This window comes from Anabrus simplex, chromosome 7, assembly GCF_040414725.1.
Source record: "Anabrus simplex isolate iqAnaSimp1 chromosome 7, ASM4041472v1, whole genome shotgun sequence".
Lineage (NCBI taxonomy): Eukaryota > Metazoa > Arthropoda > Insecta > Orthoptera > Tettigoniidae > Anabrus > Anabrus simplex.
In genome coordinates this window covers 274,729,852-275,306,567 of record NC_090271.1, presented here as the reverse complement: position 1 = coordinate 275,306,567, position 576,716 = coordinate 274,729,852, and positions in this window count along the sequence as shown.

Sequence of the window (576,716 nt, the reverse complement as noted above, 5' to 3'; positions counted from 1 at the left end):
CGGAATATGAAATGTCGCAAATTTTAGGCCCCGTAGTTAACGCTCTAATGAATGTTGGCACCCAAAATTGATGCCGACATCATTTTTACGTGTACCTCAATGTGTTTTCCAAGTTTCATCGTGATCGGCGACTAACCCATTGCCGATGTTTCCTTGTGAATGTAGTTACAGGCCATCAGATTACCTAATTATCCAAATTCTCCCTGTACAGACTGGTCCAAAAATGTTCCGTAAGATTTGTCTTTCATGTTTTTCTACAACTTTAATCAGCGATCTGCCCCAATGATCAGTGTTTCAGGTGCATATAGTGCTTCAGACTTGTTTACAGTGATGACTTGTCACTTACTATAAGATGGCTCCAATATTTTCTTTGACGACGACGACGGCGACTACGAAACCATCGCAGCACATAACGCAACGTATACAACACTCTCATAAAATCGGGCCGTGCAAACACGCAATTGTAGCCATGCGCCCTGTTGGATATTTTACATTCCGACATCGTATGACGTAAGGAAATGGATCGATATTCTTCCATATTCAAAATCACTTATTAAAATTAAAAGTCTACATCAGCACAGTAAAATAATTTCATCCAAAATCGGTTTCCGGAACCTTCGGGTCATAAAAATTAAAATATCAAAATTCATATCCCGAAAACCGGTTTTGCATTAAGTTATTTTAATGTGTATTGATATAGACCGTTTTAATTTTAAGTGTATCAAGCAATCAACACTGTTACAATGGCTTCAATATTTCATGATGATTATGACTCATCATTCACAAATCCAAATATCCCTGTTAAGCCTGAACCTTGTGATCCTGAAGGTAGACATCACTGCTCCACAGACGGGGCTAGAAATGAGAAAGAAGCCATCCGCCGGGGCTTACGTAGACAGTAGTACACAACGCTTTGGCTCACGATGTCCAAATCTCTTAAAATACAACACCAGCAACAAAAAATGAATTGAAATAGCGTATGGCGTTTAGTACCGGAGTGTCCGAGGACATGTTCGGTTACCTGCGTGTCTTGCTGAGGATGCCGGGCCAGCGGAATTAACCAATAATGGTTAAAATTCCCGACCCTGCCGGGAAGAGAACCCGGGACCCCTGTGACCAAAGGCCAAGACGGTAATCATTCAGCCATGGAACCGAATATAACAAAAATGTCAACAACTACAGACAGCAAACATCTGCCAGAAAAAAGATGTTGCTAATTCCCCTCCTCCCCCCCCCCCCACCCTATTCATTATTATTTGAAAGATAATCCTCTTTGTTGTGACAAATAAACTCTCTCAGTGTTGTTCAATTCACAAAGGAAGCTATAGGAATTAACTCAAGCTCGCAAGAACGTTACTGTAGGACCACATAAATTCGTCATTTGATTTAGTCATAATTTATATATCACAGTAATTGCTTCTTGTAAGTTCTATTCACAGAAACGTGAAGGTGTTATGAGATAAAAGGGAAGAACAGCTCCATCTACAGAAGAGATGCTTTAATAATTTATTTCAGGACGTCTAACAAGACTCCTCTGTTCTTGTCTGCAAGGCACACTCAATTGTACGCAGGATGCTTGCCTCTATGACAAATGCAATGGAGTAAACATTTCATATTTAATCCACCCGATCAGATTACCTTACTAAACAAAATAATAATAATAATAATAATAATAATAATAATAATAATAATAATAATAATAATAATAATAATAATAATAATAGTAGTAATAATTTTGTACAAGAAAGCAGACATAGAAAACATTGAGGAAAATGGAACGCAAAATCATAACTGAAATTCGAGTCCCTAAACTCCCCGACAAACAACATCGGCTCAGATGCAAACAGGAAACCAATCAATACACAAATATTCATAGTGACATTTGAAAACGGAGGCTAATATTCTATTGACTTATTAAAAGAAGACATCCATACAGACTTACAAAACAAGTAGTCGATTTAAAAGGAGTAAAGCCAAAACAGGCACAATGAAATGGATCGGTGATATCAGAACCGATTTGGAGCAGGCAGGAATTACACCAGCAGATGTCCAAAATTCACAAATGACAAGTTGACCAAGAGGAAAGACCAGGGAAGAAGACAGGAACAACCTGGTCTGAAGACAGAAAGGAAGTTCACGCTAAACGAATCTGAAGACAGAAACGAATTTAAAAAAAATATGGGCGCAAAAGAACAGAAATGCAGCCCTCTAACTACTTTGTGTATTCCTCATGTACTTATTCGCTCATAATAATAATAATAATAATAATAATAATAATAATAATAATAATAATAATAATAATAATAATAATAATAATAATAATAATATCTTATGGCTATTGTTAGGCTGGTGCAGACTATGTAAGGCAAGCCCTCCGATTAGTGCGGGTGGCATCAAACAAGTATGGGCAGCTTCGTTTTATCGTGGTGCAGAGTTGAGTTTAGTGTAAGAGTTGCAAACATCCAGTCACCGAGCCAAGGGAATTAACCATTTAAGATTAAAATCTCCGTCCGAACGGGTATCGAACAGGGGAACCTCCGAACAGAAGCCCACCAGTACGCTGATCATTCAGCCAGGGGGGGGCGGACAATGAAGAGGACAAAGTTGATATGGTTCGGTAACTCATGCTCCAGAGTAGAAGGAGATACGGAAATAGAAAATGAGTGCTAAGATCTGCCCCAAATTTACATAATACAGATGTGGATCAATTCTTCTTCTCAAAGAACTTTTGTGACGGTCAAGGAGTTATTTTTGTTGATTTATACCGGGTGGGAAAAATGAGTGGACCGGAATATATCTACATTAGGACTGACGCGGGATTGAGACCGTTGCTGATGAACATCACACAAGATGCTTGAAGTGGACTCGTCTGAAGAAATGAAAAACTGAGGATCCAAAAGTCCTGACTACACTTCACTCAGAAACCATCGGCAGAACTCAACACGCAAAGGTTCGTCGGGACGCTTAAACGCATGCGCAACAGTAAATGTGTAAGCATAAAGGTGCAGGTCTTGTTTGATATGTTTCTACACGACAATCCCGTAATTACCACTTGCACAGATAAACGGCGGTGAGATTTCGTCGGACATCTTTCGAGGCGTTCCTCCACTCCAGCAACATTATCTGGTGTTCGAACACTTTTCGGATGGTTGCGGTTTATATTCGCTTCAGAGCTCGCTTTTCGCCATTGTGCGACTAAGGTTTTGTCAAACCACTTCCAGTCTTAAACTCTTGCTCAAACAGCTCCGCGCAGGCTTTTCACGAACCGTGCTTGGACAATTGAGAAATATCTAAAATGTCATGGACACTTAATGACGATTTCTTGTTACCGATGTGGTAACATTGGCATTGCAATCGTATATCAAAACCGTGTTCTCATACACAGAATATTTTCAGTTATAATTATGAATTCTCTATTTATTCCTGTAACACACAGAGAAAACTTCAATGAAACTCGACTAACTATACACGCAAAAGAGAACTCTTTTGATGCGGTATATAAAAGTACCATAAAAATCAAACACAGTAGGCCACTGGGTATATCCAGCAAATAATTTTATTTCAGTACGAGAATTACTTTGTAGCATTGCAAACTTTAAGTACGGTAATTAAAAAAATTAAAACAGAGGAACTGTGATGCTGCACATTGAATATCCATCAACATAGTAAGAGAAAAAATAGCCGTGCGTACTGCGCGCATATCCCGAAAGAGGGTCCAAGGATACAGTACCTTGAGACGTGAATAGAAAAAAGTGCATGTAGCATTTTGTTTGCAGCCTATTAAGGAATTATTTGTATTGCTTTATTTATTATTATAATTGATGAAAGATGTAGGTATCTAATAATGGGCAGAAAGAAATCATCTTCAGTTCAACATAACGGTAGGTGGGCATACCTTTCCCAATTTCCTTAATTAACTTTACATCAGTTTTACGTGTAAATTGACGATTATCTCAATGAGCCAGTTTTCTCCCAATTAACTATGATCACAACCCAGCTTCCTTGCTACTGCAAACTCATTCACAGTAACTATTTGAGCCAAATTTACGTTAGTCAAGAAGTTCTTCGTTCTTTCATAGTTCTTTGAAAATGTCCAAGTTTTTTGAAAACTTTTAAGGAAAAGCTAGGTAAACAATTGATAGGAAATTCGCCACCTTATTGATTGATTGATTGATTGATTGATTGATTGATTGATTGATTGATTGATTGATTGATTGATTGATTGATTGATTGATTGATTGATTGATTGATTGATTGATTGATTGTCCGACTCGTTGGCTGAACGATCAGCGTACTGGCCTTCGGTTCAGAGGGTCCCGGGTTCGATTCCCGGCCGGGTCGGGGATTTTAATCGTCTCTGATGAATTCTTCTAGCCCGGGGACTGGGTGTTTGTGTTTGTCCCAACACTTTCCTCTTCATATTCATACAACACACTGCACTACCAACCACCACAGAAACACGCAATAGTGATTACATCCCTTCATATAGGGTTGGCGTCAGGAAGGGCATCCGGCCGTAAAACAGGGCCAAATCCACATGTGCGACACAGTTCGCACCCGCGACCCCACAGGTGTGGGATAAGCGGTAGAAAAAGAAGAACAATTGATTGATTGATTGATTGATTTAACTGTGTCTTATCCAGTGGACTTGAGTTCGATTCTCGGCGAGGTCAAGGATTTATGCCTGAATCCATTCAGCCTAAGTGAGAAGGACGAATTACAGAGCTCTCTGATGGTAAAATAGGTGCCGCCGTTTAGAAGGCCAAGAAGAACGACTGAAAGAATTAGTCGTGCTAAACACGGGTCACCTCGTAATATGCATGTCTTCGGGATGAGCAGCTGTAACTTGGTAGACCAATGCCCGTCAAAGCTGTAGGACCATGGTTTTGTAATGATGCATACATTATTATTATTATTATTAATAGTAATATTATTATTTGAGGCTCCGTCCCACTGATTACTTTTACGGTTTTCGGAGACCCTGAGAGGTGGAGCCGTTAAAACTACCGACACAAGACTGGCATAGTTCACCATTGTTGTTGTTATTGTTCTTGTTTAAATCTTCAGTCCATAGACTAATTTGATGCAGCTGTCCATGCAACTCTATCCTGTGCGAACGTTTTCATATAGGTTATACGTAACTACTAGATCCTACATATGCTCTAATCTGCTCATCATATTCACGCCTTGGTCTACCCCTACGGTTCATACCGCCTACAATTCCCTCAAACACCAACTGAACAAGTTCTGGGTGTTATAAGATGTGTCCTATCGTACTATCTCTCCTTCTCGCCATATATAACCAAATCGATCTCCTGTCACCAAATCGAATCAGTATCCTTTTATTTGTATTTTCGATCCACCCATCTCACCTTCAGCATACATAAGTAACACCACATATCAAAATGTTCTATTATCTTTATTTCTGAGCTGTTTATCGTCCATGTTTCATTTCCATACAATGCTACGCTCCAGACGGAAGTCTTCAAAAACATATTTCTAATTCTTATATCACTGTTCGTAGTAAGAAAATTTCTTCTCTTAAGGAAGGCCTTCCTTGCTTGTGCTAGTCTGCATTTTATGTCCTCCTCACGTCTGCCGTCGTTAGTTATTTTACTACTTAAGTAACAATATTCATCTACTTAGACTTCAAATTTAATCTAATTTCTCTTGCATCACTTGATTTCATTCGACTGCACTCCATTAATTTTGTTTTGGACTTATTTATTTTCGTCTTGTACTCCTTCCACAAGGCTTTGTTCATACCATTCAACAATTTCTCCAAATCTTATGTAGACTAAAACAGAACAACAATGTCATCGACATATCTCAGGGTTTTTATTTCCTCTCCTTGGATTGTGATCACCTCTAAATAATATCGGACGGCCCCAGGATCAAACAATCCACTTGGGGTCAGGACAGCAGCGCCTCTACCGTCTGAAGTACTGAACTTCGCTTATGTTTATCGTTATTATCGTTATCGTCATCAGCAGCAGCATCATCATCATCAACAACAACAATAACAATATCATATGCGTGCTTTAATGTATGTATTTTCTCCGAGCTCTCTTGTTTCCTGCTAAACAAACCCTGACAAAAAAAAAAGAGTAAGCAAAAATTTCTGAGTCGCAAGTTAAAGTATAGTTTAAAGGAAGGAGCACATTATGAGCGACATTTCTTCTTCTCCTGCTTCTTGTTTTGCTTCTTCTTCATCTGTTTACCCTCCAGGGTCGGGTTTTCCCTCGCACAAGGCGAGGGATCCCACCTCTACCGCCTCAAGAGCATTGTCATGGAACAGACTCTGGGTCTGGATATAACTGGGTAGGATGACCAGTACCTCGCCCAGGCGGCCTCACCTGCTATGCTGAACAGGGGCTTTGTGGGGGGGACTTGAATATTGGAAGGGATAGACAAGGAAGAGGGAAGGAAGCGGCATCCCGGCTTTTGCATGGAGGAGAAGTGGGAAACCACGGAAAACCACTTCCAGAATGGCAGAGGTGGGAATCGAACGCACCTCTACTCAGTTGACCTCCCGAGGCTGAGTAGACCCCGTTCCAGCACTCGTACCACTTTTCAAATTTCGTGGCAGTGCTGGGAACCGATCCCGGACCTCCGGGGATGGCAGCTAATAACACTAACCAATCCACCACAGAGGCGGACGAGGGACACAGAGCTGTATCTAAACATTGTCAGTATGCTTTCATAAAACGTCCTCAGCCCGTTTTCAGTTATTCGAGCGAATCAGAAATGGAATGATTGAAGGCCCCATCTAGCGGAGAGGATAGAAATTGTACCGGCTGGCGAAATCTTTCGCACTCCTCTTGGGCAATGATTAATGACTGACAGATGAAAATGAAAAGCCTCCGTGGCCCAGGCGGCAGAGCACCGGCCTCTTACCTCTGGGTTCCGTAGTTCAAATCCCGGACACTCCATGTGAGATTTGTGTTGGACAAAGCGGAAGTGGGACTGGTTTTTTCTCCGGATACTTCCTTATTATGATGATAATGATTTTTTTTTATTATTATTGCCTTGTTTTGTGAATCACGACGTGAAAGAGGGTGCGGGCATGAATGGGTCTATCTACTACAATAAAAGATTAATTAAAAGCTTTCAAATTAAAGTTATATTTCTTTTCTCCTTTTTTAATGCAAAATATTTAACAAAGCAAGTCGCTCAGCGACGAAACAAGATTTCAGTTACAAAGTCAGAAAACATCAACAAATTGCCGATTAACAGTACGAGTTGAACGCTCCCAATTTTGCAAATATTATTTGAGCACTATTGCTCCATACATTCAAAAGTCAAGGAGACAGGTCTCCCCATTTCATTTACAGAGTATATCTACAAGAAAGAGCACCTATGCTCTATGAATTGTGTAGGAGACTGAGCTCCGAACCAAATACCATTACTGCTTTATCAAGGCAACCTTCAACAACCAGAGCATCTTTAAAACTTACACTTTCCAGGCCTCTCGAGGCACAATCTACATTTTAAAATACAAACAGAATACTCTGTCTTAAACTCTCAAGAGTCTAACCACTTAACATAAAGAATTTTACAGGAGTATCGAATGCTCATTCTACCGGGCCTTGGTGGAAATAAAAAAACACAGGTCAAAGTTACTGGCCCAAAAATCAAAATGATGTGGAGACGAATATTTGCACTCCATGAAATTTGCACACAAGATTAAAACCCTGGTTGGGCTTCTGGCCCGAAGTTACAGAGGCTAATCCTATTCTACTGAGGTGCCTAGGTGAAGAAAATTTAAGTTACAAAGCTACAGATAGAAAACGATTACAGAAACCTAGTCGCCTCAAATACAAGTTGATAGGGAACTCGAGGGGCTGTCACACTCTCTAATCCCGAATTTCGACCAAGTTTCTAGGCTAGTTCTGAGATTTACATTTGAAGATAAAGTTTACATTATTGAAGATCGGAAATTAAATGTTACATAATTTTACAGGAAATGTTACAGGAAACATTCCCCTCGAGCTAGCTTTCAGAGGCTATCACACAGATATTAAATGGCTGCCATTACCTTAATCTGCAGAAATGCTCGATGAAGGGTGAGACGCCCCCGCCTCCACAATTAATACACACTCAGTAAACTGGACGATCAATAAGACAAGGTGGCTCGAGAAATTGCCAGCTTTTATATCCGAGAGGAAGGTTCTAGAGAGATCTGAGCACAGGTCCGACACACCCCCAATTTTTAATCGATAATCAAATAACTTGACGAAGAACATTGGTGAAAAAATACACATAGGCCTACAAAATTTCTTATTGGTTAATTTTGAAGTTGGCGGAAAGAGATCGAAGTGTTGACAACTGTTATACGCCAAAAAAAAAAAAAAAGACAAATCAACTCAGATTAGGAAACATTAAAATAACCACGGCCGACTGGATTCCTCGCTGCGCTTCGAAATAACGAATCACTTTAGAATTTTAATAGCTTCTCTTAACACTAGAGGGCATATCATTTTTTTTTTTTGGTAGAGTCATCTATGGAGAGAAGTCCAAACCTCTTGCACAAGTTGTTGCAAGTTTATATTGAAGATGGCGTTCTTCAAGGCGCTTCATTTGAATGAACGGGAAAGGTGTACTCTCGCGGTACAATTATTATTATTATTATTATTATTATTATTATTATTATTATTATTATTATTATTATTATTATTATTATTATTATTATTATTATTATTGTGTTTAAATTAATACAATGAAATACAACGGAAAACTAAATTACGTCTATTAAACAATGAACTTAAAAATATTGAAAACGTTCTTTAACTAGTAAAGGAACTGCATTTCTGAGAAGCCATTTACCACCTATCTTGACTTCTTGACGTTATAAATGCAATGTGGGATATAGGAAACATCCGTACAGTCTGAAAACATTTTATGCTCTATATCACACTACGCTATATTTCACCCTGTTTGAGGCATATTAATGCTCTTCGGGTCGACACTAAATTATCCATTGAACTTTATATCTTCCTTTCAAGCCAATTTCAGCTTTCATTCCTCAATACAAGAAGTATTCAATACAGTTCTGAATGACATCCTTCTATAAGATAGGAGGAGAAAAAAAAGAACAAAGAACTGGAACGCGTGGGAAAAGAGGGAAGTGGAGACTAAAAAGATAGAGAAAGCAATAACGCAATATGAGAGTGAAAAAAGGGGTGGATATAAAAATAATAAGACCGAAATGCAATGGAAAAAACGGTTCTGTGAATATCGGTGAGAAATGTAGGGTGTTATAGGAAGGGAAACGGCTACCGATCTAAACAAGAAAGAGGACCTCGGTGTTGCCAACAAAAGGACCTGGAATTGCTACCACGGGTCGCTGCTACTGCCATAGAACGATCCTCCTTTCTCACATTGCAAATGATAAGACATTTCCTACGCTTTAAAGGAGGTGATTTGCTAGGTTACAAGTTGAGGTGAGAACACTGCATCACAAGGAAATTGTAACAACAATTCTGAGCCTCGTTCGCCTTCCTTATTTGTTAGAGAGACTGCTTATATAACTTCGTTCTTGCCTTGCAAGAGAATGTGGAAGGAATATTCAGACAAGAAATTTCATCAAGCACGTCTAATTTGTCTTTCATTCAACCATCACTTCACAAAACAAATTTTATTTCATTCCCTTACTGGCATGCTGTAGGAAAGGAGACAATTTAAAATAAATGTAAGGAATGGTTATCACAGTGCATTCCGTACAGTTATGGGTACTAGGGAGCTGCCTAGCAGTAAACAGACTTAATGTACCTTGAAGGATGTGACTTCTATTTTCTAAGGAAGTCGAGAAAGTTAGCAACGAGACTTCTATCTTCGGAGTGACTCATGACCCTGGAGTTCTGTCAGAAGGATTGGAATGAAATAGCCGTGGCCTTAATGAAGGTACAGCCCCAGCGTCTTTGCCCGGTGTGAAAACGGTCTTCAGGGCTGCCAACGGTGGGATTCGAACCCATTATCTCCCATATGCAAGTTCACAGCTGCGCGACACCAACCGCACGGCCAACTTGCTCGGTACGTGTGTATGTAATGTACGTCTGTGTAAGGTGTGATCAGAAAGTTTCCATATGAGGGCGTACCAGCAGTGGACATGCAGCGTAGTGCGACTCTGATACGAGTATATAAGCACGAGCATGTAGGCAAAGGGATTATTGTGCCAGTCGTGCCGTGCCGAAGTGCGTGCGTGCGTGCGTGCGTGCATGCGTTAAATGCGGTTATGTGAACTACGGCGATGTTATTACCAAATGCGTCCAAACAGGACCAACGAGCTGCTATTCTGTTCTTGGCTGCCAAAGGACAAACACTGGTGGACATCCATCGTAGAATGGAGACTGTGTATGGGGCAGCGTGTCTGTCGAAAACCATCGTTGTGGAATGGTCCACCAAGGTCTGTGCGGGTCGCGTTTCGACACAAGACGCCGGTCGATATGGGAGACTAGCCTCATCCATTACGGACAACAACAAGCGGGTGGTGAATGAGGCCTATAGTCCTGATCTCTACCCATGCAATTATCACGCCTTCGGCGTTGTCTTCGTGTTGTGTTTACCTGGAACTAATGAAATTTTGGAACGAATAATTTTCTCAACGAATAAGTTCTCGGCTGTTAAAAAATTTCGCCTCCACACAGAGGAATGCTCATAAAACCAAACCAAACCAAACCAAACCCCATGGCATAACATCCCCGAAGGGCCTTGGGCTACCAAGCGACCACTGTTCAGTCCGAAGGCCTGCAGATCACGAGGTGTCGTGTGGTCAGCACGACGAATCCTTACGGCCGTTATTCTTGGCTCCCAACACCGGGGCCGCCATCTCACCGTCAGATAGCTCTTCAATTGTAATTACGTAGGCTGAGTGGACCTCGAACCAGCTCTCAGATCCAGGGAAAAATCCCTGACCTGGCCGGCAATCGAACCCCGGGCCTCCGGGTAAAAGGCAGGCACGTTACCCCTACCCCACGGGGCCGGCAGGGGAATGGTCACATCAAAATATTTTTGTGTATATGTGTGTTGAATTTTCTCGGTGCTCAGAGAAAAGAAGCTACTACTGCTGAAGAAAATTCACTCCTTACAAAAATATGTCCCTGAAGGAACGTATAAATTAGATCGGAAGTGTCCTGCATTTTCATGTCAGGGATCAGGTCAGTTTATATTGCAGCGACAGTTAACTGACGAATGCCCTGTTTCTTCTACTGCTACTCACTTCCACCAGAAGGCAATACTGTAGCAATTATCCGAATACGATGGATCAGTAACTGATGGGTTATAAATACAGGTAACCCAAAAGTCTGTTAACATTTGACGACTAGGCGAGTTGACCGTGCGGTTAGGAGAACGCAGCTGAGAGCTTGCATCTGGGGGATAGTGGGTTCGAGCCCCCCTATCGGCAGCCCTGAAGAAGGTTTACCGTGCTTTCCCATTGTCACACCAGGCAAAGGCTGGGGTGTACCTTAGTTATGGCCACGGTCGCTTGCTTCCCACCCCTAGGCCTTTCCTGTCTCATCGTCGCCATAAGACATATCTGTGTCGGTGCGATGCAAAGCAATTTTTGTAAAAAGAACATTTATCGAGGTAGTAATTCACGGAATATTGGAATAGAGAGGTTATAATTGGCACACATGATTGGCATAACGTGGAGTTTTATTGGCACCGTAATAAAGTACACAGAATGTCCAACAGATGGCGCTGGACAGCAATACATGAGGTACAAATGGCCACGCATGCTTGACAGGACATGGGGTTTTATTGATACCAAAATAAAGTATTTACGCAAAATGACCAACAGATGGCGCTGGACAGCAGCACGTCAGCGACGCCGCATGGGATCCGAGTACGGTATAAAAAGAGCTGTCGTGAGAGAGGGCGTCAGATGCGCCTACAGTCGCGGAATGTTGACGTTACCAGATAAGGCATTGTTAGTGGAGATTCATTTACTTCAGTTTGGTGTCATCAAAAACCCATGTCATGCCAATCGTATGTGTCAAATGTTACCTCTCTACCTCCAATAATTCGTGAACTATTGCCTCGTCAAATGTTAACGGACTTTAAGTTCAGCATGTATATTCAGTCTGCGTATGTCTAACTAGTGTTTGAAATTCTGAAGTTACTGGATATTATTGACAACGCAGACTTTGTCTGATTACAGGAATCACTCCTTAGCTGGAGTAGAGCAGACTTTGCAGTGCGCCGAACTGTACCATGGGACCAATCAATTATTATATTGGCGAACATTCACTGGAAAACAAAACAGGGAAAAATATTATTTGTGACAGAGATGCGTGCGGTGTGGTAGTGTGTGCCGGACGAGGAAATAGGGCCCGAAGGCCCTGTGGAGAAATAACACGCACAGTGCAGAGTTGGAGGGGAGTGACGTACAACGTTCCACTACATACAGAAGGCTTTGTTTGTGTTAGAGACGGTGCGATGGTTGTATTTCCTAGGGTACTATTATCTACACTGGAAGTTGCTCCGTAATTAAAGGCATCCAACCAGGGTAGCTCACCACTCCCATCTAATGGACTTCAATGGAATCGATCCGAACGCACTTTTTCAATACCATTAGGATTGCAAAGCGTATGGATGTCCAGTGTGTGAAGCCAGGAAAGGTTTAAGCCTGTCTATATTAGGGAAGCAATGTTCCCAATGTGTATATGTGTTGAGTTTTCAGTCCAAAGGCTGGTTGGATCCCCAATATATACACCATCAGCTTACGCAGATAGCCTGAGTATCACAGAAGGGGCGTAGCGAAGAAATTATGTAGCTTCCCGCTGCTTTCTTCATCGATCCAGAAACTACTGTTACATATCAGTCTACAAAGCTCACTGAAATGCACATACTTAAATGCCTCAAGCAACATTTCCACACTGTTCATCACAAGGATTGACTGCATAACAAATTGAGTAACTAACATCGCTCATATCCCAGTCGCTTTCGTATTGTCCAAGACAAGGATGAGACTGAGACAGGTCAGTGAAATATACTATTAAACTGAACAATATTTCGTTAAAAGAAAAATATCCAAACCCAGAATAAAATACAAAAGTATTAGAACGAATTGGACATCCCTATTTTTCTCAAAATACTAGAAACGTTAAAGCATTTCTCTGCTATGTTAGTCTTTTATAAAGAACATAGAATGGATAAAAGGTAAGAAAATTACTGGAAAACCCCATTTTGATGTCCGAAATTTATATCTTTTAGACTGCTCATTTTTCTTATTAGAGAGCACACTGCTTTAAAAAGAATGTTAATAACTATATATTCTGTTCTGCGGAAACAGAGGGAATGGACTGGAGAAGTCTGAGAAACGTCTCACTGAAACAGGACACTAGGTGAGAGTTAAAGATTTAATTTTGTCTCTTTAATTTATTTTTTAGACTAAGAAGACCTAACACTGAAGGGGACGTTCTTTAGTTCAGAATTGTCTTTCCCTTATAAGAACATCACACAATTACTACTGTAACGCGCCATAAGACCTATATGTGTCGGTGCGACGTAAAGCAAATAGCATAAACAAAATATAGCACTACTGTAACAACAATATGCGAGACAATACGAAGTAAACGAAGATGTAATTGATACTTTTGTGTTTACATAATCACTTGTTTTAAGCCATGCCACATAGTAACGCCAGTTGTAGTAAACCTCCCTCTCCTCCGCATAATTTCTGCGCTATTACGTTCCACTAGGTGTCAGCAAATGAGTGGAAACTACCTGTCTTCTGTTCGATTCACTTCCATTAAGTGGGCGTAGAACTTGACAGTACAAGACATGATAATGAGTACTCATGTACTAATATCAAGACAGGAGGCTTAGAAATTTCATCGGTTATCTCAAGTTTTTCCTTAGTTTCCCATCTTCAAATTGTCCATGTGGATGTAGGTAAATAGGGTCCTCTGAAGTTTTCTAGCGGCTGAACTGGGTCGCATTTCTAAGTACATTTCAAGCTGACATATTTTGATTCTTATTCAGTTTAACACACCTTCATTCTTCAGTCCATCGAACACGGAATACTGCAAAGTTTATGAGAACAATAACATAGCGGTAAAGGCACACAGTTAAATTAATACCGTTATAAATTTAAATGTATTATCTTACTGCTGTTATTGCGAACCATCAAGAAAAGAACTCCTGGAATACTCTTGACACGGTGACCCGTGGAAAGTCCAGTGCTGGGCATGGAATGTCCCACATGTCTGGCATCGATGATTTAGAGGCAATCAATTACACAGAGGTCTCGTGTCTTGCCCGTCTTGTTACTCAGTTGTTACTCACACGGCCAGTGCGAGGTCTGACGACATAGCAGTCACGTGCTACGCCATACTGCAACATTCCCGGAACGACCACAGCGACTTTTTGCCAAAACGGCAGCGATTTTAATTATCAGTGTATCATACCTGCAGCTTCACTCACATGTAATTTGTATTTACACCCATTCACGTGATTGATGAACATTGTAAATTACATCAAAATGTGGAGAATGCAGTCCTGTTCGGAAAACGAAAACAAGCAAGATATCAAATACCACCGGACTGAGACGGGTTCGAATCTGCAAACTTGAGCTCAGGAGACCAGCGCTCTACCGTCTGAGCTAGTCAGCCTGGCATTCGTATCAGGTAGACATGTTCCTGACACCTAATCCCTTCAACAGACTTGAGACATTTGTTAGCGAACGATTTTAAGAGAAACGGTTACCTAATACCACCGTAGAAAATTTTAATAATTTATTATATGGTCAACATTGAGGCTCTCGGTTCAGAGGGTCCCGGGTTTGATTCCCGGCCTGGTCGGGTATTTTAATCGCGTCTAATTGATTCTGCTGACCCGGGGACTGGGTTTTTGTGTTTGTCCCTTGTCTCTTCATATTCAGACAACATTCTACACAACCAACCACCACGGAAACATGCAATAGTGATTACATCCCTCCATATAGGGTTGACGTCAGGAAGGGCATCCGTCCATAACACAGGGCCAAATCCACATGTGCGACACAGTTCGCACCCGCGACCTCCAAGATGTGGGAAAAGGGGTAGTAGAAGAAAAAGAAGACAAAGAGAATTGTGTTATTGATTTTACTTCCCATGAATTACGTTTACGGTTTTCGGGGTCACTGAGGTGCCGGGAATATTCTCCTACGTGACAATAAATCTACCGACACTAGGCTACCTCATTGAAGTGCCTTCAGATGCCATCGAACTGAGCCGGAATTGAACACACGAAATTCAGTTCAAAAACCGGGCGCTCTGACATATGAGTGACGTAGACCAGCTTGTTAAATTGACGTTGCCACGAACCTACTGCTCTGGCGCAGCAGGGAGAGAGGGGATACTCTCACGTGGCGCGTCCCAGGTGGCGGATAGGGGGTTCTAACCGGCTTGCCGTCGGACTTGAGGGAAATAAAATACCTCTCGTGGACATAACACACAACATCCTGTGGATGGAGGATGCAGATGAAGAATACACCAACGGTATCCCCTGCCTGTTGTAAGTGGCGACTAAAAGGGGCGACCAAGGGATGATCAAATCAGAACCATGATACTACTTATAATCAGTACCACCACGCAGGGAACATCATGAGTCACTTTTACTTGCGCGTAGTACCACTATGTTAGGTACACAATACGTTTGTGATCAGTAGCGACAGAGTGTGCTCAGGATGCATTTTACTGTACTTGTGATTCGTACCACTATATGAGCGATACCATGGGTGAGCGACACCTTGGTTCTGCCTTGCCTATGATTAGTAGCCACTACATTGAGGAACACCACAAGATAGTGCGTGTCCGTGTGGTTAGTCCACTTATGTGAAGAACACCATAGGTTTGCGTTGCCTGTAAATAGCGACACAATGTGCGAAACACCATAGGTCTGTGTTACATGTGGGCATTACATTACCTGTGAGTAGTATCATAATGTGTGGAATACCGCGAGCCTACGCTACTTTTGATTAGTACCGCAACATGACAAATACCATGGTTCTACTTTCTTAGCGATAAGCACCATTATGAGGGCCGATGACCTGGATTTAGGACCCGATTAGACTACAAGCATCATTGATTCAGTATTGTGCTTTAGAAGCAGTCCCTTGGTCAGTAATACTATTGTTTAACGCTAGTTTCTGGGAATGTTGGGCATTGCGGGTCGGATCCGCTGATTACTTTAACTTCACATCCATCCGTCCATTCATTTTTCGTCCTCACGTTTTGAATTCTGGTCAGTGGAGGTTTGTGGATTTTTTAATTGTCCTTATATTTCGTCTCATTTCGTTTCATTAGGAGCCGATGACCTCGATGTTAGGCCCCTTTAAACAACAAGTATCATCATCATCATCATCAAATTGAAATTGAACACCTAGAATGGTGGAGAAACTTCCCAATCGTCCGACTCGATGACTGAATGGTCAGCGTACTGGCCTTCGTTTCAGAGGGTCCCGGGTTCGATTCCCGGCCGGTTCGGGGATTTTAACCTCCATTGGTTAATTCCAATGGCCCGGGGGCTGCGTGTTTGTGCTGTCCCCAATATCCCTGCAACTCACACATAACACTATCCTCCACCACAATAACACGCAGTTACCTACAAATGGCAGATGCCGCCCACCCTCATCGGAGGGTCTGCCTTACAAGGGCTGCACTCGGCTAGAAATAGCCACACGAAATTATTATTAATATTATTACTTCCCAATCACCAGGTTAATATCAAGGCATCTTCGAACCGAAGTCCTTCTTATTCCCAATATTAAATGATCAGTTTCCTTTCTAATTCTATACCGTAATTTCTCGAGGTAGCCCTATTCTTTTATTATTCTCTCACAGTTTTTCATCAATAGCACTGCTTTCATAGCGAGTTAGATCTCAACAATAATAATACTGTGTTCTCGCTATTCCGATAATAATTTCAAGAAATCGTTCGTATCATGATCACCTGTAGTATAGGAAAAAAGGGTGATACATATTTCAAAGCGTACAAAAGATTTTTAGGAAAAAAATCACTCTGTTCACATGTCTCTTTATGCATTTTCTCCTTGTCGATTTATTAAACGATGGTTTATTTTAATTATTTTTATTAAGAATGTACTTGAGCGAAATCCATGATCTCTAACATCGAAGTCAATTGGTGAGGCTCCATATTTAAAGAGTTGGACTTAATTCTAAACGCTAGAATAAATTGACGCACGTAGAAGAAATTAGTTTTCCAATAATGTTACCTTTTTTAATTCAGCAGGTTGTAACGTTATCCTGGCGTACTACTTAAAATAAATGAACTCTGTTGGAGTAATCAGTGTGGCCCCTAACATTGTAGTGGTGGGTATGTGATATCGGTCTACTCTTTTATTTTGCACACTGGCTCTCTCCCCGCCCCTTGTGGAACCCAGCTGCATACAGCGCTGGGAATTGCGCGAAGCAGCAGCCAATGTTCTTGTCACAGTATTTCCAGATCGTTTGAAGCGTGCCCTTGTAACCCATCTATCGTTACGAGTGCCAATGTGTTGTGTCAGGCCATAGCACAACCACCACACACCAATTATTCGCTTTCCCTCAACTGGATTTCTCTGTGTAAAGGATATATTTTAGACAAATTTGTTTGTGCTAGAAAAGAGACAAAGTATCAGGAGGCAACAGTCATAAAAATCACTCGATGACTTTTGGTTTGTGTAATCCTTGCCCTCTCTTGCTTAGGATATGAAGGCTTATTGCTCAGACCACAATGATTGATTTGGTTAACTGGGAATGGAATTTTAAGCAACTTCCTCTCATCTACGGTTGCCAGTTGAAAAAGCATGATAATCAAATTACATCCTTTTCAAGGATATGTTTCAGCGTTAATTAGATATAGTAATATCTAGTTAGTGTCGGTCTAAGTAATATCGCGTTTTTTATATTTAACCTTTCAATATAGTGATAACTATATCCTGTATTAATTACACTGCCTGAGCCAACGGCCGTAGCCGTGTTGAAACACCGAATCCCGTGAGATCTCCTAAGTTAAGCAACATTGGGCGTGGGAAAGATTTGGATGGGTTGCAACGCGCTGTTGGTGGGGGGTTAAGGGAATAGAGGAGCGAAAGGAACTGGCCACTCTACCGTACGTAAACTCCGGCTCAGGCACACCTCTGCGGAGGTTTGGACCTGCTTTCGGGCAGAATACACCATTACCTTTACACTGCCTGACAAAAAAATATTAACACCCAGAAGAAATGGTCGGATGTCAATGTAACTTCGTACACATACGCACCATTGGCGGGTATGAAAATCATTTAAGTTGCAATTCTCTGTGATAGGTACAACGACCACTAACGTGCATTAGCGATGTTCGTGTTTAGCGTTGTTACCAGGTCTGGTAGGGTATATAAGGGGCGTGAACAGCATCAGATAATGAGTGATCACTTATAAAGGACAAGGAGATCCTGTGTACTCGCGTGAGACAACGTTATCAGCACCTGACAGAATTTGAAAGGGGCCTCACTGTGGGTCTCCATTTGACCGGCTGGTCGAACTGTGCAATATCCAGATTTGTAGGGCATTCGGATGTAACAGTCCTCCAATGTTTGGACTGCATGGGAACGTGATGGTAGGCATACTCGTCGTTAAGGTTGCGGTCGAGCACGTCTAACCAGCACAAGGGAGGATCACCGTATTGTGCATCAAGCACATCGTCACCCCCTTTACACCTGCGCCTGCCACCCGAGAACAAGTAATGATCACCCTGCAAAATTCTGTGTCATCCCACATCATTCGTCGGAGACTATCAGCGGCCGGACAAAGGAATTACCGTGCTGTTAACACCACAATACAAACAGCTGCGTTTGGATTGGTGCTGTGACCGGAAAGCATGGATTGCTAATGAATGGCGTCGCATTGTGTTCAGAGATGAATTGCGATTCTGTACTAGCTGGATGACCGTGAATATGGTGGCGAACTGGGGACAGTTACCATTCTTCCAATGTTTAGGAGAGGCTCAGCAGTGTTACTCCTGGCGTGATGGTTTGGGGAGCCATCCCATCGGGTATGACTTCAGGCAGTGACTGGGGGAACTCGGACGGCATAACCGTACGTCACAGACATCCTGCGTTACCTCTCATGCGACAGTATCGCGGTGCCATTTTTCAACAGCATAATTCTTGTCAACATATGGCATGTATCTCTATCAAGTGTCTGCGTGATGTTGAGGTACTCCCATGGCCTGCAAGATGCCGAGATTTGTCCCCGATAGAACATGTGTGTTACCAGCTCAGACTTTGCCCCGGTGCCAGTATCCAGGATATCAAGGAACAGTTACAACAGTTGTGGGCCACTTTGCCTCAGGAGATCATACAACGGCTTTATGACAGCCTTCTCAATCGAATCAGTGCATGCATCCAGGCCACAGAGGGTGCAATGTCATGCAGTTAAGTGGGCCCGTACTGCCAAGTTCTTCGTAAATTTGAATTGATATTGTAATCATTGAAATAACACCACATAACCCCTCAACACGTGAAATTTCATAGAGCCATATAAATTTAAGTCCGTTGTCATGTTATTTTTATATCAATAACATAATAATTAACCATTTTAAGTGTAAATTATATTACCTAATGAATGTGTATTTACAGCTCAAAAATTTCGCAAAGGTTCCTCTAGCGCCTCGATTTTCCCACTAACACAGCACTTCTCCTTCAGCCAGGGAGCTGTGAGCTCGTATGTGCTTTCCTGCTCAAATTCATTCAGTATAGTTGACAACATTGTCCTCAAACCTAAGTGTTGGATAAGTTATAAAGGCACAACCGTTTTCGTAGGAAGTTGCAAATAAAGTCCAATCGACGAATACAACCTCATGTAGCTAGTAAAATTTTTCCACGTACCTACAAAACAGACTGCTTTAATTGATCTGCGATCATCTTCCTAGCTGACGTTCAGTAGAAGTTCTGCTTGATGACGTGATCCATGAATGTGCATAAGGATGTCAAACTCGTTATAGTGTCTACGCCGGATTCAATCCTACTGTATTTATTATTTAATTAGCGTATGGTACGTCACAATTATCAAAATGAAGGTAATGATAGGAATAAGGATGAATGAATACGAGTCGCCAGCGAATAGCCAATAACAAACAGCCAGTTGAGATATATAGCCTATTGCATCACCCGTGGTGTTCAGGAGTTCAGTACACCGTCCTTGATAGTAACTCACGGGGGCACTCTTGGATGATATGACACATGGTTTGTCTGTCATTCCCGCAGTTGCATTCTGAGGAAGAAATCTTACCCCAATTGAAGAGCATATCAGCGCATCTGCCATGGATGGTGGGCATCCTGTTTTTAATAATCCAACGCTTGAGAGGCATATCATAACTAGACGGTTTCTCCACAATGCATTTTAGTGTTCTGAAATCACCAGTTATGTTGTTATTTCAGTCATCCGATGACATAGATTATAGGGCCCTTTAAACAACAAGCGTCGTCATCAGATATTGGAGAGGCTTGTGGTCACTGAAATCACATCCCTTGCAACATAGCGTGGCTTTCATCACAAAGTCTTCAGCTGCTCTCATAAATCTCAATGAACCTCGTTTCTGCCGTCGTTCCGGGGTTAATATATCTGTATGAGGTGGGAATCAAACCCGGTAAAGTGACTACATTACACAATGGCACTGTTAGTGTAACACAGATCTGTACATTAAAATCAATTCAATAAACAACTCATCTTGCAATAAAATAACAGTCTCAGCAATCATTAAGATGTGATGACATGGGGTTATAAGAGCTATTTTAGTAATGCGCTTATACGAATATTACCGTGCCATGTAATTGAACTAAATTGATGTTTTTGTCATATGGGCGAATTGAACTCTATAACCCTGACCTAGCTGAACACTGTGCTTGTTTGAAACTCAGTATGTTGAGACAACAAAATATATGTATTCATTCCACATTGTTTACGCAATTAGTTTGAAATCTGCCTTTTTTGTTTTATTTCAAATATATTTGTATGTAAATTGCTTGTCAATAGATCAAATATTCACGAGCAATTATTCTGCAATAATATTACTGTTGGAATTATTTTCAGTTCTGCTTGCTTGTTCTTTCTTGTTCAGTTTTTGTGATCTGTGATCGACAAAGAAAATATGTTGTTAGGATTTTTTTTTTTTTGCTAGTTGCTTTACGTCGCACCGACACAGATAGGTCTTATGGCGACGATGGGACAGGGAAGGGCTAGGAGTGGGAAGGAAGCGGCCGTGGCCATGATTAAGGTACAGCCCCAGCATTTGCCTGGTGTGAAAGTGGGAAACCACGGAAAACCATCTTCAGGGCTGCCGACAGTGTGGTTCGAACCTATTATCTCCCGAATACTGGATACTGGCCTCACTTAAGCGAATGCAGCTATCGAGCTCGGTCGTTAGGATTTAACTGAAATGAACTCCTAAGTTCACCACTAGGGAAGTTCCTTCCCTTTCTATATATCCTTTATGTGGAGAAAAGAATTACGATTAATTAAAAGAAATCCTGTCAAGACGATCGTTGTCCAATAAGACGGCCCATACTTTGGAGTGTTGTCTGGTCAACGTAACGACACCCTCAGCAGTATTGCTTGAGTTTTGCGAAGAGGTTCACTGTCTCTCGTATCAGACAGCTCTTCAGTTGGTCTCACGAAGTTGAGTGAAACGCATTTATACCGAGCGAGCTGGCCGTGAGATTAGGGTCACACAGCTGTGAGCTTGAATTCGGGATATAATAGGTTCCAAACTCATTGTTGGCAGCCATGAAGATGGTTTTCCGTGGTTTCCTATTTTCTCACCCAGCAAATGCCCACTCCTAGAACTTCCCTATCCCATCGTCGTCATAAGACCTATCTGTGTTGGTGCGACCTAAAGCCAATTTTAAATAATGATGATTATAATAACAATTATACGAGGGTCGACTCATAAGTCATGGCAACTACTTTTTTCTCGCGAACAGGAGACAACACGGAAAATCTAAGATATGCATTTGCAAATATAGGGCATGTGCTTATGCATAGTGCCTGAAGACAATTTCTGACTTCAGGAGATTCTCGCAGGAAAGTGACAGAACACAGGCCATTGGTAAACATGGTTTTATTATGGTATAGATAGCAAATACACAAGGCTACGTACAAAGGACAGGTCTCCACTGGTTACAGATCTTCGAAATAATCACCCAAGGTTTCCACTGTGCGTTGCCAGCTGTGGGGCAGGCGCTGAATACCATTCGCAACATGTGTATCGCTAACGTGTGACACCTCTCTGCGAAATGCTGTCCTCTTTGTTAGCAAACCGTTGTCCACGTTGTCGACCTAATGCTTCCCGCAGCTCTGCATGGCACTGGTATGCATTTCTGCCGCGCAGAACTGCTATTTTAATATAGATCGTTGCGCCTGCTTGTTGACTACCATTTTGTGACGCCCTCCCTCATACATTGTACTTGGGAGAATGCTTAGACCCACACTGTTTTCTACATACACCAAATAGTGGCATCATACGCAAGTACATACCGTACGTTTCTAAATGCATATCTTAGATTTTCCGTGTTGTCTCGTGTTCGCGAGAAAAAAGTAGTTGCCATGGCTTATGAGTCGACCTATGTAAAAATAATTCCAAGACTAGTAAAACACGGAAGTGAAGTGCTGAAAGTGTCTTCTGCGTGCTATTATATGAGGATATATTTTAAATTTCCATTCATAGATATCGAAAGACAGTGCCTTGCACCAGTAAATTAGACCTCCACACTCCAATGAGATTGCTACTCACATTTGTATTGAAGTTACATTGTGTGCCTCTGAAATTTGGAAACTATACTATGTAGAAATCGACCACCTGGCAACAGTTGATATATACAGTTTCTGTACAATAGATCATCAGTCACCACTGATCTGCATTTGGGGCAGTCCCCCAGGTGCTAGATTCCCTACCTGTTGTTTACTTAGTCTCTTCTTACATAATTCCAAAGAAGTTCATAATGTATTGAACATCTTCCTTGTTAAATTATTCCAATCCCTAACTCCTCTTCCTATAAATATATATTTGCCCCAATTTGTCCTCTTGATTCCATATTGCGATATTTCCTACTTTTAAAGACATCTCTCAAACTTATTCGCCTTCGAATGTCATTCCACCCCAACTCTCCACTGACAGCACGGAACGTACCACTTAGTTGAGAAGCTAGTCTCCTTTCTCCCACGTCTTCCCAGCCGAAACTTTGCAAGATTTTCGTAACGCTACTCTTTTGTTAGAAATTACCTAGAACTAATCAAGCTGCTTTTCTTTGGATTTTTTTCCAGTTCTGCAATCAAGTAATCCTGGTGAGAGTCGCATGCACTGGAACCATTCTTCGCTTGTGGTCTAATCAGAGACTTATATGGCCTCTCCTTTTCATCCACACTACAACTGCTAAATACCCTCACGACCATGTGAAGAGATTTGTACCCTCTATTTACAATCATGATTATGTTACTACCGCAAGAAGATCTTTCGTTTGGCCGTGCGCGTAGACGCGCGCGGCTGTGAGCTTGCATCCGGGAGATAGTAGGTTCGAATCCCACTATCGGCAGCCCTGAAAATGGTTTTCCGTGGTTTCCCATTTTCACACCAGGCAAATGCTAGGGCTGTACCTTAATTAAGGCCACGGCCGCTTCCTTCCAACTCCTAGGCCTTTCCTATCCCATCGTCGCCATAAGACCTATATGTGTCGACGCGACGTAAAGCCCCTAGCAAAAAAAAAGAAAGATCTTTCGTTATATTAACCCTTATATACTTACCGTTATCGCCATTAGGAACTTTTATCCCATTAATAGTAATTAAAACTGAAAGGAGTTCTCCCGTTAGTAAAACTCACTGTCAGCTCCGTTTATCATCATACCATTGCCTGCTGTCTAAATCTCAACAATGTCGAGGTCTTTTTGCAGTTGTTCACCATCTTGTAACTTACTACTCTATACAGTATGACATCATCGGCAGATATCCTTATCTCTGTTTCCTCATTTCCTTGACCTTTGAGAAAGATAAACAAGAAGAAATCCTCAGTACACCTCATACGCAAGCGGCTGTTGACCTGGCAGGGATATGCCATGCAACATTCAGAATCTATACAGACAATAATAACAGATTTCACTGGAGGAAAGACACCACGTAGACGACTGAGGTATAGTGTCATTAAACAGTGGACAATGGTGTGGGCAGTTATGTGGTTATAAGGACGAGTACGAAGCACCACCGAATATGGTGGAATTTTAATGGAAACTGCTTGGTGGGCTTAATTTCAAAGAGTCCCGTATTCGATAATTGGTCGGGGTTGTGATTTAAGCCGCGTCTGGCTAATTCCTCTGGCCTGCGGACCGTATGCTTATCCATTCCTTCACTTCCATACAATACGTAATAGTACCAAGAACGTACAGGGTGAGTTCCGCAAGAATTGGCTGTCCTTCCAGCATGTCGCGTGTCTGTAAATGACAGCGCGGCGGTAACAATCACACGTTTCCGTACGCCCGTATAAAATCCATCAACTTCGATGAATGGTTAATCAGACAAAAGACTTGCACTATTAAGTGCTAAAAATGCTCTTCCTCAGCCTGTAGACAAGCGTTGTAGCGGGTGATGGCAATCTGGTTCATTCTCTGCAACGCAGTCTCATGAATTTTCAACATTGCATTTAAAAATCTACAGCACACGAAAATACGCTGTTCAGCACTTGAATCACAAGCCACGGAACGCACTTCTGCGTCTTCTTCTTCTTCTGCCACTTTTCCCACAACTGTGAGGGTCACGATTGCGAACTCTGTCGCTTGTGTTGATGTGGCTCTGTGTTATAGTCAAATACCCTTCCTGACGCCAACTTGCATGGAGGGATAAAATCTCACATGCGTGTTTCTGTGGTGATTGGCAGTGTTGTGTCTGTACGAAGAGGAGAATGTTGGTACAAACACAAACAGAAGAAGAATCAGGCGCGATTAAAATTCTTAACCCGGCTGCGAATCAAACCCTGGACTTTCTGAACCTGAGACCTCAACGCTTAACCATTCAGCCAAGGAATCGGACACATGAAATGCACTTAACCTATCAATTTCAGCTGTACAAGAAGCAATCGCGCTGTACGGATGCTTATCGCAGACATCACGGGGCGAGCTACGTGGTTCAGGCGGCTATTGCTAGATCTCTGCGCAGATATAAAAAATATTATCTGCATCCGCACTTCCTTCATTCACACCCTCACCCGCATCCACAACAATTTAACTATATTTCACCCAAGGTATTTAAAAGGATACATCTGTTAAAACAATACAATAGGCCTGATACCTGACAACAGCCCCCGCCCCCTAAAGTGGCAGGTTTATGTTGGATTTCCTCTTGCGACAACTACTGATATACTGAGTGGTTCTCTTTTGGAAAATTTCTTCCTTCATTTAAATATTTTGCGGCCAGGAGCCAGTTAGGCTTGGGCCAGATTTGCGGCTTTATGGACTCAAAGCTCTTTTTACATCACCATTCTCCCATACTAATGTCAAGGGTCACCTCACTACAGGCAACTGCATGAAATGAAGGAAAGACTGACTTGTCGACATTTCTAGAGCATACCATAGTGAAAATCAATAAACATCATTATTAAGAAATTATCCGCAAATTTATCCGCACTGGCATAGAGTTTGCATCCACCAAGACACTGAATTTGCGGATATCCGCATCCGTGCGTCATCCACTTGCCCGGGCACAGCACAGGGTAAACCTAACTGGCAACTCACCTGAGGCTCATACTGTGTCCCTTAATATAGGGTTGGCGCATGAACCTGTTAATCCGGGTGAAGTCCACACACGTGACACGGCACCCGTGATCTCACTAGTATGTGGGAAAATTGGCTGGAGGAAAAAATCTACTGTTCTAGCCCTTCAGGCAAGCAACTTACTGATGAAAATATCCTAGGGATATGAGCTACGAATTTTAGGTAAATAAAATATAATAAACTATAAGATGCAGATAAACTATAAGATACAGATGCAGCAATGCAAGTCAATCTCCTTGAAAAGACAGCCAACATGACAGGCTTGAGAAACTCTGCCGAGAAAACAGAATTTTTGACGAATATAAAAAGCGCCCCAAAGTTTTTAGTAACGGATATTGGTCAAATAGAAAAGGTAAAGAAATTCAAATATTTGGGTGAGATAATTCAAGAAAATGGTTTAGAAAAATCTGCTATAGAGGAGAGGATAAAAAAGATGGAAAGAGCGTACGGTATAACTAAGAATACTTACAACAGAAAGTGCTTATCAAGAAAACTTAAAATAAAGCACTACAACACAGTAGTGAAACCAGAATGCCTTTATGCCAGTGAATGTCTAGCACTGAACTACAAGCTTGATAAATTAGAAATATTAGAAAGAAGAATTATAAGGAAAATATTAGGTCCCCTAAGAATTGCAGAGTTTTGGAAATTAAAAGTAACAATGAAATTTACCAGAACATAGAAAACATATCGGAAACAACAGGAAAAAGGAGATTGCTATTTCTTGGACACATTTACAGAATGGATGACAATAGACTAACTAAACGAATCTTCAAGTACCTTTGGGAAAATAAATCAACTACCACCTAGATTCAAGAAGTCAAGAAAGACCTGGAAAGGAACAACATACGAGAAGAAGAATTATTGGAAAGAAAGATTTTTAGGAAGAAAGTGTTACAAATGGAAGGATTTCAAGGGAGGAAGGAAAAGAAAACAGGCACAAAGTGGACTGAAGACAGGAAAAAGAAACACAGTGAAACAATGAAAGAATACTGGAAGAAAAGGAAAGAACAACTAAGGAGGAACAATTGAAATTGTAACGTGGTCCTTAGAAGGCCTGAACGCAAGAAGAAGAAGAAACTATAAGAATATATTCTATACTTATTCTTAAATATTATAATCCTTTTCTTAATCATACATGTGCGGTTTTCCTACAACTATGAGCGATAATGTGAGTCAATGCATAGTTTCACTTAAGCCCTTATATCTACATTCGGTGTGAAAACTTTTCAAAAATCAAAAACTTCTGAGGGTATTGAACCAAGGAATATATTACAGAAAGTATTAAGTAAATAATTTGACTAGGATTTCAATAAAAGAGAAAACAAGTAAACAAGAGATTTTAGTCCGTTTTTCCAGAGCTGCAATTAATCCGGAAGTAATTTTCGAAATTAATTTAATAGAGCTATCCAAAGCTCGCAGTTTGAAACTTCTGCTGTTCCTGTAGCCCTTCAAAGTTCGGTACGATTGAGGAAAATGCTTAATTTTATATTTTTCGTAGTATGGGGATCCCAACTTTGTCTGCTGAGAAATGTTTTCAACATTAAAAATAGACATCAGTCTTAGCCAGAGTCGAACCTTTGATCTTCGGTTTAGGATATCAGTGTTGCATTTAGACGTCTACTTTCTCTGGAGCGATTTTTTTGTGAACATTTATATGCATTGAAAGAGGGCATGAAGTACCATGGAAAGTGAAATAGAGCAAAGTAGATACGAGTCATCTTGTTTCTAAATATATAACGGCCATGAAGGTCCATTAACAAAGTTCAGCATACGAACAGCAGTATTATTTTATGGCTCTGCGCTGGAGGGAGGCCATCGATTGGAGCAGCTCACGTTGTAATGGTCCGACCTCTCTCCAGCCTGTCGACACAATGCTAAGCTGTTTGCTGTAGTTGGTTCCGTCCGAAATTGGCTCGCTTCAAACCTTATGCCACTCCTCGTCAAGGTATTTTCCTTCCTTCCCTTCTTTTACAGTAAAGAGATTTAGAGAAAGGAAAACTTCTTTTGTGTGCAAGTCCTCTTCTTTTCCACTCCTTCACCACACAGTTATTTTGTCGTTTTCAATACCGTTAATTTAAAGACTATTGATCGTACAATTCCGTTAACGGTGCATTAACCTTAAATGAACCTGAAGGGATTGAAAGGAAGGTACAAATAGACCATTCTTCTTACTACTTGGAACCGAGTTCCATTCCAGACCAGGTCAGGGATTTTTTACCTGGATATGAGGGCTGGTTCGTGGTCTACTCAGCCGACGTGATAACTACAGTCCGGAATATATGTATTTACATATTATGTTTCCATATATGTAGCTACAAGAAAAACTAAAATGTCGACGAATCACACTAAAAGGACCATTACTCCAGAAGTTTAAAGATACATATTTTTACATATTTCGATGCATTAGAAATACTTTGATAAATATTGCGTATTGTAAATATTTTGAAGGATAGAGTGCATTTGAAAGAACAAACAATTCTTTTCCACTAATTTTACATCGATTTAAGTGTCTTAATTAAACACTTGAAAATAGTTTAAAAAGCCTGTACGTCCCTAACACCCAAAAATAATTTCATAATTTAATAATTTAAAGTGAGGTATTCTGTCAAAGAATCGCATCCCTTAGCGTCCGACTCGTTGGCTGAACGGTAAGCGTACTGGCCTTCGGTTCAGAGGGTCCCGGGTTCGATTCCCGGCCGGGTCGGGGATTTTAACCTTAATTGGTTAATTCGAATGGCCCGGCGGCTAGGTGTATGTGTTGTCTTCATCACCATTTCATCCTCATCACGACGCGCAGGTCGCCTACGGGAGTCTAATGGAAAGACCTGCACCTGGCGAGCCGAACCCGTCCTGGGATATCCCGGCACTAAAAGCCATACGACATTTCATTTTTGCATCCCTTTAGGTATGCTGACGGCGCAATTCTTGGGTGCCTTGAGCTGTGTCTATCTACCTTCTCTTGCACAAACTTTGTCACATTGTTCTGCTTTCAGATTTAGTGACTCTTCTTTTGTGATCCCTTCGTCGGTCTTCGGTATAATGCCATTTGTCAAAAGCGCCTTTTCTCTTTCTTTCTTTCTTTCTTTCTTTCCTTCTGTTATTGCCCATGCTTCACTTCCATAAAGGGCTATATTCCGTATAAAAGTCACCGAGCTCAATAACTGCAGTCGCTTAAGTGCAGCCAGTATCTTTGCTACTTTGTTTTACGTCGCGCCGACACAGATATGTCTTATGGCGACGATGGGAGAGGAAAGGCCTAGGAAGTGGAAGTAAGTGGCCGTGGCCTTAATTAAGGTAAAGCCACGGCATTTGCCTGGTGTGAAAATGGGAAACCACGGAAAACCATCTTCAGGGCTGCCGACAGTGGGGTTCGAACCCACTATCTCCGGATTAATGGATACTGGCCGCAGTTAAGCGACTGCAGCTATCGAGCTCGGTCGGCCAGTATCCATTATTCGCGAAATAGTGGGTTCGAACCCCATTGTCGGCAGTCCTGAAGATAGTTTTTCGTGGTTTCCCATTTTCCCTCCAAGCAAATGCTGGGGCTGTACCTTAATTAAGGCCACGGACGCTTCCTTCCCACTCCTAGGCCTTTCCTGTCCCATCATCGCTATGAGACCTGTCTGTGTCGGTGCGACGTAAAGCCACTAGCATATAAAAGTCTTCAGAAACATTTTTCTAATATGCACATTTGTGTTTGATGAGATCAATAATTTCTGCTCTCTTAATAAGGACCTCCCTTGCTTGAGCAAGTCTACAATTAAATATTTCTCTGCGCGGCATTTTGGAATGTGTACCAGTGACTTAATGTCAAGTTTAAAGATCTTGTTGTATATATAAGAATATCCTAACAGACAGAAGGCATTCGATAACCACAGAAAATTTGAAAAAACTGTTTAGATAGTAATTGTGCCTCCAGATGAAATTTAGAGGTTGATTAATATCTGTACTTTTACCTTTTTCGGTTGTGTTTCCTGTTCTGTGACCAAGAATACATCAAATAAAGTTTAGATATTCAGTTAAATATTGTTTAACTACATATTTTGTTAATTTTAGTTACATATTTATGTACATATTTCTCATTTTTATTTTTATTACACTGACTGACAGAGCAAATGCAACACCAAGAAGGAGTGGTCAGAACTTTATGCCAATTGCAGGGTAGACTGACGTCACTGAGGTATGCTCATGATGTGAAATGCGCCGCTGTGCTGCGCACGTAGCGAACGATAAATAGGACACGGCGTTGGCGAATGGCCCACTTCGTACCGTGATTTCTCAGCCGACAGTCATTGTAGAACGTGTTGTCGTGTGCCACAGGACACGTGTATAGCTAAGAATGCCAGGCCGCCGTCAACGGAGGCATTTCCAGCAGACAGACGACTTTACGAGGGGTATGGTGATCGGGCTGAGAAGGGCAGGTTGGTCGCTTCGTCAAATCGCAGCCGATACCCATAGGGATGTGTCCACGGTGCAGCGCCTGTGGCGAAGATGGTTGGCGCAGGGACATGTGGCACGTGCGAGGGGTCCAGGCGCAGCCCGAGTGACGTCAGCACGCGAGGATCGGCGCATCCGCCGCCAAGCGGTGGCAGCCCCGCACGCCACGTCAACCGCCATTCTTCAGCATGTGCAAGACACCCTGGCTGTTCCAATATCGACCAGAACAATTTCCCGTCGATTGGTTGAAGGAGGCCTGCACTCCCGGCGTCCGCTCAGAAGACTACCATTGACTCCACAGCATAGACGTGCACGCCTGGCATGGTGCCGGGCTAGAGCGACTTGGATGAGGGAATGGCGGAACGTCGTGTTCTCCGATGAGTCACGCTTCTGTTCTGTCAGTGATAGTCACCGCAGACGAGTGTGGTGTCGGCGTGGAGAAAGGTCAAATCCGGCAGTAACTGTGGAGCGCCCTACCGCTAGACAACGCGGCATCATGGTTTGGGGCGCTATTGCGTATGATTCCACGTCACCTCTAGTGCGTATTCAAGGCACGTTAAATGCCCACCGCTACGTGCAGCATGTGCTGCGGCCGGTGGCACTCCCGTACCTTCAGGGACTGCCCAATGCTCAGTTTCAGCAGGATAATGCCCGCCCACACACTGCTCGCATCTCCCAACAGGCTCTACGAGGTTTACAGATGCTTCCGTGGCCAGCGTACTCTCCGGATCTCTCACCAATCGAACACGTGTGGGATCTCATTGGACGCCGTTTGCAAACTCTGCCCCAGCCTCGTACGGACGACCAACTGTGGCAAATGGTTGACAGAGAATGGAGAACCATCCCTCAGGACACCATCCGCACTCTTATTGACTCTGTACCTCGACGTGTTTCTGCGTGCATCGCCGCTCGCGGTGGTCCTACATCCTACTGAGTCGATGCCGTGCGCATTGTGTAACCTGCATATCGGTTTGAAATAAACATCAATTATTCGTCCGTGCTGTCTCTGTTTTTTCCCCAACTTTCATCCCTTTCGAACCACTCCTTCTTGGTGTTGCATTTGCTCTGTCAGTCAGTGTATTTGCAAGTTGCTTTACATCGCACCGACACAGATAGGTATTATGGCGACGATGTGACAGGAAAGGGCTAGGAATGGCAAGGAAGCGGCCGTGGCCTTAATTAAGGTACAGCCCCAGCATTTGCCTGGTGTGAAAATGGGAAACAATGGAAAACCATCTTCAGGGCTGCCGACAGTGCGGTTCGAACCCACTATCTCCAGAATACTGGATACTGGCCGCTCTTAAGCGACTGCAGCTATCGAGCTCGGTTTTCTCATGTTTATATTACACATAACCCAGGCTCTAGTGATAACATTTCTGTACCTGAGAGCTAAATCGACGTTAGTCTCATTTTAGTCATTTTGTGGAACTTAGAGCCATATAAACGTAAGTCCACTATCATGTTATTTTTATTTTATATCAATAAAATAATAATTAGCCATTTTAAGTGTAAATTATATCACGTAAAGAATATGTTAAATGATCAAAGTGCACTAAATTTATCAAGAAAATTTTATAAACATTTATTGCCTAAGTCACAATGCAGCAAATGTGCTCTACAACTGACTTTTCTTTCTCTCTCCTGTAAAATGACTAAAACGTTACTTACGTTGGTTTCGCTTTCATGTACAGAAAGTACAGGTCTGTCGACAGTGGGGTTCGAACCCACTACCTCCGGAATGCAAGCTGACGGCTACGTGACCCAATTATTATTATTATTATTATTATTATTATTATTATTATTATTATTATTATTATTATTATTATTATTATTATTATTATTATTATTATTATTATTATTGTACCGGGTGGTACACCTCCACGTCGCTAATTCAAACTTTGCGCCAGTTGAAACTCCCCTACTGGAGGAAGTCTGAACTTGATCTAATGAGTTAATTTTCAAGTTTCTCAGAAGATGTCACTACTTGGAAATTTTGAAGTTTCTGAACTGGGTCGTTTTCGATGTATTTTTGTTTTACCTGTAGTAAGAAGTATGAACTTTCTCTTCTAGAGGACACTACTGAAGAACTACAATGGTGCACCCTAGTGCGAAGTGAAAGAACTGTTTTTTGGAGAAATTTTTATTTCAAAAGTTCGTTTCTTGTTAAATTTCTTTCTGTTATTGTTTAAGTTGGCTGTATAACCCTTTCTTTCCCCTTGTTTTGAATTTAGCCAATCCCGAATTTCTTTAATTAATTTATGACCAATCAGGTGTATCTTCCTCAACGGGGATATGCTGCTTAACCCTAGCCAATAAAGTTTTTGTGGGAGGGTGTTCTCATTTCTCAAACGCCTCGAACTTTCCGCGAGAGTATATAAACTGCTGATTTTAGGGTCTCCGGGCCACTTCAGTACCATCTTTCAGTGTGTAAAGTACATAGCAGGGGGCGGGAAGCGCCTCTTTCTTCGGGCAGCAGTTCAACAACAAGGTAATGGCCGTTTAATAACTTCTTTTCTTGCTAGCTCAGCAGTTTAACTCTCGGGGCGGGTCCGAAGCTTTTCCTCCATGTAACTTTTCCCTAAAATGTAAAGACTCTTTGTATCTATTCTCTTTTAAGCTACATATTGGGATAGAGAGTGCTTATCCCTCTCGAGCTCCCACTCATATTGCTTTGAGGTGAACTTATTTTTCACAACCAATTCTTCCTTAACGTAATGTAAATCGTTTCTTTCTAAAGTCACCTCTTTAGTATGGGATTAGCCCTTGCATTAGCGGCCTAGTGCCAGATTAGGTTTTAAACAAATGTATTAGGAGTGCAGATCGCCTCCTCTCAAATTGGTATTTTAGAGGCCTTGTAATTAACCTTCTCTCTCTTAATAGGCCTCAGTAGGTTGGGTATTTTACCCCTGTTTTCGTGTCCGTGGAGGACAACTTGAAAGTGGAGTTTGGTGTGGCCTTTGACAGGCTTAAGGTTTGAGAGCGAGTGGCTCTTTCTTGAAAATTGAGTGTTGTATGCCTCGAGGAGGCTTTACGGTGTAATTTTGGAGCAAGTGCTCCTGGGCAGGAATGGGGTTTTCTGCCCCACTGTTAAAACTTGTTTTGGGGTAAAGTTGGGCTAATTGCCCAAGAATTGTGAGTTCGGGGCTCGAAGCCCAAATCCTGTAAATACTGTAATTGTAATTTGTTACCTTGCTACTCTGTACCTGCCATTATTGTTATTTCTTGATTTTGCTAAGAAAATATAACCTTGTTAAATTTTATCTTAACTTTAATTTCGTATTTTGAGGCCCGTTCACCCCCGCACCTTCTTTCACCTCTGCTAATCCACCAAACCACGGTAACAATTATTATCACTCTTTCGTCATTTTGCAGAAGAAAGGAAAAACGTCAGTTATAGAGCATTTTCGCTGCAATATGACTTCGGCAATAAATGTTCATCGTTGTTCTTTATATATTTTGTGTAATTTTGATCAGTGAAGATATTCGCTAACATAGTATACACTTTAAATCCTTCAAATATTATTTTATTGCCATAAAATAAAATGACAGGTGACTTACATTTATATGGCTCTAAGTTTCATAAAATGTGACTTAAGATGATTTAGCTCTCATGTGCAGAATTGAAGAGCTATCTAACGGTGAGATTGTGGCCCCGGTCTAGAAAGCGAAGAATAACGGCCGAGAGGACTCGTTGTGCCGACCACACGACACTTCATAATCTGCAGGCCTTCGGGATGAGCAGCGGTCGCTTGGTAGGCCACTGCCCTTCGGGGCTTTTGCGTCGTGGTGTTTGGTTTGGTTTTTAAACTTCCTTCTGCAATAGCTCCTGCAGGTAGCCAACCACGCGGTCTATAACAGCGTGAAGCCTCTTATCATGAAGCTCTGGATTCGATTCCAGGTCAGTCCAAGGATTTTTATTCTGGACTGAAGGATTCTCTTTCTGCTACTTGCTTAACGTCACACTAATAGATCGAAGGTTTTCGGTGACGAAGTAAGGGGAAAGGCTAGGATTAGGAAGGTAGCGGACGTGGGTTTAATTAAGGTACAGCCCCAACAGCTTATCTTACGAAGTGCGTGGAGCTGGTCGATCTGCGCCGTAGACTAAAATTCCCGCGTACCATCTCCCTCATCCTCCGAGATGACGAGCAGTCCGCAGACATAGTCATCCGTTTTATGAGGGATAGTGTTTTTTTTTTTATCGTGTGTAATATTTTCCTTTGTCTTAGTGTATTTCTTTGAACTACGCTTTCATACCATGGACTCTAATTTAGTTCGTGTTTGAGTGTTTTAATGTTTTATTTTTACTTCTAACATGAATTATATGTATGTATATATATCTGTACTTCCAGGCAATGCCTTATTCCATTATCATCTCTATTTTCTATACCTTTATTGGAAAATAAGGCATTGCGAATTAGATCCACTGATCGTTTTAATCTCATAATCATTTTTCATCACCATTTATTTTAAACTCTAACCAGTGGATACATTTTTAAAATTTTAATTATCAAATCATATCGTCCATCTCGTACCATTAGGGGCCGATGACCATAGATGTTAGGCCCCTTTAAACAACGAGCATCATCATCATCATCATCATCATCATAACGTCCCATTGATGTATCGTACATACTGGGTATTGTGTTCCTCTTGCATGAGAAGTTTAGGCTCTAGAGCTATACAAGAATTTCATTTTCCCGTTTTATTATGTGATTAAAAAAGAGTTTTTGGCTAGAATTTTAAAACAATGCTACAAGCAGTGGCGTATACTAAGGGCTACCAACGCTATCGGTGAAGTGCAAACCTCAAATGAGTACGATAGAAATTTAAAGTACATTATAATGTAAGCATCTGACACATAGTTCCATTTAAAAGACTTGAACACACTGAGATAAAACGTCACTCGTATTTCTGAGCGCAAGCCCATGCGCTGCGTCCCTCTCTCCTCGACTCACTTCGCACGGCTTGCTGCTGAATGCGCGAAAGGTGCGGGGACCGGGGGATAGGTGTGCTAGGCTTCGCTCCGTCAGATCACCACTGCTAACTAGTAACTATACAATCCTAATCGTACACACTTCCTCATCTAATACTTTGTCAGATAGAATAACAGAGTGCTGGTATTTCTCTTCCTTTTGCTTCTACATCCTTGTAGGGAGATACTGCAAGTTTGCTGTTATAGGCGTGATATAGTTATTTTTGATAGGTAGATATGCTCAAATGAAATGTTATCTTTCAGGTTTAGTGTTCTATTTGGTTGGTTGGAATCGAACCCGTGATTATGGGTCGGACACTACCACTGATCTACGGAGGAAGCTAATAACCAGTGAATGAATGATGGGTACGACCGCTGGTAATTCTGTAAAATTCGAAAATGTATTTAACAACAATTTAATTAATGACAATAATATTGGCGCATGGCATTTGTATAGGCTTGGTGGTGAGCTAATGATGATGAAATGAATGGTGAAGAAGTGATAAACAACCAATCCCAAAGCCAGGGGAATTATGAGTACGAGCGGGTTGAACCTGAGCATTGAACTGGGCCCATCGGATTAAAGGCAAACATTCCATCCATTTCTTCACAATGTCGGACTTTAATTTACTAAAGCTTAGGCTGCCATTTCCACTGATCAGGTGTTGATTATTGACAGTAGCAGAGGCCAGGGCCGTAGCTTTGAAGCAGGCTTCTCCGTTGGCTATTGGCTACAGATCAGAACGCTTAACGTTCACTAAACCAACTATCGAAAAGGGGTAATCTGAGTCTAGTGGTAGCCGACGTCTTGATCCCAGCATACGCCACTGGCTACCAGCATTCCTTTCTTGCTCTACTAACCGTAATGTCGTAAGTTCGAGGTTTAATCTTCTGAGCTTGTTCATGATAAAGAATATGAAACCAATTTTATAACTTAATATAAAGATTTCATGATTACTTAAAGCAAGACGATCTTCCGTGTGAATAAATTAAGAGAAGGTTGTATAATTTTGGTGTTAATTATATTACTCCCACGAGAGTCATATTCCTCTGAGGTACGGGTTTCTAAATTATGCTTGGCTGTGGTAAAACTTTATTGCGTTACGGAAGCTACTGAAGCTAATTCTATATCAGAAATAATCTCTAGTGCTGGTTACAAGATACGGCGCGTTCTTGATAGTATTATATCTTGTGTATTTCTTCGTATTATTTTCATCAACCTTTATATATGTTACCTCGAGTGGTGTTCTTTAACATTTTAGTGGAAACTGTGTTTTATTTTGAATATATGAAAAATAAGAGAAACGTTTTCATCAGTTCTTAAGATGTCCATAGAAAAATCACGAGAAATTTCTCGTGATTTTGTTCTAGTATGTAGTGTTCTTGTAATTCGCATTCCTTTTTCTACCGGTTGTGTTTTGAATATGTATGAACGGAATGATTAATTTTATTCTAACTGGCAAGTCGGAATTGCCATTCATTCTGGATTAGTCAGCTATGACGTTCACGTCAAAAAATTCATAAACGATATTAAGGATATAGAAAATCTGTTTCGACGTTCATCAATATTATCACCGAGCTCAATAGCCTGCAGTCACATAAATGCGGCCAGTATCCAATATTCTGGAGATGGTGGGTTCGAACCCCACAGTTGGCAATCCTGAAGATGGTTTTCATTGGATTCCCATTTTCACACCAGGCAAATGCTGGGGCTGTACCTTAAGGCCATGGCCAATTCCTTCCCATTTCTGGCCCTTTCCTGTCGCATCGTCACCGTAAGACCTATTTGAGTCGGTGCGACGTAAACCAACAAGGAAGAAAAATCATTAGTATTATCAAGAGGCTCATACTGAAACTTGCATTTAAAAAGTGACAATATAACCCAAGATAACGAAACTAACTTCTCAGCCCGAAGGCCTGCATATTACGAGGGGCCGTTTGGTCAGCACGACGAATCCTCTCGGTCGTTATTCTTGGCTTTCGAGACCGGGACCGCTATCTCACCGTCAGATAGCTCCTCAATTCTAATCACATAGGCTGAGTGGACCTCGAACAAGCCCTGCGGTCCAGCTAAAAATCGCTGACCTGACCGGCAATCGAACCTGAGGCCTCCGGGTAAGAGACAGGCACTCTACCCCTGCACTACGGGGCCGGCTTCATTCTAGTGTACTCAGCTAAAAACTAATCGCAACAAATCCACCTCTTCTCTACTCGCATTAAAGTCCTAAACAAACTCAGATTCCCTCTCTGCAAAATCGAAAGGAGTTCGATTAGTCTCAGCCAAACAAGATAAAAACCATGCTAACATAAGAGGAAAAATCAAAAACATAAATCACATATAGCCCTGGAAAATCATAAATCTCATAAGACAATATCTGTCAACTAAAAAAGTAACTCTCAAAAAAATCAACGCCATTCTTACCTAATAAGAAATTGTTTGAGCTACAGCATGAAGCTTAGTTTGAATTGGACGGTCAACCAGCAATCGTGTCGGGCGACTAAAGCACAAAAAGAAAAGCAGCATTATTTTACTAATATGTTGTAAGATCGCAGTGGAATGTAGAGTCTTCCATGGGATATGCCCTTGCATTATGGGTGCAATATGGTTTTCCGTTGTTTCCTATTAAAACACTAGGCAAATGCTGGGGCTCTGCCTTAATTAAGGCCACAGCCGCTTCCTTCCCACTCCTAGCCCTTTCCTCACCCACCGTCGCCGTAAGACCTATCTGTGTCGGTATGAGGTAAGGCCGATTGTAAAAAGAAATCCCTGTACTTACTTGAGTTACCTATTCATACGGTAAGGTCATTAACGTTCGTAAACTTGAATTCATTTCAGTAGTGAAGATTATTTCGCCTGACTAATTTCATGAATTGAACAAAATAATTATTATCAATAATGTTATTGGTTTTATGTCCTACTGACTACTTCTTAGGTTTTTGGAGACTCCGAGATGCCGGAATTTTTCCCCTCAGGAATTCCATAATGTGCCGGTAAATCTACGGAAACGAGGCTGGCGTATTTTAGACTTGAGTTAAGCGAGGTAACAAAGTAAGGTGTTTCCAAATTCCATCATTGAATTTTCTTATGTTCATAGCTTACTCTTTCGGAATATTTTGTACCAGAAACTAGGTGCAATTTAAACTAATACTTAAATAAATAAATAAATAAATAAATAAATAAATAAATAAATAAATAAATAAATAAATAAATCTACAAACAAGATCAATTATACTTTTATGATAGAATTTCTCAGAAATTCTGCTCACATTTTGTATATCCTGTAAATGTAGCACTAGGGTAAAAATATAGGCAGGTTTATAAGTTCCATCTTTTATATCCTTTGTGAATAACACTTCTTATTAGAGAGCATTCACTTATATATAATACTAGCTGTAGTACCCGGCGTTGCCCGGATAGTTTTTGAATGTTTACTTTTAATATTTGTATTACCAGTTAGTTGAGTGTGAAGTGAATGCTTATAGAATTCTTTTTGAGATGTTGATTTTACGACTTATCATGTAGTTTTATAGTTATTTAGATGTATCTGACTTCACGTTTTAGATTATTTAATTATCGAGTAAACACTAATCTCGGTCATTTTATACTATTTACTTTTAAGCCCTTCTCACTCCTGCCTCGATGGAGGCTGTACGTGGACTTAAACGCTATCCACAGCGTCACAGGTCGTATCAGCGACACATAAACAATGGACTTCGACATTAATATTGGTTATTTTCCTTATTTTTGCACGTCAGCCCCTCTCATTCCCCAACACCAGCGGGGACTAGGTGTATCTGACCTCCACAGTAATGTTTTCTATATAGTAAGTCATGTGTATACCAAGTTTGATTGAGAGATATGCTAAAACATACACACATCCTTAAACTCTGTCCCTTTGGACGTTTTCAATTTTTTGCCAGTTCTCATCCGCCTGCCGAGTAGGACTGAGCTTTATCTTAAACGGCATCCAGAGTGTTACAGTTCATCTCAGCGACCCCGAAAACTATGGATTAGACACAAATTTCGGTCATTTTGGTTAATATTTACATTTCGCCCCTACTTTAGAGGCTAGGAGTCTCTTACCCCTAGGGTATATTTCTCCAGACAGTAGGTCCAGTATACACACATGCGTCCATTCTCTCGGTCATTTTCGAAATTTTGTTTTTCACTTTTTCTCACCGCTCTGCGAAAGGAGGCAGAATTTTGACTTCTAAAATAATTGGAGCGTTACTATTCATTTCAGCGACCCCGAAAAGAATGGATTCGACACTATTTTCGATTATTTCTACATCTCATCCCGTCGTAGGTGTGCTAGGGTTGTCATACCTCCACGCACTTTGTCTCCTGATAATAAGTCATAAGTGACCAAGTTTGTTTGAAATTGTTCCCGTAGTCCCGAAACGTATGGATTCAACACTAATATCGGGCATTTTCAGTCTTAATTACATTTCGTACCCTTATCTAAGGCTTCAAGGGGTGTCTTTCCCCCTTAGTATTTTTTTCAGGTATTAGGTAATATTTGCATTAAGTTCTGCTGACAGTTATACTGGAACGTACAAAAACATCCTTAATCTCGGTCATTTGGATATTTTCTGTTCTTGACTCCTTCTCACCCGCCTGGCGATTGGGGATCAACTTGGACTTAAACGACAACCGGAGTGTCACTCCTCACTTAATCGACACCTAAAACCATGGATGTGACATTATTTTCGATTATTTTATATCTAACTCCCTTCCTAACCACTCACTACAAAAGGGCCTTAATTTGGACTTTAAAAGTCCAGAGTGCCACTATTCACCTCAGCGACCCTAAAAACTGTGGATTCGACACTAATTACGATTATTTTTATATATCACCCCCCTTGCCCCCCACCCTAAAGGGGGCTGAACTTGAAATTAAGAATTTCCCGGGATGTCACTGTTCATCTAAGCGACCATGAAAAGTATGGATTCGACTCTATTTTCGTTTATTTTTATATATGACCCCCCATGCCAATAATGGTTCCTGGGGTGTCTTATCCCCACGTGGTTTGTCTCGTGATACTAAAAATCCGGAGTGTCGCTATTCACTTTGGCGACCCCGAAAACTACGTATTCGACACAATTTTCGATTACATGTATATATCACTTCCCCCTCGCCCCAACGCCAAAGGGTCTGAACTTGACTTTAAAAAATTGGAGTGTCACTATTCATCTCAGCAACCCCAAAAAGTATGTATTCCACACTACTTTTATGACTTTCATATCTCAAGCCCCCCGCCCCCACCCCTAATGGTTCCTGGGGTGTCTTATTCCCACGTGGTTTGTCTCCCGATATTAAAATTCCGGAGTGTTACTATTCACCTCGGCGACCCCGAAAACTGTATATTTGACACTAAATACTATTATTTTTATATCTCACCCCCCTTGCTCCCCGCCCCAAAGGGGGATGAACTTGGACTTTAAAAAATCCCGGGGTGTCACTATTCATCTAACCGACCCCAAAAGGATGCATTCGACACTACTTTCGATGATTTTTATATCGCACCCCTTCGCCCCCCGCCCCTATGGGTTCCAGGGGTGCCCTACCCCCACGTGGTTTGTCTCCTGATAGTAAAAATCCGGAGTGTCAGTATTCATCTCAGCGACCCCGAAGAGTACTTGACATTCTTTTCGATTATTTTTATACATCACTCCCCCCTTGTCCCACACCCTAAAGGGGGCTGAACTAGGAATTTAAAAATTCCCGGGTTGTCACTATTCACCTAAGCGACCACGAAAAGTATGGACTCGACACTATTTTCGATTATGTGTATACATCACTCCCCCTTCGCCCCCACCACAAAGGGGGCTGAACTTGGACTTTTAAAAATTCGGAGTAGAACTATTCATCTCAGCGACCCCGAAAAGTATGGATACGACACTATTTTCGTATTTTTATATATGACCCCCCTCACCCCCCCGCCCCTAAGGGTTCCTGGGGTGTCTTACCCCCAAGTGGTTTGTCTCCTGATACCAAAAATCCGGAGCGTCGCTATTCAGTTTGGCGACCCCGAAAACTATGTATTTGACACTATTTTCGATTATTTGTATATATCACTCCCCCCTCGCCCCCACCCTAAAAGGGGGCTGAACTTGGACTTTTAAAAAAATCGGAGTGTCACTATTCATCTCAGCGACCCCGAAAAGTGTGGATTCGACACTATTTTCGTTTATTTTTATTTATGACCCCCTCGCCCCCAGCCCATAAGGGTTCCTGGCGTGTCTTACCCCCACGTGGTTTGTCTCCTGATACTGAAAATCCGGATTGTCGCTATTCACTTTGGCGACCCGGAAAACTATGTATTCGACACTATTTCCGATTATATATATATATATCGCTCCCCCCTCGCCCCCACCCCAAAGGGGCTGAACTTGGACTTTAATGGTGTGTCTTACCCCCACGTGGTTTGTCTCCTGATAATGAAAATCCTGAGTGTCGCTATTCACTTTGGCGACCCCGAAAACTATGTATTCGACATTATTTTCGATTATTTGTATATATCACTCCCCCCTCGCCCCCACCCCAAATGGCTGAACTTGGACTTTAAAAAAAAATTGAAGTGTCACTATTCATCTCAGCGACCCCGAAAAGTATGGATTCGACACTATTTTCATTTATTTTTATATATGATCCCCCTCGCCCCCCCGCCCCCAGGGGTGTTTGGGATGTCTTACCCCCACGCGATTTGTCTCCTGATACCAAAAATCCGGAGTGTCGCTATTCACTTTGGCGGCCACGAAAATTATGTATTCGACATTATTTTGGATTATTTATATATATCACTCCCCCCTCGCCCCCACCCCAAAGGGGCTGAACTTGGACTTTAAAAGAATTGGAGTGTCACTATTCATCTCAGCGACCCCGAAAAGTATGGATTCGACACTATTTTCATTTATTTTTATATATGACCCCCCTCGCCCCCCCCCCGCCGCTAAGGTTTCCTGGGGTGTCTTACCCCCACGTGGTTTGTCTCCTGATACCAAAAATCCGGAGTGTCGCTATTCACTTTGGCGACCCCGAAAACTATGTATTTGACACTATTTTCGATTATTTGTATATATCACTCCCCCCCTTGCCCCCACCCCAAAAGGGGCTGAACTTCGAACTTTTAAAAATATCGGAGTGTCACTATTCATCTCAGCGACCCCGAAAAGTATGGATTCGACACTATTTTCGTTTATTTTCATTTATGACCCCCCTCGCCCCCCGCCCCTAAGAGTTCCTGGCGTGTCTTACCCCCACGTGGTTTGTCTCCTGATACTAAAAATTCGGAGTGTCGCTATTCACTTTGGCGACCCCGAAAACTATGTATTCGACATTATTTTCGATTATTTGTATATATCACTCCCCCCTCGCCCCCACCACAAAGGGGGGCTGAACGTGGACTTTAAAAAAATTGGAGTGTCACTATTCATCTCAGCGACCCCGAAAAGTATGGATTCGACACTATTTTCATTTATTTTCATATATGACCCCCCTCGCCCCCCCGCCCCCAGGGGTGTTTGGGATCTCTTACCCCTACGCGGTTTGTCTCCTGATACCAAGTCATAAGTGTATCAAATTTGGTTGAAATCTCTCGAATGGTTTGGGAGGAGATGTGGTACAAACCCACCCACCCACCCACCCACTCACCCACATACATACGACTTTTATATAAATAGATTAATAACTATTTTTGTGTGTATAGAACGTTTTTCTACTTTTATTTTGATTTTTGGACTGGGATTTCACTGTATCTGGAATTATAGTTATCAATTGGCGAACACCATTATAACCATAACAACCACTGATGGTCTACGTATACGAGGTCAGTAGCGTCATCTTCTCACTGTGCGCTTTCTTCCCTTAACTAAGTGCTTGAGAAAACCTTGTATCGAGCGATCTCCGTTCTAACATTCATTCTCTTATTAAAGTACTTGAACTGGTCGGAAAACGAAACCGGGGCCTTGGAGTAAGGGACAGGAAAGCTAACTCGACGCCAGAGGGCGGGTTAATAATACAAATAATTAGATTAGATTATATTTACAGGGTCTAAAAGGTCTTTATTTTTTTTTTCGCAATTCAGGAGCCTGTATTCTTTTGTAGATATGCTTTTCTTTCGACTTATCGGAACACTTTATCTCCTCTGCGGTTGGAGTCAAAGGATACATTATCTATACCACCTGCATGTCGTAAGAGGCTACTAGAGGGGAACAGCAAAATAATCTGCATTCGCTCTCTCGTCCTCTAAGCCCAAAACTCCATGGTTCGATGCTCTTCCGTGTAGCGGAGAACATGTCTGAGTACGATTTTTTCAAATTCTAGTAGACAGATAACATTTACCCTAACAGCGTTTAAAATTTACAAAAGTAATATATCATCTTCTTCTCCCGCTTATTCCTCATGCATGTGGGGTTGGCGGTGCCAAATTTAGCGCATATGTTGACTTGGTACTGTATTACGGCCTGACGTTTTTCCTGACGCCGACCCTATGAAGGCATTTAATCACTTTTGCGTGTTTCTGTGGTGGTTGGTAGTGTGGTGTACTGTCTGAATATGAAGAGGGAAGTATTGGGACAAACATGAACACCCAATCCCCGAACCTGAAGAATTAATCAGACGATCGAGCAAGTTGGTCGTGCGGTTAGGGGTGCGCAGCTGTAAACTTGCATTCGGGAGATGTTGGGTTCGAACGCTACTGTCGACAGCTCAGAAACTAGTTTCCGTGGTTTCCCATTTTTTTCGCAAGACTGTACCTTAATTAAATCCAATGTTGCTTCCTTCCCACTCCTAGCAATTTTCTGTTCCACAGTCGCCATAAGACCTACCTGTCTCGGTGCGATGTAAAGCCAATTGTAAAAAAAAATCAGATGCGAAGGTAATCGCCTGCGCGGCTGGTTATCGAACCCGGAACCCTCTGAAACGAAAGCCTAAACGCTGACCAGTCAGCCAACGACTCGGTCATGAAGTAAAATGTAATATGCTGATTTTTCACATTCTGAAGTTGTACTCAACGTTGGTTTATAGTAATTGTAGCACGCGCATGCGCTATGCCGTTATTGATGACGCTGTCCCTGTGTCGCCTTTGATTAAAAAAAAACGTATTCTAAGAGTAATATGAAAGGTGACAGACACACTCCTGTCACAGAGTCACTGTGTCGTAAAGGAAGTGAGACACAACGTTCTGCGAGACTTGATAGACAACCTGAAATTTAATACAATATTGAGTTCTCCTTCGAGAGATCTTATTAGAATAAGGACAAACAAAAGACGACGTACAAGAAGCTTCCGTCAGATGACGAATATCTCGGCAGTGGCTCATAAGATTAACGAGAAGAACTTGTACTCCACATGCTTAATATATCAGCCCCTTGCTGCATTGCAGTGCTGCTAACCCCCAAACTGTGTCGATGTGCGTGTTTCGTGTGTGTCAGTAAGAGCGTGTTGCTTAATCCTCCCATACGTACTTACTAACTGCTTCTTCAATATGCACTTTATTTGATTTATGAATATATATTCTTATATCATCAATATGTTCTCTGCCGGGCTGAGTGGCTCAGACGGTTAAGGCGCTGGCCTTCTAACCCCAACTTGGCAGGTTCGATCCTGGCTCAGTCCGGTGGTATTTGAAGGTGCTCAAATACGACAGCCTCGTGTCGGTAGATTTACTGGCACGTAAAAAGAACTCCTGCGGGACTAAATTCCGGCACCTCGGCGTCTCCGAAGACCGTAAAAGTAGTTAGTGGGACGTAAAGCAAATAACATTATTATTATTATTATTATTATTATTATTATTATTATTATTATTATTATTATTATTATTATTATTATTATGTTATCTACCGTGCTCTATAGCTGCAGTCGCTTAAGTGCGCCCAGTATCCAGTATTCGGAGATAGTGGGTTCGAACCCCACTGTAGGCAGCCCTGAAGATGATTTTTCTGTGGTTTCTCATTTTCACACCAGGCAAATGCTGGATCTGTACCTTTATTAAGGCCATGGCAGCTTCCTTGCAACTCCTAGCCCTTTTCTGCCCCTTCGTCACCATAAGACCTACACGTGTCGGGGCGACGTAAAGCAACTTGCACAATATGTCTTCTTCTTCTGCCTCTTGTTTTGGATGAGGCCTGCTAGGGACCTCATGTCAATTTCAATTCATCCTTCCTTGTTGTTTCCTGTTTCCTGTTCCGTTCTCTCCAGTGTTCCTCCATTCCTCAGACCACTTACAACCGTGTTTCCTTTTTATTCTTCCTTAGAATCCTTCCTTTCTTCTATAGTTTCCTCCTCTCTTATTTTATTTAAATCTCTCTTGACCCTTTGACCTGTTTTGTCATTATTTTGTCATCCATTATGCAGATATGTTCAAAAAAAGCAATCTTCTTTTTGTTCTGAAGTAATACTTTTATTTATGTTTATGAGGCACTATATATGACATCTACATAACATTTTCAGGTCATCATATGTATCTATGGATACTAAGGTCAAAATAGTTATGGCATTAGTCCTTCGCGTAGTATCATATGGATGTGAAAGCCAGACCATAAAAAGGCGTGACAGAAAGAGCATTGATGCATTTAAGCTATGGTGCTGGAAAAGGATTTTGCATATAACTTGCACAACCAAGAAGACGAACCAGTAAGTCTTTCAGATCACCAATCCAGGGATAACACACGAGTAGAGCTATGCACAGATATACAAAATAATATCCGCATCCATGAATGGTTACCCGCGGATAATTTAAATGTTTAACTGCAGTATATTACACCCAATGTATTGAAACTGATAAATCTGTTATCATAATACAAGAGGCCTGACACCTGGCACCAGAACCGCTACAGTCGCAGATTTATGAGGGATTTTCTCTTGCGACATCTAGCGACGTATTGACTTTGTTCCTTCCTTTCATTAATTGAGGACAGGAGCCAGTTAGGCTTAGGTCAGATTTACGGCTTTATAGTTTCAAGGCTCTTTATATATCCTATCACTATTCTCCCATACCAATGTCAAGGGTCGCCGAACCACAAGCAAGAATAAGAGTATACCTGAGTGAATATCAATAAACGTCTCTGTTTAGAAATTATCGACAAAATTATCCGCACTGACATACAGTTTGTATCCGCCAAGACACTCACTTCGCGGATAAATCCGCGGGTATCCGCATCCGTGCAGAGCTCTACTCATGAGGCATTTATTGAAAGGTTACGAATATCTTATTTTGGGCATACTATGAGGTAGTGTGAACCGTTGGAGAAGGCAATCATGCTTGGAATAAGGCAAGGGCCCCGGAAGTCGAGGATGCCCGGTATTGAAATGGATAGATATCATCAAACGTAAAATGAATATGTCTTCGCTAGGTCTAAGAGGCCTTGTAGATAACAGAACCATCTGGAGACACTCCATCACTAGGAGTCGACGTCTACTTGACGGTACATAGTCAAGTCACGAGGCTATAATACAGTAATTAGGGAAGGATTATAGGCACGAAGAGGTTAAAATGCAAACGCATTTCACCTAAACGCAAGTATCATCTACCAGCAGAACAGTCCTGCACTGTGATTTGCATACATATTAGCGGTCTGAACTATCAGAACCCCCCAAAATTTTCTCTTTTTGGTATGTTTTAACTGTTTTAATGTTATGTTGTACACCTCTCTATGTAAATTCTCCTACGACAAATTTTGTAACATACGCAAATACTGTATTTTAGTTCGCACACGAACACCTTAAAATAACTGTATATACCATTTATAAGAATGATGTTAATGTAGCTTTTCTCAATGTCTTTGTTGTACCTTCCTAGACTAATGATGGCATACCTTATTGCCAAAACCTGCCCCACAAATGTGAATAAATAAAATATATGATAATTTAATGATTATCACGAATTTTAGTATTGAATAGGTGGATCTCCGTACCTAATATTTTTAATGTAATTCTCGATTCAATGCGGACCCTAAAAATGAAATTTTTGACACTAAAAACCGGTGGGAACATAGTCGTTAATTACATCATCATTCAAAAGCTCATAAACAGGGTGGACATCAGTATCTTCCTCCGAAGGGATTTGCTCCAATTTTCTTCCTCCGGGATTTCAATGATACTGGTGTCTTAAAGTTTCTTAGTCAAACTGAAAATAGAGTTTGCAATTTATCCTTTCACTTCATGCCTTTCATGTGATGAATGACGTCATTCAATCTGGTGTAAAACCTGTAACATCTTCTTTACGTCAATTCTCATTGTGCTAGATAGAAACACAAATGCACAATCCCATCATTTCACTAATACGTCACGTTATGCATTAAAAAAATGCAAAATAATATTTTTGAGTAAGACTGAAAGGCGTTCTAATGCACTACCACAACAGTATGCTGCTCCCAGCACGGATCGATCGATCAGTCAACCAATGATCTGCATTTAGGACTGTCGCCCTGCTGAAAGATTCCGTATCAGTTGGTTTCCTAACTTTTACTCAAACGTTTTCAAATAACTTGGAAATTTATTTAACATTTACCTTGATAATTTATTCCAATCCCTTACGCCTCGTCCTATAAATGAATATTTGCCCCAATTTTTCCTCGTTAAATCCATCTCTATCTTCATATTATGATCTTTCCTACTTTAAAATCTCCGCTCAAGCTTATTCGACTAAAAATGTCATTCCACTCCATCTCTTCACTGACAGCTCGAAATAGACCACATAGTTCTAACATCTCGTCTCCTTACTCCCAAGTCTTCGTAGCCCAAAGTTTGCAACATTTTAATAACACTACTCGTTTGTTGTAAATCCCCCGGAACAAATCGTGGTGCTTTCCTTTGGATTGTTTGCAGTTCCCGTATCAAGCAGTCCTGGTATGTGTCCAGTACACAGGAACAATATTCTAGTTGGGGTCTTACCAGAGACTTCACGCCTTCTCCTTTACAACCTTACATTACCTCTCACTGCTTCTCTGTAGCGAACGAGTCAGTATGGGAAGCTAAAACTGTGTTACTGCCATCTATTGTATCATTAAGACCCTATACTTACTTACAAAAGATGAGATAAATATCCGCCAGGCTCTTCGAAAATGTTGCTTGTCAGACAAGTCTTCTGTGGACGGCCGGGCTGAGTGGATCAGACGATTAAAGCGTTGGCCTTCTGACCCCAACTTGGCAGGTTCTACGCTTGCTTAGTCCGGTGGTATTTGAAGGTGCTCGAATACGTCTACATTCTGTCAGTAGATTTACTGGCACGTTGAAGGACTCCTGTGGGACTCAATCCCGGCACCTTGGCGTCTCCGAAAACATTAAAAATGAGTTAGTGGGACGTAAAGCTACGTAATACCATTGATTATTTTATGGCGTCGATTGTGAGAAGACTGGAAAGGAAGCGACTGTGACCTTGATTAAGATACAGAATTAGCGTGTTTTAAGTCCGGCTCTATGGCTAAATAGCGTGCTGTCCTTCGGTTCAAGAGGTCCTGGGTTCAATTCCCAGCCGGGTCAGGCATTTTAAAATTCAGTGGTTACTTTCGATAGCACGGAGGCTTGGTCTCCATCATTAGAAATCATCTTAGGTAGGGCTCCATCCTCATAGACCTGCAGGTCGCCTATATGCCGTCTACTTGTAAAAGACCTTCATCAGGCCTCTTCGGAGGCCATCCGCCATTACCATAGGGAATTTTATTGAATCGAATGGACGTTATTCTGCCCTTCAAAAATCCGATTAGCCTACATATGCCGGTTTTGAACTCGCTATATTTGGAAATGAAGGCAGGCACTCTACGTCGTATCCTTGCAGGAAGCTATCAGAAATGATCTTACAGAAGTCGGGAGCCTTAAATCTTAAGAAAGTGTTATAATTTCGAGTGTGCTTGTCTGATTACTAGAACAACTTCCCTCCTTTGAAGTACTGAGTGTTATACTCAAGTAGTTCTTTTTTGTAACACACAAAGAAATGATTAAGAGGGACTGTGACCCAGTGAAGCTCTGTCTGTAACACTGGCAGCCTACAGTAGATCGATATCGGTTTATACTTATGGAAATGAGCGCCAAGGGGAAGAGTTTACACAAGAGCTGGTGAATAGTTTCCATTCAGAAACCCGGGGCGGGATGGGGCAAAGCTCCTTCTCATGAAAAGCGAGCTCTATCTCCTACATACAGCTCCTCGTGGAACAAAACAGTGACCGACTATTGTGTGAGTATCACGTTACAGCTTCTTCTTCATTAGCTCTCTCTGACTCAGATGGGAAGACAACACCAAATATTCTTCTCCTTACAAGACCAGCCTTTCAGTCAAGCACATTGAACCCTCTGCCAAGAAATACGAATGGAGCGGATCTCGCTACAGAGTGGGTTTACAGTAGAACATTCTTAATCCCCGCATTGCTAAGAAGTCTGGTCCTCTGCTGTCGATTTCCTCACTCTCTATTTCAACATGGGTATGTTTTTGGGTTGTCGGTCTATGTGGAAATAACTTCTGTAATCTCATCTAAGGAATTTGGTAGGAAACCCATTGTACGTGATGAACAGTGGTGAGCCTGTACAACAGTTCAAATACCTTGGCCAGATCATAACAGAAACCTTCAGTGTGACACTGAAATAAAAACACGAATAGCAATAGCAAAGCAAACCTGCGAAGATAACCAGACCCTTCTCTGTCAGAAAGCAATGTCCCCCACCTTACGTAAAAAATGATGAGATCTTATATTTGGACTGTTGCGCTGTATTGTGCTGAGAAGTGGACGTTAACGAAGAGTGGTATCAAGAGGGTAGAAGTACTTGAGATGTGGTGTTGGCGTCGGCTACAACGAATAAGTTGGGTGGAGAAGAAGACCAGCACTGAGATATTGAACATTGTCGAAGAAAAGAGGCAGCTGTTGAGTCAGATTAGGAAGAGACTACTTTCTTGGCCGGGCTGCGTGGCTCAGACGGTGGAGGCGCTGGCCTTCTGACCCCAGATTGGAAGGGTCGATCCTAGCTCAGTACGGTGGTGTTTGAAGGTGCTCAAATACGTCAGCCTTATGCCTGTAAATTTATTGGCACGTAAAAGAACTCCTACGGGACAAAATTCCAGCACCTTGCCATCTCCAAAAAACGTACAAGAAGGTAGTGAGACGTAAACCAAATTCCTTTTCTATTATTATCATTATTGGCTATTTGCTTCACGTCGCACCAACACAGATAGGTCTTATGGCGACGATGGGATAGGAAGGACCTAGGAATGGGGAGAAAGCAGCGGTGGTCTTATTTAAAGTACAGCCCCAGCATTTGCCTGGTGTGAAAATAGCAAACCACGGAAAACCATCTTCAGGGCTGAGGACAGTGGGGTTCAAACCCACTATCTCCCGGATGCAAGCTTACAGCTGCGCGCTCCTAACCGCACGGCCAACTCGCTTGGTATTTATTATTATCATTGTTACCGTGTTTTAGCGGTAGGTAGAGGTGAAAGAAGGTGCGGGTGTGAGCGGGTCTCAAGCTACGAAAGTAAAATTAATTTAAAATTTAACAAGGTTATATTTTCTTTTCAAAAACAAAGAAATAACAAGCATGGCAGGTACAAAGTAGCAAGTCCAAAGGGTAGTTACAATATTTACAGGATTTGGGCTTCGCGCCCTGACTTCACAATGCTTGGGCAATCAGCTCAGTTTTACCCCAAACACAAGTTTCAACAGAGGGGCAGAAAACCCCATTCATGCCTAGGAGCCCTTGCTCCAAATTACACTGAAAAGCCTCCACGAGGCATACAACACTCAATTTTCAAAAGAGCCACTCGCTCTCAACTTTAAGCCTCTCAAAGGCCACACCAAACTCCACCTTCGAGTTGTCCTCACTGGACATAGACACAGGGGTAAAATACCCAACCTACTGAGGTCTATTAAATGAAAAGGGGCAATTACATGACCTCTAAAATAACAATTTGAGAGGAGGCGATCTGCACTCCTAAATACACTTGTTTTTAAAACCTAATCTGGCTCTAGGCCACTAATGCAAGGGCTAATCCCATATTACAGAGGTGACTTTAGAAAAGAGCAATTTGTTTTACGTTAACGAAGAATAGGTTGAGAAAATAAGTTCACCTCAAAACAATGTGAGTGGGAGCTCGAGAGGGTTAGCACTCTCTATCCCAATATGCAGCTTTAAAAGAGAATAGATGAAAAGATTGGTTACATTTTAGGAAAAGGTTACATGGTGGAAACGCTTCGAACCCGCCCCGAGGGTTAAACTGCCGACCTAGCAAGAAAAGAAGTTATTAAGAGGCCATTACCTGGTGTTGAACAGCTGGAGAAGAAAGAGGCGCTTCCCGCCCCCTGCTATGTACTTTACACACTGAAAGATGGAACAGAAGTGGCCCGGAGACCCAAAAATCAGCAGTTTAAATACTCTCGCGGAAGGTTCTAGGCGTTTTAGGGAAGAGAACACCCGCCCACAATCACTTTATTGGCTAGGGTACAGAAACATATCCAAGTTGGGGGAAGATACATCAGATTGGGCAGAAATTAATTAAAGAAATTCGGGATTGGTTAAATACAAAACAAGGGGAAAGAGAGGGGTATACAGCCAACTTAAACAATAACAGAAAGAAATTTAACCAGAAACAAACTTTTGAAATAAAAATTTCTCCAAAAAAAAAAAAACCCAGTTCTTTCACTCCGCACTAGGGTGCACTATTGTTGATCTTCAGTAGTGTCCTCTAGAAGAGAAAGTTCACACTTCTTACTACAAGCAAAACAAAAATACGTCGAAAATGACACAGTTCAAAAACTCCAAAATTTCCAGGTAGAGACATCTTCTGAGAAACTTGAAAATTAATACCGTCCATAAAGTTCAGACTTCCTCCAGCAGAGGAGTTTCAACAGGCGCACATTTTAAATTAGCGGCGTGGAGGTGTACCGCCCGGTACAGACCTCCCCCCCCAAAAGTTCCTCCAGGGGTGACACATGAAATCTGTTTGAAACAAGGTCCAAGTTAATATGAAGATTGATTGCAGAAGCATTTTATAAGATTTCCTTAATTTGGTTTGATTCAGTTTCAAAATTTTGTTGTTGCAGGTGAAGTAAAGTCTTTATGCTTGTAGAAGTTGAATTCAGAAGATAAACTTTAGTTTTTAAAGTTGGGAAAAAAATTTCTAAGTCCACCAGGTATTGCAGAAAAATCCAAGAGAATGTAGTAATGTCGAACTGGAATGTTCATGTAGTTGATGTAGACTAAGTTGAATGGCCAGATCGGCCGTTGCCGCTTGCGTCCAGGAGAGGCCGCTCGGACCCCTCAAGTACCCTGAGATACCGCTCGCCCGCACCATGAGGGGAGCAGTGGTGTTGAAACACGCCGCGCCTGCGGTGAAGATATACAGGCTGCGGGCAAGTAGCAGGTCGTGCACCGCACATCAGCCTTGGCCGGGAGGAGAGCTCCGGCTCGCCGTGCACATGTCGTCCTCGCTGGGGTCGAGGGGGCCCATCCTCAAACCCAGTCGCGGCACAGCGCCGCGCGGCTGCGGGGGCACTGAAACATTAAAGCTAGGCGGCAGAATATTGTCGGACCATCATCTTTTTGAGGGCACAGACTTTGTGGAGAGGTTGAGGGGCCAGCGGCGTGCAGATATCCATGGCATTTAATATAAGCAAGCCACAGTGTGTACAGCAGGAGACGGGAGCGTGGTAATGGCCGTGGTAAGGACAGAATGGCAGTTTAACCGTGCGGGAGGGGTTTACAAAAACTTACATATGAAACAAAATATTATAGAAAGGGCAGAATGCCTTAAAAGTGAAAACTCAAAAACATATAACCTTCATATTCCTTTCAAATTATATGAAGCAAGTTAACACAAAATTTACACTGGTTTCACCTGTGACAGGTGAACCCTAAATATCCTCTCGGTGGCTGGATTACTTAATAACAACGTAACCGGCGTAAGGAAATCAAGAATGACACACGGCCCCTGGAATCTGGGGGCAAGCTTGCCCGCGGGAACAAAGTTCTTGACCATTACTTGGTCACCTACCTTCAAAGGGGTGGGTCTCCGTCCACGATCATACCTTTCCCTAACCTTTTCATGAATAAGATTGGCTTTAGCCTTCTTCCAAAGATCTTTGATGTTGTCCGGATCTATTGTCTCGGGTAGAATGTCACTCAGAGACCAGAGGTTAGAGAGCGGCGTGTTGGGAACAAACTTGAACATCAAATAGGCTGGAGTAAACTTATGTGATTCATGAACCGCCGAATTCAAAGCAAAAGCTAACCAATGCAAGGACGTGTCCCACCTGGAATGATCTTCATGATGATAGGCAATAAGCGCGGACCTGAGATTACGGTTAACCCGTTCAGCCAGCGATGGTTGAGGGTAATAAGCAGAAGTAGTTACATGAGAGATAGACAAGTCAAAACAGAATTTACGAAAAAGGTTTGATGTGAACGCCTTAGCATTATCAGACACAACATATTGGCACGGACCAAAAGAAGCAAAAATAGAATTTAGGCAAGTAATGGTGGACTGAGCGGTAGCCAGCTTAGTCGCAAATAACCAGGAAAATCTTGTAAAACCATCTACGCACACAAAGATGAACTTGTTGGCATTTCCCTTTGACTGGGGGAAGGGTCCTACATAATCAATATACAGGCGTTCCATGGGGCGCGACGCTTGATGCGAAGACAGAAGGCCTACCTTGGTGGACATAGTGGGTTTACTAAGCAAACAGGATTTGCAAGTCTTCACTAGTTCACGGATTTCACCGTCCATACCCTTCCAGATGAACCTTTCACGAATCTTTTCACGAGTTTTAAAGATTCCAAGATGCCCCCCAATGGGGTCTCATGATAGTACTTGAAGATCATAGGTACAAGAACAGCTGGAACGACAACTTTCATCATCTTATCATGCCTAGAAGGGCAACATAAAACACCATTCCTCAGAACATAAGGGACAACATGTTCCCCAGAAGAAAGGGTTTCCATTATCGGAGCCAGCGTCGGATCTTCACGTTGGTATTTCTCAATATCCCTAAAAAGCATGGGAGCATCGGTTAAGATGGCATTAACACCAGATAGTATGGACTCGGGAGGTGATGAACTGTCGACCGGTTCATGGGTCTCGACATCGTTAGAAAACATACGACTGAGTCCATCAGCAGGAACATTTTCGGTACCTCTGATATGCCTGACATCGAATTGGAAGGCAGAAATACGGATGGCCCAACGGGCTATACGACCAGTACGACGCGGCCTACCTAAGACCCAGCTTAAGGCTTGATTATCTGTCTCCAGGTCGAATTTGACGTGTTCCAGATAGAGACGGAACTTTTCTAAGGCGAATAAAACTGCCAAACCTTCGAGCTCATAGATGGAATACTTGGCTTCTTGAGCCGACAAGGTCCTAGATGCATAGGCGATGGGTCGCCTCCCTAGTTCAGTCTCTTGAAGAAGGACTGCAGCTACTGCTGACGACGACGCGTCAGTTTGGACGATGAATTTCTTCGAGAAATCAGGCATAGCAAGTACAGGGGCATTACAGAGAGCTAATTTAAGATCTTCAAAAGCGGCTTGTTGAGAAGGTCCCCACTCGAATTTGATGCCTTTCCTACGAAGAAGGTTCAAGGGCGCCGCTCTATTAGCAAAGTTAGGAATGAACTATCTGAAGAAATTCACCATACCAATAAACCTGGCGATACCTTTAATGTCCTTGGGAGGTTTAAAATCACGGATGGCCTGTGTTCTCGAATGATCGACTGCAACACCATCAGGTGACACAATATGCCCTAGGAATGACATAGAGGGCTTAGCAAAGGCAACCTTGGACAACTTGACAGTTAACCCAGCCTTACGAAGGCGATTGAGAACTTCTCGCAGATGATCTAGATGTTCTTCGAAGGTTTCCGAAAATACGACGACATCATCCAAGTAGTGGTACAAGTATTCAAATTTGATGTCGGAGAAGACCCTATCTAGCAGCCTAGTGAGTACAGCTGCTCCCGTGGGGAGCCCGAAAGGCACGCGGTTGTATTCATATAAATTCCAGTCCGTGGCAAACGCTGTAAGGTGTTTAGACTCTTCGGCAAGGGGAATTTGATTATAGGCATGATTCAAGTCCAAGATAGTAAAGAACTTGGCCTTACGAAACCATGAAAAACAAGAATGAAGGTCAGGAAGGGGCACAGATTGCAACACCACCTTCCGATTGAGAGCCCTATAATCAATGACAGGCCTGAAGCCTCCTTGGGGTTTCGGGACTAGAAAGATAGGTGACGAATACGCCGACTTAGAGGGCCTAATAATACCGTCCTTCAACATCTGATCGATGATTTCTTTCAGAGCCTTCATTTTAGGTGGAGATAGCCTATAAGGTGGAAAGCGGACAGGAATTGAATCCGTGACCTCAATTTTGTATTCAATAAGGTCAGTAACACCAAGAGTATCAGAGAACACCTCTGGAAACGACTGACACAGCTTACGAATACTATCAGCCTGCTCCTCAGGTAGATGTCTAAGGTCTAACAACATCTCATCCTGGGTAGGCGAAATAGATGAGCATGATACAGAATTACACTTTAACAAGGGAATTTTACAATTGAACGCAAATTTGAATGTGCACGACTTACTCTGAAGATCGAGCACAAGACCAGTGTGAGAAATAAAGTCCGCTCCCAGTATGATGGGGCAAGACAAATGCTTAGCCACAAACAGTTTGGTTTTCCATGTAAATTTAAAAATACGAATTTTGACCTTTACAGCACCTAGGATTTCCAATGGAGATGAATTAGCCGAAACATATTGAACAGGAGAAGAGACATAGTCAGGTAGTTTACAAACAGACTTCAATTTTGAATACCATTCAGCCGAAATAATCGAACAAACACTGCCTGAATCTAAGAGAGCTGTTACAGGTTCATTATTTAACTCAATCTTAAGAAAAGGAACAGGCGCGGGGGAACCCGCCGCAATCCTAAGACACTCTTTAGGGCATTCTAAAGACGAATTTGAAGACTGATCCTTCCCTGGATTTACAACCTGTTTACCCGGGGCTGAGTCTCGGGAAGATGGATTAGTTGACTCAGCCGAAGCCACTAGTCACTTTTGATTGTTGTTGGAAGTTGCACCAGAAGTTGAGCAGGAGGGGGTGCTATTTGAATTTGGGCAATTTTTGGCGATATGTGAGAAAGCCCCACATTTAAAACAGCCTTGTGATGAACCAGCCCCATTCCTTGTCCCACTCGACTTGATCAGTGGACACTTATTGCGCAGGTGGTCAGGCGACCCACAAGCATAACATTTACGAGGGGTGACTGATCGGCGAGGTGGAGGCCGAGTATTACTAAAGGAAGGCGGAGGTTCTTTCGCTACACGCAAAGAATCGGCGTATCTAACTCCTTCCGCTGAGACGGCCAATGCTTCAAGTTCCGAGAAAGTTTGCGGGCACGCCGCGAAACACAAATATGACCTGTAGGGTGGTGAAATCCCTTCCACAATAGCTTGTACAATCTGATCCTCAGGGAAATGAAGAGCAAACACCCTAGTATAAAACTTAATGTCCTGTATGAAATCAGCCAAGTTTTCATCCAAGCGTTGTACACGGTAATAGTACTTCTGAATCAGAGATGACCTCGCGCGAGCAGGAATAAAATTTGCAAGCAAATGTGCATGAAAATCTTCAATAGATGACTGTTCGGCTATGGCTCTTACTATTTTGTCTGAGAGAATACCAGTTGCATAAGGATAAATTATTTGCAAAATTTGACACGGAGAAAGAGGAAAAACAAGGGCATGATCCTGAAATTCAACTAAAAATCTTAAAAATGAAATTACTTCACTGGTGGTATTAACTGAAAACTTAGAGATACCCCTGAGCAACATTGCCAATGGATGGGGCAAACTACTGAACCCAGGTGACATAGTAGGTAAAGGTTTCAATGGCAAGGTAGTTAATTCAGAACGTACATTATTTAATGAGTTACGGCGTTCAGACTCGTCCAATGGGGCAGAGGTTGTTTGAGCAGCAATGGTTTTCCTATTGACTTCTCCCTAATGAGGCTCTTCCTCGCTACCTACATTCACCGTGACGGGTTGATCAGTTTTGGGAGGAACCTCCCCAGTTAACAATTGAGTGACCTTGCTAGATAATTCAGAAATATTTTCAAGCAGCGTACTAGCTTCCTTCCTCTGAACGTCATTCAACTTCAGAGACAACAGATCATTAACTCTATTTGAAAAGTGATATAGCCTGGCTTGCACACGCTTAATTTGATTAGGAGAAGGATCATTTTCATCAAAAAAAACTAACTACAGAAGCTAGCCCCGTAATATTCTCGACGATCGTGGAAAGAGTGTCGTCAATTTCTTTCTCTCCCAAAGTGGGGATGGAAATGGGCAAATCAAGGGACTTTCTAAGCTTGTTTGTGTCTACTGCAACCGTGCCTCCAGATTGCACATTTCTAATAGTTAACTCATATATCAACTCCTCTTTGCGCAAATAGTTAAGATGGAGAACATCGCGAGGTCCGGGCATGATGACAGAACAATTTTGAAAAACTCAAAAAAAAAATTCCAGCAACTGAGAAAATTGTTAGAGTTCGGAACAAAACAATGTTTAACCGTCAAAAAGGGCTAAATTGAGACCCATTCAACCACGCTCTGCTACCACTTGTTACCGTGTTTTAGCGGTAGGTAGAGGTGAAAGAAGGTGCGGGTGTGAGCGGGTCTCAAGCTACGAAAGTAAAATTAATTTAAAATTTAACAAGGTTATATTTTCTTTTCAAAAACAAAGAAATAACAAGCATGGCAGGTACAAAGTAGCAAGTCCAAAGGGTAGTTACAATATTTACAGGATTTGGGCTTCGCGCCCTGACTTCACAATGCTTGGGCAATCAGCTCAGTTTTACCCCAAGCACAAGTTTCAACAGAGGGGCAGAAAACCCCATTCATGCCTAGGAGCCCTTGCTCCAAATTACACTGAAAAGCCTCCACGAGGCATACAACACTCAATTTTCAAAAGAGCCACTCGCTCTCAACTTTAAGCCTCTCAAAGGCCACACCAAACTCCACCTTCGAGTTGTCCTCACTGGACATAGACACAGGGGTAAAATACCCAACCTACTGAGGTCTATTAAATGAAAAGGGGCAATTACATGACCTCTAAAATAACAATTTGAGAGGAGGCGATCTGCACTCCTAAATACACTTGTTTTTAAAACCTAATCTGGCTCTAAGCCACTAATGCAAGGGCTAATCCCATATTACAGAGGTGACTTTAGAAAAGAGCAATTTGTTTTACGTTAACGAAGAATAGGTTGAGAAAATAAGTTCACCTCAAAACAATGTGAGTGGGAGCTCGAGAGGGTTAGCACTCTCTATCCCAATATGCAGCTTTAAAAGAGAATAGATGAAAAGATTGGTTACATTTTAGGAAAAGGTTACATGGTGGAAACGCTTCGAACCCGCCCCGAGGGTTAAACTGCCGACCTAGCAAGAAAAGAAGTTATTAAGAGGCCATTACCTGGTGTTGAACAGCTGGAGAAGAAAGAGGCGCTTCCCGCCCCCTGCTATGTACTTTACACACTGAAAGATGGAACAGAAGTGGCCCGGAGACCCAAAAATCAGCAGTTTAAATACTCTCGCGGAAGGTTCTAGGCGTTTTAGGGAAGAGAACACCCGCCCACAATCACTTTATTGGCTAGGGTACAGAAACATATCCAAGTTGGGGGAAGATACATCAGATTGGGCAGAAATTAATTAAAGAAATTCGGGATTGGTTAAATACAAAACAAGGGGAAAGAGAGGGGTATACAGCCAACTTAAACAATAACAGAAAGAAATTTAACCAGAAACAAACTTTTGAAATAAAAATTTCTCCAAAAAAAAAAAAACCCAGTTCTTTCACTCCGCACTAGGGTGCACTATTGTTGATCTTCAGTAGTGTCCTCTAGAAGAGAAAGTTCACACTTCTTACTACAAGCAAAACAAAAATACGTCGAAAATGACACAGTTCAAAAACTCCAAAATTTCCAGGTAGAGACATCTTCTGAGAAACTTGAAAATTAATACCGTCCATAAAGTTCAGACTTCCTCCAGCAGAGGAGTTTCAACAGGCGCACATTTTAAATTAGCGGCGTGGAGGTGTACCGCCCGGTACAATCATTATTATTAATATTAAAACTTTCTTGGTTGGGACATAGGCTTCGACATAGGAATGTGGTTATGGACACTTTGGAAAGTAAAGTATCAGGGAAACGCCCGCGTGGAATACCAAGAAAGACGTTCATGATGACATTTCTTGTGAACTCAGGATGCAGGAGCTATGCAGACGCAAAACATACTGCACAAGATCGATCCAGTAGGAGAATACTGAAATACTCAAAGAAGAATCTCCCGATACCACTACAACCATGGCAGTGTTCGTCTGTATACTACGTCAGTTGATACTGGGACGAAAGCTAATAAATTGTTATAATTAGACATAGGATTTCTAGACAATCTTCCTTTTCTTTTCCTACCGCTTTTCCCACACTTGTGGGGTCGCGGGTGCGAACTGCGTCGAACATGGGTATTTGGCCCTGTTTCACGGCCGGATGCCCTTTCTGACGCCAATTCTATATGGAGGGATGTAATCACTATTGCGTGTTTCTGTGGTCGTTGGTAGTGTGGTATGTTTTCTGTATAAGAAGAGGAGAGTTTTAGGACTGACACAAATACCCAGTCCCCGAGCCAGAAGGATTAATTAGACGCAATTAATTTCCCCGACCTGGCCGGGAATCGAACCCGGGACCCTCTGAACCGAAGGGCAGTACGCTGACCGTTCAGTCAACTTGTCGGATAGGATTTTAGGCAATAATAGTTTATAATGCAAACTAATTCGGTTTGCGCGAAGAGTCGTGCAACCCGTACTTCCATAATGCAGCAGGGGTAACGTAAATTGTAGGAGTTCATCAGGCTGTACCCCTAGTATCTTTGCAAATCTCGTTGCATGTCCGTTCTACAGGGTATTTTTTGTTACTCGCTTAAGTTTCTATTCTAACCTACCAGTACCAGAAAGTCCGCAGTCTGGTTATTCAGAACAAAGACTAGGTAAAATAAAATATAGTTAAACAACTGATAAGGAATCTGCCACCTGGGAGACAGCCCCTAAATACAGAGCAGTGGTTATTGGTGAATGGTTGATTGACTAACTTTTCTTTCAGTCCCTTATACTGCTCCTCCTTTCCACATAGAATGTCTAAGTTTGTCAACATGATTATATGCGAGCCCGCAATAATCTATTTCCGGGGAGCGTATAAAAATGAAGAATTGTATGTAGTGGAACTGTTGATGGGAATCCGTGGCATAATCCCAAAACCTGTTGTAGAATTTTTCAAATCCCCTGGGATCCCACCGTAGGGTGTCGCACTCTGTGCTTTGAAGTCGCCGATCCAGATACTGAGGAATCACCGGTAAAACCTCAAGAATGAATACGTAGCATGTAAGTCTTACATGAAATAGTCCCGTTCCCGTTAACTGCTTCTTCCAGATTTAACAACTTACGTAACTACATTCAGTGTTAAAATAGTGTATGTACTGTATGTATGTATGTATGTATGTATGTTGGGTATTCAGCCCGAAGGCTAGTTTCCTCCTCCACAGTTCCGCCAAAAGTCCGTCATAGATAGCCTTGACGTCACTGAAGAGGCATACTAGGGAAATGAGGAATGAGGTAGTTTCCCGTTGCTTTCTTCACCGAGCCAGAAGTTGCTATTGCATATCAGTCTGCCAAACCCACTGAAATGCATGCACCAACCGACCCTATAAGTGACATTTTCACACCATTCATAACGGGGACTGGCTGCATAAGGAATGGTATTAATAGCAATCGCTCATTCCTCGGTCACTTTCATATTGTCAAAGCCAAGGATGAGACTGAGACAGATCAATGAAAGTTACAAATTTATTCTAGCCCATACTAGAAGACATAGTGCACTGTAAGCAATACATATCCCCAGCAAAGGCATGTGTTAAAACTATAATGTATTTTTGATATACCTATTTCTCGTCGATAACCCAAACTATTTGAGAAGTTAAGGTAAAAAATACTCTCGAATTCTCAGTCTTCAATAATTATTCTTCGAATTGTGTGGATTCTGAATTTTTCAGATATGATTTTTATTTATTTCCTTTCAGTTTGAAGCAGTCATTGATGATACTGATGATATATTTTTCTAAAATTGGTTTAACGTCGCACCGACACAGGTAGGTCTTATGGCGACGATGGGATAGGAAAGGCCTAGGAGTGTGAAAGAAGTGGCCGTGGTCTTAAGTAAAGTACAGCCCCAGCATTTGTTTGGTGTAAAATGGGAAACCAGCGAAAACTCTATTCAGGGCTGCCGACATTGGGGTTCGAACCCACTATGTCCTGAATGCAAACTCACGGCTCCGTGCCCCTAACTGCACGGCCAACTCTCTGGGTAAGTAATTCTTTTTCTCAACGTATATAAAAAGTTGCCGAAACTACAATTTAATATTGAAAATGTAAATAAGTGATAGCTCTAGAGCGTTGCTTCAAATGTACTGTGTTATGTGAAACGGCACGGCAAAGTGTGCATTTAAATGTAGTGGATCGTTGACTGTTGAAGCTAATAAATGCCCTTTTATTGCACAGATTTACATTAGCATAGGCCACATATTTTGGTGAAAAAGTAATATTTCTATAAACGGCATCAGAAACTTAGGATTGGTGTAATTTGTGAAAGGAAGAAAAGTAAACATATTTCTTTAATCTATGAAATAAGAAGAAATATGTGTAGAATATTTACATTCTTGTTGTACGGCTGGCTGAAAATTAATTTCCCACCTCTCGTAAAACATGGGGAATACGCATACAACTGCCTTATTAATGCAGACTTACAAGTTCTTTGACGTTTAGTAACACTAGCGCAGTACCAAAGAATTTACTAGCACTTCGTTTCAGTTTCTAACTTGATCTGTTTCGGTCGGAAGTGTAAAGAAATGGAAGCCGTCAATCAAAAGGGTTCTTGGAAATTGACGAATTATTTACAGTTCCTGGTTCCAGGCTTGCCTCACAACTCCCACACCGGTCCTCTCATCTGCTTGGCTATCATAGTTATGTTGGATGCGTACCGTGATAAAAAATAAATATAATAAATTAATAATGTTACTGTTAGCCTTGCATCTTTATTTTAGATACGTGCTGTGATAACTGAATCTATTTATTAAACATTTTAACTAAAATAGCTTTGTCCAAACCGTCTGTCCGTTCTACTGGTCCGATTTGCTTCATGTTTGTTTTATCCTCTCCGGATTTACCTGCCGGTGAATCATCAAGCATTGTTATGTTTCTAAGTTCAATTAGTTTTGAGTAATCATGAAATTAAGTTACTAAATGACCACTCCAATAATAGCAGGCGAAGGCTTACGCAGACCCGCAATACATTCTGTGTTTAATAGGTTGCACACAGTTAAGGAACAATGTTTTTACGTCGAGATATCGGCGAAGTTAAACGATTAAAAATTATGGCGAGTGAGACACACTTAGCTCTCTTAGGGGTGGAGTACGATGGGTGGGAGAGGCATGCTAAAATTATCGAAAACTACCTACTGTTCAGAGAAAGAGGTCAAACGCCGAATAGGACTAGCATGGAATAAGTTCTGGTCCGTGAAGTTCAAACTGACTGACAAGACTCATAAACTCACCCTTAAGGCTGAGAAAAATGTGTGATACCGGTCAGGCGCGCCGACTTCGGTTAATTATTGGGCGATGGGTGGTGGTGGTCCTGGTGGTGGTGGTGGGGTATGATTAACATGAGCACAGACATGTGAAATGAGAAACAACTATTCATGCAATCTTCCCTATTTAATAACAATATTCACAAAGACAAAAAGAAGCAGAATAATCATGGAACTTGTTTCTGAAATATATTTTTAAACGAGTCTTATGTTTGGAGTAGGGGCTGCCTGGCCGAGGCGGTAAAGGCACGCTCGGTTCACTCGGAAGGACGTGGGTTAGAGTCCCCGTCAGGGAGTCGAAAAATTTAAGAAACGAGATTTCCAGTTTCCCTGCATTGTAGGAGGCCATAGCCCTCAGGTTTTCACAAGAAGTCCCCCCTGCGGTTCTACTGGACCGATTTGGTCCATTCCTTTTTCATTCTCTCCAGAATTGCCTACCGGTGAATCATCAGATATTAATAGGCCACTAAGTTCAGTCAACTTTGAGTAATCCGAAAATCATATCAAAAAATGACCACTGCATTAACTGCAGGCGAAGGCTTAGATTAGCCCGCAATACGTTCTGTACGTAGCGGGCTGCTAAACGGTTAACATTCTCATTAATATTCTGATATACCTGATGTTCATCCTTAGAAATGTGATTGCATGCAGCCGTGTTTATTTCCTACCAAACTGTCCTCTGATCGTACCTGTCCTCTGGATGGAAGAATAATATTATCTGCTAGATACTCTTTGATTCTCTGATCTTCCGCAGCTTATAAATATACTCAACAGATGGCACAACATTACTAATAACTTACATGCTTCTAAGGGAAAACAGTGGACTTACGCACAGACGGTAAAACATGAAGTTGGCTAGCCTTCTGCATGACCATTAATAAAGCGTAGGGACAAATTAGGAAAATCAGTATTTATTCACAGTGAGCTTCCGTGGCTCAGACTGCAGCGCGTCGGCTTCTCACCGCTGTATACCGTGGCTCAAGTCCCGGTTACTCCATGTGAGATTTGTGCTGGAAAAAGCGGAGGCGGAACAGGTTTTTCTCCGGGTACTCCGGTTTTCCCTGTCATCTTTCATTCCAGCAACACACTCCATTCTTATTTCATAGCATCTATCAGTCATTAATAAATCACTTTGGGAGTGGCGACCCCATCGTACTAATAGCCTATATATGATTCATTCATTTCATTCCTTACCCGGTCAATGACTGGAAAACAGGTTGTAGGTTTTCATTTTCATCGAATGTTGAACTATCACGGGCAAGATCATTTGAAAATGTAAAGATCCAGATACACCTGAATTGTCGAAACACTGTGAATGTTGTATGGAAAGAAGTGTTATGAACTACATTACGAATGAATCAATTACTATACATCGCTATTATATGTTCACAATACTATGAGAGCGGGCAAAACAATATTATTTATTTATTTATTTATTTATTTATTTATTTATTTATTTATTTATTTATTTATTTATTTATTTATTTATTGATTTATTTTTCACGAATTGTGGGTACAATTTAGGGATGGTGAATGGAGAAAGAGCAGAGTCCCACATACACGAAAGTGCCTTCGTCACCACTTAAAATTACAGTATTCAAATATACAATTACATTGTACAACGACAACGACAGGCAATTATGTGATCTATTTATAAAAAATCCTGCGGAGCAGCGCAGGTGCGGTAGTCACTACATATTAGATTTCGTAATTTTTCGCCGAATAGTCAAAATAAATACAATTCGCGCTACATATTATGTTACCGAGGTCGATAGCTGCAGTCGCTTCATTGCGGCCAGTATCCAGTATTCGGGAGATAGTGGGTTCGAACCCCACTGTCTGCAGCCCTGAAGATTGTTTTCTGTGGTTTCTCATTTTCACACCAGGCAAATGCTGGGGCTGTACCTAATTAAGGCCACGGCTGCTTCCTGTCCCATCGTCGCCATAAGACCTACCTGTGTCGGTGCGACGTAAAGTAACTTGCAAAAAAAAAATATTTGGATACATTTTGGAAATCTCCTCTTTACAGATAATACAAGCAATATTTTACCAACACGGTGTTGGACGCATAATGAATCTTCTTTCAGTCTGGAAACCAGAGGTATTTCATGGTCACAGTTATTCAACGGTGTCCACTCTGAAACCAAAACTAAATATCGGTTCTGCTAATGACCAAAAGTTGTTCTGTCCTGAAGGAGGAACCATATGGTGCACATGACTGGAGGTTCACTTGTTCTCTGTATCTCCAGGGTGAACATGTGTAATGAATAGTACGGCACTGAGGAAACGGAACTAATTAACTCGCACAAAACATGGGCTCGTAAACAGCTAAAGCGGAAACTCAGTATAGTTAATTAAATCTTAAGGAATATAATGTATCATACCAGTGTTGGTCTTCCACTCTGCTAAGAAATAACTTAACTAGTACAATGTACTCGCATGTAAGTAGTTACCACGTATAGCCGTGGTAATATTAGTGGGTGTCCTTGCCCTTTCAGTTCGAGGCTAAGGTATTATGTAGTATGCAGGTTGGCCGAAAACAGTGTGAACCAGGTATATGAGTGTTCGAGGGTTGACCATACTGATAAATAATTCGAAAAAAATAATTCCATATCTTGCGCTGTGCCATTTTATCAGCTACTGAAGTTAGCCAATCAGATCGCTTTGCGGGCAATTTCAGCTGGGCTTTGCGAGGTGGTGTTAAATCTGGACGTAGCTTACGATCGGCTTGAGAGTGCAAATACGTGTATGCATGTTGGGTATTCAGCCCGAAGGCTGGTTGGATCCTCAGAAGGTCCTCCATTAACTGTGATGGATGGCCTAGGTGTCACTGAAGAGGCGTACTAGGGAAATGAGAAGTGAGGTAGTTTCCCGTTGCTTTCCTCACTGAGCCAGAAGTTCCTATTGTACCCATACGGGGCTTTTAAGGGCAAAATTACTTAATTTGGTATCACAAACAGATGTATAGATGGAATAGTTGGATGAGAACCGCCAGAAGTCACTTACCAGGCTTGAAGTCTCGTCCTCCCTACTTTCATTGCGTCACCGGCTGAACTCATGTAGCATACGGGCAATGGAATGTTCGAAAAAGAAAAATAGGCACTACCTAAAATATAATGAAAGTAGGATTCTATAATATGAGAGGAATACACTATTATTATTAAATGAGAAAAATCTTCGTTTAAATATTAATTTTCTAAACATTTTATTATACTGATAGAAACCACACGAGATGATACCGTATTTCAACACATGAGCAAAAAGAACAATTAAGACTGATACAAAAATTATATAAATGGTATGCCTTCATGTCCTTGTAGTTTGTCCTCGGCATAGTTGATCCTTGGCGTACCTCAAGTCATTTGATTAACACACACTAATACGTGATTTTATTTATTTATAACAATGAAATTAAATGGCATCTAATGTTTTAATAAGCTGATCAAAATGGATATTAAATGGTATCCATTCTGGTGATTAATTAATTATTAATACTCATTAATTAATCACATCCTTAATTAATTATTAATCATCATGATTTGGAATGAAAATCAAGTATATCTACTCTACACACGAGATTGCATCGCCGTATATCAAACACGTGGTCCATTTGACCATGACAATTATATATTTACACTGAACACATACGCATATCCTGGGTTTACCTAACAAAAATATTCAAAGAAAAATCAGCCAAAGCTCGAATCGAACCCATCACCATAGAACACTTTGGGAAATAATAAAACACGTAAACACATTACATAGAAAAATATCAACATATTTTACACAATACATCTTGAAGATATGGCTTAACCAAGCCATAGTATCTGGTTAAATTCTTCGCTCCAACATCATTATAACACACGGACTCCAGCCTCCAAGGTAAAATTTTTTTTACTCCAATCAAAGGCTAATTTAATGCCTAAGCATAAGAAGGGATCTATCCTCCACAAAATCAGAAAATTATCCGCATTACACATAACGTATCATTAGAATGGAATTGAGACTGCTTTGGCGAATGAAAGGGAACTCGCCAGTAAACACTGAGCTTTGCTGGAAACTACAAAATCTCTCTCTCGACCCTCAGTCGGCTAGTAATATACCTGTCAATCATGACAACAGCTGTGTGACCAGCCTTGTGGCTATGGACACTTTGAAATCGTCGTTCTTTCTTTCTCTCTCTTTCTTTCCTTCATATATCATAGCGGGTTATTCTCAAGTACGCATTCATTTGAGAGCCGTCACTTATTATTCGTTATCTGGCTATATACCCAGCCTAATTCAACATATCACAACAGCCATAATTATTTATTATTCTTTATCATTTCATCAACATAACATGTTACAGCTTCGCCCTTCCATATCATACCACCGCTTCTCAATCCGTTCATTTAATTTACAGAGAAGACTCCATTCTTACAGGTTATTTAATTCTTCTCACATATTTATATAATTCATATTAATACCTCGGTTTTGAACATCATCCGTTCATCTAATATCATCCGGGATTTACAAATTCTCGAATCACCTTAAAGCAAACGTATAATTTGTATTCAAATTACTATGAAAATCTTTACCAGATAAAACATTACGAAGAAATATAACTTTAGCTAAATCGCCAATATTCCCAAACATGTGCTTCATATAAGCTAAGTATTTCTGGGATCTATATAATAATCTATACAACTGATCCATTTAAATATCAATGATTATCTTGAAATAATTTGATAATCCTAACTAAATAATAAATCTTTTCCCAGTCATACGCGCATAATGTTCCCTACATTTTTAATTATTAATTATAACATTATGATGTTTACAAAATAAAAATTGCTACTGGCATGCAAATCTCGTGGTAACATATATTTAAATCATGTGTGCTTATCAAATGATGGGTATGGTTTGCTGTCATCTCGGGGTACATCTTAGATTTTTACACGACCATGATGAATGTTCTTCTCTCTGGCAGTCCTCGGTTCCTCGTCATACTGCCACGATCGATGCCTCGAACTGTGGTCTTCTCAGTTGAGTCTCTGGACGCTCCCGTAGAAACTGATCGCAGGCATTTAGGCGCGATTCTTGTAGACTCTAGATCTCGGGTTCGATGACCACTCACGAACATATAGGAAAATGGGAAATCAGTTATTAAACACTGTTTATGTACTTTCAAAGGGAATCTACTTGTGACGAGATCCACTCTTAACTTCCAATAGATTAGTGCAAATAGTGGGAAGTATGTAGAAATCACTGTTCATTTCCCCAGTAATCACATAGTCTATCACCACGAGTGTCCATGGAGTATGCAAACGCTAATTTTATCAGGAACAGTTATTTAGTTTTTTGCTGAACGTCACTCGCTCTTAAATGCTTTGGATCGGTGATTATTAATAATTGCTGAACATAATTAGCTGTCTCACCATTTCTAAATAACCTGACGCGTTTGCCCTTTCGTTGGTGATTACACCATGAGCCGCAACTGACTGTCTTTAACAATTGAAATGTTAAAAGCTAAAATAAGTTTTCTATTCGGCAATTGTGTATATTAACCTGTTCCACACGGCTTATTCCGCGATATATTTACATCACACTGATGTGTTTTTCTTCTATGGCACAACACTTTGTACACTGATATCCAAGTTCACTCCTAAGGTGTTAGTACTGCAGCTACACAGATGACAGTGAGATACTGTATCTAAGTCGTGGCTCTACTTATAGCCTCCGGACAAAATGGTCAGGAGGGAGGTGAAATATGCCCCTGTTGAAATAGAGGTCCGGTAATCAGAGTCTTTTAGCGACGTGATAACAATCAAATTATAGCTTGTGACCTCCACTTTTTACTGAAGACATTTAAAACTAAAGCGATCAGTAGGTCATTCACAATCTCAAAAGCGTCCTTTTAGAAGATCACGCGTCATGGTTCATCATGCAAGATCTCCCTCTTTTTTCCACTCGTTGTCAGATTTCAGCAGTCGTCTTTACTCTGCGTACTACTGTATGACAAGCGTCATTACCGATCCACTATTCAAGTATTGCATTTATATGCATCAACAATTAGCATCAAATACATCGGTTCGAATGAGACCTGACTCATAAATTTCCAAAAATTATTTCAGATGAAGATGTTCTTATTCTTCCTCTTTTTAGTAAATTATAGTGAAGTGGCACCAGTGAATGCGGTGTTGAATTAGTAGTGGGCATTTATTTCTCAGGGGTTAACACACCTTAACTCAGCCCAGTCATGCATCAACAATTAGCATCAAATACATCGGTTCGAATGAGACCTGACTCATAAATTTCCAAAAATTATTTCAGATGAAGATGTTCTTATTCTTCCTCTTTTTAGTAAATTATAGTGAAGTGGCACCAGTGAATGCGGTGTTGAATTAGTAGTGGGCATTTATTTCTCAGGGGTTAACACACCTTAACTCAGCCCAGTCACCAATAATCTCCATTTCCATGCGTAGCGTCATCCCTTCTTCTCGCTCGCTCGCTCGAAAAGAGAGCGCGATTTCAAGGTTTAGCAATACTGGGCTATCCTTCTCTCGTTATAGCGCAGAAAACTGCTCCCTTCGGGCTGGCGTATCGCGAATCACATCACGGTTCGGCATGTAGACTGCTAATTACTACATTATATGTCACAGAATGTTGCGGAAAACGGTATATATAATTGACTAGACCTCCCAACATGCCTATGGCATGGTGATGAACGGTTACACTATTGCATATTAGTCTGCAATGCCCGCTATAATGCCTGAACCAACCGACCGTATGAGCGACATTTTCACACCATTCATAGCAGGGATTGGCTGTATAAGGAAGTGTATTACTAGCATCACTAATACCTCAGCCACTTTCAGATTTTCAAAGCCAAGGATAGGACTGAGACAGGTCAATTAAGGTAACACATTTATTCTAGCCCATACCAGAATATTTTTTTGCTAGTGGCTTCACGTCGCACCGACACAGGTAGGTCTTATGGCGACGATGTGATAGGAAGGGCCTAGAAGTGGAAGTGCCCTTAAGGTACAGCCACAGCATTAGCCTGGTGTGAAAATGGGAAACCACGGAAAACCATCTTCGGGGCTGCCGACAGTGGGATTCGAGACCACTATCTCTCGGATGCAAGCTCACAGCCGCGCGCCCCTAACCGCACGACCAACTCGCCCGGTCATACCAGAAGGCACAGTTCACTGTAAACACTGCATCTTGCCAGCAAAGGCACAGTGCCAATATATAAACACAAACACACCCTTGGAGAGATTTAGTGCAAATATAAGAAATAAATTTCTCCAAGGGTGTGTTTGTGTTTGATGCTGATTTCCGGCTTGGAAGGATTCCAGCAAGGTAGGGCCCAGAGCAGGTATTTTAGATTCAGGAGGTCAGATGGACTGTGATTTTGCATTTAAATAATCACACTTGAACTGATAGGGATTCGAACCATGGTAACCTTGGTGTCAAGCTCCATGGCTAAATGGTTAGCGTGGTGGCCTTTGGTCTAGAGGGTCTCAGGTTCTATTTCCGACCGGGTTGGGGATTTTAACCTTCATTGGTTAATTTCAAAGTCTCAGGGGCTTCATCATTAGAATTCATCATAGGTAGGGTCTCATCCTCATAGTCGCGCAGGTCGCCTTTATGGTGTCAACTGGAAAGACGTGCACCAGGCCTCTTCGAAAGCCACACGCCATTATTATTATTATCACGGCTAACTTGGTGAAAAACCAGAGACAATTCTACTCAGCTACCACGCTCCCAGCAACATGTTCATTTTCCACTTACGAAGGTATTCTTTGCAAAGAAAATCCAGCTGCGTACAGACCATGAAAGCCCTTGAAGAAGTGGAAGTTGAAGACTTCTGTTTCTTCGGTACGGCTGAGTGGTTAACCGAATGCTCGATCGCATGTATCCTCCGGAATTAATCAAGTACTCAGATCTAGTCTAGGCTGAATAAACTGTACGAGCATTTGCATCAACAGTTTCTTTTCAAATCTTTTCGACTTCCTTATGGGGGCTGAAACTCACGTTCTGTCCGATAGACTAAGCTCCTTGTTTAGGAATACAGCGTAAACAATGAACGACAAACGAAACGTACGATTGTACAGTATTGCTTACACATAACATACTCAGCCAAATAGAAAACAAGTAATGCAATACTTCTTCTACCGCTTTCCCGACACCTTGTAGGTTTGCGGGTGCGACCTGTGTCACACATGTGGGTTTGGCCCTGTTTTACGGCCGGATGACTTTCCTGACGCCAGCCCTGTCTGGAGGGATGTAATCACTATTGCGTGTTTCTGTGGTCGTTGGTTGTGCGGTGTTGTTTGAATAAGAAGAGGAAAGTGTTCGTACGAATAAAATTCGTAAGTCCCCGAACCAGAACATTTAATCACACGCGATCAAAATCCCAGACCCAGCCGGGAATCGAACCCGGGACTCTCTGAATCGAAGGCTTCAATGCTGAGCATTCAACCAGGAGTCGGACACTAGAACTCTTCACTGAAATTGCTGACACGTGCCACCTCACTGAATGTCAGCGAACTAACAATTAATTTGAAATTGTTGGTTCTAATAACCACTAAATACTTTAACGGTTTTCACAGAAGTCTTCTTCTTCTTTATCTGGTTACCCTCCAGGGGTCGGTTTTTCCCTCGGACACAGCGGGGGATCCCACCTCTACTGCCTCAAGGCCAGTGTCGTGGAGCTTCAGACTCTGGGTCGGGGGATACAACTGGGGAAGATGACCAGTACCTCGCCCAGGCGGCCTCACCTGCTATGCTAAACAGGGACCTTGGGGGGGGATGGGAAGATTGGAAGGAATAGACAAGGAAGAGGGAAGGAAGCGGTCGTGGCCTTAAGTTAGGTACCATCCCGGCAATTGCCTGGATGAGAAGTGGGAATCCATGGAAATCCACTTCGAGGATGGTTGAGGTGGGAATCAAACCCACCTCTACTCAGTTGACCTCCCGAGGCTGAGTGGGCCCCGTTCCAGCCCTCGTGCCACTTTCCAAATTTCGTGGCAGAGCTGGGAATCGAACCCGCGCCGCCGGGGGTGGCAGCTAATAGCTAATCACAGTGACCACTACACCACAGAGGTGGACTCACAGAAGCCATTGTGCTGGAATTTCATCACAGGGGAGTTCTCTTACATGCCGATATAATATGACACGAGGCCTATTTGAGTACTTTCAAGTAACACTTGACTGACCTTGGATCGATCCTGCCAAATTGAGCTACTCGCACTAGCTTGGTGACATAAGGCCAATGACTAATTTTCCACGGACTGAGATCGGTTGCGTATTCCTCTCAATCAATCAATCAATCAATGATCTGCATTTAGGATGGTCGTCCAGGTGGCAGATTTCCAATCGATTTTACCTCATATTTATATTTATAGTCCGACTCATTGGCTGAATTCTCAGCGTTGAAGCCTTCAGTTCATCGGTTTCCGGGTTCAATTCCCGGCCGGGTCTGAGATTTGAATAGTGTCTGATTAATTCTTCTGGCTCGGAGACTGGGTGTTTGTGATTATCCCAACACTTTACTCTTTATATTCAGACAACAAACTACACTACCGACCACCATAGGAACACGGATAGTGATAACATCCCTCCATAAAGGGTTGCGTCAGGAAGGGGATTCGGTCGTAAAACGGGGCCAAATTCATATGTTCAACACAGTTTGCACCCGCGACCCAACAGATGTGGGAGAAGTGGTGGAAGAAGAGGAAGAATGTACATTTATTTATAATTGTTTACTTAGCTTTTTCTTAAATATTTTCAACGAACTTTGCAGTCCCTTACTCCTCGTCCTATAAACGAATATTTACCCCAGTTTGTCCCCTTGAATTCCAACTTGATCTTCATATTATGATCTTTGCTACTTTTAAAAGCCCCACTTACTGTAAACTTATTATACTTATGTTATTCCACGCCAACTCACCACTGACGGCGGGAAAAATACCACATAGTCGAGAATCTCGCCTCCTTACTCCCACGTCTTTCTAGCCCAAAGTTTGCAACATTTTAGTAACACTACTCCTTTGTCGTAATTCACCCAGCACAAATCGCGTTGCTTCCCTTAGAATTTTTTCCAGTTCTCGTATCAAGTAGTCCTGATGAGGGTCCCATACATTGGAGCCATACTCTAACTGCCGTCTTACCAGAGACTTGCACGCCCTCTCATTTCCATCCTTACTATAACCCGTAAATGCTCGCATAACCACGTGAAAAGAGATTTGTTACTATTTTAACTACTGTACCTTGTTAATATGATTACTCCAATGAGGACCATCTCTCTATGACAAATTCATCAGTATGAGACTTTTCATGTTCTGTCCATGTATTGCTCAAATTTTATTTATCACTGAGTGGAAAATAACGGATAAAACCATCACAAGAATATTAAAATACTGTATGTAAAAGTCTCACACGTTTGAAGTTCAAGATAGTAATATGACGTGTCACCGGTACATTCGAGCTGGCGAACGTCATCTGCAGTGGAGAGAATATCGAATAATATTTTCTGTAGTAAAATATATCTTCCCTTCCGGTATCGTCTTCACGTATAGATATGAAGTTGTTAATCTTCCGATGCACGTTTCTTAACGCAGCAAAAAGAGACTGCGGCGAACACGCAAAGCCCTCCCGCTTCCAAACACAAATATCTACTTTATTGTAGGTCATAAACTTCAGTAACCCACGAAGTATTAAGGAAATATTGCGGTTTAAAACTCAACGTAGATCTGATACGTCAACCGTAATTTTACTTCAGTTGTTTCCGTGCAAGATTACAAAAGTTATGAACAAGAATAGCCATGTTGACCGCAGATAACGCATTTTTAATTTTTATTTATAATGGTGAGACTGTTCTGAAGGGCGTGAATAGTTTAGCTTAGCTGTAGAATATCTACTCCGATAGATTCAAGTGAAATATCACCCGGCGTCAGGATGGATATCCAGCCTGAAATTCCCAGTCAGTTCGAAAAGAAACCGAACGACTGGTTACGCTGTTTGGGTCACGTAAGCTGGCAGCTTGCATTTGGTAGGTGCTAGGTTCGAACTCCCACTGTCGACAAGCCTCGAGATGGTTTCCCAATTTTACAACAAGCAAATACTATGTAAACAAGATCGATGTGTGTCGTGCGTCTTAAGCCAAATTCTTTTTAAAAATATCTACAGTTCTAGCCTTTCAGGCAAGAAACCCAACGTAGAAAATATCCTGGAGATATGAGCAAGGAATTTAGGTGAGTAAAATATAACAATGTATGGAAATATATGTTTTATTTATTCTTAAAAATTATAATCCTTTTCTTAATCATCGTTATCCGTTCGATTAAATTTGCAGTTTGCCTTTCTCCTACCACTACGAGTGCTAATGTGAGTCAGTGCAGAGTTTCACTTAAGCTCTTATAACCCCATTCTGTGTGAACATTTTTCAAAAAGTCAAAAAACGCCTGAGGGTATTAAACCACGGAACACATTACAAAAATAATTATGTAAATATGTTAATTTGGCTAAGATTTGAATCAAAAAGGAAACAAGTAAAGAAACAAGGGATTTTAGGCGGATTTTCCGGAACTGCATTTAGGCCGTAAATGATTTTGGAAATTTGTTTCTTTTTAGTTTGTTACAACTATCCCTCTCAATTTGGAACCTTTTCCGACCCTTTGGCCCTTCAATTTTTGGCACAATTGAGGGAATCACTTAATGTTACGTTTTTCGTAGTACAGAGACTTCTACTTTTTCTGCTAAGAAGTGTTTTCAAAAATAAGAGAAAAAAAAATAGAACGGAGCGGTCTCGGGCTCACAGCTGCATATATCGACGGAAAATACGTACCTTGTGATAGGTACTGTGGACATGTTATTTTTTAATTCTACTATGCTCGGCCAAAAACTTGAAACACTCCTGATAAGCCTTTTCATACTCAAAATTGGTGATTTCGAACGTTTCGGCATTGTGATAAACCGCTATATTCTTTTGATGCCTTAGTGAGGAGAATGGAAAATCACGGAAAACCATTTACCTAGATGGTAACGCCGTGTCTCAGGCCGGGGAGGTGTGGTACTGTGAAAGAGATATTCGGAAAAAGTGAGGGGGCTGGCGAGTGTCGCCTATACTTGGAACTGTCCCGGGCATTCGCCTTACTGCAGAAGAATGGAAAACAGCGGAAAACCATTTTTAAGACAGCTGACGGGGGGATCAACCCATGGAACGCAGAATTTGTTTCAAACCACATCTTCTCAGAATACTACTATTACTAAAAAGTTTTCATTCCTTCGCTGAAGGGGACAGCGGGTCTCCTAGGCCACCACACAGAGAAAAGATAAGTTACACTAAGCTACGCTAAGCTAAGTAATGCCAAGCTATGTTGTGCTATGTCGCAAATGAAAAGCTAAACTACTGTAGGCAGCCGTTTACAGATGGCGGATTAATTGAAGAAGAGCCTGTTTTATTAGCCACTGTCATCGAAAGATGAACAAAGAGAAAGAAATAGAAAAAGAGGAAGATTTCCTGAAGTAATTCATGGTGAATTCTATTGTTTCTATTGTTTGATTCAAACATTGCGTGGAAATTATGATTGAAAAATTATTTTCATCCAAATCATGAACTTCCCACTGTTACTGAGGATGATATTATGAATTAATTAATATGAAGTACTTGAATTATAGAACGTAGGGGGAAAATGTATGTAAAAGCAATAAATGATGTATAAAATAAACTTCCAGAGTTTAATTTATTTCTTGCTAACACTTGTCTTTCATGGCTCTTGACAGGCAAGCGTATTTTTGTATCTCTTCAATCAGCTTTTTTTCCTTTTATCTGCTTTCCGTGATAATTAACAAACACAAAAAACAATTAAGCAATATGATAACTACTGTATTGAGGTAATTAACGAAACCCACACACATAAACCGACTGTTTGCTAGATGCCGGGCAAAAAGGTGATCGTGCGCATAAGCGACATAGCTACAGCTATGAAAATTGCCTCCTTGGCGATCTGTAAAATTTATCTAGGCATCGCTCAGGTTAGCGGATCTTAGCATAAGCAGTCTGTGTGTGCTATTCCATGTAACATCATGGAGCGATTTATTTCGTTTTTTTTGCGTAGCATAGCGAAGTTTAGCCTAACTTTCTATGTGTGGTTGCCTTAAAGCTGTCTCTCAGGCAAGGGAGATGTGATACTTCGAAGGAGATATTCGGAAAAGGTGAGCGGATTGGCTACCGTGGCCTGTACCAGGAACTGTCCCGTTATTCGTCTTGGAGTAAGGTAGGGTAAAGGTGTATTTTGCCCGAAGGCTAGTCCGAAATTCCGCAGAGGTGGACCTGAGCCGGAGTTTACGTACGGTAGAGTGGCCAGTTCCTTTCCGCTCCTCCATTCCCTTACCTCTCACTAACAGCGCGTGGCAACTCATCCAAATCTCGACCACGCCCAATGTTGCTTAACTTCGGAGATCTTACGGAATCCGGTGTTTCAACGCGGTTACGGCCGTTGGCCTTCTTAGAGTAGGAGAACGATAAATCACGGAAAATCATTTTCAGGACGACCGACCCTCGGCCTACCGAGTGCAGAGGCGTAAAGACACGACAGATCTGCATCCACCTCTCCTCTGCTCAGTTGGTCGGTCGGAATGCAGAGTTGACGGCCGAAGAACGCTGCAACCGCTGACCTTTTCGGGATGCCTGACATTTCCTTTTATAGGCCACGGCTGATATCCTCTCACCCTTCCCCCACACTTCAAATTACCGAAACACATCTCCTGGCCTGAAAGAGGCCCGCCACACCCCATCAGGGTACGGAATAAGAGATTTTATTAGTAGTAATAATACAGGATAGACAAAATAAAACTGGCCTGGAAAATATTTATGAGACTGACGTGTAACTGACCCTTGTTAACGAACAGGAGAACTGCCCATCACAGGAAATGCTGGAAATCGTGCTTTCGATGCACCAATCATTTGCTGTCACATGTCTCTCTCAAGCATGCATTGTCTTGAGTACATCGCAGTGTCATCACGTGTGAGCGAGTGAGTGAGTGAGAGGAGCGATGCGTTTAGTGACCAGTTGAATGCAACAGAAATTGGTGCCACGATAAAACAGCGCGTGGTCTTTGTCGAGTGTTCTGCGAAGCATGATTCGTGGAAAACTGTGCTGAACTCTGTACGCAAGAGTTAAAATCAGGAAGTTTTTTGGCGAAACCTCCAGCAAAGTCTGCAATGCAAAACATAGGGACAAAACGGCGTGAAACGGTCTCTGTAGCGAATAAAAAACGCTACTATCCGAATAGAGATCGAACACCAGTCCAAAAAAACATTGCTCGATTGATGGAAAACCTGAAGCGGAGACTGACGAAATATCAACGCCATTTATCTGTGCAAGTGGGAATATTTATATATTTGCTACTTGTTTTGCATCGCACCGACACAGATAGGTCTTATGGCGACGGAGCGATAGGAAATGCCAAGGAGTGGGAAGGAATCGGCCGTAGCTTTAATTAAGGTACAGCCCCAGCATTTGCCAGGTGTGAAAATGGGAAACCACGGAAAACCATATAATATGTATTGAATACTAGAACAATGGACAAACTAAGGTACGTATATATAATAAAATACAGTTCTCATAACTTTTCTCCGACTACTATAGCCGCAAAGCAAATATTCAGCCAATGTGGTTAATGGAAGAATAAGGTATTAACTTTCGTAGTAAAGAGCTTTGATTGACGATGATCATACTAATGTATTTCCATAATACAGTATAAGCCAAAAGTATTAAAGAGGCGATTTGTTTTGTCAAGTTATTAAAATAAAACAGTTCTTTCATCTCAATCCCTCTTTTGTTCCCGGAAACCAGAAATGGAAGGGGGCGGGAACGTGTTATTTTCATGTTAGAACACATTTTCTAAAACTACATAGTACATAAATAAGGGGAAAACACAGAACGTAACAGCATACCACGTGAAACTACTTCTTATTACCTGAAATGTTCAAAATGCCCCCCGTTAGCGTTGATCAGGGGCGTAACGTTAGGGCCTGCAGGGCCTTTAGGGGCCTCACAGACTCCTTGCAAAAAATATATATATACCTGCCCTAATGTCACTCTGCACGGAAATTGTCTGGGCAGTTTTGTAGGATCAGTCCAAATAGTTCGTTTTACAATTTGTACATAGAGGAATTGACATTTCTTTGCGTCTAGCTTATAACTGTGTCGAGTGTAACACAGCGCAGGTGTAAACAATGCTTCAGCTCCGCGATACGCTTCTCACTAAAGATCTGCATCAAAATATTAAAAAATAATTACTGCAATGAAAACTCATACGAAAATACCATATTTTAGTTTTAAAATGATACATTCTTGATGTGTAGTGGATCTGAGATCATACTGTGCACAAATTTTGCTGAACAATAACTGTTATCACACATTTATTTGACAATGTATAATACCAACAAGTGTATATAGTAACACTGAGTCAATTCGGTTTCGGACGAGTTCTCTTTGCACGAAGTTAATAATAGGCTTATCAGTTGTACTGTTTGATACTTTTCAAAGTTTATTTGAACGGTTTTTATTTAATTGTATTCGTATATTTTTCTGTGCTGTAATCGAATAAATTATGATAACTTGACAACTGAAAATTCTGTATCAGTTACAGAGTAGGCCTATATAGTTCCGTAGTTACTGAAAAATGAAACCGATTTTAAGTTCGAACAATTAAGTGGCGTATGGTTCAGCAGTATAACCGTTAAACCACCAAGGCAGTCAAATAAAACAAATTACTTTTAATAGTCATACAATAGGGAATAATCCCTTTGTTTATATAATTTGACAATATATTGCATAGTATTTGTCTGATGTAATTAAATGCATGTTAGTTATTCATAGGTTCATGCATCACAAAAGGGCCGGTACGCTCTGTTCTTTACTTTACTAATGCATCCTGTGTAGCACAAGGTGCCACAGAATCGAGAAAAAGAGCCAATGACAAGAGACAATACATCACAGAAGGGGAAAAGGCTAGGAAGTAGAGGAGTATACACATGTTTCGCTCCTCAGCAAAGGATTTCAGTGTAGCTTATACCACTTGTCTACCTTAATTTACCTAATCCTGACATTTCCAGATCAAAACAGCATCGACCCCAATTAATTCAGATTAATAACGTTTTACTGTTTACCATATTTTGTTGCAGAACCCTTCGCCTGCAAGCAGCGAACTACTTCAATGGGTCTTTCTTTATTAACTATGGTTACATGTGTGCCGTTAACTGCGTAATAATCAAACAAATTCTCCCAACAGTTTCCGGCAGTTTGATGTTAAATAATTAATTTCGCTGTGCAGTATGCGTTTAATTCCTCAAAAAATATAGCTCTTCTTGTAGTGCCATGTCCATCAACAGACGCTGGAGATCGTTTTGGCAATTACTGTTTTGTTCGTGACTGCACGGTTAGTGATATGGTTGTTTGTATGAATCACCTTTTCAGGTTCTCTAGCCAAAATGTGCGGGGTCTGCTAGGACCTCTCTTCCGCTTGATCTTTCCATGCATTGAGATTCGTAGGAGGCTGTAGGTTTCAGAGTGTCCCACGGTACGACCAAAGTAAGAAAGTTTCTTGATTTAAGCAGCCCTATACAGTCCTCTCTCTTTATACATCCTCGTCAATGCCTGCTTATTTCGTGTTCTATCCAACCAACTCTTATGCCGCCTGCGACGGTAGGTTCACATCTGAAATGTTTCCTAGTGGATTTTACCGTCGTGTAGAACTTCACTCACCGGGCGAGTTGGCCGTGCGGTTAGGAGCGCGCAGCTGTGAGCTCGCATCCTGGCGATAGAGGGTTCGAATCCCACTGTCGGCAGCCCTGAATATGTTTTTCCGTGGTTTCTCATTTTCACACCAGGCAAATGCTGGGGTTGAACCTTAATTAAGGCTACGGCCACTTCCTTCCCATTCCTAGGCCTTTAACGTCTCATCGTCGCCATAAGACCTGTCTGTGTCGGTGCGACGTAAAGCAAAATAGCAAATAGCAAGAACTTCTCTCCGTACACCACGATGGATAACATGAACCTAGGTGCACGATATTCTCGACACTGTTGACCCACAGAATGGGATCTACGACTGGGCCCTGCTCAAACTCATGTATTTGATCTTCTTAGTGTTCAGGCTAAGTCCAAAGTTTCCAGACACCTCCACCAGTTTCGAGAGAATCTTCTGCAAGTTCTCTGCACTGTCGGCAGTAAGGACAGTGTTGTGACCTTCACTCCATTCACTCTGATGCTACCATCCTTATCTTGCAGAACTTCCATGAAACGGTTCTCTGATTGCAGGTTGAATACGAGTGGGGTAAGAATACAGTTTTATCACACGCCTCGCTTAATTGTGATTTCATTCGTGAGCCGGTGCTCCACTAGAACGAAGATCATTTGTTTTCAACATAAGTTTGTAATTATTCAGCTACCTTTGTCATCTATTTCTGTTTCTTAAGCCAGACTCCGTCGCACGCATTTTCGAAGTCACCGGTTTGGAAACAAAAATGTTCCTCGTGAGTGAGAAAATGTTTATTCGTGCATACTTAAACTGCTCGGCTTCTGAGTCCGAAGTTTGAAACATCCTCCCCAGTTTGACTCCCTTGGAGAGTTTTGAAAATTCCTCGATTTCTCAAAAACTCATGGGGCTATCAGGTGCAGTGTAACGAAGTTTTTAATGGTCCCTCGAAATCCCACAGTAATTCTTGTCTACCTCTCTTTCTAGCGAGGGAGTTTGTAACTGTGATCTTGCGTTCGGGAGGGTTTGAACTCCCAACATAGGCAGCCTTGTTTTCCGTGAAGTTTTTCTTTTTACATCAGGCAAATCGTGGTAATGTGCCTTAATTAAGGTCACAGGTAATTCCTTCCCAATACTAGATTTCTCCCGTCCTATCATTGCCGAAAATCGATGTAATATACGTTAGTGCGACGTTAAATTGAAGGCCGTTGGCGGGTGCAGAGTTGTTCTCGGTCAACAAGGTGCCACAGCTTGTCCGCGGTCCGACAGCTCTGCACTCCGATCGGCCAACCGAGCAGAGGAGGAGTGGATACGGCTCTACCGTGGCTCTTCACCTCAGTATCCGAGAGACGGAAAGAGACTGGTCCCCAATATCCGCTGTCGTGAGAATGTTTCTTTCACGTCTTTCCATTCTCCTGCACTAAGGCGAATGCCGGGATAGTTCCTAATATGGGCCGCGGCCGCCATCCCTCTCGACTTCTCCGCACATCTCCTTCTCAGATACAAATACCCTGGCTGGAGAAATGGCGTCACTGTCTAGGAGGCCCACCTCCTCCTTGAAGGGAGAAATTAAAACATTTAGTAGTAGTAGTAATTGCTGGCAAATACATTGTCCAGTTTCATTTTTAAGTTAGCGTTTATTGTTCATTTCATTTGGACTTACTTCTATTAGTATACAGTACATTGGTATAAATTAGAACTATTCTATTACAAACATAATGGTCTTAAGCATTTGTTTACCTCGAGTTGGTCGTGCTGTTAGGAGCGTGCAGCTGTTAGCTTGCATTCGGGAGATACCGAGTTCGATCCCCACTGTCGGCTGTCCAGAAGATGGTTTTCCGTGGCTTCCCATTTTCACACCAGGCAAATGCTGGGGGCTGTACCTTAATTAAGGCCACGACCACTTCTTTCCCACTCCTAGTCATTTCCTATCTCAACGTCGCCATAAGACCTATCTGTGTCGGTGTGACGTAAAGCAAAGTATAAACAAACATACATTTGGATATAATTATAGAATGTGACTGAGGAACTTATTTTTTCACGGGAACTTGTATATTGTAACATATAAGCGTTTATAATGAAAAAATATGCTCCTATATGTTCGCTATACCTTGCAGTAAGGGTAGTTGTACATTTTTGAACTCCAGTGAATCAGCCCCTTAGTCAGTCCGTCAGCCTTTGATTACGAAGTGGAACGACTCGTGGGACTGAATCGTGTGTATCACATCCCATGTTTACAGAATAACATTAGGATAGCATACAGCTCTCTGGGGACACATATCGACACATTGACTTAAGATATTAACTGATTGTGATTAGCAACTGTGTGATCTAATCAGTACCCAATTTGAATTCAAGATATTCAACCACATTAAGCAACAGATACCTGTCTGTGTAATGGCTGCTGCTTATGGGAGCAAACGCAGATGAAGAGCACCATCTGTTTTTATTGCTGCAGCACCTCAAGACATCCAAATTGCCTGATTGCGCAAGAGTACTACGTGAATTCTATTAAGTGGATGGACACATATACAGACGTGTAGAAGTATTTTACCTCAGTATTTAAAATATGAGTGAACACACTACTGTCAATACCTTATATTATCCTGTATTATTATTAGAAGCGTCGTATTTAGGCCTAAGCAGACTAGGCACCTGCCTAGGCCAGCATATCTGAAGGAACGATTTTAACCTTTTACTATTAATTCTTATATATATATCTATATATAAAAAAATTATCACGAGGAAACGGCTGAAGATAATTTAATGAAAATCGGTATGTAAAGTCGGAAGATGAGCCACTACAATCCGAGCTATAAATCATATTAATAACTTTGAGTGAAATGGCAGTTTATTGGAAGGCCAAAAATTTAATTCTCAAACATTTATGTTATTAACGGTCCTGTCCATAAATACTGAGTAAATAAAGTTATACAAAATTAAATTTCCGATCATTTATATCTTATATGCTACATTTTTACCGTACCGGCTATGATAACACAGATATTCGTGAAATTGTATGTTTGTTGCTAAGTCTATTTCAATGCCGAGCCACGAGAAAATGGGTTAAGAGAATTTAGTGGAAATCGGTACCGTATGTAGAGTCGCGGAATAAGAAACTACAGTCTATGTTATAAACCATTTTATTCACCCTAGATGGAATGATAGTTTAGGGGAAGTCGCCTAAAAATTAATTTTTAAATACCTATGTTATTGGTACTATCGAAACGTACTGCATAACAAAAGCTATAGAGAATACAATTTCCGAACATTTATGTTTTATTCAATTTTACCGTACCGACTATGATAAGAGTGATATTTCAAAGTCGTAAGGAAATTAAATGTGAAGGTCTCAAAGCAAAGCAAAGTCACATCCGTACAGGCCATGAAGGCCCTTGGAGGAGTGGAAGGTAAAGGCTTCCAGCATCGTTAACCTCGGCACTTGATGGGGTAGAGTGGTTAGCTCTACGCCCGGCCATCTTCGCCCCCAGGAATTAACCTGGTACTCATTTTTGGTGTAGGCTGAGTGAACCTCAGGGCCATATGCACCTGCGGAAGTGGAAATCCCGTTTCTTAAATTTTACTACTACCTGACGGGGATTCGAACCCACGTCCTTCGGGCGAACCGAGCACGCTTTTACCGCCTCGGCCAGGCAGCCCCTAAATGTGAAGGTTTAGAATATCGAAAGTGCATAACAGTGATTAATAATAACGTAACATTGACCTCTGTCTGTTGTGATGTTCTTTGTCTCTTATGCTGCCACTCAACTCCGATAGATGAGATTACTGAATGGGTGGCTATGTTCTTAGAAAATAGAACTCAGATAATTAGAGTAGGCAAAGCTTTTTCTGTCCCTGTAATAATTAAGAGGGGAATTCCTCAAGGCAGTATTATTGGACCTTTATGTTTTCTTATATATATATATATCAATGATATGTGCAAAGAAGTGGAATCAGAGGTAAGGCTTTTTGCAGATAAAGTTGTGCTGTACAGAGTAATAAATAACAAGATTGTGAGCAACTGCAAAATGACCTCGATAATGTTTTGATATGGACAGTAGGCAATGGTTTTAAACAGGGTTAAAAGTCAGGTTGTGATTTTCACGAATAGGAAAAGTCCTCTCAGTTTTAATTACTGCATTGATGGCGTGAAAGTTCTTTTTGGGGATCATTGTAAATACCTAGGTCTTAATATAAGGAAAGATCTTCATTGGGATAATCACATAAATAGGATTGTAAATAAAGGGTACAGATCTCTGTACATGTTTATGAGGGTATGTAGGGGTTGTAGTATGGATGTACAGGAGAGGGTCTGTAAGTCTCTGGTTAGACCCCAACCAGAGTACGGTTCCATTGTATGGGACCTTCACCAGGATTACTTGATTCAAGTACTGGAAAAAGTCGAAAGAAAAGCAGCTCGATTTGTTCTGGGCGATTTCCGACAAAAGAGTAACGTTACAAAAATGTTGCAAAGTTTGGGTTGGGAAGACTTGGGAGAAAGGAGACGAGCTGCTCGACAAAGTGGTATGTTTCGATCTGTCATTGGAGAGAAAGCGTGGGAGGACATCAGTAGACGAATAATTTTGAGTGGTGTCTTTAGAAGTAGGAAAGATCATAATATGAATATAAAATTGGAATTAAAGAGGACGAATTGAAGCAAATATTCAAGGGGAGTTAGGTATTGGAATAACTTGCCAAGGGAGATGTTCAATAAATTTCCAATTTCTTTGCAATCATTTCAGAAAAAGCTAGGAAAACAACAGATAGGGAATCTGCCACCTGGGCAACTTCCCTAAATGCAGCTTGATTGATTGATTGATTCCAGCTATTCGATCCCTGCTCTGAAGCGCTGTTCTGAATAAGCAGTGTGCACACCACCACCGTCTCGATCATAGACGGACGTGGTGTATACTTAAGGCAGAGGCTGACTTAGTAGTAATACGACATGGTCTAGAATGACAATTTAGGCCTATTCCAGATTATAACACCACAATTCACTAAATAACTCACAATTCTACCCTGAAAAGAGCTGTTTCCTAAGAAAAGCTTCTTCCTCTTCACTTTTATTAAATTCTATATTCATTTTATTTCAAATTAGTAGTAAAGAGGGGTTTTCTCCTCTGGCCTGGAGGAAAAATTTGCATCCAAGTCAGATATATTTTTCCGTCGCCAGTGCAGTGAATTGAGATAATCCGACTCATCTGGTACTCCTAGGAAACAGATTAGTAATAGGGCATAGGTCTTGCCCTGGGACTCTCGACTATTCGACACTCACCCTCCCCCCGAGAAAAGATGAAGATTGTTCACGGATCACTGTTGTCTGCATGTGATTATTTTCTTTGGGACTACCTTAAAAGGATATTTCAAAGTTCATGAGGCCAAACCACGCACAAGAAATGATCTCAAGGAAGCAATTCGTCATGAAATTTTGGCGATACCGGGAGAAATGGTAGAGCGCGCTATGGGACATTTCAGAAGGTGGCTCGAGAAGTGTGTGAGAAACAATGGACATACAGTAATTTGGCGGGTGTTATTTTGAAAACTTAATTGTTGTTCCAAGACATTTTTTCTGATTATTATCAAATGGCAACAATGCTTCTTTTCAATTAATAAATAAATATCAACATAAATTCAAGTAGAATAAGTTTTTTTTTTAATTTCGAAAACCATCAGATCCTTTTTTCAGCACACTGTGCAAGCATTCGGATAAGTTAAGTTTTATTTACTCTCTATGTATATCTGTTAAAATGAAGAAGTAATATTAAATGCAAGATATTTCGCTCACACAGAAGTCTTTGCAACTGATACAAAAACTTGAAGTATCAGGTTAATAATAATAATAATAAAACCTTTCTGCGTTTTCTCCCTTGGCATTACATATAATAGTTCATTATGCCTTTTTAATATGCGCTTGTCTTCTGAAGAAACTGGTGTAAGATACTAAAATAACATCCCCCTTCCGACACGATATATTTTAATGAGAAACGTTTAATTCCTTCGTTACAAAAAAAAAATAATAAAAACTGTCTTCCCCCTAGCTCTTATATTCTCTCGCTGTTTGTTGATTCAAACACCAAACAGCATTCAAGGTAAAATTTAATTTGACGTAAAACAGATGGGTGGCTGTAAAATTAACGCGAGAACGCCTGCCGCCGAGCAGCGAGATGAATAATCTGTACACATGATGTGGCGTGTAGTGTAGACTTATAACATGAACATGGTGAATGTTCGAAATTAAAGTAGCTGCAAATATAATGAGTTGGTCTGAAGGAATTTCCAGTATGTTTTAATTGTAGGTCTAATATTCAGCCGATCCTTCGTTGTGCTTTTGTTTCCGAGAGAGCGGATTCAATACCGGTTGAAAGTGGCAACTTCAGCTTCCAGCACACTAAAGATCTCCTGTAGGTCTAAATTAGGACAACCTGGCATCATCACAATTAAGCAATCACCAGCCCTGAAGACCATGTACTGCTTTATGTTCTCTTTCATCTCCACCGAAGTGTGTTTCTCTTCCAAACTACCGCAACGCCCAACTGGTTTAGTTCTTTCTCCAACACATCTTATCATCACAGTCTTGGTCTGCCAAGGAGTCTAATTTCTGAGATATTCCTTCCAACACAGTTTTGTCTTTTTCCGTCATCCTTGTCACATGATCATCCCATAAGACCCATTTGTTCTCAGGACGATGTGATCCTATATCCGCCCATCACACGTTTCGTCTCCTGTCTTTATTGCCCTCCATATTCGATAGTCCTCAGGGTTCATCCTATCAAATTTCTTTCAATAATATCGAGCTTGTCTGTCTTGGTCGGTCTTCCTAGCTGTCCAGTTTCGGAGTCATACAAAGTAATCGGCCGAATACTGATGTTGTGGATCTTGATCTAGTTTCGAAAAGAAAAGCTTTTGATTACCGTCCATTCATTCCATAGGCTAAGAAAACAGCTGCTTTATGCCTGGATCCTCTCCTTTACTTCAAGTCCACTTCGTTAAGCGTGGTGAACCATGCTTCCAAGTACTTGAATTTATCTACCGAATGGTAGCCATTTGGCCTGCAGATAATAAAGCCTTGTTCCGAAATGAACATGCATAACGAAGCCTTACTTTCATTTAACTGTAGCCTTACTTTTACAGTACCTTTCACGATAGTTATCGCCTTCTCGATCAGCTCTTTCTTACCCAGGGTCATCACAATGATATCGTATATGTGGCCTCTCCGTGAATGTCGTCTGTTCAGTATTACACCTTGACAACGGCGCTGATCTGCTGAAACTTGGTCTATTTTAAAATAGATAGCAATAGCAAATATGTGAAATGCGAAGTTTATTATTATTATTATTATTATTATTATTATTATTATTATTATTATTATTATTATTATGTTTTTACGTCCCCACTGGACCACTTCTGTCAATTATTTTCTGGTTTTCTTCTTCGATAAGTTTTCTTTCTGAATCGCTCAGCAGATTTTCATTCGTTTTGATCTTTTCTGTCGCTCCTCATCTGTAAAAACACTTTTAATTGTATGTCTGCTGTTGGTTTTAATCTTACTGTTACGTTATTCAGCTTCCTTAACTTTTCTGTTTTGTTTTGTTAATCATCCAGATTTCTAGTTCTTCCATACCCTCTCTAATTGTCTTAATCCATCCTACTTATTGCTTCATATTTCAGAGTCAGTATAATATTTCTTGGTAATCTCGTTTCTGGGGTTCTCATAATGCGGCGTATAGTACGGTATCTGTGATGGTCCCCACTTCTCTGTGCATCACTTCATTTGACACTGTCCAGCATGTCCGACTCGTTGGCTGAAAGGTCAGCGTACTGGCCTTCGGTTCAGAGGGTCCCGGGTTCGATTCACGGCCGGGTCGGGGATTTTAACCTTTATTGGTTAATTTCAATGGCCCCGGGGCTGGGGGATTTTGTTGTCCCCAAAATGCCTGCAACTCACACACCACACATAACACTATCCTCCATCACAAAAACACGCAGTTACCTACATGTGGCAGATGCCGCCCACCCTCATCGGAGGGTCTGCCTCGGCTGCACTCGGCTAGAAATAGCCACATGAAATTAAATTAAACTATCCACCATTCTCCAACTTTATGATATTTTTTTATTTATGCGTGTTCTAGCTACTTTTAGGATTTTGACGATTCAGTTTCTCTCAGTGACTTTAAAAAGAGTTTCACTTCCGGATGTCACCTCTGGTTGAACCATAATCTTGTACTATTTTAATTTTGTTTTGATCGATAGACACTTTTCATTGTATGTAGACCATATATATATATGTTTTGTTACTATTATTATTATTATAATTATTATTCATGTCTTATCAGCCAACTTTTGAGCACGTTATTTCAAATTTATTTATTTATTTATTTATTTATTTATTTATTTATTTATTTATTTATTTATTTATTTATTTATTTATTTATTTATTTATTTATTTATTTATTTATTTATTTATTTATTTATTTATTTATTTATTTATTTATTTATTTATTTATTTATTTATTTATTTATTTATTTATTTGGGAAACCAAAACAGCGAGAAGCCTGACTTTGATGTCTGCTCAATACTTCTGCATGCATTCCCGGCGTCGATCTATCCTCACCTGCGTCCATGCCTTCCCTGTTTTTAATTTTGGATTGTGATTATGGTATCGGAGAGTCCAGTGAGTAAATGGGGTGCAGGTACAGCCCCAGCATTTGCCTGGTGTTAAAGATGGGAAACCACTGAAAACCGTCTTCAGGGCTGATGACAGTGGGAATCGAACCCACTATCTCCCGGATACAAGCTCACAGCTGCGCGCTTCTAACCGCACGGCCAACTCGCCCGGTAATAGAAGGTTTTGAAGAGTGATGTTACAGAAAAACGCTGAATGTCAGATGGGTATATCGAATCACAAATGAAGAGATATTGAGTCGTATTGTTAAGAGGAGAACGATTTGTTGAAATTTGACGAGAAGATACAAAATGATGGGGCACAAGTTAAGACACCCAGGGCTTGTTCAGTTGGTTTTTGAGGGAAGTGTAGGTGGTAAAAACGGTAGGAATAGACCAAGGTATGAATATGACAAACAAATCAGAGTAGATGTAGGATGTAGTAGTTACGTAGAAATGAGAAAATTAGCACAGAATAGGATGGCATGGAGAGCTGCATCAAACCATCCCATAGACCATAGACTGATGTCCCAAACTAGAGTAATAATATTTATTATTATTATTATTATTATTATTATTATTATTATTATTATTATTATTATTATTATTATTATTATTATTATAACTTGGAGTAACCTAAGGGAATAATCTGGACTTGACTTGACTCGAATTTCTAAATGTGTTCCTAGTAGATTTATTGCTTATTCGAGCTCACAATCTTAATTAATCACTAACCCGAATGAATTTAGAAGTTGTACTCACCAAAGGAATTTCTAACATTCTAATATGTTGCTCTACTGCGGCTTTCTTTGAATGTTTTCTCATCATTAATAATACTTTTCCGCCCGAGACATTGAATAAATGGTACATTTCAAGCATTTATAGAAAAGCATTTGAAATAAATTACCATATTGAGTTAGAGAGAGAAAAAATATTTTAATATGAGAAGAAAGAAGATGTAAGAAACTCTTCTCAAGCGTTCATTTCCTGACTCCTTACTCTGAGTCGAGGAAATGCCGCTCCTTAAAAGTACAAAGAGAGCTACAAAGGAAGTGCAAGAGGGAGCAGAGTTTCATACAATTATGAATAACCTAATTGAGTCGTTCAGGTTTTAGACTCGGAGCAAATTCCACATAAGCGTGTAATCAAAGCAGTCCTCTTTTCAATGGAGCCAGTCATTTCAGAATCTTCTCATTTATTTGCCTCGCTAAAGACGGTGGAATGCCGTGGAAGATCAAATGGCGAGGAATGTGATACTTCGGGTAGGCCTACTCTTTGATAAGTCAATACAACTGTAAACTTGAGGATCTCGTTACTCTGCTCATGTTACAACAAAGGAAAAGAATTGTTGGTAGACTGTCACTATTGTAACGGCTGCAAGGTATTGAGAGCTTCGTAGACTTACTTCATTTCTTTTATTCCTTAATCATTCACTTTCTCGTTTCAACTCTTTCTTTTGCACATTTTTGCCGAATCCTAATCAAATGTTTCTTTTCCATTATTAAATTTGTTATTCTAAACAACTGACTATGATTTATACACAATGACAAATAAAGTCCCACTGAGCACGCTAGTCAACACAGCGCCATCTCATAACAAAGTATGCGTGTGACGTCACACACTTAGCACAAATTTTTTCCCCTACTTTTAAGCGCTATTTCATGAAAATTACGTTTCAGATTTTCATATTTTTGGCAACATGTAGCATCCTCTTTTATCTGTCCATTAAGACTTTCTTTCTTTCTTTCTTTCTTTCTTTCTTTCTTTCTTTCTTTCTATCCTTCTTCCTTTCGTAATCTGCTTACCCTCCATGGTTGGCTTTTCCCTCGGACTCAGCGAGGGATCCCACCTCTACCGTCTCAAGAGCAGTGTCCTGGAGCTACAGACTCTGGATCGGCGGGATACAACTGGGGAGGATGACCAGTATCTCACCCAGGCGGCCTTACCTGCTATTCTGAACAGGGGCCTTGCGCGGGATGGGAAGATTGGAAGGGATAGACAAGGAAGAGGTAAGGAAGCGGCCGTGGCCTTAAGTTAGGTACCACCCCGGCATTTGCCTGGAGGAGAAGTGGGAAACCACGGAAGACCACTTCCAGGATGGCTGAGACAGGAGTCGAACCACCTCCACTCAGTTGACCTCCCGAGGCTGAGTGGACCCCGTTCCAGCCCTCGTACCACTTTTCAAATTTCGTGGCAGAGCCGGGAATCGAACCCGGACCTCCGGGGGTGGCAGCTAATCACACTAACCACTACACCACAGAGGCGGACCAAATTAAATACTCTCGGCGATATACGCGTTCTACCCAAAACACTAAAAGCGTCTTACATTTTTTCTCTCTATGTAACTTACTCGTCGACGAACGTGTCTACGTTAAAATATTTTCTTCATCCTATACCTGGTGTTTACACTTTGGCACTCAGTGGAATTTTGTGCAATATACAATTCATGTCTTACGTTGACTATAACTTACTAATAATATTGATATTGCGTTACAATTTCCTGTTCTTTTATGACAAATCACTCTTGGTATACGCGTCGTGCCTTCTGTGCATTACGCTTCGTTTCTCCTTAGAGCAGGGCCTCACAAACGCCCAAAATCTCACGCGTGCAAATCGAGGCGCAAGAGCTCCATGCCCTGTGCATCGGTCCCGCTCGGTTCGGCTCGGACCAACGCTTCGTATCTGGGCTACTCACCTAAGCTCGGCTCAACTCGGCTCGGATATGGAACGCTACGGTGCAAGTGAGGAAGAGGGAGACAGGGGGAGCGAGCGAGACAGGCATGGGGAAAGAGAGAGACAGCGCTATTGCTCCAAATCGAGGAGTGGGTGTCTGCACTCTGGTCAACCAAGCGAAGTCGTCTTTTGCACCGCGCATAGTGCATGCACTCTGGGAGGCCCTGCCTTAGAGTAATCATATATCCACAATTCTCATTTTCTGTTATACGACACAATGTGACCTTCGCAGTGAGTCATTAATGTGTAGCCAGGTTTGTCTCCCTGCAAAGACCACTGCATTTTGAGTAACACCCCTCCTAAGCCAGATGCAATAGTTGTAACCAGAGTCAATGAGTGGAGTATGTACCTATTACTTGGTTGAATGAGTCCAGCATAACGCTGACTATAGTACACACACTGTGTTTGTCTACAGTCAATGTTTGCATGGTGATGTGTACTATGTCAACCTCTTCTATCATAACTTCAGACCGAGCGAGTTAGAGTCGCGTAACTGTGAGCTTGCATTCGGGAGATAGTGGGTTCGATCCACACTGTCGGCAGCACTGAAGGTGATTTTCTGTGTTTTTCCCTATTTCACCCCAGGAGAATGCTGGGACTGTACCTTAATTAAGGTCACTGACGCACGCTTCCTAATCCTAGTCTTTTCCCATCCTTCCGACGCCAAAAACTGTATGTGTGTTAGTGCGACGTCAAACAAGTAGCGTACCTCTGCTGTAAGGATATCGGAAATTCGGGAAAATGTAATTAATTAATTAACGTTCGCCTGTTTATCAAAAACATGTTCTTTTGAGGTGAAATTAAGGTCGGGCACGCCCCCTGATGAGAATTAAAGGGCCGCGGTACTTTTTACCGTGCAAAGGTATCATAATCATTAGTCTTTTAACTGAAGGCCGGAATGAATGGTTTGACGAAACATTAACTGTCTCTGTATAATAAGTGGAATTTAACTTTTGAGTCAAAAGGCTTAAATGAATATAAAAGACGAGAAGACCCTATAGAACTTTATACGAAGCTATGTTTATTTTGTTTAGTGGTACTATTAATAAGTGTATTATTGTATTTTGTTGGATTGACATAAATGATGCCTACGAGAGCACAAAAATAAAATTAAAAAGGCGTAAGTAAAGGAAGATCTCCCCGCATTGCCCTGAGGAGCCAGGTATCACTCTGTATATGTTAATTTCGAACAGCTACTTGTAGCTTGCTTCAATGCGCATAACACTCTGTAAGCACTAGAAGACCGAAGTTCCAGACATCGAATGATGTGTTTTAGTTTAGGCCCGGTTTTAAGCCTTTAATGAATGATCTAACAGAAGTAACTACGTGGCGTACTCATCATGCCTTCTGTATACCATTTACTTGTCATAGTTTATATCATAATCATAAAAGAAAATCTCTCAGTTTCATTATGACGAGATGGCGAATATGTATGCCTGTAATTGGTCATAACCTGTCACTTGTTCCGTGATACCTTGTGGTGGACAAGAAAACACATGCCCAAATTTGTAGTAACAATTTGTGGTTTACCTTACTATTAATTATCTTATTAATCACATTATAGTGCGTGACTCTTTGATTTGCGGCTATAGTATCATTTAAATTGAATTGGTCATTATTATAAAAATAATAATTATCATTATTATTAAATGACATTGAAAACACTCTTATTTTCACAGCTATTAAATTGATTGTTACACGTTAGGCTGATATTTAGATACTTCATGAATTATTGGGCGTCATTCACTAACAAACCTGACAATTCGGTACAGCATGACTCTTTCGTAATTTCAAAGATATGGGGTAACCTTACTCTACAATATACCATGATATAGGTTTTGGAAGAGTATGAAGTGGTTAGATTTTCACATTGATGTAGAGTTACTTTATGCTGTTCTACTTGAAACAATTAACAAAATGCATATTTTTAGCAAAACAAAATTATATTGGCTTGAATTTAAAAGAGAAATTGTGAGATTCGTCGTTACAAATGCTTTTCATAATAAGGTTATTTGCTTTATGTCCCACTAACTACTTTTACTGTTTTCGGAGACACCGAGGTGCCGGAATGTTGTCCTGTAGGAGTTCGTTTGCGTGACAGTAAATCTACCGACAAGAGGCTGACGTATTTGAGCACCTTTAAGGCGACACTCCGGAGATAAAAATCGATAATTGGTCATTTTGGTGATTTTTATGGCTGAAATTGAAAGGATTGAGCTTCTTTTTTTCTTTTCACGAAGTTATTCCGCTGAATTCAAACAATTTAGCACTGTAATAGTGCTTTGTTTGCCAATTGTAATTTTACATTTAAATCGCATTTTCGTCCTATTATATCCTTCCAAACGTAACAAAATTTGTATGACATATGTATCACAACCATATTAAGAAACTTGCGTATGGAATTTTTGATTGCAGAATTTTTTTTCAAGTAGTAGGGATTTTTAAGTCCAAAATTTTAGAACGTAAAAGTAACAAACATTTTAGTGCAATTTATCTCCTTATATGAATTATGTACAGAAAAACCGATACGTAATGCTTTCAAAAGAAGTATTATCCACCTCATTACGAATTTACATTAACATGTTAATTAAATTTCATGAAAAAAATGGGATGAAAAATATTTTTGAAAAACTAGTAAGTGTATATGAAAGAAATGTACATGCTTTTACGTAGGTAACATTGCCACGAAGTTTCGTAAAAATCCATGCATTAGGTAAAAATATATTTTCATCTCCGGAGTGTCGCCTTAAATACCACCGGACTCAGTCAGATCGAACCTGCCAAATTGGGGTCAGAAGGCCAGCGTCTCAACCGTCTGAGCCACTCTGCCCGGCATTACAAGGAATTAAACATTAAAGCAACATTAAATAAAAATGAAAAATAAGCCACTTGCATTTACTTGAATATTAGAATATCAGCAGAAACAATCTCGCCATTTTTTGGAATGTGGTATTCCTCTACTGGCTTGTGTTACCTTAAACAGCGCCGGGACGCCTGTCATATATTCACCCTGATTGTTGACATCAGATGACGTCTCAAATTCACATTGATTTTTTTATTTCTCCTTATGTTTTCTTTCGCTCAAATAGAATGCTCCTGTTCTGCTTAGCTAAATTTCTGTTGCTCGTACACTGAGCGCGAGAAGAGTACATTGAGCTCCTTCTTCCCTTGCAACCGGGCGAGTTGGCCGTGCAGTCAAGGGCACGTGGCTGTGAGCTTTCATCCGGGAGATAGTGGGTTCGGATCCCACTGTTGGCAGCCATGAAGATGGTTTTCCGTGGTTTCCCATTTTCACACCAGGCAAATGCTGGGGCTGTACCTTAATTAAGGCCACGGCCGCTTCCTTCCAACTCCTAGGCCTTTCCTATCCCGTCGTCGCCATAATACCTATCTGTGTCGGTGCGACGTAACGCAACTAGCAAAAAAAAAAAAATCTTCCCTAGCAGGTATGTCGATGAGTCCCTTCTTTCTCTGTATACTCTTCTTTTCAGCTCATTTCTCTGGAGGGAACTACTCCTTTCACAGATGGACTTTCCTACTAGGAAGTTCAAGTGAACATCAGCAGACGGAATGAAGACTGCCATTAGCCCAAAATATGCAATGAGCCCCTTCTTCCACTGTACCTTTCAAGTGTTATGCATTATTTTAATATTAAATATAATGTGATATGCATGCTAATTGCTGCCACGTTGATGTGTTATGTAAACCAAGTAAAATTAAATTAGAAGCGAATGTGGAGAAAAACCCTGAAAGTGAGAGAGAAAAAGAGTGGTAAGTGGTGGAAGAAAACAAAGAAAGTCAACATTGAGATGAAGACGGAAGACCTGAGAGAGAGAGAGAGAGAGAGAGAGAGAGAGAGAAAGTGGTGTAAAAAAGGAATAATAATATAATTTCGTGTGGCTATTTCTAGCCGAGTGCAGCCCTTGTAAGGCAGACCCTCCGATGAGGGTGGGCGGCATGTGCCATGTGTAGGTAACTGCGTGTTATTGTGGTGGAGGATAGTGTTATGTGTGGTGTGTGAATTGCAGGGATGTTGGGGACAGCACAAACACCCAGTCCCCGGGCCATTGGAATTAACCAATGAAGGTTAAAATCCCCGACCCGGCCGGGAATCGAACCCGGGCCCTCTGAACCGAAGACCAGTACGCTGACCTTTCAGCCAACGAGTCGGACAAAAAAAAATTGCGTTAAATGGATTGCAGTTGCCAACGATAGCCAAATTCAAGTACCTGAGGAGATGTTTAGTAAGCGATGGTGGGCTGGAGCATGACATAAAGCACAGGATAAAATGTGGCAGATTCAACAAGAGAAAGATGAGCGGAGAAGTATGTGATAATAAGTTGTACTACTAACTGATGCGATGTACGAAAGAAAATTACAGAAGCTAACACCGACCCTGAATGACTCAGGATAAGACTGAGATAAAGGATGTGATAAACGGTACGAGTAAAGAACATGAATAACAGATGAGGCCTTTTGCAGATTGTATTACTAGTACGTACGCTTGTCTAGGACAGTCGAAATTACTTTCTATAAAGTAATTTTAAATGGGCAATTAATATATGTTATGTATAAAAGTTACACTTTCCACGTTTTATACGGTTGTTGAATGGAATGAAAACAGGTATTATAGTATTTCCTTCCAAACCATATGAGTACATGCGTACCTTGGAGTTGTACTTTCAAGTCTTATTGGATCTGAGTACTCTAGAAATAGCTATGTACAACTGTCCAAAACATTGGAGAGATTCATTCTGGTGGCTTATTCATTGTGACAGAGAAGGCTAAATTTACAGAAAACAGTTTCAATTTAAGAACGAATGGTATTTCCGCATTCACGAGTGATAAATCTATTCTTGAATAAAACACTTTCTTCCTGAAGCTGAGCCCATCTGAACTTCAGCATAAACATTTTTTTTTCAAGTTTCTGTAGATTCAATCTCGTTCGATTGCACGTACCATCTTTATTAACTTCAATAACTATGGAGTCAGTGGTAATGCATGTTATTTGGTCATCTTTCAAGCTATTCAGTACCTATTGGCTGATGATGTTAACTTGTATGTTTCTTGGGCAAAAAATTACTACTATGGAAAAGATTGTACTCTCACTTGGATGAAAAGTACCAACTGAATCTCGTAGAATAGTTTCCGAAATCAGATTTTGTTGAATCTCGATGGTGCCATTTGGCCTAGTTCTCCGTCTGTGCGACAAAATGACAACCTCACTACGTTAAATGTGAAGCATTTTATCGATAAAGTACCAAGCGTACTAAATTCCATCTCGGCCGAAACATGTCCCTACCATAGAAACACCTACAACGAAGCATCCATGATCAACCTTTGTTAAGATGTAATTCCTCAAAATTGTATGTCCAACCCATACGGGCTCGAGTATGAAGTGAGATCAATTTTCGTAATGAGTTTTTACGACCGGATGCCCTTCCTGGCGTCCACATCATCAGAGGAGTTAATAAGATAAAATTAATGACGTGATATTTGTATGATAGTGGGAAGGGAGAGGGTGGAATTCAGGCCGAAACATAGTCTACTCCTGTCTAATAGCACCAAATGTTCTTGTCAAGGCTTCACATCTCTATCTGACAGACGAATCGCCATCAACAGCGTCATATGCCCTCACTCCATATGAAGACCGCGAAAAGTTTTGGAATTTAATCAAAGCTTTTGGCACGCAATCTAGCGATTGCCGTCTAACATGCTAATAGTAATTTTATTTCAATCAACAGGACTCGAATCGGCCAATCAGACTGAATATACCATCGACGGCTTTAACGACCATTGTCACCAGAACGCTGTGTGTGTTGTTGGAAGTAATGTTTTGATAACCCAAAATGGAAAAAAAATCTAATTTTAGTTAGAAATAGTGTTTTTCACTTTAGTTCAAGTATGATGGTCATCATTGCATTGTTCTTGTAACCCATATCTGGTACCAGTTCTAGTCTTTAGCACGTTCGCATATCCTCCATATACAATATTTGTGGAAGGTAACAAATGTTGCGATGTACGTAGTTCGACCTCGTGCTGATAGACACTGCTGTGTACCTACATCATAATGGCGAATAAGACAATAAATTCGCAGAAAGAAACCTATTTTTCTTTTATAAACTACAAACAGTGTGGTTATGAGAGGTTCATTGTACATTTCTTGTAGACACAACAATCTGTAACCGTACCAATTTCAGCTGTTGAAACCTTCCCGTTTTCTCAAAATCGCTGTGAATTACAGACAGAATTAAAAAAAGCAAAGTCATCCCCGTACAGGCCATGAAGGCCCTTGGAGGAGTGGAAGGTAAAGGCTTCCACCATTGTTAACCTCGGTACGTGATGGGGTAAAGTGGTTAGCTCTACGCCCGGCTGCCTTTGCCCCAAGGAACTAACCTGGTTCTCATTTTTTGTGTAGGCTGAGTGAACCTCATGGCCATATGCACCTCCGGAATTGGAAATCTCATTTCTTAAATTTTGCTTCTTCCTGACGGGGATTCGAACCTACGTCCTTCCGGGCGAGCCGAGCAGCCCCTACAGACAGAATTAGGCATTATATATATATAGTGTATATGCAGTAGTAATAAATATTACAGGATTTTGAGCAGCTACAAAAGGACCTTGACAAAGTTCTGAGACGGATGGTAGACAGTGGTGTGATGGTAACCGGGATGAAGTCAGGTAGGAAGACTTTGACCCCCTTTAGGAATTCAACCTTTTAATCCTCTCCAAATTCCACGAAGAGGAAAAGTCTTCTCAGTTTTAACTACTGCTTTGATGGGGATAAAATACCTCACGGCGATCACAGTATGTACTTAGGTGTTATAAGGGAAAATCTTCACTGGGCGATCACATAAACGAGCTTGTAAATAAGCGTCACAGATATCTTCATATGGAGGGTATTTAAGAATTGTAGTAAGAACGAAAAGTAGAGTGCGTGTAAATCTCTGATGAAACCTAATTGGTACCCACACCAGGATTACTTGATATGAGAACTGGAAAGATCCAAAGGAAGGCAGCACGATTTTTGGTTTGCATGATTTCCAACAAAAGAGTAGTGTTATAAAACTTTGGACTAGGTAGATCGTGGTATGTTCCGAGCTGTCAGTAGAGTTGGATGACGTTAGTAGACGAATGAGCTTGAGAGGAGCTTTCAAAGATAGGAAAGCTCATAATATGAGGATAAAGCTGAAATTCAAGAAGTAAAATTTGGGAAAGTATTAATTGATAGGGAAGAGGAATTAGAAATTGGAATAATTTATCAAGGGGAATATTCGGTGAATTTCCAAGTTCTTTGAAAACATTTGAGCAAAGACTATGTAAACATGTGCAGAAAGGGTAAGGTAAGGTAAGGGTTATTCTGCCCGAAGGCAGGTCCAAACCTCCGCAGAGGTGTTCCTGAGCCGGAGTTTACGTGCGGTAGGGTGGCCAGTTCCCTTCCGCTCCTCCATCCCCTTACCCCCCACCAACAGCGCTTGGCAACCCATCCAACTCCTGACCACGCCCAATGTTGCTTAACTTCGGAGATCTCACGGGATCCGGTGTTTCAACACGGCTACGGCCGTTGGCAATGTGCAGAAAGGAAAGTATTAGTAATCAATCTGAAACACACGAACCATTGAAGATATTGGTAGTACATTGTTGTAAAATACAGTAGGCTACACCCTAAGAAATGAGACCATTTTATAATATAGTTAAATAGAATGTAGAACTTGCTTGATGTGGAGCACTAACGTTTAAAAACATTGCCAAAAGCTCTGTCTCTGCCATATCTGTGTTGACTTGCTTGCCCCTGGCACCCGTCACGAGTGAACATGACACAAATTAAGCCAAGCTAAAGCAAGCTCGCACTAGTGTACGCCACACACGGCCATCGAAATGACATAGACCTCTGTTTCTGTAATGAATAATTAACATTACATCATTCAAAATTATAATTACATTTAAAATGTACCCTCGTCCACCAACGCAAACAAATGGCCCACGGTTGCTTCTCCATCACATCTGAAAAGTGAAACACACAGGTTTACTTTGTTTCGTGCCATTGCGAGTTTGTGTATACATTTCCCTGGTTACAAATAGGAACACGCTCCAGAACTTAATACAGTTTCTTTGAAATAACCCTCCTTCCCTTGCTTCTACCTTCCTTTTCTCTTCAAATTAAAAACTAACACCGTTACACAAGTGTTTTCTTTTCCGCAATTGCGGAAATTGAAATCCATTGACAAATTATTTATCAAGAATGTTTGTATTACTCGTATATTGATTTCATGATGATTTCACTGAAACATTTTGTACCTCGAGGCTGCCTTCCAATTCATCAAAGTCCATTCTTTTCTAATAACGTTTACTTTCAACAGTAAAATCAAACAACACCGAAATACAATGTTATGCTCATTCTCCTGAAATGATCTCCAGTGAACAAGAAAGACAGAACGTATTCAATCTTTTACAAAGCTGAAAGGCACAGGCTTTTTGTAAAATTAAAACCTGTCCGTATAAACCAATATTTGTATAAAGGTAACATTAAACTGAATGAACAGGTCAGACTTGATTACCTCGTGGTTTTTTAATATGTGCTCTACATTCAGAGAAGAAAGGGTTAAATGATCTTAATTTTGAAGTGCGGTTTTCCGTGGCTTGTTTATCTATACATTGTAAATGTTTGAAGTTGTTCTCAAGAAAAGTAAATTGGGTGATTAACTGTCTCATATCAAGATATTTATATTTTCATCTCTTTCTAACGTTATCGATCTTTTATTGCATGTTGTGATATATTTGTGCCAAACTAACCATTTATATGGTTAAGAGGAAATCAGCCGGGCTGAGTGGCTCAGATGGTTGAGGCGCTGGCCTTCTGACCCCAACTTGGCAGGTTCGATCCTGGCTCAGTCCGGTGGTATTTGAAGGTGCTCAAATACGTCAGCCTCATGTCGGTAGATTTACTGGCACGTAAAAGAACTCCTGCGGGACTAAATTCCGGCACCTCGGCGTCTCCGAAAACCTTAAAAGTAGTTAGTGGGACGTAAAACAAATAACATTTTAAGAGGAAATCACGTAATATAAACATTTCGCTTACAATATGCGTTTACCGAGCTCGATAGCTGCAGTCGCTTAATTGCGGCCAGTATCCAGTATTCAGGAGAAAGTGGGTTCGAACCCCACTGTCGGCAGCCCTGAAGATGGTTTTCCGTGGTTTCCCATTTTCACACCAGGCAAATGCTGGGGCTGTACCTTAATTAAGGCCATGGCCGCTTCCTTCCCACTCCTAGCCCTTCCCTGTCCCATCGTCGCCATAAGACCTATCTGTGTCGATGCGACGTAAAGCAACTAGCAAAAAAACAAAAATAAAACAAAAACAATGTGCGTTTAGTTAAGAGGAAACTATACCACGCTTCTTCCCAATAGTTTCTTATCATGCAAAGCTTCTTTCCTCCTATAAACCTGTAATATCACTACATATCTCCCATTCAGTCTTCCAGAGTTGAGATTAGAATGTTTATAAGGGACCGGAAAAGATACATATCAAAATCAAAAGCTGCACAAGAAGCATGTGATTACAGTTTAGAATGTCACAAAAATGCACATGGCGTTATTGACGTCGAAGTTAAATAGTTTGTAAAGAAACGCCATCCATCGTCCCTGAAATTTCTAAACTTCACTATCACTTTCAGGTTAAAACCACTGATATCGACAGACTTGTTTTCGATCACCAGGCTGAATGGCTTAGATAGTAGAGTGCAAGCTTTTTAAACCTATGTTTGCGGTCCAAACGCAGCTCAGTCTTGTGGTATTTAAAATAGTTCACCAAAAACGCCAGCACTCAAAAGAAGTCGGCTGGATAACATTTCTGTTACCCCAGCGTCTCCAAAAACCGTAAAATCTTTGAGTGGGACGTAAGACCTACAACATTATATTACAGGGGAAAGATCAAACACTATACCACGGTTATCAATCCAGAGGGACATTACGGTTCAGAATGTCTGATACTGGATAAGGAAGCCGAAGTGGATGAGCTAGAGAAAGAAGAAAGAAAAATCTTGAGAAAGATTTTAGGACCCGAAAAAAGAAAATATGATGCATGGCCGAAGGGGAGAAATGAAGATCTATACAAGTTGACGGAGAATATCACAGACACCATACGTGAGAAGGGACTGACGTTTTATGGGGACCCCACAAGAATGAACGAGAGTCGACTAACAAAGAAAATATTTAACTACATAATCAAATTGCCTGCTGCCATTTCTTGATGGATACAGTACTTTTGTATCCATCTCTTGGGACAGGCCAGAGTAAAGTGTAGCTTCCACCGAAGTGCCAGTCTCAATCATGGCTGTGACAATATGGAAGCTGCTGGGGTATGGGTGGTGCTGAGTAATGACATTCAGAGCACGACTAGTGCATCTGAGTGTTATGAAAGGTGCTGCTCATAGGGTCAGTCGTGCTGCAATAGCACTTTCTGGCCCAGTGAGAAAAGCAATGGCAAACTACCTCACTCCTCGTCTTGCCTAGTACGCCTCATTTTTGTACTGCCATTGGTTTTTTCGGTTTCCTTATAACCACATAACCTTTGGTGGTGCTATTTGAGGATCCAACCAGCCTCTCGGCTGATGACCTAACAGACAGACAGACATAATCAAATTAAAAACAACTACTAAATGGGTAGAAGAAACAAGAAACGACATGAGGAAGTTGGCATCAATCCAAAAGAAACCTTTAGTAGAGACATGTTTCGAGCTAAAAGTGATAAATTCAAGGGGTTGCAGCAGAAGAAAAATGAAAAGTCCAAGAACATATAGTCATAGGAGAGAAACCACGCGAAAGTATGAAGTTCTGGGAGACGAATTATTGTTTACTGTGATCCAAAGTAGGCCAAAATCCAAGGCAGAAGAGAAGAAGAAAAGTTATTGGTTTTAAGACCCACTAAGTACGTTTATGGTTTTCGGAGACGCCGCGGTGCCAGAATTTCTTTTTCGCATAGGAGTTATTTTACGTTCCAGTAAATCTACATACACGAAGCTGACGTATTTAAGCACCTCCAAAAACCACCGGACTGAGCAAGAATAGAACCTGCCAAGTTGGGTTCAGAAGGCCAGCGCTCTACCACCCTAGCTACTCATCCCAGCGATTCAACTCATTAGGACATGTTCAGTAAAAATGGAAGGGATGTTAGGTACAGAACAGAAATGGTTAATTGGACACTAGTGTGATCCGAAACCACAACCTCCCGATTTCGCGTCGGATGTTCTAACATTCTTCGAATTTGCCAACACCGGACGACAAGCACGCCTTTTACAGTTGTGCTGGCAGAATTACCAGACCTGTAGCTCAAATCCTTTCCAACAGAACATATATGAATTACGCCACCATAGCTCAGTTGGGAACAGGAGGCCAACAGCTAACAGAATGTGCCACTAGACAAAAGAAGTTTGAAAGTATTTTCGATATCTTGCACGATATCATCGCACTGTTCCATCAACATCGAAAGGTTAGTAGCCTCTTGGACGTTTATCTGAAGCAATGAAAATCGTCACTACACTAGATGTTTTCAGTGATAATGCTATCGGTTTTACTTTCCACTAACAATGTTACGGTTTTGGAAGACGCCGACATGCTGAAATTTGGTCCCAAAGGATTTCTTTTACGTGCTGGTATACTGCCGACACGAGACTCCCGTATTTGAGCAACTTCAAATACCACTGAACAGCTGCAATCGTAGCCCTCGCATAGTGTCCAGAAAGCCAGCCCTCTACTGTCGAAGCATTTAGCCCAGTCCAACACATTTGTTTTAGCGAGGAAGTGAAATAGGCCTTTTCTCTTTCTTTCTTTCTTTCTTTCTTTCTTTCTTTCTTTCTTTCTTTCTTTCTTTCTTTTCTTAATCCATTTACCCTCCAGGGTTGGTTTCTCCCTCGGACTCGGCGAGGGATCTCATCTCTACCGCCTCAAGGGCAGTGTCTTGGAGCTTCAGACATTGGGTCGTGGTAAAAAACTGGGGAGGGGACCAGTACTTCGCCCAGGTGGCTTCACCTGCTATGCTGAACAGGGACCTTGTGGAAGGATGGCGAGATTGGAAGGGATAAACAAGGAAGAGGAAAGGAAGTGGCCGTGGCCTTAAGTTAGGTAATATCCCGGGATTTTCCTGCAGAAGTGGGAAACTACGGAAAACCACTTCCAGGATGGCTGAGGAGGGAATCGAACACCCCTCTACTCAGTTGACCTCTCGAGGCTGAGTGGACCGCGTTCCAGCCCTGGTACCATCTTTCAAATTTCGTGGCAGAGCCGGGAATCGAATGCGGTCCACCCGGGATGGCAGCTAATCACACGCCAGCGCGCCAGCCTCTCACCGCAGGGTTCCGTGGTTCAAATCGTGGTCATTCCATGTAATATTTGTACTGGGCAAAGAGGAAGCGCAGCAGGTTTTTCTCCGAGTATTATGGTTCTCCCTGTTACCTTTCATTCAAGAAACAGTCTCCAGTATCATTTCATTTCTGTCATTAATCATTGCCCCAGAAGAGTGCGACAGACTTCGGCAGGCGGCACAGATCCTATTCTCGCTGCTTGGATGGGGGCTTCATTCATTCCATTCCTGACCCTGTCGAATGACTGGAAACATGCTGTAGGTTTTCATTTTCAGCTAATGTAAATAATGAGTGCCAGCAGGGCTGAAAAAGGGAATATGAAAGGGAGGAATAAAAAAAACATTGGGCAGACCCAGAGAAAAATTGTGAGATCTAGTAAAGAAAGATACTGAGGAGAGAGGACAATATTGGGAGAACTTTACAAGAGAAGAGTTGTTCATGGACAGGCAAAGAATGAGGGGGATCGTACAGCAAACCAAGCATCAGGCCTCAAGTGTATTTACAGTTCAGTGCCCACCACTAATCAATCTTGACTTGTAAAAGTTAATTTTATGAATGATACGTGATTGGATTTACTGGAAGTTAGAGTTAAATTTCTTCAAATTGCATGAGTATGTCGCCTGAATCTCTGCCATTAAGAATATCGCAGCAAGCGTACAGCGGCGCGATAAGGGCTACAAGAAATGTTATAAGTTTCTCAGGCCAGTAGAGATTTAATGTGTCAGCTACCAGCCATATATTTCTCCCCGCCCATTTACAACCATAAATCAGAAAGTAGCATACCTCGCGAGCTCTCTAACATTCTACGGTATCAATTAGACCGCACAAAAATTGCACAGAGTAATCTGATAGAACACAGTACAGTCATCGCCGATATCACCGCCAAAACCATTAACCCACTTTGAAGAGTAGGTAAACTTTGCCTTTACGTGACCGTAGTTAAATAATCAGCTGCTCTCATTATGTTGTGAATCGACAGACTGTGTTGGCTTGCTGCTGAATATGAACCGTGTTAAGATATCTTGTACCGGGCGAGTTGGCCGTGCGGTTAGGGGCGCGCAGCTGTGAGCTTGTATCCGGGAGGCTGAAGTTTGAACCCCGGCCGATTCAGGGTTGATATTTTCATTTAAAAAAAAAGGATGTGGCCTCAGAAATAGCATGGGGACTTAAACCCGAAGCCAAGACCAAAATGAGTTTAGGTGGCTGCAGCAACCCCAGAAATACCTGGGAGAAGCTGAAGGAAGTTTGAAGCGTGAAGATCTAGTACCGTCAGGATCGTAATAGAACAATGACCAAAGGAGGCCGCGTAAGAGAAATGAAAAGGAGAAACCTGAAAAAAATAAGTGGAAGGATACGCTAAACTCGAGGACACTGTGGTCACTAACTCACACTCACGCTACTTTCATGTCTGTTACTTATAACTTGCGAATAAGACATCCTGCAAAGAAAAGTAGGTCTGAAAACAGACCGATGTAAGGATAGTTTCGTCCGGGAGTTGACTTCCTTCATACAGACATAGTGTTGACCGCAACTGCTAACTGACTGCATTAGCTTTGCTGCACCTTGATTCATTATCACAATACTACGAACTATCCTGGGAGAATACGCATCCCCAATAATTGAAGTTATCAACATTTTTTTTCTTTTTTGTAAGTTGCATTACGTCGTACGTACACAGATAGGTCTTTGGTGACGATGGGCTAGAAAAGGGATAGATACCGAGCTCGACAGCTGCAGTCGCATAAGTGCGGCCAGTATCCAGTAATGGGGAGATGGTGGGTTCGAGCCCCACTGTCGGCAGCCCTGAAGATGGCTTTCTGTGGTTTCCCATTTTCACACCAGGCAAATGCCGGGGCTGTACCTTAATTAAGGCCACGGCCGCTTCCTTCCACGTCCTAGGTCTTTCCTATCCCATCGTCGCCATAAGACATATCTGTGTCGGTGCGACGTAAAACAAATAGCAAAAAAGAAAGGAATAGGAGTGGGAAGGATGTGGCCGTGGCCTTAATGTACAGCCCCAGCATTTTCCTGGTGTGAAAAATGTGAAACCATGGAAAACAATTTTCAGGGCTGCCAACAGTGTGGTTCGAACCCACCATTTCCCGAATATAAGCTCACAGATGCGCGCCCGTAACCACACGGCCAACTTGCTCGGTAGACATAATCTACCTATTCCAGCTTTGTATTTCCAACCTGACATTCACTTTATCTTGGGTTTCTTACCTACCTAAATCACAATAGTCTTGGAAAGGCTAATTTTTATATCATACTCATTGCACATATTTTCAGGTTCCAACATATTAGACTGCAGACTTTCGGCCATAAAGTCCAAGTCGTCGGCATAGGTCAAACTGCTTACTACATTTTTCACCTAACTGAATCCCTCCCTAACATTTTATTCCTTTCAGTAAACTACGTAAATTATAAAGACAAAGGAGAAATATTACAGCTTTGTTTAACCCCTGTAAGTACCTTGAGCCAGGAACTCGTTGTACCATCAATATTCTCACCACAGACCAATTGCCAACATAAATGCCTTAGAGCGCTTTAAAAAAGCACCGTTAAGTTCATATCCCCCAGTGCAGCGAAAAATATTTTAAGCCAGCCTCGGACAGTTTAGTTCATTGTAATCAATAAAAATGCCATGCAAATTTGCTATTTAATTTTCCAAGCATAACAGGATTTTTGTGCTGAAGTTCCACGCGCTCGTGATATTTTGCAGAATTTTTCTACATTTGGTTTCGCAGAGATAGGCCCAACCCGTACGCTCAAGCTGATACCTGTCCTTGAGGTACAGATAACACTTTGCAAATTGCCACGAATATTTCTCTAGCGAAGGGCTAACGACTGGTGTTTGATTTGTCCGATTTGACTCAAGGGCAGTTTTCACTATCTTACCCAGCTACAGCCTTTCGTGTAACAAGAGTGGGGTGATGCTTCATATTGTTGGTGGCCCTTCTCTAGCAACACCACGATATTATGCTATATTGTATGCCGCCATGAGTTATTAGAACACCACCTCCTGACGGCTTTATCATTCGGAAGTAATCCCCCGCCTCCCCAATTCTCCCCTCGACCGGGTCCCCCCACACCATTCTACAGTCAAAAGGAGTACAGCACGCTCAACAACAAAAAATATTACCGCTAAGAATAATATGTGGTCGAAACTACTTGCTTAAAGAAACTCCAAAACTCAAACAACCAGAAGATAAACTACCCTGGAAGAAAAGCAGCTTCTCCATTCTCCCGAAGGAGGAGGAAAATAGCAACCATAAAATAAATAAAAGGAGTAATAAGTACGGCAGCAGAGCTAGTAAACTAACTTGAAGTAGAATTTTTTAATAATAAAAATAAACGATACACAATGTTCCTACAAGGTAGTAGAAGGCGACAAAAGTGGACTTTCCATGAAAAAAATGTAGGGCGAAAAATATTCATCTCATGTAAATTAGATACATGACTTGAACTTTAATTTTAAGTCTGTCAGAATACGCCAGGCTCAACAAGATTAATTTGGAACAGCAAGCCTGCACTTTGGCGGAGGTTTCTGACTTATTTATCAACAGAATCTCTTCCTCGTCTTGTTTCACACTTGGAACTGTCATTAGCGCTACAGAAGTGGAAACGTTTGTATTGTATCATTATTCTGTAAGGTACTGTCGAGTTACGGATTCCTTTTAATTAGCTGTTTACGTAATCTTACCGGCATTGCTTGAGTTCTGGCTACTTACTTGTCAACATCACATGACTAATTGGGACGCTGATTTTCTCTCCACAGTGAGTTTTCTGTGTCGATAGCGGCACAGTGTCCTCCTAGGCATGTCGAGATTACAGGTTCAAACCTGGCGGAGATAGTCGGAATTTTTAAGCGTGGATAAATTTAAGGTTTTCAAGCGTAACGCGTAGGTTAAGGAAAAGGCTTAAAGTGGGTAGAGAACAAATAAAAATTGAAAAGGAAAATACAAACCAACAATAGCGGCGATTGGGAATTAAAAGTGCGGGGGCAAGAAAATGTACAGGTAACAAACAGTACCCGGATTGTGGGATATCGCGGACGGCGGAATATACATCAAAATTGAAAGAAGAAAAAAAGCTACAAAATGGAGGGACATTCGACAGAGAGGTAATGGTTGACAGATTACCAACTTATGTACGGTAATAATAGGTTTTCTCATATTTTAATTCAATACCATACAATAAAACTTTCACCAAAGGAACAATATTACATATCTATTACAAGTTCGGCGTAATTATACAGTTAAAAATAATTTAATATTTGACTACGCACCAAGAAACTAGCAGACACTAAAGAGACTGCAAGACTGATGAATGCGCGCGGCAAGCGAGTGAATCATACCTCAGTGTCCATGACCTTGGAAATAAAATATACCCCTTACCCTTCCTCATAGCACATGCAAAGTTTCCACTACTTGCTGTGGCGCTATACACATCGGTTAGCCAAAACGAACGACATTTCATGCGTATTTCCGCCAATAATTTTCTTAATAAATTAAAGAAAATAAAGGAAAGAATAATTAGCTGATAAGACAACAGGGCTTGTACAAATTGTTTTTTTCTAAATAATTCCTATAATTCCTAGTTTCAGCTGACTAAAATTGAATAAAAATATAATGTTTTGTCCACAAAAAGGAGGAGCGAGTGCCCCACACTCTCCCACACCACAAGCACCGCTACAGCAAACCAACTTCGCACTCGTACATTTACTCCACTGCAAAGAAAAACATCGAATTATGGATGTCGTCAAGGTTACAGGAAAATCTCGTATCGCCCAGTCCTCTTCCTACTCATTATTTTCCTTAAGACTGGACTCGCCTCCCAGTCACTTATGGATATGCAGTCCTTCAGTACAATGTTCGTTTGAGTTAATTTTCCTATGTTAATGTGTAAGGAAAATGAACCTTAAATACATTATACTGTAGGAATGTAATTATACATTATACAACGCGGTACGGTAAGGTTCAATTTCCTTAACGGATACCGTTAGAAAATGAACACGACGAACGTTGTTCTGATGGACTACATATCCATATGTGGCTGGAAGGCGTGACCAGTCTTAAGGAAAATAATGGATAGGAAGAGCATCGTGAAATAAGAATAGGGCCATCAGCCACCCCGAAGTTTTTTCGGGACGTCCCACATTTTAAGGTATTTTGTAAATGTCCCACTACGGACGTCATTTGTCCCGCGATTGTTTCCTTTTCTATCTGAACGAATTTTCGTGTTCTTGTCATCGGCACGAATTTTCACAATACGCAACTGTCCTACATCTAGCTTCAACTAAACATAGCAAGACCGTCGCCAACAGGATGATGTTTGAAAGTGCAAAGAATCAAGTTATAGCATCTTTGGAGAAACGTTCCGGATGTATCTCCCAACTTTCGGGTTACCGTTAGTCCGTGGCCGTTCTGTAACGTAGATGTGTTGTATTAACTGGTGGTTTTTTAAATGGTTCCGGCGTCAGATAGTGATAACTGTACTTCTAAAATAAAGCCATCATTTAAACCGGAGAATGCAAAAAGGAAAAAATAAATGCGCATGTGCTTATCATGCAGACTGGGAAACCAACACCTCATACCTATTCCCTGTTCGAAGTAATTTCTTCAAAGCGTTTTGTAAACTTTGCAGGAAGACTTTCATTCTCATGGATGAGAACCGGCATACTGGAAAAGAAGTTGTAGAATAAAGATGAATGAAATGTATTTTTCTGTTTTCTTACTTCAGTAAGAGTACCATTGGTCAAAAAAGAAGGAAACTGGCAACACAACGCTTTTGAAAATGTCAGTATGTTTGTTGTTTTAAAATTACAGTTAAAAATGACAAGTTGAGGGGAGAAATACTGTCCCGCAGCACGTGTTTCACGTGGAACAAAAAATCGTTGATACAGTTCACTAATACTGAAACTTAGATGACAACCTTTCTGGTCAGAGTTCTAAGTTGAAATATTATCACATAGCGGTTTTTATAGGCTCAATGACGATATTTCATGATGGCAGTGCACTGAACGCATGTTCAAAGAGGGACCCGGTGTTGTTACGAAGTCAACTCCGAAGTCATGCACGGGTCACGCTTTCCACAGACCTCATAAACTATTATCAGTTTCAAAGACCTGCAGAAGCTACAGCTACCAGATAATGATATACAATTTTTGGGAAGTAGGATTCACAGTTTCAGGTAGCCAATTTTACGAAATCTAGTTATTAGAATTTGCTTATTATTTTTTTTTTTATTTTTTTTTTTTTTGCTAGTTGCTTTACGTCGCACCGACACAGATAGGTCTTACAGCGACGATGGGACAGGGAAGGACTAGGAGTGGGAAGGAAGCGGCCGTGGCCTTAATTAAGGTACAGCCCCAGCATTTGCCTGGTGTGAAAATGGGAAACCACGGAAAACTATTTTCAGGGCTGCCGACAGTGGGGTTCGAACCTACTATCTCCCGAATACTGGATACTGGCCGCAATTAAGCGACTGCAGCTATCGAGCTCGGTGCTTATTATTTCCATCATGATTCGAATTAAATATATATACAGGTAGACGTATTTGGCCCTGCTCAAGCGATAATGATTGGGTTGTGCTCTGGCCATTTCAGTACCAATCAAGTAGCAGCAAGCGAGTGAGCTGTGAGTAGTTGCAAGTTATTAAACCTCCCTTCTCCCTGTCACAATATTATTGCTAAGCCATCACTTCTAACCAATCCCGAATTTTATTCATAATACTCCAGTTTCTCGCCTACTTTTGTTGTTATTGCTGTTGTTGTTGGCATTTGAGACGGAGCCAACTCAGCCTTCTTCTTGTTTGGTTCTACAGCCGGGTTCCAGCCTTGACCGCCACAACAACACGGCTCTAGGTGTCCCGATCTTCTGCTTTCGTCCTCCATCCTCTGACTCCAGCTCCCCTTAGATCCTTCTCCACTTCAGCCATTTATCCTTGCAGGGTCGTCTATATTCAATCCGTCCGGTTTCTGTTTGTTGAGGATTCGTAACAATTTCTTTTTTACGAGGTGGGGCTGTTAACCCCACGCTCAACCCCTAACCTGGAGGACCAGGGAACCTTCTATTACGGTTACCATACCTTAGCCAAGAAGGCCCCTTTTTTAAGGCGCCGGGCATTCGCCTTCACCCATCCCCATACGGGGTAGAATTTTCTGGTTGCGTAGGCAGGTGAGCTCTACCAACTAGAGCATTTCCCAGTATTTTCCAGAGGCACCTGCTTGGCATAGGCACCTCCACTGGGACTCAATAACCAGCCATTCACCCTCACCATTTTCCCGGGCTTGGGACCGGCACAGAGTTGAGCTGGATTGCTCCCCATGTGGCTGGAAACCCACTCAGCTAGTGCATTATATAAGAAAGGGATTCATAGAAACATATGTATTTATATTATTTGTTGTTCGGATACACGAGAGATGGATTCATCTTCTCATCATAAGGCCCTTTATGACTTCCAGTGGTACGCGTGAGTAGGCCATGGAACAGAAGGTGATAGGAGTGTTGTAGTTTTGGTAGGGTAACATAGATGCTAGGTGAAGGTTTTAGATTCGCAGTCGAATATCAGAAAGAAATACATATAAATCAAAGTAGGCAGATTGGACACTTTGTGGAGAATTGACTAAAGGTGGTAATTGGTATCCAAATGACAATAAATTTTGTAGTAGGCAAGTAGTGCGAAAAAAAGTGGCGTGGACATACAAAGAATATGTGATTATGATCTGCAACTGTGTTAGTTGAACATGAATAGAAGAGAGATCGCAGTACTTGGATATTGTGCAGGTGCTGAGGGAAACAACCATGATGAAATTTCATTCTTGCGATTGCTCTGTTGAATGGGCGCGAGTTTAACTACTCTTATCTTAGTATCTGGAGTTTTCTCTTTTCACAAATCTTATGGATATCAATTTTCATCTCAACCTACTTATCGTTTCCTTATTATCATGGCTGAACTGCCAAAATTTTATGGGCTGTTGTTGAGCGAAATGAATTTGGCCAATTTCCATCGCCTAACATAATATAGGCAAATTCTGCCATGGAAGGCGTACAGTATCAACATTGTAATACATTTAGAACAATAGCCACATACATCACAGCAGCAAGGCAGGCTATTTGTATTATAACCTGCATAAGAATTTTCATTTGTTCTCTTTGCGGCTGAAGGAAGAAGTTATAAATGCAAATGTAATATCTTTATCATCTTGAGGCATGAGAAAAGACGATTATTTTTATAGCATTAATGTGCAAGAGGAAGTGCCGTCTTAGGTTATATGCCCCGGTGAGTTTCCCTGGCTTCGAGAGAAGATATTGATCAGCTGGCAGCTGTTCTGAAAGCTGACTTTGAAAATCCTTTTACACTGCACTAACTAGGTCGACATAATTTATCAAAGAGGGCTGTGTTTTAATTACGTTTAAGCGGCGCATAGTTGTTACTAATTACCGTTAATTATCAGTTTCATTACGTTGACACACAAGTGAAGTGACAAGAAAGGCTAATAGTTTATTGTGTTCATTTTTCAAGTAGACACATGAAGGAAGATGATTTTATTTTATGTATTGCTTTATTGCTTTCTTTTGTTTGTCATTTGAATTCACACCAACGAAGGTAAGTTTTGACAACACTTGAACAGGAATAGGGTAGGACTGAGAAGATAGATAATTAAGTTATATGTGCCTGCTATAAATATAGGAAGCCACAGTGAAACATCTTTAAGACTCGACGGGGTTTCGAGCGCATCATATCCTGATTTCGTACCAAGTAGTTGGAGACATGATTTTGTTCGCATTAACGATAAATGTGGGGGAAAAAATATTTTGAAGCGATTTTGAGATATCGTATGGTTAAGAAAGCAGTGATTTTATTTTTGAGAATTACAGCGAATGAAAGTGAAATGGCCGGTTTAACGCGAAACTTACTTATGTTGCCAAAAGTGCGAAACTGCACCAAAATTCATGGAAAATATTGAGCTTGAAATTGTATCCCAATATCACGTGTGTGAAGGGCAACGGAAGACACAACAAGGATTTCTCAATTCGATAGAAATACCTGTTCGTTTTAATATTCTAAAAAATCCCTTAAGGGCCAAACAGGATGAAAGCCATGGCCACATAGAGTGAAAAGGAAATTTATTATGTTACCTTAATTAGGGCTATATTTAATCCTAGCCAAGATTACATAACGAACCATGAATTATTATAAATAAGCCTATAGTGTCTATTTATATAATTATATCTATATTCACAAAAATAATTCAAACAATCACACTAATGAAACTTCTTATGAATAATTTTAAAAAACAATTAAAGCGAAATTCAAGCGATGTGGAAAGCTCTATTTTTGCGAAATAACGCGAAATAATGTTTCCCTTTCGCGAAATCGAACATAAATTAATGCGAAAATTAATACCACTTATAGTTCCTCTATAAATTACTTCGAAATAAATAACGTAACACCCGTAAAAATAAAATCAGTTAATCAATTTTATTTATTTATTTATTTATTCGTTTATTTATTTATTTATTTATTTATTTATTTATTTATTTATTTATTTATTTATTTATTTATTTATTTATTTATTTATTTATTTATTGGCGTGACAATTGCCCACTACGATGCCATTCCTCTCTCTACTTGTATCAAGTAGAACAATATCATCAACAACAACAACAACAACAACCACCCAGGGTGCGAAAGATACACACAGTCATCTTACCTATACTTGTGACATCTTTTAGAGAGAAAATTATCTTGAAAAGGGAGGAAATACGAGAAGCTCCTACTTCGTTTTCCCTTTTCTTTTATAAAATTAATAGGCGCCGATGGCCTTCAATGTTAGGCCCCTTAAAACAACAAGCATATAAAATTAATAAAATATTTATACTTTCTGAACCATTATTAGGCGAGTGGCTTAGCTGCTTGCTTCCCACTCGGAAGACTGAGATTCGATCCCGATTGATATTGGGTTGAGACTTTTATTTCAAAGCGCACGTAGCATCGGCAAAAACAAATAAAAATTAGCTTTGATAAAGCTTTTTGCATATCCGCACATTATAATAATAATAATAATAATAATAATAATAATAATAATAATAATAATAATAATAATAAAATTAATAATTTTGTTAGTTTCCTCTACCATTAACTACGTTTACGCCTTCCGGAGACGCAGAGGTGTCGGCATTTTGGCCCTAAGTGCTCTTTAACGTGCCAGTAAATCTACCGATAAGAGGCTCACGTATCTGAGTTCTCCCTAATGTCAAATTAACGGTATCACAACGGTTTCTCTGTGACGCTTTGGGAGATAGTAACCCGGGGTTACCCGGGGTCGAAAGTGAAAATATTTCCTCATTTGCTTCATATATAGTTCTGAATGTAAATTCCAACCCACAATGTGCATATCACTAAATAGAGAGTCTTACACCCAACTTAGGAAATTAAGAACAGAAGTTACATGGTCCATGAATTTTTGTAAATTACCTAACGGAGACCATCAATATAAGTTCGTTCACAATAAATATCGTAACAACCATAAAAATAATATCAGTTAATAGCAAAGCAAAGTCACCTCCGAACAGGCCATGGAGGCCCTTGGAGGAGTGGAAGCTAAAGGCTTCCACCATTGTTAACCTCGGCAAGTGATGGGGTAGAGTGGTTAGCTCTGCGCTGGGCCACCTTTGCCCCCAGGAATTAACCTGGTACTCATTTCTGGTGTAGGCTGAATGAACCTCAGGGCCATATGCACCTCCGGAAGTGGAAATCTCGTTCCTTAAATTTTACGACTTTTGACTGGGATTCGAACCCACGTCCTTCCGGACGAACCGAGCACGCCTTTACCGCCTGGGCCAGGCAGCCCCTAAATATCAGTTAATCGGTTTTTATTTATTTATTTATTTATTTATTTATTTATTTATTTATTTATTTATTTATTTATTTATTTATTTATTTGTATATATTTATCCGTATCTATTGGCGCGTCACTTGCCCACTACGATGCCATTCGTATCTGTCTACTTGTAGCAAGTAGAACAACAACAACAAAAATAATAACAGCAACTATACAGATGCAAAAGATAGCTGTACTGACACTAGAGAAACCACATAGGTTCAGCCTACTGATTAACTCAAAAAGGCAATAAGAACATTCATTCATTGGATTTTTTAAATGTTGCAATATTTACGAATTTTCTGGCAGCTACCACGTCATCCCCCTCCACATGCCCACCACGATGGATTATATTATATTTTCTCAAATAACATTTAAGTTATACATATGATTTTTTTGGTCCTATTTGGAGGGAATCCCTCAAAGTCGCAGTTGACATTTCTTTTAGAACATTATCAGGAAGCTGAAACCTTTTCAAACTATTTCAAACATACCAGTAATATTTACCTTTTAAAAGAACATATCAACAACCAAACCTCGTCCGCACAGCGAGCTTTTGTTAAATGAAAAATGAAGAGTTTTGAAGATCGAAGGCAGAAATATGCGGTAAAGTTAATTTAAAAATAATAAATTAGCAAATTGATAAACCTGAATTCCTTTCCCTCCTGAATGCCCATGTGCCAGCCCAAATTCAAGACTTCATCTAACATTTTCAAATTAAAATTGTTAGAATATCTGCCAATCAAAATTCACCACTTTACAGACTACGCAGTATCGATAACAGTGAATCTCAGAAAAATAATGCTCTTGATTTCAGTACAAACATGACAGAATTTTTAAAAGTACTCACGGCTAGCATTAACAAATAACAATCGTGATAAAATAGTGCATGCTCAGTATATTAAAGTATGTTGGAACAAAGACTGTAAGCCCAAGCTCACAATAACAGGAGAGATAGGACTAGATTAATTATATTACATTACATTGAATTAAGTTAGGCAAGGTAATCTATATATTAAAACATTTTATGTTAACTAAAGTCAGTCAGTCCGGCCATTCTATCCGGTCGATTTCCTTCATTTTTTTAAACTGAAAGGTATTCATGCACAGATTTGTAATCAGGTACTATAAATCACTTAACTTCCGCCTTCCTCGAATTATTTGATTTTGTCAACTTTTTGTCTCTTTGAAGCAATCATATCTTTGGTTCTAATTAAGGTACGCAGTTCGTTTTACTCTAAAAACAATCCGCGGATCAAACGCTTTCTTTTGAGTCAATAACTAATTAAATTGGTAGATTCTGAGAAGAGTTGAGTACATTTGTCTCCATGACGAAGGTCTTTGAAGGGCTTGTCAACAGTTCGGCACGTAGTGTTGTTTCAAGGAACGTTTAATTCAATAAATTTATTTGTGTGATGTATTTTCAAGTGTTTTGATGACATAATATTACATGTGCTTTATTTCATTAACTCGAAACTGCAAACACATCCGTGAGGATAGTAAGGAACAACACCATACTTTGTACATTGCGGGTGGAGCCAGCGGGAAACTGCTAGTATTAAATAATAATTTCACTTTGTTTCGTAAAGAATGCTGCTGTAATTGGGATGAAAATCCTGCAGTAAGCAATGCATTAAAAGAAATTAAATTACATTAAGGAACGGCCTAACTTCGAGGACACATTCCTCTTTACTGCCTTTCATCACTTATCGTCCTTGCTCTTATTTATTTATTTATTTATTTATTTATTTATTTATTTATTTATTTATTTATTGGCCATCTAGGGACCATGATAAGTTTAATTATGTATTCTGGTTTTTACCCCGTTTTCGATCGATCGAATAGGTTTTCATGAGCACGCTGTGTTGAGCACGGCGTTCATCCGACCATTTCGCACCGCGGAAAGTCCCAAAAGTCACGATGCTTGTTATGAAAAGGTGTCATTTGTGTGCGTCATCTGGTCGTAAGCCCATTTACTCGAGGCCTTTCTTTATGTTAACGTACCAGGGAGTTGTTGTTTCTTTTCATATGAGTGAAAATGTTTTAAAATATGTTTTGTCCATCGAGAGTCGTCCATCTGTCATAGGTGACCGTAGAAACGCACCCTGCGTTAGCGCATTGTGTCCGTGATCTTCTCTATCTTAAAGTAGATTTCTTGTCTGGATTTTATGTACATCCCGTTTTCGTAGTTTGGACAGAGAATGGTGTGGAGAATGTGTCTCTCTTTTAGCACTTAGCGAGCGCAAATTTGTGAGAGAGGATAAGGCATTCTGACGCATAGGAAGATACCGGCTTGTCGACATTGTTATAATGGTGATTTTTGGTATTTATAGAACATCGCCTTTTGTTATATTGTATATGTTACGGGGGGTTTGGAAAGCTACCTCCATTTTTTATTTTTTTGCTCTGGCTGCTAAGGTCACTGTATTTAGTCCGTTTGTTTGGATCCACTCACCAAGGTATTTAAATTTACGATCACGGTTTATTGTTCCATATTTGTTTTTGTTTTTAAAATAAGTGTACCGTCCAGCGTTGCTTTTTCCGCCGACTCGGTGGGGGATGCTGCCTCTACCGCCTCAAAGGCAGTGTCCTAGAGCGTGAGATATTTAGGCGGGGATTCAACTGGGAAGGACGACCAGTACCTCTCCAGGTTGCCTCACCTGCTATGCTGAACAGGGCCCTTGTTTGGGGTGGGATGATAGGAAAGTATAGGCAAGGGAGATGGAAAGAAGCGGACGAGGCCTTAACTTAAGTTTCATCCCTGCATTTGACTGGAGATGAAGTGGGAAACAACGGAAAACTACTCCAAATATGACTGAGGGTGAAATCGAACACTCTCTATTCAGGTGACCTCCCTAAGCCGAGTGGACACTGTTTCAGTCCTCGTACCACGTTCCAAATATCGTAGCAGAGCCGGGAATTGAACCTTGGCATCTGGGGGTGGCAGTTAATCACACTAACCACTACACCACAGAGGCGGACTTAACTGTCAATTTCAAGTAAAAAATACAAGTCGAAGAGGCCATAATAGAATCAATTTATTTTGTACGTTGGTTCATTGTAGGGTCCATTACACAAGATATATTTCTATGTAAATTTAACATTTTTGAAAATCTAGGTTATAGAAATCTACGGTGATTTCTGAGAGCTATGTTACACGAAATTTACAAGAATTTTAAATTTTTTATTATTAACCTACAGAGGTTCTCACAGGGTGTGTTTCGTAACTTACATGATTTTATTGTAAATCCAAGGAGAAGAAATCAAATCCCTGAGATTTGCCGATGATACTGTTACTTTTTCTGAGTCTGCAGAAGGACTAGAGGCATTGTTGAGTGGTATGGACCCAGTCTTGGGGAAGGAGTAGGACAAAATATTAAAAAAGTCCAAAATAAATGTAGTGGATTCCAGTCGAACGAAGGCAGGTGTCTGCCGAAAATATTAGATTAGGAAATTAAGTCTTAAAGGATGAATATTGTTACTTGGGTAGTAAAATAACTGTCTATGGGAAAAGTGAGGAGGATATAGAATGCAGAGTAGAACAGGCAAGGGAGGCCTTTCTTAAGAAAAGAAATTAGAAAGATGTTTTTGAAGACTCGTTTGGAGCCTTCGGTTCAGAGGGTCCCGAGTTCGATTCCCGGCCGGGTCGGGGATTTTAACCTTAATTGGTTAATTCCAATGGCACGGGGGTTGGGTGTATGTGTTGTCTTCATCATCATTTCATCCTCATCATGACGCGCAGGTAGCCTACGAGTGTCAAATAGAAAGACCTGCACCTGGCGAGCCGAACCCGTCCTGGGATATGCCGGCACTAAAAGCCATACGACATTTCATTTCATGGGCGATAACTAGCTCAGAAATTAGAAGCTTTTGAAAGGTGGTGTTACAGAATAATGTTGAAGATGAGATGAGTAGATCCACGCACGTATGAAGAGATACTGAATCTAATTGGTGTGAGGAGATCGATTTTGATTAATTTGACTGGAAGTGGTGTTAGAATGATAGGACACATCTTAAAACACCCGGGACTTGTTCGGTTCTTTTTATGGAAGTGTAGTTTGTAAGAAAAGTAGGTGAAGAACAAGTTACGAATATGACAAACAGGTTGGAGTACAAGTAGGATGTATCAGTTACGTAGGAATGACAATATTGCCACAGTATAGGGTGGCATGGAGAGTTACATGAAACCAGTCTATGGACTGATGATGCAAACAACAACATTGCAAATGTTAATACAAGGTATGTGAGAATAAAAGGGGAACGCACATTGTGTTACAACGTACCGAAGTTCTATCATTTGTCCTTCGTTTCATTACAGATTGCGTTGTTACTCAATGAAGGTTATTTAGGTAACAACGTTGATATGAGGCCACAAGGAAATAATGAAAATCCAAGCCAGTAGTTGACATATGTCGCTGAACAGAGCAACACTGGCATCACAGCGGAGTTGGACAAGTATACAGCGACACCTGTCTGCCTCGGGCCAATACTTCAACATGTGTGAGCACTCTGGTGCTTTGTGTATGTACGAGAGGAACACGCTGTCTCTCCTAGTCCATTATATAGCCTACAAGCCTGGACATTACCAGCTTCAAACAGTAGTTTGTCGACTGCAGTGCGTCTGGTTACTAAGAATATACCTGCAGTACCGTCATGCAGATACTGCACATCATATTTGTTGCGTCTAGTTTAATTAAAACTAACCTACTAATACTCATCACGGGAAGCCAAAGTTCAGTGTTTAGTTCTTAGATGTTTAGTATCCTGGATGTAATTATCTCCGAGTAATGCTATTCTTAAACCAAAAGGCAAGAATAAAAATACAGGAACACATAATTAATTCGCATTAAAATTTAACTATCACAAACCTAGTCTCAAATAATCAAGAATATTGGCTACCAGACTGATTGCTGTCTCGAGGACATGAAACTTAGAATATCCTTCAGCATGAAATTACGCCTCTGTGATGTAGTAGTTAACGTGATTAACTGCCACCCTCGGAGGTCTGGGTTCGATTCCCGGCTCTACTACGAAATTTGAAAAGTGGTATAAGGGCTGGAAAGGGGTCCACTCAGCCTTAGGAGGTCAACTGAGTAGAGATGGGTTCGATTCATACCTCAGCCATCCTCGAAGTGGTTTTTCGTTGTTTCCCTCTTCTCCTCCAGGCAAATGCCGGGATGGTAGCTAACTTACGGCCACGGCCGCTTCCTTCCCTCTTCCATGTACATCCCTTCCAATCTTCCCATCCCCCCATAAGGCCCCTGTTCAGCATAGCAGGTGAGGTTGCCTGGGCGATGTACTAGTCCTCCTCCCCAGTTGTATCCTCTGCTATTGAGGTGATAGAGGTGAGATCCCTCGCTGAGTCCGAGAGAAGATCTAATCCTGGAAGGTAAATAGATTAGGAAGGTAGAAATAAAGAAAAGTTAATAATAATAATAATAATAATAATAATAATAATAATAATAATAATAATAATAATAATAATAACATAGTCTCTCTTAATGTGTGAAAGCATTTTAATATCACGCCATTTAGGCTGGATGCGCATCAGTTTCGAAGTTCCGTTTTACTCAGTCAGATGGCAGAATAAACCGGATCTCACTTGGGTGTCTAAGTCTGAGTTTAAATACATTTTGACAGGTAAACATCTAATGTGCTACCTGATATTTTTTTACGTTCCCGCATCGTACGACGTAGAGTGGAGAATGGACTGCCTTTTGTTCGCCCTTAAAAAATCCAACTACCTCTGTCTGTTTGTTCTGCGCGGTGGAAGAAATATTTCTGCCCTAGTTAGAGGGTCAAGAAGGTTATCATTTCGAACTTCAGAGTATGACGAATAGAGCTCCCTGTGTGATTCATTTGTAGTGTGTCTGTCAGCATCCGGTTCACAAGGCCAAATGTGGAATTTGTAAACTTATTAATATATGTGTTATCTGACTAAATAAAATAAATAAATAACTGAAATAATTAAAATAATTGAAATAAAATAACTTAATAATAATGTATCGAAATATCCGTAGTATGGGAGGCAAAGTTCACCAGAATGGATCCTCAAAATTTAATAAAGCATGATAATTCTCTCTCCCAGGGCGTGTACATAAAGCTGCGTACTGGTACATCTGCTTCAGGTCTTACATAACTTCTGAAAAAGACTAAAAAGTTAGAAACTGCACCTTGGGTCATCAATAACTCCACTGGTTCTATAATAACTAACTACTGTATATTCTAAATAACATCCATGCATGAGCTCTTCATGAACACATCAAAATATATATAAAATGCACTCACAAAATACTGCTGGAAGTCTCCATATTTACAACAACAACAACAACAACAACAGTGTGGGACCAAAAGCGAGGACCAAGCTACCATCTGTAGTAAGCCCGAAGAAGATTAATTACCAAGCATATATATATGGAGATAAATACCCTTCACTCTCTCTGTGTATCAACACAACTTGCATATTCTCATAATTGGCACTTGTTATGTCACACAGATACTGTACCTTTATAATTCTGTGTTCAGTGATTCTAACACCTGGTTTAAAGACACATTCACACGCTTGCTGTTCCAGAAAATAATTTTTTTACGTCGCACCGACACAGACAGGTCTCATGGCGACGATGGGACAGGAAGGAGCTGGGAATGGGAAGAAAGCGGCCGTGGCCTTAATTATGTACAGCCCTAGCATTTGCCTGGTGTGAAAATGGGAAACCACGGAAAACCATCTTCAGGGCTGCCGACAGTGGGGTTCGAACCCACTATCTCCCGAATACTAGAACATAAATTATGGAAAGTCTGAGATACAGTACCCCTCTAGATCTCACTAACATATAAGACACCAAGCCGTCACAAGTGATAAAATAGCAAGTGCCTATGCACTCCACAGTTTGTAGGTCAGTACCCCACATCACATTCCACAAAATTTCACGTAAAATACGTTCCACAAAGTTACATCTTCTACGTTCCACCAAATATTTTAAGACAAGCATGTTTCATAAAGTTACATCTCTCACGTTCCACCAAAGATTCAAGACAAGCATGTTTCACAAAAGTTACATCTCCTCTCACGTTCCACCAAAGATTCAAGACACGCATGTTTCAAAAAAGTTACACCTCCTCTACTTTTCACCGAAGATATCAAATCAACTCCTCCGCTGTTTTCAGTTTTCTTCATCGTTTTCTTACATGCCTAAATAGACCTCACCTTCCTCCTACTCTCACATGATACGTCTAGATTGGCCCTGGCCATCCAATCACGAGTGGAAGATCCTCTTGCCATACCAAGACCATGACCCTAACCTCTTTTGGGTCCTAAGACAATAACAACAAGGCCAAGTCATTGACTCTGGGCTGTTCCACGTGACTCACCGAAATTTTCCGAGTTGTAAATAGCACTGTTTTCCCATCCACTTGTTAATATATGAATCTCGCAAGTCTATCCTTACAGGTTTATATTTTCCAGCTATTGGGTCACTCATCACGAAATCATGTTATACGTTCTTGGCATTGTATCCAGCCGCCCTTTGATATGTCTGAGCGGAATAGAAAGTTACGTCACGAAAACCACATTATGTGTTTTAGTCGTCACTGTTTTCTGGTCGGACGATCTGTAGGTCCTCATGGTTTGCCTTGCTAATGTCTCGAAAAGGTCCCTTAGCAACATTTTCTTTATTTCCCTTGTCGAATTACAAACTCCGTTTTGCTCTTGCCTCTTCGAAAGTTCACGTCTGAAGTCAGATGCTTGTTTTCTTGAGTTCTCTTTTTACAAGTTGCCTTACGTCGCACCAACACAGATAGGTCTTATGGTGACGATAGGAAAAGGCTAGGAGTGGAAAGGAAGCGGCCGTGCCCTTAATTAAGGTACAGTCCCAGCATTTGCCTGGTGAAAAATGAGAAACCACCGAAAACCACCTTCAGGACTACCGACAGTGGGGTTCGAACCCACTCTCTCCCAAATACTGGATACTGGCCGCACTTAAGCGAATGCAGCTATCGAGCTCGGTCTTGTGTTCTTCTGCACTTCTTTGATAGACTGCCTTTTTCTGGAGTTGGAAATACCGAGCAGAAGGGAGACCTTTTCTCCCGTTGTTGGTAAATCCGATGATTTGGGAGGTTATAGAGTATCGCTTGCTGAAATAGTAGCCTGTTCAGAAATTACTTGTTGAAAGTACCGGTACTCTGAAAGTGAAATAGTGTGGTCGGTAATGGCCAAAGGGTTGAACAAAAACATACCTGTGTACTGAAAGCCTTTGAAAGCGTGCCCGACTATTGCTCATTTATTCCAGGTCTTAGATAATAGTTGGAATAATAATAATAATAATAATAATAATAATAATAATAATAATAATAATAATAATAATAATAATAATAATAATAATAATAATAATAATAATAATGTGATAACTGGGCGGAGAAGCCCCAAATACTGAAATTGCGAGATCTTTGACGAAGGAGATGTGCTATCTGCTCTTCCGAGATGTAACATAATTTTCAGACTACCAGGTTCCTCGCTTCCGGGAAAGAATATCCACTACTGTGGATGCTATGGCTTAAGTTGCAAGAAAAATATTTACTTATGTAGACACGTTTTGAACTACAGACTGCTTACTTTACAGTATTCTTCCTTTGATTCACAACATTCAAACTTTGCCTCAAACAAACGATAGATCTAGTAGTAAGATATTAATGGTCACTCTGATCATAAAGGGATATGTCGGACGCGAAAGTTGGCTGATCGCAACAACTTCTGCTTATTTTGGACGGGATAGCCCCGCGGGCGGAATAGGACCTACCCGAATTTCTTTCACGTGTCGAAGCTGATTTATTTGAACACATTCAAAAATTACTGGACTGATCGGGGATGGAACCTCAAACTTGGGTTCAGAAGGCCAGCGGTTTCAATCTAAACCACTCAGGCTGGTGACCAGCTGGAAGATTCAATTTGTTATTTCAAACAAGAAACAGAAACCTTTTAAGAAAGGCTCAGTGTTTTCGAGACATTGTGTTTAGTAAACGAAAGTTACACTATAGGCCTAGGCATTGTCTGTCATTGTGTGTTTATTTTTGATCTTGAAGGAGTTTGATGGAGGCGATGCCTTGAAAACCACCTCATTTGAGGTAATAGCACTTCTGCCAAAGTGGGCTGGAGATACTGGTGGTATCTGGATGTAGCACCTAATTAGGGAGGTTTAGGTAAAGCTACTCAACAGTAATGAAGGGCTTTGGCAAAATTGAGTGTACTAATCACGAACTGGACCACAGTTACTCTGGATAATAGTTCTGCTATTAACTCCCTAACAAATCTTAAAAGTAAAACATCTAAATATACAAATACATTTTTCGATTCCGCATCCTGTTTCCAGTCTTCGACCGGATCAGGAATGAAATGAATGAAACCCCCATCTAACGACGAGGATAGGATCTGTTCCGGCTGCCAAAGCCTGTCTCACTCCCCTCGTGGAATGATTAATGACTAGCAAATGAAATGATATTGGAGAGTGTTGCTGGATTAAAAGATGACAAGGAAAATAGGAGTGCCCGGAGAAAAGACTGTCCCGCCTTCGTTTTGTCCAGCACAAATCTCACATGGAGTGACTGAGATTTAATCCAAGGAACCCGAGCCGGGGCGCTGCCACCTGAGCCACAGAGGTTCTACCTTTTTCTATTATGTTCAAGAAATTAATTACTACTTTAAAAATTAATAATCGATACGTTTTAGATGGACTGGCGTACGAATGACTCGTCCCAGCAGACCAGGATTTGAAAGCCAACGTCAACAATAATCTCCCTGTTCGTGCAAATACTGGCTAACGCAAAGTACCACCACCTTTACGGTCCTGGGTCTACAACTCGTGACGAGTCTGATCACGACGCACTGGTACTGAGCGGTAATCGAGGAGGGAGGAACCCTTCAAAAATTATATATTTGGTATCAGACTTATTTATTATTTATTTATTCCTGACTTACATTTGTGGCGAGGTAAGGGCTCACGGCCCTCTCTTACACTTAACCATTATAAACAGAATTTAAAAATGTAAACATAAAAGTAAGACATAGAAATTCTAAAAAGAAATAATACCACAGACAGATAATTCTAAGACCACCGGTAAGTTAGGCCTACATATCAGCACAGAAATTAATGTGACAATAATAATAATAATAATAATAATAATAATAATAATAATAATAATAATAATAAAATGATAACAGTTAAGCAATATCCACTGTGGGGAGGGATGCGTGAAAATTCCTTTGCTTACCTACACCACGGTACGGTGAAACAACAATGATGAAGTGAGGATGTACCTTCCACAGTCACACTCACAGTTAAGCAACATCCACCGGGGTCACACCTTAATGGATGACCACTTACATGGTGGCACTATCACACCGTCTCCCTCACACTACAAATACACTCACACTGTAGCAGAGTAACAAACACACACCTAAATGTTATAGATTAAACACTCAAAATATAAATATTGAAACTTTATAAGATCTAAAATATTTTCTACAAATAGCTTTCGGCACAGGGTCACTACTGCCCGGACGAAGACCTCCAGCAAACTACACTTATGATCCTTCAAAGACTGAGTAAAACTGCTTCATAGGTTATCTCAAGTCTGTATCATGCAAAACAGCATCGCAACAAGATATGTTAAAGTATGTTTGTTGCTAATGGTATTTATTTTCTTGTTAGTTATCACTTGTTGTTTGACTGCTTCAATTTTTACGTGAGCGTGTAAATAATATGTGTATAATTTCCACTGAATAAGGTGACAAAAGTTGCCAAGGATTACGCGCAGGCATATTATTTCCTTATTCATTTCTTGTTTCTTTAAAAAGGCGAAGTTTATTTCGTTTCTTATCCATAAAACCTGTGATTGAAATATTGGTATTATAGCTGATAACGCAGTGGATTTTATTTTTATGGGTACGTTCTTGCGGATGAGATTTAATTCTTAACGCTGAAAAGTTAAGAAAGGTGGATTAGAGCAGACGGGGTGCAATTAACTTCTGAAGACATTTTCACATTTAAGACATAACACAACATTTTAATATGGAATAGTTTTGAACTTCTTCATAGTACTCACTAATTCTTTATTCGATACACAACATAAACGATTTTGAAATTACAAACGTATGACAAGAGTGAGTGATAATATTTGATTACGTTCTTTTAAGAACAATATTTGTCAATCTCTTGATAATACCTGTAACGTGTTTTCTTTTCCAAACATTGTCTCGTGTTTTCTTTATATTGTACTTGTTTTGACAGACTGGAAAACGTAACTGTAACTCTGATCAGAACTGAACTTCACTGTACAAGGTCTTTCTTATAAACCCAGATCGTCTAGCCACGTTTCTACTCTCAGAGACCTAAGCAGCAGTACGGGAGGCGTGCACGTGTTCGACCCAGGGTTGCCACCTTTAGTACTTTAGTACTAAATCTAGTAGCCTACTTCATGGACATTTTAGTACATTAGTTATTTTTGTGGAAATCTAGTAACCAAAAGAGTGTGAAGACAAAAGTGTGTGTGTGTGTGTGTGTGTGTGTGTGTGTGTGTGTGTGTGTGTGTGTGTGTGTGTGTGTGTGTGTGTGTGTTTGTTTTGAACTGAAATGCGTGACAATATTCATAGCGTTCATATTCTAAACATACACTGACTGACAGAGCAAATGCAACACGAAGAAGGAGTGGTTCGAAAGGGATGAAAGTTGGGGAAAAAACAGAGACGGCACGGACGAATAATTGATGTTTATTTCAAACCGATATGCAGGTTACACAATGCGCACGGCATCGACTCGGTAGGATGTAGGACCACCGCGAGCGGCGATGCACGCAGAAACACGTCGAGGTACAGAGTCAATAAGAGTGCGGATGGTGTCCTGAGGGATGGTTCTCCATTCTCTGTCAACCAGTTGCCACAGTTGGTCGTCCGTACGAGGCTGGGGCAGAGTTTGCAAACGGCGTCCAATGAGATCCCACACGTGTTCGATTGGTGAGAGATCCGGAGAGTACGCTGGCCACGGAAGCATCTGTACACCTCGTAGAGCCTGTTGGGAGATGCGAGCAGTGTGTGGGCGGGCATTATCCTACTGAAACAGAGCATTGGGCAGCCCCTGAAGGTACGGGAGTGCCACCGGCCGCAGCACATGCTGCACGTAGCGGTGGGCATTTAACGTGCCTTGAATACGCACTAGAGGTGACGTGGAATCATACGCAATAGCGCCCAAACCATGATGCCGCGTTGTCTAGCGGTAGGGCGCTCCACAGTTACTGCCGGATTTGACCTTTCTCCACGCCGACGCCACACTCGTCTGCGGTGACTATCACTGACAGAACAGAAGCGTGACTCATCGGAGAACACGACGTTCCGCCATTCCCTCATCCAAGTCGCTCTAGCCCGGCACCATGCCAGGCGTGCACGTCTATGCTGTGGAGTCAATGGTAGTCTTCTGAGCGGACGCCGGGAGTGCAGGCCTCCTTCAACCAATCGACGGGAAATTGTTCTGGTCGATATTGGAACAGCCAGGGTGTCTTGCACATGCTGAAGAATGGCGGTTGACGTGGCGTGCGGGGCTGCCACCGCTTGGCGGCGGATGCGCCGATCCTCGCGTGCTGACGTCACTCGGGCTGCGCCTGGACCCCTCGCACGTGCCACATGTCCCTGCGCCAACCATCTTCGCCACAGGCGCTGCACCGTGGACACATCCCTATGGGTATCGGCTGCGATTTGACGAAGCGACCAACCTGCCCTTCTCAGCCCGATCACCATACCCCTCGTAAAGTCGTCTGTCTGCTGGAAATGCCTCCGTTGACGGTGGCCTGGTATTCTTAGCTATACACGTGTCCTGTGGCACACGACAACACGTTCTACAATGACTGTCGGCTGAGAAATCACGGTACGAAGTGGGCCATTCGCCAACGCCGTGTTCCATTTATCGTTCGCTACGTGCGCAGCACAGCGGCGCATTTCACATCATGAACATACCTCAGTGACGTCAGTCTACCCTGCAATTGGCATAAAGTTCTGACCACTCCTTCTTGGTGTTGCATTTGCTCTGTCAGTCAGTGTAAATAAATGACCCTCAACAAATTTTCAGCTTGGAACTGTAAGTGTGAATGAAACTGTATCATTCCTGCTTTCCAACATAGATATCAAGACCGGTACATTCTGTTTATTACAATTTTCTCATTTAATAAATGTGTATTTTTTATAAGTATACTTTTTTCTACATTGCCTTTATGAATAACCCCACTCCACTGTAAAAGAATGTGGTTTAGTACTTTTTTACATAATCTAGTACCTTTTTTAGGGAAAAATTTTGTACGAACATTTTTTTGCCCTGTGGCAACCATGGTAGGAGATAGGGATCTGCGCTCGGATGGCCTTCATTTAAACCGCAGTGGTACGTATAAGTTAGGAAATTTGTTTGGAAGGGTAGTAGGGAGGTACATTCAGGGAAACGGGATGGCCTAGGGAGCGGTGATAAGGGAACAGGGAACTGGAAATCAAGTAGGGATGACATAAAATTGTTAGTGCTGAACTGTAGAAGTATTGTAAAGAAAGGAATAGAATTAATTTAATAGATATATATTTACCAGATATTGTAATAGGAGTTGAATCATGGCTGAGAAATGATATAATGGATGCAGAAATTTTCTCACCGCACTGGAGTGTGTATAGTAGAGATAGGATAGGATAGGTGGGAGAGGGAGTTTTCATTCTGGTGAAAGAAGAATTTGTAAGCTACGAAAAAGTTAAAGATGAGACGCATGAAATTCTAGGTGTAAGGCTCATTTCTAAAGATAATAGGCAACTTGATATATTTGGAGTGTACAGATCGGGAAAGGGTAGCACTGATGCGGATTCGGAATTATTTGATAGGATAGTCAGCTATGTGGGAAACGACATGGACAGAAATGTGATTGTAGCGGGAGATCTGAATTTGCCAGATGTCAATTGGGAAGGAAATGCGAACGACAGGAAGCATGACCAACAAATGGCAAATAAGGTAATATGGGAAGGACAGCTGATTCAGAAAGTGATGGAACAAACCAGAGGGAAAAATATCCTGGATGTGGTTCTGATAAAACCAGATGAGCTCTATAGGGAAACTGAAGTAATAGATGGTATTAGTGATCATGAAGCTGTTTTTGTGGTAGTTAAAAATAAAAGCGATAGAAAGGAAGGTCTTAAAAGTAGGACTGTTAGGCAGTACCATATGGCTGATAAAGCAGGTATGAGGCAGTTTCTAAAAAGTAACTATGATCGGTGGAAAATGGTAAATAAAAATGTAAACAGACTCTGGGATGGGTTTAAAGAAATTGTTGAGGAATGCGAAAACAGGTTTGTACCTTTAAGGGTGGTAAGGAATGGTAAAGACCCACCTTATTATAATAGAGAAATAAAGAGACTAAGAAGGAGGTGCAGACTGGAAAGAAATAGAGTTAGAAATGGCTGTGGAAGTAAGGAGAAATTGAAGGAACTTACTAGAAAATTGAATCTAGCAAAGAAGACAGCTAAGGATAACATGATGGCAAGCATATTTGGCAGTCATACAAATTTTAGTGAAAAATGGAAGGGTATGTATAGGTATTTTAAGGCAGAAACAGGTTCCAAGAAGGAAATTCCAGGAATAATTAATGAACAAGGGGAGTGTGTATGTGAGGATCTAGAAAAGGCAGAAGTATTCAGTCAGAAGTATGTAAAGATTGTTGGTTACAAGGATAATGTCGAGATAGAGGAAGAGACTAAGGCCAAAGAAGTAATAAAATTTACATATGATAACAATGACATTTACAATAAGATACAAAAGTTGAAAACTAGAAAAGCGGATGGAATTGATCAGATTTCTGGGGATATACTAAAGACAATGGGTTGGAATGTAGTACCATATCTGAAGTACTTATTTGATTATTGTTTGGTCGAAGGAGCTATACCAGATGAATGGAGAGTTGCTATAGTAGCCCCTGTGTATAAAGGAAAGGGTGATAGACATAAAGCTGAAAATTACAGGCCAGTAAGTTTGACATGCATTGTATGTAAGCTTTGGGAAGGCATTCTTTCTGATTATATTAGACATGTTTGTGAAATTACTAACTGGTTCGATAGAAGGCAATTCGGTTTTAGGAAAGGTTATTCCACTGAAGCTCAACTTGTAGGATTCCAGCAAGATATAGCAGATATCTTGGATTCTGGAGGTCAAATGGACTGTATCGCGATTGACATGTCTAAAGCATTTGATAGGGTGGATCATGGGGGACTACTGGCAAAAATGAGTGCAATTGGACTAGACAAAAGAGTGACTGAATGGGTTGCTATATTTCTAGAAAATAGATCTCAGAGAATTAGAGTAGGTGAAGCTTTGTCTGACCCTGTAATAGTTGAGAGGTGAGTTCCTCAGGGCAGTGTTATCGGACCTTTATGTTTTCTTATATATATAAATGATATGAGTAAAGGAGTGGAATCGGAGGTAAGGCTTTTTGCGGATGATGTTATTCTCTATAGAGTGATAAATAATTTACAAGATTCTGAGCAACTGCAACGTGACCTCGAAAATGTTGTGAGATGGACAGCAGGCAATGGTATGTTGATAAACGGGGTTAAAAGTCAGGTTGTGAGTTTCACAAATAGGAAAAGTCCTCTCAGTTTTAATTACTGCGTTGATGGGGTGAAAGTTCCTTATGGGGATCATTGTAAGTATCTAGGTGTTAATATAAGGAAAGATCTTCACTGGGGTAATCACATAAATGGGATTGTAAATAAAGGGTACCGATCTCTACACATGGTTATGAGGGTGTTTAGGGGTTGTAGTAAGGATGTAAAGGAGAGTGCATATAAGTCTCTGGTAAGACCCCAACTAGAGCATGGTTCCAGTGTATGGGACCCTCACCAGGATTACCTGATTCAAGAACTGGAAAAAATCCAAAGAAAAGCAGCTCGACTTGTTCTGGGTAATTTCCGACAAAAGAGTAGCGTTACAAAAATGTTGCAATGTTTGGGTTGGGAAGAATTGAGAGAAAGAAGAAGAGCTGCTCGACTAAGTGGTATGTTCCGAGGTGTCAGCGGAGAGATGGCGTGGAATGACATTAGTAGACGAATAGGTTTGAATGGCGTTTATAAAAGTAGGAAAGATCACGATATGAAGATAAAGTTGGAATTCAAGAGGACAAACTGAGGCAAATATTCATTTATAGGAAGGGGAGTTAGGGATTGGAATAACTTACCAAGGGAGATGTTCAATAAATTTCCAGTTTCTTTGAAATCATTTCGGAAAAGGCTAGGAAAGCAACAGATAGGGAATCTGCCACCTGGGCGACTGCCCTAAATGCAGATCAGTATTGATTGATTGATTATGGTTCGACCTCGCAACCATCAGTAGCCAATCTGAATCTCAGCTGTTAACATGGTGAGACAATTATCATTGCAACACCGTATTTTCGTATGTAAGTTATTTTAGTACGAGTCGGCTCGGCATTTGTTCAGCAGTTTCCTAGTTAAGTGACACCTTCATGACCACAGGTTCACATAATCGTAAATAAACTTGAAACTACTTGCTCAGTGCTCAATAAAAGCATGCGCGCACACGAACAGCTTTAACAGGGGTAAGGATAGACAAGATCATCAGAGAATTTCGGGTCAAAAAAAATGCTGGCAAACATTGCCAGAGAAACCTTAACAGGCACAATTTCTAAGATGAAGTTCATGCTAGAATTGTCTGTCACTTTAAATTAAGGCAGGTGTTCGACAGGGTGATGGATTATCACCACTACTATTCAACTGCGTACTGGAGAAGATTGTGAGAATTTTGAATTCCGAACTAGAAAATCAAGGGATAACCCCGATATGCTTAGGAAGAAAATCGGGAGAAATCAAAGTCATCTTGGATTTCGTTGATGATTTTAAGATACTTTCAGAAAAAAGATCGCTAGCAAACCGGGACTTAGTATCTCGAAAGAGAAGGCCAAGTTCATGATGAATGACAAACATTGACCACAATTCCTTGAAACAAAGTTTGAGCGGATTCAGAGGGTTAAAAAGTTCAAATACCTCAGTGAAATCATACAAGAGGACTGACTAGAGAAAGTTGTTGTAGACGATCGTATCTCGGAAATGGATAGAGCTTACAGATCAACTAAAATATCTACAACAAGAAATAGATCCCATGCAATGCAAAATTAAGGAATTACAACACTGTAGCAAAATCAGAATGCTTGTATGCCAGCGAATGCCTCTCGATGAATTACATGTTGGAGAAGCTGGAATCGGGCGAGTTGGCCATGCGGTTAGGGGCGCGCTACTGTGAGCTTGCATCCGGGAGATAGGATGTTCAAAACCCACTGTCGGGAGCCCTGGAGATATTATTCCGTAGTTTCCCATTTTCATCCCATCATCGTCGTAAGATCTATCTACGTCGGAAAATCTTGGGCCTAATCCAGACTGAAACCGGCTGTAAACTTCGGAACAAGTCTACAAAAATGTGGAAAAAAATTCAGAAACCATGAAACAGAGGGGTTATTATTTGTCTGGCATTTGTATAGAATGGACAAAACCAGACTAACCAAAAAGTTATTCGACTGTCTGTGGAATAAGAAGGCAACAACGGCATGGATTAAGGGAATTCGCAAAGATCTAGAGAAGTCCAACATCAAGGAAGTTAGAGAATATGCTAGACAGGAAAACATTTCGGACCATGATTCAAAATTTGGAAGGGTTTCAAGTCGAAAGAACTGCAAAGACGAGAAGAACCTGGACGGATGATCAGAAGAAACAGCATAGCGGCCATATGAAGCAGTACTGGAAGAAGAGGAAACTTCAGACAAAGAAACAGTGAAAGTGTAGCATGATCCTAAGTGGTCAATTCTCAAATAATAATAATAATAATAATAATAATAATAATAATAATAATAATAATAATAATAATAATAATAATATTTTTTGCATCCTCAAACTGTATGATTTTCAACGATACCGAGGATAACGGAATTTTGTTCGATAGTAGTTCTTTTTCGAAGTGATAAATCTTTCGGCAAGAGCGTGAGGTATCTGGACTCCTTTAAATACCACCGGACTGAGCCGGAAACGAACCCTCCAATTTCAGCTCAGAAAGCCAGTGTTCTACCGCCTGAGATATTCAGACTGGCAATAATAATCTACTATTAAAAAAAGACAAATTCCAATAGGCAAAATCCCTACGTAGTTTGTATCTGCTTTAAAGCCATCAACCTTAAATAGCTTTTGGGTTTAAGTACTGTTATAGAAATAAACTCTTAAATTATAGTAATATGAAACGTTTAGAGAACTTCTGGGGCCTAATATGAAATCAATATGTTAAGACTAGGAATTAGACTTCTTTAAGAACTAACATTATGATGCGTATTTCATCAAGGGAAATGCGGACGTTATCGACAATTCAAAGTTTGGAAGGGCTTACGGCCGCCAGGTGAAACTCAGAGCAGAAAGAATTATGAACTCTTCGCAGTGGCGAGGAACTTGTCAGCTGAGCCGCAATAAATTATTCAAGTTCTTATCGTGAAACTTTCATCTCAGTTTGGTGGAAGTGGTGCGGTGCGCCGCTTCGATAACGTGTGGCTTCACAGGTGCCTCCGTTTTGCTAGAGAGCTTCACAGCATTTAGGTAATTAGCCCATTTTCTTCCTCAGCAATGAAACATCTGCCTTTTCCAAATAAAAGTACATCAACATTGCTATTGTAAGGGAAATATTCAACGATTCAATTCGAGGGCAGTACTTATGTAGTACTACAGTGTAGCAGAGAAGTTTTCCCGTCGTGGTTCCATGCTGGAGAGAGCGCTAACAACAGTAGTGGTCTGTTCCAAAATAAAACGTAATTTTTGTGCTTAACATAATTATAGCAAACGTTCGAAGTTTTGTCCTCGTTGTTGAAGGCATCGTTCAGACCCTTTGCACATACAGCCTGAAGATCAAATCTGTTAATTTTGAGAGATTTTAACATGTCTAGGAAATGTATCATGTGGCGAAGATTGTAACAGTGCTGTAACTTGAACTTTTTTTAAATATTGTGTATTGAATCATGTATTACATTAATTATTACAGTGAATGAATACTGTGTTTCCAGTTGGCCACCCATGACTGGGAGAGAAGAGTATTTATTCATGCATTCATATTTAATTCTACAGCAGAGTGGTCGCTAATTCCTGGTACTGCCATGCAAGTAATGTGCAAGTCATCGGGTCTAAAGTGTTGTTTCCTCTATAGCTCATTCCATGTTAAGAAAACAGTATGGCTCTTATGACAACAGGTTTGCCATATCGAATGGCTCTGCTCAACACCATCACGGGAAAACGGCGGCACATAAATATGAGAAATTCAGTATGTAAGTTCAAGACAAAAAGCGGAAGTAACTAAGGTACAAATTATTTTTATGAACTAAAGGGGGCGTGGGGTTTACAGGGAATATTTTTGGTTTGTACAGAATCAGAGGTCAGAGGTAAACTACAGCACATAATAAAACTGTCAGCGTTGATGTTTAAAGCAAATTGAGAGAGAAAATAGACAATTTTTATGGGCTCGAGAGGCGAGGGATGCATTTAATTACATAATAAATCCTAGAAAAATGACGCAACACATAAATACTGTAGATGACTCTACAAAGATCACGGTATTAATGTTAAAGAAAAAATCACACACGTAGGCTTATCGTATAACTCTCACTCAACACAAGAAAATTACGCGCTGATTTAAAGCCTAAAAACACACACACGCGACAAATAGATACTGTAAATAACTTCACTACAGAAGTGAGCTGCCGGCGATACACAGTGAGGGACTTCACGAGGCTTGTACCAGAGCAACACAGAAAATGAAGGCAACGAAGCGATGGCTGTTCCCACCATTGTGCTTCGTCCCTACAAATGTATTTATGAAAAATAACATGTTATGTAGTTATTTTAATAACTCAAGAGCAAAAATGCTTCATATTTTTTATCTATCTTTCATAATACATTGCAAAGTATAGTATAATACCTCTTAATCACGGGGAATTATGAGTGTTTCGCAGGGGGTGTGTTCACTCCTTGTAGTTCCTTAGAATTTTTTTTTTAAACGTGGAATGAGCTTTGCCGAAATGACTCAATGACTCTCTCGTGCAGGTTTCCTAAATCGTAGGAGCATCGCCTGTTCTGATGCAGTCCGTCCCGCGCGAAGTCCCGATCTCCTATCCTGCATTCAGTCTCCACATACACCAAGTCCAGCTGCTGACACATCCAGTCCATCTGTTCGTTCAAAGCCTTCACCCGCCGTAGAGGTAGGCCTACATCCTTCCCTCGCACTGCGCCACTAAGTGTGATCTTCGCGTTCTTAAAACTTTTTCTTAGCTGCACTCGCCATTTCGGACACCTCTCTCATTAAATAGTCTACTGACAAATTTCTTCTTTTTTTTCTAGTTGTTTTACGTCGCACCGACACAGATAGGTCTTACGGCGACGATGGGACAGGAAAGGGCTAGGAGTGGGAAAGAAGCGGCCGTGGCCTTAATTAAGGTACAGCCCCAGCATTTGCCTGGTGTGAAAATGGGAAACCACGGAAAACCATTTTCAGGGCTGCCGACAGTGGGGTTCGAACAAATTTCTTCTAAGATCATTGGTCCCTGCATGAATTACTAACATTTACACATTATCGCTCTCGTCCACTCTTTCAGCCTGCTGAGACAGCTGTTCATTTTTTATTCCCGGCTAACACTGTACCTTTTTACGAATCCTCCTTGAAATATCACCACTCCAGCGTATCATCAAGTCATTCATGATGAGTACGTCACGTGATTTTTTTTTACGATCGAATCACTTTCCTATCTTGAGTTAATTGTAAGTTCTGCTTTTACCACTTGCGAAATCATTATTCACAAGACAGTAATCAATAGGAGCACAAGGCAAATTTATAGATAGAGTTGTAAGAAATGAAATAGTGTAGTTCTAATTATTATTAAACCGAGCTTGATAGCTGCAGTCGCTTAAGTGCGGCCAGTATCCAGTATTTGGGAGATAGTAGGTTCGAACCCCACTGTCGTCAGCCCTGAAGATGGTTTTCCGTGGTTTTCCATTTTCACACCAGGCAAATTCTGGGGCTGTACCTTAATTAAGGCCACGGCCGCTTCCTTCCCACTCTTAGCCCTTTCCTGTCCTATCGTCGCCATAAGACCTATCTGTGTCGATGCGACGTAAAGCAACTAGCAAAAAAAAAAATATTAATGAGAAATAATGTAATCTTGTTATGAAAGAGTGTAAAATTCATGCATATATTTATTCATGTCCATTATTTTCATTCATTAATATTACAAAAACACAATGAAGAATGATTATTCTTCGACTATGAACGAAACAATTATTTACATTTATGATTTGAATGAGTAAATTTGTCATTGTTCGAGAAGAAAGTCATAGAATCGAGAACATTTGTAATTTAGAGCAGGCTTTGTGATCAGCATATCAGAATATTGAGAATACATTTTCCTTCCAGCTTCGATCGCTCTCAGATCACAACACAGATCTTCTGTGTTGTGTCTGTGTTGTGTCTGTGTTGTGGCTTGCAGACTAGTGATTTTAATGGAAACATGTTTAGGGAATGTTTCATATTCCACCGAGCTCGGCAGTCGCTTAAGTGCGGCCAGTATCCAGTATTCGGGAGATAGTGTGCTCGAACCCCACTGTCGGCAGTCCTGAAGATCGTTTCCCATTTTCACACCAGGCAAATGCTGGGGCTGTACCTTAATTAACGTGACGGCCACTTCCTCCCCACTCCTAGCCATTTCCTTACCCATCGTCGCTACAAGATCTATTTGTGTCGGTGCGACGTAAATTAAATTGTAAAATTGTTTCATATTCCACTTTCTCCGTGGAGAACAGAAGAAATATAAAGTAGGATAGTAAGTTTTAATATGTTGTGACACTTTCTTTATTACATTTCATAGATAATAGACAAGGTATAGTTAAAATTATATTTCGCAGGACTTTTAACACGATAAGATTAAAAAGCAGGATATTATAAAGATATTCCATACTTGGCGCGGACCGCAGGACAAGGACTTAAAGAAATGAGTATCCACCGAAATGCAGGACCTCTGGTCACCCTAGGTGAGTCTCTCCTATATGACGAAACTAATGGAAGTATTGGAGGTATCAGAGTCAATAATAAAGAGGATTGTAATCTAAGAAGTACAGTCCAGTAGTGAATTCGAACCCCACTGTCGACAGTCCTGAAGATGGTTTTCCGTGGTTTCCCATTTTCACACCAGGCAAATGCTGGGGCTGTACCATAATTAAGGCCACGACCGATTCCTTCCCATTCCGATCCTTTCCGATCCGATCGCCTTAAAACTTATCTGTGACAGTGTGACATAAAACAGCTTGTAAAAGGAAGAAAGTACAGCCCAGTGCACTGTCAATGTTTGTTATTTCTTGGGGACGGATGTTGAAACGATGGTTTTTCAAGTAATATGTCCCTGTTCTATTCGTTGAGCAAGTCTTGTTTTATCTCCTAACATACTTGGGAATGTATATAAATATGGACATTGTGATTTGTACTGCTAGCACTTTGCCCCCCCCCCCCCCCGAAGAACCTGGGCATTGTTCTTCGCAATTGTTACAGCTTTCGGGTGCTCGTTTAATGTGCCGTTGTAAATTAAACATTTCTGCACTCACTTTAACAACGCACAATTTACAAAATAAAACACACCCATCTGTTATAAACACGCCTTATCCAAATTCATTCGCTAGCTGAAAAATTACACCTAGTGGTGGTTTCACTTTTGGCATTTTTCCTGCATAGAAATGCTCGGGAGCGTAATTCTGTACTGAAGCGGAAAGTTATATAATTGTTGTACCCAATCCCTTCTCTTTTCCATTTGTTCTGGGCCTTGAGGTACGCGAGGGTTAATGACTGGCTGTAGAGGCGGGGGCGAAGACTGGTGCATTCTTTGTGTTTGAGACAAGCTAGGAAATACTTTCTCCTAATTATCAGAGTTCTGTATTGTGTTCCTGCACATATCCTGGCAACAAAAGACTCAGTTATAAATCACTCCCTTACCCTTTCTTGATCACCAACAACAGCTGGTCAATTTGCTTGGCCATGAAAGATATGTAAGTAAATTTAACCGTATGTAAGAGAATGTACATTTTTTTATGTTGTCACTTGTGGACTTTTATCAGTCTGACTTCAAAAATTACATGCATAAATTTAAAATATACAGTTAAAAATTAACTAAAAATTGTGCAAAATTCTATATATTGACGCCTGAGACCGCTGAAATCTTGAAATTCCTGAAGCCACCGCCGTCTCCATCCTCTCATACTGCCTGCTCTACGCCACTAGTTTAATACAGGAAGGAACGAATACCAATAATTCTTCAAGTCGCCGTAAGAGTGCAGTCGTAGACGCACAATATTAGCATAGCATTGTGTTAGTGATGCATGCAAGTGTGTGAAAATCTGAGTTATTTCGTGCAATGAGTAAACGTGTCACTTCACTTCCATTTGTACAAGGTATATTTTGGATAGAAGTTACTGAAGTTATTTTAAAGTGTAGTTGTTTCCTTCAATTTGTGCAAGTTCTTTTTGTAGAAATTAAACTTCAGATTCTTTCCCCGAAATATTCAACTGTTGTGTATCCTACCAGTTTGTAAATTTCGGCAAGGCGATTCGCAGCCAGAAGAGATACAACTCCGTGAAATACCGTCTAGAAGGGAATTAAGAGAAAGATGGCTGTCGGCTATAGCCTCTCTAGGCAAGGACCTAATAAAGGAACCTAGTTGGATATCCTCAGATTACTTTCGCATCTACAGCACTTAAAGTCGTGGAGGACAGTGGACTCCTTGTGATAACAATTGTGACGGGCAATAACAAAACTAACGTCTTCATGTTTAGACATTTTGGACAATCTCAAATATCCAAATGATAATGTCCCAATCAATCTAGAAACAGAAATCAAATCTTAATTTGCGGGTACTTGGTTCGTCTTGTTGAAGAGAGAATGGAGTGTGACATTTGCGTCAGCCTAGAGCAGGGCCTCTCAAACGCCCAAAATCTCACGCGTGCAGAGCGAGGCGCAAGAGCTCCGTGCACTGTGCATCGGTGCCGCTCGGTGCCGCTCGGTATGGCTCGGATCAACGCTTCGTCTCCGGGCTACTCGGCTATGCTCGGCTCTACTCGGCTATACTCGGCTCAACTCAGCCCGGATTTGGAGCGCTACGGCGCAAGTGGGGGAGAGGGAGACAGGCGGAGCGAGCGAGAGAGGCGTAAGGAAAGAGAGAGTTAGCGCTATTGCTCCAAATCGTGGAGTGGGGGGGTCTGCACTCTGGTCAACCAAGCCAAGTCGTCTTTTGCACCGTGCACAGTGCATGCACCACGCGCATGCACCCTGAGAGGCCCTGGCCTAGAGCTTCGACATCACTAAATGGAGCTGATTATGAATCAGGACAGAGGAGGGCTTCGATACCCAAAACCTTGTTTTGTTGCTCTGATGAAGCGTTTGCAGGAGTTCGTTGAAGATGCTGTGCCCTACAGTCGGAAGTCCTTCAAACTTACGAGCGTAATACGAGGACATGCTACTTCTTCCCTTTCAGAATGTATTCTGTTACAGCGCGAGGTCAAAGAATATCAGCAAACTGTTAGTAATATTATCCTAACCAAGTTAGTAAGATTTCTATTAACTGATATTGCGTTGGCAAGACCAAAAATGTTAGCCGCCCGGTGTAGCCTACCACTCCAAGCCTTCGTCGAGGAAAATCTTTAAATTGTGTCATGAAGAGGCCAACTATGACTTCTTAAAGGTAATATTACCGATATTTAATATTGCTGACGTAATTTACGAGCTCTATTGAACATATGACTATACTGCATAGTGTTTTGTAGGCTGTCGTCACAATAATGCATTAAGAACTTTGTGTGTCTATGCCTGCCATCTAGAGGAGAACTTTTGTCGCAACCTATTCGCAAAAAGCCTCGCGCAGAGCAGGCAGTATAGGAGGATCGAGACGGCAGTGCCTGAAGCCATGGCCGACTGGTTCCCTCGCTGCGCTCCTTAGCTAGAGCGACGCATCAAGTCGGCCGTACTTGATTTTCAAGTTTATTAACAGATGTCCCTACTTTTGATTTTGGACTGCCGCCTAGGGAATTGGAATGTTTATACTTTATAAATAGCATTGTAATTAGTGTTTATCACAAGAATGCTTACGTCTTCTGTTTTTAAAGTTATCACTACCGCGACTTCAAATTAAATCAACCTATCGTGGTCCATCTCGCCCTCATAAATAGGGGTAATCTTGAACCTTATATATCTAGGGTATCTGGATCGGATTGTGCTAAAGAGGCTAAAGGCAAGCTGGGGTAGTTCTAAGTTTTAAAATGTTAACATCTACCGTCTTTAAGGATCATATAAATGTAGAAACAGTTACATTCATCCAGCCATCTAGTAGTCAGAAGAGTACAAAATCTTGGAAAAAAGGAAATGGAGACTGTGGAGGTCTTAGTCTTACTTATATCTTCAATGGCTAGCAGGCAGGTATTGCTTCACATTGATAGCCAAGATAAGTGTTAAAGTTTCTGGACTTCCTGAATGTTATTTCCACAGCTACATGTATGACATAGACTGATTAGTTGAAAGCTACAATAACTTGGAACACGATATCTTTACCCGAGCACATGGCGTCTCATTTGTCCCGTTTCATACGGCATAAATCCAAACAAATAACATATGCATTATCCTGGAGTGTAAAAGTATTAATCAAAACGTATGAAATGAATTCATTCGTAAGAACAGAGTATCACTCGAGACTGTCAGGAAGTGTTTGAAAAAGGAGGTATCGTGGGTGCGTAGTTTTAGTCTGGAATTTTAAAAATTATAATTAAATAGAGGATTTCAATTAGGATTTCTCTCGACGGATTTCATGGATTTAGCTTCAGCAGTTAGCATTTATTAAAATGTTACAACTCTTGGAATAATGGTCTTCCTTCATGAAACGAGATTAAAGTTCAATAATGTGATTTTCGTTTCCATAATAATCACTCACAGAAGCACTTCATGCTTCCACAGATACATGATTGAACATTATTTTCCCCTTTATATACAAAAATGTAGCAGGTCCCGCGGTGTAGGGGTAGCGTGTCTGCCTCTTACCCAGAGGCTCCGGTTCGATTCCAGGCCAGGTCAGGGATTTTTACCTGCATCTGAGGGCTGGTTCGAGGTCCATTCCAGCCTGCGTGATTACAATTGAGGGGCTATCTGACGGAGAGATGGCGGCCTTGGTCTAGAAATCCAAGAATAACGGCCGAGAGGATCCGTTGGGCTGATCACACGACACCTCGTAATCTGCAAGCCTTCGGGCTGAACAGCGGTCGCTTGGTAGGCCATAGCCCTTCGGGGCTGTTGCGCCATGGGGTTTGGTATACACGAAAATATTTAAAGTAAAAATAAAGAGTAAGTACGTGGTAGGAAATGGTTGTATTAAGTTAGTGAATATATTTTTTAATTCTCAACCCCTGCTACAGTTGACTATGAAACATGCCTTGTAATTGTTATGAATTCCTCAGATCGTCAAATTTTTATCTTTATGGCGTGTATTTTTTCGGATGGATTCACGAGAGCTGTTGGAAATGTTGGTGTGCAAAGCAAAACAATGGCACCTTAGAACAGATCATGAAGGCCCATGGTGGATTTAAAGGTAAATAATTCTACTTTGTATAACCTGGCCTCTTGTGGGATAGAGTGGTAAGATTCATGCCCACAGGCAAAGGCTGATTACACCTCCAGGAATAGAACAGAAGAGAATAGAATACACCCCTCCACCAGTTCCGGATCGCCAGGAACTGAGGAGAGAATGTTCACTTTATTGGCAATTAGGCAAATATATACCTGGTACTGCTAAAACCAACAAACACACCGAAGTAGAAAGGAGTACACTACGGAGTAAGCAACAATGAGCAGAAATACTGCTAATACTGCTATTCTTTCTCTCTTTCTTTCTTTCTTTCTTTCTTTCTCTCTTGATCCTTTTATCTTTCAGAGTTGGTTATTCCACCTCTACCACCTCAAGGGCAATGTCTTGCAGCGTGAGACTTAGGGTCGGGGACACATCTCTATGCCGAACTGAATCCTTATAGGGGGATGGGAAAAATGGGAAGGATAGACAAGGAAGAGGGAAGGAAGCGGCCGTGGCCTTAAGTTAGGTACCATCCTGGCATTTGCCTGGAGGAGAAGTGGGAAACAACGGAAAAACACTTCGAGGTTGGCTGAGGAGGGAATCGAACCTCCTTCTACTCAGCTGACCTCCCGTTCCAGCCTTCGTACCCATTTCGTGGCAGAGCCGGCAATCGAACCCGGACCTCCAGGGGTGGCAGTTAATCACGCTAACCACTACACCCCAGAGGCGGACAATTAGAAAGTATACAGTACGCAAAGAACACTAACAAGCCCTCCCGGAGGCAATGATCATTAAGGCGTTGAAGTCTAAACGTCTGACACCCTGGTTAGTCGGTTCCAGTCCCGTTGGACGAAAAAAAATCTCACTCAGAATGTTGGCGGCAGAGTAACGGAGGTGGTGGTATACAATTTTTAATCACTAGATTGCGTGCCAGAAGCCTCGATTAAATTCCGAACCTCTCCGCAGTGTTCATACGGAATGATGGCATATAACAGTGTTGGTGGTGATTCACCCGTCGGATGGAGACATTAAGCCTTGAACAGACCCCTTGGTGCTACTCGACAGGAGTAGGCTATATGCCGGCACCACGTTTCACCCCCTCCCTTCCTACTGTCTTATATCACGTCATCCATTTCACCTCATTAACTCCTCTGATGAGGTTGACGTCAGGAAGGGCACAGGTCATAAAAACCCGCCACGACAGATTCATCTCACCTAATACCCCACCCCGCAGAGAAACGGAAGAAGGTTTAGACAAACAAACAAAGAACACTAACAAAACTGAACGAATATAAAAAAGAACAAGATACTAAAATTATAATTATTGTCAACCTTACTCATTGTTGACTTTGACTCTGAACTGTTCCATACCTGTGAGTCAAAATTTGTGTTATGTTCATAGATGGTAACAAAACCTCGTTATTATTACCCCATAAGGAGATTAATACTTTTCCGTAACTTTTTTCTACTCAAATATGCCCAATTTTAAACTATTTATTTAATGTACGGGTAAATGATCAATTTTGGAGTCTCTCTCTTCTAACTTCGGCAGGAGAGACGAGGCTTGGCTCATCCTGAAATATTAGCATGCATTTCTGTATGTGTAGTTTAACTGTCCCATAATATAATTTAAACCATGCGTACTCGTGCTGATTTCACTTCTTTCAGTTTGCAATTTACCAAATACATTTAGAAGTAGATACGTAATTTCTAAATCTTTCGACTCGCTGACGGGGAATTGAACACACTTCCTTGCACGTGAACAAAACATTTCTTTACCGCCTCGGCTAGGCAGTCCCTGATGTTGGAGGTTTGCTTGTGGTATTACGAAATGTGAAAGTGCTTTCGATCAGTCCGTCGAAGAACTCTTAGTGATTGGTAACGCCCCGAGGTTCTGAGTTGCATGAACATTGGGAATGGATATCATATAGATTTTGTGGTCAAATTAAAGAATAACAATCATGAAGACAGCACTTAGTTTTATTAAAACATGAATACGAGCTGTCATCGTAGCTTCTGTGAAACGACAGACTGTCAAATGAATGCTACTACACAATGAGAATACAGACACATCGAACGCTTCTCGAAACAATGTAAAGATAAAATTACTAACAAGAGAAAACAGAGTGGAAATCGAGGGACATCTGGCTCTTCTATGAGAATGTTATAAAAGCAGCACTTCAATCCGGACACTTTCATTCCGATCACAATATCGCTATGAATGAAGCGCTGAACTAGCTTCATTTCTTTAGAAAATTATATAAATAATATTCTAAACTGTGATAGTACATATATCACACCCTCGCACTTTATTTTGAAGTGAGAGATTTTATTGTCAGTATTCGATTTATTATTATTATTTACTGTATTATTATTATTACTGTATTATTGTTATTACTGTATTATTATTATTATTATTATTATTATTATTATTATTATTATTATTATTATTATTATTATTATTATTAATAGTAGTAGTACTATTTCAGCTGTACATTTTGTCAATATTTGTAAGCTGGGAGGTCTCTATATGTGGTATGAGTAATTTGTTTTGTACAAACTGATGGGAAAACATTGCTATTTTAACTCAGGAATTTCCGATGACTCATGTGAAACACCCTAGTGTCCGTTGATGGTGTTATTGTCTTGGGGCCAGGAAGAGATTCAGGGCGTGGTCTTGACTAGAGGATCTACTCATGATTGGCTGGCCAGGATCAGTCTAGGCGTATCATGTGAGAAGAAGGGGAAGCAGATTTTTATATATGCATGTGATCACACGGCGAGGGACACGACCCTGGAATGAACTTCACACTGGCACACTTAGAACTTCTGACATGGTACTGGAGTGACACTGCTGCACTATACTGGACTGGACTTCAAACGTTTGTGGAACATTGTCTTATTATGCTTGTGGAACGTGACTGACCTAAAACTGTGGAGTGCTTAGGCACTTGGTATTGTATCACTTGTGGTGATTTGGTATTATATGTTGGTGAAAGCTGTGAGGTGATATATTTCAGACTTTCCAGGATTTATGCTTTAGAACGACAAGCGTGTGTTGCTCAAGTGAATGTATCTTCAAAACAAGTGTTAGTCAGTGAACACAGTATTATGAGGTACAGTATCTGTGTGATATAAATAAGTGCCAATTATGAGAATCTGCAAGTAGTATTGATACAGAGACAGTGACGGGTACTCGTCTACATATACACTGACTGACAGAGCAAATGCAACACTAAGAAGGAGTGGTTCGAAAGGGATGAAAGTTGGGGAAAAAACAGAGACGGCACGGGCGAATAATTGATGTTTATTTCAAACCGATATGCAGGTTACACAATGCGCACGGCATCGACTCAGTAGGATGTAGGACCACCGCGAGCGGCGATGCACGCAGAAACACGTCGAGGTACAGAGTCAATAAGAGTGCGGATGGTGTCCTGAGGGATGGTTCTCCATTCTCTGTCAACCATTTGCCACAGTTGGTCGTCCGTACGAGGCTGGGGCAGAGTTTGCAAACGGCGTCCAATGAGATCCCACACGTGTTCGATTGGTGAGAGATCCGGAGAGTACGCTGGCCACGGAAGCATCTGTACACCTCGTAGAGCCTGTTGGGAGATGCGAGCAGTGTGTGGGCGGGCATTATCCTGCTGAAACAGAGCATTGGGCAGCCCCTGAAGGTACGGGAGTGCCACCGGCCGCAGCACATGCTGCACGTAGCGGTGGGCATTTAACGTGCCTTGAATACGCACTAGAGGTGACGTGGAATCATACGCAATAGCGCCCCAAACCATGATGCCGCGTTGTCTAGCGGTAGGGCGCTCCACAGTTACTGCCGGATTTGACCTTTCTCCACGCCGACGCCACACTCGTCTGCGATGACTATCACTGACAGGACAGAAGCGTGACTCATCGGAGAACACGACGTTCCGCCATTCCCTCATCCAAGTCGCTCTAGCCCGGCACCATGCCAGGCGTGCACGTCTATGCTGTGGAGTCAATGGTAGTCTTCTGAGCGGACGCCGGGAGTGCAGGCCTCCTTCAACCAATCGACGGGAAATTGTTCTGGTCGATATTGGAACAGCCAGGGTGTCTTGCACATGCTGAAGAATGGCGGTTGACGTGGCGTGCGGGGCTGCCACCGCTTGGCGGCGGATGCGCCGATCCTCGCGTGCTGACGTCACTCGGGCTGCGCCTGGACCCCTCGCACGTGCCACATGTCCCTGCGCCAACCATCTTCGCCACAGGCGCTGCACCGTGGACACATCCCTATGGGTATCGGCTGCGATTTGACGAAGCGACCAACCTGCCCTTCTCAGCCCGATCACCATACCCCTCGTAAAGTCGTCTGTCTGCTGGAAATGCCTCCGTTGACGGCGGCCTGGCATTCTTAGCTATACACGTGTCCTGTGGCACACGACAACACGTTCTACAATGACTGTCGGCTGAGAAATCACGGTACGAAGTGGGCCATTCGCCAACGCCGTGTCCCATTTATCGTTCGCTACATGCGCAGCACAGCGGCGCATTTCACATCATGAGCATACCTCAGTGACGTCAGTCTACCCTGCAATTGGCATAAAGTTCTGACCACTCCTTCTTGGTGTTGCATTTGCTCTGTCAGTCAGTGTATGTACATTGTTCAACGGAGTAACTGAAAATGGTGGCTTAGTCCTCGCTTTCGTTTCCCGCGGTTTTCATTGTTGTTGTAAATATGGAGTCTTCCAGCAATATTTTGTATGTGTGTTATACGCATATTTTGCTGTGTTTATGATGTGCTCATGCACGGATTTCATTGAGAATATAGTTAGTTATTTTAGAATCAGTGCATTTATTGATGAACCTAGGTGCAGTTCCTACCTATTTAGTTTCTTTTCAGAAGGTTAGGTAAGGCCTGTAGCAGATGTACCAGTACGCAGCTTTTATGTACGCGCCCTGGGAGAGAAAGAATTATTATTATGTTCTTTAAAATTCGAGGGATTCATTCTGGTGAACTCTGGCGCCCGTACTACGGACATTTCGATTAATTAATTTTATTCATTTTATGTCAATTATTTTATTAAGTGTTTGAGTACTTTTATTTATGATCGTTTATTATAATTCTCAGTTAAGTTACAAACCATGGACTTTATATAAAATTTTATAAAGATGCAGCTGAGGCCCGTTCTTATGAAGCGATTTAGAGTTTTTTCAGCTAAAGTATGATAGCATTCATTTACGATGTAAACATTTTGAAAAATCCCTGGCAACACATTCGATGTTCAGCCAACGCAATTCAGCCTTAGATTGACCAATACGGCCTGCCTTCATCTAGAGTAAAACGGAACTTTGAAGCTGACAAGTAGGGCAGGCATCCTAAATGGTATCAATAATAGAAATGGTAGCTGAGTTCGTAAGATTATTATTATTATTAGCATTAATGAAATGAAATGGCGTATGGCTTTTAATGCCGGGAGGGTCCGAGGACAAGTTTGGTTCGCCGTATGCAGGTCTTTTGATTTGACCCCCTAGGCGACCTGCGCGTTGTGATGAGGATGAAATGATGATGAAGACAACACATACACCCAGCCCCCGTGCCAGCGAATTTAACCAATTAAGGTTAAAATTCCCGACCCTGCCGTGAATCGAACCCGGGACTCCTGTGACCAAAGGCCAGCACGCTAACCATTCAGCCATAGATCCGGAGATTAGCATTAATATAAATAGTATTTGAAATAATTCACTTACAAATCTACTTTTTTCACTCACGTATAATACTGGCCCATATCCCACACTTTCAGAAATATTTTTCCGAGGTTGTCCACTTCAGCTTACAGGTTTCGAGTCCAGGTTCTGTCCTTAGCTAATTACGAAAGCACGATATTACAGACATCACAATTTTTCAGACCGACCCTTAGTCCACTGATACCACTTCTTGGTACAAGTATTATAAGAATAAAACAGCATTTCGTATTGTTACACAACATGACATTTAGATTAAAATTGTACTTTCTGTTTTATCACTAATGAGCAATTGTATACATCGCGCGCTCTCCATCTCGTGTTAGCTCGGTTCTGACCAGCTGGCTTGTAACCATAAAGGTGAAGCGTTAGGCCTTCAGCACACGGATCGACTATTTTGCAACGCCAGTTTGAAACCGACTGCATACACAACCGTTAGCTGACCCTTCACGTACAGGAGAATGGGTAGCCGCACATGGGTCGACGGGAAAGGCGCCGGTTTGAAATCTGTTTCCAATCACGAGAGATCGTGCTTTCAGGGTCGTGAACGGTGTCAGTTGCACGGTTGCATTGTATAGTAGAATTGTTGAAGATGTATTATTGCTGCGTTGTTATAGGTAACATTCATGACATTTTGAAGTACTGTTTGTCGATATTCTATATGAATGATCAGGCGTGGAATATAAAATGCGTTTAAGAGGTGGAAACGCGTGAAGTCCTATATAATTATAATCTTCCTGGGTATTCGAGGAAAGACATCAATGAAAAAGCATGGCAATAGGTAGTAGCCGATCTAAAAATTACAGTTATGTAGTGGTATTTATGTATTTTGTAAGGTATTAATTTTAAAGTCCGCCTCTGTGGTGTAGTGGTTAGCGTGATTTGCTGCCACCCCCGGAGGTCCGGGTTCGATTCCCGGCTCTGCCACGAAATTTGAAAAGTGGTACGAGGGCTGGAACGGGGTCCACTCAGCCTCGGGAGGTCAACTGAGTAGAGGTGGGTTCGATTCCCCCCTCAGCCATCCTGGAAGTGGTTTTCCGTGGTTTCCCACTTCTCTTCCAGGCAAATGCCGGGATGGTACCTAACTTAAGGCCACGGCCGCTTCCTTCCCCCCTTCCTTGTCTATCCCTTCCAATCTTCCCCATCCCCCGCAAGGCCCCTGTTCAGCGTAGCAGGTGAGGCCGCCTGGGCGAGGTACTGGTCATTCTCCCCAGTTGTATCCCCCGACCAAGAGTCTGAAGCTCCAGGACACTGCCCTTGAGGCGGTAGAGGTGGGATCCCTCGCTGAGTCCGAGGGAAAAACCGAACCTGGAGGGTAAACAGATGATGATGATGATTAATTTTAAAACACACACGGTTAATACTGATAATAAGTAATATTACTTAATAATATTATTCTGTATTTGTAGTACAGTGTATTTCCATTGCTAGGGTAGAGATCCGCAAGGAAAAAGAAAATACCTTGCCAAATAATTCCTTAAAGTAGATGTCGAAGAACCGTCACGTCATGTTGATAGTACTTCCACTGTCTCATTATCATTTCCCGTATCTGGTGGCCTGTAAGCAATTCCTTCTCGCTCACGTAGGTAATTGTGGAGGATGCAAGCAGGTTTTACAGTGCCAATCGCTGTTCCTTGTTTTCGACATAGTATGGATCCATTCAATACCGCGATTTTTTCTGCTGCCCTTCTAAAGGCGCATTCAATAGCTTTTCTTCCTCGGTTCAACCTGTAATAATTAGAAATCACCAGCAGTTTCCCGCTGGCTCCGCCCGCAATGTACAAAGTATGGTGTTGTTCGTTACTATCCTCACGAACGTATTTGCAAAGTTTCGAGTTAATGAAATAAAGCACATGATCTGCTGTGGTAATAGAATGTAATATTATGTCAACAAAACACTTGAAAATACATCACACAAAGAAATTTAATTTAACGTTCCTTGGAACAACACTACGCGCCAAACTGTTAAAAAGTCCTTCAAAGATCTTCGTCATGGAGACAAATGCACTCTCATAATCTACCAGTTTGAGTAGTTATTGCCTCAAAAGAAAGCGCTTGATCCACTGAGTGTTCTTAGACCAAAACGAACTGCGTACCTCAATTAGAACGAACGATATGATTGCTTCAATGAGAAAAAATGTGGAAGAAATGAGACGTCATATTGAATGTGCACTCATAACTTTCCTCATAATCAACCAATTTGAATAGTTAAGAGCTGAAATGAAAGACCTTGATCCACTTAGGTCAAAACAAACTCCGTACCTAAATTCGAACCAAAGATATGATTGCTTCAAAGAGACAAAAATTTTAAAATGTCAAATAATTCGAGGAAGGCGGAAGTTCGGTGATTTATAGTACCTGATGACAAATCTGTGCATGAATACCTTTCAGTTAAAAAGAGAATGAAGGAAATCGACCGGATAGAATGGCCGGACTGACTGACCTCAGTATTCATAAAAAAAATTAATATATAGATTTTCACATTGTCTAAGGTTCTTGGGTGACAATGGGAACGTTTCATTTCCCACAAAGTAGGTAGTAAGGAAATGGACAGATAGTTTCATCGTATCTCAACGGGGAAGCCGAATAGGTACTAAATATGTTTCGACCACCACACACTATATTACTGTGTACTACTATGTACTACAAAACTGTCGACTGATACAGATTCAGTCGCGTTCGTGTGCGGACGGAGAATATCAACCGATTGCAAACCGGCTAGAGAATAGTTTGATGTGCAACCGGTTTCAAACTCGCGTTGCTAAACAGTCCCTGCGTGTGCGGGAGACCGTATGCGCAACACATTGCGGTGACCTGACTCTTAGCTGGCCGAGCTGGGCTAGCCTGTCATCATGACTGTAAAATCGCCACACGCAACACATCGCCATGTGCTGTCTCGTAGCTCGCCGTGTTGCCCTAGCTTGTCACCACCACGGTGAAAGTGCCATGAGCAACTCATGGCAGGGAGCTTACTCCTAGCTCGCTGACTTGGCCTAGTTCTTGTGCAGGTAGCCGTATCAGCGCACCAGGTAGTTACTGGATTGAGAGTTGGCACGCTGTCAGTGACTATGTATTTCGGGGGTGGCAAGACAAGAGGCATGTCGACGGAACTACAACATTTTAGCAATCCATGCATCCAGTGCCTCTACCGAAAATGTTTTCAGTAAGGCAAGACGCAATCATCACCGAAAAGGGACCAAGGACCAAGGGGGAAGTTTTCATTCCCCTTCCCGAAGGAAGGGGCGGGCCACCTAGAAGGTTACGCCTTCTCTCTGGCCAGGAGATTTTGGCGGGGTTTGGGGATTTGAAGGGTTGGAAGATAAAAGGATGCAATACTCGTACATGTAGCACACAGAATGCTAATGACCTGCTAGTGCACAACGTTTGCTTTGCAAGGATTATGTATTAAATTTCAATTTTATATTAATTTTCGCTGTGAATAATTGGCATGTCCCTGTGTTCTTATAAAGCTGTCTGCATTGATAGTTTTCAGGGTCAATATGCATCCAATAAGCGACCGACAATTTCCAAATTGTTTTGTGGTGTTATGCTATAGCAAGATCACATTTTTTTTGTATGAAGTGTTTTTATTAATCATAAAAGGTTAGCATTTATAAAGTATTCAAGAAGAAATATTGACGTTTATTAAGCAGTTTCACGATGTTATTTGTCATTAACAAAGATTTGAAACTTAGTGTGTATTACACCAAGTATTAGCATCCTAGTTATTACGTAGTTCGGACTCTGGGCTAGTCACAGTCATCACGCTTACTCGCCACTCTATCCCAACTCGGTGATCTGTACTCCGTCCGCGCGACAATTTGAATTGGCTCAGACTAGCTGACAATCCGCCAGCTCGCCTGACATGAGTCAGCTCGTCGGAAGCGAGCTGGCACGAGATACAAGAGCTTGAGACATTCCTCTGTTAATGACAAAAACTTATCCCTGAAGTTCTTTAACAACACAATTAGTCTTCTCTACTCCCTAAGGCAAAATGAGACGGTAATACTCAATTACACTCATTCAGTCAATCATAAATTCAATAGCTCATTCGTCATGTTTCCCCTTCTGGTTTTTCTCGTGCCTAACTTATTGATTGCATGTAAGTTATTATTTTATAGCACTGATATTTGTAATGGTCGAACATCTTCGACTTATAATATTTCTCATGTTTCTTTTGTTATAGGTAAGTTACGGGACTTGCTGGTGAAGTGTGCAGACTGGGAACAGCCGTGGTCTGATCACCTCATCATCAGTACGTGAGTGCTGACTGTCTGATGTTAACAGGATTTCCTTTGTTTTATTAAATCCCTATGGAGCTGAATTACCTGAAGTACTTAAGGCTCCCTTGTGGCCGAACATTAGAGGTAACACGTTTGTTGTACAGCTTCTATGGTAAACACGCTTGAATCCATATTCACTCCTTACACCATATACCATGCATGTCAAGGTTAAGCGAACGCCTGCCAAGCTGCGTGCAGCGTGTCTTTACTCCCGTGCGGTCTCAGCTGGCACACGCTGACTCGAGAGGAGAAATTCGAAGGAGATGCGTTACGGGTGCACAGTATTCCTTCCTTCATTGCGAACAAAGTGCGCTACCTCTAAATGACAGTTGTCCTTCACCAATATAATTAGTAATGCACGCTATTTTAATAATTTACATTAATAATAAACACATTATTGATATATACAAAGACAATAGGATCATAGGCTACTTAAATACCGGTACTGCACACATTGACAAAATATTAAACGAAGATTCAAATTCTGACATGTTCAAGATAAAATTAATAAATTAAGAGTAGCCTATTCTTGTTGAAAAAACAAAGATGTGATGCAATAACTTAAAATTATTCTGGTGAGCATTTGTCTACACTCTGGGCATCGTGGTTTCGCTTCCTCTGAAAAACAAGTTACCTAAAAGCGATCCATTTATGTTCACTGATTATCTGAGCCTTGCTAACGTTTGCTGGCAATAAATCGGCCGATGTTAGGCTTGATGGTGCTGGCAGACACTATTTTAATTACTGCATTGAGATGTATGTCTGTTAGCCGAGATCGGAATCGAGATTTGTTGATCTAAATACTGGAAAAGAACTGTTCACATCTGTAAGTACCTCCAAAGGTTGAACGTATTTCTGCTGCAAACTTGCGGAGTTGTGAGAAGCGTAATGGGAAAAGTGTTCGTTCTTTGTACTCTTGCTTCAGCCGCGCGTCACATGTTAACTCTGTAAGTTCTAGTTATAAATTCCGGGGCGCGTTTTAAGGTTGAAAACTAAACGGTACGGATAAAAGCTGCAATACAATATCAAGGTCCTGAAACCTCTTTTCCTGTACTGATATTGCTGATAATGACGCCTAACATTAAGCCATTTGCAGACAACATGCCGTTTACACGCTAAGCACTGAGCTTCTCCTTCATGTTCGCGACTTAGAAACAGTGCGACCTTTCCGGGTCAAATCTACCATAACGTTTCCCCTTGCCACTCTCCCCTTGCATCGTCCTTTTATTTCACGTGTCACGAAGAGATCTGGTTTACGCATCCCTGCTGTGAACGAACGTACTGTCAGTGCAACTCCTCCCGCCTAGAGAGAAGAAGTGCTGCCCGCACGCGTGCAAGGTCATTTCTAGGCGGTGCGATGTCTCACTGCGGGCACTGTTTGACATGCCTGCCGTGTACTGTATTTTAGATCAACTTTCCATCTTGCACTCACAAGGATAACAGAATCGATTGCCAGGATGGAAAGCAAGCATCTACGCTACCACGCTCTACGGTACAGTCGGAACATCTATCACTATCACTGTTCCGCACTGTGATATCTTCAGCCCGAAATGTGGTTGGATCCTATCCAGTCTCAGGTGGTCTGAAGAGGTGTAAATTTGAATTGAGAATTGATGTAATTTACCTGTATTCTGCTCGGGAATTCTCCATACTTAGCTGATACTAGGATGGACGTTAGCTTACTAGAAAATAAATCTTCCTTTATCCGTCACAGTTCCCGTTATCTAAAGCAGTTTCTTTTCAAGCCGGAAAAATTAATCAGACGCAATTAAAATCCCCGATCCGATCCGGAATCGAGCCCGAGTCCCTCTGAACCGAAGGCCTCAACGCTGACCATTCAGCCAAATAGTTTGTTATTAGTATTAGTATTCTTCTTCTTCTTCTTCTTCTTATTATTATTACCTAAGTTCATAAAACGTATCAACAATAAAGTTACATTGACTGATTATTACTATTGTTAGGTAAGATGTGTTTTCTGGCACTCATCCACGCCAGATGACAGTACTGCTGCAATTATAATATATTAACTAACCCGTCAACGAGGGGTACGACATCTAGTGCAAATAAAATAAGAAATTCCTCAAAATGTCATTCGATAAGTGTATAACACTGAAATGTAATATTGCAACAGAAAAAAAAGCATCAGACTTCTGAATTCTGTATATGCATTATCTGTACTTTCTCTACTTAGGTCTAAAAGCCGGCAGATGCAAAAGAAAGCCTTCAAGTCTGGCACGCAAGCTCTCACATCCTTTTAAGAGCGAAAATTTAAAGAAATCTGAGTGTAAAAGAATGTTCTTTCCCTCTAGAACCGTCTGTCCTTCTCGGTGTCACTGCCGCATATGTTTGACACCTTTTGTTTCCGTCCGCCTTGCCTTTGTTTATTCTTCAGCCCCTCGCACAATGTATCTTTGCCTCCCGAAGCAAGACACTTGAATAATTTATAGGCCTCTACCTACGTCACACCCTGCCTGCCTCGGACTTCTCTGAAATATGCAACTGGAAACAAAAATAGTGGCCTGGCTGGCTGTCCGCGCTTCCAGCGGCAGTGCTTACTGTGGGGCTTTGAAAGCATTGTTAGCCAGCTGTAGCTTGAGGCTATCTATGACAGCGTAGGCTATTACGACGTAACTCATCTACATCCTTTTTTGCATCGTTAGTATCACGTTTCCTCACTGAATACCGTTGGCTGTTTTCTCTTCTACCCTATGTGAAAGCGAAACTGAGATAAAGGAACTCTGCTACAAATAATAATGTTAATAAGAGTGCTTAAAAAAATATTAATAAACCTAGTTATCGGACAGTTTTAATGAGTAACGTAAGTGAAATAGGTTAATATATCAAATTAGTTAATGATATCACTAAAATGAATAATGGAATAATAATAATAATAATAATAATAATAATAATAATAATAATAATAATAATAATAATAATAATAATAATAATGAGACAAGAAATATTGTCCACTCGCATCTTTGCTTACTTTCTGAATAAGAAAACTAAACGGGTCTGGTTCACGGAGGTGGAAAAGGATTTACAAGAATTGGAGATCTTACGTGAGGACATCTTGCAACGTGACCCTTTAAAGAAGAAACTTGAAGGTCCACAGAGTTTTCGAACAAAACCTGAAGTGAAGAAGGCAAGACGTGGACCGAACAATTGAAGGAAGATCACCGAAGAAGGATGCGGGAGTAGTGGGCGAGTGTGAAAGCTCAAGACAAAAAACGGTTGAAATAGCTTGGTCCATAGCTGACTGAAACGAAAGAAATAATAATAATAATAATAATAATAATAATAGTAATAATATAATAATAATAATAATAATAATAATAATAATAATAATAATAATAATAATAATAATAATAACTGAAACGCATGGCGCAACAGCCCGTGAAGGGCCTTGGCCTACCAAGCGATCACTACTCAGCCCTAAGGCCTGCAGATTACGAGGTGTCGTGTGGTCTGCACTACGAATCCTCCTGGCCGTTATTATTGGTCTTTATCTCTTAGGGTCTTTATCTCACCGTTAGATACCTCCTCAAATCTAACCACGTAGGCTGAATGGACCTCAAACCAGCCCTCAGATCCAGGTAAAAATTCCTGCCCTAGCCAGGAATCGAACCGGAGATCCCCGGATGAGAGGGAAGTACGGGGCCGACCAACAATAATAATTTTGTAATGAATAAGAATAATATACACCGACAGACATGCAAATTGCTACACCCATACGCAGTTCTCAACGTATATAAATATATACTGTATTCTTGTACATTTCGCACGTTTGACTAATATTTTGTCGAAAATAGGTTTAATACTAGTGTTACGAAAAAATTTATGTTTTATCGATCTAATTTAATTCTTGGATGACCCTTAAGTACACACACAATTCTATTCAACCATAAATTATTAGACTCCACAAAGTGGTGTCTATTTACTAGTCTCTCACAGCAGGACTCAAGCTGTGCAGTCTAACGGGACGGGCGATAATCCTTATGGACAGGCTCCACTTTTCGCTTGCACTCGCATGCTCAGTCACTTCACATACAAAAGCTGCACGCAGATAGATTTGAACACGGGCTGCTGAACACCCACAACATACGATGATTGTTCCTTGGTTCGACTCCAGAAAAAGTCCAGTAATTTACAGATTCTTCTCGACACAACCCTCCTTAAACTTCAAGTCTTCTACGTCGGCACGAGTCAAGTTTACTGTATCACTGGCGGTTCTGAACGTGGCAAACCTTCGGTCAAAGGAATACGCATGATTTTTATCGCCGTGCAGAGGACATGCTCGAGCTTCACATCGCGACCGTCTCGTCTACGAGTTTCACTCGTAGTCATCATAAAAGGAGTGACGTGCTCGATCTGCCGAGGTAGATACTTGGTAACGAAAGCTCTTCGGCGTGTTCGTTGTGCAACAAACTGATCGGTTTCTGTGCCAGGCCCGGTGCGAGATCTAAATACTATTCCTCCGTCCACATTACAGTGTACTGCTTAGCGAGACCACAGTGTTGCCAACACAATTTTCATTTAATAAGCTAGATCATCATCCAATATAAGCTAGAAAAAGCTAAATCAGAACTAGAAAAAGTATCAAAAAAGCCAAATACTTATTGCACCGCTGACCGTGTAGGAAACAAAATTGTTCTTTGTCCTGTTCAATTAGCAAAGGACTATAACCACAAACCAAGGATATTTAATTATTTATACTGAGCTAGTCATGACAGGTGGAGGTGATGGTCATTATTGTCTTAAGAGAAAATACAACTGGACAAGTATCCTTTATAAAACACTAATTAGAGAGAAAACGTGGAAGGGGTCTGACGCTTTGAAAAATGAGGACGTCGGCCAAGGAAAGACAAGGACCATGACGGGCGTGAAAGTGAAAGACTTCCTAGGTCTCATGACCTAATACCGTCGGGGTCGGAAAAGAACAAGAGTTGATCAAGGGAGGTGGAATAGGATAGATGAAAGTGAGGACCTGCCATAAATAAGTTTTGTGAGCTGATCGAACGGTAGTAATACTGAAGTATGAGAAGGAATGTCATAATATTACATCATAAAGGCACATTCCATGTTCCCGCTGGACCAGGGTGGGACACCTACCATAATCATAGCTAGTTTCGCTGTTATTACCACATCATACAAGGTGTGTGTGTGTGTGTGTGTGTGTGTGTTCGTTCATACTGGGGAACCACAACGCCACATCTCATGAGTCACGAGGCACGTTGAAAGAAATAAGCTAGATTTAGCGGGGAAAAAGCTATAAATTGGCAACACTGAGACCAACTTGCGTTCTGATATCAACGAACAAATAACATTTGTAAATTAACATGTGCGTCACACTCCGGTCAAAATATTAAAACTCGTATTTCCGCCAGTACATATGTAAACAAGCGAACCTCTTATCTGTGCATTGCCGGGCGAGATGGCCGTGCGGTTAGGGGCGCGTGGCTGTGAGCTTGCATCCGGGAGATAGTGGGTTCGAATCCCACTCTCGGCAGCCCTGAAGATGGTTTTCCGCGGTTTCCCATTTTCACACCAGACAAATGCTGGGGCTGTACTGAACCCATAATTCTACGATGAGAATTTTTTTTTTTTCAATATTTATTTCGAATAACAAGCTGCTTTTATTTTTGAGAGCAGCCATGTTGCACTTCCAGAGCCTCGCTGTCGCGTGGAAACGAACTCACCCGCGGCAAGCTCGTGAAATACCGTGACACCTCGATGGACTTCGAGTATCCGACAATTCTTCAAATTCACGTAATTCTGCGTAACGAGAGATTTTGGCAACACAGTAAATACAGAAATAAATAATCTAAATTATTCTTAAACCCTACGTGAAGACAGAACCCCCAGGGTAAATATAAATCCAGTTAAGCCTAAGTACAAATCAGCGTCAGATCAGTGGACTAGCTCCACGTGCCAAGGTCAATGGATGAAGAAAATCCGCGAAACGCCCGGACAGAAATAATTTATTTCACCTGTTGCGAGTGTGGTAAAATTATGAGATTAACATCTAAATAAATCGCAAGTCTGTCCGGAATTCTGGAACAAGTTTCATGAAAATCGGTCTATTGGACGCGAAATTAGCAGATTACATAATGAAGCTCAGTGGTGTGAGTAGCGTCACCTCCCAAACTATAAAAGAAACCCTCCTCTGCATATTTCTCAGTGTCGTTCTGGTTTCTGAAGCAGCGGAAGCTTACGCCCGTCGTCAGCAGAAAATTATATAAGACTGATCTACAAATAACTTAGTACATATTTTTGGCTGTGGTCCACATCTTCTGTTAGAAAGGGAAGGTGATAGAAATTTTCTGAACTTTCGCCGTCAAAACTGTGAAAGCATAGGCGTCTGTTAAAGTACATAGCAGATTTTATTGTATCACCTCGTGTGTGTTGGAAATTGTTACGGGAGTTGGGAAGCTAGTCAGAGTAGTTCTGATTTCGTTATCTGTTGAATACCTGTTGCATTAGGGTGAATGAAGGCTGAGTCTGGGGAGAAGGGAGACAGTCGCAGTCGACTGCAGAACGAAGGTGGTTTGCTGTACAAATTATAACGAAGGAAGTGCGCGATTTGTGTTGTCATTTAATAACGTGTGCAAAGGCAGTATTTGTAAGATAGATATGTTTAAGAAGATGATGTTCCTTGTACCAATGTGCGGCTAAGCACTAGGTCAGCTGGAAAAATGTAGCCAGAATACTGGAGATGACGTCAATGCAGGTCTGTCTATATTTTGTATTATGTTGTAGTTAGATAATTGTTTGTCCCAACCATTTTTTCAAGACGAGTGTCGGGTTGATATTTGTAATTATCAGGCGAAAAGTGTTATAATTTTGGTCAGCGTGTGAAAATTTTAGTTTTGTAAAATTTCACGTCAAGAAACTGTAAAATGCGACGCTTAAATCTGGTGTTAATGTTCTATGAGATATTGTCCAAAGTGAGGAAAATTAGGAAAGCGATAATGGTGAAGTAGTCGTGGAGAATGTCTTAATTTAAAATATCATTTGAATTCAGAAATTGTTGTCGAAATTAATAATAATAATAATAATAATAATAATGTCTACCGTGGGATAGAAATTTTCCTATGTTGAAAGTGCATTTAACCAGTATGTTTTACTAGGATCGCAGGCATTTAGAAAATTTCCAGTGAGATTCGATAGAGTTGTGTTTTATTCATGGGAAATAAAATTTTGTGACATCGTGTATGTCGATGATACGGAAAATCGCGGTGTGTTCTTGTATTCTCGAGGTCCGAAAGTTGTAGTAACAGTAAAATAAAGAGGTGTATTTTATAATGGTTATTGTTATTCATAAGAGGATTGAAATATGAAAAGGGTCTTGGAAATATAAGAAAAATGGATTGAGTGCGAAGAATTTATATATGTGGAGATGAGAGTGATAGGAATACTGAAGGTGAAAGGGAGCCTGGATTTTAAGTAATACCGCTGGAATAAGGCGAGGAGAATGAGTTTTGAGACATCCTATGTTTGCCGAGGAAGGATTTGCGAGACAGGCTGTATTGTGGCAGGCTGTAGTGTATTCCGCTAACAATCCGAAAATTGAGATGACTACTGTATGAGGCACCGTAGATTTCTAGTAAGATCCCAAGTGAAAAACGATTCTAGTAAAGATTAAAAATCTTGGTAGTAAAAGTCAAGTGACTAGTTACGTAAAGTCAGTATGAATATTAGGATAATGTGACCTCAAGGATAAAAGAGCACTTAGAATACACGGTTGGTGTTGTGTGACCGTGTAAATTTATTGAATTTCGTTTCACTGGATAGTCATGGATATAAATATTTGAAATTGACGGTAGGCGATTTGACGGTTTCCAATGCGGTAGTGATGATCATTATTTTTGGACAACATCCACTAAATGGTAGACGTGTGTTGGGAATTATTATTTCTTCCCTAAAAATTCATTGCGCATGCTGAGATCGTGTTTGAGTTGGGGATTGTTCGTCACGTGATATTTATTTTCAAGTTCACGTTATTTTTGTAACGAGGTAGAGACTTACTGCATTTTCCGACTTTCATTCGTTTAATAGTAAGAGACGTTGTTCCGTTGTGTGTTATTAGCCTGACCAGGTTTACAATTGTAATGTCAGGGTTTGTTTGAAATTGCTAGTTCGCCTGATATGTTAGGGAAAGCATAATACGAACCAGTTTCCGCCCGATAATAGATTTAGGACGTCACATGTTATCCTAGGAGTATACTGATGATGAGTCGTCCTAGTTCACGCTCGACGATAGAATTAGGAAGGTATTGTGTACATAGAGATTAGTGTTAGGGTGTACAGATTTTAAGTGAGCCCGACGATAGGTCTGGAATGTCAGCTGTACATACTCAGGTATCAGATTAGATAGTTTTTTTTGCGAAGTGATCTGGGCGAAGGTAGCATCTGCAGTAATCTACGAAATATGAAGAGGGTTAGATCGGTAATAATGAGGCCAACTTGTGCGCAGCTCCAAACAGCTGGAAGGTGCTCCCTAAGATATGGGACCGTTATCGGCAAATGAGGGTTGCCCAACATTGGATATCGACCTAATGGTGATTGAATAGTTTACTGTAATTTTCCATGCGTGTTGAGTTTAAGTAACATCGATATTTTATTTTATTTTATTTTATTTTGTTTTGGCGTTCTAACGTCCGTTTCGTTTTGATAGTGTGCATATTGACACTCAATGTATTAGTGGGAGACTTGAGTTGCGAATGTGGTTTCGATTCGTCAGCCAGTAATATTATTTTTATTTTCAATCTTTGTCGTTCTTTCATTTATATACGTAGTTGAATTCGATTAAGTGCTAACTTTGTAGGTAGTGTGTTGGGACAAACAATAAGTAGATGGATCTGTACTGGTAGTCATTGTTTGAAAAAGGAAAGAATTCCTTAAGTTTGTTGTATTTTTCAATGTGGACTGGTAATTTTATTAAGCGTAACATAACCATTTCTAACCTGAAAATCGGTTTGATAATACTTTTCAAGTGATTTACCAATTTTTAATTAACTTCAGTGTTTGGCATTTCTTCTAAATGCGTGATGAATAAGTGTTTCCTGCATTTCGCAGTTTTGTTCCTTCAGAACGACGTAACGTAAGATCCTCGCGGATCATATTGTTGTTGGTTCCTTCTGAACAGCTGTTCGGGTGATGCTTTTAGCATCGGGATTATATTATCACTTAAGGGTGTCATGAAATGACAAATACATGGTGAAATTTTATTTCAATTGTGAATGATGCTGTTAACTCGTAGTGAACACCATGCTTTCCCATAATATTTCGCAACCTATCCAAAGCAACTGATAGTCAATTTGGTTTGATTAAGGCTCCATTCGGCGGGTGTTCCGTATCCGCAAGGGTATTCGACTGGTGGATAACCTTAATTGAGGGAAAATCAGGCGTTCTACTTGTTGAATGTCAGATTTTCCTCGGATCGTGTGGATTAATTCTCAGTTCTCGTTTGGAGTAATAGGTGCCCGGTTTTCAGGTTTTTGCCTTTTCAGTTTTTCAGTTTCGCTGTCCACTAATTTATTACTTTCCCCGAAGCAACTCTTCGATATTGTAAGAAATAAATCAACGCTATGCAATGTGACTGCTTTTGAAACATTCAATAATAAATGATTTATAATTTTTTTATTTCAAGGATATATATTAAAATAATCATGTCGTGCCATTTCGAATTTAATAAAAGTTAATAAGCACATATTTGCTCCTCATTTCAAGTAGTTAGGCTCTCTTCTGAACCCCATCGTTTGGTTAAGATCGTGACCGAATTTTTTCCCGCAACGACCCATGATTTAAGAGTTCAATATTGCTCTGCTGTAGCAGCTGTGGCCGACCAACGATGGAATGGTAAGTTCAAGGGTTCAGTACCTTAATTCACACCATGGCCACTTCCTTCCAACTCCTAGCCCTTTCCTATCCCATCGTCGCCATAAGACGTATCTGTGTCGGTGCGACGTAAAGCCACTAGCAAAAAAATATATCTGTGCATTGGCAAGATGATGTTAAGCATATGCTCCAACTGGGCATGAAGTTAATATTGTTAGTTACAATCTCTGTAGTCGTTAACAATTCGCCATAATTATCTGAGATGTCAACAGAGAATAGTGAGGTTGGAGAGCCTTGTTAGCGGTGGAAATACCATCTTGTAGGCTCCCAAAATCTATCACACCGCCTGCAGAAACAAATTTTCTCATTTTGCCAATAAATGTGCGGCTAATGAGAATGGGCGTAGATCGCGGAAGCCATGCAGACAGTGTTCGAAGTGGATAGCGGTGCAGGACTGCATGTTCTACTGTAGAGTGTATCCAGGAGGCTTGTGTCTTGAACATTATTTCGTGGAATTCCGCAAAAAACAGAAGTAAGTGACTCCTAACAATGCCATATCTACCGGTGGTTGTTGCAGTGCTCTATTAGAGGCTACTGCATTGACTAGGACCGTTGTATGGATATTGTTCACACAGCAATAACACGGATTTTACCACGCAGAATTTTTGCGAGAAATGTTCTAAAACGAATTTATCTGTCGAAGGAAAGTTATTGAATATCTACGACCGAATAAAATATGCTTTCCTCGATTCCACTTCATTACCTGTCATGGCGCATACGCTGCATCAAACCGCACTGCCGGCGAAAAGCTCATCGGCAGTGCCGCTATCGCACCGTATGCGTCATGGATCCCATCCACAGAGATATTCTTGACTTGTGAAATCACGAAAACCCTACAAACAAACTTAACATAGTTTCACAAAAGACTATCATGTAATTACACGTTTCAAGTCGCTAAACACTCCCGAAATATTGCAAAAGTCCTATGACTCGCGAATTTAGCATAGGGTAAACCTACCTAACTTCGTGATATTAAGGATTGTATGTAATATATCAGGACAAATACTCGATCTAGGAATTTTATATTTTACATGCTGAGTACCAATACATTATTCTACAAACACATGATAAAGAACGTTCAAAAAATGCAAAACATTTGGAGTTATAACATGTAACAAGCGAAGTGGGTGTGCTATTTAATTTCGTGATAGCATACCTAATTCCGTGACACAGTATACTTAACTCCGTGATAACTTTTCTGAGCATTGTTACAGTTCACTTCACGCACTTTTCACTCATTTTTAGTATCGGTATCGTTGTCACTGACATATTCACAAATACTACACATAAATACAATAGCATCAGATGAACCACTTAAAGAAAAGTTCACTGTTAATCCATTCGCTCTGTGACAGGACTACTGAGGCGTTAGGAAGGCACCATTCGTCAATGCATCTGACATTCTCACTCGTTTAAAAATGATTAGAAGTGGACCAAATTCACCTGCAGCATTTCCAGCTTGCACAATTTTTCACTTCACTGAATGGGAACTTTGTCATTGTTTGCATACTGTTTTTGGCCATAGCATACGCAACATGTCTTATTCGGTAAACGTTGAGACCGATCCCTATTTCCTGCATTTTTACTATGAAATTAACGAACTTAATCTCCAGTTCACTCGTAAGGGCAAACGGTCTACCCATTTTTCCAATAGTCATATTTTCTTTTAGAGTACTCCACGGAACGGTGAAATGTTTAGCAGCCTTGTGTATAGACCGCTTTTTCTCCAAAACTTTCTGAAGCGCTTCCCGAAGGTCAACTGATGAATAGGTTTGTCTTCTTAGGTCACAAGATCCGTTTTTTTGAGCTTGTTGCTGTTTTCCTTCTTCACACATTTGCTTAACGCTGGAGCCATTATGTCTGAAATGGACACAAAACGTAAGAGTCGTAGTAATTTTCTTAAGCAATTATATCATTAATAACGCACTTAAATCCAACTCTGGCTACTGATATTATAAGTGTGTTCCTTAGAGAATATAAGTGCATATACTTGTCTGATTAATTACTTAACCTTTAATTACTCGCGCGGGGTCTTTGAGGCCCCACTCCCTTTTTAAATTGTTATATTTTCCCGAAGTGACTACGTGTGACCTTGACACTTGCAGTAGCTTCATGTAGTGGGGAGGGGGGCTCAGTTCAGTAGATGGCTCACTGTTGTCAAGTAAGGTACTCAGTGGAGAGCAGTGACCAGGCCTGGAAGACCCCACGCGAGTAATTACGTATGAAAATAAAATATGTTCATATTCTTGCACATATTGCTTATAACTAACTATTTGTTTAGTTTTGATGATGTGAACGTGTAATACACATATTTTGGCCAGCATCTAAACCTCTTGTAAAGTCTGGGAATTGCTAATATACAAAAGTAAGCCTATAACCTACAGTATAAGGCGCTTCTACTTTGACATGAGATACAGTGCAGCAAATAGAGTGGGTTACTTCGATTTGTATTTCGCTTTCACATGAATACGGTTGGAAGGCACAGTCGTCAAGTACAGGATATTGAACAGTGGCTTTTAGAAGAAGAAGTCTATTATGATGATGATGATGATGATGATGATGATGATGATGATGATGATGATGTCCCAGTTGCTTCTGATTCTGATCCAGACTGTGAAATATTGAGCAATAATAAAGCGGTAATACTGATCTCCAGAATCCATCATGATAGCTATTGAAGAGGTTGAGAAGGAGAAATCGGAAATAGTTCTGCTTTATAAAAGCACGAAAGGTGGTGTAGACATAAATAACAAGTTATGCCAAACTTACAACGTAGCACGACGAACCAACAAATAGACACTCGTTGTTTTCTATCATCTCTTAAATGTGGTTGGTATCAACGCTTTCGTTGTATGTGAATTCAATTCAAGCCACGAGAAAAACATCCCAAGGAGAGTATTTTTGAAAGAGCTGGCGAAAGAACTTATGAAACCATGGCTGTTGGTACGTGCTGCTATACCTAGCCTGCCTAGAAATCTCAAGAAAAGACTACGTACAGATGATGGTGACAGGGAAAATGTAGAGGAGCCAGACAATTCAAGAAAGAGTTGCGTGATTTGCCTTAGGTCAAATGAGAGGAAAATAACTAGATGTGTAAAATGCAAGGAACATCTCTGTGGGGAGCACATGAAGAAAATATGTGAGAATTGTGTGTAATATGAGAAAAAGACTATTTTCATGAACTTAATGTCACTTAATGTGTATTGATTTCTTGTAAACATCCTTTTTAATGTTATGCAGTGTTTGCAGTAAAATAAGATGCAATTGTATTGTAATTAGGGTATTTTTTCATTGCATACTGTCCAGGAGGCCTTAAAGACCCCACGCGAGTAATAAAGGGGGGGAAATGAGCGCGAGTACCTAAGGGTTAACCAACTAACCTTAATAACGTTTTACTACAGGGACAGACCAACAAGTAGCGTGTTTCCATCCACACAACATACAATCAACTGCCTGTCCTTCACCCAGCTGAAATTCCCGCTCAAAATAGTTTTCCCGTATAAAAGCACTCCTGCTATGTACTGAGGACTGTTGGAACTAAGTGTAAAACGCCTACCTTACTTCAGGATCAACAATAAAGTATGTCACGAAATAAGGTAGGTTTACCCTATTTTCTGACGTTATTCGCGAAAAGATGCAAGCCAATACTCATTGATGTTGAGACAAAATCTAAGGCATTCGCTAGGGAAATTTGACCTAAGCTGAAAAATTTTAATGCCGAGCTGAGTGGCTCAGACGGTTGAGGCGTTGGCCTTCTGACCCGAACTTGGCAGGTTCGATCCTGGCTCAGTCCGGTGGTATTTGAAGGTGCTCAAATACGTCAGCCTCGTGTCAGTATATTTACTGGCACGTAAAAGAAATCCTGCGGGACTAAATTCTGGCACCTCGGCGTCTCCGAAAACCTTAAAAATGTAGTTAGTGGATCGTAAAGCAAATAACATTAGATTATTATTTAGAAAAACTTTAAGAAACGACTAGTAGTGGTTTCAGATGGTACTTTCAGCGATGTGGTAACCAGAACCTAAGTAAGCTGAAAAGCCAACACAAGGAGAGGTCTGTCATTGAAATGAAGAGTGCTGCAAGGCAAATTAAGGTTAAACTAAGCAAATGAATGTAGGGAGATCCTGCTCGTAAACTACTTTAACCGGTATCAAAACAGTTTTAAAAACAGAAATTCTTAAGCATTGATGCAACTGAAATCAGTTTGGAACATCTCTTTGATCAGGTGCCAACCTTAAAGAATCTGTCAGCAGACGTAGCAGTACATGCATACAGTGAACTGAAGGACACAGTCCTGGACTTTCAGTGCGAGAAGGTTTGCTCTCGTTACATGAAGATCATAGTGATTTTGTAGACGGAGCACTCCAAGCTATATGGGTTCTAGTCTCTAATATTTACTGGGAACGGTTTTTTTTTTTCAGAGTTGCCGTGTGTGCTAACAAATAGAGGAACAAACCTTACAATGATAAACTGAGAACTGTTGTCTGCGTACAACTTTGAAAGTTAAAATATGTTGTGAATCTTGAATTGTTGTCAATATAAAACTTTTTAGGCTCCTGTAAACAACAAGCATTATTAGTATCATTGTACCGGTTGGTACACCTATACGCCGCGCATTTGAATTTTCCGCCTTAAAGTACTCCTCTACAGCTGAAACTCTGAACTTTAAAACTGAATTAATTCAACCGTTTATCTGAAGATGTCACTGTGTTAATTTCGAATCGTTTTTGTTTACTAATTATCAAGAAGTGTGGACATTCTCTCACAGATGTCTCTACCAAAAACTATGATCATGCACCCTGGTGCGAAGTGAAGGAACTTTGCTTGAAGATATATTGTAATTATTATTATTATTATTATTATTATTATTATTATTATTATTATTATTATTATTATTAACATAAAACTTGGAATATATATGATTAAAAAATTCAGGTTTACTCAAGAATATTTCGTTTCCAATCAAGAATTTTTATCCTTTTTAAGCAAGAATTTTAGCCTCTTTTACTCAAGAATTTTGACTGTCTCTAATGATTTTATCGACTGGACACACATAGATAACGAGCGATGGTTGCCATGGTTACAATGGTGTCTGAAAATTGTTGACACTAATTCTAGCTGGACCCCAGGCCATTTTAAAATGAACCCAAGTTTTAAATAAACTAGGCATTCTCGTCGTCGTAGTCGTGCACCCAGAATCGCGTGCTCAAACATCATATAGCTGTCGATAATTATACATGCTGGCATTTAAATAGCGTCCTTTACATTGATATCATCTAACAGCACACAGTTGTTTTCCCCCAGCAAACATTGCCGCCATTAATCACATATTATATTCTCATATGACGGAACTCTGCCATTCTTTTAGCAGGCCTCACTTTCAATGAAATAGCTGACTGCACAATCAACAAAGTGGATTCAGTGTGTGTTCAGCTCAATTTAATTAACCTTAGTATCAGAAGTATGAATTCGTTAATTAATAGATATTTCAATGATGAGAAGTGGCTAGAAAGATTACAACTCTATTCCGGGTTGACAGAATTACTGTTGAGAATGGCATTTGATTATGTATATCATTGTACATTTTGATTAAGTAACTTTGTCTCTGTTTTGTTCATTATATCAAATTAGAAACTCTTGAACGTACATTGATTGACGACATCATATGGTATTGTGTTCGTCTGCGCCAAATATGGTTCTGAACTATGTTTAGCAATGATGAAAGCAAGAAGAATACAGTGCTGGAGGGATTGTTTGAAAATAATAATAAAGAAATAAGAATACTCCCATCCATAGTTACGGATCTCCTGAAACTGAGGAGACAGCATTAGTTTATCTGATACATGCATTAAATTAACCTTCTTACGATTATTTGACTATTGTTACACTAAATATTATACCTAAAGTAAAGCTAGTAGTGTTTATCTTCATTCCACGGATCATGTAGTACAATTGTACATATTCTAGAACAAACATGTATCCTACCCTTCTTTATTACACAGTAGTTAGCGATTTTCTTTTTCAGTTCCTTTTGCCACACAGTTTTTCAAATAGAAAAGAAATTTGCTATTCCACCTGGTGTAATCCATACCGTACTTTGTTTAATAATGTATCAATCTCTCTATATATAAAACGCTAACGTGTATGGTTGACAAAACTCAAGCTCTTAAACCAGAGAGAGTTGCAAGGTGCGGTTTGTACCAAAATCTTCCAAATCGTCTCAGTAGTACAGGAAGAATCTTGCATTTCTTGAATACTCACCGGAAATATATTTATAATAAAATAATAATAATAATAATAATAATAATAATAATAATCTACTGTGCAGTTATCAGGATTAAACGTATAGATTCATTGTCACTAGGCTAACGTACAGTACATGAGATAGGCAACCGTTTCAATCTAGACGTCTGCAGTTCCCCGTTTCTTTGTTTCGCTATATGCCTCAACAAGGCAGAAGGACAATTGCTTAAAGTTGTAGGACTCAATCTTCGGAAACGCTCCTTCTCTCATGGACAAGTGTACGTGGGTTATTCGAAAGTTGGAAAAGCAAACACCCTATACATCTCAGCTCTAAATGGAAGGACACTTAATACAGTTTATCCGTAAGCTCTATGGCTCGGATGGCTACGCCTTGAAGACAGACGCAAGCTGCATACCCTGACTTCATTGCACGGAATCCTTACCTTACAATCCCCATCTTACCTGTATGAACGATTTCATAGCCTTTCTGAACACCATGATAAAAACATCAGAGCGCTGAGTTCGACATTGCTCGCTATTCCTAAGCATAAATCCTCAACCTACAACAATTCCTTAACTGTTGTGGCCAGCCGTGAATGGAACTTCCTTCCGCAGAAGGTCAGAGGGATATCAAACCACGGAAGATTGAAAAGTATGTGTTCAAAATATCTCTATGAAAAGAGCTCGTAGTGCGACAGTCTTCTTCTTCTTCTTCTTCGTTTTCTTCTCTTCTTGTTTCTTCTTCTTCTTCCTCTTCTTCTTCTTCGTCTTCTTCTTCTTCTTCTTCTTCTTCTTCTTCTTATTATTATTCAATAGTGTTAGAAAGTACTCAGCTGTGGTTTCCTGCATAGTTTTCCTTATCCCTATACCCATTTTGCAATGTTTTTCACCTACAGAAAACACACGAAACTGTAACATTCGTCAATGTGATATATTTCTGGAATTGGACAAATTAATTGTAAATATTAGTAGGTTTATCTATATTATTATTATTATTATTATTATTATTATTATTATTATTATTATTATTATTATTATTATTATTATTATTGAAACTGTAATTCGTTGTATGTTGTATGTCAATTTCTTCGTAGGAAACAAAATGTTAATTTATATTCTGTATTATAATAGTTATTTTTATGTAGGCCCTACAGCAGGATAGCACAGTACCATAGTAATTTGTTTGTCTCTTTTTTCATTTATTCAGTATTTCATATATTTTACGTTATTTATGTATGTCACTGGTTAAGTGTAAGACAGGGACACGTGTCCCTAACTTTGCCAGTCAAAATAAACCATATCTATCTATCTATCTATCTATCTATCTATCTATCTATCTATAAGGAAAAAATGGTTTGTTTTATTAATACAATATGGTATTTTGTATTTTTTTAATATTATGTGTACCATCCGCCAGTCTTAAGCGTTGTAAGTAACAATATAATTTTTAAAGTGTAATTCATGCAATTTATGTAAAAACGATGTGTGTTAAGATATGTAAGCCTAATGCTTTTGAATAAATGGTTTAAAACATATGACGATTGAATTAATAAACGCGGGAGAAGCTGCGGGTACACGCTAGTAATATAGAATTATTCCTCTTTTTCAATTTTTTATTTATACAGGATGGTCGGAAAGAACGTGAAACGTGTATATGAGCGTTAAACGGTTGTTCTTACTGATAAATAATTTGAAAGAAATAATTCGATATTTCTCACCGTTGTCATTTTATCAGCTGCTGAAATTAGCCAATCAGATCGCTCCGTCGACGCTTTGCGTGGCGGTGTTGCTAAATCTGTACGTGACTTAAAACCGGCTTGAGAGGCATGCCGAGAATTCACCACCAAAGAAAAACGCACCGTTGGTCTCAGCCAGTGTCACTGTAGCGCACTTGCTTTGGCGCTATCCTGTTAGTCAGAGGTCTATATTCAAACCTCTTCCCTGGAGAAGTTTTATTCTTCGACTGGCGCTCTCATGTCGGTATTAAGTCACGTGCAGGTTTAGCAACACCGCCGCGCAAAACCCATTTGAATTCGCCCGCGAAGCGATCTGATTGGCTAAATTCAGCAGCTGATCAAATGGCAACAATGTGAGATATCGAATTATTTATTTCAAATTATTTATCACTATGACAAACCCTCTAACGCTCATATACCTAGTTTCCTACCTCCCTGTATTCACTAACTAAATACAACCGGTGACAAAGTTCGATGAATGAAGTCAGAACGGTCGATCCGGCACCACTGGCGACATACAACGCTGTACCTGCGTAGTAGCAGGTTTTGACCACCTGCTCCCAACGTTGTTCAGTTGAGCATCGTGTGTGTGCCGTGTTAAGACCTGTTTGACACAGTGCGTGTTTAGTGCGTTGGTTCTGAACTGCGAAAAGGAACATGAACGACCAAAAGATCAATGTACAGTTTTGTTTTAAGCTTGGCAAGACACCGAAAGAAACGCATGCGATGCTCGTACATGAAACGTCTACGCAGGGTACGACCCCAGTACGCACAACAAGGTTCATGGTTTTTTGTCCATGACAACGCTCGCCCACTCACGGCCATTATCGTCAAACAGTTCATGGCAAAAAAAGGGGTAGTGCAACTTGAACATCCCCCATACTCGCCAGATCTCAATCCTCCAGACCTCCTATTCCCACGACTCAAAATCGCTTTGAAAGGAAAGAGATTTGACAATATTCCTGACATCCAACGAAATGTGACGAGGCTTTTGAACACCATTCCAAAATAAGACTTCTTGCAAAGTTTCTAGGTCATGTATCGCCGATCTCAGCAGTGCATATTTATGGGAGGGAACTATTTCGAAGGGCAGTAATGTGACTGTTGTTCATCTATGTTGATAGTACAGGACTATTCACCGAACTTTGTGACAGGTTGTATTTAACTCTTAAGTTTGTCAGTTTCCCTACATACTCTAAATAGAAACTTCAAAAATGAAGGTATTGGTCAAAGAAAGTCAACGGCCAAGAAGGGCGTGAAAATGAAAGATTCGCAACCACATACTGTCGAAGCTGAAAAGAACAAGATTTGACCAAAGGAGGTCAGTTAGAATGAATTAAATTGAGGAGTCTGGCACACAAGTAACAGGAAGCAATATCAGGACTCAGCTAGCCCTAGTTCCCAAGTTACGAGCCAATAGGTCTACTTGTAGTCGCCTCTTATGACAGATAGGGGACACCATGGGTGTTATTCTACCATCCCCACCCACAGAGGGACTCAATTACCGCTTGCATATCCCTACATTTTGAATGGACGCCATTCAGGATGCATCCGTATCAATTTCGACGTTGACTTACGGGCATTCTAAATGGCAACAAACGAAAATATCTGCATACGGTAGTGGAGGACATGCGATTATCATTTCTTCTATTCTTTATTCACTAAAGGAAATAGGTTAAGAAGGTGTTTAGTAGATTACTTTTTACCTTTTTACGTATAGGACATAAGCATTACAGTAAGTATAAATTACTCACTCAAACGAAATCTAAATCACCTAACTGTTTAGCGATGTGTATCTATTATCTTTGTTCAGTATTCGTATTAATATTTTAGGAGATAGGTACCAAAACTGTTGATGTGATTCATTCATGTATTACTTCTACTAAAACTGCAATTTTAGATTTTATTAAATTCACCCCTAAATATATCACGATATCCCTAAAAGATCTCTAAAACAAAGAAACTTCCAAAAATTACGTGCAGAGCTCGAGCTATGAGTACGAGTTACGAAACTGTGGCACAGCAGCAAAATAGGAAAAATAGGCAACTTTATCCAATATTTTTCCAGGTGAGAAACATTTTCTTCCAAAGATGTTTCGTGTGTTTAGTAATACAACACGTTTATTGATACTAAAGATATTACAAATTTTAAAAATTTAAATAAATATGTAGGACAGAAATAAATTACGAGAGTTGGGGAATAACTCATGGTAACCTTTTTATGCTTGACTGCGGGATCTCCTAGACCAGGGCCCCTCAAAAGCCCAAAATCTCACGCGTGCAAATCGAGGCGCAAGAGCTCCGTGCACTGTGCATCGGTTCCACTCGGCTCAGCTCGTACCAACGCTTCGTCTCTGGGCTACTCGGCTAAGCTCGGCTCAACTCGGCTCGGATTTGGAGCGCTACGGAGCAAGTGAGGAAGAGGGAGACAGGAGGAGCGAGCGAGACGGGTGTGGGGAAAGGGAGAGACAGCGCTATTGCTCCAAATCGAGGAGTGGGGGATCTGCACTCTGGGCGACCAAGCGAAGTCATGTTTTGCACCGTGCATAGTGCATGCATCCTGAGAGGCCCTGTTCCAAGCAAATGGAAATATACAGATGGTAGTGAGAAGCGTAAGGTGCTGCGGAATGCGCGAATAATACCGGGTAGGTTTACGATCACATCGGGGTTATCAGGACGAGCTATTTCAGTACGCGCTAAGAATTTCTAAAACGCTACGAGAGAAATAAACAGTTATTTTTTATGTTCCGTAATCTAGAAAAGGCATACGAGAGAGTACCGAGGGAAAAGATGTAAGCCTTTCTGAGGAATTATGGGATTAGTGGTAAGTTATTACAGGCAGTCAAAGGCATGATGAGAATTGGGTCACAGTAAGAATTGATGGTAGAATGAGTTCTTGGGAATAGGAGAGATACAGTAGGCGGTCATCTTTCGCCTGTGATGTTCAGGGATCATTTACGTTGTTTTTTATGTATTTCTTTTTTTTTTGTATTTAGAATGGTTTTACGTCGCACCGACACAGATAGATCTTCTGGTAACGACGGGATAAGAAAGGGCTGGGTATCGCAAGGAAGCGTTTGCTGGTGTGAAAATGGGAAACCATGTAAAACCACCTTCAGGGCTACCGACAGTGGGGTTCGAACTCACTACCTCCCGAATGCAAGCTCACAGTTGTGCGCCCCTAACTCGCTCGGTGGGTTCATTTACTGAAAGGAGAAAAAAAAGCAGGGATGGACTCAGTGCGGTGGAACTGTATTAAACAGATTTGCTAATGCCGATGACTTAGTCTGAACTGGAAACTGTGCTGAAAGTATGCGTTCTAAGCCTGAAATTTGAAAATAGTTAATGTGAGTATGATACAGATATGAGAATTTCTAAGAAAAGGGTACTGTCATTAATAATAATACTAATAATAATAATAATAATAATAATAATAATAATAATAATATTTTCTTTACGTGCCACTTACTACTTTTACGGTTTTCGGAGACGCCGAGGTGCCGGAATTTCGTTCCGCAGGAGTTCTTTTACGTGCCAGTAAATGTACCGATACGAGTATGACGTATTTGAGCACATTCAAATACCACGGAATGAGCAGGGATCGAACCGGCCAAGTTGTGATCAGAAGGCCAGCGCCTCAGCCGTCTGAGCCACTCATCCTGGTTAAGAAAAGATAGAAAGGGACTCAATTAGGTGGAGATGTAGTAAGCATTTTTGCTTATGCCGATGAATGTCCTAATTGCAGACTGTGCTGAAAGCATGCATTCTAAGTTTGAAATTTGAAAATAGGTAGAGTGAGCATCATACTGATATGAGTATTTCTAAGACAAAGATGATGCCATTAGTGGACAAACTCATTCGGACTGATTGTAATGTCGGAAAAATAAAATTGTAGTATTTAGGATGTTTGTTCTACTAAGACGGTAGTAGAGTAAGTGAGAACTAATCATTATGCAGCAATGCCAATGCATTTGGCTCGAAGTTCCGATCAGTGGTATTGGGTGGTGGTGGTGGTGGTGGTGGTGGTGATGATGATGATGACGACGAGGATTTTGTAAGAATGAAGTCGGGTCCCAGACGAAACTATCCTTATATCGGTGTGTTTTCAGACAACGTTGAAAGTGAGAATTTCCTGTCCGTTAAGCAGAAGAAAAGCGCCGTGTACATGTTACAATTCTTACAACGCGGGTTACAGTATTCTCGCAGAGTGTCTGTCACGACAGCAAAAGCCATCCATCATCGGATCCTTGTTTCATGCCTCAAACTTTACTTACCTTTCAGAACTCTTACCTTAATATGTTTACCTCGTTTGACATTTCCTGACTAATGGAAGAGTTCCGTTAAGATGTATTTGCTGTAACTTAGTAACCTTTTTCCAATAAAAACGCAGTGTACCGGGCGAGTTGGCCGTGCGCGTAGAGGCGCGTGGCTGTGAGCTTGCATCCGGGAGATAGTAGGTTCGAATCCCACTATCGGCAGCCCTGACGATGGTTTTCCGTGGTTTCCAGGCAAATGCTGGGGCTGTACCTTAATTAAGGCCACGGCCGCTTCCTTCCAACTCCTAGGCCTTTCCTATCCCATCGTCGCCATAAGACCTATCTGTGTCGGTGCGACGTAAAGCCCCTAGCAAAAAAAAAATAAACCGCATTGTTCTGTTTTAAATTCTACTCGTTGCTCCATTGCAATGGTGAGCTAATATTCCTGAAATTCGTCTAACATAAAACATGGTATGGCTCTTTTCAATAACAATAATAGGTCTAATACCGGTAATACTAACTAACCCCATGGCACTACAGCCCCGAAGGCCCTTGACCTACCAAGCGACCGCTGCTCAGCCCGAAGGCCTGCAGATCACGAGGTGTCGTGTAGTCAGCACGACGAATCCTCTCGGTCATTATTCTTGGCTTTCTAGACCGGAGCCGCTATCTCACCGTCAAATAGCTCCTCAGTTCTAATCACGTAGGCTGAGTGGACCTCGAACCAGCTCTCTGATCCAGGTAAGAATCGCTGTCGTGGCCGGGAATGGAAACCCGGGGCCTCCGGGTAAGAGACACGCACGCTACCCCTTCATCGCGGGGCCACCACTGGTTATAATACTAAGGGAGAGAAAATCCAAATGGGGGTTTTAAAAACAGTATTTCAATAACATTTTGCATTAAAGTGTCTATTATTGAATAATACATTTAATACTTTTTTCAAGATTCTCCTAAATCAGGTATGGTGAACCTCTGACACGCGTGCCACTAGATGACGCACGGACACGACGTCTGTTGCACGTCAGATAACACACCAGCATATTTTAATGTTTCAAACATGTAATAAATACGTTGGAAATTTAGCAACATAGCTTATTTTATCATTACGCCTTAATAAAGAAGTATATCTCAATTAATTCTATATCCATGCTTTTTTTACAAATTTTATTAGGCTAAAGCAAAAATATACCATATTCTCAAAATGTACATGCTTTTTTTTTGTAATTTTTATTGATGTTTGCAAAACAAAATCGTGAAACATTTAGTCGAACGAATTTAAATGTAATGCAATCTAATACCTAAATGAAGTCAAATGAGGGGTTTAATGGTGATTTTAAAGGAAATTAACCGAACGCACAATAGACAGTAAAAAACAATAAACAAGACCTTAATTCACACGCTAGTCGGTAAAGGTTCGCCATCCCTGCCTTACATTTACGTACTCTGTGGAATCCGCATTTTGGAGATAGCGAGTTCATATCCCCAGTGTTGGCATCCCATTTTCCTCCCTAGTCCTAGCCGTTTGCTATCCCATCATCACCATAAAACCTGCCCGTGTCCGCGTCACGTAAAAGAAATTAAAAGATATATATGTATTCTCTTTTTTTCTTATTATTTACAGCGTTATTTTTATGTGATTCGACAGATTTCATGTGATTTCTCTTCCACTCAAATCCATTTTCGCTTTGTAGTCCTAGTATTTTTTTTTTTTTTTTTTTTGATGGATTGTTTATGGTCTGCCGCCAATTATCAGAGCACTGACTGCGTTTATTAAGTGCTTCTGGTTGACGACTGTGCTATAGTGCTGTAATTTTACGTGTTATGGTTTAGACTTTGTGTTGTACCGGTATGTGTTCCGGGTGATTTTATAAATTCTTTTGTAATTTTTCATTTCTCTATTCACTTGCTGACTTAACACAACTGGATGAATTATTTTGCCTAGATACTTATGTTTTCAAAATTTGGTGATTACGGTAATTTATTATTATTAGTAGTAGTAGTAGTAGTAATAGTAGTAGCGAATTTTCCCAATACTGGAAGAAGTTAAGCATATAATTCAACCAATTCTTCTGTGGGTACTTCTCGTTGTTCCAATAGGCTTTCATTGTTTCTGAGAAGGCTTGTTCACGTTCCTCCGACCGCTTTGGTCTGTACGGTTCCAATTGTTTACTTCGTATCTAAAAATGCCTCCTTTTAGAATTCTGTTGCACTTATGTTTGCATTTTTGAGGTCCTTTCAAAGTTCGTATAAGGCAGGTTGTTAACTTAAATAATCTATTATCCTTTTTGTCAATCGATTTTCTGGTAATCTAGTCAGAAGACCAAAGAATTTCATCGTATTTTCCTAATGTCAATTTCGATGCTTAAGAACTTTTCTGTCGTTTTGATTGATTGTAACTGTAACCGTCTTGGGTGTATCTTGCTCATAAGATTTTCCTAATCTCTTCCTTTTTCTTTTATGGTATCTTCAAGTTCTTATTTTCTGTTGAGTGCCAGTCTTTCACTTGCGTATTGCAATGCCGAATTTTAGCATGTCTTGACATGAATATTTTATTGTAGATATTTTGGACTACTCCTAATAATTTCTTAATTTTTTGGAGACGAGTTTATTGTGAGACCTTTTGAAGGACTGTCGGTTCGATCATTTTTTTTCTATTTGCTTTACGTCGCACCGACACAAATATCTCTTACGACGACGGTGGGATAGGAAAGGCCAAGGAATTGGAAGGAAGCGGCCGTGGCCTTAATTAAGGTACAGCCCCGGCATTTGCCTGGTGTGAAAATGGGAAACCACGGAAAACCATCTTCAGGGCTGCCGACAGTGGGGCTCGAACCCACTATCTCCCAATTACTGGATCGGTTCGATAAATTCTCCAAGGTATTTCGTCTTCTTCTTCTTCTTCTTGCCATAAGATTCATCACATGCGTTCAGTACTTCGTGACAGAGGATTCAATTTCAGATTCAATTTAAGATTAATACAGGGAATGATATAGAATTTTCACAACGGTTTATGCGTTCGATTGAACGGTATCGCTTCTAAAATAGCAATAAAGAGGAGTCTCTGCAACCACTAGAAAATCAGGTATGGAATAAAAGACAATGTTACGGTAGAGGGAGCGAAAATAGCATTACCAGCATTACCCGACGAGATGGGGGGAAAATTCAATTTAAAATCCTTTTAGGGAACCAGGAAAGGAAGACTACATAGAATGGAAATAAGGTGGAAAATCAATACATTTTTATGTTCCTGCCTGTTGACGCGTAATTGATTTATAATACCGCCATCAATACAAAGCATGAACGAAAGTTTGTGCCCGCAGCCATGACATTACAAATTCGCTTGGCGATAGGTTGGAAACACTTAATTAAGGCCCTAATGTAATAGAAATTTGAGTACCGTTGCTCGGCATTGTTGTATGGAAACTACATTGCAGGTATCATTTACTTGTCTTTACAAGACTGCCCCCAAGTACAGTACTGTGCTGTCCTGAGAGACAGAGTGTATTAAGAAAACACTGGAACATAAAATAAAACGCAGTATTAAAATGTTGAACCTACAGCCTTATTATAAACGATATCCTTATTAAAATATACAACAAAATGGTTATATGATAGTTGAATAATTCATGAATACTTGTCCCTATCCATACAAGGAAGGGGCTGCCTGGCCGTTGCGGTAAAGGCGTGCTCGGTTCGCCCGAAAGAACGTGGGTTCGAATTTAAGAAACGAGATTTTCCCTTCCGGAGGTGCATATGCCCCTGAGGTTCACTCAGCCTACACCAAAATGAGTACTAGGTTAATTCCTGGGGGCAAAGGCGGGCGGGCGTAGAGCCAACCACTCTACCCCATCAAGTGCCGAGGTTACGGATAGTGGAAGCTACTTACCTTCCACCCATTCAAGGGCCTTCATGGCCTGTACGGAGAAGACTTTGCTTTGCTTTGCTATCCATACAAAGAATTCCTGTTGTTTATTGTTTAAAAGGACCTAACAGATAGGTAAAAATAAAATAAATGGCGTATGGCCTCCGGAGAGACCTGGTGCAGGTCTTTCTCTAGTAGACGACCTATTAGGCGACCTGTATATCTGTGAAGATGAGGGCCCTACCTAGGATGATTTCTAATGTTGAATACGCCACACACACACCCAGCCCCCGAGCCATTGGAATTAACCAATTAAGGTTAAAATCCCCAACCCAGCCGGGAATCGAAATCGGAACCCTCTGAACCTAAGGCCAGTACGCTGACCATTCAGCCAACGAGTCGGACAAAACAGCTCGGTCATCGGCACACAAGTGACTCATCATGTTGGTTATAGAACTTCTCAGGTGGCTGATTGCAACGACGTTTATTAGGCCCTTGTTTACGCCAAACTGTCGACAGAACTGGGCAAAATGATGGGTGATGGTTCGTTTGAACCGGAGGTGCTCAAGCTGTGTATTTCCTCATGCGGGCGCGCAGCACTGTAAACGGGCGGGTGGGCAGGCGATGAACGTATGCTATTCAGCCACAGTGACGTGGTTACGTCACAGTGCATGAAGATTAGGCGAAGTTCTCCCAGTCACTCTCGATCACTGGGACGATGCCCATGTTTGAAACGGGGGCGGAAAATAATGAAAGAAAGAGGGCAAAATCCACATCATTTTCTGTTTTCATTGCAAGAAATAAGTTATTTATCGTCATTGCAGTTTATGCATTTTGAACGGATGCAATAAAGAGTTAGGTCTATAACCTCAAATATGTTTATTATGTACGCAATGAATTACAATTTTCACTATTACATTTTAAGAGGTGCTTTAGAAACAGTTTTTAAATATTTTTATAGGTCACTTCCGAGACCTACTTATTACAGTTACTCAGCGACATTCTCCCTGTTAACAATAATGCCAAGGGAATGTCTTGTCATTTCGGTCATTCAAGTTCCTCAATTATGTCCTGCCTATTAAAATAGGTGTAAATTATCGTCGGTTTTCAGACAGCAACTTGCGAAATATCACTGGATGTTAAAGGGCTCATACTTAAAGCAAGTGACAAACATTCATATCAACATTTTCTCCTTTCAATATTTCACTTACCTGGCACATAATTTGATACCCCTGTTTCTTCCAAGCACTAGTTCCATTTTTCATTTTGTTTGATTCCATTTTCTTTCTTTTCAGATATGGTTCATATATATGCATTCAGGCTTACTTGGAGAAAAGATGTTTAAGAGGTGATGTTTGAAATATTGGTGGTTCGAATTGATAAGAGGCAGTAAAAATGTAGTCGAAAAAAGATGAATTTGCAAAAAAAAACCGTTAAGACCAAATAAAGGCTTATAAAAGGACCAATAAGCAAAGAACCACCGAAAAACGCAGAAAAGAACAAATAAAACCCACCATTTTCTGACCTACAATGACCCAGAATTAACTTAAAATATGTTGGGCCTCGTCTTCGGATAATCGCGAAAAAAAAAAAAAAAAAAAAAAAGATTTTTCCTCAATTTGCGATCCCTTGTAATAAGATTACAGTCCAATATTTTATATAAAACATTACCTTCCCTTAGGGATGAATACGATTTGGCGAACGCTCACTGTACTGTATTTAGACAAAATTATTTTGTCAAATCTTCATCATCATCATCATCTGTTTACCCTCCAGGTTCGGCTTTTCCCTCGGACTGAGCGAGGGATCCCACCTCTACCGCCTCAAGGGCAGTGTCCTGGAGCTTCAGACTCTTGGTCGGGGGATACAACTGGGGAGTATGACCAGTACCTCGCCCAGGCGGCCTCACCTGCTATAGTGAACAGGGGCCTAGTAGGGGGTTGGGAAGATTGGAAGGGATAGGCAAGGATGAGGGAAGGAAGCGGCCGTGGCCTTAAGATAGGTACCATCCCGGCATTTGCCTGGAGGTGAAGTGGGAAACCACGGAAAACCACTTCGAGGATGGCTGAGGTGGGAATCGAACCCGCCTCTACTCAGTTGACCTCCCGAGGCTGAGTGGACCCCGTTCCAGCCCTCGTACCACTTTTCAAATTTTGTGGCAGAGCCGGGAATAGAACCCGGACCTCCGGGGGTGGCAGCTAATCACGCTAACCACTACACCACAGAAGCGGCTTGTCAAATCTTACTGCTTTAAAATCCAATCTCGAGGTAGCTATGGGGTATTTGTGAAACTTTTATTGGAGTATTATTTCCTCGTCCGAACTTGTCCAGTGGCAAGTGCAACTCCTGCCTGTCTCCCATGATAAAAGTAATCCTCACGCTCCTTCAAAGGAATCCCGATCAATAGCAAAAGCATCTGGACCGGACCTAGTCTCTGCTTCACTGAAATTCAATCTCGAGCCAACTAAGCCACTGCTTCTAGCTCCAAGACAGTAAAATCAAAACAAAACAGACGTCCTGTGACAGTTGACTCAATTTCTTTATTCCTTTACCAGTTCACTGAGTTTTCTTTGTCACATCTTGTTCATAAACCTCTTCTTTATCCGCTACTTCGCGAAATCCCTCTGTAATTGAACGAATGAAATAGTGGCACACTTGCAGGCTTCCAAGAGAATATTTTATCGTGAAATATAAATAGCACGTTATAGGCAACTAACTGAGGAATTAACTCGGGGAATTAACCAGACATGAATAAAATCCCGGCCCAGCCGTGTTCGGAATCACACCCGGAGCTTATCACTCAGCAAGGAGCCGGATGGAAATAACGTGGTATAATCACTTACTGACGTACAAAATTAACATATTACAATGATTATGGGCATTAACCCTTTACTGCATACTGTTGCCCTCAGGCGACATATAACTTTTCACCTCTATAAATGGATACAGATTGTAGACAGAGGTACTTTTACGGCACACCTTCAGCTGTACAGTCAATTAAACACATATACCACAACATGAAGAGTTTATTTATTTGAAAAATCACACATGTCCAGTATCTATCTGTCCCCATATCACACACGCCTTTGAGAACTTGTTTTTATTAAATAATCAGAATTATTACAAAAGATCTGATGAAATGAAATGGAGTATGATTTTTAGTGCCGGGGGTGTCCGAGGATATATTCGGCTCGCCAGGTGCAAGTCTTTTGAATTGACACCCGTAGGTGACCTACGCGTCGTAATCGGGATTAAATGATGATAAAAACGACACATACACTCAGCCCCCGTGCCAGCGGAAGTAACAAATTATGGTTCAAAATTCCAGGCCCTGCCGGGAAGCGAACCCGGGTTCCCTGTGACCAAAGGCCAGCACGCTAACCGTTTAGCCATGGAACCGGACAAAAGATCTGATGAATAATTGATATAAAATGAGACACAAATTCCAAACATTAGCACCTGTAGACAGATTTTTTTTTCATTTTTCTTAAATCTAGTAGTAGTGGACATGCGTGCTTTCTGAAACCACTGATTCAATTTTTGCTGTAAAAAAGTTTTTTTTTTGCTAGGGGCTTTACGTCGCACCGACACAGATAGGTCTTATGGCGACGATGGGACAGGAAAGGGCTAGGAATGTGAAGGAAGCGGCCGTGGCCTTAATTAAGGTACAGCCCCAGCATTTGCCTGGTGTGAAAATGGGAAACCACGGAAAACCATTTTCAGGGCTGCCGATAGTGTGATTCGAACCTACTATCTCCCGGATGCAAGCTCAAAGCCGCGCGCCTCTACGCGCACGGCCAACTCGCCCGGTACTGTAAAAGTTAAGCTTGTACTTGACCTACAGTTCATTTCATTCCAATTAACTTGTTTAAGCTCAGTTAATCCATTGAAGGACTGTGTAACATGGGTGTGTGATCACTAGAATGCATATCAAGCCATTGTACTCGGTATAGAGCTATAATGTACGCATTCAGATCGTCATAGAGTCGTAAAAGCTGAAAATGGTTCACTTTGCTCATCCAGTGTGAATCAAGACAAGGAAACATTAACACGAGCTGAAGCAAATGGAGGACATTACGGTGTGTAAAAGGGCATATGCCGGCAACAAATTTCTACTTTATAAAGTCAGATCCATTTACTATAATCCCGTCTGCCGGAGAGGCGCACCGCACGCCATGCGGAGAAGGAACAGCAGACGCGATGTACAGTCTAGGAAATGTGCTTGTAGAACCTGCCTGAGTACAGTTGTGCGAATTTTAATTTTAACTTCTGTCGGCATTTAATTATAAATCCAATTTGACACGCGGTATTTAGTGACAGAGAAATGAATCGATGCCGATTTCTTACAATTTTTTTAAACTATCATTCTCCATCCACTGCTTTTTCAATACTCTGTAGGGGTCACGAGTGTGAACTGTGTTACACATATGGACTTGGCACAGTTTAACGGCCAGATTCCCTTCCTGAACCAAACCTCGTATGGAGGAATATATTGTGTGTTATTTTAGTGTTTGGTAGTGTGCTGCGTTTTGTGTGTATGAAGAGAAGAGTGTTCGAACAAAGACAACAACTCAGTCTCCGAGTCAGAGAAATTAACCAAACACGATTAAAATCTCCGACCTGGCTGGGAATCGAACCCGGAACTCTCTAACCGAAGGCCGCTACGCTGACTACTCTGCCAAAAGCCGGAAGCTACACATAAGAGTGATTGTTATTCATTTTTTTTCTCTTCGTCTTCTACCGCTTTTCCAACACCTGTGGGGTCACGGGTGCGAACTGTACCGCACATTTGGATTTGGCCCTGTTTTACGTCCGGATGGTCTTCCTGGCGCCAGCTCTATATGGAGGAATGTAATCACTATTGCGCGTTTCTCTAGTGGTTGGTAGTGTGGTGTGCTCTCTGAATATGAGGAGGAGAGTGTTGGGACGGATACAAAACCCCAGCCCTGGGCTGTAAGAATTAATCAGAAGCTATTATAATCCTCGATCCGGCTGGAAACCGAACCCGGGACCCTCTGACCCGAAGGGCAGTACCCTGACCATTCAGTCAACGAGGCGGACTAGCGATTGCTATTAATATCCAAATTAATTAGATTGCCCAATCAATCAATCAATACTGATCTGCATTTAGGGCAGTCGCCCAGGTGGCAGATTCCCCATCTGTTGTTTTCCTAGCCTTTTCCTAAATGATTTCACAGAAATTGGAAATTTATTGAACGTCTCCCTTGGTAAGTTATTCCAATCCCTAACTCCCCTTCCTATAAAGGAATATTTGCCCCAGTTTGTCCTCTTGAATTCCAACTTTATCTTCATATTGTGATCTTTCCTACTTTTATAAACGCCACTCAAACTTATTCGTCTACTAATGTCATTCCACGTCATCTCTCCGCTGACATCTCGGAAGATACCACTTAGTCGAGTAGCTCTTCTTCTTTCTCTCAATTCTTCCCAACCCAAACTTTGCAACATTTTTGTAACGCTACTCTTTTGTCGGAAATCACCCAGAACAAATCGAGCTGCTTTTCTTTGGATTTTTTTCCAATTCTTGAATCAGGTAATCCTGGTGAGGGTCCCATACACTGGAACCATACTCTAGTTGGGGTCTTACCAGAGTTTTATATGCCCTCTCCTTTACATCTTTACTACAACCTCTAAATACCCTCATAGCCATGTGCAGAGATCTGTACCCTTTATTTACAGTCCCATTTATGTAATTACCCCAATGACGGTCTTTCCTTATATTAACACCTAGATACTTACAATGATCCCCAACAGGAACTTTCACCCCATCAACGCAGTAATTAAAACTGAGAGGACTTTTTCTATTTGTGAAACTCACAACCTGACTTTTAACCCCGTTTATCAACATGCCATTGCCTGCTGTCCATCTCACAACATTATCGAGGTCACGTTGCAGTTGCTCAGAATCTTGTAAATTATTTATTACTCTATACAGAATGACATCATCCGCACTAATTGCTTACACAACTGCACAGGCACAGAATCCCACCAGATCGCGCTCTCTTTTTACTCTCACTGTTCAGTTAACCTAACTGTTCACTCTGTCTCTTATAAACTAGAACAATCACACTACACACTATTCCACAGCTGATACATACAGTCTAAATCAATTCCAACGGTATTCTCCCTCTCGCTATCACAACCACTCAGTTCGCAGCCCGCGCACAACAGTCTCACAATCCCATATGGCGTACATTCTCCGTTCACTCCCAACAGTCTTCGTTCATTAGCCGATCCCGATACGAACTCTCCCACGCTGCACCAGACACAACGCCAACTTTACAACATATGGACCGAGAGACTCCATACCTCCACGGCAGACAGACAGACAGACAGACAGACAGTTACATGGTCAGAACACTCACAGAGACTGACACATAGACTTCCTCGTCAACTCAGTCTGAACCTCAACTCGTGGTCACTGTCCACAGCGGCATTCCTAGACATCACTGAATTGACAGCACTCTCGTCTCCATAGCTTGACGAACTCAGCTCCAACTGAACCGCTGAAGCCCGTCCGTCCTGCCTTAAATATGGAAGGCAACCCTTGGAGATATTTCGAGAAAGGGGACGCCTCTAAAGTCCTCTAGAAAGCTATTGTTCTGGTTTTAAATTCCAGTCCATTCTTATACCACCGGAATGCCTCTAGTGACGTTACGAGGCGAAGACGGAGTGGTGGCAGAGGTGCTGAACTTGCATGCCCGCTTCACCCCTGGTTGGTTCGCTGTGTGGTAATCGGCAGGGTTCTAAGAGCGATTGCACATACAGCGGTTTTCGGTTAGTCGGCAGCAGATTCGGCGACAATACTTTCCAAAACATACGTGGCTGTGAACGAGCTGCAGTGTCACTGGAGACACGACGGAATATGGACCCTGACAGGGATTATTTATCGGAAGAGGAGTTCATAATTATTTTGTCACTGATTCATTTAGCTTAGAGAATAATAAGGAATGAAAGAAAGAATGATAAGAGGCAGGAAACAGAAGTCCATCCTATCGTGAGTGATCCAGTAACAAAAGCTCAATTTTATACTTTATTCGAAGAAGCAAGGAGTGATGAAGAGAAGTTCTTTAATTTCACTCGGTTGTCAATCGCTTGTTTAGATGATTTACTTAATTTGCTAACCCCGGAAATAACAAAGGAAAATACTCGTATGTATACCTGGTTCGAGCTCTGGGAGGTAAATACCAAACATGCGATTGTATTTTAAAATGAACACTTCACGTTATTTATTTTTACTCAATAATCAAACTAAAAATTATATACAAATATTATACGGGCTAACTCTGAAACCGTTGTGTGTGATCAGTGGTATTGAACTCAATGGACGGAGGAACCGCTTGGAGTAATAAAACTGCTAGCTGCGCATGGATAGTACGATGTGCGGAGTCGACACAAGCTCCGCGGGATGGGTATCGTTATAGTGTGTGGGTTTATGAACTTAAATGCTAAGTAGGAAGCGCCGAATCTGCTGCCGACTCGATGAAAACCGCTGTGTCCGCCATCACCCTTATTCGGTGGCGTCAATCGCGGCCAGATCCAGGCTAAGTTACACTTCACAAGGCCCTAAGATGAAATACTGGAGACCTCCAAAATATGATAATCACGACCGAAATCTTTATGTGTTAAGTTAAACAAATATAGGAATCCTGGGAGAACGGTAAAACTAGATTTAGACTCTTAACATTATTCATAATAAAATATTAAAAAAGTATGAACATTTCACTAAATCCCGCATAAACAAGCTTATGTGTGGGCTTGTATACACGATACACATACTGTACATACATTGGGCCATAAAATAATAATTTAAATAACAAGTGCCCAAGAAAGTCGTGAGTTATATGCAATATTTTTCCTTCACTATTTCGAATATTTACCGGAAAAACAATATTTCTAAATTTTACTTAATTATGAAAAATATGTAGAAAATGAAACAATCGAGTTGTGTGTAAAAATTTGCATCAATTACCATGTTTCCTTTTTTTTTTTTTACAACATGTTTTACGTCGCACCGACAGATAGCTCTTACGGCGACGATGAGATAAGAAAGGCCTAGGAGTGGGAAGGAAGCGGCAGTTGCGTTAATTAAGGCACAGACCCAGCATTTTCCTGGTGTGAAAATGGGAAACTACGGAAAACCATCTTCAGGGCTGCCGACAAGTGGGCTCGAACCCACTATCTCCCGGATGCAAGCTCACAGCTGCGCGCCCCTAACCGCACGGCCAACTCGTCCTGTCTTCAGCGAGGGATCCGACCTCTACCGCACACTGCTGCAGCATGAGACTTTAGGTTGCGGGGATACATCTGGGTAGGAGGACCAGTACCTCTCCCAGGTGGTCTTACTTGCTATGCTGAACAGGAGCCTTGTGGAGGGATGGGAAGATTGGAAGGGATAGACAACGAAGATGGAAGGAAGTGGCCGTGGCCTTAAGTTAGGTACCATCCAGGCATTTACCTGGAGGGGAAGTGGAAAACCACGGAAAACCACTTCGAAGATGGCTGAGATAGCAATCGAACCCCTCTCTACTCAGTTAACTTCCCGAGGCTGAGTGGACCCCGTTCCAGCCCTAATACAACTTTTCAGATTTCGTGGCAGAGCCAGGAATCGATCTCGGACCTCAGGGGGTGGCAGCCAATCACACTAACCACTACACCACAGAGGTGGACAAAATTGTTACATGATAACACAGCATAAAATGATATGTAATACTTATTGTACAGAGGGACATAATTTGTTTTACTTTCTAGGATCTAAGTAGGCCTACTATAATTATTACAGCGGTAATTATTATTTGGACGCGTAGCTATTAATACAACTTTCCCCATGGGGAAGCTGTCACAAGGACAAAGTGTATTGAATACAAATTATTACGTCTTCCAAGTCATTGATGCTGCTAGAATGTGTCAGATAGAAAGGACAGCAAAGAACACAACGCTCAGAAATGAATTTGGAAAAATAGCATGATGCACAGCTCGTCAAATGCTATGTAAATGATTGCGGAGTGGTTGTTTTACAAGGAAGGCATTTGCCAAATACCCTCTTGATTATAGAAAACCTTTTTTTTACTGCAGGGTAACTGTACCACAGTGTTGGAGTCATTTTTTCTAATAGTACTTCTAATATCCTATTGAGTTTTGGAAGGAGTTGCCCTAGGTGAAAATGCAGGTTATTAATGACTCGTGTCTGAAGAAAGCAAGAGTTCACGCATACTTTTAGCATAGCGAGCTTTTAGGGTGGCCCGTTCCTTATCTTTGATATTTCTGTGGGTAGAGTATTTTGTTTTTTTGCTAGGGGCTTTACGTCGCACCGACACAGATAGGTCTTATAGCGACGATGTGATAGGAAAGGCCTAGGAGTTGGAAGGAAGCGGCCGTGGCCTTAATTAAGGTACAGCCCCAGCATTTGCTTGGTGTGAAAATGGGAAACCACGGAAAACCATCTTCAGGGCTGCCGATAGTGAGATTCGAACCTACTATCTCCCGGATGCAAGCTCACAGCCGCGCGCCTCTACGCGCACGGCCAACTCGCCCGGTGGGTAGAGTATTAAAAATACGTGGTCCTAAATACGCTGCTTGTCATTGTCCAAAACGTGTGCTTCTACTTAGGACTGTAATGCGGATCTTGCAGTGCCATGGCATGTAATATTATTAGAGGAATGAGGAAAAAGGAATATACAGGAAGGTTATACCAGAGAAGTGCATATTGCTAGCAGTAAAGATGTCCACGAGGATGTTCCCCACTCTCCATAACGTAATTAATCTTCTTCTTCATCTTTTCCTACCGCTTTTCCCACACCTGTGAGGTCGTGGGTGCGAACTGCGTCGCACATGTGGATTTGGCCCTGTTTTACGACTGGATGCCCTTCCTGACGCTAACCCTATGTGGAGGTATGTAATTACTATTGCTTGTTTCTGCGGTGGTTGGTAGTGTAGTGTGTTGTGTGAATATGAAGAGGAGAGTGTTGGGACGGACACAAACACCCAGTCCCCGAGCTAGAAGAATGAATCAGGAGCGATTAAATTCCCCGACCCGGCCGGGAATCGAACGCGGGATCCTTTGAACCGAAGGCCAATACGTTGAACATTCAGCCAACGAGACCATAACGTAATAAGTATCAAGCGCAAATGTTTAAGGTTGTCCAGTTGATAAAGATATGTCCAAGAGGGATTACATTTTAATTATTTCTTTGTTACCAGCTCCATGGTTAAATGGTTAGAGTGTTGGTCTTTGGTCCAGAGGACCCTGGGTTCAATTCCCGGTCAGGTGGGGGATTTAACATTAATTAGTTAATTCTGCCGTCTTCTTCATTAGAATTCATCATAGGTGGGGGCTCCATCCGCATAGACGCGCAGGTCTCCTATACAGCGTCAGCTTGAAAGACCTTCACCAGACCTCTTCGGAGAACACAGGCCATTATTTTTTCATTGAAATATTTTAATATTTTAAATTATTAATAACTAACTTCATGAACTAGTAATGATTACAATAAATGAATACTTTCTTCGCAGTTGTTGGTCATCCATTATTGATAGAGAACAGTATTTTCTTCATTCATTAAAATCTCTTATATTATTTGACCACTTGAATTCTTAATTCACAACCCAATTTCTTTCGGTGGATAGTAAGACAGATATGTTGCACTGTAATATAATAATCTTTTGACATCACATCTTTCCCTTTAATTCGCTATTTCATCATTCCTTGCTACCCATACATTCTTTTCTTCCTACCCTCCGTCTCGCGCACAGCTTTCCGTATGTGCATTGTGGCGAAATGGGCACTCATCAAGTGGGGCTACTCCAACGCCACCAACGGCAAACGAGTGAGTTATACTGCCCGTCCCTCTTCTGCCATCTCCTGGCTATAGCTGTCATTTATCTGCAGCGTTCCTACCCCTCTTTTCCTTAACGTTGAAAAGGCAAGACAACTAAAAGCGAAGCACGGAAGGGAGAGAGAGAAATTGTGGAGGGAAAATGGATAAACCTGTACAATACATTGGATAGCATTGCATATATGCGAAATGTTCCAACTCGGTTTGATATCTGGGTGATAATGTCACAATTAATTGCAAAGATTATGAGTGATTTATTCATCATCATCATCATCATCTGTTTGCCCTCCAGGTTCGGTTTTTCCCTCGGACTCAGCGAGGGATCCCACCTCTACCGCCTCAAGGGCAGTGTCCTGGAGCTTCAGACTCTTGGTCGGGGATACAACTGGGGAGAATGACCAGTACCTCGCCCAGGCGGCCTCACCTGCTATGCTGAACAGGGGCCTTGCGGGGGATGGGGAAGGTTGGAAGGGATAGACAAGGAAGAGGGAAGGAAGCGGCCGTGGCCTTAAGTTAGGTACCATCCCGGCATTTGCCTGGAGGAGAAGTGGGAAACCACGGAAAACCACTTCCAGGATGGCTGAGGTGGGAATCGAACCCACCTCTACTCAGTTGACCTCCCGAGGCTGAGTGGACCCCGTTCCAGCCCTCGTACCACTTTTCAAATTTCGTGGCAGAGCCGGGAATCGAACCCGGACCTCCGGGGGTGGCAGCTAATCACGCTAACCACTACACCACAGAGGCGGCATGAGTGATTTATTACGGACTAAAATAAATAAATAAATAAATAAATAAATAAATAAATAAATAAATAAATAAATAAATAAATAAATAAATAAATAAATAAATAAATAAATAAATAAATAAATAAATGAATGAATAAATAAATAAATAAATAAATAAATAAATAAATAATGTATGGCCTCACCTACCGTGTGAACGCATTTTTTCAAGATTTTACGCCTTATGGCTGTCTGCTCGTCAATTTCGACGTTCCGTTTTACTCTAGGCCCACTAGATGGCAGACATTGTAAACCAAATCTCTCCTGGGCGTCTATGGCTGAGTTTTACAGATTTTTTTCGGGTAAACACCAAATGTGTCACCAGAGATCTTTTACATGGTGAAATAGTACGGCATGGAGTGTCGAATGGACTTACTTCCACTCTTAAGGAATACAACTACCTCTGACGGGTTTGATCTTGGTATCTTGGGGTTCGGAGGCCGACACTATACCACAGATGGATAGAGGCAACTGTAGGCTGCGCAGTTGGCATAGGCACTCCAGTTCCTGTCAAAAAGATTACTGGCACTTTAAGGAACCTGTCTTCATGGAAGGAACATTCAACACGTATAATCATGAAGTACTGAGTTTGTTTCATGTGATAAACTTCATAATCGGTTTGGTACGTACTTGAATACATATAAAAAATACTTCAAACGAATTTACCACATATTGTCCAACTGTTCAAAACAAATTTGTTACCAGTTAATAAATGGTCTGTCTAAAACATTTAAAATGACATCTTTCGAACCTACCTGAGGTCATCTTGAGCTTAAGAGTACAAAAAAGACATACATATAAAACAGTAGTACATTAAGAAACTAATGAGATAAAAGATATTCAACAGTATCTTGATATTTAAAATGTTCATCGTTCGCCAGTCTAATTGTAGTAAGATGAATGATTATTTGAGGAGAAATATGTTCAGATTTGAACGAAAACTAGTTTGGCTGGAATATTTCCTTAAACAAATTAGGTAGACTGTTTTTAATGAATCGTGAAATGTTTTCTGTCGTTTCAATAAATTTGGGTTCCATATTTCTTCACGAAGCGTAAAAATGAAATGAAAATCCGCAGCCTGTTTCCAGTAATTCGACCGGGTCAGGAATGGAGTAAATGAAGCTCCATCTAGCGGTGAGGATAGGAAATGTGTCGGATGCCGAAGCCTGTCGCACTCCTCCGGGGTAATGATAAATTAATGATAGATGAAATGAAATGTTAATGGAGAGTGTTGCTAGAATTAAATATGACAGGGAAAAACCTGCCCCGCCTCCGCTTTGTCCAGCACAAAACTCAAATGGAGTGACCGGGATTTGAACCACGGTATCCACCGGTGAGAGGCAGGCGCGCTGCCACCTGAGCCACGGATTAACCAGAAATACACTATTTCCTCCAGCCCCGTGCGTATGTAGTTCAGGTTGGGTTGATGTTGACCTTCTTAAGCTGAAGATGACCTCAAGTAAGGTCGAAACATGTCGTTATTGCATAATGTTTTAGACAGACCATTTAATAAATGGTACCGGGCGAGTTGGCCGTGCGCGTAGAGGCGCGCGGCTGTGAGCTTGCATCCGGGAGATAGTAGGTTCGAATCTCACTATCGGCAGCCCTGAAGATGGTTTTCCGTGGTTTCCCATTTTCACACCAGAAAAATGCTGGGGCTGTACCTTAATTAAGGCCACGGCCGCTTCCTTCCAACTCCTAAGCCTTTCCTATCCCATCGTCGCCATAAGACCTATCTGTGTCGGTGCGACGTAAAGCCCCTAGCTAAAAAAATAAATGGTAACTACTTTGCATTGCACAGGTGGACAATACACTTGTAAATTCGCCTTAAGAATTTTTAAATATGAATTGTCACTGGCTTCTCATCAAGGTGGCCGTGGTTCGAGGAATGGTCACTTCATATGAGATTATTTGGTTCGGATTCCACTTCAAACTAATGGCTGTATACTTGTTAAATCACCTCGGAGGTTGGTTGGATGCTCAAATTGGCCACCGAATGGTATGCAGTTAATTGAACATTGCAAAAAAACTGATGGCGAACAATACTGTAGATGTTCTACGCAACATGAGAAGTGACGTAATTTGCCATAGCTTTTCTCACTAATCCGGTAGAGCTATTGCATACCTTATGAGTACGACTCGGAAGTTGAGGAAAAATCCGTTTTTCTTCTCGAGTGTCCGAAGACGAGGCCCATATGTTTATTCTGAGTCATTGTAGGCCAGAAAATGGTGGGTTTTATTTGTCCATTTTTGCCTTTTTCGTCATTTTTCATTTATTGGTCCTTTTCCGGCTTTTTTTAAAGGTCTTAACGGCTTTCACCTTCTTTCGACTAAATTTTTACTGTCCATTCTCAATTCGAATCATCATTAGTTAATCTATTACAAAGACTAAGACACCTCCGTACTAGCCATGAAGGCCCTTGGAGGAGTGGAAGGTAAAGGCTTCCACCATTGTTAACTGCGGCACGTGATGGGGTAGAGTGGTTAGCTCTACGCCCGAACGCCTTTGCCCCCAGGAATTAACCTGGTACTCATTTTTGGTGTAGGATGAGTGGACCTCAGGGCCATATGAACCTCCGGAAGTGGAAATCTCGTTTCTTAAATTTTACGACTTCCTGAACCCACGCCCTTCCGGGCGAACCGAGCACACCTTTTTCCGCCTCGGCCAGGCAGCCCCTTTTGTTAATCCATTACCTCTTAAAAATAGTTTCCCAAGTAATCACATGAACCATAAGAACCATATCTCAAAAAAGTGAAATTGTAATGAAAAAACTAGTGCTTGAAAAAAAAAAACAGGGATATCAAATTACGTGCAAGATAACTGAAATATTGAAAGGAGAAAATAATGATGTCAGTGTTTTTGAAGAGGAAGATCTCACTTGATTCAAGTAAGAACCCGTAAGAGCCGTTGATGTGAAGAGAAGTTTCTAATTGTTTCTCAACGTGTTGTCCGAAAACCGATGATCCTTTTACACCTAAGAACCTGGAGATGACGATTCTGATATACTGCAAAACCAACGGAGGTAGGAATGTAACCCACAAGGCAGCAGGATAAGAGGGAGACCAAGGAACACATGGAGAAGGAGTGTAATAGCGGAAGAGATGGACAAAGATGACACGAGATCAGGATGATGGCGCAGAACAGAATCCGGTGGCGGAAGTTCATTGATGCACTGTGCTCCACTTACGAGATACAGGAAATAAGTCAATTTCTGTAACGCCAGTATGGTTAAGTCAAATATAATTCCAGTTATACTAATTTCAATTTCTTTCTCCAGGATGTCCATTGCGGGTTCGCTAAATGCATTCCAGGTGGACAAAAATTCATTGTAATTTCTGCAAGTAGCCTACTCCTTTAACAAACACGGAATTCCTTTTTTTAATTATGTTAATCTAAAAATGTATAATGTCTGAAAGATGTAATTCCCTCATTGTATGTTGCGTAGCCTACCACCAGAATTATGAATAAATATTATATTTCATTAAATATGTGATTAAAACTATAATTATAGATGAACCTGGATTGCATTGTTACGTCCTTTTTGTCACATTTAGATCCTTTTTTCTGATATTTTTAGGTGTTTTTATGGGTCCTTTCTAGGCAATTTTTAGTTGCCTCTAGTCGTACCCTGGCCCACACTGTGTAGGAACGTCGCAGAGACAGGTATTCAGCGTCCTTTTTACTAGACACAGTTGGGGATACGATACCAATAAATACTTCTATATTCAGAATTTTTACAATTTGATTCATGTCGCATCGACACGGAAGGAGATAGGTGGTTCGAACCCCAATGTCGGCAAGACTAAGATGGTTTTCAGTGGTTTCCTACTTTCACACCAGGCAAATGCTGGGGATGTACCTTAATTAAGGCTACTGACGCTTCCTTCCCACTCCTAGCCATCACCTATCCCATCGTCACCATAAAACATACCTGTGTCGGTGCAAAGTAAAGCGAATTGTATGACATCATTTAGGCCTATGTGTATTGTTCGTATTACGTACATACTCTTGTACATTTACTGCAGAAATAAATGGGAATTTTTCCCTTGTGTTTAAATAATACCAATTTCATTAATATGTGAGAAAAAATTATTGATATTGACGAAATTTTTATAATCGTGTGGCCGTCCATATTATCAATGTTTTCACTTATTCGAGGTGGTCTCACTTACTCGAAGTAGTCTCGGTCCACATTTCCTTGGATAATTGGAGTTGTACTGTTGTAACCGTACAACAGGGTTACAGATTCCAATCATTATTTATTATTATTATTATCATCATCATTATTATTATTATTATTATTAACCCGATTCATTTGTTTTTTTATATTCTGTTTCTCATCATTTAGACTGTAATAATTAGGTATCACGTATATTATTGTATTTCATCATAGGTTAAGTGAATATGTTTGTAATTATTCTGTATTGTAGTAAGTGAGATTTGTTGGTTTCATATTGTCATGCTGTGGCTTGTAACTTTGGCTAGATGAGCTGGCATAGTATTTTGCAATCGAGGCTATGTTTAACTGGGAATGTTGTGTACAAGGAGATTTCCCGGTGACGCATTCGGTATAGTCATTCTTGGTCCGCTTGGGTACGCTTAGACGACACATGACTGATGACATCAGTACGTGGACACGTGATTGCGACCATGTGTCAGTATTCGCCAGCTACTGTATGTGGAAGTGGAAGGGATGAACAGTGAGTGGGGAGATGAGTCGTCATCGCGAGGTAATATAAGGTGATGCTACGGTGGGGAGAGGTATTCTGTTCTTACTCAGTTCATAAGCAGTTGATATTGTGGAGATCATATGTAACAGTCAGATGTATCAAATGGAAGAAGTGGTCTTAGTGTGATGGTCAGAGCTAAGAGTTGTGTTTGAAGAGGTAATCATCGAGGAAGTCTACAAGTGGTGCTTGTATCCGAGCAGAGACGGGTACTATGCTGATAAAGAAACATCATCTTCTTGTGAGGATGGACTTCACAAGATGTTTCAATAATATTTTCCAATTATTTAAAATATATTGAGTGGACGTAATTACATTGGAGCTCCCTACACGCGTACATGGTATGTAGGCCAACTCCTTGTTATATAAGAAGATTACAACAGACGGCTCCCGACTTCAGCTCACAGGTTTTCCCAAGAATTTCAAGTTCAACAGTGGTGTATGCAGACAACAGGTAATTAAAGCATCAGACATGTTTTGCATTCATAACATGAAGAAGAGTGTAATCAGCGGCGATATCACATCGCACTTCAAGTTCATGCCAATAGCTTTTTTTGTTTAGATTAAATTTTCCTTTTCTTTGTACCGCAAATCTCACGATATATTTCTTTTGTTAAATTAAAAGACGTAAATGATTGTTCATTGTGACGTAAATTTAGTCATAAACTCAGTTTTATTTCTAATTATAATAAGTGATTCCAGTTCCATGTACAATCCTCAATTGTGGAAATGCAACAGTAATTTAATATTGTCCTGATCCATATCCCTGTATATTGCCAGATATGTGAGTTTATCACCTCACGCCTTGAGATAATTGATATAAGAGGTATGCTCTACCGAATTTTGTTGTTTTTCTTAAAAAAGCAACTGGCGCTCAAACAAATGTTATTTATATTATGTGGAAGATATGAAGGTATAAAAGTAGTGGAAAGAGTAGCCACAACGTGTCGCCAGCAACGTGGGACTCGAAAGGTTCAGAAAAAGTGTTTCTGAATGGCAATATACATGGATCAGTTCTTTTAATGAGTACGCACATGTTAAATTCACCGAGTAATTTTAGGAAGGTCATTTTGTTGAAGTTTGTATTTAAGGGGGAATGTCAGAGGAAGTGCAAGGGGAAATTGCTTTGAGATCGCGAAAAATTAGTAGGAAACCGAAGATGGACAAGGATAGCAATATGCAGTCAGGTGATGAGGCTGAGGTTATTGTGTCCAAGGAAATCCAAGGTGGTAACATAAATAGGAAGTTGGTGACTAAGGTGGGACCTACTGAAAGTCAGAAAATAGTAGAAACTGAGGAAAACGCTGTCACGCAAGATCAAAGTAAAGGGGTGATTGACCTGGGTTTATTTAATTTGCTGATGTCCAAAATGACTGAGCAGAATAATATCATTAGTGAGAAAATTGAATCTCAGAATAATGCCATTAGTGAGAAAATTGAATCTCAGAATAATATTATGAGTGAGAAAATTGAAACGGTCATTAGTGAGAAAATTGAATCTCAGAATAATATTATGAGTGAGAAAATTGAATTTCAGAATAATATTATGAGTGAGAAAATTGAATCTCAGAATAATATTATTAGTAAAAAAATTGAAGCTCAGAGTAATGCCATAAACAGTATTAATAAGAAGATTGATGATGTTAGTAATAAGATAGATCATAAGGTGTTAGAAATAAGTAAGCAAATTAATAATTTAGAAAGTAAAGTAAATAAGGAGTGTAGTGATATCAGAGCTGAGATGGAATTGGGTCGGAGCAATCTCCATGCGGAAATAGAACAAATTAGTGAGACATGCATCAAACAGATTGATGAATTAGGCGCCAAGATCGAGTCCAATAAAGGAGAAATCAATGAGTTAGTAGAAGAAAGGTTTGAAAAGATAACCAATACAGTGGGGCAAGAAACTAGGAAATGTATTAGTAGGGTAGAACAGGTGGAAAGAAAACTTGGAGAAGTAGGTGATCTAGGGAGTGAGCAGAAATCATTATCACAGAAGGTGAGAGAATCAAAAAAAAAGTTGGAGGAATTAAGAAAAATTCAAGAAAAGACTGAGGAAACAGTGGAAGAAAAATTTCTGAGTTGCCAGAGAGTACTCCAGCAAGAAGTGCGTAATAGTAAGAATGTACGTGAGATAATTGTAAATAATGGTTTAATCACTAGAGATCATGATTTACCTAAGTTTTCTGGGAAAGAATTTAACCCGATGGAATTTATGAGAGTAGTAGAGAAGAAATTTGCTGTTCAATTAAGAGACAATATTATTAGCTGGGAAACTGTATTGGAGATCTTATCTAATGCTTTCGTAGGAGAGACTAAGTCTTGGTTTCAAGTATATAAAAGCTCGATGTCTAGTCTAACTGAATTTAAGGAGAAATTCATGGCTAAATTTTGGAGTGAAGGTGTTCAGAGTAGAGAGAGAGAGAGAGTAATGTTTGGCAGGTATAATTCTAACGAGGGTGTTAGAATGACTGAATACTTTTTGGCTCATGTTTTGGTGTGGAGAAATTTAGAATGTATTGGACCTGAGGCTGATATAGTTAGACTTATGGCTAAGCACTATCCCGATAGAATAAGAGAAGCTGTTTGTATGCAAAGAGTGGAGACTATTAAGGAAATGGAGATTTTGTTGGAAAGTTTTGATGCTTTAGGTAGTAGCTTGAATAATAATAGGACACTAAATAGGAATGTAGAAGGAAGGGGTAACCAATCTAATAATCAGGACAGGCCTATGAATAATCGTAACTACAGAAGAGAATATCAGGAGAGACCTAATAATAATTTCCACAGGGAGAGAAATTATCAAAATAGTTCGGAAAATTTCAGGACTGGGAGGCGTGATTATGGTAATCAACCAGAAGCTGGGAGGCGAGAGAATACAGGCCATAATAATAATAATAATAATGACGCTAGAGGAAATAGGCAACAGGGGAGGCCGACTGAGGTGTGTAACCAACAAGTCGTAACCGAACCAAGTACTTTAAACGAGCAACGGACTGTATAAACAGGTCACTGAGACAGTCCGTAAATGGTGAGTTCACGTATAAGGTAGATAAGTATGTTAATGTCGACCAGCCTATAGTTGTAAGTGAACATGATTGTGACCTAAGTAGCAATAATTCAAATGTTTTAAGTGACGACTTAATCGTAGACAATAAATTTTATAAGTGTAATTTAAATTTAGATATAAGGCAAGATTTGTTAAGTGATTTTATATTATGTAATGAGGATAATTTAAGTAGTGTTACTGTTACACCGACGATTGAACTGCTGATATGGGGCAGAAAAGTTAAGATTTTGTTGGACTCTGGTAGTGAGAAGTCATGTGTAAATTCCAAGCTGTATGAGGAAGTTTTAAGAGAGAAGTATGAGGTAGCGGAAATTCCAGTGAGGAATACGTTCATCGTAACAGCTGTTGGAAACAAGTCTCAAAGAGTGAATAAACAAATAGCTGTCCCCATTAGCATAAGTGGAGAATGTATTTTCCAACCATGCTTAGTAGTGCCTAATTTAGTTTATGCCGTTATTTTAGGTACCGACTGGTTAACGTGTCACAAGGCTAAATTAAATTTTGATCTGTGTAATGTCAATCTTATTTGGGGAAAGAGTAGCAGGGAAGTCAGTTTACCATATGATGTTTTGTCAGAAATTAGTGCGAATAAAGTGTGTTCTAGTACGGAAGGATCTTGTGAAATTCGTAATATGAGGAAAAATATTGATGTCTGCCATGTGTCTATACAGAGAGATTCTAGAGATGAATTGTATGAGACAGTGGAGAAATGTAAGTTAGCGGAAAGTCAGAAGGACGAATTGTGTGAATTATTGATATCACATAGTGATGTTTTTAGCGATCGGCCTGGTAGAACACATCTTTACGAACACAAATTTTATGTTATTGATAACTCAACTTTTGTAGGACCGAAATATCCCATTCCGTTAAAATACGCTAGCGCTGTTGAAGAGCAGATTGACATTATGCTAGATTATAATATAATTGAACCATCATGTAGTCCTAATTTAAATCCACTTGTTATTATACCTAAGAAGGATAACACGGTAAGATGGTGCATGATAATTTTTGTAAGACTATATTGGATGAATTTGAGCTTGGTGACAAGGTTTTACTCAGAGTGCCACTTCCGTCATCAGCAGAAGCTGGTCAATATTCTAAGTTTTTCTTGTTATATCAGGGATACTTCACCGTAGTGAAACGGATTGGGAAATGTGCTTATTCATTAGAAGACAAGGAAGGAAATATCGTAGGCACATACAATATAAGAAATCTTAAGAAATATATCATGTGAGTTTGTTGATTAATTTTCATTATTATGTTAATTCACCATGTTTTATGAAGCTGGCATTGCGAACAGGACTTCAGTGAAATTAGCGTGTGTTGTGATAATAAGTGAGGCACGGCAGTGCAATAAACTCCAGTGCTTGGAGAAAGTGTATATAATGGAATGTCTTCGAGAACTACTTTTGAACACTCAATGAACGTTTGAAACGACAGAAGTGAGAAAGAAATGTAATCTGTATGTAAATAATACTGTATAATCAAAGTGAAAATGATAATTGATAAATGTTTTATATGTGTAACAACGAACATCCAGATGGATGATACTATGTACCCAAATTTGTAAAGGGCATTTTTATACATGTATCTATGGTGTACTCGATTTCAGGTGATTGTGTAGATATTTCATGAATCAATCGATTCATTTAATCGATTATTTCATGAGGGAGGCGTTCTGTAACCGTACAACAGGGTTACAGATTCCAATCATTATTTATTATTATTATTATCATCATTATTATTATTATTATTATTATTAACCCGATTCATTTGTTTTTTTATATTCTGTTTCTCATCATTTAGACTGTAATAATTAGGTATCACGTATATTATTGTATTTCATCATAGGTTAAGTGAATATGTTTGTAATTATTCTGTATTGTAGTAAGTGAGATTTGTTGGTTTCATATTGTCATGCTGTGGCTTGTAACTTTGGCTAGATGAGCTGGCATAGTATTTTGCAATCGAGGCTATGTTTAACTGGGAATGTTGTGTACAAGGAGATTTCCCGGTGACGCATTCGGTATAGTCATTCTTGGTCCGCTTGGGTACGCTTAGACGACACATGACTGATGACATCAGTACGTGGACACGTGATTGCGACCATGTGTCAGTATTCGCCAGCTACTGTATGTGGAAGTGGAAGGGATGAACAGTGAGTGGGGAGATGAGTCGTCATCGCGAGGTAATATAAGGTGATGCTACGGTGGGGAGAGGTATTCTGTTCTTACTCAGTTCATAAGCAGTTGATATTGTGGAGATCATATGTAACAGTCAGATGTATCAAATGGAAGAAGTGGTCTTAGTGTGATGGTCAGAGCTAAGAGTTGTGTTTGAAGAGGTAATCATCGAGGAAGTCTACAAGTGGTGCTTGTATCCGAGCAGAGACGGGTACTATGCTGATAAAGAAACATCATCTTCTTGTGAGGATGGACTTCACAAGATGTTTCAATAATATTTTCCAATTATTTAAAATATATTGAGTGGACGTAATTACATTGGAGCTCCCTACACGCGTACATGGTATGTAGGCCAACTCCTTGTTATATAAGAAGATTACAACAGACGGCTCCCGACTTCAGCTCACAGGTTTTCCCAAGAATTTCAAGTTCAACAGCGGTGTATGCAGACAACAGGTAATTAAAGCATCAGACATGTTTTGCATTCATAACATGAAGAAGAGTGTAATCAGCGGCGATATCACATCGCACTTCAAGTTCATGCCAATAGCTTTTTTTGTTTAGATTAAATTTTCCTTTTCTTTGTACCGCAAATCTCACGATATATTTCTTTTGTTAAATTAAAAGACGTAAATGATTGTTCATTGTGACGTAAATTTAGTCATAAACTCAGTTTTATTTCTAATTATAATAAGTGATTCCAGTTCCATGTACAATCCTCAATTGTGGAAATGCAACAGTAATTTAATATTGTCCTGATCCATATCCCTGTATATTGCCAGATATGTGAGTTTATCACCTCACGCCTTGAGATAATTGATATAAGAGGTATGCTCTACCGAATTTTGTTGTTTTTCTTAAAAAAGCAACTGGCGCTCAAACAAATGTTATTTATATTATGTGGAAGATATGAAGGTATAAAAGTAGTGGAAAGAGTAGCCACACTGTACCGTCACAAAATCTGCGTTATCACGTGCTACATTTTTTCGTTTTAATAATAATAATAATAATAATAATAATAATAATAATAATAATAATAATAATAATAATATTGGTTTTACGTCCCACTAACTACTTTTTACGGTTTTCGGAGACGCTGAGGTGCCGTAATTTAGTCCCTCAGGAGTTCTTTTACGTGCCAATAAATCTACCGACACGAGGCTGACGTATTTGAGCACATTAAAATACTCCTGGACTGAGCCAGGTTCGAACCTGCCAAGTAGGGGTCAGAAGGCCAGCGCCTCAACTGGCTGAGCCACTCATCCCGACATTGTTTTCTTTTTCATTTCAACAGTTCCACTTGCAGTGAGCGAAATTCAAACCAGAGATATTTTGATGAGTATCCAGTGGAATATCATTCAGCTATGTCTCACATAACATTATGAACTTCCGCGCCGGGCCGTGTAGGTTATCCGTTTATTTGTAGAATCTGCAACAGCCATCAACCGGGCAAATATTGCAGCATTAAATTGCGTAACAAGAACTGTGATCGATACATACTGCAGAGTGTGAACAAAGAACAGTTTCATTAATGAAATTCTGTGCCGATTGAATACTGCTCAAATCTGCACATTGTGTGCATTCCCCCCGCATTAATTAATGATGAGAATTCGATGAAGAATACATATCATAATACTGTAGTATGTAGCCTAAATATTATTTCCCGAAGCTCATATTTAGTATCTCATTAAGCATTACGAAATGTTATTATTTCCTTCGTTTTTTCTGAAATTGTACTGGAATGGGAAGATAAGCCAGCCTCGTGGTGTAAAGGTGTAGTTTTTCCTCATACCTGGAAAATCTGGGTTTGATTGCCGGTTTTCAGTCTGAACAAAGGCTTCATTGAACACCATGAGGTCAACTGCGAAGGTTTTTGTTGCTTGAAGGCCATGTGACTGCGCAGCAGTTGCTAAGATACAACACTTTCCAATAATCTTTCCGCTGCTATTCTCAGCAATTCAAATCTGAGCGTAGCTTTCCTCAGTTTACCTTTTATTTTTATTTTTTACACCAGGCGAATGGCTCCATGGATAAATGTTAGCATGCTGGCCTTTTGCTACAGGGGTCACGGGTGCGATTACCGGCATGGTCGGGAATTTTAACCATCATTGGTTAATTTTGCTGGCACGGGGGCTGGGTGTACGTGTCGTCTTCATCATCATTTCATCCGCATCACGACGTGCAGGTCGCCTATGGATGTCAAAACAAAAGACCTGCACCTGACAAGATAAAATATGACCTCGTACACTCCCGGCACTAAATGCCATACGCCATTATTATTATTATTATTATTATTATTATTATTATTATTATTATTATTATTATTATTATTATTACTAACGAGCGAATACTTCGGCTTTAAAATCATAGTTGCTACCTTCCCAGTTCTAGTAATCCCTTACCTCACTGTCCACTCAGACCTTTTACTACGATATTAAACAGCTAATTCTTCTTGTTCTTGTTCTTCTTCTGCTTATTCTTCTTCTTATTATTAGGGACTGCTTAGTCGATGGGGTAAAGGTGAACATCGTTCGCCTGGAAGGACGCGGGTTCTATTTACCGTCAGTAAGATAAAATAATTTAAGAAACGAGATTTGCACTCTTGGAGTAGCGAATGGTCCTGAGGTTCACTCAGCCTAGACTAAAAGCATCCATGTGTAATTTGGCGGAATATTCACGTTCCTCAGAATGTACCACTATTTGCTGTGAATCATTTCTTAGCATGTTGAAGGTACTGTTTTACGTTCTACACCGCAATACGCACTGAAAGGCCACAAGTCACGGGAAGGCGTGTCCCATTAGAAAATATCCGTGTATGATCCTTGAGCGTTGCGGCTAGCTGCGGCGTAGCTGGACGGTCTGTCACGGACACCAGTGTCATCAAGATGGCAACACGTCGCGAGTTAACCGACTTTGAACGTGGGACGATCATCGCGCATACCGCGTGGGTCAAAGCACTGCGGAGATTACACTCAAATTCGGGTTTCCGAGGTTAACAGTGACGAGGGTGGATCTTCAATATCGCACGGGAAAACCGCAGGTGTTTAACGAACCGACATCACGTCACCTCCGCAGAACCATACTGGACGCTCTACGGTGTGCTGTAAGTCAGATCACCGCCCAGTTGGATGTTGGGAGTCAGGAACCCATTTCTACCAGCACTGCAAGAAGGCAACTGCACCGCATAGGCTTCACCAGCCGACGACCAACTCGTGTCCCTTTGCTGACACCTCGACAGAGAGCTCAATGACGTGCATGGGACCGCCAGCATCGGCAATGGACAGTGGAACAGTGGCGGCGTGTGGTATGGTCCGATGAATCCCGGTTCCAGCTGTATCGAGCTGATGGGCGCATGAGAGTGTGGCGTATGCCCCATGAAGGTTTGGATCCTGCGTGTCAACAAGATTGTGTCCAGGTGGGAGGTGGCTCAGTTCTGGTGTGGACGGCGTTCTCACTGTCGTAATTAAGCCCCATTGTCCGGCTGTGGAGAGACATTCTTTCAGACAATCTGCATCCCTTTCCACCCCTAGTGTACCCTGATGGAGATGACATGTTCCAACAGAACAATGCACCATGTCACGGCTCTGTGGTGGCACGCAGGTGATTGTAGGAGCAAACCAATGAAGTTTCGACCATGGATTGGCCCTCCGAATCTCCCAATTTTAATCCATTCGAGCATTTATGTGATGCTGTCGATGCTGGTATATGTTTCATGAACCCCGCACCAACTACTCAAGACCAATTGTGGGCAGCAGTTCAAGATGCGTGGGTCCAGATCCTTCCAGAACGATTCCAACACCTTGTTTAGTTGATACCTGGCCATATTGCTGTCGTTTTGAGGGCTCGCGCAGGAGCAGCTCGTTATTAACATCACATTCAGTGTCTTGCCATAACGTTTGGCCACTCAGTGTATATTCCAATAGAAATATGCCCCCAACGAAGTACAGAATGACTTCTTCTTCTTATTATTATTATTCAGTCAGAGGCCTCTCCAGTCTTTTCCATGTACTTCCCAGAGAAGAGTGCGTCCCGCTTCACTCCGAGGTACAGTATCTCTTCATTTCATCCTGCTAACAGAGCTGGGGGCGTGCAGCATTCCTCGAGAATGCTGTAGGACACCAGTATTGGAACCGCTTGATCCACTTTTCCTTTGAGGTTCTGGTAACATACCCCGCCCACCTGCATTTCAGCGTTGCCACTAGGTTTTTATCTGCCATTCTTTTTCTGCTCTCAAGACTTCATTTCTCATGCAATCCCTTAAGCTGCCAGCATTGCCCTTTCCATAGCCCTTCGGTCGACACGTAGTTTCTCAGCACTGTTTCGTGATGGTTTCAAAACCGTAAGTGCCGACTGGTAGTAAGCATGTCTCGTAAACCTTACTCTTCAAATTAACTGGAACATAACATTTTTTCTCAAAATGTGGATGAGTTTGTCAAAGACTAACAGTGCGACATTTACATATAATTAAAGAGTAAATATAAAAGCAGGACTAAAAATAACAATTGAAAAATAAGAATATATTGAAAAGTGGATTGAGAGTTTAAAGGAAGGTAGTATAACTAGATACTAAACCCATTCTTGCAACGTGGCTGTTGTAAATATTTACCATCCATGATTTAAACATAATTGTATGGTTAAGTTCATTTTAGTGTTTACCGGGCGAGTTGGCCGTGCGGTTAGGGACGCGCGGCTATGAGTCTGCATCCGGGAGATAGTGGGTTCGAATCCCACTGTCGTCAGCCCTGAAGATGGTTGTCCGTGGCTTCGCATTTTCACACCAGGCAAATGCTGGCTGCGGCTGTGCCTTAAATAAGACCACGACCGCTTCCTTCCAACTCCTAGCCCTTTCCTATCTCATTGTCGCCATAAGACCTATCTATGTCGGTGCGACGTAAAGCCACTAGCAAAAAACAATATCATGTTTAAATTGTTTACTTTAGTTTAATTCATTTTTGTACTACAAAACAATATTTTTAACCATACCTGCTGAAGCAGAAATGGATAGACCTCTGCCTGATAAAAAAAAAAGGTAGATTTCCCTTTTGGAATGTCTGGTGATCATGTATATATGTCTTTCACTTAAACGCGTGATGCGATGTTACCTAGCACCCGTGCAGGAATTGATGTGAAGTATTGATGGATGGCCATGCCATACAGATCCAAGGACTCTGCAGCTCTCAAAGTACTGTTGCTAGGTAACATTGCGTCACACTTTTTTTGCATGACACTATTTCGTTACACACATTTTCGTATGCCCCCAGCTCTAAGTCATATTTATGTTAAAATGGGAAGGAAAACGACTTTACTACGGAAAGAGCTCACGTACTGAACCTTAAACTGTTTGGGAACAAACTAGATTCCAGCAATGCCTCTCACAACACCCTGCTCGTGGACAAAATGCAACTTGTTTCATATTGCTTACTGCTTTCAGTAAACAAGCCTAATTTATCTAAGCATGTTGTTTAAAGCATCTTAAATTCAGGTATGGAACTATCAGTTGCTGGATGTCCACCTCTGCAGCGTAACGGTTAGTGTTATTCGCGGGACTGCCTGAAATTTAAGAATGACAGGAGGGTTGGTGTTTGGCTAAAATGGTACATGCAGCTCACCTTCGTTGGGGGTGTGCGTGGAAAGAGTTGCAGCACCTCCGGATGAGGACACGAGTTTAATTTAATTGCTGGATGGGTTCTTTATTTAATATTGTGGGTTTAACCAGCCGTTTCGTTATCTGACCAATATATTGAATTACGTGATAAATGATAGTAGGAAGGGAGAGGGTGAAATCCGGTGCCGGTGCATAGCCAACTTCTGTCAAATAGCACCAAGGGATCTGCTCAAGAATCTGGTCCCGAACAGGATGTTTAAGAAGACGTCCACTGTTAATAAAATGGATGACGTTATATACAAGCTGTGAAAATAAAGTTCGGTGAATGAAGTCAGAACGGTCGATCCGGCAATACTGGCGACAGACAACGCTGCACCTGCGTAGCAGCAGGTTTTGACCACCTGCTCCCAACGTTGTTCAGTTGAGCATCGTGCGTGCCGTGTAAGACCTGTTTGACACAGTGCGTGTTTAGTGCGTTGGTTCTGAACTGCGAATAGCAAGCTTGGTAAGACATCGAAAGAAACGCATGCGATGTTGGTACGTGTTTATGAAAAGCAAGCACTGTCCTTGAAATGTTGTAAGAGTGGTTCACCCGTTTTCGAGGAGGTCGGGAAAGTGTTTCTGACATCCCCCGTAGCGGAAGACCGGCGACCGCCGTCAGTGACGAAAACATGGAGAATGTGAGGACATCAAACACGAAAGATCAGCGCATGATAGTGGATGAACTGCAGATAAACCGTGAATCGTGCGACAAATCGTTATCCAGAAGTTAGGGAAGAGGGAAACTTGTTCTCGTCTTGAGCCACATCACTTGACTGATGATCAGAAACAGGCACGTTTAGAGGCTTCACAGGATTTTGTTGAAACGGCGGATGCGGCACCAAATTTCTTGAACTGTATTGTCATTGAGGATGCTTCAGGTAAGACCCTGAAACGAAACGGCAAAGCATGGAATGGCGTTCTCTGGGATCCCCTCGTCGGAAAAAGGTCAGAACTGAAAAGTCACGCATCAAACTCGCTTTGGTAGGCAAAGGATTTGACGATATTCCTGACATCCAACGAAATGTGACGAGGCTTTCGAACACCATCCCAAAGGAAGCCTTCTTGCAAAGTTTCCAGGACATGTATCGCCGATCTCAGCAGTGCATAGTTATAGGAGGGGACTATTTCGAAAGACAGCAAAGTCACTGTCGTGCATTGTTCATCTATGTTGATAGTACAGGACTATTCAGTGAACTTTATTGTCACAGGTTGTATTATTATTATTATTATTATTATTATTATTATTATTATTATTATTATTTTTGTTAAAAACACATCGCAATTGAAAAAATATCCCGGTGGCAATGCTCACTTACACTAATGTGATGAAGTAAAGTTAAAACATAATTGTCCAACAACAATATCAAAAATCAACTACCACAACAAGAGAACCACATGCAATACAATGGAAAAAAAATATCACAAGAAACACTACTAGTTTAACATTCTAAATCCAGCATCATCATATACAAATTCACACACAACTTAAGTATCGCCAGCGTTTAACACTACGGCTTACAATACTGCAGATTGAACTTACAACTAGTTGGTAGGGAGAAGGTGAAACCCTATTCCGGCACATAGACTACTCCGGTCGAATACCACCAAAGGGGTACGCTCAAGTCTTAAAGTTACCGTCCATTTTCTTGCTAGTTGTTTTACGTCGCACCGACACAGATAGGTTCTTTTTTTTTTTTTTTGCTAGTTGCTTTACGTCGCACCGACACAGATAGGTCTTATGGCGACGATGGGAGAGGAAAGGGCTAGGAGTGGGAAGGAAGCGGCCGTGGCCTTACTTAAGGTACAGCCCCAGCATTTGCCTGGTGTGAAAATGGGAAACCACGGAAAACCATCTTCAGGACTGCCGACAGTGGGGTTCGAACCTACTATCTCCCGAATACTGTATACTGGTCGCACTTAAGCGACTGCAGCTATCGAGCTCGGTACAGATAGGTTTTATGGCGACGATGGGATAGGGAAGGCCTAGGAGTGGGACGGAAGCGACCGTGACCTAAATTAAGGAGAATGGGAAACCACGTAGGGGCTGGGTTCAAATCCACTATCTCCGGGATGCAAACTCACAGCTGCGCGGCCCTAACCGCACGGCCAACTCGCTCGGTAAAGTCCAACGGACGAGTCATCATCAACAGCGTCATATGCTCTCACTCCATATGAACACTGTGGAGAAGTTTTGGAACTGAATCCAGGCTTTTGGTACGCAATCTAGTGATTAGAAATTGTATACCACCACCCCTCCTATCCTGCCGGCCAGCATTTTGATGGTGAATTTTTTTCGACTAACGCGACTCGAACCGGTTAATCATGGTGTCAGAACATATAGACTTGTCACCTTAATAATCATGGCGAGCGGAAACATACAATCACCTTTGTTCAAATCTTAATAATAATTAATTGTAATATTCCCGCTACCGACTTCCAGACGTTGTGAAGTTCTAGGTGACCTGACTAGCAATTTCCACATTCTGAATATGCTGTCGTCTACTAACGAAATAAGAATTTCTCTGGACTGACCGTATGGCAGAAGTAAGTTGACTTCACCATAGATAAGACTGCAAGAATCCTGAGGAGTATAGCTTGGAGTAATGCTTTATATAACCTGTGGCTGAGCTGAAAGTCAAACGTAGCCATTAACGTCATTGAGAATGTAGCATATTCTTGTTAAAGGAGACTTCAAACTCAATAATTCTATCCAAGACGAAAGGAACACAATGGAACCTTCAGTTAAAGAAGTGAAGCTTGTCAGAATATCCTATATAACACAGTCGCTAGGAAGTAGGATGTTGTTAGCTTCAAGACAGCTTTGCAAACACCGTACTCAAAATGAATGAATTTATCATTACAAGGCTATTGGAGCCTAGTATCCGAGACGAAATATGGCCGTGGATTCACCCTATGTGGACGGGGGACAAAGTGCATCGCCTGTTACAGGATACGACTGAAAGGAGAACTCCTCAGGGGTTTCCAACTTGGGATCATGAATTGGCAACTACAAGGCCCCAAATTGAGTCTCGCATTGTTTTACTATTGTCCGGATCCTCACTTCCGTCTTTCTTATACGACCTCCCTCGGTCAATTAGTCTCTTCCGACTCCGACGTTATTAAGTTTAAATGATCTAGGAAGTCGTTCATTTTCACGCACTTCGCATCATGGTCCTTTTGTTCCTTTTTCCGTTTAAGAGGAGACGTTAGCCTAGTTTTATTCCCCTTAAAATAATAATCACTACCACCAACTTCTTAAAATTCGCTTTTCCGGTTCGTTTGCTGATTGATCAGCATCAAGGCCTTCCTTTCAGAGGATCCCGTGGTCGATTCTCGGCTGGGTCGGGATATTGTTTGCTGTAGGTTTAACGTTGCATCGGCACAGATAAGTCTCATGGTGACGATAGGATAGGAAAGGACTTGTAAATAAGTGACCGTGGCCTTAGTTAAGGTACAGCTTCGGTATTTGCTCGGAGTGAAAGTGGAAAACCATGGAAACCCTTCTTCATAACTGGCGGCAGTGGTGTTAGAACACACCATTTCCCGAATGCAAACTCACAGCTACGTGAGAGTATTTCTTAGAAGGCAGAGATATTCAGTCAGCAGTATTTAAAAATTGTTGGAAGTAAGGATGGTGTAAAGATAGAGGAGGTGGCTAGTACTAACACAGTTAAGGTACACAATTTTTTTTTTTTTTTTTTTTGCTATTTGCTTTACGTCGCATCGACACCGATAGGTCTTATGGCGACGAAGTTGAAAACTAGAAAAGCAGCTGGAATTGATAAGATTTCTGCGGATATATTAACGACAATGGGTTGGTATATCGTACTATATCTGAAGTAATTTTTTGAATACTGTTTGCTGCATCCGGGAAATGGTGGGTTCGAATCCCACTGTCAGCAACCCTGAAGATGGTTTTCCGTGGTTTCCCATTTTCACACCAGGCAAATGCTGGGGCTGTACCTTAATTAAGGCCACAGCCGCTTCCTTCCAACGCCTACGCCAATCCCATCGTCGCCATAAGACCTGTTTGTGTCGTGGCGACAGCGAAAAAAATATACTGTTTGCATGAAGGGGCTATACCAAATGAATGGAGAGTTGCTATAGTAGCCCCTGTGTGCAAGGGAAAGGCTAATCAACGTTAGGTTGATAATTACAGGCCAGTCATTTCATCATGTATTGCATATAAGTTGTACGAAACCATTCTTGCTGATTTAACTGGATATGTTTTTGAAATTAACTGGTTTGATAGAACACAGCTCGGGTTTAGGAAATGTATTCGGCTGAGGCTAACTTTTAGGATTCCTGCAAGATATAGCAGATATTCTAGATTCAGGAGACCAAATGGACCGATTACTGTCGACCTATCAAAGGCTTTTAATAGGGTAGATAATGGGAGAATGCTGACAAAAATTATGGCAATTGGACTAGTCGAAAGGGTCACTAAGAGGGAAGCTAATTTTCTAGAAAATAAAATTCAAAGGATTAGAGCAGGTTAATCATTAACTGATCCTTTAATTATCAAGCCGGAAGTTCTCCAAGGCAGTATTATTGGAACGTTTTATTTTCCTATATATATGAATGATATGATTAAAGGACTGAAAGCAGAGATAAGGCTTTTATGGTTTAATACATAGGGAAAATGCCCTTGCTGGCAGGACCTAGTGTTTACAGTGCACTATGTCTTCTGGTGTGGGCTAGAGTAATTTTGTTACTTTCATTAATCTGTCTCTGTCTTATCCTTGGCTTTGACAATGTGAAAGTGACTGCGGTATGAGCGATGCTAGTAATGCCATTCCTTGTGCAGCCAGTCCCTGTTATGAATGGTGCGAAAACGTTGCTCATAGGGTCAGTTGGTGCATGCATTTCAGCGGGCTTGGCAGACATATGTAATAGCAACTTTTGGCTCGGCGAGGCAAGCAACGGGAAACTACCTCACTTCTTATTTCCCTAGTGCGCCTCTTAGTGATGCCTAGGCCATCTATGACAGCTGATCGCAGAGCTGTTGAGGATCCAACCAGCCTTAGGGCTGAAGACTGAACATACATACACATAGGGAAAAGAATCGCAGGATTATGAGCGACTGCAAGCAGACCTGGACAATGTAGTGAGATGGACAGCAGACTATAGTACTATGGTAAACTAGGTGTTAAAAAGGAAAGATCTGCATTGGAGTAATTGCCAAAAAAAAAATAAGGATTGTAAACACAGTTTAGAGATTACTGAATTTTTATGAGGGTATTTAGGGTTTGAAGTAAGGATGTATAGGAGGGGGCATATAAGTTACTTGTAAGATCACTCGCCAGGATTACTTGATTCGAAAACTGGAAAAATCAAAGGAAAAGAAGCACGATTTCTTCTGGGCGATTTCCGATAAAAGCATAGTGTTACGAAAATGTTGCAAGCTTTGGATGTGGAAGATTGGGAGAAAGGAGACGAGCTGCTCGACTAAGTGGTATATTCAGAGACGTCAGTGGAGAGATGTCGTGAAATGACCTTAGTAGACGAATAATGTTTGGTGGGAATTTAAATGTGGGAAATGTGAAGCTGAAGCTGAAATTCAAGAGGACAAATCGGAGCAAATATTCTTGATGGGAGGAGAAGTCAGAGATTGTAATATTAAAGCGAGATATGGGATTAATTTCCGGCTTCTTTAAATTGTTTAAGGAAAAGAAAAAGAAAAACGGATAGAGAATCTGCTGCCTGGACGACTGCCCTAGATGCTGATGAGTGCTGAATAGTGAATGAAAATGAAAGCATTTACTGTGTGTGTGAAACGACAACTAAAAACCCATCCTAAACTAGGAACCGACTCGACTCAACATTACCAGTGTTACGACTAACCAACTAAAAAAGATATCCTCTACCCCTTCGCCAACTCCCTTCCCGTATCGTCGCATATAATTCGATGCCACGACGATGACAAACATCCCCTCAACACAGGCATGTGGGTACTTCATGTCAAAAATTCAGGTGCAAACTAGTATGTACCTCAAGGCATGTATACTCGTATTACAAAAAACATTTAAGCATCATACACCGTGGACTCCTTTTACTCTGGTATTAACAAACGATACTAAACACACACATGAATATACAAAACACATGTCCGATAAATGCAACTATCAAGTCATAAACAATAACTTAACACCAGAATGACAAAAACAATAACTTGCAGTTAAGCAACATTTACCGTGTTCACCTTGTGGATGGGTGACCACTTTCGTCCACGACGTTGTGACTGTCTGGGACAGACGCATGACTTCATCAGTTAAAAATACTACTCCAGATACACAGGTCCTGCGACACAGACTCTAAAATGGTCGACCTCAGGGAACAAAATTCCGTTAATATCTCATTTTCGAAGGAGGAACACACAATGCACCTATTCAGAAAACCAACTTCCTCGTTCTCCCCACTCTGTGTCATCGACTTCCGACAAATTACAGTACAGTACTCCTACATGATCCCGCTATTCCGGAGGCTATTAAAATATTTAACTCTTACAACGGATGTTAAATGTCATCATAATCACTTACGCAAATCAGGATTTGAACTCAGGCCGACAGAATATCGATGCTCAATCTCTGCGGCCACATAAATATCGAAACAAGGGATATAATAACGCTTCTACAATACTAAAACTTTCCTGCATTGTCCTCTTACAGCTAAAGTCGTTAATGGTTATTACCCCGTATTTGCACTGAGGTTTGCTGTACAATCTAAATATAAATCCCCTTTTATAGCTGTAATATCCTTGCACGCCATTTTATACGACTTCACACATCTGTATTCATTGATGCTTCTTTATTCCCCTCCCTTCAATAGTGTGTTTTAAATATGACCTACAAAACGCCGAATGTAGTTTAACTGCTCGAGAAAACAGACTTGTTGGATATGAACCTCGTTGAAAGCATAATATTTATTTCTATTTCGGTAAATTGTAGTAAATTTTAAAAATCAGTTATCCTCCAGTGATCGAATACTTATTAGAGGAAATAAAGTGTGGTATTTCATGTTTTTTGATAGACTCAGTCTTCATTTTTACGAACGATTTATATACCATAGTTAGAGCTTAGAGTCATGTAGTCACTTTCACTGTGTGATTAATTTGTCACATTCATTTGCGGTACTGTAACTTGAAACTTTGCGGTACTGCAACCTGCATTTTTGCGGTTATGTCGCGGTATCACACGGTCAGTTTTGCGTAAATGGCATGCACCCATGTGATGTAGTGTATGTGAATGAAGAGAATCCTTTGGAGAATGCAGTGGACACCACACTTCTAGTGTATGGTAAGCCGTAATGCTCATTTGCGCTAATGAGAAGTCAACATTTGCGGTGCTGTAAACATGCCCATTTGCTTAAATGCAACGTACTTTTGCGTAAAATGTTGCACCGCATCACACCACATCAAAATTTCTATTTAAGACCACGCGTTAATTTGAGAGCAGGGGTATCAGTAGTAGTAATATCATGATAATAAAGCGATGAAGGTTGATTTGGAAATCATCTCGATGGATGAAATAGAGTGAAAATATCATCTTAGGTGGCGATGTCGCGTGAGGCCATTAGAGAATGATGGTTTCCTTGGAACAAGTTTTTAAGAATATATGAACGAATATTCCTTTCCCTTTGAACTTTATTAACGTACACACCTCTCGTGCAATATTCTTCCTGTCTTCATTTTTCTCATAAGATTAATTACTACCTACTCTTCGTTCCTTATCATTCTGAAATGTTGTTGACGATAACTATCTGTTTCTTTTGACGAATACCTCTATTACATAGATAGATACATAGATATAGATATAGGCAGATTTTACTCATTAACGATAAAAATTACTTTGTAACGACTTTGAGATATCGAAAGGAATCATGATTGTAATTCCAAAATAAAACATTACCTTTTATTACAATTTACTTTACGTTGCACCGACACAGGTCTTATTTCGACGACGGGATAGGAAGGGGCTAGGAATGGGTAGGAAGCGACCGTAGTATTAAGGTACAGACTGGTGTGAAAATGAGAAACCACGGAAGAACATCTTCAAGGCTTCCAACAGCGGGGTTCAACCCCACTATCTCCTATCCTATATATTACTTCATTAAACAACAGCAATAATAATAATAATAATAATAATAATAATAATAATAATAATAATAATAATAATAATAAACTTAGTAATGAATGTTGGTTCGCATAAATGAAGCTATTTTAACAAATTTCATTTAAGACCAGGTGTTAATTTGAGATCGGGAGTATCAGTAGTAGGAATATCATTATAATAAAGCGATAAAACCTGATTTGGAAATCAACTCGATGGATGAAACAGAGTGCAAATATCGTCTCAGGTGGGGACGTCGTGTGAGGTGAATAGAGGACGGTGGTTTCCTTGGAACAAATAAACACTACATTTCAGAATAATAATGATAATAGGAGGTGCCTCCGTGGCTCAGACGGCAGCGCGTCGGCCTCTCACCGCTGGATACTGAGGTTCAAATCCCGGTGACTCCATGTGAGATTTGTGCTGGACAAAGCGGAGGCGGGACAGGTTTTTCTCCGGTTTTCCCTGTCATCTTTCATTCCAGCAACACTCTCCATTATCATTCCATTGCATTTATCACTCATTAATAAATCACCTTGGGAGTGGCGACCTCATTGTAATAACCTATATACGTTTCATTCATTACATCCCTGACCCGGTCAATGACTGAAAAACAGGTTGTAGGTTTTCATTTTCAATAATAATAGATCGCGTCAGCTTCTGGGTTGCTAATCATCTGAAGTGCCGGGCTGAGCAGCTCAGACGGTTAAGGTGCAGGCTTTCTAATCCCAACTTGGCAAGATCAATTCTGACTCAGTCCGGTGGTATTTGAAGGTGCTCAAATACATCAGCCTCGTGTTGGTAGGTTTATTAGTACGTAAGAAACTCCTGCGGGACTAAATTACGGCACCTCGGCTTCTCCGAAAATTGTAAAAAAGTACTCAGTGAGAGGTAAACGAAATATTATTATTATTATTAATCATCAGGAGTGGTGGTGGTAGTGATTGGTGTCATACAATTTCGATTTTCGGACTGCGCTGCTCTCTGGAAGTGAAAGTAGACCACGTTTACTCTGACTGAGTTAATTTATCCAGGTCATGTCGAGTGTACTTTTATTAGATCCTCAGAATGGCAAGAAGAATGATAAAGAGTGTCAAAATGTTTTTCTTCCATTCAAAACCTGACTACCTGACTAGGATCGAACCCTCGATCTTTAAGGTGAGGAATCGGACACTCGACCACTAAACCACCAAGGGATGCATGGAAGGTATCGTAAGATAACTGAAAAGATACCTAGAACGCAATGAATTTATTTGATATAAGTAAAAGATCTGGGAAGGTAAGAGTGCGGTAAATTGGAATACGTGGTTATACACGACACTTAGTTCATTTACATAGCATGTAGACTTGTAAACTGAACAACTTGGTTGTGGTAGTGACTTAAGGGAAATCTCCTGATATTAATTGAAGGCGGAATGTTCCAACCTATTGAATAATGAAAAAAAAAAAAAGAAATACGGTAATGAAATGGCGAATGGTTCTTAGTGCAGAGAGTGTCCGAGGACATGTTCGGCTCGCCAGGTGCAGGTCTTTCTATTTGACTCCCGTAGGCGATCTGCTTGTCGTGATGAGGATGAAATGATAATGAAGACGACTAATACACCCAGCCCCCATGCCAGAGAAATTAACCAATAATAGTTAAAATTCACGACCCTGCAGGGAATCGAACCGGGGACTCCTGTGACCAAAGGCCAGCGCACTGACCATTTATCCATGGAGCCGGACAAAAGATTACGGTAACTGGGGGAAAAGGTAGTAACAATCCCGAGCCTCCTGAATCTAACTTAATCGGGTTTAGAAACATTCTGGTAAAATTGTTGAAAACTGAACGAACACCAGACTCCGCGTAGTGACCTTAATATCTGTACATGTCTTTTAAGTTAAGTCCCTGACAGAACCGTTTATTTCTGCGTAAATAAAAGTCTAGCAGTCCCTCTTAACCATAAACACAGTAAGAAAAGTTCCTTGAAGCTAGGCCCGTACCAAACGGGAACGTATAAGAACTTCCCTGGCCTTGAAAATAAACAATACTGGGGTAGAGAGAGAACAAGATAACCAAAGGTTGAAATGAACGGGAGATGAAGCTAAATTAGACTTCTTTGGTTGCCAAAGGTGATGAGCCTGCACTCTACGACTTAACACTTCATATAAAATGTATGTAAGTATGCATCCACTGTTTAGGGTTCGCCTTGCATCAGTGCTACTTCTAGCCTATTTAATATTCGCAAGTAATATTCACGAGGGGCCTAAGAGATGTTGGTATAATTCTGAATGAGAATGAGTGGCCATTTGGAACTAAATTGCGTTACTCACGCTGGTAGTTGTACGTGTCAGAGGTACTTCAGTGTGACATAACATTTCTTAAACAGTTGGCGGATGCCTACGAGTGGCCACGGCTTATCCGATAGCTCTGCATTCAGTCCGACCAACCGAACAGGGGAGGGATAGCCATTGCTCTAACGTGGATCTACCCCTCTGTATTCGGGAAACAGAGAGGGGCTGGTCCTCGCCATCGGCTATCCTGAGAATGGTTAGTATTAGTATTATTCATTTACCAGAATTTCTGTACAGAAACATGGGAAGTCTAGAGAAAAAGGCTGAGCCCCCATGTACGTATAACATTTTCCATAGACTGTGGTTTGTTCGAACCCTACTATCGGCAGCCCTGAAGATGGTTTGCCGTGGTTTCCCATTTTCACACCAGGCAAATGCTGGGGCTGTACCTTAATTAAGGTCACGGCCACTTCTTTTCCACTCCTAGCCCTCCCCTGTCCCGTCGTCGCCATGAGACCCATCTGTGTCGGTGCGACGTAAAGCAACTAGGAAGAAAAAAGACTGGTTTTCCATTCTCCTGCACTAAGGCGAATGGCGGGAGAGTTTTTAGTAGAGGCCACGGCCGCCAACCCCCTCATCTTCTCCCAGCATCACCGTTATAAATATCCTGGCCTGAGAGACGGCGTTACCGTCTAGGTGGCCCGCCGTCCCCTTCAGGGATGGAATGTAAACATGTGTTCATAGATTCTCTAGAACTTGCGTCAATCACCATTTATCATTTCCCCTGAACAAAGCAGGACATTTCGTCACCATTGTAACAGATCTGATCCCGATCCCCAATCGAACATATCACGTGCTCATATTTGTCAAAATGAACACGAACATGCTTCACCAATAGCCGGATAATTGACTCTCTCCGTGTGTTAAAACGAAATGCTGTCTGTTTATTGATTAATTTTCACTCTATCAACAAGATCAGTTAACAGTTCAGTGCGTAAACATAAAACCATGTACAACTTCACTGGTCAACCTTCTAGAAGTAGACGTTTATTTATCAAACGTTGTTATGAGCGGGTTTTGCTCGACAACTTTGATACCAACTTCCAAAGCCATTAGTAAAGTTTAACCTTACCTTTCAGCATTCCTGTATTCAGTATCGTGATTCAGCGCGCACCGAGCTCGATAGCTGCAGTCGCTTAAGTGCGACCAGTATCCACTAATCGGGAGATAGTCGGTTCGAGCCCCACTGTCGGCAGCTGTAGATGGTTTTCCGTGGTTTCCCATTTTCATACCAGGCAAATGCCGGAGCTGTACCTTAATTAAGGCCACGGCCGCTTCCTTCCAATTCCTAGGCCTTTCCCATCCCACCGTCGCCGTAAGACATATCTGTCGGTGCGACGTAAAGCAAATAGAAAAAAAAAAGGATTCAGCGCGCATTTACCGTCGAATGAACAACTATGTTTGATGGTACTTGGAACACTGCTGATTCGAACTGCTCACTTTCCAAATTTAACAAAAATAATCATGCATCTATTGTACTCACTACCATGTACACTTATACTCAACACGATCTCTTTACGATGGCATATTGTCATGTATATGTACTTTTATTGGCAGCTAAACTTAATTCAGTCGGTATCGTTTACAAGTGAACTTGCCATCGTGTTCCTTACTTGCGGTACCCATGCGATTCACTGCACGTAAAAATGCAAGGAAACATGGACGTAAAATTGAACTAATAGTGGTAAACAAGTTAGAGAATGGGAGTCATGATGTAACTGTTGACGCACAAGTGAACTGGAATTTACCTGGGAGTAGGTCAGTACATAAACAACATTAGGAAACATTAGTAGGTGATCAGGTTGGCACATACGCTGAGGATGACGAAATGTGAAGTCAGCGGATACGGAAAGCAGAGCTATGTTGAAATAAGTGTGTCTATGAGTTAAGATAGATGTATATGAGGGAGATGAAGGGGTAGGGTTAGATTTAGGTTTTTTACTTGTATTATATTTCTTTTTTATTATTATTTGGGTTTGTATGGGAACATGTATTTGGGCGTAAGCCTGTTATGTTTAGCAAATAAATGTATGTATCTAAAAATGCAAGCATTTTAAGAAAGAACTTTGACATAAGGTGCACATTACCAATGGAATAGAGATTACTGTAAGGATATTAACAGGGGAAGCAGGTTCGTAGTGTTCACCAAATATTCGAGCCAAAAACAGTACATTCAATAAGATATGTATGCATATTATTTATTTCCTATTTATTTAACATTTGTACCAAGCGAGTTGGCCGCGCGGTTAGTGTCGCATAGTTGTGAGTTTGCATTGGGGAGATCATTAAGTGTCAATGCTGATCCCGTGATTTAGGGGAACGTGTTTGCCTCTTATCTGGAGGACCCAGGTTCAATTTCAGGCCAGGTCAGGGATTTTTACCTGGATCTGAGGGCTGGTTCGAAATCTACTCAGCCTACATGATTACAATCCGTGACGTGAGATAGCTAAGAATAATATCTGAGAGGATTCATCGTACCAATCATACGTCACTTCGTATTGTGCAGGCCTTGGGGCTGAGCAGCGGTCTCTTGGTAGGCCAAGGTCCTTCTGGGCTCTTGCCTGATGGCGATTGGTTTATCTGAGTGTCAATAAGCGTGTTTTGAACCTAGGTACATGGGCTCACTTTACCTTATACCCTGTTCTTCCGTTATTTTTATTAATTCTGATATTTTGTTGATCTGGTTAGCAATAACCCCCACCCCGAAATCGATCTAGATTGATGACGTTTAACTGTATTAAGCCCTACTAATAAACACAGGATTATTTCAACGGAGCTTCTTTACTAGTCAATTGTCTAACTCTACCTCCTTAATATCTGTCAAATTCGCCTTACAACTTCCTCGAGGCTTGGTGGTAAAAGGAATACTATTCTAGATTTCTAGGAAAATGTTAAGTCCTTGAAAAAGTTAGGTCGTCATCATCATCATCATCATCTGTTTACCCTCCAGGTTCGGTTTTTCCCTCGGACTCAGCGAGAGATCCCACCTCTACCGCCTCAAGGGCAGTGTCCTGGAGCTTCAGACTCTTGGTCGGAGGATACAACTGGGGAGAATGACCAGAACCTCGCCCAGGCGGCCTCACCTGCCATGCTGAACAGGGGCCTTGTGGAAGGATGGGAAGATTGGAAGGGATGGGCAAGGAAGAGGGAAGGAAGCGGCCGTGGCCTTAAGTTAGGTACCATCCCGGCATTCGCCTGGAGGAGAAGTGGGAAACCACGGAAAACCACTTCCAGGATGGCTGAGATGGGAATCGAACCCACCTCTACTCAGTTGACCTCCCGAGGCTGAGTGGACCCCGTTCCAGCCCTCGTACCACTTTTCAAATTTCGTGGCAGAGCCGGGAATCGAACCCGGGCCTCCGGGGGTGGCAGCTAATCACGCTAACCACTACACCACAGAGGCGGACAGTTAGGTCGTCGCTTTGGAAAAAAGTTCTCATTGCGTAAAATGAACGCTTAACTTTGCCTACTCCCGATGTTTTGCTTCTGAGCCTCAATTACGAATCTGCACTTCTGATTTAGAAATGCATAATGCCGGGCTGAGTGGCTCAGACGGTTAAGGCGCTGGCCTTCTGACCCCAACTTGGCAGGTTCGATCCTGGCTCAGTCCGGTGGTATTTGAAGGTGCTCAAATACGTCAGCCTCGTGTCGGTAGATTTACTGGCACGTAGAAATAACTCCTGTGGGACTAAATTCCGGCACCTAGGCGTCTCCGAAAACCGTTAAAAGTAGTTAGTGGGACGTAAAACAAACAACATTATTATTATTATTATTATTATTATTATTATTATTATTATTATTATTATTATTATTATTATTATTATTATTATTATTAAACGCATAACGGTCGTATCCGTAATTGTAATGGTTACATTTCTGAGGTGCCGGAAGAGCCTTATTAATACATATATATTTTTAATTTCCATTCTTAATACATGACTACATTTCGACTTACATTTACGTATGTTATGCCAATATCTACCAGGTGTCTCACGAACGTTCCTTGTCAGTGAAAAGTATTCTGCATTCTACTGAACAGCACAAGTATTTTCCAATGCAAACTATTCATCTTAAAACACTGAATTATTCATGGAAAAATGTCCAACGCAGATAGCTTCTTATAATAATTATGTAAACTTACCATTAGTGACTTAAAAGCACAGTGGAGCTGAGTAATAAGAATTTTTGTACGAACAAGATGAATTTAGCGTCCTTCAGGCGAAAGGAACGTGGAGAAGGAGAGTATTGATACGAAAGAGGTAGCGGATCGCCGAGTGATACGCCTTATGAATAACAATCAGCAATTACTTAACACTGTTGAAGTAAGGCTTATAGGAGAACCATTATGCGATGAAAATTGAGGCTCAACTGAAGCTCGAGACGAGTATGAAAAGAAAAAAAGTGTGTAAGGCTGTAGGCTTGTAGTATATGATCGTTTGAATGGACTGAAGAGGTACAAAGTAATCTCCACCGAGCTCGATAGCTGCAGTCGTTTAAGTGCGGCCAGTATCGAGTATTCGGGAGATAGTAGGTTTGAACCCCACTGTCGGCAGCCCTGAAGATGGTTTTCCGTGGTTTCCCATTTTCACATCAGGCAAATGCTGGGGTGTACCTTAATTAAGGCCACGGCCGCTTCCTTCCCATTCCTAGGCCTTCCCTGTCCCACCATCGCCATACGGCCTATCTGTGTCGGTGCGACGTAAAACAAATAGCGAAGAAAAACTAATCTCCGTACAGACCATACAGGATCCTCGAAGAAAATATGGTAAAGGCTTCTACACCCGTAACCTCGACTCTGAGTGGGATAAAGTGGTCAGTTCTATACCTGACCGATTTTGACTCTAATAATAATAATAATAATAATAATAATAATAATAATAATAATAATAATAATAATAATAATAATAATAATAATACGGGAAACACTTAAAGACACATTTTGAAAAGTAATATTTATGGGCGAAATATCAAAACCTATCAATATAAATACAAGTGTACGGCAAGGTGATGGTTTATCGCCAATTCTATTCAAATGTATCCTAGATAAAATTGTAAGATTTTGGAATGAAAAATTAAAAGTACATACTTCGTCACCAATAAAGGCATTATCTATCTATCTATCTATCTATCTATCTATCTATCTATCTATCTATCTATCTACTATTTCGCCAATAACTTTGTTGAAAGAAATCAGAGGTGTTGAAATTAATTGGCTGGTATTTGCAGCCGAATTTTTTATACTTTCAGAGAGCCCACTTGTTTCCTTTAAAATGCGTTATAGCGTAGTAGCCTTATATGGTTTTGGTACTATTAAGGTCACTGGTAATGAAACCAAGATGTGATTAAATATAGGTTAAATATCTGATGTACAAATTACAATCGTGGTGAACGTGTTAAACTCGTGTTCCTCTAGTGAACGTGAGGAATAACAGTTGTTGTTATTAAGCAGGTTCTTCGAATTCTTTGAATTACCGGCACATTATGAAGTGGTGGGATGATACAAGTAGGCCTTAGCTGTTTAGGCCGCTATTATTCCCAGTCCAATAGGGATTGCAAAGCCTATAAGAAAAAGAAGCCTATTTAGATGGATGTAAATTTAACATGGGGCAAGACAAACGTGTAACCTGTAACGCGTTGTTTAAGGAAACAAGTGCCACATATTTCATATTATTTTAATTTTAGTATGTAATTCTGTATCATGTGTTGTGTCTTTTGTATACAATGTAAAAACAATTTAGTATGTTCTTTTACTTGGTTACAATTTTAGGCTGATGATGACACCATATACAGGCATCGAAACCGGTACCTTAAATAAAATATGCTCTAAATAACAATCTTAAACAACACATATTGTATTGAAAAGGTGGAACTTTTACCCAAATTTAACATTGTGATCTGAGTTCAACACGGAACATAATGAAGATTTTAACTTTAAATTTCAGAGAGCCTGGCAGGTGCAAAAACACAAATCATGTGTTTGGAAGCAATAGCCAAGAAAACAGGTTTGAGAATCTCTGTAGATAAAACTAAATTTATTACATATTGGTCGACTAGAGAATGTAAAGAAATACAAATATTTGGGAGAAATAATTCAGGAAAATGGTTTAGAAATGTCTGCTCTGGACGAAAGTGTACGTATTATGGAAAGGGCGCACGTACGGCTTCATTAAGAATTTTTACAAGAAATGCTTATCTAAAAATCATAAAATAAGGCACTACAGTACAGTGGTGAAACCAGAATGGCTTTACGCAAGTAAATGTCTAATTTTCGACTAGAGAGAGAGAGAGAGAGAGAGAGAGAGAGAGATTTAAAAGAAAGTTTTTAGAATGGAATGATTCCAAGGAAGAATCAAAAGGAAACCCGATCCAAAGGGGTCTGAAGAGAGAAGAATAAAGCATAGTGATTCTTGAAGCATCCCACATTTCTGGGAAAAGACTGTAAGACAGCTGCAGGTAATACATTGTAACCGTCCAGGCTTCTCCAGCCCTACTAATTTAATATAATATCATTTTACGCGATATCATTTGATATCAAGTTTATCCGCCATCGGCAATTATTTGTAATAACATATTTATTCAACGTCAATCATTTGTAATCAAGGCATTTTGGAATCATATTGTATATATGATAACATCGTTTTATTATTTAAATTATTATATTATGTAGGATAGGAATTCATTATATTGTAAATACGGTCAATATGTTGAGACATAGTTGTTTTCATTTCATCTCATATGTGTGTATACGGAGGGTTATGCTTGAAGCTGGGGATTTTGCGTGACTCATGGGTTTGGCGAAGGCAGTAACAGCGACCCGCGCGCGAGGCTTGCATACCAGCAGAGTGCATCATCACCACGCCTACTGGATTCGGCAAGGAAGAAGAGAAGGGGAGATGATAATGCGATCTACGAATCAGATGTTTCGTTATATAGAGATCTGTGATTAAGCTGTTACCTAGAGTGGGGGAGCCCGGTGATATTATCAAGTGCGGAGCGAGATACTTACGGATACTCCATCACTACTACTTCTACTGTGAACATCTACTTTGAACGACGTGATTTGATTTTTGAAACAGTGTGTGATAGTTATTTTTGTACAATGTGTTGTCGCTTCGATACAGTACTTAGGTGCGGTAATGTTATCGGATCTGCGTGAGACGAAACAAGCTTACGGCTTGTGTTATTTTCAGTAAATCTTCTGGACGAAGAACTATGTTTAGTTCAAGTCTACGGAATTTGGTACAAGTCTGTACCGTATAAATAGTATAGCTCAGTTGGATTGAGATTTCTACTAATATGGAAAAATTCATATCCCTGAATTTTGCTCCTCATACGATCAACGCTGATCAGTTTTTACAAGTATAGGGCCAATGTCTAATTTAAAGACTAGGCAATTAGGGAGTGTTAGTCCAGATAGCCCATACTACATCAGAGAAGGAAGGAAGGATGTCCATGGAGCAAATTCTACATCGAGAAGAGGAGAACGAGTAACCACGGAAACCAGATGATTTCAACGGAAGCTGCAATTGGTGAGCTTCAGTTAGATAAAGCAAGCAATTAGTAAATTCAGTAAAGTAAATTCTAAATTCCTCCACGCTTTAAGGAAACTTTTCCGATTCATCTCATTTTTTTGTATAATAAATTCATTTGTATTTTATATTGCGTTAATTTTCTTTCTTAAGCGATACTTAATGGTTAATTATTTAAAATCCTACCCCTGTGATTTAAGTATAAGTCTCTATACTAGTAAATATAAATTTTGGTTTACAGTTTTGTTTAAAACTGTAACCCTAGCGCCCAAACATTACATAGAGAAATGGGAAACCATGGAATGTTAATTGTTTCTATTTGCGTGGGAATTTGCGGGCAAGCCACAAATAGTTTGTTATTCATGTGTCCCAAGATAATAACTTTCATCTCCCCAAGTGTTTTGATGAGCGGTCGAACAGTTACAACATTCCAGTCATCAGTTCCCCGATTTACAAACGAATATTTACCATATTTAGTTTTCTGCTATCTATCTTTTATTTATGCGAATGATCTGTCCTACTTACGTAGCAGGGATTTTCTAGTCGACTGTTCAACTCTCCCCAAGGCGGCTTATACATGGCACATAGTCGTGTTTGTTCCCTTCCAGGCCCCAGCGTCCCCCACCCGAGTTTTTCTATCGTACTTGTCACACTACTTCTAGGATTGAAGTCGTTCAGCACGAATCTTTCACTGTACCATCTCAAGGATACTCCTATATGTATTTTTGTTGTAAGCGTCTTTGGAAGATGTCCGTGTTTTTTACAATTACGAATAGAGTAAGAAATATGTAATAGTATTAAGGCGATAAGGTGATTATGAAGTGTGATTATGTGAGGGGTGGCCGGCAAAAGTTCAGAACACCTTACATTTTCGAGCGCTACGCATCCAGGCGCGATTGCACTGTCATTTGTTCCTCTCTCGCTACTTCTCGCGAAGGACTTGATCGTGCGGTGGACAGAGCTGCCAACTGTTCATATAAAGAACTAGTCTAGTGCAGCGGCGCTACTTTTATTTACGAATCTCGTGACAAAGCCATTGGTCTGGATTGGTTAGACCATTGGTCAGTGACAAAGCCATTGGGCCTGGGGGCGTCCAGGTTAGAAGCCGCGAAGCGGTCCTAGGCCTGTAGTATCCCGCGTGACACCTCCATTGGTCTGGGCAGTTGTGTATTTCTTGTGCGCGGGTTGGTAACGGAATTCACTTACTTCATTGCTAGGAGTGACGTCATACCCCATAGCGTCTCACCCAATGGAAATGCTGGTACGTAGTTAGGCGATGGACTATGGCGCGTGATAACTTCTATTAGGTTATAAAAGCAAAATTATTTCTGGGGGATGGTGGGTGGGATCTTACCTGTCGCAGTGAACACATCCCTCCTCCACAAGGTATTCCACTTACGATTTCCAACATATTACATCCTTATCATGCTATAAATGTAATGTAAGTCTTACTGAATTTCTACCGGGTGGCCTTCGTGTTTAAGGTGTTAGCTTCCAGGTCAATAGATATCAGATCCATATTTTTGTTAGCACAAGGACGCTCTCAAGCAGGCCTGAACAGCTTGAATGTGTCCCTGGCGCAGCGCAGGGAAGGCTCAGGGCCGATTCCTTCTCGCTGTACCTTTGTCTCCACAACTACATCATTGACTTCTTCACAGTAGACGCAGCCCCTCCCTCTCCGCCGACTAAATGCGAGGTCCACAACTCAATAAAGTGACCGGGAAATGAGAGAATATCATCTATCATGTGAACATCTTCTGGGGGTCATCCGAAAATTTGCGTGACGTGACCAAATGTCTAACGGAAGTGACGTCACAAAATGTTTTTACCAAGCAACCGTGACCGTGAAAAGAGCACATGCTGTAGATTTGTATAAACAGAGTGTGCTGAAATGGAAGGCACTTGCACATTTCAATAGGATCTGTATTTTTTTTTTCTATTTGTTTTACGACGCACCGACACAGATATGTCTTATGGCGACGATGGGATGGGAAAGGCCTAGGAAGTGGAAGGAAGCGGCCGTGGCCTTAATTAAGGTACAGCCCCGGCATTTGCCTGGTGTGAAAATGGGAAACCACGGAAAACCATCTTCAGGGCTGCCGACAGTGGGGCTCGAACCCACGATCTCTCGATTACTGGATAGACCTACTGACCGCACTTAAGCGATTGCAGCTATCGAGCTCGGTTAGGATCTGTATAAACACGGTGGTATCAATTTGAATTCCATTTATTAAAGACATATCGATGGTCCGACTCATTGGCTGAATGGTCAGCGTAGTGGCCTTCGGTTCAGAGTGTCTCGGGTTCGATTCCCGGCCGGGTCGGGGATTTTAATCGCTTCTGATTAATTCTTCTGGCTCGGGGACTGGGTGTATTTGTCTGTCGCAACTCTCTCCTCATCATATTAAGACAACATACCACACTACCAACCACCACAGAAACACGCAAAAGTGATTACATCCCTCCATATAGCGTTGGCGTCAGGAAGGGCATCCGGCCGTGGAACAGGACCAGATCCACATGTGCGAAGCAGTTCGCACCCGCGACACTACAGGTGTGGGAAAACGTGGTAGAAAAAGAAGAAAAAGACATATCGACGGTGCGCGAGCAATACCTCGTATCCCAAAATGTTCTTCCTATCCATTTTCTCCTCAAGACTGGTCACGCCTATCAGCCACACATGGATACGCAGTCCAGCAGAACAATGTTCGCTGCGTCCATTTTCGTACGCCAGGATGTAAAAGAAAATTAACCTCATTGTACCGTACTGTAGGAATGTATATGTTCATGAAGTATTTACGCACTCCTACAGTATAATGCACTTAAGGTTCATTTTCCTTTGCTGGAAAATTTATAATGTCCAATAACGGACCAACTATACTGGTATTAACTCTCTTAAGGAGGTTAATAGATCGGAAGAGCACTGTGGGATATAAGGTATTGGTCGCGCACCGCAATATTCATGATCTCTTGAACTTCGCAAAGGGAAAATTTCTTTTCGCTTTTATTTTTTAAAATGATGATGGGGAACAGCTTATCTTAGCCCATTTAAGCCTGAAAGTTTAAGAGAAGTGTTTCTGTGCATGCGTAGGCTTGCTGCCTAAATTTTCAGTATGTTCGGTAAGATGTAACTACCCATGTGAGCAGTTGCTTTCTTCAATGAAATTATGCAAGAGACATGTCTGTTTTTCCATGCCGGACGTTAGCCTCAAAAACTGACTTAGTGCGCTCAACCTGAGTTCAAACCTTGATAAACTCATCCAACAAAAGAGATGTCTAGCATCTCGATGGCGCCGCGAATAAATGTAGCAAACACGTCAGTATATAAATTGCCTGTTGTTCTGCCGTTTAGTTATTCCTGTGGGCTGCAACAGATCTTTCATGCATGTTTAAAGATAATCATTTTTTATCATGTTCAATGTATTATTGAGTTGTTTACTAAGTTAGTAATTCACATGTGATTTTCTACAAATTTCGATGTGGTTAAATGATTATTTATTATCTTACAATCCAGTAATATAATTCACAAACAAAACTCCTAGAGTTAATTTCGTGTGGCTATTTCTAGCCGAGTGCAGCCCTTGTAAGGCAGACCTTCCAATGAGGGTGGGCGGCATCTGCCGTGTGTAAGTAACTGCGTGTTATTGTAGTGGAGGATAGTGTTATGTGTGGGGTGTGAGTGGCAGGCATGCTGAGAACAGCACAAACATCCAGCCCCCGAGCCATTGGAATTAACCAATGAAGGCTAAAATCCCCTATCCGGCCGGGAATCGAATCTGGGACCCTCTGAACCGAATGCCAGTACGCTGACCATTCATTCAAAGAGTCGGACACTCCTAGAGTTAAAAGCAATATACAGTACAAGATAAAAACGTAGGCCATCCAGAAATTAAAATTGCCTACTTTTTCCTTATAAATAAATGTATTTAGCCGGGAAATATGAGCATGCGCGGCAGATCTGTGACATAGCAATCGTATACCGGCCGGACAAGTCCCGCCTGGTGTCAGTAGCGCAGTACCAGTGGCTAGAAATGGCGGCTCGTATTCTTTCTCCCGCCGCCTGCGAGGTTCAGTCTGTCATGAAGTTTCTACGGAAATTGTGTTGGGCCTCTCCAAACAAGAGGCGTGGAATGTTCAGTGTGGGTGGTTGTGCTGATCCATGGCAATGCTCGCCCGCATATGGCTCCGTGCTTAGCAAATGTTCTGCAGAAATTCGACTGGGAGGTGTTTGATCATCCAAGAAATCCCTGTCCTCCTGTCAGCATTTTCACACGGACGAAAAGCTGAAGATGAATGTCATACGCTTGTCCCATTCACAGGTGGCAGACTTCTACGGCACCAGCATACATAAGTTAATCCCACTATATTACTAGTGTCTCAATTCTGGTGGTGATAAAGTCAAAAAATAGCTCCAACATTACTTTCTTCGGTGCTAATAAATACTTTCAGGTAACTATGTTGTCTTTTTTAAAATAATAGGGAAACTTAATTTTTGGATGGCCCTCGTAAATAAAAAAACAGGAAATGGAGTGCAACCTAACGAAGTGATATCATACAAAAAAATTATATTATTAACTGAAGTCTCAAAGGAAGCAGATTAATACTATTACTTGGGTAGTAGAAGAGCCTCCATGGCTCAGACGGCAGCGCTTCGGCCTCTCACCGCTGTCTACCGTGGTTCAAATCCTAGTCACTCCATGTGAGATTTGTGCTGGACAAAGCGGAGGCGGGACAGGTTTTTATCCGGGTACTCTGGCTTTCCCTGTCATCTTTCATTCCAGCAACACTCTCCATTCTCATTTCATAGCGTCCATCAGTCTTTAATAAATCACTTTGGGAGTGGCGACCCCATCGTACTAATAGCCTATATCTGATTCATTCATTACATCCCTGACCCGGTCAATGACTGGAAAACAGGTTGTAGGTTTTCATTTTCACTTGGGTAGTAGAATAACTGGCAATGGCAGCAGTAAGGACGAGATAAATTGCAGACTAGAACAAGCCAGCAAGAGGTTTCTTAAGGATAGAAATTAGATCATTTGTTACAATGAAACAGGAATTAGATATACTTGAAATTTTTCTTCTGGAGCGTGACACTGTATAGAGGTGAAACATGGAAAATAACTAGCCCAGAAACAAATAAAATAGAAGCTATTGAAATGTGGTATCACCAAAGAACTGAGGACGAGATGGGTAGGTCGAATCATGAATAACGAGATGCTGAATTAAATTGGTGAGAGAAGAACGCTTTGGCGACATTTGACCATAAGAACAGATAAAATGATGGGACACTTCTTAAAATACCCAGGAATTGTTCAGTTGGTTTATGAGGCGGTAAGAATGGTAGGAGCATGAATATGACAAACATATTAGTGTATATGTGGGATGTAGTACAGTAGTGTCTTAGAACTGGGGAGGTTAGCACAGAATAGGGTGACATGGACAGCTGCATTGCACCACTGTATTGACTGATGACGCAAACAAAATCAATGAAAACATGTCGCAGTTTACAGACGTACGTTCTAGAAAAAAACATGTTATTCGGGGGGACGAGACAATTATTATTCGACTGAACCTAAATATGGAAGTGATGACCGTGTCAAGTGTTTCAGGGAGGCATTAGCACACGCCTTATGACCCGCACGTCAAGCATGGCCTACTGCACTGTCCTGGAATGTACCTGAATTAAAGCTATCCCGGTCCTTTCCTATCCATCGTAGCTGAAAACCTATAAAAATTAGTGCAACATTAAGAACTTAGCAGGACAAACAAGATTAATACAGCATTAAATGGCAACAACTTGACTTTCATTCCATGATCAGGTTTAATGTAACAGAATTTCCCTTAGTCAAATGCAATCGACATCCTCCTCTGTTTCGAAGCAAGTACCTTTTTTTTTTTTTTTTGCTTTACGTCGCACCGACACAGATATGTCTTATGGCGACGATGGGATAGGAAAGGCCTAGGAATGGGAAGGAAGCGGCCGTGGCCTTAATTAAGGTACAGCCCCAGCATTTGCCTGGTGTGAATATGGGAAATCATGGAAAACCATCTTCAGGGCTGCCGAGAGTGGGATTCGAACCCACTATCTCCCGATTACTGGATACTGGCCGCACTTAAGCGACTGCAGCTATCGAGCTCGGTAGTACCTTCTGTAGGAAATTGTATATTTATAATAAAATTGGTGTTCACTGAACCAGAATCTAACTGAAAATGCTATTAATGATCTGGTATTCACATTAACGCTCCGCTTGTTTCGTTATTGGTTTTTGACCAATATCACACCGCGGTTATTCCCATCCTAAAAGTATATTAGCTGTGTTGATCTCTATAATAATTGCATAGAAAAATGTTATAAAATGATAATGGTAGCATTTACTCTGTTTCATCCACTCTAAAGAGCACCACCTCCAAACAATGCAAAGCCACATTCCTCGCGAAATGAACAAGACTATATTAGGACCATTAGCATAAATGTTCACAGTATCATATTGAAATTAACTGTTCATTTCCTCTTACTCCTCCCTCCTCTGAACCTACAATTTCGTTAACTGCTTATTAAAAAAATAAAACAAGATATAATATCTACGAGAATGCTAATGAAACTCATTTGGGAAGACCGCTTTAATGATGATTTCAATTTTATCTTCATTATGTGATTTGTGAAAGTGGAAGCGGTCAAATGCAATATTCACCTTAAGGTGACGAAACAGAGAAGTGACATGTCATGTCTATCCAAATGTCACCGATTGATCTGGATGCGCGGTTCGCATTACGTGGCTGTAAACTTGTATCTGGGAGATAGTGGGTTCGAACCCCATTGTCGGCCGGCGTAAAGCTGATTTTCCGTGGTTTCGTATTTTCACGCTGTTACGGCTGTCGAAAACCCCATACATGTCAGTGTGACGTTAAAGCAATTATATTCCGGCTTCACAACTCCTTCACTGCACCACTCCCTTAAAAAAACAGGTTAATGAGATTAGTAATCAGAGTATGAATGTATGACCATGCATACGTGTGTTCATCTGAAGTCCAAAATATGTGTTAAATATTAATCCTATGGAGTTTGTTTATTTCTGCCGGACCCGCGGGTCTAGGGATAGCGTGCCTGCCTCTCGCCCTGAGGCCACGGGTTCGATTCCCGGCTAGGTGAGGGACTTTCACCTGGACCTCAGGGCTGGTTCGAGGTCCACTCAGCCTACGTGATAATAATTGAGGAGCCATATGACGGTGAGATAGCAACCCTGGTCTATAAAACTAGGAATGCCGGCCGAGAGGATTCGTCACACTTCGGGCTGAGCAGCAGTCGCTTGGTAGGCCACGGCCCATCAGAATTGCAGCACCATGGGGTTTGTTTGTTTTATGTATATTTATTCAGGGAGTCACATCCATGGTACAGGAGTCGGGACATGTTTAACTCCTAAATGCTGGCTTTCTAGTCCTAAGGGTTAGATTCGAATCCCAGTCAAACCTGGGTTGAGATTTTCATCTCGGTAATCACGTGGTGTCAGGAAGGGCAAACGTCCTTAAATCCCCGACCAAAACCAATATGAACCTGGGTGGCTCCAGCAAATCCAGAAATAACTGGGAAGAAATTTGTTCTGTTCTTTTTACCAATGATAAAAGGGTAGCGTGTTTGCCTCTTAACCAGAGGTACCACGTTCGTTTTCTGGCCAATTCACAGATTTCAGTTCTGGACTGAGGCCTGGGAAGAAAATGGGTCACTCAGCCTCGTGAGACTAACAAAGGAGCTGTTGATACAAGAGGCAGTGGATCTGATCACGGAATCTACGCAATAAGGCTGAAGATGCTAGCATGCTGACCATGTGTAAATCCAGTTTCTGCAGGCCACCTGAATTGACGGCAGTCATCTTGACAAGCCATGTCAAAAATTGGCTATATGAGCGACGATTTTGTTTTTATTTAAGGAGTGCGTAGCCGATGTTGTAAAGGCGGACTCGATTCACGTGAAAGGACATGTGTTGGATGTTCTGTCACGAAGTTAAAAAATTAGAAACTATATTTCATGTTTCTGTAGTGGGATATGGCTGATGTTCACTCAGTATGTAACAGAAATGCGTTCCAGGTTAATTCCTGGGTTAGACCGCTGAACAGCCACTCTGTGTCCCTTAGTGGAGAAGCTGCGAATAGTGGAAGCCTATACCAATTCCACTGCTCCACTGAAAAGCACGAAGATGAATCTCTAGGTGAATTTTTGAGGGTTTCTAGTTTTATTCAATTACGAAAATTTATGGACTGCAATATCTTACCATTTTCAAGGTGATGAAAGACTGGTAGGAACTTCTCACTTGTATCCTAACAGCAAATGCGGCAAACAATCAGCCGTGGGAGCACCTCAAACAAAATTCAAACGTAAACAAATAAATGAGTCCAACAAAAGGCTCCTTAGAGCATCTGTTGTTCATATATCAAGTACACCGAAGTGCCAACTGTTAATGGTTTTTTTCTACTCAGCGCCTTATATCGAACGATTAGTATGTTAAGATTTTTAAGGTCTTCACTCCTATACAGGTTTAATTTCTGGTAACGTCTTAACATGAGTTGGTTTATTTTTAATTAGGAGTTTATAAATACTTAATTTCATATACCAACTTTATCAACTCGTGAGATATGGGCATTGTTTACGAAATCTCTCTCTGTATATCCATTTATAATCCATACTTCCTGGAATACATTACAGTGGAACCTTGGATTGCGAGTATAATTCGTTCCGGCCACATGCTTGTAATCCAAAGCGCTCGTATATCAAAGCAAGTTTTCCCATAAGAAACAATTGAAACGCGAAAGATTCGTCCACAACACAAACATATTTATTTGCATACCATTTCTAAAACAAAATATAACGTAAAGCAAATTAAAGTGCACTTTTCCTTACAATAGAATCATTGTTGGTGTGAGGGAGATGAGAGATTACATGAGAAGAGTTAGAGTGTAGCACGAATTTCACTAACGGAATCATTGCTGTCTGTTGGCTCACTGGAATTGTTTTCTTTTCGTGCAATATTAACGGGGAACCTGTCCAATGGCTGTTGCTTTTGCCTCTTTTTGAGGATTTCACGAAAATGTGACATTGCATTGTGACTGAACTGATTCATCGCTCGCACTGCTACAGCCTTATTCGTGTGGTGTTTTTCTACAATATTTTGCACCGTTTCCCACATTCTGCACTTCTCCCGAATCTGTGAGAGATTCCATTGACTATCCCTCCTTCTCTTCCCCGGACGAGATCTCCATAACCTACTCCTATTGTTCGCCATGCAGGTCCATCTGTTCGTTGGTGGTCAGTTCCTGGCTATGTTCTTCCACCAGCTCTTCAATGTCCACGTCATTCCCTTCCAGCCCCTTTGTCTTCGCTAAGGACATAATTTCATCGACAATCGGCGGCTCATTGTCACCAACAATCCCCTCAAAGTCACGTCCAAGAACACAGTCAGGCCACAGCTTTCTCCCCAAGTGGAAGTGAGAGTTCTCTTGGTGACTCAATCCCAGGCTTTATCGATGATCTTCAGGCAGTTCACGATGGGGAAATTATTTCTCCCAAACTCTCAGAGGGTACGGTTTGTTCTTTCGGTCACTTCGAAGCATCGCTGAAATAGTGCTTTGGTGTATAGCTTCTTGAAGTTCGAACTGACTTGCTGATACATAGGCTGGAGTAGTGTTGGGAGGAAGAAACTTAATCTCAACGAACTTGAATTCCTCCGTAAGTCGTCCTCATGACCTCAAGGAACATTGTCCATAACCAGCAAGACTTTGAGCGGCAGATTATTTTCTGAAAGGAATTTTTTCATACAGGACCAAAGATATCGTTGATCCATTCAACAAACGAACAGGGGAGGGGAAAACGCAGGCACACGTGACGCTCGTATTGCGCAACCTCACTCGGTTATCAAATTACAATTTATTTAAAATGTTTGCTCGTCTTGCAAAACACTCGTAGACCAAGTCACTCGCATTCCGCGGTTTCACTGTATTTCCTTACAATGCAGAGGAAGTACATTTTCAAAATTTCTCGTTTTAGCTACTTAGAGGTGTTGTTGAATGCGCCAGTCACCTTAGCCATATACACTGTATAATATAAACAAGATGAGAATTACACAAGAACCAGGAAGGAAGCTTGAGGGAAATGTAAGGAATCGGATGGCGAATGTCCAGAGGTGATTAAACTAACGTCTGTTGTTTTAGATATACAATATTTAATTTAACTGTTCCTTCTTGTATTATAAATGGACTATTAAAGATAATTCATATTAAAATCATGTCAAATAAATACATTCAAATTACCACTGAGTTATTCAAACACATTATCGAAACTCAAAGTTGTAAAACAAAAAGCAATCTACTAAACTATTTTAAAATTATCGTCGAAAGTATAATATAACGTTCACCCAATAAAGACTTTGAAGTAATTTAAAATATGATAGCAAATTACAGGGTCTCTCTTATAAAACCAGACCGAGCGCGCGGTGTTTGTACTCTGTGCTACAGCAGCTGCCTCGGCCCAAATGACGTCGCACGCGGTCACCCAGCTTTTTTTAATTTTTTTTTTTAATTTGCTTTACGTCGCACTGAGACAGATAGGTCTTATGGCGACGATGGGATAGGAAAGGCCTAGGAGTTGGAAAGAAGCGGCCGTGGCCTTAATTATGGCACAGCCCCGGCATTTGCCTTGTGTGAAAATGGGAAACCACAGAAAACCATCTTCAAGGCTGCCGACAGTGGGACTCGAACCCACTATCTCCCGATTACTGAATACTGGCCGCACTTAAGCGACTGCAGCTATCGATCTCGGTCACCCTGCTTTAAGCGTGTATACAATCTTATATGAAATCGTACCGTACAAAAGGTGTTGGAGTGACATCCATCTTAATGAGGAACTTCATAAACACCACTAGGATTTAATGCCCACCAATAGTGAGAGTAGGACTGTTCACACGACCATTAAGATGAAACCAAGCCTTATTCGCAAAGAACACAAGCTGTGGGTCAAATAAACGATCATTCAGTGATGCAAGATACCACTCACAATATCACTTTCTCGTGGGTGGATCAGCAGGTTTTAAACAATGGGCCCCTGTAAACCTGTAGGGTTTGATGTGTAGCAGCTTTGTAGCTCTGTGCGCAGAGCAAATCCGGTTAGGGCCGCACAGCTGTGAGTTTGCATCCGGGAGATAGTGGGTTCGAACCCCACTGTCGGGGGCCCTGAAAATGGTTTTCCGTGGTTTCCAATTTTCACACCAAGCAAATGCTGGGGCTGTATCTTTATTAAGGCCACGGCCGCTTCCTTCCCACTCCTAGTCCTTTCCTATCCCATCGTCGTCATAAGACCTACCTGTGTCGGTGCCACGTAAAGCCAATAGTAAAATAAATGTTAATGATTTACTCGGTGACCGTTCAAGATTCGCACCAATGTCATCTATCTTTTCCTCTGTTAAACTGTTCGTGTGCGCGCATGGTTTTATTGAGCACCGAGCCAGTAGTTTCAAATTTATTTACAATTACGTGAATCTGTGCTCATGAAGGAGGCACTTCACTAAGAAATTGCTGAACAAATGCATCGTGTCCCCGTCGAGCCGACTAGTCCTTAAAATAACTTTTACATACGAAAATACACTGTTGTAATGATAAATGTCTCACCATGTTAACAGCTGAGATTCAAACTGGCTACTGATGCTAAGTCGAACACGTGCACGCACCTTGCAAGGTCAAGAACTACGCGCTGCTTAGGTCTCGGAGAGTAGAAACGCTGCTGGACGTCTTGGTTCATACGAAAGACCATTTACATCCACATTTACATCAATAAATGTAAATTAAAAATGTTTACAATAACTGACGGCTTCAGTTAATAAAATATCAATTGAATGAGTTTAATCGGATAATTTTAATAGTTGGTACTCTATGTCTGTGTCTGTTAGGTCATCAGCCCAGAGGCTGGTTGGGTCCTCAAATAGCATCACCAAAGGCTATGCAGTTATAGGGAAACCACAAAAACCAATGGCAGTACCAAAATGAGGCGTACTAGGCAAGATGAGGAGTGAGGTAGTTTGCCATTGCTTTCCTCCCTGGGCCAGACAGTGCCATTGTAGCACAACTAACCCTATGAGCAACACCTTTCATGACACTCAGACACACTGGTTGTGCTCTGAATGACATTAATCAGCACCACCCATACCCCAGCAGCTTCCAAATTGTCACAGCCATGGATGAGACTGGGACTTCAGTGGAAGCTACACTTTACTCTGGCCTGTGCCAAGAAATGGATGCAAAAGTACTGTATCCATCAAGAAATGACAGCAGGCAGTGGTACTCTATACCTACATGAAACTGTTACTATAATTTCATCCACTACCTCTTTACTAGTGCATTAAGTAGTCACAGCATCGTTCAGAGTTTGAGTTGAATAGAACGTTGTTGAGGAATTTAATCCTCTTTGTTGGCAGAGAGTTCTCTTGGCGATGTAACGTAGTCCCTCATTCTACTCTCAAGAGGATTAGAACATGTTAGAACAATTTGTCTACCACGCATAAAATCCTTTCAAGGATAACTTCCCACAATTTCTAATTTTTGAACCGAGAGTCACTGAATATCGCGCATTAAGGTAGGTCTGGATTACTGGCCTACATTAGTACGACTGGTAAGAATGGCGCATTTCACAGTTCCGTATTAATGCCTTTCAGGTGAAAATGAAGTTTAGCAAACCTGGACATCATTAATTAATTAATTAATTAATTTTCCATTTAGTAGCCTCCATGGCTCAGGCGGCAATGGGCCGGCCTCCCACCGCTGGGTTCCAGGATTCAAATCCGGTCGCTCATGTGAGATTTGTGCTTGACAAAACGGAGGCGGGATGGGATTTTCTTCAGGTTCTCCGGTTTTGCCTGTCATCTTTCATTCCAGCAACACACTCCAATATCACTTCATTTCATCTGTTAGTCATTCATCTTTGCCCCAAAAGAGTGCAACAGGCTTCGGTAGCCGGCACAATTCCTATCCTCGCCACTAGATGGGGCTTAATTAATTTTATTAATGACCCGGTCGAATGGCTAAAAACAGGCTGTGGATTTTAATTTTAATTACAATGTTCTATTTCTTTTACCTGTAGGCTAAAAATGATTTGATTTAATTATAAATAGTTCATTACATTGAAGATGTTTAAAAAATTAATCCAATTATTTTAGGGTATAAGTATCAGTGAAGGCGTTAGAGATAAATTATACTGATATTGGTGCTGCAACATGACCAAAGTTACTTTCTAAAAAATATTTATCTAAAAATACTTCCATCATCTGAAAATGATTCCTACGTCTGTAAATGATAAGAATCACAGATAAGGCTTTTTGCAGATGACATTATACTTCCTTCTTATTTTCCCGCATATGTGGGGTCGCGGGTGCGAACTGTGTCACACACATGGATCCGGCCCTATTTTACGCCCGGATGCTCTTCTTGACGCCAACCCTATGTGGAGGAATGTAAAAACAATTGCAGCTTTCTGTCGTGATTGGCGGTATTTTGTCTGATTATAATGAGGAGAGTGTTGGGACAAACACAAACTCCAGTCCCCGAGCCAGAACAATTAATCAGACGTGATTAAAAATCCCCGACCCGGTGGGGAATCGAACCTGAGACCCTCTGAACCGAAGTCCTAAACGCTGATTATCCAGCGAAGAAGTCGCACCAGATGATGCTAATAAACAAGTCACAGGATTCTATGCGACAGCAAGAAGTCCTCAACAATGTTGTTAGATGGACAGCAGACAACAGTATGATGGTAAACGAAATGAAGTCAGATTGTATGTTTCACCAACAGGGAAAAGTCCTCTAAGTTAGTGCGTTGATGGGGCAAAATTACCTCATGGGGATCACTGTAAGTACTTAGGTGTTATTATAAGGAAGGGTCTTTATTGGGCAATCACAATGAGTATGTAAATAATGATTACAGATCTCTTCATTTGATTTTCAGAGTATTTAGGGGTTATAGTAAGTCTCTGGTAAGACCCCGATTACAGTATGGTTCCAGTGTGTGGGACCCACTCCAGGATTGCCTGATAGGAGAACTGGAGAAAATCCTAAGGTAAGCAGCACGATTTGTTCTGGGTGATTTTTGACAAGAGTAGTTTTATGAAAATGTATAAAAAATTGGGCTGGGGAGACTTAGGTGTAAGAAGTCTAGCTACTCGACTAAGTTATATAATCTGCGCTGTCGCTGCAGAATTGGCCTGGAATGACGTTAGTAAGGTAATAAAGGTCGTACAGTTGGATTTCAAGAGGAAAAATTGGGGGGGAATAGTAATTTATAGGAAGAGTGATTAGGAAATGGAATAATATTTATCAAAGGAAATGTTCGATAAATATCGAAGTACTTCGAAATCTTTTAAGAAGAGGCTAGATGAATAATTGATAGGGAATCTGTCATCTGGGGATCGATAGATTGATTGACTGATTTAGTGCACTGTCAAGCATTGCGCATCAAGAAGCTTGCAGTCGTATGTCAGCAACAGTGTTGCCAAGTTGGTGCCTTTGCCACCAGATAGAATATTTTTTTTTAGAATATCGTGTGATGCACAGTATTCCATATTTAGTGCCATGTCTAAAAGCTGGTGTCTCCACGATGAAATCAGTTCCGGTTGTTCGTGCAGGATCCTAATATCATTCCACGAATAGACCAGCAATGGATAAACCTCCACCATATTAAATGAGTCGAATTGAGAGTAGTACACTTTTGATCGTAGGTGATATTATAGAGAAATACAAGTTGGAAATGAAAATTCAGCCGTTTCATTCAATTTTGTGCATATGCCTTGAAGTGAAGAATGTCCATAAATGGTGACACAATTAAACGATATATTACGAGGATGAAGTGAAAATAATATTGGCCTGATGGATAGCTACAGTAGTCCTGCACTAAAGACGTAGCAGTATTGTAAGTGACGAAGAAAATTCCAAACCAAACCCCATGGCTAAACAGCCCGGAAGGCCAAAGGCTTACCAAGCAACCGCTGCTCAGCCCGAAGGCCTTCAGATTACAAGGTGTCGTGTGGTCAACACGACGAACCCTCTCGGCCGTTATTCTTGGCTTTCTAGACCGGGGCTACTACCTCCCGTCAGATAGCTTTTCAATTGTAATCACTTAGGCTGAGTGGACCTCGAACCAAACATCAGAACCAGGTAAAAATCCCTGTCCTGGCCGGGAAGCAAACCCGGGACCTTCGGGTAACAGGCAGGCACCGTACCCGTGCCTACATCGCGATGCCGGCTTAAGGGAGAAAGGAGGGATTAATATTTAGAGAACTAGAGTGTGTACAAAATTAATTATTTAATACAGGTTTAATATATATTGACTTACTTCTGGCATTATCCCGGTATTGTAAATTTCATAGTTCAGTATCTATTCATTTTGTAAATTGGCAGCACTGCTCAGCAGCTTTCAGGATATTTCGTCCACTACTTTCTTGTTCACTGACAACAGGTATACTTATTTCAACCATTCCAATTTCATGCATTATTTCCTATTTCGTCCACCTATGTGGTGTAGTTGGTTAGTGTGATTAGCTACCACCCCCGGAGGCCCGGATTCGATTCCCGGCTCTGCCACGAAATTTGAAAAATGGTTCGAGGGCTGGAACGGGGTTCACTCAGCCTCGGGAGGTCAGATGAGTAGAGGTGGGTTCGATTCCCATCTCAGCCATCCTGGAAGAGGTTTTCCATGGTTTCCCACTTCTCCTCCAAGCAAATGCCGGATGGTACCTAACTTACGGCCACGGCCGCTTCCTTCCCTCTTCTTTGTCTATCCCTTCCAATCTTCCCATCCCCCGCAAGGCCCCCGTTCAGCATAGCACGTGAGGCCGCCTGGGAGTGGTACTGGTCATCCTCCCCAGTTGTATCCCAGACCCAGAGTCTGAAGCTCCAGGACACTGCACTTGAGGCGGTAGAGGTGGGATCCCTCACTGATTCCGAGGGAAAAACCATCCCTATAGGGTAAACAGATTAAGAAAGAAAGAAAGAAAGAAAGAAAGAAAGAAAGAAAGAAAGAAAGAAAGAATAAAGGCTTTCTTGTTCACGAACAACAGGTATACCGTACTTATTTCAACAATTCGAATTTCACGCATTATCTCCTATTTCGATTATTTTAATTTTATAACAACAGTAAAAGCGTTTGAATTAAATGTTGAAGTAATTGTTGGAACATACGAAGAAGAAGAATGTTAAAATAACTATTGTAGATATATATACCTACGAGCCCTCGGTTACTATAAGAACGTTGTCCTCAACATCCGAAGAGGATGACTGCGGTACTATCCATTTCTTTTCCTAGTAAATGCCAATAACCTATTGAGAAAGCAATACCTATGGCCCAGTCCATTTGAAACTTTGTATAAATGTGGCCTAAAACGTCTCAGTCCTTTAATACTTTTTAAAAATTTGTTTTACGTCGCAATGACACAGGTCTTATGGCGACGATGGGAGGGGAAAGGCCAAGGAGTGGGAAGGAAGCGGCCTTGGTCTTAACAGGAGAAACCATGGAAAACCCACTATCTCTCGGATGCAAGCTCACAGCTGCGCGCCCCTAATCGTACGGTTAGCTCGCCCAGTAATACATTTTTACAAATTTTCACAATATTATTTGAAACCTATTCTGCAATGATTGATGGAATAAAGAATGAGAAAGGGAATAGAAACATGGTGAAAATATTTAAGTTGGACAAATAACTGTGTGGACAAAATATGGGAGTCGACAGAGAGGAAGTAATGGACGGACGTGATAAGTGGATGGAATGCCACGAACCTACTACGCTGGCGTAGTAGGGGGAGAAGTGATACTCCCACGTGGCGCGTCCCAGGTGGCGGATAGGGGGGTCCTAACCGGCTTGCCGGCGGACTTGAGGGAAATAAAATATCTCTCGCGGACCAAACACACTACCCCCTGCGGGTGGGGGACGCACATGTAGAATACACCCGCAGTATCCCCTGCCTGTCCTAAGAGGCGACTAAAAGGGGCGACCAAGGGATGATTGGATTAGGACCATGAAACTACTTTTGATTCATACCATCATGCGGTTGCCTATACTTGCGAGTAGTACCACCACATTAGGTACGAAATAGGTTTGTGATTAGTAGCAGCAAGAGGGGGTTCTCCTGTGGGTTTCCAGTACCCGTGCGTCGTACCCATGTGAGCGACACCGTGGGTCTGCGTTGCCTGTGATTAGTACGAACTATGTGAGGAACACCACGGGATAGTGCGAGTCCCTGTGGTTAGTATACCTAGGTGAGGAACCTCATCGGTTTGCGTTGGCTATGAGTGGAGCCATCGTGTGAGAAACACCATAGGTCTGCGTTACCTGTACGAAGTACAATACTTGTGAGTAGTACCATCTTGTGTGGAACACCGTGAGTCTTCGCTACTTTTGATTAGTACCCCAACATGACAAATACCATGATTCTACTTTACTCGCGACATGTACCATTCTGAGGGGCCTTAGACCTGGTTTTTGGACCCCTTTAGACATCAAGCACCCTCGATTCAGGACTGTGCTTTATAAGTGGTCCCTTGGTCAGTAATAGTGTTATTTATAACCTTTTTTTGAGTCGGATCCATTGTTTTTTGTTTGGTTGTTTCTTGTTTGTTTTTGTCTTTTTGGGTTCATGTCCATCCATTCATTTTTCATTATTTTTTTGATTTGGTCAGTGGATTTTTAGAACTTTTTGTTGTCATTTCATTTCGTACCATTAGGGGCCGATGACCTCGATGTTAGGCCCCTTTAAACAACAAGCATCATCATCATCATCATCATCATCACCATCATCATCATCATCATCATCATCAAGTGGATGGAATGGAATATGAATTAATTTAATGGACGAATTGTTCAACAATGTACTAGCCGGTGTCTTGGAGAACTGTAACAATCCAAATTTTTAATGATAGAGATGTCTGCACAGTATCATTTTTTAGATGAAGCTTGTGTTTAAAAACTGTAAATGCTAAAGCTTACTGATGCATTTATTCGTTAATTTACTACTTTGAATATACCGTCATGTTTGCATGCTAATATAAATGTTTAAAGTGTGTGTATTCATATTTCTATGCACTCTCGAGCTAATGCAATAAGTTGTGCTGCAATTTAACATTTCACCAAGTGCCGCTTGAAATACAGCAGCAAATAACGAGTATATTCGTGTGCTGTAACTACCTTTCCCTGTTGGTCTTCCAATCCCTCGTGGTTCTTAACAGTTTTGCGAGCACAGCGAACTCTTCTGCATACTCTATTTTAGTAACAGCACCGCTCAGACACTCGGCTGAGCTGCAGAAAATACAATTTGAATATCTCTTTCAGCAAAATAAAGTGGCTATTAGATATTGGTCTATCAGGGTGTATGAATATGCAACTGTGTGTTGTACGCCCCAAAACAAGTGTGATATTTAATTGGATTTTGTTATCAGATCCTGAAACGTGAAATTTTAAGGAGAGTTCGTGAATAACATGAATGAATGGATTGTATTTGTTATGCGACATCACGATTTAACTACGCACTGATACACAATCTTGCCATTTGTTTGGAGATTTTTGCATTTCTCTCGCAGCATTTATTCTCTGCTGTCACACAAGGAATACTATTTGCCTATAACTGCAGTACAATCCATGATATGACGTATATTTAACTGCTACAGTGATATTGTTTTCCAAAAATTTAAATACTTTATTATTGTCGTAAATCAGTTTTACGTTGAGTAATGTGATACGGTACTAAAAATGGATCTTGTACGAGTAGTTCTAAGTTGAAACTGTCTATTAAATCCCCTTTATTCAATACTGATATCTAAATAATAATAATAATAATAATAATAATAATAATAATAATAATAATAATAATAATAATAATAATAATAATACTCGCCTGCCATTATCTCGGAAACCACAGATCCGGGAAAGGGTATCGTTTATTGTAGTCTTTTCTTATTTTTGATAAATGCAGTATACAAAAGTTGATATCCTATAACATAATTATAAAACCAGTGGCGTATGCTGGGTTCAAGACGTGGGCTACCACTAGACTTAGGTTATCCCTTTTCGATGGTAGGTTTTGTGAAAGTCAAACCTTAAGCGTTTTGAGCTGCAGCCAATAGCCAACGGAGTAGCCTGCTGTGTTGTCAAGGCTGTTTCAGAAGCTGATGCCCTGGCCTCTGCTACCGTCAATTATCAACACCTGATCAGTGGACATGGTAGCCTAATGTTTAGCAAATTGAAGTCCGGCTTTGTGGCTAAATGGCCCCGGTTCGATCGTCAGAATCAAACCGCTCGTACTCTTAATTCCCATGGCTTGGGATCTGGGTGTTTATGACGTCTCCGTCATTCATTTCATCCTCATTAGATCACCACCAAGCCTATACAGATTTCATGCATTATTATTATTATTATTAAATTAACATTTTGTATTTTACCAGCGGTCGTACCCACCGTTCACTGGTTAATTAGCTTCCTCTAAAGATCAGTGGTGGTGTCCGACCCATGATCACGGGTTCGATTGCAACCAACAAAAGAGAACACTAAACATGAAAAATCCCATTTCAAGTTAGCAGATCTACCTATAAAAAGGAAACTATGTTACTCCTATAACTGCAGTCCTGCAGTGTCTTGCTTCAAGGATGTAGAAATGGAAGTGAAATACCAGCCCTCTATTATCTCTATAATTCAGAGGTATGAGGTGAGGAAGTATATTATATGATGAGGAACGCATGGTTGCTCGTTTGCAGTGGCGATCTGACGGAGCGAAGCCTAGCACATCTTACCCCCCAACCAGTCCCCGCACCTAACGGACATTCAGCAGCATGCCGCGCGAGGTGAGGTGAGTGGAGAGGGACGCAGCGCTTGGACTGGAATATGTTTCCGATGCCTTGCTCTCAGAAATACGTGCAACGTTTTTTCTCATTGCCTTCAATAATAACAATAATATGACAATAAATACCGAGAGTGTGTGGCGGACGGCAATAACACCAGCGGCACGGGGACAATATGAACGGCACAAACAGCGAGCAAAACAATACCACCAGAATAAATGTCAAGGCTCGCGATAATGAAGGCCTCGAACGATGGAGCAGGGTCCAAAATGATCTGGAAGTGGAAACAACAAGAATCTTGTGCGGGCCTATATAGAAAGTGAACCCGGCGAAGTGGTGTCAGTCTTGAATGAGTCAATGTTGAGTCAGTCGCGAGTGAGTGAACATAAGCAGACGATTGCGAGTCCGTGACGAGTGAGTCCGTCAGACTGCTAAGCGGAGTTTAATGCGGGTTGTTCTTCATGGACGATTTGTTAGCGTGATGACATTTGGTCCAAGGAGTCCGGGATTCGATTCCTGGCCGGATCGGCGATTGTGACTTTCATTACAAAATGCTTCTGGCTCGTGGACTGGATGTGTGCGTGTCATCTTTAATATCAAAATTCATCATATGTAGGGTCACAGAACTCTAAAATTAGTCGGTCGATTGACACAACGGTTGCGTTCAAATACGAATGTGTTTAGGAAGTGGTGTGAACGAAATCAGATAGGTAGTATTTTATAATGAGTAATTTTATGGAATTAATTTAATTACAAACCAGCGCCAAGAATGGATCATCCTTGATGGACAGATTGTCACTAGGCGACGACGACTCACTCTTATATCATTATAGTTCGGTAAGAATTGCTGTATATAGGAGGATGGAAACACGCCGCCATGTTTTATGAAGGATCCTTCTTGCTGGGAGGTTCATGTACAGGGGAACTCATTGCCTGTTATTGGGAAATAGGAATCCAACATGCCGTGATCGAGATGTACTTTCATGTAACTAGGCAACGCACTGCCTGTTATTGTAAATGTGATTAAATGTGTCCTGTGCTCGCAAAATTCTTAAAAGTAGTTGATTGTCGTCTGTGTTTTCGCCAGGCAGTTTCGTGTGTTGAACCGGGAGATAATGGGTTCAAACCCCACTGTCGGCAGCTCTGAAGATGGTTTTCCGTTGTTTCCCATTTTCACACCAGGAAAATGCTGGGGTTGTACCCTAATTTAGGCCACGGGCGCTTCCTTCCCAGTTCTAGCCCTTTACTACCCCGTCGTCGCCATAAGATCTATCTGTGTCGTTGCGACGTAAAGCAAGTAGCAAAAAAAAAAAAATGAGTTGAACTGAGAAGAAAAATAGCAGAACAATAATCTCAACAACGCCAAGAACAATTAGATCGACAGCTAAGACGTATACACTGAATGTGAATGATCGAACTTCATATCCTTAAGTAATAATAAAGGATTCTTAGTCATAGTACGGCAGCCTTTAGTCTTAAGTCATACAACCACATTCATTAATCATCTGTAATGCCTCGCCCACTTTCGAACATAGGCGGCCGTTCTCAACACGCAATCATACAACGTTAATGGATATCAAACCGCGCTGATCAAGAACGTTTAGACAACAATGAACGTGTTAAAGTTAGAACTTCTCAAAGGTGAGCAGAAGAATCGGCAGATCAGTGGAAAAAAGAAAGACTTGAGGTCTTCCGACTTGAATCGAGAAGAAGATGAAGTGCAGTACAATCGTCTCAACAAAGCGAAGAACAATTAGATCAACTGCGAAGACGTATGCAGTTACAATATCTAAATGGTTGAGCTTCATATCACTGAATTGCTTTCTTAATACCAACCGGATTCAGTACAATACCTCATGTAAATTCCTTCAAATCGGAAAAAGTTTGTCTGCATAGCACAACAATGAAATTTAAAAGAGAAACGCCAGGAATGTGCTGCGCGATCTGAAAAGTGAAGCTACCTGAACTTGAGCAGCAAAAATAACCACTGAAAAGTTTGTAAAAAGGAATTACTGATGGTACAAAACATTTCCTCAAGAACATAAGAAATTACAATTCCTGTTTTAAGATGATTTCTTTCGGAATTAACATAGTAGCAAAGCTTTTTATGCCTACATTTAAAATTCAGGGACAAATTTAACACAGATCATTAGTCTTTGCTTCCTTTTCCCAGCAATAATCGTAAATTTCTCAAAATCTACTTCATCGGAGATGAAAATGACCAATTGAATGCACTCTAGCAAACCTCTACTGGAATCAGAAGACATGTTGTTGACTCATTGCGAAAAAATTACACGACAACAATAATTCGGATGTTCAAAAGTGCGATTGATCTCATGTTCACTAGAATACACTTATTTACTTACCCATTAATTTCATATCAGACTGAGCCACAGCGAAACGTGGCCGGGTTTAGCTAATACACTATAAAAAATAACACTGGTTGTTAGTTACGAAGTGAACTGTTCTGGACCGACACTGCTGTGGAGCCTGTGTTGGAGAACAAGAGTTCGACCCTCCGCCGAGTGTGTGTGTGTGTGTGTGTGTGTGTGTGTGCGAGTAAAGAAAAACATGTGTCGAGTGGAAAATTCAAACGCGGGTTAACTTGTAATTAACTGTAAATGGTAATTCATTCAATTAAATGCATCCTAAAACATTTCACTCCTTTGTGTACTGATTACCGTTTTAAGAACTCTGATAACCCACTACAAAAGCATGGAGATGAGAATGCCCAGATGGACATTTGGACTGACTCGTCATAACCACGTGATAAGTGAGTTTTATTTTTACTGTTAGGTTCTTCAGTTTCCTGAAAGTAATTTGACTATTAAATTTATAAACTACATGAAAAACATAATCATGTTATTGGCTTTACGTTCCACTAACCACTCTTTTACGGTTTTCGGAGAAGCCGAGGTGGCGGAATTTTGTCCCGCAGGAGTTCTTTTACGTGCACTAAATCTACCGATACGAGGCTGACGAATTTGAGCACCTTCAAATACCACCGGACTGAGCCAGGATCGAACCTGCCAAGTTGGGGTCAAAAGGCCAGCGCCTCAACCGACTGAGCCACTCAGCCCGGCTACACGAAAAAACGTATGGTAACAGTTTTATAGTTGAAAATTGAAATGAAAATCCACAGCCTGTTTCCAGTCATTCGACCGGGTTAGGAATGGAATGAATGAAGTCCCCATCTAGCGGCGAGGATAGGAACAATGCCGGCTGCCGAAGCCTGTCGTACTCCCGTGAGGCGATGATTAATTAATGCCAGATGAAATGATATTGGAGAGTGTTGCTGGAATTAAATATGACAGGGAAAACCGGAGTACCCGGAGAAAAACCTGCGCCGCCTCCGCTTTGTCCAGCACAAATCTCACATGGAATGACCGGGATTTGAACCACGGTACCCAGCAGTGAGAGGCTGGCGCGCTACCGCCTCAGCCACAGAGGCTCTTATACTTTGAAAATAAACAACTTAATTCCGTGCGGTTAGGGGCGCGCTGCTGTGAGCTCGCATCCGGGAGATATTGGATTCGAATCCCACTGTCGGTAGCCCTTAGGATGGTTTTCCGTGGTTTCCCATTTTTACTCCAGGCAAATGCTGGGGCTGTACCTTAATTAAGGCCACGGCCGCTTCCTTCCCATTCCTAGGCCTTTCCTCTCCTATCGTCGCCATAAGACCTATCTGTGTCAGTGCGACGTAAAACAAATAGCAAAAAAACAACTTAATTAAAATAGATTCATTCTTGAAAGAACATCATCAGATTCTATCAAATCACACTCAAAAATGTAGGAATGTATAAACATTCATACAGTGGAGAGAAAAGAAGAATTCATTAAGATAATTTCCATATTTCCAGTTCGCAAGTATTTAAACAGAATGAAACATAAATTTTTATAGATTTCTAAACAGTTTAGTGTGATTTGATAGAACCTGATGATGTTCATTCAAGGATGAAACATGCCATTCTGTCTTAAGTTATTTCTTTTTCAGGTATTTTATTTATTACTCAAATTAGTTTCGGCAGACTGAAGAACCAAAGTTATAAATTAACTGAATGGAAACTAAAAGGAGATAGCTTCAGTTATTACCAAAAATAAATAAAAATAGCATTTAGCACATTCTTGGCATAGCGCCAGTTATTAAGAAAATGAGGAAAGTGAAACTCCAGTGACATGACTGTCATCACTCATCAGAAGCAACGGCAGCTCTACAGCAAGAGCAGCTCTTCATTTCAAACCAGGAGACAGCGCTCACGTGAAAATTCTGAGAAACACTGGACAGACAAAATCAAAAAGAACAAGTAAGCTGTCCGTCTGAATATTCAAGATATCTGGCTCCCCGGCTGAATGATCAGCGTAGTGGACTTTGATTCAGACGGTCCCGCGTTCCCGGCAGAGTTGAGGATTTTACCCCTGTCTAGCTAAATCGTCTGGCTCGGGGGATGTGTGTTTTTGTTCTTATTAATACTGCCAACCACCACAAAAATACGCATCCCATCACATAGGGTGTGCATCAGGAAGGGCACGCGACCGTAAAAGTGGACTTAATCAACATTAGTAAATAAAAAGCTATCTCCGTAGAGGTCATGTAGGCCCTCGTAGAAGTGGAAGATACAGGCTTCCACTGTCCGAAACCTCAGCATTTGGTGTGGTAGAGTAGTTAGCCCCACGCCCGGCCGCCTTTGCACGCAGGAAATAATCTGGTACTCATTGTTGGTGTAGGTTGAACGAACCTTCGGGCTATGTCCACCTGCGGAATTGAAAGTTCCTTTTCTTATACTTTTCAACTTCCTGACAGGGACTCTAACCCATCTCCTTCCGGGGGAACAGAGTACGCCTTTGCCGCGTCGGCCAGGCAGCCCCTTAAATCCACTTTAGTGCTGATCTCAAAGTAATAATTGTTAGAAGGCCAGGAAAAAGGTATGAACCCAATATTCCAGTAACAGGGAGAAATGGAGACGGTATAGCACAACAGATGACATGCAACGGGAGATAGGCTGGGAAAGTGATAATAATAAATGAAATGAAATGAAATGGCGTATGGCTTTTAGTGCCGGGAGTGTCCAAGGACATGTTCGGCTCGCCAAGTGCAGGTATTTTGATTTGACCGCCGTAGGCTACCTGCGCGTCATGATGAGGATGAAATGATGATGAAGACGACACATACACCCAGCCCCCGTGCCAGCGAAATTAACCAATCATGGTTAAAATTCCCGACCCTGCCAGGAATCGAACCAGGGACCCCTGTGGCCAAAGGCCAGCACGCTAACCATATAAACGTATGCCATCAGTTACCGTGTCCAGATATTTTAACAACGTTATTTGCTTTACGTCCCACTAACTACGTTTACAGTTTTCGGAGACATTGAGGTGCCGAAATTTAGTCCTGCGTCTATACTTCTCTCATAAACCAACTGAACAAGTCCTGGGTATCTTAAGATATGCCCTATCATTCTGTCTCTTCTTCTCGTTAAATTTGGCCCAATCGATCTCCTCTCGCAAGTTCGATCAGTACCTCCTCCTCGCGTTCAGCATTCTTCTGTAACCCCACGTTTCAGAAAGCTTCTATTCCCTTTCCTTCTAAGCTAGTTATGTTCCATGCTTCACTTCCATACAATATGGCGCTCCGAACGAAAGTCTTTAAAAACATCCTTTTAATTCCTATATCAGTGTTCGAGGTAAGCAAATTTCTTTTCTAGTCTGCATTTTTTGTCCTCCTTACTTCTGCAATTATTATTTATTCTGCTAACCAAGTATCAATATTCATTTACTTCCTTTAAGACTTTCATTTCCTAGTCTAATAGTTCCTACATCACCTGACTTCGTTCGACTGCTTTCCATTACTTTTGTTTTGGACTTATTTTCATCTTGTACTCCTTAACCAAGACTCTGTCCGTGCCAATCAGCAATTTTTTCGGATATTCTGCAGATTCGGGTAAAATAACAATATCATCGGCAAATAACAGAGTTTTGATTGTGATTCCCTTTTCAAATTCCTCTTTGACTTCCTTTACTGCTTGTTAATCATTGATCATTGATTGGACTAATTAAGCAGAAATAATAAGAACCAACAATGAGCGATAACGTCTTCACTACTGACTTTTATTACCTCACTGAATCGCTTTCGTTTGATCATGATCGGCGCTCTCCAAAAAAACTGGCTACCAGGACATCAGCATTTGATATATTTTGTCCGTTGCCAACGCTGAGTATACAAAGCATTTTTTTCTATGATGATGATATCATGTTTATTTGAACTCTGCCTGTACATTGAGAATAGAGTAGTGTGTATTTCATACAGTCCTAGACAGCATACTTGAACAATGTCCTATCTTATGCTGATGTCTACGTAGTCGAGCCTAACATTTCAGAAATTCAAGGTGCAGGAGAGCTTTTATAAAAAAGTAAATTAATTTTTCAAACAATCATAAAATATATGTCTCTCGGTCATGGCCATTGATCATCAGCTGCTAATCTCAGACGGCAAACAGCCAAAAGGCATAGCCTGCACGGTTGCTAGGTAACATTGTCTGGTCCATCTGTACCTTACATCACTGCATGCACGGTTGCTATGGTTACAATTCCGTCACACATTTTGTAGTGTTACGTTACACAAATTTCCGAATGACCCCCAGTCATAAAGAAATATTTGTCAAAAAAAATCACTTTACGAAATTAAATTCTGAAGCAGCATCCAACACTCTGATATTTACACTGATGGACATGGAAATTGCTGCACGCATAGTGCGTCGTTCATTTGCAATCAAACCAAAGCCACAATACCGATGAAGGAAAGTAAATGATCTAGGAGTAGCCTCAGAAATGCTGCTGCAGTAGTTGTTAATACGCATGTATAAAAGTCGTATAAAGCAGGCCGGAATGTCTGGTCGTCACTTTTTACATGCCAGGTAAGTATGGCACGGCGTCATACTGGACCGATTTAGACGGAGTCTGTTGTCTGAATGATGGTCTATCACTCGCTGATGAGTATGATCGTCTTCTTCAAAACTGAGTATTTGTGTGTTCTTGGATAGATGTAGAGGCCAACCTTGGAGCCACAGATTGTTGACATATACAGTATTTGGTCTGGTGTTGGCTGTTGTTTTACTTGTTGTTGTTTCCTAGCATTGCGCTTGTCAGTTTCGATTTTCCGAAGTAGTTGCTTAAAGCGCTGACTTCCTTCCAAGATATTACGGTTCCATACAGGACGATCAAGTGCACTACGGTAGCTTCACAGTTGTCAGTTTTGACATCTCTTCATCTAGTTCGTTACTGTGGTACCGCTTCTGCGGTCCTCCAAGTCGTACTTGACCATCGTTTAGCTGGGCATACATAATTCGTTTCGGCAGACGGAATTCAGTATTCAGTATTCAATATGGCCTCTCCAATGAAGTTGATGCTTGATGATCATGGCTTCAGTACTAGTGATGTTCGCTTCTTCTAGAACATTAATGTTAATGCGCTTATCTGGCCATTTCACTCTCAGGATCCTTCTCAGGCAGCGCTGGTAATAAGCTTCCAGGCATCGTATATGCTTTCTGTATGCACTCGATGTTTCACACCCAAATGTGATGGTATAACAATAGCTTGGTACACATAAATTTTGGTTTGAGCAATAATATTATGATCATCAAAGATCCTTATCCGAAGACCCGAAGACGGTGTCGTATTGTCGGAATACACGAAGTTGGATCATACCAGCCGTGCTGTCACTATTGTTGCACATAGGGTGCAGGTGGATGTGTATAGATGTTATGTCGCGTTAAGTAGGTATTGGTCTCACTTGAGAGAGGATCGTCATATACCCCGATGTGCAGCAGCAGACAGTGATCTCTCATCCAGGGAGATCTCGCAGTCTGTGTGGCATGTAATGCTTTTGCCCATGTCAAGAAAAATCATCCGTCATCATCTGACGAGTTTGGACTATAGGCAGGGCATGCTCTGCGATGATTGCTTTTGACCACTGCACATTGTACGGTACGTCATCAACGTTGAAGTGAGTATCTCAATAGTACGTGCCTGGCACTTACTGACGGAACGTTAACCTGTCGTCTTTAAACTGTAAAATGTTAAAGCCTATGTTTTTCTCTATATTGAGAACATATCTGGCGTCATTTACGAACTGAATAAGTGAGACTGCATGGAGCACGCAGCGTCTTGACGATGCATATACGAACATTATGCTACTCCTCTTTGTCGGGCAGCACGTTCACCGGGTATGTAATCTATTGAAAACTTGTGCTTCTTGACGCATCAAAGGCCAGCCATGGCTGCAGATCGTGAATCTAGACTACATGAGAAAACTGCAAACTTTCATATACAGGACACAGTAAGAATATCACCACATTCTCTTTATACTGCGTCCTATGGACTAGCATTTATATGGCAATTTTAAGGTCACCATGGACATACTGCCCATTTCATTCATTATCCAAATTAATCGTGATGAAAAACCGGTAGCAACTTGCTGTATCGTGTTAAAGGTGAACGGGCAGTGCAGGCAGGTATAGCACAGTAATCGGCTTGTTTCATGGGAGCTTTAACATCAAACAAACCAGAGCACAACTAGTAACTTCAAAGTGTAACAACTGTTATCTGAAAGCTTTTGGTGGATCTACCCTAGCTGATAACATGCATTTGCTGGCTATTAAGTTTAACACCATTACCGAAAAGCCGATCGTGTGGTGGAAGTTTGTCAGAGTTAAAATATAACATACATTCCTCTAAATTTTCAGGCTGTTTGGAACTCGGCAAGTAATGTGATTGCACAAGATATTTTTTAAAAAGTAAAGGATCTCGTAATATGTTACTGTTAATGAATATTTAAAAAATGAACTCATATCTAGACACCAGGAGCCTCCGTGGCTCAGACGGCAGCGCGTCGGCCTCTCACTGCTGGATGCCGTGGTTCAAATCCCGGTCGCTCCATGTGAGATTTGTGCTGGACAAAGCGGAGGCGGGACAGGTTTTTCTCCGGGTACTCCGGTTTTCCCTGTCATCTTTCATTCTATCAACACTCTCCATTCTCATTTCATAGTATCTATCTGTAATTAATAAATCACTTTGGGAGTGGCGACCCCCATCGTACTAACAGCCTATGTCTGCTTCATTCATTCCATCCCTGACCTGGTCAATGACTGGAAAACAGATTATAGGTTTTCATTTTCATCTAGACACCAGATGATTCAGACGCCTATCCCACATGAAGCACGGTAATTCCAGTATAATCTAGTACGACATATATCCTAAAATTTATCCACTACTCGTTATAGTATACAGAATTGAAGAGGCGCATTCCGAACAGTCCTAATATAGTACATTTTCCTGTTTTTTCCTGTTTCCTGTTCTTCAATCTGCGGGAAAGTACAATTTTAGTTTTTTTGCTAGTGGCTTTACGTCGCATAGACACAGATAGGTCTTTTGGCGTCGATGGGACAGGAAAGAGCCAGGACTGGGAAGGAAGCGGCCGTGTCCTTAATTAAGGTACAGCCCCAGCATTTGCCTGGTGTGAAAATGGGAAAAGACGGAAAACTATATTCAGAGCTGCCGACAGTGGGGTTCGAACCCACTATCTGCCAGATTCAAGCTCAGAGCCGCGCGCCTCTAACCGCATGGCCAACTCGCCCGGTAATTTTCCTTATGAAAAGTGTTCGAATCAGTTACACATTCATAGTACATAGACATACTGTGGATATACAAAAGTGCATTTTTAATCAAAACGTTAAAACTTAGGCTATTTTGCAAAAAGAAAAATAATAGCATACTGTATGTGCATCAAATTAATTCCTTATTTGGGCCCTTTCGGAGCATACATAAATACTCAAAAGTCATAGTTCAGTCTTTTCAGCTATTAAAACAAGGATGGAATATTAATAGCAAAGACTTAATATGTACAAAATGATTACATAGTTTGATTCAAATAACAAACAGAAAATGATAATAATATCCCCAGGTAAGAGAAAAGAAGACACTGAAACTCAGGCTGGAGCCTTTTTAGAATCCTACATTAAAAACACATATTCGTTATATGTTGTCATTTTTTCAATGATACCGAGCTGAGTAGCTCGGATAGTAGAGCGCTGGCCTTCTGAGCCCAACTCGGCAGGTTCGATCATTGCTCAGTCCGGTGGTATTGGAAGGTGCTCAAATACGCCAGCCTCGTGTCGGTGCATTTACTGGCACATACAAGAACTCCTGTGGGACTAAATTGCAGCACCTCAGCGTACACAAAACCGTAGAAGTAGTAAAAATAACATTATTATTATTATTATTTTCAATGATATTTCCTTGCAGTGGTCTTTTTTTTTAGAAATATTTATTGTTATCACTTAATTGTCAAAAGGTAGTTACTTTTCTACGTGGCTCGCGTGACCTTGCTTCAAATTTTCATCCAAGACATGGAGTCGGTAGCCCTGCGGATGGTTGTCCATGGTCTCCCTTTTTCACACGAGGCAAATGCTGGGGGTGTACCTTAGTTAAGACCATGCCAAGACCATTTTTTTTCACAGTCCTAAGCCTTTTCCATCCTTGCATCACCGAAATCCTTCGATGAGTTAGTGTGACGTTAAATCACTATGGAAAAGAAATACACCCCAGAAGAAAAGAGGGGATGAAGACGACAGGAATTCGGGGGACTGATGGAGAAGAGACTTGGAGTGAAGAACTGGCGGGCGATTGACAAGTATAGGGAAGCCTGAAGCGCTGTACAGAAAACTCCGGCACTATGGTATAAAAAGATCAACATTCAGAGTAAGTAAACTCCAGCACGATGTGAGGTCTCTAGCGACCTCCGTGATTCCTGGACTATTGTACCATTTTCTTTCCCATTTTTTACCAGACTTTGGACTAGCTACGCTCAATGCACAGGTGTTGTTAAAAAAATGTCTGATTAGTTATGTTACAGGCCTTAAATGTTTAAATCACTGTAGACCACATTTAAGTTTTGTCCAAGACCTTTCTTATTTCTTTTATTTTATTTGAATATCTATGAGGTCCTTTTGAAGAAAACTGTCTATTTGTGACCCGTTGCGTGGAAGGGAACAAAGTCGGCAATGGAAATTTTAGCGTAGAGCTGAACAAAGGTGACTGGCGTGTTCTATGTTTCTATGTTTTGACCTGTTGCGCTACGTATGGGTCTTCTTAACAAACTAAGTTACTTAGCAGTTCGAGTCTTCACCATTGGATGTCATGAAAACTTTGTACGATTGGTAAGTAAATTAGTGAAAACTGCAATTATGTTTCTCTCAAAATTCAAACTTCTTAATAGGAACAGTCAATAATTCATACCTTCTGAAGTATTGCATCTGGAAGCATGCATCTTTTATAAAATGCACAGTATCTTATGCCAATTTTAGAACCACAAAAATATCAAAAATATCTGATGTCCTGATGGTATTCCGTGGTTTCAATTTTCACATCGGGCAAATGCTGGTGGCTGTATATTAATGAGGACCACAGTCGCTGTCCTCCCAATCCTAGTCATTTCCCATCACTTCATCGTCGAAAACTGCGACGTTAAACAAGTAGAGACTGAGCTCGATAGCTGCAGTCGCTTAATTGCGGCCAGTATCCAGTATTCGGGAGATAGTTGGTTCGAACCCCACTGTCGGCAGCCCTGAAGATGGTTTTCCGTGGTTTCCCATTTTCACACCAGGCAAATTAAGGCCACGGCCGCTTTCTTTCCAGTCTTAGCCCTTTCCTGTCCCATCGTCGCCAAAAGACCTATCTGTGTCCGTGCGACGTAAAGCCAATAGCATAAAGAAACCAAGTAGACAAAAAAGAGATCAAAATGTGTCACTAGGAAACATACAAGCAAAAGAATTCCTACGTCATACGCGCCGCCTCATTAACACTTAAATGCACAGCATTGCATATGTGCAAAGGAGAATTTACTGGCTTGTTATCTGCTTTACGATTTTACAAGTTTGTATTTATTTTCTACCTTACAGACGAACTCGCTAGGTGTCACTAGTGTATTAAAATGAACAATCATTTCTTTTATGATTTTTCCTTGCACATCAGCTGGAATAAAGTGAAATCTTTAAATAGTTTATGTAAAACAAAAACAAAGTTGTTTACCTCAGAGAATTCGCAAGCAAGGACATCTTTAAGACTGAAGTGTGGCAGTAGATACAGTAATCGTACACCGGTATGTAAAACCTTCAAAACTCTTAACGTTTTAACTCATCCAAATAAATAAAAAGATACTTATTTCGACAAATATTTCAAAAATATATTTCTGATAATAATGTATTACTTCAGGAACGGAAAACCATCGTATTTGAAAGAAATGATAAATAGCGCATTTATGTGGGCGTGGTGAACAATTCTCGAAAGAGATTTCAAAATAAACTTACTCCTAAATTGATCCCGAAATGGTTCGAATAATATCTCGTAACTCTCATTCAATGATCTTGTGTGTAGCTGTCAGAAACATTTTGGTGACGTGATACTTTATTAGGCATGCCGTATACCGTCCTTCTCTACGATTCCCTATGCTGAAGCGTGCTTGTTTTGAACTTAACACCTCCAAGTGTGGAGCGAGTGTGTGACACAGAACGCTTGGAATTACAAATTTACCAATGTTATTCGATTGATTATCCCTAAGCTCATGCTTGTCACGTAACGTTCTGAAATGCATGGCCAGACTTTGCTTCCTCTCCTCTATAATCAATTCGCGTTAAGAATGCGGGCAACTGAACCTTTTCAGACCTTATGCAGCCGCGAATAGCAAGTAGTATTAGCACCGTTCCTCTCCCAGGCTTAACGTTGTCACCATTAAATAATGGGATCAGCACAATATAAATGAACGATGAGTGTTAGCCATTTCTTGCGGTGTCATGTAGGCCAGTGGTGTACAACCTTCCCGTCCCTCGTGGTGTAATACTGCATTATAAGACCTATTAGATTAATGAGTAGAACCCGGATTTTTATGCATTAATAGGTTAGAATGCAAACTTACTGAAGCGAGTAGCAAGTATAGTCTACCTTCACAACGACTATGCCATGGGGTTTGCATATACATTAGGGATACGGCCCATCAGAACCTCTGTAATATATGTCACTCTTGCTACATTGTGGAAGAGCGGGTAGCCGACACTTCCTACTAACCAAATTAGCTTGCAGTCTAACCTGTTACTGCATAAAAATCCGGGCTTTATATAATGAGTAACTACTCGTAGTACCCGGGGGTACTTTCGTGAATATTTGCTTTTAGAATCGGTTTTACATGTTAATAGAGCTTCCGTGGCTCAGGCGGCAGTGCGCCAGCCTCTCACTGCTGGGTTCCGTGGTTTAAGTTCCGGTTATTCCTTACGAGATTTGTGCTGGCCAAAGCGGAGGCGGGACAGGTTTTTCTCCGGGTACTCCGGTTTTTCCTGTCAGCTTTCATTCCAATATAATTTCATTCCATGTGTCGATCATTAATCACTGCCCCAGAGGAATACGACAGGCTTCGGCAGCCGGCAAGATTCCTATCCTCTCCGCTAGATCATTCATTCCATGCCTGACCCGGTCAAATGACTGGAAACAGGCTGTGGATTTTCATTTTCATTACCTGTTAATTATCTGTGAAGCGAATTTTTTCACGTAATTTTTTGTTTTTTGTTTTGTTTTACTTTACGTCGCACCGGCACATATGTCTTTTGGCGACGATGGGAGAGGAAGGTTCTAGGAGTGGGAGGGAAGTGACTGTGGCCTTAACTAAGGAACAGCCCCAGCATTTGCATAGTGTGGAAATGGAAAAACGACGGGAAACTATCTACAGGACTGCCGACATTGGGGTTTGGCACTGCCTTCGTAATATACAGGCCGTGCTGTAGAAAGCGCGCCAAGCCAATCAGCTGATCGATTGAGGCGAGCTAAGCGAACGTTACAAGTTACAATTTTGAATGTAATTCATAAGGATTTGGACCATTCTTTGGATAATTCTGACTATGAAAGAGAGAACTTTTCATTTAAGTACATTGCATGTTTGTTCTTTAAAGTGATCACATCAGGATTTACGTAAACATCTGTTATTAAGATAATGAGACCTCATAGTTCAGGTTAGGTATGGTATCTTCATGTGGTGAGTAATATAAATTCAAGTGACGTAATATTTCTCGTGGAATTTATTCACTTAATTGTTATAGTGTAACACGTATTTGTGGAAATATAATGTTGTGAATTTAAATACAGTGTGTGAAATTTCGCAGTCGCCACAATGCTAAGAACATGTGCGTGCCATGGTGAAAATACAACTATAAAAGTAAATATCGATGGCTTTCTTTTAAAACCTCGTTTGTCCCAATGCTCTTACTAACCATTATATTCCTTAAGACTGGTCACACCTCCCACCAAATATTTACGTATACGCAGTCCATCAGAACAATTTTCATTGTGTTCGTTTTCCTATGCTGATGTATAGAGGAAAATGAACCTTACAGTATACTATAGGAGTGTGTAAATTCACCATGCAAACAACATCCCTACAATATTGTGTGATAAGGTCCATTTTCCTTTACACATTAGCATAGAAAATGAACACAAGTGTAATCATTTTGATGGACTGTATATAAATATGTGGCTGGGAGGCGTGACCAGTCTTGAGGATAATAATGTGTAGGAAGAACACTGGGACATACGAGGTTTTAAAAGAAAGCCATCGATATTTACTAATATTTTCATTTTCTTCGTATGAGGGAATGATACCTTTATGAAAAAAATCCCAACCGAGACTGTACCTGTTACGAAGAGTAGGCCTAAAGGAGTATATTACACAGATTTACAGCAGGGCGTTTTATTGTTGATGCAGAACAAGCATAAAAACGGATAGTAACCAATTGAACCTATGGTAAAAGTAAAACTAAATACAATTTATAAAACCTAACCTTCTGTTAAATGATTTTAGCTCTTTTATGCGTGCATTTTAAACTTGTAAAATTAAACAGTTTCTGGTAGATAACATTCAGATTTTAGAAACAATGCAACTTATTAATTAAGTAATTAATATTTAAGTAATAATTAAGAAATTATTCTTCGGCTATTTTCGTGAATGTGGGAAGTAACTAACAGGTCTTGCTGGTCAGTGCATTAATATTTGGGAAAACATGGGCTATTCCTAAGTAAAAATGTGTACAAATGTTTGTGTGGGAGAAAGTGTCTGAAGGATAGCGCCAGAAGTGTCAAGAAAAATATATAAGGAAGCTATTGTATTTATGGTCATCTGGAAGTATGGAGGTAAAGTCTATTATTATTATTATTATTATTATTATTATTCTACATATGTTGTCTCCATTTGTACGAATGCATAATAATTATGTCTTGGGTATATTGGCGAGTAAAACCCTCAAGTTTTGACCGCATAGATCACACTTCAAACCTACTTCTCCTGAAATTGCATTGACCTGACTTACGAGTTATGATGCGATTACAGGTGTTAATGATCTCATCTGTTATACCGAGCTCGATAGCTGCAGTCGCATAAGTGAGGCCAGTATCCAGTATTCGGGAGATAGTAGGTTCGAACCCCACTGTCGACAGCCCTGAAGATGGTTTTCCGTGGTTTCCCATTTTCACACCAGGCAAATGCTGGGGCTGTACCTTAATTAAGGCCACGGCCGCTTCCTTCCCAGTCCCAGCCCTTTCCTGTCCTGTCGTCGCTATAAGACATATCTTTGTCGGTGCGACGTAAAGCCAATAGCAAAAAAAAAAGAAATCATCTGTTATATTAATGCAACATTTGTGATATATTTCATAATTTCAAGGTATAGACGTATCATTGCAAGGGTCGGACGCAGGAAACACTTCGCCCCTTTGCGCGACGTCATCGGAGCTACAGTACGGCCTGTATATCACAGTGGGTTTGGACCCACTATCTCCCGTGGGCCGCACGGCCAACTCGCTCGATCAAGTTGAGTTTCAACTACAGTACCAGATACGCATGTTTCCACTCTTACTACGGACTAGCTGTATAGTGGAGAAAGCACCATGTACTATATGTACTGAACATGACCTAGTACGTCGACAATTCATTACGAGAAGATGAAAAAGTTGTACAGAACAACAAGAAGAAACGAACTTCTACGAGGAAAAGAAGAAGAACAGGAGTAAGAAAAAGGAAGGAAGGATTAGTTGAAAATATTCTGGAGGAAGTAGGTAAGGAAAATATAATCACGTAAACGAGAGAGAGGGTACGCATTTGTACCTCCATTCCTCTGTGTAATAAGCCAGTTGGTGTGTTCCTTATCTCTTGGGGATTAACCGAGCAGGGTAGCAGCTAACTCTGGTTACTGGCTACTGTGTTGGGTTATCGCCACTGCTACTAAGATTGCACGTACATAAGGAATAATGCCTTGGTAACTACCATATGTCGCTTACCTACCTCCTCTACTTCCGTAAAGAGGGGGACAAATTAATGTAAGCGCAGCGACCTCTTGCCGCATTGCGTTTGCATCTTCTCTCGCCTTCCTACCGGAGGTCTGAAAATTAGGAGAGGAGAAACCCGACAGCAACTATTACCCTCAATTCCAAATCGTCTTTTACAGTATTTTTTAAACCGCTTCATGCAAATTTTAGTTACCTGACATCTATACTATTAATGAAAATGAGATGGTGTTTTGTTTGTTCGTTTGTTTGTTTATTTGTTTGCTTGTACTGGATAGTCTGCAAACTGTTAGACCAATTAAGCTGATATTTGGTAAGGACATAGCTTGAAATCCCGACTCACGCAAGTAATACTTTTAATTTTGTTATAATCGCATAAACGGGATTGTAAAAAAAAAAAAAAAAAAAAAAAAAAAAGGTACAAATCTCTGCACATGCTTATGAGAGTATTTAGGGGTTGTAGTAAGGATGTGAAAGAGAAGGCGTATATATCTCTGGTAAGAACCCGACTAGAGTATGGTTGCAGTGTATGGGACACAAGAGTAGCGCTACGAAAATGTTGCCAAGTTTGGGCTGGGAAGACTTGGGGTAAAGAAGACGAGCTGCTCGACTAAGTGGTATGCTCCGAGCAGTCAGTGGAGAGATGGTGTGGAATGACGTCAGGAGACGTATAAGTCTGAATGGTGTTTTAAAAAGTAGAAAAAAATATAAAGTTGGAATATATGGGGACAAATTGGGCCAAATACTCATTTATAGGAAGGGGAGTCAGGGATGTAAATAATTTACCAAGGGAGATGTTCAATTAATTTGCAAATTCTTTGCAATTTTTAAAGAAAAGACTAGGTAAACAACAGATAGGGAATCTGTCACCTAGGTGACTGCCCTAAATGCAGATCAGTGGTGATTGATTGATTGATTGATTGATTGATTGATTGATTGATTGATTGATTGATTGATTTTGATATATTTCACCGTTTCGAAATATTAGGGAATTTTTCAGGGGTATATCCCAAATTTGAGCAAGTTTAGCCCTACGTCAACTAGAATAACGGGTAAGCGGCTGGCCCTATCGAAAAATGAAGTGCATCGTGTGGCCTTGACATTGCATATGTTACAAGAAATGTCAGACTCGTTTTCTTCATAAACACAACTCCTTTTCCTTTTTGAGAGTATTCAACTTTCTTGTGTTTTTAGATGTACTCTCTTTCACTAATGAAGAGGTTACTCATTTCGCGCAAAAGTAGGAGTCACCCGAAGCGTACCCCAAGGGTTATTAACTTAGCATTACTTCCAGCATTTGATCTAAGGCTTCCCGAATTCGATGTCCGGCAAAGCGGTGGTTTTTAAAATTCATTGATTAATATCCTCTGGCTCAGGGACTGGGTGTGTGCCATCTGCAACATTAGATTTCGTTACAGACGTGCACCAGGCCTTTCCGTAGGCCATACGCCAAAACAAAAACAAAAAACTGGGAAGACTTGGGGTAAAGAAGACGAGCTGCTCGACTAAGTGCTATGTTCCGAGCTATCAGTGGAGAGACGACGTGAAATGATATTAGTAGACGAATATATTTGAGTGATGTCTTTAAAAGTAAGAAAGAACACAATATGCATATAAAGTTGTAATTAATGAGGATAATTTGGGGCAAATATTCGTTTATAGGAAGAGGAGTTAGGGAGTAGAATAACTTACCAAAGGAAATGTTCAATTAATTTCCAATTTCTTTGCAGTCATTTAAGAAAAGACTAGGATAACAGCAGATAGGGAATCTGCCACCTGGGCGACTGCCCCAAATGCACGTCAGTAGTGACTGATACAGAGAGAACAGCGTTGAATAGCCCCACCAAAATTTGTCAGACAAAACCCTTGGCATTGATTTCGTATTTCGTCTGTAGAAAATAAACTAACACTCGCGTGTATAGTGGAGAAAGCACCATGTAGTATATGTACTGAACATGACCTAGTACGTCGACAATTCATTACGAGAAGATGAAAAAGTTGTACAGAACAACAAGAAGAAACGAACTTCTACGAGAAAAAGAACATGAATAAGAAAAGGAAGGATTAGTTGATAAATATTCCGGAGTAAGTAGGTAAGGAAAATATAATCACGTAAACGAGAGAGAGGGTACGCATTTTTGTATCTCCATTCCTCTGTGTAATAAGCCAGTTGGTGTGTTGTTTGGAAAAGTTCAGTTGTTTCAGTTAAAACGTAGGTAGGCGGTCTAATTCTAATACTCGCATATTAACAGCTGCCTGCGTTTGGAATGTTCTCGTAATATACACCTACAGGGGAGGTGGAGACTGTTGTGTGGTTGTTATTACTCAGTAAATGAAACGTTATTGCGAAAGTTCAGCTTCCGGTTCAGAAGACTTCAAATGTACAGCGCACTGGTGTTCAGAATAGACAGTCGCATGGTCTAGTGATCAAAAGATAGGTGGCTCATTGTACTGCCGTGACGTTTTGTTGAAATACATTGTATTTCCGTTTTATTTTACTTCTCAAGAGAAACAAAATTAATTAAGTTTATTACAGCAGTTTTTCCGTTTTAAGTTTGAGTAGTAGTCTATATCGGCAGCAACTTCTAAAATGATAATCACACTTCACTGAGACTTTTGAATAGAACGGAATTTGTTTAAATCAATTCAGTGGCAACATTTCTCATGTTGATGTACGGAGTAAACTACAAAGGAAATCTTACCCTAAATTATGAAAGTCTGTCACCGTTAATTCACAATTATATCCGACTAAAGTTAGGCCTGTTCACTCGTATAATAATAATAATAATAATAATAATAATAATAATAATAATAATAATAATAATAATAATAATGCGTATAGCCAATTTCTTTCTCCCCTGTCCATGTAAAGAACCCTAACAATAATATGGCCCCCAATAAAAAATACAAGTTGTAGACCGAAAATTACCACGAGGTCCAAAAGGGTGTGCTTTCAATATGATGTTGCAAAAGGAGTCCTTTAAATTGCCACACTGACTTCAATAGTTGCCTTTATTCAAGGCTATTTTTGTGACCATCAATAAAATTGAAGAGCATCCTACAATGACGTAGGTGTTTTCCTCAGAAAGCTGATAACAGTTATATGCTGCGGTCACCAGAACAATGTTCAAAGTAATGTAAACACTTTAATTGAAGGCAGCGTGAAACATGACTAAATACCAGGAATTAAAAAGGTATTACAAACACATACTTTTTATTCAGAAATATTTAATTTTAGTGTGGTTAATTTTCTTACAGTCTAGTTAATATTTCTCGAAAGTATTCTTCAACTGAAAACTGCTTTCTAGACATCAAGGGTCACTAAGCTGACCCGTTTAAGTATCTTCGTTCAACAAATGCCAATGAGAACAATAATTAACGACCATGAACAAAGCTGTGCAATTATGAACTGACTTATGGTCATAACATTATTATTAATATTATTATTATTATTATTATTATTATTATTATTATTATTATTATTATTATTATTATTATTATTATTATTATTATTATTATTATTATTATTATTATTATTATTATTATTGTACCGGGAGGTACACCCGAAGAACGCTATCTATCACATAAAAATTGAAACAACTAGTGCAAAAAGTTGGGATGTGATCAACACATTTCACTACTAAAGTGATAGAGTAATGTGTTATTTTAAGGTTTCCTAAAATGACTGGATGTCTTTTGTTTTTTTGGTGTTTACAACAACTATTTCAAGAAGTTTGAACTTTTCTCCATAGATGTCTCTATTAAAGAACTTATGTCATGCACTCTGGTGGAAAGTGGAATAACTAGAAATTTAAAGAATTTTTGTGTTTATAGGTTTTCTGAACTGAATTGACTTTCCTCATTTTTGATACTTCGAGGTTTGCAACACTTCTTACTCATCCCGCTAGCTTTAGAGTCTGGCCAATCAGAAATTTTGTGTATTTAATTTTCAGCCAATCAAATGCTTCTTGTACACATGTAAATTAGCCAATAAGGGGAGATGGTGTGTCCGGTTTTAGCCCAGAGCCTTCTCGAACCTTCCTCGCGGGTATAAAAGCTGCCGCTTTTTCGAGTTAACTTGTCTTATTGATCGTCGTAGTATTGAGTATGTGTGCTAAGAGGGGAGGCGGGGGCCTCACTCCTCGGCAGGCAGAACATCAGCTAAGGTAATGGCCAACATTTTTCTATCTCTGTAGTTATCTCCGCAAGCTGATTCGAGGGGAAGGTTCCTATCTTTAACTATGTAACAGTAAATTTCTGAATATGTAAACTTTCTTCCTTCTCATGTAAAAGTTCAAGTGTAGTCAAAAGTAATTAACGGAAAACTGGGGATAGAGAGTGCGTTACCCTCTGAAATTCCCCTTCATTTAATCTTAAGGTGACTACGATTTTGTAACTGTTTTTCACTTGTAAATTATAAATTAAGTTGTCCATCGAGTCACCTCAGTAGTTTGGGATTAGTCTCTGCGTCATCGGGCCACTAGCCCAAGTAGGGTTTTAACCTTTGATTCCAAGGAGCGCAAGATTTCGCCTCCATACATTTTGATTTCTGAGGCCAGTAATTGAACCTGTTATTTTCCACGAAGGTCCGGTGGAATGGGTACTTGATACCTCTGCGTACACTTGTAAATGTAGATCGTGCCTAGAGAGGCCAGAAATTGTAAAGATATTGTGCAAATGTAAAAGTTAAAGGTTGCCTTAAGTAGGCTGTAAGGGTTTGGGAGCGCAGTCTTCTTAGTAGAACTGGTAGAGCATATAGGCTCCTATCTTGTAAAGTAAACTGGGTGCCTTTGGAATGCCGGAACGTGTAATATTTTGGAGAAAAAGTGCTCTGGATAATTAATTTGAAATATCGTGTAAAATAAAATTGGGAGGTCTTTCTCCTTGAATGTGCTAGGGATGAAACCTCAGTGCTCTTGTTAAATTGTCAATTTAAAGAGCGACAAGCTCAGGTTCCTGATGTATATGTTTTTTAATGTTACCTACTTTGTACCTGATGTAACTAATTAGTTCTGTAACCCTGTTTTCGCAAAGCGAATCGATTGTTAAAATTTTTACTTATGAAATAAATCAGAAGAAATATAACCTTTATTTTCAAGGTTTTAAATGGGTCTTCTGATTGTCAAAGATAGAGCCATTCAAGCCCGTACCTTCTTTCACCTCTGCGTTCCACAGAATATCCCGGAACAATTATTATTATTATTATTATTATTATTATTATTATTATTATTATACCGAGTGGGTTGGCCGTACGGTTAGGGTCATGCAACTATGAGATTACATTGCGGAGATAGTGGGTTCGAATCCCACCGTCGTCATCCCTGAAATGTTTTTTCCGTGTTTTCCTATTTTCACACCAGGCAATTACTGGAACTGTACCTTAATTAATGCCACTACGTTCCCATTCCCAGACCTGTTCCCATCTTGCTGTGGCCAAAATACCTTCGATGTGTTAGGGCGACATTGAACACGTAGCAAGTATTATTCTTATTATTATTATTATTATTATTATTATTATTATTGTATAGTGTAAGTACTTAGAGGGTTATTAGTACTAACATTCGGTTATTTTTAAATATTCTAATTAAGTTCGCCTTACATTAACAAGCGAAGACTCATCTCGCCATCCGAAAACAAGCAACATTTTCTTGGCTATGCTTTCATGTAATTTCTTTCTTCTTGGTTATATTGCCCTGAAAATAATCGCCCTCATTTCCTCATCGCTTAACTCTTACGTTATCATACCAGTACCTAGTTGCCTTTCCATTTATTACTTCGCATATTTTACTTTCGTTACACAAACGTTGCCTCTCGTCTGGAGTTGAACTTATTTGATTACTTTCCAAGATAAACATGTTATGTATATCCCACCCGGATGAGGATTCGTTTCATCTTTACTTAGCAGATATATCTAAATATGTCAAATGTTCTGCTCTTCCAAATGAAATCTGTACTTACAACTTCATAATAAAGTAATGGGTTTTGCGGGGAAAAGGGACGGCGTTAGAAATCCCTCTTCACAATGCTCAAAGAGGGAAGAACATGGGCACTGGATTTGTGAAGGTGTCTTGTAAGAAACGTAAAGAAATTGGGAAGATATGGATATTCAATACCGTAGGTGTCTTGTCAGTTGCCGCTAGTGTCAATCACTCCCAGTCCATTAGTCCAATCCAGCTGTTCACCATGGAAACTCGCATCCAGAAGGGGCCGTTCTCAGTAAAGAATATTCCTAATGGGTTTCCCCACCACCTCTCAGCAGTGCTCGGCAGGCCAGCTATTTACGGGGAAAGTGTTACGCTGACTCTGCGAGGCCATCGGATGTGTTCAGGTTAGGTTAGGTTAGCATAGGTTAGGTTAGATTAGGTTAGGTTAGATTAGCATAGGTCAGGTTAGGCTAGGTTAGGTTAGGTTAGGTTAACAATGGTTAGGTCTTTCCATGACTGTTCTTTAAAACTTCTATATAAAGCGGAACTACGAGGGCTGTAAGTAAAGTAGTGGCAATATTGATAAAACGCCATATTTAAGGAACGAATAAGTACATTTGCATTACATTTTTTCAATATAATCACCCCCAAAGTATATTACCCTTTGCCAAATGTTGGGAAGCAATTGGGGAAAGTTGGCAAGGTGTTCTCTGTTGATGACAGCGCCAGAGCGCCCTACTGCGTGGAGCACAGGTGCCACGACAGGAAATCGGCGGCCTTCAACTTCGAAAACAGGTCAAAGTCTACGGAAACGGGACCAATCACGATGCCAATCCGATCTTGAGGAAAGGACGGCCGACCTGTGGGGTGCAAATCCTCAGTCTCATTCTAACCTTCATGAGACGTCTTGACGCATCGTGCAACCGTCTTATACGGTAGTGCATTCTCGCCATAAGCTTCGCGTAATCCTCGATAACATTCTGATGCATTTTTGCCAAAGGAAACCTCAATTTTAATCCACGAACGATGATTACCTTTTGAAAGCATTGATTAGAGCGGAGAAATCGACACTCTTCACTTCAACGCCACACAGCAGCAATACTCCCAGTTGAAAGCCCGTCAAAATGCACATTACACATCGATAACAGCGACCTCTCCCGTATCCTGTTTACGCTTGTCCGATCTCCTGCGGCTGTCTGGACTACGTTCCCTGTACTCTATTTACAGCCCTTGTAGAATGTACTAAATAATTATGACCAGAACTCGGAGCGAAAATGAGAGGAATTGGGGCTAGCAGGCAAGTGCAATTTTTGGAATTTTCTGTGGTTAATCTAGCCGTCATTGACTCAAGGGAGGGAGCAGGAGAGTGAGTCAAGCGCAGGTGTAAACATGTGGATGATTGTATCAAAAATTGCGTGTTTCTTAGGTGTTTTGTAGTTTGTAAATAAAGGTGTGTATTAAGACGAACACACATGCTGAGACACCGACCAGGAGGAATTAACCAGACAAAGTTTAAATCCGCGATCCATCCTGGAAACGAACCCACGAGTCCTGTGTACCGAAGACCACTAGGCTGCCTATTCAAGGAAGGAGCCGAACGTAGGTTATAAATATACAGTGTTATTCAAAACAGAAATGGTAACGCTTAGTATGTTGTCAGGGGTGGAAAATTGATTACTTTTCAACTGGGGGCCTATGTCGGGAAATGTGTTGTTTAGGTGCCCTGAAGCGTCAAAGCTTCGGATGTGGTGATGAGTGTGCGTTCTGCATTAGTCAATAAACCTCCACCTGCGTAGAAGGAGCAGTACGTTTTGACTTACACTGCCTGATAAAAAATGCAGGGTACCCAGAAGGGGAGGAGGCAACTTCACGTGTTGATTGTGTATGCGATGTAATTTCAGTACCTACAAAATCGAGTCAAATTTACGAAGAACTTGTCCGCACGACTCCACTCGTCAGTATGACATTGCACCCCTTCTGCCTTTGATGCATGCACTGATTCGGTTAGGAAGAGTGTCATAAAGCCGTTCTATCCTCTCCTGAGGCAAGCTGGCTCACAACTGTTGTAAGTGGTCCTTGATATCCTGGATACAGGCACTGGAATGGAGTTGACGTCCGAGGTGGTCTCTCACGCGTTCTATCGCGGACAGATCTGGGCATCTTGCTGATCAAGGGAGTACCTCAACAACACGTTGACAGATCATAGAGGAACGTGCCGTGTGTGGAGAAACCTTGCTCTCTTTTAAAATGGCACCGTGATATTGTTGCATAAGAGGTAACGTATGAGGACACAGGATGTCCGTGACCTACCGTTGTGCCGTTAGTTTCCTCAATAACTACCAGCCGTGACCTGAAATCATACCCGATCGCTCCCCACACCATGATGCCACGACTAACACCGCTGTCCGTTTCCGAAATATTGTAAGAATGGGACCTCTTTCCAGGTCGCCACCATATTCGCAGACCGGGCGAGTTGGCCGTGCGCGTAGAGGCGCGCGGCTGTGAGCTTGCATCCGGGAGATAGTAGGTTCGAATCCCACTATCGGCAGCCCTGAAAATGGTTTTCCGTGGTTTCCCATTTTCACATCAGGCAAATGCTGGGGCTGTACCTTAATTAAGGCCACGGCCGCTTCCTTCCAACTCCTAGGCCTTTCCTATCCCATCGTCGCCATAAGACCTATCTGTGTCGGTGGGACGTAAAGCCCATACCATATTCGCAGACGATGATCATTCGAGGTAGTGCAAAACCGCGATTCATCGCTGAACACAATGCGACACCATTCATAAGTAGGCCATGTTTCCCAGTCACAGTACCACTCCAAACCCAGCAGTTTGTGTTGTGATGTTAACGGCAGCTTACGCATACGACGGTAATATCTTAGTCCGGCTGTTGCTAGTCTCCGATCAAAGTGTGGGATGACACACAATGTTGCAGGGAATCTCAGATGGCAGGTACAGATGTGAAGGAGTTACAATGTGCTTGGTGCACAATACAGCGATCCTCCCTTCTGATGGTCAGACGTGGTCGACCGGAACCTTGAAAACGAGTATGCGTGCCCTCAAGTTCCCATGCAGTCCAACATCGGGACATTGTCACTTCTGAATGCCGCACATTGTAAGATTCGACCAGCCTGCCAAATGGTGACCCACAATGAGACCCCTTTCAAACTTTGTCAGGTGCTGATAACACTATCTCACACGAGTACTGGGCATCTCCGTGTCCTTCACAGTGATCCCTCAACATCTGACGTTGTTCACATCCCTTGTATACCCTACTAGACCTGGTAACAACACCAAACACTTATGATGCACACTGCAGAGGTTCTCCTTTTCTTTTCTAGCGGCTTAACGCATCTAAGGTTCCCTGCAAACAAGTATAGGAAATGATAGGATTGGGAAGGCAGCGGCCGTGGCCCTAATTAAGATACAACTCCAGCATTTGCCTGGCATTTGTAAACACTGAAAACCATCTCTAAGGCTGCCGACTGTAGGATTCAATCCTGCCGTTACTCGAGTGCAAACACACAGCTACGAGACCAACTGGCTCGGTAGGTCTTCTATTCTATTGATCAAGAAGAATTGTTAATTCATACATCTACATTGCACTCGTATGCCTTTCAAAGTTCCGTCTTCAAGCATCTGTGAATTTAGTGAACGTCTCCACACTCCTCAATTTGTAGCTATCTCAGTGGCTTCGTTTACTTTCATACCTCTTATCGTTAAATCATTAGAAACTGAGACTAACCACCGACGTTTTGGTCTACCTCTACTTTTCTTACCCTCCATGATCGAGTCCATTATTCTCCTAGGCACATATCCTCTTCTAGTCGCTTCCTATGAGCATAGAGCCTACCACCGAAACCGGTTTATCCTTACAGGTTCATCAATCGTGATCATTCCTACGTTAGCCATTATCTTATTTCGAGTACCCTCCTGCCATTGTTCCCACCTGTTTGTACTAGCGACTTTTCTCGCTTCCATCATGTCTGTTATTTCTGATTTATGATTTAGTTATCCTGAGTTCACCCAGCTTTTACTAGCATACAGCAAAATTGGTCTGAAGACAGACTGGTGTAAATAAATTCTGTTAGGTTCCTTCTCTACTGACATCATTTTATTCTTCCAAATTTTCAAGCTCCAGGACATTAGATTGCAGGCTTTCAGCACATTCTGCCACTAAGACCAAGTCTTTGGCACAGGCCAAACTATTTCCATCCAACTGAATCCCTCCCTCCCTCCCTCCCTCCCTCCCTCCCACTTTTTACCTTTCAGTAGGTGATCCATGTAAACTGTGACCAAAATAACTGAAATCCTCATCTAACCCCTGTACGTAGTTTGAACCAAGTACTCATCCTACCATCAATTCTCACTGCAGCCCAGTTGTCGACTTAAATGCCTTCAATCACTTTTAATGGTATTCCCTTAACATTTGTGTTCGGCAAATTTATTATTTTATGTCACGTTTATTGATCAAGTTATCAAACACACGTTACCATTCACTTTATGGGTATATTTTACGAATGTCTGAGGTCACAAGAGCCTAAATAACCTCCTACATAAAGAAAAAAAAGCACTTTCAATTTCGGAAATCTCACGTGTAGATCCATTTGTTTGAGCTGCAGTGAGATGTTCAGCTTACAATTTGGAAACTTCACAGATATACTGTGGTCGGAAACAACGTGAACTAGGTGTATGGGCGTTCAAGCGTTGGTCATACTGATAAATAATTTGAAAAAAAAAAAGATATCTCGCGCCGTAATCATTTTATCAGCTGCAGAACTTTGACAATCAGGTCGCTTCGCGGGCGTATTCAATTTGGGTTTGGGAGGCAATGTTGGTATATCTGCACGTGACTTAAGAGCAGCTTGAGATCCATGCCGAGAAACAGATATACAATGTGGGTTTCAGCCGGTGCCAGCTTAGCGCACTTGGTATGGCGCCAATCTGTCAGTTCTGAGGTTCGTATTTCAACCCCTTTCCGGGCGAAGATTCTTTTTCGCAATTGGTGCACTCAAGCCAGTGTTAAGCCACGATTAGATTTATCGACATCGCCTTACAAACCCGATTTGAATTCGCCCGCGAAGCGATGTGATTGGCTAAGTTAAACAGCTGATAAAATGTCAACGGCGCGAGTTATCGAATTATTTCTTTCAAATTATTTATCAGTATGACCAATCCTCTAACGCTTATATACCCGGTTGACATTGTTTCCAACCCCCGTCTCTCCCACCGTATATGCATATATACAAATGCATGTGGATTATAATACCAACAGTAATGTTAAAAAGAATTGACTGTACAGTAGGCCTACATGTTACGTATCGGATTGAACATCATCTCACCCGACAACCAGCCGCATCTTAGTTTCTATCATGACTTGCTTTTGTGCATCTCTCTCATTGTTATAGAAAGAAGGCTTTTCAGTTCCTTTCCTGGAGGCAGCTTCATATTGACCGTCTGGAACTCGTCTCCCCTCGGGAGATGAGAAGACTTCGTTAGGAAATTAGATCTGAATTAGATTTACTTTAGCTCCTAAGACTTACATTACGGCAGATCCTTTAACAAAGGTGTTCTACTGTGATCGAGATGATGCATTTACTGGAAGAAATGACAGCCCGGTGCCTTCTTGTGTTTCTTGTCCGTGAAGAACAGAGTTCCTATAAGAACTTTGTGAGGTTAAAACATTCTTCACACATATTAAATATGCTTAAAAAATACTTTAAAATATAGCAATAGCATTTATTTGCAAAAACAAGCTACAGATTTACAGTTACTTAACAGGAATGCAACTGAATAACTGTTCCTAAAATTTAAAACTGTAGGAGATTTGTTCATCTACCTTCATCTGTATAATTTGTGTATTATAAGGAATGTACCGATTATGTGAAAGACAGCGGCTGTAAAAATATAACCACGAACTCGTAAACAACCGCATTTTGAATTATTCGACTACGAATTTTGATTGATTTCGGGTAATACTGGTACTTACTACAGCAAATCAGTGTTGCCAGTCTAGCCCTTTTGGAAAAATCTAGCCTTTTGAGTTTTAGTTTATCATGAAAATCAGTAGGCCTACAGAGAAAAGCAAGACTATGGTGGTGTCGAGTGGGGAAACGCAAGGAAATGGCACTGTGAAAATTGGAAATCAGAGTCTGAAAATTGTGGACAGTTTTAAATACCTAGGAACTGAATTAATGCAAAATGCTAGGGCGGACAGAGGGATTAGCAGGAAGGTACACCAGAGAAATGCATTCTATCAAAGTGTAAGAAAACTTGTTTGGAGCAAAGAAATACCAAGGAAAAGTAAAGAGATAATGTACAAAATGTACTATGTACACATACTGACTTATGCAGCTGAGACTTGGACATTTATTAGCAGGCAAAAGAGTAGAATTCAAGTCAGTGAGATGAAATTCCTAACAAGTACGATAGGAAATACAGAGTGAGAAATGAAGATGTTTGGAAATAAGTTGGTATAGGAAATCTAAATGAGAGAGTTGAAAATACTAAAGCTGATTTGGACTTGCAAAGAAGGATGGAGGAGAATAGAATTCCGAGACAGATGCTGGAGGCAAATTGCGAGGGCAAGAGAGCTAGAGGAAGACCTAGAACAAGGTGGATTGAGTCAGTGAAGAGCGGTATAAGAAGACGAAATTTAGAATGGGACAAGGTCGTGGAAGAGGAATGGAGGAAGGAAAGAGGAAGATGGGAATTGCCGTAAATACCTCGACCTGACAGGGGGTGGATAAGGGGAAATGATGATGATCAATGTAATACAGGTGAATACATTATTTTTACGGAGGAATACTTCGAATGGTATGCTGTGTCGAAATCGATCGGAAACTGAAACCTCATTCTGTAATTAGATCAGCATCTTCTAAACTTAAGTGGCTGAGCTGAGTGCCATTCCAATTTTATGTCTTCCCATCTCGCACAGAATTAATTAATGCAAGTTGGTAAGACTTCTCAGCCTAAGAGCATGTCTGGCTTCCAACCCCACTTCAAAACTATGGAGATACTTGGTAAAGGATAGGATGGGATGGGATAGGATAATAAACGCAATATAACGATGGATCACCACAAACAAAAGTGAGCTAATAATCTTCGTGAAGGGGAACCGAGCACTTTCTATGACTTCACAGCCACTGGCGGCTAAAGACGCTGTAACCCATTAAGAATAAGATTTTTGAAGCTTAATTATTTGTATTATATTCAGTTTCATGTCGTTTATCTGTGAGGTGTCATATTTGTGAAAATATTCTACAAAATATTTTACAACTTCTTTCCCAGTCCCTTTAATTATCATAATCTGAGGAGAAGCATGGGATTTACTACTTTATTGATAACCTGTGAAACTTCACATACCTTCCAGATGAGGAGTATGTGGTCAGTACTCGGATTTTATTCCATCTAATTTTATGAGATTATCCGATTTCAATCTTCTTCTTATGAGTTTTGGCTGCGCAGTATTTCATAGACATGTTTCGTTGGAGTTTCAAAGCTATATATAAATGAAATAATTTAGAGTGTCGGCTGTCTGTACCATTCATTTCTTCTTGTAGTTTATTGGGATATTTAGAAATTTCAGAGCAACTCGAGACCATGCAAGTAGTTTTCAACTCTTTTTTTTTTTTTTTTTTTTTTTTTTTTTTGTATGCTCTGCAATCACGGGAAATGGATGAATGTATTTCGAACGAACTTCAAATTTAAGAGAGTACACTTCCAGAGTAAAACTTCGCGATACCAATTATTTTATGATGATGATGATGATTATGACCAGATATCAAGTTCATCGGCTACACAAGTTGATTTCAAAATTACTTAACATACTGGGGATTTATAGGAAGTCTAAAACATGTATTTAATATTTTCTTTTACACTATATTAATTTTATTGTAACATTTATTGGCCCTTAGGAAAACATCCATTTACTTTCAGCAAGCCTGTGTACGTTTTGACTTTCCTTTGAATTAAAGCAGGGCCTCTCAGGGTGCATGCACCGGTGCATTGCGCGGTGCAAGGTGCAAAAGACGACTTCGCTAGATTGACCAGAGTGCGAACACATACTCCTTGATGTTCAGCAATAGCGCTCTCTCTCTCTTCCAATACTCCTTTCTCACTCGCTCCGCTCCTCACCTGCTCTGCAGCGCTCCTACATACGAGCAGAGTTGAGCCGAGATTAGCCGAGTCGCCTCGAGACAAAACGTTGGTCCAAACTGAGCCGAGTCGGACGGACCGATGCACGGTACACAGAACCTCTGCGCCTTGTGTTGCAGGCATGAGATTTTGGGCGTCTGAGAAACCCTGAATTAACGGAATAAGTTAGTGTTTGCTGTGGGGCTAATGATCTGCCTTAAGTAACTGGCTTCATCAAAGCTCAACGTTGAGTCTACTGGTTGATAAAACTTCAGTCTAACTGTAAATATTACCGGGCGAGTTGGCCGTGCGGTTAGAGGTGCGCGGCTGTGAGCTTGCATCCGGGAGATAGTGGGTTCTAATCCCACTGTCGGCAGCCCTGAAGATGGTTTTCCGTGGTTTCCCATTTTTACACCAGAAAAATGCTGGGGCTGTACCTTAATTAAGGCCACGGCCGCTTCCTTCCAACTCCTAGGCCTTTCCTATCCCATCGTCGCCATAAGACCTCTCTGTGTCGGTGCGACGTAAAGCCACTAGCAAAAAAACTGTAACTATTCACGTATCACAAAGGTAGTCATGCGATCCCAGGCTCATCATCATTCGTCAACAATAACATTCTGCTGACAAAGCTGCTTCGATGAATCAATGGCAGTCTGTCTGACTCGAGATCCCAAGTTCGTAGGTTTAATCCAGGTTGAAGTAGTTGATTTGTGAAGTGTGTCCAAAAATTATGGTAATCCATGTCGTTGTTGGGATGTTAAAGATCTGTGGTTTCGCACTCAGGGTCACACGACAAAGTTATATTAGCTCATTCAGTAGTATCTGCCCCATACAATATTAATATATTACAATACCGGCCGGCCCCGTTTTTTGGTAGCGTGCCTGCCTTTTACTCGGAGGCCCCGGGTTCGATTCTCGGCCAAGTCAGGGATTTTTACCTGGACCTGAGGGCTGGTTCGAGGTCCACTCAGCCTACGTGATTACAATTGAGAAGCTATATGACGGTGAGATAGCGGCCACGGTCTAGAAAGCCAAGAATAACGGCCGAGAGAATTGGTCGTGCTGACCACACGATACCTCGTAATCTGCAGACCTTAGGACTGAGCAGCGGTCGCTTGGTAGGTCAAGGTCCTTCAAGGGCTGTAGTGCCATGGGGTTTGGTTTGGTTAAACCTACTGACTATTGCTAACTGAAGTGTGTCCTTACCCTCCTGATGCCACTTCTCGCCGCTAGATTGTATCAATGTTGTAAAATAATTCTCTGAAATGGTCCACAACGTAACGTACCGACGACTTACACAACGGCTAGTTTGAAACTTTGCTCTGTGTTAGGATCTGGTAAAGAAATGGGAAGCTGCGTTGTTTATGCAATGTCAAATCCAGGCGCTGACAATGGTTATGAGCGTCAAGACTGAGAGAATCATTTTAAGTAAACAAGACCTATTTCCACCTTTTGCTCTAATGATTACAGGTACCCAAATTGGCCGAAGAGACACTGCAGAAGTTATGGATATGATGCTGAGTGTTACACCTAAACCATGAGGCATGTATACAAAGTGTAAGAAGTGTATTTGTTACAATATGGCGCACCTGTCAATGTCATGTCATTGCCCAGATGGACAAAAGTCAATGTTTTCCGTTTTGCTTTACGTTGCACGTGTGACGAGAGTATGTAAACACTGCACTCGGCTGACCGCCAAACAACAATGGCACTGTTGTCTATAGCGAATTTGTGAACGTCATGTTACATAACGGTTCGTGTGCTTGTAGTGTTTTGCTCTACTACTCCAACGTTGGTTCACATATGTTATGTTTGTCAGAACAGGTCGCTCACCCTTGCATCCACCCATTCATACTTCCCACTTCCAATCGCTTACGCCATCATTTTACTATCCACAAGCTGTCTACTACCACCTTCACAAAAATCTACCCCATCCATCCAGAAACACTGTCATACATTTTTAATCTTAAAAAAATTAATTATCAAATTAAACTGATAACATTCAACAAACGAATTAGCCAAGAGGCCGAAAACTCCTTTTACATCACCTCACTGTACATATCTTTTACCCACCTCTTTAATCCTTCACTTCTCCCTAACCTGGCTGGTCGCTTTTACTTGCGCGTAGTACCACTATGTTAGGCCTAGGTACCAAATCGGTTTGTGATTAGTAGCAAATGTGTGCGCGACGGCTTTTACAGTACCTGTGATTAGTAGCACTATAAGAGCGACATCATGGGATGAGAGTCCCATGGTTCTGGCTTGCCTATGATCAGTACCCACTATATGAGGAACACCACGGGATAGTACGAGTCCCTGTGGTTTTTACACTTGCGTGATGAACACCATAGATTTGCATTGCCTGTAAATGGCGCCGCAATGTGCGACAATCCGTAGGTCTGTAATACATGTGCCAATTTTGTTATCTGTGAGTATATTTTAATTTGTATGTTAATTGTATATTTTTACACATTATGCTTGTAAATGTCATACGTTAATAATAATAATAATAATAATAATAACCTGTGAGTAGTACCGTAATGTGTGGATTACCGCGAGTCTACGCTACTTTTGATTAGTCCCGCAACATGACAAATACCATGATTCTACTTTTCTATCGAGAAGTACCATTATGAGGGGCCGATGACTTGGATTTTGGACCCCTTTCGACTACAAGCATCCTCGATTCAGTATCGTGCTATAAAATCACTCCCTTGGCCAGTAATACTATTGTTTTATGCCAACTTATGTGCATGTGAGGCACTGTGGGTCGGTTTCATTGTTGTTTTAAATTCATATCCATCCATCCATGCATTCTTCATCCTCACGTTCTGAATTCTGGTCAATGGACGATTTTGAACTTTTAATTTGTCATTTTATTTCGTCTCATTTCGTACCAGTAGGGGCCGATGACCTAGATGTTAGGCCCCTTTAAACAACAAGCATCATCATCATCATCATCACCAACGTGGCCGAAATTTCTGGCCAGAGAGTGGGGGTTACACTGTAGGTGGCCCACCCCACCCCTTCAGGTTGGGGAATGAAAACTTGTTCGTTGTCGTCGTTTCCCTTGCGACTGGAATAACTCACAGCATATAAGCAGTCGCTGGACTACGGTGCATGTCCTTACGTATTGTATTACCGTGCAGAAAAGTAATGTTTTTTAAATCGTACCATCGCAGTATCAACAGTATGTCCAAAAAATAACCTTTCTTCTGGTATGTCTTTATAATGGCAGTATGATTACAGTACTAAAATCCCTTTTAGTCTGTGTTTTATTTATTTGAAAACAATTGTTCACATGGTCTGAAGTAGTTCCTCCTAAATCGTTGTTAAATTGTCGGACCTTTTCCTGATCTTTTACTGAAACTTGTAATCGATATTCGTCAGTACGATGCTACCGAGTAATACATGCATTATACCGAGTGAGTTACTCGTGCGGTTAGTGTCGCCCTGCTGTGAGCTTGCATTCGGGATATCATGGGTTCTAATTCCACCGTTGGCAACCCTGAAAATTGTTTTCCCTTGTTTCCCATTTTCACACCGGGCAAAGCCGGGATTGTACCTTAATTAAGGCCATGGTCGCTACTTTCCCAATATTATCTTTTCCCCATCCTTGCCTCATCGAAAACCTTCGATGTGAAGTGCGACATTACACCATTAGCATATATCGGATGTCCACAAGAAAACTGACGGTGTTGAATGCGTGACAGCACAGACTGCAATGATCGTAGGATTCTAAAATTTCGTAGATGTATTGACTTAGCAATGCGTTCGCGAATTATGCCACAAAAATATTAATTCCAGGTCTTGCCACCAGATGAAAATATGGCGCTGTAAGCCGTGGTAGGGTAGCAGAAAAAGGCAAGAAAAATCAAACACATGATAACGACGGTTCTGGTACGTTTATTGGGATTATGGTTACAAACACTGTTCGGTATGCCCTACCAACTCAGGAACATGCTGTATCCATTATATGGTATGGTCAATAGTTGCCTGCAGTATATTATTATTATTATTATTATTATTATTATTATTATTATTATTATTATTATTATTATTATTATTATTTAATTTACAAGGCAGTGTGGAACCCTATTTTACATAGTATACTAGGGTTTTAGTTAAAATACATATTCAGTTTTACAATAAAAATGAATTCATGTATCTGATCGACGGAAAATGAAGTGGATGAAGTTAATAAAATATTTGTAACAGCACGGCTTCTTAAACAAATGATACAGGGGTTTTGATAATGCAATGTTGCAATAATTGAAATGAGAGTTCAAGTCATGCCTTCTTCTTTCAAATGCAGCACATTCAAACAGTAGGTGATCCACTGTTTGTGAGGATCCGCAAAAACACACGTAGCCATCAGGACGATTGATTCTGAATCGATTTAAATAATAACCAAATTTGCCATGACCAGTCAGAAATTGAGTAATTTCAAAGCTTGGCACCAACACGTTACTTTGCAGGTGGTTGAAAACCTCAGGATAGAATATTTCCCTGGTGACTTGGCCTCTAGTGGAAGAAATCCAAATCTTGTTCCATTGATGGATTACGTGCTTCTTTATGATTTTTTAGCGTAGCTAGGTGACGTTTTGTCATAAGATATTTCCAAATTAGATGTAGCCACTGCTTTCGCCAGAAGATCAGCTTTCTCGTTTCCAGATATTCCACAATGACCGTGAATCCAGTCAAAACAGATGTGCGGACTTTGTTGAGCTGTGGTTCTAATAGCGACAGCTATTGGATTCAGATTATATTTATTATTTATTGCATTCAGCGCAGCTTGCGAATCACTTAATAACCGAGATTTCTTATTGTTAGATTTGCACCATTCGATCGCAGACTTGATCGCCCACAGTTCAGCCTAGAAAATAGAGCATGTGGAAGAGAGTTTTTACTGGGATGAGAACACCTCAGAATCATTTTCAAGAACAACGAAGGCACATCCAACTCTGTCCTGTTCATCTGTGCTTGGTATGCGAGATCCAACTGTGTAAATAAAGCAGTCATGGGTAATTGAACAATTTTCATAACTGAAGATTTTGAAGAGACTTGGGTGATCAGACTGTAGAAAATGACAAGGTTGCTGCAGTATATCGGGCGAAATCAGATCGACATGCCGTTTTATGCTAGCTGTTAGATCAGGTAGAGACCGGATATGCTCCTGATAGACACGATCCTTCGAATATTCCAGCAACCAGAAGTCGCATGGATTTAGGTTGAGGGATATTGAAGCTCACGCATCTGAAAAATCCCTACAGATGATGCGGTCGTTGCTGAAGTTTTCTCGCAGCAAATACAGTATTTCATATGCGGTTTTCCCCCATATTTCATGAAAATAACAGTGTGGTCACATTAGCGTTCTCGCAAAGCTGGAATTATATCTTGCACAAGGAGGTCCCCATGACGTGCAGATATCACTCACTGTACACCTAAAAATCTCACTAGGGGCCATCTTCTCAAAGAAAAACGGACTAGGAATGAAGGAGCTTGTAAAACCACACTTAAGTCACGTAAGCTGAATACAGTGGTTGTTCCTGCAATAACCAAAGAAATGACACAACGCAATTCCAGCGGAAGAACATCTGACGTCAGAGTGACGGGAAATCGCACGTTCTGACTGATTGCAGCGCCATATTTTCGCCTGGTGGCAAGACCTCGAACTAATAATTTTTGTGACATAATTCGCAAGAAAATCGCTTAGTTAGCATATCTACGAAATTTCAGACTCTTACAATCATTACAGACCGTGCTGTGCTGTGCTGTGCTGTGCTGAACACCGTCAGCTTAATTGTGGACATACTGTATATAAAACATCTTACGCAATATAACCCTTAAATGCACAGCAATGCGTATGTGCAAAGGAGAATTTACTTAAATATTATATCTGCTTTACGGCGCAGATGAAATCGCTAGGGGTCGCTAGTGTATTAAAAAATGAACAATCTTTTATTTTATGACCTTTCTTGCTAATCAGCTGGAGTGAAGTGTAAACTTTAAATAGTTAAGGCAAAACAAATAAAATGTTATTTGCTTTAAAGAATTCGTGAGCAAGGACATCCCTAAGATTGAAGTGTGGCAGTAGCTGCAGTAATCGTACAGCTTTGCATATACCGGTGCGCAAAGCATTCAAAACTCTTAGGGTCTTACTAATAAAAAGTCCTTATACCGTTGTTTAACTCTTGTTTAGTTATACAGTGAATAAACCCTGTATAAGCGTTTTACATTTTTCTTACTAATAAACGAGGTATACGCATTGTATTACTACACAGCACGTATACACTCGTTCCAAGGAGTAGGAATCTCTTCCTGTAGTTCACTGACGTATTTCGCACGTTCACCGCCTTTATGATCGCTTCTGCTGGTTATCTACGAGCAAAACTTTCCGGAAAGTCGCACAGTAGCAAGGCAGTGGCAAGCGAGACAGCTCCAAATCCATATCCATATCAACATTTCTTCAGCTTGCTTGTGTAATGAACGCCAAAAAAAGAAATGGAATGGCTTAAGAAAAGATCAATAGCTTCTAACTGGGATAGTACGGAAAACGTAAGCAATTGTAATTGAATCGGCGAATTGGAAAGGGTACACATTCCAAAATCCTTACTTTTCAAGAGAAAGGAAAACCTGTTTTGTAGCTAAACGAAAGGTTAGATCAAAAAAGTTTCTATTAGGCACTTATACATCATATTTCTACGTATTCAACTACAAAGTATGGAAATCATATAACGTACGGTTTTCAAGTTATACCATTTTTTATGTCAAGGAATATGTCCCTTTTTATACTCAAATTTGAGAAAGATCTAAGATCTTTGTAGAGGCAGATAATGTATAGTAAACTCGCAATTTAAAGTATATTAAGCAGTAACACCTTATTACACAAACATACGCCCAACCATCATTTCTTTTATAGTTATTCATTGTCATTCCGTGAGACAGCTGGAAATTGACTTATATTGATATCAACATTTCTTCAGCTTGCTTGTGCAATGGACGCTAACAAAGAAATGGAAAAGCTTAAGAAAATATCAAAAGCTCCTAACTGGGGTAGTACGGAAAACGTAAGCAATTGTAATTGAATCGGCGAGTTGAAAAGGGTACACATTCCAAAATCCTTACTTTTCAGGAGAAAGGAAAACCTGTTTTGTAGCTAAACGAAAGGTTAGATCAAAAAAGTTTCTATTAGGCAATTATACATCACATTTCTACGTATTCAACTGCAAAGTATGGAAATCATATTACGTATGGTTTTCAAGTTATGCCACTTTTTATCTCGAGGAATATGTCCCCTTGTATACGGTAGGTACTCAATTAAGAAAGATCTTTGTAGGGGCAGATAGTGTATAATAAACTCGCAATATCAAAGGTCTATTAAGCTGTAACACATTTTTACAAAAAAAAATACGCCCAACCATCATTTCTTTTATAGTTATTCATTGTCATTCCGTCTCTTTAAAGTGTTTTACTTTACGAAGATGACTAGCTTCCATAACCTCTGAATGGTGTACCGTATGTCTTCTATGTTTAAAATATCGTGAAGATCATCAACGTTATCGTCATTCTTTCAACGTGTGTTCAATGTTAAATGGATAAGTCGAATATTTTACAACGATTATATTACTGTTGACAATAAATACCACGAAAATAAACTGCTCACTCGTTTCTTTTTTTTCCGCTACACGCTGCTATACAACGCATATACAAGGGTCCTGGACTGTATAAGCAATTCAGTGAATAACTATAACAGATGTATACACAGGAGGCTTATACACGGTTTATTAGTAACGAATTTCGCGTAAACGGTGTATAAACCTTGTATAAAAGTTATACACCGTTTATTAGTAAGACGGTTAATATTTTGACTGATTCAAATAAATAAATAAATAAATAAATAAATAAATAAATAAATAAATAAATTTGTAAAACTATTTTCTGCTTTCTGCTTTTGCAATGAAAAACCACTATATTTAAAATAAATGACAAATTGCGTATTTAATCCGCAGGTTGGAGTAATCCAAGCGTGGATATTGGCAGCCAGCTAATTCAAGAGGGCACTGACGCACTACTCTCCACTGTAGTTTACGTACAGTACGTTAGTGTAGCCAGTTCTTTTTCGTTTCTCATCTAGTTATCATCTAAATTATTACCACGACGGATGTTGCTGAACTTCCGAGGTCTCATGGAATCTAATGCTCGAACATGGCTGCACCGTTAGCTTAAAGTTACCCTCGCACTTGTAAAGAAATAGTAAGATGCTCTTTTCCTCAATCATACCGAGCAACTGGCCGTGCGGTTAGGGTCGCGCAGCTGTGAGCTAGCATTCGGGTGATAGTGGGTTCAAACCCCACTGTCGGCAAACCTTAAGATGGTATTCCATGGTTTCCCATTTGCACACCAGGAAAAATCTGGGGCGGTACCTTAATTAAGGCCACGGCCGATTCCTTCCCACTCCTAGCTCTTTCCTATCCTATCGTCGCCCAAGACCTATCTGTGCCGGTCCAACGCTGAGCAAACTTGTAAAATTTCCCTCAGCTGAAGTGATCTGGGGCCATTGAACGAAATTCACAGGAATGAATATTGAATTATCCCTTTGATGATCATAATGAATTCTCTTTTTACTGAAAACATCCTGTCAGTGCACAGCTCTATCTAGTTAGTGCAGGTGTGTATGGAGAAGTTGTGATTGTTTTGGTGTGGGTAGGACACCGGAATCAATAAGCTGAGGTTTACCACAAAACCAGAGAACTCACCCCCACGCTCTCCTCCTTGAGCGTGTGACCTCACTAGCAGCAGGAACTCAGACACGTGATATGGGTCCCAAATCAGCGGGAGATTGGTTGACAAGCTTACAACTGGACGTCTAGCAAATTGCCACCTCTCTCTTCTGTTCTCCAGCAGGAGGGGGTGTTAACTTAAAAAGGTTTGCTGATTGAGTGTTCTGCTTTGAGAAGCAGCCAAGAAGGCCTCTCTTTTGTCACAAAATGTTTACCTCTCGGATGGTGTAGTAGGTACAAGAAACAAAGGGGCAGGAATTTTCTGTCGTGGAACTGGTCTATGCGGCTACTTGAGACAATGATATAAGTATTTATTGAGAAACTCACGTACTTACCAGGCATTCTGGATTGCCGCAAGGATAAAGTTTTACTAAATCAAAAATAACAAAATTATATTTTATTTTTAACAAGTTGCTTTACGTCGCACCGGCACAAATAGGTCTTACGGCGACGATGGGATAGGAAACGGCTAGGAGTGAAAAGGAAACGACCGTGGTCTTAATTCAGGTACGGTCCCAGCATTTGTCTGGTGTGGAAATGGGAAACCATCTACAGGGCTGCCGACAGTGGAGTTCGAGCCCACTATCTCCCGAATACTGGATACCGGCCGCACTTAAATGACTGCATCTATCGAGCTCCATAAATGAAATTTGAACTTCAACTTCATCTAATAAATAACATGGTAATAATGCCAGTAATGACACAATATATATAGCTAGTCTACAACATTAAACATTTGGAAACACAGAAACATAAAAGAACAATACGTTCGTTATTAGTAAATTAGCGGGTCAATAAAAGGAATACAGATGTGATTTCAAAATAGACAAAAATTCTCGTAAAGCCGAATCTGTTCCAGAAATTCATGAAAAAACCTACTTATAGTGCTACATGCCCATACCATTAAACCCAGGACTTCGAGCTCTTCTAAATTGCACTTTCTCCTGTAAAATTGTATTACGGATGTATAGATGTTCCTCTTTTCACTATTAACCACCTAGGCTAGCCGGTGTGATAATAATCCAGTATGGCATTAATATGTATCATATTCATATAATATCCAAGCGTGTTTGGTTTTATACGGAAAAAAGGTCGCCTGGTCCGATGAATCCAGATTCCTGGTTCATCACGTCGACGGCCAAGCCCGTATACGCCGATTTCCTTCGGTGGCTATGGTACATGATTGAACCGTTGGGCGGAGACAAGCTAGTGGAGGAGGTGTGATGGTCTGGGCGATTTGACTCACTAGAGCCAATTATACCGGTACACCAATCCCTAACAGCTATCCGCTATCTGGACGTTATTAGAAACCAAGTCCATCAGTTCATGTCAACAGTGTTCTCTGATAGTGATGTCCACTTCCAACAGGACAACACCCCATGGCACACTGCCAGCATTGTGAAGGACCGATTCGAGGAACATGATAATGAATTTGCTTTAATGGCGGGGCCCCCAGATAGCCCCGATATAAATCCCATTGAAATTTTGTGGCTCGACTTGGAGAAGCGAGTTCGTGCTAAATCACCACCGTCCAGCAGTGTACGCCACCTGGATGACCTGCTGTTGCGTTTGTGGTACAAGACACGCAGGATACCTACCGCCTCCTGGTTGAATGAATGCCTCTACAAGTGGCGTGGTTCTTCAAGGAAAAGTTGATCCTACATCATATTAGGTACAGTAGGTGGTCATGATGTAATGGTATTATGGTTACGTTTTTAATGCAAGATTTTAATCATACTGTTGTAAAAAGTGGTTGAATGGAAGAGAGCACCAAGAATCCTAAGTTCGACACCAGTAAAGATATCTACTCTAATTAATTAAATCTTACAATAAAACCTCACGCAAACGTCCTGCGTATTGCACCACCGGTGTTGGTGTAATCATGAACATTAAATCTATAGAGCGATAATTGTGTGAAGTATTGTATGCAGTGAACAAACACGGGAGGGGGATACCGCAAAGATATGAGGATTTTACCGGAATATTCGCTGAACGCGCCTTATTCCTTTTACTAGACTCCTGGATTGCTAACAAGCATGATTACATTTATGTCATGGCAAGTCTGGAGGCGTTGTAATGACATAAATATGTCTTATGGCTGGAGGTCATCCGAGAATTAGTGTAACGTGACGTGACAAAATGTGTGACGGAAGTGTAACCATAGCAACCGCGCAGGCAGTGATGCTACTTTTCTTTTGCTATGTGCTTTACGTCGCACCGACACAGATAGGTCTTATGGCGACGAAGGGATAGGAAAGGCCCAGGAGTGGAAAAGAAGCGTCCGTGGCCTTAATTAAGGTAGAGCCCCAGCATTTTCCTGGTGTGAAAATGGGAAACCACGGAAGAACATCTCCAGGGCTGCCGACAGTGGGATTCGAACCCACTATCTCCCGGATGCAAGCTCACAGCTGCGCGACTCTAACCGCACGGCCAACTCGCCCGGTCAGGCAGTAATGTAAGGAATGGATGGAAGGTCAGACAATGTTATAGCTAGCAACTGTGCAGGCAGTGATGTAAGGTTTGGATGGACGGACAGACAGTGTTACCTAGCAACCGTGCCGGCTATGTCTTATGGTTGATTATCATCTGAAATTTGCAGCCTTTGATGGATAGCTGTGACCGAGAGACATATTAATTGCGATTATTTGATTTTCGCAAAGGTAAAAGTGGTTTCTTTTTCACAAAATTATTGTCCCTCAAAATTTTATGAGAAACATTCGACCAGCGGTTGTGATCTTCCAATCGAACCAAATCAGTGTCACCTTTATAACTTATACTGTTGTTCTTTTATACGACATGCAATTTTGAATCAGGGATCATTTTCTTAAAGTTTACCCTGTTCGCACTTGCTTTTGTTTTTCAGGATCATTATTCGGGAAACTGATTAATAACGCCTTTGTTTAAGAGGAGATACCTGAAAGAATGTCTAGGTTCTTTTGATCAACTACTAAAATTTTGCATGGAAGGTGGACTCTCAGATGATCAGAACAATTTGATACCTCCGAGTATCTGACATTTGTCTAGGCATGCGGATTACGAGAAATCACTCCATGTAGAGCATGATCATAAGCATACGTCTTGTCCAACTTCATTGCAAAGTCCGTCTGAAAACTCATCATCGAGTTGGTTGCACATTTCATTTTAATTGCATCTCATATCTTAGAGATCCACCTAGCATCGGACATTCGTCCATCTGTAGACGAGACACTTCATACTTTTACACCACGACCAGAAGCTAGTCACAGCTTTCATAACAAGTGGTTGCCCTCTTAAATTTAACTAACTAATTAGTTCTCCGTTGTATCCTGCATACTGTATTAATTTTATAACCACATTTATCTTTGGCAACATCTGGCCATGAAGAAAGGAATATGAAATGAAACGGCGATAAGATGCAATTTAATTACACCTTCCACCTTTATGCTAAAGGACGAAATAACAAGTGGGTCAGATACAAAATATCTGTATATTAAATGTCTTTTGTTTCGAATTTCGATAAATATTTCCTTACTACTTTGGTTACGAAAGTAAATTATACTTGAAAATATCTCAAAGTATGGTAAGCTGAATGGTTGAATGGCCTCACAACCTGCCGACTGGAAACAGATCAGTTCTATTAATTTTATTCGGTTTAAAGAATAAGAATCTCTCTGTGTAACAGTCATAATTCCATATCTGAGTTTTAACCCACTTAAACCAAACTCGAGGTCAATAGGAGCCCATTAAAGACCCTGACGCGCCAAGATGATCGCTGCCCACCCAGAGTTACAGCACCGTGGCTTGGTTAAAATATTAAAGACATATTACGTGAGTAGATTTGCTGGTAAAGGGTGCCTAGCCCAGGTGGTAAAAGCATGTTCGGTTCACTCTGAAGGACGTGGGTTCGAATCACCTCTATGGATTCGAAAAAAATAGAAGATTTTACATCCGGAGAGATGCGTGATCCTGAGTTCAGCTCGGTCTACATGAAAATAAGAACAGGTTAATTTCTGAGGGGACGAGCTGAGTGGCTCAGACGGCAGAACGCTGGTCTTCTGATCTCAACTTGGCAGGTTCATTCCTGGCTCAGTCCGGCGGTTTTTGAAGTTGCTCAAATACGTCATCCTTATGTTGGTAGATTTACTGGAACGTAAATGAACTCTTCGGGACAAAATTTTGGCACCTCGTCATCCCGAAAACCGTAAAAATAGTTAGTGGAACGTAGAGGAATTATTATTATTAATATTATTATTATTATTATTATTATTATTAGTATTATTATTATTATTATTATTATTATTATTATATAATTTCGTGTGGCTATTTCTAGCCGAGTGCAGCCCTTGTAAGGCAGACCCTCCGATGAGGGTGGGCGGCATCTGACATTTGTAGGTAACTGCGTGTTATTGTGGTGGAGGATAGTGTTATGTGTGGTGTGTGAGTTGCAGGGATGTTGGAGACAGCACAAACACCCAGCCCCCGGGCCACTGGAATTAACCAATTAACGTTAAAATCCCCGACCCGGCCGGGAATCGAACCCGGGACCCTCTGAACCGAAGGCCAGTACGCTGACCATTCAGCCAACGAGTCGGACATAATAATAATAATAATAATAATAATAATAATAATAATAATAATAATAATAATAATAATAATAATAATAATAATAATAATAATAATTCTTGTGGTCAAAGACACCCGTTCGTAGGGTTAACCACACTATTCCATCTTGTGCTGAGGTTACGGAGGCCTTTACCTTGCTCTCCTTCAAGGGCATTCATCGCCTGTACAGAGTTGACTTAACTTTTTCGCTTTACTGAAAAGATTTATTTTCAACTTCCGCTTCTGTGCCCAATTACTAGCTAATCAAGGGTTAAGGATGGCAACCCTTCTTGTAACAACGCTAGTCTCACTGAAATCGCAACAGGAAGTTACTGGGATTTGAACGCGGGATACTTGCATTGAAAGCTGCAACGCATGTATCCTTTCTCCTTGCAGATTACCTGGTTAATTTCTTAATCTTATTCTTCTATCACTTTATCCTCACCCTGGTGGAAACATGAGTATGAATTGTCGCTCATGTGGGACTAGGACCTGTTTTACGGCCGGATTACCTTCCTGACACCAAGTTTGTATGGAGGTACGCATTCGCTATTACGTGTATCTGATAATGTAAAATGCTTTTAGTGCCGGGAGTGTCCGAGGACAAGTTCGGCATGCCAGGTGCAGGTCTTTTGATTTGACTCCCGTAGGCGACCTGCGCGTCGTGATGAGGATGAAATGATGATGATGACGACACATACATCCGGTCCCCGTGCCGGCGAAATGAACCAATGATGGTTAAAATTCCCGACCCTGCCGGGAATAGAACCCGTGACCCCTGTGACCAAAGGCCAGCACGCTAACCATTTAGCCATGGAGCCGGACTATATGGTAATGTGGTGGTTTTATGAATATGAAGACCGAGCGAGTTAGCCATGCAGTGCTGTGACTTGCATTTCGGTGATACCGGGTTCGAACTCCGTTGTCGGCAGCCCTGAAGGTCTTCCGTGGTTTGCTGTTTTCACAACAGGCGAATGCTGGGGCTGTACCGGTACCTTAATTAAAGCCACGGGCACTTCCTTCCCACTCGTAGCCCTTTCCTATCCCTTTGTCGCCCTAAGACTTACCTGTGCGTTGGGACAAGTACAGTCACCCAGTCCCTGATCTACAGGAATTAACAAAATGTAATTAAAATCCACGAACCACCCGGGAATAGAACCTGAGACCCTCTGAACCGAAAGCCCCAACGCTAGCCAAGGAGTCGGACTATTTACTGGTGCATTTATATTTAAATATTTCAATGTGAAAATACCATCCTTCGACGTCTCATTAGACAATTACTTTGAACGAAGAGTTTTTTTTTTTTTTTTTTTTTGCTAGTTGCTTTACGTCACGCCGACACAGATAGGTCTTATAGCGACAATGGTATAGGAAAGGTCTAGGAATGGGAAGGAAGCGGCCGTGGCCTTAATTAAGGTACGTCCCCGGCATTTGCCTGGTGTGAAAATGGGAAACCACAGAAAACCATCTTCAGGGCTGCCGACAGTGGGATTCGAACCCACTAGCTCCCGGATGCGAGCTCACAGCTTCGCGCTCCTAACCGCACGGCCAACTCGCCCGGTGAACGAAGAGTTTTAAATCCGTATTATTATTACTATTATTGTTATCATCATCATCATCATCATCATAATCGTCATTGTAATCAACATCAATAAATGTTCTATGTCTGGAAATCAATTTGGAAGGACTAAAATTTTCTCGTATATTCAAACGAACTCTTTATATTTCCTTCTCACATTTCCATTCTCTTCCGACCCTGCTGCTGCATCTCTCCGTTCGTTTATTTCCCGCCTCTATTGCTCTCTGTGTGCTTGTTTGACCATGGTCACTAGAGATAAAAGAAAAAAGAGGAAGATATTAAGACACAATTTAATTACCATATTTAACACCTTGTAGCAGCAAATTGTGAGTTTCATTCATTGAATGTAAAAAAAAGCTGCTGTTAATTTCTTTTGTTAGAAAGGGAAATGATATTTGAGTGTGCTCCAAGGGTTATGATGCCCTTTGTGACGCGATCACACGCAGACAGTGGTGACCTGCTAATTGAAACCAGAGCCGCTCTATGAAAAGTGTGAGGCCTGTTATATCAAGTACAGTAATTTGCCAGACACTTCAATGACCACCGGAACAATTGAAACCTGTGCGCAAACATTTGTGGCTTCCCACTGCTCGGCCTAGTCAACCTCACCGAGAGCAAAGCATGTGTCAGTTTGATTGGTTTGTCGACAGACAAACTGTACCCTGCGGCGGCCAGCGACTTTGATGTCCTGATCTCTTGTTCATTCTCTGGCATTCCGTTAACGTCAATTGCTCATTCATTACGTAACCTGAGAATATTGACAGTGACAGGCATGCAAATTTAGATGCAAATTCCATTAACTCCATTCATCTTCCGGATTCGAACTCCACTGTCGCAGAAACTGGATATGTTTTCGCGTGGTTTCTCATTTTCAACCAGAGAAATAAATGTGATGTCCTTTAATAAAATTCACCTCCGGTACCTTCCTATCCCTTTGCAGAGGAAGTACAGCTGGGCAACCATCTTCAATATAACAATAATCAGAGGGAAAAACTGGAAGGAATACAACACTTCGACAAATGAAGATATTGGCCAAAGAACGACAAGGGCTACGAAGGGTGTGAAAGTGGAACACTCCCTAGCCCCCGAATGCTCTAATAGTTTTGGGTTGGCAAAGAACAAGAGCTGACCAAGGGAGGTCGGATAGGATAGGTGAAAGTAACGAGCCTGGCACAAGTAAGTGGAAATAAAACCACGACTCAGCTAAGGGCCCCGTGGTCGACAACCCACGCTCCCAAGTTAAGAGCCCTATCCATTTACTATCCTAATTTAGACGAATGTGTGTCTTCGTTAGTGAGAATTTAAAATTTTCGCAAGGAGAGGGAAATTACAATGTATATGTCACAAATGGAAATTTCTCAGTTCTAGACCTGTTTTGGGACATTTATTTTAAATTCTCTCTGGAAGTAGACCTTCAATGTTTGGATATTTTCTGTTTTTAGACTTCAAGCAATTTCAGGAGAAATTGTTTCAAAAATCTCCCTAATTGAAGGCAGTGAGCAAGTTAGAGCTATGGTTCCAGCTTGTAGTTCCTCGTCCTTCTTTGTGAAGCAGTGGTAGAGTATGAGCTTAAGGAATCCAAGATTGAGGGTTCAATTCCTGCTGAAGTTTTCGGAGTTTCGAAGGGCAGTTAAGTGTCCATTCAGGACTCATATTGTTCAATACTGGAATATGTAAGAACTATTGTCTCATTTCGTCCTTACCCGACAAAAAAATAACAATAAAAAAATAAAAAAAATAGAAAGGCTCAGACAAAGTTCATCCAACGAAATTTGTTTTAGACCATCTTCTCAAGCAAAATCGAACTTCAAAACGGACTCTCATGCAGCCTAAATGACGCCAAATAAAAAATCTGCAATGAGGTACCTGATATTATATTACTGGCGGTTTCCAACGGGCTCCGCGTTGTTCATTAATACCCGCCAGTTGGACTTGCTAAGTTTCAAGTTAATGACACAATATCATGAACTGTTGCGATAATACAGTACAAATTATTGCAGAAAACACTTTAAAATTCATCACAAATATAAAATTAATTTCATTTGTGCTTTTCTGCGGTTTGAAAACTTTTTCAAATTATTGGTCACAGGTCGTTTGAAAGAGCTGTATGTAGTGAGCAGTGTACGGACACTTCGTACTGCGGACATTCCGTACCACTTGATTTTTGAGGACATTTCGTACCACCTACGTCGTTACCTACCTGCGAACGGTTTTCCTGTAATCCTCAACTATTTAAACTAGGACAATCCATACCACTTGATGTCAAATTGGAATTTCATTTCCACGCCAGCGGGCGTAATTAGTCTGACAGACACGCTTTAGAAATCAGAAACAAAAATAATTTACATTTGCTGAAGAAAACTTCTACTCTATATTATTTTAATAATTTCTCTTTAAACTATGCTTATCACTTATGTTTACGTAAACATTGTCATAAGAAAGTCGATTTTTTTGAAGTATAAATCATGAAACGAAACAATGCAATAGAAACACACATCGTGTTCGGGCGCAATGTGTCTGAACGGGCACAATGATGGATAATATTACTATTATTGTGAATATTAACTAAGTAAAATAAAAGATTCTGATGAACTGGACGATATGTGCTTGAAGGCCACGCGGAAACAGGAAACTACTTAAAGGTGGAAGTATCTAGGTCCCCGCGAATGACGAATAGAAGATCAGTCAATCAATTCAGTTACGCCCGACGGAAAGTTAACATCAGTATTATTCAGTAGTGGTCACACCGTGCGGAGGCTTCTGCGCCAGTAGTGGACAATGGATATACAAATGGATGCATTTATTAGGATGTCGTTTTTACTTCGCAATATTCCCCACTCTTTCAAGTGGTGCGGAATGACCTCTCCTAAATATTTTAAAGTAATTAACTGACAGGTAATTAGCCGGTCAAGTGGTACGAAATGACCGGTGGTACGAAATGTCCGTGGTACGAAATGTCCTAGAACCGTAGTGAACGACTTCGGATACCTTGTGTCAACAGTCAGTGATACGGGAAGTTCTGAGAAGGAGATAAAGAAAAGTAGTATGTTAGGACGATTAGCTATGATGAAATTAAGATCTGGAAGAACATGGGAATTACTAATGATACATAAATCCGTTTCGATGAAACCGTTGCATTCTCTGTTTTCTCATCTGGCTGTGAGACTTGGACCGCAAAGGCTTTGGACAGAGAAAAAACAATGCCTTTGAAATATGGTGCTGGAGCAGAATGCTACATGTGCCTTAGACCACAAGAAGAACCAATTCGTCTATTCTTCAGGAGCTGAAGATATTAAAACGCCTTTCTTCTTGTGTCAATGGAAGAATACTGCAGTTCTTTGGACACATTGAGAGAAGACGCGACGTGGAGAAAATCTAGGGAAGTTACTCATGGAAGGGAAGGTCAAGGGCACAGTAGACGAAGGGGAAGGACTGTAACCAGATGGACAGGACAAGTGAAAGCTATCTTTCCATTGTTCCCTGAAGAAAAACGAAGTTCGTCACGGACGGTGAAGCTACAGCAGAGATGCAATTAGCAAAGCCAGTAGGGTCATGACACTCAGAAATGAGTAAATCGATTTGTGATGTGATGATGATGTTTTACATCTTTCGTAATTGTGAAATCATTAATCCACTGTCCGGCTCCATGGCTAAATGGTTAGCGTGCTGGCCTATGGTCACAGGGGTCCCGGGTTCGATTCCCGGCAGGGTCGGGAATTGTAACCATCATTGGTTAATTTCTCTAGCACGGGGGCTGGATGTATGTATTGTCTTCACCATCATTTCATCCTCACCACGACGCGCAGATCACCTACGGGCGTCAAATCAAAAGACCTACACATGGCGAGCCGAACATGTCCTCGGACACTCCCGGCACTAAACGCCATACGCCATTTCATACCTTCCGTAAAATATGACCTCGGAGGCATTTTTAACTCTGTGATACAGAAAGGCCAGATGAATGCAAATAACTACACCACAAATAAGTCTTGATATACCATGATTCACCTGTTCGTCATCTTATTGTTAAAGGGAACTCACGCAACGGGGTTTGCTCGCTTACTGGACAAGCCTTTGCTGAAGCTGCTTCACACACCTGAGTGCATATCGCTCTCTGGCTTTCAAATAAAAATCAGTATAAAATACTGAAATCATTGTACCTTTTTTGTATACTACGATTTGAAACAAAAAGCTTCAGACATTTCTGATTAACTCAATCTCGATTTTGGAAGACCACCAGTATCAAGCCGACAGCCTTTTACAAAATCATTAACATCTTTTTTTGCCAAAGTTTTTAAAGTAATTAAACTTCAAAAATATATTTATAATAGTGCATTCCATAATCCACCTAAATTTCATGAAACTCGAACTGTGCGTTCCCATGTAATGGTACTACAAAATTGTTGTTTACAAAAAAAAAAAGACCAAGAAAATAGGTATTTTTTAATTCCACCTAATATAACTTTCGCAAGAAACATAATAAAAATATACATATACCACCAAAGAACGCAGAATAAAACAAGCTTTACGATGTTGTGATTATAGTTTGGATTAGTGGACTGGTTCAAATTTTATTAGCGTTGAAACTCCACCGCACATACTTTCTGCGCCGACAGAAGTCACTGAATTACAAATCAAATACCACGCTCTAAGCGCCGTACATCTCATGACACGGCTACCCATGTAAAGAATGAAGTCTTCTACAATCACATGCAGAGTTTCCAATGCAAGCACCCTCTGTGGGTGGGAGACGGTGACGAAGAATCCACCCACGGTATCCCCTGCCTGTCGTAAGAGGAAACTAAAAGGGGTGATCAAGGGATGATGAAATTAGAACTATGAGGCTACTTGTGATTAGCACGATTGCGTGAGGAGCACCATTGGTCGACGTTACTTTTAATTAGTACCACCATGAACACCATGGATCTACCTAGGAGCAGTGATATGTGAGGAACACCACGGGTCTGGGCGTTGTCTGTGGTTAGTACAATTGTGCGTATCCCACAGCGGGGGCAGGGTGGGTGGTGGCGGGCACTCGGCTGCACCAGCTTAATTTAGAAATGCTCAATTATTTCCGAACATCAAATGTGTAGCCGCTCTCGTAGAACACATATTGAATTATCATACCAAACTTTTACGCACTGAAGGAGGTTGATTTTGATAATAATCGAATGACCTCAGCTACCGTGTCTGTAGCCGCCTTGTTGCATGCTCCTCAATATCGGTGCTCCGTTTTGCTGTAGATCATTTAGATAGCAGAATAAACCGAATCTTTCTTGAGCGCCTCTGGCTGAATTTTAAGGGATTTTGTCGGGTAAACACCGGATGTGTCACCAGAGATCTTTTATATGCTGACATCGTACGACATGGGGTGCCCAAAGGACTTTCTTCCACCCTCCAAAAATTCGATTAAATTTGCCGGGTTTGAACCCAATATCTTGAGATCGGGAGGTAGACACTTTACCACTGACCCACAGAGGTAGCCTTATGATTCTGATTAAGTGAACCGTTCTTATTAGCACGGACACTTATTCTTCATTCGCTGTTCATGGTGTAATTTAGAAGTTTGCTTTGATATTTCTGTGTACTTCGACGATGATCACTTTGTGAACTACTGTCTCCTATAGTTCAACTTCCTATTCAGACGAAGATGCTTTTCGTTCCTCCTATAGGTTAATTACATAATTTTTTCCAGTGGACAAGGTTTTCAAATTAGCAGTTAATGTTAATCATGTGAACCAGACGTTTGTTTTACAAAGTCTTCAGTCAAAAAACACAAATGTGTAGCAATTAGAGATTACTTTACTTTTACAAATGCGTAGTGTAACGGTTCAAATCTCGTTACAAGATGATATCTGTATTTTTATTATTGTATGATTTTATCTGTATTTTATTATTATTATTATTATTATTATTATTATTATTATTATTATTATTATTATTATGTCAGTATTATTATTATTTTATCTGTGATATTGTACTATTATTGTAATTATCCGTTTTATTCAATTTTGCAATTGCCTGTTGCTTGCAAGATTGCACTTAGATGTATACATATATACGTATGTGCAGTATAACACTCAATACCTGTACAGTGAGAATTGTTGTATATATCAGAGATTGGAAGTGACGTTGTTATATTGCGACACCACTGGCGATTCTGCCAAGTCATCGCCACTCCATGGCTACGTCATCGTATTTAGTTAGATATGCGCGCATCGACTCGTCGCCGCGGGGCTATTTCACCACTGGATGTAATATCTGTCGCGTAGGTGGGAGTATGTCATTGTTATTTTTGGAGATTACGTAGCTGTGTCAACCAACGTGTATATAAGGTAGCTCCATATTGTAGCGTCAGTCATTACTTATACGGATGCAGTACAGTGAACAAGTCTACTAGATCAAGAGGCCTTTGTTGGCCAGTCAACCAGAGTGAACGAGAGATGGTGAAGACTCAGTGAGCCATTATTGGTCATTGAGAGAGTGAGACCAAATGGTTGGTCCGTCACTTAGTGGAAGACGCGGACGCAAGGCTTACCAAGAAGTCAGAGAGGGCAACCCTGGACCTGCCAAGAGGTCATACTATATTGACTTACAAAGAAGTCAGATGATATGGAGAAGAAGAAGTCGCAAGGATGTATCACCACGTTAGGCGTGACACATCTACAGTAAACACCAGAGCAAAGGAATACGTCGTAATTACACTAAAAGTGTTGAAGGTACAGTCAAGTGAATCAGTGAGGGAAATATTTCGTATAAATTGTTAAATGTCCGGTCAAGAAGAATTCAAATTCATGCCTAGTTTCTTTTAGTTGCAATGTCATAATTTCACATTCTCATCTGTTTTATCGCAACAAGACTCACTATTTTTTGATATATTATTTAAAGAATATATATTGTTCTATCAAACGAATTCATAGTTTCATTTCATTGCCAGTAAAATATCTTAACCTCAAAATTAATGGGGAAACCGAACGCCAATCTCCTTTTCCCAGAACTTATATGGTATGTTGTCAAAAGTAAGCTTATTACCCCACACCCTAGAGATGGTCAAGAGTCTCATTCTATTATTGCTGTACTGAGTGACAGCTGGCGCCCTTCAAATAACGTATGTGTAAGTAAGCAGGTAACAAGTAAGTGTGAGTACAGGGTTCGACGAGTGTGTATTTTATTTAATGAATGTTAATTTTCATAATTTCCATTTTGAATGCAGATATTCAGATTTATCAAGTTAAATCCAGTTTAATATGTTTGTAAAGATAGTCAAACAGTCAGGAATGCCTCAGTAGGCCTTCTACATGTTCAGTAAAATCTCATAAGGTCGAACCCCTTTAACTCGGATCTCTGGATAACCCAGGCCAATTTAGTGGAATAAATAAAAATAAGATAAGGAGCCTTCAGTAATTAATGAAAGGGCTAAAACAAATAAACATTTTAGAAAATATAAACAGATTTTGTGTGTGAATTACAGGCAGAGTTATCGTTTGGTGTGCACAATCATACGGTACCTGCTGCTGATTTAATGCCGGACTCGAAGATAAACATGAACTATGTTTAATCTACTTCATTTTTAAATAATAATTAAAGAAAGTTTGGATAATCGGAGTAAAGCTAAAAGCGATTCACAAGCATTACACCAAACGGACGTAGTAAAAGCTTAAATGTTACTTTACCAATAAGACTACTTTACTGTACGTGTGTGTGTTAATGTTGTAACGCGTTTCGAATCTTTAATCTCTTTCGAACGTGTTTTATTCAGTATAAAATAAATTTTCTGTGAGTAAACAAGTAAATTGTCTTTTAATAATTTTCCCCATATTCTCCGGTTAAGATGATCGGCTACCGTCCCAGTTGACTCGACTTAATGAGGTTCTTCTCCTTTTTTTATGGCCTCTGTAGGACCACGGGCAGCTTTGTCATGGTTTGGGTTTCTTCTTCTTCCCCCGGAACCACTTCATCCTCTCTCTCTCTCTCTCTCTCTCTCTACCTCTCACGTTCTTCAGCTGATATTTTCAGTATTCTCTTCTCTTGTCTCCCCCACTGGTGCTTCTCTATCCTATTCCTGTAACTTTCTGTGTCGTAGAGCTCTGGCATAATGGTGTATGTTAATTTCTCCAGTTCTCTGTCCCTTCTACCTTGATCTCCATCCCAGTTCAGTTCTTCCGCAGTTCGACAGCCCACTTAGTTCTTGTCTTTCCTCTCGTCCTACGCGTTGTCTCCGATACTCTTCTACTCATTGTTTCCATGTCCATCCCGATCACACGTCCAGCATATCTTGCTCTTCTGAGTCTTATTTCTTCGGAGATCGTCCTCATGTCTCGGTACAGTTCCCACTTTTTACCTCCTCTTTTTGGTCCCCAGGATCTTTCTCAGAATTGTTCTTTCTTTTTTCTCCAGCTGCTAAGCCCCATACCAAGTGCCATCATCTCGGCCACGTACAGAGCTGCGTTTCTCACTGTTGCCTTATAGTTCCTGACCTTTGCGCCTGTTGTTATGTTTCTTTTATTGTACACTTCTCTGGTTCTCCTGTATTAACATCCATATACTCACATTCATTTTCTGAAGAATTCGTATCTAATACGGGGAATAGTGTCATATTTGAAATCACTACACCAAAGTATGTATAAATCAGTTCACATGTTAATCTTTATGTAATATCTGAAGCCATCGCTTTTTAGTTTTGAGTAAGCTAATTAATAACTGTTAGATTCTTCAGTTTGCTGAAACTAATTTTGAATAAACTATGTGAAAAAACATATGGTAACAGAATTATAGAAGGCTAGAGTTTAGATAAGTTTAATATAAATTCCAAAATTCAAGTTCTAAAAGATTAAATAGAAATAAACATAAAGATGTATACATTCTAAATATATCTAAATGTGAATTGATATAATCTGATGATGTCCTTTCAAGAACGAAACGTTATTCTATTTCAATTAAGTTGTTTGTTTTTCAGGTATAATACTATTACCGTATGTTTTATTTTCCAAATATTCTTTACATTTATTTATTCAAAATTAATTCCGGCACACTAAAAAACCTAACAGTTATAAATTAAGATATATGACGAACATCACTGATGGTCCAGAATGAATGTTAACAGACGATACGAAGATTGGAAGAGTCAAGAAGTTTAAGTGCCTGGGTGAAGTAATCCACGAAAATGGGCTAGAACAGAGGTGCTCACGCTGGGTATTCCGTCCCGCGGGCACCCAAAAGGAACTTAGATTTGAGTCTCCGCTCTCCATTTTTTTCACATTTGGGCCCGGAATTTTTCTTAGCTTTTTTCTTTCTCTCTTCCTATTATCTTCAAGTCCACATTTTACAATCATATCCAATATTTCCGCTTCATACAACGGTGACAGGATGCCTCAATTTAGCCCCATAGGATAAAACATTGTTGTTGTAGGTGTTCCTTGCCAGTTGAAATTCCTTTTCCATTTTTCTCGCCCGCTCTTTAATGGCATCCTTTTCCGACCCACTCTTGTAATATTTCTCCCAAATGCTTAAAAATCTTGACTATCTTTATTTTTTGTCTCCTAACTTCAACAACTTAGGTACCTCTTTAATGCTAGCTACGTAAGCTGCCCGCATTTACGACACGCCAGCCCGGCCACACTGGGCCAGCCTCAATGGGCGCCCAGCTGAGCACCTCTGGGCTAGAACAAGAAGCGACTAATATCCGCTTTCGGAAATTAGAGCGAGCATTCCAGTTGAAAAACATCTATAATAAGACGACGCTGAGTTTCGAAGTCAGATTAAGAATGTTGTTAGACCAGAAGGCTTATGTGCTTCGGAGACCCTGTGCATTAATCGAAAAGGACAAGTCAATCAACTACCTATCAAATAATTAAAAGAGAACGCAGGCTTCCACGGAAGATCTTGGGCAACAGACAGGTTGACGGGCAGGTTCGACTGAAATCCAGTAAAGAAGTATACAGCAAAATGGAACCGATAACAGCAAGAATTACGAACAGAAGATTGCTGTTCTATGGGCACATCTTCTGTGTGAATAATGACTGGATCACAAAGAAAATCTGGATTTTTCTAAAACCAGAGGCATCCAAGTTGAGATGGTTCCAAGAGTGTGAGAAAGATCTCAGGGAGGTGGGTATAACGGTGGATAAAATCAGTGGCAGGGTTAGTTTCAGAAGGATGATGAAAAGCTATTAGGGTTTTTATGGTGGATACAGAACCCAGAAGGTGGAGAGGCCCTTTACGAGAGAAGAGGAAGAAAGCACTGATCGATGGGCTCAAGAGATACTGGCAGGATGTCAAAGCCGGCAGACGAACAAGACTCAGACACTGAAAATGACATTGGTTATTAACACGGGGACCGTAGAGGCTCAATTCGAAAAACAAAACAAAACAATTCAAACAATTATCTGGCCTCAATTATAGACATATTTCAAATTGGCCTTCTTTAGTAAATTGTAACTGTGATGGCTTCTTTGCACATTTTGTAACATTCATTAGTAGACCAAGCATCGACACAAAGGTTAGATTTCTCGCCCTCCGTGTTGATTACTTTATATATCACTAAAAAGTGCCTATACACTTGCAGTTCGTAAGGTAAGGATGATGCGGACAGGTTATTTCCTCGAATTAGAAAAATGAAATGAGCTCCAAATACCCGCACGGCTCGTTTCAAAGCTATTAAAAGTATAAGATATCTTAACACAAAAAGAGAATAATATTTGGTGACCCAAGTTGTCACGTTTCTACCACGGACGGCTGTGGCCCATATAGTTTCTTGTTGTGGACATATCTCACGTCCTGTATTTCTGTTACTCAAATCAAGCCAGCCCTCTCATCTCGTTCTCACGCTGGCATCGGCTGCTGGCTTCCCATTCCCAACGTCATTCATTTGATACAGCATCCTGCCTGTTGTATTTCATTAACAGGCAGGCCTTGGCATCTTATCAGTAGGGTTGCAAAAGCTCTGATGATGTACGCACGATTACAGCCTGTGGCGTACTTGTTGTAACGTTTAAATAATTTAGAATTGGTCACTAAAATGCTGTATTACGTAGCATGTCGATCGACTTGTAAATTTGTAGAACACTGGGTAATTCTTGTAAAAGTTGCTTTTTGGTTACGTAGTCAGATTCCTTTCCTGGAGTCAGAATTGCTCTTTGACAAAATCATGCATGTTCGGTGAAAGGCTGTGCCCACCTATGTTAAAAATGTTAAATCTTTGCATGCTATAGATTTAGCTTGGCATCGCACACAAACGCATAAACAATTGCGGATATCCTCCTCATGTCGGGGACTGAAAATGGCTTCGTATACCATGGACTTAAAATGGCACCTTGACTGAAATAATAATAATAATAATAATAATAATAATAATAATAATAATAATAATAATAATAATAATAATAATAATAATGTTCTTTGCTTCACGTCCCACTAAATACTTTTCTGGTTTTCGAAGACGCCGAGGTGCCGGAATTTAGTCCCACAGGAGCTTTTTACATACCAGTAAATCTACAGACACGAGACTGACATATTTGAGCACCTTCAAATACCACCGGAATGTGCCAGGATCGAACCGGCTAAGTTGGGGTTAGTTGGCCAGCGCTTCAACCGTCTGAGCCACTCAACCCGGTACCTTATTTATTATATCTGTCTTATGTACTGTGGAGCGTGGCTTTGTATGGAAGTGAAACATGGACGATAACTAGCTCAGAAAATGAGAGAATAGTAGCTTTTGAAATGTGGTGTTACAGAAGAATGCTGATGCTGAGATGGATAGATCGAATCACAGATTAAGAGATACTGAATCGAATTGGTTAGAGGAGATCGATTTGGCTAAATTTGACGAGAAGAAGAGATAGAATGATAGGACACATCTTAAGACACACAGGACTTGTTTAGTTGCTTTCTGAAGGAAGTGTAGGGTTAGAGCAAGATATGCATATGACAAGCAGATGTAGGATGCAATAGTTACGTAGAAATGGAAAGGTTAATACAGGATAGGGTAGCATGAAGAGCTGCATAAAACTAGTCTGTGGACGGATGACTCAACACACACATGTATTTTCTGTTTCCTCTACAAAATATAACAAAATATGAGAGTGAGTTAGTTGAAAGGAAATTCAGTCCGCTTCTTATTGCTGGTAACATATTGCGAAATCCTCGCATTCCCTAAAATTTTAAGGGTTGGAAAAAAGAAGTCGCTATTTAGAAAGGAGACGGCTGCAATTTTTCCTTCTCTGCCTCAGTGTTAGAAAATACAGACGGTGAAGGAAACCAAAGAGGAATTTCAAAAGGGAATCACAGTTAAAGAAGACAAATGAATGCTCTCAGATTTGCCGACGATATTGTTATTTTATCGGTGTCTGCTGGAGATGTAAATAAACTGTGGATATAGACCCGATCTTGAAGGAGTAAACGATGGAAATAAATCATTTCCTGGCAAAAGTAATGGAATAAAGAGGAATAACGCCAGGTGAAGCAGGAAGTGATTAATATTAGGAAATAAGGTCTTATGAATATTATTGCTTGAGTAGCTGATTAGTAGAAAAACTAACAATGGCAGAAATAAGGGTATAAACTCAGACTAATGCAAGGAAGAAAGGCTTTCCTTATTAAAAGAAATGTGCCCACTTTGAACGTAGATTTAATTAGTAGATAAATATTCTTATGTGGAGCGTGTCATTGTATGGAATTACAGCACAGACAATACGAGTAGTGCAGAACGAGAGAATAGCAGAATTTGAAGTGTTACGTTACAGAAGATTCATGACGGTGAGATAAGCGGTTTGAATAAAAAATTCAGTTCCAGTTCGTGAGAGAAGAATGCTTTGCGGAAATCTGATCAGAAGAAGAGATGAATTGATGGGACTCATTCTGAAATCTCAAGGGCTAGTTCAGTTAGATTTTGTGGGAAACGTAGCGGTAAGAACAGCGCTAGATTAAACCATAGATACGACAAAATGTTTAGAGTATATGAAGGTTGCAGTAGCTACTTACAAATGAAAAAGAGGGTAGCACAGTATAGGATGGCAGTAAACCAGTTCATGACTCATAAATTATTATTATTTAATTTTCGTTTCGGTCGTTTATGGACTACGATTGACAGTCTTTGCAGTATTTTTAGCGTTCTCTGTCTTCAATCTATGCCAGTATCTTTTCATCCTTTCTCTAACTTCCTTCTTCTACTCTTCCTTACAGTACCTCCCTTTCCTCACTAGCGTATCCCTAGTCTTCTGGAAACCACGGAAATTTTAGATGAGTTGTTTGAATTGAGTTCTGTCCATATCATCATCTTAAAAAAAACAACTTCTTCAAGTCCAACTTCATTTCTCGAAATCATTTCAGCTCTGTTTTCCTCTTCCTGAAATATTCAAAGATTCTCGTCAGTCTCTTAACTTTCATCATCAGCAAATGTCCATAGAACTATACCTTTCTCTTTCCCATCAGCTCAACCACTTCTTCTGTTCTTTAACACAAATCTTTGTTAGATTTGATTCTCTACTCTCCATTTTTTTCACATTTGGGCCCAGAATTTTTCTTACCATTTTTCTTTCTCTTTTCTAGATATCTTCAAGTCCACCTTTTCCAATCATATCCAATATTTCCGCTTCATACAAGCACTCAGGTTTAACAACGGTGTCAAAGATATCTCAATTCAGCCCCATAAGATAAGACCTTTCTGTTGTAGGTGTCCCTTGTCAGTTGAAATACCATTTCCGTTTTTCTCGCCCGCTCCTTAATGGGCATTCTTTTCCGACTCATTCTCTTGTAATATTTCTACCAAATACTTAAAAATCTTGACTCTCCTTATTTTTTGTCTTCTAACTGCAACAACTGAGGGACCTCTTTATTGTTCGTCATGAACGCAAAAGAAATTCAAAGCCTAGTCTTCTTTGCTATCATCTATTATTATTATTATTATTATTACTGCTGTCCGCCTCTGTGGTGTAGTGGTTAGCGTGATTAGCTGCCACCCCCGGAGGTCCGGGTTCGATTCCCGGCTCTGCCACGAAAATTTGAAAAGTGGTACGAGGGCTGGAACGGGGTCCACTCAGCCTCGGGAGGTCAACTGAGTAGAGGTGGGTTCGATTCCCACCTCATCCATCCTCGAAGTGGTTTTCCGTGGTTTCCCACTTCTCCTCCAGGCGAATGCCGGGATGGTACCTAACTTAAGGCCACGGCCGCTTCCTTCCCTCTTCCTTGTCTATCCCTTCCAATCTTCCCATCTCTCCACAAGGCCCCTGTTCAGCATAGCAGGTGAGGCCGCCTGGGCGAGGTACTGGTCATTCTCCCCAGTTGTATCCCCCGACCAAGAGTCTGCAGCTCCAGGACGCTGCCCTTGAGGCGGTAGAGGTGGGATCCCTCGCTGAGTCCGAGGGAAAAGCCGAACCTGGAGGGTAAACAGATGATGATGATGATGATTATTACTGCTATTATTATTACTATCATTATTATTTGATGCAGCCCTCTATGGCACATAAAGACGTAATATTCTTCCATTCCTTTCTCAAATTATTATTTCTTACCACTTCCCTTTACTGCCAAACATGTTTCAGCCTCTGACTTCCTTTTAGGTGTTCCTCAGCAGAAATCTTACACCTTCCTCTTGGAGAGATTCTTTACCCTTGCGACTTTTCTCCTAAACTCACTCCGTCCCATTCATCTTGCGTTGTAATACTCGACCCTTTCAAGTCCTGGTCCACTTCTTCTTTTATGTCTTCCACTTCTCTTGCAGGATGAGAAGTTTGTTCGCCAGCCTTTCGGTCCTCATTCTTTTGATATGTCCATAGAACATCAGTCTTATCTTTTTCATGTTGACTGATATCTCTTCGAACTTTTAGTACACCTCCTTGTTTAACCTCAGGCAGAATGTGAATCAATCTCCGGGAACTTTTCTCCGTTCCTAGAATTCTGCCTCCGAATTTCCTTTCCTTTCTTTCTCTATTTCCCAAATACTAATTCAGACAAAGGTTTCTGCTGCGTATAGGCACTCTGGTATTGTCTATAATACCACGTTCACTAAGGAGATCAGAATCGCTACTGAGGACATGGAAGAAAATTGCAAGCAATACGTGGTTACCATTCCATGCAGATACGTCAAGAAAAAACGACTGAAATTTCGGCAAACATCATGGCGCACGGAAGTCAACCTTCTTGGGACATTTTCAACATCTCAGGTTCCTGGAAACGTCAATGGAAAGAATATTCCTCTCTGTTACACCATGAAATTGTTCAAAACCCATGTGTTTTTCCAGCTGGATTCCACCTTCCCAGACGTCAGTGGAGAACAATTGAGAAAGGATTGATCTGGGCAAATGGGGATGGCGGACCTCATCGAACTGGGACTGCGGCGAGCAGTTATAGACAGTTCAATATATTGCATTTAAGGTGCCCTCTTCGAGCTTTCCAGGGCTCTGTGGCAGATCTTCTCACATCCAGTGAAGCCGTTCAGTGGACTTCTAATCTGGATTTTAGATTTTTAACCAATGTTCCTATAGTGTAATCTCGCAGCATCTCTCTTCAATTATGTACATAACTTGTATACATCTTTGGATTATCATACGCTAAATTATTATTATTATTTTCCTATAAAGAGTTCTTAGCTTCATATACCGACGGATCCTGGTTTTTAATCCTGGTCTTAGGCTTGGAATGGGGATTATACAGCTTCTTTTCCTGAGTGCAATTGATAATCTGTCAAATGCGAGAAACAGAGAAGCCGTGTGCTCGTGAAGGCCAAGTAATATGGCAGGATTGTCACACTAACCATCTGATGACTCATAAGAACTCAGCACCAGTACATTTAACTGACACACTCCTAATTGCAGACTTAGAACCCATTAAATCCAGCAAGTGGCTGCACGGTTTGGGTCGTATTGCTATCAGGTTGCGTTCGCGAGATAGTGGCCTCGATACCACGTTGTCGGCAGCCCTGAAGACGGTTTTCCGTGGTTTCCCATTTTCACACAAGGCAAATGCTGGAGCGGTACCTTAATGAGGCCGAGATCACTTCCTTCTCACTCCTAGCCCTTTCCTATCCCATCGTCGCGACGTAAAGCAAAGTGTAGAACCCCTTAAGAGCAGTAAGATTCACATAGTAACTTAACAAAGCTATTACTATAACAACTATTTTGTTGAAATAATATATTGAAATATAAATCGATATTCCGTCAAACATCGATATGGTAATATTTTATTTCTATTTGATGTGAAAGTTTTTCTATATACAATAAAGGAGTCTCTCTGAATGCATTTCCTTTATGAAAACAAGGCCAAAATCTTCCCTCCAGAAGGGGGGGGGGGAGTATATCGAGTAAACATGAGCGATTTCTCATTTCATATTCTATGAATGAATAGTGTGGGATTTATTGGAAGTCGGATATTAAACTTTCCCTATAAGCTAGTGGATATCACATGCCAGACACAATCTTCCTGGCGAGGAGATGTTTAAACCAACTTTCACGGTGTCACTCATGCCTGGCCGCAAGATCCCTCCGCGATGGGGAGATTTATCATCCTACCTCTTCTGCCTTCTACATGAAGAATTTCTGATCTGTCTATTCGTCTACTATGAAAATCACAGTGGTAGAAGCGTTGTTCAGTTTTAAATGGAAGACGTCATCTCATTGTTGAAGAGAAAATGAAACTATAATTTTCCTTATTTCATTAATTTCATTACCTTATACCTATCTGGCTGGTGTACGTTCTTGTTAAAGACTGTCAAGGTACATGACATTGTTATAATGGGATTGAATTTCGACTTCAGTCCACCACATAAAATCACTTATCCGAAGGAATAGCAAGATAAGACAATTAAAATTCTCAGGGAAAGCATTTTTAACGTATACGCGGAAAGAAAAAAAATTAAGACGCTGGTAGTGTTTGCGTAGAACACGCATATCGCCGAGATTATTTAACTTACTATTATGTTTAATGTCTCAATTGACAGACAGAAGAAGAGGCTACCAGTTGCAAAAAAAAAAAAAAAAAAAAGGATATTCTGAAAAGTAGTTTTCATGAAACAGGCCTTCGAAGTGAGGTAAAATTTGTGCTATTTTATAAATGGCGCTGTGCTGACTCGCGCACTCAGTCGGAGGTTAACTGTCGTCGTGAGTATATCGTGGTCAGTTGTATAGAATAACAGATTTAATAATGGAAAAGGAACATTGACGACATACGCATAGTCTGTTACAAGATGGGGCTGTGTTGACTTGTCCGCTCAGTTGGAGGTTGGCTGTCGTGAATACTTCGTGGTCAGTTGTATAGGATAACAAATTTAATAATGGGAAATAAACATTTGTTTAGGATTCGTCAAAAACGCACAACTCTTAAATTATATCTCTTATTTCTCATATTACATACCCGTAGACTTAAATGTTTACTACACTGAATTCCAAATGTACAACGTTCTATTGAATAACATTCATTATCCACATAATATTTGTCTTACATTTCTAATAAGTAAGTCTACGAAACTCTCAGAACCCCGCGTCCGTTGCAATAGTGATAATGCCGGGCTGAGTGGCTCAGACAGTTGAGGCGCTGGCCTTCTGTCCCCAACATGGCAGGTTCGATCCTGGCTCAGTCCAGTGATATTTGAAAGTGCTCAAATACGTACGTCAGCCTTGTGTCGGTAGATTTACTGGCACGTAAAAGAACTCCTGCGGGGCTAAATTCCGGCACCTCGGCGTCTCCGAAATCCGTAAAATAGTAGTTAGTGGGACGTAAAGCAAATAACATTGTTATTATTAATAGTGATAGCCTACCGCCGATTTTTTCGTTTTTAAACAATACTAAAGCACCGATTAACGAAATGTTGTCAAACAATTCTGCGTCGTATGAGACAGTTTTTTAAATAGTGATAATGGTTTAATGCTGTTTAATTCACAACACTCGTATTAATGAAGTATGTGCTTTGCATCGTGAATGAAGTGACTTGTTCTATTTTGCCTAGGCATTATTTTCTTTGGTGGACTAGTCAAAACCAAAGTGGTGTAAGTCACATTTGTTTATTGTTAGCTGGTAATATTTTAACAGTTCTCTTTAACAAAGGCATCTGTGTAATTTCGCTACAAATTTTTCATTTACAAGATAGTTTCCACGTCCATTATACGAAGGTCCATCAAATATAGACGGGATTTTTGTTACTGAACATCAACAATTGGTAGGACTGGCCCTGCGCTTCTGCTATGCTTAGGCGGGACCGTTAGGAGTGGGGAGAGCGTGATGTTAGATATTTCCCGCCGTTTCATCAGTAACGCTCACGATGTCGGAGCAACAGGTGCAAACTTCCACTGCGCAACGCATAATTATACAATTTCTTGTTCATGAAGGAGTTACAGCGGCGGAAATTTTCTAGGGATTGACTTCACAGTTCGGTGATCATTGTCAAGGACGCGTGTGTTTGCTTGGCATAACAAGTTCAAGGAAGGATGAGAACGTGTGGAAAATCAGCAACACGATCGCCGTCTCGGACCAGCATTACAGACGATACCATTCGTGCAGTTAAAAATATTGACGACGCTCGACGGGTGAGAGTATCAGAAATTGCAGAACAACTCGGAATCAGTTATGGGAGCTGTAAAGCAATCATCACAAATGACCTACAGTGCGGTAAAGCGTGTTCCAGATGGGTCCCTCGCCCATTGACCGAAAATCTGAAGTTGAGACGTTTGGAGGTCTGTCAGAGACTTTCAACAAGGTTTGCGGAAGAAGGTGACGCATTTGTGAGTCGGATCGAAACATGGGTCCACCACTACACTCCCGAATCCAAACAAGCCAGTAAGGAATGGCGGAGGAAATGAGAGGCAGCACCAGTGAAAGCCAAGTCTCGACTGTCCGCTGGCAAGATTCTTGATACCGTTTTTTCGATAGGCGAGGCACTTTGCTGATTGATTTTTTGCACGAGCAACGCACAATCAATGCTACTTACTACTGCGAGCTGTTGAACAAGGCGAGGGTTGTATAAAGCCGCAAAAGACGAGACCAACCGATTCGAGAGGTCATCCTTCTCCACGACAATGCGCGGCCCCATACTGCAGCTCTAAATGTCTCCAGGCTATAGGAAGTGAACTGGACTACACTTGATCATCCCCCTTACAGCCCGAGCTTATCGCCCTGCGATTTCCATTTGTTCGGACCGTTTAAGGAAGATTTAGGAGACAACGATTTGAAGATGGCGATAGTGTGGAAGACTACGTGCGCAACTGGCTGGTGACACGACCCTGTTCTTTTTACGATGAGGGCATCAAAAAGCTGCCCATTCGCTTGGACAAAAGCATTTCCAAAGCAGGAAACTATTAGGAAAAATAAAGTTTAATTATCTTGTGTTCTTCAACAAATGAATTTAAATAAAATATACTACACACAAGGCAAACTGACTTATCTGGTTGAAGCCACTTTTATTAAACATATTCAACATATTTACAGCTCACCTTATCTGGTTCTTATCGGTGACTGTTTTATATTCCTGAATAATATGGACGTACAACTTGGTTATTTCTTCAGTATTATGACAAAATTACTTATTTTGTTAGTGTCAAAAGATACACGAGTTGGCGTGGAATGACATAAGAAGACAAATGAGCTGTGTGGAGCTTTTAAAAGTAAGAAAGATCATAACATGAAGATAAAACTGGAATTAAAGCGGACAAATAAATTGGGGCAAAAATCTATTTATAGGACGAGGAGTGAGGGATTGGAATAACCAAGGGAAATGTTCGATAAATATCCAAGTTCTTTGAAAATGTTTAAGAAAAAGCGAGGTAAACAATTTATAGGGAATCTGCTACCTGGGAAATAGCCTTAAATGTAATCATTGATTGATGACTGATGATTGTTACTGCAAAAATTAAATAACTGAAAAAAAATGACTTACCTGGTTTTTTTTTTCTGGGATGAGCGAAATTATTATGTTAATTTGCTTTACGTCCCACTAACTACTTTTGCGGCTTTCGGAGACTCCGAGGTATCGGAATTTAGTCCCGTAGGAGTTCTTTCCCGTGCCAGTATATCTACCGACACGAGGTTGACGTATTAGAGCACCTTCAAATACCACCGGTCTCAGCCAGGATCGAACCTGCTAAGCTGAGATCAGAAGGCTAGCGCCTGAATCGTCTGAATCCCTCACCCGGCATGAACGAAATTTAACTGGAACATACATACATACATACATACATACATACATACATACATACATACATACCGCTGTATCGTCGCTGCGCGAGCAATACCGCATATCTGACAATGCTCTACGTAGGCATTATTTTCCTTAGGACTGGTCACGCCTCCCAGTCACATGTGGATATGCAGTCCATCAGAACAATTTTCGCTGTATTCATTTTCTTATGCGTACTTGTAAAGGAAAATGAGGCGAACTGTAGGAATGTGTGTTTGCATGATGTGAATACGCACTCCTACAGTATAATGTATAATAGCTAAAGTAACAACACTGTGCATGAGTAACGACTGAAAAACTACTCACTTCACAGGTCACAGAAGTTTACTCCAACTAAATTAAAAGCGACCTCCTTCGGTGTGATAAACCGTTCAGAACGATCAGAAGTGAATCCAATCTTGAAACATAGTTTTATACAGCAGCTATGTGAACAAGTTAATACTGATGGAGTATAAGCAGGTTACTGTGAAATGGACTACCATTTATTTTGTAGTATAGCTGCTCCTAAAAGCCTGTTTCATCATTTTGCCAGCTCTAAACGGTGTCCAATTTTTCAAACGCAAATCCTATCTCTTGTAGGTCACTTTCCTTTCCAGGCGTATATGTTTCTCTCACCACTCAAAAGTAAACTTTTCCATTTCTCTCCTGAGAAAAATGTTTAGCTCGAATTTCTATTACCGTTACCTAAAAATCTCTGGAAATACGCTAGCACTTGTGTCCTAAGAATATCAAAATATGACATAAAAACTTGGAAAAATGATGCGAAAAATAATCGGAATTTTAATAAATAAATAAATAAATAAATAAATATGCTAACCGGATTAAACCAACTTATACACATTTAGCAAAGTCGAGCTTTCTGCCAAATTACATTGGCTCTTATTATTATTATTATTATTATTAGTAGTAGTAGTAGTAGTATTGTTGAAGCGGCTAAAACCATTTTAATATGACCAAAATGCGTTTTAAACCAGTTTGGACAGGGCGAGTTGGCCGTGCGCGTAGAGACGTGCGGCTGCGAACTTGCATCCGGGAGATCGTGGGTTCGAGCCCCACGGTCGGCAGCCCTGAAGATGGTTTTCCGTGGTTTCCCATTTTCACACCAGGCAAATGCTGGGACTGTACCTTAATTAAGGCAACGGCCGCTTCCTTCCAACTCCTAGGCCCTTCCTGTCCCATCGTCGCCATAAGACCTATCTGTGTCGGTGCGACGTAAAGCAAAAAAAAAAAAAAAAAAAAACAGTTTGGGGTCAGTATGACTTAATGATAATATATAGTAGAATATGCTCTTCTTCTTCTACTACTACTTCTTTTACTTCTGCTTCAGCGTTTCCGCACTTACTAGCAGCATCCGTTGTTACAATTTTTTCTACCATGAGCGTGTCAAGTTGGAGGTTTACGCTTTTGTGGTATGTATATAGCTTATCCGCCTATCGTTCACTCGATCGTCCCTTTGGTCTTCTTCCAGCAGCCTCTAGGGTATAACTGTTCTTCGCGATGGGCCTACTTCTGATTGCAACACATGTCTAAACCCTCGCAAAGGGTCCTCACGCATTTTCTTCTCTATTGATGGAACACGTAATTGGTTCCTTACGCTCTCATTGGAGATGCGATCCAAGCTGTCCATCTACGCATCTTGGTTTCCGTGGTCCCTATTCGACGTTCTGCTTGTCCGATGGTTGGTCAACATGCAGTACCGTAGGCTGCACTGGAATGTATGGCAGTATGGCGGTTCGTCTTCTCTAGGTTATTTTAAATCCAACGATGGCGGGTGACGTCTACCTTCTTTCGCCATTTCATCCATGCAGCATACATTCTTGCATTTACCTCCAACGCGGCCATCATCAGTGATCGAAGATCCCAAATACTTAAGTTTCGTGGCAGGTCCTTGTCGTCAACTTGGATTGTTCTAGTTTTTCTTGGATCTGACGTGATCTATTGCGTAAAGTATGCATTTATATGATTGATGAAAACCTTAGCATCGTTTTCCCAGAAGTTAGAAAGTGTCCGATTAAAAATGTACTTACTAAGAAGACACCAGGATAAAAATATGACACGTCATAGAAATCCGTGCCGAGCTCATTATTAGGTAATACTGCCCATGCGAATTAGACGTTATTTGTCACTTACAACGATAACAAAAAATTGTACTTTTCCTCCCTAGAATGGGGGTTGATTATTCATAAACTTATACGTGCTCGAACATATTATTATATACAGTATATATAATGGGGTTTGCCCTCTAAGGAGCACGTAGAACCATTATTTAGCACTGGACTTCTTTTTATTCTTATCTTTTCAAAACTACTTCATCATTTCACTATGGGCTTGTCTTCTCTCTTGTGCGCAAGCACTTTTGAATTTCAAATTCCTGACCACACCTCCTTATCTAACATCAACAATCAATCAGTGTAATGATATTGTCAAAAATGTGACTGTGATATTACAAGTGATCATGTTTTGTTTCTTCCAGCTCGGTGATATGAAGTAAAAGTCCCTCAACACCCTCCCACCTCCATTTTTGAATATTCTTCCACTGATCGTTCCTTGACGTTTTTCCTCTCATCTAGACAGTCATTTACTAACTTCATGACCAATGACCAAGCTCTTTTTCAGCTTAGAAAAACAGTTATAATCACCACCACCATCGCTCGTTATCCTGACGATTGAACAATAATTATACGTCAGTGATGCTCACCATTGATGGACTCAGTAAAAAAATCTAAATTCGTTAATATCTCCAATATGAAAGCATGTGCTGTGAATACACCACTGTACAAAACTTAAGGATGAGATAGATACTATAACATATTAACTAGTCGGTGGAAATGAATGAAAGTGAGGGAGTATGATGCCAGAGGTCTTCCACAGGTGCACAGAAAGCTGGCATGAGGTCAACGTGACTATAGCGTCAAATAGGTTTGACCCTGCAACCCGAGGCTGTTGAAGGGACGGGATAAGACAGTGGGTGTCAATCAGCGAGATGTTACGGTGCATTGTAGTGTTCTTCATTACAACATGGCCCAAAGACAACATTTGGATGACTTCACACGGGGAAGAATCATCGGGAAACTGGAAGAAGGTCGAAGTGTGACGAGTGTAGCCCAGGAGTTTGGTATTGCTTACAGCATTGTTTCACATGCGTGGGAAGAGTTCCGAACCACAGGCACTGCTGCTCGAAGGAGAGGGAGTGATAAACCACAGCAGCAGATGACCGCTAGCAAGAAGGGACCCACGCATTTACAACCACACTTAACATAACTGCAAGGCACGCAATCTCGCGCTCCACAGTGGCACGGCGATTGCATGGGGTTGATCTGTTTTACCGACGACCATTATGTTGTGTTCCGTTGATATCCGTACATTGGCGGTGCTGTTTACGATGGTGTCAAGAGCATCCGGTCTGGACCGACGAGGAGTGGGGTCGCGTGCTCTTCTCATATGAGAGCAGATTCAGTCTATTCTAGACGTACCCTCATCTGTTGAGAGGTGGGAACACGTAATTCACCCAGGAACATTGTCGAACATGATCATTTTGGAGGTCCCAAGTATTGTGGTGCGGGGAGGCATGATGTTGCATACATATACCGACCTCCAAATGTTTGAACACTCTCCGATCAGCGGTATTGTAACAATGTACTCCTTCTCCATGTGCATCTTGTCACGGGACATTCAGCACTGACTTTATTTTTATGGATGGCAATACGCGACCGCCCAGGTGGAGCAGCTCTTGGAACGAGAATACATCCGGCCCGTACTCCCGTCTTAAATCTTATCGAGCACGTATAAGATGTGTTCAGGGACGTATTGCAGCACGTCCGCATTGCACCAACGACCATCCAGCAGTTGTCAACCGAGTTGGTGGAGGAATAGAAACACCTACCACAAAAAAAACCATACCAACCTTGTGGCCGACATGGAAGCACGTAGTGGAGCATGCATCGCTGTCCGTAATGATTACAAACCCTTTTAAGTACCATGATCCTCCGTTTTCAATATCCAGCAGACCATCTTGAGTAGCAGTGACTTACCAGTATGTTATTTCCTCTCTATACACGTGCCATTTTGGTTCGTTTCACCACGAATTTCTTTCAGTTGCCTACTGTAACATACTGTAGCAGTTTTTCCTGTGTATGGTTCACGTTTCATCGGAATATGTTACTGGGCAGTGACACAGCATGTAAACGTTGCTTTCGTCCGCAAGTTTTACGAGGTAGTGTATCTTACGGTGTATAAAATGTAAGGAAGTCGATTTTCGATCATTCTTGTAAAGCATCTTCTTTAGACATACTTAAAACAAACACACTTTATTGTGTGGTAACTCGTAGTTTAGCAGCTTTATATATTGTCTAGGTGGCAGCAGACAATATTTCAACCGTAATTCCCAAGCTGCGACGAAGAACCGCTCACGCGAGGCATCATATCTACCGGTCGGAAGCTTTCTCTCCGCAATATCAAGTCCTTTTTGAACAGTCATTTACCCCCTCGTTCAGGTTGACACTCCAAAAGTTAAAATTTTAACAGTACATGCTTGCATTTAAGTAAATGAACGCGCAATGCGCAATATGACGCCCAGAATTACACAATTTATATTAAGTTCATTAAATATCACTTGAGGCTAGGAAATATAAATTCCCACATGGCACGAATTCAGAAAGTTTTAATAACAATGTTTAGAATATAAATTATAGTTGTTTCTCACGCTACACCTTTCAGCGTTCAGCCTCCAAGCCTCTTTGAATTGACTAAAATTCTCCCACTGTGCGAGTTGGTCGTGCGGTTAGGGGCGCGCAGCTGTTAGCTTGCACCCGTATGATAGTGGGTTCGAACACCACTATTGGCAACCCTGAAGATGGTTTTCCGTCTTTTGTAGTTTTCACACTGGGCAAATACTGGAGCTGTACTGTACCTTAATTGAGGCCACGGCCGCTTTCCTCCCACTCCTAGGCCTTTTCTATGCCATCATCGCCATAAGACCCATCTGTGACGGTGCGACGTAAAAAAATTCCTCCTCAATACTCTATTTATAATTAACGCTGTGTACTCGTTGATATCTTTAAATAATTAGCAACCGAATTAAACCGTCGTCGTCTTGGTCTCCCTCTACGTATCTTACCCTCTATGATCAAGTCCCTTATTCTCCTAGGTAACCTATTCTTCTTAATTTGCCTCACATACCTCACTACCGACGGCGGTTAATGCGTACCGCTTCATACATGGAGTTCGTTCCTAACTCAACCCTTATCTCGTGATTCCACGCACCCTCCTGCAATATTGTTCCCACCTGTTACTAGGCCTATCAGTGATCATTCTTGCTACTTTCATGCGTAACTTTAATATATCCTGAGTTAACCCAGCTCTCACTCCCGTACAGCAAAGTTGGTCTGAAAACAGACCAGTGTAAAAATAGTTTCACCCGGGAGCTGACTTCCACCTTCCTTGACGGTGTTTAGGGGTTGTAGTAAGGATGTAAAGGAGAGGGTATATAAGTCCCTGGTAAACCCCAACTAGAGTATGGTTCCAGTGTATGGGACCCTCATTAGGATTACTTGATTCAAGAACTGGAAAAAATCCAAAGAAAAGTAGAAAAGTAGCTCGGTTTGTTCTGGGTGATTTCCGACAAAAGAGTAGCGTTACAAAAAATGTTGCAAAGTTTGGGACCGAGCTCGATAGCTGCAGTCGCTTACGTGCGGCCAGTGTCCAGTATTCGGGAGATAGTAGGTTCGAACCCCACTGTCGGCAGCCCTGAAAATGGTTTCCCGTGGTTTCCCATTTTCTCTCCAGGCAAATGCTGAAGCTGTACCTTAATTAAGGCCACAGCCGCTTCCTTCCCACTCCTAGCCCTTCCCTCTCTCATCGTCGCCATAAGACCTATCTGTGTCGGTGCGACGTACAAAGTTTGGGCTGGGAAAAACTGGGAGAAAGAAGACGAGCTGCTCGTCTAAGTGGTTTGTTCCGAGATCTCAGCGGAGAAATGGCGTGGAATGACATTAGTAGACGAGTAAGTTTGAGTGGAATCTTTAAAAGTAGGAAACATTACAAAATGAAGGTAAAGATGTAATTCAAGAGGACAAATTGGGGCAAATATTCATTTATAGGAAGGGGAGTTAGGGATTGGAATAACTTACCAAGGGAGATGTTCAATAAATGTCCAATGTCATTGAAATCATTTAAGAAAAGGCTAGGAAAACTACGGATAGGGAATCTGCCACCTGGGCGACTGCCCTAAATGCAGATCAGTATTGATTGAGAATACTTTTGATCGCAACTGGAAGCTCACTGCATTACCTTTGCCGAACCTAGTGTTAATGCAACCGTAATACCGTTTAGATAGTTAACTAATATTTTCGGAAATACTTAGAACTGTGCGAAAAACGTAATTATCACCAATATATTCTTTATGATTCCACATGTCGTAAAACATCAGAATCAGAAATTATTTTTCCACAGATTTTTATTATATACAGTTCTTCTACAGGCTACAGTTAATGTTAACGTGGAAATGTACGCGACTGTAGCGTAATTATTACCATTATTAACCACTGTCATTGGTGGCCTGGGTTCGATTCCCGATACTGCCAAAGATTTAAGTACATGAGGAGGGCTGGTATGTGGTCAAAATAGTGCATGCAGATCACCTCCATGTGCCTGAAAAATGCTGCACCTCCTCAAAACGAGGACACGTTCAGCTCCATGTCTAGATAGTTAACATAAGTTAGTATAAGGGGTCCCGGGTTCGATTCCAGGCTGGTTCGTGGATGTTAACTTACAGTGGTTAATACCTATGGCTGGGTGTTTGTGCCGTGTTCGGGGTTAGAATTCACCTTACGTTAGAACCCCATCCTCACAGACGCGCAGGTCGCCCATACGGCGTCAACTCGAAAGACCTGCACCAGACCTCTCCGGAGGCCACACGCCATTATTAACAGAGACCCCCTTAAAAAATGCTACGCCACTACACAAATCAAATTGTTACATATCGTATTTGCGTTTACTGTTTCATTTTTATGTTGTGTTAATCCTTATATGTATCAATGTTGGCGAGACGTTAGGATTTGATTTCTTTGGACTCTATTGCTTCCGCCTTCCTCTAGTATGGCGTCTTGGACTGTTGTTAGATAAAATGTTATCTTCATTTTTGACATCACAAGTAGAAAAAGTCTTAATTCTCTGTAATTAATATCATCAAAATATGTTTGCTTCTTATAACTGCTTTATAATGTGTTTCAACTGTCAGGAGTAAAGTATTTTAGTTAATATAAGCCATGCCACGTGGTAATAATTTTTTTACACAGTCCACTTTTAATGCAACATAAATCACCTAGGTCGGAGGTTGCAGAGTGGACTTCGGCTGATCCGACAGCTCTGCACTCTGACCGACCAACCGAGCAGAGGAGGGGTGGCCGTGGCCGGGCTGGTCCCCACCGTGGCTGTCCTGAGAATGGTTTTCCATTATCCTGCACTAAGGCGAATGCCGGGACAGTTCATAGTATAGGCTACGGCCGCAAACCCCCTTACCTTCTCCGAGTATCTTCTTTACCGTAACGTAACGGCGTTACCGTCTAAGAGGCCCGCCTCCCTCTTCAGGGCAGTAATAAAGACGTTTTAGTAGTAGGAGTAGTTTTAACTGTTGAGCGGTACTGAATGGCTCAGATGGTTGAGTTACTGGCCTTCTGACCCCCAACTTGGCAGGTTCGATCCTAGCTCAGTCCGGTGGTATTTGAAGGTGCTAAAATACGTCAGCCTCTAGTCGGTAGATATGTAGAAGAACTCCTGCCGAACTAAATTCCGGTTAAAGTAGTTAGTGAGACGTAAAGCAAATAACACTCTAACCGTTCAGTTTAATGTGGTTCCGCGAAACAAATAATTTTTGGAATGTCCCTGCTCATTGAGTAGTGGACGTGAAAGAAATAAAGATAATGTTATGTAGATGCATAGTCTGACTTTACTTGTGATTTTAAGTAGTAATATTCTTTTAATCCTATTTTGAACGCACACGTCTCAAGGTCGTCTAATTTCACCCTTCCTTCTTCTAGAGACTAGATCATCTGGAAAAGCTGAGTGGTTTCTTACAATTCGTTTGTCTGACGGTCCCATTACAACTGGTCCGTAGGTTAGTTTTTCTTTCAATATTTCACCCATTCCCTTGCTCAGTTCAATAGTATCGGAGAGAGTTCAGCCCCCTGTCTCATACCAGTTTTAATTTCAAATGCTTCTGAGAGTTCATCTAACAGTTTGACTTTTGAGAAGGTGTCCGTCAGTGTTTGTCTTGTGTCTATTTAGAATTCTTTTAGTAACATATTTAGGAGAGAAGATCTATGCATCGAATAATAGGCTTTATTATTATTATTATTATTATTATTATTATTATTATTATTATTATTATTATTATTATTATTATTATTATTATTATTGTGGTTTGTTTTTTCGTTTCGTTTCGGCCTACTAGAGACCACGGGGTCATGTATCAATAGAAGGTCAGTCGCCTTTTCCTCATACACGTGACTATGTCTTCCTGATGTTCGTATACCTCGTTGTTGTGCCTGATCCTGTAGGTGCGATCCTTCTCTCGTATGGGTTCTAATATCCTTCTCAAGATCTTCCTTCTCTTTTAAGTTCTAGTTTCCCGAGTTGGCCCTTTCGATAGATATTTTGTTGCAAAATGAGACTCAGAAACTAGCATATCATGTAGTACATTTTTGCATAGGTTCATTTGGAGGAGTTTAAATGGATCACAGATAGTATATTAAGCGGATCATTTTAATTTTTTTATAAGAGTTCAAATGAGATGCAGAAACAGAGTGGATTTAACGGAAATTAGCATGAGGACATAAACATGAACTTAAGGGACTTCAGAAATGAAGTTTTTTTTTACAATTTGTTTTACGTCGCACCGACGCTATAGGTCTTATGGTGACGATGAGGTAGGTACGAAAGGCTTAGGAATGGGAACGAAACTGCCGTGGCCTTAGTTAAGATACAGCCCAAGCATTTGCCTGGTGTGAAAATAGAAAACCACGTAAAACCTTCATCAGGGCTACCGACATTGGGGCTCGAACCCACTATCCCCCGGATGCAAGCTCACATGGTAAGTGGAATGATAAGTGGAATCTTGTTATCGAAGATTAACTTTAATAATAATAGTAATTATTATTATTATTATTATTATTATTATTATTATTATTATTATTATTATTATTATTATTATTATTATTATTATTATAATCAAAGTCTCACGATGACCAGTTTTGGTGCATTCGAGCTGGAATATTAAGCCGATCGAGAGAAAGTTCCAGGTTTGCTGATGATCATAACGTAATGGCAGTTTCTGTTGTCTTATTTGGCACCTGATGTTCTTGTGGAGGAAGGAGGCAGTCTTTAAGGCGTTTTTTATGGCTCAGATATAAGCAAAACGAGGTGCAGGAGGAGAAGGAAGAGAAGGAATAGTGAGAGTTTATTAAGTCTAAACAAGCTCCAGGAACCCTTGCCAAATGTTCGCTTTCACCCAAAACAATATTCTGCACTTACGACTTGAACATCTGCCAATTGTTGGTGAGACGTACACCATAATCATTCCCACAGCAAAGCAGGTAAGTAAACGGACATCTAGATGATAGATTTCTGATGACACATTTTCGAGAAAATTCAGTAATAATGACGAAGCACTAACATAATAAGTTGGGTTGTTAACATTAAAGGAAAGTTCCCAGTGGTTGTTATAAGAGTGTGTTTGACCACATATAATTCCTCTGCGTGATTTTTCATATAAAACAGCCAACAGTGTCAATTTCGTCTAATGTCTTGGAGCCTGAATGAAAGTGCAGTGGCTGTAGTAAGGAAAAGAGCAAATAATAATTACAGCGTGTCCCGCTCTCAGCGGGGCCGGCAGTTGACATGCCCATGCAAGCACCGAGCGGTGTATTCATAACCTCATGCTGACTCTCTGCACAGCCACAAACAATAGGTATTAGAGCAGTGAAAATACGCAATTAATTCACGAAGTTCCTTTACATGCCCATAAAATTGGTTTATGGTGTACTGTAACTGCAGAATGTATATTAGGCCCCATATGTTTCAACAATACCATCAATTGCCAGAGGTACCGCACAAATATTCTCGCACCATTTAATTCAAATGTTGACATATAATGAGATAAGATGTTGTATACCAGGAACTTGGTATACAGTAACACAACATAAAGTTTATTGCTTCAATAGTTTTATACAGTATTTACAAGAAATAAACTGCAACTTGTCTTGAAGCTTGATTGATTGCACGCAGTTAATGCTGTTATTAAATGGTAGATTGAGAGTCTGTGGCACAAAAATATATTTACAGAGGGAGAGAGTCCTATATACACATTTACACCTATCTTGAGGAAATAGTATATTTCACTGGGAAATGTCCTTAGATAGTCGAAAACTTTGTGGGATAACAAGTGTAACTTGTAGAGAGAGTCGCTTTAGTATAATGCTAGTATTGGACTTAGACTTGCAAGGAACTTGTATCAATATCTTAATTCGCAGAATGCTAAGGTAGTCGTCGGAGCACTGGTGAGAACTTGAGAGTGTAGCAGAATGCTTGACTCGGGGCTCGACGTGGCTACGGGAATCAGGGAAGATGAGGCAGTGTCCTGACGTGAGACCTCACAACCAGCAATCTGTCCACCTGTTCAAGACACATTTTTAAGAGGAATGCCTCCGTGTTTGACTTGTGGTGTGGGCTGGCTGTTGGACACTGGGGTAGTCCTCGGTAAGGCGAGGAACGTCGCTCCTTATATAGCGCTGACTGACGTCACAGACGAGCATGCTAGGCGCAGTGCAGTCCTCTCGTAGGCTCTGGAAACATCGGTGTTGCGGCGGGTTGCGGAGCTTGTAGGCGCGGAGCTTGAGCGCGGAGGACACACACAACATAAGATATGGCTATTTCCAACAGAATTCTGCCACAGCTCATACTGCACTTTATTCTTTGCAAGACATAAAGGTGGTGTTTGATGATACCATAATGTCGAAAGGTTTATGCCCCCTTCCCCCATCCCCTGACCTTACTGTGTGCGACTTTTATTTATGAGGAACGCTTAAAATAAAGTTTACAAAATAATACTCACACCATATATGATCATGAGATTCATACAACAGTAATTAGGACAATTACGCAACAGGAACTTGAACGTGTGAATAGCTGTTTCATTTGAAAATGTCAGAAATGTTTGAATGCTGAAGGACTTCACTTTCAGCACAGCCTGTGACTATTTCTAGCCGAGTGCAGCCCTTGCAAGGCAGACCCTCCGATGAGTGTGGACGGCATCTACCATGTGTAGACAACTGCGTGTTGTTGTGATGGAGGATAGTGTTATGTGTTGTGTGTGAGTTGCAGGGATATTTGGGACAGCACAAACACCCAGTATTCGAGCCATTGGAATTAACCAATGAAGGTTAAAATCCCCGACCAGGCCGGTAATCGAACCCGGGACCCTCTGAACCGAAGGCCAGTACGCTGACATTCAGCCAACGAGTCAGACATTACTCGTGGTGAAGGGTATTGGGTATATGGTGAAGGCTACTGGGTGCATAAATAAGCAACACATGTAATAATATCGGTAATAGAATACGCAGGAGACTATGAATATCGCACTCGGAACATTCATGTTGTCTCCCGGCCGTGTTGGGAGTGGACCACACTGTATTTAGTTACATGGGTTGATTTTTTAATAGTAGAAACTATTTTTATATTTAGATAAATAGCATACTTACAACGCTAGGCATTTTACAGGCCTTCAGAGTAATCGCCACCGTTGTGTACCACTCGTTCCCAGCGATGTGGAAGCCGCTCAATGCCACTGAGAGCGCCTGATCTCTGGAGGTCGCGGACGGAGCGGTCGGTGGTCTGGAGAATGTTATCCACTGTGCGGAAGCGGACACCTCGAAGTGGCGCTTTCACTTTAGGGATGAGATCGTAGTCGCAGGGCTGAGATCTGGAGAACAAGAGGGATGGTAAAGCACCTCCCAGCCCCAGCTATGGAACAACTCAGTCACAGCTCTCGCTGCATGCGGCATTGCATTGTCATGCAGAATGATGGATGGGTTATTCAGAAAGTGTCCTCGTTTCCTTCTTAGAGCTACTACCTGGTTGGTTTGCAAGCATGCACAGTAATATTCCGCATTAGCGGTTGGGGAACAGTATGCTTTATGATAACACCATCCCAGGCATAGGCAACGAACAGCATGGCCTTCCCACTGGTTCCGGTCGGCCGAATCGTTACTTTTCGCGGTGACCCGTGATGAGGCTACTCGTCTGATTGGCATTTCAGTTGCGGTTCATAAGCATTGGCCCAGGTCTTGTCAATAGTGATTATTCGCCGTAAGGTCTCACCTTCTCGTTCATAGCGCTCCAAGTTCGTACGAGCTGCATCATAACGCAGCCATTTTTGATGTTCGGTCAGATCACGTGGAACCTATCTGGAGGCGATTTTCCGCATCACTAGCCACTTTTTCAGGAAGGCGCCAGCCCTGTATCGTTGGCCGATTCACGAATTGTGGTGTTCCGATCCGCCAGAACTAACACGTTCACATTCTGCACATCGTCACCATCACTTACTGCAGGATGACCAGGCCACGGCATGTCTGTCACATTTTGTCGTCCGTCTTTGGAAACCTTGACCCACCGTGCTATAGTACTTTCACCGCAAGCCTCTTGCAGTCCTTCGTAACTCTGTCTTGCATTGCAACTTCAGAGCGTTCAGCTTTCAGCCAGCTCCTCTGATCCTGCTTCGAAATCATTACAGCTGCACTCCACGAGTGCGCGCTCAAAACTGCGTTCTTGTCGTCGCTGCACAAGTGCATGGCGTGAGGTGCGCGAGTTCATTTACGCTGAGGGAGGGTGGGTATCTAAGCTACCTCACGTATACATTATATTGTTTGGCTATGTTTCACTGCACTGTTACAGCATAGTTGCCAGTATTAAAAAATCAACCCATATATTTGAAGTGTTGTCCATTGCGATGAAACCGTAGAGGATTTAATGTCGGATAGAAAGTACGAAACACGAACTGGTGAATCATTTCATGTACTGTACTTACAGTAAAAGATGTGACACTGAATCAAGATTTAGAAAGCTAATGCGCTGAGCTCACAGTAGTTGTGGTCGACAGTATTCTATGAGGAATGAGCGAGCTCCCTCACGAAATTATTAATCGCTCTATTATCTGGTCGCCCTGCCAGTAGATTTACTGACACGTAAAAGAACTCATGCGGGACAAAATCCCGGCACTTCAGCGTCTCCAAAAACGGTAAAAGTAGTTCGTGAGGTATAAAATAAATGATGTTACCAGGTCGACTTAGCTGTGCTGGATTAAAAACTCAGCGCATTTTATTCATAAGTTGGAAGGACAAACATTAAAGTTACATGATTGCTGGTAAAAACGGGTGGGAACAACGGCGGAAAGGAGGAAATAAGAGCCAAATTAGAAATTCACTTTAAGGTCTCTACGGCCTGTGTTTCATTAAAGTGTGATATTTCTTTCCGGCCTTACGGTTTAGGGATGGAAGGTCTGCGTCTTGCCCAGAGGCCCCGGGTTCGATTGCTGGACAGGTCAGAATTTTTTCTTGCAGTTGAAGGTCGGTTCGAGGTCCACTCAGCCTACAGGAGAGCAACTGAGGAGCTATCTAACGGTAGTGATCCCTGTCTTGAAGCCAAGAATAATGGCCGAGAGGATTTAGCACGCGGACCACGCTTCACCTCGTAATTTGCAGGCCTTCAGGCTGAGCAGCAGTCACTTAGTAGACCAGGACTCGCTAGAATTGTAGCTCAATGGGGTTTGTTTGTTTGATCGGTTGTGCGTTTGTTTTGCGACATTTATTGAAATATTTACAAATATATAGGGGTGGTTTTCTATTGCAAGTTTCAAGAACAGAATCGAAGTCGATACCATTACATATACAGTATACCGCTAGAATGTAAATGCCCACTTGGTTTTTTGTCTGAGTTTAACAATTCAGAGGTTGGATGGGTCCTCGAATAGCACCTCCAGAGGATTTGGGCTTATAAAGAAACTTAAAATCGATAGCGGCACCAAAACCAGGCGCACTTGGTAGGAAGAGAATGAGGTGGTTTGCCATTGCTTTCCTCAATGGGCCACAAATTGCTGTTGCAGAACGACTGACCTTATGAGGAACACCATTCATAACACTCTGACGCATCAGTCGTGCTTTGAATGGCATTACTCAGCACGTCCCATATTGTTGCAGCCAAGGATGAAACCGAGAATTCGGTGGAAGCTACAGTTTGCACTGATCTGCACCATGAGACAGATGTAAAAATACTGTATCGTTCGTCATTTTCAGATATACCAGGATACCATTACATCCCACGTGAACAGTCTCCATACGATGATAAAACTACCTTCAACCTGAACTGTACCCTGCTGACAAAACGAATCCATTGCCTCGAGTGCTTGGTGATGCACTTGCACCCTACTATCACCGTTTACAAACTGGTAACTGTATACTTGAAAGGTCAATTGCGGTGTCTCTGTGTAAATGTCATTCTTTGTCCCTTGTGACGTGTGGTGAGCACTGGTACCCAAGTGGGATGGTGGCGTCCCTACCTTGTTACGAGGAGGTGGTGCTGGATAGTGTGGCTTCTCACACTTCGTTGTTATCCAGCATTGACTTCTCGAGTAATCTATTACACTGTGATCCGGCCATCCAAGTCAGTCGACTCTGTCAATAACACGTTGTACTAAACGGCACTGGAACCTGAAGATGGTTGCTTTGTTCGAATCTACGTATTCATGGTATAGTCTGGATATAGTAGCTCATTGAAGGCACGACTTCGAAGATGGAGTAGCCCATACGTATGCCACCGACGACCTGGTCGCGATCAAACGCCCAGGGGTATGTTTGTTACCAATGGTGTGCTCATCTGTTACTCAAACGGCCAATACGAGGTCTGATGGCACCGGAGTCATATCTCACACCGAACTACGAGGGCTGCAAATAAACTAGAGGCAATATTGTTATAATGTAATATTTAATGACTTAACAAGTACAATTTTATTACATTGCTTCAAAGTAGTAATCCGAAATGTCTATTAAGTTTTGCCAAATGTCGGAAAGCCGCTGGGAACCGTTGGCAATGCGTTCTCTGTTGATGACAGTGACGAAGTGCCCTACTGGCCGAAGTACAAATGCCACATCAGGAAGCCGGTGGCCTCGGAGGGGTTCCTTCTACTTCAGAAACTGGTCGATGTCACAAGGAATAATGTCTGGTGAGTATGGACGGTGTTCCGAGACCACCACTTCCACCGTTGCAACACGAGCTTGACATTGTTTGTGACATGACAACATGCGGTGTCTTGCAACAAACGTGGACGTTAGCGCCGCATACCGGACGCAGATGTTACTCCAGAAATCGGCAATAGTAGTCACTGTGGACGGTTTGTCCCTCAAGCACAGCATGCGTAAGAATAACACCCTCGTTGTCGTATGCCACAATGAGCATGTCGAAATTTACGTGGACGTCGCGAACCTGGGTGACGCTATTCATTCGCTTAACGCTTTAATTGAGGCCCTCAGGCTCGTACTCACCTCTCACCAATGGCGACAATACGCTGCAGAAATGTCCTTCGTTGCAGATCTGTTCAACTCGATTTCAGCCAGTGCATACCAGAGCCATTTCTGTATGTCGGTGTGTTGATGTGAAACCCAACGGGACGCAATATTCCTTATGTTAAGGCATTTCGTCAGTATGTGCCAGACAGTTTGATGACTGAGACCAACATCTACGGATAATTCCCGAACAGCCCATCGATGTTCTACGGAAACGAGACCACTCACGACATCAATCTGATCTTGAGGAATGGACGACCGACTTGTCCGGTGCAAATCCACAGTCTCAATCCAACCAGCACCAGACGCCTTGACCCATCGTGCAAACGTCCTATAAGATAATGTATTCTTGCCGTCGGATTCACGTAATCCACGATAACATCCTGTTGCATTTTTGACACGGAAAACCTTAATTTAAATCCACGAACGCTGATCAAATTTTGAAAATTTGCTTTAGAGCGGTGAAATCAACACCCTTCACTTCAACGCCACACAGCAAGAATACTCCCAATTGGATACCCATCAAATGCACACAACACATCGACAACAGCGCTACCGGACCGCTCCCATATCCTATGTGCGCATGCCCGTTCGGCTGCGAGTGTCTGGACTACGTTACCACTACTTTATTTACAACGATCGTATTACATTCGCTGGACCAAACATAGCGCCATTTTGCCAAAAAATACAGCTGTCTATAATTCAGTTGCTCATCAGTTTATAACACAGTTAAAATAAGAGCTCAGTTTCCAAGAAAACCCCAAAGTTTGCAACTTCGAACATGTTCATTTCGTCACCTGATGAGTTCGTTGCTTTGAGAAAAATATTACGAATAAAGCACATAAAATTTGAAACAGCGGAAAATTATATCTGGGTAACCATAGAAACTACTAGGAAGAACACTACTGTGAAGTGTACCCTAAGGTGCCAACATATAGCAGCAAATAATTAACATGATGGTGTAGTATTGCTGACATCGGAACCACAGTAACATACATATGTCATTTGTCGCCAGACGTCGGCAGGTGCAGAGACGAGGTGGCAACGGCTGGTCCGTAGCATTATAACTCTGAATTCTGACCGACGAACCCGGCAGAGCTCCGATGACCACGGTTCTACCATGAATATACACCTCTGAATTCGGGAGACGGGTAGGGACTGGTTCCCCAACATTGGCTTCCTTAAGAATGATTTTCCGCGGTATTCCATTCTCCTGCACTAAGGCAAATGCCGGGACAGTTCTCACCTCGCCATTCAACAAAACACAAATAACCGTTCCACATTTCCTGACCCACCTCCCCTTTGAGGGAAGGAATGAAACCTGAGTAGTAGTACAATATTTGTCGTCAGAGTGTCTACATCAGGATTGAAAGAGGACTTCTGTTTCACAGTGTGGCCATATTGGTTCGATGACCATAGGGTGTCTTTATTCCTTACCTGGTCGTATTACATTAACCCAAGACACCATTTCCATACCTATCACGAGCAGCCTTCTGATCCTTACACAACGAATGGGCGCACTGCTTTACACTTTCGAATTCAGGTGCGGGGGCATCAGACGATCAGAGAGGAGTGCATTCATCTGGAGCCAATTAATCCAGATGGCGATGGCGCGGGCATCCACAACAACCGTCGAAATGTATGAGAGAGCTAAGAAACCTGAATTTCTTCAGGTCATTAGGTCTTCTTCATCAGCTCTGATGGTCCTACTGGTATGATTGCAGCATTATAATATTCAGTCCGTTTGGTGGTCAGTGCGAGTCCAAATTTGTCGAGTCATTGATTGCATTGCCTTCTTAGTTGTTTTAGTTGTTCACGCTGTGCATAGACGGTAATAAAATTTAAGCAGTCACCGACAACTAATAAATGTGATCACGGATTAGATGATAGTGGTCAAACGTCAGTGTTCACGCGAAGGAAGAACAGTCACAGCCAAAGCACCGATGCTAAGCATCCTCTTTTATTTGTTACACTTTCACGCAATACAGGGTCTGCTCTAGTATAAATAATAACAACAACAACAATAATAATAACTTGCCGTATTATAAAGTCTTGATTCTGAACTGAAACGGATTTTTAAGAGTTCCTGATTTCTGACTTCTGCTGGAAAATATAATTTTCCAACTCATGTCTTACGATCACATACTCATTGCCCTCCTGTTCAGAAATTTCAATTATTATTTAGAAAATGATTCTCTCTGCCGTTTCCGTTTGAGCAAGTATCGCGTACTTAAATTATGCTTTTCTTTTCGTTTCTCCCTCTTTTATTTGCGTTGCATTTCATCAACAGCCTCCATCATACAAACACTATTTGAATTGGCTATGTATTGAGAACCATGTATTTGTGATTTTTGAGGTATTCGTATGTAGGCTTCTCACTCCTTGAGAGGAAGGGGCGTCTCAGTATACGCTGACGACCCAAAGCCAACTTTTGAGTGAATAATCGCAGTGGATTGTCGTCTTCGGAGTGGTCAAAGGCCCTAAAAATGTCGTTCAACATCTCGGCGGTTCGAGCAGTCCCTGGAAGGTGTACAAGTAGAACCCGCTGCCGTCATCCTGACTCTGGTGAGACTAAAAACTTTAGGACATGTGCATGGTATCTGTCCCAAGGGAGCACTACCTTCACAGGGTTAGAACAGCTCTAGCTTCAGCATTAAGGGAAATGAAGTGGGAAGTTGGTGAAGAACACTTTTGTTCTATGGGGTCGAATAGAAGAGCCGACATCATTGCCGTTTATCCTAAAAAGTGTTGGGTCCCACTATTCGTTTTGAAAGAGATATTGAGCCAGCGACTGAGGTTGCCAGAGAAAAGATATACTATGAACCATGCGAATATTACAACATCCGACTTGAACATTGGTCAGTTAAACGATTGCATTTGGTAACAGGAGAGGTACTACAAAATACACCTGGAATACAGTATATTGAAAGGGTTAGCTATCCCCAGAAATATACTCTACATCATTATAAAAGACATTATCAAAGACTCGTTAAGAATTCTGAACCTTTATGTTTCATAATTGTTAATCTACGCCACGTTGTATGATAATCCCCTATGAATGTGTTGTATTTCATAAAGTCCAAGCAGGGTTTCTTTTTGTGCATACAAATAGTTCCTTTTCCAAATTGTAACATTATGTCTTTAGCGGGTTTTTTTTTTTTGTAAAGAAAAACAGGATCCTTGTGGACATATATATATCTATCGTAAGTGCATCCTCCACAGTAATCATTACCTGCAATGGGGGTTGAATACATATTTGACGACTGCGGTGCGCATGTCTTGATAATGAGGTGGTCTCAGAAGGCATATGTTTCCCAGCTCAGGCTGCGGCCATACAGGCACAGGTGGAACTAACGATGCGGTCAGGGCTTCAAGTCTGGACCACAGCAAACGGAATTTACGCTTCTGTTAGTGGACAGTCTGCCACAACCACTGAATCCTTCTCGGAAGGACACGTGAACAAACAATGGTTAACCTCGCTTCAAAGCAAACATCGTTGGTCTAGCGATGGACGCTGCATAGTATCCTAGAGGTCAGATAAATCCATCAGCAAATATGAAAATGGACTAAAGTGGATGACAATACTGGTGACGAATTTTCATCTTCTGTATAAATATACAGTATGTTGTCCTTAAAATAAACATCCGGATTACAGAATTTAAGGGAATTATTCGTCCTCCTCATTCTGTACCTCTTATCACGGGTATTCTGACTGCCAGAGACACTATCCTCCTCGATTTCTTATAATCTTTCGTTGCCTGGACGGCAGTGTGGAATCTGTTGCCTAACGTTGGCATCTTTCTGTCTTATCACATAATCACTCATAATGTACATTCGCTTCTGAATTCCCAGTTCCTTGATGGTGAATACATTTGTACGTTTTTCTGACATTGCGATACATAATAGCCAAGCATGAAACTTTTATCAACCAAAAACTGAAGTACAATGAAAGAATGACATATCTGAAATACTCAGAATGCTGATTAACGTAAGAATTAAATCATAAAAATGCGGCATATAAAGATAAAGATTCCAGTGAAATGTACTTTACCTAATGAGTAATGCAGGCACTTTTATTAAATCCTGTGCATACTTCTCGAAGAAAATGTACCTATGCTCCTGAATAATCTAAAACTTGAAAAAAAGCAGAAGATTACTATTCTGTGAAGAAGTTTTTACAATTTGTTTTACGTCGCACAGACACAGATAGGTCTTATGGCGACGATGGGATAGGAAGGGCCTAGGAGTGGGAAGGAGTTGGCCGTCGCCTTAACTAAGGTACAGTCCCAGCATTTTCCGGGTGTGAAAATGGAAAACCGCAGAAAACCATATTCAGGGCTGCCGACCGTCGGGTTTGAACACACTATCTCCCGGATGCTAGCTCACAGCTGCGCGCCTCCAACCGCACGGTCAAATCGTCCGGTCTATGAAGGAGAGGAAGAATACAGTTCTTGGGGATATCCGAAGTTGTAGAGTGAAACACAACGGCAAAATTGACGCCCGGGCAACCTAAAAGCCGTCAATAGCGGAGATCGTTATTATTATTATTATTATTATTATTATTATTATTATTATTATTATTATTATTATTATTACAATTGTACGGCCTCTCCCTGGATGCAGGCAACCCTTCTTACGCCTCAAACTAGTGAACTAGTGAAACCGAACTTATTAAAGTGTCCTTAAATTTGAAGTTCATTAAGAGATTTCACTACCGGTGTGCCACCCAATGACGTGTATTGTGTTCAACTTAGTAGAGAATTGCTTCTGTCATTCGTTTCTAAGTTGCCACTACTGCTTCTTCATTGCTACCTATCCAATCAGCTCCCAGCTCGTCCCTAAGGTTGAAACTTTCGTTTCTATCTCGATCTTGAATAGTGCATCGAGAAGTGAGGTTGTTCTCCCAGGAGACGACGAACTGGCTGGGTCAGCAGTAAGGCTGGAAGCTATTTGACCTATTATGTGAACTTACCCTCGTGTGGCGATGGGAAGTTACCAGCGTTTCCCTGTGACACGTAACAGTTAGTGTGTGCCGCGATTTACTTGGTTTTAATGTTAGTTTGTAGCAGGTAAGTTCTAGACTGCCTCGGGACGGAGTGTAACCCCTCGTGGGTACTATGTAATTTAAGGATGTACGAGTGTGTACCCTCGTTTCCCTAATTCACTTTGTTTCCTGGTGACTAAGTTTTTCTAAATTTTAAATTTATATCTTGCGTTTCGATCTTTCCTTTGATCTTTCCTTTTCTTCTCGTCCTTGTCACCAACGTATTATGGCTTATCTGTGTCAACGGGCCTTCCCGCATTAGGTTATATGCGATGTCATGTCAGGGGATTGTTTCAGTCCGTTCAGACCCCATTCTATTTGTTCTCAGTCTTCCTATTAACCTTTTATTTTAATATTGAAAACATTTCTTAGCAGAAAAATTAGGGGCCCCATACTAAGAAAAACGTAAAATTAAGCTATTTCCTCAAATGTCCCGCAAGTTGAAGGGTTTAAAGCCTCGGAAGGGTTTCAAATTATGAATCTTGGATTGCTCTATCAAACTAAAAGAACAAATTTCGAAAATCACTTCCGGCCTAAATGCAGTTCTGGAAAAACAGCCTAAAATAGCTTGTTTCTTTACTCGTTTTATTTTTTATTCATATCCTGGTCAAATTAACTTATTTGTATAATTCCTTCTTTAATTTGTCCCTTGGTTCAATACCCTCAGGCTTTTTTGATTTTTAATAACATCCACACCGAATGTAGATATAAGGGTTCAGGTGAAACTGTGCATTGATTCACATTAGCTCGTAGTGGTGCTTAAGTGAAACAATGCATTGACTGACATTAGCGCTGGCAGTGGTAGAAAAAGGCGAAGTGCTAATCGGATTGACCGGATAACGATGATTAAGGAAATGATTGTAATTTATAAGAATAAATAAAGAATATATTCTCATACTTTGTTATACTACGTATTTTATTTACTGTACCTAAAATTCGTAACTCGTATTCCAAGGATGTTTTCAACATTGAGTTGCTTGCCTGACGGGCTAGAACTGTGGATATTTCCCTGTCTTGGCCGTCTAGTTCTGGCTCCTGTTTTTCTGGGTCCTTCCAATCCATATTTTATGTTGTGATTCCCCTATTAAGTTAGGGCAGCGAGTGCCACGTGGTGTAAAATATGCTAAGCTTTTAAGTGTAATAAGATGTGAATTCTTGGGCCGTTCGTCCATTGAAAATTGCTCCTTTTTTTTTTGCTTTAAGTCGCCGACACAGATAGCTCTTATGGTGACGAAGGGATAAGAAGGGCCTAGGAAGTGGAAGAATGCGTCCGTGGCCTTAATTAAGGTACAGCCCCGGCATTTTCCTGATGTGAAAATGGGAAACCACGGCAAACCATCTTAAGGGCTGCCAACAGTGGGGCTCGAACCCACTATCTCCCGATTACTGGATACTGGCCGAACTTAAGCGACTGCAGCTAGCTCAGTATTGAAAATTGAAGTTGTACTTCACCATTCGTGTCCCTTCTGATATGTAACTATGCTCCATTGTTATTTAAACAAAGTTTAAAGTTCGACTACCCCTCTGTAGGGTAACTTTCCTAACCGGGCGTGTTAGCCGTGCGATTAGGAGCCCACAGCTGTGAGCTTGCATCCGGGAGATAGTGGGTTCGAACCCCACTCTCGGTAGCCCTGAAGATGGTTTTCCGTGGTTTCCCATTTTCACACAAGGCAAATGCTGGGGATGTAACTTAATTAAGGCCACGGCAGCTTCCTTTCCACTCCTACGCCTTTCTTATCCCATCGTCGCCATAAGACCTATCTGTGTCGAAGCGACGTAAAACAAATAGCAAAAAAAAAAGAAGTCTTGTCTTGTAAAACGGGAGCTGCTTCTTCCCCGCTACTGATTGTTAATTAACAATTATAATTTTCTCAGCAAAGACATTAAACAGGAATGGTGAGAACAGACAGCCTTGTATCACTCCTTCAGTATTTGTGCAGGGGCTGTTAGTTCGTTGCCAAACCTGATAACTGCGTTTTTACGTTAGTATAAATTGTATAAAAGCAATAGCATGTGACGTGGGCATCCTACCTCAACGAAAAAAGGAAATAGTTTGTTCCATGGCACTTTATCAAACGCTTTCTCGTAATCAATGACGCATACATACAAATTCCTTCCGCAGCCCGACAACCTTTTTCTCCCATGCCGCGTAGTATAACTATGGTATCACGTGTACACAAATCTCTGCGGAAACCAAACTGATGTCGGCATGGTTCTGCTCAATGTAAATCTCTCACCGGGCGACCTGGCCGTGCGCGTAGAGGCACGCGGCTGTGAGCATGCATCCGGGAGATCGTGGGTTCAAATCCCACTGTCGGCAACCGTGAAGATGGTTTTCTGTGCTTTCCCATTTTCACACCATGCAAATGCTGGGGCTGTACCTTAATTAAGGCCACGGCCACTTCCTTCCAACTCCTAGGCCCTCCCTATCCCATCGTCGCCATAAGACGTATCTGTGTCGGTGCGACGTAAAGCCCGTAGCAACAAAAATGTAACTTCCCATTCTGAATTTTATTCCTTGCTAATCCTTGCTGTTGTGGCTTTTGAAAGGAAAAAAAGAATCAACACAAAGGAAAGAAAATATACTTTTGGGAATACATTCTAAATTTAATGTTTTTTCTGGTGTGATTTTCGTCCAGATGTCTAGGCCCTGAAGTTTCTTCTTTTCTACTCCCCGTTATCCCCGTAACAATTACTATTAAAGTAAGTTGTGTGGCTTATTTCTAATTTTACTACACTATCTTATTTTAATGTGTTGGTAGCGTAGTGTAAACGTTATTAGGATCACTATTCTGTGAAGAAGAAACGCGTAAGAGTTTCGCTATTGTTTCTGTACTTCTCAATCAGGAACGTGATAGGAATGTGATATGCCTACCTCAGATGCGTTATCGCTCCATCGGAGAGGAGGCAGCAAGACCACACAGTACCAATCAACCTTGGATACCACATGTTCATTGAGCCAAGCGTAATTCGCTCTTCCAAGGGCAATGTAGCATGAATTTGATCTATGTGAATATGTCCTGAATCAACATATGCAACTGTAATAACATTGCATCTGCTTATATAGTGATAACACTGAATAGCAATTGATAAGGTTCGGTTCACCATAGCCATATTAGCACAATACAACTGCGTTCAACCCGGCTTCTTCAAATGGGTCATATGGTTGGGATACAATGTGTTACTAAACACACTGTATATATAAGGTTATCGCTGGTCCCGCGATCTGGTGGTAGTGTACCCACCTCTTACCCAGAAGTACCGGGTTCGATTCATGGACAAGAGAGGAAAATTTACGTTGATCTGAGACTGGTTAGAGGTCTACTCAACCAAGGTGATTACTCGTAAAAGCTGTCTGACAGCGAGTAGTAACTGCGGTTCAGAAAGTAAAGAATAACGGCCACCTCGTAATATGCAGGCCTTCGGGCTCAAAAAAGGTTGCTTAGTATGGCAAGGGCCATTAGGGCTGTACCACCATGGGGCTTGGTTTAAGACTCATAAATATCGCTTATCATTATTACTAGCAGGTGCCCCTGGCTTCGCCCACTTTTATTAATTCAACCGCGTTAGATTTTCCTAAATCGTTTAATTAAATGCAAAAGAAAAACTATATTCATTAACATACATCATTTTCGCTTTTAATATTGGTCGTTTTCTATTATTTTAATATTTCACACCCTTTCATCTCCCGTCCGTACTTGTGTCTTACCCTACAATTTTCTTTCCCAAACAGTTAGTCATAAGAGAATCATATTTGGTTGAGAGCTATGCTGGAATATGCACTCGTACATCCATGATCTTGGTCATTTTCAACATTCCTTTCACCCCTTCTAAGCCCCATCCCGACTGGGAATGAACTTAGGCTCAAGCGACATCCAGTGTGTCACGGCTCATATCAGCTACCCCAAAGACTATGAACTCCCCACTAATATCGGTCATTTTTTGGATTTTTATATTTCACCACTTCCTTAAGGGGTGATATGTGTTTCTTGCCCCTACAGTAATTTTTCCAGATATTACGTTATGTGTGTATCTAGTTTGGTTGAGAGCTATGCTGAAACATACACACACATTCACCCGTAATCTGTGTCATTTTCGACATTTTCTTTCTGCTCTCCTCCTCACCCCCTATGCCATGCGGACAGAACTTGGACTTTTCATTTTTATATACCGTTTATAGAAGAAGAAGGAGAAGAAGAAAAGAAGAAGAAAAGTTTTAAAAACACATCATTACCTTTACATACTGTTGGTTAGGCAACCCGCTGATCAGACTTATTATCCGGTTTAACTCGCCCCTACATTCTTTTCTTCACCCTTCTCACCCCCTATGCCGAACTACCCATCAGATTTCGTTCGAACCACTTCCTAAACCCTCCCAGGGGTAATAAGACAAAATTGTGAGATTTTGAGCGAAATCAGTCCAGTAGTTTTTGAGTCCATTAGAGACATACATACAAACATTCATTTTTATATACATAGATTATTATTATTATTATTATTATTATTATTATTATTATTAAATCCCCTTACCACCCAGGGTTGGTTTCTCCCTAGGACTCAGCGAGGGATCTCATCTCTGCCGTCTCGAGGGCAGTTTCCCGGAGCGTGAGATTTTGGGTCGGGGATACAACGGGGAGGAAGAGGACCAATACCACGCCCTGGTTGACTCACCTGTTATGCTGAATAGGGAACTTGTTGACGATGGAAATACCGGAAGTAATTGACGAGGAAGAGGGAAAGAAACGGCCGTGGCCTTAAGATAGGTACCATCCTGACATTTGCATGGAAAAGAATTGTTGATACCACGTAAAACCACTTCGAGGATGGTTGAGGAGGAAATAGAACCCTCCTTCGCTCTGTTGACCTCCAGAGGCTGAGTGAATCCCGTTTCAGTCCTCGTAACAATTTTCAAATTTTTGTTGCAGAGCCGAGAATAGAACCCAAACCTACGGGGGTGGCAGCTAATCACACTAACTACTGTACTACATAGATGGATATATCCCTTGCGGAAGTGCAAAATGGTTGTTCTGGTATCCTAAGCTGCTGTGTTAGGATCATGGCCTAAGTTTTGGCGTAGAATACAGTACGTATTACAAGGCGAGGAGTGTAAATATATAAAGTATAGAGTTAGTATTGATTTCATCTCTGGGGCGTCCGGCTGAATGGTCAGCGTCAGTTCACAGGGGTCCGGTTTGGATTTCCGGCCAGGCCGATGATTTTAATCTTAAATGGTTAATTTCATTAGCTCGGGAGTTGGGTGTTTGTGCTGTCCCCAATATTCCTGTAACACATACACAACACAATCCTCCACTACAATAACACGCAATATCCCATTCACGGCAGATGCCGCCCACCCTCGTTGGAGGGTTGGCACCAGCTAGCAATAGCCACATGGAATTCTTAAAAAACCCTGGGGAAGTGCAATACTCAATTGCTCGCAGCTGGTCGCAAGGCGCTCGGCCACCTTGACTTTGAAACGCTCCCGATAATGCTTCTAACGCCCAGCGTTAGTGATTTTGGTGTTGTATGTCGCAAACGTTTGTGAAAGAAAAATATTCTTCCCACCACGATTTTCTCAGATATTCACTGTTTGATTTATTTTGGTCATATACTTGCAGAACTAAGTGAGAAAAATCAATTGACACCACAAACTACGCAGCAGCGGCGGTTAGGGAGAGGCTAGGGGGAGAACCCCCAGTTTGTGGACAAAACACTATATTTTTTTCCATTTTAGCCGTCTGAAACTATAAATTATTTTAAAAAGGAATTTGTAAAAGCCCTGATGTCTTATCAACTAATTCTTTCCTTTTATTATTAACATAGCAGAAATACACACTAAATTGCCCTTCGTCACGGCTAACCGATTTGTGTAGCTCTACACCATGTAGTAGAGACTTTTCATGTGCTGTGAGGAAGGGTAGCAGGGGTATATTTTGTGCCAAGGTTATGTACACTGAGGTATGATTCACCCGCTTGCCGCTCGCATTCGTCAGTCTATCAGTCTCTTTAGTGTCTGTTAGTTTGTTAGTGTGTGTAGTCAAACAGTAAATGGTTTTTAATAATTGTGTAATCATGGTGTACTTCTATGTTATTGTAATGTATCTGTAATATTATTCTTTTGGTGAAAGTTTTATTGTACAGTTTTAAAAAACTCAACAACTAGTATTACTGCACTTAACCTTTATCTCTCAGTCGAAATTCGCTCAGAGAGCATAAAAAGTCTTACCATTTTTCAGCTTTATTCTTTTCTTTCAGTTTTAATGTTTATACACCTCCACCCACACTCGGTCGCTATATCCCACTTACCGGGGTATTTTTTGTTGTCTGTACATGTTTTCCCCCCCACTTCTAATCCCCAATCGCAGCTACTGGAAAGACGTACAACCTGTGACAATATAGTTCGGTGAATAGTCCTCTACTATCAACATAGATGAACAATGCACGACAGTGACCTTACTGTCCTTCTAAATAGTCCCGTTCTCATAACTATGCACTGCTGATATCGGCGATACATGTCCCGGAAACTTTGCAAGAAGGCTTCCTTTGCGATGCTGTTCAAAACCTCGTCACGTTTCATTGGATGTCATGAATATCGTCAAATCTCCTTCCTTTAAAAGCGAGTTTAATGCATGACTTTTCGGCTCTGATCTTTTTCCGACGAGGGGATCCCGCAGAACGCCATTCCATACTTCGCTGTTTCGTTTCAAGGTCGTACCTGAGACACCAGGTTTCATCCTCAGTGACAATACAGTTCTATTGCTATTTGCTTTACGTCGCACCGACACAGATAGGTCTTATGGCGACGATGGGATAGGAAAGGCCTAGGAATGGGAAGGAAGCGGCCGTAGCCTTAATTAAGGTACATCCCCAGCATTTTCCGGGTGTAAAAATGGGAAACCACGGAAAACCATCTTCAGGGTTGCGGGCAGTGGGGTTCGAACCCACTATCTCCCGGATGTGAGCTCACAACTGCGCGCTCTTAACCGCATGGCCAACTTGGCCGGTACAATATAGTTCAATAAATTTGGTGTCACGTCCGCCTTTTCGACAAAATCCTGTGAAGCCTCTAAACGTGCCTGCTTCTGATCGTCAATCAATTGATGTGGCACAAGACGAGAACACGTTTTCCTCTTCCCTAACTTCTGGGTAACGATTTGTTGCACGGATTCATGGTTAATCTGCAGTTCATCCGCTATCATGTGCACAGTTAATCGCCGATCGTTCGTCATTAATGTCCTCACCTTCTCAATGTTTTCGTCACTGACGGCGCGGCGGTCGCCGGTCTTCTGCTACGGGGGTTGTCAGAAATACTTCCCCGGCCTCCTCGAAAACGGGCGAACCACTCGTACACACACTTCAAGCACAGTACTTGATCTTCATAAACATGTACCAGCATCGCATGCGTTCTTTTCGGTGTCTTGCTTGTTTATTCTATACATTTTAGTGCCCGCAGTGTCCGAGGTCATGTTCGAGCGCCTGGTGCAGGTATTTAAATTTGACTCCCATAGGTGACCTGCGCGTGAGGATAAGGAATGATGGTGATAAAGAGGTAGGGAGAGGGTGAAACCTGCTGTCGGTACGTAGTCTACTCCTGTCTAATAACACCATAGGGTGTGCTGAAAGCTTAACGTCACCGTCCGACGGACTAATTACCATCAACAGCGTCATATGACCTCATCCATAAGTGTACTATATATTCTGATACGGTCAAGAATATTTTAGCTGCTTCCATTGATCTTCTCGTGAATGTAACAGAGTTAAGAGCGATATTAGTGATATTATTCCTAACGGAGACACACTATGTTATTAATTATGGGAGGATGTCGCTTGTAGGATTTTTAGTTTGTGTATTATGAATGGTTTTTGAACTAATGTGCAATCGCAAATTCTGGGAGGGCGAGGGAAACAACGGGAAAATATCTCACTCGCTGTCTTTAACAGCTAACTGTAGAAAGATTGGCGATACAACCGCAGTACAGGCTGAGTATTCTACACCCCACAACGTTATTGTATTCATATTCCATGTTGACAGGCTTCTTTACATGTATTATATTTAAATGTGGAAAAACATACAGGCTTTATATAAATATCAACTTCTTACGTTGATTTTAATAGTTACCCCACAAGTTCAACTAAGCAAAACCACAGTGACAAGGGAATTAGGTAGGTTGGACTTGGGAAACGTATGGTTATGGAAACCACTACCAGTCACTTTTGAAGTAACTGTCCATGGTTCCCCATTTTCAGCTACAGATAGCACCTGGGAGGGTACCTATCTGGAAGGCCACGGAAATTCTTATTCAGCCTATTCCAAAACATCCTGCTCCTCTTAAAGGACTCTGTTATCAAGCCCTATTCCCAGTTTAATCCAAAATTAAGTCGCCTGAACTCCGGTATTGCTGGACTGAGTGGCTCAGATGGTTGAAGCACTGGCCTTCTGACCCCAACTTGGCAGGTTCGATCCCAGCTCAGTCCGGTGTCATCTGAAGGTGTTCAAATACGTCAGCTTCATGTCGGTAGACTTGCTGGCACGTAATATAACTCCTGCGGGACAATATTCCGGGGCACCCTGGCGTCTCCGAAAACCGAAGAAGTAATTAGTGGGACGTAAAGCCAAAAAACAGTGGTTATTATTATTATCTCCAGTATTATGTTCGTTGTGGAGGGATTGGAGAATGATCCCTTACTTGTTCTGAAAATTAATCCCCTAGAAAAGATGAACTGTCGTAAAGCGAATAAAAGGGATGCATATCAGTTAAGAGACTAGATTTACTCATGTGTATACACTTTTCTTTGGTATGTGGTTGAAGTTAAGCCTATCATCGAAAAAGTTGTCAAACTTCCCTTCGAGAAATCAAATGATCACAAATATGTCTTTCAATAAAGTGTGTGACGCTACCTAACAACAGTGCAATGGCGGTTAGTGCATGAAGAGCTTTATGGGCGCCGATCCACCGCCTTTTGTAAACACTTATCATAATTTCACTCTGTAACTGCATAAATAGATGGACAAGTGTAGCTAAGTCGAACTTTTGGTGGGGTACTATTCAGTTATACAATGCTATCTTTATTATTTTGGCTGTAAACATATCGCTTTATTATTTTCAATGATATGGTAAAGGCTGTCAGACCGTGGCAGCCGTTCAGCAAGTACGATATTTTCTCTTTAGTCGTGAGGCGGTCGGACTATGGCAGGAGAGAGTAGGTTCCTAGAGTTCAGCAAGTGTGCGGGGTGCGGGAGGAGCCTGGAAGGACGATGTGGGCTTATCAGGGGAAGGAGGAGTGCAGGCGGGTGTATGGTCTTTCCGGCAGAGCCCGCAGCAACATCGCCAACCCCTTTACGATGTACCGAGGCTTCACCCCCCCCTCCCCCACCCCAACCCTTCTTACGTTAACTGTTGTTAGAAATTAATTCCAAAACATTTTACAAAACAATGAATTCCATTATACTGACTATTTAAACAATTCATTTCTATAAAGAAGCTAAAATAAATATTCAAAATGTAACCATAAGGTGACGGCACTATTTGAAGGAGAGTCAAATTGTTAAATACGTCTTTATGCTTTGAGATTTGGGCAAGACGAGAGAAATTCTCGCATGTACTGTTTGTTTTCGTGAATGTCGTTATTGTCGCTTGTGATTGTGATCAATGAAATAGTGCAGTGTCATAGTAGTCGTGATTGCAGTAGCTGTTACCCTGCTCATGTGTGTGTATAAATGCCATTGTAGTGTGGTTAATTATTTAGTGTTGTAGTGCAACAAGCACATTTCTCTTCAGCCAGTGTCCTCGGATTATTATTATTATTATTATTATTATTATTATTATTATTATTATTATTATTATTATATTTCATCAAAAATATCATGATGCTGATCAGTGAAAAGTGGACCGATTGGGAGGGGAAGAAGATGGCAGCACAGCCCTACCATAGTAAAACGTCATGAAACGCCACTGCAACCGTGCAGCCTGTGATGTGAAGTATTGATGGATGGCCATGACACACCGATCCACGGCCTTTGCATCTCTCAAGGTACTGTTGCTAGGTAACATCGCGTTAAGCATTTTGTTACATACACTATTTCGTTAAACAAGTTTTCGGATGAATCCCAGCTCTTCTATCTATACTAATATTATAAAGGAAAAATGTGTATATTTGTTTGTAACGGATAGACTCGAAAACTACTGAACCGATTTTAAAAATGACTTCACCTATAGAAAGCTACGTTGGCAATGAGTAACATGGGCTGTATTTCAATTTCAAAACAATTTGAGGTGGGGGCAGGGGGGGGGGAGATACAAAAATACTAGGCTAATATAGACGAAATATCGAATTTGTCGTACAAGGATGAGACTAAGCTCATTTAAGCCCCTTGACGCAAAGAGCAAAACTCGGTAAGCCCTATGGGTCCGAAAACCATGTTTTAAGGCCCTAAAACCAACTGTTATTGAGATATTGGCACCACACTACCCCTGCTCTAGGAATCGGACAATGAAATGAACTGCCGTAACCATGGCAACATCAGCTTCAGTATGCTTACAGCAGCGAGATTATCTTCAATATATCACAAAACCTCATATGTTACAAACATAAAATTTGGTATTTGAAATCTCCTTTAAAACAAGGCACAAATTTTTGTTTTCAGAAAATCCACTTAGGGTTGAAAAAAGTGAAGAAAGAGTTGAATTCTTTATATCAGGATACATATATCTCAGAAACGGAAGATGTTACAGACGTTAAAATTGGTAGGATGTACTTGGAATCTCTCTTAAAAATAAATGAACGCCCTTTTTCTGGAAAATCCACTTAAGGGGGTGAAATTTTTTTAAAAAGCGGGTGATATTCTTCTCTTCTACCGGTTTTCCCCATACCTGTGGGGTCGCGGGTGCGAACTGTGTCCAACATGTGGATGGGACTCTGTTTTACGACTGGATGCTCTTCCTGACTCCAACCGCATGTATAGGGATGTATTTACTATAACGTATTCCTGTTGTGGTTGTTAATGTGGTGTGTTGAATGAATATGAAGAGGAGAGTGCTGGGAGAAACACAAACACCCAGTCCTTGAGCCAGAAGAATTAATCACACGCAATTAAAATATCCGACCCAGCCCAGAATCGAAACCGGAACTCTGTGAACCGAAGGCCTCAACGATGAGCTCTAAGCCAAGGAGTGGAGTAGTTTTTAAAATTAGTATATATCAGTATATCTCATAAACTTAACATGTTACAGGCGTGAAAATTGGTATTTGTAATCTCCTTTAGGAATAAAGAAACCGCTTTTCTTCCACTATTTCTCACATGTCGCATGTTCCAGATTTAGCTCTGCCGGTAGCTTGGTCATCTTAGCCCCAAAAGGCAATGCCACAAACAAAGAGGTTCTGGTGTAAATGAAATGCAATTTTTCGGCGAGGTTTTATACTTTAGGGATTTTCAGGTAATGTCTTAGTGCAGTGCCGAGGAACAATTAATTTTTATCAACTTACTCGAAATCCTCGCGAGCGAAGTCATGGGTAAAAGCTAGTAAGACGTATTTGTGTCAATAAGATTTTCGAATCATCGAACACGGCCCGAGATTTGTAATTTAAATAATACACCAGATTTCATTTCATATTTGAAATCAATTAAAACTTTTGTGTGTCTTTGTATGTTTTCATTCAAAGTTCACAATTGCAAGTATTTTTGAGCCATAAAATATCATCTAGGGATTTATGTTGAATCTGAATCTACATATTGCTTTAAACCCTTGAAGTAAAAAATGAGCCAGAGTGACTTCAGCGAGTTCAGTAATAACTCGGTTAACCCGAAAGAAGATTCTTACTATTGTAGAATTCGAATTTCATTAAAAATATTTACACTAATTATTTATTTGAATTCTGGTGAAGCATGAACGCATAATTGATCCTACTATCAAATTCGAGACCCATGAAATCCGGATTGAGGACGTTGATGCTACCGAGAAAAGCATCTACGAGCAAACTATCGATTTATTTCGAGAAAAGCACAATCTTGGATCGATGACTCTGATTTGATTAATTATACGACATAGTAGGAACATCGCCACGTTTTTGGCTGACTTTTGTAAACCTTCATAAGCACGATTTCTATAACAGTCCTTAGAGATTCTGTTTGTGTATTTAGGAACCATATTTATGTTACTTCACACTTCTCATTGATTTCATTCAGGCTTTAACAAATATGTATGATTTATAAAAAATAATATGTAATCTAGTAATAAGTAACTGCATGGCTTTAGGTACTCTTTGTCATCACGGCAAACTGCAAATCCTGCAGAAAGATTTTCAAAGAAATTATTGTTCACTGTACTGCGATGCCGTAAATAGTAAGTGATGAATACACATTTTATCAGTGCTATGCAGATAGACTCTAAATTTCAGGTGTTTTGAGAATAAGGAAAGTACCCTCAAATGACTGTGGAAATATTCAGTTGATAGTTTAAAGCGGCACTGCATACCGGTGTGCGTACACCAAACTGGACATTGTAATCGCAATTGCGGGGCCAGAGTAGCATTGTCGTTTGTTAAGAACTTGATCAGAAGTCACGTGATACGAGTAATGGCCAACATAAATATTCTGATAACTGGATGCCATATGCAGGGCTCGGCACTTTGTGCGCCAAATACTCCCCACCCTACACTTGCTGGCAATAGTACAGAGTATGTGTACAGTCCTCTTCCCACGAACGATTCATGGCAAAGAAGATTAGATCGCTTCCAAAAGGATTATTGTTAATAATTGTTTGCGTTCAGTCTTTCACATTCATTCTGGCATAGTGATGATAAGGTAAACCTCAGCTCAAATTTAAAGCTTATTTGTAAATGCTTTTAATATTGTTATCAAACGTTGCGTTTGAACTACATCGGATATAATTTCTATTTATAAAACACAGATTTAACTCAGCAATTCAAACATATCTATACAGATAATAAGAGAGAAAAAATGGTTACACTGTTTATAAACTGAAAATTTTAGGTTGAAACCACCTTGTTGAAATATATATTAAAGAGATTTAACATTTCATGTTTCATTTTCGTATTTATTTGGCATTTATTGGGAAAGAATGTAGGTCTGTTTATAGGAAGATATTAAAGCAAGGTGAAATCAATCTGTCATGTGTATGAAATGCTCATGTTGTTGGTTGTGGTTAAGAGCCAACAAAACGGGCATTCACTCTCCAACCTATTTCTCGCATCTGCTCTACCTCCCCGATTTTATGTAGGTGATAGAACCGATCAATGATTCTGAACGTTGAGTACGCGGGGGAACTGTTGGCAGGAGGAATGTGACCGTATGGAAATCTAAATAAATCTTGAGCGTTATGAAAACATACAATTTATTTTTTTTCAGGTGATTAACTAAAAATGCACGCTGATGTACACATTTCATAATAAGAAGGTGATTGGCTAAAAATGTTAAGACAAAAGAAATAAAAAATTAATTATTCTGGGGTTGGTCGACACAGTCTGAAACGTGTAAAACGAAAGTACAAACGCCGAGCATATGAACAATATAGGGACGAACTTTTAATTTTATATATACACACATGAATATACGATGGTCGAGTCATAAGTCATGGCAACTACTTTTTTTTCTCGCGAAAAGGAGACAAGACGGAAAATCTAAGATATTCATTTGGAAATATAGGGCATGTACTTATGCATAGTTCCTGAAGACAAATTCTGACTTCAGGTGATTCTCGTAGGAAAGTGACAGAATACGGGCCATTGGTAAACATTGTTTTATTATGGTATAAACAGCAAATACACAAGACAACGTACAAAGGACAGGTCTCCACTGGTTACAAACCTTCGAAATAATCACCCAAGGTTTCCACTGTGCATTGCCAGCGGTGGGGCAGGTGCTGAATACCATTCGCTGCATGTGTATCGTTCACGTGCGACACCTCTCTCCGAAATGCTGTTACGATGTCCTACTTCTTTGTTAGCAAACCGATGTCCACGCAATGGCTTCTTGACTGTGAGGATTGGATCATAGTCACACACCTAATGCTTCCTGCAGCTCTGCATGGCATTGACGTGCATTTCTGCGCCGGAGAACTGCTATTTTAATAAAAGATCGTTGCTCCTGCTTGTTGACTTCCATTCTGTGACGCTCTCACTCACACACTGAACTTGGGAGCATGCTTAGATCCACACTGTTGTTTACATACACCATCTAGTGGCATCATACGCAAGTACATACCATACGTTTCGAAATGCATATCTTAGATTTTCCGTGTTGACTCCTGTTCGCGAGAAAAAAGATATTTTCCATGACATGACTCCACCTACGTATATATACAAAGTGGTCGGAAACAGCGTGAACCGGGTAAATGAGCGTTAGAGGGTTGGTCATACTGATAAATAACTTTTTAGAAAAGTAATGCAGTATCTCGCGCCGTTGTAATTTCATTAGCTACCAAAGTTAGCCAATGAGATCGCTACGCGGGCAAATTCAAATCGGCTTTCGAGGCGCTGTTGCTTCAACTGTACTGGCTTAATACCGGCTTGAGCGTATCAAACGAAGAAGAACTTTCCCCTGGGAGGGATTTGAATATGGGCCTTCGAGCTGACAGGATCACGCCATAGTATCTGCCCCTAAACCCACGATGTTTTGTGTTTGACATTGATTTCTCGGAATGGTGCTTAGGCCAGTCATAAGCTACGAGAAGATATAGCAACGGCGCCTCGCATAAGCCCATTTGAATTCGCCTGCGGAGCTATCTGATTGGCTAACTTGAATAGCTAATGAAATTAGCACGGCGTGAGATTTTGAATTTCTTTTTTTAATGTCTCAGTATGATCAACGATCCTACAATAGGTTTCCGACCATCCTGTATATGTGTGTGTGTGTGTGTGTGTGTGTGTGTGTGTGTGTGTGTGTGTGTGTGTGTGTGTGTGTGTGTGTGTGTGTGTGTGTGTGTGTGTGTGTGTGTGTGTGTGTGTGTGTGTGTGTGTGTGTGTGTGTGTGTGTGTGTGTGTGTTGAGCAGTCATCCGAGGCTGGTTGGATCCTCAACAACTCTGCCATCAGCTGTCGCAGGTGGCCTAAAGATTGCTTAAGATGAAGGATTTAGGTAGTTTTCCGTTGCTTCCCTCACTGAGCCAGAAGTTGCTATCACACTCCAGTCTGCCAATCCCACCATTATGCACACACGAACTAACCCAATGGTCGATATTTTCACTCCATTTATAAAAGGGGCTGACTGCATAAGGAATGACATTGCCAACATAGCTCATGGACTACCTCAGTCACTTTCGTTTTGCCAAAGCTAATAAGAGACTGGAACAGGCTCAATGACAGCCCATACAACACGACACACGGCACCGTTAAAACTACATCTCTCGAGGAAAGGCATTATACATACATAGAGATAAAAATATAAATCATGAGTTTCGGAATTTACTTTCTCCATGTCAAAGAGCATCAAGAATTTGCAGGGTTGTTTTTATTTTATTTCTTGAAATGCTAATTTAGTATTACTATATATCACGTGGCATCCTTGAGAGTGCTCATTGCATCGAAAAATTCAGGGAAGAACAATCGTTTGTGAGTCAATTAGTATCGTATGCCAAATCCTCCCTGAACTCACAATATCGCTGAAACTCTCAGCATAAATTCAGCTGATGTTTTCATTCCAATGCATTAAAAAGTTGTCATCAAATGCAAAAATATTTCAACAATATTGTGAAATGGACAGCAAGCAATGGTATGATGATAAACGGGGTTAAATGTCAGGTTGTGAGTTTCACCAACAGAAAAAGTCCTCTCAGGTTTAACTACTGCGTTGATAGGGGGAAGTTCCTTATGGGGATCACTGTAAGTATCTAGGTGTAAGTATAAGGAAAGATATTCATTGGGGTAATCACATAAAAGGTATTGTAAATAAAGTGTACAGATCTCCGCACATAGTTATGAGGGTATTTAGGGGTTGTACTAAGGATGTAAAGGAGAAGACATATAAGACTCTGGTAAAACCTCAACTAGAGTATGGCTCCAGTGTATCGGACCCTTACCAGGTTTACTTCATTCGAGAAACGGAAAAAGTCCAAAGAAAAGCAGCTCGATTTGTTCTGAGTCGTTTACGACAAAAGTGTAGCGTTGTGAAAGTTGCAAAGTTTGGGCTGGGTTGACTTTGGAGAAAGGCGACGAGCTGCTCGACTATGTGGTATGTTCTAAGATGACAGCGGGGAGATGGCGTGGAATGGTATTAGTAGACGAAAAATGTTAGGTGGTGTTTTTAAAATTATGAAGATAAAGTTGGAATTCAAGAGGAAAAATTGAGGCAAATATTCGTTTATAGGAAGAGGAGTTATTGATTGAAATAATTTACCAAGGGAGATCTTCGAATTTCATTGCAATTATTTAAGAAAAGACGAGGTAAAAAAACAGATAGGGAATCTGGCACCTAGGCGACTGCCCTAAATGCAGATCAGTAGTGATTAATTGATTGAAACAATGCTACTGCTAACGCTTCCCAATATTTTAACACCGTTCTCCAAAGCCTTCTGTTGTGAAAGCTGTTATATTGTAAAACGATCAGTAGAATGATAACTTCTAGTAATACGTTATACCTGTCACTAAATCGGCCTCCTGTAAGTCGCTGATGATATGGCTGATTGACCTCGAGGGTAAGCACAGCAATCGTTCTTGTTACAATCCAAACTTAAGTAAAGTGATCTCATTTTCAAGAGATGTGTTCGCAGAATGACCGCCATTTGGAAGAGATTCTTTTCTTTTTTTATATTCCACACTTGAGTAGGTTGCGATTAAGAACAAACCTCTCTATTGTTGTGAATCTTAGGATTAATACGTCGTAATAAAGACTTATGAAATCACAAATCGGATGTCTACTCCAGACATTCTCTGTTCGCCATTCGATTTGTGCTCGTATCTTTAAACCACACCTCATTTCTCTTTTAGATTATAAATCAATTTAGGATATATTTCAGTTTTTAAATCCCTCTGTCCGAGTTTCCTTAAGAACATCATAATGACGTATTTGAAAGAGGTACTCAAGGCACAGTAAGGAAATAAATGAAACTTTCAGTTCCAGTCTCTCTAACATTTCTGTAACACTCCATCATCATTGTGGGTATTAACTAAAATATACGATCTCTCATGCTTTTTCTACGTTTTACCAATTTAACCCTTTAAGATTTCCGTAAATTAAAGTAACTTACTGACGATTAAGGGTTAAAATCAAGTTCCTAAATCAACGAAAACTTAAATACGCAGTTAAAAAGACTGGCATGTATTTGAACGACGCAGTGAAAGTATTCAGCTCGAAATGAGGATTTATTTGTAACGTTGGATATTACGATAAAGTTGGAACATGTTTATAGTTATTTGCATATATGAACAAATAAGTCCAATTCTCTTCTTTGTAAGTCGTTTAAAGCAGTGGTATTCAAGGTGGAATGCGGGTTCGTCTGAAGGGGTACGCAAATTTATCATAGCTCGGTGAGTAGTTCAGAAAAGAGTTCAGCCAGCTCCTTTTCAATAAAATCTTGTTCAGATTTAGTGTTTATGTCTATCACTACACAGAGTTCCCTATATGAACTCTTAGGCCTAATTGATTAGGTATGTGAAATTGCTTACTTTTGCAGCATTGCTCTTATTTTAAATATTTTGTTTCAGTTTTCCTTCAGTAAGTGTGTGTAGTACACTGGTATTTTGCATAAACAATACTCATATATATCGTTGATACGTAATGAAAACTCGTGAGAAAACCACGTTTAACCAACTGCCTTGTGATGGCTTGCCGCATTACCTTGAGAAGGGAACACAAGACTCAAATGGTCGAATAACTGGGAAAACATTAAGCACTGAAAATGATTATTGATCCCCACTCGGTTTTGGGCTTCTGTAGAGTTTACTCCGAAGGAGTTACGAGGTTTCCTCTGCCTAGCGACGATGATATACAATATTGTTATTATTGAGGAACAGAATGGTGTAGCGGCTTAGCTGCTTGACTGTCATCCCGGTGACCGTCGTTTGATTCCCTGTGTTGCTGCTGTTCAGTTCAAAATTCCATGGTGTCAGGAAGGGTATGCGATCTTAATTCTCCGGCCACAAATCTTTCATGCTTCAGTGCGAGCAGAGATCCTGCACAGTCGGGATAAACTGCGGAAGAAGATAATTACTATAATTTGATTATGATTACTCTGATTATTATGATTTATAATCATTATTACTATGATTACTATCATTTGGCATCCAGCAACATTAATTTGTTATTTCTGATATAATCGTAGTATACTCGTACTTGGGGAGAAGAAGATTAAACAATTGGATTTTGGGGGTAGGCCAACCAAAAAGTCGGAATACCACTCGTTTTATAGGTCCTAAGTACTGATAGAAAATCCAGATAGTAGCTTTATTGCATGCATTGTGGAAGGCCTCTGTTGTACCTTCTAAAGTTCAATGGCTATGAGATCCATAGTTTGCCGTCAGTCAAGGTAAGGAAACGTCTTCCATCCACGAAAGTTCAGTCTGGCTCCACATCTGGGCTGCCTGGTTCCAGTACGATTTGATATGCTCCAGTATAGGTCTTCAAAATTATTTAATTATTTTTTATTTATCACATGGCTTTTAGAGTCGTGAGTACGCGAGGACATGCTGGGCTCACCTGCTGCATGTTTTTATATTTCACTCCCATGGGCGACTTACACGTCTGGATGTAGGATGATGAGAATGAGGTAGGGAGAGGCTGAAACGCGCTGTCGACACAAAGCCTGCTCCCATCAAACAACACCAAGAGGCCTCCTCAGAACCTTAAATACAGTCAAATACAGTAGACTGTAGGAGTGCGTAAATACGTCACACAAACATGCGTTTCTACAGTGCTGTGCGGTAAGGTTCATTTTCCTTTAGGCATATGCATATAAAATGAACACAACGAAAATTGTTCTCATGGACTCCATATCCACATATGGCCGTGAGGCGTGCCCAGCATTGTCACATAGGAGATGCTTTCCTTCAAGGAGATACGGTTGGAGCTCAAGAGGAGAAATTGGCACAAATATCAACTTAAAGTTATATTTTTTATTTTCTATATTTTTTTTTCAAAATCTGGCCTTAACTCCTCGTAATTCAGGATTCATTAGTATTTTACAAATGACGAATTCGTTGTTGTTTGAAGATGAGAGTCTTATTTCATTTTAGTAATACCATCACTGAATATTTCAGCTTAGGATAGGTCTTGGCAACCAAACAAAGCTACAAATAGTTACAAATAGTTGCAACTCTAGACAAATATTATCTCCAAACTTAGGAAAAATCGAAATTTTAATTATGGGAAATATATCTTGCAAAAGTCATTATTAGGCGCAGAAGACATGGCTTGTTTAGTCATTTAGTTAGCATTTCAGGGTAGACGCATAGAATACATCCCGAGTAACACTTGCGTCATTAGGAGCGTCACAGGACACCTAGCGGAGTCTGTTATTGGTTCCAGTTACTTAAACTAGGTGTTTCGCATTTGATCTCACTTGGTCAACTTTTGTTCGTTTATGAAAACGACGATATTAAGTTTCAGAGACGTTGGGAGTATTTCATTTTCACGTCCGTCATGTTCCTATTCTTTCTTCTGCCGATCCGTTCGTTCTTCTGGTTAGAGTTAGGACGATGAAATGAATTACACTCCGCACCGATTTACTTCTAAATTGACGTTGTGGCTGATTTTGGCTCTATCTGCTGGTTATGCGCTGAAACAGAGATATCCAATCAATTTCAAGCCACCATTCACATCGATTTATAGCGGCAGAGTGCGATCTCGAAACCTACATGTAGTTGCCAATTCTAATATTTACATTCATCACGTGTATAACCTATCTAGTTCAGTGTGCATGGTTTTCTATACAGTTCGCGATCTTCAGTAAATAGTGTTTTTCATATTAGTCTTTATAACTCTAGTATAGTACAGAGTAACGTAGTTTACAGTTCAGCATACAGGTTAGTACAATACAGGTTTAATCGTTCAGGGTATCAAAATAGTTGTAGTTTTATTTACGTCCCTACCGAGCTCGATAGCTGCAGTCGCTTAAGTGCAGCCAGTGTCCAGTATTCGGGAGATAGTAGGTTCGAACCCCGCTGTCGGCAGCCCTGAAAATGGTTTTCCGTGGTCTCCCGTTTTCACACCAGTCAAATGCTGAGGCTGTACCTTAATTAAGGCCACGGCCGCTTCCTTCCCACTCCTAGCCCTTCCCTGTCGCATCTTCGCCATAAGACCTATCTGTGTCGGTGCGACGTAAAACAGCTACCAAAAAGAACATATTTACGTCCGTGTATTGGTTAGCGAACTTAGTTCATGCGTGTTTAGCATGTCTCATTATAGTTCGGGAAAGGCAAGTGGCAAGAAAATGACTGCGAGATCAGTGGACTGTTCCCTTTGTAGGTCGTAACCTCCTTCCTGTGGCAGGCATTAGCGGTGAGTGATGTGTTATTTCCTTATTCTCTTTTATTCTTAATAATGTATAATGCTTTTAGTGTCGGATGTTGTTAGTAAGTGTAGTTTTTGTGAATTTCTTTTCAATCCCGATTCACTAGCTTTCCTGAGTACGGTATTACATTTTACGAAGGCTGTTTACCGCGGTCAGACAATTTGTTAGAATCCCTAAAACAGCGGAACTAGAGACAGTGTTCGGCAGATTCTAAATTTTATACCAGGAAAACCTCGGGGATGTATCGTAATTTAAGCTGCGGGCGTTATTTTCTAGTTTTACAGTAGTTCTTCCCTATATCAGCGCTGAAGAAAACTTCCATGAGTTCGAGTGACCTTAAACGATCAGCAAAGAAATGAGTTTTTCCTTTATTTTTCATTTTAAGTCACACCGATTCATAGATCTTATGGCAGTGATAGACTAGGATAGGACTACGACGGTAAAGGCAGCGTATGTGGCTATTATTAAGGAACAGCCCTAGCATTCGCCTGATGAGGAAACGGGAAACTACGGAAAACTATATTCAAGCCTTGGGACAGTAAAGTTCGAACCCAGCATATCTCGAGCGCAAGCTCGCACTTATATGAAACCACGCAGCTATTTCTGTTGGTGAAAGGAGTAGGTAAAGAGGACATGGTTCTCCACCAGTAAGAGTTAGGCTGTATAGCGCTGGTTTTCTGAGCCCAGATTTGTGAATTCGATCGCGGCTCAACCTGGTGATGTCTGAAGATGTTCGTGCGAGTGGAATTTTCACTTATAAATGAACTCCTGTGGGACGAAATTCCGGCATCTACAAAAGTAGTACAGGAGCTAGTGGGACGCAAAACTGTAACATTATGATTATTAAAACAATAAAGACAACTATCACTATCATGCTCCTCGATTTTTTACCAAGCCGGCCTGAATGGCCCAGACGGTTGAGGGGCTGGCCTTCTGACCCCAGCTTGGCAGGTGCAATCCTAGCTCAGTCCGGTAGTGTTTGAAGGTGGTCAAATACGTCAGCCTCGTGCCGGTAGACTCACTGGCATGTAAAAAAACTCCAGCGGGACTAATTTCCGGTACCTCAGCATCTCCGAAAACCGTAAAACTGGTTAATGGAACTTCAAAACAATAATGATACTTTTTTATTTTATTATTATTTTATCAATTTAAGGATTGTATATGATTATATGAGATTTGATAAAAGTATTTCTTTTGTAAACAGATCTTCACTCTTTTTAATTTTCAGTGTTACTTACTTCGTACTTTAGAATGTTTTAAACTTATAAGATAAACAATGGAATTAAAATTCGTTAACATTTTGGAACGAAAATCGTCATTATGATTTCTCAGTCAGGATATTATCCGCCTCCGTAGCGTAAAGATTAGTGTTATTAGCTGCCGTTCTCGGGGCCCGGGTTCGATTCCCGGTACTGCCAGAAATTTAAGAATGGTAGGAGGGCTGGTATGTGGTTCAAATGGTACGTGTCGCTCATCTCCATTGGGGGTGTACTTGAAAAGAGCTGCACCACCTCGGGATGAGGACACGAGTTTGCATTTTGCAGTCAGGATATTTCTAAAGCTATTTGTTCGGGGCGTCGACCCATGAAATTTTTTGCTCCTACTGGCACCATATTGTATGAACCTACATGTAATCGGAATGGCGGTAGTGTGGAATGTTGTGTGTGAGGAAAGGAAAATTAAGGATGTCACAAACATCCAGTCCCCAGGCCAGGGATATTAATCATTAAAATTAAAAACCCCTGACACGGCCGGGAATCGAACTCGGGGTCGCCGGGTGACAGACGGACGCGTTGCCCCCTAAACTGCGGGACCGAACAATCAGGATACTAGCCCTCGCTTTACGAGAGAGCTGAGAAACACCGAAGTTACAGATATTCTTACCTTCAATCAAAGCATAATGTGTCAAATTTATATCTAATTTTGAAGAAGAAGGAGTTTGAAATGCATAACACTAGTCAGCCCAAGTCACAAGCGCTATGTTTTATTCAAATATCCATTTCATTATTGTTATAATCGTTAGGCAAAATATTCGTCTGATAAAGCCATTCGTTTGACATTAAATATCATCATCATCATCATCATCATCTATTTACCCTCCAGGTTCGGTTTTTCCCTCGGACTTAGCGAGGGATCCCACCTCTACCGCCTCAAGGGCAGTGTCCTGGAGCTTCAGACTCTTGGTCGGGGGATACAACTGGGGAGTATGACCAGTACCTCGCCCAGGCGGCCTCACCTGCTATGCTGAACAGGGGCCTTGTGGAGGGATGGGAAGATTGGAAGGGATAGGCAAGGAAGAGGGAAGGAAGCGGCCGTGGCCTTAAGTTAGGTACCATCCCGGCATTCGCCTGGAGGAGAAGTGGGAAACCACGGAAAACCACTTCCAGGATGGCTGAGGTGGGAATCGAACCCACCTCTACTCAGTTGACCTCCCGAGGCTGAGTGGACCCCGTTCCAGCCCTCATACCACTTTTCAAATTTCGTGGCAGAGCCGGGAATCGAACCCGGGCCTCCGGGGGTGGCAGCTAATCACGCTAACCACTACACCACATAGGCGGACTGACATTAAATATACTGTAGCTTAATTTGTTGTCTAGTGATAATCAAGTCGAATTTCACTCTCATGAAATTACTGAATGTGGGATGTGTGGTCACGATCAATCAGTGGCTACCCACTGCCATTAACGTACGTCCTAATGACTAAGAGAAAGAGAGAGAATTGGTAACTCACGTTCACATAAGCCGGCTATGTTTCCTTTAGGTTATAAAATTACTTCATCTACTGTGGCTGCATTACATTCACCATAAGTTAGAATGAACTATTGGGCGTATTTCGTATTCCCGTACAGTTTAATGAATGATATATGGAGGAATGGCATGAAAATGATAGAGGAACGAATTAAGAAAAATACATTAGTTTTCAAGTTTCATGTGATGAACACAATGACGTGCGGAGGACTCGCATCTTCATCAAGTGCGGTAATTCTCTCGTAATATATTTTAAATTATTCGGATTTCTGCAGTATATGAAGAAGAAGAAAAGTATATTATGCATAAAGTATCCAGTTTGCTGAAGTCTGTAATTTCTATTCTGGTTACTTTTTTATTCATACACCTCCTTTTATATTGTTCGACAATTTCCAACTCTCTTTCTGCACTTCATCAAATCTACAAAAACCTCATCCCTTCCTCCCTAATATATCTTGGTTATAAGGTGGAGGTTTTTTACCTTCAAAATTCTTTCACAATCAACTTTCCCTTGGACTTCAGTTGTATTTTAAAATGGACTGAAATCTTTTTATAATTAGGCCTAATATGCCCAGTCTGACTTTTGTTTCTCAATTTCCCCTTGATTAAGATTATTTACCTCCATTATATTCTATTGTGACTCAAGCAAATAAAACTTAAAACAGCAACGATGTCGCAAGAAACAGTGACGCTTATTTTGACAACAGTTAGGCCTCATTCATGTAAGAATGATCTGAAGTGTCGAAGTGTACGAGTGTACCATTTTCTTGAATGGTTTGTCCAATATTCTGCGGCCGATTCCCGGAAATGCTACGAACATTTGTTAATTTAGGCTAGCAATAAATCGATAAGTTCATTTCCGTCATGTCGGTGATTAAGAATAGTTTAATTTCTTATATTTGAGAATTGTTTTCTTTGTTAGAGGCTTCTTAAGGAGGATTATTGTTCAGGTAAGAAGATGAGGTATGGCTTTAAACTCTGTCATGTAAAAGAGAAAATATGAGTAGGCCTATTGGTCGTATCATTATGGACAGTGGTAAACGAAAAATATATTTTAGAAGCTTTGGTAGGGTTACCATATTTTGTTCTCCACAAACAGGGACACTTTGAATTCTCAAACTTAAGGACAAATGTTATTAATCATCATCATTACATTATCATCAGTTGAAATATTGAATTTTTAATAAACACTCTAACTCAACTAAAACCAAAGATTATCACCTAGTACCGGTTTCGGGAAGATAAGCTTCGCAATTAAGTCGTGGTTCTGGGAAATTTTAAAATTGGTGAGAATTTTACTTTTCTTAACTTAGAGTTTTATTTGCTTCTTTAGCTATTGCAGTTCCTTCTTGTGAGGATCCGTGCTCTTGAAATAGGTTTACAAGGTGATGTACGATTTAGATGCTTCTGATACAGCAGATTTGTACTTTGCACTCCGCGCATGGTCTGCGATACCAGCTTGACCTCCATGTACCACAGAGGAAAAACTGTTAAAATATGAACACGCAACTCTGCTTTCTTGATTACACATTGTTTTCAAAAGCGGATATTCTTTCCGAAACTCATATGTAAACTTACAACTCTGTTTCGGCATTTTGGAAAGTTGAAACACTAGCACAAGAGAGATACAATATTCGCCAAACAATACAAAAAAATAACCAATTGGCGGGTTACTTGCGTCATTACATTGATTACGTTTTTCCGTAGCTAAACGACCTATATGGCATAAGGGATCGCTACATTCTTGATTATTGGTAGTGCACGTAGAACAACACATAATCATATAGATTTTAGCTCTTCGACGTTAAAGGTGAACGCGTTATGAAAATATGTCAGCTCCACGAAGATCGCTTTCAGATAATGAAAGAGTGTGAATTTTTTTAAGCAGCGGTTCCGTCAATACCGGGACAAAACTATGAACCGGGCGGGACACCGGGACAGAGCTTTCAAACCGGCAAGGTCCCGGCTAAACCGAGACGTATGGTAACCCTAGTCTTTGAAAACAGTTTTTCTCTTTAAAGGTACTTTAGTTCTAAAGAGGCAAAAGGGCATTATAATCCTGCCCTGAGAGGTAGTCCTTTCCTTATTCATTGTTTGCATCATTCATTCCAGATGGTAACTGTCATTTCTATCTCTGGTTTTATCAAAAACAATTTTCAGGAGTGGAACTGAGTTCAAATTATAACCATTCTCTAAAGTTCACCCACCAGGAAATTATTATTCTACTAGGTGCTCTTCCACCTTCTATTTCTCCTGTATAATAATATAATTTCGTGTGGCTATTACTAGCCGAGTGCAGCCCTTGTAAAGCAGACCCTCCGAACTGCGTGTTGTTGTGGTGGAGGATAGTGTTATGTGTGGTGTGCGAGTTGCAGGGATGTTGGAGACAGCACAAACACCCAGCCCCTGGGCCACTGGAATTAACCAATGAAGGTTAAAATCCCCGACCCGGCCGGGAATCGAAGCCGGGACCCCTCTGAAGCGAAGGCCAGTACGCTGACCATTCAGCCAACGAGTCGGACTCTCGTGTACTGTGACATGTAGAAGCCAATATTTTTGCTCGTTACTCAAATTATTCTCAATACATTCAAGCTAACTGCGGTCTAACTGGAGAAGTGAACTGAATAATTTAACACTTTGGTTGCTGTTCTCTGGGTCAATTCTGCTTGCACCGAAGTTCAACCAGAAACAATACGGAAGTGATTCAGAAAAGATGCATTCATCACAAATCCAGAGCAAGGTCTAGTAGATTTTGGAGGTTTTGTTGCATGACAATGATAACCAGCGATGAAGCTGATCCAGAAGCAACTTTCCAAGCAATATTGACCGAAACACATCCCTGGGGAAGTGCCGGGAGCAGCTGCCGAAGTAGAACAGCATAGAGATTTCGATGTGGGTGCAAAAGATGATAATGTCAGGCATATGATAGTTCCTTTACTGTGGAAGAATGTCCTGGCATGTTGACTGATATATTTATCTTTTACAGTGCATTCTTATCTTTACGCAAACAAGAAAAACAGACGGAGATCGATTCCTTCCTTCAGAAGGAATAATTAGAGAAATGTCTAGTATTGAATACAGTAGACCGTTTTGTTTTTTGGTTTCTTTTGCTAGTGGCCTAACATAGCACTAACATACCGAAGGTATTCGGCAATGCGAGGAATGGGAAATGACTAGTGGCCGTGGCCTTAATGAAGGTAGAGCCCCAGCATTTTGCAGATGTAAAAATAGGAAACTACGCAAAACTATCTTGAGGGTAGCCGACGCACACTGAGGCCATTGAAAGGAAAAGCTGGCAAAAAGTCCAAAAATAGAATCCTGGATTTTTAAACTTTCCTTTTTTTCAATAATTTCAAGACTACTTGCAACTTACTTCGATGAGGAAATGATGCAACAAATACTGTACTCTCCACTGTACATGTTTCAAGTGGCACGTCACACTCACGCGACTCATTGAGTAGTTGATAAGGGGAGAGAGTGCTGTATCTTCAAGTTGTTAACACCCCTTGTGTGTTCACCTAGAAATAGTAATCACAATGGAATAGTTTGAAGTTTAATAAATTACATTAAGTTTAAGGTGTTTATTTTAGGAATAAAATCTAGTTCATAGTTACCTTCCTAAAATTTCAGTTAGCTTCCAGGCACGTCCGGGCTATAATTTTAGCTTTTACTGCTACTCAAGTTAGTCATATTGTGAGAATAATAAAAGTTAGCTAATATTTGAGTAAGTCTGCTGTATAATACTTTCTTTAAGTCCTGTCGCGGCCAATTATTTTTCAGTATTTAGGTAATTGTATTATTTTCTTTATTTTTTTTCGGGGTCTATCTGTTCTGATATTTTCCTAACAAGGTGGGCCCTGTATGATGTATTAAGACATTCAGTGAAGAGAAAAGTAGAAGGTAAATTGTGCGCCTTGAATAAATTTGTGAATAAGTGCACTAAATGCAAGGAAACTCTAACTTCGGATCTAATAAGTGATTTAAAATTATAATGCTAACGATATCCTGTGGAAACATTAGAGCAACTGGCAGGCTGAGATCATATACTTTGGATGCGGCTAAATTATTTGTCGAGGAGTACCCTTGGTACTCAATGCCACCAACCGTTCACAAAATCTTGATTCACGTTCCTGAAGTAATTACCAGTGCTTTGCTTCCTATGGGACAATTAAGTGAAGAAGCACAAGAGCCAGTAATATAGTTTTCAAAGGAAACGGAGAACGTTGCAGAAGAAAAATGTACCAAGAGAAAATTTATCAAGATGAGCTTTATAGGCTCTAATGCATCTGACCCATACATTTCAGGCATGAAAAAGTTATACACTACAAGGAAGACATCTTATGATAAAGAAATGTTAGACATGTTGCTGCTACCTGTGAAAATGAGTCAAGGAGTAACAATTCAGATTCTGACTAAAAACATCTATACACAGTGATGTTAATTAGTTATGTACAATAAAATAAGCTTTTATTTTATTGTTGTCAATTAAGATACGATTCACACCTTTTTGACAACTTTCCCCCCTTTCGGCTCCACTGTGTGACGGTGGGATTCGAACCCACCATCTCCCGAAAGCAAGGTCACAGCTACGCGAACCTAATTGCACGGCCAGCTGGGTCTATAAAGTGTATGTACTGCATTTGATTTAGATCATTTTTATACACAATTACAATACATTATGTTTTTGTAACTTGTTTTAAATTACCGTGCTGTGTTTTTTTCTAATAAAATGCCTCATCAGAAGTCATACTGAGTATTGTACAACAGTTCCGTGACGTTGACGAGTTTTGTTCAGTCCCTTGGGTGGTCAACATACAGAGGTTTTACTATGCTTTTATCTACTCGTGTCTAAAATGATTTATACATGTTTCGCTCCTCACAAAACCCTATTAGAAATCAATGGCATCAATTGAACAATGAACACGATACATGATGACTTCCTAATCATTCTGAACACTAACTTGTAGGTTTGTCACCATAGAGAGGGAATGAATTCTTCGTTATTGTTCTTGTCATCATCCGTCAGTTACAAGCTGTGAATACTGTCAATCATTCGAGGTGTACCATCAATCATTTCACAACTCGGCTTGTTCATTCATTAGGAAGCGGACCCCGGCGCAAGAGCAGGAAGCGGTGTTTACAGATAAATAATAAAATAGACCGGATGACTGGCAACAGCATGTTGCTGTCATGTTTCGTCTCTTTGTTATCTTGTATCCATTATGTTGTCTAATCTGTTATACACTTGCAGTTCTCGGGCAGCAAGGTGAATTTTAAGCAGCTAACTGCTAAATGACGCCGAACCGTATCCCGACATGATCAGCGCATTTAATTCCTCTGTCTTATATTGGGTATTGTTGTTTTGATCATCAATCCATAGATTGGTTTAATGGAGCTCTCCATGCCACTTTATCCAGTACTAATCTTTTCATTTCTACGTAACTACATCTACCATAATCTGGTTGTCATATTCATGCCTTGGTCTACCCTTACCATTCTTACGGCCTACACCTCCCTAAAAAACCAACGGAACAAGACCTGTGTGTCTTAAGATGTGTTCTATCATTCTGTCCCTTCATCTCGTCAAATCTCGTCAAATCGTTCTTCTCTCACCAATTCGATTCAGTATCTCATTATTCTTGTTTCGATCCATTCATCTCACTGTAACTCCACATTTCAAAAGCTTCTATTCACTTTCTTTCTAAGCTAGTTATTGTCCTTGTTTCATTCCCTATAATGCCACACTCCAAACAAAAGTCTTCAAAAACATCTTTCTAATTCCTGTAAGTGTTCGTAATAGCAAAATTCCTTTCTTAAGAAAGGCTCTCCTTTTTTGTGCTTACCTGCATTTTATGTCCTCCTTATTTCTGCCATCATTAGTAATTCTACTACCAAAGTAACAATATTCATCAACTTTTTTAAGACTTCATTTCCATTGCCTGCATCACCTGACTGCGCTCCTGGATGTATACCATTCAGCAATGTCTCCAGATCGCCTGCACATTCAAATAAAATAACAATATCATCATCAAATCTCAGATATTTGATTTCCTCCCCTTGTATAGTGAAACAATTATGTACGATTATTGGAACTACATTCAATTTATTGTAAATGCAGAAATTTATTTTGAAACTGAGAAAACGTGCTGTTGGTTTCACCTAAAAATAAATTTGCGAGTTAATCTTCAGGACTTTTCCGAGAAATGCTTTTTCTTTAACGTGTTCGTTTCACTTAACTACTCGCTGAACATTTGAATTTTAAGTGCCAAAAGGGCCAATTAATTTTAGGTTTTGTGTTTTAGTGCAGCCATTATTTGTTAAGAAAAACGATAAATTTGCGACTCGGCGTCTCACTTTCTATTCAGGACCTTTTAATGTAAATATTATTACTTTACTCAAAAATTTATATTTAAAGTGTAAAAATAATAATATTTTTAGATTTACGTCTCGCTAACTACATTTTTATGGTTTTCGGAGACGCCAAGGTGCCGGAATTTAGTCCCGCATTAGTTCCTTAACGTGTCCGTAAATGTACTGACACGAGGTTGACGTATTTCAGCTCCTTCAAATAGCAGCGGACTGAGCCAGGATCGAACCTGCCAAGTTGGGGTCAGAAGACTAGTGCCTCAACCGCCTGAGCCACTCATCCCGGCTACTTAAAAAGCTGAAGCAATATTCGGAGAATTTTCGAAAAATAATTGAATATATTTCTAAGAGAAGTAAGATCCTAGTTTTATTTTACAAGTTCCTTTACGTTGCACCGACACAGATAGGTCTTATGGCGACGATGGGATAAGAAGGGGCTAGGAGTGGGAAGGAAGCGGCCGTGGCCATAATGAAGGTACAGCCCCAGCATTTGCCTGGTGTGAAAATGGGAAATACACGGTAAACCATCTTCAGGGCTGCCGACAGTAGGGTTCGAACCCACTATCTCCCGAATACTGGATACTGGCCGCACTTAAGGGACTGCAGCTATCGAGCTCGGTGATCCTAGTTTTCTTACAGAGCAATGTGGATATTATAAATAGATTATTTTTTATGCCTGACCCCTATTCAGGGTTCAGTAGACAAAGAAAAGCCGAAATCAAATACTTTTACCATGACTGCTGTGGAAATACTGCTTATTTGAAAAAATAATGAACAAGGAGCTGAGGAAGATGAGGAAGAATATGATGAACAGGATTGGGATTCTTCTTCAGACTGATATGTTCGTCTTAGTTGTAAACATTTTAAAAGTTTGCTAAATTAATGTTATTGTAAAAATCTGTTTTATACGTAATTTACTTATAACAAAAGTAAATATTTTAAAAGCTCTCAAGTAAATGGAATTGGTAACAAGAATTGAGAGAATCAGTTTAGCTCAATAGTAACTAGAACTACTCACATTTCACTTAGTGTTCTTTTGATAAATACGTGACAGGTGGTGAGTTCATCGCCACTATGAGGTCCACACGCCTTTCTGACTTACATCAAGGCGAAAAGAATACACATTTGTACTAATTTTATTCCATCTGCATTTTTGGGCCAAATACAGCTCTCTGCGTCGTGATGGGTTAAAAGGTTAGTCAGATGAACTTCAAACATGTGCATTAGGGTTCTTTCCTCATTTCGAAAATTCGAAGTCGAACCTTCAATATTGATCACAAATTGTAACGGGCAGTCAAATGAAAATGGAATACCCACCGTAGCACACATTCCACGCGAAAAGTGGCAACAGTGTTGTTACGTATCCATACTGCCATCACTGTTGTAGGAGAAGTGCATAGTGACAATACGCAATTGTAAGGTTATGTCTTTGTTGGTGCGCGTACTGGTCTACTGTGTTCGTCTAGCTGTAGAAATGGACGCAAGCAAAGAACAGCAGAGAAGTGTGGTTCGTTTTCTGGTGGAGGAGCGTGCTGGAGTACGCGGAATCCATCTTCGCATGCCTGCTGTGTATGGCGAACACTACATGTCCATGATGAATGTGGACGAGTGACATAAAAGATTCCGAGAAGGGCGCACGTCACTGCAAGACGATGAGCGCCCAGGACAGGCCCATCGAGCCATTACTCCTGATGTGATAGGGTGGATTTCCGGGGGAGCGGACGAATCATGGAGGAAGGGAAGACATTCGTGGACATCAGTTTCGTTCGGACGAGGAAGTACAAAGTGTATTTGTGATACTACCTTTTAAAACATTGCAACACATGGTGCAATACTGTTACAGTAACTGTCGAGTCATCGCTCTTTCATTGTGTGCATTTAGACTATGAGATAATTTCTGGGAGTTTCTACTTTGCCTGTGGCTATTTCATCACTATATGGAATACTTTGGAGCTGGGTGGGAGTTACATCATATGCTCTTTTAGAAATGACGTGTGCGTGACAACGTATATCTATATAAAGGACTGTATCCTATAGCGTCAGTTCAGTTGGATGGAAAGAATTGAATTGAGAGACTTGCCATGAAGTCCATTGGAGTCAGTTGGAAGGAGACAGATGTCGAACAGTGATATGGATACGTAATCGTCAGTGACCAAATGGATTATATGTTCGGAGTGTGTTTCGTGTATGTGTTCGCTCGAGATCTTGTGTCAGTTCGGTGAGAGCCGAATACTGAGTCGTCTTAATGCAGACTAATTGTTATCAGTGAATTACTTGTAAAGTTGATTGTGAAGTATGAATATAATTTCAAGTCATGCTATATCTCGTTTGTGAAACTAAGAGGATACATCACAAAATTTGGTTTGAGATACCTACAGCTGATACCAACTCAAAGGAATACGTCGTAATAACACTAAAAGTGTTGAAGGTACTGTTATGTGAATCAATGAGGGTTAAACTAATTGTACAACTTTTAAATTTCCGGTCAAGAAGATTTCAAATTTAATGCCTAGAGTTTCTTTCAGTTGAGATTTCAGAATTTTATATCATATCTATATTATCGCAACAAGTCTTGCCATTTCAGTCATCAATTTAAAGAATATATTTTGTTTAGTATCAAATACAGTTTATGGTTTTGTTTCAATGGTAGAATTAGATAACCTAAAATTTTAACGGGGGAAACCATACTTCAATGTCTTTTTCCCAGAACCTATTTCTTATGCTGTCAAAGTAAGCTTATTACCTCACACCCTAGATATATTCAAGACTCTCATTCTATTATCGCCCATCAACAATTGTACGTGTAAGTAATTAGGTAAGTACTCAGTGTTAGTACATAGTCCGACGATTGAATATTTTACTTAATATTTTAATACGGTTTCATTTAAAAATCAACGAGTAACAAATCACAGTTGTAGCGGGTGTTCGGTTTTCATTTGACTGTCCTTTATATTTCTCTAAGACCTCGTACACGGCATCAATATACGTTATACTTCCTGTTTTTTTTGTTTTTTTTACCGAGCAAGTGGCCTTTCGGTTAGGGTCGCGTAGCTGTGAGCTTGCATTCGAGATATAGAGTAGTTGATTCGAACCTCAATGTCGGCAGCCCTGGAAAAGGTTTTCCGTAGTTTCCCATTTTCATATTAGGCAACTGCTCGGGCTGTAACTTAATTAAGGCCACAACCACTTCCTTCTTACTCCTAGCCCTTTTATATCCCATCGTCTGGTTATTATTTATTTAAAGTTTCGCGCTACATATCACAAATTATTTTAACATTAGATAGCGTATATTATATTACATACTTATATTATTTGCAATTTGACTTTAAATTTGTTAATAAAGTATATCACAGTTGGACCTTCTTCCATAAAGTCAATGAAATTGCCTTTATGTGAATGTGATGGACACTCGTGCACGATATGCCGGATAGTCTGCCTGGTAGCACCGTAACTGCACTCTGATGGGGAACTTGTCCCCACTTGTGGAGATCAGCACATCTGCCATGGTTTATCCTAGTCCTGTGTTAGGGTTGACCTATTATCCGGGGCACATGGAAACTATTTGATTTTGTTATGGTGTTTACAATGCCTTGGCGATGGCCTGTAACCTTTTCCACCAATTCTTTCTTCCAGTTTTGCAAGAGGTTGAAATTATTACCCATCGGATGTCTCACTGTCCTGATGGGTGGGTTTGGCGAACGTAATCTTCTGGTTTCAGCAGCAATGATGTCCTGTTATATTGCTAGCTAGTTGTTGGCATTTATCTTCTTATACTCCCGAGTGTTTACGTCTGCGTTCTGCTGAAATGAAATGACTTATGGCTTTCTAGTGCCGGGAGTGTCCGAGGACAAGTTTGGCTCACCAGATGCAGGTATTTCGATCTGACGCCCGTAGGCGACCTATGCGTCGTGGTGGGGATGAAATGCTGATGAAGACGACATATACATCCAGCCCCCGTGCCAGCGGAATTAACCAGTTATGGTTAGAATTCCCGACCCTGCCGGGAATCGAACCTGGGAACCCATTGCCCAAAGGTCAGCACGCTAACCATTCAGCCATGGAGCCGGACTGGGTTCTGCAAGTAGAATGTGACTCAGTCGCTGTAAGACGTATCTGTCTCGGCGTGACAAAGAAATCAAGTAAAAAGCTTTCTATTTTTTTAAGAAGGAAGCCATATTTCCAGTACGACGTAGTTAATGTAACTTTAAGACTTTTCAGTCTTTCAGTCTTTCATAAAGACTAATTATAACAGATATAACACTATAACATACCTGTACAAAATACATACTATTAATCAAAGAATAATGTGTATTTTTTACAAGTATGTTATGTGTGTTATAATTAGTGTCTTCGATAAACTGAAAAGTCTTAAAGTTGCACTAGAACACTTCTCTTTCAAATACATGACTTTAAATTCGAACTGACATACTTTAACGCATACCTCACCGTACTTACGTCCTGAACTTGACAAATCTCAATGAAGTTGTGAATAGTCCTCGAGAAGGAATGTATACTACAAGCTGTAATTAGTGCATGTGCTGTGTGCATCCCTATACTATTACATTATTATTGAAATGGTTTTTAAAATTTCATCGTATTTCAACTTGGATGATTCCATTATTTTCTTCCCCGAGTCACTGAGCTTGAAATATCGTCATTTCAGCGTGTGGACGTAGTAGTTTTTTACATTTTACCTCACATCATAAAAGAGGAACATTTTCCTCTTGCCAGGCATTAACACAAGAGGTTTCCAACTAATGCGATGCTGAGTAGTAAAGTGGCCTGGCAAACACGATGTTTCGCTCCCGTGCTCCTGACATTGTCACTGAAGGACTCGTAACTTCACTCCACAACACGACCGTGTACAAGGTGCTGGTGAGAGGTGCAGCGTTCAAGTATTGCTCGATAGGTAATATAGCTGTTATAATAATAAAAATAAATCAGAATGTAACCGGTGTCTGAAAGTGCTCTAGTAGGCCAGTCTGATGTCACCAGATTAATGGAGAGAGGATGGCAGAATAACTAAACATTGTAAATTTGTTGTCCCTTCTGCAGACTCTAGCTACGCAACTAATAAACATATAAAAACTACCTTAATCACGCCTCCAATCAAATTCACGTGGAAAATCCTGTTACGGGTCTTAAGAATCTGCCCGAAGGCAGGTCCGAACCTCCGCAGAGGTGTGCCGGAGCCGAAGTTTACGTACGGTAGGATGGCCAGTTCCTTTCCGCTCCTCCATTCTCATACCCCCCCCCCCCCCCACCAACAGTGCGTGGCCATCCATCCAAATCTTGACCATGCCCAATGTTGCTTAACTTCGGAGATCGACGGGATCTGGTGTTTCAACACGGCTGCGACCGCTGGTGGTCTTAATGAGATTCTCTACAAATTATACAGTTTCATTTATACCCGAGAGCGTAATCTCTGGCTAACGATGAATCTTCCAGCAAAAATGATTAAGTATAATTTTATTTTTATTATTCTTTCTTTCTCCGTTAGGATCTTCTAGATATCACGTGATAATTTCAAGGCCTCATCCTTCGTTGTTCCTTCATCCTCCTATACTCCTTCAACTGTACACTATGTCTCCCTTTCCTCTCCTCAGAACATTTTGAGCCTGTGTTTCTTCCCTCCCGACCTTGGAATCCTTCCATTTTTAACATTTTCTTTCTAAAAACCTCTCTCTCTCTCTCTCTCTCTCTCTGTTGCTTCTTCTTCGCTTATGTTGTTTCTTTTCTAATCTTTCTTGACCTCATGATCCAGGTCGTTCTTGACTTCTTGATCCAGAGATATTTTGAAGATTTGTTTGGTTAACCTGTTGTCATGCATTCTGTATACATACCCAAAAAGTATCCATCGTCTCTTCCGCATTGTATCTGTTATGTTTTCTATGTTCCGGTATTATTATTATTATTATTATTATTATTATTATTATTATTATTATTATTATTATTATTATTAAAATGTAAGTCCGCCTGGTGGCCGTGATAGTTAATGCACTGAAGTCTAAACGGTCTGACACCGTGGTTAGCCGGTTCGAGTCTCGTTCGTCGAAATAATTTTCATCATTAGAATGTTGGCCGGCAGGGTAGAGGAGGTGGTGCTATACAATTTCTAATCACTAGATTGTGTGCCAAAAGCCTGGATTAAATTCCACACTTCTCCGCAGTGCCCATGTGAAGTGAGGGCATATGACGCTGTTGTTGGTGATTCGTCCGTCGGATGGCGACGTGAAGCCTTGAGCAGACCAGTTGGTGCTATTCGGCAGGAGTAGCCTTTGTGCCGGCACGGGGTTTCGTCCCACTCTCCCTTCCTACTAAAATATATCACGTCATTCATTTAATCTCATTAACTCCTCTGATGAGGTTGATATCAAGAAGGGCAACGGTTCGAACCCCACTGTCAGCAGCCCTGAAGATGGTTTTGCGAGGTTTCCCATTCTCACACCAGCCAAATGCTGGGGCTGTACCTTCATGAAGGCCATGGCGCTTCCTTACCACTCCTAGGCCTTTCCTATCCCATCGTAGCAATAAGACCTATGTGTGTCGGTGCGACGTAAAGTAAATTTCAAATATATATATATAATGAACTAATGCTACAGAATTTGAGAGACGCTGAAGTACTGGAATGCCGGCCCGCGCTTTAGAGGTAGTGTGCCTGCGTCCCGGCCAGGTCAGGGATTTTTTTTTCTGGATCTGAACACTGGTTCGAGGTCCACTCAGCCTACGTAATTACAATTGAAAGAAAATCTTGCGATTCTATCAAATCACTAATCTTTTTTCATCAAACTATGAAGAGGATATGTCCCGGCATTTGCTTTGAACTGAAAATGGACTATTTTCAGGACAGCCGACGGTGGGTTTTTCGAAGAACCCCCTCGTCTCCCGAATTCAAAGCTTGACTTCATTTCCGTTAACACGCGCAGGCACTCCGCTCTCTAAAGCATTTTATTATGATCCAGATATTAATGTTCCACTTCCGTCGCTCATCCTGGGTATAACAAAATAAAATAATTTGATTTACTGACGGAAAAATCTACAAATTCTCGTGGTTTGTAAGCCCTTTGTTCTGAGCGAAATTTGTGATGCAGGGAGTGGCATAAGCTTTGTTTAATGCATACGATAGTCGCATACAAAATTATCGTATTGCATGACCGTAATGAGGAGTTTCAATCTGGCTGCTGGCTCAAAGTTAAATCCGAGACTGTATCATTAGGGAAATCAATCACAGTAACAATTGAAACCCGGCCTGCTACTCTCGCGATGTTATCACAGTGGAGGAGTGGTTGCGTTACAGTGGAGTGGGGAGGGATGTGGTGGACTGTTGGTGGTTAGTGTGAGATCGCTGCCAAATATCACTCTCTCGAACGGTGTCATTGTAGTGGCGCGTGGGGCACAATGGCTAGAGGTGTACGTCAGTATGCGATTTGTGATTTTACCAAAGGTGGGAAGGGGGATGAATTTAGTGAGGTAACTGTAGTCATAAATTTATATCCCTTTGCCAGTAGCTCTCAAAAAAAAAAAGTGCCTAACTTTCTCTTTGCTAGCACGATCATTCTCGTTTTGTTTATAAGATTCGGCGTCTATTTAACTTTTTTTTTATCACCGCTGTTAGTAACCTGACTGTCAATATTAACAGGCATCACCAACAGTTCTGTATTCTTGAACGGTGGACAGAACACAATGGTATCGTGGTAAATGGGGTGAAGAGTCAGACTGTAAGTTTTACCAAGAGTAAAATTTCCCTGTTTTAATTTGTTGATGGAGTGAAAAAACCTATTGTGGACAACTGGAAATTTCTATCTGTTAATATAAGGAAACATCTTCATTAGGGTAATCTTATTAACGAGGTTGTAAAGAAAGGTTACATACCTTTTAATATGGTTAAGAGAGGGTATTTGGGGTCTGCAGTAAGGATGTAAAGTAGAGGCCGTATAAGTCGGTCGTAAGACCCCAATTAGAGTATGGTTCCAGTGTATGGGCACTCACCAGGATAACTTGATTCGAGATCTGGAAAAGATCCAAAAGAAATAAGTACGATTTGTTCTGGGCGATTTTCGACAAAATATTAGTGTTACAAAAATGTTGCGATATTTTGACTCGGACGACTTTCGAATAAGGGGACGAGCAGCTCTTCTGAGTGGTATGACGAGCTCGACAGCTGAAGTCACTTAAGTGCGGCCAATATCCAGTATTCGGGAGATAGTGGGTTCGAACCGCACTGTCAGCAGCGCTAAAGATGGTTTTCTGCGGTTCCCGTCTTCTTTACACCAGACAAATGCTGGAGCTGTACCTTAATTTAAGGCCACGGCTGCTCCCTTCCCACTCCTAGCACTTTCCTGTCCCATCACCACCATAAGACCTATCTGTGCAACTTGTAAGAAAACAACTATGTGGCATATTTCGAGCCGTCGGTGGAGAGATGGTGTAAAATGATAATAGTATACGAATAATCTTGAAAGGAGCTTTTTAAATGTAAGAAAGAGCATAATGTAAATATAAAATTGAAATTCAGGAGGACAAATTGGGGGAAAATACCGGTTTTCATGAAGAGGGTTTAGAATATTTTACAAAGTGAAATTTTCGAAATATTCCCAGCGACTTTGAAATATTCTAAGAAATGTTCTCAAGCCTTATGGAGATTTAGCAACACCGCCTCCCGAAGCCAATTTGAATTCGCCCACGAAGCGACCTGATTGACTAATTTCAGCAGCTAATAAAAGTGACAGCGGCGCGGGATATTGAAACACTTTTTTTCAAATTAGTTATCAGTACAACTCGCCCTCTAACATCATATAGCCTGTTGACATTGTTTCTGACCAGCTCGCACTGCAATGTTCGCTTTTTATATATTAATGAAATATCATCAAAAGAAATAAGTTTTAATATTTTAATATAAAACTCCAAATCACACAGCATGCCGGTCCAAGTTACACGTCTTCGGTAAATTTAAATTATCTTTAAACAGTTTATGAAAATTATATTATTTTAATAACAAAACAAATATTGAACGTAAGAAATCAATTGTCTCAGAAAAATATATAGCACTAGCAATTACCCGCGGCTTCGCTCGCGTGGATTTCATAATTTGATCAAAGTAATTGTTCTTCGGCATTGTACTAAGACAATATCCGAAAATTCCTAAAGTATAAAAACTCACCACAAAGTTGAGTTTGATTTACCCCAGAAATTCTTTGTAAACCATGTTTGTGCTATTACCTTTTGGGGTTAAGACAACCATTCGACATAGAACTGTACGTGTGGGAAACAGTCTTCTCTCAAGTCGAAAACATAAATACGTGTTTATTTATTTTTAAAGGAGATTCCAAATACCTATTCCCACAACTGTAACATCTACAGTTTTTGAGATAGACATAAGAATCCACATAAAAAGAATTGAACCCCTTGATCAGTCCTTCACCCACTATAAGTGTATTTTCCAAAAACAAAAATGCATGTTTCTTTCTTTTTAGAGGAAATTCCAATTACCAATTTTCACGTCTGTGACATCTTCAGTTTTTAAGATATAAGTATCCTCACAAAAAATAATTCAACTACGTTTCACTTCTTTTCAACCCCTGTTAACTGCTTTCTCTGAAAACAAAAACGTACAGGTTCCTGTATTTTAAAGGACTTTCCAAATACCAAGTTTCTTGTCTCTAACATGTTAAGGTTTTGACATCTAATGGAGATATACCGGTATTCATTTTAAAAATTCACCCGCTTTTCAAATTCTTTTCAGTCCCTTAACTGGATTTTCCGAAAACCAAAAAATACGTGTTTCATTACTTTTAAAGGAGATTCCAAATGCCAGTTTTCGTTCCTGTACATTTGTAACACCTTCAGTTTTTTTAGATAAACGTATACTCATAAGAATTATTCAACTTCTTCTTCTTCACTTCTTTCCACCCCTCTCCTGCCTTAAGTGGACTTTCCGAAAACAAAAATTCGTGTTCTTTATTTTGAAAGCAAATTCAAAATACCAACTTTCACCTCTGTCACAGCTTTAGTTTTTAAGATAAAGTATTCTCATAAACATATTTCAACTCCTTATTTACTTATTTTCAACCCCACCCTCCTTACGTCGATTTTCCAATAATAATAATAATAATAGTAATAATAATAATAATAATAATGAAATAAAAATGCGTGTTTCTCCATTTTCAAGGAGATTCCAAATACTAATTTTCACGTCTTTAACATTTTTAGTTTTTGAGATATAAGTATCCTCACACAAAGAATTCAACTAATTTTTCAATTCATTCACCCCCCTTCAGTGGATTTTCCGAAGACAAAAGAACACGTGTTGCATTACTTTGAAATAAGATTCCAAATACAGATGTTCATGCCTCTAACATGTTCAGTTTTTGAGGTATAAGTCACGTCATAAAAAGAATTAAACTCCTTTTCCACCACAGCCCGTTAAGTTGATTCCCCCCCCCCCACCTCCAAAAATGCATGCTTCTTTAGTTTTTAAGGTGATTCAAAATACAAATTTTCCCGTGTGTAACCGTAAGTATTTGAGATATAAGTTTCTCCAGAAAAAGAATCAAATTTTTCACTTTATTTCACTTCCCTTAAGTGAATTTTCCGAAAACCAATAAAACTTGTTTTTTTTTATTTATAAAGGAGCTTCCGAATGACAATTATCACGAATGTAACGTCTTCAGTTTTAGATATATGTATCCCCATAACAAGGAATTAAACTTCTTTTTCGCCGCCCCCGCCCCCAAGTTCATTCCCACCCACCCCCCCAAATGTGTGTTTATTTTTAAAGGAGATACAAACACAATTTTTCACGTCGGCAACATCTTTAGTTTTTGAGATATAAGTATACCCATAAAAAGAATTCAACTAATTTTTCCAATTAATTAACACCCCCCCCCCTTAAGTGGATTTTCCAAAGAAGAAAGATTACATGTTTCTTTACTTTGAAAGGAAATTCCAAGTACAAATTTTCATGTGTGTAGCATCTTCAGGTTTTGAGATAAGCATCCTCATGAAAAGTATTCAACTCTTTTTCACACTATCCCCGCCTGTTAAAATGGGTTCTCCCCGCCCAAAAAATGCATGCTGCTTTAAATTTAAAGGTGATTCCGAATATCAGTTTTCACGTATGTAACATCTTTATATTTTTGGTGTATATATACATTCTCATACAAATAATTTGACTAATTTTTCAATTCTTTCACCCCTCCCCCCACCATTAAGGGTTTTTCGCGAAAACCAAATAATATATGTCTCCTTATTTTTAAAGGAGATTCCAAATACCAATGTTCACATCTGCTACATGTTAAGTTTTTGAGATATACTGTAGATACGCTAATTTTAAGAATTCACTTCCCCACCCCCCTTTTTCAGTTCCCCTTAACTGGATTTTCTGAAAAATATATTTATGTTTCTTTACTTTTACAGGAAATTCCAAATACCAGTTGTCAAATGTGTAATATGTTATTGTCTGAGATAAATTGCAGATATAGTCCTTTTTTTAAAAATTCACTCCGTTTGTCACTCTTGTTCACCCACTATTCGTCCGTTTATCCAAAAACGCAAAAATACGTGTTTCTTTATTTTCAAAGGAGATTCCAAATTCCAATTTTCATGTCGGTAAACTTTTAAGTTTTTGAGATATAGATATCCTCATTTTAAAATTTCACCCCCCTTTTTACTCCCTTAGCGACGAAATATCAAAAAATCCTCCCTTAGTGAGCACCTAGATGTTAATATGAATGTATCCCCAAAATTTCATTTCTCTATGTCCAGTAGTTTTGGCTCGGCGATGATGAATCAGTCAGTCAGTCAGTCAGTCAGTCAGTCAGTCAGTCAGTCAGTCACGACAAGTTATTTTATATAGAGAGATTTTTGTAAAAAGATAGTGGCATTATAACCGTCCGTAGTAAGTGGCCCAAATTACTGGGATCTCGTCTATATTTGGTGGACAAGTAATATAACAACTCCGGTTATATGCACAGCTTCATCAACGTGTTTAACACAACCAAATCCCAATCACACCCGATGTTGCTTAATTTCGGAGATCTCAGGAAAACGTCACCATGCCAGTAGCGTATTTTACTAGCCCGTCCCGCTATGATCAGATTTACTTCAGTTTATTCACGATGCTCTTTCGGTAACACTTTGTTATGTAGGATTGCGAGGTGTTCCGAGTTACACGGGATTTCCCCTATTTGAAGGTCTGAAGTTCTATCTCGTTTTAACAGCATTTGAGCAAACTTTTATCCCATATTTAAACAACTCATTTCTGCGATGGTTAAAAGTATCTATGAGGAAATAATCCACCTGATAGCCGCTCTTATTAGGGAATCGAAAGATCAGTCTCCTGATTAGTTCATATGAAAAACATTTATTTTATGATGGTTGGATTAAGCAGGGCTTGAGTCATAACTCAAGATTAAAATTGCCAACCATCAGGCGGACTGTCTCTTTCAGATTGTAGCCCGGCTCCACGGGTAAATGGCTAACATGCTGGCCTTTGGTCACAGGGGTCTCGGGTTCGATTCCCGGTAGGGTCAAGAATTTTAAGCAGCATTGGTTAATTTCTCTGGCACATCATCATCGTCATCATCATCATCACGACGTGCAGGTCGCCTATGGGAGTCAAATCAAAAGACCTGCACCTGCCGAGCCGAACATATCCTTGGACACTCCCAGCACTAAAAGCCATAGGCCATTTTTTTCAGATTTTATTTGAAAAATATCAATACATAGTACTTCAAGTCAGGTAGTAAAAATAGTATCTAAATATCGCCAATGAAGTTTTCAACGCAGAATCCGCAGTGGCCTGGATAATGGTGTTATATCCTCAAGAAGTTCAGCGTTTTGAAGAAATGATTAAATCTTTGAAATTTACAGAAATGTGTCCATCTTTTAATTTGGATAGCTTTCGTGAAGAATTTCCATAACGCTGAATTACGCGATGTTGGAGCTAGATATACTGTACCTGTACTGATATGTATACTGATCAGAGTTGTAATGTGAACTCCAAATGTGAGAGTTGTTTCTCTAAAGATAATTTAGTTGCTGTTCCAAATATACTAATGCTGGTATCTTAAGTTCTAACTATACCTGGTTCAAATGCATAAGTTGAAAGATTTTTTAAAATTTTATTCTTAAAAACAAATGGAATGATAAAGGGAATTGATGTTCAGCAACTCTGATGACGTGAGACATTATTCAAGACTCACTTAATTTTCATCATAGTTTTCAGAAATGTCATGACTTGATTAATAGAGATGTAGCATTATTCATAAACGGCTAAGAGTGAATAAACTGTTTATGTAGAAAATGAATCATCAATATACTGTGATAAACTTAATGCATACTGTGTAATTATAGTACAGTGAATTATATCTCAGTGTTTTCTTGAGCAAATGTCGTTATGTTATCGTGTGGACATGACCTGTCCCATATTGGCATTTCTAAAACCTGGCATCCCTTATATTATGTGCTACGATGAACTAGGACAGTTTTGCTAGAAATACAGGAATGTAAAACAAATTAAAAAGCACTTTATTCGTGATTGATCCATGAAAGTAGGAAGTTAGTTGGCATTGCATTTTCTTCATTATCTTCTGCAAGATCACAAAGCCCTTATCTCCTTTCCTTGAGCCATCACCTAAGAACACAGAGATGTAACTTTGTAGAGCGAAAAGGAAGGGAAGAAGATACATTGGAATCCAACAACAGCTTATGCATTTAAACTGCTTCTCAGTCTGCAACATGTTGTTGAAACAGCGAATACCTTGCCAGAATACCATCAGCCTTTCAGTTCACTTCCTTCAATGGCATCTGTAGCAAGAATACTGCGAAAGACAATTTCTGGTTAAGCCGGATAATGAACTACTTGCGTTGTGTTCCCTGTCAACAAGTTCAAAGTACAGTCGAAACCAGCTATAATGGCTCCGAAGGGACCGCCAATTAACGGTCGTTATAGGTGATAGTCGCACAAGCTGGTCTTTTTCTGTTGTTGCAAAAATGTAAGTTTAAGCTGAACACTTCCGTGGTTAATTAACAGAATAAAGTTAAAACTAAAAGAAAACGTAATTAAAATAAGTCCGGTATTTGCAATAAAGTATTTGTGGACTGGGGCTGAGAGGAATTTTCCTTCGAATTCTTACGCAGTACGTACGGCAATAATATGCCAGCAAAATATATAATAATAAGCGAGGAGAATGTAGCAACTATCTAAATAGATCAATAACGTCGTACACGATCTTGGCTTACCACGTCGCGAGCCGAAGCAGACACCGGTGACGGTTTATGGATTTCCCACTAGGATACGGCGAACATGGGTGTCCACTTTCAGAGCATTATTTAAAAGAAACGGCGTCCAACGTGTCATATCGAACAAACCGTTGAGTGTGATACACCCTTTTTATTCTTTTAAATTTTAAATGATATTTGTTCGTGGCGTCGACCTCTTACACCATATGATATGAACCTGCGTGTAATTGTAGGTGCGGAAGTGTAGAGTGTTGAATGTGAGGAAAGAAACGTTAAGGACGACACAAACACCCAGTCCCCAGGCCAGGGATATTAATCATTTACAATTAAAAACCCCTGACCCGGCCGGAAATCGAACGCGGGGCCGCCGGGTGACAGGCGGACGCGTTGCCCCCTACACCGCGGCGCCGGACACACTTTCCCTTTCTTTTGCGACATCTTCACCGCGCGAGTTGGCCGTGCGGTTAGGAGCGCGCTACTTGGAGCTTGGATCCGGGAGATAGTGGGTTCGAACCCCACTGTCGGCAGCCCTGAAGATGGTTTTCCATGGTTTCCCATTTTCACACCAGGCAAATGCTGGGGCTGTACCTTAATTAAGGCCACGACCGCTTCCTTCCCACTCCTAGGCCTTTTCTATCCCATCGTCGCCATTAGACTTATCTCTGTCGGACAGCGACATCTTCACAGCGATGATTGACTTGACTATTTAAGAGGCCGACTGAATTGAAATTTACAATCTACTGAAAACAAGAGCATGAAACTAAGCGTTTCATTGTTGTCAGCAATTCCCAAATACGTAAGAAACATACATTAACATTGGATGTTATAGGCGATACATTTCTCTGAAAATGCGATAAAAATACGTCGTTTTTTAGGATATGTTGTAATAAGCGCTGTCGTACTAAGCAAATTTTTAAATACAATGTTTATATAAGATTTAGACGGGATCTTCATATTTCGCCGTTATATCCGATACGTCGTTAAAAGCGATGTCTCAATAAACGGTTTCGACTGTTATTGTTCTATTACAAAGCTTCTATTAATTCTTTCCAGTTTTGAGTGTTGGGTAGGAATGTATTGTACTTTACAAGTTGCTGTAACGTCGCGCCGACACAGATAGGTCTTATGAGGACGATGGGATAGGGAAGGGCTAGGAATGGAAGTGCCTGTGGCTTTAATTTAGGTACATGCCCAGCATTTTCCTGGTGTGAAAATGTGAAACCACGGAAATACCATCCTCAGGGCTTCCGACAGTGGTGTTCGAACCCAGTATATTCCGGATGCAAGCTCACAGCTGCGCGCCCCTATCCGCACAGCCAACTCGTTCGGTACTATTGTACTTAACAGGTACTTGAGTTATAAGCGTAATTTCTCTGACTAGGTCAACTTTTCAAGGTGGGCCTTTTTAAAAAAAATATTTCCTAGGTCTTAACCATATCGTTCAGTAATAATGTGTTTTCGTGATGATGGTTGTTATTTTAAGGAGAAATTGTGATATCCACAAATACAGAAACCGGACTTCTATGTCCGGGGAGGTAGCCAATGTAACCATTTTATTCCTGACAGAAACTTTGGCCGGGCATAGAGTTGCAGTCGTATCCCATTTATTGACGAGGGTATACATTCTGAAAGACTCAATCTTCTACTGCTACATGGTCAAACCTGGAGATAATCTTCACCTGCTAAATTAGTTTTTAAGAATTCACAATTCTAGATGATTATTGGTCCGGCTCCTTGGCTGAATGGTTATTGTACTGATCTTCAATTTAGAGTACCCCGGGTTCGATTCCCAACAGGACTGAGGATTCCAACTGCGTATGGCTAATTCATCTAATCTTAACACAGTTCCATTCAAATACACTCAACATTCCACACTACTAATCACCACAGGGGCACATGTTAATGAATACCTTTCTCTAGGTATGTTTGGCGTAGGAAGGGCATCCGGACGTAAATCTGGGCCAAATGCATATCAAGTCCTTACTCCAATACTCCAAAAAAAAAAAAAAAAAAAAAAAAAAAAAAGAATTCAGCATGAATGTTGGAGGAAGGAGGAAAAATGTAAAACTCACCCTCAAAGTCATAAATCGCCTCTAAGATTTCATTATTATGCACTAATGTGGTAACATACTCGATCACCGGGCGAGTCGCGCGGCTGTGAGCTTGCATCCGGGAGATAGTAGGTTCGAATCACATTATCGGCAGCCCTGAAGATGGTTTTCCGTGGTTTCCCATTTTCACACCAGGCAAATGCTGGAGCTGTACCTTAATTAAGGCCACGGCCGCTTCCTTCCAACACCTAGGCCTTTCCCATCCCATCGTCGCCATAAGACCTCTCTGTGTCGGCGCGACGTAAAGCCCCTAGCAAAAAAAAAAACATACTCGATCTGATGATAGGATATTTGCTAAAATTGGAAATAGACTATTTCATCAAGCAAATAGGGACAGGATATGAAACTGTGTAAATATTTCTGTGCAATGGCGATCAACATTCATATAATCCCACACACGAATGGCTTTGGGTGGAATGCTTGGACTCTACGGTCTCTATTCCATTCATATTCTGGTTCGTTTTTCAATAACTCTTGTGAACTTTTCGGGATATAAATTAACGTTGCTGTACAGCACCATGGTTAAATCAGGGGGGATTACGTCCGTGGACTGCGTGTACTTACATAGATCGGAGGTGTACAGTAGAGAATAAAACTTACTACTGTAGGGTATAGGTCTATAATAAAAAAATCTTACATTTTACTTTCACGTCATTTGACCTGACTGCCTGTCATTTCCTACATTCTTCCAGGTGACCGAGATACTGTAGCTCTTTTGACTGAATTTTATTTCAATCATTTGTGTATCAACTAAAAGGTATACAGGTTTTTTACATCTTGCTTTATGTCGCGCCGACATGGATAGGTCTTATGGCGACGGCGGAACAACAAATGGGTAGGAGGAGGAAGGAAGCGGGCCTTGGCCATAATTAAGGTACAGCCCCTGCATTTGTCTGGTGTGAAAATGGGAAAGCACGGAAAACCATCTTCAGGGCTGCCGACATCGGAGTTTGGGCCCACTATCTCCCGAATTGAAGGTATAAACTGGCGGGGATGGATTTAGTTACGTGGAAATATAGTAAGCGACTTGTTCTTAATTCCAGACTGTGCTGAATGTCTTCTATCTAATAATTTGAAACTTGCAAATAGCTGCAAAGACCTATCTGTGTCTGTGCGACGTAAAGCAATATTGTATTAAATAAATAAATAAATAAATAAATAAATAAATAAATAAATAAATAAATAAATAAATAAATAAGAAAATAAATAAATAAATAAATAGGTTATCAATACCAGCTTGATCACGTGCTTTTACTTGCTGAGGTCCGTGCCTGCTTTGAAAATGAACGACGTTTTTAATCAGTACGTGGCCACTGTAGTGTAATTGCTCTTCACAACGCCATGGCAACAACGGAGGAGCTACCTGATGTACAGTTCCGGTCAAAAGTTTAGGACCACATTGAAAAATCACGAAGTTCCATCTAGAACCTACAATTTTGCTACTAGACCTTTGTATCTTTTTTCCTGAACTCTTGCATCTAAAATGATATACATCGCCTGATTTCAGTGATTTACGCCAGGTATTGTATAAGTTATACAATTTTAAACGTTACAAGGTCACATCAGAAAGTCAACATTTTTGGAAATATTATGTACTGTATCCTCTAATTGGTTTCAAGTATCACCACTAAGATTGATGTACAGACTTAGCAATAGTTAGGGGTCATTTTAGTATAAATATGAACATTCCGAAAAAATGCGGCCCCCATTTTTTGTGGGTTTTTTTTTCAAACCAGTGTTAAAATAGTCAATTTTTCCTTGTTCTTGTTATAGGTCTCAGTGTGAACTATCGACATCAGAAACGTATTCTTGGATGCCATCCACAGAGTGCAAATGAAACTATCAGGGCAGATAAGTTTGACGCCGATAGCTCACACTGAGACCTTGGGCCATACACGAAAAAGGCAAAGAAAAATCAACAATTTTAGCCCTGGTTCAAAAAAATTAAACACGAAAAAAAAAAACCGGTGCCGCATATTTTCGGAATTGTTATATTTATACTAAAATGGCCCCCACGAATTCCTAAGTCTACAGAAAAATCTTGTTGGTGATACTTGCAACCAATTAGAGTATTCAGTACATTGTATTACCAAAATTTTTGATTTTTTGTTGTGACCTTCCAAGAGTTAAAAATTCATAACATCTACAGTACTTGAACTAACTCAATGAAATCAGGTGACATATATCCTATTAGATGTGAGATATCAGAAAGAAAATTACAGAGGTCTAGTGGCACAATTTTAGGTTCTAGATGACATTTCGTGATTTCTTTATGTGGTCCTAAACATTTGACCGGTTGCTACCTTGCCCTAATTAATAGAACACTGTGAGATTCCCGTCGTGATCACGTGATATCTTTCTGTTCAGAGAAAAGTCGTCAGTCAGTAAACCAATTACCCGAGAGACCTGCAGTACCAAAAGGTGGTTTTGGTTACAGAAATGAAATCTACGTAGCCTGTGATCATGATCTGGTGGGGTATGAAAAATGATCTCCACCTTATCCGATTATAGCACTGGTTCCCCACTTCCCCCCTCACCTTGATTTGTCAAATTGATCGGAGTGCTGACCACGGGGCCTCAACCAGTGGCTGACATGTTTCCAACTTCATTCGACTTCATCTTTGTTATCCGACCTACCGTGGCTATTATTTTGATCTTTCTCCTCAAACAGTGCCGGCATTCGATTCGTTAAGTGTAAGAAGTTATAATATTGGAGCGAAATTTCGTTTACTTTCCTCAGTGAATAATTTAACTTTCTTCTTCCTGTGAGAATGTGTTCCGGGGAAATATTTCACCAGCTATAATGTTTCTGAGAGACTCAGCAGTCCAGTGTAGTTGTTAGTCGTATAAAGAGTGTCCAAAAATGAATCTTCGTTTCAAAATCCTATGAGGTGTAGCTTCAGAGATAACAGATCGTTGAAAGTAAAGTAAAATTGAGGAGCAGGCAGCGCTTGTGTCAGACGCGTGGCACGGAATTAGCTTGGCACGTGTTCGGTCAAGCAGTCGATCATTTTGCCTCGCATTTCCGTTGTGTATAGCGGAGGAAGCCAGCAGATGACTAACACTAGACGCACACGTTTGCTTTCCCAGGACCGTTTACAACAAGTTGTCAAGTTGAAAATGCATTCAAAGCAAAATAGCTTCCTTCCACACCCAACATTCTCGTGAGCTTCACGGACAGTTTGTACATATTTGCCTGTTCCTCTTCCCCGAAAAAATACAGCCAAACCTCGATATCTCTAGTCACTATTACCCGAATTTTCAGTATCTCTAAGTAACTTAAATTTCCAAGCTTTTTGTCCTAATCTTCACGTGTATTTATTTCTCTAATACTCGAAATTCGGTTCGAAGCAAACATTTCCTCCATTCAAGCAAAAAATACCCTGTAACTCGAATTCTGTGCAACATTAACTGTGAAATACGGCATTTGTGGTTTATAAGGAACAGTTAACAAGTAATTAAAGGAAGGGTTAGGGTGATGCTGGGAGCTAATATGACGGGAACCGAAAAACTAACACTTCTAGTGATCGGAAAATCGGCGAAGCCTCGCAGATTCTCGGGTGAATTAATTACTGGTCACGTAAGAAAACAGTCGACAGAGCTGATCAAGAGAGTAGAGGAAGCAAGCCTAGAAATTGGATTACGCCTAAATCGACAGAAAACCAAAGTCATGATTGTTGATCGTAAGAACAACAACAGTCCACATATCAAACAGATTGGAGGGTGTGAAGCTGTACATCAGTATGTATACCTAGGCTCCTTATTATCCAATTCTGGTGGTTCCAAAGATGAAATAAAGCGAAGAATTGAAATAGCAAAGGTATCAATGATCCGTCTGCGGAAGATCTGGAAAGATAACTACATCACCATTAAGAAAAAAAAGAAGCTCGTTGAATCTCTAGTCTTCTCAGTCTTCTTGTATGGCGCAGAGACGTGGACCATCCTAAAATGTGATCGTGAACGGATAGAAAGCTTTGAAATGTGGTGCTGGAGGAAAATGTTAAGGATTCCTTGGACAGCTCATCGCACGAACACATCAATCCTGAACCAACTTCAGATAAAAGTTCGTCTATCGTGTAAGGTCTCTCAGCGGATTGTACGCTACTTTGGATATATAATGCGCCGAGATGGTAGTCTTCAAAAGCTGGTTGTTGAGGGCAAAGTCCAGGGAACCAGACAACGAGGACGAATACCAACGCGATGGATTGATATGGTGAACGGCCCCCTACAGTGTTCTCTCAGAGTAACCACATTGAAAGCTTTAGGTAGGGAAGAATGGCGGAGTATGGTTCATCGGCTAGAGGGCTGAATTTTATGATAGTCACGACGCCTCAGTCATGAGGCAAAACGAAGAAGAAGAAGAAGAAGAAGAAGAAGAAGAAGAAGAGAAGAAAGCAACCGCCGAAGTTGCGGATGACAAGCTCCATTTATGAATCTCGGCTGTGTGGTATTGACAAGAAGTTTCAACATGAACGGAGGAAAGTTTAACAGTAACAAACTGAAGGGACTAACGGATTTTTTTCCAAAGGTGTTAACGGAGGTATGTTTCTTGTTTCACTACTGTATATCTGCATCCTGTCTTCTGATGCCGTAAAATAGAGTTTGTTTGTATATTTTTCAATAGTGTTAAAATGTATTAAGTATAAGCCCGTAGATACATATGATTGAATTATGTGCTATGTATGTTGTATGTATGTTGGGTATTCAGCCCGAAGGCTGGTTTGATCCTCTGCAGCTCCGCCAACAGCTGTCAAAAATAGCCTAGGCGTCACTGAAGAGGCGTAATGGGGAAATGAGGAGTGAGGTAGTTTCCCGTTGCTTTCCTCACCGAGCCAGCCGCTGCTATTACATATCAGTCTGCCAAGCCCACTGAAATGCATGCACCAACCGACCCTATGAGCGATATTTTCACACCGTTCATAACAGGGACTGGCTGCATAAGCAATGGTATTACTAGCATCACTCATACCTCAGTCACTTTCAAATTGTCAAAGCCAGTTGTCAATGAAAGTAACAAATTTGATATAGCCCATAACAAAAGACATAGTGCACTGTAAACACTACATCTCGCCGGCAAAGGCATTTATGTGCTATACATGCTCAAAAACGATATTCTCTATATCTTGAAGTTTCGATAATTCCAAAATGAAATTTTACTCCCGAGGTGATTCGAGTTACAGAGGTTCCCCTGTACTTCAAAGACTAGAAGGCCGAGGAACATACAAGGTTGCATGCTAGTAGCTCCTTATCCACAAGGATGTAGGCAAACTAGGTGACTGAAAATTCCCACGAGTGTCTCGAAAACTGGGAGAATCTTTGCGAAAAATGGAAATTGAAAACACGAGTCCTTTATATTGTCGAACAGAGTAAGTTCATATTTTGTACTAATGGGCACTATTCTTTAACATCTACCTGGAAAACTTGCAATCACGAAATCACTAGAGAGGCTGAATAGGTTTACATAAAAAAGAAATGAATAAAATATTCTCATACACCAGAAGATCTAGGAAGTTGCAAGGTTGCATGTAGGAAGACCCTGACCTGAAAATGTGCAGGAAACTTGACGATGGGGTGAAATTTTTTAAAGACAACTCCTTATTTAATATCTAAGAGATAGAAGAGCAGCCATCTTATGATAATTCAACCTCGTATGTCAAACGATTTTAGAGGACCTTTTTGTTTTCGGAACTAACACCCCTCCCCCTTAAGGGTGGAATATTTTGACATAGGAAAAAATTGTGTGACGTAGGTGTAACCATAGCGATGCAAAGTATGGATGGATGGTCATACAATGTTACCTAGTAACCGGGCAGGCCATGTCTTACGACTGGTTGCCATCTGAAATTAGCAGCCATTGATGGATGGCCATGACCGAGAGGCATATTTATGACCACTTGATTTTTTGCAAGAGGAAAAGTGGCCTCTTTTTAAAAAAAAAAGTAAAAACCTAGAACATGGAAGAATAATCATCATGGGATATTTCACGTTCCTAAGTCAAATGATTTTGGAGGAATGCATATTTATTTCTTCAGATCTTAACCCCCATTCAACCACCTGATGGGTGAAGGTTTCTGTCTTACAAATCTGGTCTCATTTAATATTTAGGTCACAGAGGAAAAACCATTATGTGAAATTTCAACTTTTTTTAATACAGCGAAAGATTTCATAGGAATTATTATTTAGCTTTTCTTAGGGATATACTGTATTTTTCGAACTCTTAGTTGCTGATCACGTAACGCTTAAGAGCAAACATCTTATGAAATTAGGGCTTCCTAGATTGTAGGGTTTTGGGGATACAGTGATCATTCAGTGAATCACCGTTCACTTTCTTCCATACAAACAGAAAATATTTTCTGTACAGATTCTTAAAATGAAAACAGTCTTATTGATATCAAGACTCATGCATATGATCCCCATTTCTACTATCCTACAAAGTCGATGGGGTACATTAAATAGCCTTAAAAAGTCTTTGATATGTCAAGGGTTGTTATGCTTGTATCATATACGTATTTCTGCATGAAATTACGCTTGGGAATGGATGTTAATCCCTGTTGCGAGCTACTTTTTTCTCTGAAATGACTTCAAAATCTATAATGGTATGTATTCCACATTTAACCGCATGCCATGTACTCGGCGAACCACAGTTATCATTCTAGTGTAACAGCCATGCCACGTTTTGTAGCTGCATTGTATCTTGTTGCACAGATCTCGTCCATCTAAAACTCAGCAAAAGCATGCGGTACCGTCAATGATAACTAATAAATGTAGATATTTCAACGATTTGATATTCAGTTCATATTTCATTCGAAATTCATTTTCAGAGATTTAATGAGTACTATTAATAAGAAGGGCGTACTATATTGTTTTACACTTTATTTATTTCTACCCAAATGAAGTTTATTACACAAGAGTTATGTCCACCTTCTCAACATAATCTCCTTGTAACTGTATGCACTTTTGCGATCGATGTGTCAGTCTCTCCAGACCTTCTTGAACCATTGTTTCGGAGTGCTACATACCCATGACTTGACAGCTGTGTCCAGTTTTGCAAAATCCACAAAACGGCGACCACGCAGAGGTTACTTCATGTTCACGAACAGGTGATAATCACTTGGTGATAAGTCGGGACAGTATGGTGTTTGGCAGCACCGTGAATCTCATTTGATCAATAGCAGTGGTGGCCTCTCGGCTAATGTGGGGCCGGGCATTGTCATGTTGCAGAAGCACACCTTTAGTCCATTTTCCTGGCCGCTTTGTTTGAATGGCACGACGTAAGCGCTTAAGGGTTGCCACCTATGCTGCACTGTTAATCGTGGCCTGAAATTCCAGCAAGTCATTCGCTTGCCAACTGATGGCACTGTTCGACATTTCTTTGGCGGTGGACTGCCCCTATGCTTCCATTGCATCGATTGTGTTTCGTTTGTGGCTCAGGGTAATGGAGTCATGCTCATCACCAGTCACAAGCCTATCATGAAGTCGGCTAGATCTTGATTGTGGCGTTGCAAAGGTTCTCTACACACCTCCACCCACCTCTGCTTTTCGTCTGCAGACAGGAGTCTAGACACCCACGTGGATGACAATTTCCCCAACTGTGACCGGCCGTGCACGATCCGCTACAGGCTGTTTCAGTTAATTGCCGTGGCTGCCATGTGATGCATTTGTTTCCTTGGATGGTCTGTTCGACCCGGGCAATGTTGGCTGGAATTGACATTGTCACATTCCTTCCAGAACTGGTTCCTTTATCCACCGATGTGCGCCCTGTTTTCCAAACTTCCACCCAGTTGCAAACTGTTTTCCGTGACAGTGCATGTTCTCCACAGACTGCCACCAAGCGCCGATGAATTTCTGCAGTGGTCACGCCTTCTTTCCATAGGAACCAAGTCGTATAATGCAGTCCTGACGGTTGCTTTCCATGTTGTCTGCTCCTACGCTGGCAGTGTCGTTATGAAATGGTTATGACGAATACATTCGTTGGCCCCTGTGCGTGTGCTGCTACCAAACGGTGGAACAAGACACCAGGTACACGTCACCACCTTCAGAAATGAAATATGAACCATACCCGGACGTACAAAAAATAAAGTGTAAAACAATATAGTAAGCCCCTCGTAGATACAGTATGTTGATTGATGGGTGCAGTATTTTTGCATTTGTCTCTTGGGACAGGCCAGAACAAAAACGTAACTTTCGCTGAAATAAGTCTCATTAATGACACTAAATCTATGGAAGGTGTTGAGGGTCGGGTAACGTGACTAAAGATATCCGGAGCAAGACTATAGTTGGAATTTTGTGAGAAAAGAACATGGTGGATAATGCACGAGTGTAAAACAGCTGACGTGCATTGCCAAATCGAATCCACTGATTTGAGGACAATTTTTTTCATTCGCTGGTCTACGATACGAACGTACTCACTTTAGAAAATGTTCTGCACCACCTGTTTCTTGGGTGCTCTTATAGGACGTCCACTTTGACTGTAGTCTCATAAGAGAAATCTGAATGTAATATAACTTCTCTTCTTAGGTCTATGTGGAAGTACGACATGCTGTCTCACGATATACCAGAAGAGTGTTCTGTAACTGGAACCGCCGGACAGAACATACACAGAAAGCAGTTTGTGGCCTGCTCTGTGTGCAAAACTACTTTGATGGATCTTTACTGCATTTGATTGTACACACGTTGTTCCTTTGCATCAGTATGGCCTCTCCATAAGCATTATTGCCTACCTGACTGTATACATAATACTGATGTTGCTAGGATACGTGACCAATATCATGTGACACAATATGTTCAAGATTCTTCTCGCAGTAGTCACTCGCGGTCAACGACAGGAACCGATGACCGCTACAGGAACCAAGAATTCTCCTCAACGGATCTGCGTTACGCCTTCATGGTGGCAGGTGGGAAGGCCGGGTCTACTTCGATAATCCGACGTAGTCTCCACAGGGTCCACCTATACTCCAGAGTTCCCTGACAAGCACCTGAACGTATACAACCCAGCACCGTGGGGCCAAGTGCATGTTGTTAAGGGAACACTTGGAATGGAACCTGTCAGCGTCGCATTGAGTCTCTTCTTTGACGAGTACAAAATTTGTCTGCGGTCCGATGATGTGTTGAGAGAGTGAGGAAAAGTCAGACGTCCAGCATCATATTTTGGACGAGCATTATGTACGGACGTCGGACGCCGTACTTTGTCATCTAGGGCACCATTACAGGAGTACTGTACCGGACATAGTACATAGCACATTGTTCGACCATAAGTTATTGGTGACAGATTCATTCGACAACATGACTATATTCTTGTTAACATCTTCCGAGTGTAGGTCCGTACTTAGCGGATGGAATGACCTGCAGTGTCTGATGACATCAATCCAAATTGAACATGCCTGAGAACTGGTGAGTCAGACGATACAAAGCCGTAGGAACCCACCTCATATCCTGGATGACTTCCGACGGGCTGCTGCCTAAAAGGGGAACGTAATGGAGCAGGACAGCTTCAATTACCGGTTGTGTAGCATGCCACGAAATATCAGGGCTTGCTTCATCGTAAAGTAAAATTATGTGACGCAGACTGTGATTACCACATTTGATAGGCGAGTGCTCTTTTGCAAAAAATGCGTCGTGTTTTTTGTAGTTTTGTCCATATTCGTCAAAGCAATCGTTATGTTCCTCCTATACTTTCTGTTAGGTATTCCCGGAAATGGTTTACATGGTCCTTCATTGATTGAGCAGAACGAACCCCATGGCATTATAGCCCCGATGAGCCTGGACTACCAAGCGACTGCTGCTAAGTACGAAGGCCTGCAGATTTCAAGTGAAGCGTGGTCAGCGCGACGAAATCCTCTCGACCGTTATTCTTGGCATTCCTTTTTGGCTATTGTCTTTACAGATATGTATTATGGTGACAATGGGAGAGGATAGGGCTAGGAACGGGAAGGAAGCGGCCGTGGCCTTAATTAAGGTACAGCACCAGCATTTGCCTGGTGCAAAATGGGAAACCACGGAAAACCACAGGGCTGTGGGGTTCGAACCCGTTATCTCCCGGATGCAAGCTCACAGCTGCGCGCCCTTAACCGCACGGCCAATTCGCCCGGTCTTGACTTTGTAGACCGGGGCCTGCTATCTCATCATATTGCTCTTCAATTGTTATAACGTACGCTGAATGGATGCAAACCAGCCCTCAGATCCAGGTAAAAATCCGTGACCTTATTGGAAATGCACCCTACACCTAGACGATGGAGCCAATTCCTTCAGTGACTGCATTAATTCCTTCCGGATTCGACACATTTTCCTGATCTCTGAATGCAACACGACCTGGGTTTCTCCAAGTAAGAATTTTTCCGCCTACTAACGATACAGATTTCTGGGGAGGTACACCCTTCGTTGTATCCCTTCTAAACTGTCCCACTACGCAAATTAGCAAACTTAACCTTTCATTCACTTTATAACCACAGGCATGCTTAAACATGATGTACCTTTCATCTCTTTGTCACATTGATAACATTAGAGGATCTGCTTGAATAACATTAAAGCACGCTGCTATTTCTTGTAACTTAACAAGACATCACTTTTCGGAGTTGTCTCGTAATGTTATTACGACACGAAAGGCTAATCCTATGCCGGATGAGATTGATATTCTGTTTTTCTTTCTACAATTAGTACTTGAAAGTGAAACCAGTAGGTTTATAACATACTAGCAGAAGTATCCGTTCTTCGTACGGGTTATCAGAAACTGGCTTTAGTTACTTATATTATCGGTGTTACTGACTTCTTTAGATATTTATATCACTGGTGTATTTACTTAAGTGCGTAGAAATGATTTGTCATGTTTGGAATTATAGTGTATCTTCTTCTTCTTTTCTTCATGGGGGCCTCTGAATATTAGTTCTTAATTAGCGTCGACCTCTAAGATATTTTGCTACCATGATTTTCCTTCATTCCCACCTAGATATAGGCCTACATGCTCCCCTCACAAAGCTGCAGCTTTAGTGTAAGTATACTTCCGCTAGATAGTAGGGCCTACCACAATTATAAATATCATTGAATGTATTTGTTTGATCCGACATTTCGTAACTATTACAAATGATCGAGAAAATACGCGATGCATAAACACTACTATAATTATCGAGAATTGTAATTCTCAGGGCTTGTCAATCATGTCGCACATCATATAATGAATCTGAGTATGAATATTGAGAAATTTGTTCAAGTCATGGGCGCAACATCTTAACAATATTGTGTACAGTATATAGGTTGTTTTCATGGTTACAATGATCGTAAAAGTGGACCAAAAAATCGGCATTAATACCATCTGTACTACTACTCCACAATTTGATAGAAAATAGTTTAAACTCTAGGTAACAAACTTCCCAAAATGCTGAAACCTAAGCCAGTACCTAAAAACGGAGGCCCGTCGGCAACCGCTGGTCGCCGTGCTATGGAGATCTCCGGGGCTATTATTTTTATACTTCACTCCCTATCCATCCCCGCCCAAAGGAGTGCTATGAGCGTCTTACCCAATAGTTTATTTTTTCGAGATAGTAAGTCATATGTGTATCAATTTTGGCTGGCAGCTATGCCCAAACGTACATGCATAATCTAGCTGCTGTAGAATCCTGGAGCTGACGTTGCCATGGTTACGGCAGTTCATTACTTTATCCGATTCCTAGAGCAGGATTAGTGTGGTGCCAATATCTCCGTAACGGTTGATTTTAGGGCCTTAAAACGGTTTTCGGGCCCGTAGGGCCTTCCGAGTTTTGTTCTGTGCGTCAAGAGGAGTAAATTTAGCTTTGTCTCGTACTTACACGACAAATTCGATATTTTGCCTATATTAGCCTATTATTTTTATATCTCCTCCCCGTGCCCTCCACCACGAATTGTTTTGAAAATAAAGTACAGTCCATGTTACTCACTTGCAATGTAGCTTTCTATAGGTGAAGTAATTTTTAAAATCGGTTCATTAGTTTTTGAGTCTATTCGTTACAAACAAACACATTTTTCCTCTTTATAATAATAGTATAGATATATATTTGAGGAGTGTCTGTTCAAAAGGCGTTATTTCTACCCTAAGAAAGCTGTGGAAAAACGCAAGGTAACTTATAATAAAAGGCACATGGAACGTACCCAAGATTGTGTATGGTACCACTTTTAAGGTATTACATCTTTCTGGTCTGGACTGCTCATGACGTCCAATAGTATTCAACCACTCCAATGCACGTAGACGAAATAATTAAGAAAGCTGAAGTGAAAATAGCACGTTCTCAATAAATAAATAAATAAATAAATAAATAAATAAATAAATAAATAAATAAATAAATAAATAAATAAATAAATAAATAAATAAATGCTGATCTGCATTTAGGGCAGTCGCCCAGGTGGCAGATTCCATATCTGTTGTTTTCCTAGCCTTTTCTTAAATTATTTCATATCGTGATCTTTCCTACTTTTAAAGACACCATCCAAACTTATTCGTACCGCGTGAGTTAGGCGTGAGGTGAGGGACGCGCAGCTCTGAGCTTGCATCCGGGAGATAGTGGTTCGAATCTTACTGTCGGCAGCCCTGAATATGGTTTTCCATGGTTTACTATATTCACACCAGGCAAATGCTGGGGCTGTGCCTTAATTAAGACCACGGCTACTTCCTTCCCATTCCTAGGCCTTTCCTATCCCATCGTCGCCATAAGACCTATCTGTGTCGATGCGACGTAAAGCAAGAGCGAGGAAAAAAAAAGAAACTTATTCGTCTACTAATGTTGCTTCACACCATCTCTCCACTGACAGCTCGGAACATAGCGCTTAGTCGAGCAGCTCATCTCCTTTCTTCCAAGTTTTCCCAGCCCAAACTTACATTGATTCCCATAAGGAACTTTCACCCCCATCAACGCAGTAATTGACTTTTCCTATTTATGAAACTCACAACCTGACTCTTAACCCCGTTTATCATCATTCCACGGCGTATTGTCCATCTCACATCATTTGAACAGACACTCCCCATTTATAAGATGTAGACGTAGGATATAAAAAGCAGTTCTATAACAAGTTTTTGTATAGTCTAAACTATTCTCCGTTCCCTAAAGAGTGGAAGCTCTATTCTCCTAACAAGGCTCTATCTTGAAATGCTTTAATTCTGTACCCTGAAATCGTGCATATTCTCAAAATGCAACTTTTTGTGGAATAAATTAAGACTGCCTCGTCTCTCTTCCATCTACCTAGCGTTGTCGCGCAAGTACAGGTTACTTCTTCGAGTCCTTAAACATTCATTTTGCACGGGCGTTCTTCCTACCACAAAATATGATATTTATAGCAATACACGTTATCTGAGGAGAGAGTAGAGTCGCCATAGGTTAATTACGACTAATGATTTTTTCTATTGGTTTAATGTCGCACTGACACATCGAAAGTTTTCGGTGGCGCAGTGATGGGAGAGGGCTAGGATGGGGACAGTAGCAGCCGTACCTTTAATTAAGGTACATTCCCAGCATTTACCTGGCATTAAAATGAGAAACGATAATAAAGCATCTTCAGAGTTGCCGACGGTGAGATTCAAACCCACGATCTCCCGGAGGCAAGCTCACACCTACGTCTTTATTTATTTATTTTATTTTATTTATTTATTTATTTATTTATTTATTTATTTATTTATTTATTTATTTATTTATTTATCGAAAACTACAGGACTTAGTGTCGCAATTAGAGTGGCAACTACGTTATTATAAACTACAATTCACATGGAAGTACTTATTATCTAAAATATATTCTAATATCATCTAATCTAATCACATATAATATTAACATAATATATCAAATAATTTTCCTAAAAACTAACGAGCCTTATATTAATATGGTGAAGAAACACATGACAAGTAAAATGACAAAGGAAATGAAGCAATTAACAAGTACATATAATACTATAGAACTTCACCATACAATACATACTGTGTATTCATATATTTGCGCGATGATGTTCAGTTAGAAACTCGCACATTGGTGAACTAAAGTCAAGGCAATTATTTTTCAGAATGGTACTGTTGAAGATACTACAGAATGTGTTCAACTGCGAGTTATCATGGGCACACGTCCTAGTTTTTCATTTAGAGATGCTATGAAATTTGGAAATGAAGCAAGGTACATGGAAATTAAAGAGAGACAGTAATTTAGGATAGCATAGTTTAAAATTGTCAAAATAAATTTTACTGCATCCTTCCGTCTGCGAACTTCTAAACTCCCCACTCCGAAATTTTTATGTAATATTTTATCTTTGTGAAGGATAGTCTTCAGGGATTCAACTACTTTTAGGTCTGATGACTCATGTGCACAGGCAAAATGGAAATTGATATTTCAAGACATTTTTTTAAATCACAGTGCACTACTAAAGAAACACTTCATTTTCAAATCAAAAAGTTCTGAAGCGAAATCAAATCTGCAACTCTCATTCAACGATTTAAGTTTACCAATCTGAATGCAGAAACTGAACCTTGAACGACCGAGATGGATATCAGTATCCTTACCCCTGGACTATGATTCCGATTTTAACTCTCTGTTTAGCCAGCAGTCCTCTGCATATTGTGAACGAGCTCTCTTTACATTCGTGATGAAGATACATTCGTTTCGTAGATAAAGCGATGCGGCTTCGCTGCGGTGAATATCTGTGTCGAATTGTGTCCGCTTTTAGTGGCATGAAGGAGAATCGATAGCTTTCAGAGTATGAGGAAGTGACGAGGGGAGGTAATACGGTTTGATATATATATATTTTATCGAATATCAGCCATCATCGGTTACCAAAAATTCCAACCACTCTAAGAAACAGCCAGTGAGAGAGATCGGCGTGGATAAATTACTTTTAGCGAGGCCATTATATTGTACACTGTTTGCACAGTTCTTTTATTGCCAATAATTGTGTTACGGGTGGGAGGCATAGTTCAGCAAATTCATGCACAGTTCTTCACCAGGGAAAATAGAGGTAAATTTAAAGGACGATGCTCCAAACACCTCCATAAGATGAGGTCGTAGTACGGCGGTTACTTCTTCTTCTTCTTTTTAGATTATTATTATTATTATTATTATTATTATTATTATTATTATTATCATTATTATTATCTGTTTACCTTCCAGGTTCGGTTTTTCCCTCAGACTCAGCGAGGGATACCACCTCTACCGCCTCAAGGGCATTATCCTGGAGCTTCAGACTCTTGGTCTGGGGATACAACTGGGAGAATGACCAGTACCTCGCCCAGGCGGCCTCACCTGCTATGCTGAACAGGGGCCTTGCGGGGGATGGGGAAGATTGGAAGGGATAGACAAAGAAGAGGGAAGGAAGCGGCCGTGGCCTTAAGTTAGGTACCATCCCGGCATTTGCCTGGAGGAGAAGTGGGAAACCACGGAAAACCACTTCCAGGATGGCTGAGGTGGGAATCGAACCCACCTCTACTCAGTTGACCTCCCGAGGTTGAGTGGACCCCGTTCCAGCCCTCGTACCACTTTTCAAATTTTCGTGGCAGAGCCGGGAATCGAACCCGGACCTCCGGGGGTGGCAGCTAATCACGCTAACCACTACACCACAGAGGCGGTCTATTATTATTATTATTATTATTATTATTATTATTATTATTATACCAGTCAAATCATTCATCGTTACTGTTAGAGCAGTAAAACTTCACAGCCGTGGTCCCCTGTATAGTAATCCTTATTCCCATCTCTGTTTTAAAATGTTTTCCGCTCACAGTCGTGACATGAAAACTGAAACTTCCGTCAGTATGAAAAATTTCTGGAAATCATTAGATTGTCAATAATAGTATGGTTATAATATATATATATATAATAACTTGTTCTGACTGACTGATTCATCATCGCCGAGCCAAAACTACTGGACATAAAGAAATGAAATTTTGGGGGTACATTCATATTACAATGTAGGTGCTCACCAAGAGAGGAATCTTGGATATTCTGTCGCTAAGGGGGTCAAAAGGGCAAAGTGAAATTTTAAAATGAGTGTATCTATATCTAGAAAACTCAACAGTTTAAAGATATGAAAATTGGTATTTGGAATCTCCTTTAAAAACAAAGAAACACGCATTTTTTGTTTTCGGAAAATCCTGTTAATGGGGGTGAAAAAAGTGAAAATACGGTTGAATACCTTTTATGTGGATACTTATATCTTAAAAACTGAAGATTTTACGGTCATGAAAAGTTTTATTTGGAATCGCTTTTAAAAATAAAGAAACACGTATTTGTTTTTGTCTCTGGAAAACTTACTTAAAGGAGGGGGTTGTTTGAACAGGACTGACAAAGGGGGTAAATTTTTAAAATGAGTATATCTCAAAAATGGAACATGTTACAGGTGTAAACATTGTTTTTTTGATCTCTTTTAAATTAAAGTAACACACACTTTTTTGTTTTCGGAAAAATCGGGGTAAAGAGGACTGAAAGAAGGGTTGAATTATTATTATTTGGATACTGGTATCTCAAAATCCGAAGATGTTACAGACATGAAAAATGTATTTGGAATCCTTTAAAACTAAAGAAACACCCATTCTATTGTTTTCGGAAAATGCAATTAACGGTGGGTAAATGAACTGAAAAATGAGTTTAATTCTTTGTATAAGGATACTTATATCACAAAAACGAAGGATGTTACGGACGTAAAAATAAGTATTTGGAATCTCCTTTAAAAATACAGAAACACGCATTTTTTGAGGGGAGGGAGGGAATCAACTTAAGGGGGTGTAAAAGGAGTTGAATTCTTTTTATGAAGATACAAATAAGAAGTGGACTTAATGCACCGCTAACGGGTTTTGACTGGGGAGGGGGGGATGTGGAATGTTGACAAAAATATACGTTTTTATGAAACCGTTTGAATTACGAAGATATGTGAAATAATATCCTAGGTGTTAAACGACAGAAGGATTGAGAAAAATTCAACCCCTCAGAGAGTTAAATGGGGGTTAAGATCCGAAAACAAATATATTAATTCCTTTCTCCGAAAATTTTTAACGTACGAAGAAAAATTATATATTTTAAATCCTAAGTGTGAGCTAGGAAATATTTGTAAAAGTTCCACCACTAAAGCGTCAAATGAGGTTATCTTCTTAAACTAAATTATTCATCCCTCGAAAACCGTTTCGCATACAAAGTTGTAATTTTACGAGAAGGGTCTTCTTTTATGTCCTAGGTGTAAAATGCCGTATACTTCAAATCATTCCTCCCCTAAGAGGTTTAGATGGTAGTTGGCCTTCGAAAACACAATATCCCTTCTTCCGATACCGTTTCAAGTACGAACACAACCTTTTATTAGTTGGGCGTACGCTTAGAGGCGCGCGGCTGTGAGCTTGCATCCGGGAGATAGTGGGTTCGAATCCCACTGTCGACAGCCCTGAAGATATAGTTTTCCGTCGTTTCCCATTTCACACCAGGCAAATGCTGGGGCTGTACCTCAATTAAGGCCACGGCCGCTTCCTTCCAACTCCTAGGCCTTTCCTATCCCACTAGCAACTAGCAAAAAAAAAAAGGCAACTATTTTTATGAAGGGTGGTCTTCTATTCCTAGATGCTAATAAATATTTCAAAACATTCACCCCTTAAAAAATATTCATTCCTACATTGCTGTTCGACGTACAAATCAACATTTCGCAAGTTGGTCGCTTTTACGTTCTAGATGTTAAATCAGATATGGTTTACAGCTTTCAAATTCTTACGTATGAGATTCAAGTGAGTGGTAGATTACAAAATAAATAATCATTCCCCTAAAACCGTTTGACGTATGAACTGAGGACGAATTTTACAGGGTCAGCTGACAGTGGACTCTCGAAAATGTAAAACTATGGATAATAACTTAAATTTTAGAGCCGTAGCGAAGCAAGGGTATCTTGCTATTAATATAATATCCACAGCCTGTTTCCCAGTCATGCGACCTGGTCAGGAATTGAATGAATGAAGTCCCCATCTAGCGGTGAGGTTAGGAATTGTGCCGGCTGCCGAAGCCTGTCGCACACCTCTGGGGCAATGATTAATGACTGGAAGTGAAATGAAATGAAAGGATATTGGAGTGTGCTGCTGGAATGAAAGATGACTGGGAAAATCCGAATATCCCGAGTAAAACCTGTCTCGCCTCCGCTTAGTCCAGCATAAATCTCACATTTAATGACAGGGGTAGGGAACCCAGCGGTGAACCTGGGAGGCTCAATAGTAAGGTTACCTACGTTACAAAGGTGAAAAAATGGAGTGAATCCTCCTAATTCAATACATCATGTATTTTTTTCACCTTTGTAATGTGAAAACCGTCAATACGGAATGATTCTACTATCTTGTAAAGGTTACCTGTATTAATATTATTGTTGTTGTTCAATCAATCAATCAATCAATCAATCAATCAATCAATCAATCAATCAATCAATCAATCAATCAATCAATCAATCAATCAATCAATCAATCAATCAATCAATCAATCAATCACTGCTGATCTGCATTTAGGGCAGTTGCCCAGGTGGCAGATTCCATATCTATTGTTTTCCTAGCCTTTTCTTAAATGATTGCAAAGAAATTGGAAATTATTGAACATCTCCCTTGGTAAGTTATTCCAATCCCCAACTCCCCTTCCTATAAACGAATATTTGCCCCAATTTGTCCTCTTGAATTCCAACTTTATCTTCATATTGTGATCTTTCCTACTATTTTTAAAGACACCATCCAAACTTATTCGTACCGGGCGAGTTGGCCATGCGTGTAGAGGCGCGCGGCTGTGAGCTTGCATCCGGGAGATAGTAGGTTCGAATCCCACTATCGGCAGCCCTGAAAATGGTTTTCCGTGGTTTCCCATTTTCACACCAGGCAAATGCTGGGGCTGTACCTTAATTAAGGCCACGGCCGCTTCCTTCCAACTCCTAGGTCTTTCCTATCCCATCGTCGCCATAAGACCTATCTGTGTCGGTGCGACGTAAAGCCCCTAGCAAAAAAAAAAAAAAAAAAAAAAAAAAAAAAAAAACTTATTCGTCTACTGATGCCCTCCCACGCCATCTCTCCACTGACAGCTCGGAACATACCACTTAGTGGAGCAGCTCGTCTCCTTTCTACCAAGTCTTCCCAGCCCAAACTTTGCAACATTTTTGTAACGCTACTCTTTTGTCGGAAATCGCACAGAACAAATCGAGCTGCTTTTCTTTGGACTTTTTCCAGTTCCTGAATCAACTAATCCTGGTAAGGGTCCCATACACTGGAACCATACTCAAGTTGAGGTCTCACCAGAGACAAATATGCTCTCTCCTTTACATCCTTACTACAACCCCTAAATACTCCCATAACCATGTGCAGAGATCTGTACCCTTTATTTACAATCATATTGATGTGATTACCCCAATGAAGATCTTTCCTTATATTTATACCCAGGTATTTACAATGATCCCCAAAGGGAACTTTAACCCCATCAACGCAGTAATTAAAACTGAGAGGACTTTTCCTATTTGTGAAACTCACAACCTGACTTTCATCCCCATTTATCACCATACCATTGCCTACTGTCCATCTCACAACATTATCGAGGTCATTTTGCAGTTGCTCACAATCTTGTAACTTATTTATTATTCTGTACAGAATAACATCATCTGCGAAAAGCCTTATCTCTGATTCCACTTCTACTTCTTTACACATATCATTGATGTATATAAGAAAACATAAAGGTCCAATAATACTGCCTTTAGGAATTCCCCTCTTAATTTTTACAGGGACAGATAAAGCTTCACCTACTCTAATTATCTGAGTTCTATTTTCTAGAAACAGAGCCACTCATTCAGTCACTCTTTTGTCAAGCCCAATTGCACTCATTTTTGCCAGTAGTCTCCCATGATCTACCCTATCAAATGCCTTAGATAAGTCAATCGCAATACAGTCCAACTGACGTCCTGAATCCAGGATATCTGCTATATCTTGCTGGAATCCTACAGTTCATCCCTCCAAAACCGTTTGGCATACAAAGTTGTCATTTTACGAGAAGGGTCTTCTTTTATGTCCTAGGTGTAAAATACCGTATACTTCAAATCATTTCTCCCCCAAGAGGTTCAGATGGTAGTTGGCTCTCGAAAACACAATATCCATTCTTCCGAAACCGTTTCAAACACGAACACAACCTTTTATTAGTTGGGCGTACGTTTAGAGGCGCGCGGCTGTGAGCTTGCATCCGGGATATAGTGGGCTAGAATCCCACTGTCGACAGCCCTGAAGATAGTTTTCCGTGGTTACCCATTTTCACCCCAGACAAATACTAGGGCTGCTTCCTTCCAACTCCTAGGCCTTTCCTATCCCATCGTCGCCATAAGACCTATCTGTGTCGGTACGACGTAAAGCCACTAGCAAAAAGAAAACAGCAACTTTTTTATGAAGGGTGGTCTTCTATATCCTAGATGCTAATAAATATTTCAAAACATTCACCCCTTAAAAAAACATTCATTCCTACATTACTGTTCGACGTACAAATCAACATTTCGCAGGGTGGTCGCTTTTACGTTCTAGATGTTAAATCAGATATGGTTTACAGTTTTCAAATTCTTACGTATGAGATTCAAGTGAGTGGTAGATTACAAAATAAATAATCATTCCCCTAAAACAGTTTGACGTATGAACTGAGGACGAATTTTACAGGCTCAGCTGACAGTGGACCCTCCAAAATATAACACTTTGAATAATAACTTTAATTTTAAAGCCATAGCGAAGCATGGGTATCTTGCTGGTAATATAATATCCAGAGCCTGTTTCCAGTCATTCAACCGGGTCAGGAATAGAATGAAAGAAGTCCCCCATCTAGCGGCGAGGTTAGGAATGTGCCGGCTGCTGCTGTCGCACTCCTCTGGAGCAATGATTAATGACTGGCAAATGAAATGAAATGAACTGATATTGGAGTTGTTGCTGGAATGAAAGATGAGCGAGAAAACCGGAGTACCCTGAGAAAAACCTGTCCCGTCTCCGCTTAGTCCAGCATAAATCTCACATGGAATGACAGGGATAGGGAACCCAGCGGTGAGCCACGGAGACTCAATAGTAAGGTTACTTATTACGTTACAAAGGTGAAAAAATGGAGTGAATCCTCCTAATTCAATACATCATGTACTGAGGAGGATTAACTCAATTTTATCAATTTTTTCACCTTTGTAACGTGAAAAGCGTAAAAACGGAATGATTCTAATATCTTGTAAAGGTTACCTGTATTAATATTATTGTTGTTGCTCGTTAGTTCGTAATCTGTTTACTCTCCAGGGTCGGTTTTTCTCTTGAACTCAGCGAGGGTTCCAACCTCTACCACCTCAAGGGCAGTGTCCTGGAGCTTCAGACTCTGGGTCGCGGGATACAACTGGGGAGGATGACCAATACCTCGCCCATGCGGCCTCACCTGCTATGCTGAACAGGGGCCTTGTGGGGGGATGGGAAGCTTGGAAGGGATAGACAAGGAAGAGGGGAGGAAGCGGCCGTGGCCTTAAGTTAGGTACCATCCCGGCATTTCCCTGGGGGGAGAAGTGGGAAACCACGGAAAACCACTTCCAGGATGACTGAGGAGGGAATCGAACCCTTGACCTTCCGAGGCTGAGTGGACCCCGTTCCAGATCTCGTACCACTTTTAAAATTACGTGGCAGAGCCTGGAATCCAACCCGGGCCTCTGGGGGTGGCAGCTAATCACACTAACCACTACACCACAGAGGCGGACAGTGTTGTTGTTAATTTATTATATTTTAATTTATTCCTAGGTTCTATATTTTTGTACTCAGGAACAAAATGTTAATTTGCTTTATGCTCGACGATGTCGAAATATTAGTATTATATGCCAGAAAACTGAATCGTAATGAGGCTCATTGTAGTTCAAGTTTCATTATGATACAGATTCTCCACCAATCAGAGTTCAGATTTCATTATGATACAGGTTTTCCACCAATCAGAGTTCAGATTTTCATTATGATGGAGCTGTTTTACCAATTAGGTAACGATTGCAAAATCAAACATGTGGGACACACATATTAACATCAATACACCTTCTACTTCCAATATTCCACAACCACACCGCACATTCCCGCAAATCCACTTCACAAACTGTACAATAAACAATTTGTATTTGAAATAAAGCTAGGTTATTATATGCGTCTATCAAAGCTTTAAAAACATATGACATTGTGAAGGGCTCTGATTCAGTCACGGAAAATCAATAACCCAGTGCATGCGGTCTGCGCTCTGTTCAGTAAACTCAACAGTCAAGCGACATCACGACAGAAATTTATGAATATTTTTAAAAAAAGATTTAGAATTATCGTCGAGCAAAAACAGTCGCATGCAATTCGCCTACGTTATAAAGGTAATTAAGACACTCCTATGGAAATTATAAAACTTGCTTGCCATAATAGGCTTGTTGCATAATGCACTATTGTATTGTAGAGGGAAGGTAATACAGTTTGATATATACCTTTTTTATCGAATATCTGCCGTCATGGGTTTTCCAACCACTCTCAGAAACAGCCAGCGAGAGAGATCGATTATGGTTAGACTCAGTTTCTAACGATTTAAAGACAAGAGGTATAGAACTAAATGAGACCACAGCCTTAGTTGCGAATGGCGGGTTGTGGCGACGTTTAGTAAATTCACAGAGACTTGCAGACTGAACACTGAAAGGCATAACGGTCTACAATGAAGATGTTTGGATATGTGTATGTATTTTATATTGTGTTTCATAATAGATATGTACAATAAGACAGCGTAGTAGTTTGTTTCAGTCTATTTCTAAATATTTTTATTTTAAGTTATTTACTTATCCACTGGTTAAGATCGGGACACGTGTCCCTAACTTTGACAGTTAAAATAAACCATCTACCTATCTGTTCATCCTTTGGTTTCTCTTACAGTTTGCTTTACGTCGCATCGACACAGATAGGTCTTGTGGCGACGGTGGGATAGGAAAAGTTTAGGTGTGGGAAGAAAGAGGTCGTGGTCTTAATTAAGGCACAGCCCCAGCATTGCCTCGTGTGAAAATAGGAAACCACGGAAAATCATCTTGAAGTCTGCTGACAGTGGGGTTCGAACCCACTATCTCCCGGATGCAAGCTTACCGCATGCCCAACTCCTCCGGTATCTAGCTATCTACCTATCTATCTATCTATCTATCTATGATATTCTTCTGTTGTCTGCTAATGTGATTTATCCTGTAGCAGGTTACTGAGCTGGGGGACTTGCGAGCAATTTTTTAAATATTTTCATTTAACTTTTTCTGAAAAATCACATAGGGGAGTCTCGGCCATATCCAGAATATAAGCCCATTAATTACCATGCTCCCTATTTGGAGGTTCATTTTATTGCATAAATTGTTACTTTCGCTTAGCTAATTTTTTAAGTTGATCAAGTCTGTACATGAAGTGCCCGCTGAATTTTTGAAATGTTTGAAACATATTCCTGGCAGTGCGTGGCGTGAAGCTTTTGAACGTCTCTGTATCCCCGTGCTCTTGAAAATATGGAAGTCATATTGTTATGTAGAAAATAAGTAAACTCTGGATATCATTTTGATTCTTATACTCTAACCCGGATAGATTATTTGTGGTAGTAATTTGTTTTCACAACGGATCTCCTGTGACTGTGGAGGGTGCTCTATAATTAATCCCCATTTGGGGCTCATGTCAAATGAAAGATATTCAAAATGAGTATTTCATATTATTTTCCCCTGATACTAGATACTAGAGCCCTTGCTGGCGAGATGTAGTGTTTACAGTGCGCTATGTCTTCTGGTATGAGCTAGAGCAATTTGTTACTTTCATTGACCTGTCTTAGTCTCATCCTTGGCTTTGACAATACGAAAGTGACCGAGGTATGTGTAATGCTAGTAATAACATTCCTTATGCAGCCAGTTCCTGTTATGATTGGTGTCAAAATATCGCCCATAGGGTCAGTTGGTGCATGCATTTCACTGGGCTTGGCAGAATGATATGCAATAGCAACTTCTGGCTCGGTGAGGAAAGCAACGGGAAACTACCTCATTCCTCATTTCCCTAGTATGCCTCTTCAGTGACACCTAGGCTGTCTATGATAGCCTTTGGTGGAACTGTGGAGGATCAGACCAGCCTTCGGGCTGAATACCCAACATACAACAATACTAGGGCGGAAAAAATTCCATTCGACACTCCATGTCGTACGATGTCGGCATGTAAAAGATCTCTGGTGATACATTTGGTATTTACCCGACAAAATTAATGAAATCTCAGCCATAGACGCCCAAGAGAGATCCGGTTTACTCTGTCTGCCATCTAACGGACCTAGAGTAAAACGGAACGTCGAAATTGACGAGCAGACAGCCAGATGGCGTCAAATCGAAATGTCTGCACACGGTAGCTGAGGCCATACGATTATTATTATTATTATTATTAGTTACTAGATACTAAAAACCGAGTGGTTGGCTGCCCGGTTTGGATCACGTAGATGTCAGCTTGCATTCGGGAGATAGTGGGTTAGAACCTCACTGTCACCAGCCTTGAATATGGTTTTCCGTGGTTTCCCATTTTCATATCAGGCTAATGCTGGAGCTGTACTGTTTTACACTTTGTTTTATGTCGCACGGACTCGGATAGGTATTATGGCGACGAATAGTGTATTCAAGGCGACGGTCGCTTCCGTCCAACTCTTATCCCTTTCCTATGCCATCGTCATCGTAAGACCTATTTGTGATGGTGTGATGAAAAGGAAAATACTTAAGAAACAGTTGAAATTGCATGGAGAAAATGGCAGTTAATGGGTTGAGGCAAAATTGGAATTTCATGCATTTTGAGAATGATTTCTGAAATAATATTCACACCTTGGAACAACAGTTGATTATGCCACATTTATTTAGTAAAACAAAAACCCAGTATTACAATTTACTTCAATAATAATGTTATTGTTTTTACGTCCTACTAACTACTTTGGAAAGTTTTCGGCCTAAGCCGGAGTGCCGTAATTTGGTCCCACAGGAGTTCTTTCACGTGCCAGTAAATCTACCGACACGACGCTGTCGTATATGAGGACCTTCAAATACCACCAGACTGAGCCAGGATCGAACCTGTGAAGTTGGCGTCCGAAGGCCATTGCCTCAACCGTCTGAGCCACTCAGCCCCACCAGTTAACTTTTTCAGTTCATTCTTCTTCTTCTTCCTCTTCTTTATCTGTTTGCCCTCCAGGGTCGGATTTTCCCTCGGACCCAGCGAGGGATCCCACCTCTACCGCCTCAAGGGCAGTGTCCAGGATCTTCAGACTCTGGTCCGGGATGGAACTAGGGAGGATGACCAGTACCTCACCCAGGCGGCCTCACCTGCTATGGTGAACTGGGCCCTTGCGGGGGAATGGGAAAATTGGAAAGGATGGACAAGGAAGAGGGAAGGAAGTGGCCGTGGCCTTAAGTTAGGTACCATCCTAGCATTTGCCTGGATGAGACGTGGGCAACGACGGAAAACCACTTCAGGATGGCTGAGGTGGTAATCGAACCCACCTCTACTCAGCTGACCTCCCGAGTCTGAGTGGACCCCGTTCCAGCCCTCGTACCACTTTTTTCAAATGTCGCGGCAGAGCCGGGAATCGAACCCGGGCCTCCGGGTTTGGCAGCTACTCACACTAAGCACTACACCCCAGAGACGGTATTCAATTAATTCATTTAGTTGTAATAATTCGGCTAAGTGCACAGCAGTGCAGTAATTCAGCAGCATGGTGTGGCTAATGCTGTAGTATTTCGTGAATTAAGTGAAATTAACATTGCAAATAGAACTACTTGAAAATAGTAACAAAATTTTTAAAAAAACACGCCTTTAAGAAGGCTGCCTTACAAATATAGTCAACAGAATCTTCTTCTTCTTCTTCTTCTTCTGCCGCTTCTTCCCACGCCTGTAGGCTCGGGGGTTGCGAACTTCGTCGCACATGTGGATTTGGCCCTGTTTCATGGCAGGTTGCCCTTCCTGGTGCCAATCCTTTGTAGGGATGTAATGACTGTTGCATGTTTCTGAGGTGGTTGGTAGTGTGATGTGTAGTCTGCATATGAAAGGGATAGTGTTGGGAAAACACAAACACCCAGTTCCCAAGCCAGAAGAATTAATCAGACGCGATTAAATTTCCCGTCCCAGCCTGGAATTGAACCCAGGATCCTCTGAACTGAAGACCTCGACGCTCACAATTCAGCCAAGGAGTCGGACAAATACACTGACTGACAGAGCAAACGCAACACCAAGAAGGAGTGATCAGAACTTTATGCCAATTGCAGGGTAGACTGACGTCACTGAGGTATGCTCATGATGTGAAATGCGCCGCTGTGCTGCGCACGTAGCGAACGATAAATGGGACACGGCGTTGGCGAATGGCCCACTTCGTACCGTGATTTCTCAGCCGACAGTCATTGTAGAACGTGTTGTCGTGTGCCACAGGACACGTGTATAGCTAAGAATGCCAGGCCGCCTCAACGGAGGCATTTCCAGCAGACAGACGACTTTACGAGGGGTATGGTGATCGGGCTGAGAAGGGCAGGTTGGTCGCTTCGTCAAATCGCAGCCGATACCCATAGGGATGTGTCCACGGTGCAGCGCCTGTGGCGAATATGGTTGGCGCAGGGACATGTGGCACGTACGAGGGGTCCAGGCGCAGCCCGAGTGACGTCAGCACGCGAGGATCGGCGCATCCGCCGCCAAGCGGTGGCAGCCCCGCACGCCACGTCAACCGCCATTCTTCAGCATGTGCAAGACACCCTGGCTGTTCCAATATCGACCAGAACAATTTCCCGTCGATTGGTTGAAGGAGGCCTGCACTCCCGGCGTCCGCTCAGAAGACTACCATTGACTCCACAGCATAGACGTGCACGCCTGGCATGGTGCCGGGCTAGAGCGACTTGGATGAGGGAATGGCGGAACGTCGTGTTCTCCGATGAGTCACGCTTCTGTTCTGTCAGTGATAGTCACCGCAGACGCGTGTGGCGTCGGCGTGGAGAAAGGTCAAATCCGGCAGTAACTGTGGAGCGCCCTACCGCTAGACAACGCGGCATCATGGTTTGGGGCGCTATTGCGTATGATTCCACGTCACCTCTAGTGCGTATTCAAGGCACGTTAAATGCCCACCGCTACGTGCAGCATGTGCTGCGGCCGGTGGCACTCCCGTACCTTCAGGGGCTGCCCAATGCTCTGTTTCAGCAGGATAATGCCCGCCCACACACTGCTCGCATCTCCCAACAGGCTCTACGAGGTGTACAGATGCTTCCGTGGCCAGCGTACTCTCCGGATCTCTCACCAATCGAACACGTGTGGGATCTCATTGGACGCCGTTTGCAAACTCTGCCCCAGCCTCGTACGGACGACCAACTGTGGCAAATGGTTCACAGAGAATGGAGAACCATCCCTCAGGACACCATCCGCACTCTTATTGACTCTGTACCTCGACGTGTTTCTGCGTGCATCGCCGCTCGCGGTGGTCCTACATCCTACTGAGTCGATGCCGTGCGCATTGTGTAACCTGCATATCGGTTTGAAATAAACATCAATTATTCGTCCGTGCCGTCTCTGTTTTTTCCCCAACTTTCATCCCTTTCGAACCACTCCTCCTTGGTGTTGCATTTGCTCTGTCAGTCAGTGTATATTGTAAACAGAATAAGTACTGAAATTTGTTGATGCTACCACCAAAATAATCCACTGCAAAATTGCAAGTAATTGTGTTACGGATACGATCACAAGATGTTTAGAGGATGTAATAGCCGATAGGACCTTCCCCACTTTCTGGGGTGGAGCAGCAGTAAAGGTATACGGTGTGTTAGGAATAAATCTCCGCAGTGACCTTGGTTGGCGGTGATACTGCGTTTGTTGGCAACGCTCCAGCCGAGCCGAACGCGATGGAATGCTGTTAAGGTGAAGGTTGGAGGAGGTGGTCAGTGACGTGCAAGACTAAAGGAGTTTACTACAGAGGTTATATATAAATTTTATGGAGTGAGCAAGTGACAAATGCATGGAAGCAGTGAAAAGAATATTTCACGAAAAGTTTCCTGACTCAGCTTTACCGCATCGCGGTCCTGTGCGAGATTTATTAAGTTAATTTAGTATCTACAGTGCCGTATTCGATGCTCCAAAGAGCGGTAGACCACCAATTTTAACGGAAGAGAAACTTTTTTATATCCGACACGCTCCTCAAGTCCATCGCTATCCATGCAGAAACTGGCACAGCAGATTGAAGCTTTGTCTTATCAGCGCATAGAGCAGCAAGAAAGAATCTAAATCTTTATCCGTGTTAATCTGCTCCGAACCTGGTAATTGTACAACAGGCTTATAATTCACTCTGTTTCAAGTGGCTTTGTTGTGGACTTTAACAGTATATCTTTGTATAATACGTTATTACAGAGCCATTGTGCGTTTAATCTCCCAATTCATTGTATTGCGCAATCTCTCGAGCTGTTCGCTCGCATATGACATTGCTGCCACCTGAACTGTGCGCTCTGATAGGCCGAACTTACACTACTTGATGCGGATACTCATTTCTAACGCAGAGTATTTTCGGTCAGTGCATAACTGGCCGTACTCTGGATTTAACAGAGACTCCGCTATTTGTTTCCGAAATTAGTTTCAAAATTAATATTTGCTCTATTACGGTTTACTCTTCAAGAGACGCTCAAGGCTTCTTTTCACAATAACGGCTTATGTAGCAAATGCCGCAAGAAGAAAAGACTGTCATGTGTCGAAGGTATCTGGGCGAAACTGCTGCTGGTATTTACGATCTAGTTCTTGCTATAGAAACTCGACAGACTCAATTTCTTTCAGATGCTTCTCTGTACGATAGGTCGCGTGTGCGGTGGCGTCCCATAACGGATATAGTAGTGTACGGATTCCTAGACTATGTTCAATTTTTCATTGTAAAGGTAACTCTGCATGTTCGCTCCAACAGATTGAAACCACAGGTCGTTGTAATCTCACGCTACTGTCTTAATTTGTTGGGATAACAACCTCCACTAGGTACTGTATGTAAAAGAGGGCCATGGAATTTCGTCTGCTGCCATACGGTACCCAGCCGTGCATAACGATACCTAGCGGAAGGCTTTGGAACTAGTCGAAGAAAGTAAAAACAATAAAGATAGAAAATTATGTAGAAAAATCGGCAATCCTGTAATTAAAAAAAACGATTATTTTCAGACGACCTTCAAATTGCGCGCTTTAAATTGAGAGGTCACTCTTTTAAGTATGTTCAGCCGTTTCCACAACGGGTATCCTACGACTCCTGGGGACAAACGTTATTCGGGTTCCAAATGTTACAACCTGCTTCATGTCCACTTCTGAATCCACTGTAAGTTCTGACCCGTGGTGGGCTTATCATTGAATATAGATGATTACGCCTGATATGACGGTAACATTGCTTTAGTCTTAGGACAATTATTAGGGTACAAGTTACGTGGTGTACACATTTTGAAAATTAATAAACCTACTGAAACATATTATTTGGCAATGTAGGCCTAATTAGCCATCCGTGACACCAGGCGACCAGCAAGTTAAGTTAGTTCTCAATGAATAACATCAGTAACAAAATAGCTGTAAAGATAATCCGTTAATCGGTTTTAATTAATTTGTTTATCTATTTATTTATTGACATGAAAATTACTTACTACGATGCCATTCCATTACTAATGAAGTTATCATCGGCCACTTGTAAATAAAATAGTTACACAATTTCATAACAGGTGAGTATTTTTCAAATGGCCTTGAATTAATGCGGTGAAAAATTTGATAATTTGCTCGATGTTCATAGTGGGTAATTATGTTGATAAGATGGAGAAATGAGCCACAGAACAGTGCTTGAAAAGTTATTGTTTTCTATTCTCGACGTGGCAGCTTACAATAATATCATGTATTCACGGTCGCCTTGAGGGTGAAAGACATGAAATTCGAATGCAGTCGCCTTCATATTTTTACTGGAAGTTATTTCAACGTATTATTTACATAGGACTGAACACCAATTCAAGATATTTAATAAGAAAAAATGATAAATTTTCATGCATATTTAGTTGTGTCGTACTTCACTTCATACCGTTATCCTCATGTAACACTAATATGTATTAGGCACATACAATATTATGCTATACTGTCTTCAGAGGATAATAAAGAAAAGTCAAACTACAGCAAACGTGGTGGAATCCTTGCAAAAATTCTCTTCAATATTTACAGTATAGATCAACCTATAGGACTGTAAATCAGGCATTTAGTATTTGCTGACAATCTTGGAGTTGAAATTCACTTGAGGTCAGTTTGGGAAGAAAAATCCAGGCTGCAGAGGTGCCTCAGTGTGTTATGTGACTGCTGTGTAATTCAACATCTTGAGCACCAATTTCACTGTCCAAAGATTATTAATATACCTTGTGTATCAGGATTTATTAAAAATTGGATAATGATTTATATTTTCTAGAATAGAGCGCATTATCATTCTGTCATTATAAAGGTTAGAACCAGGAATTCTTTACTACACAAACTGGGAAACACATTGAGCAACTGTAAAAGCCACAGCCTTTCTCTACAGATGGGTATGCTTGGCCTGTGTAGGTCAGCACTGTCCAACTCTAGAAAGTGGATTTTGCTTTGAACGACATGTGCAGTGCAGTTCTGGCTGTCGCAAACTAACAAACGTCGAAAATCGATACCACATTTGTGGCATAGCACCTTAAATCCCAAGGCAGGTAGCTGCTAGAAAAAATGAGATATTCAAACAAGGTGGGCAACATTCATCCTCTCTATGGTCATCATGTAATACAAGAGTGGCTTAGGTTATGGAGGAATTTCATTTATAATACGAGAGAAACTTCAGCTTTGGTAGCAACTGCCCACACTACCCGACTGGAATCGGCCAACAGACGGAACTCCTGTACATACTTCGCTACCCTGGCCTGTATGAAAGTCGGAAGACCCTTCATGGGATAGAACTGGAATGCCTCCAACAAATGTTACACTCAAAAGATGGGATTATACACAGAATGCCGACTGCGACTGAGGTGTATTTCAAGATCTCGAACATGTATTTCACTGTCCAAATTCCCCTGTGGAAACCCATCTTGAAGACTTCATTATATTGAGTGATTAAGCTATTGTGACCGCCTCTGTGGTGTAGTGGTTAGCGTGATTAGCTGCCACCCCCGGAGGCCCGGGTTCGATTCCCGGCTCTGCCACGAAATTTGAAAAGTGGTACGAGGGCTGGAACGGGGTCCACTCAGCCTCGGGAGGTCAACTGAGTAGAGGTGGGTTCGATTCCCACCTCAGCCATCCTGGAAGTGGTTTTCCGTGGTTTCCCACTTCTCCTCCAGGCGAATGCCGGGATGGTACCTAACTTAAGGCCACGGCCGCTTCCTTCCCTCTTCCTTGCCTATCCCTTCCAATCTTCCCATCCCTCCACAAGGCCCCTGTTCAGCATGGCAGGTGAGGCCGCCTGGGCGAGGTACTGGTCATACTCCCCAGTTTTATCCCCCGACCAAGAGTCTGAAGCTCCAGGACACTGCCCTTGAGGCGGTAGAGGTGGGATCCCTCGCTAAGTCCAAGGGAAAAACCGAACCTGGAGGGTAAACAGATGATGATGATGATGATGATGATGATGATTAAGATATTGTGTGTGAGTGTTTTCAGCATTTCAGGATATTTAGATCCGATCATAATTCGGTCCTATTTGTACTTAAAAGGGGACATTCCCTACTCGCCACCACCGATTTAGCTCAAATTTATAGAACATGCAGGGCTTAGCTAGAAATGAAAGTACCCGAAGTTGGAACTCCAGATGGCCAAGCGTACAGAAAATAAAAGTAAAAATAAAAATGATGACGCGGTTCTCGCGCCGTATAAGCCACTTACGTTAGAGTGTACGCCGAGCAGTTGTTGGCGTAGCGGTAAGAGCTTGGACTGGTAACTGGTAATTCGATGGTCGTGGGTTCAAGTCCGCGTGTGGAGACTGTTTTGTTCTGTCAACTTTTATATTATTCATTTTCCAATTAAGCAAAGAGGTGAGTGATTCATTTCATTTATACGCAAAAGGCATAGAAAAGGTAAAACAATGGGATTTATTGTCAGACTGTTTTCTACCTGCGCCAAGAATCTATTGTTTGTGTACAGCCGCCAGGAGCAACCTTCACTTACAGCGAAACGACTATTCACGTTCATGGCACATTCCTCAGGGAGGGGAGATAGCCAATAAAGGAGAAAAAAGAAGAATGTCTATTTGAACACGTCGGGAAAGTTCGTAACTCCAAATTTTCTACAATTGTGCGCTCATAAAAAAATGACGTCCTATATGCCTTTTGCATACAAATAAATAAAAATAATTGAATAACATCAAAATTGAAAAAAATATTCTCTACACGGGGAGTCGAACCCAGGACCTTCGAATTATTAGTCCAAGCTCTTGCCGCTATGCCAACTACTGCTCGGCGTGCGCTCTAATGTAAGTGGCTTCTACGGTGCGAGAACCGCGTCAACGTTATTATTTTTACTTTTATTTTCTATAAGCTTGGCCATCTGGAGTTCCCACTTTGGGTACTTTCATTTCTAGCCAAGCCCTGCATGTTCTATAAATTTGAGCGAAATCGGTGGTGACGAGTAGGGAATGCCCCCTTGTAAGTGACTTAATTTCTTCAACTGGTCACTTTTTGTGTTCAGTTTAACATGAAGTGATTGCATTGTATATTATCTACGCGCAAACCATTATGTGACATGAAATATTGTTTTGAGTACACCTGAAGGTGTTTGCCATAATTTTTCACGTTCTCTTTTAGTTTTTGTTAAGGAATGTGTGAATTTGCCTCACCTCTCCAGCGTCAATGTTTACCAATAATAATCCTGCTTTCTCTTTTGTTACAGGTACGTATGTCGACACATATTATTAAAAATGGGAGAAATGGTAAGTCAATCATGGAATCATTTAAAACACAATTATCAGGTCACAACTATGAGCATGCATAGACAATATTTATAATTATTTCTTGATATATGTCCGACTCGTTGGCTGAATGGTCAGCGTACTGGCCTTCGGTTCAGAGGGTCCCGGGTTCGATTCCCGGCCGGGTCGGGGATTTTAACCTTAATTGGTTAATTCCAATGGCCCGGGGGCTGGGTGTTTGTGCTGTCCCCAACATTCCTGCAACTCACACACCACACATAACACTATCCTCCACCACAATAACACGCAGTTACCTACACATGGCAGATGCCGCCCACCCTCATCGGAGGGTCTGCCTTACAAGGGCTGCACTCGGCTAGAAATAGCCACACGAAATTATTATTATTATCTTGATATATAGCCCTGCATCTTCTGGTTTCTGAGTCCCGTGTCCACTGTCTGTACAATGGATACATGCAAAAGATCGCAACGTGGTGTGATTCACTTATTGCACTATGAAGGACCTTCAACCAGTGAACTATTTTCTCGAATGCAAGTCGTGTACGGGGACACGTGATTGACATGAAGCCCTGTATTCTAGTAGTGTGTCGAGTTTCCAAATGAGAGGGTATGCACTGCGGATCTCCCACGGTCTAGGCAGGTGTCACAGAATGTGTTCCGAATGGGTTTTCGGGCATGTCTTCGATGAACCGAAAAGCATACCGATGGGGATAGCCGTGGAGGATCTCAACCGATTGCTCATGTGCAGACGTTTCTTGGAGGAAATTGTGACTGGTGATGAAACGTTGTTGAAGCCATCAACATAGAGATCGGTCAGGGATGGAGACATTCATTAATACCACAGAAAACTCATTTGTTCTTGGGTGGCAACGATACGTTGACGATGATCTTCGACGCCAATGAAAGTGAAATGAAATGGCGTATGGCTTTTAGTGCTGGGAGTGTCCGAGGACAAGTTCGGCTCGCCAGATGCAGATCTTTCGAGTTGACGGCCATAGGCGACCTGCGTGTCGTGATGAGGATGTAATGATGATGAAGACGGCATATACACCCAGTCCCCATGCCAGCGAAATTAACCAATTATCGTTAAAATTTCCGATCCTGCCTGGAATCGAACCCGGGACCCCAGTGACCAAAGGCCAGCACGCTAACCATTTAGCCGTGGAGCCGAACATCGATGCCACTGTATTTCTGCTACTGAAATGGGTACCGGCCAGTGCCAAGATCAACGTTCAAAAAACTCTGAAGGTCAGCCTAATATTGACGTCCAAAAAAACGGACACAAGTTGTGTTTATGAATAATAATACGTAGTAGTAGTAGTAGTAGTAGTTTTTTGCTAGGGGCTTTACGTCGCTCCGACACAGATAGGTCTTATGGCGACGATGGGATGGGAAAGGCCTAGGAGTTGGAAGGAAGCAGCCGTGGCCTTAATTAAGGTACAGCCCCAGCATTTGCCTGGTGTGAAAATGGGAAACCACGGAAAACCATCTTCAGGGCTGCCGATAGTGGGATTCGAACCTACTATCTCCCGGATGCAAGCTCACAGCCGCGCGCCTCTACGCGCACGGCCAACTCGCCCGGTTGTTGTAGTAGTAGTAGTAGTAGTAGTAGTAGTAGTAGTAGTAGTAGTACGCGATAACTCACGCTTACTCGTTCTCGCTTGGGTGTTGAGGATTACCCACCATACGGCCCGGAACTCTCCTCTTGCGACGATCACGTCTTTGGTGCATTGAAGAAATCCCACAGATCAAATGGATCGTGATGCTATGGAAGAGTGTTTCAGCCAGCAACCAGTATTCCCCTATCCGGAGGATTTAGAGAAATTTCAGCGTTGGGAAGCGTGCATGATTGACATTGAACGAATTATAAGACTAGTTACTTATGATATTGCGGGTCTAATGTAGATGCGGTTTCTGTTGTTAACTTTCCTGGGCATCTAACCACCCTTCTTTGCTGCTACTAGGCTTATTCAAAATTTTGCCTTGTTTGAAAGTTTTCGAGTTGTAGTTTACCCTTGCGCCGTTCAGGTCGGGCTTATCCTCTGCTTCATTAGGCATTCTTGCCCATTAGACTATGCCCTCATGTTATTCTTCGGATATTGCTGTAATATTTCGGAATCCCCTAACATTTGTTGGTTCTGGTCTATTTCAAATTCAAATTATCTCTGTGGTTACTCTTTGAATAGGTTTTAAATTTTTCTCTGGCCAGTTATAGAGCGTGAGACTAGCTGCTGTATTTTAGGGAAATATTCCTCATTTTTTATTTTTGCAGAATCGTTTGTTCCTGCTTTGAATAAGCATCGGGGTTAAGGCTTGTACAATTTGCTACCGGGGTTACATAGCACAGTAAACCCATATTTATACGTATTATTTGTAGACTCCCTCGAACTGTCATCACTCAGCATGTTTTCGTTGTGACATAATGTACATCGTCCAATACTGAACCCATGACCTTGAAGGGTTCAATACATACAGTGTATGTTTCTATACACCATTGTAATTTTCAGTTGAACAACGCTGATGTTATTAACTCAAGTTTCTGCAGTGAAACAAGGAACAGAGATTTTTAACTCTTTCTTCAGTTTGCTTTAGGTCACGCCGACACAGATAGGTCTTATGGCGACGATGGGAAAGGAAAGGTCTAACAGTGGCAAGGAATCAACTGTGGCCTTGATTAAGGTACAAATCCAGAATGTTCCTGGTGTAAAAATGGGAAACCACGGAAAACCATCTTCAGGTTGCTGACAGTGGGGTTCGAACCCACTATCTCCCGAATGCAATTTGACATCTACGTGACCTAAACCACGCAGCCACTCCGTATTTGAGATTAACATGACAAAGATAACAAAAAGAGAGACGTCAGAAAGGAATTCTAGAAATGTTATATATATTAGTTTTAGGTTTGATATCGTCGCTGGAAAGGTAAAAGGTTGTATTCCACAAAGCTCTTCCTATCAATTATTCTCCTTAAGACTGGTCACGCCTCCCAGCCACATATGGATACGCAGTCCATCAGAACAATGTCCGTTGTGTTCGTTTTCCTATGTCGACGATTAAACGAAAATTAACCTTACATGCATTGTACACTAGGAGTGCGTAAATACGTAATGCAAACGTACATTCCTACAGTACGGTACTGTAAGGTTCATTTTCCTTTACACATGGGCATAGGAAAATGAACACAACAAAATTTGTTCTGATGGACTGCATATCCATACGTGGCTGGGAGGCGTGACCAGTCTTAAGGAGAATAATTGATAGGAAGAGCTTTGTGGAATACAACCTTTTACCTTTCCAGCGACGATATATAGAATTAATTTACGTTTTTCCATCAAGTACAAGTAGACGAATGAAAAGAAAGAATGGGAATTAAAAGTTTAATTTCCCTGTTTCTGCTCTGAGTTTGAGGTTTAATTTTGATGGGATCATTTTGGATGCCCTTGTAATGGTAAATCTGACAAGACTGTTTGAATGTGAACTTGGTAAAAGAACAGCATAAGAAGTTTCTGAAATAAGCTCATTTGGTCATTTAATTTGTTCCCAGAGTAGTGAACAAGACGAGAGAACAAGAAGGATTTCTTACCCTTTCTCATGCGAAAATACGAGAAGGAAGATTACCTCCTCTTTTACAATTCCTGAGCGACAAAATGAGTTTGACTATCAGCACGGATGACAAACCAAGTAGACAATTTCGTTATCAAGCACACCATGTTAAGTTAGTATTTTCTTACTGGTGTCTTGGTTAAATTAATTTATTCTGTAAAATTATTAAAGCCATTGCTTTCATTTTCAGCGTGTATTACTTCATTCAGTCCTTTGAACGAAATAAGGAGCTTAGGACAATAAGTTGGAAGTAATGTCAGACATTGTGGTTGTCGCACGATTTCACATCAATGAACGGTACAATTAAGGAAAAATAATTTTTCTCTTCTCTTCTCTTCTCTTCTCTTCTCTTCTCTTCTCTTCTCTTCTCTGCATGTTTATCTCATCTTTCATTTATTTTCCCTTGTTGTCACTTCCATTTTATATCCTTTCCGTATACTTGGTATCTTCTTTTTAATTTTCCCTTCTTCTTCTCTTTATTTTCTTTCCTTTTCTTCTCTTTCCTTCTGGTTTCTCTTCTGTTTTCGTTTCCTCCTATTTTTATTTTCTCTTATTTTCTCTGAAGAAAAAATAAAAGGGCACCGTGCTCGATTTCGGGAATGCTTGGCAAAAGTTAAAAGCCTGGGGCATTTGAAATTAGGTGGTCCATAGTTAGCCGGACCTAAGATGATGATAATAATAATAATAATAATAATAATAATAATAATAATAATAATAATAATAATAATAATAATAATAATAATAATACATACATACTGTACCCGACATAGTCAGTCTGCGAACACGAGACACCCCAGGGGTGCTCAGTTCGGTGGCTGTAGGCTTATAAAATAAATGAATGTGGCAGGATTATCATAGGGTTCATCGAATAAGCACGTTCCAGATATAAAACAAATATGACACTTTTATTTAATTAAATGCAATATTGGCCATCCTGAAGTCTGTGATTATGACTATGATCACTACGTTATGGAATTTAATATGGCTCTTGATGTAACAAACCTAGGTGCAAACTAATGGGATGGTACACGGCAGTTGTTTCCCTAACATTCTAACAGAGTGTTACATAGTTAAAAATTTTTATCGTCTTTAAAGTTATTAAATTATTTATTTAAAGTTGAATGTAAAATTGTCATTCAGAAAAATGAGGTCTGGGCCAAGCCTTCATCGACAATCTGGAAAAAATGCAGTAATTGTAAGAACGAGTATAATAAAAAAATATCCAAGATTCAAAAAGTTAACAATTATAGCAAAGATAAAATTTACAGTCGTTATCTTAACAATTTTGTAATTATAAAATGAAAAGTTGAATTTGCCTTGGTTTTCTCTAAGTTAATCCGAGACGTCGGATATACCTGTTCACGTCATCTCACATCTCTTTTCGTGAGAATTTATACTGAACTTTAAGCATCTGATCAATCATTAAACAAAATAAAACGCCTTCTGGGCTTGCGAACGTAAGTAAATGGGGAGAATATCATCCATGTGGAAATCCCGTCCACTATCAATCGATAATATCAAAGTGTCACATACTTTCAGAACAGAACACATAGAAAATAATTCTCTAACTACTAACAAATGACTACTTCTACAGCTAACTACGGAAATTATCAAGAAGACTGTTTACTAAGAAGAAAATATCTACACTATGTACATGTCGACGAGTGTCGATCAGCCGTATTATTCTCCTGTTAACAGATTTATTAAGTTCCAGCAAGATTGAGTTACCTCATGAGAGCGAAAAATTGTATCGACGAATGAGCTGGCATAGTCACGAATCAAATATTCAAATATTATTTAGATATTTCGTCGAAGACCTGCTCTTCAGACCTAAGGCCTTCTCGAACATTCACCTGTACCTTCTACTTGAAATTATTGAATCACTTGAGAAAAGTTGGGATATTCCCACGAATTAAGAAGTACATCGATTAACATGGACTTTCATTTTCTTCATCTGAAGACACTAATATTAGACTACACTGCATTCATCTCGAATAATCCATTAACATGTGAAAAGCTCAGTTTCACGAAGATTCATGTCATGCGCATTTATTCCATATACTCTACACGTACAGTGTACCACAATGACGACTCTAACTTGTCGCATCCTAATCTCAAATATGTGTAACCACGAAATATCAGGACCTACCATCGTCCTACAAATACATAATATCCACTTAAATGTGTCTCGATGATCAATTACTCCAATTAATTATCACATGCCCCCAATGCACATATTCACATTAAATTCGTACATAGAATTCAGACTCAATATCCCGATGACACGTTATCTCAAACACGAGGTACAAGTAGAAGTTCCATTACAAGGAAAATATTGAAAATATGGACAAAATATCCTACCATTAAATCCATCGAACATAAATTAATTCATATTCGTGACGAAATTCACTCAATGAGCAAAGATGGTGTCGATAACACATGGATAACTCTATCAGAACCCTCACTGTCAAATTCATAGCCACATGGTTATGAAGCAATCGCATGTGTCAGTTTTACGACATGTTCGAGCAAATATACAACCATAAAATGTGTCAAAATAGCTTACTAAGAAGAAAGAAAGAATAGAACAAAACTACATAGAACAGATATAAATGAGACGTAATCGACTTAACTTAAGGAGAAATCTTCACGCCTGGAAGTCTGGGTTCTCAATCAGCCATGCTAGGATGAAAGGATCTGCATCCCGACGCCGCCGACGGTGGTCGAAGGTTTAGAACTTCATGGTGAAACACTGGTAATCCATAATGCAAAGTTCCGTCCTCTTCTGGAAATAATCACGTCCACGTCTTCCGCGTCCACTCGTGAGAAAGCTGAAACTTACACAAAGTGCTTTAGAATAAACTCCAAACACACACGTAACTGTATTTTGGAAATGACACGTACTTAAGGGATTAATATCTGCACATTCGACGTCTGATCACAGCACTGTTCTAAGTTGAATACAATTATCAGAGGTGTAGAGCACAGGAGTGAAGCCACTGTTCTTGACGACAGTATCCACGACGTTCCATGTTGAAAATCTTGCTGTCAAGGGCTCTGAGCGACTGACGATGATAGTCCAGGAACACGTCAGGGTGAGTGAGAGTGAGTACTCGTATCACGTGACTTAAATATCGTGTCTGGTGCATATGCACGGAAGTAAAGTCAATTTAGGTACTAAATTCTTCTACCATATGAACACACAACTTCATCACCATTTTAGCCACAAGGTCGTGTAAATTATTTCAAAATTTTAGTTTTTAATTTATATCCTCTAAATGTGCTATTTTTATCCAGTTTATTTTAATTTAATCCTTGAGCCTTCCGTAACTATGCACGTCGCCACCAAAGATATTATAAGTATTTCATTCATATCGTTCCTCGCAATTACAAGTGACACACGCTGGCCTCCTTCTTTCTCTCGCCAACCTTCATTTTTTTTATTCTGTTAGTCAACCGGCCGCCCTCTTCTCGTAAAAAAAACTTGTTCTCGTCCTCGCCCAAGGTCGCGCACACCCCATCTCGCCGACAAGCGAACACAAGCCAGACCAACACCTGTCAGTCAGCTGTGGCCTCACGGTCACAATACATACATACATACATTATCATTATAGACTGTTATGCCTTTCAGCGTTCAGTCTGCAAGCCTCTGAGAATTTACTATACGTCTCCACAATCCTCGATTTGCAACTAGTGTTGTGGCCTCATTTAGTTCTATACCTCTTATCTTTAAATCCTTAGAAACCGAGTCTAACCATCGTCGTCTTGGTCTCCCTCTACTTCTCTTACCCTCCATAACAGAGTCCATTATTCTCCTAGGTAACCTGTCCTCCTCCATTCGCCTCACATGACCCCACCACCGAAGCAGGTTTATGCGTACAGCTTCATCCATCGAGTTCATTCCTAAATTAGCCTTTATCTCCTCATTCCGAGTACCATCCTGCCATTGTTCCCACCTGTTTGTACCAGCAATCATTCTTGCTACTTTCATGTCTGTTACTTCTAACTTATGAATAAGATATCCCGAGTCCACCCAGCTTTCGCTCCCGTAAAGCAAAGTTGGTCTGAAAACAGACCGATGTAAAGATAGTTTCGTCTGGGAGCTGACTTCCTTCTTACAGAATACTGCTGATCGCAACTGCGAGCTCACTGCATTAGCTTTACGACACCTTGATTCAATCTCACTTACTATATTACCATCCTGGGAGAACACACAACCTAAATACTTGAAATTATCGACCTGTTCTAGCTTTGTATCACCAATCTGACATTCAATTCTGTTGAATTTCTTACCTACTGACATCAATTTAGTCTTCGAGAGGCTAATTTTCATACCATACTCATTGCACCTATTTTCAAGTTCCAAGATATTACACTGCAGGCTTTCGGCACAGTCTGCCATTAAGACCAAGTCGTCAGCATAGGCCAGGCTGCTTACTACATTTCCACCTAACTGAATCCCTCCCTGCCATTTTATACCTTTCAGTATATGATCCATGTAAACTACAAACAGCAAAGGTGAAAGATTACAGCCTTGTCTAACTCCTGTAAGTACCCTGAACCAAGAACTCATGCTACCATCAATTCTCACTGAAGCCCAATTGTCAACATAAATGCCTTTGATTGATTTTAATAATCTACCTTTAATTCCATAGTCTCCCAGTATAGCGAACATCTTTTCCCTCGGTACCCTGTCATATGCTTTCTCTAGATCTACGAAACATAAACACAACTGCCTATTCCTCTCGTGGCATTTTTCAGTTACCTGGCGTATACTGAAAATCTGATCCTGACAGCCTCTCTGTGGTCTGAAACCACACTGGTTTTCATCCAACTTCCTCTCAACGACTGATAGCACCCTCCCTTCCAAGATGCCAGTGAATACTTTGCCTGGTATACTAATCAATGAGATACCTCGATAGTTGTTGCAATCCTTCCTGTTCCCTTGCTTATAAATAGGTGCAATTACTGCTTTTGTCCAATCTGAAGGTACCTTACCAACACTCCACGCTAATTTTACTAATCTATGAAGCCATTTCATCCCTGCCTTCCCACTATACTTCACCATTTCAGGTCTAATTTCATCTATTCCTGCTGCCTTATGACAATGGAGTTTATTTACTATCCTTTCCACTTCCTCAAGCATAATTTCACCAACATCATTTTCCTCCTCCCCATGAGCTTGGCTGTTTGCAACACCACCATGATGATTTTCTTTTACATTGAGAAGATGTTCAAAATATTCCCTCCACCTCTCCAGTGATTCCCTGGGATCTATTATGAGTTCACCCGAATTACTCAAAACACTGTTCATTTCCTTTTTCCCTCCCTTCGTAAGATTCTTTATTACTGTCCAGAAAGGTTTCCCTGCTGCTTGACCTAGCCTTTCCAGGTTATTACCAAAATCTTCCCACGACTTCTTTTTGGATTCAACAACTATTTGTTTCGCTCTGTTTCTTTCATCTACGTACAAATCCCTGTCTGCCTCGGCCCTTGTTTGGAGCCATTTCTGATAAGCCTTCTTTTTACGTTTACAGGCTGCTCTCACTTCATCATTCCACCAAGATGTTCGCCTTTTCCCATCTTTACACACAGTTGTTCCTAGGCATTTCCTTGCTGTTTCTACTACAGCATCCCTGTATGCCACCCATTCACTTTCTATATCCTGAACCTGCTTACTGTCTACTGTTCGAAACTTCTCACTAATCATATCTATGTACTTCTGTGTAATTTCCTCGTCCTGGAGATTTTCTACCCTTATTCGTTTGCAGACAGATTTCACTTTCTCTACCATTGGCCTAGAGATACTTAGTTCACTACAGATCAGATAGTGGTCTGTATCATCGAAAATCCGCGAAAAACTCGTACATTCCTAACAGATTTCCTGAATTCAAAGTCTGTTAAGATATAGTCTATTATGGATCTGGTACCCCTAGCCTCCCATGTGTAGCGGTGAATAGCCTTATGCTTGAAGAATGTATTCGTAACAGCTAAACCCATACTAGCACAGAAGTCCAGCAAACGCTTCCCATTCCCATTAGCTTCCATATCTTCCCCACATTTACCAATCACCCATTCGTATCCTTCAGTTCTATTCCCAACTCTCGCATTGAAATCGCCCATTAGCACTATTCTATCCTTGCTGTTGACCCTGACCACGATGTCACTCAATGCTTCATAAAACTTGTCAACTTCATCCTCATCTGCACCCTCACATGGTGAATACACGGACACAATTCTTGTCCTAATTCCTCCCACTGACAAATCTACCCACATCATTCGCTCACTTACGTGCCTAACAGAAACTATGTTGCGTGCAATGGTATTCCTGATAAAGAGCCCTACCCCAGACTCTGCCCTTCCCTTTCTAACACCAGTCAAGTATACTTTATAATCTCCTATCTCTTCCTCATTATCTCCCCTTACCCGAATATCACTTACTCCTAGCACATCCAGATGCATCCTCTTTGCTGACTCAGCCAGTTCTACCTTCGTTCTTCCATATGCCCCATTAATATTGATAGCTCCCCATCGAATTCCATTTCGTTCGCCAAGTTGTTTCCAAGGAGTCCCTCGCCTGTCAAATGGGAGTGGGACTCCATTACTCCCATAGGTCCGAGGCTTGCTTAAAGTGTTCTGAGCTCGGTAAATTCATGAAGCAGGATGCTGCCCTACTTGCACATAGTCCAAGTGAGGATCTCCCCTCTAACGGGTTATGGACCACCGGTGAATTGTATAGTCCTAGCCGCCTGAGCACAAGGAGGGCCACGACTCAGAATATGTCCGAGATGCCCACTCCCATTCCATAGCAACTGGTATCCCGACTCTCAGGACCACTTACTAGGCCACACAGCCGTTGCCCATGGTTCACGAACTAGGACGTGACTACAGTAACCCACAAACATGAACCATATAATAATAATAATAATAATAATAATAATAATAATAATAATAATAATAATAGTGATCACCGAGCAAGTGGTTGTGCGGTTGGGGTCACGTAGTTATCAGCTTGCATTCTGGTAGTGGAGAGTTCCAACCCTACTGTCGGCAGCCTGGAAAATGATTTTTCCGTGGTTTCCCATTTTCACACCAGACAAATACTGGAGCTGTATCTTAATGAAGGCCACGTTCGCTTCCTTTTCGCTCTTAGCCCTTTCGTATCCCTCGTCGTCTTAAGACATAAGCCCTTTGTCTACCAAGCGACCGCTGCTCAGCCTGAAAGCCTGCAGATTACGAGGTGACATGTGGTCAACGCGACGAATGCTCTCGGCCGTTATTGTTGGATTTTTAGACTGGGGCCGCTATCCCACAGTCAGATAGCTATCAATTGTAATCACCTAGACTGAGTGGACTTCGAACCAGCCCTCAAAATCAAAGTAAAAATTCTTGGTCAGGTCGGGAAGCGAACCTGGGGTGTCCGGCTAAGGCACGCTACCCCTACACCAACGGAGCCGGCACGCATTATATAAATTAATGCCCAGTTTTGTAGAACAGCGTGTACCTTGGAGAAATGGCCTTCGGATAAAATGTTTTGCTTAGCTATCTTTAAGTTACCGTAAACGACTAGGGGCCTAAGTCGTGTGGCCGATCTTCTACGCATGCGTCAGTTTTCCCGTAAGGTATATCTGATAAGATACCGCGTTAGTTTGGGAAAAACGAAGTCTTCGTTTCAGGGTAAACCAGGATCTAATTCTGATACGAGAGATTATTACTTCAAACCCTTACAAAATTCATTTTAAGAACCTGTGATGGCAGCAGACGAAAAGGTTCCTTACGAGCCTTGAAAGTGCATTTTTAACTCCGGAGAGTTGATTGTAGCTGGGTGTCCTTGATCTCTTAGAACTTTTGGTGGTAGGTGCAAAGCACCACCCAACCACTGAAAATGTATTTTCTCAAATGGGAAATGGATTCGGCATTCTTTGTCATTTAATTGATTTAAACACAGTCCTAGATTCACCATGCCTCGTTGCTGGATGTTTCTTACATTTAGGGTATCAATCCAAGAATCAATCACCTCTGATCTGCATTTAGGACTGTTGCCCATATAGCAGATTCCTTATCGGTTATTTATCTGGTCTGTTTGTAAATGACATTAAAGAAGATGGATTCGAGCCTCATTGTCGGCAGCCCTGAAGGTGATTTTCCGTGGTTTCTTATTTTCACACAAACAAATGCAGGGGGTCTATCTCAATTTAAAGCCACGGCCAATTATTTCCCATCGTCACCACAAGACCTATCTATGTCATTGCTACGTAAATCAGCTTGTAAAACAAAACAAAACTTATCCAGTTTACCCTCTGAATTCAAAATTTAACTTCATTTTATTTACATCGCATCCTCCAGTAAGTCATCTTCAATGCCTTAAAATTCTGTAATGTGTTGCAATTCCTCCGTTCTATTTGTATCGTACGTATCCGATTATGCACCTAAATTGCCTGTTTACAAGGGTAGCGTATGTACAGTATATATGTACGTTCAGTCCTAAGCCCGAAGGCTGTTTGGATCCTTAACGGCTCAACCGTCAACTGTCATAGATGGCCTAGGCATCACTGAAGAGGCGTACTAGGGAAATGAGGAGTGAGGTACTTCCCCGTTGCTTTCCTCACGGAACCAGACATTGCTATCACATATCAGCCTGTCAAGGCCGCTGAAATGCATACACCGACGGACCCTATGAGTAGAACCCTGCGCGGATATACAAAATAATATCCGCATTCACTCCTCATCTGCGCTTCCTTCATCCGCGAATTGTTATCCGCGGATATTATAAATATTCTTACTACAGTGTATCACACCCAAGGTATTGAAACGAACAGATTTGTTAAGATAATATAACAGATCTGGCACCAGAACCCCTACAGTCACAGTTTTATGAGGGCTTTTCTCTTGCGACAACTACCGACGTATTGACCTAAGTTCCTTCCATTAATTGCGGGCAGGAGCGAGTTAGGCTTAGGTCAGATTTACGTCTTTATGGTCTTAAGGTTCTTCTTGTACATCACCAAAGTAAGGGTCGCCGAACCATAAGCAAAAATAAGAGTATACCTGACTGAAAATCAATAACCGTCATTATTTAGAAATTATCAGCAAAATTATGCGCCATGACATACAGTTTATACCCGCCAAGACATTAAGTTGCTCTGCCTATGAGCAATATTTTTACACTATTCATAGCAAGGACTGGCTGCATAAGGAATGGCATTACTAGCTTCCCTCATACATCAGTCACTTTCGTATTGTCAAAGCCAAGCATAAGACCGAGATAGATGAATGAACAAAATTGCTCAAGTCCATACTAGAAGACATAATACACTGTAAACACTAGATCTTCCCAGCAAAGGCATAAGTATCCCATTCACCGGCAAAATTTTAATCGCAGTAAAATTTGTTAGTTTGTATTTTGTATTCGGTCACGTAACATTACCTCACACTCAAGTTAAGACAAAAACTTTCTAATATACAGCTTGTAAATACACCAAAGATACCTAGGAAAGTAATATTAATACAAAATATCACAATCGAAGTAAATAAAGTCACGGCACTGCATTTCACGTTTAAATATCCACAACGATTGTGTCCTTCGTTATAGGGGATTGGATTAAGGTCAGTTAACGATGACAAGTGGGAAGAAAAAATTATGCAGAGCAGAATTATCAATTCCGGGGAAATAACTCACGTAGCGCTGTCGTTTTCTCTCTATCACTTGCTGTAATATTACGCCACAGTACATGACATATCCCTAAAACAGCAGTACATGAAATGATCTTCCATATACAAATGTCACTCACTCCCCTCTAAAAACACTCATACCAAACAAGTTCTGCCAAAAAAATCTAATTTGGATGACACGTTTATGCAGTGAAACTAGTTACACTACATAGGTCCGAGATGAAAAGATAAATTGGAAAATGTTGCATTCCACAGCCTTCATAGACAAATATCACTCATTCTGAAACATAAATTGCTCGTAACAAAATGAATGGTTTGATGTCAACTCGGCAAACAGTAATCTGTCATTGGGTAAGGTTAAAAGTTATCTCTATTGAATACCATCCGTACATTTGTCATGGCCGAATCGTTCTGTCAATCAGGAAGGGACTGGCCTGCAAACATACCAGGGACATGGGGAGGATACAGGGTTTCAAATAACACAACACTAACGCGGGGAGTAGTAAATCTGTCATATCGTCAGACATATGAAGTAGAAAAAATTCACAAGAAGAATATCATTTCTTCTTTATTGAAATATATAATTCTTTATTACAGTATTTGACACTCAGCAGGCTTGGCACAAGACAGTATAGCGAACGAGTATAATGATGGTTTCCGAAAAGCTGGACTTAAAGTGCTGTACTGTGCCGTGCTGATCAAGATCATGTTCATTACCTGAATCGTACTCGCGCATTTACAATTGTCGTGAGTGCCGAACCGAGCTGGGACGCAGAGTCCTCGAATGTGGCTTAAGCCGTTTCGGCGAAAACCCGCCGTCCCGTTTGCAACAAAGAGTTTAATAAAAATAGGACTAACTTTTCTACGAAAAAGAGATGAAAAGGCGATCCCATCTAGAGTCCCGAGTGCAGCAAATGTTAAAGGAAGAACGAATATTTCGCAGTCATTATGGAAAATTGGTAGAGGACGAAGCGGAATTCCATCAATATTTTCGTATGTCCCATTATGTTTTTGTGTATCCTTCATTTTCGGTTACACTGGAGAAGAAAAACGCTTCGTTCCGGGAGCAATTAAAATAAGATATGCGGAATGAGTTAATGTGTATATGAACTGGCTTCATTGACGGGGTCATTTAAAACGAGGATAGAAGGATAATGTATTCGTTCGTGGAAGGTAAGAGAAGCAGAAGGCGATAGGTGACTCATTGTTTTCAAATTTAAAGTTAAGAAATGTGGAACTTTTATAGATTCTCGAAACACGAGGTAAACGGTGGATGGCTGGGGGCCGAAGAGATGATGCTTGGAATCGTACCACGTGCAAAATATGTGCCTCCTGTTTCAAGTAAGTCGGGCTGAGTGACTCAGGTGGTTAAGGCACTGCTTTTCTGAGTCCAAGTTTGCAGGTTCGATCCTGGTTCAGTGCAGTGATATTTGAAACGGCTCAAATACGTCAAAACCGCTTGACGAAGCCCTTGGTCGCCATCTGTATCACTCTAGATTTTCACCAGCATAATGGATGTCGTGGCATTTTGGGTGATTCTGGGGGCTCATATTAAAAGAGAAGGATCCAAAGAAGTGTATCTATTTTATTGCAGAAATCATGACATTTGAGAAGACAGTGTCTTCCCTGCAGTCTTCACCGGAGTCTCCAAATTTGTTCCATGAAAAGAAAGCATAATAAGAATGCTAATGGGACAGGCATATTTAATGATAGTATACCAGAAGCACATGGATCGTAGTAAGTTTATGAAAAATTTTAAAAATATGAATAAAATACGAAAAGAAGGCGGGATGAGTGGCTCAGACCGTTGAGGCGCTGGCCTTCTGACTCCAACTTGGCAGTTTCTATCCTTGCTCACTCCGGTGCTGAAATACGTCAGCTTCGTGTCGGTAGATTTACTGGCACTTAAAAACTCCTGCGGAAAGACATTACGGCACCTCGGCGTCTCCGTAAAGCGTAAAAGTAGCTAGTAGGTCATGAAGTCAGTAACATTATTATTAAAAACGAAAAAAACCCGAAAAAATACGTCTGGCCCATATCGATAAATTTCCCTGAACGTAAAAGAACTCCTGCAGGACAAAATTCTGGCACATGAGCGTCTCCGAAAAAAGTAAGTGTAGTTAGTTGGACGTAAAACCATTAACATTATGATGATTACTATTATTTCAAATGAGATGATTTTTAAAGAAGTCATCTCTTTCGACGATCGGTTTTTGTGCGTTTCAGTGTACGTATTATCAAATGAATCTTTGAACCAATGTGTAATAATTGTGATGTAACAAAAATGAAACCGAACTTTCACTACTTTTTTTACTCATAAATCAAAGAATATATTTATTTTCCTTTTGTTTCCTCTACCCCAGTAGTTATCATTCTATCTCGCTCTTACACACACATGCATACAAGGCACGTACATCATGTTGATTTACGAGGAATGTCGACCTATTTTGAGGTCATCTTCAGTTCATTCTCCAGCATGGTACTGTGTGAGTGGATGGTCGGCGGCTTGTTCCTCTGCCCTTTCATAAGGGACGTAGAAGAGCTGAATAGAAACAGGCTAGTAACCTGTCATGTTATGGCCAATTTAAAGAAACTCGTTTCAATTTTACATCGCGTTTTCCAAGTATAAGAGGACACTCGTGAGCTTAACTGATCAAGATGTTTTCCTTAACATCTAAATCAAGCATGACAAACTCACTGTCCGCACGAATGGGAAGTGCAGAGCGTCCTGTATACTAATGTGAGTAGACACGCAATCAGCAGGACGCTTCATAATATGTGGGGCAATGCCTATTATCTTGTACTCTAGCACTCAGTGGTCTAGAATCATACTGTTCTAGGCCCATTTTTATTAAAATGTTAGTTACTAACAAATGTACCCGTGCTTCACTACGGTATTCTACTTGTATGCGGAGTTCTTCGTAAATTACTGTATAGGCAGTGAGTAAGATCACATTAAACTGCATGTCTCTTAGCGCTATCCGAGAAACAAAACAGGGAGGGCATCATACGTTGTTCTTAATGTAAGGTAGGCATTGGGGAAGTTTTGTTGATAATGGCAGGCCATTTTTCATACTGCCACTCACAATAGAGTTCCAGAGTTTCTACAATAACGGCAGGTTCACGTGGGAAGCGCAATTCACAGTAGAGATGGAAAGTTTTCATTATAAAGGCCCTTTTTCCTAATGCCAGTCACAATCGAGCTGGAGATATTTTATTATAATCGAGAAATGCAGCGCTATCTAACGTATCAACAATCGAGGCGCAACAATAAGTCATAGGACCAAGTTGTAGATCTCTCCAAATCGGATAGCGACTGTGCTATCCGTTTTGCAATATGACTTACCGTTTAGCCACCAACTATCCCGAAACGAAGGTCTGGACCGTCATTAAAAATGCATCCCTATTTCGATATTTTTCGGGGTCGAATGTTACACATTTGAAGAGCTTAGAATTTACCTCAAAGAAAAGAGTGTCAAAATTTCGGGATTAGTACTCGCATACCTACGGAGTAATTAAGGAAGACATTAAGACAGTTAAAGAACTTAAAATTAATAGAAAATAGGATTATAATTGACGAGAGACGGATAGGACAAATATGTAAATACTAAGTGGATGTATTGGAAAATAAAATGCCCCGTAATAAATTGTGATTGTATGAGTTACGGATATACGAAGGCGGTAACAAAGGAGAAATTTAGGTGCAGGAATTCTTAAGTAAACAGATGCGAAGATGATTTATGATGTAATTACTTAAGCATAAAGAGGCAAGGCAGAGGCAAGAAATTAAAGCTGAAAACAGTAGTAGAATAGAAATACAGTAAAAATTATAGCAAATACCAGAAAACACCTTACGGTGTGAAATAATTGGCTACATTCCGCGGTACTGTTCAGATATTAATAACGTTCCTTAATGCTATCCGGGGACGGTTGTAACCTCCAACTGTATTTCGCCAATATCCCGTAGAATGGCCGATTGACGTCTACCCAAGGAACAACCGCGAGGAATGATGACGAAAATGGCAATACGTTACATCCCTGCTGGCATACAGTCTGAGTCGTTGCTATGGTAACCTATAGGTTCGTTGTCGGTCTGTCGATCATTCAATGCATAGCATGAGACCCGCAGAAAATAGTAATTTTCTCCGTTATTTGAAGAATAAGCGAAATTATGTACATAACAATATTTTTTTTATATATATAATTAAGGGATGTTTCACACATAGTCCACGGATTTTACAGAACATCTGTAGTATAAGAGTAAAAGTTTAGAGGAGAATTATCCGAACCATTCACAATTAGAACAGGACTAAGGCAAGGTGATGTATTATGACCACTTTTGTTTAATTGAACTCTGGAATACTTGATGAGAGAATGATATGAAGAGTATAACAAAAATACAAACATTGGATACACTTTTTTTTTCTAGGGGCTTTACGTCGCACCGACACAGATAGGTCTTATGGCGACGATGGGACAGGAAAGGCCTAGGAGTTGGAAGGAAGCGGCCGTGGCCTTAATTAAGGTACAGCCCCAGCATTTGCCTGGTGTGAAAATGGGAAACCACGGAAAACCATTTTCAGGGCTGCCGATAGTGGGATTCGAACCTACTATCTCCCGGATGCAAGCTCACAGCCGCGCGCCTCTACGCGCACGGCCAACTCGCCCGGTTTGGATACACTTAAGATGAAGTTAGCCTAAATTGCTTAGGATTTGCAGATGACCTGGCACCACTAGGTAATAATCTTAATGAAGTTCGGAATCAAATCACAAGTCTCCAAACTATTGCTGGAAAAATAGGATTAGCAATTTCATTTGAAAATACTAAAACTATGACAATAGATCCCCTTTTAATAATCAGTGTTGTGATATAAAAAGCAAAGCAAAGTCATCTCCGTACAGGCCATGAAGGCCCTTGGAGGGGTGGAAGGTAAAGGCTTCCACTATCCGTAACCTCGGCACTTGATGGGGTAGGGTGGTTAGCTCTACGCCCCGCTGCCTTTGCCCCCAGGAATTAATCTGGTACTCATTTTTGTTGTAGACTGAGTGAACCTTAGGGCCATGTGCACCTCCGTAAGTGGAAATCTCGTTTCTTAAATTTTACCACTTCCTGACGGGGATTCGAACCCACGTCCTTCCGGCCGAACCGAGCACACCTTTACCGCCTCGGCCAAACAGCCTCTGGTGTTCTGATATATGGTAATGAAATAGAAGTTTTAAAATAATTTAAGGGGGAGACCCAGCTTAACAAAGGAAAAATAGGTTAATATTCATTCGATTGTTAAATATGCTACAATTGTTGTTGACAATTGCTGCACATATCTCAGTATTGGCATGCTTCCTGGCAACCAGAAGCAACTTCAATAATGTCAGAATTTTAATAATTTTAATATTTTAAAATAAAATATTCAAACTTTCCCGCCTTTTTAACAGTATATCACTGTTTCCCTATAAATTCGAAGTTTATGAGAATTTTCATACTTTTCCTTTTTTAAAGTGTGTATCAAAACTCCAGCTACAAAATGAACCTCAATCATTAACATAGACTGTGATTTGGATGTTTTGTCGCGTTTTTATTCCGAGCACCAGAAAATATTAATAGCTTTTTAAATAAAAATGTTATGAAAAATCGAATTTAAATTCTATTGATCTGAATGAGGTACAGATTGTAGTACAACATTATGGGAAGATACTCTGAAAAAAATCATAATTATCCGTGAATCAGTAAGAGAGTTATGAAGGAAACCGTGATATATTCCTAAAAAGGCGGGACATTTTGAACATTTTATTTTAAAATGTTATAATTAGAATTTTGACATTATTGAATTTGCTTCTGATTGCTCTTAAGCATGCCAATACTGGGATATGTGCAACATTTGTCAACAACGTTTGTAGCATATATAACAATCGAATGAATATTGGCGTATTTTCCCCTTGTTGGGCTAGGTCTCCCCCCTTAAATGCCTTGTAGAAAGTATAACATACAATTTAAATGAAAATATTTTCTTGGACAGAGAGAAAGAATAAATTATCTAGAGTCAAAAAGTAACCAGAAATACATACAACAAGAAATGTTCGTTAATAAATAAAAATTTGAAACATAAGACTGTAGTCCAACCTGAAATAAGTTATAGAGGTGAAACATTATTTAAACTAAGGCAAAAGAATAGCATAGACAAAACATAAGCGAATATTTCAAAAATTTGTAATCTTCGCCCCGGACTCGACACCCTCCACCTGACATGTAAGCCCGCTCCACCATGCCTTTACCAACTAAACTACGGTTCTCTACGGCACACTGGGCAGCTTATAGCAAGTATTAAGTTTACTGCGGTCGCAGTATCAATTTAGTGTTTAGCCGGCGTGTCAGGTTCATATGATCTAGAGGGCACACGCATGTCTTCTAGTGTTTAATACGAGTATAATATTATGGCGTCCTATCATAGTGAGGTGGTAAATACCAAGATATTCGGTTGTGTTGTCTGAGCATACCGGCTGGGCAGATGTTTTCAGGATGGAATGAATATTTCAGGTTGCATAAAACTGCATTGGAAGGAGCGGCTGAATCACGCTGTAAATACCGAACCACTACCCTTTAAGTCCGATATTTAGAGCTTAAAATTGGGTTTTAGGGGAAAACTGATAACGGGATTTAAAAGAGGTAAAAATCGCAACACTCTATTAACGACTCCTCTTAATACATCTTATAATTACATAGGAACGTAAGAAAGTCACAAGGTCAGCCTCTGATAATAAGGTATAAATTGACTGTCCTAAAATGAAATCCCTACTACTGTAAAATGAGATATATGGGACTTCGAACAACACGGTTCTAGACCATCGTACTATCGTTCTATACAGAGTATATCAAACCTGCAGGAATGGATTCCTGATATTAAAAGGACTATGGATCCAGAAATGCACAATTACTAAGTTTCCTGACGTTTAGTAAGGTTCGAGCAATAAAACACTCCCAACAATCTTGCACTGTTATAAATTCGTATGTAACGCCAGCTGGAACACTTGGTTCACGTAACAGATGAAATATTCCTCCGCTCGTCTTCGCACTGAGTGATGAATAAGATCTTAAATAAATGATTAATTAAATAAATAAATCTTCACCGCGTAAAACTACACACAAAAATAAATATACCTGGGGGCAAAACATGACGGCCCCAGCTCCTGAAAGTGAGCTGGAAGCCACCTGTCAGTCACATCCTGACCCTGCTGAGTTAATAAGTTCTAAGGCAGTCATGTCAAGGTCACGAACAGACTGACAACTCTACGTGCACGAGAAACAACTGTTATGAGCGCTTGCCCAGGACGTTGTCAGACAGCGCAAGCCTGGAGGGTGTACATTACACTTATAACTGCGGTTCCGGTACACTGTACAATACATGTGCATATTATTTCATAGGACATCAATATTAAATGTGTGCATAAAACGCGCGGGACACAATGTTTTGTCATCATCGTGCCTAGGAAAATAAATAATTACTTTTAAACGTTGCCACACAGTGTGATGAACAAAGTAAAAGGCTTTATAGGGGCTTAAAATGCTCAACTCTCCTATGAAAGGTTATGAAGCAGAATAATGCCGAATATATGCCGCTTCTATATCGCTACTATAGCAAAACGTCAGGTTTTTATAAACTTAAACAAAGAAAATAGGCTCAGATAAAGGTGGCATCTCCCCAAGTAACTATGTTTATACAAATGTACACAAATACATACACACACTATCAAATTACTGAGACAATCCTGATGCCACAGCCTAGAAGCGATAAGTTTCAACCATTACGTGTAGATCGAAACAAGTATAACTGGAGCCTATCATCGGCAGGCGTGCACAATCCTGAGTCAGCAACGCGGGGAAGTAGAATATGACTGAGGGTAAGAGCCTTGTGGCCTCGTATACAGGTATTTCTAGCACGGACACTGCGTTTACAGCAGGCAACGTTTAACACCCTTGTTCTAAGGGAACCTTGTTTGGTGAGGCGAAGGCGCCAAACCACTTTTCTCCGCACACTCTTCAGGTTTTACCCTTTCTTCGCGTCGAGTACAGTGTATTACTCGCGCAACATTTGGTGATACTTCTTTGTACGGGGGTGAGGAATAAGGAGGGAGCACTCCCAGTTCCGGTAATACTGCCAACTGAATGGAAATGAAATCTGAATTGAATCGATTGTACGATCGATAGAAATTTTCTAATCCTTCATTATCTTAAGCCAACAATTGTGTCACACACACATTATATAAAATTATATAACATTTCTCGATGCGAATCTTGTTCCTAGCATGAATCCTATAGTTTAGCTTTGCTGTGTAAACAACAGTACTAGTACGTAAAGTGTACACCAGATGTCTCACGGCGATGCATAAGCGATTCATACTTTGTGTTTCAAAGGTTGCCAATACGAATCTCGAAAATTGCCGAGGTCTAAAGATTCAGTACTAGGGAGCCCAGGTATTACTAATAGTGTTACTTTTAGCATTGTTAACATTCATCCGTTTGAGTGGACGACAACTGGGCCGCCCCATCATGTTTGATCATTTTCATTAAATTTTCTCCACTTCACCCGCATCACTTCAAAATAATTAGGACTGCAATTCTGACAAAACTTCACAAGCACAGTTTCGATCAAAATAATTACTAAATAATTCACAGAAATATTTATTATGTAAATCACAGAAATGTTCATAATGAATACATTTCTTCTTATTTTTTTGGTTAGTTAAATGATGAGGCATTTTCCATCTTTGAAATTTATTTGTTCTTTAGCATTTCACCCAAAAAATTGGTTTTTATAGAAAAACGTTTATAAAAAAATAAAAAATAGAAATAAGAATGCATTAATGAGGCGTATAAAAAAGAAGCAGAATGACATATCATCCCAATTGCAGCAGTATATCAGGAAATCGCACCTATAACGGATTTCATAAGAAAGAAGAGCATATCATTCTTTGGTCATCTGTTGAGAACACCTCAAGACAGTCCGACTCGTTGGCTGAATGGTCAGCGTACTGGCCTTCGGTTCAGAGGGTCCCGGGTTCGATTCCCGGCCGGGTCGCGGATTTTAACCTTCGTTGGTTAATTCCAGTGGCTCGGGGGATGGGTGTTTGTGCTGTCTCCAACATCCCTGCAACTCACACATCACACATAACACTATCCTCCACCACAATAATACGCAGTTGCCTACACATGGCAGATGCCGCCCACCCTCATCGGACGGTCTGCCTTACAAGGGCTACACTCAGCTAGAAATGGCCACACGAAATTATAAATTATTATACCTCAAGACAGGTTAATACGCTGAATTATGATGAAGCTTTGGAAACAAAAACAACCTGTCTGGATAAAATAAATAAAAGAAGACATGAAGGAATTAGACATAACACTGGGGGATTTAAAAAATAAATCAAACAAAGTTAATACATTGAAGAATTTTTTTTAAAATGCTATTTGTTCGGGACGTCGACCTATAGAGATCTTTTGCCCCTATTTGCACCATGTGATATGAACCTGCGTGTAATTGGAATGGAGGAAGTATAGAGTGTTGAATGTGAGGAAAGGAACATTAAGGGGGACACAAACATCCAGTCCCCAGGCCAGAGATATTAATCATTTACAATATTAAAAACACCTGACCGAGCCGGAATTCGAACCTGGAGCCGCCGGGTGACAGGTGGACGCGTTGCCCTCTACACCGCGGGGCTGGACATAGTAAAATTAGATTCCTACCAAAAATTGATAAAAGAGAAACAATTAAAAGGGTATTTTCGGATGAAGAACGAAAACGAAGATCGAATAGAATGAAGAAAGACTGGAAGAACAGATAGGAAAACCCATAAAACATCATAGAAAGCGGAGAGAAATTGACTACAGTGGTCCAATGCGGCCCTAAAAACGCAATAAAAAAGGGGGTTTAATGTATTTACATACTTTACATTTTTCTTTTAAAATAATAATACAAATCTAGAAATGCTACTTCCTTTTCTTTTTTCCTCTGTTCCTCCAGAATTCGAAGAATATCTTCAGAATCGCTGAATCGTTGAGCTCTGAACAAAAGAGCAGATAACTAGGTCCGTAAAATCATCGTTAGTATTTTCTGGCAAAAGAAGCTATACTTCAACGAAAAAATTAACAGGAAAAACTTCATAACACTCTAGTTTACCGAAAGATGAACACAATTCTGAAATACTAGCATAAATAAGTAAATATTCACTTACGTCCTCTGTTGAGGGGCGGAGAACTAATTATCGCTTCCACTCGCAAGGCGGCAGCTTGGCCGTCACATTCAGCTTTCGGAATGTACTCAGATGGTAGGGAGTGGTGGACGGACTGAAATCGAACTCAGGCTAGCGACGAGACGACTAACTAACTAAGGAATACCTACCCCTCCCAGACGATCTATAATACTCTGATCAGAAAAGTGCGATGTAACACAAAAATGCGGCCATTCTGCCCTCTGCACGATCGGATGAATGTTAATGGTGTCATAATAATACCGTATTAATAAATAAATAACTCAGTTTACACCGAAATGACAAATAATGAACTCCATAAAAAATATTTTTGCTCTGGAAATTTTTGGTGCTAATGAGGTAGACGATTTGGCAACTCCGGCTGCAGTAGACGTAGTAAATCCCATAAGAAGCTAACGCGACAATCCGAACTCCAACCACATAATCACAGTGTCAGACCGCATAGACTTGACGCCCTAACTATCATGGCCACCAGGCGGGCATCATTCAAATGGTGAAATAAATTTCAGAATAGGTCCAGTAGTTTCGGAGATACCCTTACATATAAACAAACTCACAGACTCCACTTATATTCTAGTACAGATATAGATTATCGAGCGAGTTAGCTGTGCAGTTAGGGTTGCATTTGGGAGATGCTGGGTTCGAATTTCACTGTCGGTAGCCCTGAAAATAGTTTCCCGTGGTTTCCCATTTCCACCTTATTTAAAGCCTCGGTCGCTACCTTTCGAATCCTTGCCCTTTCCCATCCTTCCGTCGCCGAAAAGCTTCGATGTGTTCGTGGGACTTTAAACCACCAGCAAAGAAGAAGAAGAGAAAAAGAAAGAAATGTAGACCGAGCTCGATAGCTGAAGTCGCTTATGTGAGGCCAGTATCCAGTATTCAGGAGATAGTGAGTTCGAACCCCACTGGTACTGTACCTTTAAGGCCACGGTTGCTCCCTTCCCATCCCTAACCCTGTCCTGTCCCATCGTCGCCATAAGACCTATCTGTGTAGTTGCGACGTAAAGCAACTTGTAAAAAATTAAAAAGAAATAAATGCAGATCATAAATACGCAATACCCAATTAGATGCAAACCCTGTGGGTATGCACAACGAACATTGCTATATAACTGTAAGTTCAGCTGTTTCTGAGAAAAGTTTGCCAACGTGGAATTTGTTATTGGCTTTGCGTCCCATTAACTACTTTTGAGGTTTTCGGAGACGCCCGCGGGAGTTCTTTAACATGCCAGAAAATCTACTGACACTGTATATGAGCACCCTCAAATACCACCAGACTTAGTCAGGATCGAACCTGCCAAGTTGGGGTCAGAAGGCCAGCGCCTCAACCGTCTGAGCCACTCAGCCCGGCACGAGGAACTTCTACAATAGTATGTGCTAATTAATTTTTTGAGCGATGGTACGAATTTTCACTCAAAGTTCTTAATTAAATAAGCGATATTCAGTATTGAAAAATGTAAAAAAATATTATTTCATGCACTTTCTTTAATTTCCATTAGGTAATGTAAGGGTTGCCAACGTGTGTATAACGTCAAAAGGATTTAAAGCGGCTCATTTCCGTGGAGAAAGTGGTCAAATGTGTAGTATGCCGTAGATTGAGTCACTAGAAACACGTTCGAGCGACAGGGGTGGGGGGAGGTTAGAGATCCAGCTGAGAGGGGGTGAGGTTAAATTTTATTTTCCAGTAATGTTGTTCCATTTATCAAAGTGCCAGACCCGGCCGGCCAGGCGCTATACCGGCTACACCTTGACGAATTGCCAGGCGTAGCACCAATGGTAAGGCGTCATTTTTATTTTGTGGCCCAAGTCTGGAATAATTCTGTATTTCATTCCCCTCTTTTTCTTCTTAGCACCCCGCGTCTCCTTCTCATCTCCGTTTTACTTTCTGAGCCAATTGGAGAAGCAGGTCACGCTAGTTCATAAAGCTCGGGGGCTATAAGGAGAGAAGGCACACGTAGGAGATCGGGGAAGGAGGCAGTCGTGGTGGGGATCGCATAGAGAAGAAAATAAGGAACTTCCTGACGCATGTAATTGCTTGCTAAAGGGGAAGGTTACTTATAAAAAGGGCTCAATATGTAGTTAGGAAGACTTGCAGGCTGTCCGGCGTTAAATTGAACTCGACCTATTCTATGTATGTGACTATCCGTGGGAGTTGGCCGAATTTAAAGCAGTAGAACGAGATAGTATAATAACTTATTAAATCCGAAAATGTAGCTTCTTTAACGAGAATGTCTAATACTGAGCTCCTACCTCTACATTTTCCTGCAGAGCGCACTGGAAAAGACGGACATATCTAATTATACTTTATGACAATTAATGGATCTAGCTAGGGAATTATTTCTCATTTAAAATGCCATCTAGTTAACATACAGTAGACAGGTCTGGTTTCTTACAAGAGAGCACGCAGAAGTTCAAAGGAAGTCTAGTAGACAACATCTAGTTGTTTGTATAAAGGGGCCTAACAGCTAGGTCATCGACTCAGACAACGCCTATAAAACCACTCTACATGTATCCGAACTTAACAGTTTTCCCAGAAGGCTTAGGAGCAGACTATGAGACCCTGTCTTTATATTATTAGAAATATATCGATGTAATTTATTTATCTTGGCGAAGTTAGGGATAGCGTGTAACATAACTGGAATGATAAATAACTGATTACAAATCATTAAAAAATAACCTATCATAATGTACCAAGCGATTGGCCATGCCGTTAGGGGCGCGCTGGTGTGAGCTTGCATTCGGGGAATAATGGGTTCATACCCCACTGTCGGCAGCCCTGAAGACCATCGCCGCTTCCGACCCACTCCTAGTTCTTCCCTGTCTCATCGTCGCCACAAGATATGTCTGTGTCGGTGCGACGTACAGCAGATTGTAAAAACACATAAAACTATGTAGAACTACTTAACTATAGCTGACTGCAACTACTTGTACATTACAAGTTATTAAAAAAATCAAGGGGAAAGAGCACAATATCACCGAAAATGAGTACAGTTTTGAGGATATGCATAAACAATTTGTTAAAATGAAAAGACAAGAAAAACACAATAGAATTATCTGTGAAATAAAATATACCCTTGTACAATGAGTTTCCACCCAATTTGAGAAATGTAGAGGGGAAGGTTAAAGTAGACGCGGGAATGAGGATTTTAAGAAAATGCTTTTTTGCTTTACGTCGCACCGACACAGATAGGTCTTATGGCGACGATGGGATAGGAAAGGTCTGGGAATGCGAAGGAAGCGGCCGTGGACGTAAGTAAGGTACAGCCCAAGCATTTGCCTGGTGTTAAAATGGGAAACCACGGAAAACCATCTTCAGGGCTGCCGACAGTGGGATTCGAACCCACTATCTCCCGGATGCGAGCTCACAGCTGCGCACCCCTAACTGCATGGCCAACTTGCCCGGTTTAAAAAATGTAGGACGTGAAAATAGGAAAGTGATTTCCTTGCTGCCTTGCCATTTATTTATTTCCATCAATATTTTATGCATGCACGTAAAAGAAATTCTTGAACACTGATATCCTTCTGACATCATTGGGCAGATTGTTCCATTCACGAATTGCAGTCCATATACTGAGGAGTTGTGATTGAATATGGTAAGAATATGCGTGTTCTATACTCTTGTGGGTGGTTTTTCATGGTGAAAAAAGTGATTATAGAAACGGTCTTTAAGCTAAAAAAAGTAGAATTGAGATTTAAAGTTCGTTGCAGTAATGTTAGACAGTGAAGACTGTGTCTGTCTTGTAGACGGAGGCAACTGAGTTTTGTGTAGGACGATGTCACATGGTCTGTGTATTTGAGGTAGCAGATGAACCTTACACATGCGACCACTGTAACTTCGTTATTGGTTCCTCAGTGGAGTCGTAAACTATACCATAGTAGGTGATAGAACAATGTTTTGAAATGTTAATTGTATGTATGTATGTTCAGTCTTCAGCCCTAAGGCTGGTTGGATCCTCAACAGCTCTGCCATCAGCTGTCATAGATGGCCTAGGGAAATGAGGAGTGAGGTAGTTTCCCGTTGCTTTCCTCACTGAGTCAGAAATTGCTATTACATATCAGTCTGCCAAGCCCACTGAAATGCATACACCAACCGACCCTATGAGCAACGTTTTCACACCATTCATAGCAGGGACTAGCTGCACAAGGAATGGCATTACTAGCATCGCTCATACCTCAGTCACTTTCATATTGTCAAAGCCAAGGATAAGACAGCGACAGATCAATGAAAGTAAAAAAAAAATGCTCTAGCCCATACCAGAAGACATAGTGCACTGTAAACCCTAGGTCCTGCCAGAAAAGGCATAGAAATGTTAATTCGGAAATGACTTGTGTTTGCCCCAAACTAGGCGTTTTTACAACGATGGTTCCTCCTACTAGAAAACTTTGTAGCTTTCTAAAACAAAACGAAAATTAGTGACTTTGTTGACAATGAAATACAAAATAACTGGTTAACTAACTGTAATGCAATTTTGAGTTATTGTCGGATTATTTATAACGTATTATACTTTAAATTAGCAAGGATGAACTGACCCTTGAACAATTATTTTCAAACGGCCGACCATTTTCCGTAGTTTTATTTCAATAGACAGTGGTGGGAGAAATTATGGCATAAGTTTTTGATGTCACTTCCTTACCGTTTCCAATACTGAAAGTGCAGCCTTTGTACCAGCTAATTTAACAGTATTCAATTTCACCAATTTCAGATTCACTTATACTCTTCTGAGAAATTGAAAACTAACTATGCACAGGTGTAGATAGGTAAAGGCATGCACCCAGGTCGTGCGCTAGACAAAGTTGGTATGCAAAATGGAACTGACCGTGGAAAGTGCTTCAGTGTGGGCACAGCCATTGGAGAACTTTCCTCTCCACACACCGGTACCATTACAACAGTCTTACGACAATTGGGGTAGATGTTACATGGCGCACGGAGTTTCCAAAATTAGCGAATGTTCTGAAACTTTACAATGTTTAGTTTCATAGTAAAATGTAATTCACCGGGCGAGTTGGCCGTACGGTTACGAGCGCGCAGCTGTGAGCTCGCATCCGGGAGATAGTGGATCCGAACCGCACTGTCGGCAGCCCTGAAAATAGCTTTCGGTGGTTTCCCATTTTCACACCAGGCAAATGCTGGGGCTGTACCTTAATTAAGGCCACGGCCGATTCCTTCCCATTCCTAGGCATTTCCTGTCCCATCGTCGCCATAAGACCTCTCTGTGTCGGTGAGACGTAAAGTAACTAGCAAAAAAGAAAAAACAAATGTAATTCGAATAGGACTGAACTATATCATCAAAACTCTTCTCAGACTTCAACTTCACAAATTATAATTGCGTGAAACTGGCATCATGTGATGTGATATTGATACCCAGCAGGATACTCCCTCAGCTGTCCTCACCAGTATTATTTTAACGCGGACATCTTTTCGGGCTGGAGATCTTGTAACCGTACAACAGGGTTACAGATTCCATTCAGTATTTATTTATTATTATTATTAATATTATTATTATTATTAACCCGATTCATTAGATTTTATATATTCTGTTTCTCATCATTTAGACTGTAATAATTAGGTATCACGTATATTATTGTATTTCATCATAGGTTAAGTGAATATGTTTGTAATTATTCTGTATTGTAGTAAGTGAAATTTGTTGGTTTCATATTGTCATGCTGTGGCTTGTAACATTGGCTAGATGAGCTGGCATAGTATTTTGCAATCGAGGCTATGTTTAACTGTGCAAGGAGATTTCCCGGTGACGCATTCGGCCTAGTCATTCTCGATCCGCTTGGGTAAGCTTACACAACGCTTGACTGATGACATCAGTGCGTGGACACGTGATTGCGACCAAGTGTCAGTATTCGCCAGCTACTGTATGTTGAAGTGGAAGGGATGAACAGTGAGTGGGGAGATGAGTCGTCATCGCGAGGTGATATAAGTCGAGGCAACGGTAGTGTGAGGTACTCAGTTCATCATATCACGTTCAGTTCACAGTACTCAGTTGATAGTACTCAGTTCATAGTATTCTGTTCTTACTCAGTTCATAAGCAGTTGATGTCGTGCAGATCATATGTTACAGTCAGAGGTATCAAATGGAAGAAGTGGTCTTAGTGTGATGGTCAGAGCTAAGAGTTGTGTTTGAAGAGGTAATCATCGAGGAAGTCTACAAGTGGTGCTTGTATCCGAGCAGAGACGGGTACTATGCTGATAAAGAAACATCATCTTCTTGTGAGGATGGACTTCACAAGATGTTTCAATAATATTTTCCAATTATTTAAAAAATATTGAGTGGACGTAATTACATTGGAGCTCCCTACACGCGTACATGGTATGTAGGCCAACTCCTTGTTATATAAGAAGATAACAACAGACGGCTCCCGACTTCAGCTCACAGGTTTTCCCAAGAATTTCAAGTTCAACAGCGGTGTATGCAGACAACAGGTAATTAAAGCATCAGACATGTTATGCATTCATAACATGAAGAAGAGTGTAATCAGCGGCGATATCACATCTCACTTCAAGTTCATGCCAATAGCTTTTTTGTTTAGATTAAATTTTCCTTTTCTTTGTACCGCAAATCTCACGATATATTTCTTTTGTTAAATTAAAAGACGTAAATGATTGTTCATTGTGACGTAAATTTAGTCATAAACTCAGTTTTATATTTAATTATAATAAGTGATTCCAGTTCCATGTACAATCCTCAATTGTGGAAATGCAACAGTAATTTAATATTGTCCTGATCCATATCCCTGTATATTGCCAGATATGTGAGTTTATCACCTCACGCCTTGAGATAATTGATATAAGAGGTATGCTCTACCGAATTTTGTCGTTTTTCTTAAAAAAGCAACTGGCGCTCAAACAAATGTCATTTATATTGTGTGGAAGATATGAAGGTATAAGAGTAGTGGTAGGAGTAGCCACAACGTGTCGCCAGCAACGTGGGACTCGAAAGGTTCAGAAAAAGTGTTTCTGAATGGCAATATACATGGATCAGTTCTTTTAATAAATACGCACATGTTAAATTCACCGAGTAATGTTAGGAAGGTCATTTTGTTGAAGTTTGTATTTAAGGGATAATGTGAGAGGAAGTGCAAGGGGAAATAGCTTTGAGATCGCGAAAAATTAGTAGGAAACCGAAGATGGACAAGGATAGCAATATGCAGTCAGGTGATGAGGCTGAGGTTATTGTGTCCAAGGAAATCCAAGGTGGTAACATAAATAGGAAGTTGGTGACTAAGGTGGGACCTACTGAAAGTCAGAAAATAGTACAAACTGAGGAAAACGCTGTCACGCAAGATCAAAGTAAAGGGGTGATTGACCTGGGTTTATTTAATTTGCTGATGTCCAAAATGACTGAGCAGAATAATATCATTAGTGAGAAAATTGAATCTCAGAATAATATTATGAGTGAGAAAATTGAATCTCAGAATATTATTATGAGTGAGAAAATTGAAACGGTCATTAGTGAGAAAATTGAATCTCAGAATAATATTATGAGTGAGAAAATTGAAGCGGTCATTAGTGAAAAAATTGAAGCTCAGAGTAATGCCATAAATAGTATTAATAAGAAGATTGATGATGTTAGTAATAAGATAGATCATAAGGTGTTAGAAATAAGTAAGCAAATTAATAATTTAGAAAGTAAGGTAAATAGGGAGTGTAGTGACATCAGAGCTGAGATGGAATTGGGTCGGAGCAATCTCCATACGGAAATAGAGCAAATTAGTGAGACATGCATCAAACAGATTGATGAATTAGGCGCCAAGATCGAGTCTAATAAAGGAGAAATCAATGAGTTAGTAGAAGAAAGGTTTGAAAAGATAACCAATACAGTGGGGCAAGAAACTAGGAAATGTATTAGTAGGGTAGAACAGGTGGAAAGAAAACTTGGAGAAGTAGGTGATCTAGAGAGTGAACAAAAATCATTATCACAGAAGGTGAGAGAATCGGAAGAAAAATTACAGGAGAAGTTAAGAAAAATTGAAGAAAAGGCTGAGGAAACATTGGAAGAAAAATTTCTGAGTTGCCAGAGAGTACTCCAGAAAGAAGTGCGTGATAGTAGAAATGTACGCGAAATAATTGTAAATAATGGTTTAATCACTAGAGATCATGACTTACCTAAGTTTTCTGGGAAAGAATTTAACCCGATGGAATTTATGAGAGTAGTAGAGAAGAAATTTGCTGTTCAATTAAGAGACAATATTATTAGCTGGGAAACTGTATTGGAGATCTTATCTAATGCTTTCGTAGGAGAGACTAAGTCTTGGTTTCAAGTATATAAAAGCTCGATGTCTAGTCTAACTGAATTTAAGGAGAAATTCATGGCTAAATTTTGGAGTGAAGGTGTTCAGAGTAGAGAGAGAGAGAGAGTAATGTTTGGCAGGTATAATTCTAACGAGGGTGTTAGAATGACTGAATACTTTTTGGCTCATGTTTTGGTGTGGAGAAATTTAGAATGTATTGAACCTGAGGCTGATATAGTTAGACTTATGGCTAAGCACTATCCCGATAGAATAAGAGAAGCTGTTTGTATGCAAAGAGTGGAGACTATTAAGGAAATGGAGATTTTGTTGGAAAGTTTTGATGCTTTAGGTAGTAGCTTGAATAATAATAGGACACTAAATAGGAATGTAGAAGGAAGGGGTAACCAATCTAATAATCAGGACAGGACTATGAATAATCGTAACTACAGAAGAGAATATCAGGAGAGACCTAATAATAATTTCCACAGGGAGAGAAATTATCAAAATAGTTCGGAAAATTTCAGGGCTGGGAGGCGTGATTATGGTAATCAACCAGAAGCTGGGAGGCGGGAGAATACAGGCCATAATAATAATAATAATGACGCTAGAGGAAATAGGCAACAGGGGAGGCCGACTGAGGTGTGTAACCAACAAGTCGTAACCGAACCAAGTACTTTAAACGCGCAACGGACTGTATAAACAGGTCACTGAGACAGTCCGTAAATGGTGAGTTCACGTATAAGGTAGATAAGTATGGCAATATCGATCAGTCTATAGTTGTAAGTGAACATGATTGTGACCTAAGTAGCAATAATTCAAATGTTTTAAGTGACGACTTAATCGTAAACAATAAATTTTATAAGTGTAATTTAAATTTAGATATAAGGAAAGATTTGTTAAGTGATCTTATATTATGTAATGAGGATAATTTAAGTAGTGTTACTGTTACACCGACGATTGAACTGCTGATATGGGGCAGAAAAGTTAAGATTTTGTTGGACTCTGGTAGTGAGAAGTCATGTGTAAATTCCAAGCTGTATGAGGAAGTTTTGAGAGAGAAGTATGAGGTAGCGGAAATTCCAGTGAGGAATACGTTCATCGTAACAGCTGTTGGAAACAAGTCTCAAAGAGTGAATAAACAAATAGCTGTCCCCATTAACATAAGTGGAGAATGTATTTTCCAACCATGCTTAGTTGTGCCTAATTTAGTTTATGCCGTTATTTTAGGTACCGACTGGTTAACGTGTCACAAGGCTAAATTATATTTTGATCTGTGTAATGTCAATCTTATTTGGGGAAAGAGTAGCAGGGAAGTCAGTTTACCATATGATGTTTTGTCAGAAATTAGTGCGAATAAAGTGTGTTCTAGTACGGAAGGATCTTGTGAAATTCCTAATATTAGGAAAAATATTGATGTCTGCCATGTGTCCATACAGAGAGATTCTAGAGATGAATTGTATGAGACAGTGGAGAAATGTAAGTTAGCGGAAAGTCAGAAGGACGAATTGTGTGAATTATTGATATCACATAGTGATGTTTTTAGCGATCGGCCTGGTAGAACACATCTTTACGAACACAAATTTAATGTTATTGATAACTCAACTTTTGTAGGACCGAAATATCCCATTCCGTTAAAATACGCTAGCGCTGTTGAAGAGCAGATTGACATTATGCTAGATTATAATATAATTGAACCATCATGTAGTCCTAATTTAAATCCAATTGTTATTATACCTAAGAAGGATAACACGGTAAGATTGTGCATGATAACTTTTGTAGGATTATATTGGATGAATTTGAGCTTGGTGACAAGGTTTTACTCAGAGTGCCACTCCCGTCATCAGCAGAAGCTGGTCAATTTTCTAAGTTTTTCTTGTTATATCAGGGATACTTCACCGTAGTGAAACGGATTGGGAAATGTGCTTATTCATTAGAAGACAATGAAGGAAATATCGTAGGCACATACAATATAAGAAATCTTAAGAAATATATCATGTGAGTTTGTTGATTAATTCTCATTATTATGTTAATTCACCACATTTTATGAAGCTGGCATTGCGAACAGGACTTCAGTGAAATTAGCGTGTGTTGTGATAATAAGTGAAGCACGGCAGTGCAATAAACTCAAGTGCTTGGAGACAGTGTATATAATGATATGTCTTCGAGAATTACTTTTGAACACTCAATGAACGTTTGAAACGACAGAAGTGAGAAAGAAATGTAATCTGTATGTAAATTATACTGTATAATCAAAGTGAAAATGATAATTGATCAATGTTTTATATGTGTAACAACGAACATCCAGATGGATGATACTATGTACCCAATTTGCGAAGGGCATTTTTATACATGTATCTATGGTGTACTCGATTTCAAGTGATTATGTATATATTTCATGAATCAATCGATTCATTTAATCGATTATTTCATGAGGGAGGCGTTCTGTAACCGTACAACAGGGTTACAGATTCCATTCAGTATTTATTTATTATTATTATTAATATTATTATTATTATTAACCCGATTCATTAGATTTTATATATTCTGTTTGTCATCATTTAGACTGTAATAATTAGGTATCACGTATATTATTGTATTTCATCATAGGTTAAGTGAATATGTTTGTAATTATTCTGTATTGTAGTAAGTGAGATTTGTTGGTTTCATATTGTCATGCTGTGGCTTGTAACATTGGCTAGATGAGCTGGCATAGTATTTTGCAATCGAGGCTATGTTTAACTGTGCAAGGAGATTTCCCAGTGACGCATTCGGCCTAGTCATTCTCGATCCGCTTGGGTAAGCTTACACAACGCTTGACTGATGACATCAGTGCGTGGACACGTGATTGCGACCAAGTGTCAGTATTCGCCAGCTACTGTATGTTGAAGTGGAAGGGATGAACAGTGAGTGGGGAGATGAGTCGTCATCGCGAGGTGATATAAGTCGAGGCAACGGTAGTGTGAGGTACTCAGTTCATCATATCACGTTCAGTTCACAGTACTCAGTTGATAGTACTCAGTTCATAGTATTCTGTTCTTACTCAGTTCATAAGCAGTTGATGTCGTGCAGATCATATGTTACAGTCAGAGGTATCGAATGGAAGAAGTGGTCTTAGTGTGATGGTCAGAGCTGAGAGTTGTGTTTGAAGAGGTAATCATCGAGGAAGTCTACAAGTGGTGCTTGTATCCGAGCAGAGACGGGTACTATGCTGATAAAGAAACATCATCTTCTTGTGAGGATGGACTTCACAAGATGTTTCAATAATATTTTCCAATTATTTAAAAATATTGAGTGGACGTAATTACATTGGAGCTCCCTACACGCGTACATGGTATGTAGGCCAACTCCTTGTTATATAAGAAGATAACAACAGACGGCTCCCGACTTCAGCTCACAGGTTTTCCCAAGAATTTCAAGTTCAACAGCGGTGTATGCAGACAACAGGTAATTAAAGCATCAGACATGTTATGCATTCATAACATGAAGAAGAGTGTAATCAGCGGCGATATCACATCTCACTTCAAGTTCATGCCAATAGCTTTTTTGTTTAGATTAAATTTTCCTTTTCTTTGTACCGCAAATCTCACGATATATTTCTTTTGTTAAATTAAAAGACGTAAATGATTGTTCATTGTGACGTAAATTTAGTCATAAACTCAGTTTTATATTTAATTATAATAAGTGATTCCAGTTCCATGTACAATCCTCAATTGTGGAAATGCAACAGTAATTTAATATTGTCCTGATCCATATCCCTGTATATTGCCAGATATGTGAGTTTATCACCTCACGCCTTGAGATAATTGATATAAGAGGTATGCTCTACCGAATTTTGTTGTTTTTCTTAAAAAAGCAACTGGCGCTCAAACAAATGTCATTTATATTGTGTGGAAGATATGAAGGTATAAGAGTAGTGGTAGGAGTAGCCACAATCTATCAGGAATTCCCAAATCGAACTGGATGGGGCAACAGCCCCGAAGGGCAGTGGCCCACCAAGTGACCGCTGCTCAGCTCGAAGGGCTGCAGATTACGAGGTGTCGTGTGGTCAGCACGACGAATCCTCTCGGCTGTTATTCTTGGCTTTTTAGACCGGGGTCGCCATCTCACCGTCAGATAGCTCCTCAATTGTAATCACGTAGGCTGAGTGGACTTCGAACCAGCCTTCAGATCCAGGTAAAAATCCCTGACCTGTCCGGGTATCGAACCCGGGGCCTGCGAGTAAGAGGCAGGCACGCCACCCCTCCCCTATACCACGGCGCCGGCGTTTATCAGGAATTAGTGTCATTAATTTCCCGACATCCTTGCAACCATGGCAACCAGTGTTCGGCTTTAAGTAGGCCTACTAGGACAGTAGCGTCATCTTCTTACCGTGTCCTTTCTTCCTGAAACTTTCAACTAGACAAAAACTCGAAGTACCTTAGGTGCTTCATAATGAAAAGATTTCTCCACTGAGCCAAGATGGAAAGTTTGCCTTAGAAAGGTGTGAAAATCATCTCTTTGTCCAGAATGTAAACCCTGGAATTGGCCGGAAAATGAACCCAAGATTTTGGAACAAGAGACAGGTGCGCTACCTGTACACCACATGGTTGACTACTACTACTACTACTACTACTACTACTACTACTACTACTACTAATAATAATAATAATAATAATAATAATAATGAAAAATGAAAATCCACAGCCTGTTTCCAGTCATTCGACCGCGTCAGGAATGGAACGAATGAAGCCCCAATCTCGCGGCGAGGAGTGACCGGGATTTGAACCACGCAACCCAGTGGTAAGAGGCCGGCGCGCTATCACCTGAGCCAAGGAGGCACCTAATAATAATAATAATAATAATAATAATAATAATAATAATAATATTTTAAAGTTTAGAATGTCTTTCATTTTCCAACAATTCACGAACATTACCATTCTTTTATGGATGCAATCGTTTTTCTTTCAGTTTATCGGACTTTGTTATATACAGTTTGCTTTATGTTACATCGACACAGATAGATTTTTTGGTGACAATGGGATACGAAAAGTCTAGGAATGGGAAGGAAGCGGCCGTGGCCTTAATTAAGGTACAGTCCGAGAATTTTCTAGGTGTCAAAATGAGAAACCATCGAAAACCATCATCAGGGTTGCCGACAGTGGGGTTCGAACCCACTATCTCGCGAATGCAACCTTAGAGCTGTGCGACTCTAACTGCACGGCTTGGTGGAATTAAAATATTAATTTCCCCTGTGGGAAGAAAGCAAGCATACATTTTCTTTATCTGTATCCCCTGCTTGCCGTAAGAGGCTACTAAGAGGGAACAACCAAAGAATCTGTACTCGCTGTTTCGTCTTCTAGGCCACGAAACATATCCATGTTTCTACACTCATCACCCAGAACATTATGACCACCTACCTAATAGCCGGTATGTCCACTTTTGACACGGCGACGCGTCTTGGGATGGAAGCAATGAGGTCCTGGTCGGTCGCTGGAGGGAGTTGGCACCTCATCTGCGCTCTGACGCCTTGTTCAATCACATCCGAGATGTGTTAGATAGAGTTAATATCTGACGAGTTGGGGGGCCAGCACATCAATTGCAACTCGCCACTGTGTTCCTCGAACCACTCCATCACACTCCTGGCTTTGTGGTATGGCGCATTATCTTGTTGAAAAATGTTACTGCCATTGGAAAATATGAGTGTCATGAAGGGGTGTACGTGGCCTGCAACAAGTGTACGATACTTCTCGAGTCATGGTGCCTTGCACGAGCTCCACTGGAACCATGGATGCCCACGTGAATGTTCCCTAGAGCATAATTGAGCCACCGCCAGCTTGTCCTCGTCCCGCAGTACAGGTTTCAAGGAGCTGTTCCCCTGGAAGGCGACGGATACGCATCCTCCCATCGGCATGCTGAAGAAGGTATAGGGATTCATCAGACCATGAAACGCTTTGCTACTGCGCCAGCGTCCAGTGACGAAGGTCACGTGGCAATTTCAGTCGTAGTTGCCGATGTCGTGGTGTTAACGTTGGAACATGCGGAGGTTCATCCTAAGGGGGTGTTCGGTGCACTGTGTGTACAGACACACTTGTAATCTGCTCAGCATTAAAGTCTCATGTTAGTTCCGCCACAGTTCGCCGCCTGTCCTGTTTTACCAGTCTGTCCTGCCTACGACGTCCAATGTCTGTAATGAGCGGTGGCCGCCCAACCCCTCGACGTTTGGACATGGGTTCACCTTGGTTTCGCCACTTGTTGAAGACACTCATCACAGCACTCCTCGAACACCGACAAGTCGTGCAGTTTCCGAAATATTCGTGCCGAGCATCCGGGCCATCACAATCTGCCCTCGGTCAAACTCAGACAGATGGCGCGCCTTCCCCATTCTACACACGGACAGCACGCTCACTGATACTAGTGCGTGTGTCTAACTAGCAATCATTCCTTGTCAGGTGAAGCTGCTATCGCCTGGACGGGTTTATATCTGTAGTAGGTAGGTAGTCATAATGTTCTGGCTGATCAGTGTATACTTTTCCGTGTAGCGGAGAAAATGAATTCGCGCACGATTTTATCTCTTTTTAATGTAATTCTTCTTTATATCGTTATCATGGTAAGGTATGGTAAGGGTGTATTTTGCCCGAAGGCAGGTCCGAACCTCCGCAGAGGTGTGCCTGAGCCGGAGTTTACGTGCGGTAGGGTGACCAGTTTCTTTCCGCTCCTCCATTCCCTTACCCCCACCAACAGCGCGTGGCAAGCCATCCAAATCTTGACCACGCCCAATGTTGCTTAACTTCGGAGATCAATGTTATTGACATCTTTAGAAGCGCCTCACAACTTCTTGTTCTCATACTAAATATTAAGTACTTCATAACGAAAAACTTTGTCCAGTGTGCAAAGGTGGAAAGTTCACCTTATGGAGGTGTGAAATGACCGACACCCTACTACTGATCGCAGAGGATGCTTGCTACCGGACATTCGTAAACAATGTAACATGTTAACATGTAACATGAATAGGTCGTAAGTGCAAAGCTGAAATATAACCTTTTTAAAACATCTCAAATGTATATTGTATATTGCGTGCTATGGTGAGCGCGCTGAGGCGACCATTCAACAAGTAACTGTATGGCTTTGAACACAAATCAGTCCGGCGGAATCGAACAAGGCTCTTACACAAAAGGTTGTGAAAGTATACTCCTACTCTTTATCTGGCGAAAGCTGCCAGTTTAGCATGCAAAGTGTGGCATTATATTACAGCCATTTGCATTGCATTAGGTATTCTGCGGGGAAAATTCAATTTCAGTGTTGAGCAGGTCTTATTTTCCTTTTTCAGGTAACAAGCTAATCGCGCTTACAAGAGGTTTCTAGCTTCCAGTGTTTGAAAAGCTAACCTGAAAACAATTTTACTGTGAGCCTACATTAAGTTAGAAATGAATTTCATTATCGTGTAACTTCAGTAATAAGGTTTGAATAACACGATAAAATTCTCATTAGAAGAGCTTTTATTTTTGCCAGCGGATATGAAGATGGGAATAATCTTGAAGTACATCTTAATTGCGTGCTTGGGAATCAGAAATTAAAGTTTATTAAAGGTAGGCGTGTGCCTTTAATAATCAAAGTATCATGAGCGTTAAACAAAGACCTTGGTGAGGAATTTCATAAATGGAAAAGCAGAGCGATATGGACACCTTGCATTTCCTGTTAGAAACAAGAGTTTATAACAGCCTCTCCATGGAAGTACCAGATTCGTTTAATCTTGCTAGGTGGTGCCATTGGTGACTCGCCTCTGCTTTTGAAGGACATGGATTCGATCCCAGATCTCACATCCTACCCCATTTCGTATACTGAGAGGGATAATAAAGTTACTTTTCGCATTAAAAACATTGACCACCATACTTTTGTATCATTAAAAAGACACTATCTGTATACAAGTACTCAAACATGGGGGTGGTGGTGGTGATTATTGTTTTAAGAGGAAGTACAACTTGGCAACCATCTTCTATATAACACTGATCAGAGAGAAAATATGGAAATATGAAAATCTTGAAGGGATCCGACACTTCGAAAAGTGAAGTTATTGGCCAAAGAAAGACAAGGGCCATGAAGGCCATGAAAATGAAAGACTCCCTAGGCCTCGAGTGCTTTAATACCGTCGGGGTCGGCAAAAGAACAAAAGAAGGTCGGATAGGAAAGATGAAAGTGAAGAGCCTGGCACAAGTAAGTGGAATCAATGCCGGGACTCAGCCCACGGCCCCTTGGTCGCCAACGTACACTCCCAAGTTGAGAGCCTTTGGGGCCCCTATTAGTCGCCTCTTACGACAAGCAGGTAGTACCCGTGGATGTTTTTCTACCGTCACCACCCACAGGGGTAAGTACTCAGGTTCGTTAGACCTTTACACTCATGAAATAACCTGTATTTCTCCCCAGTGCGGCAGCGGATTTATCAGTCGGATTGCGACATATCTTCAAAACGCTGGCAGCTATTGTGCCATTAAGATACCTGCCGGTATCCTGTCGTAATGGAAATTCTCTTTTCACACCCTGCGTGGGTAAAGTGGGACACCTGAAGAGTGAGTGTGTAGTTTGTCTAGTGCATTGTTATACATATAAATACGTTTTTACAATTGGCTTTACGTCACACGAAATAGATAGGTTTTACGGTGACATTGGGACAGGAAAGAGCTGTGAGTAGGATGTGACCGTGCCTCAATTAAGGTACAGCCGTTGCATTACCCTGGTGTGAAAATGGGAAACAACGGAAAACCATCTACAAGGCTACCGACAGTGGGTTTCGAACCCACTATCTCCCGAGTGCAACGTCACAAATGCACGCCCCTAACCGCACGGCCAACTCACTCGGGCATTATTTTTGTTTCCTTTTTAGACTGACACCATAATACAGATACCACCGAATCTAGTATAGCGCGAATGGCCGCGAATAACGGTTTATCGGCCGATGCAGTTCCTGCAGTCACGCGGTCATCAGGTAATTGGATGACTTCGCATCAGGCAGTGGATAATATATTCCACAAATGAAGTTGAACTGGGACGAAAAACGTTTTTAGTGAATAATGTGAAATTATTATTATTGTGCTTTAACGGCCGCATTGGACCACAGTAGTCAATTTCTGTCCGGTCTACTATGATGTTTTATGTTTTTTTTTCTTTTCTGATCTTCCAGTATTTTTTCATTCTATCTGATCGTTGTCGTCCTTCTTCTGAAAATACCCTTTTAGTTGTTTCTCTTTTATCACATTTTGGTAGGAATCTAACTTTACGTCCCACCAACTACTTTTACGGTTTTTCTGAGTTGCCGGAATTTTGTCTCGCAGTTCTTTTACGTGCCAGTAGATCTATCGACGCGAGGCTCACGGATTTGAGCACCTTCAAATTCCACCGGACTGAGCTAGGATTGAACCTGCCAAGTTGGAGCGAAGAATCCAGCACTTCTACCGTCAGAGTCACTGAGCCTAGCGCGAATTTTGTCTGTTTTGCTCTTCACGTTATAATGTTTCAAAAATTATAATCCATTATCTAACACCACCACACAACAGATGAATTTACGATCGTAATGTGCATCTGAATTACTTACTGACTCCTGTTTCACTTTAGAACTTTAAAGCACCTCTGGTACCGTATCACAAACCAGCAGTGCTGCCCCTTTTTCACCGCCCCGCTCACTCACTTCTTGCATGTGCAATATCCTTCCTTTTGTTCACAAGCCCTTTTTGATGGGAGAAGCAAGTAAACACAGAGGCCACTTGAGAGTTATGTATAATAACGGATCACTAATCACTAGAGCTCCGAAGTTACGCAAAATTCATTTTTTTTACAATTTGTTTTACGTCGCACCGATGCAATTAAATCTTTTGGCGATGATTGGAAAGGCTTTAGGAGTGGGAAGGAAGTGGCCTATCCTTAATTAAGGTACATTCGCAACATTTGCCTGGTGTGAAAATGGGAAACCACGGGAAACCATCTTCAGGGCTTCCTACAGTGGGGCTATAACTTATTATCTCCTGGATGCAAGATTATTAACTATAGGATGTATGGAATTGTCAAATAGAGGTAAATGTCCCCGCACAGTTATTAATTTTTCTATTTTAACTCTCGTTACCTATTTGAAATTTTAATGCCTGTTTTTGCCGTTTTGAGTTGATATAGATATTTTATGCTACAGTTTGACTCCTTGGCTGAATGGTCAGCGTTGAGGCCTTCGGTTCAGAGGGCCCCGGGTTTCGATTCCCGGTCGGGTCTGGGAATTTATTCGCGTTTGATTAATTCTTCTGGGTCGGGGACTGGGTGTATGTGTTTGTTCCGACACTCTCCTCTTCAAATTCGGACAACACACCACACTACCAACCACCGCACAAATACGCAATCATAATTACCTCCTCTACATAGGGTTGGTGTCAGGAAGGGTATCCAGCCCTAAAACGGTCAAATCTGCATGTGTTGCGCAGTTTGCACTTGCGACTCCACAGGTGTGGGAAAAGCAGTGGAAGAAGAAAAAGATGTATATATTCCGCTATTATTTACATACTGGTATATTTTTCTTCAGCGTTTGTCCCTCATGGTGCGCTACATGTGTTCGTTGTCCCCATTTAGTATTGTGCTAGGCCAAGTCAGGGTGGAGATTGGTGCTCTTCAGATCGTTGCCTTAGTAGATGTTCAAACCACCGTAGACGACTCTCTTGCATTTTGTATTGAATCGGTGCGAAGCCAAATCTCTCCGTGATAGTTTCACTGGAGATGCGATCCAGGTTAGTAACGCCAGCCCGTTCACCTCAGCAACTTCATCTTCGTCTCCATGACGCCCAACCGGCGCTCTGTCTCAGTCGTAGTAGGCCAACATTCGCAACCATACAGTGCAACACGTTGGATGATAGTACGATAGATTTTTGATTTGAGATTATTTTCTATCCTTCTGTCGCAACTGACTCCGGTCGTTCTTCACCATTTCATCCAGGCTGCGGTGCATTGACCTCTTCGACGAGTTGACCATTATCAGATACACGGATATGTACGGCTCCTTGACTAAATGGTTTGCGTGCTGGCCTTTGCTGCAAGGGGCCCCGGGTTCGATTCCCGGCTGGCTCGGGTGGTTTAACCTTAATTGGTTATTTCCACTGGCTCGGGGTCTGGGTGTGTGTCATCCTTAAATAAATATAAAAAAAGGAAAAAAACGAGTAACAACTGAGAAAACATCAGAAAAAAAAGATTAAAAGGAGTTTGTCACTAGTGGCAGGTCCTCGTTGTCTATCCCCCTGTGGGTGGGGGCAGTAGAATAACACCCACGGTATCCCCTGCCTATCGTAAGAGGCGACTAAAAGGGGTCCCAGGGGCTCTGAACTTTGGAGCGTGGGTTGGCGACCACGGGGCCCTTAGCTGAGTCCTGGCATTGCTTCCACTTACTTGTGCCAGGCTCCTCACTTTCACCTATCCTATCCGACCTCTCTTGGTCAACACTTGTTCTTTTCCGACCCCGATGCTATTAGGTTTGCGAGGGCTAGGGAGTCTTTCATTTTCACGCCCTTCGTGGCCCTTGTCCTCCTTTGGCCGATGCCTTCATTTTTCGAAGTGTCGGACCCCTTCCATTTTTCTCTCTGATTAGTGTTATATAGAGGATGGTTGCCCAGTTGTACTTCCTCTGAAAACAATAATTACCACCACCACCACCTCGTCGTCTACCTGAATGGAAAAAAATGCGGTAGGCCGTCACTACTGTAATGGCCGCAGGGTTTTCAGGGTTTCATAGATTTATTTCTTAGAAATAAAGAACAAACATAATTTTACTTACTGTAATTTGTTTTCCCTGTTTCAATTTCTCACAGTAACGCCTACTACGCTCTTGTCGTTTCATTTGTTTTACTCCTTCATAATTAACCTTTCTCGTTTGAACTCTTCCTTTTCGCACTTTTTTTTTGCCGAATCCTAATCAAATCTTCCGTTTCCATTTTAAAATGTGTTATTCTACACAACTGACCGCGATGTATTCACAACGGCAGCTAACCTCCAACTGAGCGAGCAAGTCAACACTGCGCCATCTTGCAACAGATTATGCAAGTGACGTCACATATTTAGCACAAATTTTGCCTTAATTTGAAGCGCAATTTCATGAAAACTACGTTTCAATTATTATTATTATTATTATTATTATTATTATTATTATTATTATTATTATTATTATTATTATTATTATTATTATTATTATTATTATTATTATTTTGCAACAGGTAGTCTCCTTTTTTATCTGTCAATTGAGACTTTAAACATAATGGTAAGTTAAATACTATCGGTGATATACGCGTTCTAATAGCGTCTTTTTAATGTTTTTATTTAATTATGATATACAGCCGATGGAGGGTCATTTTACACTAATAATATAACGAATTGAAATAAGTATAATATGATAACAATCGGTGTAAACAACAATATTAAGTATCAACAGTAAATTAACAACAATAACTATGTAACAAGAATGGCAAGTATAACTGGGCGGAAGAAAATAGAAACCTGGAGAGGACTTCAAAGGAATCTTTTAATTTTATGTTTGAATGATGCAAAGGGTGTAAATATGTCGATATCGAGTGGAGAGTTACCTAGGGAGACGGCGGAAGATAGGGCATCGTTGCAAGGTTAAGCGCGGACAAGACACATTATGTCTTAAAATTTTTCTTTCCATGTACCAGTTGACGAGAAACGTAAGTCGACGAAAAAAAATTAATTCCAATGTTCTGTAGTAGCCTAATAATAAAGAGAACAATTCATTTCAATTTGATAGAATAGCATTTGCAAAAGCAGTATTTTCTTATTTCACATATCTCTACTTAAAATCTCACTCCACAAAGCCAACTGGTCGAGAGGGTTGCTTGATCCTGTTACCTGCTGTGTAAGATTAAATACTAATATGTGGTGCAGAAATGTATTATGCAGTTTATATTAAACTATTTTCATTATCTAAGTGCTCATGTGCATCATTTTAAATACCTATTTCTATTATTTTAACCTCTTGTGGGGGAGGTGGACGCAGACGATAAATACACGTACGGTATCCCTTGCGTGTTGTAAGAGGCGACCCAGGGATGCTGAATTTTGAACTATGAGATTACCTGTGATTAGTACCATCACGCGAGGAACATCATGAGTCGACTTTTCTTGCGATTAGTATCACTATATGAGCGATACCGTGGGTCTGCGTTGCCTGTGCGTAGAACCTGTACCTGCTGTTCATTACCTGTGAGTAATACCACAATGTGGGAAACACCATGCCACTACTTTATTTGTAATTAGTACAGCTACGTGAAAAATACCATCGTTCTACTTTACTAGCGATAAGTACCAATACAAGGGGCAGTTGACCTGGACTCCTTTAGACAACAAACGTCATTGATTCAGCATTGTGCTTTGAAAGCAGCCCCTTGGTCAGTATATACCATTGTTTAAAGTTAGTTTCTGGGAAGGTAGGGCGTTGCGGGTCGGAACCACTGACCGTTTTAAGTTCATAATTATTGATGTGGATTGTTTTTGAAATTATTTTTAACTTTCGATATTGTGAGTTGGATTCGCTGATTATTTTCAATTCACATTCATCCATTCATTCTTCATCGCCAAGTTTCAAATTCTAGCCAGTGGATGAATTTTGGAATTTTACATTGCCTTACGTTTCGTCTCATTCTGTACCATTAGAGGCCAGTGACCTAGAATTTAGGCCTCTTTAAATAACAAGCAGTATCATCATCATCATTCTTTATTATTTTGCTGACTATTTCCTAAATTTAAGTGCTTATTCGCATGCCTATTTTGCCCAAAATAAATGCCTTGATTTCCTGGCTCTACTAAACACACTACGTTCAAAATGAGTTATAACCGCCGATGGACACATCAACAACTTTCAGGATGACCAAATACGCTACTCAATAATTGTACCTAAACCGTATATTTCTATAATTTATTCTTTTAACACATTCTGAAAATGTATTCTAGTCCGATACAGAGTTTAATGAAATTTTCCCGCTGTAAAGAGGATCTTTTTACCACAACGGCAGTGTTATTGAAGTCGTTCCTTCTACGACTAAGGAGGGTGAATAGCTTTATGTAACTGATAGCCCTTCTAAGGAACTGAAAGCGAAGCATTTTTTTCTTTAAAAATCCACATCCATAAAGAAATAACTCAACCAGCCATGGAAAAAAGACACGAAGGAGTGCAAGAACATAACAAGATTGCTCGTGAGTTTTATTATTTTTTTGAATTGCCTGATACAAAAGCATTTCAAGGAGTGATATGGAAGATATAGAGTGAGACAGAAGAAAGTGAAAGAGGGAGAGAGAGAAAGGATTGTATAGAAGAAGAAGAGGCTATTTTATTCATACCATTTTTATTGCAGGAAGCAGCAGACAAATTTGCGGCCAGGAGGTTATGACATTTTAACGCCATGTGGACGCTTCAAGGGCGTGCAGAATAGGAGAGAGAGAGTGAGAGAATGATACAGCAAGGAGGCCAAGAAGTGAGAGGGGAAACATAAAGAGGTATTACTGACAGGGAAAAATAAACCGTATTTTCCTGCCATACAGAATGAGATCCCTTTATAGTCATCCCTGTAATAACATGACAATTTCAAGAGATCCTACAATTTTAAAAGGGCTTTTAGAATGGCTGAAACTGTCTATATTTTCAGTGTGAGTGATGCAAAGGGAAGAGAATAACTTATTACATGATGTATGGTGACTTTGAGGATTCTCTGAATAAATGACTTTCCAGCGATAAGAATGCCGCTTGCGGTAGCCTAAATGGTAATCGTGTGAACAGAATAAAGAAACAAGTTTATAGGATTTTTAAAGAAAGTCATTGGTAGATTTTCTTAAAAGCAAGTGAATGTTTCTTTGTTGAACTCAATACTTTGATGAAAGATACCTGAACCTCCCAATTTTGAGACATGTGTGATGTCCGTTCTGAAAGTTAACTCACTGGGCGCGATGGCCGTGTGGTTAGGGTCGTGCAGCTGTGAGCATGGATCCGGGAGATAGCGTGTTCGAACCGCAGTCTTGAAAATGATTTTCCGTAGTTTCCAATTTTCACACCAGGCAAATGCTGGGGGCTATACCTTAATTAAGGCTACGGCCGATTCCTTCCAACTCCCAGCCCTTTACTGCCCCATCGTCGCCGTAAGACTTATCTATGTCAGTGCGACGTAAAGTCAGTTATAAAAAATATCTGAAACCTACCTCCAGTTGAAAAATGTATAACCCCAGGTTATAACGGACCGTGTACCCTGTATTTGATATATCTTCTTAACTGTGCAAGAACACTGCGTGGGGAAATAAGGCTCGCTCGAGGACATGTGAGACGGACGGAGAGGAATTGGTTCCTTCTTCTACTTCCTCTTCTCCTCCTTCTTCTTGGGATGACTATCCCTTTCGGATGTTGGCGATCAGTATGGTATCACATCGTTTATCTGTAATTGATCTGAAAAGTCCCCCGAATTTCTACTTGTAGGTTACTTAGGAGAATAATTAACTCGACCGTGTATTGTGAGATAAACAGCGGGACAAAGACGGCGATAGTTAGACTCAGTTTTTAATGATCTGAATTAATATAAGAGGTGTTGTTCGTAATAATGAGATTATGGAGCTAGTCGGAAATACAGGACTTTAAAGGGGTAAAGTTAATTGAAAGTGGGTTGCAGACGTTGTGTTGAAAGGCGTAACTACTTTCATGAACCGGCTCATGGCTAAATGGTTAGCGTGCTGGTCTTCGATCACAGGAGTCCCGCGTTCGATTCCAGGCAGGGTAGGGAATTTTAACCATAATTTGTTAATTTCGCTGGCACGGGGGCTGGGCGTATGTGTCGTCTTCATCATCATTTCATCCTAATCACAATGCGCAGAGCGCCTACGGGCGTCAAATCAAAGCACCTGCACCTGCCGAGCCGAACATGTCCTCCGACACTCCCGGCACTAAAAGCCATACGCCATTTCACTGAAGATGTTCGTAAGTATGTATCTATGTATGTTAGAAACCTATGTTATTGTTCACCTTCTCAACTCTTGGCAGCTTGTAAATTCAAGAAGTTGATTGTTTGTACAATATAATATCTTTCTTCTCTCTCTCAACTAGTCCTATCAGTGCGTGGCGCAGCCATATCATATTACGGTCGAAGAGCGACATAGAGACGACAGGGTCCAGCATTCTCCGGTCACCAAGGTATAACAAGGTGGTGTGTCTGTTCGAGAGGTTAAAGACAAACAAGGTACCATGACAACCAGAAAATAAGACGGAGTCGGTATTCTAGCTGCAAGATTAAAGCATTGATTTTTCTAACAAGATATTTTTTATTTACAGTATAATCACTCGTAGCGTGTTACCTCCATTAATGACCCCTGATTAAAATACTGTATGTTATACTGTTACGAATAATTCTTAACTTTTAGGTTCTGCAGTCTGCCGAAACTAATTTTAAATAAAGAATTGTACCGGTATAAACAGACTATATGAAAAGAAAACATATGCTAATAGAATTATAACTGGCAAAGAAACAACTTAATTAAGATTTATGAACATTAATTAGTATTTTAATGAAGTTGTTTGATTATTAAGTTGATTAAGTTTATATTAAAATGATGTTTTATTAAAAACTAGCTGATGTACCCGTGCTTCGATACGGAATTCTCAGAAAGACTGTCTTTGTGGTTTTCCCAACTGAAGTCAACATACGACATTACAATGACGTCAGTGGGAATGTAGCGATTAAAAGCAATGTTATACAAAATACTCGATCAAATGAAAAGCCGCAATTTTTTTTTTTCACTTTTAACGATCAGCACTGCGCTGCTGATGTAACACTCCAAACGTCCAGTGCTGGAATGACCAGGCTGCAGACAGCCACGAACAATCCTCTACTACTAATAAAATATTTTCAATCCTCCCCTGAAGGGGGAGGCGGGCCTCTTGGACGGTGACGCCGTCTCTCAGGCCAGGCCTGCCATTATTAGGTTAAATGTGCACACTACCTATTCTAATCAGCGTTTGAGAGTAGGGATTGAATAGCTGGAATGCTTTGATGAACCGGTGTGTTACGTAGCAGTAGTATCAGAAAAGTTAAGAACCAGAGGAATGGCATACTAAAGAAGAGAGAGATCTAACTCCCCAGCTACTTCCCGCGAATATTCAGGCAAGCTGTTATACTCGGTAAGCTGCAGTTCCGTGGTTCAATTCTCTGTCACTCTATGTGAGATTCGTGCTGGAAAAAGTGGAGGTGGGACAGGTTTTTCTCCGGGCACTCCAGTTTTCCCTGTCAACTTTCACTAGCAACACTCTACAATATAATTTCATTTCATCTGTTAGTCATTAATCATTGCCTAAGAGGAGTGCGAAATGCTTCGACAGCCGCCACAATTCCTTTCCTCGCCGCTACATAGGGGCTTCATTCATTCCATCCCTGCCCCGGTCGAATGACTGCAAACAAGCTGTGAATTTTCATCGTGCCATAAGCGAGATACATTAAAGAGAAAATAAGAAATTAAATACTTTGAAAAAAGGAAAAACACACAAACAATACTTTGTGATCGCAAGATTAGATTGTAGAGGACGGCTTGTGCCATTTCTTCTTATACATCCTCTATAGTTTTTCATTAGTGTACGTTTAGTCAGTTTTGAGTGATGATTAACTGAATTAATGCAAGCATTACAATGACGTGAAGCCCTACGATCCTTCTCCCCCCCCCCAATCACCTAGCATAACGCTAGAGCAGATGTCTTCCCTACATCTGGATGAGCACCCCAAACTGCTCCTTACTTACTGAGCCACCCTCGTATTTCTTTTTTTTTCTTTTTTTCTTTAAACGATCTGGCAACAGGAGTCACGACCTCTTCAAATTACTTCATTTATTTTTCTTCACTTCCTAGCTAACATTGTAGGCTGGTTTAAAGCTCAATAAACCGTTAAGTTCGAGGACAAATATCATTACTACTGACTATATTTACGATGTTGGCCGGGCTAGACGTCATGCTGAGATATAAAATGCCTGTCCCATTAAACACACAGGCGGGTTATTCACACCATTATATCGTACTCCTTCCTAGCCACTGGACAAAGTCAAACGCACCATTTTATTCGACCGGCATTTTGTAGTACTTCACAAATATTTCGTTCGTTAGCCGCCATAAAACATAAGTCATCATGTATAGAGCTGACTTTCGACTTTCTAAATAAATGTGTGGAATTTTTCCAAATTAATTGTTTACTATTATTATTATTAGTCTAGTATTGTTATTGTCCGACTCGTTAGCTGACTGGTGAGCGTTGATGCCTTCGGTTCAGAGGGTTCTAGCTTCGATGGGTCGGGGATTTTAATCTCGTGTGATTAATTCTTCTTGCTCGGGGACTGGGTGCTTGTATTGTCCCAACACTCTCCTCTTCATATTCAAACAAAACACCACACTACTAACCACCACATAAATATGCAATATTGATTACATCCCTCCAAGTAGGGATGGCGTCAGGAAGGGCATCTGGCAGTAAAACAGGGCCAAATCCACATTTATGACACAGTTCCCAATCGCGACCCCACAGCTTTGGGGAAGGCAATAGGAAAAGTAGAAGTATTTTTTTTTTTTTTTGCTAGCGGCTTTACGTCGCACCGACACAGATAGGTCTTATGGCGACGATGGGATAGGAAAGGCCTAGGAGTTGGAAGGAAGCGGCCGTGGCCTTAATTAAGGTACAGCCCCAGCATTTGCCTGGTGTGAAAATGGGAAACCACGGAAAACCATCTTCAGGGCTGCCGATAGTGGGATTCGAAGCTACTATCTCCCGGATGCAAGCCACAAACGCTCCAGTGGGTACAATACATTTTAAAACGTGTTGAAGTATAATTTTCAATACAAGCTTCCCTATTTAGAAATAGAAACCTCCAATATTGTCTTCAGCAACATTGAAAGCAGAGAAAGGAGATTAATAATGTCCCTTGTTACTACGCAAGCCTAATACGTTAATTCAATCCCGAGTAATAAATGTGAAGTTGACGCTTGAGGTACACTCCTCAGCAGTTAAAACTCCAGAGGACATGAAACATCGCACAGAGGCAGCGTGCCATAGGATTACATCAGACATGCTGTGCGCCGTGTTGTCCATTCATTACCCGGGCAATTACAAGTGTGTGAGCGAAATAATGGGTAACACTCACTTTGAACATTTAATTGTTTAATTGAATGTGTACAATTCTCTTACAAAGGTATTCCATACAGTACAGAATTCTTCCAAAAAGAAACGTTCCCCTTTGCCAAAAGCTAATGATCATGAATACGTCATTCAATAAATGAAACTCATTGTGTTTATCAAGAACTGCAACTCTGCGTCAAAGGAACTTAAATTGTAGTCGCAGTATCTTTGGCGACCAAGGCCTAGGGTAACTACTAATGTGACGTCACTGACGGTACAGAATCTATTTATACAAATCCACAGCCGCAGCACTTTTGGTGACCAAGACCTGAAGTAACGACTGTTGTGACGTCACATCCGTCGCACATTTTGGCACGTTACGTTACACAAATTTTCGGATGATACCCCAGCCATGAGTCATTTTCATGTCAAAACCAAGTTAATAAACTGTTGGCATGCGCATGTAATGCATTGTTTATGTCTATTTCTTAACAAACCGTTCGTACTACTAAGTTACATAATCATTGTCCTTCCTTCATCGCATTTTCACCGACAGACATAAGACTGAACTACTGAGGAGTGTATCTCAATTGTCAAATTCACATTACAGCTACTCAGGATTGAATTAATGTATTACGTTGCGATAAACGACATGATTAATCTATTTCCTGCTTGTAATTATGCTAACTATAATACCTAAGTTCGTGTTTAAAATTATTACTTCTGAACATTTTAAAAATTAATTATACCCACTAATTGCATGACCCTCTCCTCAGTCGACGGTTGCAGAGTGGGCTTCGGCCTGCAAGTGGTCACGGCTGGTCCGTGGTCCGACAGCTCTGCACTCCGACCAGCCGATCGAGCAGAGGAGGGTTGAGTACGGCTCTACCGTGGCTCTACGCCTCTGTGTTCGGGAGACGGCGTGGGTCTGGGGCTGGTTCCGTATTTTCCATTCCCCTGCACTAAGACGAATGCAGGGACAGATCCTAGTATAGGCTATGGCCGCCAACCTCCTCACCTACTCCGACCATCTCCTTCACCGTAACATATATCCTGGCCTGAGAGCCGACGTCACTCTCTAAGACGCCCCCCCCCCCCCTACATTTTCAGGGGAGGAATGAAAACAATTTAGTATTTATCATCCGTTAAAGTTGTTTCTCAAAATTCCTTGTTAAGTACTATTTCCAGTGGCAAGTGGCTCACCCTGTGTATATACTGCATATTTTAGGAGTTCGATCTAGTTTGGGATGATAGGATGACTCAAGTTAAGATTACGGAGTTATATGCAAATGATGTACAATCATTAGTGTCTCTATTAATATCCTCTGCCTTACGTGATTGGATGATTAATTTTGAGGATTAATTTTATTTTTCACCATTCTTTTACTACTTTCCCGAGAGCACGGTTGAAGCGTAATGGAGGGAGTCTGTCTCCTTGCCTTACACTCTTTTTGATTTTTAAGCTTTCTGCAATGAATTTAACTTTGTTCTTTGAGTTTCTTAGTGTCAGCTTTACTATTGCAAGTGTTTCAAGGCCTGAAACTTTCATTATATGGAACAGTATTTCGCGATCAGCTGAGTTCTAAGCTTTTTTGAAGTCGACGAATGTGCAGACAAATTTTTTCCGACAAATTCCTTAATCCCTAAGTATTAGCTCTATATTCAGGATCTGCCTTGTACACATCCTGCTTGATATTATCTATTATTATCTTTATATATATATATATATATATATATATATATATATATATATATTTATTTAAAAGACTAGGGTGATTTCTGTGATCGCGAGATTGAGAGAATGGTAGAACCGATTGACATCACAAAGCGTTCTAACGAAAGCTCCTTACCTGTAGATTTGCAGTGTCTTTAAAAGCATAAACTTTTCTTGCCTTGTATGTTTAAATTATTTAAGAAAGCTGTAGTATTCTGATTGGCGAAGCCGTTCGCCATTACTTCAAGGCCACCTGCCGGTTAACTCCCGGCCATTTGCATGACAGGAGGCATACGATGTGAGAGGGGATGTTGAAGGTTGCAAGCACGCATATGCAGTCGGACGCACTTCCTGGTCACCTGTTCCAGTCTGTGTTTGTGTTGCAAAGAGTCGCTTAGTTTAGTCCAGAGGAAGCTGTTCGGCGCAATTTTACTGGCCCTTTTTAGCTCTCCCTATATTTGCTGATTTTGAGTGATTTCGGACAAATTTAAAAATTTTCATCTCCACATCATCTCTTCTTAAATTAATTATCTTGAGTGATTTCACAGAAATTTTAACACTTACGCTGTGAACTTCTTCCATTCCGGTGGATAGCGAAGCGAGTCGATCATCCGTGCCAAACTAATGTGCTAATTTTCAATTTTGATTTGGCCAACATAGTGCTCATAACAAACCAGAAATATCTTCCAATTATTAATGAAATCATTGACGTGCTCCAAGAAAACAAAACAAAACAAAACAAAACAAAACAAAACAAAACAAAACAAAACAAAACAAAACAAAACAAAACAACAAAACAAAACAAAACAAAACAAAACAAAACAAAACAAAACAAAACAAAACAAAACAAAACAAAACAAAACAAAACAAAACAAAACAAAACAAAACAAAACAAAACAAAACAAAACAAAACAAAACAAAACAAAACAAAACAAAACAAAACAAAACAAAACAAAACAAAACAAAACAAAACAAAACAAAACAAAACAAAACAAAACAAAACAAAACAAAACAAAACAAAACAAAACAAAACAAAACAAAACAAAACAAAAAACTGAACTGTCAAGAATCCATTTTTCTTCGATGGTCGCGGGGGTGCTAAACAACATTTGTGACATATAATACAAAAGGGATTCAATTTCGGGCTTTGCGTTATTCAGTAACGTGGACAGAAATAGTCACTGTTTTGCTGCCCAGCGGTTGAACAGTGCACATTACATTCAAAATTCCTCTAAATTTAAATGAGATTTCGGTGTCTGGATTAGTCTTATTTTCTCCTTTTCTACCGCTTTTCCCACATGTAGTATCGCGGGTGCGAACAGTGTAGCACATATGGATTTGGCCCTGATTTACGGTCGGATGCCCTTCCTGACGCCAACTCTATATGGAGGGATGTAATCACTATTGCGTGTTTCTGTGGTGGTGGGTAGTGTAGTGTGATGTGTGAATATGAAGAGTAAAGTGTTAGGACAAACACAAAAACCTGGTCCCCGAGCCAGAAGTATTAAACTGACACGATTAAAATCTCCGACCCGGCTAGGAATCGAATCCAGGACCCACTGAACCGAAGGCTCAACGCTGACCTTTCTCCCAAGTAGTCGGACAGTTCGGTGTCTGGATTAAAAGTTGAATTCCAAAACAGCTGACCATATTCGATTAGTACGGCTCAATGGCAAATAGTCATTCATTAATGTGTCTGAATCGTCTTCTTAAATATATCATAGGTAACGACATTCCATTCTTTCTGGTGGGAAAAGTTTTATTCTTGGGGAAGATTTCATGGCGGTTTTGCCTGTTTTGCCACAAGCTTATAGCCAAACAATTATTTACTTATAATTTTAATAAATACTGCCCTCTTTGACTCTTCTTAAAAATACGCCACTTCGTAAAAATATGCAAGAAAAACACAAAAATGGAATTCGCTGAATTTTGGCAAGAACTCGGTAACGGCGACTACAAGCCAGAATTTTAGCACATGATGATATTATGATTGAAAATTCGGCTCGTAAATGGAACCAGATTATGGCCTAATTATCAGAAATATGTACGATTATTGTTTAGATTTGGAAATAATGAGTGGAGAGAAAGTTGGACAGAGAGCTATAATCTCCCGAATTGATTTAACAATATCCGATAAAACACTTCCATTTCCTTTCAAGACGTATCAATTTGCATTTCGCTTGGTATTTTGCATCACGATTAATAAACCTCAAGGACAAGATCTCTATTTACCTCAGCCAGTTTTCAGCCATGGCCAGTTAAGTGTTGCATTGTCAGGAGAGCGATATTTTAAAGTTGCAATAGTGCCAAATGGTAATTGTACAAAGAATGTAGGGAGCAAGTGGCTGCGCGGTTTGGGTCACGTAGCTATCAACTTTGCATTCGAGGGATAGTGGGTTTGAACCGCACTGTCGGCAGCCCTGAAAATGGTTTTCCGTTGTTTCCCATTTTCACTTCAGTTGTGCCTTAATTAAGGCCACGGTCGTTTCCTTCCTACTTCTAGCCATTTCCTATCCGATTACCCCATTGACCGTCATGCCTTGAAGGGTTTCAACTAGTTATTATTTCTTAATATGTTCACCCTCCAGGGTTGGCTTTCCCCTCGTACTCAGGGAGGGATCCCACCTCTACCGCCTCAAGGGCAGTGTCCTGGTGCGTGAGACATTGGGTCGGGTGATACAACTGGGATAGAGGACCAGTACCTCGCCCAGATGGCCTTACCTGTTATGCTGAACAGGAGCCTTGCGGGGCGGGGGGGGGGATATTGGAAGGGATAGACAAGGAAGAGGTAAGGAAGCGGCCGTGGCCTTAAGTTACATACCATCCCGGCATTTGCCTGGAGGAGAAGTGGGAAACCACGGAAAACCTCTTCATGGTTGGCTGAAGAGGGAATCGAGTCCCCCTTCACTCAGTTGACCTCCCGAGGCTGAGTGGACCCAATTCCAGCCCTCGTACAACTTTTCAGATTTCGTAGCACAGCCGGGAATCAAACCCGGGCCTCCGGGGGTGGCAACTAATCACACTAACCACTGCACCACAGAGGCGGACATTATTATTATTATTATTATTATTATTATTATTATTATTACCTGACCCAAAATCCGACATTTCTATACTTGATTTTAAATGGATACTGTAAATCATACGCGCAATAATAGCCGATAGTAGCCGTATTAGTTTTCTAATCTTATGAGAAAGATCTGTTTGAAAAGTTCGAACTAGTAATTGCACAAGCAGTTATTTTGTTTGTTGATGTGCTCCCCTGTAATATATTGCTTCAGTCCGGAAGACAACTACACTCACCGTAAAACTTATTTTTATGAGAGATTGGGAAATACATAACGGAACTGATATATTCAATCAAATTAAGTAACATTTTTACCGTTTCTGGCAGCAGCAGTGTTTCAGTCCATAGCAATAAATGAAGAAGGTATCAATAACCCTTTGATCACTCCCCGCTCCTCTCTGTGCGCATTCAGAGGGAACTGCGGGGTTAAATTGATCCCGTCCTCTAGAATGCGGTAAAAGCCAAAGCGGAAATTATACGTAGTAAAACCACCAGTCTGCAGCTGAAAGAGGGTAGCTCGTATACAAGCCAGCTACATTAATTTGACTAGATGAGGGTAGATTCTCTTTTTTTAAATATTCATTTCATTGGAATGTGATATTTGATCTCCCCTATTCGGTTTAAGTTGTTGATTAAACTTGGTGGCTGGCGTAATTCATTTCTGAACCTATGTACTGTATTACCTTCGAGCTATTCTGCCGATAATGGAACGTTCTACCATTGAGGAACAGAATGTGAAATAAATTATGAGTTCAGAATGACTGCACATTGAACACACTAGTTTATATACAGAAGGCCGAGAATTGAAAAGTAAACTAAGTAAACATGAGGATATTTATTTTCCTTCACCGTATGCTAGGGCTACAGTACTTTAAATTTTCTTTTAGGTTATTTGGCCTTGAATAATACAGATAGTACATTAATGGAGCGGAGCCCAAATTTTTATGCAGTTAACAAGTACAGGATATCTTGCTCAACGATTATGCTAAGAGCATTGCATAAACATTAGGGGTACGGCCCATCAACCCCTAGAATTTAAGTTACTCTCGCTACATACCGGAAGAACGGCCTAGATACCTAGATGCCTAAAAGACCTAAGTATATCAAAAAATGATCTAGAAACTGGCAAAAGGACGTAAAAAATGCCATTCAAATGCATTCAAAATTTTAGTTTTAATGATATATTCAATGTTTAAAAATGCAAAATTCTGGTGGTATCCTTCTTACAGTGTAAAAATGTGAGTGAAATACTTCTTCTTTCAGACATTATATATTTATAGATTAATGTAATTAAAAAAAGGAATGCCTAAATAATAATCATCACCATCAATGTCACACTCCAGTCGCCCGGGTGTGGTTAACAACCCTCCTCCACTCTTTTCTATCCTTCCACTTTTCCTGCTCCATTACTTCTGCCACATCCAATCCATCTTTTATAATGTCCTTCAAAATCTGATCCATCCACATTCTTCTCGGTCTTCCAACTGGTGACTTTCCCTTAACTTCTCTTTCCAATTCCCTTCTTGCTACCCGTTCCTTTCCCATTCTGTTTACATGTCTGAACCATCTCAGTCTTGCTTTCTGTATGTTCTGTACTAACGGTTCTATATTTAGCTCTTCTCCGATTTTAATATTTTGGATTCTATCTCTTCTTATCTTTTTAACCGATATTCTTAAAAATTTCATTTCTACTACTTGGATCTTACTATCTTATCTCTTATTAGTTCCCAGCGTTTCTAGTCCGTATGTTACAATTGGTATGAAATAGTGTTAATATAATATTAATTTCGTTTTCTTGGGTACATTGTCATCCCGTAAAACCTCTTTGACTTGAAAATAAAATGTTGTACCTTTACTTAGTCTGTTATTAATTTCAGGGTTGATTTCTTTGCTTCCATTAATAATGCTACCCAGATATGAAAACTGTGCTACATTCTCTAACCGTTCTCCGTCAATGTTCACTTGGCTTCTCTTTATCTCTTTTCCACAGTGCATGACTACAGTTTTCTTTTTAGTAATTACCATTCCAAACTCCTTCAGATTTTCATTTCAAACGTCCAGTCTCCTTTGTACTTCCTTTTTTCCCTTTCCCCAAATCACCACATCATCTGCAAATACCAAACCATTCACTTCATCACTACTGATATTCTGTTTTACACGTTTTATGATTTCATACATCAGTATAATAAACAATAATGGTGACGGCGCACTTCTTTGCTTGAGACTCTTTTTTGTTTAAAATATTTCTGAGTCACCACTTCCCACGTGTACACTGCTTTTACTCTCATTATACAACATTTTAATCTTTTTAATTAAATAAAATGGCAGACTATGCGGAAAGTCTGCAGTCTAATATCTTGGAACTTGAAAATAGGTGCAATGAGTATGGTATGAAAATTAGCCTCTCGAAGACTAAATTGATGTCAGTAGGTAAGAAATTTAACAGAATTGAATGTCATATTGGTGATACAAAGCTAGAACAGGTCGATAATTTCAAGTATTTAGGTTGTGTGTTCTCCCAGGGTGGTAATATAGTAAGTGAGATTGAATCGAAGTGTCGTAAAGCTAATGCAGTGAGCTCGCAGTTGCGATCAGCAGTATTCTGTAAGAAGGAAGTCAGCTCCCAGACGAAACTATCTTTGCAACGGTCGGTTTTCAGACCAAATTTGCTTTACGGGAGCGAAAACTGGGTGGACTCAGAATATCTTATTCACAGCTTAGAAGTAACAGACATGAAAGTAGCAAGAATGATTGCTGGTACAAACAGGTGGGAACAATGACAGGAGGGTACTCGGAATGAGGAGATAAAGGCTAATTTAGGAATGAACTCGATGGATGAAGCTGTACGCATAAACCGGCTTCGGTGGTGGGGTCATGTGAGGTGAATGGAGGAGGATAGGTTACCTAGGAGAATAATGGACTCTGCTATGGAGGGTAAGAGAAGTAGAGGGAGACCAAGACGACGATGGTTAGACTCGGTTTCTAACGATTTAAAGATAAGAGGTATAGAACTAAATGAGGCCACAACACTAGTTGCAAATTGAGGATTGTGGCGACGTTTAGTAAATTTTCAGAGGCTCGCAGACTGAACGCTGAAAGGCATAACAGTCTATAATGATAATGTACGTATGTATGTATGTATGTATGTATGTATGTATGTATGTATGTATGTATGTATGTATGTATGTATGTATGTATGTATGTATGTATGTATGTAATTAAATTCCTAAATGATTAATGATATTTGCCTTACGTTCCACTAACTACTTTTTACGTACCGGTGAATCTACCGACACGAGACTGACATATTTGAGCACCTTCAAATACCACCGGACTGAGCCAGGATCGAATCTGCCAAGTTGGGGTCAGAAGGCTAGCGCCTCAACCGTCTGAGCCACTCAGCCAGGCAAAAGGAATTCCTTGTTTGTTAAAAAAATACTTGCAGAATTTAGAATGAAATAATTTTTCCATCTGGAATGAATTCAGCGAACCCGCAATGGACATCCTGGAGAAAGAAATTGAAATTAGTATCTCTGGAATCATATATGGCTTTACTACACTAGGGTTACAGATATTGGAATTCCGAAACCTTGCCTCAATTGGCTTTGCAGTATATCGCAATAGTCATCTCCAGGTTCTTAGGTGTAAAGGATCGTCAGTTTTCAGACAGTACGTTGCGAAACATCGAGAAACTTCTCTCCAAGTGAAGCAAGTGACCTCTTCCTTTTCAAAAATATTCACATCAAAATTTTCTTATTTCAGTACTTCACTTACCATGCACATAATTTGATACCCCTGGTTTCTTTTAAGCACTAATTTCATTTATTCATTTAATTTCATTTTATTTTAATTTCACCTCCTCTTGTCAGATATGGTTCAAATATATATATATTTACAAGAATAAAGATGTTTAGGAGGTAATGGGTGAAGTAATGATGATTCGGATTAAGAATGGATAATAAAATGTAGTCTAAAGAAGTTGCAAAAAAGCCATTGAGACCTAAAATAAAAGCTAAAAAAGGACCAATAAGGCTAAAAACGCTGAATGAGGCAAGAAAAGGACAAATGAAACCCTATCCTATTCTAAATCATAATGTGAATAAAATTTCGGAGTTTCTCTTTAAATTTCGGTTTATACTATTATAGCGTAAGTTCTTGATTTCTTGAAAGAGAAACATAGCACAGTATGATTTAGCTGAAATGATGCGTGTCGCAGCGTAGAAGCTTTCCAGTTGGCAAAAATGAAACGCGTTGGAGGGAGGAAGAGACACACATAATAGGTGTGGGTGGTTGAGAGAGGAAGTGGAAGAGCGGGACAGGCCGGGCATATTAAATCTGTTGACAAATTTTGTCAACACCGGATGCTGTTGAACGGAACGTTGAAACAAATAATGGCGGAAACATAATATGCCGGTGCTGAATTTATTTCCCACCATCAGCTTCCAGTATTTTGATATTCAATTCGAGGGCCACTGTTTTGAACAACACATCTCACCGAGTAAACTAATTAATGTAATAATTGAAGCGAGTATTGCTTTTGTAAATAGGGCTTCAAAGAACAGTTCAGGAAATTATTAGTCCGTGTTGTGTGTAATACACAACTCCACTTACTCCACTGGCGTGAGTCCGCATGTCCGAGGATACTCTGAACAAAAGATAGCTTGCTTGCGAGTCAGTGAATAATAATAATAATAATAATAATAATAATAATAATAATAATAATAATAATTGTTTTATACTTGTCTTCTTATTCTTCACGAATTGGTCATCTAGGAGCAGGCACAAACTTCATTCTTAAGGTTTGTGAAAAGTTCCGTTCCTCCTACCATTTACCTCGTGTATGTTCCTGTTCTTCTTCCTCTCTTTCTTCAAATTCCCGCGTTTGGACTATAATTCTGACTTCATGCCGATCTACAAGATTTGGTGATCGTTTAAACTACTTCGGTCTAGTAGCTTTCTTTGCATAAATATGTACCATTTTTATGAAAAAGTCTGATGGAGTGTATTCTTTGTAAATGCCATGTAAATTGGATTCGGGGCAGTCGCATCGTATTTGTTATTTTTGAAACAAATTGTTATATTTCACAATTAGGTTTAGGATAATGAACTACATTTTTAAACCTTGGTCCTAAGACATTTCGTTCCTTCTTCCCTAACTATTCCTTCAATCCTTTATGTTACAGACTGCGGCTTTCTGAAGCATATACTGTATTATTATTATTATTATTATTATTATTATTATTATTATTATTATTATTATTATTATTATTATTAATAATGTTATTTGCTTTACGTCCCACTAACTACTTTTACGGCTTTCGGAGACGCCGACGTGCCGTAATTTACTCCCGTGGGAGTTCTTTTACGTGCCAGTAAATCTACCGACACGAGGCTGACGTATTTGAGCACCTTCAAATACTACCGGACTGAGCCAGGATCGAACTGCCACGTTGGGGTCAGAAGGCCAGCGCCTCAACCGTCTGAGCCACTCAGCCCGGCATTATTATTATTAATAATATTATTATTCCTTTAAGTACCGCGATCGGAACTTTGAACTGAGATCGTTTAGGCTACCTTTTGACAATTTGCACTGTTCGCAAATATACCAGTACTGAATTTATTTCGCACTACGAGCTTCCAGTATTTGAATGTTCAGTTCGACGAGGGGACACGGTCTGTAAAACTTCGTCCGGTAATATTTTAGTGCTGTTTATCAAGGCAAACTGCACATAAGGTAGGCCGACATAAAACAACGACGTGATGTAAGCTAGTTTCATTCCACCTTCTGTTCTATTATGAAGTGAAGAAACTGTAGCCAGGTGAAATAGGACGCAAACTGAATCTAATCCCATACATATATTTCTTGATTAGAAACGTCCATTCGCACCTGTGGATGACTACATGGATCCGGAAGACAAAATTCTTATTTCCATCGAAAAACGAGAACTTCTTAAAGAAAGATAAGTTACCAAACGTGAATCACTAAAATATTAAAAGAATAATAGGAGGTATAAAGAAGAAAATTAAGAACAAAGTTAACCAATAAAAAATACAATGGTGAATAAAATACACCAAAATATCCTTCCAAACCATAAGACGTTGTAGATCAGTGAGTGTTAATCACAGCTTCTTTACGAAGGAGCTTGTGCCCTTAAACGAGGTTCCTCTGGCTCCAACGAGAAGATCCTTCACTTTTTATGAGTATCCAATTTTATTGTGGCTTTCAAGTGAGGAACGCATGGGCTGTAAGCAGTTTTCTTCTCTTCCTCCATCAGTGACGTTTGCTGTGTGTCTTCTTCTCAAAGCATACTGTGAGATCCAACAGAAGACATTGTCGTAGAATATTCCTGAATTAGCTTTCATTCCTAGGAACTCGTTTTCATCGCATGTTGACCGTAATCCTGACGGCAGTGTGACTTACCTTGGTCCCAAGGCGTATGTGTAATAACGTAATGAAAACTGTCACCAGATAATGGAAATGGAGTAGTATGTTGAAGTAGATTCCCTCTCATTTTAGTGGTAATATCATCGGTCATGTCCTCACAGGACACGAAAGTGATATAAATTTATAATGGTTCCATCAACAACCAGCTAACAGAATGCTGTTGTAGATGACGGGTCTTGCGTGTGCGCTGTTCTGAGAGCACAGGTCCGATCCCAGAGAATATTTCCTAGAGGCTCTAGGATGCTTGGAGATGCCTAGTTAATTCATGCCTCTTTTCATTGTTATACCTACCTCTGTCTGCCTTTGCAAGTGAAACCTAGTGTTTTTTGGAATGGGCTAGAAAAAATGTGTTACTTTCATTGACTTTTCTGTCTCATTCTTGACTTCGAGAATTTTTTTTTTCGTGTGGCTATTGCTAGCCGGGTGCAGCCCTTGTAAGGCAGACCCTCCGATGAGGGTAGGCGGCATCTGCCATGAGTAGGTAACTGCGTGTTATTGTGGTGGAGGATAGTGTTGTGTGTGGTGTGTGAGTTGCAGGGATGTTGGGGACAGCACATACACCCAGTCCCCGAGCCAAGGGAATTAACCATTTAAGGTTAAAATTTCCGACCCGGCCGGGAATCGAACCCGGGACCCTCTGGACAAAGCGCCTCGATATTTTGATGTTCTTCGGTGACAAAATGTTCAAAGTTTCAAGATCTTCGAAGTTTTCCGTCAGTTAAGGCAAAAGCGTATAATTTTGCCAAATTTCAATTTTTTAGCTCGTCTGGCAGATTGTGCCGCATTCTTGATTTCGGGGGAGGGCGGAAAAACTTAGGTCTTTCAGGAAATTAAAGCCAAAAAGTATGCCGATGGTCATTATTACCCTTTAAACGGAAGCTGTACGAAAATTTCACTAAATAGTCAATGTACAGATACACGGTCCTTACGATTTTATATATACGGATAGATAAGAATCTGCTCTTCGTACAACACCTTTTGGGCTCTGTCAGCTGGACTTAGCCTGAGAAATCGACCGTTCATGACATCTCCCTTATTAATCCTCCTATCGAAATGATGCACATGAGAAAAATGCTTTAGAAACTGATTTCTATTTAGGATGGTAGATTTCCATTAATTTTGGATGTGCATATTTTGAGGGAGTGCTAAATCATGGTTTCGGTTTCGGATAAAGCTCCAGTAAATTTAGGTATTCATAAATAATATTGGTCCTAAAACCAACCCAAGGACAGGTGGATTCTAAATATCAAGTTTGGCAGAAATATGCCCAGTAGTTTTCAAGTTATAAGGACTCAGACAAATAAACAAACAAACAGATAAACCGACAAACAGACACCAAAGCAAAAAAGTATGCAGATGGTCATTATTACACCTGAAACGGATAACTATAGGGAAATTTTGCCAAAATATTTAATGTGCATACACACAGTCGTTATGATTTTATTTATATAGATTATAGTTTTTAGTTGAAGAAATCAGAAGAGCAAAGCGCACTGTTAATGAAGAAGATTTCTGTGGGTTCGTGTTTTCACCAGAGGTGTTCTTTGAATTGGAAGGAGTGATTTTAGAGCATCGACTTGTCTCCATTCAAAAAGAAGTATAAAGCTAAAATTACTGAATGTGTATGTTGTTCCTTCAAGAGAGAGAGGGAAGGAGCGGGAGGGGATCTGCAGAACAGCTTTTGGAAATAAGCAGGGAACATATGTTGAACTACTTCCCGTTTTTCATTTACAGTACCGGTACCTATCAATATTATTTTGTACGTAAAGTGAGAGCCAAAATGTCTGTGTATATTGCACAAACTGTTGCCCAATCCATTAGTGCACTAATCCCTCGTAGAGAATAATACCTGTGATTAGCATGGATGGATCTCTTTTACCTGAATTATTAAAATAATGTGCTACTGGATGTGACAGGAACTTTTGGGCCTTATGTTTTGAAACATGTGTATAAAGTGGACAATTGAATTACTTTCACTACTAAATCAAAGAAATGCGGAAGATTTAATGAAGATGATTTCTGTGGGTTAGTGTTTTCACCAGAGGTGTTCTTTGAATTGGTTCCTTACATGCTGTGCCCTATTTTACGATTCATTATCCAGTTATATCGGTATGTCTTGCTTAGGGGATACTCCTTCCGGCAAGACCATCGAACTTCAGCAGGTTCCTCTCAGAAATACGAGGAAAACCCAACCATTAGGTATATCTTGCTTCCGATAGTGGAAAGCTGTGTACCATCGATTGGCAGAAATCTTAATGACGGCTTAGTAAAGGCATTCTTTTGGAGGTAACAATGGCGTATGGCCTTCGAAGTTGCCTGGTGCAGGTCTTTCAAGTTGACGCTGTGTAGGCGACCTGTGCGTTTATGAGTATGGAGCCCTCCCTATGATGAATTCTAATGGTGAGTACGGCACACACACCCAGCCCCCGAGCCATTGGAATTAACCAATGGAAGTTAAAATCCGCAACCCAGCCGGGAATCGAACGCGAGACCCTCTGGATCAAAGGCCAGCAAGCTAATCATTTAGCCATGGAGGTGGACCTTTTGGGGGTGTTTCATAGGGACATAATTTTGAAAACGAAGGGGTCTAATATCTCTTCAGTAATTCATGGTTTTCTTGGCTCTAGTCTTGTATTACCCATAGTTCTATGTGCTATCTCAGAGATTTCTTGTTTCATAATTTCCCAGTCCATCTCACAATTATTCCATTCCATGAGTGCATTTGTATCCTCTGCATATTTCTGTTTAATTTGTTTGTTTTGGAATCTGTTTAAATCCCATCTGACTTTCTTCCTTATGATTATCTTTTTAAGTCTGAAATTGCATTTTGCCATCACAAGTGTGTGATCACTGTCCACTTCAGTGCCAGGATAGCTGTGGCTTGATTTGATTTGATTTCTATACCTAGCTTTAACTAATATGAAATCAATTTAGTATCTTTGCATGTCTCCGGGACTTTTCCAGGTATATCGTCTTCTCAAAGGCACTTCAAACATGGTGTTAGTTAATACCATATCGTAATGTTTGCAAAAATCTAGTAGCCTTTCACCTCGGCTGTTTCTCTTTCCCAGTCCAAATTTCCCTATTCCTATTCAAGACAGGTATTTCAGAATGTAAATACAGTACCTGTTCCTTGGGTGCGTACATGCTTGAAGCCTTCCAGAGCGTTGTAGGAAGAAGTGCCAAATTAAGCATAGACACGAAGAGGATTCTCTTAAGGATCGATATAAAAAGACAAACATCAGTGAAATATCATTGATTTAATTACAATCTGCTTTACGTCGCACTTATAGGTCTTACGGCGACGGTGGGATAAGGAAAGGACTAGGAGTGGGAAGGAAGCGGCCGTGGTCTTAATTAAGGTACACCCATACAGTTAAGAAATTGATATTATTGTGGGAGATTGCTTTCGCTATTGCCTCGCCGGAAATCACACAAATCTACAGTATTTTATATTTATAAATTCCAGACACTACTTTGTAATACCTGAGATCCAATAATTGTTCATGCATTCTTAGGCGAATTGCTAGCAATTCCAATGTTGCGTTAGTTGACCGTTTCTAAAATCACAAACCCCTGCCCTTGCCAGTTGGATTGAGTGTTTGTACTAATGTTTCGTTTAGTGTACTACATAGGAAGCCTTGTTAGAACCTCTATCTCTCTTAGAGTGTAACTTAGCACATAAAAATGCATTGTAGTTCCCGTGCTTACAAAATGCGCGTCATACTAAATCCTCATAATAACAGCACTCACCTCAGGGTACTATAGTAACGATGGAAATATATTACGGTGTGAGATATTGTGAATAGACTTTAGTACGTTTTGAAGAAATACAGTTGTTTATTAATTTTTCAGATTACACTAGTACCTGTTCAGAACTTGCCCAATGACTTGTTATGAAGACGCTCGGACGTGCGACTATCAGTTGAACGCAGACTGCTGGAGAATAAAAACAAGACATTTTTCATAGCAGAGTGAAACTCCTGGTGACAATCCAACTATAAAAGGCATTCATTTTCTTGTGATACTTGTTTTTCGTAAACCGTAAGTATACTCAATAAATGTTCCATTTTATGATTGAGATTCTTCCAGACGGCACTGTCAGGACGATCATGGACATTACATTCAACTAGAAAATGAAGCTTCCCCCAACTGCACAAATGTATAATTACTGTGTACATTCACAATTTTCTTCTTGTTATTATTCCTAACCTTTCTTAAAACTATATGGGGGTCAGTATTATGTATGGAATTCAGCTCAGACTTACGATCAGATGCCCTTCCCGACGTCAACCCCATCTACAGACATGTATTCACCATTGTGTGTTTCTCCGGTCGATGGTACTATGATGTCATGTTACAAATGAAGTTGTGTATTAAGACGAACACGCATCCCCGAGCTAGACAATGCTAAAATCCCCTGCCCGGCCGAAAATCGAACCCAGGGCTCTTTGAACTAAAGGCCGCTACGCTGACCCTTCAGCTATGGAGCTGGTCTATTGTATGTTTCAAACATTTTTTATCAAGTAAAAGAAAAAGAAAGAGCATCTCCACACAAGCAATGAAGGCCTTGTGAGGGGTGGAAGTGGGTTTACCCTCAGGACTTCCTACTTATTTAATACTTTTTTATTTATTTATTTATTCATTTATTTATTTATTTATGCTAGTGATTTAACGTCGCACTAACACATCGGAGGTTTTCGGCGACGTAAAGGTGGGAAATGGCAGCCGCAGACACCCAGTAATTAACCCGGTACTCATTTTTGGTGTAGGCTGTGTAAACCTCAGGTACATGCTAATCTCCCGAAATGGAAATCTCATCTCATTTCTTATACGTTTCTACTCGTTAACGGGGAATCTAACCCATGGCCTTCTGAAGGAACCGAGCACGGCTTCAAATCCTTGCCTAGGCAGCCTCTTTATCAAGGCTCAACCAGTAGCGGCGATCAGGGGGGTGAGGCGAGGGGGGATCCGACTGCCACCCCCCACCACTTTGTGGAGAAAAATTACATTTTTATTCCATTTTAGCGACCTAAAACTAGGAATGATAAAAAGCAGTGGTATACAAAGCCTGTTGTCTATTACATAATTCTTTTTTTTAATGTCTTTAAATATTAACAATCTTTCTTTCTTTACTTCTTTCTTTCCTTCCTTCCTTCTTTCTTTCTTTCTTAATCTGTGCACCCTCCAGGGTGGATTTTTTCCCTCGGACTCAGTGAGGGATCCCACCTCTACCGCCTCAAGGGCAGTGTCCTGGAGCGTGAGTCAGGGTCAGGGGGATACCAGTGGGTGGTCTCACCTGCTATGCTGAACATGGACCTTGTGAGGGAATGAGAAGATTGGAACGGATAGAAGGAGAAGAGGGAAGAAAGTGGCCTTAAATTAAGTATCTTCCCGGGATTCGCCTGTGCAAGAAGTGGGAAACCATGGAAAACCACTTCGAGGACGGCTGAACTGGGAATCGAATCCATTTTTAAAATATTGTAGGAATATGCAGAACCTAGACATCTTCATATCGTTTTCTTCCTTCTGTCACGATATTTCTCATATACCTTCATTTTCCTACTTGTTCTTTCCAGCTTCTGCTCTTGTATTTAAAGGTGTTTTCCTCTGATTATGTCATTTATGTAAATATGTATTGTATAGGATTGCAGTTTCTATTGTGTACATTACCGAGCTCGATAGCTGCAGTCGCTTAAGTGCGGCCAGTATCCAGTATTCGGGAGATAGTAGGTTCGAACCCCACTGTCGGCAGCCCTGAAAATGGTTTTCCGTGGTTTCCCATTTTCACACCAGGCAAATGCTGGGGCTGTACCTTAATTAAGGCCACGGCCGCTTCCTTCCCACTCCTAGCCCTTCCCTGTCCCATCGTCGCCATAAGACCTATCTGTGTCGGTGCGACGTAAAGCAACTAGCAAAAAAAATATATTGTGTACATTCGTGTACTTTGTAAATATTTAAATCTCTTTCATTTTAGATTAATATCTATTGAACATAGCTCGGATCTTTGTAATTTGGCGTCATGCTGTTTCTCATCCTGAAAAAATAAATAAATAAATTTAAAATGCCATTCGAGCAGCTAACAGATTTTTCAGCGCTACATTCAGTAGTGGAGACTCGCACAGCAGCGTGTAGAAGCGCGATTAGTATCTGATGGCACAAAACCTTGGTTGTGCACTGTGTAATTGTTCCTTTGGTGTAAGTTTTATTCTATAATATTAAATCAAAATGTCACAAAAACTGTTAATACCACAGTTAAGTTAGTAAACTCTCAACCTTTACTTCTCTGTCGAAATTCGCTCAGAGAGCATCTAAAACTTAGTAGCCGTTTTCTTTCAAGTTTGACGTGTACCCCGCACTATATTCCCCAGCCAACCGGTACATGTTGTTGCCTATAACTTTTTTTGTCCCCGCCCCACCACTTCTAACTCCCAATCGCCGCTACTTGGCTCAACTGTGTATAATTACCATTGTGGGTGACTGATTTTAATACAGTAAAAAATGTTTACATCTATGAATTCCGTCTTACTACTACACCGTTAACTGCAGGCCACTTCGTGAACGTTCCTTGGCTTGGACAATGTGATAGTGAATGAGTTACGGGTGGTGCTAGTAATGCCACTCCTTATACAGTCAGTACGAATGGTGTTACGGTGTCACTTCTAACACTTGTTTTTATCTTTTTCCAGTGGACTTGGCATTCTGAAGCAATAAAATATCTCGTTTCTCATTTCCCTATTATGCCTCTTTACTGATGTATATTCCTTCTACGACAGGTGATAGGCTTTACAAGCGTCACTATTGGAGACCCGGCAAAGTTTTGAAATCAGGACGCAGCACAAGAGTTATCTTGAAACGCCCCACTACCTCAGATTTTCCAGTGTTGGTGGGAGAGAAAAGACTACAACTAATAAGGTGGTAACTATTGTCATTATTAAGTAGAACCCCTTCATTCTCTTGGTAATGAAATTAAATGGCGTATGGCTTTTAGTGCTGGGAGTGTCCGAAGACATGTTCGGTTCACCAAGTACAGATCTTTTTAATTGACTCCTGTAGGTGACCTGCGCGTCATGACGAGGATGAAATGATGATGAAGACGACATATACATCCAGCCCCCGTGCCAGCGAAATTAATCAATGATCGTTAAAGTTCCCAACCCTGCCGGCAATCGAACCCGGGACCCCTGTGACCAAAGGCCAGCACGCTAGCCATTTAGCCATGGAGCCGGACGTGGTGAAGTGGGCTGAGTAGCACGGGCGGTAGAGCACTGGCCTTCTGAGCCCAGCTTGGCTGGTTCGAACCTTGCTGAGACCGGTGGTGATTGAAGGCGCTCAAATACGTCAGCCTTGTGTCGGTAGATTTACTGGCACGTTAAAGAATTCTTCTGGGCAAAAATTACGGCACGTCGCTGTCTTTAAAAACAATGTAATAGTATTTAGTGGGACATAAAATCAAGAACATTATTATTATTATTCTCTTGGTGAGAAAATAGAAAAAAACCGGGCGAGTTGGTCGTGTGGTTGGGGGCGCGCAGCTGTGAGCTCGCATCCGGGAGATAGTGGGTTCGAACCCCACTGTCGGCAGCCCTGCAGATGGTTATCCGTGGTTTCCCATTTTCACACAAGGCAAATGCTGGGGCTGTACCTTAATTAAGCCCACGGCCGCTTCCTTCCCATTCCTAGGCCTTTCCTGTCCCATCGTCGCCGTAAGTCCTATCTGTGTCGGTGCGACGTAAAGCAAATAGTAAAAAAAGAAAATGTGGAAACTGTATTCTGGCTGCCGACGATGGAATACAAAATTCCAGCTTCAAGGCCCATACGATATAGCTAACTTTGTCGCTATCTATGGGACATTTGCAACAAACTAAGTAGTTCTCCGTTAAGCCCAAATTATAGTGTGTATGTATTTTCTCAAATGTATACTCCTCGTGTTTCTGTAGTAAGTGCTACATCGTATCTTTGCATATTTTCCATGGAACAGCAGCTGTATCCACTTATAATATTATATGATTTACAAGCATGTAACGTCGAAGACTTCATGTGAAATTTGTGTTGGACGAAGTGGAATGGTTTTTGCACCATCTCCAGTAAGCGCTATCCCCCTCTGAATCAAATTTCTATAACTATTCTCTTGTCGTCATTCTGGTAGTGTGTGAAAGATCCTGCTAGCCGAAAATGTCTAAACCATCATTCCTGCATTTAACTTCAATCAAGGAAAGTGGATGATAAAGCAACACTATTATGAATTGCGATTATTTTCTAGTACACCTTGAATTTCCACAGTTGCGTCTGTTTGCTTTGCTATTATTTTTTCCTCTGTAACGATCGTGGTGGCCTTTCAACAGCAGCCCGTAATTTTTAATTAAAAGTAAATGTTCATTTAAAGCAAATGTTCGAATATGTCCATTAATTGCGAACAGCTGATATATGGGAGCAGATATTAAAAATATACTTTATACATATGGGCGAAATGGATAATATGTACTATGGGGAGAGCGAGCAGGAAATTTCGTCTACAGGGTGTAACGATAAGGTATTTCGATCACATTCCTAACACGTAGAAGAAACAAAAGAAGCATCAATCCAGAAAGGAGTGAGGCAAGACTGCAGTTTGCTCCCTCTTCCTTTCTGCGTCTAGACAGAACAGGTGGTTAAGGAAATCAAAGAGGAAATTTGAAAGGGAATCACAATCCAAGGGGAGGAAATCAAAACCCTGAAAATTGCCGATAATATTGTAATTTTATCTGAGTTTGCAGAAGATCTGGAGAAATTGCTGAATGGTATGAACGGAGTCTTGGGGAAGGTGGACAAGATGAACTCCAAAACAAAAGTAATGAAGTGCAGGAAACAGTAGACTAGGAAATGAAGTCTCAAAGGAAGTAGATGAATATTTTTACTTCGGTAGTAATATTAAAAAAAACAAGAAAATGGGTTAATGACATGGGGAAGAAAGGTATTCAGGAAAAATTTTGGGCCAGTTAAAACTGAGCTGGGATGGTGTATTAGATCTAATCAGGAGCTTAGATACCTGTATCAAGAGCAGGATATAGTAACTTTGATGAAGACTGCTAGAGTGCGTTGGCTAGGATATGTCCACCGAATGGAGACTACAAGAGAACCTAAAAAAGTGCTGGAGGGGCATCCAGGTGGACGACGATGTAGAGGTAGACCAAGAAGGCGATGGATAGAAGAGGTGGAGGCTAATCTATGTACCATGGGAGTCCGGAGATGGAGGACCAAGGCAATCGTCAGAGTGCTTTGGATGATGATTGTTGCGGATACCAAGCTTCTACAAGGACATTACTGTCAAGAAGTAAGTAAGTAAAATAACTAACGATGGCAGATGTAAGGACATAAAATCTGGACTAGCACAAGCAAGGAATGCCATTCGTAAAAATAAAAGGAAGAAACTACTTTTCCTTCCCGAATATCAAATGAACATAAATATGTCTCCTGGCCATGGCCCTCTATCAACGGATGCTAATTTCAGATGGCAACCAGCCATAAGACGTAGCCTGCATGGTTGCTGTGGTTACACATTTTGTCGCGTCACGTTACACAAATATTCGGATGACCCCCAGCTTCTTCTTTATTCTTCTTTGCGTCGCACACCCACGTGTTCTGTTTTACGGCCGGATGCCCTTCCTAACGCCAACCCTATATGGAGGAATGTAATCACTATTGAATGTTTCTATCGTGCTTGGTATGAATATGAAGAGGAGAGTGTTGGGACATACACAAAAACCCAGTCCCCGAGCCAGAAGTGTTCATCAGAAGCGATTTCAATCCCCGAACTGGCCGGCAATCGAACCCGGGACCCTCTAAACCGAATTCAGCCAACGATTCGGAACGGATTACCCCCAGCCATAAGAGATATTTATGTCAAAATATTTTATTTGGACATAGCTCCAGAAACGCTTTATTTTCAAATTGGAGCTCATTTTCTACAACTCTAGATCGTACATTAATCATGGTAAACACACGGGAACAGAACTTACCAGCATACCACATGGAATGTTCAAAATGGCCTCCGTTAACACTAGTCGCAATCCAGAGCTAGACGAATTGTTCACCTGATGACGTCACATATCAGACTCTTATGTTGTTGTTTGAAACATCAGTCCATAGACTGGTTTGATACCACCCTATCCTGTGCTAATCTTTTTATATCTACGTAACTACTACATCCTACATCTACTCTAATCTGCTTCTCATGTTCATGCCTTGGTCTACCCCTACCGTTTTCACCACATACACTTCCCTGCAAAAGCCAACTGAACAAGTTCTGCGTGTGTTAAGATGTGTCCTGTCATTCTATTTCTTCTTCTCCTCACATTTAGCCAAATCGATCTCCTCTCACCAATTCGATTCAGTATCTCTTCATTCGTGATTCGATCCATCCATCTCACCTTAAACATTAGTCTTCAACACCACATTTAAAAACCTTATATTCTCTTTCTTTATGAGCTGGTTATCGTCTACGTTTCACTTCCACACAATGCCACGCTTCACAAACATCTTTAAAATTTCTATATAAATGTTTGAAGTGAGCAGATTTATTTTCTTACGAAAGACTTTCCTTGCTTGTGCTAGTCTGAATGTATGTCCTCCTTACTTCTGCCACTGTTAGTTATTCCACTACCCAAGTAAAAATATTCATCTACTTCTTCTAAGACTTCGTTTCCTAATCTAATACTTCCCGCGTCACCTGACTTCGATGAACTGCGTTATATTGAATATTTTTGGAATTATTTAGTTTTAACTTGTTCTCCTTCCCCAAGACTCTGTCCATACCATTTAGCATTTTCTTCAGATCTTCTCGCTAGGTCACCGGCGTATGCTGGGATCAAGACGTGGACTACCACTGGACTTAGCGTACCCCTTTTCGCCTTAAGCGTTTTGAGCTGCAGCCAATAGCCAATGGAGTAGCGGGCTGTGTTGTCAAGGCTGTTTCAGAAGCTCCTGTCCCTGGCCTCTGCTACTGTCAATAATCAACACCTGATCAGTGGAGATGGTGGCCTAAGTTTTGCAAAGTAAAGTCCGGATTTGTGGCTAAACGGATATATAGCCTACCTTTGGTCCGATGGCCCCGGTTCAATTTTCAGAATCAAAACCCTCGTACTCTTAATTCCCCTGGCTTGGGATCTGGGCGTTTATTACGTCTTCGCCATTCATTTCATCCTCGTTAGGTCACCACCAAGCATATATGTATGTTTAGTCCTCAGCCCGAAGGCTGGTTGGATCCTCAACAGCTCCGCCATCAGCTGTGATAGATGGCCTAGGCATCACTGAAGAGACGTACTAGGGAAATGAGGAGTGAGGTAGTTTCCCATTGCTTTCCTCACCGAGTCAGAAGTTGCTATTAAATATAAGTCTGCCAAGCCCACTGAAATGCATGCACCAACTGACCCTGTGAGCAATATTTTCACACAATTCATAGCAGGGACTGGCTGTAGAAGGAATGGCATTACTAGCATCACTCTCCCTCAGTCACTTTCATTTTGTCAAAGCCAAGGATAAAGCTGAGACAGATCAATGAAGCTAACAAAATTGCTCTAGCCCATACCAGAAGACATAGTGCACTGTAAACACTAGGTCCCGCCACCAAAGCAAAGCATATACAGAGGAAAATTCTCGGCCCCAGAAAAACAGAAGATGGTTATAGACTGAGATCACTCAAAGTGACAGGAGAACTTTCCAACATTGCAGCAGACACCCGCAAAAGGTCAGAAATTTAATGGGTGTGTTCGCAGACTGCCGGCAAGTAGACTGCCACCCAAAATTTTCACCTATATAGACCATATAAAATATTCTGTGGGTACTGGAAGTGAAGAAGGATCTGGAAAAAGCCCAGATGAACTCAACTGACACCGCGGACAGGAACCTCTACAGGAAAAAGTTAACGGATAGAAAGTGCAACCAGAGAACGAAGTGAAAAAGAAGACTGGAGCAAAGTGGACAGAGGAACGAAAAACGATCCAAGGATAAAGGATGAGAGCTGTTTGGCAACTCAGTTGGAGCTTTGTGTGATCCGTTTGGGTCCATACGTATGTAATAATAATAATAATAATAATAATAATAATAATAATAATAATAATAATAATAATAATAATAATAATAATAATAATAATAATAATAATAAAAGGTTGGAATTTTACAGCTGTCGTATTCATCGTTCACTGGTATATTAGTTTTCTCAGGAGATCAGTGGTGGTGCCCGACCCATGATCATGCATTCTATTCCAATCAACAAAAGGGAACACTGAACCTGATAGATGGCATTTCATTTTAGGAGAATTACCTATAGAAATAAAACAAAATTACTCGTATAACAGCAGCCCTGCAGTGTCATCCTACGAGGATGTAGAAGTAAACGGGAGTGAAATACAAGCACTCTGTTATCTACATAACTGAGTCAGAAGTGTGAGGTGAGGAAGTATATATGATGGTTGTTCGGTAGCAGTGGCGATCTGACGGAGCGAAGCCTAGCACACCTATCCCCGCACCTATCGGGCATTCATCAGCAAGCCGTGCGATGTGAAGCGAGGGGAGAAGGACTCAGCGCTTGAATTTCAATATCAGTCCCCGATGCCTTGTGCTCAGAAATATGTGCGACGATTTTTCTCGCTGCTTTCAATTTTGTAAAGGAACACTGTGTCAGATGCTTACATTATGATGTACTTTGGATTTCCATCGTTCTCATTTAAGGTTTGGGCCTCACCGATAGCCTCAGTAGCCCTCAGTATACGCCACTGTGTTAGGTATATTAGTCTTTCCTCGTCGGTCATGTTATCTCAATATGGATGTATTCTACGCCGAATTGTGATGTCCAACAGTAATTAGTGACATACTGTGCATTTCTCGCTTTACTTTTGTTAGTTTTAAATACAACGGAAGTAAAGCTAGCAGCAACTGGGTTTTGAGCAGGTATCTAACTACCACCATTACCTGTGACAGCAGGAAGGTAACTTGTTCATCAGCCGAGACCATTTAACCTTCTCGTTCTATTCCACGCATTACTGTCTTGCTCCTCTCAATCCTATTGCAATTCATGAGATTTCGAATTTAATGGCCGTCTGTATTTCCGGAGTGGTAGACTTGCTAGGATAATGAAATATTCCGTGAACAAGGGAGTGCTTTTTAGCTCACTTCATCAGCTCGCTTTCAGATAATTTTATCACATTCATCTGCGGAAGTTCAGTCGACACTGACAAATCCTTTCAGTCAGTAATGGGCTGTCCAAGGTAAAGAATGTACTGAGCAATCAGAATAGAAGTAATCTATGAAAATAAACCTTAGAAAGGTGCAGTTTTCTTTCAGAGTTCTGAAGCATGATATTACTATGAACTTCCTAAGAAGATACTGTCACTTCTTCTACAACGACAAAGTACTGTAGTTACTTCTTATTTAACAATATTTTGTCTCGCATCACAATTTGAATAACACTCCCTACGTTGTGAAGCGGATTCAGGAATTCATCCCTGCGTTCCTAGTTTATAAGGAAATGAACCGTCCCTACACGTTGGTATGTTTCCACATTTAGTTACAGTGGCAGCATACACTTAGTCTCATGCTTCGTGAAAGTATCTGTCACTGTGGGCGGCGTTGGGTTCCACATCGCGGTCATGGTCTTGACATTTCCGTTATCATGACTGCATATCCCTCTCCTTTATGGTACTCCAGCATTTGAATATGTATATTAATTCTGATTAGTTTCCATCAGAAACACACTCGAGTGACGTACGATTCAGAGAGCTTAATGTGTTCCACTAACCAGGGCTCGAATTCAAACGCCACGCTATTTGCTGTGTTACACACACAGAGGCACATAGATATCATTATACAATCAGTCAAAATAGTGATTTTAAAGTCTGATTTCATTTGACATTCCAATTCGTGTACCAGTGAATTCAATGTTATTGTGAATTCTAGACTGAGCTAATTTATCCAAATATTACTTCATTCGAAATGTTGAACAAATTTCCGTATTTTATTCGTGATCTGTTTCAGAATAATGCACTGATTTACCGAAAAATAATTTCAAAAAGTAATAGTTGATGTTTTGGCTTCATTTATTGGCCCATCACGGTCAAAATTCCATGTATTTGGTGCGTCAGAATCATTTAGTGTGGACCGGGTATTTAGCATGGTTGGACAGGAGCTCACTCCTAAGTTCAAGATTATGGGTTCAAATACCGGCATAATGAAGGTACTGTCTTAATAGGTTGAATTTTAAAAGTTCTTAAGTAAGAAATATTAATGCCTGTAGATTTAACGGAATGTTTAAGAATCCCTTGTCAGGGTATACTTCCAGCATGCTGGCGTCCGTCAAAATACGTAGCAACTGAAGGGACTTTAAACACACAACATTCCTTCTGACTGTACGAGTCGATTGTAATCAACTACGAGTAGGTTTGATAAGGATGTACCTGAAGTGATAAAACCGCGGTCTAGAATAAACCGTGAGTCAGTTTTTCTCCTCAGATATTTAAGGAAAATTGCAAGGTGAAGTCTGGAATCAAACCCAAGGATTCCACAATACTAACGCCTACATGACATTATTTGATTTCTATGACAATTTCTATGACATTCAAGCTCATAAGTTATTCGTAATTTATTGCAACTTTTGATTTTTTGGCGTCATTGATGCGCAATATTGTATAGTTTTAAAAATAAAATAACTTAGAATAGAATACTCTCATCCCATAATTACCGATCGCCAGGAACTGGGGAGAGGGTAATCATTTATTGGAATCCAAATTAATTTTGATACATGCATGATTTTTTTACAATTAATGTATCTATTACTGCCTTAAATATTAAAATTACGCCTAATCACTATTTACACTCAACATCTACATTTTAGTTAATAAGATTTTATTTGTTTTTGTCCTAGACGTTAACAGTAGTACATTAGTTGTTCATAGTAATGTTGGATTACTCAGCCTTCTGTACGTGATTTGCTGCAGTCAATAAGACATGATTTCACATTGCATTACTTTGCATGTTCGTCTTAGCACTCGTGTGACGTATGAACTGTCGCAAGTTTACCACTACTGTGTGTAGGCATATTACAGCTTTCTCTCTAGTGTCCGTGTAGGGCTGACTGCAGAGCCTATTCAGTAGGCAATGCTGTTATTACATTTTGTGCCTCTGTTTTGCCTCTCGGATAGATCACATGCTAATCGTAACAGATTTTGCACCGAGATGTGACCCTTCGTTTCACATTAATAAGGTAGGAAAAAAGCATTTTTCTGTAGGCCTTTTCAATAGTGGGGTTACCCGCGTTTCGCCACAGTGTAGCAGTGGGCTCATCAGTCGGATTGCTATATCTTTCCAAGATGCTGGCGGCTAGTGCACCGTTGGGGATACCACTAAAAGCCTCCTATGTAGGACAATGCAGTGACGGTGCACTAGGGAAAGCCTTTGGCCTTTATATCAAAACCCTGGTAATTTCACGATTGAAAACTCATAAAGAACTTAAATATTTTTAACATTTCCAATCGACGAAATTAAATTATGGTTTCCATCTTGGAACTTAATTTTTGATAATTTAGGAAAGTTTACCTTCCCACCTGCCTAGGTAAATTAACCGAAAGAGGTTGTGGGTTCGGATCCCACTGGTGTCCGGCTGGCCATTTTTGTTCTGTAATTAACATCTCTTCAACACGTACTACATGTACGTAACACGACTTAATACGTTGAAAGTCTGTTTCGATTACAATGCGGTCGTGAAAATTCAATATTCATCGAAAGATACTTCTCTACATATAAAGTAGTAATGTGCAAATAACCTCAATACATTTTGGATAAGGAGCATGGAACCACTTCCCTTACCTGAGCAATTATTGTAACGAGAGTTTCTTGAATAAATCACGAGACTAAAAAAGACCAAGAGAGAAGGCTGTCCTCTTGCAACAAAGGATAATTATTTCAACTGCTCGAACTTCTTCAGCGAATGGTATCTGCTAATGAAAGTTTGATGGATCTCTGCTACAGTGTTAGTCCAGTAAGAAGTCAATTACTGCAGACGAACGGTGTTAATTAAATATGCTGCAAACTAGAAACTGGTCATACTATACGGTTAGTTGAGCCCAACTCTGTGATTGTTCTTATGATTATTTGACAATCGTGATTATAATAATCACAAAATGAGGTGAAATATTCTTGAAAAGTTTTCAAATAAGAGGGACTTTTCCCAATTGGATCAAACGAGATGGTAAATAGATTCGGATTAGGATGTGAAGGCTGGTAAAACATGATAATGATAACAATAATAATATGTTAATAATATCCCTTCTTCGTCTTGGAGCACAGCCGAAGTGATCCCTTCCTATTGTGTGTCTGTCTTGGAAACAAAAATTATACGAAAAATACTTGGTCCGCTAAGAACTAAAGAACTCTGGAAATCAAAAAGTAATGATGACATACAGGATGTTAGGGGTATACCTGCAGATATTTCTTCTAGCAATAGAGAACGATGTGACGAACCACTACATATCAAACTTTTAGTAATCCTCGGAAGTAATTTTCGAGAGCAAACAGATACGATGTTTTAGAATAGGTAGTATGCCTAGTTCTTGTGAATGAATACCTTCCCTATGTTAACAGGCAAGTCACGCGCCATCCGTGCCAAAATGGTTTCTGTTTTTCTGTTTATGTTTACGAGCAAATGTACTACTGTAGCAGCTGAACGCTACCTGTGCAATGCACGAGATGTTACGTAACATACTTGTCAAACTGGTTTTATGTTTAAGAGCAACTGAACTACGATAACAGCTGAAGGCGGCTACTACAGTATTGTATTACGTTATATTCTCGCCAGACTGGTTTTGTTGTTGTTAGTATTTAGTTTCCGTCTTAGGGGCTTCAAACAACACTGGTCATCGGTTTCGGACCCTGGAGGTGGATCGAATTCTCAGCGTTAATACTGGTTCATTTGCTGTTACGTCCTTTAGGGGATGGGGATATCTGTGGTCATCAGCCCCGTGGTCTAGTGAGTATGGAAATGACCTGAAAATCTGTGTCGGTGCGGGACCTGTACGAGCGTGTTATATAATTATTGGTTTGGATAGGCGCACCGGGACGTGAAATACGGTACGATCCCCGTTGTGCATCGGAACTGAATTATCGAAACACATCGGACGTTTAGTTTCAAAGGAATAATGGACATGTTATACAACTAAATAAACCGAGCTCGATAGCTGCAGTCGCTTAAGTGCGGCCAGTATCCAGTAATCGGGAGATAGTGGGTTCGAGCCCCACTGTCGGCAGCCCTGAAGATGGTTTTCCGTGGTTTCCCATTTTCACACCAGGCAAATGCCGGGGCTGTACCTTAATTAAGGCCACGGCCACTTCCTTTAACTTCCTAGATATTTCCTATCCCATCGTCGCCATAAGACATATCTGTGTCAGTGTGACGTTAAGCAAAATAGCAAAAATATAACTAAAAAATTAAACGTACCTACATTTCGTGCCTTATTCCGGGCTGAGTGACTCAGACGGTTGAGGTGCCGGCCTTTTGACTCCAACTTCGCAGGTTCGAACCTGGCCCAGTCCGGTGGTATTTGAAGGTGCTCAAATACTGTACATCAGCCTCGTGGCGGTATATTTACTGGTACATAAAAAGAACTAAATTCGGGCACTTCAGCGTCTCAGACAACCGTAGAAGTAGTTAGTGGGACGTAAAGTACTTAACATTATTATTATTATTATTATTATTATTATTATTATTATTATTATTATTATTATTATTATTATTATTATTATTATTTCCCGGGCATTAAAAGCTGAAATACGTTGAAGAAAATAGTAAAATATGCGTGGTTTAAGAGGAAACAAGAGGAAATATACGTCACGTGAGGAAACATCGGTCGCAGTAGTTAACTACACATTACTATGCGTAAGACGAGAACCAGGTCAAGTTCGTGGGGATGAGTCAGCTGTTATCTCGTATTGTGTATAAACATCAAACATACACATCAACAAACCTGAGGAACATAAACAAGGTTACACGTTAGAGACATGAAGCTGTTAACCTGAACGCCAGGCCGACGGGCGTTTTCATGAGCACAAGATGGGATATCAAATTATAACCAATTCACAGATGTCGAACGTATCTAAGAAGATTCCTCCACAACTACATCCTACATTTTACTATGATAGTACTAATAACAAATCGCAGCAGATTACGCTATTGCGTGTTAAGGTGATGTCGGTAGAATACTGTATACCTGTTAAGACATAATGCTGCAGTAGACGAAGAGGAAGAAGAAGGTAACGAGAGCCACATAGTCAAGCAGAGCCGAACAAGGCGTACATTAGTGACACAGACATAAGAGTGGCGTGGTCGTAGGAACAACAGTCGCAATAATAACACTGTTGTAGAAAAGAATGAACTAAAATACAGTAGGGGCTTCGTAATTCCAGGTGGACGATTTCAAGACTATCTCGAGTAGAAAAGCACGGATTTACGAACGTAACGAAAACGCCTGTGTACAAAAAATGTACCTATGTTAAACATTACAGTACAACAGTTTCGAAAACAAAAACGTACAGATTACCTTACACCAAAAGAAACTTTAACCTTTCTTTTGTAAATTAACAAAACACTCTAGGCAAGCTTCTTAAGCTAAATGTTTACTTATAGTTCCTATTTCAGTAGTGATGAATATAAAACAAGCATTTTATTGAATTTTTATACGTGATAATGATGATTGCTGTTTCAAGGTCATCGGCACTTAAAAACGCAAAGTGTCTTCTGTTTTAACTCGTAGTGAATAAGAAACAAAATATAAATTGCTCGAACACACGTAATAAACCAAAACCACGTGCAGGGTAGGATTTAGGTACAGCCGAACTGCGTTAAAGGTTAGCGTTTTAACAAGCAGGTCCTCCGTGTGTTTTGTTCAGCTTTCGCCACGTACAAGGCACTCGCGCACTGAAACTCTCGATTTATAATTTTTGTTACCGGTACATCAATTTCTCTGCTCGGATTTACGAGAACATCAAAGTATCGAAACTCAAAATACTATATCGATTCTGTACTGTACTCCCAATCCATTACGTTGCAGAAATGGTGTAACATCCGACATGCCGAAGTAAAAACTCTTATCAATTGTTCAAAGTGATCACCCTGGGCTCCTCTGCAGGCTTCACTTCTCCGCACCCAGTTGCGACGCATTCGAGCCAAGACACCAGGGTTGTTCAGAATATCCTCTGCTGCTTAAACAATACGTTCACGAAAGTCATCCGAAGTGGTTACTTCAGTTCGATATTCTTTGTGTTTAATGTTCCTCCAGACATAAAAATCCATTGGAATAAGGTCTGGAGATCTGGCTGGCCAATTGATAGTTCCACATCGTCCTGTCCACCGCTGAGGAAATGTCTGCACCATCGTGTAAACTCCACGTGGTTCTGAATAGTCGAAGCGACACGTCCTCTGAAAGCTCAAGTAACGTACTGTATGTACAGGAGCAAGGTAACAATAATAAAAAGATATTAATTCAGAACCGGTGCTGAAAATTGCCTTCTCCTACTGAATGGGGATGTTCCACAGCCCATGAGTGGGATATAGTGGGTTCGAACCCCTCTGTTAGCAGCCCTAAAGACGGTTTTCCGTGGTTTGCCAAGTTCACACCAGGCAAATGCTGGTACTGTTCCTTAATTAAGGCCACGGTTGCTTCTTCACGATCCTAGCCCTTTCCTGTCCCGTCGTCGCCGTAAGATCTATCTGTGTCGTGGCGACGTACATCAACTCGTAAGAAAATGGTAATCAGCTGTGAAAGACACTGCACCGTATGAATGTGGTCAGGATGCACTCGTACTCCAAGTTGGTACACCAACGGCACGTGTTATATACTACGCGTACAGCGCCCGGGATCATCGTTTACTATTGTTAGGATGCCCGGCTCCATGGCAAAACGGTTAGGATGCTGGCCTTTGGTTACAGGGGTCCCGGGTTCGATTCCCGGCAGGGTCGAGAATTTTAACCATCATAGTTAATTTCCCTGGCACGGGGGCTGGGTGTATGTGTTGTCTTCATCCTCATTTCATTCTCATCACGACGCGCAGGTCACCTACGGGAGTCAAATCAAAAGACCTGCACCTGGAGAACCGAACACGTCCTGGGATCTCCCGGCACTAAAAGCCATACGCCATTTCACTTCATTGTCAGGATGTCTTTTTCCGCGTCTAGGATTACACGTGGCCGTTCAGCCACCGCTTTTCAAAGCGTGATGTACCACAACCTGTATCGCGAATACGCTGCAGTACAGCAACTATCGTTGCTGGATTCGGCACCCGTCTGTTGGGAAGCCTTTTCCGATAGATTCATAGAGGGCGACCCGTGTTCTGTTCTGCCACATGATACACTAGCAGCAAATCATGGTATTCGAGGTATTCGTACACCGGCATTATTCAAATACTACTACTACTACTACTACTACTACTACTAATACTACGTAACTCGCGTACTAGTACGGACGATAATTGGCCTCTCTGACAGCTGTTATTCGGGTCAAGGACAGACAGACAGCTCATACCTCTCGTCCGGTTTCATGTAGGGGCGGGAACCCGTCCTACCACATCCCCGACGCTAGGAACAGCAGACAACCGAACCGGCACGTGACAGGTCTAGTACTTTTGTCGAAATCCTTACGTGAAATATTCTTCCACAGTGTGATTTCAATACCATGGATTTTTTGGAGACCAACTCGCCGTATGCAGAAACACCCCGTGTTGACGTGTACGTAAATAAAGTTTCTTGCGTCAACGAGAGAATGCATGGGATAGGATTTCCAAGTGAGTAGTATCAGAACTGAATTGTCAAAGCACATCGAACGTTTTGCTTCATAGCAATAAGGGACATGTTATAAAAATAAATAATTAAACGTACCTTCTTTTCGTGCTTCCGAACGAAAAGAACATGTTTAATGGTAAATTAAAGCATTCTGCTTTTCCAGTGTCTATTAAACGTATCAAAATAAACGTTGCCAGGCTGAGTGGCTCAGACGGTTCAAGCACTGGTTTCATGAACGTAGCAGGCTCGATCCTGGCTCAATCCGCTGGTATTTGAAGGTGCTCAAATACGTCCGCTTCTGATCGGTAGAATTAGAGGCACGTTAATGAATACCTGTGGGCAAAATTCCGAAAGCGCGTCTCCATTGGCACGTAAACATTTACTATCATTATTATTATTATTATTATTATTATTATTATTGGTAGTAGTAGTAGTAGTAGAAGTAATGTTATTATTACGGAAGTTCTAATTAAACGGGTCCATTACAGTCATCATTTTACCTATCGGCACTTGATGCCAAGTAATAAGCCTTCTGTCCGCCTCTGTGGTGTAGTTGTTAAAGTGATTAGCTGCCCCCCCCCGAAGGCCCGGATTCGATTTCCAGCTCTGACACGAAATTTGAAAAGTGGTACGAGGGTTGGAACGGGGTCCACTAAGCCTCGGGAGGTCAAATGAATAGAGGTGGTTCGATTCCCACCTCAGCCATCCTGAAAGTGATTTCCCGTAGTTTCCCACTTCTCCAGACAAATGCCGGGATGGTACCTAACTTAAGGTCACGGTCGCTTCCTTCCCTCTTCCTTGTCTATCCCTTCCAATCTTCCCATCCCCCGCAAGGCCCCTGTTCATCATAGCCGGTTAGGCCGCCTGGGCGGGGTACTGGTTATTCTCCTCAGTTGTATCCCCCGACCCAATGTCTCACGCTCCAGGACACTGCCCTTGAGGCAGTAGAGGTGGGAAACCTTGCTGAGTCCCAGCGAAAACCAACCCTGGAGTGTAAACAGATTTGGAAAAAGAAGAATAAGCCTTCTATTACAAATGCCCGGTGACAATTCCACAGTAGCTCTGTTTTCTTCGAGCAATGTTCACGATGGATGCAACTACGGTTTTTGAAATTTGTCTCATTAATAACAATTTCACTGAAACAGCTTTATCTTTCAGTGCCCACCGTCCTTTCATTGACCTGAAAATTTATGAATAAGCATAGACAACTCGCATTAGACTGTCGCAATAACAGCCTAGAAATGTTGCGCCCATTTCTCATTACTTATTAACCATTTCCTTTCATTTTGTCAGCTTGGATCACTGTGTAATGCCATTGATATCTGATATCTCACACACAACTACACAACACTTGATTCGCATGCATGTGCTGGTACGGATCTTCGACGTCACTGTAAGGATTCTGTGTACTTTTCACACAGACTACCCTAGACCGGTTTTCGAGTACAGCAAGTGGCCTGGCACGTGAGTCAAGCTCTCCTACATGCCAAGCCTTTAGGGGAAGTGCACAACAACAAGTATTGGCCTGCGATAAGAAACAAGTTCAACAGGCCCTATACTCTGCTACTGTACTTCCACTACGCGTGGACAGAATGACGTAACCGGCATATCCTGCTACGGCCCTTCAAAACACATTAGGTTCTGAAATATTTGGCTCAGTTATGGGAAAACAAATATTTTTCTTTGTCGACTAGCTTAATATCTGTACGTATACACCTAACACTCTAAATCTCGCAGCATAGAAAACATAAGATACTATACGGAAGAGGCGATGGATATTTTTGGACATTTATACAGAATGGATGACAATAGGTTAACCAAACCGATCTTCAAATATCTTTGAAGCAAGAAGTGAACAATAATATGGATTCACGAAGACAAGAAAGATTTGGAAAGAAACGCCGTAAGGGAAGAAGAAGAGCAACAGGGAAAGAGGTTTTAGAAAGAACGTGTTAAAAATGGAAGGATTTCAAGGTCGGAAGGGAGAGAAAACAGGCTCAAAATGATCCGAGGAGATAAAAAGGAGGCATAGTTAGCAGATGAAGGAGTAGTGAAGGAATAAGGAACTACGAAGCATTGAAAATGTCACGTGGTCCCTATAATACCCTAAATGAAATATAAAGAAATAATAATAATAATAATAATAATAATAATAATAATAATAATAATAATAATAATAATAATAATCGACCGAGCTCGATAGCTGCAGTCGCTTAAGTGTGGCCAGTATCCAGTATTCGGTAGATTGTGGGCTCGAACCCCACTGTCGGCAGCCCTGAAGATGGTTTTCCGTGGTTTCCCATTTTCACACCAGGCTAATGCTGGGGCTGTACTTAAATTAAGGCCACGGCCGCTTCCTTCCATGTCCTAGCCCTTTTCTGTCCCATCGTCGCCTTAAGACCTATCTGTGTCGGTGCGACGTAAAGCCAATAGCAAAAAAAAAAAAAAAAAAATGAATGAACTCGCCTACCATGTGGAAGCCTTTTAATTATGTGCCATTTAGGCTTCCTGCATGGACATTTCGAAGTTCTGTTTCGCCCTAATAGACGGCATAGGATCAGGATTTCTGTTTGCGATTTATGTTTGAGTTTTAATTAATTTTGTCGGATAAGCACCTAATGTGTCATAAGAGCAATTTTGTATGTCGTCACGGTACGATATGGAGTGTCGAATTAGCTCCCATTAGCCCTTCAAAATTCTAGCAATATCTGTCGGGTTTAAATACGTGATCCTGGGACTTGCAGGTTAACACACAACCGCTGATCCTGAGAGAGAACAATAATAATAATAATAATAATAATAGTAATAATAATGTGCAAAATTTCACGTTCTTTCAATGACTAGATTTTCTTAGACTTTGGAATGTCAGAAATTAACATAATTTTAGTGTTGTCGGATTTCAAACACACTGAAATGCCACCGATCTGATCCGGAATCGAATCCTCTATCTTGTGAACAGAAGAACAATAACTTAACTACTGCGCTACTGCGGCAGTGTCATGAAAGATTAGTAATAAGAGCATAACATTTTAGTTACCAATACAGTTATACCTTCCCTTGGAAACCTCTGCTATATTTTCTATAACCTATCGGCACAGTCAATATCTTCTAAAAAACAAGTAACGAGGCCAATTTGGAAGAGTGTATGGGGGATCATACATCGCCCGTAGGCAACATATTACAAAATGTAATGGTCAATTATACGGGAACCTCAAGACAGGCACAGAATGGGAAGGGATCGCTTCGGCTGTGCTCCAAGACGAAGAAGGGATGTTCTCCACAGCACGAGGCGGATCAACCTCAGCAGTAATTGTTCGTCCAACAATGAACGGAGCTCGTTTCCTTTTCCTTTCAGTGACATTCTTAGTTAGAAAGCGTTGCTCCTGCGCTACATTGATCGCTAAACGAACGAACCAGGTACGGAAGCAATAGCCTTCATATACAGTCCAATTTCGCCCTTCCGCTGCATGTAGAATATATTTTCGTAATTGTGTTTGAAATGCTAGGAGGTAAATTAATTTAACGAAGTTCTATCCACAACAGATTAGACCACACCTAATCAACAGAAGTAGCTAAGGAAATAGGGTTATATACTTTATTTCCAGCAGGTTACCTAGTGTGTATAGAATTAAACACGTCACAAAAATACTAAGGCAAAAATATCATAGCTCAAATTTACATAAATCGTCATAGCCTACATAATATTCTTAAAAATTTACCTAAGAAGGAATAAAAGAACTTTGGTTTATATGGTTTTCCTAAATATGGAGCCCAGCAACAATATTATTTCCTGGGGGAGTTCACTATCAAAATTGATCTCTTTTTTAAAAAGAGGATGTTTTAAAGAATATTATTTATTTTCCCTTACTCCAATATTGTAGTAATTTTGTCCTGTAGTTTCATTGTGCGTGTTGTGGTTACATCCGGTAGATAGAGATTTTCCGTGGTTTCCCATTTTCCACACCAGGCAAATGCTGGGGCTGTACCTTAATTAAGGCCACGGCCGCTTCCTTCCCATTCCTGGGCCTTTTCTAACCCATCGTCGCCATAAGGAAATAGCAAACCAAAAAAATATGCGTTCGATTTAAAAATCACTGAATATACTGGGGGTTTATAAGAAATCCAGATCAGTTTTCTTCCATTTTCTCTTACACTATTGATTTTATGTAAAATATATGGAGTACGTGTGAAACTTTGGTTATGTACATAATTTCGCTTATTCTTCAATTGACGGAGGAAATTACTACTTGCTGCGGCTTTCGTGCTCTGCTTTGAGTGATCGACAGACCGACACGAAGCTACCGGTTATCATGGCAACGTCTATGGCTGCTTGTCAGTAAAGAACGCCATTTTCGTCATCATTTCTGTAAACCCGTGGTTCTTCCCTGGCTAGAAGGCGGGACAGACAACAACCTATCATTCTACGGGATATTTGTGGAATACCGTTGGAGGTTTCAATTATCTTCGAATAGCACTAAGGGGCTCCTAATATTTGAACAGCACCGTGGAGTGTAGCCCATTATTACACACCGTAAGGTGTCTTCTGGCACTAGCTATAATTTTTACTGTATTTCTTTTCTGCTTCTGTTTTCTCCTTTAATTTCTTACCTCTGCCTTGCCTCTTTAGGCTTAAGTAATAACACCAAAATTCATCTTCTTATCTGTTCATCTAAGAATCCGTGCGCCTAAATTTCTCCTCTGTTACCGCTTTCTTATATCCGTAACTCATATCATCACAATTTAGTGAGGGATATTTCATTTTCCAGTACATCCAATCGTTATTTACATATTTGACCTATCCGGTTGTCCTCACTTATAACCCTATTTCCTATTAATGACAACTTTATTAACTGTATTAGTTTCTTCCTTAATTACTTCATCTGTATGAGCGCTAATCCCAAAACCTGGAAACTCTTTCCTTTGAGGAAAAATTCCAAGCTGTTCAAATGTATACCTTTTTGGACCCGGATAATATCGAAATATTGAGGCAATTTTAAGGAGGTACAGACCCTCGTTTCGAGGTAATTGGTGGCTAAACGGTAAGTCGTATCACAAAACAGAAAGCACAATCACACTTCAATTTGGATAGATCTACAACTATGGTCCTATGACTTTTGTCGGATCTCAATCCCTTCAACGTCAGATAGAGCTGCATTTCTCGATTATAATCAAAACTCCCCAACTCTATTGTGAATGGCAGTAGGCAAGTGAGTTTACCGTTATAGTAGAAACTCCCAAACTTGACTGTGAATATATTGCAGTAGGAAACGAAGCTTGCCATTATCATCAAAACTTCCCAACGGGCACCATACATCGGAAACAGCGTATTGGGACCTCCCCGTGGTTTATTTCAAATTACGCTAAGAGACATGCAGTTAAATATTATCTTACTCACTGGGTGTACATTAATTTACGTAGAAATCCGTATACAATGTATAATACCATGTGGAAGCACGGGTACATTTGCTAGTATTTAAATAATTTACAACAAGAAATTGGCAAAGCAATCTCCGTACAAGCCATGAAGGCCCTTAGAGGGATGGAAGGGAACGACTTCCACTATCCGTAACCTCGGTATTTGATGGGGTAGGGCCTAGAGTGATTGGCTCCCTTTGCCTCCAGGATTTAACATAGTACTCATTTTTGGTGTAGGTCATGTGAAAGTCAGGGCCATGTTCCCCTCCCGAAGTGGAAATCTCGTTTCTAAAATTTTCGACTTTCTGACGGAGAATCGAACACTTGTCCTTCCGGGTGAACCGAGCATGCTTTTATCGCCTCGGCCAGGAAGCAATTTTTACATCAGAAGGTGACAGGACCATGTGACTGTAAAAATGTGTTGAGAAGTCTTATAACGGTTTCTTTATAATGAAATAGATCGGGTAATCTTTAAGTGAGATAGGTAGCATATTATCTGTGCGTACTTTTCCGTGTTTCAGTGCTGTATTGTACCACTGCATTTTGGTGTATTCTGTCAGTTACACGGTGTTGTTCCTCAGGCTACAACCGTCGCATCATGTTCGGTGGCTGGTTGAAGTTTAATGGATTCTAAACCAGTTTCTACAGGAATCTAAAAACAATATTTGCTCTCACAACGACAGAGTGGAGTGGGTTTCAGATGAGTAAGGAATCTTCCTTTCTTTCTTCCTTGCCTTCCTTTTTAGCACTGGCACGACAAATTCTACATGGAAGTATTCAATGTGTTCATCACTGAGATCATGAACTGATAGTTACTTCCTACATGACAATACAACAAGCCAAAAATCACATTTTGGGAATCATCTGTTGTACAATCAAGGTCCAGTCTCTGAGAACGTATTAAAATTTAATTAAATATCTGATAAAGTTATAATAAATTTAATTATTGTGGTTAATGAAGTTTAATTAATGTGATTATTTTATAGGAAATGTTTTAATTATTTCGGACTTAATGTACATTTTACTTGTTTCAGTGTAAATTTTACCAGGTTCATGTGTTTGTTAATCTTCCTTTAGCGCATGAGAAGCGTGCGTAGACTAAATTACGCCAAGCAAAAGAAGAGAAATAAATAAATAAATAAATAAATAAATAAATAAATAAATAAATAAATAAATAAATAAAAGCGTAGAAGAAACAAGAAAAGGCAAGGAGGAAGTTTGCCTCAATCCAAAAGAAATCCTTAGCAGAGGTATTTATGTTTCGAGCTAAAATTGATAAATTGAAGGGGTTCCAGGAGAAAACAAAATGAAAAGTCCAAGGACATGTGATCAAAGGAGAGGAACCGCAGCGAAATGATGAATTTCGGGGAGAAGAAAAAAGGACTAACCAGCAAGTCAATTGCTTACCGTGGTCCAAAGTAGAACAAAATCGAAGAAAGAAGGAGAATTTCATAACATTTTCCAATAACATTCGTTAATCAAATAAAAACAAGAAGAAATATGATTTAAATAATACGAATGCAAATTCTATTTTAATAAGCCTTCTTCTTCTTCTTCTCCTTGTGTCCTTTTAACAAATGTATATGGGTCGGTTTAAATTTAGATGTAAATTTCATCCATTTTTATGGCCTGATGTCCTTCCTGAGTCAAATTGCGTGTTTCTGTGATGGTTGGTAGTGTGAAGTATTTTGTATAGTGTAGATAAGTATATTAGGACGGGTACAAACACACATCCTGCTGGTGATCGAACCCACGACACTCTGGACCGAGGACTATCCGACAAAAGCCTAACTTCTATATTAATGACTGTAGCAGTAGTCTTCGTTGTTGTTGTTGTTGTTGTTTGAGTCATCAGTCCATAAACTGGTTTGATGCAGCCCTCCATGACACCCCATCATTTGCTAACCTTTTAATTTCTACGTAACTACTACATTCCACATTTACTATAATCTGTTTGTCATATTCATAACTTGGTCTACCCTTGCCATTCTTACCGTCTACACTTCTCTAAAAATCCAACTGAACAAGTCTTGAGTGTCTTAAGAAGTGTCTTATCATTCTCTTCTTATGATCAAATTTAACCGAAACGTTATTCTCTCACCAATTCGATTCAGTATCTTTTCGTTCGCATATGATAAAGATCTATCGTAAAATATTTGGGGTTTACCTGACAAAATTAAACGAAACAGCCACATATCACCAAACAGAGGTGAGTTTCTTTTCCATCTGATACAGTAAAAGAGAACATCGATATTGACACCTGTACATAATAGCTGACTCAATACAATTATTATTATTATTATTATTATTATTATTATTATTATTATTATTATTATTATTATTATTATTATTATTATTATCAGCAGCAGCACCATTACTAATAGTCTCCTTCTTCGATTTCGGTCAACTGTGGACCACGAAAAGTAACTTCCTCACGTTTATGTCACCTATCTTGATATTTTGGTCTCTTCAGTAATTACTTCTTCGTCCTCTCACTGTGTTCTTTTTTTCTTTCATCCGTCCAGAAAGTTGCACGATTTCCGTCTTTGTTCCTAACCCCGAACTTTCCAATCATATTGTGAAATGTAAGTCTGTCTAGAATTTCTGCTTTCTTAATCCTCATTTCTCCTAAATCCTCTTTTTTTAACTCCGGTGAACGGACTTAATTATGTTTTGGGTTTCTTTTCAAAATGGTCAATGGTCTTTCTGGCTTCATTCAGACCAAGTGACCATAAAAATACATTCTTCTTTTCGCGACAGTATATTATAAAGATTGGTGATTTTTGATAATTTGCCAGTTTTGACATTATTATTATTATTATTATTATTATTATTATTATTATTATTATTATTATTATTTACACTAACTTTTATTCCTGCATTAAGGTTATGTCTACTACCTTCCCAGTCATAGTCTCATCCCACGGTTAGCGAAAACGTGTTCGAGTGGCGTTACGCTGCTAGCAACAACAACAGTATACATCGAAATAATCGTGCATGAATTTGAAGCAGGGTCAATCGTCTGGGAAACTACTTTGCTAACCTCTATTTTATGAAGATATTGAAAATTTTAATACGTAGACTTTCACGACCACTAAATGACATTATGATAATTATTTGGGGATATTAGGTCTTGTTATAATAAATAAATACCAAATAATTATCATAATATTGAAAATTGATGAAAAAACATACAAAGACGTGTGATTCTTCTAAAATGAATGTATCTGAAACAGTAATCACTGATCAGTAGATCAGTGATCGAGTGTCAGCCTCCATGCCCAAAATTCATGGGCTCATGCTCGACGGAGATTAATTGTATTTTTGAACGGCTGAAGAAAGATACATTCGAAACTCCATGTTGTACTATGTCGGCATGTAAATAATCTCTTGTGTCACGATCACTGTTTACTTGACAACATCTTTTACAAATCAGAGCTTTAATATCAATTCCGTCATATAAAGTAATATGAAACATAGAAATTGACTTGCAGGCAGGCAAAATCGCGTCACAGCTGTTTCCATACGACTCTTGTTAATATCATTGTTACTCTACACAAGTAGAGGCCAGAGTACAGCGAACAAATGCTTAAATTGTCTCCCGTTTAATTTTAAAGGCAAGTGTAATATTCTGTTAATTCTTCTCGAAGCTTAGTCAACCCTCCTATCGCATTTCCTCATCCGAATGTAATTTCCCGTAGTGGTGGCTAGTAAGTACATTGTCCGACCGGAAAGCAAACAAAAACAGAGTAATGACGGTCGCTAATTACAAACATGAGCTTAATTAAAGAACCAGTCCAAAGTTTAGTTAAACTAAATTAGTGTTGAACCAATTGAAAACAATCGAGAGAGGAGGACAACAGTGATGACCTCTCAACCAGTACACCACTGTTCATGTTGCATGATTAAAACGAAGCTTGGCCGCTCCAACGATCGATGATAGTGCGCAGTAAGACAAGAAACTAAAATACTTTGCAAGATTAACTCTCATGTCCATTGGGCAATACATGAAAATTTAGTCACCACTCAGGTTATTCTGAGCAGAAATTATGCTGTAGTCTCAAAATATCTGAACTTAAAACTGACACAAAACAGTTTCAAAATGAAATGAAATGTCGTATGGCTTTTAGCGCCGGGATATCCCAGGACGGGTTCGGCTCGTCAGGTGCAGGTCTTCCTAGTTGACGTCTGTAGGCGACCTGCACGTCGTGATGAAGATGAAATGATGATGAAGACAACACATACCTCGTACGCCCAGCCCCCGTGCCATTGGAATTAACAAATTAAGGTTAAAATCTCCGACCCGGCCGGGTTATCGAATCCGGGACCCTCTGAACCGAAGGCCAGTATGCTGACCGTTCAGCCAACCAGTCGGACAGTTTCAAAAGAACCGCAATAAATATGTAGCCTAAATAAATGTCCGAGAAGTGTAGGTAGCTGCAAACAAAACGTAGAATTCAACAACAATCATTTCTTAAGTTTATTAGCTGGGTGCTCGTATTTTGCTACAATGAAGTGAACATTTTATTATTATTCATTTTATGTGAAAGATTTTGTCGACTACTTCGACGACCAGTGACTGGACAAAGTACAAATGCATTTTAAAAAATGGGACTGGGAGTAACTTTGTAGTCGGCAAGATTTTGCATATACGACAATTCAATTGCTGCATTTGAAAAATGGGGTTAGGTTAGGTCCGATTTCCTTCCAAATTTAAAATCAATCGTAGGAGCTGGAACGCAATGCACTAATCTTTGTGATGACAGTTATGTTGAAATCCCAATCCTAAGTGTTCCTTGAAGACACGTAAGCATACTGTCCACTCTGTCTTAATCTGCCAGAAATGGACATTGTCAAATAATTCTGTCTGCTGTATTCAGAATCTTCTCTCCTCATGATAGAATAGTGAATATCCGCGGTTCCTTTTGCACAAATTGGCGACCAGTCTGTCTTTATGCACAGTATTACCCCGGACAGCTGTGTAGTTTTAAAAAATGTCATCACCTTCACTAAATGTCTTAATTGTGTCGGTCTGTGATATTTGTTGGACTTATCATACCAAGTACAGCATAGAACAACTTATAATTCTTGGAAATGTTCCCGGCAAGAGAGATTCTGGATGAGTTCCCACTCGATGGTCAAATATTATCAAGAGTATAACTGGGTTGAACCTTTTGGGTGCAGCACGTATGGCCGAGGATCGAAAGAGATGGAGACAACTGACCAATAGCCTCCTCCAACTGAGGGAACGATAAGAAATATCATACAAATATGTTGCCCCTTTAAGGATGTAGAAATAGCTTCTTCGCTACTTTCTTTTCTCTCTTCTGTTATCTTACAATTTGCTTATGCTACAGTTGACTTTCAGTTAGCCGGGCTGAGTGGCTCAGACGGCTGAGGCGCTGGCCTTCTAACCCCAATTTGGCTGGTTCGATCCTGGCTCATTCCGATGATATTTGAAGGTGCTCAAATACGTCAGCCTCATGTGGGTAGAACTAGTGGCACGTAAAAGAACTACTACGGGACTAAATTCCGACACCTCGGCGTCTCCGAAAACCGTAAAAGTAGTTAGTGGGACGAAAAGCAAGTATGATTAAAATAATAATAATTATATAATAATAATATAATTAATATTATATTATAATATTATAATATCATAATATTATAATATTATAATAATATAATATATTATTATTATTATTATTATTATTATTATTATTATTATTATTATTATTATTATTATTATTATTATTATTATTACTTTCAGTTATTCCTACTTGAAAGGAATTCGAGATGATTTTACACTTTTTGTACTCTAGTGTAAAAAGGACGATCTACCAATCCATTCAAAATCTAGCTACGTTGCCTTCTCTCTGTGTTAGGTTTTATTTGCCTAGCAATTCATGGCCTTGCGAAAAGAAGAGTTATCAATACATATGAAAAGTGATTTTATGGTCTTTCTCTTATTCTATAAAAGTCACAAATTACTTCACAAGCACTGACACGTGGTTTCTCTATTCTGCTCAGTGGTTATAAGATGACATAATGTAACATATAACACATTATGTTATTTAATTCATATGTGTTAACATTTTGTAACTAGAAAACTAATAACGATATCTGTATTCTGTTTAAATGGCAGTACCAATATCACGGTCTCCGGTCACCAATAGAAAAAGAAATATTACTAATGCCAAGCGGTGTGAGAAAGAATGAATATATTGGCGAAGGACAGTTCCACGAAATGTGTTAAGATATATACTCCCTAAAGAAAAAGAGTTGACCAAGGGGTTCAGACAAAATGAGGAGTCTGGTGCGAGTAACTGGAAGCAACAAGGCAGGGTTACGATGTAAGCTATATACAAGTATTGTATCTTCCACACAGAGGGTAGAAATGGAGCAGACTCGTCTGAAGGAAGCTTGAAGGGAAAGAATTACGAAGGACGAGTTTCTATGCGTAGCTAAGCCACAAGAATCGATATCGGCAAAGAATAAGAATTGAGCAAGGGAAGTCGTACTGAAAAGATGAGAATGGAGACCCAGAGACAAGAGTGTGGAGGCAATGTCAACTCAAGTACAAGCCTCGTGGTTACCAAACATCGCAATAAATTTAGAGCCCCTTTCAGTCACCTCTTGCAAACAGGTTGGGGGTATACTTTTCTTCCATCTACAGACCACGGTCACTCCCTTCCAAACAACAACCCTATTTATTTTCACCCTCCCAAACGCCCGGCTCGGTCTAGCAGGGCTAAACCCCCTGCTTACTAGTCAAAATTCCGTCTCTTGGGCTCCATTCAAGAACAACGATGGTATACCTATCGTCCTTTCTTCGGGCAACGTGTTCTGTCCACTGCCATTTCGAGGTGGACATTCTGTTGATATTGTCACTAACCTCTCTGGCTGTTCTTATAACATCAGCCATCCTCCTATACTTTCTTGTAAATCCGAGCAGAGACCGTTCCATGCCTCTTTGGGCTGTTCTTAATTTTCGTTTGAAAATTCATTTACTGTCCAGGTCTATCATCATCATCATCATCATCATCATCATCATCGTATCCTAAAGGCTAAGCCTTGTCACCGCAGCCATTAATGACCATCTTGAGCCAGTTTTTTCAGTGTAGGTCTTGCAATTCATCCTCAGAAGCAAGTTCTTCAAATAAGACAATCTGGGTCCTCTTCCTCTTTTCAAGGCAATTCATCCTTCAGGGATGTTACAAAGAACTCCTCATGCCGCAGAACAAATATTGTATTTTCCGTTCTTCAGTTTCAGTTACCAGACTCCGTTATGCTGCTATCTCTCTAACGATTTCGGTATTGCTTTTCATTTCAGCCCAACTTACCTTCTGCATTCTCCTCCAGATTCACATTTCAACTGCCTCTAGTCTTTTCCTGCCCTATTAATGTCCAGCTTTCGCAACCGTACAGAAGGCCATTCGAGTTTGAATATCTATATGTTTGGTGGCCAGCAGATGCTTTTTATCTTGGAAAGATGTCTTTGCCATTGCTATCCTGTTCGTGACTTCTGATATGCTCCGATTATCACTCGTGATTAGGGTTCCCAAGTAGCAAACCTGATTCACTTCTCCAATTTCATCAGGGCCAATTTTGACGTGTGTGATACGCGTTTTCTTGGAATTGAATATTGTCATAGTTTTTGTTTTCCTTGAATTAATTTTGAGGCTCCATTTGCCTAAAGTTTCTGATAGTATGTTAAACATTCTCTGCATACTTTCGCTTTTTTCTGCTAGTACGGCAATATCATCAGAAAATCTATAGAATGTATCTGTTTACCATTAATTTGGATTCCAGCTGTTTTCCCTTTCATTTCTGTGATGGCTTCTTCGATGAACATATTGAAGAGATCAGGAGAGAATGGACATCCTTGCCTAAATCCTCTTCTTATTTTGACATTTCCCTTCGCACCATTGATTTCAAAATCAGTGTTCTGCATTCTGTAGAAACTTAATATGAGGCGTCTCTTCTTCCAATCAATTCCTGATTTTTTCATGGTAAAGATAAGCTGTTTCCAGTCGCCTTCAAAAGTTTTCTTTAAATCGATGAAGGTCATATATACTTTCCAATTCTTCTCAAGTATTCTCTCCAGAACCAAACGTAATGCCAGAATTGCTTCCCTAGTACCCCTCCCTGGTCGAAATCCAAACTAGTTATTATCGATATAGTGTTCTAACTTTCCTTTAATTCTATTTTTCGATTATGTTGAGCAGTATCTTTGAAGCATGAGACAGGAGAGTGATAGTTCGATAATCTGAACAGCCCGTGTCATTCCAGTTTTTCGGTATTGCAACAGTTCTGCTTCTATTAAAGTCAGGAGGAACTATGTCATTCTCATAGCAATCTGATACCAGCTGAAAAAGGCAACGTTTCATGTCATCACTCGAGTGTTTCACAAGATCTGCCGGGATGTTATCTGGACCGCGTGCTTTGTGTGTAATGCTTCATTTAACTAGGAAAGTGAGATTGAGGAGATCTCGTGTTCTTGTTCAATGCAGCTGATTGTATTACTTACGTCATTTCCTTCGTATAGGTTTTCAGTGTATTCGTTCCAACGATCACAAATGTCTTCGATGTTAAAGAGGAGATCTCGCATTTTATCTTCGACTATGGAGCTTCTGGTTCTTGGTTGGTGTTGTAGTCAGGGGCGACCGTACCTTATGTGCTGAAGTGCTGCAGCACATTGTATATTGGGAAAATAAATTAGTTTAAAAGTATTATCTACAATAAAATACAGTGCAATGAAAAAGACGTCAGCCAAAGAATAGGAAATTATTCAACTCCCCGCACAACCAGGTAACTACTGGTGCGCTCCACGCCGGGTGCTGTGCGATCACAACTCAGCGAGCTTTTAGCCAGAAACCAGGAACTCTGCCCTTTGCGCATGCGTGCCGAACTTTTCCGATACTAAGGGAATGTGTTCCGATGGGCTGTGGAAACAACAGCCAAGACATCACTTCACAGCGATTCTTCGTTCGACCACAGAGAGGCAGCACTTGCACTAGTCACACTTGCATTACGACCGATATGAGAACGTGGTAGCTGGCACCCTCTTGACTCAGCGGTAGTATTTAAAAGGGGATCGCTCGAAGCAAACGGGAAAACAAAATACTATAGAGCTGTTCGCGCCAGGTCTTTTAATACCAAAGAGGATAGAATACTACCAACTTGCCTATTCCATAGCCACATTTGTAAATCGATGAACTATAAAAATTCTACGTTTTATGTTATCAAAATAAGGACATGATATTATGATTTTCTTTAATTAAAATGTCTAGTTTATAAATGACACTATACAAACATAACATATAATTTTTCATTACGACGTTGCTGGTTTTATTTCAATGATGTTGGTAACATTGGGAAGTGCTGTTTTTGCGCGCTCACACCAAGTGTTTGAGATCGTGAGTATTTTGCCATTGCAGGTGTTATTGTGTGTTCAGTTATATAGTTTTTTATGAGGAATGTGTATATTTGTTGGGGTTGTTTGCGTGTTTGTTCAGTGTGGAAAACTCAGTGGAGAGCCTCTTGAGAACCACGTACCTGTATGTTTCTAAATATTTTTATTTTTTGGAGTTGGGATGGGTTACAGCACACAACTGATTTTCTGTACCAGCCGCCACTGGTTGTAGTGTTCTGATATTGAAATATGTCCATTCCATTTGTCCTCTGATCATGTCCTTTTCTATAATCTCACTTGTCTCCTTCATCCAGTTCTGCCTTTCTCCGCGACACTTTATTGTGATCTGATTTCTAATTTCCTTGTAAATTTCTCGATTCTCTACTCTCTTTTCCTTATTCTTGTCACGAATAAGGTTTATTATTTCATGAGTCAAACATGGCTTCCTCTACTGTAACAGCCTCCTTCGCAGCACTTCTTCAGCACTCTGTTATATCATTCCTTATTTCCTGCCATTTTGCATAGCCATGAAGAGCGTCTGCTAACTGATTAGTTTTCATTTTGTTAGTGTTCTTCAAACTTTGCGTGTTCCATTTATGCTGGATCGATTTACTATACCGAAATATATTTATCAGCAGAAGGTTACACTTTCCTTAATCTCTGGTCATTTGGGACTGATATAATGTATTATTTTATTATATTCTCGTCGTGCATACCTTCTCTAATTAAAAATCGATGTAAGACACGAATGTTATTTCACTAAATCAGTGGCTGACTATTCAGGAGGCGAAGCAATAAGCCCATGTTCACAAAATATTACTTATCCAGACAAAACACTGTCCTTGATTACTCTAGACACTAGCCACTACCCCGGAGTACTGTGCATTATGAGGAGGCATCCCAACTGTAATTGCACCAATATCGATTAGCAATAAACAACAGAACCACACGCGGTTAACTGAAATCCAGTGGCAACTAAAATAATTTTCCAACACATTTGGGATAATTGAGATACTATTAAACCAAATCAATATTAGTGTGACCTCATTAATTACAATTCGCACACGTGCATGTGGAGAATTTATAGTTCAAAGACAAAACAATCAACTTTTATCTCATTAACTCTCAATTAATAAACATTAACACCGACCCACTGAAAAGTCCTAGCAGGAAAAATTAATTATTGTACTAGTAAATTCCAGCTGCTGAATGAGGTGAAAATTGACAGCACCAGAACAACAATCCATTCCTGTCAAAGTAGTCTGACACAGACAGCTGCCTACTTTTCAGGAATAAGGACCGTGTGGAAAATGTTTCTACGGAAGAGAAATTGAAAATAACACAACGTATGAAATCATTGCTTTCATTTACTTGCGTCAGCTTTTCATCTTTATCTGAACTATCCGACTTCACGTGGTTTGTGAGGCCTAGGGAGTCCCTCATTTTCACGCCTTTCATGGCCCTTCCCTTTCTTTTGCCGATAATAGAACATTTTTTAAGAGTCGAATCTTTTCCAATTAGTCCCTCTATTTGTTATTAATACAGAATGGTTGCCCAATTGTGCTTCTTAGTAAAACAATAATCACCACCATCACTACTTTTTCCATTTAATCAGTTGTTGTCTGACTTATCTTATGATATGTTTTTTCTTTCTTGACTTTGAGGTAGTGATCATGTGTTTGGCTACATCATCTAAGTTTACGTAACATTTTTACCTGATGGTATTTTTTGCTGTATCCAGTTTCCGGATGAAGGACCAGGCCTTTCTGCTGGAGTGAGTATGGTCCAAGGATTCTCCCTGGCACATCATTCTTTTCTTCTTTTGCTATCGATTTTTCCACACCTGCGGTGTCGCGGGTGCGAACTACGTCGCTCATGTGGATTTGGCCCTGTTTTACGGCAGGATGCCCTTCCCGACGCAACCCTCTATGGAGGGATGTAATCACTATTGCGTGTTTCTGTGGTCGTTGGTAGTGTGGTGTACCGGGCGAGTTGGCTGTGAGGTTAGGGGCGCGCAGTTGTGAGCTCACATCCGGGAGAGAGTGGTTTCGAATCCCATTGTCGGCAGCCCTGAAGATGTTTTTTCCGTAGTTTCCGATTTTCACACCAGAAACATGCTGGCGTTGTACCTTAATAAAGGCCACGGCCGCTTACTTCCTATTCCTAGGTCTTTCTTGGCCCATCGTCACTATAAAACCTATCTGTGTTGGTGCGACGTAAAGCAAATAGCAGAACAAAACGAAAGATAGTGTGGTATGCTGTCTGAATATGATGAGGAGAGTGTTGGGACGGACACATACACCTAGTCCCCGAGCCAGAAGAATTAAGAACCTATTAAAGTCCCCGACCCAACCGGAAATCGAACCCGGGACCCTCTGAACCGATGGCCAGTACGCTGACCATTCATCCAACGACTCCCTGACACATTATTACTTAATTAAAACTCCTTGGGAGCAGCCCGCAGGCTTTCATTCACCTCGACAACAGTGGTGTGTACTGAATAGGATAAGGACTGGCCAGGGAAGATGCGGGGCAATACGGAACAAGTGGGGATGGAAGTTCTCTCCTCATTGCGACTGTGGTGAAGAGCAGCAAACCATGGATCATGCTTGAATGTCCCCTCAGAGAGTTTAGAGGCTCAATGACAGATCTCCACAACCTAACACAAGAAGCCGTTGAGTGGATTTACCATCTGGACATAGTATTCTATATAAATAAAATTGTTTCTGTTTGTCTGTTTGTCTGTCTGTTTGTCTGTTCCACCATCACGTCGAAACGGCTGGATAGATCTCAACCAAACTTCATATTTAGAGTATACTGACCCCGGGGAAGGTTTCGATATGCATATCATTTTAAAATCTTTGAAAAGACGGGGGTTTTATAGGAAAAACGGTTTTCCTCCATTTTCTCTTATACTATTATAGGCAAAATATCGAATTTGTCGTATAAGGACGAGACAAAGCTCAATTTAATCCTCTTGACGCAAAGAACAAAACTCGGTAAGCCCTACGGGCCCGAAAACCATGTTTTAAGGCCCTAAAACCAACCGTTACGGAGATATTGGCACCACACTACCCCTGCTCTAGGAATCGGATAAAGAAATGAACTGCCGTAACCATGGCAACGTCAGCTCCAGGATTCTAGAGCAGTGAGATTATGCATGTACGTTTGGGCATAGCTGTCAACCAAAATAGGTACAAATAACACTTAATATCTGGGAAAAAAATATACTGTTGTGTAAGGCACTCATAGGACTCCTTTGGGCGGGGATGGAAAGGGGGTGAAGAACGAGTGTAAAAATCTTACTATATATAGAAATGGAAGTGTGTGTGTAAATGACACATCTCCAACTAAACCACCGGAGCAATTTCAACCAAACTTGGTACACGTATCACTTACTATAGGGAGACGAGCACTGTGGGGGTTAAGCCATCCCTAGCGCCCTTAAGGGAGAGGGTCAGGGGGGGTAGTTACAATAATAATCGAGAATAGTGTCGAATTCATAGTTTTCGGGGTCGCTGAGTTGAAAAGTAATACTCTAGAATTTTTTAAAGTCCAGCCCCCCTTTTTTTTTGCTAGGGGCTTTACGTCGCACCGACACAGATAGGTCTTATGGCGACGATGGGATAGGAAAGGCCTAGGAGTTGGAAGGAAGCGGCCGTGGCCTAATTAATGTACAGCCCCAGCATTTGCCTGGTGTGAAAATGGGAAACCACGGAAAACCATCTTCAGTGCTGCCGATAGTGGGATTCGAACCTACTATCTCCAGGATGCAAGCTCACAGCCGCGCCTCTACGCCTCTACGCGCACGGCCAACTCGCCCGGTAGAGCCCCCTTTTAGGTGGGGAGCAAAGGGTGGGGGTGAGATATAGAAATAATAAAAAATAAAAAATAAACAGTTTCGAATCCATAGATAGTAGGTTCGAACCCCACTGTCGGCAGCTCTGAAAATGGTTTTCCGTGGTTTCCCATTTTCACACCAGGCAAATGCTGGGGCTGTACCTTAATTAAGGCCACGGCCGATTCCTTCCAACTCCTATCCCTTCCCTGTCCCATCGTCGCCATAAGACCTATCTGTGTCGGTGCGACGTAAAGCAACTAGCAAAATAAAAAGAATAAAAATGTTTGTTTGTTCCACCATCACGTCGAAAGGGCTGGATAGATCTCAACCAAACTTCATATTTAGAGTATACTCACCCCGGGGAAGGTTTCGATATGCATATCATTTTAAAATCTTTGAAAAGACGGGGGTCTATAGGAAAACCACAACGGTCTTCCTCCATTTTCTCTTATACTATTGATTTTCTGCAAACTCTGTGGACCGTATGTGAAAGGTCTCTTCATCACAAACAACTTTCGTTGTGTTCATAATTTACCTTACTCTTCAAATGACGGAGAAATTTACTATTTTCTGCCGATACCATGCTCGGCATTGAGGGACCGACAGAGCGATAACGAATATATGGGTTACCATGGCAACGTCTCTGACTGCTTGCCAGCAGGGAAGTAACGTATTGTCATTTTCCTCATCATTCCTTTAAATTCGTGGTTGTTCCTTGGGTAGAAAGCAAGAGAGTCGTCAATCGGCCATTCTGCGGGATATTGGCGGAATATCATTGGAGGTTATAACCGTCCTCGAATAGCATAAGTAATAACACAAATATTCATCTTCTTATCTGATTACCTAAGAATCCCTGCGCCTAAATTTCTCTCCGATTACCGCTTTCTTATATCCATAACTCACTCCGGCATAATTTATTGAGGAGCATTTGATTTTCCAATACATTCACTTGGTATTTATATATTTGTCGTCATCCGGATGTCCTCTGTTATAATCTATTTTCTATTAATTTCAACTTACTAAACTGTATTACTTTCTTCCTTAATTACCACGTATGTATGCGAGTGCTAATCCCGAATGCTGTACACTCTTTCCTTTGAGGAAATATTCTAAGCTATGCAAATGTATAACTTCTGGCCCAGGAAAATTCCGAAATATGGATGCAATTTTAACGGCGGTGCAGACCTTCGTTTCGGGGTAATTGGTGGCTAATCAGTAAGTCGTATCAAAAGTCACAAAGCAAATTGCGTTTCATTTTGGAGAGATCTACAACTTTTGTCCTGTGACTTTTCGTCGTATTTCTATCCCTAATACATTAAACACAAGTTGATTTTGTACTTTTACACGTATATGTTATCATTTGGCACACTTATAGGAAAGGTAGAATCATGACATTCGGCACGCACATTGACATGACCATTGGCAATGTTATAGCCAAATTTTATGATTCTAGCTGTCACATGAGAATCAAAAATATAAAGTAGCATTCAAAAACTGTACAAGATTTCACCCCATTCAATGACTCTAACTCAATCTAACCCATAAATAAAGGAGATAGGAGAAGATGTCATAGGACCAACCATGTAGAGCACTGAAAGGGTCGTCTGATGGTGAAGTCCGTTTGTAGATACGTCGTACAGTTGCAAAGCAGTAACTATCGAAATAAAGGTCTACACTTCTAGAGTATGTCTGTACATTGACAATTTTGGCGAAATTTCCGTACAGTTATCCGTTTCAGGTGTAATAATGACCATCTGCATATATTCTCTTTTTGTGTCTGTATGTTTGTTTGTTTGTCTGTTTGTCTAAAACTTGGAAACTACTGGATATATTTCCACCAAACTTGATATTTAGAATCCATCTGTCCTTTGGTAGGTTTTAGGGCAAGTATTGTTTCTGAATCCCTGAATTGACTGGGGGATTATACGAAACCGAAACCGTCATTTTGCAACCAAACTTAATGTAAATTTAGCTGCCGTAATGGAAATTCATGTCTAGGCCTTTTTCCTCATGTGCATCATTTCAATACGAGGATTAATAAGGGAGATATCATTAACGGACCGTTTTCCGGTACAAGTCCCACCGGACTTAACTCAAGAGCGGGTGCGTGTAAAGCGTATGTTTTACAACTTGAAAACTACTGAAGATATTTGAGTCAAACTTTATATTAACATCCACCTGTCCAACGGTAGGTGTTAATCGTCAATAACATTTCATGTTCCCGGAATGGACTGGCGGTTTATAGGGAACCGAAATGGTGATTTTACTCTTCCAGAATATATACAGTACAAGACCAACCTGACTGGAAATCGACCAAACATGATGGAATTCCATCTCTAAAACTTTTTTTCATGTGCATTTTTTCGACAGGAGGATTAATAAGGGAGATATCATAAACGGTCCGTTTTTCCGGTTAAGTCCAGCGGATATAGCCCAAAAGGTGTTGTACGTGGAGCAGGTTCCTTATTTATCTATGTAAATAAAATCGTAACTACTGTGTGCCTGTACATAGACTATTTTGTCGAAATTTTCGTACAGCTACACGCTTAAGGGGTAATAATGATCATCTGCATATTTTTTGGTTTAGTATCTTGAAAGTTCTACTTTTTACACTTCTCACTGAAAACCCAGATTGCGGCATAATCTGCCAGTCGAGAAAGAAAACTGAAATTTGGCAAAATTTTACGACTTAGCCTGTAACGGGCGGAAAACTTCCAAGAGCTTTAAATTTTTCCCTTTCTATCCCGAAGAATATCGAAATATGGAGGCAATTTTAATGATGGTGCAGACCTTGGGGAAGTATCATCACATAACGGATGGCACAATCCCCGTTCAATTTGGAGTGATCTACAACCTTGGTCGTACGACTTTTTGTCGTATTTATATCCATTTTACGTTTGACTTTTCTCTATTTCTCGATCTTAAGTAAAGTAGTACTTTTCACATACATAATTCATACCTTCCATCACTTAGAGGAAAGATAGAATCATCATACTCTACACGAAAATTGGTCCACCCAGTAGCCATATGTGAGCCAAATGCTATGTATGTAGCTGTCACTTAATTATCCGAAAGCAATGCAATGTGAGATAATCTTACACAAATTTTACCCAAGTTTCTAACTCAATCTGACCCATGAATAGATGAGATATCATATGACCAGCAATTTAGGCCGCTAAATCCGGCGTCTTATGGTACAATCTTTTCTCGATATGATGTACCGTTTAGAAGCAGTTAATCTGTAAATGAAGGTCTGCAATATTGTAAACAAGCACATACTTTCGTATGTCGAACTATATATATTCACTGATGTCGATTTTGTAGCGATCGAGAAAGGGTGTGTCTGCTATTGTAATCAGTACTCCGCACACCGACTATGACTGGCAGTAGGAATGGAGTCCTTCTCCAATTCCTGTGTAACTGGCATTAATGAGGCAGGCCTACCATTGTAATGAATAATTCACTTCTCGATTTGACTTTCAGAAGGCAAGGGAGCATGCAGCATACAGTCTTTGGCTGTAGGCAAGCGTTCCCGCAGTTATAAACAGATGTACCCATCTAAAATGTGACTGGCATTAGGCATACTGGCCTGCTATTTTGATGGAAACTCATCAACTTGGTGTGACTGGCAGGAAGCTGGCTGGCAGTTGGAAAAGGGGCATATCATTATAATGATAACTGCACAACTCAATTTTGACTGGTTGTAGGGAAGTTTCCTGCCATTATAATAAAAACTCTTCAATTTTTAATATGTCTGGAGGTAGGAAAGGGGGCCTGCAATTGTAACGGAAACTCCCCAAATAGATTGTGACCGCGCAGTAGGCAATGGGGCCTGCAATTATAATGTAAACTTCCCAACTCGATTGTGAATCGCAGTAGGGAAGTGAGCCTGTCGTTATCATCACAAATCCGTAACAAGCACTTTACACTGGAAACAACGTATGGGGACCTCTGCATATTGTTTCTCGGATAACGCTAAGAGACATGCTATTTTAAAACAATCTTATTTACTGCATGTACAGTATTTACTTCAATATTCGTATACAATGCAGAATACCGTAGCGAAGCACGGGTACATTTGCTAGTTGTGAATATTTTTATGAACTTGAGAGTGTGTTTGTATGTGTGTGTTTTTGTACGTATTTCATAAATAGCTGATATTCCTCTTTTCATCACACGATAAATAAATAAATAAATAAATAAATAAATAAATAAATAAATAAATAAATAAATAAATAAATAAATAACCTTTTTGTGGGTGATATCTTAAGTCTAATGATTTAGCAGGATTTGGTAGTTATTGTCTTACAAGTTGATGTGGAGACATACATAAGCCTCGACATGTCAGTGATAGCGATGGAATCTCACCCCTCTATCCTACAGCACAATGCCCCTCATTGTGTGTGCGTGCACGGCTAAGGTAGCATTGCAGCCATTGCTATCTCGACTCAGCTTTATACACGCACAGAGGAGTAACAGAATTCATGTCACCAGCGCGATTAATGGAGGACAGCCTTGCCCTGAGGGGTGAAATGTTACGTGCTCTGTTGTCTTCCGTGTTCAAAAGTTTAAAATCCATTTGCTAAGTGCTGTAAGTAGGCGATCCGTAAAATGAAGACCTCACCGAAATAAAGATGTACCCAACAAAAGGTTTGAAAAGTGAGATTTCTGTAGAAATAGGGTGTATCATCGCGCCTGTATGCTGTGATATCATCTTGTGTCATACATTTGAACCACACTGTGGTTTACGGTATAGGCGGTGGGCTCTCAGGAGCACATTAACACGTGAACATCCGGTATTAACGGTTTCATGTATACAATTTAAAATTGTTTTCCTTGTTTCGACTTTCTACCTGGTTTTATCAATCGATCGACTTTTAACGAAGCTCGGTTACACTGACAGCTGTTCGAATTCAGGGAGCACACTGAATATTGTGCTACTAGGCTGAAGTCTATACGCATGCGCACGCAGAAGACGTCATGATTTATGCACAGACATTCCCATAAGCGAGGAGCACAACCGCCCTATAACCAGAGATAAGGGCAACGGTAGTATTACGGTTGACGACATGGGTCCGCCACGCCCCTGTTACTGTTGGCTGCAGCCTCCCAGAAGCTACTACTACATGGCATTGCCGGAAGATTTCGCTAGCAATTCTGAGCAGGTGTTTTTAATCAAGGGAAGAAGTTTGATTTGTGTTGTGTGTGAAGAATCTTTTCAAATGAAATTAATTTGAGTACCGATAAATGTGGTACACATTGTTTTTATGGTTCTTGTCATACGGAGGCGAACTTGTCATGCGGTTAGCTTGCATTTCAATCCCACTGTCGGCAGCCCTGAAGATGTTTTTCGTGGTTTCCCATTTTCACATCAGGACGACCAGGACAATGGTGTGGCTGTACATTAATGAAGGCCACTTCCTTCCCACTCCTAGCCCTGTCCTATCCCATCGTCGGCATAAGTCCTATCTGTATCGGTGCGACGTAAAGCAAATTAGAAGTAAAAATTCCCGCATATTTTCATATTCGCTAAAATACAACATTGTAGCAAAGTTGTCGCGAATTTTAGTTTAATCGTGCTGAATAACATTTCAGCGCTGCATTCTGGAGGTAGCGGGCTGGTAGTAATATTAGTCTTGTTGTGCACTCACAGATTGGTCTCGGATAAAATGGATCCTTTGGCGCATTTGAAGCGCGAATGAAAATGTTATTGTGGACCCCCTGAAAATTTTGTCACGAGCCGCCACTGTTCAGAGCCAGAAGAAATTTGTCTTCCGTGGTGTAAAGATGGAATATTAGTCAATATGGCGGACAGTGCTTGCGTTGCTTCATCACCAGGTGTAATAGATGATTTAAATAAAGGCCATAGACTAAATCAGGTCTATATTCTGAAATATTCCCTTGGTATTTCCATTGCTATTGTTATTGTTTATATTATTTGCTATCATTTGTGTTCCAACAGCATGTACAGTATTTATCCTCTGTTATATACAGATTAATGTGAGACATACTTGCAGATTATTTTCCATTTCATACATTAGGTTTAAAACCTTAAATTATAACAAGATAGTGCTTTTATTAGATGAACTCATATGAACACTTGCATATGAAATTAGTTCAAATAGTAAATACCATAAAATAAACCCCGAAAATAATTTCCCTCTCTCCTAAAAAAAATACGGATTTGTTGCTTACAACCTTATATCATGGAGGCCTTCAAATACCCATACGGAGTGCGTAGCTGGGCTGATGAAGCCGGTCTCGCATAATTACGTTGAGTGTGATGTAGATCTTTACCTGGTTCAGTTGATGGCATGTAACGTATTAGATTGATTAGTGGAGCGATCTTTAAAAATGAATGCGGACATTACAGTATAATTCCATCGACTGTGAAGTTCGATTGTTTAATCATTTCCTTAATCCTGAAAACTGGGACTATTGACTTTCATCGGAGACTTGTAGCAGTTTTTGGAGGTGTTATGAACGAAGCCAGTGTTAGGTAGTTGTGCATTCAGTTACAAAATGGATGAACAAACGTCCACTATGCAGAGAGATCAGATGACCCATTTGTCATCACGGATCAACTGAAACAAAAGATGAATCGCATCATTCGAGAGAATGTATGCTTTACAATTAGCGACGTGCAGGTACAATGTCCGAAAATGTCTCGTACAGTTCTGTTCAAAATTGTCACTGAACATTCGCTGTACCGCGAACTCTGCCCGAGGTGGGTACTGTAGCACACATGGACGCAAAGCTGAACGAATGCATTCTGCCTTGACTTTCGTGGAGCGTCATGAACATTATGGCAACGAGTTCATCAACCAACTTAACACACGGGATGAAGCATAGATCTTGCACAAAACTCACGAAAGGAAACGGTAGTCACTTGAGTGGTATGATCCAAACTTGCTAAAGAAAATCAGCGCAAATTCAAACAAACTGTATCATCGCAGAAAGTCACTGCAGCCGTTTTCTGGGACCGTAAATGAATTCATCACAAGAAATGCCATCATACATGGTGATGCCCATTGTGATACTCTAGGATGTCTTCGTTGGGCTCCCATCCTCATTTTCATTATCCTGATTCCCATTTTCAGTGCGTGTTGGAAGGCATTTTTTCTACATCTTATACTATTTTGCGATTTCTGCAACAATGAAGTTGTTTCTCGCGCCACAGTTTCCGCAGACGTCTGTCTTGAGTGTGGATTTCTTGGAGACCTCTATCCTTCATCACTTAAATAATGCCTTGCCTCAATATTTCCTTCAACCCTCCTATTCTTCTCTGTGATGGTATCCAATTCATTAACCACTTAGGCCATGCGAAGTTTGTGAACATACCTCCATAGACTTTTCCCTTGAAGTTTTGTTTCTCCTTATTCTTATTTACTGCATAGTCTCCAGTTCCCAACTTCCATAAAATAAACACCAAAACCCATGGCACAACAGCCACGAAAGGCCATGGCCCAGCAAGCGACCGCTGTTCAGCCCGAAAGCCTGCAGATTGAGATGTTGTGTGGTCAGCACGACGATTCCTCTCGGCCATTGTTCGCTTTCTAGACCGGGACCACCATCTCACCGGCAGATACCTCCTCAATTGTAATCACGTAGGCTGAGTGGACCTCGAATTAGCTCTCGGATCCAGGTAAAAATCGCTGACCTGGCCGGGAATCGAACTCAGGGCCTCCAAGTAAGAGGCAGGCACGTTACCCCTACACCCCTGCTTTCAGAGCCTGTGATATATTTCCCAGTACGTTGCACCATAATTAACAATACTCTCTACCGTTGCTCTTTTATAGAACTTCATAATAAACATATTATTACGGTACTTTTACGTATTACCAACAACTCTTACGAGTTTTCGGATACGCCCAGCTACCGGATTTTTTGTCCTACAGTAGTTTTTTTGACGTAATGCTAAATCTGTCGACACGAGACTGGTGCATTTGAGCACTTTCAAATACTAGCTCGCTGAGCCAGGTTCGAACCCGACAGCGCGGAGTCGGAAAGCCAGTGCTCTTCCATATGAGTTCTCAAACCGGCTGTTTTTATATGCATTTTAGCATCTGACAAAAAGTGAGCACCCCCAAAGTACCTTGTTCAGCTGTCGTGTTACTTATTTTCTTGTCCAGTACGGTTCAGTATTTCCTTTTCATTAGTTTCTGTTTGTGTAATTGCTAGACTACACACAAATATTAATGAGAAATAACACCCTTACAGTTGCTGGCTTTCATCGTTCCTCCCGACCTCTTTGGAGAGTTGATACTCCCACGTGGCGCGTCCCAGGTGGCTAACCGGCTTGCCGCAGGACTTGAGCGAAATACACCCGCGGTATCCCCTGCCTGTCGGACGAGGCGACTAATAGGGGCGACCAAGGGATGCTGAATTTTGAACCATGAGATTATCAGTGATTAATACCATCACCCGGGGAACACCATGCGTCGACTTTTCTTGCTGTTAGTACGACTATATGAGGAATACCATGGATCTGTGGGTGGATCACTATGGGTTTATGTTACCCCTGTATAGTATCCGGCACTATGACGGAGGCTCCCCTCTGTTCAGGTTCAGTTGGAACACCCCAAGGAAAAAAAAGGAGGCTATCTTCACTGGGGTGGTTCAGCATCTGGCTGTGGATATCGTGAGTCTGAGTTTCGAGGAACACCACGGGTCTGGGCGTTGCCTGTGATTAGTACCACTATGTGAGGATCACCACGAGATAGTACGGGTCCTTGTGATCAGTACCACTATGTGAGCAACAATAGGTTTGCGTTGCCCCACTGTGCGAGAAACACCTTAGGTCTGCGTTACCGTAGTAGATTACCTGTGAGTAGTACCGCAATGTGAGGAACAACGTGATTCTACGTTTCTTGTAATTAGTACCGCTACTTTTTAAGAAATATCATGGTTCTACATTAACACACCTGGATTTTTGACCCCTTTAATTAAACAACAAGCATTATCGGTTCAGGAATGTGCTTTGGAAGCAGCCCTTTAATCAGTATGTATCATTATTTTAATTTAGTTTCTGGGAATGTGGGGCATTTCCGGTGGGATCCACCGATTGTTTTAAGTTCATATTCATTCTTCATCGCCGTCTTTTTAAATCCGAGTCAGTGGATTGATTTTGGAATTATTTTTAACTTTCAATATCGTGGGTTGGATCCGCTAATTATTTTACATTCTGATTCATCCTTTCATTCTTCATCATCAAGTTTTGAATTCTGGTCAGTGGATGAAATTTGGAATTTTAAATTGTCATTATATTTCATCTCATTTCGTACCATTAGGAGCCGATGACATAGATGTAAGTCCTCTTTAAACAACAAGCATCATCATCATCATCATCATCATCATCATCATCATCATCATCATGTTCGTGAGCTGTAGGAAAACTTTAATTTTCACGCGTTTCACTTTCTTTCCCCGATAATTACATTCTTCAAAGGGTCTGAATATTACCATATTTTACTCAGGTTAGTATTAAGTGCGGATAGTTGCTTATTAATACTTTCCATCAAGGGGAGAAGTATACGAACTCCTTCAAAACTATAATTTTATTTGTTTGCTGAAATTGCTAGCTTATAATGCTGAGAATGTAGTCCCAAAAGGATTTGGTTGAATTCAGTACCTAAGTGCACTTAAAAAACTGAAATTCCTAACACTTCCGTGTCAGGTGCCACGCCCCCTTAATTTAATTTATAATTATCTGAACTCTTTGAAGTCTGTTTAATAGAGCAGTTGACGGTATCGGACTTGGTATATTGAAAACGCTATGAAGCATCATTTCTGGTTAGTCAAGCATGGCTATTACTAAGGAAAGTTTGTCTTGATATGAGAGATACAGTTCAAGGTTGCGTGTTGAGAAATTCAATAGTCATTTCCTGGACTTCCTTTCTCCATGACAAATATACCTTTTTCTCTTGAACTAATAAGAATATCAATCTAAAACTTGATAGACAGGAATGCTAAACACTGTTACACACTTGTCTGCAAGGGAATTACAAAATATGAAATTATACGGAGTTAAGAGTTTAATATGTATGTGCTTTAGTGAACTTTTCAAATTAAAAATATTTATATTCAGTATTGAAATAAGTATGAATTTAATAACGCCTGAAAGCATTAAATCATCGACGCCTTAGAAATCACTAGAAAAATTGCAAGGTCCAGGACATCACCGTTGTTGAGGAAAACGTACACCAATATGACACAAATTCATGTTTGAAAAATTCATAAATTTTATCTAAATTAACGATTAACATTTGTAGCTAAGCACATTGTATTTTAAATCAGAGCGCCGAATGTCATGATTTTAACTGAAATATTGTCAGCGTTACAGAGAATTTAGAAAATCAATGAATGGCCCTGCACGTCTTCCATCAAGACAATAATCACTACTACCACTGCTACGACATTTATTCCTTTAATTTTTAGAAGTTTATCGTAGAGGGCCATACAAATGTAAGTTGGATTCACGAAACTATAACGTGAAGGCACTATCATGTAGCGTACGGGGTTGTGTGCTATAATATCAACGCACTTCGTTAAGTATTGTCAGGATCTTTTCGACGCCTTATTACGAAACAACGGTAGCAGAACAATCTTCGTCGTCAATCACTATGATCTGCACTTAATGCTGACGTCCACGTGGAAGATTTACTATCAGTTGCTTATCAAGTCTTTTCTTGAATATTTCAAAAACGTTCGAAATTTAACGAACACCTCCCTTCGTAAAATATTCCAATCCTTAATCCTTCTTCCTATAAACGAATATTTTCCCCGACTTGAATTCCAACCTTTTCTTCTTATTCTGATCGATCTTAATTTGGAAAACTCAATTGAAGCTTATTCGTCTATTAATATCATATTACGCCTATTCTCCAATGTTAGCTCGGAACATACTGCTTAGTTGAGCAGTTCGACACCTTTCTCACAATACTTCCCAACCGAAAGTTTGCAACATTTCCGTAACGCTGCTCTTTTGTAGGAAATCACCCAGAGAAAATCGAGCTGCTTTTATACTGTATGGATTTTTCCAATTCTCGAATCAGTTAATTCTGGTGAGGGTCCCATACACTGGGACCATACTCTAGTTTGGGTCTTACCAGTGACTTACCTGCCCTATCCTTCACATCCTTACAACAACCCCCTAAATAATCCTCATCATAGGAAGATATGCGTAAACTTTATTTACAACCTCGCTAATATGATTATTCCAATGAAGGTCATTCCTTAGGTAGACCTACTTACGGTAGTCCCCATGAGGGACTTTCACAGTAATTAAAACAGAGGACTTTTCATCTTTGTGAAACTTATGACCCCCTTTAACATCATACCATTATCTGTTATCCATCTCTAAACATTATCGAGGTCTTTTTACCCTCTAGGTCCTTCTGTCGCCAAACCTATGTTGAGAGATAGCGTGCTTTTGCCGTAGTTAGTAGTGAACTGTGTTTGGAGTATTTGAAGAGAAGTGTATTGAGACGAACACAAATGCCCAGTCCCCAAACAAGAAGAATTAACCATAGGCAGCTCAAATCTTTCGCTCGGGCGGGAAACGAACCTAGGGCCCTCTGAACCGAAGATAAGTACGCTGAACCATTCACTCGTGGAACCGGGTGAGTTGCTCTAAACAGTATACGTACAGTAAGTTATTAATATAGATAGTTTCCAGATAAAAGGGTCAGAGAAATTTTCCCTGTGTGAAAATCAAGTGATCGTGAATATGTCCTTATTATACCGGGTGCTTCAACAGCCCCATTTCTTCGCAGACAGGCAACCCAAATAACGCGTACAATCTAAAGATCCTTGTAATTTAGTTTTATGAAAATCAAATAACTTGAAATTTCTCCTTATGGCCAATAACCTCTGTATCATCATTGTAAATTGATTCATGGACCTAGCAAAGGAAAAACTACTATGCACAGTTCCGTGCCATTCTGCAAACATGTGACTTATTGCGCCTTGAAATATCCATAATACCCATAATACGATCGAATTAATAGGTTATGCCACGTGCTCTGTAACGTGAGGAAGTTAAATGAACACTGTAAATTTTCACTGAAGACTTTGACACGTATGTTAACTTTCGAGGTGGAACGGCCATAATTAAGTACTAAACATCTAGCAAGCATCGTGTACGGTATGTTGATTTCGTGGCTGAATCGCCTAAGGGCTGGAGCACAAGATGTGTGAGTATCGGCAGCATAGTGGTTCGAATCCGGCACAAGGTAAACATTTTGAACGGCAGAGGTGCTCCATTTTAGCGGAGATACAATAATAATGAATACCTTTTTGCTATTTGTTTCAAGGGGTGCTCTCTGATTTGGCGTATTTTCCTTAAGGATGGGTGGGGGAAGGATTGGGAAGGATAGCGACCTTGGCCTTTTTTTTTGCTAGGGGCTTTACGTCGCACCGACACAGATAGGTCTTATGGCGACGACGGCCTTTTATTAAGGTACCATACCGGCATTCGCCTGGTGGTGAAGATGGGAAACCGAGGAAAACCGTATTCAGACGGCAAACACGTGATTCGAACACACAACATGCCGAATCCAACGCACACACATAATAATCCACACCTACCAGGTCACATCACAGCACGTATTCATTTTCTCACGATGCATTTCTATAAAGAGTACGTTGAATTGTTGCCAATTTATGGGGAAAGTACTGTCGAATTAAAATGTATGTCACATGCTCCGTAATGGTAAAAAGTTAAATGAACACTGTAAAGTGGTCAACATTTCGAATACTTGTTACTCTGAATATGTAGGGTAGGGCCTACACGTTTCCTATCTACAGACCATTACGTCGTAATCCAACCTGGTTACGTAACATCGGACTAAAACGGTACTTTTCACGACCAAATAAAAATTCACTCTTTGGAAAAGGATGATATAGGCCATATTACAGTCACTGTAAACGGCATTAATCGAAAAAAAAGTGTACAACCCTGTGATTAGAACCTACTACCACACAGCTTGCCTGATGAAACAGAGTGGCGCGTACTTTAGCCACCTTCGCTACCACCACACTCGGTGCGTACCTAGCACGTTGTAGTCCTTATAGACACATCCTTTCCAAACGTAATGTAGTGTTACTCGCATTCATTATGTTTAAATAATAGAAATAACACTGCCGCTAATGATTTTTACCATATTCGCGAGCATTATAAGCGGTATGGTGCTACGAAGGCCATAAAGAAGCAGGTTCTAATGTTTTTCGGATGACTATGATATACGCGTTACTTGAGCTACTGAACTCCAAAAAAATAAGCGTCTGGTGAACCACCCGGTATATTTGGTAACTCTTCATTGAAATGTATTAGTGCCTTCCATTTCAACATATAATATTTATATGGATCCTATTGAAAAGCATACGTTACCGGTTTTCCTTGAAGTATACTGTTTATGAAATCATCATCATCATCATCATCATCATCATCATCATCTGTTTACCCTCCAGGTTCGGCTTTTCCCTCGGACTCAGCAAGGGATCCCACCTCTACCGCCTCAAGGGCAGTGTCCTGGAGCTTCAAACTCTTGGTCGGGGGATACAGCTGGGGAGAATGACCAGTACCTCGCCCAGGCGGCCTCACCTGCTATGCTGAACAGGGGCCTTGTGGAGGGATGGGAAGATTGGAAGGGATAGACAAGTTAGGTACCATCCCGGCATTCGCCTGGAGGAGAAGTGGGAAGCCAGGGAAAACCACTTCGAGGATGGCTGAGGTGAGAATCGAACCCACCTCTACTCAGTTGACCTCCCGAGGCTGAGTGGACCCCGTTCCAGCCCTCGTACCACTGTTCAAATTTTCGTGGCAGAGCCGGGAATCGAACCCGGACCTCCGGGGGTGGCAGCTAATCACGCTAACCACTGCACCACAGAGGCGGACTTGTTTATTAAAATTCAATAGCAAAACACACAATTTATACGAACCTCCTCTATCACAGTTTGTTCTGTATTAGGGCAATCTATATCAGCACACACTAGTTATACAAATCTACAGCCCGTGCACCTCTCAAGGGTACTGTTGCTGACGTCACTTTCGTTACACAGTTTGTAACGTCACGGAAATATTCGTATGACCCCTAGCACTCAGACATAAATTCATGTCAAAACTGAAGTTTACACTATATACGCAGAATGCGATGGGCAAGATGATACTCTTGAATAATGCGGAGAACGTTCCAAAAGATTAAAAAATGCAGTAATTGGACAATACTTCAGTCTCAGGCAAGTTTTGCCGCATTTGCCGGATATCTATGAAAGTCTATCCGTTGTTGAACTGGTCCGTTGACTTTTAATTTACTTTGAGAGCGTATTATCAATTACACTGTGGACATTTAAGCTGGTTCCATTGGGAGATCTAATGAGTTCTTCAGTTGTATTGTCTGTTGGCTAGCACTGCTGCGAACTGCGATCAAGTTTTGATGAGCTTCGTTTCGTATTCAATTATCTGGTGTTCGTTATCAAATTGATGAGTCTTTATAGAATAGAATTGTTTTAAACTAAATTCATTAATTCACATGTTACTTTTATCACCAATATACCTACCCCTTGGTGCTCTGTGTATTAAAATTTAATTATCGACACACGGAGTTCGCACGTAAAAAGTACAGTAGGCAGATGATTAAGATGTCCCCGGAGGAAGGGCGTGATAGCCGAGTTACATAGTGACTAAGGTTACTACAAGGAGGCTGAGGTTCGAATCTCTGGGAGTATGTGAAGTAGTTTGGACCACAAAGGTTAGTCGCACTTGGCGGTAAAACTGACATGTGCGACACAGATCGAACCCGGGACCCCACCCGGGTGTGGGAAACGTAACTGAAGAAGGAGTAAAATGAAGAGGTAAAAAAAGTTTGGATAGCAATTTAAGCTGGAGAACCCAAGGCTGAGATCATAATACTGTATCAACAGGCGCGTAAGACTTACTGGAAAATCGTCTATTTGCGGTATGTTCAATATCTCACATATTTTCCTTTGCTGAAAAAAGTCGATTGCATTGATATTATCATGAAATAGAATGTTTCGTAAAGGACAACATAATTTTCTACCTGCATCATTCCGCCGTCGCATTGAATCTGGATGCGCTGTCATGCAATATCCCTAGAATATTGCGTATACCTGTATTGTGATGACCACGAAGGAACAGTATCTTACTACTTACACTGTAGTGCGTCACTCCATGATCTACGGCTCTACCCTCATTTAAATTTAATTGGTCATGATTATTGTTTAACAATGAATACACTCTCAATTGATTATTGAACATCAAATATATATTTAAATACTTTATAAATTATTGGGCGCCAGTCACAAATAAACGTGATAATTATGTACAGCATGACTCTTACTATTCTCTAAAGTGTGGGGTTATAATTTCCGCATTGGTTTGGGATTACTTCAGGCTGTTCTGCCTTACATAATTAAATGACTGCTTTTTATAACAATACAAAATTATATTACTTGAATATAAATAAGAAAATGTGAGATTTGTCCTTAGAAAGGAAATAACATTTAAAAGAACATGAAATAAAAACGAAAATGGAGCTACAGGCATTTTCTTGAATTGGAATCTCGTCGAAACATTGTCTTCGAAATGCGGCATAGCTCCAATGGCTCGTGTTACCGTAAATAGTTACTGGATATCTGTTAAAACTTCTCTCTGAATGTTGACATCAATGACCCTTGCGATGTCGCTCACACAGTATTCCGCTTATGTAAGCGAACCCGGTTGTAGAAAGAGTCCTGACGACCTAGTTTCTTGTTGCTGCCCTATTGCCAGCAAACAAACCAACCTTGGTTTCGTGAATGAAAAGAGTAGCCAGATACAGTGCGTGGTAAAGTTTTGCATTCTGCTTTCTGCAGTAATTTCACTCGCCCTGCTTGTTATATTTACTGTTGACCGGGCTTGTGTCAGCACTGGCGATACAAGGCGCAGTATTAATTTCTTATAACAACTTAAGTACAATTGTTCTTGTACATAATTTTTTAACCATGCCGACAGACCAAATGACAAATAGAATACGTCAAGTACAAGTCTGGAAGAAGAAGAATAAGTCACCAGTAGATAGCGAGTATGAGTCCGCTCTTCAAGGAATACAAGACCTTGCACAGTAATGTGGCTTTTCCTACTACAAATCTTCCGCCTCTCGAAGTACATCGGTCGGCCAGCTAAATGTATCTCCGAGCTACATCCCACGTGGTGACTCTTTGTTCAGAATCTTCCTGCTTATTTTGAACGTCATCACACTACCGTTAAGTGTTAGCATTTTTATGGCTGCTAGCGACCCTGCCCTCGGGCAATAGGTATTCCGACGTGTGTCCACACAACTTCCTATAAATAACCACCCTGTGCAACTATGCCAGCTTCTGAATTACATAGTTAAAGTTTAAAATCTTACGTTATTCATTAGTTTTCACTGTATATACAAGTTTTTACCCTTGATTCTAATGAACACAATCAAACCATATGATGTGTAATACATAGTGAATGATATGAAATGGTGAGGGCGATAAATAATTAATAGCGAAAATCAATGAGGGAGTTGAGAACACATCCTAATGATCATTAATAAAAATAATAATTTCGTGTGGCAATTTCTAGCCAGGTGCAGCCCTTGTAAGGCAAACCCTCCTTTGAGGGTGGGCGGCATCTGCCATGTGTAGGTAACTGCGTGTTATTGTGGTGGAGGATAGTGTTATGTGTGGTGTGTGAGTTGCAGGAATGTTGGGGACAGCACAAACACCCAGGCCCCGAGCCACTGGAATTAACCAATGAAGGTTAAAATCCCCGACCCGGCCGGGAATCGAACCCGGGACCTTCTGAACCGAAGGCCAGTACGCTGACCATTCAGCCAACGAGTCGGACATCATTAATAATAATAATTGATGCTGTAACTGAGTTGAACAGTTACAGTATCAGTACTAACGGAGGACATTTTGAACATTTCATATAAGAACGTGTTTCGTGTGGTATGCTTGTACGTTCTGTTCCCGTGTGTTTCCCATGATTAATGTACTTGTTTAAGGGTTACACAGTTGCAGGAAGTAAGTTCTAACACAGAAATGGAGCGGTACCTGAGCCATATCCTTATAACATACCTTCTTTTGCTGTGGAGGAATGTGACCTGAAAGTTTGGACGTACGTGATTGTTACATTCTGTACATAGTCTAATGCCCACCAATGTAAAGAAACAAACGAACAATCACAACAGATAAATTTGAAGTGGACCTACTTTTTACTCTTTATAATCTTAATTCGTTTAACGTCCAGGGTTGGTTTTCTCTCGGACTCAGCGAGCGATGCCACCTCTACCGCCTCAAGGGCAGTGTCCTGGAGCGTGAAACTTTGGGTCGGGGATACAACTGGGAAGGAGCACCAGTAACTCACCCAGGTGGCCTCACCTGCTATGCTGAACAGGCCCTTTGAGGGGGAATTGGAAGATTGGAAGGGATAGGCAAGAGAGAGGAAGGAAGCGGCCGTGACCTTAAGTTAGGTACCATCCAGGCATTTGCCTTTACGAGAAGTAGGAAACCACGGAAATCAACTTCGAGCATGGCTGAGGTGGGGATCGAACCCCCTCTACTCACTTGACCTCCCAAGACTGAGTGGCTCCCGTTCCAATCCACGTACAACATTAGAAATTTCGTGGCAGTGTTGAGAATTGAACCCGGACCTCCGGGGGTGGGAGCTAATCACACTAAACATGACACCACAGAGGTGGACTTATATATACTGTATAATACGGTATAAAAATCGAAAGGAAGCAAGAATTTGAAATGTAGAGACAAAATTTTTCTTTTATTTAGGGGCCTATATACAGAATGTATCCGTGATGATACAAACTTTCAGAGAAGATGGAAGACGGCGAATGGATCAATTTAAAATCAGGAACCGTAGTCCGGAAACCATCGAGTCAAAAGTTATTAATAATCCAATTTGTTTAACGTCCGTCCATTCTTAACAGACTCCGGGTACGACAGAACTATGTGCGACGATGCCATGCCTGCATTGACGCAGAGGGACGTCATTTCGAACATTTCTTGTAAATGGAGCAGCTTGTGAAACTTGTGAAGGTAAACGGACTTAAATGAGTAGAATTTTGCTTAATCTTTGACTCCATAGTTTCCGGAATATGGTTCCTTATCTCAGATTGATCCATTTGCCGCATCCTGTAGATATGTTGTAGAGTGACAGGAGGTAACGATTGTTCAGGGTTCTTGATCAACATGTGTGTTCAGGTGTAACACTACACGAATTCTATTAATCATAGAAGTTAAAATCTGTGGTAATTTCGGTTAACCACAAGCTGTCAGTTTGCGTAACATATTACAATGAGCATGCATTGTGGTTCCACAGCTTTTAAAACACATTTTTCTATTTAACACAAAATAATAAATGTGTTATTGCAAATCCTTGCGTTCAAGCAGCTGTTCTGTATGGGACATAATCTAAGTGTGTTATAACGGCACTATCTCGATAATTTCTAGCCTAATTTAGTTCCGTTTTGTTTATCCTAGGACTATCTGACCGGGGTACAAATCTGTTCTTTTCAACTGTAATTGCTTGTGTTCGGTACCCGAGAGGAAGTCGAGAAATGTATTAACAACGCTTCTGGAGGGGTATATGTACGGCTCCCTGGCTGAGAGGTCAGCGTATCGGTACGGAGGTCCATTGGTTCGACTGTCGACTGAACCAGAACATTTGACCGCATATGGTTAATGCCCCTGACTCTAAGGCTGGGTATTTGTGCTTTTTAATACACTTCTCTTCATGTGTTATTGTTTGAGTAATCAATCCATAGACAAATTTGATGCGGCACTCCATACCACCCTACCCTGTGCTAATCATTTCATTTCTACATAACTACAACGTTCTACATCTGCTCTAAACTGCTTGTCATATCCAAATAATAATAATAATAATAATAATAATAATAATAATAATAATAATAATAATAATAATAATAATAATAATAATAATAGCAATAATAATAATAACGTGATGGGCTATCCCCGATACTCTTCAACTGCGTTCTTGAAAAGATCATCAGAACCTGGCGGGTGAGATTAAAGGAAACCAACTACAGTCCACTAAGAATAGGAACCAAATCCAGGGGAATCGCAACAGACTGCTTAGCATTTACCGATGATATTGCCGTTCTCTCAAACGACGTAGAAACCGCTAGAGCTTAAGTTGAAATGTTAAAGGGAATTGCCGAACAAACTGGTCTGCAGATAGATATCGTTTGCGAAAACAGAAGTAATGACTAACATCAAAGAGGCCCGACAAAAACTCCATACAAAATACGGGGACATCACCCGAGTAGACAAATTCAAATACCTGGGTGAGATCATCATGAAAAATGGACTGGACAAAGAAGCACTTCAGGAGCGAGTACGCAAACTGGAAATAGCCTACCAAACATCCCGCACAATCTACAACAAAAAATGCCTTTCCCAAAACACCAAGATACATCCCTATGAAACAGTTCTGAAGCCAGTAGTTCTATATGCAGCCGAAACCCTGACTCTAAATGCCAACAAAGGACTCCTTGAAGAACTGGTGAAAAAAGAGTTCAACATTGTGCGAGGAATCTTGGGATCAAAGTACAGAAATGGAATCCATCAAAAGAGATCCAACGAGGAAGTCTACAGCAAAATAGGGAAAATTACGGATACGATCCAAAAAGGACGGGCACGATTTTACGGTCATCTGAAAAGAATGGACGGAAGAAAGTTAACTAAATAGATCTTTAACTTTTGTGATTCAAATCCCAAAACTACAATTCCCTGGTTTAGAACTACCAAAGAAGACCTGCAAATGCTACATATCGCAACTGAAGACAGAGGTCGCTTCCGCAAGAAAATATTGACCAACGGGCTAAACCGAGACAAGCAACCGAAGAGAAGGCACGGTGCCCCTTCGACAGAGGAGCGTAAGCAGGCCCACTCACAAAGAATGAGGAAAATTTGGGCTCTAAAGAAGGCCAAGTTCAGTGTAAAATGCAACAAGACTTAACGTGGTCCTTGGATAGCTCCAGCTAATTATATGGATATATAAAATGTTATTTGCTTTACGCCTACGTGCCGCTAAGTATATGTACGGTTTTCGGAGACCCCGATGTGTCGGAATTTAGTCCTGCAGGAGTTATTTTACGTGCCATTAAATCTACCGACACGAGGCAGACGTATTCGAGCACCTACAAATACCGCCGCAGTGAGCCAGGATCGAACCTGCCAAGTTGGGATCAGAAGGCCAGCGCCTTAACCGTCTGTGCCACTCAGCCCGGCCGCTTGTCATATTCATACCTGGGTCTACCCCTTCCGTTCTTACCACCTACACTTCGCTCAAAAACCAACTGAACAAGTCCTGGGTGTCTTAGGATGTGTCCTATCATTCTACCTCTTCTTCTCGTCAAATTTAGCCACGTTGATCTCTTCTCGCCAATTGATTCAGTATCCCTTCATTCGTTATTCGTTCTACCCATCTCACCTTCAGCATTCTTCTGTAAGACCACTTTTATCTTGTCTCCATACACATATAAAACACCACACTACCAACCACCACATAAATATGCAATAGTGAGTATATCCTTTGTCATGAAGTTTGGTGTTAGGATGGGTATTCAGTCGTAAAACTGGGTCAAATCCATACAAGTGCTGACCCCAATAGAACATGCCCGGAAGAAGAATACGAAGAATTCACTCAGACTTCAACTGAAGTGATTATTAGGTTAATTCCTGCGGGTAAGTTCTACTCGGTGCATATCACGCACATCGCCCAGTCCCATCATTTTCTAAGTTAACAAATCAAATCAGTCCGACATTGAAAGCCGGGTATCTATACAAGACTTATTCTCCCAAGCCAAATGTTTTTGTTATTTTTCATTTTTACTAAAGAAATAAAATGACACTTATACGAATATTCACAATAATGTCCCAGAGAGGAAGCGAATGCTGATAAAAGGAGAGCATTGGAGTACTAATGGAATACTGTCCCGAAAACAATATTTTAAATCGGTAGCTTTTAAGTGCCCCCCCATCTGTAATTAATTTTACGTTTCATGTTTTAATTTACTTTGTAGAACAGGAAGCAATATATTGCCTAGAATTTATAAAATTAATTGTTTTTGAAATATCTCGCTACCTGTATTTTACTGAGTGGAGTGGCCTCGCGTGTTAACGCGCTATGGTAATCGAGCCAAGCTGAGCATTCGGGAGACGTGTGGTTTGGAAAACCGACGTCGGCTGTCCTGAAAACGATGTTCTGTGGTTTCCCATTTTCACTTCCCGACAAATGCAGGGACATTTCCCATTCACAGGCCATCTCCTTACCCAATTTCATTCACCAGCATTTATTTGATCTTCATTAACTCCTCTACTAAGATTGGCGTCAGGAAGGTCATCCGGCCGCAAAAATATGCCATATAAATTCATCTCACCTCATCCCCGACCACATATCAAGAAACATGACTAAGAAGTAGTTATACATACAACATATTTACATTTATTTTAGCGAGTGGAATGACCGCGCAACGTCTAATGAACAGAGGGAGACGTGTGGATTCGAACACCTCCGTGAGGTTTCCTGAGAATGGTTTCCTACTTTTTCTCATTTTCACTTCCAATCAAATGCCGCGACATTTCCCATTTATAGGCCTAAGTGGATTCCTTCCGCCTAGTTACCAAATTGCAATCACAATCATAGGAAAATTCCTCTCAGTTTTAATTACTGCATTGATGGGGTGAATGTTCCTTTTGGGGATCATTTTAAGTACCTAGGTTTTAACATAAGGAAATATATTCATTGGGGTAAACACATACCAGGTGTATTCATAAGTTTTGCCCGGTTTTTGTGGTAAAGAAAACACGTAATTTTCAAGGAAAATTCATTTTTTCGTTTATTCAAGATATTATCCATCGGCTTCTACACACATCGCCCATCCTTCAAGTAGGTTGTGAATACCATGCCAGAAAAACTGCTTGTCTTTTGCGGCAAACCATTCGTCGAACCATTTTCCAACTTCCTCGAAATTGCTGAAGCGCTGCTCTGCGAGCGCTTGCCACGTTGATGCGAAGAGGTGATAGTCTGATGGCGCCAGGTCGGACCAGTACGGCGGGTGCGGAAGGTTGTCCCTTCCAAGAGATTTCAAAGTGTCTTTCACTGGTTTTGCTGTGTGAGACTGCGCATTGTCGTGTAACAAAATCTCTTTGCCATGTCTCCTGGCCCATTCCGATCGTCTTTTGATCAATACTTGACTTAAATAAATCATTTCTTGGCCATAGCGTTGTACATTAACGGTTTTTTCCGGGCTTCAAGAGTTCATATTACACAATAGCCACCAGACAGAAAGCACCACGTTTATACTACCGAAATCATTCTTACATGTTCTAATCGATGGAGCGTGTTGATCATATGATTCTACCAGCAAACGATGACTTACCACAGCCTTTTATTTTGATTAATAAGAAAAGCAATGCGTGCCGAAAATTTTCTTTTTCACGCACAAACGTCGACATGATCACTGAAAATGTCAGATGAACCAACTGACGTTTGTGTCAAATTCATACGCTGCGCACTGTTCGCTGGCGCCATCTGTTAGTGAAACCGGAAAAGACTTATGCATACACCTGGTAAGTGGGATTGTAAATAAAGGGTACAGATCTCTGCACATGGTTATGAGGGTATTTAGGGGCTATAGTAAGGATGTATGTTTTTTTTTAAAGGAGAGGGCATATAAGGCTCTGGTAAGACTCCAACTAGAGTACCGCATGGTTCCAGAGTATGGGACCTCCACCAGGATTACTTGATCTAAGAAGTGGAAAAAATCCGAAGAAAGCCAGCTCGATTTGTTCCGGGTGATTTCCGACAAAAAAAGTAGCGTTACAGGAATGTTGCAAAGTCTGGGCTGGGAAGACTTTGGAGAAAAGAGACGAGCTGTTCGACTAGGTGTTATGTCCCAAGCTGTCAGTGGAGAGATAATAATAATAATAATAATAATAATAATAATAATAATAATAATAATAATAATAATAATAATAATAATAATAATAATAATAATAATCGTATGGCCTCAGCTACCTTGTGCAGACATTTCAATTTGAACCCATCTGACCGTCTGCTCGCCAATTTCGACGTTTTGTTTTACTCTAGGTCCACTAGGTAGCAGACCGAGTAAACCGAAATTCTCTTGGGCGTCCGTGGCAGAGATTTAATTTATTTTGTCGTGTAAACACCAAATGTGTCACCAGAGATCTTTTACATGCCGACACCGTACGACACGGAGTGTCGAATGGACTTTCTTCCGCCCCTCAATAATCCGACTACTTCTGCCAGGTTTGAACCCGCTATCTTGGGATCCGGAGACCGACACTCTACCACTGATCCACAGAAGCAGTGGAGAGATAGAGTGGATTGACATTAGTACACGAATAAGTTTGAGTGGTGTCTTTAAAAGTAGGAAAGATCACAAAATGAAGATAAAGTTGGAATTTATTCGTTTATAGGAATGGGAGTTAGGGATTGGAATAACGTACCAAGGGAGATGTTCAATAAATTTCCAGTTTATTTTCAATCATTTGAGAAAAGGCTGGGAAGACAACAGATAGGGAATCTGCTACCTGGGCGACTGCCCTAAATGCAGATCAGTATTGATTGATTGATTGATTGATTGATTGATTGATTGATTGATTGATTGATTGATTTCGTTTGAGAAGCCTAAGCGAGTGGGGGGAGGTGACCGTTTAGTGCTAGAATCCACTGTGAGTGGTGGAGATGAAATTTGGATACACAACCAGAAAATACAGGAACAGGTTCTTCTTCTTCTTCTTCTTCTTCTTCTTCTTCTTCTTCTTCTTCTTCTTCTTCTTCTTCTTCTTCTTCTTCTTCTCTTACTTCTTCTTCTTCTTCTTCTTCTTCTTCTTCTCCTACTTCAGGGTGGCGGGATGGTGGAAGTAAAAGGATAATAATGGGCTGAGGAATGTCTTGGTGTGGAATTATCTTCTCCAGGCTATCTTTCATATAAAAGTCTCAGATGGGGGTTATCATAAGCATAATATTATACAACACTTCAATCAGTGCTATGTGAGTTGGTATGACAACTAACACCAACTAACCTCAAACCAATCCCACCACTCTCCAGAACACCCCTCCCAACCTTAAATACGATATGCCCATATCATCACTATACTCAACTCCTCGTATTTTCATAATGCCTGCCAGTACAAATAGCAAATGCCATTCTTTACGTTTTATTTGTCTTATCTTCTCACAATCCCCGCCGGTGCTTTGTTACATCCTACACTTTGTCACCACCATTTTTCAACTGTTCCACTTTCTCTAACAGACTTTCCTGAAATACCAGAAAATATGTCCGACATGTCGCAACGACGGGCCGTCTATATAATGCTGTCAGCCATCAAAAGACCTAAACATACAATTACACCAAGCAGTCGGCATGGGACATAGAACGTAATGGTCGGTGGTTCCACCCTTCATCATCCACTTGTTGCAAACATGAGTTCAGTTCGTTCCTTTCGTCTTCATTAGCTCCTCAAGTGAGGTTGGCGTCAGGAAGGGCATCCGTCCGTTAAAGTATGCCATATAACTATTCATCTCACCGACCCCATTGGAGGAAACGAAATTGAGGGGTAGAAATACGTGAAAGATGGAATACGCTAGACAGCATTTTAACCATACCCGCACATACTGTGCAGATACTATAGTTTCCAGTTTGTGAAATTGAGAAGGAAAATTTAGTAGCATCCAAAAAGTGTGACGTAACGTGACAAAATGTGTGTCGGAAGTGACGTCACATTAATCTTTACCGTAGATCTTGGGCGCCTAACATGCTGCGACTCTGGATTTGTATAAATAGTGTGTGTTGAAATATAAAGTGAACCGTCAGTGACGTCACATTGGTGGTTACCGTGGGCCTTGGTCTCCAAAGATGCTGCGGCTACAAGTAAAGTTCCTTTGACGTAGAGGTGCTCCCTGATATAACATTCAGTTTATTGAAAGGCATATTCATAATTATTGACTTTTCGCAAAAGAAAACCTTTCTACTTTTTAAATTGGTTTTGCGTTGCACCGACACAGACAGATCTTACGGTGACTATGGCACAGAATGGCGCTAGGGAGTGGCTTTGCCTTACTTAAGGTACAGGCCTAACCTTATCCTGGTGTGAAAATGGTAAACCATGAAAAAGTATATTCAGGGCTGCGAATAACGGAGTTCAAACTTAAAAACTTCCGAATTCAAGCTTGCAGTTGCGTAACCCATGCCAAGTGGTTCACCATTTTCACACCAGGCAAACACTAGGGATTTTCCTTAATTGAGCCACGGCAGCTTCATTTCTTTCCTGCTCTTAGCTCTTTCCTATCCCATCGTCGCTATAAGACCTGTGTGCGCCGGTGCGACGTAAAGCAGTTTGCAAATTGGTCTCATTTTCATATTCGACCTCCCTACTTTAAAAGTTAGATTTGCAAGGCCTAAGATATCATTCATTTTCACGCCCTTCTTTCCCTTCCACTAACTACATCAGGGGAGGTTATAAGATCTATCTCCACCATATTAAAGGTGTGTTCATGTTCCTTTTTCTCAGTAAGTATTTGACCTATTGAAACAAAGTTTAGCAGGACTTTACTGTAGAACTGTACTTTCTCTTTAAATGATTTTTTTTGAAAATTGTGCGTTAGTAAATAATGTTTTAATATTTCGTTCTCCGAAAATTAAATTCTTCAACTTTTCCCTTCGAAAACATAAATTATTCATTTTACTATTTATGGTAAATTCAAAAGGAAACCTCCAGTCCTTTATTGCTACTACATAAATTGCTGAAAAATATACAAGTATCTATTCTTTATACTTCCTGAAAAAGAAAGGGGCATTTGTGTAGGAACAATCAAAATGGAGAAAAATACTCCTGACGATAAATATTACATTAATTTACACCAGGCCCATATTTTGGATCATCGAGTTTGTCTTCATCTTCTCTGCTTCCCTTCTGATTTCTTTTCAACTTCTCAGCTTCCTTTGAACTAGAATCAGATTTTATATCTGACTTTCTCATACGTAAATTGTACATTTCACAGGACGCAGCAATCATGTTCATATGTAATTCTATGGCAAGTTTTCTCAACAACTCAATCCCACCATTCTTCCTCTTATTGAATGCCAGTGCAGCATCCCCACAAACACTGTTTTGGGCACCCTGGTCCAAATAACATTATGAAATGACTCGTTTAGATTTTGAGTCTTTCCATGCAAGCACTTTTGAAGATCATGTGACTGTAAAGCAAATAAATGAATGCCGAACAGCGTCGATCAGACTAGCCAACACACAAAACTCCCCTGGAATGCACAAACCTCTGAAATAGAAAGGAACTAGCCCTCAAAACTGAAAATATTCTAGTTCTAGGGACAGAAGAAACAGATCTGGAAAAGAGGCCTGGCTCTCTTACATGTCGTGTGGCATTTAAATTGCCAGTAAATTGCGTTCGGGGTACTATTTCAACAAAATACCACAAAAATATTACAAAATGGATTTCCAGCTAATGAAAACATCATTACCGAGCTCGATAGCTGCAGTCGCTTAAGTGCGGCCAGTATTCAGTATTCGGGAGATAGTAGGTTCGAACCCCACTATCGGCAGCCCTAAAAATGGTTTTCCGTGGTTTCCCATTTTCACACCAGGAAAATGCTGGGGCTGTACCTTAATTAAGGCCACGGCCGCTTCCTTTCCACTCCTAGCCATTCCCTGTCCCATCGTCGCCATAAGACCTATCTGTGTCGGTGCGACGTAAAACAACTAGCAAAAAATAAAAACATTAAAAATATAAGCATGTTATTTTCAACCTAAAATGGCTTACAACCTTTCATTAATGATTTCCGGAGTCACGTCCTTTGTGGCCCCTCCCGTTGTTTTACTGATACCTTAATTCCTTGAAGTTTCGCAACTCTTCTATATTAGAGTTAAGAGGGCACGGTTGCCTAGCTGCACTTATGTGGAGACGTTCATCCCTCACAATCTTAAATTTGTTGTAGTGAAAGACATTTTATTTTTCAGTTTCCAGCTGGTTAATATATAACTTCGAAGTTTTTCAGTTAGTTGGAACCAGTGCAAGACTAATAAAATTAGAAAATACCTGAAAATCGATTAATTAATAAGAATATACATGAAAAAAGACAAAATGTAATTAAAATTAGAATGATAAGTTGTACAGTACACTGAAGTTTTACATAAATATTTCTTTTACACTTGAGGCATCTAGTTTAAAAAGCAAACAAGTACACGAGAATCAAACTGAATAGTTCAAACTACTTTTCCAATACTTGATCATCTAATTTCGGTCTGATTCCTTGGATGAATGGTCAGAGTTGAGGCCTTGGGTTCAGAGGATCCTGTGTTCGATTCCTGGCCGGGTTGCGGATTTTAACCGCATCTGATTAACTTTCCTCGCTCGGAAACTGGGAGTTTGTGTTTGTCCCAACATTTTCCTCTTGAAATTCAGACAACTCATCGCACTATCAAACACCAGAAACACTTAATAGTGATTGTATCCCTCCACATAGGTTGGTATCAGGAAGGGCATCTCGTAGCCAAATCCACATGTGCGACACAGTTCACTTCCGCGACCGCACAAGTGTGGGAAAAGCGGTAGAAGAAGATCATCTGATTTACGTTAATGATCTATGAGATGTGTCTATAGGCCTACAACGCCCTTTCAGTTTTTCTCAGAAACTGGAAAATTGACCTATCCGGTTTTGAAACTAGACACCTCCCTTGTTCATAAAATCAAATCGTTTTCTAATATATTTTTCATCTAATCTCCATAACATGCTTGGTATCACCCGTTTTTACCTTATCCTTCAATATGTCAACCATCTTCCTTTCTTCACCTCAAATCGGAGATTAGAAGGGATAGTTACCTAAACATATCTGCCCTTGAATCAATAATCACCATCACCACCGCCACTGTCCATCAAATTTCTGTCATTTTCACCGTGAGGCAAGTCTACAAAAGGATTCAATTGATGACTAAAGCTTCAATAAATGTTAAACGATGCCATCCTCACAATCTGGGAATTACACATCTCGTGACAGCATGCCACGTATTAAACATGTAATATTATGGTATGAAATAAATGTGTGGCTTCCTTTCAGACACAGTTTAAAAATAAACACTGCTTACAGTCAGTCTATGATATTACAAACTCTTTGATGTCTTGACATAGGTACGTTGTTGATAATGAGGTATCTATGGCCTGATGTTACCTGCGGCAACTCCGATTCACAGAAATATGTCAAAGCTTGTGGAATGAATCCGTATTTATCTTTTTGTTTTCATTTACAACCGTGGTTTCGCTTTTGTACTGTTACCTATTTATGGGTAAAAAACAAAGGCTTGTTGTTTTATTCATATCCTACCCTCAGAATTCAGTTGCATCAATCAAGTGTGCACTGTCCGCTTGCGTCCGTGCGTTTTTTAGAAATTAGATATTGTAGTAACTGCGACCCAAAGTATGTAAAAATTATTCATTGTTATCGTGTTTACCAATATTAGATGTAAATAACCCATGTTATTTCGATCACGAGCCTCTGTGGCTCAGACGGCAACGCACCGGCCTCTCACCGCGACAGGCTTCGGCAGCCGGCACATTTCCTATCCTCGCCGCTAGATGGGGGGTTCATTCATTCCATCCCTGACCCGATCGAATGACTGGAAAGAGGCTGTGGATTTTCATTTCGATCACGAAAAGAATGTAAACAAGCAGGCTTGCCGTTGCATGGGCGTTGTTGATTTCCTTATCATAGCCATAAGTACTCCACTTTCTGCTGGAATCCAAACCACAGGATGCGAAAATTCCGTTCAAATATGTCTTATGCATAGGCTAAGGTTTGAACCACAGCCATCGTGGTGAAAACTTCGTACCGAAGCCACTTAACTCTTTTCTTATGAATATGAATTGAATTTGAACTTATTGGTTACAATTGAGACTAATGAGCGCTTATATTTAGCATATAAATCGATAATAATACACAAAACAATTATTACAGAAAGAAAAAAGAGAGAGAGAGAAAATTAAACTAAAACCTGAAGTTTGAAAACTGAGTACACTCAACTCTCGATTTACCGTAATCGGATCAACCGCGTTGCGGCCTAACCGAGATATAAAAAATACTAAAAATGCACGGGTGTTAGGAGTTACAGTAATACAGAATTACAAAGGGTCGGGATAATATTGCCGAAAAGCTTATTTTGAGAAACTTGAGAAGCAAAACAAAGAAAAAGTGTTTCTCGGTACAAAAGCAGAAAACCACGACTGATTTCTTTCAGAAACAGTAAAGTTTGGTAGTCTGAATATTTTTCTTTGACTTATTAGTTTCGACGAAAAGTGCTGTTTATTTTTTCATTTATTAATTGTGCTATGTGCTACTTTTACTGTAACTATTGGGTGAGTTAATAAAAATCAATACAATAGTATCATTTTAATTGTACTTTCAGTATGTCTGTTCTATTTTTAACTTGTCTAGCTGCATGGCTAAATGGTTAACGTGCTGGCCTTTGACCAGAGCGGTCCCGGGTTCGATTCCCGGTAGGGTCGGGTATTTTCACCATAATTGTTTAATTACCCTGGCGCGGGGACTGGGTGTATGTGACGTCTTCATCATCATTACGCACAGGATGCCTACAGGCGTCAAATAAAAATACCTGCATCAGGCCCCTCCTGAGGCCACACGCCATTCCATTTCAGTTTTAACTTTTTGCGGGTTAACCGCGTTTTTACTTATCCAGGAAGCTTTAACCCTACACTATCCTGGTTAATCGAGAGTGTAACATACATTTCAACATTATAAACATAAACTGCTATGGTCGTCTGGCGAGAAGTCGCGTGAATGCAGGGTAAAAGGTGGTAGGGTTAAACATAGTTGCCGCGCATGTGCCAGTCTTAAGTCTCAAGGCCTGACTATAAACATCTGCTCCGTCCGCGGATCTCTTGCGAACTGAGGTGCTGTAGTGAAGATTCAAAGTGGTAGTGTCATTGTACCTTAGTTACAAATACACATTTACTCTGTGTAGTGCATAATGAACCGTTTGATAATGAATATGCACTAATTCAGAAAACTCCCATTGTCTGTCATGACTGATGTTTGAGTATCTGTTACTCGTACCGTACTTACAAGCTGCCGTGACTTCTCACCAGACGCAGATTGTATATAAGAATACTGTACGATGATTAACCTTCAGTATTACAAACAATGATATTGGTTAATCTGGTAGCACTAAGGAGCTATGCTGATGATTAAGAAGGAGTTAACGCAATTACCTGAAATGATGCTAAAGAAAGGAAATCATTTACAGGGTAAATAATTAACAACAATTACGTTTGTAAAATGGGATGATTTTGCGAACCTACTATGTGAATGAAGACTTTTGTTGTATTCATATAGGAAGCAGGTCGTCAAGTATCTTTTGAGAGATGTGACGTTAGTTCATAAATCGATGAAGATGAAAAATATTTAAAAGTATTTAAAAGCTGTGTTGTTGTTCAGAGGAAAGATCTATTGCATTTTACAGTACAATATATTGAATCTGAAGTGTAGATTTTGTGTATCAGTCATATCTGTCATGAATGGTGCTTATTAATCGGAATAGGTTATAGAGATAACATGGGATCTTAGTATAGATTATAGGATGTCCCAAAATCCGTTAAGATAGGATGAGGTAGTACTCACAGAATATTGGAGGTAGAGAGGTAATAATTGACATACATGATTGGCATGACATGGGGTTTTATTGACACCAAAATAAAGTACACAAAATTACCAACAGGGGGCGCTGGACAGAAACACGTCAGTGATGCCGCATGAGAACCGTGTACGGTATAAAAGGAGCTGTCGTGAGAGAGGGCTTCAGAAGCGCCTGCATTCGCGGCATGTCATGCTTGGCCTCCCCAGTCCCCAGACCTCAATCCGTGTGATTATTGGTTGTGGCGTTACCTGAAGTCGCAAGTCTACCGCGATCATCCGATCTCATTGGAGATGCTAAAAGAAATCATCCGAACGGCAATTTCTCACCATACCTACGGGTATGCTGTGCAGTGCTGTTCACAACTTGACTACAGGTATTGTTAATGAATGACGGCTGACATGATGAACAACTGTTATAAAGAACATAGTCTTTGCTAAATCTGGATTCTTACGCTAATTATTGCTTGTGTATTGTATGAAGCGCCATCTGTTGGTCATTGTCATGCCAGTCATGATTGCCAATGTTACCTCTCTACCTGCAATATTCCATGAAGTCTTGCCTTGTCAAATGTTAACGGAATTTGGGTAACCCTGTATCTTGTGCTTAAGTAGCTAATCCTAATGCTGCTCTTAACGACGTAGAGCTAAGGATTGATTACGTGACCATGACGTCACAGCCACGTGCTCTTGTTTAGTAAACCAAGCCACGTGCTTTTTTGACAGCTGTCTTCTTGACGGACCCTAACCTCACATTGAAGGACAATAGAGCGTCGCTAACCTCACTGCTGCCATCTTTACGGCGGTAAACCTCAAGGCTGCCACCTAATGCATGTTATAGCGCGGAATTTAAAATCCAACAACAGAACGTCGCTAACCTCACTCTTGCCATCTTGATGGGCTTAAACCTTACTGTTGCTACCTTGGTTATACGCTTTTGTGTTAGTTTACTGTTCATCGCTAAGCTGTTCGCATCATCGAAGTAGAGAGTAACAAATGTCAAGTAGATTTAAAGAAGAATCTTTTAGCAGAAGATAAAAGTCCGTCATGGAAAAACCTATTTCTAGGTATATTTGCGAAGAGTGTGGAAGAGCATTTTCCCGAAGCTATCACAAGAGACGTCATGAGATATCATGTAGGACAATTTTTCAATGCAAACATTGTAGAAGAGAGTTCAAGAACGCATACAACGCTCAACGTCATGAAGCCGCGTGTAATGTAGCTTCATCGGGAACAAAATACAAAGAGCTCAACCATATTCAAGGGAACACTGATTTATGTTTAAAAAGTACACCTCTGCGAGATATTTTTAATTCTCCCTTGTTGTCTAGGCCTGCTGCAAGTTCTGTTACTAAGCACAAACTTCAAGATAAAGAGAGGCAAGATCATGATTATGATAATAAGGTTAATGATGTTGATCAAAACAGTAGTAAAGGGAAAGTAGAAGAAGAAGAAAATCTTAATGTTTCATTGCCATTACAGCTTGATGATTTTACTTCATTTCTTAAGCTTACTACACGTTCTGTCGCAGTGCAAACATCTCAAGAAGAGATGCAAGGTAAAGAAGAAGGAAATTTCAACACTTCATCGCTATCGAAACAAGTTAAGTTTGTACCTAGAAACGCTACTGCTGAAGCATGTATTACATCAAAACAAGTCCCTACACATCAACTGTCTGCATATAGACTCAAAGTTCACAACAAGCCTCTGTTACCCTATGTAGATATAAGATACTGTAAAGACCCCAACGTACTCGTAAAACGTTTACAACTGCTAAGAGCCTATCATGATGCTGGTTACACACAGTACAAAGAAGATATTTTTGAAATAGAGCATGAATTACGTCGTGTAGGTATTATTAAGTAAGCGCTTACCCTCACCTAAGTCATCCATCTGTAGTAGGCCTATATAGTCGATCGAGTAGCTATATTCGTATAGATTATTTCCCAACATCCTCCCTTCCTTAGGGTATTAACTCCGCCTCTAGTTGTAGAGCCGGTCTCAAGCCCGGATAAAGAGAGGAGAGGCACCCTAGCCCTTTAGCCCATTAGCCCTTTAGCCCTTTTGCCCATTAGCCCTTTATCCTATTAGCCCTACAAGGAATGTGCGGTAATCTAATCTTCTTAGAACAAAGGTATCCCCTGACATGTTCTAAACACATGTTGTATCGAGTACAGTGTTCTATTTTAGTCTTGATCACTTATTTAGAAAACACTTCAATCAATGTTCCGATCACATGATAAAGTTAACGGCGTAGAGTGCAGTGTTCGATTCTAGTCTTGTTATGTTTCTTTAGTGATTTGCAAGTCTAAACATGCATAATGACGTCATCACTGCAGCACGTGCTTACTCTAGCTATCCCGATGCCGGTTTAAACTTGTTCGATAGAGCTATGCCTTGACATAAGAGGAGGCCTTAACAGCTTATGTATAGCCGCTATTGTTTAAAGATAGCTGCTGTTAAGAAAAAGCACGTAGAATTTTTCAAAGGTATGAGGTTTAGTGCTGTAAAGATACCTGCACGATGCAAAGCTAGCTTTCTTCATCAGAGCAGCCACCATCTTGTGTGAGCACCTCTAGGCCGTATCATAAGGAGCTGTGTATAGTCACCGTCTTGTCACTGCTACCTTGCGCAAGCACCCCTAGGGAGTCTCATAAGAGCAGCAGCCATCTTGTGCAAGCGCTCTTAAGCTGTCTCATAAGAAGCTATGTCTAGCGCCATCTTGTAGAATTAGATAGCTGCCAATGCCGAAGGGCCTAAGTCGGAATCGAACCGTCGATCTCATCATTAGACTATGTTTTTCTTATGCTATCATGTTCCTGATACTGCAAACGTAGGTATTCGGTGGAAATTTTTTTTGTCCGTTTTCGAGATATTTAACATTTTGCATTTAAGCCCCAAATTTAATGAATCGAACTAGCACGACACGTTAGCCTCTAAGCTAGCTTTCTTCATAAGAGCAGCAGCCATCTTGCGCAAGCACCCTTAAGGCGTCTCATAAGGAGTCGTGTATAGCCGCCATCTTGCGTCCGCCATCTTGCGCAAGCATCCTTAGGGCATCTCTAGCCATCTTGTGCAAAGGACCCTTAAGCCGCCTCATAAGAGCAACCGCCATCCCGCGCAAGCATCCCTAGAGAGTCTCATAAGGAGCCTTGTATAACCGTCATCTTGCGCAAGCATCCCAAGTGCGTCTCATAAGAACCTATGTATAGCGGCCATCTTGCATAAGCACCTTTAAGGAGTCATGTATAGCCACCATCTTGTGCAATTAGCGTCGAGAGATGGCTGCTGTAGAATTTTTCTTTTTAAATTATCCGCCACCATATTTCAAAGGTATGTACCTAAAGAGTGTAGCACTGAGGTTTGCGATGTAAGATGGTGGATGACAGCTGACAAAAAAGCGCGTGAGTTTGTTTACTAAACAAGAGCACGTGGAATTTTTCAATTTGCCGCCATCACATTTCAAAGATATCTAGCTAAAGATGGCAGCACGGTGCTCTCTTGATTAAAGATGGCGGATGACAGCTAACAGAACTTTTCAAATTGCCCGCTACTACATGTCATAAAGAGGGCAGCACCGTGCTCTGTGGATTAAAGATGGCGGATGACAGCTGACGAAATTGCCCGCGTGATAGCAGCACAGTGCTCTATTGATTAAAGATGGCGGATGACAGCTGTCAAAAAAGCACGTGGCTTTGTTTCCAAACAAGAGCACATAGATTTTTTTCAAATTGCCACCACCACATTTCAAAGGTATCTAGTTAAAGAGTGCAGCACTGAGGTTTGTGACGCAAGATGGCGGATGACAGCTGTCAGAAAAAAGCACGAGAGTTTGTAAAGCACGTGGAATTTGCCACCGCCACATAGAGGGCAGCACGGTGCTCTCTTCATTAAAGATGGCTGCTGTCACGTGGAATTGCCTGCCACCACAGGTATCTAGCTGAAGAGGGCAGCACGGTGCTCTCTGGATTAAAGATGGCTGCTGTCAAATATCATTTTTCAAATTATCCGCCACCACATTTCAAAGGTAAGTAGCTAAAGAGGGCAGCACTGTGTTCTATAGATTAAAGATGGCGGATGACAGCTGTCAGAAAAAAGCACGAGAGTTTGTAAAGCACGTGGAATTTGCCACCGCCACAAAGAGGGAGGCTCGGTGCTCTCTTGATTAAAGATGGCTGCTGTCACGTGGAATTGCCTGCCACCACAGGTATCTAGCTGAAGAGGGCAGCACGGTGCTCTCTGGATTAAAGATGGCTGCTGTCAAAAAGCATTTTTCAAATTATCCGCCACCACATTTCAAAGGTAAGTAGCTAAAGAGGGCAGCACTGTGTTCTATAGATTAAAGATGGCGGATGACAGCTGTCAAAAAAGCACGTGGATTTGTTTACCGATTCAAATCTCGCGCTAGTGAGGTTAAGTTGCTAGCACTAAGGTTTAGGCCCGTTAAGATAGCAGCACTGCGGATGACAGGTGACGAATTTGCATCTACTACGATAAAGAGGGCAGCACGGTGCTCTCTGGATTAAAGATGGCGGATGACAGCTGCACGTGGCTTTGTTTACCGATTGAAATCTCGTGCTAGTCAGGTTAAGTTGGTAGCACTAAGGTTTAGGCCCGTCAAGATGGCAGTACTGAGGTTTGCGATACGTTGTTGTCTGTCAAAAAGCACGTGGCTGTCAAAAAACACGTAGATTTGTTTACCTATTCAAATCTCGCGCTAGTTAGGTTAAGTTGGTACCACTGAGGTTTAGGCCCGTCAAGATGGCAGTACTGAGGTTAGCGATGCGTTGTTGTCGATGATAGCTGTCAAAAAGCACGTGGCTTTGTTTACAAATTCAAATTTCCCGCGGGTGGTGGAGGAGACCTCTGGGAGGCCTCTGGCTGTGGTGGTGGTGGAGGAGGCCTCTGGCTGTGGTGGTAGTGGAGGAGGCCTCTGGGAGCCTGTGGTGGTGGTGGCCGCAGAACCATCCAATTATACTACTATGGCATGCATTGATGAAATTGTTTCTTTTATCACAACTGCTGTGTACTACGACAAAGACAAAGTTCTGTCGAAAATCACTCTTAAGTTGTTGACTGTATTGCTGTAGGTGATGTCAATGTCTAGCAATGTGTTTCACCTATCGTTTACCTCCTCTTCTTTTTTGCTGGTGGCTTTACGTCGCACCGACACAGATAGGTCTTCGACGATGGTATAGGAAAGGTCTAGAATTTGGAAGGAAGCGGCCGTGGCCTTAATTAAGGTACAGCCCCAGCATTTGCCTGGTGTGAAAATGGGAAACTACGGAAAACCGTCTTCAAGGCTGCCGACAGTGGGATTCTAACCCACTATCTTCCGGATGCAAGCTCACAGCTGAGCACCCTAACTGCACGGCCAACTCGCCCGGTCCTCCATTTAAAGTACATACAGTATATGCGCTATCGAAAAATAGCTGGAATCACACATACGGCTTCTTGTGAATAATGTTACCGCATAGAGTAATAAATAAATAAATAAATAAATAAATAAATAAATAAATAAATAAATAAATAAATAAATAAATGATGATACTTGTTGCTTAAAGTGGCCAATATCTTGGTCATTGACCCATAAATAAGTTATAAAGGAATGTGAGTGCTGTGAGGTGGACGGCAAGAAATGGTATGGTTGTAAATAGGATGAAAAATCAGGTTGTAAGTTTCGCGAAGAGGAAAATTTCTCTCGGTTTTAATTACTATGCTTATGGGCTGGAAGTACGTTAGGGACCTTATTGTGTCAAATAAAGAAACACCCTCATTAAAGTGATAACATTAAATAACTTGTAAGTAAAGATTATAAATCTCTTCAAATGGTTATGACGGTCTTTTGGGTTGTGGTAAGGATGCAAAGACCAATAAATCTCTGGTAAGACCCCAGTTAAAGAATGGCTCCACTGTGTGGAACCAACATCAGGACTCCCACGCTGCGCCTGTTCCCATGGGGTTACCGTCCTAAGGGAATCAAACATTAAGGACTTTGATGGTGGACCTCTCTGGACAGGCTTGAGACGTTTCAAAGCCATGTCCGAAGTCATCCTCCCCGAATGTCACCCACTCCGATCAAGGGAGTCTGTAGCCGAAACAAGCAGCCGAGGCAATACCCACCTGGTCATAGCAGGTATTGCCCGAGATCCGATGTTGGACAAAGTGGAAGAGCGCAAATACTTGAATATGGTTCGTGGCGTTATCTTTCATCGTGAACACTGATGATGAGCTGATGGAAGACATGAAGATCTGTGGCGTCACACAAATCCGGCACATTACGCACGAAGCCAACGAAGCTCTCCGTGTTACCAGAGAAAGTCGTGGTAACAACCTATCTTTGCGAAGTGTGGCCGTGCATCCCGCCTCCCATGTGGTACTATCAATCGTTGTTCGAATCGGTCTCTGTGTGGTACATGTGCGAGAGAAGCTCATTGCGTGGAAAAGTGCACACATCTGAACGGGGGCACTAACTGTCCTGGTCTTTATTCTCCACAAGATAGAAACCTCCCTGTCTATCTCAGTGAGAAGATGATCCAGAATATCAAGACAGTGGATGGTCTTTCCTATCAGGAAGTGTGCCGTAAGTTAAGTTCCATGAATGCACCTGCCAAGATATAATAGATTTCAACGTTATAGCACAGAGCTTACCGGATGGTTCATTCCAGGCTGTGTGTTAGTGTCACATTTTCTTAAAGTGTGTACACCTGTTTTATCCCCCCCCCCAACCCAACCGACTCCCACTTATTACCGTCTGTTTTCTACACACCTTTCCATCCTTCAGCTCTGTTCTATTCTTCTGTCCTGTGAGTCATTCGTTGCACTACATTTTATTTTTTATTTTTTTCTATTTATTTTTCTACCACATTCATCGCTGATTTGTCTGATGACCTTGCTGTTACTTCATTACGTACATACGGTGTTATAAGAAACGTCTTAACTGGATCTTAGATGGTGTCAGCTCCCACGGCCGACTGGATCCCTCGCTGCGCTCCTTCTAGCTAGAGCGACGCATCAAGTCGGCCGTGTATAGCCCAACGGTAAAGCATTCTTAAATTCAAACCTTCATTATTGGAGAAGCCTTCCTCGTGGACTGTCGAGAGCACCCCAGTGAAAGTCTAATGGGGCTTATGGTTCCAATCTGTAGCTAGCTTCATGTAGTTTCCGTCCCCGATTTTAGATGGCACTGGAGGTCATTCATAACGTGTAGATAGTTGTATACAGGTTCTGTAGATGGCACGCAAGTAGGCATGATATGAGCGATATTAATAATTAAAGGCAGTTTGTCTCGATGTGAAGTATTTCAAGTCTAACCTCAATCAGTGGGCCCTTCTGAAAAATAATTAGTCGTATCACGTCAAGTATTAAATATTGCGGAATTGCATTGAATCCGATTTTACTCAATCGATTAATCTTGTTCGAAATGGTATCGATTTTAAGCGATAGCTCTCATATTCCACCCTCTTTAGTTCCCATGATGCTACAGTACTTTTGTTGTTTGAATTCCAAGTGCCCATGTGCTTGTGTTGTAGGCCTAAAACTTCGTTCCTTATGCTTGTTTATTAGAAATATATCTTCGCCAATCCTCCTGAAATCCTATATTTCCTGTTTGAGTACACCTCAGGGGCTAAATGGTTCTATTAATGTAGTTCTATATATTTCTTGTCTCAGTGCATTTAATTCTGTTATTTTTATTTTCATGTGGTACTTGGATATTGATGTAATACCACATTCTCTTGCATATGGTTGCATATGGTGTGCTCTGCTGTCTTGCTTTTGAAGGGATTTCTTATTTGTTAAAATATCATCTTTGTGTTAATGTGTCAATCATTCATTCAAAGTTGAAGCTGCTTTGAGGTGTAAGGTTATGTTCTCAGTAACATAGTATGCCACACGAACTAGGGGTATCAGATCATTTTTTACAATATTGTAAGTACTTGGAAAAAAATATATGAATTACAATGTATTGGGCGTGGAAGTAGTAGAACTGCATTATAATCGAGGGTAATGAGGGTTTGGGCTTTGAGCAGGGGAACGTCGTGGAGGGGAGCTGTGACCATAACCGGATGTGCGTCACTGCGCCAGATGTTAATTCTCTGCGCTATCTGTTGATGATAGCAGTAAGGTATTGCACAAAATGTGCACTGTGACTCTATCTCTGATCGGGGACTGAAACTACTAGCGCCTAGTGGCTTGGTACCAAAATTCATCATTGAGTTACATCTCTATTCTATTCTATCCTCTTTTGTCGAGAATTTCTCCTGAAGACATGGAGCAAGTTCTCTGCGAAACGTAAAGAATTTCACCTTGTTTTCTTTACACAGCAATAGCCCAATAGTTCGTTATCACGTATAAATTATAATTTATTTTCTATAGACTTACACAACATTCCGAACCAGTATATGTCGCGTACAATGATGTTGAACGCCGCAATTAGTAAATAGATGAGGGCCTCTCTGTAATGCAGATGTACCATCTGGATAACTCGGTCTCTTGCTAGGGCCTCCAGGCACAAAATTTCCTAACATTGTTTAGGTTCAATCTACTTAAAGCTCCATGTTTGCTTATCTTTATTGATGGCGTAGCTGGCTGGTTGTATGTATGGAACAGCCTCCCAAAGTAATTGCACTTAACACATAAAGCCGCTAATACTGTTTTATCTCGTGATCGTAAATTCATGTAATTTTCTTCTCGTATATAAAAGTATGCACCTACCGTACTCTACGAAAATACAACGCAATGAATAAATTGTCTGAAGTAGAATTATGTCGTGATTAATAACACTCTCCTCCAAAGTTGCTACAACTGAGATATTCTCATTACTATTGCTTCCTTTTACTGTCTCAGGTATTCCTAAAATGGACCAGCATTTACTCCAACACCACCTTTGAACTGCACTGGAGTGGATGTGGTTTGAAACTTAGACGTGTAAATTTCTCACGTCAATATATTTCGACATGAAAGTGAGATAGATATCTGTCCAATACCTTACATTAAGCAACATACGATTATGGACCCTCAGGTCTTAACCACGTATAGCCAAATATTTCTGAATTTGAGCCAAAAATTTTAATCGCTATAACACCACCGCAACCAACTTTTACAATTATAACTAATCCGAGTGTAAATATAATACTAAGCTAATATACCGGTACAAGATTTAAGGAAATATCAAAACAATAGTAACATTAAATCATCCACCGAATTTATTATAATAAATGGCTCCGTAACTGACTGGTCAGTGTAGTGACATTAGGTTCAGAAGGTCGCGCGTTCGATTCCTGGCTTGGTCGGGGACTTCAGCTTCGTATGCTTAATTCATGAAATTTGGGGACTGGGTGATAGTGTTCGTTTGAATACACATCTTAATTTACGTACAACATTTTGCACCACAAACGCCACAGAAACACGCAATAATAAATACACCACCCACATAGGATTGGCGCCAGGAAGGGCATCCGGCCGTAAAATTGTGCCACCCCTACCCCAAAAAAGGGCCAACTCCAAGTATATGCTCGATATTTCTGAAAAAAATGCATTTTGATGTTCTTCTACAGCATGGCTGACTTAAATATTCAATGCAGATTTGATAATAGTATTTTGCGAAATAAAACTCTCGATGGATGCATTGTACAAAGTAGAGAACGCATTTCACGCATTATTCCGATTTGCTATGAATGAGTGAATTGATTAATTGATCAATCAATCAATCAAGCAATAAGATACTCTCCTCTCCCAAATACGGATGAGCAGAAAATGTGGAAAGGGCTGCCTGGCCTAGGCGTAAAAGGCGTGCTCGTTTTGCCCGGAAGGACGTGGGTTCGAATCCCCGTCAGGAAATCGTAAACTTTAAGAAACCAGATTTCCTCTTGCGGAGGTGCACATAGCCCTGAGGTTCGATCAGCCTACACCAAAAATGAGTACCAGGTTAATTCCTGGGGGCAAACGCGGCCGGGCGTAGAACTAACCACTCTACCCCATCAAGTGCCGAGGCTATGGATTGTGGAAGCCTTTACCTTCCACCACTCCCAGGTCCTTCATGGCCTGTATGGAGATGACTTGTTTTAAGTGAGTTAATATACTGCAGTCATTACTAATCCATGCTACTAGTTGATCATAACGCAAAGTATTAAAGATTTTCAAACTAACGAAATACTATAACATACAATTGAAATGTCATTTACTTATTTCTATATAAATAAATTTGTAGGTGTCTTCTGTCCGTAATTTGGTTTGTTTTACCCATTCTTTAGATATTTATCCGTTTTAGGTCAACTCAAGACCGCATCCGTGGTTTTTAACTTTCCTGTCTATCTGTCTGTCTATCTGTCCGCCGGTCCGTCTGATCCAGCATCACGGCGAAACGGCTCGATAAATCCCGTCCACGCTTCATATTTAGAGTATTCTCATCAGGAGGAGGTTTAGATGCGCATATGATTTAAAGCTCACTGAATAGAATGGGGGTTTGTAGGAAAACCATAACAATTGTGTTCAATTTTCTCTTATGCTATGGATTTTCTGTAAAATCCGTAGACTGTTCACTTTAAACAATTTTTGTTGTGTACATAATTTCGCATACTCTCTAAATGACGGTACTATTTTCAGCCTTGGATGGCGGACACCTTCGCAGACCGACAATGTACCTACTGGTTACAATAGCAACGTCTCTGGCTGCTTGCCAGCAGGGAAGTAACACAATGACATTTTCGTCATCATACCTGAAAACTCGTGGTTGCTCCTTGGGTGGAAGGCGAGAGAGACGTCAAGCTGCCATTCTGCGAGATATTTGTGGAATACCGTTGTAGATTACAATCGTCTCCGAACAACACTAAGGGTGGCTGTTAATATCAACAGTACGCAGCGTGTAGCACATTATTTCCCCACGTAAGGTGTATTCTGGAATTTGCTGTAATTTTTACTGTTATTTTCTTCTACTTACGTTTTATGTTTTAGTGTCTTGCCTCTGCCTTTCCTCTTTAGGCGTAAGTAATAACACCGTAAGCCATCTTCGTATCTAAGAATCCCTGCGCTTAAATTTCTCCTCTGTTACCATTTTCTTAAATCCGTAACTCATATCATCACAATTTAGTGACGGACATTTCATTCTTTCAGTACATCCAGTTTAACCCCAAACCCCATGCCGCAACAGCCCCAAGGGCCATTTCCTACCAAGCGACCGCTGCTCAGCCCGAAGGCCTGCAAATTACGAGGTGTTGTGTGGTCAGCACGACGGATCCTCTCGGCTGTTAGTTTTGGCTTTCTAGACCGGGAATGCATCCAATTGGTATTTACGTATTTGTCCTATCCGGCTGTCCTCGGTTATCCTTTTTTCAATTAGTGTCGACTTTCTTAACTGTATATTCGGTCCCGTGGTGTAGGGTAGCGTGCCTGCCTTTTACCCGGAGGCCCCGGATTCGATTCCCGGCCAGGTCAGGAGTTTTGACCTGTCGCTGAGGGATGGTTCGAGGTCCATTCAACCTACGTGATTACAATATCGAGAAACTATCTGACGGTGGTATGGCGGCCCCGGTCTAGGAAGCCAAGAATAACGACCGAGAGGATCCGTCATGCTGACCACATGACACCTCGTAATCTGCAGGCCTTCGGGCTGAGGAGCGGCCGCTTGGTAGGCCATGACCCTTCGGGGCTGTTGCGCCATAGGGGAGAAGGGTTCTTAACTGTATTTTTCTTCTTAATTTCTCCGTGTACATGCGAGTGCTTGTCCCGAACCTGGACACACTTTCCTTTGATGAAAAATTCCAAGCTGTTCAAATGTGTAACATTTTGGCCCCGAAAAATATCGAAATGTGGAGGCAATTTTCATGACGGTGCAGATCTTCGTTTCGGGGTCATTGGTTTTTGAACGGTAAGTCGTATCACAAAACAGATAGCACAATCACCGTTCAGGTTGGAGAGATCTACAACTTTGGTCCTATTACTTTTTGCCTATTTTGATCCCTTATACGTTAAGAAGAGATGTATTTCTCTATTATAATCAAATGTCTCGAACTCGATTGTGCATGGCAGTAGGAAAAGGGGCATGTCTTTATTATGAAAATTCCCGGTCTCGATTGTGAAATGCTGTAGGCAAGTGAGCCTTTCATTATAGTAGAAACTCCTGAACTCGACTGTGAATGGCAGTAGGGAACGTGGCCTACCATATCACCAAAGTCCCCAACGTGCACATTGCATCGGTAACAACGTCTGGGGTCCTCCCCGTGTGTTTCTCGGATAGCACTAAGAGACCTGCAATTTAATATAATCTTACTCACTGCGTGTACAGTTATTTACGTAGAAAACCGTATGAAAGGTAGAACATCGCAGCGAAGCACAGGTACATTTTTTAGTATTCTATAAATCTTTCTGGAACGTATCTTTACTAATAATTAGACAAAATTTTATGTTTGAAGTCTTTCCTGGACTTTAACTAAGCCATGGAGCCTAGGATACGTATTTCTACAGTACGAACATCAGTCGAGTTGTTGTTTTTCCCTTGGCCGTGACTGAGCGAGTGGATGATGCAATAGCCCCCTGACCAATATTGCTTATCCTGTAATGTCATGGTCTCGGCTAGTCTGCGATAAGATTCCGTACAGCGTGATTGTTTCTTATACAGAAGTAATTGATCCGTTTAGTGCGTTCGGTGACTTTTGATTTGTGTTGAACAGCGTAGTTTCGTGTGTTGTGGATTTCTAAAGCACAACTCTGCTTCGAGAGTGTGAAGAGTATTCTGGGAACTATATTTCCTGGAGCGCGAGTGCCGACGCGTTACGGAATGAAGAAAGTTGTGAATAAATTCAAAATTGCTCGTTCAGTGCTAAACAAAAGAACGAGCTAAACGACCGACTGTCTTAAATGACGAAACAATTCACCATGTTTGGGAAAAACTTGAGTGATCGTGCCGAAAATCTTTAAGGAAATTGGCTCAGCAAAGTGAGATTTCATATAATTCTACACGATGGGTGGCAAGAAAAGTCACAGATGTACAAACAAAGATATACAGGGTGTTAGGTATATACGTGCAGATATTAAGCTAGTCGGCAAAGAAAAAGACATCTCACAATATATGCTATGTACTTTTTATCTTGTCCTATTAGTTTGCCCATAACTGAGCCAAATATTTCAGGACCTAATGTGTTTTGAACGGCCGTAGCAGGATATGCCGGTTACGTCATTCTGTCCACGCGTAGTGGAAGTACAGTAGCAGAGTCTAGGGCTTGTTGAACCTGTTTCTTATCGCAGGCCAACACATGTTGTTGTGCACTTCCCCTAAAGGCTTGGCAAGTAGGAGAGGATGACTCACGTGCCAGGCCACTTGCTGTACTCGAAAACCGGTCTAGGGTACTCTGTGTGAAATGTACACAGGATCCTTACAGTGACCTCGAAGATACGCACCAGCACATACGTGCGAATAAAGTATTGTGTAATTGTGTGTGATTTATAAGACGTCAATGGCATTACTCAGTGATCCAAGCTGACAAAATGAAAGGAAATAGTTAATAAGTAAATGAAATATGGGCGCAACATTTCTGTGCTGTTATTGCGACAGTCTACGATGAATTTCTGACAATAGACAATGCGAGTTGTCTATGCTTATTCATAAACTTTTCAGTCAATGAAAGGACGGTGGACACTGAAAGAAAAGGCTGTAAGTATTCAGTCATATTGTTATTAATGAGACAGATTTCAAAAACCGTAGTTGCAAACCATGCGTGAACATTGCTCGAAGGTAAAATAGCTACTGTGGATTTCTTTTGCTAGATGCTTTACGTCGCACCGACACAGATAGGTCTTATGGCGACGATGGGACAGGAAAGGGCTAGGTTTGGGAAGGAAGCGGCCGTGGCCTTAATTAAGTACAGTCCCAGCATTTGCCTGGTGTGAAAATGGGAAACCAGGGAAAATCATCTTCAGGGCCGCCGACAGTGGGGTTCGAACCTGCTATCTCCCGAATACTGGGTACTGGCCGCAGTTAAGCGACTGCAGCTATCGTGCTCGGTCTACTGTGGAATTGCCGCCGGGCGTTTCTAATAGAAGGCTTATTTTTCTTTTTCCTAATCTGTGTACCTTCCAGGGTTGGTTTTCCCTCGGACTCAGCGAGGGATCCCACCTCTACCGCCTGAAGGGCAGTGTTCTGGAGCGTGAGACATTGGGTCGGGGGATACAACTAAGGAGAATGACCAGTACCTCGCCCAGGCGGCCTCACCTTCGATGCTGAACAGGGGTCTTGTGTAGGCCTTTCGGGGGAATGGGGAGATTGGAAGGGATAGACAAGGAAAAGGGAAGGAAGCGGCCGTGGCCTTAAGTTAGGTACCATCCCGGCATTTGCCTGGAGAATTGCAAAACTACGGGAAACCACTTTCAGGATGGCTGAGGTGGGAATCAAACCACCTCTACCCATTTGACCTCCCGAGGCTTAGTGGACCCCGTTCCAGCCCTCGTACCACTTTTCAAATTTCGTGGCGGAGCTGGGAATGGAACACGGGCCTCCGGGGGTTGGCAACTAATCACACTAACCACTATAACACAGAGGTGGACAGAAGGCTAATTACTGGACAGTAAGTGCTGATAGGTAATGTAACGGACCCGTTTAATTAAAACGTCCGTAATAATAATGTTACTACTACTACTAATAATAATATCTTTACGTTCCACTAACTAATTTTCACGGTTTTCGAAGACGCTGAAGTGCTAGAATTTTGTAAAGCAGTACTTTTTTAAATGCAAGTAAATCCACAGACACGAGAGTGGCGTATTTCAGCACTTTGAAATACCACCGAACTGAGCAACCATCGAACCTGCCAAGGTGGGATCAGAAGACCAGCGCTCTATCGTCCGAGCTACGCAGACCGGCATTGGAGCTTAGAGTAAGTTGATCGTGCGGTTAGGGGCGCGCAGCTGTGAGCTTGTATTCTGGTGATAATGGGTTCGAACTCCACTGTCGGTAGCCGGGAAGATGGTTTTCCGTAATTTCCCATTTTCACATCAGGGAAATACTGGGACTGTACCTTTATTAAGGCCTCGAACGCTTCCTTCCCACTTGTATCCCTTTTCTCTCCCATCGTCGCCGTAAGACCTACTTGTGTCGGTGCGACGTAAAACAATTTGGAAGTACATGTTTCGGTAATTCCGGAGACATGTCCGCAATTATAAGATTAATAATAATTCGGACTTGTTAAAAGTTCACTATTTTCTTTAGTGTTTTCTGATAGATTACCAGCTACGAAGTTTGAGTGGGGCGTTTAACTTTTATTTTCGTAATAGTTAGTAATAATGGACTAACACAGTTTTTATTATAATATTGGTAGGTGGCTTTACGACGAATGCAAGCTGACAGCCGCGCGCTCCTAATCACACGGCCAACTCGCTCAGTAATAATAATAATAATAATAATAATAATAATAATAATAATAATAATAATAATAATAATAATAAATGTTTACGTGCCAATGGAGACGCGCGGTTTCGGAATTTTGCCCACGGGTATTCTTTAACGTGCCTGTAATTCTACCGATCAGAAGCGGACGTATTTGAGCACCTTCAAATACCAGCGGACTGAGCCAGGATCGAGCCTGCTAAGTTCATGAAACCAGAGCTTGAACCGTCTGAGCCACTCAACCTGGCAACGTTTATTTTGATACGTTTAATAGGCACTGCAAAAGCAGAATGCTTTAATTTACCATTAAACAAGTTCTTTTCGTTTGGAAGCACGAAAAGGAAGTACGTTTAATTTATTTATTTTCATAACATGTCCCTTATTGATATGAAGCAAAACGTTCGATGTGCTTTGACAATTCAGTTCTGATACTACTCACTTGGAAATCCTATCCCACGCATTCTTTCGTTGACGTAAGAAACTTTATTTACGTACACGTCAACACGGGGTGTTTCTGCATACGGCGAGTTGGTCTCCCAAGAATCCATGGTATTGAAATCACACAGTGGGAGAATATTTCACGTAAGCAGTTTAACAAATTCACTAGACCTGTCACGGGCCGGTCGGTCGTCTGCTGTTTCTAGCGACGGGGGTGTGGTGGGACGGGTTCCCGCCCCTACATGAAACCACCGGACTAGAGGTATGAGCTGTCTGTCTGACCTTGACCTGAATAACAGCTGTCAGAGAGGCGAATTATCGTCCGTACTAGTACGCGAGTTACTTCGTAGTAGTAGTAGTAGTAGTAGTAGTAGTATTTGAATAATGCCAGTGTATGAATACCACGAATACCATGATATGCTGCTAGTGTATCGTGTGGCAGAACAGAACACGGGTCGCCCTCAATGAATCTATCGGAAAATCGGAAAAGGCTTTCCAACAGACGGGTGCCGAATCCAGCAACGATACTTGCTGTACTGCAGCGTATTCGCGATGCAGGTTGTGTTACCTCACGCTTTCAGAAGCGATGGCCTAAACGGCCACGTGTAATTCTAGACGCGAAAGAAGACATCCTGACAATGGAAATGAAATGGCGTATGGATATTAGTGCCGGGAGATCCCAGGACGGGTTCGGCTCGCTAGGTGCATGTCTTTTGGTTTGACTCCCGTAGGTGACCTGCGCATCTTGATGATAATCAAATGAGGATGAAGACAACACATACACCCAGCCCCATCCCAGGGAAAATAACCATGATGGTTCAAATACGACCCTGCCGGGAATCGAACCCGGGACCCCTGTAACCAAAGGCCAGCACGCTAACCGTTTTGCCATGGAGCCGGGCATCCTAACAATAGTAAACGATGATCCCGGGCGCCGTACGCGTAGTATAACACGTGCCGTTGGTGTACCAACTTGGACCATACGTAGGGCACTGCATGAAGAACGAGTGCATCCTGACCATATTCAACGGGTGCAGTTGACAGCTGATTACCATTTTCTTACGAGTTGATGTACGTCGCCACGACACAGATAGATATTACGGCGACGACGGGACAGGAAAGGGCTAGGATCGTGAAGAAGCAACCGTGGCCTTAATTAAGGAACAGCACCAGCATTTGCCTGGTGTGAACATGGCAAACCACGGAAAACCGTCTTTAGGGCTGCCGACAGAGGAGTTCGAACCCACTATATCCCACTCATGGGCTGTGGAACGTCCCCATTCAGTAGGAGAAGGCAATTTCCAGCACCGGTTATGAATTAATACCTGGATGGGTGTAGTAGGAAGTCGGTTACGTGGGCTAATCATCTTTTTATTAATGTTACCTTGCTCCTGTAGATACAGTACGTTACTTGAGCTTTCAGAGGACGTGTCGCTTCGACTACGCAGAATCACGTGGATTTTACACGATGGTGCAGACATTTCCTCAACGGTGGACAGGACGATGTGGAATTATCAATTGGCCAGCCAGATCTCCAGACCTTATTCCAATTGACTTTAATGTCTGGGGGAACATGAAACACAAACTATATCGAACTGAAGTACCCACTTCGGACGACTTCCGTGAACGTATTGTTTAAGCAGCAGAGGATATTCTGAACAACCCTGGTGAAATGAAATGGAATGAAATGAAATGTCGTATGGCTTTTAGTCCCGCGATATCCCAGGACGAGTTCGGCTCGCCAGGTGCAGGTCTTTCCATTTGACTCTCGTAGGCGACCTGCGCGTCGTGATGAGGATGAAATAAAGAGGACAACACATACACTCAGCCCCCGTGCCATTGGAATTAACCAGTTAAGGTTAAAATCCCCGACCCGGCCGGGAATCGAACCCGGGACCCTCTGAACGGAAGGCCAGTACGCTGGCCGTTCAGCCAACGAGTCGGACACAACCCCGGTGTCTTGGCTCGAATGCGTCGCAACTGGATTCGGAGAAGTGAAGCTGCAGGGAAGCCCAGGGTGATCACTTTGAACAATTGCTACGAGTTTTACTTTGGTATGTCAGATGTTACGCCATATCTGCAACGTAATGGCTTGGGAGTACAGTACAGTATCGCCTTAGTATTTTGAGTCTCGATATTCTCATAAATCCGAGCAGGGAAATTGATGTACCGGTAACAAAAATTATAAATCGAGAGTTTCAGTGCGCGAGTGCGGAAGACGTGCTTGTTAAAACGCTAGACATTGACCTTGAACGCATTTCGGCAGTTGCTCAATCCTACACTGCATGTGGTTTTTTTTTTTTGCTACTTGCTTTACGTCGCACCGACACAGATACGTCTTATGGCGACGATGGGACAGGAAAGAGCTAGGTGTGGAAAGGAAGCGGCCATGCCTTAATTAAGCTACAGCCCCACCATTTGCCTGGTGTGAAAATGGGAATCCACGGAAAACCATATTCAGGGCTGCCGACAGTGGGGTTCGAACCTACTATCTCCCGAATACTGGATACTGGCCGCACTTAAGTGACTGCAGCTATCGAGCTCGGTTTTTTATTTTTTATGTGTGTTCGATAAATTTATATTTTGTTTCTTATTCACTACGAGTTAAAACCGAAGACACTTTGCGTTTTTGAGGGCCGATGACCTTAAAACAGCAATCATCATCATTAACACGTATAAAAATTCAAAAAATGCTTGTTTTATATTCATCACTACTGAAATATGAAAACAATTCAATCAAATTAGTTATTTCATTCCCACACTCGTAGAGGGGTGGGTGGGCCGTCAGCTATACGTGTAGCTCTTTGGCCATGGAGTAAGGAAATAGAGTTGTCAGGATGAAATAATTCAAGTTGGACGTATGTCTTGTACATACAATAAATTGAATTGAACATGTTAGTAAATACATGAACGCGCAGAGAGATAACCGCAGCAACAACACGGACCCCAGAGGAGGCCCGCAGAACACACCACCCAGGACAGAGACCCCCCAAACACCCCGTTTATTGAGTACGTTTTCATGGTACGATGTTGACATAGTACAATGTTGACATACATACCTGGGTAAATAAATAAACAAACAAACAGATAGAAGTGGTTGGCCTTGAACTTGCTGTGCCGAGTGAGACGAGTTCTTAGTCCAGATATGTGAACAAAACAAGCACTGAGGTCATTGACCATGCTACACTTTTAAAGGCTGCAGAGCAGATTAAAGGCGATGTATCACAAGGCCAAACTTAAACATGTAATAGAACGAAAGATGTAACTCTGTCACATGAGAAACGAAACACACCCGGGCTGGGGAAACAAACACAGATCTTGCAGCACTGTCTTGAAGCACAGGACAGAAGTACACCGGGACACGACACAAAAGGTGAATTAAAGACGGAAAAAGTATTGTGTCACATGAAGCTAAAGAGATGTTATAAATAAACGAAATAAACTAAATAATAAAAATAATAATTTTATAAAAATAACAATAATATTAATAACAAAACATCAAATATGAATAACAAGTATACGACTTAAAAGGAGAGTAAAAAGAGGAATAAGACGAAAGTATGAACAGGTGAATAATAATAATAATAATAATAATAATAATAATAATAATAATAATAATAATAATAATAATAATAATAATACCGGTAATGTTATTTGCTTTACGTCCCACTAACTACTCATACTGTTTCTGGAGGCGCTATAATTTAGTCCCGCAGGAGTTATTTTTACGTGCCAGTAAATCTACCGACACGAGGCTGACGAGCACCTTCGAATGCCATCGGACGGACCCAAGATTGAGCCTGCTAAGTTGGAAACAAGAAACCAGTGCTTTAAACGTCTGAGCAACTCAGACTGGCCACTTTTATTTTGCTTTATTTTACCATTACACATATGCTTTTCGTTTGCAAGCACGAAATAATAATGTAATTTTTTACGTCCCAATAACTACTTTGGCGGGTTTTGGAGACGCCGAGGTGCTGGAATGTTGTACCGCAGGACTTTTTTTAATGCAAGTAAATCTACAGACACGAAACTGGCGTATTTCAGCACCTTCAAATACCCCCGAATTGAGCCTCCATCGAACCTGCCAAGATGGGATCAGAATACCAGCGCTCTATCGTCCGAGGTACTCAACCCGGCATTAAAGCTTGGAATACGTTGGTCGTGCGGTTAGGGGCGCGAAATTGTGAACTTTCAGTGGGGAGATACTGGGTTCGAACTCCACTGTCGACAGCCCTGAAGATGGTTCTCCGTGGTTTCCCATTTTCACATCAGAAAAATGCTGGAGTTGAACCTCATTTAGGTCACGAACGCTTCCTTCTCACTTCTACACCTTTTCTGTCCCATCGTCGCCATAAGACATATCTGTGTAGGTGCGACTTAAAGCCAATTTTGAAAATCATCATAATTAGGACATTATACAACTGTCGAGATCCATAGTTATAAACGATGAGAAGTATTTTCTAGGCAGACATTATTGGCGAGTAGTCAATAATAATAATAATAATAATAATAATAATATTAATAATAATAATAATAATAATAATAATGGTATTTGCGTTACGTTTACGGTTTTCGGAGAGGATGAGGTGCCGGAATTTAGTCCCGCAGGGGTTCTATTTACGTGCCACGAAATCTACCGGCACGAGTGTGACGTATTTGAGCACATTCAAAAACTACCGGACTGGGCCAAGTTCGAACCTGCGAGGTTGGAGTCAAAGGACCCGCACCTCAACCTTCTGAGCCACACAGCCCGGCAGGAGGCACGAAATGTAGGTACGTTTAATTTATTTATTTGTATAACATGTCCATTATTCGTTTGAAGTAAAACGTTGGCTGTGCTTGCCTAATTCAATTCAATCCCATGCTTGCTTTCGTTGGCGTAAAGACATAGGTTTTCAGGTCATTTCCATACTCACTAGACCATGGGGCTGACGACCACAGATATCCCAATCCCCTAAATGACGTAACAGCAAATGATACCAGTATTAACGCTGACAATTCGATACAGCTCCAGGGTCCGAAACCGATAACTAGGGTTGTCTGACGGAAACTAAATACTAACAACAAAACCAGTCTGGCGAGAATGTAACGTAACATGGTGAACACCGGTAGCAGCCTTCAGCTGTTATCGTAGTTCAGTTGCTCGTAAACATAAAACCAGTTTGGCAAGTATATTACGTAACATCTCTTGGCATTGAAAAGGTACAGTAGCTGTTACAGTAGTATATCTGCTCTGAAACATAAACAGAAACCAGTTTGGTACGTATGGCGCGTGACTTGCCTGTTATCAACGGAAAGCTATTCATTCGCAGAACGAGGCATACTACCTATTCTAAAAACATCATATCACTTTGCTCTCGGAAATAACTTCCGCGGATTACTAAAAGTTTGATATATAGTGGTTAGTCACATCGTTCTCTATTGCTACAAGAAATATCTGCACGTATACACCTAACACCCTGTATATTTTAAGGCTATTTGTTCGGGGCGTCGACCCATGTGGATCTATTGTCCCAGCAAACAAAGATAAAGTCCAAGAGATACTGCCGTAAGAAAACATTATTGCAATTGGATTCTGCATTCTGCTAACAGTGGTAGAATAAATCCTGACTTAGTGCTTACACGCACAATTGCGCAAAATAATTGGTATTGATTACGTGAAAATCCAATAATAATTCATACCACTTCATGACCGTTAAGTAGGAGTTTCGTGAACTATTAATGCTAAACGAATTGTAAATCTAATATTTTTAATGACACCTTTTTTAATTCTGACCTATTCATGGATTTATTACTGAAGGACTTGTTTCCTTAACTGACTGAACAGGCAAGGTCACTCGGATATTTCCAGGAATTTGGGGCTAGGCCTACAGCAAATTCTGCTCACAATTCAATTAATGCAGTTGTGATGTTTTTGACGATAGAATATAATTAGTAGCAGATAGAAACCATCTTCTGGAGCACCTCTACGCAGGGTGTGGTGACTTGTCCCGGTCACTGCATGTGAGCTTTATGCTCGACAAAGCGAAGGCGGGAGGTTTTCTCCGGGTACACCGGTTTTCCCTGTCATATTCCATTCCAGCAACACACTCCAATATAATTTCATTTCATCTGTCACTCACTAATCATTGTCCTAGAGGAGTGCGGCAAGCTTCGTCAGGCGGCACAACTCCTATCCTCCCTATTCCCATTATATTCGTTCTTTCAGTATTTATTAGTTATTCTGGGAGATGAGTAGTGAAATGAAATTCGTGCCGGGAGTGTCCGAGGACATGTTTGGCTCGCCAGGTGCAGGTCTTTTTATTTGATTCCGGTAGGCGACCTGCGCGTCGTGATGAGGATGAAATGATGATGAAGACGACACATACACACAGCCCCTATGGCAGTGAAATTAACCAATGATGGTTAAAATTCCCGGGAATCGAACCCGAGACCCTTGTGAGCACGCTAACCGTTTGGCTATGGAGCCGGACGATTAGTAGTGAATTATCGTTACTTACTGCCATTCAGCCAATTAATATTGCCTGCTTTGGTAGTTCAAATTCTACAACACATATCTATATGAAAAATAACCGTTTTGTCTGTACATTGATCAGTACAGTAACAAGGAAATGCACTTTTTAATTCTCCGGAATGTCTGTCTGTCTGTCTGTCTGTCTGTCTGTCTGTCTGTCTGTCTGTCTGTCTGTCTGTCTGTCTGTCTGTCTGTCTGTCTGTCTGTCTGTCTGTCTGTCTGTCTGTCTGTCTGTCTGTCTGTCTGTCTGTCTGTCTGTCTGTCTATACATGCATCACGAGAAAACGGCTGGAGAGAATTTAATGAAAAGGTATGCAACGTCGGGGAATAAGTCGCTATAATCTAAGCTGTAAATAATATTATTTACGCCGAGCGAAATAATAGCATAGGAGAAGGCTTAAAATTTAATTCTCAAATATTTATGTTTTAGTGGTCGTATCAAAAACACTATATAACTGAAGTTATGTAGTATTAAATTTCCGATCATTTATGACTTATACATTGTTACCGTACCAGCTATTATACCAGAGATATTCATGAATTTGGATTTTTGTTACTAAGTCCACATCAGCGCTGAGTCACGAGGAAATGGGTAAAAAGAATTTAGTGAAAATCGGTGTGTAAACTCGGAGAATAAGGAACTACAGCCTACGCTATAAATAATTTTGTAAGACTCCCTAATATCAGAGAGTCGAAAGAAAACTAAATGTGATGGCCTACAATATAGAAAGCTCATAAACTTGATCAACAATAACATTAAATTGACCATTGTTTGTTGTGATGTGCTTTGTGCCTTCTGTTGCCACTCATCTCCGATAGATAGGATTACTGCTGCGTACCGAGCTTTTTTAAAATTTGCTTTACGTCGCATCGACATAGATAGGTCTTATGGCGACTATGGGATAGGAGAGGGCTATGAGTGTGAAGGAAGTGGTCTTGGCCTTAATGAAGGTACAGCCCCAGCATTTGCCTGGTGAGAAAATGGGAAACGACCGAAGAAAACTGTCTTCTTTAGCATACTATTCCTCTGGTTCGTAAATTTTCTGATACTACTGGTACGGAACACACTGGTTCATCATAGTATTCGGGCTATTCAGTCCCTCCTCTGAGGCACTGTTTGGAATGAGCAGTGTACATATTTAACGGAATAATGGCAGAGGAGTGTTCACGGCTGTCTGCGACCTGGTCATTCCAGCTCTGGAACTTTGGACTCTTAGATCGGCACCGTAGTACTCTACGTTAAAATTGAGAAAATGTGCGGTTTTTCATTTGATCGAGTATTTTATATGATAATATTGCTTTTAATCACTACATTCCTATTGAAGTTTTGACCTATGTTGACCTTAGTACGGAAAACCACAAAGTTAGTCTTTCTGAGAATCCCGTAGCGAAGCACGGATACATCAGCTAATTCATGATAAATGTGAAGCACAAGCAGTGAAATTCGGTCTGAGACAAGGACGAGCAGTTTTGCATCGTAATTAGCTACATTTTGAAACAGAAAGGCCAGTACTGACCTGTACAGAGAATCTCTAATTAAAAAGGGAATGTGCAGGATTCAACGACAGATTGGGGTGTAATTTAACGAGAGAATATTCACGTGGTGTAGTAGAATACACCTCACAAGTTAAGGATTTATGAACTGTGTCAAGAATTGCCGTATTCTTGTGTGTTTGAGTTCGATGCAATTAGCAATGTCATAAGAAGTTCATTTGAAATCCCCTTTTATATGTTTACCACTCGATTTGATTGCCTACAGCCCTCAGCAGTCAGGTAGATATCGTACTCATTAGATGAGTGAGATAAAATAAGTAATCGACGCAGTGAGTTTTAGCTGCCATACCAGACACAGTAAGATGTAGAACCGAATTTCGTTCCGTGTTTCGTAACCAGGCCTTCAGTCACTGGTAGAAACGTATTATTTTTGCAATGTTCACGTGGATTTTGGATGTAAAACTTCCCATCTCTCTTGATTTTTTATCCAGACTGTGAATTGGCAGTATAATACGGTATATCATGTGGTGCTACCAGTAAATTTTATATGACTTATTAGACTGGGAAGGATGTACACCTCAGTGATGCAGTGGAGTATTCCTTATCCTTGTGTTCCTAAGAAAATGGGTTCGATCCTGGCTTGAGTCGATGGCGTTTGAGCGTGTTTAACTCCGTGTCTTTGCCTTGCGTCTGCTGAAGAAATTATAGGGGATAAAATGCCTCGTCTTAACACTTACGTTAGAAAGGAAAATCTATTGGTTTATGAAATGATGTATGGATTTTAGTGCCAAGAGTGTCCGAGGAGATGTTCGACTCGCCAGGTGCAGGTCATTTGATTTGAGGCCCGTAGGCGCTGCCGGGAATCGAACCCGGGGTCCCTGTGACCATAGGCCAGCACGCTAACTATTTACCCATGAAATCGGACTATTCATTTATAAATTACGCTTGTTGCATTATGCAACATTCTAATAATAATATCATCAATGGGTGAATAAAAGTGGATTGAACGCTGTCAAACGACGTGACTTGTTTACCATTAATATATGTAGTGGTGCGATTATCGAGCGGAGTCGCCACACGTGTTAACGCACAATGGTTATGGAGTCAAGCTCTGCATTCGAGAGACGAGTAGGTTCGAACCCTACTGCCGGCTGCTCCCGGAATGGTTCTCTATGGGCTCCCATTTTGACTTCCAGACAAATTCCTGGAGATTCCTATTCATAGGCCACAGCCGATTACTTAATTTCATACACCGTCATTCATTTCATCCACATTAGCTCCCCAATTGATATTGGCGTCAGGAAGGGCATCCAGCCATAAAAACGTGCAAAACAATTTTATCTCACCTCATCCCTCACTCCTTTCTGTGTCGGCTTCTGGCTCCACAATCACGGGTTCGAATCGGACGGTGGTAGTTGGATTTGTGAAGGGTGGGGTAAGTTCATTCAACACAGTCTGTTGTTCTCCTGCACTTTACCTGAACACCCCCCCCCCCCATTTCACTATTGTAGGCATCAGACTTGTTTGTATCTGTATAAGGGCAGTTGTGTAGTGATTGGACAGGTCTGTCGTAGATAAAATAGCTCTCGTCATATAAACCACTACGCTAAGGTCGAGTACAGACCAACTCTCCAGGTACACGCTCCACAATACGAGGTTTGTCCGGAAAATACGTATAAAAGTTGAATAATAACTTTATTTGACAATTATTCAGGTATTACAATATGGTCTCCTTCAAAGTACTCTCCCTGAGACAAGATGCACTTCTGCCAACGCCGTTTCCACTGTTGATAACATTGTTGAAAGTCTTCAGTTGTGATGCTGTTCAGTTGCCGTGTCGTTTCTCCCTTGATGGCTTCCACATCACCCAAGTGCCGCCCCCGAAGCACCATTTTGCATTTCGGGAACAGGAAGAAGTCACAAGGGGCTAAATCGGGTGAATAAGGCGGGTGGTCTGTCACGGTGATTGAGCTTCGGGCCAAAAACTCACGCACAACGAGCGACGTGTGAGCGGGCGCATTGTCGTGATGAAGGATCCACCTACCCCCTTGTGCCAAATCCGGTCGAACTCGGGCCACATGAGCTCTGAGACTTGATGTTGATGCGCTGTTCCTCAATCAGAGAGAGCTCCATACTGACGGCAGGTGAAAACGGGTAACTTTCAACAAGCAGCCGCACACTGCTACTGACACGCAGAGCTCTCCGACTCGAACTGAGCGTTGAGAAGATTGGCGACAACAGCAGTGCCACCTGGCGGCGCCTCCACGATACGTGATACGTTACCCCGACGGATTTATACGTATTTTCCGGACAAACCTCGTATGACAAATGTGAGAGTCACCACCAACTAAAATACTTCTTCGACCTTAGTGGCTAAATCTGTATGGATCAAAAGTAGTGGCAAATTTTCACAAAACAAATTCTCATTCGAATTCATTGTGCCCGAAATAACTGGTAGCTCGATTGGTAAAGTTATTTAATTATAATTAATATAACATAATATTAATATAATGTAAATATAATTTAATTATAAGGTAATTTAATTATTTTGGAAATTGTAACTTTCCAGATAAGGACACAGAACGAGGAATAATTTGTGTTAGAAAGGAATATCTATTCATTTATAAATTATGTGTATTACATTATGAAACATTCTAATGTTTTTTCTCTTCTTTCCAGGTAAGTTCCATGGAATTGCAGTTTTCTTACGTCTTTATGGTAAGTTTTTACTATGGCCATTTTTTTCTTTTATGCTATTTGTTCGGGACGTTGACCTAGAAAGATCTGTTGTCCCTACTTGCACCATATGTTAGGAATCTGTGTGGATTTGGAAATTGCGGAAGTGTAAAGTGTTGAATGAGAGGAAAGGAACGTTAAGGATGACACAAACACCCAGTTCCCAGGCCAGGGATATTAATCATTTAAAATTAAAAAACCCCAACCCAGCCAGGAATAGAAACCGGGGCCGCCGGGTGACAGGCGGACGCGTTTCCCCATACACCGCGGGCCCGGACGTTGTGGCCTTTTAGATATTAGGGAAAATAACATTTAAGGATCACAGGTTTACAGGAATATTGATAAATAATAGAAATACGTAAGGTACCCATTCAAATAAGCTGCTTAGTTTGGCATCCACTTGATTATTCCAACGCGTTAATAACATAGGTTGAGCAATAATTTAATCCTCTTGGTAGAAATGAGTGATTGGTGAGGAATTATGACCTATTTACCTAATGATGAAAGGTATACAAATATGGTGATACATTTACATTGAAAAATATCTGTCACCCCCACCCCCAAAAAAATGCGTAATCTCTAAACCATCTGGAACTTGTTGTGCGCCACGAATACATACACTTAGAGGGCATATAAGTCTCTGGTAAGACCCCCGACTTATAGTATGGTTCCAGTGTATGGGACCTTCACCAGGATTACTTCATTCGGGAACTGGGCAAAATCCAAAGAAAAACAGCTCGAGTGATTTCCGACAAAAGAGTACTGTTATAAAAATGTTTGGGCTGGGAAAACTTGGAAGAAAGGAAACGAGCTTCTCGACAAAGTGGTATGTTCAAAGATGTCAGTTGAGATATGGCGTGGAATGACATTAGTAGACGAATAAGTTTGAATGGTGTTTTAAAAGTAGGAAAGCTCATAATATGAGGATTAATTTGGAATATTCGTTTATCGGAAGATGAGCTAGTGATTGGAATAACTTACAAAGGGAGATATTCTATAGATTTCCAAATCCTTTGTAATTATTTAAGAAAAGACTAGGTAATCAACAGATATGGAATCTACCACCTAGGCGACTGTACTAAATGCAGATCAGTTGTTATTGATTGAACATCCACTACACTTATTCTGCAGAGGTGTGAGCTCTTTTGTGTACAGTGTTGGTCTTCCCATGCCATACCTGTAGCACCGAACAAAACATATTGTATCACCACTAGCTGCCTGAAATTAATTCTTGTTAACAAGGCCTGCTACCGACAGTGGAGTTCGAACCCACTATCTCCCGCATGCAAGCTGTGAGCTGCGCGGCCCTAACCGCACAGCCAACTCGCCCGGTTATATATAGGCTGTACCTGCTTTCTTTATCACCGTCGATGAAGAGCAAGAGTAGTTCTTCACCAATGCAGGACTTCGTCTCAGAAAGCCAGTAGTCTATTTTCCCACTGACAGCTGTATGTTGCGTGCACTAAAACGAAGTTAAAATATCCTTTTAAAAATCAGAACGTTAAGGAACAAGTTTTATACAGGAGTACTTTATTTGCTGGAGTGTTCGTCTTAAAATCCAGTTAATTCATCCTGTAAATATTCTTCAAATGATACCTGGATTTTTGACATCAAGAACCCATTTTTATCATTATCCGGGAAATATCACCGTGACACATTAAATGATCATAACTATGCCTTTGATTTTTCAGTGTATCTTATGTTGGTATGCGCAAAAAATTGAGGTCTCAAACGTTGATACGTTAGAACCTTGGTCAGTTAGTAATCGTAGCAGTAAAATTAGATGTTCAGCATGGTTAACCTTCTCGCAACTTAATCACTGATATTTTGAATGTTCTGTATTGTTCCACTGAGCTTCCGAAGTGGACAGTTGAGATAGCGAGGTGAAAAAAGAAACACCTAATGGATGTATTGTCACACCTTACTAGTGAAGACAGTTTAAAACCTATTATTATGCCTCAGTGCCTTTTTATCCTAATCCATTTACCACGTACATTTTGTATGTTAATTTGTACTACCACAAATACTGTAAACATACAAAATTCTAATAGTCATTTAATCATATTATTATTGTTGTATCCGACATATCAGTCTGTATGTGAATGCGTGTTTTTTTTCTTTCTATTTTACACTCCTGTCTAAACAAATCATTCAAAATCCAGAGTATCAGAGCTGTGTTTAACTTTCCTTCGCAAGAGTACCACTCTTCATATTTTACCAATTTCATGAATTACCAATATCTACAGTATAACTAATATTATGAAGGCTATCGTTGGGAGTAAACAATATCCTGAGTGGTGTGGTAACAAAGAATTTGTGTTATTCGCAGAACAAAATATACTAATTATGAAAAGAACATATAAGGAGAGGCAATAATGAGAATGTCCTGCTGAAGCCATCAAGCAGACATTTCACAAAAGATGTTTCGGGGCCGTTTTATTTTCAAGGGCGTTAAAAGTTTGGTTTCTGTTGATGTAATGATGAAACCATATCAACCATACCAGCAGTGATATAAGGTATGGATAGATGGTCAGATAATGTTACCTAGCAACCGTGCAGGCTATATCTTATGGTTGGTTACCATCTGAAGTTAGCAGCCATTGGTGGATGGCCATGACCGGGAGACATATTTATGATCATTTGATTTTCGGAAAGGGAAAAATGGATTCTTTTTTGGTACAGTTTATAACTACCGTTATATCATTTCGAAAGATCATATAGGAATGTACTAGTACCTATTTTGTAGATATACAAGAGACCTGATCCATAGATATCATTTCTTGTGACTAATCCTTGCCTGTTGCAGTACTTGTAACGCAAACCAACCGACGAGGTGGTGGTGGTGGTGGTGGTGGTGATTATTGTTTTAAGAGGAAGTACAACTAGGCAACCATCCTCTATATAACACTAGTCAGAGAGAGAAAACGGAAGGGGTCCGACACTTCGAAAAATGAAGGTATCGGCCAAAGGAAGACAAGGGCCACGAAGGGCATGAAAATGAAAGACTCCCTAGGCCTCCATACGTAATACCGTCGGGGTCGAAAAAAAACAAGGGTTTACCAAGGGAGGTCGGATAGGATAGATGAAATTGAGGAGCCAGGCACAAGTAAGTGGAAGCAATGCCAGGATTCATCTGAGGGCCCCGTGCTTGCCAACCCACGCTCCATAGTTCAGAGCCCTTGGGGCCCCTTTTAGTCGCCTCTTACGACAGGCAGGGGATACCGTAAGTGTTCTTCTACCGCCCCTACCCACAGGGGGACCACCGACGAGGTTGGGTGGTATCTGTCTGTATGGGAAACTGTGTGTTATTTTAATATATAATAGAGGATAGTATTCTGTGTGGTGTATGATTGCATGAATATTGGGGGTAGCACAAACGTCCATTCCTTCAGTCCTGACGAGAGTTTTCCGTGGTTTCCCATCTTCGCACCAAGCAAATGATGGGGATTGTGCCTTAATTAATGTCACGGCCGCTTCCTTCCCACTCCTAGGCCTTTCCTATCCCATCGTCGCCATAAGACCTCTCTGTGTTGATCCAACGTAAAGCAAATGAAAAAAAAAATCCAGTCTTCGAGCCAAGGAATTTAAGTTTAAATTCCTACGATCCAGTCAGGAGCCGAACTCAGGGTCCCGAGGTCTAAATACCAAGATGCTTATCACTTGGCCACTGATTCAGACAACAATTAACGGTTAATGGAATATTCTTATATTTATAAATTAATTTTGAATATATTTACATTCATGTTGTTTCTAACATTTTAATGTTGTGGTCCGTTCCTCGAATACCTCATTAAGTCTCGAACACAGGATTATTTTAAATGTATTTTGTCCAAAAAAAGGTGAAAATAAATTATTATAGGCGTCTCGATAATATGAGGCTCCCTTCTACAATCATGCCTATCTAAAGAACGAAAGAAGAAAGAAAACATTAATTACAGAACTCAATGAATCTCCACAAGTCTGCCCTTCCCCATCCCCTTTCATAAAGAAGAAGAAAAGGGGCTATGATTCCTTTCCTCTTCCTCCAGTATTATTAGAAATGCAAATTAGTTTGAAGTGAAATTAGATAAAAACACGTCTTAATAAGTTTTCCTTCGATTCTCAAGACTCTTTTATAACACCATCATTTCTCTATATAATAAGAACTTGAATTCTCTTTAATATGTGCAATTTCAAACTATTGTTTTAGGTCTTAATTTCGTGTATCATAAAAAGCGAAGAAGGAACTAATTAAAGTTGAAGATTTCTAAAACAAATCCCAAATATTTTTTCAGGTAGGGAAATGAATGGCAGAATAAATGAATCGACGAATAACAGATATTTCAGTTTCCATCAGTTTCATAACAAATTATAAGATATTTATACTTTTTAGAGGCCATTAAAATGGTTAATGAACAAATGTGAAGGGATTTAGAATATCTTGGAAGTCAATTGGTTTTAAAAGGATCTCATTACTTTTTGTCTTTTTTGCTAGTCGTTCGACCTCGTAGATTTTCGGGGACGTAATGATGGAAAAGGTTCAGGATTGGGCAGAAAGCGGTCACGGCTTTAATTTAATGTACAGCTCCAGCTTTTGCCTGGGGGGAAAACGGGAAACTGCAGAAAAAGCGTATTCAGTGCTGCCAATGGTGGGATTCGAACACACTATCTCCCGAATCCAAGCTCACAGCTACGCGACCGTAACCACACGACCACTACTACTACTACTAATAAACAGGTTGTCATTCCTCTCCTGAAGTGGGAGGCGGGCTTCCTAGACGGTGACGCCGTCTCTCAAGCCAGGCGATTTGTGTCGGAGGAGGAAATGTGTGAAGAAGGTGAGGAAGTTGGCGGCCGTGGCCTATACTAGGAACTGTCCCGGCATTCACCTTAGTGCAGAAGAATGGAAAACCATGGAAAACCATTCCTCCGACAGCCAACGGTGGGGACAAACCCCTCTCCGTTTCCCGAATACAGAGGCGTAGAACCACGCTAGAGCCGCGGTCACCCCTCTACTCTGCATCCGCCGATTCCGCAGCAGGTGGGGCCTGAACCGTGAGAAATTATATCCCGTCGGTCTAATGAGGCCTTGAGTTGTATTTCTTGATAGTGTTTTAAGCTAACGACTGGTTTGTTTTATTACTTGGGTGGTCTGTCGTCATAAAATCAGAGATGATCAGAATATGAACTGTACCCCGCACGGAGATGTACAGTACAGGCTATGTTACTGACAATAAAATAAATTAGGACATAACGATATTGACCGGATGTTAACTATTGTTCACTTCCTGCATATAACTTCATTGGCCGGTAATTTAGGTAATTGAACAAAGAGATTAGGGCATTCTTGTAAACTTGAGATGAAAATGAAAATTCACAGCCTCTTTTCAGTCATTCGACCGGGCCAGGAATGGAATGAATGAGGCCTCCATCTTGCGGCGAGGATAGGAATTGTGGCGGCTGCCGAAGCCTGTCGCAGTCTTTTTGGCAATGATTAATGACTCACAGATGAAGTGAATGATATTGGAGAGTGTTGCTGGAAAGAAAGAGGACGGGGAAAGCTTGAGTATGTGAAGAGAAAAGCCTTTTTCCGCCTCCACTGTGTCCAGTGCAAATCTCACATACAATGACCGGTATTTGAACCTCGGAACCCAACTGTGAGAGGCCGGCACGCTTCCGTCTGGGCCACGGAGGCTACCTAAATTCTAATGAAAATACTACAACGCATTGCCTGGTTAATGACGTTAGCGGCCAGTTACGACTGGTCGAGAAAAAGGAAAATAGGCATATTATTATATCAAATGAAACGAATTATTCCCTTTTATGTGGAATAATATTTTAAATCTTGTTTCCACAACACACACCTCATTGCCACTTGGAATTGCATAAATTGTTCAGTGCCAAGTACTTACACTTTCTGCTTTTATTCATTAACCTCTCTCATACCCCTGTGGTTCTCAGGGTAGTATTAGCTTAAACCGCTTCTCTGATACTTATTTCTCTACCATTTTATATCGAAGGCTTGTTCCATTTAAATAAAATATTTAGTGAGGCGATTTAGGAACATGTGCTTACAAGATTTGCACAAAAGTAGTTAATGTCACAACTTTCGCCTTGTGGTCGCTTTTCAATTTTAGCATTGTCGTTGATTTCCATTCTTGGTCCCAGCTGCTGCACTCTTATTGAGTTGAAATGAAATGAAATGAAAAGGCGTATGGCTTTTAGTGCCGGGAGTGTCCGAGGACATGTTCGGCTCGCCAGGTGCAGGTCTTTCGATCTGACACCCTTAGGCGACCTGCGCATCATGATGGGGGATGAAATGATGATGAAGACGACACATACACCCAGCCCCCGTGCCAGAGAAATTAACCAATGATGGTTAAAATTCCCGACCCTGCCGGTAATCGAATCCGGGACCCTTGCGACCAAAGCCCAGCACGCTAACCATTTAGCCATGGAGCCGGACAGTTGAAATAAGGAAACAGAGCATTCGTTACAATACTGGTGAAGGAGGACTGAGAAATAAGGAAATTGTCAGTACAAAGTTGCTATTATCATCTTCACCCACCGATCTAGGAGACTGTTTATAATGATCGTGAATTTACTTTTTTACCTACTGTAGTTAAATAGGCGACGTTAAAGACCTGCCATTAATGTCATTTCACTATTTTATTTCTTTGTTCCTATACCAACTAGCTGCCCGCCCCGGGTTCACACGGAAGGATGTAGAGGTTCTGACACTTCGAAATATGAATGTATTGAAAGACAAGGGCCACGAAGAGCGGTAAAATGAAAGACCTCCTAAGTCTCTAAACCTAATATTGTCGAGGTCGGATAAGAACAAGAGTTGTCCACGGAGGTTGGATAGGATAGATGAAAGTGAGGAGCTTGGCACATGTAAGTGGAAAGAATGCCAAGACTCAGCGAAGGGCCCCGTAGTCGCCAACCCACGCTCCCAGTTGAATAGCCCCTTTAAGTCGCATTTTAGGACAGGCCGGGGATACCGTGGGTGTTATACTACCACTGTCACCCACAGTGGGCTATGATGCTGAGTAGAAAGACTATCTCAATCAGAATCGAACCCCCAAACTAGGGATCATAAGCCTCACACTTTACCGATGAACCTCCGAGGACGTTTTAAGATTCTGAGAATGAAAAAGTAATAATGTGATCTTGTTTAATGGCAGAAATTTGAATGAGATTGGAAATAAACTTGAGTTTGAAGCCACAGGTCACGAATTGCCTTCCATCGTCCGGGAAATCGATGGCGCTAAGAAATGTAGAGGACATTTGTTATGGGAAATAGAAGAGCTACTAAGTTAGCTTAGTCATTATGGATCTAAAATGAGTTGTATATGCTAAAATCAAAGTGCTAAGAACCACTTGAAAATCGAGGTGTGAAGTTAATGAACGTTTTAAAGCTCTAGAAGTCAATTTATCATTATTGAACTCCTCCTCTTGACGTGCTGCTTTTAATGTCTTCCTGGCCCGCTCTCCAGACATTAATGTTGTGGCAGTCTGTTGAGCAAATTCATGCAATCCTGCTGTAAAAGGTAATTTATGACCCGTGTAAAATGGGCGGCTGATTACAGTTTGTTCAAATATTAACCGAACAGCTTGGTTACGGGGTAAAGGTGGTATAATATTTAGCTCGCATTCGGTAGATGGTGAGTTCGAGCCCTTTCGTTCGCAGCCCCAAAGATGATTTTGTATAGTTTACGCACTTTCACATTCTCTGAAGATGAAAGCGGTATCATTATTGTACTTGGGTTAGTAAGGGAGGGTACGCCATAGGTAAAAACATGCGTTTAGCGTACCGGCAAAATATTTTAGAACTGAACTATTACTACTACTATTTATTCCTTCCCTGAAGGGGGAGGTGGGCCTCCTAGACGGTGACTCCGTCTCTCAAGCTAGGAAATTTGTATCGGAAAAGGAGATGTGCGGTCAAGGTGACAGGGTTGGCGAGCGTGGCCTATACTAGGAATTGTCCCGGCAGTCGCCTTGGTGCAGTAGAATGGAAAACAACCGGAAACTATTCTCAGGACAATCAACGGTGGAGACCAACCTCTCTCCATCTCCCGAAAACAGACGCGTAGAGCCTTGGTAGAGCCGCGACCACACCTCTTCTGCTCGGTTGGCCGATCGGAGTGCAGAGCTGTCGAACCACGGTCCAGCCGTGACCATTTGTGGGTCGAAGCCTACTCTGCAACCGCTGACGACGTTGAGTTGAAAATACACCTTTAATTTTATTAACAATTAAAGATTTGTAATTACCTTTTCCAAATCATTATTATTGGCCTTGCGTTAATACTCTTTTGATTTACAAAAATAAGTATTATTCCCTTTGTTGGCACATCTGTCTGTTGTTTTATTTAATTGAAATGGGGTATGGCTTTTAGTGCCGGGAGTGTCCGAGGACAAGTTCGGCTCGCCAAATGCAGGTTTTTCGATTTGACACCCGTAGGCAACCTGCGCGTCTTGCTGGGGATGAAATGATGATGAAGACGACACATACACCCAGCCCCCGTGCCAGCGAAATTAACCAATTAAGGTTAAAATTCCCTACCCTGCCGGGAATCGAACCCGGCACCCCTGCGACCAAAGGCCAGCACGCTTACCATTTAGCCATGGAGCCGGACTTTATTTCATTGAAAACTATGGACACGCCCCTCAAGAGTAGCTGTGATGTGATAAACCCAAAATTTTGTGGCTTGCCCTCGATTTGGCTCCTTCTTTCGATGAGCGCGGTAGAATAACTTCCATTGTACACACTGCCCATCTCAAAAGGCGACGAAAAGGGATCCCAGGAACTCGTAACTTGAGAGCGTAGGGCTCTGATCTGAGTCTTTCGCCAGGCTCCTCACTTGCATCTTTCTATACTTGACCTCCCTTGGACAACTCTTGTTCTTTCCTGACCCCGCAATATTAAGTTTACGAGGACTAGGGAGTCTTTAATTTTCACGCCCTTCGTATCCCTGCCCTCTCTTTGGCCGATATCTTCATTCTTCGAAGTGTCGGACCTCTTCCATTCTCTTTCGGATTAGTGTTAATAGGGAATGGTTGTCCAGTTGTACTTCCTCCTAAATCAATAATCACCACCACTACCACCAGCAATGCACTACAAATTCAGTTCCATGTGGCCGCTTGCTCGCTTCTTGGTTACTCACCGACACCAGTCAGGGCAAGTAGGTTCTTAGCGTGACATGCTGTTACGGCATAAACGTACTTAATTCGCAGTTGCAATTCTTGCAAAGATTCTAGCAATATCGGGGCTTGTTTATTTACAATTTTCATTACCAACGTGTCCATTACAATAGCTCTCAAGTAGTAACACATAGACTAAAGGGGGTGGGGGTGTTCTGCCCGAAGGCAGGTCCGAACCTCCGCAGAGGTGTGCCTGTGCCGGAGTTAACGTACGGTAGGGTGGCAAGTTCCTTTTCGCTCCTCCATTTCCTTATCCCCACCAACAGCGCGTGGCAATCCATCCAAAACTTGACCACGCACAATGTTGCTTAACTTCGGATATCTCATGGGATCCGGTGTTTCAACATTGCTACTGCCGTTGGCCGTTGAGGACTAAGTTCTAAAATCAAGAATTATTATTTATATTTGTTTCATTGAACAAAAACGTGCTCATATAACGCTTGTAATGGCATACCCTTTCATAAATAACGATTAAAATATTGTGCGTTAATATAATAAAGTAGTAATATAAGTTGCCAACGAAGTAGTTTAATTATTGCTTCTACTTGTTCCAGTACATTTCTTTCGTAATCCGTTTACCTTTCAGGGTTGGTTTTTCCTTCGGACTGAGCGAGAAATCCACCTCTACCGCCTCAAGGGCAGTGTCCTGGAGCGTGAGAATTTGGGTAGCGCAATAAAACTGGGGAGGAGGACCAGTACCTCGCCCGGGCGGCCTCGCCTGTTATGCTGAACAGGGGCCTTGTGGTGAAGAAGGGAAGATTGGAACGGGATAGACAAGGAATAGGGAAGGAAGCGGCCGTGGCCTAAATGAAGTTAATTAAGACCTGGTGTGCAAGTGAGAAACCACGGTAAATCATCTTCAGGGATGCCGATAATGGGGATCGAACCAACTATCTCCCGAATGCAACCTCATAGCTGCACGCACCTAACCGCACCACGAACTCGCTCGGTCAATAATTATTTAGAAGGGTTAAATTTAGCCATAAATGGTTCACATACAGGTCCAGGTTTTGAGATTTTTGAGATCTCTTTCCCGGTATCATTCCTGAAGAACAATTTATAGATAGCATGCTAAAAGCTTGAGCGTTCATATGGAGTGCGAGAGTATGATGCTGTTGATGGTTATGCCTTCAGCAGAGCCCTTGGTGTTATTCTTTAGGAGTAAGTTACGTGCCGACACCGAGCATCACCCTATCCGTACTATATCACACACACACACACACACACACACACACACACACACACACACCACACACAGAGAGAGAGAGACGGGCAGGTTGCGCATGGGCGATAACTATATATTTTGCTAGTGGCTTTACGTCGCACCCACACAGATAGGTCTTATGGCGACGATGGGGTAGGAAAGGCCTAGGAGTTGGAAGGAAGCGGTCGTAGCCTTAGTTAAGCTAGAGTCCCAGCATGTGTCTGGTGTGAAAATAGGAAACCACGGAAAACCATCTTCAGGGCTGCCGACAATGGGATTCGAACCTACTATCTTCCGGATGCATGCTCACAGCCGCGCCCCCCTAAACTCTCGGCCAACTCGTCCGGTGAAAACTATAGAAAAACCCTATATGAGGATACTCCGGAGAACACATGACATCATATTCTCT